Below are 576716 nucleotides of genomic sequence, written 5' to 3'. Positions count from 1 at the left end.
GGAGGCTATTTACCGCTGTTTGCCTGGCTCGTCTGTACCTCAGGAGAAGCTGAATTCCAGCCCGAAGACCCTTATGTCTTTGTGCTCTCTCCCAGAGCTATCAATGGAGGAGTTTAACAGAATTGTGGCGAAAGTCAAATCAGGCTCGCCAATGGACCCTCGTCGACCTGCCCAATTTAGAGAATCTGCGTCACTGTGTCTCCCTCCTCTACGTGACCTCGTCAATCTATCTCTGACGTCAGGTTCTGTTCCTGGCAGCTGGAAACAGGCCCAGGTGATGCCTATTTTAAAAAAACCTGCCCTGGATCCATTAAAGCTGGAGAACTACCGTCCCATATCTCTTCTTCCGTGGGTGGCAAAGTTGACCGAGGCCCATGTCAACGCTATCCTTTCCACTCATCTCCACTCTGCTAATATTTTAGATCCTTCACAGAACGGCTTTCGATCTGGCCATAGTACTGAGACTGCGCTGCTTTCAATGGTCGATCATCTACGTACTCTGGTCGACTCCGGTCAAACGGCGGCTTTGGTGCTTTTGGATCTCAGCGCCGCGTTCGACACCGTCTCCCACGCCATTTTATTAAATCGTCTGGTTGAGGCTGGTGTCGACAACATGGCTCTTGAATGGTTTCGATCGTTTCATTCTGGTCGTACTTTTAGGGTTGTCACTCCTCCTTTCCAATCTAAACCCTAGCCTATTGCACAAGGCGTTCCACAGGGGTCGGCTCTCAGCCCCACACTTTTCAATCTCTATGTGCAGCCGCTGTCTGCTGTCGCCAAGCGTTGGAACCTGACTATGGTGTCCTACGCTGACGACACGCAGCTGGCGGTTGCAATAAGTGGGGCATCCGACCTTGAGGCTGCTAAGTTTCGTGAGGGAATTAGCTCAGTGGCCCGGTGGATGACTGATAACTGCCTACAATTGAATGCCAAAAAAACTGAGGTTCTCATTGTTGGCAGGCAGAGTCATCTTTGGGGCGATCATTGGTGGCCGTCTGAGCTTGGCCCAACTCCTCTTCCTGTCACCGAGGTAAAAAATCTAGGGGTTTGGCTGGATTCAAAACTCAGTTTTGTCTCCCACACGAAGAAAACCGCTGCCATGTATTTTGGGACTCTTCGTAGACTTAGACCATTCTCAAATTGTTTGATGCTCCAACCAGACAGCTTATTGTACAAGCCACAATCTTGTCTAGGTTGGATTATGCGAGTTCTCTTTTGCTGGGAGCCAACGTGGCCGAACTTTCCAGACTCCAACGTGTTCAAAACGCTGCTGCCAGGGCACTGGTTGGTTTGCCGAGATTTTGTTAGGCCAAAAAATGTATCCATAAACTTCATTGGCTCCCCGTTGTTCAGAGGATTCAGTTCAAATCTTTGTCTTTCCTTTAAAATCTTGAAGCATTCTTCTCCCCAGATATTGGATCATTTTATTTTACCGTATGTACCTCCACGGTCTCTAAGATCTTCAGGGCTTCACCTGGTCACAGTTTCGCGTTTTAAGAGGGCCAGAGCCAGTGGCCGCTCTTTTAGAGTACTTGCTGCTAGGCTATGGAACTCTCTTCCTGTTCATATCTGTGCCATTGATGAACTGATAGTCTTCAGGAAGGCCATCAAAACCTTCTTCTTTCCTTTGGACTTGTAAGAGCTGTTATGGCCGTGTTCCCTGATACTGCTTGTTGTCCGGTTTCTTTTGTCCATTATAGCGCCGGGACGCCCCTTTGCTGGGGCAGCTGTGCGCTCTACAAATCTGGATAACATAACATAACATAACACTTGGCATCATTGTAAGTCAGGGGACACGAGCAAGGGACGTTTCTGGGCTATTCATGTTAACTCAAACCATTTGATTCCAGAAGCTAAAAATGTTTAGGGATCTGCTTTTTTTGTGTCTGGCCTGCATTGAGTAAGCAGAGGTTTCAAAATTAGGCTGGCACTAAAGGCCACATTGCAGACGCTCTAAATAGCTGATCACAAAAGTGGCAGAAAACATCTAATCTAAGGAACAGCTCATAACTACTCTTAAGTTTAGCTAAACGTTATTTCTTTTGAAATGGAAGACTCCAAAATAAACCCTTGTTTCCATTTGACCTACATTCCCAACCATATTCTCACCTGCACGAACAGAAGGTCATTACCATCTCGACTGGAAGCATGTTTGAATGATGTTTAGACACTGGATTGGTAACTAAAGGAAGCTGGCTCTTCCTATACAAACAAGTATGCAATATGCATTTCATGTTTATAATAAGGATTACCAAGATTTCTTCAAAAATAAAAAGAAAAGGCACCTTATATATGATAAAATACGGCATAACAATGATTTTTATTACCTATATCCTTTAATGTGTTCCCCATGTCCAGAGAATCTGGAAACAGGGAAAACTGGAACCTGTAATTCTGCTTTTTAAATTAAAATTAGACGCTCCGATGGTACAATATTTGTTTTTGGATTCTTCTAAAATAATGCTTGCACTGCAAGTTTGCTTGAGCGCCACTCAAAAGCTCGGAAGAAAAACAGACGTACTAAGAAAAATGTGCAAAGTATATGGGTCTCAATGGTTTTCCTGAACATTGCTTATTTTATGTGCGGGTGTAACTGATTGCAGCGATTAGTAATACTTCATGGAACAGGAGGACTTGAAGGGCGCAAACAAGAGTAATATAGGTCGACCTAGATTTTCAAAAGCATATGTGAAGTTATATTTTTTTGAAAATATTTTTGAGTATCACATATGATTCACAATTACATAGTACTAGTAGTAAGCTTGTTGAAAGCCTTACCAAAAGGCCTTTGGAAGACATCATGTTCATTTATTGTACCCCAACAATCGAAGAGTACCAGCAGCTCACAAAGAATACAACATGTCTTATAGTAGAAATGAGCAAACTGCTAACCCAGGCAGCTAGGAACGATTCCAATAAATGCAATCTATTGCAATACCCATTTCTCCCCCCACCCACAATAACCCTCCCCCACCCTATCCCAACAAAACCACTAACGTAAGTGCCGCTTTATGGCAAACTCACCCCGCCGATGTATCAGCGTCCGGTGTGCGCCATGCCGAAGAACCCCAACAAGGGGCCTGTATGGGGGGGGGGGGAAGGAGGGGGGAGGGGGGGGGGAACAAGGAGTAGATTAAGAGGAAGAAAAGACAAGAGGGTACGAGGGAGGGGGAGAATATGAAACCCAGCCAGGGAGAGGGGAGTATTAGGAAGGCACCCAGGCAGGATACGGGCCAACATGAGTTCATTAGCTCCTACCCGTCTGCCCCACTCTCTCGCTCGCCAGATTGCGATACTGCGGGATCCAATTCCTCCATGGCCTTGAATTGTTCTACTAGATGTGCCCAGTCCAGCGAAAGCGGTCGTTTCCTCTGACCCCTATATTCTTCTTGGTATAAGGCCTCCCGTTCCGCCACCGCCCACCTCCTCACGCCAGGCGACTACTCGCGGCGCTTGGGTAGACTTCCAGCGTTTTGTTATCATACGTTTTGCCAATATCGGAGCCAACCCTACAAATATGTGTATCAACTTTGCTTTTTATTGAGAGGGGGAATAGCCCTAATAGACAGGCCTCGATGGTGTCCCATGGGGTACGCCCCGTCAACTCCGCCAGCTCTCGAACAACCGCCGACCGAAACCCCCGCAGCCGTGGACAGCGCCATATCATATGAATGAAATCAGCGTCAGGTGTCTGACATCGCGGACACGCCGCAGATGCCGTGGGGTACATCTTACGTATTGTCGCTGATGCAATGTATGGAGGATAAACAACTGTATCGCTTTTAAGCGGCAATTCCGTGAGACTCTTCGGGGATGCTCTATCATTTGTGTCCATTCCCTATCATCCAAATTCCGCCCCAGGGTCAATTCCCATTGCTGCCTGAGATGTAGCAATGAAACATACAGATGCCATCTCAAGCCACGATAATGCCATCGCACCAGGTATCAGCCGTGCCCCATAATGTGTAAGGACCTCAACAGTTGGAAAGTTGGGGGTTCTACCCGATCCGTGTACCAGTGCGTGCGGATGAAATGCACTATGGTCACATGCGTGAGGAATAACGTGTCCGGCACCGAATTAGCACGTGTGAACTCGTCGTGCTGCATCAGCTGGCCCTCGAGAAAGAAATCCACAATTGTCTCTACCCCCTCCTGAGTCCATCCCGGCAGTTGATGCAGTGCTAATACACCACTCCTAGTCGGCAAACCACACAAGGGAACATTCGGGGCGTACGGCGATGGTAATTTAGCCATCCGTTTTGCCTGTGTCCAGTACTTCAACGCAACTTGCAACAAGTAAGGAGGATCACGCAACTTCTGTGTACCTGGACATAATTGTGATTGAAGAAGCCCTCGTTTTAACAATTCCGGGGTGTACCCAATTTCGAAAAAGTTCTTACCCGCCAACCAATATGCCAGCCACTGTAATTGTCCCGCTACGCAGTAGGACTTAAAATCCGGCGCCCCCATGCCTCCTACAGTGGTGGGCAGTTGTAATTTAGCCAGCGCCAATCGATGCCTGCCCGTCCCCCATACCAAGGACAATAATAACGTATTTAGCAATTTAAAAATCCAGGCTGGCAGGACCACTGGTAGATTCACAAAGTAATAAAGGAAGCGGGGCAACATGACCATTTTCGACACTGCCACTCGGCCCGCCACGTCAATGGCAATGAAGTCCAAAAGGCTATCTGGAAGCGCAACGAGTTAATGGCACGAACTACGTTACCATCGATGGTATCAGCATCTGATCTATAAATTTGAATCCCCAGGTATTTAAAGGTAATAGGCTCAGTTTCTAAAATGCAAGTCACCAAATTGGAGTGTAGAGGTTGCCACAGTATTATAAAAGGCGAAGGCTACCGATTTTTTAGCGTTAAGGCCCAGACCCGATATGTCCCCAAATTTAGAAAAGGTAGCAGCTATTAAGTGTTTATCCACCCCCAAGTCACGAAAATATAATAGCATGTCATCCGCGTATAAAGATACGGAATGAACCTCCCCACAGAGCGGAATGCCATATGGGACCATAGTCTGTCGCAGATGCTGCGCCAACAGCTCAAGAGCCAACACAAATAACATGGGGGATAAGGGGCAGCCCTGACGTGTGCCCTGGGATATTGAATACGAGGAAGAGATGACCTGTCCCGTCTTAGCACGTGCCGTGGGTTCAGTATATAACCATTTAATCCATGTACAATAGGATTGGGGCAGGCCAAATTTAGATAACACCGCCCACATATACGACCAACTAAGGGTATCAAAAGCTTGGCGCACGTCCAATGACAAGCAGCCAGCTAGCGGGGAAGAGACCGACACCGCGTGCATCAAAGCATGCAGTCGGCGGATATTCAAAGAGGTACTGCGGTGGGGTATGAATCCACATTGGTCCGTTTGGATTAAACGGGACAGGTGTGTAAGGAGCCGCGATGCCAGGACCTTACTGAGTATCTTATATTCTGTGTTCAGAATAGAGAGGGGTCTGTAGGACAGAAGATCAGTCGGTTCCTTGTCCGGTTTCAACAATGACGTAACGATCGCCTCCTTGGTTGTAGGAGGCACGCCCCATTCTCCAGGGAGGTAGTATAGAGTTGCAACAACCTCGGAGCCAATTTATCTGCAAAGGTGGAGTAAAACTCCACTGGAAGGCCATCCGAATCTGGCGTCTTATTACGGGCCAGTGCTTTTACCGCCATTTGGATTTCCGCTGCTGTAAGCGGAGCAGCCAGCTCTTCGGCCACTATATCTGAGACCGTAGGAAGCTGAACCTCCGACAGAAAGGCAAGGGTGGGACCCAAAACATCTACACCCGGGGTCGCATATAAACGAACCTAGTATTCTTGAAATGCCGCATTAATCTCCCCCTGGGATGTAACCAAAACATTATGAACCGTGTTCACTTCCAGTACCGGAGTAGGGCGCACTGTCGGTTGGATCAATCGTGCCAGTAAGGTGCCCGCCCTATCTGCCTTAGAGTGCGTGCGCTGTGTATAATCAGCTAAGTCCAACAGGCATAGGTGCTCCAACAACTCCGCATATTTAACCCTGTAATGGTTCCGCACTGTCCTCGCCACCCTGGGCCGCTACCTCCAGAGCCTGCAGCTTCCCCTCCAGGTCAGTGATGTCCCTGATCGTTTCCCTCCGAGACCCCGCCAGAGTCCCCATGGCAACCCCGCGTATCGTCACCTTGTAGGCCTCCCATTCAATAGCCCTGGACGAGGCCGAACCTTCATTTTCAACAAAAAATGTGTCCACAGCTGTAGACCAAGCCGCCCGATAGACTTGAACTTTGAGCTGTAGAGGCTGCATCCTCCATACTGGAATAGGAGCCGGGGAAGGGCCCCAGGCCAGTCGCATTTCAAGCGGATTGTGATCGGATATTGTCTTGCCCAGAAAATGCGTTATAGCGGAGGCGAGCTCAGGAGAACAAAGAAAATGATCCAACCGTGTGTGTAATTTATGGGGGTAAGAATAAAAAGAATATTCCCTCATATTCGCATGTAGTGCCCTCCAGATGTCTAATAAACCCCAACCCCGCACCCAGCGGGTCAAGGCTGCCGCCTGCGCTCTCGCTGCCGTGTTAAGTAAAGGAGAATGGGAACGATCCAAGCCAATATCAAATACTGCATTTAAATCACCACCCAGGAGCCACGGAACATGGGACCAGCCAGCAAGCGCCCAGGACACCCGCGCATAGAATACTTCTTGGGTCTATATTGGGTGCATAGAGGGACCCCAGCACAACCTGTCTTCCATCTAACGCACCCAGCAGAAGGACAAACCGGCCTTGTTCATCCACTTTACATTCAGTTAGAGAGAAGGGAACCCCCGCCCTAATCCAGATGGCAGCCCCCCGGGAAAAGGCTGAGTATGCTGTTGCGTAAAATTGACCACGCCATCGCCGGTGTAGCTTCGCGGTTTCAGTGGGGAGTAAACGCGTCTCTTGAAAACAAATGATGTGGGCTTTACAGCGATGCAATTGGGCAGCTATTCTATGACGCTTAGCCATGGAACCCATGCCTCGCACATTCCACGAACCAGAGTATAAGAATTAACAGCAGGTATCATCAGATAAAATAAAGGACCCCCCAGGATCCCGGCCCCACCCACCCAATTCCACCCACACACCCCGGATCTTCAGACCATGCGGCATTACTACAACACATTTAACAAAATCCCAATACTGGGTCCAACTCCCAAACATCGTTCAACCAAACCATGCAAACAACATAAGTGCACTACACAGACAACCAATGCTACCGCCTTTGGGGGGAGGTCGCTAACACCTTTACCAGTTGCGTAATAGCAGTAAGGCACACATATGAGAGCCCAGTACGGGGTCCGGGCCAGGGACGTACTCATCTGTTCCCTCTTGTCATAACGGTGGTCACGGTCTATGATGCGTTGCCCTACAGGCAGGGCACATGTATCGCACAATGACTCTTGTGTCCAGACTGGGAGACAACAATAGACTAAACATAGTATACAAGGTCTAAGACATGTAATTAAGAATCTGCTGAGGCTAGAGGATCATTGCTGAGCCACGAGGCAGCAGAAGGAAACAATGCAATGCTGCCATCAGAGTCAGTGTCTGTATGCAAACCCTCAGACTGGCTAGTGCTGATGACAGGACGAGAAGTACGCAAAGAGGAGGCAGCACGGAGGGACCCCGCCTGCCTTCCAGTATCTGTTGGTGATCCAAGGCGTCAGAGATCGAACTTTGTGTGAGAAGATCCTTCTTACGCCTGCGAGGTGGGCCTCGTGATTTGGGCAATGAGGAGTCCATGCACCTCATGGGGTGTACATCGGGAAATGTCTTGTCTAGCCACTCCCACGTGCTGTCAGGGGTATCGAAAAACAAGAATCACTGTTCTTATAGGATTTTCAGCTTGGCAGGAAACAATAACGCGAAGGACGGGCCCGCCGCTCGAGCCCTTACCTTCACTTCCATGAAGGAAAATCTTTTACGTTGAACTGCCAGAGTGTAATCTGGAAAGGTTGAAACCTTGGTATTCTCGATCTGCAGAGGGCCACGCTCCCGTGCCGCCCGAAGTAGATGGTCCCTATCCCTATAGTTTAAAATCCTGGCCAGGATAGGACGTGGGTTATCTCCAGGTATTGGGCGACGAGCTGGGGGAGGAAACCCACAGCCGAGATTAACTCCGCGCTTACTCACAGCGCCGTCCACGATCTTCCCACTGTAGTGAAGGGGGGGTGAGGGTGCAGCAACACAGCAGTCCCCCTCTCGCCCTCGATCTGCCACGGCCAGAAAGCGGCCCCGAGATCCGGCAAGGGACCCCTTCAGTTCCGCTGTGCTGTCCAATCACACGGGGCCCCTTCAGAGGAACTCCTCCCCGCGTCAGTCGCTGCAGCTCCTGGTCGTACCTGTAGCACCCCTCGCAGCAGGTCGCAGCCAGGGCCCTCCGCTCTCCAGCACCCCCGGGCAGAGCGCCACTCACGAGGAATCCGCGTTGATGGCCATATCCAGGCCCAAAGCTGGGGTCTCGCGTGGGTGCCGCCTGGCCAAAGCAGCCCCCGCAGCTCCGCCTGGCCTCAGGAAAGTCTGCCGCTTCCCAGCTCCCAGTAGGCCCCGGGAGGGCCAGAAGACGTCACAGGCAGAGGGGCCGTCCTCCGGGGAACCGAACCGCCGGAAAACTCCGACCAGGCTGCTCCGCCGACTCAGCACGCCAGCCGCTCCCAGTTCACCGCTGGACAAGGTGGGGATCGCCGGATAAAGTAATGGATAGATTGCCCCGGCCCGGAGCTCGTCGCTTATGCGACCGCCATCTTGGGCTGCAGACCACGCCCCATCATATGTGAAGTTATAGTTAACAAAGTATGACATGATGTCCTACTGATGGGTCTGAGTTACAACCCTATCTACCCTATAATATAGTATTGTTAAAACAACAAAGGCAATGTGTAAAGTATTTAAGCAGAGCAAGCACAGTAGAAAGTCACACTTAAAGATAAAGGTATGAGTAAAATAAGACCAAAACAGTAAAAATGCAATAAGGGAAATGGGAGATATGAATTTTATGAGTTTTTAAAGGGTTAAGTGAAAACAATGCTAAAGACCACAAGACACCAATGATAGTCCATGGAAACAGATAGATAGAGTCCTGGTCGGATACAAGTGGATTGGTCCTGGTGTAAGTCAGGAAGCCAAAACGTTTTTAAGACCCAATGCAGATAGGCACTCACCCAGGTGTGGCAGGGTAATGAGCAGTCCTCTCATCTGGAAAGTGTGAGTGGAGACCAAGCTGATGTCGGGTGTCTAACCCACTGATTCGCACCAGATCCTCAAACCAGGTGTCCTCCGAATCATCCAGTGGGTGGCGATATTAATCAGGATCGCCACACCCCTCCCATTCGTCCCCTGTTCTGGGCCTGTCAAAGACAAAAGGCCCTGGCTCCAACCCGGAAGTCATGGTTCTAGAACACGCCGGTCCTGCTCCCTGTCGGAGTCGAGGATGATTGGGATGGCGTCCTTGTTGGGCACCTGGGGCGTCTGTATGGAAGAGGGCGCTGAATGTCTTGGTTTTGTGTGAGACAGACTGTGAGGCTGCTGGGCCTCACACCTCCTGCATCCTGCTAGTAATGCATGTCCGCTGCGATATGTGGGCTTTGCGGTGAGACTTGAAGTTCCAGTGGGTGCAGCATCTGGGCAATCTCTCCAATGTGGTCCAGATTTCGGAGGGCAAAAGACCTACAGTGGTGGCTGACGAACCGTGATTGTGTCAGTGGCAGACCCCTCTCCCTTCCCCAGCCAGAATTGACTGTAGTGACAGATGTGTCACTTCTGGAATGGGGCAGCCATCTGGGCAAGTGGAGATGAGAGGACTCTGGTGTCGATAGAGTACGGACTCCACATAAACTTGTTAGAGCTTTAGAGGATTCACTTGGCATTTAAGGCCTTTCTACCCTCAATCAAGGGAAGGTTTGTACAGGTGTTTTCAAACCCATCGCCATGTCGTGCTGCAACAAGCAGGGAGGATTGGGTTCATGTATTCTTTGTCACAGTCAAGTTTCTAAGTCTTCTCTCGCTCAAAGATTCTTTTTTATTGAACTCCTGCTCCTGTATGTCTTCCTTCCAGTACCCCTCCTGCTTAGAGTTCACAAGGTGATAAGGAACGACCAAGCTCAAGTTATTCTTGTGGCTCTGGATTGTGCATAGAGAGTCTGGTATCCTGAGCTGTTAGGCATGAGCATTGGTTATCCGGTCAAGCTGCCTCTTCGGGAGCATCTTCTGTCTCAGCAACAGGGAAGGATTCTGTACCTTAACCTCCACGCCCACTGCCTTCATGCATGGACATTGAGCAATGATAGTTGACCACCTTTGACCTTCCTCCTGAAGTCTGTAATGTTATTCTGGTAGCCAGTGTCCCTCCACCAAAATGATATAGGTCTGCCACTGGGACAAATTTGAAGCATGATGTGTATCGAAAAGCATTAATCCCCAATTTGATCCTCTTTCTCAGGTGTTATTTGTTTTCTTTGACCCAGCAGGGCTCTGCTCTAAGCAAAGTTAAGGGCTATCTTTCAGCCATTTATGCATTTGTGCGGTTCCAGAACCAACCTTCTTTGTCACCCTTTGTGTCAAGATTTCGCAAAAATGTCCTCCAAGTCCATTCGTCATGCCCAAATGGGATTTGAACTTGGTCCCCACTTTTGTGATGTGCGCACCCTTTGAGCCGTTGCACAACTGCCCTCTTTGGTTATTCACCATCAAGACCTCTTTACCGGTGGCCATTACATCGCCAGGAGGGTCAACGAGTTACAGGCTCGCACGGTGCACCCTCAATATAGTACTTTCTAACTGGTTCTCCAGACATGTTCCTCCTTCCTTCGGAAAGTAGTCACTGCTTTTCGCATAAGCCAGACCATCACCCTACCTACCTTTTTACCCTGACTCATCCTTATAAGGAAGAGGAGAGATTCCACCATCTGGATCCAAAAAGAGCGTTGTCGTTCTACCTTGACCTCATAAAAGATTTCTGGATGGACAACTAACTCCTCGTAGTGTACATTGAAGCCAGCAAAGGGAAGGTTGTGCAGATAGTGCTCTGCATAAAGATCTTCTGTGCATTGGCCAATCGCTCACTCATTCTACCAGAGCCACAGCTGCGAACACTGCGTTAGCTTGTGGAGTTTCAGTCCTGGATATCAGTCAAGCTGCAACGTGGGCTTCAATGCACAGATTCACTAAGCACTACTGCCTGGACAGTTAGGTCTGTCGGGATGGACATTTTGCCTGTTCGGTCCTGCCGGACTTTCTGGTCTAAGTTGGGATGGCAGACCCACCTCCTTTGAGGCATTGGTAGGGTATCTACTCTAAAGTAAGGAAACTGCTGCTAGAAGCCTTTATTAGATGAAGAAGTTACTTACCTTCTGTAATGCCTTATCTGATAGACTTTGTCTAGCCACAGATTCCTTACCAACCCTTCCATCCTCCACGCTCCGATTAAAGGATGACATTTCCCCTTACTATGGACGCTAGAAACTCCCACCAATGGTCACTCTTCATCGCCAGCTCCACGCTCGTAGTGTGGAAAGTTGCAAAAATGAACTGACATCAGTGCCCCAAGGTGGGGCTTACACAGGTACAGCGTATGTCTGTCACTCCTGGTGCGGACGGCGCAGAGCCGGAAGATGCCACCTATCGGTGCGCAAAGGTACTGCTCTAAAATGTCCGTATCTGGATGACGCCTGGGTATAATTCTAAGGTAAGAAATCTGCTGCTAGATACTCTGTCAGATAAGGAGGTACCGAAGGTAAGTAACTTGTTCATCTGTACTTCAACTCCAAATCTTAGATTTTGTATCCATGTTTCTGAACAGAAGTCTCTAGGAAATGCCCTGTTTTTAGGTACCGCCTGAGCCAGCGCATGCGCTGCTCTGCGAGACATTTAGTAAGCGGGGTTTTCAAAGTGCTACCCCATGCTTTTGGTGGCCTCAAGCTTGTGTGCAGGCTAGCGTGCATGTGCGCACCCGCCAGCTTTCACCGTCCGAGGCGCCATCTGGACCGTGATCAGTTTCACTTTCGAGTTCCACTTTCGCGCGTGCGCACACATCTCCCGTTCCTGGCCCCACGTCTGCATTCCCGTTTTTTTTATCTCAAGGAGTGAAGCGGCATCGTAACAGTAGTCAATTTCAACCAACCCACTCTACCTCGGAACATGCTTCGCTGCCCCGCAGTTTACTCTTTCTCGAAATTCACAGCCCTACTGCATCAACTACAAAATAATTATCAGAAAGTGCATTCATGTTCTGTACAAGCAGATATCCTAACCATCTACCTTGAAGATGGAGACAGGAAGATCTGGAACCATATTAATTCTAACCACAGGAATTCACTAAAAAGTAACTCTTGGACATGGATTACAAGCTCTTTAAATGCCAACAGGCAGGGAAGAGGATCTAAAATACATTTTTAGCAAAATTATAGACATAGTTTCCTGGAATATGGCAAGGTTCGAATTTTCTAAATTATCTAATCTTAGATACTTCTCCAGCAATTGCCTGCCTTCAAGAGACTTGGGCCTCTAATAAGTTTGATAAAAAAATACTACTTTGTCTTTGAAATAACATTAGAAAGGTTGAGATGCGGTCATGCAAAGAGAGGTTTAGCTCTTCTGATATCAGAGAAATTAAGTGGGACTTTGAAATAATCCCCTTACCAAGCAAAAATTTCCAGTGCATTAAGTTAAAAATCCCTAAGGAAAGTTCGACCTCTGCAGATACGTGATTTCTGTTTAATGTTTATGCTCCTCCTGGCTTGCAATTTAGCGCATTATTGGTAAATATCTTTGAGCTAGTAGAATCATTCACACACTCTGGAATCAATCCGTCATTCCTTCTTTTTTGGGACTTTAATGCGAAAATTCCCAACACCATGATAACAGCATCCAGAAGGAAAGACTTTGATGAACTCTGTTCCCTACCAAATCCTATTTTTCCAGGGTCGATAGAAGGCAATATGCAAGGGAAACTGACTTTAGAGTCAGTTAACGGAATAATCTTGAACTGCAGAACAGAAGGCAATATTTCAGCATCGTAGAAGAATGGGAGTCCCCGCTCTGTCAATATTAGATTACGTATTAGTAGTCACAACTTATTTCAGAAATCACAGTACTCATTTTACACAAAGCCGTGATCCTGCAATAATGAAATAAAAAATCTAACTAAAGCTTCTATCTCCCTCCTCTTGGTCCTTATCACAAATGAATGGAGATTCTTTAATAGCCCACAAACTGGGCAGACTCATATAGAACACTCGCAGCTTGAATAAACTGAATACTATGAGCATCGCTCCGCAGCTGTTCCAATCTAATATGAAAATCAATGCAGTCCTAAATTTTGAACAGATCCTTACGGCAGATGTTAAAGCAATCCAGAAACTGGTTGCTCCGATAATTAATAAATCAAAACCGTCAAGAAATATGAATAACCCTATAGATGGTATGTCAAGACACATAACTTACCAGCCGGGTCTGGTGGCTCAGTGGACTAATGCATCCACTGCAGGGGCCTGTGTTCAACCTCATGGTCACAGGTTCAAATCCCGGCGGGTCCACTCAGCCTTTCTTCCATCTGAGTTCGATAAAATGAGTACCCTTAAGTTGGATAACAATAAACATCTGTTGTTCAGCGCCAAGAAACCAATGGGTGAACGTGCGCTTTACAAATACACGTTCTGTTATTTTTATGTTATAAATAGATTAATTTGACTGCAATTCTTCGGTTTCCCAGCCCCTAGGAAAAAAGAAATCTCCATCTTACAGAAAAAAGTTAAAAACTGACCTGAAAAAGAGAAATTATGGCTAAAAACTGGGCTGACTTGAAGATGTCAGTTTCTCAAAACAATAACCAGCAGTTCTGGCGCCTAATAACGAAAGCAACCGGAGCCCAAAAATCCCAAACAGCATCTCCGGTCTCCCAAAATGAATGGGAACGGTATCTACTGGAGTGCTACAAAACAAATCTGGTCAACCTTTGTCAAAGTGACCTTTCTAATAGCAAGCGTATTCACGAAACAGATTGTCTGATAAGTGCCCCGACTGATGAACAAATTAAATCGTATATCAGGAGGGCGAAAGCCTCTGTTGCGATGGGATCTGATAAGATTCCTGTTACAATCCTTAAAAATAATCCTGAAGGATGGTGCAAGTTCTTGGCACCACTGTTCAGTCACAGCTATGAAACTGGTCGAATTCCAAAATCATGGACTAGGAGCATTTTTATTCCACTCTTAAAGAAGGGCTCATGCCTTTCTCCCAGTTACTACAGACAAATTGCTCTACTGGACTCAACTGGGAAAATCTTCGCTGCAAGTATCCTGGACCACCTGAAAGACTGTGCCTTTTCCAAGGGTGTGATTCCGATAGTCCAGGCAGGCATTCATCCTAAACACTCAGTTATTGATAACATCGGACTTTTACAAACATTAATTGACCAATACATTACAATGAAATCCCAGATAGTCTATAGTTAATTTGTAGATTTCTCAACAGCTTTTAATACGTTCGTCTAACCCACCCTATGGAGGAAATTGGAGAAAATGGGGATCCCTGACCGCTTATTAAGGCTAATCGAGGCATTGCAAACAGCAACGTGGTGTAGAGTCCAGATGGGGAGTGAAAATGGTCTAACTCGCAAGATAGAATATTAAAAATGAGACTTAATACATGTTTGTGTGTTCTCTGTATTCAACTTTAATTGTTGGCCTTGATAAAGGTCTAAATCAATTAATACAAACATACTTACTATAAAATGTTATTCACAAACTGCACTTCTAAAGTACTGCTGTGTTTTTTGCAGTAGTACTTCAGAAGTATCACAAAATGCTGCTTGTGAATAGCCCTCAGACCCTTCAATTTGGTGGAGACACTTTTGGTATAAATAGGGAATAGCTAAAAAATATTAAACTTACTCAAAAGTGTAAATAATTTTATGTTTGTGAATCAGGCCCATAAAGTGATAAGTTTAACAAAATAAATTAGTAAATGTGCGCCCATAGAAGTACTCCTTGAATGGGTACAAATGTACTATTTTTGGGAATTCACAAACATTGGTAGTATATGACTTTGAAAGCTGTGACAATCTCAGGTTTCCAGGCATACTACTGCCAATCAAACACCTAAAAGCTGATGGGATGAATGCTTGCAAGTGGTCTAACCAGTAGCAATCCCTTGGGGTAGCATTCAAACTCCCTGCTTGTTGCCCAATGTGCCACTGTAGACGGAGGCACACCTTATGCAAATCAGTACTGACCCTCTTCCTCTTGGTTCTCTCACCCCTCCACCTCCATTCTTTCTTAGTTAGGAAATGTAAGATTTATACCCACTGAAGATCACTGACTAAGTAACGCCCATGCTCTTACATTGTGATCTGGGTGCAGTCTCTGTAGTAGTGCAATCCAGTAGTAGAAATCCAGTTGCCTCTGTTGTACAGAGTATAGCTCAGTAGAATAATAGAAAAACAACCTAAGTAATAACCTGTTGTATCAGGGTTGTCTCACTACATCTATTATTTGCTTATTGGGCCAACCTCTTTGGTCTTGGTAGATAAGCCAGGGCAAGATTCAACCTGCTCCTACCAGCTAAGAGATTACATATGCATTTTAATTATGACAACTCACTTTATTTTGTGTAATGTGTTGCAGTGGTGTAACATAGCCCCTCCCGCGGTGTAGGGGGAGCCCAGTTCCAGGGGGCCCCATCAGCACATACCCTGGCCTGAGACCTCTTGGCTGAGTCCGAGGGGGGGGCCCCCCCTCAGGTTTTGTTACGCCACTGGTGTGTTGCTCCTCATATTGCTCATGTTTCTCCTTATCACTTTAAGTTTTTAAGAATGATCTGATCTGAGGGGGCCAATTTGGGTTTCTATGCTGGCTCACCTTCCTGTGAGTTTTGCTCTAATGCTGTGTGTTGCTGCTATTCATGAGCTGCTTAACACTGCCTTAAAAGCCACCAATTTGTTGTGACTTCTGATGCGGTTCTCTTGTTGGCATTAAACTCTGTCAACTTCTTCCCCCAAAGGAAGGGTCCTCCAGTGCTCTGTGTTGCAATCTTGACATTCAGATCATGGATTGGGTATGTCCCCGAAAAAAAAAAAAAAAGTGGACACTCCGTGGTTTATGGTCAGCATGTCCTAACCCAGTATTCTGTGCTAGCTAACTAGGGAAGCAGGTCCTAACTGCTATATATTTTATCAAGTTTAACATGGATGTCGTAAATGGAGGAGAAGAAGGAATACTCTTTAAGATTGGTATGTTCCTTTGCCCAGACATCCGTTGGTGACCAGTATTTTCGCAAAGTTGACAAAGCCTTGGCTATCCTTATTGATGTTGCCATGGCCAGTGGAGATTGAGATGTATCCCTGTAAAAGTCCTTCACCCCATTACAGCCTCCACCCAGAAGCATGTGGGACCAAGTACACTGGGTTATTACTACTGATCGGGTGTCATAAAATTCTTCCTGACTAGTGTTTGAGGCGTATACATTAGTTAAATGTACCTCTTCTTCATCATCAAGATGATCCAACAGAAAGACACATCTGTCCTCTGTGTCCGCCATCTGTCATGGAGTTTAGATGGGAAAGGCTGAGTATTCTGTGCAAAATAACTTGTGTAAGGAGGTGACTTTCATAGCAGGGGGTACCACTTTGGCATTTTTGTGAGCCCCTGTCTTATTGTAAGCCACAGCGTGGAAAAGCTGAATGTCCGGTGTGCAAACCAGCATATGCATAGAACAGGCAAGCTTCAAAAGTGTCTTTACCTTGTTCTTGGGATGATTATTTTTCACATTAGATTAAATAATACACTTTTTGAAGTGCCATACTTATTTTTCATAGATTCAGTTCTACCGTTATTTTTTCCTTTCACCAATTAGCTCCCACCTTTAATTCTGAGTTTGTCATACGTATCAATATTCTAATGTTGTTTTTAGATTAGAGCCTGATTCTATTGTTAGTAGTCAGCTGAGTTGTCCGGTTCGTCAGAATGTGGCAGGGGGCCTAAAAGGAAGCCATAGTATTGGAAGCAGTCAGGTCAAATCCATTACTAGCCCACCTTGAAGTCAGAGTACTCTAACTGAACTTGTTTCAGGGTAAACTGAGAGACTTGCATCCACAAGTCCACAACAACAGCTATGCTATTCAAATACCCATTTACCGAGCAGGGCAGGTTGGGTATTTAATCTGCAGTCAGACAGGATAAATCAAAAGGATAGTCCTAAAGGCAAACCAAACTGCTTGGTGTCTTTATTCCTGCTAGAATGGGAACTGGTTGAAAATTTCACATTGAGTGATTTAGAACAAACTGTGAGAATTTTCACACACACAAACCACTTTGCTGGACAACTAGGAAATTGATTGAGGCAGGCGAGCTCAAAGCACTTGGTCAAATGCTCATTCCGTATCTGAATAAGAAAGTACAGCAGCGTTCCTTGTTGGAAAGTCTACAGCGCTGCCTGAATTGTCGTTAGATTTTTAAGGAATTCACTGTAGACTTTGAACTTGTGAAAGAGTCCAAACTTGCAGCACTGGGTCTGAATTCCTATGCAGAAGTGCCAGCACTTTCTGATGGGGGGCATGGCTTGCTGCCGATTAAGATGGCCGCATCCTAGAGGCGCTCCGGGGGCAGAGTAGATTCCCCTAAAAAACCGGCACATAATCCGTACAATCATCCTACCTTGAAGACGACCATAGAAGACCGGAATCAGCGGTGCACCGATCGATCTGCCCTCCAGGCGTGTGAAGCTGGAGGGATCGGGTGAGGCGGTGTGGCCTGCACACGAGGCTGAGGCCGGGGACTGGCCTTAGACTCGAACCCAGCGGGCGACGCTCAACTGCCGGCTTTGTGAGCACGTCCATCAGAGCCGGCGGCCTGTACTGGGGGCTGTGCGGCACGGTCGGGTACCGACACAAGATCGTGCCGGTTCCCCTCCCCCCTCTTCTCCCCCCCCCCCCCTGGCTTCGGCATCGAGAGGCGGACGGAGGAGAGACACCTGTGGCGCTGGCTCCTGCTCGACCTACAGCTTGACCTGCCCTGAGGTGCTTGGGGAGGAGGACGGTCATGCTGCCTGCTTCTGCTGGGACCTGCGGTGAGTCGGAGCCCATCGGGGGATGAGTCGGGCCCCGGCTCCAGGCGAGGACTGCTGACGGGGGGAACGAGGTGCGGGACGGAGGCGGGAGCACCCACTTGGTGAAGAGTAGGGCCTGGAGAACCCAGCAGAGACCCGGCCCTCCACTACTCCTGAGCCCCATCTGTAAATGCTCATCTCCAGGGGACACAGCCCAAGCTAACAAGGACCTCGTGGTGGAGGCCATTATTGAAGCCATAAACTCTGGAAGCGACCCTTGGGGCGTGCAGGGCGACCCGGGGCAGCATTAAGCCGCAACTACTAAGAGGGACACCGACCCCGGGGAGAGCCGGCTGAATTAACGCCCGGAGCCCATTGCAGACCTGGCCTACTGAACAGGTTTCTCCGGGGCATGGTCACTGATGCCTGCACTCGGACTGTCTATACGCCCGGAGTAGCTGACAGAGGTCACTCGGCCAGGTGGAGTGCCCCCCCCCCGGGACCGCGTGTTTCTTGGCGGTGCGACCAATACTAGTGCTCTGCCCCGACACCTTTCAGGTTATTGCGCGGCGGGAAAACCGACAGGCCGCGCGTGGAGGGACAATCCCGCGGCTGGCGGCGGCGATTACCGGCTTGTGCAAAGTTCCCCAGACAAGAAGGGGGCGGGGCAGGGTCCCACCCACAACCGCCCAGGGCAAACTGGACAAGTATGCATACGCAAAAGACTTCCCGGCTCTGCCGGACCGCAAAGAAATGCCGGACAAAGCCCCGGAAGGAGAGGGAGCAAATAAAGTGACACTGGATGACATTATGGCCGCTCTCACTAATGTGCAGTCAACGGTGGGCACCATTTCTACGGATGTATCCTTCCTACGGGCTGACTTCCAGAAAATGAACGCAAGGGTCACGGAGGTGGAACAAGTAACGAAAACCCTTGCCGGGGACACAGCCACATTGCTTAAAAAAGTTAGCCACCTGGAGCCTGAAAACAAAATAATGGCGGCGAAGCTGGGTGACCAGGAGGGGCGCTCTCGCCGCAATAACGTCCGACTCACAGGCATTCCCGAGAGTGAAGGGGGCCCGGCCATGGACCTTTATGTTTAGGAACTTATAAAGACAAGACTCCAACCAAGGGGGCTCTCCACCTTTTTCTCAGTAGAAAGGGCGTACAGGGTGCCAGGCGGTAAGCCTAAGTCTAGAGCACCTCCCAGACCCGTCCTGACCCGAATTTTTAATTTCCATGACCGGGATGCAATACTGCCAACAGCAAGAGTGGCCCCGCCGATTCGCATCCAAAACTCTGTGGTATCCTTTTTCCTGGACTACACTGCTGCGGTTACACAGCTGCGGTTACCAAAAGTCGCAGGAGCTTCTTCGAGATTAAAAAGGAACTTCGGCGCAGAGAATTTACTTACTCCATACTATTTCCGGCGAAGTTACGAGTAGTGGCGGACGGCAAAACTTGGTTTTTTGACACTCCTGAAGATGCCCACGAGGGGTGGCGACGAGTGGACGGATCCAGACGGTCAGAGAGATGCCAACAACAGCGAGGGGTGGAGGGGGACCCCAAGGATCACAGTCGAGAGCAGGAAGACGACAGCGCACAAAGGTCGGAGGCTGAAGAATGAAAAAAGGGGACGGGGCACAAATGGACATCGCCGACCTTCAAGGACTTATTCAAGGGCTGCCAATAAAGAAGTAATGAACACGCCGCCGGATGATATCCAGTTAGTGTGACCGTCTTCATCAGATGGAAGGGCAGGCCAGGGTCCGCGGCTGTAGGACTAGCCGTGCGGCTAAGGCGGGATTCGAATGAATAATGATCTTCAAAGAGGGGTTAGACTACAGCGTTCCCTGGACTTCTCACCCCCGAAACGCAAGTACTGTTACAGGTATTGGGTATGAAGCGCTCTGCAATGTTGGGGTGGCGGGTAGTTTTAAATCCGTCTAGCAGGGAGGCAGGGAGGGGGATGGAGGGAGTTGATACGTTGTTATGGTTATGTTTTTTCTTGTTAGCGCGCAACACACAGGCACTCGTATATGACACCTTTCCAGACCTGGGTTGGCAGTGGCCCTGTTCATGTGACTCCGTTATACCAACTACACACTCTAACAGTAGTGACAGCACCAAATAAAGAAGTGCCAGCACTTTAACCTTTTTAGGTGTTGTAAAAACAAAAGTTGCCAGGAGGGTGAACATAGTGAGTTGCAGAAAATGAAGTTTGGTAATACTGCATTATGAAGGACTGTAATGCTGTTGAAATAAAATGCAATGATGTATGAATTTATTTTCTGTGTCTGTGCATTCGGAAGGTGCTGAACAATTACTTTATAGTTATTGGTCGCTTTTTTCTGACAGGTGTATGGGATACGCACAAGGTCGCGTGCAGTGGAAATCTTCACCACCTGTGCACACATGGTTTGCAACATGGAGGAGCTTGAAAAGGTAGGAAAGCTTGATTTCTTTGCATGTGTCCTGTCCAGAGCAAATAGCAATACGAGTTTAAATAGGTTTTTTATTTCATTTCCCGCATTGTGTTTCCATTCATGACCCACATGTGGATAATTGGTACAGCTTCCTGTAATGACCATCTAAGATCAGAAATGTTCCTTATACACGCAAGACCTCTACAATCTACACTGCTCTGCTGTTTCTGTACCTTTTCCACACACATAACTACTTATCTGCTTCTAACCATGCAATGAAATGGTTCTAGCTGGAAGACTTTCATTGGCACTTTGACTTTGATGTTAGTAATTGGTATATGCAGGTCATTAGCTGGCTGCAGCATTAGTTGTTAAGAAGTGAGTTTTAGTTTTCATTCAGTTTCTGAACTACGTGTGGTTTAATTTGGTTTCCAAACTACATGTCCTCAGATCTGATCTGCATGCTCAAATGAAACTTTGGTGCACATTTGTCAGGGGTTTTGTAGCTTGCCCTCTCGATGCAGTGTAAATAGACTTGCAGAGCTTCACCTCTTGCACTGCCTGGATTCCCTCCTAGGTTCCATTGCTTTTAGACTGCTTTTTAATAATTCTCCAGTACTTAATTTCATCATGCTCCATGTTTGTTCCTTTCGTATTGCTTGTCATTCAAAACCTTTTCAATAAGTATTTGTTTTGAATCAACATTGTAAGCTCGTTCTGCCCCCTCCCCCAAAACCTCACACCCCGCTCTTTCATGTTGGATACGTTTCTGCCTTTTGTGCGGGCATAGCCTTTTGTCATGTAATATAAGTAGTTGAAGCGTTTAAATGATTTCCTAATGAAGGAAGGAAAAAAGTATCATTGTTCGATAGGAACTTCTGAAACATAATTGGCTGTAATCAACCAGTTTTTAAGGATACTCCTTAGTGCTGACTATAGTTCATTACTTCTAATAGGCTCTCATTGCTGAGCGTTTCACATCTCTTTTTAGTTGCTGAACTTTAGTAGTGTCAAAAATTGCTGCACCATAACTTAGTTTCTTTTCCCTTGAAGGTTGTTCTGAATGTTTTATTCATGTCTGTGGTAAGGTGGTATCTCCCCCATATTATTCCTCAGCAGTCTTTTTCAGCCTCCTGTTATAGTTCACAATACATTTGCGTGACTCCATTCTAGTCTTTTGCTTCCACTTACTTCGATTTAAGTGTCTTTGTCCATGAGTGTCTTTGGTTCCGCATAATCCCATGTTGACTTAAGCGTATGAACAGTTCACCAAAATGACATTTCATTTGTGTTTTAGCCTTGTGTGTCTTGATCAATGCAATTTCTTTTGTATCTCCTCATGTTGAGGGTATCTGATTGTTGTAAATAAAACAAGCTGAATCCTTCTTCAGAGGCATAGAGCAGTTTATTAGGCAATAACCCATTGACACCTAAAGGTCTGGCACCACAGCTGAAACTGTTAATCAGATTTCTAAAGTGCACAGCTACTCCACAGTGTGTGCCGTTACTGAGAAAACATTTCCGGCAGTACCTCAAAAAAAAAACAACAACTTACGTACGAGTGTACATTTGTGGTGGTGCCTGCACACTTCTACATCACCCTGGGGCTGCAGTAACGGCATGACGAATATACACTTGTGATGACGATTGCACTCAGATACAACATTGTGATGAAGATGATGATGAACAGAGTTGGCAAAAAGCATTTGGCGAAGTCCGTAGGTCTGCAGTGGCCAAGCCAAAAGGCGAACCTGATTGATTTATTAATTTTGAACAGCCTTTGGTTGCATAAAAGACTTCTTCAGCAAAACTGTGAATCTTTAATGTGCCACCATTGGTTATTGGTAGAGGAGAATATAATACATCATAACAGACACAAGTGCTTGATATTGTGCAGAATAGATGCAAAATCTAATTCCACTTTTCATCACCTAACATACTATCAAGGGTTTGGAGACAAATTGCACTGGACTAGCAAGTACAGAAAGTACACTCTTGCATAAAATAATATGTTAGAGTTCGCTCTAAAACATCAACAAAACTAAGGTGTCTTTTCCAGCTTCAAAGGGGAATGTTGTCAAATTCTGGAAACAAATGTGTTGAGAAAGTCGGAATCTACAACATGGAGCCTACATGTGTTCTGTATATGTACAAGGCACCTACTTTATATCTTTGTATGAAAACACCACAGAGAGTTTCTTTGACTGAGAATAGGGAAGAACAACTGCTATCAGCTCAAGCGTTGTTAGCAAATGTTGCATTGCCACAAAGGCTTATTAATTTATTCTTACCTAGGCAACTGGTTGCTTAATACTGACTCCAGTCACAAGGTGCTTTAGAATCTGCAGACAACCACCTCACTACTTCAAGTCTTGGGTCTGTACATTTCTGGTTCTCACTGGTATCCCACACCGAAAATCAAGGGATGATAAGTTATTTTCCCTGGATTGGGAGTTACCACGTGGACCCGGGAATACCAGGTCCAAGTCCTGCATGTAGAAATAACTGACCAAAAACTGCACACATTTGCTACCTGTTTCATTCAGGTGGTAAATAGGTGCAGGAGATGTTCTGGCATGTAGTAAGGTATGAGGTGTTGGGGAGAGCAAAGCTGATGATCGGGGACTGTTTGCTGTTCCTCATGTTGTCTCCAAAGAACATGCAAGGGTGTGGGAGAATCTTCGCACAAAGACTTGGGTCAGCAAACCCCATTGTTTCTGGACCTGTTGATTCCAGAGCAGGATGTACTGGGAAAGATAAACAGTCCAGCATCAAGATTGCTCTGTGTCCCTGCCCTTGGCCACTCGTAATGAAAGCCATAGGCTTTTTTTGGTTAATGCTAAAAATAAAGAATCTGGTTCCTTCATAAGACAGTGTCCTCCATAGAGAGCAAGTGTTAATGTCATGTAACAACTACCAAACATTTGGCTGATTGACCTTTTGCATTTTTTTAATCCTTTAATGCAAGATTTCATAAGCAGCCACTTAAAGATTGTCTGGAAGACCTATAATCTTAGAAAACGGGGAACTGATGCGAACAAATCTTGAACTACTCCTCCTCCTCCTCCTAGTCAGTCCCAATTTCTGTCATGTAAGAACAACCAGCTTCATGGCATCCCAATTTATAAATCTCCAGCTCAGATCATTGAAAGGGATGTTTTGGTGGAAGAATGGGGAACCCATCCGAGTGGCCTATCGAGGGTAAGCAGTTCCCTTCAGGGCAAAAGGATCACACAAATAGGCTTGCCATTTCTTTCTTTCCAGAATTATTTTGTATTTTCACCTAAATCTCAGTCTGGCTTCTCGCCTTCTTCCCGGTTGCCATATCTCGGGCTGAGTGCTTTCTCCATACCCTTGATGCAAAAAGCGCTTTAAGATACTTAGAAAATAGAATTGCGTAAATCTCAACTGCTATTAGCCAATTAATACGGTCATTTGCACTGACTTGGCTTCACTAAGCAGACTGTAGGCGGAAATATTTTGTAGCAAAATTTAACCTGAATCAAAAAGCAAACCGATCATTTTCGGTGAAGCAGCCATAGCTGCTCTAATGTGAAATGGTTCAGTCCTAGACTTTTGTGAAGTGGCTTCTTGGGCCTCAGCTCATACATATATAGAGTACATTCAGACTCTAAGCCTGGTGTGTCAAGCCTCCCTAGGTAGTCTAATTGCAGAGACTGTGTGAAATAATCACCCAGGAAGAGGTGTGGCACCGCGGCCAGGGCGACTATCTCCGGAATCAGGGGATCACGGTTCGATTCCCGGCAGCAGATTAGCCCAGCACCATGTGACTCTGGGCAATAGCTTGCTTTATCTTCCCGACGGCCCCCAGCGCCTAGAGACCCTTACGGGTGATTGTTCGCGCTTTACAAATGTGGTTTATTAATCATTCCTATTTAACCTCCCTATTCTAAGGCAGGGATTTGCCCTACTGTTCTCTTTTTTATGTTTCTCAGAGAGAATAGATTTCTCCCACATGACACAGAAAAATGGTTGGCATTGGGTGTTTTCAGATCCTCAATCCATCCTTCAAAACCAAAGTGCGGTTTCTGGGGTTCAGGCATAGTGTATTTCAGTAGACTGCAAAATGAACTAAGGGGGCTACCACTGTGCTGCATGCAAACAATTTATTTTTAAAAGGACCATGAGTCAGTACAGCTGATCATTGAGGACCTAGAAAGCAAGATTGCTGTGTGTTTTAAACACCTTTTTAATATTCAGTGTGTTTTAGGGATAAAGGGGCAGATGTATCTAGCATTTTTGCGTTTGCAAATGGGCAGATTCGCAGAATCTGCCCGTTTGCAAACTCAAAAATTGCTTTTCCGATGCAGCAAACTTAATTTTGCGATTCAGTAACCTGTACCGAATCACAAAATGGGTTTGCGATTCGGTATTAGGAAGGGCCGTGTTTAGGGCGTCATTTCCTAATACCGAATTGCATCTGTATGTATGAATGTTTTGTGACTGCAATTGGCGGTAGCAAAACATTCACATTTTACCATCTACTGCAAGTAGGGGGTAACCTATTCTCAAATGGAAAGGGGTCCCCAAGGGACCCCTTCACCTTTGTGAATGTTTGTAAAACCATTTTTAAGAGCAGGCAGTGGTCCCACGGACACTGACTGCTCTTAAATAATGTAAAGAAAACTTTTCTATTTGTTTTATATAGCATCTCGTTTTCCTTTAAAGAAAACTGGCTGCTTTACGAAAAAAAAAAGATTGCTTTATTTAAAAACAATCACGGACCTGGTGGGCTGCTGATTTCAGCAGGCCACCATCCCCGTGTTTTTTGCGATTCCTAGGAGGTTGCAAAGTGCGATCTACCTCATTAATATTCATGAGTTAGGTCATGTGCGACCCCCTAGGAATCACAAAAGGTGTACTATATACCTTCATACTTTGCATTTTGCGATTTCATAATTGCGAATCATTGTGATTTGCATTTAGGGAATCGCACAATGCTATCTAAGTACATCTGGCCCATAGTTTATACATTTGTATTAGAAGATCAATAAAAAGAGAACTTAAAAATGGGCTTTACACAGGTATTATGAGTTTGCTTTATTTATAGAAATGGGTGTTTCTATTTTATAAATGTCCCTCGATTCTACATGTGGGTGTTTTTTGTTGTTTTCCAGGGTCCAATGATAGAAAAGTAAAAAATAAAAATTGTAAGGAAATGCCTCATTGCGTGTCCACTCCTACAGTTTTGGATTGATGGTGCTGGTTTTTCGACTTGTGAGTGCACTGAGGCCTGCTTAGCAGACCTTAATGCCAGTGTTCTGACCCTCTACAAATTGCATTTCGAATTGGATACTCACAATTGGCAAGGACTGACTTATTTATACCTCCCTAGTATATGTTACCCAGCGCATTTAAGGCATTGTCCCCACCCAGGGTTGCATTACTATCTGTGCCATCCCATGTGACAAAGTACAAAATGGCTTCCAGCCTGTCACTGCAGACTGGAAGGGCAGTGTTTTACAATGCTAGCTCGACTTTGCCATTTGCACAATGGCAAGAGACACACACACACACAAGCCCTCCCCCCTCGATTTTGACTCTGCCTGTGGCTCCTGGCTTGATCCCCAGCCTACAGCAATGACTCCAAGGATCAGTTGGCTGATCCCTCTCGAACCAGCACAAGCGACACAAGCTGAAGTGGCCCAAACTGACAAGTTGGTAGCCACTGCCGAATTTTTGCAGCTACCAGTTCCCGGGCCCCCAAAGAGGACAGACCTGAGATAGCCAAAGGTTGCACCTGAGCCTTCCTGGCCCAGGATTTTTATCCAAGTTCAGATTCCTAACAACCAAGGGACACTAGCCCCCACCCAAGGATGTGGCTTCAACCGTGGTACAGACTGACCGGTAGCCTAGCATTGGCTGGCTTGCTACTGCAACGTAGAGGACTTAGATAGACCCCGACCTATGTGGTGAAGATCACTCCCCTTCACCTGTGGACCGAGGAACCACCACAAAGACACCCCAATCGACCACACCACAACCAGATCATCTTTTCGCCTGCATCCCTAAGCATCAGGACCACTCCATTGTATTCTATGAAGGTTGTTCTCTAACGTTTGGATCTTGCCCTAAAACCTCTTTGGTAGCCAGGTAACTGTCCAAAGTCTCATCTCTGGCCCCCTAGATCTCTGTCATGTCAGATTTGGTCACCTAACCCAGGCCGGAGTAGCCTGTTACAAACTTTTCAAAAGTTTAAAACGTTTAAAAAATGCTTATTTGCAGTTGTATTTCAAAGTTATTATATTGTTTGAAATCTTCTGGAACTCTCTGGTGGATTTTTCTAATCAAGGTCTCTAAAAAATTAATTAAAATATCTATTTTTATAAATTGGTGTCCCCATTTTTTCGTGTGTTGTGACTTTATTATTTCGTTGTTTGGTGCTGTTAAATGCATTATACATTGTTCCTTTGCTGAGCCTTAGTGCTTGCAGCCACAGCTACCCAGGGTTGAGGTTAAGTAAACAAGCCTAACTGGACCCAAGAGAGTACTGCATGATAAGACCCCACAGCCCTATCGTATAGTACACCCAAATCTTCACAAAAATGTTCAGTATGTATTAGTTCTTTAGAGACTATATGTATATTTGCCTGTGCTTTTTCGCAATTTTCTTCTGAGTTTTGTTGGGCGAGTAGTTGTTTGAGAGCTTTATAATGGATCAGACATATGTTGAGGGCTACCTAAAACACTGGCAAGCACAATCCTGCCCCAGTGTAGCTGTCCGAACCCGTGTCTGTGGTCTACTGGAGGCACCATGGTTTAGCCAAAGCTAGCTGGAAGGAAAAGGGGATTGCTCTCTGTTATTGTTATTGGACATTTGCAAGTTAAAAGCTTCACAATCCCATACAACTCTGTTCTGCGGAATGGCTTGTAACTTCAATAATTTCTTTTTCAACTTCGAATATGTTGGGACCATGGATGCATAATCTCATTTCATTGAAATTTTAACTTTAGAACCCTCCAAACATCTAAAGGGGGGAAGGGGGTAAGTAGGGAGCGGTAACTGCCCCCTTGGCTCACCCATCAAACAAACTGCAGCAGTGTCCCTTAGTCACGCTTCATTCCAGGATCCATGTGGATCTATTCCAGCACGTAGTGGGTTATTGCTGGTGCCAAGACGATGCAGCAGGGGCCTGGGGTGTGGTGGGTGTACCCCGACGGCATGGGGGTGCAGATCGACACATCAATCCAGAGATCAGTGCTCTCTACAACGTGCTGGGGAAAATGAAGCGACAAAATGCAGAGTACAAAAGGTGAGAAGAGTCCCGCAGAAGGTACAAGAGCTCCAAGATTTGCGGAGTGTACTATCAATGCAATACTAATTTACTCTGTTATACTGAAGTGTAGCTACGACTGCCCACAAATAGTAAGATGTCACAAAAGTAGCAGACGTGCTTTATGCAAGTCCCAAAACAATATCATAAAACTGCTTGTTTCAGTACTTTGGCTATTCTGTGTGTACTCTGGAAGCTTTGACTACTGCTACGTGTGTTCTATAGTATGTTCCCAATGTGTAAATAAAGCTTGCAATGCTGCTACCTTTCTGTGTGAGAGTAGCTTTCGCTCCCACTACCAGTCAAAGTGGGAAAGCAACTTGTCCTGCTATTTTACCTGTGTTGTATTTATCCTGTGTGTGAAGGAAGTGCGCACTGCTTCTTATTTCTAAGCTTACACTGCTACTACTTGTGCGTTTTGTCCCTTTTGTGAAGGAAGCTTGCATTGCATGTCCATGAGGAAAGCTTGTACTGCTTTTACTTGTACTGTAGCTACTTGTACTTTGCTGCCATACTTGTTAAAAATTAAAATGCACTGCTACTACCTGCCAAATTGCAAAGCATTTTGTAATGCTGATATCTTTGCCACAGGCACGTTTCTGCCCTCCTGCTGCTGAGCTGAACTCGAGCAGGGGAAGGCAGAACAATAGGCTTCCTGCCACAGGGAGGTGTGATCACATCCCAGACAGGACTTAGTGTATTGGGCTGGGGTGGGGGCGCTTGTCAGCACCACCAGACTGCTTTGAAGGACACATTTGGTGCCCTCCTTGCATACTCCAGTTTGAGAAAGTTCAGGGAGCCGTCGGCTCCCGCCCTGCATGAAAACTGGACAAAAGACATGGGAGTATCTTCCCGTCTGTCCAGCCCCTCCTCTGGAGGGATCCTCGAATTGTCCCAACCCTCTCCCTAGGGTACTTAAGGGATTACCTGTGGGTGGCTCTTCAGATTTATCGTGGGACAAGATTCAAACCCGAAACCACTTCAACCGTCCGGGCACCTTGGACTTAGTTGGACTTCGCCTGGAACTGAGACTACATCAAGGAAGTCTCCTACTGCTCCTGGTCTCGTCATCTTGCCAGTCTTCTGCTTAGTCTGTGCCTGTGCTTCATCCAGGTTCATCTCCAGGCCAGTGGGCATCAGATACCCAAAGGAATCTCCCTTGAAGTGAAAGAGTCACTCCCCTGCATCTGCAAGTACTGCAACCAAGCTGACCAGTCTGCTGCTCCTCACGTCCTATGGACTCCGAAAGGCTCAGCAACACAGGTGGTGGTTATGCAACTCCCTCGAAGCCTGCACTGTCTTCTCAGCATGTTTGAGGCTATTATCTCTCTTTAGAACCGCTGTAACAGAACCCCTGTGCTACGTGTCGACTTACCGTTGCCAAGACTTGTTGACTCTGTCCTTAAGAGATCTTCGGGCTACAAGAAGCTCCAGCCTCCAGCATCTCTTCTTGCCAAGATCTTTGTCCTCACCGCATCCTCTGCACCACGGGCCTGCATCTTTGGTGAGCTGCTTGAGGTGCTCTTGCGACTCTTGTGCCTTCAGCCTGTGGGTCCTCTTCAAGGTTTTCTTTGGCTTCAGTGTGCTCCCCGGCTTGCTCGGGGCATGCTCTGACTCTTGCATTTGTTGAGTCTGTTGGAGTTGAGTCTGTTGGAACTTGCTGGTCAAAACGCTGCACCTGCTTAGTTTACCACATCTGTTGCTGCTGAAAAGGGATATTGGTTCTCCCGCTGGAAAACGACCCCCTGGTTCTTGACTTCTGACGTGGGACAGCTCGTGTAAAGCGCCTGGCCTTCCACAGCGTTGCCTGGTCCTCACAGCTGCAGCGACAAGGTCATCGTCATCACTCCTACATCTTCCGTCATCGGTGGTCATTGGTCTTCTGTACCTCCTGGTCACTTCCGAGTGGCATAGACTCTGTCCCCTCTGCTTTCAGGTACTCCTCTTCAAGAGTCTCCCATGGGCTGCAGCGTGTATTATGCCACCTATGAGACAACTCAAACTGTGACTACAGGCCTGCCATTGCAGCCTGTGTAAGTTGGTGCTAGCACCACTTACAACAGATATAAGTTTCCTTATATCGGAGGTCCATTCACTTAAATGCTACAAGTCACCCCTATGGCAGGCTCTTCAGTCCTGAGGGCAGGGTGCTTGGTTACAAGTGGGTGAGTGCCCCTGCATGAGCAGGGCCCCTCTACATACCCCAGAGTCGATTTTCCAGGTTTTGTAAGTGCGGTCAGCTATTTAATACATATAGTGGATATCAAGTCAAATCCGGGATGTCTAACTTTATATTGGCTCCACTGAAACCAGTCATATCTGATATACATCTAGCCTCCGTTTCCCTAACTTAGAATAATCCCCAGGTGTCCGACTGGATCCGGCAAACTTTCTGCAGGAGCACCTCTGCGCGCCAGAGGGTGGCGCCGCACGGCTCCGCCCTGACGTATACGGACGTGACGTCAGCAGAGCCATATAAGCCTCTCCCGGCGCGGTGACGTCCGTTTTCTTTTCCACGTCCCAACACGGATCTTGGAAAACCAGCGGTTCCTTGGCCTGTTTTTCAGGCATTCTCAACATCTTCGGTGTCACGGAACAGTGTGCGATACCTTCGGGCTTTAAGGCGTGTGAGACCTGTATGCGGCAAATGTCTGTCACGGATCCGCACGCGATATGTATGTGGTGCCTGGGAGCTCACCACGACTCCGAAGAGTGCGACGCCTGTCGGCAGATGAAGCCAAAGTCCCTAAGGGAGCGTTGTATGAAGCTGCTGGCTGCCCGGATGTCCGGCCCTGCGCCTTCATGCTGCCGTTCTCCCTCTCTGGATCGGGCCCGCTCACGGGGTCGTTCTCGCGGACGTCGTTCGGAGACAGGTAAGCAGAATCATAAGTCACGGAGGTCTTCCTCCTGTAAACGTGATGTTGGGGCTATTCAAAGGCTCTCCAGTCTTTCTTTGGGTCACCCCCTCTCCCTGATTCACCTTCAGAGGAGGAAGGCACTCATATCGGCTCTTCACCGGCGGATTCGTCCTCGGCACCGGCTGCGTGCAATACGATGTCGGGACACGGCCCGGAGGGGTATCCCAGTCGTCTCTTCAGCCCACCCGTGCAGTCACCGCATAGTGTGGCTTCCTGCGCTGACGTCGGCTGCGGCACCGAGTTCGATGCCCTGTTGACCTCCTTCCTCCCCGCAGGTGGAGGTCAAGTCACTGTCAAGCTGCGCCCAGATTGAGTACCCTCTGGAGGTTCTAGACGTCGAGGCGACGCTGGTGCCGGCACCTACGGCTCCTTTGTTACAGAAGAATGAGATCCCTCTGGGCTCACCGTGCCCAGGGTCGTTTCGGTGCCCCTTGGTGCAGGTGCCTAGCATTACATGGCCTTCGGATCAACCTCAGGCTGCTCTACCTTTACTGTCTAGTGGACGAGTTAGCCTCCAACCGTAACTGACCAATGATTTGTTGTCGCGCCCCAGAATGGCGACAGAGGCTAGTGCAGCTTACGCAAGGGCTGTTTGCAGGGCTGCCGATATTTTTCGCTTGCAGCCCTCTGTGGTTTCCCTGCCCTCTGATCCACATGGAGCCTGTGGACATGGAGCCACTGCTGCCCCTTGGTGGGTCTTTGTTTGTTATTCTGCTCGGTACCTGGGCACGATCCTCCTCTGTTGATCGGACCCTTGCTCGCCGGCATCGCCCGGCCCCAGACGATCCTGTCTGCTTGTTCCTTCACGCTAGAGCTCAGAGTCTGGTTGTCCAAGCGGCTTTCACCTTCCGCTCTGCTGATGCTACCTCCCACAAGGGAGTCTCGGTGGCTGGAGACATGTGGGCATCACATTTTTGCCTCAGCCAGTGCGGGCATCCGTGCCTTGAACACGTCTTGCGTGTTCGCGCGTGCTACCTTTGGCCTTTGGCCTTTGGGATTTGGTTGAGCTCCTTCTTCCTTCTCTCCCAGAAGGGCCCCGTCCAATGTTCAGGATGCTCTTCGGGATCTGCCATTCAATGGCGTGGACCTTTTTGACTGTCACGCTGATTCAGCAGTCTCCCTCCTCATGTCTGGTCTCCCGTGATTTTCTAGCCCTTGCGGCCTGGCTTTCTCGTCCTTGTGGCCTATCTTTTTCACGCGTTGTGTGACTTTGTGTTGCTTTTTCTTCATAGGCAGCATTGCCTTGTTTGTTTTTGACCCTGGGTTTATGATGTAATACCCAGATGGTCTAGGCGGCTACTCCGCCATGTTTGCCTTTGTTCAGTACAGCTGGTTCTTCCTTTATTTCAGTCCTCTGTGAGCTTGGCTCCAGAGGAAGCCCCCTTGCCGGGGTTAAGACTTACCTTTGTGAGGTACTTGCTGGCTACTGTGTAGCTGCCTTTCTACAAGAAAGGCTTGGTATGCTCCTGTGGAGGAGCGACTGCGTACTGGAGTGTCTTGTGTTTCTGGTAATGCCGGCACTTTATGGCCATGGGTCGGCATCCTGCCAATGCTGCCCCACGTATCTTAGCTGGTGCAGGTTCATCAGTGCTTTTTCCACTGTTGTGCATACTCAACCGGTATGCGCTGACTGTCATACCGTAGTGTCCTCCCTCTGGGTCTTGCTTCCTGTCGACACATCTGATCCTGAGGATACATCGGACCCGAGGCTCAGTTCATCTTCTTTTACAAAGCCATGAACTCTCACTTCTGCACCGACATTTCTGGCTCTTTGCTTTCTTTCTCTCAACCCGGTATACATACGGAGGTTTTCGTGCTGTTCTTTGACGGCTTGTGGTACCTTTGCCTCCCATTGTTTTCCACTCTTTTCAGAGCTTCGTGGTCTGGTGTTGACTGCGCTGGCATTGCGGTCCCCACTGTGTTTCGTCACATTGTTGACAGCTAAGTCCACTCGGGAACTTGGTGGGGTTCAGTCGCAGACCCGCCTCCTCTATGGGTATGGCTTTGGTATCTATTCTAAGTTAAGGAATCTGCTGCTAGATGTCTCTATCAGATGGAAGAGTTACTTACCTTTGGTAACGATGTATCTGGTAGAGACACAGTCTAGCCACAGATTCCTTAACGCCCGCCCATCCTCCCTGTTCTACGAGGACCTTTTCAGGTTTGGTTTCCCCGCATTCGCCTCCCTCCGGGTGGCTTTGTCTTTCTCCTGGGTGACCTCTTTCACTTCACTCCTAGACGGGATGCTTCATTCTGTTTTGCTTGCTCTGCTCCACCCATTCTCGTGATTGGGCGGCATGCTCATGTGTCATGTCCTTTACATCCCTACGCTCTGGGTCGTCCAGTGTGGGGTCTACTCGTGTTCACCCCCCCCTTTCTCAATCGCCTTGGGGTCTCTTACCTCCCCTGCAGTCCATTGGTTCGAAGTCTATTTTCTCTGCCTCAGTCTATGGGTCTCTTACTGGAGATACAACGTCCCTTTCTGGTGCCCACATGTGGTGGATTGTCATTGCTCATGTGTTCCGGACTTGTTGCCCTTCACAGTTGTATATTGTGGTTGCAGACTTTGTCATCTGCCATGATGTTTTTTCACATCATCTTCTGCCTCCGGGGCGAGTTTAGCGTTTGCTTTTGTGGGGTTGCTTCTCAGAGCGGTGCTCTGCTCTTTCCCTTCACTATTTTTCAGTATACAGTGCCTGGCACTGTCCTTTATGTTGCTCTTTTTCACCATTCAATTTCTTTTTCTTTTTCATCTTTTTCGCACACTGTTCTCATACTCTCAGTTTTTGGAGGTGGCTCCGCGGTGTGGCGCGGAAAAGTTTCTCAGACGAAAACTGACATCCTCGCGCCAGGAGGGGCTCATATGGCTCCGCTGACGTCGCGTCTGTGGACGACGTCCGGACGGAGCCATGCGGCGCCACCCCCGTCACGCAGAGGTGCGGCTGCGGAAAGTTTTCCAGATCCAGTCTGACACCTGCGGATATTCTAAGTTAAGGAATCTGCGGCTGGACTGTGTCTCTACCAGATACATTGTTACCGAAGGTAAGTAACTCGTCCGTTTGGTATCAAACATGTTGGAATCCTACCCCAACACCAATTCCTGTTTTGGATGTACGACCCCATGTACTGGGGGGCTCCCCTAGGGTGCCGCCCTGTATTCCCAGTACTAGCCTTTCAGGGTCTAACAGCAAGCTAGTGCTGCTGCTGACCACAGGCACGTTTCTGCCCTCCTGCTGCTGAGCTGAACTCGAGCAGGGGAAGGCAGAACAATAGGCTTCCTGCCACAGGGAGGTGTGATCACATCCCAGACAGGACTTAGTGTATTGGGCTGGGGTGGGGGCGCTTGTCAGCACCACCAGACTGCTTTGAAGGACACATTTGGTGCCCTCCTTGCATACTCCAGTTTGAGAAAGTTCAGGGAGCCGTCGGCTCCCGCCCTGCATGAAAACTGGACAAAAGACATGGGAGTATCTTCCCGTCTGTCCAGCCCCTCCTCTGGAGGGATCCTCGAATTGTCCCAACCCTCTCCCTAGGGTACTTAAGGGATTACCTGTGGGTGGCTCTTCAGATTTATCGTGGGACAAGATTCAAACCCGAAACCACTTCAACCGTCCGGGCACCTTGGACTTAGTTGGACTTCGCCTGGAACTGAGACTACATCAAGGAAGTCTCCTACTGCTCCTGGTCTCGTCATCTTGCCAGTCTTCTGCTTAGTCTGTGCCTGTGCTTCATCCAGGTTCATCTCCAGGCCAGTGGGCATCAGATACCCAAAGGAATCTCCCTTGAAGTGAAAGAGTCACTCCCCTGCATCTGCAAGTACTGCAACCAAGCTGACCAGTCTGCTGCTCCTCACGTCCTATGGACTCCGAAAGGCTCAGCAACACAGGTGGTGGTTATGCAACTCCCTCGAAGCCTGCACTGTCTTCTCAGCATGTTTGAGGCTATTATCTCTCTTTAGAACCGCTGTAACAGAACCCAGGTGCTACGTGTCGACTTGCCGTTGCCAAGACTTGTTGACTCTGTCCTTAAGAGATCTTCGGGCTACAAGAAGCTCCAGCCTCCAGCATCTCTTCTTGCCAAGATCTTTGTCCTCACCGCATCCTCTGCACCACGGGCCTGCATCTTTGGTGAGCTGCTTGAGGTGCTCTTGCGACTCTTGTGCCTTCAGCCTGTGGGTCCTCTTCAAGGTTTTCTTTGGCTTCAGTGGGCTCCCCGGCTTGCTCGGGGCATGCTCTGACTCTTGCATTTGTTGAGTCTGTTGGAACTTGCTGGTCACAACGCTGCACCTGCTTAGTTTACCACATCTGTTGCTGCTGAAAAGGGATATTGGTTCTCCTGCTGGAAAACGACCCCCTGGTTCTTGACTTCTGATGTGGGACAGCTCGTGTAAAGCGCCTGGCCTTCCACAGCGTTGCCTGGTCCTCACAGCTGCAGCGACAAGGTCATCGTCATCACTCCTACATCTTCCGTCATCGGTGGTCATTGGTCTTCTGTGCCTCCTGGTCACTTCCGAGTGGCATAGACTCTGTCCCCTCTGCTTTCAGGTACTCCTCTTCAAGAGTCTATCCTTTGATTCCACAGGACTCCTTCGCCAGCGGCATCTTTTCTGAAGTTGTCCATGTGGTCTACAGCGGTTTCGGAAGGTCCTGGGGTATCCACGGGTGGGGTGACACTCTGACCTTCCATCTTCCACAGGGTTTCTTCAGGGTGCACTGGGAAGGGTTCTTCTTAAAAACTGTACAGATCGCTTCCACTGTTTTTACTCTATTTATTTATAGTTACCTTCTAATGAGTAAGTGTACTTGAATGCTCCAGACTTACAGGTGGAGAAATATCTAGTACACTAAAGGGGACTTTTTTCGGAGAAGTAGCATAGGGATACTGTTTGTCCTGACGAATGCCGGTTAAAGAATTGGAACCCGACAAACATGTTGACCTCTATGCAGAACGGAGGGGTGGTGAGTACATAATCCACTCACACCACCACCATCCGAGGATATTTCATATATCCTTTTTTTTATACATGACTAGGGAATCTAGGGATAAAACTATTATGATGATATTTCATAGTCTGTTTTAAATCACTGTCTGCACCTTTGTAGGATCCTCTTATTTTCTTCTCTTTGTTTGTATGGTCTACCCCTCCCTATTGCTCCGCCTCTAGCGTTGGCTTGCGCAGAGGCGTTTAGTAGCAGCCCTATGATGAAGCATGCCACAACTTGTTGTGGGTGAGGGCAGTTTTAATAGTGTTTGTGCTCCCTTTGCAACCACATATTATACTTGTAAAAATGTTGCGACTGACATTCGCCTTACCTCCTTTTGTGTAAATATTTGTGCTACATACCTGTCTTACATTTAAATTATTGGGTGTATTGTGTTGATATATCCAGGTAGGAGATATACTAACGTGTTAGTGAGTGTGTATAATAAATATACTTATTTTTATAACTACACTGAGTGATTCTTAATCGTTTAACCTACACTGAATAGTTCTGGTAAAACAAGCTGTTTAACACTACATCTGGACTAAGCATGAAGGCTGCTCTCCACAGCTACCACTTGGAGAGTTGTCTATTGGCTGTCTAAGACCACTAAAATCACCAATAGGGTTGTCTGGATTAAGGCAAGGTGCTTCACTTAAATAAGTGTGCACCACCACCAGTCTCCTTTTTTTGTCTCAAATTTGAGGATATGGAAAGATCTGGTATGCCAAAGTGAATCAGATGTATATTAAGGATAGTTTCCTACATAAGGGTTTTTGTATTAATTGTTTTTATTCTAAATGCATGTATATTTAATACATTTTTGAAGCAAGATTACATTAAATGTGAATAATAGCAAAGACGGTTTTTGCATTCTACGAATGTAGCATAAAATTGAGACATAAATAGACTCCCTACAAACATTATTACTCATAATTTTAATTTAACTGAAGCAGAAATACAAAGGTCTTATGGTGGTGATACTTTTTAGGTCTCGCCTTGCTATCGCGTAAGCGATTGCAAAGCGAGACTATTGTAAGCGGGTTTGAAAAGTGCTCCGAAAAAGCGGATTGCATGGCTAGCACGCGCACAATCACGTGCACAATCACGCGCATCGTGCCGCCATGCAATCTGCTTTTTGGGAGCACTTCAAAGGGTCCGCTCCCCCGCCTGGAATGCGCTCTCCCGCCCCCAAGCGCGCGCGCGTCACGCTCCGCTGGGCTTGTCTTGTTAATTGTTGTTTTCCTCCCGTCGCAGACCTCCATCGGCACTTCCTCCCTGTCTGAACTCGACCCCTTAGTGTGTACGGCAAAGCGAGCAAAGTTGCTAGTTTCTCTGGGAGACCCCTCATTGATTGTTTGAATTTCTCCCACCCCGTTTAGGATCCTGTCCACATTCATGATGCAACCATGTAAGGGATGGTCTTGTATTCTATCTATCGTGTACATGTCTATTTATAAAATGTTAACACTCTCGGAGTTGCTCTGACTTATTTTCAACAGAGCTCTCTCTCTAATTCCCTCACCCTCCCTCCGTCAGTGACGCTCTGGGTTGCTGTTGGTTTCAGCTCTCTCATTTAGAAGTGCATTTTGGGTAATTACTGTAAAATCCGTGTTATTGTTTCGCACCCGTCTCACATCGGTAATGGATGTCAACTTAAGAGACGGCAGCATCTGTTCCAGGCCGGATCCACCAACCATGCTCATTCCCTCCTGTCACTAAATTTGCAGAATGCGCTCACCATTTTCTCAGCCCACCCTCGTGAACCACGCGTACCTACCGTTTGTCACCACTTCCACGGACCGCACAGACTCGTAGCTGTCACTGAATACTTAAACCTGCTCCACAGAACATGCTCACCCAAACATCTAGTAATTTCCACAAATTGTTTTAACACACTGCGTCACAGACTCTTTCACACACCGCTCCAAGCACTGCACCTACACTAACCGCTTTTATCCACATGAAGGTGTTACAAGGGTAACACTGTGTATCGCCAAGTGGGCTGTGCGCTTCCAGCATCTTCTGAAGCTCTGCGCATTTTTTGGGGAAGTAGCTGGACACCACAGCCCACACCATTTTGTAGAGAAAGGAGTAGAAGTGGGTCTGACCTACACAGCATTCTAGTGCAATACCAGTGATATGGTATTTAGCATGAAGCAACCCCGCCATGATAGAAGCTGCTCAGAACCTGATGGCCGCTTTGGCAGTGCACACTACTAAACAGCCCTTTAAGAGGTATGAGCTGCATGCCTGCCATGGGAGCGAGGTCAGAATGGGCTACAAACTAACTAGGCCAGGGCTAATGACGGGGTTCTGAACTGTCCTAGCTGATCGGTCTCATGGTAGTTACTCAAGAAGCCACTTGCCTACAGCGTGACAGGAAACGTGACAGCTACGGTTTCTAAAATCCTCACTTGTTCGCTATTTAGTAAATGAATGTTAGCAGTGACGATGCATCGTCTTTAATCAATATTGTCTTAGAAGGTAACATTGTGTTTTGTGGAATGCAGCAGCCAAACTATATTAGACTTGGGAGTCTAAAAATAAAATGACCAGTATGTGGTATTTTTTCCTCTGGATATGTAATCCTTACAAAATGTTGAATAGAATTTTGTGAAGCTACGTTTAGCATAAGTAATTGTGTATGAAACAAGATAGTCAGTAACCAATGACTAACAACTCCAACAAGCATTTGCAATGCAATAGGTCTCGCATTTACAAAAGTTTAAGCTATTGGCATTGTAAATGACAATGCCTTTTATTTATGTTTTAAAAACTAAAACAAAAATAAGTCATTGTAATTTACAATGTCAATAGCTCAAACTCGCGTATATGCGAGACCTATTGCATTGCAAATGCTTGTTCTTTTGTGGAGCAAGACAGTAGGGCATGTCCAGGCATATGACTGAGAAAATCTCTATTTGTGCCTGGACCTAGTGATCCCAACCCAAACTGTCCTAAAACAGCTGCCCATGTTGCTGGTTAAGGTTCTCCTAGTCAAAAAAGCTGAATAAATGATTGCATTGTATTACCATATCACTCATATTTGTGTGCAACTACCCATTTGGAAATTTACTGCTTAGCACATCAGATATTTTTTTCTTTTCTGTTAATGTTTGTATGTTGCAGGTGGTTAAAAAGTTTATTCTGTTTTACCTGCACTGTTAGTTGTAAGATATTAGTTTTATATGGAATGTGCCTTTAATAGTCCGTTTCTGTCGCTCCTAATCAGGGTGCAGCCAAGGCTCTCATCTTCCCTGTGGTGCAGCAGTTCACTGAAGCCTTTGTCCAGTGCCTCCGGATGCCTGACGGGCCCACTGCAGATAGTGGACTTAAAATGGAGGTTCTAAAGGTAACAGAGCATAGTCTTGGAAGGTTCAAGCATCTTTTCCATGATGCATTTTTGTTTTTGTATGTTCTGTCGGGTGCCTCATGATGATCCTGCAACTTTCAGAACATTAACTCCAATTACATGTAGAAAAAACATCATAGCGCACAACATTGACTGCAAGCAAAACCTTGAAAAAATGTGCTCAAACAACCCTTCCCAGATTGAACACATGCTTTGTTTTTTGTTGTACCCTTTAATAACTAACAACTATACATAATATGCACCACAACAGTAACATAACACTACTCAAGAAATACTGCTTATCTGGCTTCTGTGCAGCAAAGACGAGAAGTGCTGTTTTTTGAGGATGGTTATACTACTGACTGACTTTATTGATTAGCCATGATACTTATGTCCTTTTCTCTAAGAACCCATGGATGATGTAGTTCTTTATTGTGTTACCATGGTGATGGGCTTCAGTTTAAATAAGCGAAAAAAGAAAATACATAATCCTGACATAGGCTCAAGTAAGCAATTCAGTTAAAAAGAACAAAGCATATTATATCTAAGCTAACTCCATTAAAAAAAAGACGAAACATGTTAACTGCCCCAAATAAATAAATGTAAAATAAATAACGAATTGTAACTGGTCAAAAAAGTTGAACAATTTTAACATAATCAATGGTAGCAACGTGTGACATGTTATCATTCGGAAACAGCATGAAAAATGATTGATAATTAGGGATCTTTTTTGAGGGCTTTGTTCATTTTTTGATTTGCATGCTCATGCAGCAGAATAGTGCTTGGAATTTGGCTTTGATGACCAAAGCTACTTTGGTAATTTTTACGAAGTCACAATTTTAACTGTTGAGGTAGCCACAAGTTTTGGTCCTAAGAGAGCTGCAGAAAGTGAGTCACACTAATTGCCCCGGGAGTCTTTCCATATGACTACGGGGTTCTCTGCAGGCATTAGAAATCCCATGAATGGAAACATCAGAGGCCACATGTGTTTGCAATGTTTTTATTGCATCTCTAGTTAACATTGCTTTTCCAAGAATCCACTTAAAGCTCTATCCCTCTTCCTTGTTACACTCCTTATGTTAATGAGGGTGAGTTATGTGTAGGCGGCTGCACTAGCACCTTCAATTTAGCAGCCCTTGGGACTGAAACTCAATATCTGACCTCTCATCCAGACATCCAGTTTCTCTATTTCCTTTAAGGCAGAGTCAGCACTGGATGCTGCTCTTAATCCTGCTGATTTTCTTTGCCTTACATTTTGCAATTGTTTTTGATGCTAAGAGATTCTGTTTCTACAGTCCTAGTCTGGTTATATATTTAAATTGCTATAGTGTCTGCTGGGTGCTCTGCTGATGATGCATAATACTATACCTCTGAGCCATAGATATGTCTTCTGATATGTCTTCTATTTATAACTATCCCTACAGAACCTGTTTTGTTCTGTACCCTCTGATCAAAGTAATTGATCTCTCTGGCTTTAGATTAAAAACGCATTAGAGCTTTGCTGAATTGTTGCTGTTAGAGTGGTGATTGTACATCAGGCTAATCTTCTCATGACACCTTGAGTAGGTTTTATCCTTTTTTTAAAATGTTTTGCCTTGAGGGGGGAATGCCGTCAATGTTTTGATTTCCCTTGGTGCATGGGGTCAGTAGTGGTAGGTTTGGCTCATTTTTACCAGAGATAGTTGTTTTTCTTATGAGCTTTGTATTTTTTTCCTGTTAAATTGCTCCTTAAAAATTCAAAAGGTAGATCAGTTGCTTGAGCGAATGCAACTGGAGACCTGCTTGTTCACACTGGTGTCCTAGATGGGATGACTCCCATGCTTATGTTGTGGATTGTATTCGCCTCATTGAATTTAGAAAAACCTCAGAGCACCGCTGCTCACAATGCTTTTCATGCTGTGAGAAACTGTTTTTATAAGTGCTCATACATTTTGCATACAGCCTTTTCATATAACTTTAGTGTCTTATGTTTTATGATGACTAAGTCTGAATCCCTCAGTAAAGTATTAATGCGATAGTACAAGTATAAATGGGACATGTGGTTCATGACTGAATGTCTTGTGTGGTCGTTTTGCTCAAACTTTCAGGCACTACTATTGAGACTGGTGTTTTTTAAAAAAACAATCTGACCACAATAATGCTTTGTTATATCAAAGCTTTCGCCCTTGAAACGTCATCTTCCTTTTTCTCAATTTACGAGAATCAGGCGTATCACCTCAGATTTAGAGCTAGGCTTGCAGACCATTCAAGACTTTAAAAAGAAGTTTTTGAGTCGAGGTTATCCTCAACAGGTAGTAGATCAGAGTATTTTGCTACGATGGGATTTGCTTCAATCAGAACCTGACTTTAAAGGAATCTTTTCCAATCCTCCTTTATTCGCATACAAGAGGTCACGTAATTTGAAAGAAATTTTAAGCAAACCCGTAGTCAGTGTTCAAGTCCCCCACAAAGGGATGTCTAAATGTATGAACTGTTCGCACTGTAACAATGTAATCACAGGTAGATGCTTGTCACACCCTCGTTCAGGTAAAAAGATTTTTCTAAATTTTAATGCCAACTGCAACAGTCATCATGTTATCTACGTGATAAAATGTCTGTGTGATTTACATTATGTGGGTAAGACAGAGAGGGTCCTCCATACCCGCATTACAGAACATAAAAGCAGAATTAGGACCAAGACTGTCAGTTCCCCATTAGCGCAACATTGGGTAGCTGAAAACCACACGATTGCTCAGTTAAGATTTTGTGTTCTTGAATCGGTTGAGATTCGTCCTGACAGACGTGTCCAGAGTTTTATCCCAATGTGAGTCTCACTGGATTTGGTTTATGGAAACGATTTTCCTTAAAGGATTGAATGACAAATTTGAACTGTCTTGTTTTTTATGATATTGCTCTTCTGTGCTTGTTGATTTCTGCTTTTTTCATGAAATTAATGTCGAATTCATTGTTGCAATTCTATTCATTATTTCGTTCTTTGGAATATTAGATGGGTGTTTTATGTATTGGATTAGGTCCACTATTAGTGATTTCTTTGATACTTTTGTTTTTACTCACTGTGTATTTTAGCATCTATTTGGCTATTTATTTGAGCTTTTGTTACTTTCGTGTTAATTTGGTTTTATATGTAACTTGATTCCATATGTTATTGATTTGTGATGTATAACCATTTATTATGTTTCACTTACCATATCACAGTATATAATTGTACCCGTTATTATTGCGCATATTTATTATGTTGAATCGTTCATTTTTGTTCAGGCAAGCTTCTGCTTTTCTTTTCTGCTAAATTGGGATCCTCGCCCTAATTTTCATTCTCACATTTTTTATTTTAATTTTCACATTTCACCTCCACCTTAATTTTAATTTTTATGTTGATCTCACCCAGTTGGTTTCATACTTCAATCAATCAAAACGAGCTTTATTCGATTTTAAACATTAAAATCATAAAAGCAGGCATATAAAAAAACATTTCATTTTATATCTAAAATTCGTTAAAACACAGAGTAAATACAAGTTTCTAAAAATTCTTAAATTCATTTAAACAATTGATAGTTTCTATTACGTCCAGAGAGCTAAGTTTATATCACTATGCATAGTGTATCTCATCTCACAACCGAGTCCCAGTCCCATTTCTATTGCCATCTAAAACCGTTCGTATTTAGACGTAGATTACAAGCGGGCTTACTTGATGTAGCCGGCATCCTCCTTGTGGTTGCGGTTGTTCGCGTCTCCACTGTTTTTGGTGAGTCACCATTTGTATTATATGCCTGCACTTTATTGTGCTTCAAGATTATTCGTGTATCCCCATTCATACGAATTCCGTATATTACAGGTGTTTGTCATGCCTTTATGAATGTGCTTTAAACAACAAATTCGATTTCGTCATAGGTAAGCATCGTAGCATGGATACACTTCACTCTTTCTCTCATCAATTCACTGTTAAGCCCACTCGTTCTCAGTTTTCGTTTTTTCTGCAGCCAATTCAGGTTTCTCGTCGGTTTTGCTTTTCGCTTCGAGTTCATTAACTCGAGCGTTAGAGGTATGCTGTGTACACTTCTGATCTTGATTCACTTAAACTCACTTTTAAGATTCACGGTCACTTTTGTCCCATGCTTTTCACGTATTTCACGATTTTCACATTTAGTCCCCGCATTTTGTTAAGTCTTTTTCTTTCTGTTTTCATTCGGTTTCCAGTTATAGCACTAGTAGGCAAGATGCTGGTTTTGTTTCTTGCCACTGCATGTGGTGGATACTCTTAGCTTGCTTTTTTGTTTCTCTTTTTCTGCCTTCTATTGAGCTCTGTTTTTAAAGATCATTACAGTGTTTCTTGCCACCTTAACCTTTCACTAAAATAAGATTATTGATATATTGCAGATTCCCCTGACGAAGGGCTCATTTCATAGCCCGAAATGCATTGGGATATGTGAAGCATTTTGTTTGTCATGCTGACTATAAGCTGATTTGTTTGCCTTTTTAGAACTACATTTCCATCTGAGACTATCAAGCATAAAGCAGATCACAATCAACTTCATGTTTTGAAGATTTCATTTGAAAACTCTGACTCATTGACAATTGTTTTGTTTACCGCTTTTCACAACGATAATATTGTGCATAATAAATGGTTTTGACAACTTTGTGTACACTAGACAGTGGCTTGTTAGTAGTGCACTGGGCATTCCTGGATACTTATCTAGGTTTATTCCATTTCATTTTGAATCAGGTGGCCCGCAGAGCCCCTCACCTGGTGCACACATGATTTTCTTTCAAAGTTTGTGGATTAGTTTCATATGTTTAAACTAGAATCATTGAGTGCATTCAAGCTGCAATTCACTTATTGTATGTGTGGTCCTTTGGTATCTGTTTACCTACCTCTGCACTGGGACTCTGTTGCTGAGCAGGCCATTTCAAAGCTTTGGTTCTTTATGTTGTTATACAGGTGTCCGTCCCCTTTGGAATCCATTGTATCCAGAAGGAGATACGTTTGTTGTACGGAAATTGCTTTGGTATATGTGAGGTAATTACTTTGAAAGACATTTTAGTTCTAGGAAATTGGAAGGTCTCAGGTCCCATAGTTTTAAACTTCCATATGGGGTCCTTCAGGGCTCATCCCTGAGCCCAACTCTCTTTAATATATATGTGGTTCCCCTGGCTAGACTGGTCAAATATCATGGCTTTGCCATGGTGTCAAATGCAGACGACACCCAGATCATAGTTTCCATCTCAAACAACACTGGGGACACTGCTCACAACTTTCATGCTCGCATGTGACAGATGAGCAGCTGGATGTCTGAGGACTGCCCCAAGTTGAACTCTAATAAGACCAAGGTTCTCCTTTTTGGCAGTGATCCATCCATCTGTCCTCGTATTGGTGGCTCTTGGAGCTGCCCCCCCCCCCCCCCCCGCCACTAAGGCAAAGAATCTGCGAGTCATTTCTGATCCTCCTCACACTTGCTGGTGGAGCTTGGGTGGTAAAAGCTTCTTAAACATCTCAACCCCATTTTGGAATCGTCTGCCTTACAAACTTTTTTTATTTTTTATTCTTTTTATTGAGAATAGGTACAAATGTCATCAGGTTTACAAATCGGTGGGACCAATGGTCACTTCACATTACAATGTAGCATCTATACATCGGTACATGCTGCTTTATACAATGTGGCACAGGTTTCATGCAGTTGGAATCAACATACAGTTCATGATTAGTCACTGTTATCCATTGATAGACATTCCACTTTCCCAACACCCTTTCCCACTTCTTGGGGCATCCTCTTAGTAGGTATACTGCTCTCTCTGCCACCATCGCCATGTCCATGTCTTTACTCCAATCTCCAAGCTCCCCATTGTTTTGCAATATATCTTTTAGCTATGGTTATACCTAGTGTCGCTCATATTTGCGCTGCATTAAGATCTGTGGCTTCCCAGATGTGCAGTAAACACCTCCTGGGTTCCGTAGGAACTGAGGCGCCACTGACATTCGATATAGTGGACATCACTGTTTCCCAGTAAAGTACAATTTCGAGACAGTCCCACAATGTGTGGTCGAATGTACCTGATGCCCCACACTGTCGTAAGCAGAGCAGATAATCTGACCTTCCCATTTTATATAACGTCACCCTGGTGTAGTAGATTCGGTGTAGCACTTTGAGTTGAACTAAGCGTAATTTCGACGAGATTGCCACCTCTCTCGGGGATGCTAGTGCCTTCTGCCAGTCTGCTTCATCCATGTCACCCACTTCTCCCTGCCATCTCTCCCTTAGGGATTGTGTGGGGTCAGGGTGATTATTGACAATCTTTCGATATGTGAGGGATGTGGCTTGTTCATGCATGTGCTCAGTCGGCAGTCTGTCCTCCAAGGGGGTAGCCTCCGGGAGGACCGTGTCCGGTGGAATAGCTGCCTCTAATGTGTGTCGAATCTGGTCGTAGCGGAACAGTTTAGTAGGTGCCATTTCGTGTTGGTCTTGTGTGAATTGAATTACCTTCCCTTTGGCCCAAAGATCGCCTACGCGCTATATTCCTATGTCATCCCACCGTGCAAATGTTTTACTATTTCGCAGTGTACCCAGCATGGCTCTTTCCCACAGGGGTGTGGCTTGTGTGGCTTGTGTGATCTTTTTGTTCCAACCGAGCTTTCTGTGTACCGTGTGCCAGAGATGAACTGTATGTTTAGTTGACCCTATCAAGGCCCTCCGTCGGTTGGTGTTATCTAATGCTCGGTTGATTCCCTCAAGCCCTAGCGTGAATCTGTCTAGATGGTAGGCCGGATCGGTGTGCGGTGCGTGTATCCACTGGTTTATTACGGTCAGCTGGGCCGCCCAGTAGTACATTTGTATGTTGGGTAATGTTATGCTCCCGTCATACCACGAACTAAATAATTTGGACATTGCTATTCGGGCCGGTTTCCCATTCCACAAAAGCTTAGACACCTTCGATTTGATGTCCCGGAAATAATCTGCAGGAACCAAGTAGGGGGTGTTCTGTAGGGCATACAGGAAGCGGGGCAGTGCCATTATTTTGAAGAGTGCTGCCCGTCCTAACCGTGCCAGCGGCAGGACCTGCCAATGTTTGGTGTCTCTGCGCAGTCTTTTTAGGGGTTCTAGAAGATTTAACGTAATGAAATCCTCAGTCGGGTGTGATAGGGATCCCCAAATATTTAAAGCTGCTCTTTGCTATTTCCACTGCACAGCCTGTGGGGAATCGGGCCGTGCAATCCATACAGTATGGATTTACTCCAATTAATGGTATAACCTGATCGCTCTCCATAGGCCTTGCTGATATTTATGATACCATGTAGGGAATGGTAGGGGGACGCCAGATATAGGAGGATATCATCAGCATATATGGATATGTGATCCTCTCAACTCTCCGTCTGCAAACAATCTGGTCTTGTCGGATCCACGCCGCGAGCGGCTCTAAAATCAGTGCGAGGAGGAGCAGCGGCGACAGCGGGCACCCATGTCTTGTACCTCGCCCTAACGGGAATTCCTTGGAGATGTGTCCATTCGCCACTACGTGCGCAAGAGGGTTCGTATAGAGTAGCTTTATCCACGAGCACAGGTCCGAAACCAAACTGCAAATAGGAATGGCCAGTCTACTGTATCGAATGCCATACGGGCATCGAGGGACAATATCACAGCTTCTTCCTGTATCGTGTGTTTACGGCCTAGTACACTCTGGAGTCGCCTCAAATTCAGGGCTGTTCTCTTGCCAGGCATAAGTCCCGACTGGTCAGGGTGAAATAAAGTCGCGAGGTGCGGTGTGAGTCTATTTGCTAAAACTTTGGCCAAAATCTTGTCTTCTACGTTGATCAGGGAGATGAGCCTGTAGGAAGCACAGTCCTGGGCTGGTTTCCTGGGTTTGTGTATTGCCACAATCGTTGCAGTTCTCTGATCTTTAGGCAGCGCACCCCTGTCCAAGCTAGTGTTGTACATATCCAATAAGTAGGGTGTGAGATTAGTGGTGCCCTTCTTAAATAGTTCAATTGGAAAGCCATCTGGCCCCCGGGCCTTTCCTGACTGCACACTCCCTATTCCTAAAGTTAATTCCTCAATAGTGAGCTCTGACTCCAATATTTTGGAGTCATTTTCCGCCAGTGTAGGGAGACAGATGTCTTTAAGGAACAGATCTGCCTCTTCCTGGTCCATCTAAACTGCTGGGGAGTAAACCTCAGAGTAGTGGCACACTAGTGTATCCACTATAACCTGGGGGTCCGTCACCACCACTCCCGCCGCGGTTTGGAGTTCCGCTATCCAGCGGCTCGCGCGTTCTCATCTGTCTAGCCACGCCAGTAGCCGGCCGGCTTTATCCCCTACCTCCTATATGGTATGGCGCGTGGCTGTCAGTCGGGTTTTAGCGCCTTCCCACAAATACTCCTTGTATTCCTTTTTTTAAGCTGGAGCAGGTGTGAATGTCGGAGCAGTCGTGAGTGTTTGCAACTCGTGTTCGAGAGTGGAGACTATGTGTGCCTTCTCCTTCTTGTGGTCCGCAAAGGAAATAGCTTGCCCCTGTAGGACCGCTTTGTATGCCTCCCAGAGAGTAAGGGGCGATGGGACCGACGACACATTTTTGTCAAAATAGTGTTTCGTGGCTGTGAGCAAGCCTTTACAAATTTTAGGATTTTTTTTAGATAGCGCGGGTAAATCGGGAAAACACAGCAGTGTGTGGAAGTGTTCCTCGTGAATTGGGCTGAGATGGGGGAGTGATCTGAAATCCCTTGCGGTAAGTGTGTTATATCCACAAAACGTCATACTTTATCAGCTTAGGACAAGACATGATCTATTCTAGAAAGGCTATTATGGGTGCCGGAATGATATGGAAATTGGCGTGCGTGTGGGATGTGAGACTGCCAGATGTCCACCAGGCCTATTGTCTCAAGGAAGTCAGTGAGATTGGAATGGTAACGGTGTTGTGGGCGTGGGGGCGAGTGGTCAAGATCATCATTAAGGGTCGCGTTAAAGTCTCCTCCCAGTATTAACTCTCCCTCAGGGAGACGAAGCAGAAAGGCGTCAAGTGCCGGGAGCGCCACTGAGTGGAGTGCGGGAGGGATATAGACTGTAACCCTGTATACCCATCTGTCGTGGGCCTTACAGGTGGTGCCTACAAGGTGGGTTTCCTGCAGAAGTACTGCCGCGGGCTCTCTACATTTAAGGAATTGGAGCACTAAGCCTCTTTTTACCATATCTCCGATGCAATTCACGGTCCAGGATATGAATGGCAGGCTCTGGACTCGTGTGGTCTGGGGAATAATCGGGTTAGGGTGCGCGGTTACATGTGACATTAGAACTGTTGCATTCAAAGCATTGTACCTGACATACAAAGCGCAACATCCCCCGAAGATTGAATTGCTGTACCATGAACTTTAACGTTAAACAAAGAAGAAAAAACAAACGAAAACTCAAAGCGAAAAACAGTTGCCCCACCCCCCTCCCTGCATGACAGTTTAAAAACTACCCGCCTCCCCAACCTTGCAGAGTGTATGGTTCCCATTGTTCAATACCTTTGTGGGGGAGGAATCCACCCCAGTAATCCCTTCAACCCCCGTTTCTTATCTGTTATGGTGAGTCTTCCAGCCGTGCACTGATCACCAGCGATGGACTCAAGTCTTGCAAGGTTCCAACATACCATCCGAAGGCAGCACAGCAAACAAAGTTAAGGGCTACGGACAGTTGAGGGACTAGACACAGCATTTGGTCCGGCGTTCCCATAGTGTCAGGGACACACACGCTGAGCAAGTGGGTATTGCCGTCACATAAATTGCCTCCCAAGAAACTATGCAGTTCAGGAACACTGACTGGGGCTCAGTCTTTAAGAGAGGTTCTGTGGAGTTTGTTGGTCACTTAACTTTAGTGGAGCCGTCACGTGTGGTTTCATCCTCTTGTTGCTGAGATTGAGGCGTACTTGCTCCCTGTCGATCGTGATCTCTACCGGATTGTCCGCGATTGGTGACCTGACGCCACCCATCCAGCCAGTCTTGGGCATCCTCCGGGGACGTGAAGAACCACACCTTGCCATCAGCCACCACTCTCAACCTCAAGGGTAAGATCATGGAGTATTTGAGGTCACGAGAACGGAGTTCCTTCTTGATCGCCAAGAAAGTACGCCTCTGTTTAGCTACGGCAGCTGTGTAGTCAGGAAAGAATGAGATCGTACTGTACCGGAGGATCTACTCTGGCGGTCTGTAGAATGAGGTCACTATCTCTGAATTTGAAGATACGGGCCAGGATAGGTCTGGGCGGCACACCTGGTCTGGGCTGACCCCCCTGGGACTTGGTGGGCCCTCTCGACCGAAAAGTACTGCGAAAGGCCCTGGGGCTTCAAATGGTTTTTTATTGGGTCTTCCACAAGAAGGTCCACTGCCGGACCCCCGCTTCCCTCCGGCACGCCCAAAATGCGCACATTGTTCCGCCGGGAGCGGCCCTCAAAGTCGTCCAGTTTCGCCGCCATGGTTTTGTTTTTGGTTTCCAGGTGCAGCACCTATCTTTTGAGAGCAGCGGTGTCCACAGCGAGACTAGCTGTGATTGTCTCTACATCCGACACTCTGGTGCTCAGTTTGCGGAAGTCTGCTCTTATTAGCGTGAGTTCTGTAGCGACGGTGTCGATCATTGACTCGAGGGAGGAGGGCACCTTATGGAGTGTTGACATAATATCCTGTAAAGTGACTTCTTTGTTCGGTTTTCCAGTGTGTTCCTCAGTGGCAGTTGCTGCACGTTCCAGCTGTTCCTGGCTCGTCTTAGCACATGCATATTTGTCCAGTTTGGTCTGGTGCACAACACGCTTGCCCCTGCCTCCCATGGTTCCACACAATGATGGAGCGGTTAGCTTTGCGACAAGGTAGGTGGTAGTACTCACCGCCGCCTGCCAGTGTTTATGGGGAGCACACATGCCTGTCGGGTTTCCTACCCCCTAAATAGCACTTTGTTGTTCACCTGCCACTGGACCGCGACGGGGAGGGAAGAGTCGCGCCGACAATTATTAGTTGGAATATGGAGGAATCCAGGAGGCAGTATCAAGCTGTGTTCAGTCCGCCCAGGGAAGGCAATGTGCACAAGGCTTCAGTGAATGTGGTGGGCCACCGTGAACCCGGGAGATACAATTGCGGTATGGGTGTTGTGGGTATTCCTGGTTGCGCACGTCGAGACCTCTACAACAACTGCAGGTGGCAGGATATGAGGGCCACCCGGAGCACTGAGATTGACCTTTAGGAGTCTGGCGAACCGGGCACTCTCATTCTTGAGGCGAGTAGGTTGTGCGCCCAACGACAGCCCCCGTCCTCCCCCGCCGCGCCAGGAGCAGTCTCCGCCAAGGATGGTGCATTCAACAGTCCTGGAGCCACTCGCGGCTCCGCAATATGAAGGCTCCCGCCGGGTCCGCAATAACGCACGTAACGCCGTGTAAGATGATGGGCGGTCGTTCTCCCTAGAGGTGTCGGTGCTACCAACGCATGCGCACAGAGGATGTTTCAATCACTGGGGCTGGTCGGTGCTAGCCGCGCACAGTCTTCAGTGAGGCCCGGGCAGATCTCCTCTCACCTTCCGCCCCTCCTCACGGGGGGTCTGGATACAGCGATCTGACTCCGCTGTACACCGAGCTACCAGAGACGCTGGCAGTGCGGATGTTCCACACCCGGGCTCAGCAATGCGGCCCCGGCTCCAGGCCACTGCAGGCGCTCCCCACACGGAGAGATGTAGGACGGGCCGCGGACCGCCCAGGCCAGCAGATAAACAGAAGTCCTGGCTTCCACTCGGCGCATAGACCACAAGTACTGCAGACGGTCCATCTTTGTTGAAGGGACAGCTGCGAGTACAGAAACGGGTCAAAACGGTGCTCGCTGTTTTCCGATCCCGCTGGCTTGTTTGTCGCTCACTGCTACAAATGAGTGAACAGATTAGTGGGAAAGTCTGCGGAGGTCCGGAGCTTCACTAGGCGGCGGGCATTTCGATCGGCTGCCGGCCACGGTCCTCCCCCGCCTTACAAACTTAAACTCGTCGGACTTGATGCGTTTTAAGAAGGGCTTGATGATCTGCTTACTTATTGCATAATTTCTGAATTTTCAGGCTCTAGCCTTTAATTTAATCTCCGGGATGGCCTGATGTTTGTTGACAAGCGCCGAAACGCCCCAGGGTATTAGCCGTGCGATACAAATAAATAAATAAAGCACCAGTCCCTGCAGTTAAACAGGGAAAACGTCTTAGCTAGTGAAGTTCCTTTCAAGGTTTCTTTGTGTCCGGGAGCAACAGCTTTGCCTTCTATATTATGAAGTTACCTCTGTGGATATTGGATACCTTGCAGGGATGAGGAAGAGTGGCGACTCCATCATATCACTTTTGCTGTACGGTTGAGCCTTTCTTCATAACCATTTCCATGTTTACATTTACGTTACAGGAGTTGGTGAATTTGTTCCATTTTCTGTTAGGTGCATGAAGCTCCTTTCTGCATTTCCAAGCACTATGTGCAAATATTACTATAACAAATGGTAGTAGTTCCAGGTTATAAGAACTCGCCTCTTAACACTCTGCCCTTTCATGCTTACCAGTGTTTCCTCTTCTTCGGGCATGTGTGGATACATGACCTTGTATATCTGTGGTAAGAGCGTTTATTTTAAGCCGGCTCTTGGATGTTGCTTGCACTCCTCTGGCTCCTGAGCCTCTTGTGCACTGGCAGTGCTTAGAAATTGGTGCTGCTGTGGTTATGCCTTCCTTTTTTATGATCTCAGTGCTTGGAGTGTTGCTGACTCGCTTTAATTTTTTCATGGCTGATGTGACAGTTACATGTCCATCATGTTCTGATGGTTCTTGTTGTGGTTGATGTTTATTGACCATCCTTCCCTTCTTTTTGGTTGTCGTTTTGTGAAAGAGTAGGGCTGTATTCTAAGTTCCCCATGGAGAGTTCAGGTTCTTCAGAAAATGTGGCAATTGTAAAGCTGATTTCACCAGAGGCCTGGAGTTTGTACCCTCAAAATGACAGGTTTCTTTGGGCAACTCAGTTCCCAAAAATTTCCACCTACTAAATTGCATCATCCTTTGTGAGGCAGCATAACACACATTGTATCAATTCATAACACAGTGGATCAATTATCCTTACTAATATTCCTGTAGGTTTAGACTGTGGTACCACATAGTACTGGATGAGTAGTATCACTACATTTATGATGGACCCTTGGGTCACCCGACCCCTAATGCAGCCAGCCTCCTGTCCTTGTCCTGTGACCCCATTACACTTGCCCTAACAAGTAAATTGGGTAGAAATTATTGATGGGGAAGAGGTGGTATTTGCCCCTGATGTTTTGTTTAAAACAGGACCCGAACTACTCCTTCACAGGTTCTTCATTGTGTGTAGGATCAGTGCATTTGGGGTTTTGGCCTCTATGCAAAATAGTGGAAGGGAAGGAGATGAGGAGGATTGGGTTTAAACTTGAGCTTGCCAGCCAGCAAGTCTGGGGTTAATAAAGTGTAATGTACTGTGAGAGTGTTGGTCATTTTTAAAATAAAGCAGTGAAAATAAATGTGGAATGACAGGGGTGGCTTTCAGAGTCTTCAAAAGCCTCCACATAGATTTTCCTGCAACAGCGGTTTTGCAGTGAGTACATTGTTCCTATGGCTACCTGACAGGTGGGGTTCATCCCTGAACATGCAAAGAGCATGAGCGTGGTAGAAGTAGAGAAAAACGGGTGCACAAATAACAGGCGATTTGAATGACAACATCTGGGCCTGGAAACCACATCCATCCAAAGAACCTGGGTGTAAACAAATGCAAAGAATGACTTTATGTAGAGAAGGAGGGGCTAAAGACTAGCAAGGATGATAAACCACAGTGGGTGAAATGCAGCAGAAGTGCAGAGTGGAGAAGAGGAGGTTGATCTATGTAAGTATCAGATCAGAAACCTTGCACATTTTGTAAACCCTAACTGGATTAGGTCTGCAAAGCACACCTTTTGAATAGGCCATGTGAGGAAACCTCTTTAAATAGGTTGGTGTTGGTCATAGCAGCTTCGATCTTCTATGGTTTTTGCTTGGAGCCTTCCACACAGTGAGGGAGTGAGCCTAATAATGTGAAGTTCTTGTCATAGTATTTCTTGTACTCCTAGCGATATGCCTTTCTCACTACTCACCTTCTCACACATGTATAATTTCATCTTGGCGGAGAATAAAGAAATTGCAGTAGTGAGTTCTGACTGTTAGAAAAGTCAGTTTTATTCTCCGTTTTTGTAGTGCTGGGCATATGCTCTTGTTCTGTCTCCTTCTGAATTGGTAATTTCTTTTTTTTTTTTTTTTTTTTAAAGAAGGGAGGCTGAGGTGAGACTTGTACTGTGTGTGGCCAAGTGAACAAGCTCCTCAAACGTCTTCCTGAGAGAGAATTCAGTGATGGTGTGTTGTTATCTGAAGGAGCATTTGGTTGTGATAGTGTTATCCACGCTTTACTTGTCCTTCTGTCTTGCAGGCTGTGACTGCTCTGGTGAAGAACTTCCCGAAGCATATGGTGTCTTCCATGCAGCAGATATTGCCGATTGTATGGAATACCCTGACAGAAAGTGCTGCCTTATACCCTTTAAAAAAAAACAAAAAAAACTTCTCATCTTTCTCCCATTTGATTCCTGATCTTTTTCTTTTCTCCCTTGAGTCCTGTTCTCTGTATGTTTAGTGCTTTGTCAAGCCCTGTCCTGGTCAGTTGAGACCTCTGCCAGAGGTATCACTGTACCACATTGTCTATTCTGATTCTGTCGGTGAGTTACATCTGTGTAGGCACCAGTGTTTCGAGTTCACCTTTAAGAAACAGGGTGGGTGGAGAGATCATAGGGACCTATTTAGTAAGAGGGTGACTTTGACGAACTAAATGATGAAAGCTTAACATATTGCTCAATTAGTCGCCATTTATTGATGACTGTGGTCTCTGAGTCTTCTTGGACGAGTTGGAGAAGATGACTAGTATGTAGTAATTAAATGGAGTTCTTGGTACTTAATTAATATTTAGAGGGATGTAATTTGAATGTAATGTGATTAAAGCAGACTGCTCTGACACAAGTGTCTCAAAGACCACCAGGAGTGCTTGAAATGTTGATACTAACATTTCTTTATGCTGTTCTAAGTACCTCGTAGAAAGGTCGTCTCATTTAGGGCGATCCAAAGGCAGTGGCTAACCTAGGCTCATCATTGTAGGACGACGCAGCTGACCCCGTAAGATTCTGAAAAGATTCTGAAAGATTAATTTCATTATGGACACTTTTTGGCAGTTGTGACAGGCCGAATATGGTATTTCATTAGAGAATACCTGCTTTAGAAACCTATCTACATTCTTACATGAAGTAATTTTAGATTTCGTTTTAAACAAAGCATTAAATACCTACCTTTCATCTGAGATCCATTCATGCCAACAGCAAAAGTTTCTCCGCTGCTTAGGTATAAAGTAGCTCGATTATACAATCTCAGCAAAACATAGGAGATTAAAAAATGTATCCTGCAATACTTATATTGATTCTCTATGATCATAAATGGTGCTAACCAAACAATCCATAGGTTAATGAATTATTTTCGCTATTTTATTGATCAGCAGGTGACTGGGGTCCTTTTAGGAAGGTCTAAGTCTGAATAAATCAGAGAGAAGTCTGCAACCATCCTTAGAAATGTCCTGGTTGCCAAAGTTTGTAGACCGCCTATAGCCTCTCTCTCGCCAGTCCAGCATTTTACCCTGATCTCTGCCTGGGCCCATCCACTCTATTACCCACCCCTTATATACACACTGGCCCCATATATGTTCTCACATTTCCATCCCCTCTCATCCCCATTTTGCTAGAAGTTTGAGCTTTCTATGAGTCCCCTTCTATTATAAAATGACCCCTTCTGTTCAGCTTTAGATTCGTTCTTCATTTTGATTCATGTGAATTTGCTTCTCGTATAAGATGGTGCTTCTTGGGATTTTCTTATTTGGCCAATCTATACTTCCGGGTAATTCCCTTCTGGCATGTGATTGGGCTTCTCTAAATCTCTCTAATGGTGTAAAAGAATGCCTCTTGGCTGGTCTCGCCTAAAAGCCGGTGCTCCTTGGGAGGTATACTATTAAAGAAGGCCCTGCCCTTTAAGAATAAACCTTGTGTTCTATAAAGTACACAGTTTATGTTAAGTTCTCATTTACCAAACAGAGCCTTGGTTCGTAAGAGCTAATATAAAACCATGAGACTAAAACCATCATTAAAACTGAGATTTCTAGTATAATTCATATGTGCAGAATCTACACAAAGTAGCACTACCAGGTTTATGCTGCAGACACATTGTTTCAGCCCAACTACTGACCTCGCACAATTTCCACAATTGTACTGGATAATAATTAAATTAAGACTGTTTTCTTTAACGGCTCGCACTTATGTGAGAACGGAAGTAAACTACACGGAAGAGGTGGAAGATCCTGTTGATTCTGATGGTGAGTCTTACTTATATTTATCTTTGCAATGTCTTTGCTTATGCCCAGCCCTGCACTTGAAGGTCCTAGTATACTGTATAAGTTAGTGCTCGTTTTTATGATATGTTTGTGTTCTTGCTTCTTTTCCCTCTTGGTGGTGTTTCTCTCCACAGCTTGGTAGTGTTTTAGAAAATGTTTGTTTACATTTAAAACTGAGTGTATAGACTTATAAATAGACTGTTTCATGTATATTTTAATATTACTCTGGGTTCTCCTAAAGTGCGTTCTCATCCTAAGGTGCTCTCTCCGGGTGTAGTGTGGTCGAGCAGCCTTCGGCTTATCAGAGAGCAGTGTTAAACATCTGCAGTACACAACACAGTCAATAAATGGTACACACGACTTAAGGAGATCCATGCCAAATTATAAAAATAAAATAAATCTTTATATACATTTAGGCAACCGAATCAATACGATCAGGTAAGTATGTTTCGAGATAGATATATTTGCAGGTTTCAAAAGTTGACACGTTGTGCAATTTTCAGAGGCGGCAATGTTATCCCATTGAGGAAAAACAAATACTGCATACAAGTTCTTCATAGTGACTTAAGAGACCAATCTCCTGGACTTAAAGTGAAATGGAGCAAGGTCCAAAGCATCACCAGCAGGCCACCTCCACTGGCACTAAGGTACAGAGGTGCAATACCAGTCAGGTGCCCCGTTGAAGTCAATAGGTATCAATCCGGTCACAAAGAGGCTGCAGGTTTAGGTTTAGATTGGGGGGGGGGGGGGCAGTCCTGCTGAACTAATGGGGGCTCAGGTCTCACAATGCTCAGGGATGTGGGGACACCTTTGGTTCTCTGCTCTTTGGGCCTTATGCAGAGGTGTTATGAGACAATGGGGTTTCTGTCACTGGCGACAGTTGCAGTAGAGGAGGGATCCTGCTTTAAGAGGCTGCAGGTGGCATTGGGAAATCCGCAGCTGGTAAACTGAAGGTGTGCTTGGCATCTGGGAACCCCACTGGTACCATTGGCCCACTTCAGCTCGGGCTAAGGGGCACGGGTGCAGTGGTGCTTTCCAGTGATGGGTGTCTGGCGTTCTGGAATCCTTGCAGCTCTACTGGGGTGCCTGCAGGATGCAGGGGAGCAGCTCCGCTACTCCACGGCAGTTCCTAGGTCTTAGTTGAAGGCTGGAAGTCTTCCCAGGCTTTTGGAGGCACTGGCAGCTGCAGGATGAGTCTTCTTTGGTGCAATTGTCGAGGACAGCAGGCTGGCCGGCAGGGTTGGCACCAAGTCAGTTGCTGGTCTTCTGGTTTTGCTTTTGCAATTCTTCATCGTCCGTCTTCTTTCAGGTCAACAGGATCTAATTTCCTGGTGCCAGAGGCTCCCCTAAATACTAAATTTAGTGGCATTAGGGGAGTGTAGGGTTGTAGCCAATGGGCTACTTTCCCCTGGGGTCTCTACGCCCCCTATATGACCACTTCTTGTGGGAAGTGGGCATAACACTGTCCCAGTGCTCCTAATTATGCCATCACAAAGATGGCAGACTCTGAAATTTCGTGTCCTAATCAGGCGGCCCACCTAAGGGATGGAACTAGCCTGAGGGTGAACACACCTCTCTGACTACTAATTTTCCTGCCTGTCCAGGTGCCAAATAGGCCTTGGTCAGAGGGGGTGGCATCATTCTGAGGGAAACCAGATTCACATACCAAAGGAGGCTGGGTCTTTTAAGCCCCCTGCCTCGGAACGCACATTTACAGGTCATCCTGCTGGAAGGGGGTGTTAAACACCCTCTGCCAGAGCATGTTTTGTTCCTGACATCCTGAAAGTGCTGGCCCTCACCCCCGGGGGTCAGAAACTCGTGTGTGGTGGCAGACTGGTCACCACCAGTCAGCCAGCACACTAGTAGTTTGTAGGTTTTCAGGGGTTGCTGCTTTACTGCCCTTTGGGTGCCTGTATTAATAAACCCATCACTGGAATCCGTGTGGGTTCATTAATACAAGATGTTTGATACTAAACATCTTTGGTTTCAGTGAAGCCATTATGTAGCTGGGGGAACTCTTTTTCTCCAGTTTCCAGCACATGTGCTTAAAATGGCTTACCTGGTCGCTTGTACTGGCAATAATTGAAATGGCCAGCACAGGGGCATATCTGCTCATGCATATATGTCCTCACATGAAGTATAGTGCACCCTGCCTTATTGCTGTTAGGCCTTCTGAAGGGGTGACTTGCATATACTGTATGCAGTGTCTGTAGACATGGCACACAAGACTTTTGTCTTCAACAAGACACGCAGTCTGCAATGGCAGTCTGCATGAGTTAGGTAAGTGGTCCCTTAGGCTGGCACAATACATGCCCATGACCCCTAGGTACCTGGGGTACCATTTACTAGGGACTTATAGGGGTGACAAAGGTATTGCCAATTGGGGAACAAATGTACAGTTTTGTGAAAGTTCTGGCACTGGGGACCTGGATAGCAGGAACCCAGTGCATATCCTATCAAAATTGCTTCAAATACTAGGCAAGAAGTGGGGGTGACCATGTCAAAAAGGGGCACTTTACTACACCCATTTACTAATTCTTGCATTCATAGGCATATTCCTTTGACCCATCTAGCTCCCTGGTAATGAATGCCTCATCTGAATAAATTGTGAAACAACTAATCTAGGTTAAGGAGCCTAGACGTATTCGAAACCTTACTGACCATGCTCTAGGGCTGCATATTCTTTATTTGTATTTCGCTGTGCATAAAGTAATGGGGATGTTAGAGTTAAGTTACAAGTGTCACTACTGTGCTTCATCTTTACCTGTTAGTACCTAAAAGCGTCTCAATTTACAGCATGGGCTTGTGAGGATTTCTGGTCTTCTCTATGATTACCATACTATGATGTACTGAAGGAGAGATGGTGGAGAAATGCTAGATCGTGTTTGCATTAGCTGGGTATGAGATGTGTACAGAAATCGAATAAAGAAATAATCCTAAAGGAACGCAATGCTTCAAGTTGCATAACCCCATCTGTTTAATAAGCCCTGCACAGGCGTTCCAACAACAGCCTAGTCTTTAAAGGGGAGTGCAAGGTTCCTTCACAGGTAGTTATCTGCAAGGTATCTAGACTAGTGTCTGTCCAGAAGGACTATGGAAATGCATTTTTTAACCCTTTCTGAAATGGAGTCTGTCAGCGCTGACGGCAATGTTGAATGCTAAACTGAGTATAGTCACTTATGCTTGCTGCTCATCTCACATCAGTCCACCACAGTTAAAATAGGAGCATTTGCTGCCTTTGGACACATGTCTGGTCTTTACATTTCTGACCTTGTTCATAAGGTTGCCCGTGGAACAGGACAAGTTATCCCTTGCTGAGAAGAGGTTGTTCTCTGGTGGTCACCATGTTAAGACTCTCGGACATATTGAGGTCCAGCAGCTGCATATGGAAAATCGAGCTGAGCATTTAAAAAAAATATATATATATTTGATTGTTGGTGAGCTATGCATTTATGAAAGAATTGCACTGACTACGTTTGGAAATTAAGACGGTAATAGCAGTACAAAATACAGTATCTCACACATGTAGAATGTGGAAAGCAGCATTAAAAGTTCCTCCTGCTCAGAATAAGTGGAACTAGGTAAACTGGGCTAATCTGACCGGGATGCAAAGCGCACACTCAGGCAGTTTGTATTATGGGTAAGAGCATTGCACACACCCTTGCAAACAGCACACGTACAGCATTGAAAGCGGCACTACCTCCACTGCCAGCCCAAATTTTACTAGATGTTCTGTATGGCGAGCAATTGTACATGTTTGTCTTATAGACCGAATAGGTACAATATAGTTAGCAGAATTACAAATACAACGGGCACATCATGGGCAGCAGTGATACAAACTTCCCTCAGATGCACAGCCGACTTGCTTCCAACCCACATACTGCAACCTTCCTCTGACAGCTGCCCTAAAACCTTTATTCCCCACTGAACCTCAAACACTTTGCCGCTGATAGCCTCTCCACCTTGCATACAAAAGGCTCTTCGCAACCCACACCACTTCCAAGGGGAAGATTCCTTGTGAAGAAAGTGGCAAAATCCAACCTGCAGTAGAAATGGAGAATAAAGATAGCTTTAGGAAGTGTGTAAAAAACATGGAGATGGATGTTTTTTCCCTGCTGCCCTAGTGAGTGTGGGAAAGTGGGGCAGATATGAATTTGCATGCAGGATATGCACAGTGCTGGATCCTCCTGCTGGAGAAAGCAAGCAAGACCTACATTTCTGTCTGTGGATCTGCTACATGAGTGAACACGCAGTTCTGTTTTTACCTACCCTAGGCATAATTATGCTCATCTTCCATCTGCCCATAATGCCCAAATGGTGTCTTAGCATTAAAGCATGGACCACTGAATATCTGAAGAAAAATAAATGTTGGGTAGGGCCGCTGTTAGAAATGAGGTTTCTGGTTCTGAGTATACCCCCTGTACAAGCAGGAACCACCACTCTAGTCAGGTTGAGCTAGATGCATCCTAAAAAATAATGTGTGCTCACACTCTGGTAGCTTGGCACAGAGCAGTCGGGCTTATTTAAAGAGGCAATGTGTAAAGTATTTGTGCTGTTGCGAGTTCCCTTTAGGGCTCACTCAGTTCTCCCTTATTTTAGCCGGTTGCAGGCCGCTTTGCACACGTTGCACTCAGCACGTTTGTTTTTGTGCCACTATTATTTTAGTTTAGCAAAGCATTGCACATGTTTGTTTATGGTTCTTCTCTCTAGGACTCTGTCTGAACATCTCATACAAGGTCAACCAACACTGTGCCTCTCTTCTATGCTCGGATAGCAACATAGCTTGGTATTTAGACACACCATACATTCACATCTGCTGTTTTCAAAAAGACACCTTTTATCATATACACCGAGAAGTGCCATTTGAAAACCTAACGGGTATTTCTTGCAGAGGAGAGGTCCTGAGACTAAAGCGCCAGCCACACGCATTCTGTGATTCAGATTACCTAACAATAATACAGGTATGGGGTTTGGTTGTAATCCTAGAGAACCATGATATATCACTGTGCCCCATAGTGAGGATAGGCAGATATATCTTTAAACATGGTAGGGCTTCTCATTGCATGTAGTTAACTTGTGATGCTACTCGCTTTGCTGGCATGCATGTTTTCTACTTGCAGCGTTTTATAATAGAGCACAATAGTTTCAATAAACATTATAAACTGTTCTTGTGTCTTTGTTTTGTTTATTATGGACATGCATGAGTGAGAAAACAAAATGTGTCGGTCTGTTTCCACGGTTCCCTGAGGGGTCCTGTTCACTGTGGAAAGGTTTGGAGGGCAGGGAAGGCACTATGAGCTAGTTTGGATTGGGTTTCATAGGTTATAATTTGTTATTGTGACCCAGTCTCTACATACTGATATTTGTGATCCCAGGCATAGTTCTGATTTTACAGAATCCCTGTAACATGGTGCCTAACACTTGGTACTGTACTTATTGCACAGGTCTCCTGAGTAGTCCTTGTGTGTGTGTCTATAATAGCCCCTACACCTACCACTGGAGAAGTCTGTGGTTTTGGGGATTGATCCTCCACGCTGTTCAAGAAGCACCAAATTCTGTAGTTTTGCAAGATCAAAAGTGTGAAAGGATAACCCATTTTTGTGTTGAACTTTGCTTCCATTTCTTTTAATAATGGCTGCACCCGCTGTTGTCATTCCTGTTCATTACAGACCCGCTGTCCTTGCACATGTAATGCATCATGGACTTACTAATGGAGGTGGTGGTTTTTAACTTTGTGGTCGAATCAAATGATGCTTCTCATTTTGAAGTGTTTTATTCATGGGTTGATTTTCCAGCTGTGGTTGCTAATTCAAACACATTTCATACATGCACTACTCCTGCACCACCAGGTCATTACATAGCTTATGTGCACATGGAAATACCACTGTCTTACTGGCAACACAATACTTTGTTCCTTGGCGCCCTCCTTCGTGCACCAACACCTGTACTCCTGGGTCCCCTTAGTAATGATGGTGAGACTTGGCCAGCAGTAGCTGGATATACTCCGTCCATTAATGTAGCTAATCTCAATCTTGTCCGAACATGTGCATTATTTCTTGCATTGGTTACACTATATAGACGCTTGAATTGGTATGTTTCATGCACTTTGTTGGATGTGCCACCACGGCCTGGCCTGCTAGGACAAGCACAGTTGTCTGCAGTGCCTATAATAAGTACTGTAATTGTTCATTCAGTTATGAGAAAAATTAGGAAATGGCAATTAAGATTGCCCAAAAAGACCAACTTGAAGCTCTGTTTCCCCTTACAGGGATCACAAGACAAACACAGAATATTAATTATGTGCTTATCACATGGAATGGTTCCTGGATTAGGTGACGGCAAATCACGGGGTTCAGTCTTTGCCACTGTATATTCCATCAGTCATGGCACTCGGTTCATGTTAGTCTTGCTGCATGTGTTGAAACAAATGCAGAATGAGCACGGGAAGCTCCTGCCCTAGATTTGGGGATGAAACTAACGGGAAACTTTCCTGTTGTGTCTGCAATAATCTTGTCAACATTAATGGTGAAGCGGCATCTCTGGCTGTATGCCAGAGGCTTGTAGCGGTCGCACAAGCAGACTGTGAACATGAGCAACCTATAATTATTGGTGAGGAGTACACATCCATAGGACGCAATACTTTTGGAATCAGACCTATTAAAATACCTCTTGGCAAGGCAAAGAAGCTAAGCAAAACCATGAGTTTGTTAACCCCTTCGCTGCTGCGGACATTCCGCTGCAGCGCTGGGGGGGGCAGGGGGGCAGCGCGGTGGGCCTGTGCTCATGACGGAGCCGCTCCGTCATGAGCCACAGTTGAGCTGTGCTCATGACGGAACGGTTCCGTCATGACTCCGCCCATTTGCGTTGTCGCCCCGCACAGGCGGGGAAACAGCGCCGCGCAGGCGGAGCGGCCGCCGACAGGATTGTCATGACGGAACCGTTCCGTCATGAGCACAGCGCAACCGTGGCTCATGACGGAACGGTTCCGTCATGAGCAGGGAAGGGGTTAAAAAAACATAAGATAAATCTAAACAAATACAGAAAGGGACACCTCACCGTGGTTCTCCACCCCAGGAGCCCTCTAAGAGATGCAACTATTTTTGTGATTGCACTAAAATCAAGGCTCCAGACAGGTATCAGAGTTCGGAAACATGTTCTCCTCGTTCCTTGCAGCACACATCTGAAAAACAATACGAGGGAGGATGGTGCTCCGAGTGCAGAGAAGAAGAGTATGTGACGCCGAAAAGACTCGTCTGACGTAATGATAAGGAGCAAAAATCTCCTCCTTTTAAACCCCAATTTCCGAAAAACACAATTGTGGTAATCACCACAAAATAAGCCACAGACATTGAGAACCCTCCTCCTGAACAGGAGTTGGGCAGTGACTCTCCTTGACAGCGCAGCAGAAGTCACCATAGTGCACCCGAATCTCCAGGAGTTTCTGGCAGCGAAAGCAACTGATAGCTTCTTTACAGTTGAAACCCCAGATAGGTGCGAAGCTCCTCCAGATAGGTTACATTACTTGGATATACAAATTGACGGTGACCTACAATGCTCCATTAAAGTAATCTTCCGGGAGAATTTAACTTTCTTATGACATCCCCACTCTTTTGTCCAAAGATCCCCACAGGGTGAGGATGTCATGCTTCCTTCATTTTCTGCTCTTGTCTCTGATGAGGTCAAACAAGCTTATGCTGCAGAATGGGCTCTTGCACAATCCCTTGCTTTATACCGTGATCATGTTGGCTGGGATAAAGAGACTCATCATATCATACCCATAAGGTCCAGCCACCACAATATCCCAATGAAACTAGATGCTAAGGCACCTGTTAAAGAAATACTCTCGCAGTTGGAGTACCAGGGTGTCATTGAACCCTGTATCTCTCAGATGAATAATCCTCTGCTGTTGGGAAACCAGTTCATTCATATCGAATAGTCTTAAGCGACAGGCATTTAACCAGCCATTCGCCCACATTCGCAATACAAAATACACACAGTACGGTAATAATTAACCATACAGTTTTTAAAAAATACAAAACGACCTTGGATATTTCCAGCGCTTTTTTTTATTCACAATATAGCCCCTGAAAGCAGAGATTGGACACCCTTCTATACGCTTGGCTTTCAAAGCAGATATGCAAGTCTCCCTAGGGCTTAAAAGATTGGCCCGGGATTATTTGCTGCCAGCATTGTCAAGTCTACTTGATATTGACCCGGATGCATTGTCTTATGTAGATGATCTCTACCTCACAGACGATGAATTAGACCCACTCTTGGCCAGAGTGGATTGCATAATTTTAGGATTCACTGCATATGGCTAGAAGTTAAACTATCAGAAATTGCATATCTCATTTCGAAGTGTCCTTTTCTTAGGAAATGAACTTGCACATGAGTATAAGAGTATTGCCCCTCAGGTTTTGGAGAAGTGTGCGCAATTGCAATCTCCAAATGCATTAAAGAAACTGCAATACTTATTAGGATTCCTTAACTTTGGCAGAATATACATTCCTGATTTTGTCCAATGCATTAATTCACTATATGAATTGATTCGGCCTGATTTTTCCTTAACACGTTGGACATCAGAACACAGATACACTCAGATCTTCACATTCTGACTTGCTTGTCTCATGTCACTTACATACACAAGTTAATACTGCGAACATAGTTATCTGTGCTTTACCGGGTGCAGTTGGATTCACCTATATCACTTTTAATGAAGATGAGCCTTTTCCGATAGCATATAAATCGCATAATTTATATTCCAGTGCAGAAATATGCTGCAGTGCAGATGGCTATTCTTAAGGAGCAGCCACTTGCACAAGTGAAATGCATTATTGACATTACTTATGTGCTGGCCCTAGAGGCTGTGACAAAGGCTAGCGTTCTCAACGCTAAATTCCTCTATCCTAGATTAATGCATTGGGCAACATCCTTAACAGCTGTTGATGTGCCTTGACCCTTCTTTACAGACACCAGAATTCTTGCAGTATGAGTATGTTTAGCCCATGCCCAATTTGGTCTTACCTCTTGAACAGTATAAACAGATGGTTTATACTGATGGTTCAGCTCAACCTGCTATAGGCACTAATCTGCAGTATTCCGCTGTGTGCCACCATTGCTGGTGTGATCCTGGGTGGAAATTTCAAACCACAAATAACTCTCACCCAGTTCTTAGGGTACAGCACTGCACAGTTTGATGAACTAAAAGCTATGCTCCCTGAACTTGTCCATACGGATCCTGAATTCCAGACACTTACTCTGAGTGATTCGTATTACTATGTACAGTTCTTTAATGGCGTCAGAATGGATAACAAAATTCTAACGGCAGCACAATCTAGCAAAAATTTCTTTGGGTTAAAGTGGCAGACTTCGAAGATAGGTTGCCATAGGATAATGTTATACATACATAGAGTCCTCACCGTATGGTTGCACACATTGTAGGAACTTCTTTGGCTGATGAAGAGGCCAAATCTGCAGTTGCGACTGCCAGTGTTGATGCAATTACTCGTTCTAAAACAAGAATAGATTTGGATATTTTAGCTGCGGTTAGTGCTAATAAAAACTGCACCCCCTTGCCTAAGGGATTTCCATCTAAATATATCTACCACTTGAGTGAACAAAACATTCCTTTTGTAACTATTCCAGGAGTTGATTCCCAACCAAGACAGCAGACTAGCTTTAGTGATAGGTGCGCAGAAAGTTAATGCTTCTACACATGCAGTTGTGACTGCCATAATTTCGCTGCTACAGCAACGTTATTGATGTCATGGCTTTTATCAACAGCCCAAAAATGTCTTTTTTTGTGACAAATCAAAGCTTCCTCCGTGGCTCGTCCACCGCAGACACACCTATTAATTTCTAACAAACTTTTTGGCTGCATTCATTCGGACCACTGTGGTCCTTTCATTTCAGATACGGTGTTTAAATTTATCCTAGTTGCAGTTGATTATTGATCCTTGGTTCCTCTGGGTTTGGCCACAGCATTCAACTGACACTTGCTCTGTTATTAAAGACATTCAAGTCTTTATCGGGACACATGCGTGCAGTACATTCCACTTGGACCAAGGCCCGGCTTTCGCTTCTAAAGCTTACCAGGACACTATGGCATCCCTGGGTGTACAGGTGCAGTATTCTTCTCCATATAGGCCTGAGGGCAATTCTGTTGTGGAGAGGATGAAGCAGTCCTTCACAGCTAGAGTATTAGGCACAGGGCGTAGTTGGATCCACCACTCCTATCGGTTTAGCAGGCTCTCAACAATCTCCCAAAAAGATCTCTTGGTGGCCGGACCGCTTACGAGGTCCTCTTTGGCATCAAAATATTGTTTCCAGGCCTTGACGGTCCAGACATTCTGGCCGCTGCACGCCCTTTGATGTAAATAAACGTTGTACTGTCTTATAGGACTTACAAACGATCTGTGACAGCCAATCCAATGAGCAGTAGAAGACTCCTTCCTCTGCAAGAATCAAGGAGAAACCATAACCTTCCAGCTGTATTCCGCAAGTTGGGGGATCTTTTGCGAGGGAACGTGGCAGTAAAGGAGGAGTTTGGCCTGTTACTAAGCACCGGTGTTTGTACTTGGCATTCAAGGTACAGGAACTGTAATCTTTACACTGCTTCCTTGTTCTAAAGACAATAGCTTTGTCTCCATTGATAACATCAAGTTACATCATGTGGCTGATTCTCAACAGTAGGCCACGAGGAGTCCTTGGTAGTTCAATAACTCCTCTCGCTACCATACAGGAAATTCCTCTACAGCTAGTGAGCACCACCGAGGCGGGTTCTCTCCTGCTGACGGAAGCAGAGAATTCACATCTATCAATACCTGCAACCGCTAAAACTGCCAGCAACTCGACTGAAGTGAGTACGGAACTTTCTACTGTACCTACCTCATTTCATTTCATCTGCAGCTGATGTCGTTAATACATATCATTCTTGGATTTTACAGATTCTTTAAATGTACCGGTGGCACCAGTTTTTCGGCAAACTGCTTCTGGGTATTTTGTGGGTTGAGATGATTTTTCATCAAATTCTTTTGATGATTCTTCCATTTTAGACACTCCTGCTGCACGGATCTGTTTTATTTTCATGGCTGAAACTCCCTTATCTGGCCCCAACTTGGGTATTTGGATAACTCTTTCCTTGGTTTTTCTATTCCTGCGGATTGGATTTTGTGTTTTTGTCTTGCTGATAAATGGCCACGATCTTCCAGAACGCTCTGCTGCAGAACTGGGCGACAGTGTGTTGGCCCCCCACCCTTCTTCTCAAGACTTGTCCCTCGTGAACATTTATCTGTTCCAGCAAATGGTGGAGTTGTTTGGCATAAAGCTCTTTTTGACCTATTTGGTCCTACAGAGATCCTGCAGATTCCATATGTGTTTAGGTTTTCTATGGGGAATGTGATGGTACCTGGGTTATAGTGTGATGATTGGGATGTTGAAACAGTAAACGCCATGCTCTCATTGTTGGAATATGATATGGTTTTCTAATCAGAGGATGTGTGCATTAGTTCTGCAAACTATTGTGAGATTTTCTGTTACCATCATTTTGAACATCATTATTTACGTAGAGTTATGGTTCGACACACAGTTTTTAATTATATGCAATGGGAACATTGACCAACTGTCAAACAAGGGAGTTCGAAAACATAAGAAGAAAAATGTACATATTTTTCAGGTTATGACAAGTCCGATCCAACGTCCTTTTAGCTTAGACTTGTCCCTATACCACCGAAAAAATATATGCTTACGCAAACCAAATTAATCTATACGTATTCATTTGTTACAAAATTAGTTGGGCAAGGCTGTGGTTATTGGAAGAACACCATTGACTTGAAATCCTTTTCGGGTACAAAATCCTGGCAGGTCCAGGGTATGGATACTTTATTTCGAGCCTGCTTAATTCCAACTCAAATAATTTTTCTGAATGACACCGTTCAGCAGACTACATGTCTAGGATTGGCTAAAATTAAAGAAATGAATGCACTAACCATTCCTTACTTTGCACAGTTTGAAAATTGGCAACATTTAACAAGTTTCACTGCTGACCAACTCGTTAGTATGTTACAGAATTGTATATTTAACACCACACTTTCAGATCCTCACGAGTGGTTATTGTGGCCAGTGGACACAAATGGATGTCATGCCTGGTTATTTTAACTCCACACCGGCGTTTAAAGCTAGTCGACCTGATTCTCGTTATTCCCAATTGCAAAACTCAGGAATGTTTACTACCTATTCAGTGGAAAAATTATCAAAGGGTTAGAACACTCTACGCTGCAGTGAAATATCTTTCTCTCCTATCGGAGGACATGCACCTATCTGATTTTCCATCAGTCCTAAATATCTGCATACAAAAAGATGTATTTATGCCACATATAATTACATTTGTTAATTGTCTCAAATGAAAGCTACTGCACGTTTAAGACAAATTGATCAAGATCATTTTGGTAAGTGCTTGCTGTTAATACTATTAATAAGTCTTCTCGTATTTGCAATTTGAATAACATTGTGTCATCTGTTATTGATATCATGCAGAGTGACCTCTATTCCTTGTACCATCTGCAAAGTCAGGTTAGATCCATCATGCAGTTTATTTGGACCCTTCAAACCCTTAAAAATGTTTGCATTACCTTAATTCTAGCCAGCTATTCATGCCTTTCAATCTGACACATAAGCGACTTATGGCAAAAAAAGCGACATCATATACAATGTTACATCTTGAAGATAGAAAAAACTCCCTTTCACTGTAACAAACAGCTTCCGCTGTATGGTTAATACATGGCTTAATATCTCTGCCAATTTCAACATTTCAATTTGCAGCTGGCGTGAAACGTTTCCCTGTCGGCAGATATGAGCCCCGCAGAGACAGCTTGATTCATGAATATGTTCCCTCCCATTTTCTTATTGCTGTGAAAGTGCAAATAAGGAGTTCTTCCTTTGTGGAAATGTGGATTTTCCTGATCAGTTATGTCCCCTATCTTGGACCCCAACGGTTCTATATGCATGTTACAAGTACATGTATGTTCCCTCCAGTTCCAGTTTCTAAGACGCAAACATATGTGTGTCTACCGTTAACATGTTCTCTGTCAGATCCGCCATCAATGGGCTGGATATTCGATTCCTAAGTATGAAAGGCCACCGACTTTATATGGCTAAGTTACTTCATTTTTACAGTTCAGGCGAGTAGGCCCGATTCTGTCCTCAAGCCTTTCCCTGCTCTCTGTCTCTGACAGCTTCAGCTTGAGCTCGCATCTGTATCCATGAACTTTGTCCTACTCCCTGTGCAGCGAACGGTGCCTGCCTTGGCCAGTTTTCGCCTGTCTGCCAAGAAGTTGTATTTCACCTTCGAATTATCTATTTTGCTCTTCAGCCGATGCATTCCTGTCCAGTGATTTAGGTAAACATTTCCTTTAGCTCACAAGCAAAGGACTCAGCCTTTCCGTCCTCCTGCAAGTGATTCATAGCCCTGTTGCCATGGAAAGTTTTCTGCCCCTCGCATCTCATATAGACACTTAGACGCTTGTACACGCACACAGTCAGTATAGAATAGATTCTGTCCGAGAGTCCTTCCTTGTGGATAACATAGTTCTTTAAACATAGGATGTTAGATATGATTTGGGATTAGGATGACTTGACCCCAGACTTCTCGTCTCCACATGTAGAGCTAAATGTCAAGTCCCCTTCACCCCCTAGTTGCACGTCAATTACACGTCATGCTGCCGCGCGCGCATCTATGCCAAGTATTATCTTATAGATCCACCTATGTCTGATAATTCTAACCAATCATGTTTCTTTTATTCCTTATTACGCCTAGTTTCGATTATGTCACTGTCACGTCATTTTTCTTATCAAATGTTACGCCTTCTACATTCGTTTCATTGTAATGTACTTATTATAAAAATACATGTCTGTTAATAAATTATTGTACTTCACTTCCTGAACCTTCGTGGTGACGGAACCTGAGGGCCGCGACTCGAGTCGGCCATTTTGAATGGAATAAAGCCCATTAGAAAACCTCTTATACCACGGATTCTGCCTCTCGTTATTTTGAGCTATTTTACTTTAATTTAAGATTCCGCATGAAATTCAGTCCGGTAATATTTATTTTATTTACCACACCTTACTGGAAAGTAATATGACTCCTCTGTTAGACATTTACTTATTTGTCAACACGTTACCATTCATGGTGCATGTAATGCTTCTGTAGCAAATCTGGTCTGTTTACTAGAAGGAATCTTCTATAATTCCACTTATTAAAGTTCTTTGAAAAGGAAGTTCTTCAATATTAAATTATCACAAATTCTGTGGAATAAAAGCTGGGATCCCATATATTTTCTAATTATAGTTTCCTGCATTGTCACCTGCTGCAATAGCGTGCTGTTCCCACCTCCGCAAGGAGGTTACAATAGTTTGTTGTGGTCTTTCATTCCAATTTTGAAGGCAGATTTTAACAAGTTAAGCATGCTCAGAGCACTACTGTTTCATAAAGAAGTAGCCCTAACAGCTTGATTAAACCTCCGAATTACAAGTTGCAAAGACATCCTGTGAAATACAGTCCTTGTTAAACACCAACCTCCCAATACATTTCAGCAAATTAGTTCATTGCATTTTTTTTTTTTTTTTTATAAATCTGTTTATTGAACTTAAGCAACATAGTCATGCTTTACAGTTACGTGTGTCGTACGTCATATTAGTAAACATATTTTAAAGGCAGATATACAGTATTTTCGCTATGGCGGGCAATCTTACCATTCACGCAGTGGTATTTATATCATACAATGTTCCTCTGGCGTTGGGACATTTGGGGGCTCGCACATTCCCCCCCGATACACATTCCATTTAGACCATATTGCAATCCATTTTTTGGGGCACCCCTGAGCCACATAGACCGTTTTCTCTCTCAACATACACCAGTCCATGTCCTCTTTCCATTTCTTCAGTTTCGGCGGCACGGTGGCACCCCATGCCTGCGCTATGTAACGCTTAGCAATCATCTGCCCCAGAGTGGCCCATATTCTCCCCTTCACATCGCGATCTGTGGGCTCCCAGATGTTCAACAAGCATCTCTTGGCCTCGGGCATAAGAGGGACTCCCCATATCGTGCTCATACATTGCAATTTTTTTCCCCAGTAGCCTTGAATTAACGGGCATTCCCAAAGAATGTGCATGAACCCGCCTTCCATCCCACACCGTCTCCTACACTGCCCGTCTGCGCTTTTGCCCATAATCTTTAATTGCTTCTCTGAGAGGTAAGCCCTGTGTAGGATCTTGAGTTGGACTAGCTTGAGTTTAGCGGATATGGCCACTTCCTTTGGCGATGAGAGCGCCTCCTGCCATTCCTCATCGTCCATTTCAAGGCCATCCCTTACCCATTTCTCCCGAAGTGCAGTGAGGGGATCAGGTGTATTATGAATAAGTTCATTGCATTTTTAATGCATCTAATACTGCCGACCTTGCTCACTTTTTAATGTTCTTGGTTCTGGCATAGTCAGTTCCTTCCGGAAAATCTTTGGAGTAATACTGGCTTTTATTCATTCCCTTTGTTCTAGGTTGTTCTGGGTCATCCTATTGGTGTTATTACTCATTTGCGGCATTTTGATTCTATATTTTGCTCCTCCGCAATATATGTTCTGTCTCGAAGCCCTCTGGAACTACTACCATTCCAGTTACGTTGTGAACATTTGGTAAAGTTTTTGGGAATCTTACTGCTCCAAGAACTGGATCTTGATTGGTCATTGACATTCCACCCTGTCTAGTGTACCTGCATCCAACCCGTGTTTCATTGATTGTTGCCCCTTCGAATGGGCCCTGGATATTTGCCTGGCTCTTCAAATGCTGGTTCCTTTGGACATGAACCTGTTGAGGAGTCCTCTAATGACCCATTTTGATGTTGTCTCATAGGCTTGCGGCTGCTGCACAATGCCGGGTATGAGCCCCTCCTTTCGCAGGAGGGGAGTGCTTCATCACATGACTCATTTAACTTAAGCTCTAATAGCACGGATGCAGGTTGCCCGGTTACTTCCTTAGCATCGACTGATACCGAGGATCATGTCTGTTCTCTGGATGATTTGACCTGGGCTATGGTGGATTCATTGTATTGTATTAGGTTCTGATATAGCGCAGACTGCCACCATACGGGTATCCTGGCGCTTAGACTTGAGTATGACCACCATATGAGCAGACCAGATTAACAGTGGAGAAAACTTGGCTTGTCTAATGCTCTGGGGTAGCTCGTTCCATAAGTGTGCTGCAGCCACACTAAAAGCTCTACCCCCCCCCCATCCTAGAACGCTTAAATCTGGTAGTCGTCATCAGGTTTGCACTGGAGGAACGGAGCTGCCTCTTGGGGTTGTACCAGGTAAATTTCTCCAGCAGTGGGACTGGGCCCAGATCATGTGCTGCTCTGTATACAATAAAGAGCGATTTAAAACAAACCCTTTCCTTAATAGGCAGCCAATGGAGATCTCTCAAGGCCAATGTTGTAGAAGACCTGCTTTGCCTATTTAGCACCAGCTTTGCTGCCATGGACTGGACTCTCTTCAACCCCTGAAGAATGTATTGTGGAGCTCCCAAATACAGGGAGTTGCAGTCGTCCAGCCTACTCAGCACTATGTTCCTTACTACAAGGGAGCGCGAATCCTTTGGGAGTAGCGGGAGAATCTGCCGTAGCATGCGCATCAAAGAGAAGCACACACTAACGGTTTTGTTGGCATGTGACTCCATTTGGAGATTATCTACCAGAACCCCCAAATAGCTCACCGTGTTGACTGGAACCAGGGGTTACTCCTCTGGAGTGAGCTTGAACTCCAGTGGTAGATGCTGGGACATTCTGGCAGTGGAACAGTATACCACCTCTCTTTCCCCCCCATTTAATTTATTTTTCCTGAGCCATCCAGCAGTCTGACGCATACACTCCTGGAACGTATCCATGGATACCGCTTGTTTCCCTTCCAGGGAGAACACCAGTTGAGTGTCGTCAGCGTAGTTGACCAAATCAATTCCGAAGGATTTGATAATGGGGAACAGGGGCCGTATTAGATATTAAAAAGAATAGGGCTGATCGCAGAGCCCTGCGGTACCCCATGGTGTACTGGAGACTTACTGGAAGTGAACGATGTCATGGTCACCACCTGTTGTCTTCCTGATAGATAGGACTGTAACCACTGTAAAGCCCGTCCTTTCACCCCTATCTTCTCCAGTCTTTCCACCAGTACTGTATGGCTCACCGTGTCGAATGCGGCCTACATATCTAATAACTCTAGGACGGTAGCATTCCCATTGTCGACTCGACATTACGGTTGCCAGAGCAGTCTCGGTGCCGTGACCTGGGCGGAACCCAAATTGGTCCCTATCCAGCAGATGATTATCCTCAAGGTAGCATGATAAGGTTTTACTGACTGCTTTTTCCAAGATTTTAATCGGATATGGCAGGAGGGAGATGGGTCTAAAATTTGCTGGAATCGTAGGGTCCAGTGAGGATTTCTTAAGCAGAGGTGTCACAACTGCCTGCTTCCACACCTCCGGAACCACTCCTTCTTCCAAGGATTGGCCGCAGATCTGTCGCAGCCAGGTCAAAGTTGCTTGACCGAATGCTTTCCAGATTCTATGTGGGAGGGGGTCAAGAGGGGAGCCAGAGGATACACTATAAGCCAGGTTATTAAGAGTCCTCCGTAAGGGCTTGAAAGTTTTCCAGGGAGGTGTTCACCCGGGGTTCTTCATCCAACTTCCGGGGAGTATTATCCTGATCACTAATGTTGTTGGGATGAAGATCTCCAACAATTTTGGCAATTTTTTCTTCAAAGTGAGAGGCAATCTCGTCGCAGAGTTTCTGCGATGCAGCCACCTTATTGCTTATATAGGTTGGGCTAGAGAGAGCCCTGAAGATATTAAAAAGAGCTTTAGTGCTGTTAGGTGCTTGTAGAATAGAATTAGCATAGAAGTCTGCTTTCGACTTTGAGATAGACTCCTTATATTTAACCTGTGCTAATTTCAATTCTTTCTTGTCCAAGTAGTTCTTTCTCCATTTCCTCTCAGCTTTCTTACATGACACTCGCAGTAGTTTCAATTCCTCATTATACCAGGGGGCTGAGGCTTTATTCCTATTTTTGAGTCTTTTTACTGGGACTAGCAAGTCCAGAGTGCCAGCTATATGGTTACAATATATTTGATAGTTTTCCTCTACGGAGATGGAAGGGGCAAAGAGATTTAAGTTTAGAAAGGTCGGATGGGTTCTGTTTTTTCCCAATTTGGCCCACTCTCTTCCCTTTCGGTATGTCATCGAGCGGTTATTATCCTCTGATCTGGGTATCTTGACGTTAAAATGGATTAGATAGTGATCAGTCCAGCTTTGTGGCAGTATGTCTGTCACTTCAGTCTCGGTCTGATTGTCGAACAGGAGATCTAAAACGTGCCCCACTTAGTTGGTTGCTTGTTGTTTTACCAATTGTTGTAAGTTGAGATTCGCACATATGTGCATTAAGTCTCTAAAGTGGCTGCCTAAATTTCCGTTATCCCATAAGTTAAAATCCCCCAATAGAATCATTCTGGAATGGGTTACGGTCAAATTAGTAATGGTATCCAGAAGTACTTGATATTGGGTATCTTGTCCTGGGGGTCTATAGCAGACCATTCATGTGAGTAGCCTGCCTTTGGCCTCCTGCAGCGAGAAACCCAGGAGTTAGATCCCTGGAACATCATCCACCTTTAGCGGAGCAAAATACCACTTTTCTTTGAAAATCACTCCAACCCCTCCTCCTCTTCCAGTAGCCCTCTGTTTATGAAAGATTTTATAACCTTCTAGGCAAGCGAAACCCATGTCTACAGAGGAGTCGGTACTAGTCCATGTCTCTGTTAGATGACGCTGATGACTAGTTGAAAGGCCTTGATTCCCGCTAAGCAGCGGGTGAACTGAAATAATTTTATGTGCGGGTAAGTGGACTTAAAGCAGTTTTTATTTCCAAAAATAAAGTATTAAAAACAGTTAATTTTCAAAATACAATTCCCCAGTTTCACAATACGGCAGTACGCTTGCAGCATTTATAGCAGAGCTTTCCCTCGAACAAGTGGTCAGCGTGGTATCTGGTCAATCAAAGTCTGGTCTGGTCTTCGGAGATGGAGTACATCCTGGATTCACTATGTCTTGAGCTCATGGGAAACATCATAGATATCTCCAACACACCTTAATCTGGCTACATTCCCAAATTGACATGTTATGCTTTTTATTATTACGGTTGTAAATCTTTTTCTAATAACCTCTCTATTAGCAAAGCATTGAATTTTCTTAGCTTGTTCTATATGATGTTTATCTAGTTGCTCCGTTTGTTACTTGCCTGACCAAAGAGGGGGTGTCTTGAGTTCCCTTTAGGGCCCACTTAGTTTCTCTTATTTTAGCCTAACTGCGAGTTGTAGGCTACTTTTCACATGTTGCACTTAGCACGTTTATTTTTGTGTCATGATATTACTTATGCAAAACACTGCACATGTTATTGTTATTGGTTCTCTCTAGGACTCTGTCTGAACATCTCGTACAAGGTCAAACACTGTGCCCTCCCTTCTGTGCTTGGCTAGCAACTTAGCTTGGCATACATTCCCAGAGGGGGATTCTTGCAGAGGAAAGGTCCGGGGACAAACGCGCCAGCCTTGCATATTCTGATTAGCAGATTACCTAACAATAATTCAGGTATGGGGTTCGGTTCTTATCCCAGAGATCTGTGATACATCACTGTGCCCACGTAGTGAGGGTAGGCTGAGGCAGATACTTCTTTAAATATGGTTGTTTTATAATAGAGAATGATAGTTTAAAATGGTTTTAAACATTGTAAACTGTTCTTGTGTGTTTGCTTTGTTTATTATGGACATGCATGAGTGAGAAAGCAAAAGGTGGCAATCTGTTTCCATAGTTCCCTGAGAGTACTCTAGGATTGTAATCTGGGGTGCCAATTTATCTGTCACTTCAGGAAGGTTAGAAAGGCTGGGAAGGCACTGTGAGCTAGTTTGGATTGGGGTTCATAGGTACTGATGTGGTATGTTGGCTCAATCCCTATATACTGACATTCTGTGATCCCAGGCTTACTTACACAGAATTCCTGCAACAGTGCAACATGTGCAGACACAGTAACATAATGAAAACACTGCAAAATAATAGAAAAATAGATCATATTTTTATGAGGCAAAAAAGACCAAAACAACAAAAATCCAATAAGTAGAACCGCAGTTATGAATTTTTAAAGATTAAATGAAATTATATTGCATAGAGTCATTAAACGCCAACAGGGGACATCTGGTCGCTCTATACCAGGGTAAATCCAAAGTTCAAGCCGACCGCAGTGTAAGGCAGGCTGGCTACAGGACTCACGCATGCCCGGCTGAAAAAGTAGCCTTGATGGAGCAAGCGTCGAACTCCGGTGCGTCTTCGTCGAAAAACTCTTTTACGATGCAGGTGCTGCATTGTCTAGTCGCGCTATTTGGCCTCTATCCGTGCAGTCAATGCCGTCGTCTATCAGCTCCTGCATCGGCGTCGAGGGCCAATGCGTTGGTTCAGATTGGCACATAGTAGTCACTGTGTTGATTTTGATGGTTCTGGGCAGCACAAGTCACCTTTCAAGGTCCCAGGACTGGTTTGACACCACTTGGCAGGGCAGGATTTACAAATAGCAGAGTCCAGGTGCTGTTGGATGATTGAAGGAAGTCTTTGATGGCCCTGGGGGACAAGCCAGCAATCCCTTGGAGTCACTCTGGGTTCAAGTGAGGTGGGTCCAGTCCTTCTCAGCAGGACAGAGATCATCAGGCAGCAGGGCAGCACAACAAAGCAGAAAAACAGTTCTTCCAGGACAGCCATCAAGCAGAGTGGCAATCTTTGGAGCACAGCTGTCTTTACTCCTGACAGAGTTCTTCACCGGTCCAGTACTGTGGCTCAGGTTCTGGTGAGGACATTGAGGGCAGCCTCAAAGAGGAGGACATCCTGCTAGCCAGGTTGACCAAAAGATTAGACCTAGAGACCAGACTCCTGGCTCTAGAAAAAGAACATTCTTGGTAGGTGAAGGCAAACAGGTCCTCCGGGGATTTTGAGGTTGGTGGCTGCAGGACACACCAGGATTTCGCAGGAGCAGGTTCGAGGGGAGACAGGCCGGCATGACTGGGGCCACATCAGTGGGCGCTGTCCCCTTGTTAGCTCTGCAAGGCTCTTCGGTCCTTCTTCTTATCTTTCTTGTTGTTTCTGGATCTGAGGAAGCTAGGTTCAGGGTGCCCCCTAAATACTAGATTAGGGGTGTTACAGGTAGGTAGAGGGCAGGGACCAATGGGTCTCTTACCAGGGGTGGGTACACCCCCTATTGTGCCACCCTCCAGTGGGAGGGGGGCAGGAGCCTGTCCCTGGTTGGATCCCCCCATCCTTAAGATGGCAGGGGCTTGGAGTTGTGCTTCACCTCGCCTCCCCCACCTGAGGGCTGGAGTTGGCAGAGGTGGACACACCTCTCTCCCTCACTTGTTTTTCCCGCTGGTTCTCCCGCCCAAAGTGGGGGGCAGGACCAGTGGGGACCAGTTGCTGAAAGCAGCAAGTGGTCTGGGGAAGCTCACAAAGGCGGCATGCCTTTGATGCTTCCCCTTCGTGAACCCTGCCCATCCTGGGGGAGGAAGCTTGGCACCTCGTCCCAGGATGCGAATTGTTTCAGGCCCCAGAGAGCAGCAGGCTCTCAACCCAGGGGTCCAGAAACATAACTGGTGGTGGAAGCTGAAAGCAGCCACTCCGCTCGGACACTAGAGGTGGGTTAGTTTTCGGAGGGCATCTCTGAGATGCCCTCTGTGTGCATTTTTCATTAAATCCCACACTGGAATCAGTTTAATGTGCTGAGAAGTTTGATACCACACTTCAGTTTTCAGTGTAGCCATTATGGTGCTGTGGAGTTCGTAATGACAATCGCCCAGCACCATATTCTCTTAATGGCAGCACTGCACTTACAATGTCTAAGAATGGACTTGGACACTGTAGGGATATAGGGCTCATGCACCTGCACCCTCACCACTGGTATAGTGCACCCAATTAGAGGGGTGACTCATCTATGCCAGGGCAGTGGGTTGTAGGCATGGCACACAGAGGTGAGCCATGTCGACTCTTCACTTTGTTTTGCACCAAAACATGCAGCCTGCAAAGGCAGTGTGGGAGTGTAGTGGTACTGGACCTCTAAGGGTGGCAAAATAAGTGCAGCAGCCCTTAGAGGCCTTCTCTGGTCACAGTGCCCTGGGTACCTGTGGTACAACTTACCAGGGACTGACCTGTGGCCAGAGATGCCAATTTGGTTAGTTTTGGGGAAAGAACACAGGCCCTGGGAACCTAATTGGTTGGGGCCCATTTCAAAGTCATCAAACATGATGCAGCTACTCCTTTTTAATCAGAAATTACAGCTTAAAAGTTTATTAAGGAATTCACTGTGCTATCCTATGAGAGGAGTAGGCCTAACAGTAGTGAAAAACTATTTTTGATGTTTGTCACTATGAGGACAATGGAAACTTAAAAGTGCATGTCCTACATTTTTTCACAGCACTGCCGTATGGGCTACCCAGGGCCTACCCTTTGGGGTGACCTATGCGTAATAAAAGTGGAGTTTAAGGCTTGGTAAGTAATTTCAAATGCCAAGTCGAAGTGGCAGTAAACTACACACATAGGCCTTGCAATGGCAGGCCTGAGACCGGTTTGAAAGGCTATTTGTGTGGGTGGCATAGTGCTGACATCCCACTAGTAGCGTTTAGGTTACAGGCTCTGGATATATGGAATACCACTTTACAAGGGGCTTACAAGTAAACTAATTATGCCAATTGTATATACACCAATGTTACAATGATTTAGGGGAGAAGCACATTCACTTTAGCACTGGTAAGCAGTGGCAAAGTGCTCAGTCCTAAAGCCAACAAAAAGGTCAAAAAAAGAGGAGGAGCAAGGGAAAACATCTTTTAAATTGTATGTGTCTTGTCATATCTATCGATCTCTATATATATATATATATATATATATATATATATATCACTGAAAAAACCATAGGTTTCAGGGGTGTTATAGTTAGCTGGACTTTTCACTTGTACAAAACCATTGAAATTCCCCCGTTATAGTTAGTTCAGCTAACTATAACTCGCGCGCCCGCAATGCACTGCTGATGACGTCACATATTACATCACTCATGACATGGTCAGTGACATCACTCATGACATCACTGATGACATCTCAAATGACATCACTGATGACATCACTGATGACATCATCCAGTGAATGTGTATTTTTCTGAAAATTAAATATGTTTTATATATGTATATCTCAAGGTCGATGGAAGAATAAATGGGTATATAAGTGTCTAAATGGATGATTTGTTTTTGAAAAATTGATTGTGTAACTGACTGATTAAGTGTATCATAGTGAATACATGGCTTAGTGAGTAATGTTTAAATATGTAAATATCTGTATCAGTCTCTCACTTTGTGTATAAGTGGCTGCATGGGTTGGTGAGTAGCTACATGGGTGTCTATATAGGTTATTAGTTGGTTTTTTGAGTATCAGTCTGAGTGCATGGTTCGGTGGGGGGTATTACGTAGTGCATAGGTGCATGAATGAGTGACTCACTGTTTGTATGTGTTGAACACAGCATGTGTGCAGGACTGTATGGGTGGATGAGTGTGTGTATGGGTGTGTTAGTGAGTGAATGACTGTCTCAATAGTGTCTTTATGAGTAACTACATATGTTTTAAACTAGTATATGTGACTATTGGTGTATATATGTGAGTATATGTGAGAGTGAGAGATTGAAAGAGTTCCTGTATGAATAAGTATGTGTTTCTATAAGTGATTGTTTAAAAGACTAAGTATGTGTAAGTTTCTGTAGAAGTAAGTGTGGTGGTGTGTGTATAACTGTATATGCAAGTAAATGTATTTTTGATTCTTTATTAGCATGAGTGACTGTGTGTGTGAGTAACTCTATGGATGATTGGCATTGTGTAACAGGATGTATAGGTGTATGAGTACATATGATGAGTGAGTACATGTATGAGTGACTGTATAGGACTGTTGGTGAATGAGTAGATGTGTATGTGGATCTTAGATTTACTGAAGAGGTTGTTGTAACTGGTATTGGTATGTCCATTGTTTTGAAAATTTTAGTCTCTATTTTTGAATGTGTGTATCAAAGGTTATATTAGGGTGAGAGGAGGTCTGCCACTCTATCACAAGGATGATGTCATCAGTGATGTCATTTGAGATGTCATCAGTGATGTAATATGTGACGTCATCAGCAGTGCATTGCGGGCGCGCGAGTTATAGTTAGCTGAACTAACTATAACTGGGGAATTTCAATGGTTTTGTACAAGTGAAAAGTCCAGCTAACTATAACACCCCTGAAACCTATGGTTTTTTCAGTGAATTTCTGAGGTTTTTTAAATGCTAATTCCTAACTATAACGTGCCTGAAACCTATGGTTTTTTCTGTGAATTTCAAAGGTTTTTTAAATGCTAATTTCTAACTATGCCTACAGAGATAGGACATGTGAAGAAAGAAGTAAAAATGCACAGAAAGAAACAAAAGAAGTGCAGAAAGAAGCAACAGAAGTCCTCAAATACGAAGATAAGTGCAGGAAGAAGGATAACGTGCAGACAGAACAAAAAGAAGAGCAGAAAGAAGCCTTGTTGCAAAATCATCCTGTACCCTCAACTTTTTCAGACGGATACTGGTGGTAACTGAGTCTGACTAACCAGTCCTAGAGCCAGTGCTATGTTAAAAGACACTTAGAATACAGTGAAAACACCTACATACACTAGGGAACATTATGCGTTGGGGTCCCCCTGTGATTAGCATGACCTCCTCTGTAAGCCCCTAGTATATAATAGGGCATGGGGATTAAAACTACCTCTTAAAACAGGCCACAGGGCGTTTTTGCACACGTTAGCTCAGGCCCCGTCCCCTCCCTTCACCACTGTGTAAACACGCCCTGTGTCCGTTTTTAGTTGGGAGATTAAGTTCATTTGAATCCTGAGGGTCCCTTCGGTCCAACTAGCCCACTAAGTACCTCCAGTAAGTGCCACAGAGCTGCGTTGCAGAGAGGTGTAAAAAGTGGCACGGCCTGGACCACCTCTCTGCAATGCAGCTCAGTGGCGCTTACTGGAAGCACTTGGTGGGCTAGTTAGCCCCCAGGGGACCTCAGTATTGAAGGGAAATTATATCCCCAATTTAAAACGTGCCATAGTGCGTGTTTGCACACGTCACCTCAGGCCCCGTCCCCTCCCTTCACCACTGTGTAAACGCGCCCTGTGGCTGTTCTAAGTTGAGAGATTAAGTCCCCTTGAATCCTAAGGGTCCCTAGGGTCAAGCTAGACCACTAGGTACCTCCAGTAAGCGCCACAGAGCTGCGTTGCAGAGAGGTGTAAAAAGGGGCTTGGCCTCAGAACACCTGTCTGCAGCGCAGCTCCCTGGCGCATACTGGAGATGCCTGTTGGGGGCGCGTTTGCAGAGTGCTGCGCGGAGGGGGCATGGCCTCTGACACGATGCCAGTCTTTTATTTATTTTAATTTTTTAAGAAGGGGGGCTGTGTGGTTCCCCTTCTTATTCTAATTTATTGGCCCTGATGACCCCATCCCCCAGGGCCTGTCTCCTAATTATATTTTTTTGACCCCAATCCCCAGGGCCGGCCACTGTTTTTTATTATTTTAAAAAAATATATCTTTATAGACACACCTAGGACATGCTGGACAAACCGTACGTACCTATCACCATGACGATTTGCGTGATATTCATTAAAAGGCGACTATGCATGCAATGAATCCACGTGGAATGTATTTACACCACTAGTGAAGCTCTGACATGTCTGATGCCCTACCGTGCCTAATCCCGGTAGACACCCTTGTCGTTTATTTATACAAACATGGGTAGCTATTGACGGGCACATTTAATACACATGCACACCAAGCCATTCAAAGGGGATTCGACAAAAATTCGACCAAAACAATGCAAGAAACCCCCCTCACGGTTAATAAAACACACATCCACTGCCGGATGTGTAATACTTTTTATTTTACTCTCTGGAAAGGGGACGAACATCACTTGAGTCACAGCGCGCTCCTGACAGAGCCCAATGCTGTGTTACACCCACCATTGCCTGCCGAGTGCCACACACCTCTGTGTTGTATTCCACTAGCTAGTGCATATGCTATGACACTCTCTAGCCCATGTGCACTGTAACACCACCCCGTGAATATGTCATGCCACACTTGTCTTCGCACGGGTTATATTGCCCCATCTAACGTGCCTTTCTCGATGCCTATGTTATAACGCACAGTGCTACGCCATACATATTACAATCTGGGATCCATATCTTTGTCACAGTGCATATGCAACGTTACACTCCCCAGCACATATTTTATATTACAACTTTAGATACTAGTTAGGTTACACAACACTGCCCTGTGCATATTACACTCCAAGGCGCATATCGCATAGCACGCGCTAGTGCCTGTGCTATCTCGCGCTCTCCAATGAATCTGTCATTGCGCACAATGTATTGCATATTATATTTCACGCCCGGTTCATCTTATATCACACTTTTTGGTGCATAGTTTATACCATACACTATATCTAGTTTTCATTTTCAATTGTGCTCTCAGGACTATGTTCTATATAACACTGTGTTCACCTACCCTTTTCACGGGCATTACATTTTGCGATAGGGGGTGGAGGGTCAGGGGGTGTTTCTGCCAAGTGAGCCTGGAGTCACAGTCACAAACGTTCTCTTCTTCCTGAATAAAAGTGAGATTATGCTGCATACTTGTTCATATTTTAAGTAGTTCGCACAGACACAATGTTTTAAAAACAATAAAGTTCTTAATACCCGCCTTCTCTGAACAGTTAGCTTGCTGCCCCATCCCCCTCCTCCCTATCCTCTGTTGTGTGAATCCATGGACTAGCCTCCTCCCTCCTGCCGTGCATGGTCTGATGTGCTGCCACTGCCCTCAATTTAGTATGATGTACCAGTCCACTCCTCCTGCCCTCCATTGCCCAATTCTATGCCCCATCATTGACCTCCTGCTTAAACTCTGTGCTTAGCTTGCTGCTCCTATTCTCCTTCCCCCTGCCCTCCGATGTCTTTGTGCATGCCCCTGCTCCATCCTTTTTGCCCACCATGTCCCATGGACCTGCCACTCCTATCTACTCTGAGTGTTCTGTTGAGCTGCCACTCCCCTCCCACCTGCCTAGCATTGTCAGATGACTGTAACCTGTCCCTGTCCCTGCCACCTCCACCCTGCCTGTCCACATGCCATGCCCCTATACTCTTCCTCCTGTCCTACATGGTCCATTGTACTGCCACACCCTTCTGCCCTCCCTGGTCTGTTGTGCTGCAACTGCTCCTCCTGCCTGCCCCGTGTGGTCTGTTGTGAGGCCCCTTCCCCTGAACATTCTTGTCTGTGCACAGGTCCTGACCCTCCCTTCTATCCTCCATCGTCCTTTGTGCATGCCCCTGCACCCTCCTTCTTGCCCATCATAGCCATTGTGCTGCCACTAACCCCCCCCACTTGCCATGCATGGTCTTCTGTGCTGCCATGGCCCCTCCCACCTTCCCTGTGTGGTCAGTTAGCTGCCCCTGACCCCCTCCCACCTTCCCTCCATGGTCTGTGTGTATGCCATCACAGTCTCACTGTTGCTCCTCATGGTGTGTCTTGCTTCTAGTGCCCATCCTGCCTGACCTCCATGGCTATCTTGCTGCTCCTGCCCTGCTCCCTTGCCCCCAGCCCTCTGTTTACATGTGCAGACCCCTACTCCCTCCCTCCTGGCTTGTCTGTTCCATTGTAATGCCCCTGATCCGTCCCTCCTGCCCTTTATGGTCTGTTATGCTGCAGCTTTCTCTCCTGTCTGTCCATTATGGTCAGCTAGCTACCATTGCCTCTTGCCCCTCTGTTCTCTGTTGTCCATGTGCATGGTCCTGTCCCCTCCCTCTTGCTTTCTATGGATTGTTGTGCTGCACTCCCGTCCTGCATGCCCTGTGTGGTGTATTGTGCTGCTGCAAACCCTGATGCCTGCCCTGCAGGGTCAGTTTGGTGCACCTCTCCATGACCCTCCTGTCCTCTGTTATCGAAGTCCATGTCCCTATCCCATTTCCTTCCATGATCCAATGTACCATACTTGCGAACATTTTGAACTTGGTAAGAGGGAGATTTTGAAAAAAAACTGGGGTATTGATTTTCCCCTTTGAGTTACATTGAAAAAGAGGATATTGTAGACAGGAGACAGATCAAATAAAGCCCATTTGAGCTTAAAAACATTGGACGTTTCCTGGCTGAATCGGGTCTGTTGGCATGTATGGTTGTACTACCATTGCCTCTTCCTTCTGCCCACAATGGTCTATTACATTGCCACAGCCTCTCTTGCAAGACCTGTATTGTTGGTTTGTTGCCCCTGCCCCCCTTTCCACTGCCCTCCATAGTCTGTTGTGCTTCCACGGCCCTTCCTGCCTGCTCAGTGTGGTTAAATTGTTGCCTTTGCACCCTCCTACCTGCCTTCAATTTTCAGAGTCCGTGCCCCTGGCCTCTCCCTCTCAACAGTATCCTAATGAACAACTAGATTGCTAACATTCTATATTTATTACAAAAGTGTGGAACGCCTGACATCTTGATGTAATCAAAAATGTAATACCTAGAGCATTTCCTTTAGAAATTACATATATGAAAGGGTCTTATTGGCATCAAAATTATGGTTAGTGCTCTAAAAGACTAAAATAAGGACATATTTTCTGAGTTTTCAAATAGCGACAAAGCACTTTTAAATTATTTGTTATCTTTATGTTTTTTTATCCAGTTGACCACTTGATTAAATGTTGCACTTAGGGGAGAGGATGTGGTGTTACTTCCAGAACTGCAGACTTTGCAACTGGGGAACCAGGTTGAAGTTTCTGCTTCAGCTCGACATTCTGTGATTCTGGTCAAATCACTTAGTCTCCCCATGTCTACAACCAAAATGAATTTGTTCTTGTGTGATGTAACCAATGCTCATGTAAAGCACTCCAATACCTGAAAAGTCTGCACTATATAACACTGCAAAAACACCAAATAATAAGTGTTTTGCACACTTCTGTCATTGGGCTATATTTGGGCTACATCTGGGTGATTTTGGGCTACATTTGGGCTCTTTTGTCTCCGGTGGCCATTTTGGGAGATTTATTTGTTATGAAGTTTCCTAATTTCCTCATGTACTGCAGTCTCCTCAGTAGGAAATGCTTTCAGTTTTTTTCTTTGATTCCATCATGAAGGTATTCAGATATGTCACACATTTGCCATAAATTCTGAATGTTAGCACTCTAGTTGCTCATTAGATCACTGTAGTAAAACTACTGTTCACCATGGAAGTCTGCTCCTGGTATTAAAAGTGCATGTTTCAGTCTGCATGTCAGAATTTTTTAATGAAATAGAAGAGGATTTGAGAAGTCACTCAAAATGTGCCCTCATTTTCTTTCTTCAGCATTAATCATAATTTCTATGGCAAAATGAACCCCCTCATTGTGTTCCTTTTTAAATTAAATGTTTTAAGTGTTAACAGTTTATTACAATCAAGATGGCTTCAGGTGTGCCATTCTTTTGTCATAATGAAGACAGTAAGCACTCTAGTTGTTTTTAAGAACATTCTGGGACATTCTGTCATTGGGCTATACTTGGGCTACATCTGGGTGATATTTGGGCTACATTTGGGCTCTTTTGTCTCTGGTGGCCATCTTGGGAGACTTATTTGTTATGAAGTTTCCTAATTTCCTCATTTACTGCAGTCTCCTCAGTAGGAAATACTTTCAGTTTTTTACTTTGATTCCATCAAGAAGGCATTCAGATGTGTCACACATTTGCCATAAATTCAGAATGTTAGCACTCTTTTTGCTCATTAGATCACTGTAGTAAAGCTACTGCTCACCAGGGAAAACTGCTGCTGGTATTGAAAGTGCATGTTTCAGTCTGCATGTCAGAATTTTTTAATGAAATAGAAGAGGATTTGAGAAGTCACTCAAAATGTGCCCTAATTTTTCTTTCTGCAGCACTAATCATACTTTTTATGGAAAAATGAACCCCCTCATTTTGTTCCTTTTTAAATTAAATGTTTTAAGAGTTACCACTTTAATCCAAGCAAGATGGCTTCAGGTGTGCCATACGTTTATCATAAGTAGGACTGTTAGCGCTCTAGTAGTTCTTTGGAACACTCTGGGAAGCTGCAGTAGAACACAAAGGAATCAACTGGCAGTCTCTGCCCTTGTTGGATGTACATGTTTTACTGAGAATGTCAGACTTCATTCTCACATGACTGAGAAAGATAATGTGAATTTACAGAAAATAACTCTCAATTTAGCTTATAGATCACCTTCCAAACCTCTGTGGTAAAAGCATGAGAAAATATTTTTCTCTCAATCATGATATCCCAGCAGAAGGCTTTTTCACATGGTGAAATCACCTTAGAACATACCACAATTCCTAAAATGAGTATGGTACCATCAACAAATGATTTATAATGTAACTAAAGTCTTAAAACCTTCTATTAACTGCAATGCTTTTTAATGAGGTGCTATCATGTATATTGGTCCCAAGATGGCTGCCAACACTTCTTGGATGAAGTGCTGACAGCCAATCAGATCTCAGGATGAGATGTGTGGTTAGGCTCCACCCACATATATATATGCTTTTAAATGCTATTTTCTCAGGAAATACTGAACAGATTTACATCAGACCTGCAAAAGGCACTTCCTTGACCTTATGGCTACCTCTCTGCCAAATTTCAAGTAATTCTGTTCAGCCGTTCGGGCTGTAGCTGTGTCTAAAGGTCCTATGGAAAAATGCATGGGGAAAACGCGTTTTGGGACCCCCCTTTTTTCTCGGCCCCTGCTTGACGAATCACCCCGAGACTTTCAGGGTAGGAGCTGGACGGAGCGCCCCATTAGTTTTGAAAATTTCGCGAGGATTCATCAACCGGCGCCAAAGTTATTCAAAATAGAATTTTGAGATTTCCTATGGAAACTAGGTTGTAACTATAACTATCTACTGGCGACCGCCAGTAGATAATATATATATATATATATATATATATATATATATATATATAGGACGTAGTATAATTGTATACCAATATTATAAACGACATCGGGCTAAAAGCCTGCGAATATTTCCTGCAAGATAGGAACATTCAATACGGAGATCATAACAGGATGTTGCTTCAAATGATCACTATGTGTCTTGAACAAAATGTGTTTTTATTTGGAGAAGAAATATACCGTCAAGTCAAAGGAACAGCGATGGGCTTTTCATTTAGTCCAAGTTTTGCCTGCCTCACCATGGGATGGTGGGAAAACATTATTGCTTGGTCTGCAGACAATGAACGATATGTAAACAAGACCATACTATGGTTACGTTTTATAGATGATTTGCTACTAATTTGGGATGGCACAAATGAAGAATTTCAAGAATACTTTGAAATACTGAACAATACAGAGACAGGCCTCAAATTTACATATAACATCTGTAAAAGCAGAGTTGTATTTTTGGACACTGAAATCTATATTGACAATGAAACAGTTCAAACTACACTTCATCGAAAAAGTACAGCAACTAATGCTGTTCTTCATGCCGAAAGCTTTCACCAAACAAGCCGGATTAACAACATCCCATATGGAGAATTTCTCAGGATCAGGAGAATCTGTTCACAGGAGGAGGAATGGAAAGTGAACTGTCAGAAAGCAGGAGAAAGATTCAAAAAGAGAAAATATAACCCCAAAATTGTAGCATCAGCATTCGAAAGAACAACAAAAATACCTAGAATCGAACTTTTGAAAGAAAAAAACCCCACAAATGTCAGAAAAGGATAAAAAAAGATCTGGAGATCCGCCTAATAACAACGCACTCCACTGAAAACAAACAAATAACAAGGATAATGAGGAAAAACTGGCATATTTTACATCTTGATACAACAGTGGCAAGCATAATAGGAGACCATCCGAATATTACATATAGAAGGACAAAAAATCTTAAAGACCAGCTGACTCACAGCCACTTCTTACCAATGAAGAAGCAAGACTCATGGCTTAAACCACAAGGGTTCTTCAAATGTACAAACTGTAAAGTGTGCACCATAGCTAAAAACATGAAAGAAATCACAACAGCCGACAACAAAAAGTGGAAAATACAACAACTTATCAACTGTAAGAGTCAATATCTGATATACATTATTGAATGCCCCTGCCCACTAAAATATGTTGGAAGCACTAAATGTGAATTAAAAAAATGCATTTTAGATCATGTGCGTGCAACAGTCAACAACGATAGAAGCAATGCAGTAGCAAAGCACATGGAACAAAAACATGGGGGAGACTGGAAGAAGCTACCTTTTTATGCAGTGGAAGCAGTAGATAAACATATAAGAGGTGGCAACAGAGAAAAGATTCTTCGACAGAAGGAATCACGACACATCCTTAATTTTCGAACTCTGACCCCGAATGGACTGAACCAGGACGAAGAGATGTATTCGCACCTGTAAAATCAGTGACTTGCTAGAACTTTTTGTGCCTCTAATGTAAATTTGTACATATTTGTCGTATGATTTTAACATAAGTAGATATATAGGTTGTTAGCATATAAAAAAAATAAAAAAATAATGATAGCAGGTTATAAGTAGCACGTTTGCACAAACATGAAAACAGAAAATTTGGAAGTACTTCTAACGTAATTTGCAAAGCTATGAAAGAAAAGTTATTAATAAGGCATTATGAAAAATTAAATAATAGAATTAAGTTGAAGTTATATACCCACTGGAGGGTAGGAAAGCTTATAAACTTCAAGGGTCAGTTGGAAAAGGAAAGTAATCCAGTAAAATAGAACTAGACCTCAATATGAAGTTAAGGAGATTAACAACAGGAAAAGCGGCCCATACTAATAAAATAAATGGCTTTAGTAAATGAAATTGACAGACATAATATGTTAGGAGGAAGAAAAATGATTTGTTGATAACACGCACTAGGGTGATTATATATATTATATATATCAAGCAAAATACAATTACTATAAATGATGGAACTACACTAACCAGAATGCAATGCAAACAAGAAGCAGGAAGTGATGTAACGAAATATGAGGAAATGGGTTTAAATGGGAAAAAAACCATTTCACAAGTGTAATGATTTACCCTCGTGAACAAGATCTTTGTTAAGATTGAAACGCGTAGAGGAAACTTTACTGGAACGCCTGATTAAAATTGCAACTTTGCTAAAGAGAAAAATGGATTTGGCTGGGTTCATTTCTGTGTGCGAGCGAACTGTTCTCTAACTGGAGCCGCATTTGTGGAATTACAAGCGACTTGGCTCCGTCGCATCGCATACGCACCATCTAGAGCGCCCAAGTGTCAAGAAATTGGGCCGTAGGAGAAAGGGGATATATATATATATATATATATATATATATATATATATATATTACCTACTGGCGGTCGCCAGTAGGTAGTTATAGTTAGGACCCTGTTTCCATAGGAAATCCGCAACATTCTATTTTGAATAACTTTGGCGCCGGTCGACGAATCCTCGCGAATTTCTCAAAATAGGTGGGGCGCTACGCTCCGCTCCTACCCTGAAAGTCTCGGGGGGATTCGTCAAGCGGGGGCTGAGATAAAAGGGGGGTCCCAAAACGCGTTTTTCCCATGCATTTTTCCATAGGACCTTTAGACAGGGCTACAGCCCGAACGGCTGAACAGAATTACTAGAAATTTGGCAGAGAGGTAGTCCTCAGGTCAAGGAAGTGCCTTTTGTAGGTTTGGTGTAAATCTGTTCAGTAGATTCTGAGAAAATAGCCTTTAAATCAATATATATATCTGAGCCAGCTTACGGTACGCTTACCGTAAGCTTACCGTACGCGTACGGTGGCGTGCGCGAGCGCGATTCTGATTGGCTGTTACATCTAAGTAAACATTCGAATTGGTCGAAACCAGGAAGCGGCGGCCGCCATTTTCTCTCTCGCACTCTGAGGGGGGGGCTGTAAACAAAGGCAAAAAACATATAAAGGGGCTGTTTAGACAGCGCCCATGCACATAGCCATGTTAGTTGAGTCCTCAAAGATCCCCCAAGGCCAAAAACGGTAAATTTTTATTTTTTGAAAATTTCGCCGATTACGCTTACCGTACGCGTACGGTGCGCTTACGCTAAAAATTTTAATAAAAAAAAAAAAAAAACACTCTCTGTGCATGGCATATTATTGTCATCACTTACAAATTAAATTTAACAGATTACCTATCACAAGGAAGCACATAATATGTCCTCCATGTGCGCACGGTGCGTAACGTGGGCACGCGGTGCGCGTAGCGCACTGCGTGCCCACCTTGCGTGTACGGCACTAACTGCGTAAAGTGGGCGCGCGGTGCGCGAAGCGCACCGCGTGCTCACTGTGCGCGCACGGAACGAACTGCGTTAAGTGGGCGTGCACGCCACGAATGGCGTAAAGTAACTTAGCATTTAAAAAACCATACAAATTCACTGAAAAAACCATAGGTTTCACACACGTTATAGTTAGGAATTAGCATTTAAAAAACCTTGCAAATTCACTGAAAAAACCATAGGTTTCAGACATGTTATAGTTAGCGGAAATTTTACTGATAAAAAACCAATGAAATTCCCCCGTTATAGTTAGTGCAGGCAACTATAACTCACGCGACCGCAATCTTCTGCTGATGACATATGTGTCTTTATGAAAAAAAAATATTTGTAATATATGTATAGCTAAAAATTTATGGAAGAAGACATGGGCAAATAAGTGTCTAAATACAGTATTAGCATCAGCAGAGGATTGCGGTCGCGTGAGTTATAGTTGCCTGCACTAACTATAACGGGGGAATTTCATTGGTTTTTTATCAGTAAAATTTCCGCTAACTATAACATGTCTGAAACCTATGGTTTTTTCAGTGAATTTGCAAGGTTTTTTAAATGCTAATTATATATATATACACACATACATACATACATACATACTGGCAGTCGCCAGTAGATAGTTATAGTTAGGACCGTGTTTCCATAGGAAATCTGACAATTCTATTTTGAATAACTTTGGTGCCGGTTGACGAATCCTCGCGAAATTTTCAAAACTAATGGGGCGCTCCGCTCAGCTCCTACCCTGAAAGTCTCGGGGTGATTCGTCAAGCAGGGGCTGAGAAAAAAGGGGGGTCCCAAAACGCGTTTTCCCCATGCATTTTTCCATAGGACCTTTAGACACAGCTACAGCCCGAACGGCTGAACAGAATTACTTGAAATTTGGCAGAGAGTTAGCCCTCAGGTCAGATATGTACCTTTTGAAGGTCTTGTGTAAATCTGTTCAGTATTTCCTGAGAAAATAGCATTTAAATCAATATAAATATCTATAGGCGCGCTCCGAGCGCGTACCGTAAGCTTACCGTACGCGCACGCCGCGGTGCGCGAGCGCGATTCTGATTGGTTGTTAGTTCTTAGTAAACATTCGAATCGGTCGAAACCAGGAAGTGTCGGCCGCCATTTTGTCTCTCCCAGTCTGAGGAGGTGAAAAAGAAAGGTGGAGAACGTGAAAAGGGGGCAGGGTGGACAGTTCCTGACCCCCTAGCCTTTGTCAGGGGGTCCCAGAAGGACCCGCAAGGGCAAAAATTAAGTTTAATTTTTTTTCAAAAAATCACGGAATGCGTGTAGCGTACGCGCACGGCGTAAACGGAAAAATTCCGCGAACTTCGCGTACCGATTCCGCGACTACGCGTACCGTGCGCGCACGGCAATTTAAAAAAAAAAAAAATACATAACTTAGCATTTAAAAAACCGTACAAATTCACTGAAAAAACCATAGGTTTCACACACGTTATAGTTAGGAATTAGCATTTAAAAAACCCTGCAAATTCACTTAAAAAACCATAGGTTTCACACATGTTATAGTTAGTAGGACATTTCACTCGTGAAAAACCAATGAAATTCCCCCGTTATAGTTAGTGCAGGCAACTATAACTCACGCGACCGCAATCCTCTGCTGATGACGTCAGATATTACATCACTGATGACATGTGTTTTTCTGAAAAAAAAATATTTGTAATATATGTATAGCTAAAAATTATTGGAAGAAGACATGGGTAAATAAGTGTCTAAATACAGTGATGTATTTATATATATATATATATATATATATTATAAAGGTACAGGGCCTCTAAGGGTGGCACAATAGGTGCTGCAACCTATAGAGGCCTTCCCTGGCCAGAGTACCTGTGGTACCATTGACCAGGGGGCTGACCTGTGGTCAGAGAGTGCCAATTGGGTTTTGTTTTCAATGCAGTTTTAGGGAAAGAACATAGGCCCTGGGTACCTGATTGGCCGGAGCCCAGGGCACACTCAAAGTGCATCAGCAGTTCAGCAAAAAGTGGGGCAACCATGCACAAAAGAGGGCACTTTCCAAACGAAAGAACATGAGAATAACCTTTCCCTAGAGAGTCTTGTGAGAAAGTGGCTCTGTATATACTGTTCCCAAATAGGTACAGGGTGTACAGAGTCCACAGTCCCCAGAGGTTTGGCATAGGCTAAAGTTACATATAACCTTACTCTCTAAAGTGGTAGCTTGGTCGAGCAGTAAGGCAGTATCAGAGGACAGTGTAAAGCATTTGTTGCACACACTCAGCCAGCAAATGGTTTCACACACTCAAGAACTGAACTCTAGGCCAATGGTTTATATATAAAAAATATATGCTTGTTTTATTTTAGAACCAACAATAGGTATTAAAATATACTTTCTCAGAATGAGATGCTTTATATAAATACTTTTGCAATATGCAATTGTCTTTTGTAGAAAGTTACAAGTGGTTGCAATAGGCAACACAATTCTAAACACAATAATGCATTGAGTTCAATGGAAGTTTCAAGTTATTTGCCACAGATTACTTTTAGGATTACTTTTGGAATTCCAGGACTGGATACTAGATTCAGTCCCGGGACAGTACTTGGAAAAAAGTGATAAAAGTCGACTTAATTACTGTGATGATTTTTAGGCAATATTTTGCTATTTTAAAAGTTGACACTTGGAAAATATTTCATAGAAAACAGTCAATGATTCCCTATGGCAGAAAATTCAAGTTGCAGGTATAGTATGTTCTTGTTACTTTTGTAATCCAGAACTGGGTGCCTAGACTCAGTACTGGGACCTTTATCCAAAACAGGTAAGTAATTAAGTTTTCAGAAATTATACGCATTTTAAAGAATATTTAAAGTTTGCAGAAATTGACAAAAGAAATTTCACAGAAAAACAGTCAATGATTTCCTATGGGAGAAAATTGGGTTACTGGTAAGTACAGTTGTAAGTATTTTTCCGAGTCAGTGCTGGGCACCAGGATCCAGCACTGGGAGCTCACCTAATAGCAGGTGAGTATTTTCGTTTTCGTTACTCTGCTGATTTTTGGTGAATATTTTAAATTTTGAAAAGTCCACACTTAGAAGAAATTTCAGGAAAAGCCAGTCTATGTTACCCTATGGAGAAAATTGAGTTATTTATTTATTTCGAAATTTTTATTGCGCAAACAAATACCCAGAGGTGTCTCGGCGCAGATGACAGAATGAGAGACTGAGCCGCAGGATTACTGGTTAAACAGCCATGTCTTTAAGAGCCTACGAAAGCTTCTCAGATTGGGGGCAGTTTTTATGGCAAGTGGCAAAAGGTTCCAGAGTTTGGGTGTGGCAACCAAGAAACGTCTGTCTCCCCAGGTTGCCGTTCTTGTGCGAGGTACTGGGAGCAGGCAGATGTTGGCGGATCTCAACTGTCTCTTAGGACTATACAACTGGAACGCTTCAGTCAGAAACATTGGACCAGTGCCCTGCACTGCCTTATAGGCGATGCAGAGGGCCTTGAATTTAATACGGCACTCTACTCTTAACCAGTGTAGGTGACGAATAGCTGGGGTGATTGGCTGGCGGCGGGGGATGTCAAGAAGAATTCTTGCGGCCGCATTCTGAATGGACTGCAGCTTAGATAGAACGCGTTTCTGGACATTAAGGAAGAGGGCATTCCCGTAATCGATTTTGGAGAACACAAGGGTGGAGACCAGGGTCTTCCCAGCTGAAGTGGGAAGATAAGGCAGTATTTTCCTAATTTTCTTTAAAATAAAGAATGCAGATGACACAACCTTGTTGACATGAAGGTCAAATGAAAGCTTGCTGTCGAAGATCACTCCCAGGTTTCTGGCCTTTTCAACTGGGACAGGTGGAGAGCCCAGCTGATTAGGCCACCAGGTAGAGGACCAATCCGGGGAGAGTTTACCAAAGGTCATGACCTCGGTTTTGTCCGAGTTAAGACTCAGACAATTGGAGGACATCCAGGTACTGACAGCAAGCATGGCCCTTTGAAAATTAGCTGCCACCACTAGGCCGTCCTTGTGGATTGCCAGAACCAGTTGGGTGTCATCTGCGTATGATGTAAGTCGCAGCCCATGGGCCTTTATTACCCTCGCTAAGTCTGCTACATAGATATTAAATAGCGTTGGACTTAGCGAGGAGCCCTGTGGGACTCCACAAGGGAGTGCAGAGACAGGAGAATAAAAATTACCCAACTTCACTGTCTGGGTGCGGTTGGCGAGAAAAGATGAGATGAGATCTCTAGCCATACCGTTTATCCCCAGAGCTGTGACACGATCGACCAAAATAGCATGGTCGACCGTGTCAAAGGCTGCGGACAAATCCAGCAGGATCAGGACAGCCGCACCTCCCTGGTCCATAATGGCTCTGATCTCATCTGAGGCTTTTATTAGAGCGGTCTCAGTTCCATGACCTTTCCTAAAGCCAAACTGCGTTTCATCGAGAAGTTGGTAGGTATCGATGAAGTCTGAGAGTTGTCTATTCATCAGAGATTCGCATATTTTGGCAGGAAAAGGAAGACATGCTATAGGTCTATAACTGGCCAGAGCTGTAGGGTCCAGGGATGGTTTCTTCAGAAGAGGTTTGATCACGGCCTTCTTCCAAAGATCTGGATAGTGACCAGTTTGGAATGTAGTGTTACAGATTTCCATGAGTGGATATGAGATCACCTCGCTGAGGTTAGCCATTACTGGAGGAGGGCAGGGGTCTAAAGGGGAACCAGACTTGGTAGTGGAGATAAGTCTGCTAATTTGATCTTGCGTAGTGGGAACAAAAAAGGAGAGGGAGTCATGAACAGTGGCAGGTTCTTCACCACTGCGGACTCTGGATCTTGTCCCCACGTTCCCTGCAAAGGATGAGTATATGTCTGCCACCTTAGTAGTGAAATAGCTGGACAGAGCATTACACAGAGACTGAGAGGGCTCGACCCCAGGTCCCGTAGAGGGGGTGGACAGAGTGGTGACCACTGAAAACAGTTCTCTAGCAGAATTGCTAGCATTTTCAATTTGAGCCGAAAAGAATGCACTTTTTCGGGCAATGATAGCTTTTTTATATATTGCAAGGGCGTCTTTATAGGACTGCTTGGCTATGGGGCAATAAAATTTCCTCCAGCGCCTCTCTAGGTTCCTACAGTGCTGTCGGTGGAACCTGAGCTCTTCGGTATACCAGACTGCCGATGGGGAAATTCTGTTAGGTCGCGTAGACTTCTCCGGAGCCACCTGATCAGCAGCGTTCCGGATCCAGTCTTGGAAATCGGAGGCTGAGAGAACAGGATTGGCTATCCCCAAAGCAGAGGATAGTGTCAGGATATCTGCCATCTGATGGATATCCGCATTTTTCCAAGCGCGGGTCCCTAACCTAGTTCGTGGCCTAAAATGGGAAGGGTTAGCGTGCCGGGTGTGGATTCCAAAAATGATGGCCCTGTGGTCTGACCAGGTAAGAGGAAGAATATCCAGCACAGATATGTCTGGGTTGTTAGTGAACAGACCGTCTAGTGTATGCCCTGCCTGGTGTGTAGTTCCCTTCACCAGTTGTTGAAGTCCTAAGGTAAGGAGATCAGCAGTAAGTTGAGTGGTTTCATGGTTATCCAGTTCTTCCAAAGGGAAGTTAAAATCTCCTAATAACATATACTCCGACGAACGTATGATGAGATCATTAAAATCAGTTATCTGTTTAAAGGTATGTACTCGACTGGCAGAGCTAAGTTTCTGGGCATAGACTCCGGGGTCTCCCAGGGTCAGGTAGGTACAGTTTGTTCACCCTCAGCGGCACAAGGGCGGCCGGATGCAGAGAGAGTTAGGCCCAATGTTATCCTATGAGAGGTAGGGGGGCCTTGGTTGGTGGCTGCTGACTAGCAGGCCAGACTAGCAGGCCACGCGGCTGTGGGAGCTGGGCTCCTGGTCACTTACTCAGGGCAAGTGGGGAAGTAGATAGGTGTAGAGGTTACACTGCCAGGGCCACTCGGGCGGCTGGGTGCAGGGTGCTTTTGAGCCTTCGGGCGCTCGATTGATTTCAATGGGAAATCTCCGGTTTAGAAAAAGACTGCAAGCTCGGGGACGAAGATTCTTCAGGTGTGTCGAGGGAGGTTTTGGGTGCCGAACTCGGGGTCACAGTCGCCATGGGGTCGTCCTCGTGGTCTTTGTTCACTCCGGCACAGGCCAGGCTTGGCAGGTGCAGTGTGTGCTGGGTTCGCGGTTCCGGGCTGCTGCCAGGGATTAGAAGTAGATTTTGAGTAGAGCCTCTACTCATGGGAGTCCCAGTGGGCTTAGAATCAAAAGGTAGCCACGTCCTCCGGGGTTTGTGAGGTTGCTGGCCACAAGAGATGCCGGGTTGGAGCAGGAGCAGGTTCGAGGGCCAGTAGGGCTGGGGCCAAAGCAGTTAATGTCTTCCTCTTCTTGGCAGCTGCAGGGCAGGTCTTCTTTCTTCTAGCTCTTCTTTGGATTTTGGAATCTGGGGAAGGAAGGTTCAGGGTGCCCCTAAATACTAGATTTAGGTGCTTTACAGGTAGGTGAAGGGCAGGCACCAATGGGTCCCTGTCCTGGGGTGGGTACACCCCCTATCCTGCCTCTCTCCTTTGGGAGGGGGGCAGTAGCCTAATCCTGATTGGGCAGGGCTTCCCATCTTCAAGATGGCGAGAGCCCAGAGATGTGCTTCACCTCGCCTCCCCCACCTGAGGGTGGGGTTGGCAGGCTGGCACATCCCCTGTCCTTATTTGGGGTTTCCGGCCAAACTTCCCGCCAGAGTGGGGGGTTGCAGTGGCCTGGGGAAGCTCACAGAGGTGGCATGCCTTTGAAGCTTCCCCCTGCCCATCCTGGGGGAGGAGATTTAGCACCTCGCCCAGGATGTGCATTGTTGCAGGCCCAGGAGAGCAGGGGCTCTCCTACCCAGGGGTCCAGCAACATGTCTGCTGTGTGGCAGCCTAGGCAGCCTCAGAACAGACGTGGATTGAAGGTTAGGTTTAAGGGGGCAACTCTAAGATGCCCTCTGGGGTGCTTGGTACATTAAATCCCACACTGGCATCAGTGCGGGTTTAATGTGCTGAGAAGTTTGATACCAAACTTCTCAGTCTTCAGTGTTGCCATTATGGTGCTGTGGAGTTTGTGTTTAACGAGCTCTCAGCACCATGTGCTCTTAAATGGCAGCACTGCACTTACAGTGCCCAGGAATGGACCTGGGTACTTTAGGGGCACAGGGCTCCTGCGCCCACACCACCGGCATAGGGCACCCAGCTAGAGGGGTGGCTGATGTATGCCATGGCAGTGTAGGTGGTGGGCATGACACACAGGGATGTGTGCCATGTCGACTCTTTGTTTTGTCTTGCACCCAGACACCCAGCCTGCAAGGGGGGGGGGGGGGTGTAAGTGTGTAAGTGTGTGTGTGTGTAAGTGTGTGTGTGTAAGGGTACAGGGCCTCTAAGGGTGGCACAATGAGTGCTGCAGCCCTTGGAGGCCTTCCCTGGGTACCTAGGGTACCATTTACCAGGGGCTGACATGTGGCCATGGTTTGCCAAGTTGTGTTTTAGGGTAGGAACATAGGCCCTGGGCACCTGATTGACAGGAGTCCAGGGCACACTTAGTCAAAGTACATTCAGCAAAAAGTGGGGCCATACCATGCAAGAAAGATGGCACTTTCTCACAGCCCTTCATTCTTGCCTGAGTAAAGCTTAGTCCAGCAGAGCGGGCAAGACATCTCCTTCCCTATCAGGCTTGTAGGCGCCAGAGTTATCCCACAATCGGCTTTAACAGAGTATCTCAATAAGAGTAAAATGTCTTTATCATATGTGATGGGCTTACCGTTTTTGGGACAGTCCGCAATGGTTCCTGGCCCTTGGCCATGTCTGGATGCAGGCGGGCTTGTCTTAGACGCGCCTTTGGCGCGCCAGAGACGCATCCGCTGCACGTTCGAGCTGCGTGCGCCATAAGTAGATTTTTGCTTAATTACTAGAGCGCTGACCTATCCCTCGCTCCCCATGAGGGTGGTGCCTCTCAACTGTGCTCACAGGTCCTGCCCCGCCCAGCTCCCGTTTCACTGTTCGGCGTGAGTCAAGATTCCCCACAGTGAGTAAGCATTCAATTCAACCTTCAATTTTAAAAATATTTGATTCTAAAAGCGGAATATTACAGTGCAAATAGTCTTAAAAGCGTTCCGAGTGATTTTAAAAAGTGATAAGTTCAATCTTCTAAAATACTCTGGCTTTAAAAAAGACTGTGCAAATAAGCAAACAAGCAAGTCAGTACTCCCTGGTACCGTGTGTCTGACCTGTGTCAGTTTCTCTTAGCGCGTTCGCACTGCGTGCGCCATAAGTAGATTTTTGCTTAATTACTAGAGCGCTGGCCTATCTTTTAATGAAAGATGCACACAGAGGGCATCTTAGAGATGCCCCCTGAAAAACGACCTAACACTAGTGTCCAGGCTGAGTGGCTGCCCCCCAGCTGCCACCACCAGACATGTTTCTGGACCCCCTGGGTCGAGTGCCTGCTGCTCTCGGGGGAGGGGGGCAGGTCTGGGACGAGGTGCCAAGCCTCCTCCCCCAGGATCAGCAGGGTCCACGGAGGGGAAGCTTCAAAGTCTTGCTGCATTTGTAAGCTTCCCCAGGCCTTTTGCTGCTTCCAGCAGCTGGTCCCCACCGGTTCTGACCCCCCACTTTGGACTGGTGAACCGGTGGGAAAGCCAAGTGAGGAAGAGAGGTGTGCCCACCTTTGCCAACCCCACCCCTCAGGTGGGGGAGGTGAGGTGAAGCCCAACTCTCAGTCCCCGCCAACTTGCAGATGGAGAGACCCAGCCAACCAGAGTGAGGCATATGCCCCCTCCCACTGGAGGGTGGCATAATAGGGGGTGTACTCACCCCAAGGCAGGGACCCATTGGTTCCAACCTTTACTTGCCTAGAACACCCCTAAATCTAGTATTTAGGGGCGCCCCTGAACCTTGTTTCCTCAGACAAGAAATGACCAAGAAGAAAAGAAGAACCGAACAGCTGTGCTGAAGCTAAGAGGACGACGCCAGCAGGCTTGGCCTCAGCCCTACCGGGCTGTCCCCGCCTCCAACCTGCAGAAGTGAAACTCCCAACTCGGGACGCTGAGCATTATGCCTTAAACTTTATTATACAAGACATTTGGGATATCTACGAGCAAGACCGTGTGTTTCGTTGTGAGCTACAGTTTTTTCAGTAGTATTGAGCCTCAGATCATTATACGCAGGACGCGTTTAGGTATTCGTTTTGAGCAAACCGAATTATCGGCAGCTTCTCTCTCACCCCTGAAGAAGTGATTGTTTATCCCGAAATGCATTGGGAACATCTTTTGAGAGAAGATGGATTTTGTCCATATATTGTTCATTGAAAGCATGAAGTGTTAACGTTGTATACGCAGTTATTTCAGTAAATCTATGTACAATAAATCATGATTATGCATTAGCGGAGAGGTATCCGCTGAGAATAAAAACATTATAATGGTATTTGACTTGTGAATGTATTTGCAAAGAGCACATATAAGTTTACAACATTGGCTAAAATTGTATAATTTTGTTGGAATGTCCAATTTAAGCAGTGCGGGCAGGGTCAAGTGCATAGTCATTAGTTCATATGAGGCAGGCAACCTCATTCCTGACCTGCACGCTACACTTATAGCAGTACTGACAAGCACTTGATTACTACAAAACATTGATTAAAAATTAAGGCGTGCGCAACAATCAATATTATGGTGTTAAAGTCCTTGCCATTTGGGTTACAGTTAGACTTTAACTTGTTTTTAGGGGATTAAGCACTGATGTCTGGTTAGCAAGCCTCAGTGTGATGTCAGAGTTGAAAACCAGCATCTGACAGTCAAAAAGGGGGCAAAAAGTGGGAGGACAACTGCAACAAAATTCCAGTTTCCTACATGTTTTATCTTAAGATATGTTACGAGGAATTGCCTTAGTAGCGGCTTAGCCAAGGAATCCTGCATTCAACTCCAGACTCCCCCCTCATTAAATTGTATAATTGTATGTTGGTTTCCTTGCCGGAGAAAACAGGTATTCATTTAGCAGTTTCAGAAAGATTACAAGTCACACAATGCTATGAACCAGCGAGCCCTTTTTTAGTGGTCTCCCCTTCTCTCTCCTTCTTCCCCAGAACATTTTGTGGAAAAATGTTCCAAACATTTCTTTATCAACATTGCACATATTTAGAACATTAATATAGAGCTAACACATTTAATCAATACACCCTCTGGTTGAGCCTACACCTGGCTGTCCTTCTGTGAGCACTTAAGGCATGTCACCCATGCACAATAACAGAGTGTTTTTACTTACTCATTTTCGGCTTTGTTTTCAATTTGTATCCATTTTTCATGATGGCGGAGTAATTAAATTCCCTCTACCGTTTGCAGACCCACGAGTTGAAGATAGAGTATTAGATAGTTCGAGGCATGTGGGCTGCTGAACTCATATCTGTGCATAGATCGCCGCCTAGTGTTGGGTCCGGATGATTGCACATTGTTGCCCTGGAAGAGTCTTCGAAGTATCACGAGATAGGTGGCTCCTCCCCTGGACTACAGTGCGCATGGGCATCCTCTCCATCCTCAGATTGTTTTTTTCCGCCATTGGGTTCGGATGTGCTTATCTTAGCTCAAGTTAGGAAAACTTTATTTAAGGCCAAAAGCCTTTAGGTATCGTCGGTATTGTTTGCGTTCGGTATCGACAAATTATTATACTTGTTCTCGGACTTATTCACCCTTCTCGGACCGAGTTTCGGTCCGAACATCGATCGACGTTCGAGGATGGAATCGAGGACCCCCTTCAAGAGATGTCCTCTATGTCATGCGAAATATCCACACATCGATGTCCATCCGGTGTGTAACAAATGTTTATCACCGGATCATGATGAGTCCAGGTGTATGGCCTGCGTCCGGTTCCGGTCAAAGAAGACACTTCAGAATCGACGGGCGGCTAGATTGGAGGCCAAACAATCTGTGCCTAACCCGGTTAACATATTCAGCACCGAGGATGAAGAAATCGAGAGCGTCGAAGAGATAGACTCGAGCCATACTTCGGAGCATGAATCCCAATATGACGACGATGATGAGGTGATCTTCGAGGACGAAGACGTCGTCGACGAGGTAGGAGACGACGATGAGGCCCTTGGGGCCGAGGAAGATAGCTTGGGCGAGGAGCTAGGCCAATCCGTCGATGCGGAGGCCGAGGGAGACAGTCTTGATAAGGCTCAGGTCGAGGGATCGCCTGCGGGCCTTACCGAAGATCAGTCGGATCGTTCTACAGCCCCGCCTGAAGGCCCGGCTTCGAACATTTCAAAAGAGCCAGAAATATCAAAAAAGACTGGAGTCGATTCAGTGAAATCGAAACCAAACCCAGCACTGGTCAAATCGAAACCGAAAGTGCAACTGGTTCAGGTCGGATCGAAGCCCTCCAATCCGTCGACACAGAAGAAGGACATCGGAGCCGACCAAAGAAAGAAGGACTTCGGTACCGAGAAACCAAAAAAGGACTTCGGCACCGAGACACAGAAGAAGGCCCTCGGTCCCGAGAAGACGCAACTGCCTATAGCACCGAAGGTTGGAGCACCAACCACCAAGGTCAAGGTGGTCGATCCGACTACGTCAACACCGAAGAGTGCTGCGACTGCCAAAATATTGGATCAACAGGGCGTCGATCCCAAACTTCGAATAGAAAACCCAAAGGCTGGGAAGAAACCGGAGACCGCGTCGAGGCCTGTCTCCAAAGAGCCTATCGGTTCCAAAGCACCGTCTGCATTCATGCTGCAACAGGTGTCGGAGTCCCTAAAGCGCATCAGGGAACGGGCAACCCTCGAACCAAAAACGGGTCCCGATCCGCACAAGGTCGCCAAGGCTCACTTGGCGCCGGCACCGATCAAGTTTGGATTGCCGCCACCAGGGGCACCAAAGATGTTCGAACTTGGGAAGAGTGTCGAACAACCACGAACAGTGTCCACGGAAAGAACCGATGTCGAAGACTCGCAGGACCAGTTTATCGACGCCGAGACTGGTAGGCTGTTGTTCCGCAAGCGGAGAATTGTTCCAGAAAAGGCTTTGGACTCATACAAGATTCCACTAAAAAGGAAACTGGCGTCGGGTTCGACGCCAGTGCTTGTAGAAACATTCCAAACCTATCATCAGGAACCATCATCCTTTTCTCCTACACACTTGGAGGCGGATGCAGGAGAGGGCTATATTGAGGATTATACCACTTATCCTGTGGATAATGACCCTGATGACCAACAGCAAGACCAAGATCAAGCATGGGGAGACCCTAATGACCCAGGTGACCCACAAGATGCTCCTGACACTCATCTTTATAGTATCAAACCATCTCCCACTGAAGATACTGCTGCTTTTAACGATCTCATTGAAAGGGCAGCTGCCAATCACGGAGTGGAACTTCATTCTGACTCTGTGGAGGAGGATTTCTTGGTGGACACGTTCTCCACAACGTCAAGACTCTACCAATGTTAAAAGGGGTTATTAAACATGCTAAGGACATCTTTAAGGAAACGACCAGGGCACGGGTATTGAACCCGAGAATAGAGAAGAAATACAAACCAGCCCCCGGAAACCCAATGTACATTAAGGGTCAATTGCCGTTGGACTCCATGGTAGTTTCTAATGCTCGCAAGAGAGCTAACTCGCAGACTACAGGTGCTCCTCCTCCAGACAAGGAGTCCAACGTGCTAGAAACATCAGGCAAAAGGATAGCAGCACAAGCAGCAAACATCTGGCGCATTGCCAACACTCAGGCACTCCTGGCCCGATACGACAGGTCACACTACGATACCCTAGAAACACTGCTAGAACACCTACCAGATGAATACAAAGATGGAGCGGAGCTCCTCATCAGAGAGGGGCAACTCATTACAAATGCGTCCATCAAATGCGCACTAGATGCAGCTGACACTGCAGCAAGGGCAATCAACACTAGTGTGATGTCGAGGAGGCACGCATGGCTGAGAATATCAGGTTTCAAACCTGAGATTCAAAATATTATCTTGAATCAACCAGTCAACCTAGACTTTTTACTTGGCCCCGAGGTCGACGCTACACTGGAAAAGATTAAAAAGGACACTGAAACTGCGAAATCTATGGGGGCTCTACAGTCGCAGCAGTTTCGGAGTGGCTCCTTTCGTCGCCCCGGGAATAGAGGAGCAGCTAGAGGTCAGGGGTCCCAGCAGCAGTACAGTAAAGGAGGTACCCAGAGTACCTATAATAAAAACAATAGGGGTGGATATCGTGGATCCAGCACCAAAGGCAGAGGACGAGGACACAACAACACCAGGTCCTCCGCCAATTAAAACAGTGACGCCCACATAACACCGGTCGGGGGGAGACTCCAACAGTTCCTGCCAGTCTGGAGATCCATCACCACAGACAGGTGGGTCAGAGAAATTGTCCAGTACGGTTATTGTCTGGAATTAACATCCAATCCACCCAACATACCACCAAGACACCGTCCTATGTCCGTAGAGCACTTGACAATATTGCAGCAAGAAGTACTAAGTATTCTGCAAAAAGAAGCCATAGAGCTCGTGCCTATGGAACAGCGAGGGTCAGGGGTGTACTCTCTGTACTTCTTAATCCCAAAAAAGGACGGGTCTCTCCGACCTATACTGGACCTCAGACCTCTCAACCAATACATTCTGTCAGAGCATTTTCATATGCTCACCCTCCAGCAGGTTCTGCCGTTACTCAGTCAGGGAGACTTCCTAGTAACACTAGATTTGAAGGATGCGTATTTCCACATACCCATACACCCATCACACAAAAAATATCTCAGGTTCACTCTTCAGGATCAGCATTATCAGTTCAAAGTACTCCCTTTCGGAGTAACAACGGCGCCCAGAGTCTTTACCAAGTGCCTAGCGACAGTGGCTGCACTCTTAAGGAGACATCACATTCACGTCTTCCCTTACCTGGACGACTGGCTTGTTCAGGCAAAGTCAGCCCAGCAGTGTGCCAGCCACATATCCCACACCATTCACCTTCTTCACAGTCTGGGATTCTCACTGAATTATCCAAAGTCACATTTCCAACCCGCCCACGTACAGCAGTACCTGGGCGCGACCATAGACACTCTGGCTGCCAAAGCTCAGCCAAATTTAGCGAGAATCAACAGCATGCAACTGCTGATAAAAAAGTTCAGACCACAACACTCCCTTCCAGCGCGAGTGTTCATGCAGTTGATAGGCATGATGGCCTCCTGCATCTTCATAGTCCCGCACGCGAGACTACATATGCGCCCGCTTCAGGAGTGCTTGGCACGTCAATGGAATCAGACTCAAGGACAGTTGAAAGACCTAGTGTTGGTGAGCAGTCGGGCATACAACTCTCTGCATTGGTGGAATCCACAAAACCTTTGCAAGGGCCGACCGTTCCAAGAGCCTGTTCCACAAATAATACTGACGGCGGACGCGTCTCTCCAGGGATGGGGAGCTCATGTACTCAATTACACAGTGCAGGGACTATGGACGACACAGCAACAGAAGATGCACATCAACCTTCTGGAACTGATGGCTATCTTCCTGGCGATGAAGGCATTCAAAGTACACTTGTGCAACAAAGTCGTGTTGATCCGGACGGACAACATGACTGCCATGTACTACATACAGAAGCAGGGAGGAACACACTCTCCACAGTTGTCTCATCTGGCTCAGAGCATGTGGAGGTGGGCCATTCAGAGGAACATGTTCCTCATGGCAGAACACCTCCCGGGCAAGGACAACCAAATGGCGGATCTGCTCAGCAGACACAGCCACCAAATGCACGAGTGGGAGCTACGTCCATCAGTACTCCAACCGTACTTCCAGCAGTGGGGTCATCCAGAGATAGACCTATTCGCCACAAGGGAAAACGCAAAATGCCAAAGCTTTGCCGCCAGGTTTCCGCATCCACAATCGCAGGGCAATCCGATATGGATGAACTGGTCAGGCAGATTTGCGTACGCTTTTCCCCCAGCGCCATTAATACCGCTAGTGGCACGCAAACTAAGGCAACACTCAATGACACTCATCCTGGTTGCTCCAATGTGGGCACGCCAGCCATGGCACACCACGTTACTAGAACTTTCCGTGGTACCGCCTCAAAGACTGCGGCTAACACCCAAACTTTTAACACAGAACCATGGCGAAATTCAGCACCCAGATCCGCAACAGCTGAACCTGGCGATCTGGCTCCTGAAGTCTTAGAGTTTTGATACCTGAACCTGCCTCCAGAATGTATGAATATCATCAAGGAGGCCAGGAGACCCACGACCAGAGCTTGCTATGCGGCTAAATGGAAAAGATTTGTCATTTACTGTAAAAACAATGACATTAATCCGCTGGATGCATCCATTCAGAACATCATCTGTTACCTGTTACACTTATACCGATGCAATCTGGCATACAACTCCATCCGTATACATCTAACCGCAATAGCGGCCTAGCTTCAGAACAGGCAGCACCTCTCTTTATTCAAAGTGCCTGCCATCAAAGCCTTCTTAGAGGGACTCAAAAGAGTGATTCCTCCAACTCACCCACAGGCACCGGTGTGGAACCTGAATGTGGTCCTCACCAGATTGATGGGTTCACCTTTTGAACCTCTACTTTCATGTGAGATTCAATTCCTCACCTGGAAAGTAGCTTTCTTAGTGGCAATCACTTCGTTGAGAAGAGTTAGTGAACTCCAGACACTAACCATTCAAGAGCCATTCATACAGGTTCACGCAAACAGAGTTGTACTACGTACCAACCCCACATTCATGCCTAAAGTGATATCGCAGTTCCACATGCATCAGACTATTGAACTGCCTGTTTTCTTTCCAAATCCAGAAAATGTCGCAGAGAGAATGCTCCATACACTAGATGTAAAGAGGGCCCTCATGTACTATATAGACAGAACAAAGGATTTTAGGAAAACTAAACAACTGTTCGTTGCCTTTTCTCCACAACACAAGGGCAACGCCATTTCCAAAGCAGGGATAGCCAGATGGATCGTTAAATGTATTCAAATTTGCTATGAAAAAGCTAAACGCACATTAACGATTCCTCCCAGAGCCCACTCAACACGAAAGTTAGGGGCGTCCATGGCTTTCCTAGGGAATATTCCTTTAGAGGAAATATGTAGAGCAGCCACATGGTCCACTATACATACATTTACAAAACACTACTGTGTAGATGTACATTCCAAACAGCAGGCAGCTGTAGGACAGGCTGTTCTCAAGACCCTTTTTCAGACTGCTGCAGCTGGCACGGGCAGCCGCCACTAATGGAGGGACTGCTATATAATCTATGCACAGATATGAATTCAGCAGCCCACATGCCTCGAACTGAATATGCTACTTACCAGTATGCATCTGTTCTTGGCATGTAGGGCTGCTGACATTCATATCGCCCACCCTCCTCCCCGGCGCCTGTAGCGGCTGCAGCACTCAGAATTACTGTATAGCATGGTCATCACTTACTGTATCTACTCCATCACTGCCACAATGGCGAAAAACAATCTGAGGATGGAGAGGATGCCCATGCGCACTGTAGTCCAGGGGAGGAGCCACCTATCTCGTGATACTTCGAAGACTCTTCCAGGACAACAATGTGCAATCATCCGGACCCAACACTAGGCGGAGATCTATGCACAGATATGAATGTCAGCAGCCCTACATGCCAAGAACAGATGCATACTGGTAAGTAGCATATTCATTCTAGATCCGTGGGCAATAGAGTCACCAAATGAACAGGTCTGCTGATCAGTGCTTAAAATTATGCTGTATTTTTGTTTGTATTTGACGAGGAAATAAGGCCACTTTTTTGGCCTTCATTGGATATGTTTTGCCTCAAGACATATGCAATGTGGCAAGTTGGTCATCGCTGCACACATTCCCTAAACATCACTGCATTAATGTTTGGGCACGAGGCCTCAGTTGGGGGTGATCATATTGAAAACAAGAGCTACTGTTGGCTCCTCACAATAACTGCCTCAAGGTGAGCAACACTGCTTTGAATGTACTTCATGTAAATCCAAAATACTTTTACAGCTGGAGTACCTTCTATATTTGCACAACACCCTCCCAAGTGAAGAGAAGTGATAGCTTGTTTTTTAAATATGTATTCTTAACCCTGAAACCTCACACATTGTACGAGTAAGACAAAAATACTGGCTAAAAACGTCACCTACACTGGTCGGTTAAAATGTAGCATGAGTCGTATTGACTGCCTAATTTCTAGGCATGGGTAGTAAATTCCGTTCAGCTCGCGAAATTTGCGTAATTTGGGTAATTTTGCGTTCCGCGGAGAAAGCGGAATTGCCCAAAATTCTGCGTTCCGCGGCTTCGCGGAATTTTTTGCTTGTTCGCGTTCTCAAAATGTATGTTGGCGAGATATTACCCCCCGAGCATGCAAACCGCGTTCGCGAACCGGAAAAAAGCATTGCGAACAAGCAATTCCGCGTGTTCGCGGAGATTTTTTATTGTTTGGCGGAGCTTTGCGTAGCACGACTACGCAAATTCCCGTCACCCTTACTAATTTCACACCCATGGTGAGGTGTTGCACAGCATATGAATCTAGTTTTGTCATGCTTCAGAAACTAAACATTATCTGCTATAACACATCAAGGAAGAGTACAAATATCAAACAGTGGAACCCATATGCAAGACAAGGGTTGGATCTAGATCGGCATTTTATAAGAAACTGTACTTAGTTTCTTTCATTGACTCGTGTGAACGTTGTAACTGAGTATATTTGTTTGCTTATTGGAGCTTGTGGCCTTCTATTTGTATTTATTGTAATTTCTGAAAACTGTAGTGAGGAATATATTTGACTATGGGATTTATATCTTCAGGTTAATACAAATGTAATCCATGTGGGCTGTGCAGTACTCAACATAATTAAATGTAAAAAAAAGTCTAATTGCAGTTTTTTTGCGCATATGATATATTTTCAGATTGGAGCAAGATAGATTTTGTATGCAAACGAAAGTGGTTTTTGTAATAAAGGTTCACAAACAGTATGATGTTTTTAAGCGGTATGCATCTTATTTGTTTCAGGTATCAGTATACTGTTGATGACCTCTACCCAATGATGAATTCATTAAAGCTGCGAGCAGAGTCTTACAATCAATGGGCTTCAGTGGTGAAAGAAGCTTTGGAAGTGAAATGCGCCAATAAAAAAAGTGAGTTACTAAACTACACTTTTTATCGTATGCATCTTTATATTAGTACAATAAACAATGAGAAACTGCAGAACTGAGCAAGAAAACATACTCTGTTTCAGGTGCACAAATATACGCTTGGTAGCAAACTAGCAGTAGTTAGTAATACCTAAGTCAATAATACTAGTGTCCTATAAATCACTCCTTCCTGGGCAAGTCTAGGAATTTGGGGTGGGCGTGGCTTGGGGTGGAGGAGAGAAGCAATTCAACAGGGCAAATGCAAGCCTAAGGCAGCCCACATGGCCTTCCTCTGCACAGGGAAATTAAATAATACTGTTGGTAAAGCTCTGTAATATAAATAATAGTTTTTCAGCATTGTATCTTTCATAGATTCACATACTTTACTCATTGTTAAACTGGGAGTCCCAGATCGATGACTGGAGGGAATGAATTATGTGAAATCTATGAAAGATACTATAGGTGGAGAATTAACACTAATATTAAATAGCTATTTTCTTTTCCAGCATTGTCTTTCAAGATTCACATGCTTGAAAATTACTAGTCAGGCAGGGTATCCTTGTTGGACATTATTAGCAGTACCTAATAAAGCACTTTATTAACATTGAAATCAGCAGTAGATCACAAATAGCCTATCTGCTTTCTTTTACGATGCAAAGACTTAACAATCAGGTGTATAGGCTGTGAGCTCTACTCCTTCACAGTCAGACTACTAGATTTTCTACCACACCTTAGTGTGAGAAATCCTCAGGGCTCTGCCCCATTTTGTCTCAGATTCAGCGATTTCAAATTGGAATATTCCTTACATAATTTGAGCCTCCCTTTAAGGTGCTGAAAGAACTTGGGTTATTAGTTGCGACAGAGTCCTTCACAAGTAATCGTATTGCAGTTATCTTATTACTGGAAAAGAAGTACTCCATTGTAGCACTTGACTTTTTCAGGGTAGTGAAGCAGAGCAGTCCAAGATCTACTCAATGGAGTTAGTGTGCTTTAGCAGTCCCACTTCGCTGGCATGCAACAGCACTCAATACATTATTGTCCAGTCAGTGCCTTTTTTAAAAAGGAAAAGTGCTAATAAATGCTATACATTAAATTAAAAAACTGCACATTAGACAAATGGAATTAACTTTGGTGGCATCCTACTAACTCATTACACACCTAGTGGGCCCCTGAACCTCATCATCACAATACTCCCCACATATACCACATGTAACATCACAGTATAAAAGGGGTGATATTTTAAATAAGACCAGCCTACTGGCTTTGTCAGGGGGTTTCCACATTATTAAAATCATTTCTCACAAAAGACAAGAGCGACCCATATGTCCTTGCGAACTGGGTATTGCCCATAAGCAGAGACCATGTTCACAAGGAACTCATTTTTCATAGAAAACAATTAGTTATTGCAGCAATTAATGTATCCTGCTTGACTCAAATAGAACAGACAGGTAAAGAAGGAAACCTTAGCTCAATAAGGTATACCAATTATTTCACAAGGTAATACGTTAAAACGTTAAAGCTCACAGAAATTTCTTTTTTAATAGTCCTCACGTCAGCCGAAGTGAGTGTTATTTATTTTGCAAAACAATATTTAACATACAAAAAGGCATACATTTTTTTACTGTCTGTGTATTTACATCATATACATTTTTCACATTTGAAAGTGATATGTGAACTCCAGTGATGTGACCATAACAAGACTAGTGAAATATCAATGGTGATATTGGAGCACTTGTGGTGGTGGTTATTAGTAGATAAAAGAGGAGCCAATGCAATCAATTCTTCAGGGACAACTATGATTTGTTGGGGGCTCTCCCTTTTGAATAGTCGACGAAGTTTCGACCCCCTCGCGGTACGGGGTCTCTTCAGGACAGAGATTCTGGGGGCTAAAGATAGGACAAGGTTTTAGTGTTGATGAAGGGGACGTGGGAACTGTGGGCCAATGCTTGAACGTAAAACAGGTTTACCGAGCAGCACAATCAATGTGCCTGAAAGGCAGAAATCCTTCTTAATATATTCCAGGGTGCTTCTCAAAGCTGGTAATGACACTTAGTTCCTATCAATGACAAGGTGGAAGGAAATTTAACCACCGGCATAAATGCTTAAAGAGGTGCTTATATGAATAGGTGTAATAGTGCGCTACGGAATGGCTTACCCTTGAAATGAAAGCAGAGGCATTGCTTCACTGTAGCTCACAGTAACAGGGTTAGCTGTAGGTCCTACAGATAGGAAACTGAATTAGCCCAGTATCTAATTGCTGGTTATAAATGAGTGAATTTAAATCAACTATGTACTCACCAAAATTTAGTGTGAATAGTGACCCAAATGAGGGCAGCACTTCATAACCCACTTGAGGCCCGCTGTCCTTTATTAAACGGAACCATCAGGAAAGGTCAATTGTGAGGAGAAAATTCCTGTAATTAGAAGTAAAGGGTTTTTTAGAGCATTAAAGAAAGTATCATTGGATCGATGGAGAACTCACCTTACTAATTAGTTATTGGCATAGTAGCTGTTGTCCCGCATCAATAATGTGAGGCAAGGAACGCAGTGCCGGATAGAACCGATGTCTGTCAGGGAAATGAAAGTAGTTATGAGGGTCACGGTTTAGAGGGGCAATATGCTGAAAATGCATAATCCATCAAAGTAACAGGGTGTGATGATTTACCTAATATGCAAGACGAAGGGTTGCTGGCAATGGTTGTAGCCAGACGAGGTCGGACGGCAGTCAATTATATCTGACGCCGATGCGCGTGCACGAAAAGCCAATGCCGAGCGGCGCACGCGCTGTGTGCTCACTGGCAAGTGTAGTCTGGACATCTGTAATGGCGGCGGCCATTTCAGAGTAAATAATACGGGTTAAGAAGCGGTGAGAATGAACGCATAAAGAGTAATTAATGCTTCCTTCTGATCAATAAGAATCATCTCAGGGGCTAACCCTATGCAATAACACAGGGAGGAGTGTCAGGACTAATCACATAAAGAATTATATTAAAATCCGTGTACCAAAAATGAGGGGTAAGGTTACAGTAGAGAATAATGGCACATAACATTGTCCTTTAGTAATCTAGTGTTTTTTACATTCAGAATAAATTTTACTCAACCATTGAGCAGACGAGGGTTCTTGTACATCTGAAACTCCATGTATCAGAACACTTGAGATCTGATTGGAATCCAAATACATAGGACAGCATACTTTTTAGTTAACATATTCTAGAGATATTAACTTCAATGCATTGTTATAGGTGTAAGAAATAATACATATGTATTGCATATTCAGAATTAATAATGCTCAAACACTAAGCAAAGTGATTTCTCTCACCCCAGGGAGCTCACATTGGAGGTAGACCTTTTGGTGGATTCCAGAGGGCCTGAAGAGGCATTGGGGAGTGATCCCAAGAAGAGTGGTTCAGGTATCTTCAAACCCAGTGTGTTGGAAGTGGCTCAGAGTAGCCCAGCTAGGTCCTGTAATAGTGAGAGGGGTGTAGGGCCTCACGTCGTGTCTTTAAGGGGAAGGAGTGAGAATGGGTTATGTCCCAGTAGTGCCCAACCTCCGTCTCAGAGCCTGGATGGTTCTTTAAGGGAACACCAGGTGGGGAGCCTAGTCTGTCCTGAGGGGCTGCCCGTTGTGCGGGATCCCCTAGTGTCTGGTGAACTGGGAGGGTCTGTAAGCAGGCCTCCATCAGTTCTGGTGTCTGGCAGTGCCACTCCAGTTGTGAGGGTGCAGAAGTCCAGAGTGAGGGGTGAGAGGGGAAAAGAGTCCCCAGTGGAAGAACCAGTGGGTCAGGGGCCAGCCAGAAGGGCTGCGTCACCAGTGAATGACCATGGTGACATCACTTCTGTCCTGGGGGATCTTCGTGCACTGTCAGATGGACAGGGGTAGGGAGATCTGCGCCAGGCAGACTGTCATACGACACATGAGTTATGTGTCACCCTCAGGGGGGCATGCGTGCTCCCCGGGAAGTCCTGGTGCGCCAGGCGAGTGTTCAACCGCATAGTGTCATCGGTTTTGAGGGTAGTGTTTGGTAGTGGGAGTTGAGGTTCTGGGGGTAGACTCGGGGTCCCCCAGGGTCAACAAAGCACTCTTGTTTCACCCTTAGTGGCACTAGGGCGACCGGGTGCAGAGTGCTGAGGCCCAATGTTATCCGGTTGGTGGCTGCTGGCAAGCAGGCCACTGGGTTGTGGGAGCAAAGCTCCTGGATTTAGCTCAGGGCAAATGGGTAAACAAATTAGCACCAAAGGTGCACCCTCAGCGACACTAGGGCGGCCAGGTGCTGTTTCTATGTCGTACGCCCTGTTGTTTTCAATTAAGAACCTCCGGTTTGTAAAGAGACAGCAGGCTTTTGGACGAAGGTCTTCTGGGTGCGACCACCACTTCGAGAGTTAAGTTGGGAAGTTAGGGGTTGTGAGAAAGTGCCATCTTTCTTGCATGGTATGCCCCTACTTTTTGCTGAATTGCTGAATGTACTTTGACTGAGTGTGCCCTGGACTCCTGCCAATCAGGTGCCCAGGGCCTATGTTCCTTCCTTAAAAACCTAAAACCCAAATTGGCAAGCCCTGGCCACATGTCAGCCCCTGGGAAATGGTACCCAGGGCCTTGTGACCAGGGAAGGCCTCTAAGGGCTGCAGCACTCATTGTGCCACCCTTAGAGGCCCTGTAACCTAACGCACACATACTGCCCTTGCAGGCTGAGTGTCTGGGTACAGGACAAAACAAAGAGTCGACATGGCACACATCCCTGTGTGCCATGCCCACCACCTACACTGCCCTGGCATACATCAGCCACCCCTCTAGCTGGGTGCCCTATGCCAGTGGTGTGGGCACAGGAGCAGGAGCCCTGTGCCCCTACAGTACCCAGGTCCGTTCCTGGGCACTGTAAGTGCAGTGCTGCCATTTAAGAGTACATGGTGCTGAGAGCTCGTCAAACACAAACTCCACAGCACCATAATGGCAACACTGAAGGCTGAGAAGTTTGGTATCAAACTTCTCAGCACATTAAACCCGCACTGATGCTAGTGTGGGATTTAATGTACCAAGCACCCCAGAGGGCATCTTAGAGAAGCCCCCTAAAAACTAACCTACAATCCACGTCTGGTCTGAGAGGCTACCTAGGCTGCCACACAGCAGACATGTTGCTGGACCCCTGGGTAGGAGAACCCTGCTCTCCAGGGCCTGCAACAATGCACATCCTGGGCGAGGTGCTAGATCTCCTCCCCCAGGATGGGCAGGGGGAAGCTTCAAAGGTATGCTGCCTCTGTGAGCTTCCCCAGGCCACTGCAACCCCCCACTCTGGCAGGAAGCTTGGCCGGAAACCCCAAATATTGACAGGGGATGTGCCAGCCTGCCAACTCCACCCCTCAGGTGGGGGAGGCGAGGTGAAGCACATCTCCGGGCTCTCGCCATCTTGAAGATGGGGAGCCCTGCCCAATCAGGACTAGGCTACTGCCCCCCCCTCCCACAGGAGAGAGGCAGGATAGGGGGTGTACCCACCCCAGGACAGGGACCCATTGGTCCCTGCTCTTCACCTACCTGTAACGCCCCTAAATCCAGTATTTAGGGGCACCCTGAACCTTCCTTCCCCAGATTCCAGATTCCAAAATACAAAGAAGAGCAAGAAGAAAGAAGACCTGCCCTGCAGCTGCTAAGAAGAGGAAGACACCAACTGCAATGGCCCCAGCCCTACCGGCCTGTCGACCCTCGAACCTGCTCCTGCTCCATCCCCGCATCTCTTGTGGCCAGCAACCTCACAAACCCCGGAGGACCTGGCTACCTTTTGGCTCTAAGCCCCTGGGACTCCCATGAGTAGAGGCTCTACTCAAAATCTGCTTCTAATCCCTGGCATCAGCCCGGAACCGCGAACCCTTCACACTCTGCACCCGCCAAGCCTGACCTGTGCCGGAGTGAACAAAGATCACGAGGACGACCCCACGGCGACTGTGACCCCGAGTCCGGCACCCAAGGACTTCCCTCGACGCTCCTGACGACGCCTGCAGCCTCAGAACCAGGTGCTCCCCCAACCGCGATCAGCAGAGGATAAGATTTCCCGACAGCAAAAGGCACCCCGGCGCCCCGCGGCCCCCTGTGCCCAACTCTGGGGTACCTACCTATCCTCCAACTATCCAACTTACCTCTCAAAGTGGTGGTGGCACCTGAAGAATCTTCGGTCCTGAGCTTGCAGTCTTTTTCTAAACCGGAGCTTTCCCATTGAAATCACTTGAGCGCCCGAAGGCTCAAAAGCACCCTGCAACCAGCCGCCCGAGTGGCCCTGGCAGTGTAACCTCTACACCTATCTACTTCCCCATTTGCCCTGAGCAAGTGAACAGGAGCCCAGCTCCCACAGCTCTGTGGCCTGCTAGTCAGTAGCCACCAACCAAGGCCCCCCTGCCTCCCATAGGATAACATTGGGCCTAACTCTCTCTGCACCCGGCTGCCACTGTGCCGCTGAGGGTGTAACAACTGTACCTACCTGACCCTGGGGGACCCCTGAGTCTATGCCCAGAACCTTAACTCTGCCAGTCGAGTACTTACCTTAAAGCCGATAACTCAATTTTCTCCTTAGGGTAACATTGACTGGTTTTTCCTGAAATTTCTTCTAAGTGTGGACTTTCCAAAACTTAAAATATTCTCCAAAAACCAGCCGAGTAACGAAAACGAAAATACTCACCTGCTATTAGGTGAGCTCCCAGTGCTGGATCTTGGTACCCAGCACTGACTCTGAAAAATATTCACAACCGTACTTACCAGTAACCCAATTTTCTTCCATAGGAAACCATTGACTGTTTTTCTGTGAAATTTCTTCTGTCGATTTCTGCAAACTTTAAATATTCTTTAAAAATCGTATAAATTGTGAAAACGTAATTACTTACCTGTTTTAGATAAAGGTCCCAGTACTGAGTCTAGGCACCCAGTACTGGATTACAAAAGTAACAAGAACATACTATACCTGCAACTTGAATTTTCTTCCATAGGGAATCATTGACTGTTTTTCTATGAAATTAAGTGTCAACTTTTAAAATAGCAAAATATTGTCTAAAAATCATAACAGTAAGTCGACTTTTATCACTTGTTTCTAAGTACTGTCCCAGGACTGAATCTAGGATCCAGTCCTGGAATCACAAAAGTAATCCTAAAAGTAATCTATTGCAAATAACTTGAAACTTCCATTGAACTCAATGCATTATTGTGTTTAAAATTGTGTTGCCTATTGCAACCACTTGTAATTTTCTACAAAAGCCAAGTGCATATTGAAAAAGTATGTTCGAGGCATATGAGCTGCAGATTACACACTTTTGCATAGATCGGCATCTGGTGTTGGGCCCGGATGTTTGCAGTTTGTTTTTCCCCTTGGAAACTCTTTGGAAGTTACGAGGTCGTGACTCCTCCTTTGGATCGTATTGCGCATGGGCTTCGGCTCCATCCTCAGACTGTTTTTTCCCGCCATCGGGCTCGGATGTAATCTTCGCGCGCCGGTTCCGAACATTTCCAGTTCAACGATCGAAGCGGAATCCTCACCTCACATCGCGGTATTGTTTCGATCGCGATCTCCTCAATCAACGCACCTTCTCATCGACAAATCTTCGGTTCCAGTCGTCGACGGCGGCCTTCGGGCCTACGCAAGCTCCGGTCCCGGCTAAAGAACTCCATTCAAGAAGTGCCCTCGATGTGGGTCCAAATTCCCCCACACCGATCTTCATGAGGTATGCAACCTCTGCCTCTCCCCTGAACACGAGGCTCGAGACTGTCCGGCCTGTAAGTCTTTCAGACCGAAAAAGACTATTCGGGACCGAAGAGCCAGACGAAACATGGCATACTCCTCAACCTCCGTTCCAGTCGATATCTTCGGAGACGACATCGAAGATCCGGGACAGCAGCGCACCGAAGAGGACCTCGTCAGTGCTTCCGAGGCCGACGACTCAGATGTGGAGGACATCACTCCGGCGCAGAGGGTCGTGAGTAATATACCCCCCCCCCCCACACCCGCGCCAACACCCAAAAATGCTTCGGTCACGCCTTCGCCTCCGGGCCTAGGCAAGACCAGAGACACTGCTTCACACACCCCACCTTCGGGCCCGGTGAAGAAGCCAAATAAGCCTTCCGGCGGCTCGGGCTTGAGCCAGCCTGTCAGCGGTGCCGAGAAACATACTTCGGCACCGAAAAAGAAACCGGCCTCTACCTCGACACCGAGCTCCGCACTGAAGCCCTCGAGGTCGAAACCCAGCACTTCCGTACCGACGCCAACTTCGGTACCGACCAAACCCCATAAGGCCCTCGGCACCGACACTTCCAAGCCGAAGCCCACCTCGGCGCCGACCAAGAAATCGGAGGTTCCCAAGCCCATTGCTAAGCAAACTGGCACGGACAAGCCTAAAAAGTCATCGGCCCCGAAAACTTCAGCGCCGACGGACCAAACACTGTCACAGGAACTATTTACACCGGATCTCTTACAAAAAACTCTCACCAGGGATCCAAAAACTGGACATTTGGCACTCTCTTCCAAAAAGAGACATTTGGACAAACCGGCTCCGCCTCCACCTCCAAAGAGGAAGGACTCTGCTACCTCCCCTTTCAGAATACCTTCCCCACCTCCTCCACCCTCTCCACCTCTGCCTTCTCCACCCCCACCTCATCGCTCTCCGACCCCGTCTCCAGACGATGATGATCAGGGGGACCCATATCACGATACAGGGGATGTGCCCCAAGACCCCACCCCTACAGGATCCCCAGACCCATGGGACGACTACAATAACCCAGATATTCCCGACGTCCCACAAGATGACCTTTACCCTTCCAGGCCATCTCCACCGGAAGACTCCTTAGGTTTCCACCACCTACTTCAAAGGGCGGCACACTATCACGGGGTAGAGTTGCACACTGACCCAGTGGAGGAGGATTTCCTCCTTGACACACTTGATACCACACATAGGTCTACCTCCATACTACCTATGCTCAAGGGGGTGGTAAAACATGCGCCAGAGGTTTTTAAGGACCCAGTCAGGGCCAGGGTCATTAACCCACGCATAGAGAAAAAATACAAAGCTGCCCGCACAGATCCTGCCTATATCAAAGGGCTGCGCCACTAGATTCCCTAGTGGTTTCCACTGCACGAAAAAGATCAAATTCCCAGGCGTCAGGCGAAGCACCACCACCTGACAAAGAGTCAAAGCTACTGGACGCATCAGGAAAGCGCACTGCGTCACAGGCAGCCAATGTATGGCGTATCGCCAACACCCAAGCGCTATTGGCCAGATACGATAGGGCATATTATGATGAATTAGAAACCATAATGCACCACCTCCCTGAAAGATATAAAACTAGGGCCAATGAATTAATTCAAGAGGGCAAGATAATAACTAACACCTCTATACGCTGTGCCTTAGACGCAGCAGACACAGCCTCCAGGGCCATTAATACTAGCGTCCTCCGTCGCCATGCTTGGCTAAGAATATCAGGTTTTAAACCAGAGGTACAAACCTCCATCCTGAATCATCCCTTTGACCAAGAACACCTATTCGGCCCAAAGGTAGATGAGGCCCTCGAAAAAATGAATGGGAGCCCTGCAGTCACACCCTCCTAGGCGCTCTTTTCGCCTCTCTTCCTTTCGGAGTACATCTAGAGGCTACACCTCAGATAACGCGTCCACTTCCTACAAATCCACCACTCAGTCCACCTTCACAAGGGGTTATCAAAGAGGCGGCTATAGGGGCAATAATAATGAAGGCAGAGGCAAAACAAATACCGCCCGCTCTGCCACACCGCCTACCCAATGACTTCCCCCCGCTCCCTCCAGACCATCCCACTCCGGTCGGGGACAGACTTCAAAATTTCCTTCATGTCTGGGAGACCATCACCTCAGACAAGTGGGTGACCCAAATTATTCGGTCAGGATACTGCCTGGAATTAACATCTACCCCCCCCAAACATTCCACCCAGGCAACGCCCAATGTCACAAGAACATTCCACATTACTAAAACAGGAGGTAATCTCCCTCCTACAAAAACATGCAATAGAACAAGTTCCCGTCAATCAGCAAAATTTAGGGGTCTACTCCCTATATTTTCTGATACCAAAAAGGGACAAGACCTATTCTAGATCTCCAGCCCCTAAACACATACATACATTCAGACCATTTTCACATGGTAACGCTTCAGCAGGTGCTTCCGCTCCTCTCCCAGAACGACTTCCTCACCACACTGGACTTGAAAGACGCATACTTCCACATTCCAGTCCACCATGCTCACAGAAAGTACCTCAGATTTGTAGTGGGCGGGCAACACTACCAGTTCAAGGTGCTCCCATTCGGAGTCACAACAGCACCACGGGTATTCACCAAGTGCCTAGCGGTAGTGGCGGCACACCTCAGAAGACAGCACATTCACGTCTTCCCATACTTGGACGACTGGCTGATAAAAGCCACGTCCTACAACCAATGTATACACCACACCGCCACTACAATCCAACTCCTTTACCAACTAGGCTTCACGGTGAACCACCAAAAGTCCCAGTTAACACCATCCCACATAAAACAATACCTCGGTGCCACCTTAGACACCTCAAAAGCAATTGCCTACCCCAATCCGGCCAGGATTGCAAGCATCCAGGCTTTGCGACAAAGATTCATACTTCAACACTACCTTCCAGCAAGAGTGTTTATGCAACTGTTAGGGATGATGGCCTCTTGCATTTTCATAGTGCCCCACGCAAGACTCCAGATGCGTCCACTCCAAGAGTGCTTAGCGCGCCAATGGAACCAGGCCCAGGGGCAACTGACAGATCTGGTGTTGGTAGACGGTCGCACCCATCGCTCTCTGCAGTGGTGGAACACCACAAACCTTTCCAAAGGTCGACCGTTCCTGGACCCGGTTCCACAAATAATACTAACAACAGACGCATCGCTCTCCGGCTGGGGAGCTCATCTATTACACCTCACAGTGCAGGGCACATGGACGCTGCAACAAAAGTTACTCCATATCAACCATCTGGAGTTACTAGCAATGTTTCTAGCCCTAAAATCTTTTCAGACACAGATTTCAGGCAAAGCAGTCCTCATTCGCACAGACAACATGACGGCCATGTATTACATTAAAAAACAAGGCGGCACACACTCTCCACAGCTCTCTCAACTAGCACAGAGCATATGGAGATGGGCAATTCCACACAAAATCTTTCTCCTAGCCCAACATGTCCCAGGAGTCCAAAACACCATGGCAGATCTGCTCAGCAGACAGACGCAACAGTTCCACGAGTGGGAACTTCACCCGCAGGTTCTTCACCCGTTCTTTCAAACGTGGGGGCATCCACAAATAGACCTATTCGCCACCCACAAAAACAAAAAATGCCCAAGCTTCGCCACCAGATACCCACACCCATTGTCCAAAGGAAATGCGATATGGATGAACTGGTCAGGCAAATGTGCGTACGCTTTTCCACCTCTCCCACTAATTCCATTAGTGGTGCGAAAGCTACAACAGCATTCCCTCACGCTGATCCTAGTAGCTCCAACATGGGCCAGACAACCGTGGTACACCACGCTGCTGGAACTCTCGGTATACCACACCAAAAGCTACACCTCTCACCATGCCTCCTAACCCAGAATCATGGAGAGATCAGGCACCCGGACCCAGCTCAGCTCAGCTCAGCTCAACCTTGCGATCTGGCTTCTGAAATCCTAGGGTCAAGCCTGATTTGTATATGACTGGGTCCAAACTGGAATGGCATGGTGAGCAAAACAACGATGGATTTAGGCCCAGATCTCTGTACTGGGGTGAATGTATGACATTGTTCTGCATTCTGTCCATCAACAGTTCTTTTTGCAGCTAGCAGTTGATGGCAGCCCCTGGTTTACACCCCCACTTTTGGCGGGAAAACCGGCAGGAAAAATTCTAAAGAATAGGTGTGCCCACCTCTGCCAACCCAACCCTTAAGATTGGGGAAGCGAGGTGAAGCACAACTATCAGTCCCCGCCATCTTGAAGATTGAGGACCCCTCCATTCAGGGCTAGGTCTATGTCCCCCTCCCATAGGAGGGTGGCATAATAGAGGATTTAGTCACCCCAAGTAAGGTGCCCATTGGCCCTTCAGGCCCCTGTAAGTATAGAAAATGGTACCTGGTTACCTAGGGCATTTGGACTGAAGAGGGACCCCTCACCTAGGCCATGCAGACTGCCACTGCAACATGCATGGACTGGTGCAAACAAAAAGAACACAGTTGACATGGCACTGCTATACCAACTTGCACTGCCTAAGGTATAGGTAAGTCACCCCTCTAGCAGGCCTTCCAGCCCAAAGGCAGGGTGCACTGTAGCACAGGCATGAGCAGATATGATCCCTACACTATTTAAGGTCATTCTTAGATATTGTAAGTGCCAGGGAAGCCATAGAGAGTACATGGGCTGGAAACTCGACAACTCTAGTTCCCCAGCACCACGATTGCTTCTCTGAACACAGGAGTATTTGGTACCAGCTTGAAGGGCCAGTTAGGAAATCGTTTGTAGGAAAGAAACACTGGCTTAAGGGGACCTGGTTGGCAGGGACCCCGTGCACTACAATCAAAACCACATCAAATTCCAGGCAAAAAGTGGGGGCTAACCATGTCTGATGAGGCACTGTATTGCAGTTAGCACAGCTAGGGGGTCAGCATGTAATAGTGTACTCGCAAATTGGGCGACCATATCTTTCCACAGTAAAAACAGTGGGTTTGTGTGTTGTACTGTCAGGACATGCAGAGTAAATGTCCTGCCTGTGTCATATGTTGCACCCTCTCTTTAGGACTTGGCAGGCCGGCCAGAGGGGTGACTTACACAGATGTACAGGGGAAGTTGTGGCTTTGCCTTTTCTTTCAGTGGCAAAGTTGGGCTAACAGGTACACAATTGCTCTACCAGTCTGCAGTGTGGGACCTGTTTTACTTGGGGATCTGTTTTAGTTGGGAGGTGGCCAAGGTGGCCCAACCATTGTTGCAAGCCCTTAGGTACCCACCCTTGTAACCTACATGTCCTGGGTACCTAGGTAACATTTACTAGGGACTTACAGGTAAGTTAGCCATTTCCAATTTGATACAGTCTATTCGAAATACAGTTTAGGGTCCGGGCACTGGCATTGAGTTCAGTCGAAAAACTAGCAGCATCAGTTAACTCAGAGGAGACCCTTAAAAAAGAGGCATTTTTCACATGTGAATCCAAAAAATATTCTTGCTGCAAAACAAAAAGGCATCTTAACAGTAGGGGTAGTTTTTTATTTTTAAGAATTTTATGGATTCACATACCATTTACATGCCTCCCCAGAAGGAGGTGAATTTGCAAAGAAGAGGCATAAAAAAAAGAACACAACAAAAGGGAAACCAAAAACTCAAAGTAGTCGCTAGAAAAAAATCTGAGGATGGCAACCTTTGAAGGGTTTCCGGGGCATACGTCTGATGTCATAGAAGGATGGAAATGACACCAAAGGGTGGACGATGCCTATGCAAAAAAAGAGAGAGAGAGAAATAAGACTAAAATAAAATTTCAGACCTGACCACTAGATGAAATAATGCACAGCATGTGAATCTAGAGAATTCTTTAAACTTCAAAAGTACTCCGACATGGGAAGTATCCTTTTCATTTATTTATTTATTTATTTGGCCAAAGGGTCCTTCCTTGTAAACACTGACTGACATGGAACTGCAAATCTTCCTCTGAGAGTAAGAAGTAAAGTGATTATTAGCTGCCTTAACTCAGTGTACTAAACACACATTTAGAAATGACATAATTGTTTTTTTTCTCCAACTAGATCTTTCTGCGTTCAAGGACTTAATAGAAGAATCGGAAATAAAGCATTTTCCTGACAACGACCTTTTACGCCGCCTGCGTTTAGTTACCCAGGATGCAGACAAATGTGCATCAGTGGCGCAACTGCTTCTAAAAGGCAAAAGGCAGACCAGGTAACATTCTTTTTCAGTTTGTTTCCCAGCCTAATGGTGAAATTGTTGAATTGTCTGACTGTTACGCAGCAGCTAATTTCATAGTTTAAAAAAAATGTGATTGTTTTTGCTTCTTCCCTTGATGGTTTAATAATCGTTTGACAATAGGTAATGACCCCACCCCTGTGGGGTGTATCCCCGGGCACTGGACTGGAGTAACGAATTTTTTCGTGGTTATCAATGAATAATTTGCTCAATTATGTACTTGAAAGTTTTTTAATTTTTCACTTGATTTTTCATTAATCCGTTGGAAAACTTCATTTCCCAAAATGCAACATGTTACTTTCACAAAGTTGTCTCAATCCGTGTTCCAATGCATTTCGGCAAACTGCCTTCATCAGGGAACATCTAAAACAAAAGATTTAAACTGTCTGTAATGATACCGGATGGATATATACAATACACAGTACTAGTCACATACATTGTAACAAATGTGAAACAAATGGCGTGTTAATGTATCAAGCGTGGTTTTAGGCTCGAAAAGAGGCTGTAAGGGGACCGTGTGGGTGAACATCGTGCCACATGGCGGTTAATTCACATAAGAAAACTAAAAAAGCTTAAAGAAGATGTGTGGAGGTTGTAACTGAAATCACTATATAGAAGTGACTAAATAGGTATAATACGGGCGTTGAAGAGTAAATATACAAGCTGGAGGGGACTACGGAGGCAAATATCAAGATCTTACCGGAGCTGAAACCGTCGGTTCACTCAGGTGCCTTCCATGAGTGTGCTGCTAGTGCGTGACTCGCTGTGTGGTGTGGTATTTAAACGTAATTGACGTGCTACTAAAGGTGAAAAGCGGACTGTTGGAGTGTGCGTGTGGGAGAGAAAAAAAGTTCCTAAAAAAGAATTAAAAAAGAATTAAATTAAACTCTCAGGGCATGCTGTTTGTGTGGTATGTGATGAACAAACGTTGTTCGACAGTCTATATTGTGAATACAGTTAATCAATTCTGAGACATTGTCAATCAATGAGAAAACTGCAGCCTTCCGATACGGTACCCAAGGCTGAATATCGCAGTGAGTGTGATCGGTGTAGGTTAAATGTTTATAAATAACAAGAAAATTCCACCCTGTCGTTCATTCCGTGCGGCTGTAGAGAGTTCAAATTATAAATCCAATGATTTTCTCTTTTGAAAATGCAAGCTTTTAACTGACTGTTGTGGGGTTGAGCTTCAATAAAGTGATGAGCTACCATTGATTTGGTTTGTTTGGTTCTTATGTTACTTTTGTGTTCGTTCAATCGAACTTTTAATTTACGTTCTGTTTGTCCGACATAAACTTTTCCGCATGGGCATTTTAACATGTAGATGATATTAGAAGTGTCACATGTAGCTGTCACCTGTAGTTTGATTTTATGTCCTTTCATGGGGTGCATGATGTACGTCCCCTTCATGATGTTGTGCAGCAACTGTCACAACATCATGAAGGGGACTACAGGTGACAGCTACATGTGACACTTCTAATATCATCTACATGTTAAAATGCCCATGCGGAAAAGTTTATGTCGGACAAACAGAACGTAAATTAAAAGTTCGATTGAACGAACACAAAAGTAACATAAGAACCAAACAAACCAAATCAATGGTAGCTCATCACTTTATTGAAGCTCAACACCACAACAGTCAGTTAAAAGCTTGCATTTTAGAAGTAGTGCAAAAATGAGAAGGAATTGATAACCGCACAGCATTGCTGCAAAGAGAAAATCATTGGATTTATAATTTGAACTCTCTACAGCCGCACGGAATGAATGACAGGGTGGAATTTTCTTGTTATTTATAAACATTTAACCTACACCGATCACACTCACTGCGATATTCAGCCTTGGGTACCGTATCGGAAGGCTGCAGTTTTCTCATTGATTGACAATGTCTCAGAATTGATTAACTGTATTCACAATATAGACTGTCGAACAACGTTTGTTCATCACATACCACACAAACAGCATGCCCTGAGAGTTTAATTTAATTCTTTTTTAATTCTTTTTTAGGAACTTTTTTTCTCTCCCACACGCACACTCCAACAGTCCGCTTTTCACCTTTAGTAGCACGTCAATTACGTTTAAATACCACACCACACAGCGAGTCACGCACTAGCAGCACACTCATGGAAGGCACCTGAGTGAACCGACGGTTTCAGCTCCGGTAAGATCTTGATATTTGCCTCCGTAGTCCCCTCCAGCTTGTATATTTACTCTTCAACGCCCGTATTATACCTATTTAGTCACTTCTATATAGTGATTTCAGTTACAACCTCCACACATCTTCTTTAAGCTTTTTTAGTTTTCTTATGTGAATTAACGCCATGTGGCACGATGTTCACCCACACGGTCCCCTTACAGCCTCTTTTCGAGCCTAAAACCACGCTTGATACATTAACATGCCATTTGTTTCACATTTGTTACAATGTATGTGACTAGTACTGTGTATTGTATATATCCATCCGGTATCATTACAGACAGTTTAAATCTTTTGTTTTAGATGTTCCCTGATGAAGGCAGTTTGCCGAAATGCATTGGAACACGGATTGAGACAACTTTGTGAAAGTAACATGTTGCATTTTGGGAAATGAAGTTTTCCAACGGATTAATGAAAAATCAAGTGAAAAATTAAAAAACTTTCAAGTACATAATTGAGCAAATTATTCATTGATAACCACGAAAAAATTCGTTACTCCAGTCCAGTGCCCGGGGATACACCCCACAGGGGTGGGGTCGTTACCTATTGTTTGAGTTTTACACACTCTCCGGCAGGGAGTGATACCCTGGAGCACGGCACAATTGTTTGAAAATTCTTCCAAGCACAGCAGTGCACAATTGACCATAACTAGTTTCGTTTAATAATCGTTTGACCAGTGCAGACTTTTACCAGCTCCCAGTTTGTGATTGGCCTGCCGATGTTCTTGCTAAGTTTTTCCTTGTTCTTTTTAGGTATCGATCAGGTGTTGGTAAACTCAAAGCCTTTTAACTCTGAATGAGCTGCGGAGTTTCGTGAAACAGCTTTATGCCCTCCCATGTGTCATCAGTCAGACACCATTGCTTAAGGTACTGTCATTTTAATTTGGAAATTGGGGTTGACTATTGACTCATTGTTTTTACTTTTAAGAGGTTCTTTTCCTCAATGCTCTTAACTTTCAAGACCACAAGGCCTCACAATCTATCATGCAAATTAAAGTCCTCCAGTAGTGGTTATAAAATACAAAACCTGGTTACCATGACAACAAATTAATTTAAAACACCGTTAACATAAGCCTTGCCTGTTGTCCTTGGCTTTTTTTATGTGCACATAGGTGTTACCAGAATCGCCCCATATTGTTGTTGCAGTTTTATAGAGTAAACCCAAAATCACTTCAAGCTGAACTGTTCCGAATACCACATGTGCGGTTGACACCAATGGAAGGTAAACGCCACCTTGTTTGCTAAAAGACTTGTGCAGCTTGGAACATTTTGTAGATCCGTATAATGAGACCTTATAGTGCCATGTATAGTTCGGAAAAACATCTACACAAATCATTTTCTGTCCACCCTATGAGGAGTCTTCACAACTCACTGTGATGCCAATGCTAAGCCCTCAATGCTCCCAGTGTGATTCATTTGAAAATTATATGTTCGAGGCATATGAGCTGCAGATTACACACTTGTGCATAGATCGCCATCTGGTGTTGGGCCCGGATGTTTGCAGTTTGTTTTTCCTCTTGGAAAGTCTTTGGAAGTCACAAGGTCGGTGACTCCTCCTTTGGGTCGTATTGCGCATGGGCTTCGGCTCCATCCTCAGATTGTTTTTTTCCGCCATCTGGCTCGGATGCGATCTTCGCGCTCCGGCTCAGAACAGCTTCCAGTTCGACGGTCGACGCGCAATCCTCACCTTAAACCGCGGTATTGTTTTGATCGCAATCTCCCCCACTCGACGCGCCTTCTCATCGGCACGGACCTTCAGTTCCAGTCGTCGACGGTGGCCTTCGGGCCTCTCCAAACTTCGGTCCTGGCAAATGGAAAGAACTCCATTTACAAAGTGCCCTCGATGTGGGTCCAAATTCCCCCACACCGATCTCCACGAGGCGTGCAATCTCTGCCTCTCCCCTGAACACGAGGCTCGAGACTGTCCGGCGTGTAAGTCCTTCCGGTCCAAAAAGACTATTCGGGACCAAAGAGCCAGAAGAAATATGGCGGACTCCTCGACGACGATTCCGGATGACATCTTCGGAGAAGGCATCGACGCTCCAGAGCAGTACACCGAAGAGGGCCTCGTCAGCGCTTCCGAGGCCGACGACTCAGATGTGGAGGACATCACCCCGGCGCAGAGGGTCGTGAGTACTGATTTCCCCCCCCAAGGATCCAAAAACTGGACATTTGACTCTTTCTTCCAAGAAGAGACATTTGGAGAAGCCTGCTCCACCTCCGCCTCCAAAGAGGAAGGACTCTGCTACCTCCCCATTCAGAATACCTTCCCCACCTCCTCCACCTTCTCCACCTCCATCCCCTCCGCCTTCTCCACCCCAACCTCATCGTTCTCCCACCCCTTCTCCACAAGATGATGATCACGGGGACCCATATGATGATAGGGGATGTCCCACAGGACCTACCCACAGGGGACCCCACTCCTTCAGGATCCCCGGACCCATGGGACGACTACAATATGCCTGATATCCCCAACGTCCCACAAGATGACAATTACCCCTCCAGGCCATCTCCACCAGAAGACTCATTGGGGTTCCACCACCTACTGCAAAGGGCAGCACACTATCACTGGGTAGATTTACATACCGACCCCGTGGAGGAAGACTTCCTCCTTGACACGTTCGACACCACACATAGGTCTACCTCCATATTACCTCTGCTTAAAGGAGTGGTAGAGGTTTTTAAGGACCCAGTTAGAGCCAGGGTCATTAACCCGCGCATCGAGAAAAAAATACAAAGCTTCCCCCACAGATCCCTCCTACATCAGAGGGCCAGCGCCACTAGACTCTCTAGTGGTATCCACTGCACGTAAAAGGGCAAATTCCCAGGCATCAGGTGAAGCACCACCACCTGACAAAGAGTCGAAGCTACTGGATGCATCAGGGAAATGCACTGCGTCACAAGCAGCCAATATGTGGCGTATCGCCAATACTCAAGCGCTATTGGCCAGATATGACAGGGCACATTTTGACGAGTTAGAGAGCATAATGCACCACCTCCCTGAGAAATATAAAGCTAGGGCCAACAAACTAATTCAAGAGGGTAAAACCATTACAAACACCTCTATACGCTGTGCCTTAGATGCAGCAGACACAGCTTCCAGGGCCATCAATACAAGCGTCCTCCTGCGTCGCCATGCTTGGCTGAGAATATCAGGGTTTAAACCGGAGGTACAAGCCTCCATCCTCAACCATCCCTTTGACCAGGAACATCTATTTGGCCCAAAGGTAGATGAGGCCCTAGAAAAAATGAAGAAGGATACAGATACGGCGAAGTCCATGGGAGCCCTACAGTCACACCCTCCTAGACGCTCCTTTTCGCCGCTCTTTCTTTCGCAGTACATCTAGAGGCTACTCTTCAGATACCGCGTCCACTTCGTACAAATCCCCCACTCAGTCCACCTTCACGAGGGGTTATCAAAGAGGCGGCTATAGGGGTAACAATAATAAAGGCAGAGGCAAAACAAACAACGCCCGCTCTGCCACAACGCCTACCCAATGACTTCCCCCCCCCCCCCATTCCCCCAGACCACTTCACTCCGGTCGGGGGCAGACTCCAACATTTCCTTCCCGTCTGGGCTACCATCACCTCAGACAAATGGGTGACACAAATAATTCAATCAGGCTACTGCCTAGAACTCATATCTACCCCCCCCAAACATTCCACCCAGACAGCACCCAATGTCACAAGAACATTTGATACTCCTAAAGCAGGAGGTAGTCTCCCTCCTACAAAAACAAGCATTAGAACCTGTTCCTACCAACCAACAAAACATGGGAGTCTACTCCCTATATTTTCTCATACCAAAAAGGGACGAGACTCTACGGCCCATCCTAGATCTCCGGCCCCTAAACACATACATACACTCCGACCATTTCCATATGGTAACGCTTCAGCAGGTACTTCCGCTCCTCTCCCAAAACGACTTCTTGACCACCCTAGATCTAAAAGACACGTATTTTCACATTCCAGTGCACAAAGCTCACCGCAAGTACCTCAGATTTGTAGTGGACGGACAACACTTCCAATTCAAGGTGCTCCCGTTCTGGGTCACAATAGCGCCAAGGGTATTCACCAAGTGCCTAGCAGTGGTAGCAGCACATTTACGAAGATAACACATCCACGTCTTCCCATACTTGGACGACTGGCTGAAAAAAGCCGGGTCAGTGTGTTCAACACACATCTATCACCATTCAATTACTCCACCAGCTGGGCTTCACAGTAAACCACCAGAAGTCCCATCTCCAACCATCCCACATAAAACAATACCTCGGTGCCACCATAGACACCTCAAGAGCACTAGCTTACCCCAATCCGGCCAGGATTGCAAGCAGTCAAGCTCTACGTGCAAAATTCGCACTACAACACTCCCTTCCAGCTTGAGTGTTTATGCAACTAATAGGGATGATGGCCTCTTGCATTTTCATAGTGCCTCACGCAAGACTCCAGATGCGTCCTCTCCAAGAGTGCTTAGCACGCCAATGGAACCAGGCCCAGGGTCAATTAACAGATCTGGTGTTGGTAGACGGTCGCACCCATCGCTCTCTGCAGTGGTGGAACACCACAAACATTTCCAAAGGTCGACCGTTCCTGGACCCGGTTCCTCAAATAGTACTGACAACGGACGCATCGCTCTCCGGCTGGGGAGCTCATCTACTACATCTCACCACACAGGGCAAGTGGACGCCTCAACAAAAGTTACTCCATTTCAACCATCTGGAGTTACTAGCAATCTTCTTAGCCCTAAAATCTTTTCAAACTCAAATTTCAGGCAAGGCAGTCCTGATCCGGACAGACAACATGACAGCCATGTATTATATCCAAAAACAAGGCGGCACACACTCTCCACAACTCTCTCACCTAGCACAGAGCATATGGAGATGGGCGATACCCCAGAAAATCTTTCTCCTAGCTCAGCATGTCCCAGGAGTCCAAAACACAGTGGCAGATCTGCTCAGCAGACAGACACAACAGATCCACGAGTGGGAGCTTCACCCGCAAGTTCTTCACCCATACTTTCAAAGGTGGGGGCATCCACAGATAGACCTCTTCGCCACCCACGAAAACGCCAAATGCCCAACCTTCGCCGCCAGATACCCACACCCATTGTCCAAAGGGAATGCGATATGGATGAACTGGTCAGGCAACTTTGCGTACGCTTTTCCGCCTCTTCCACTCATTCCACTAGTGGTGCGCAAACTACAACAACACTCCCTCACACTAATCCTAGTAGCTCCAACGTGGGCCAAGCAACTGTGGTATACCACACTGCTGGAACTATCTGTAGTGCCGCACCAAAAACTACACCTCTCTCCACACCTCTTAACCCAGAACCATGGAGAGATCAGGCACACGGACCCAGCGCAGCTTAACTTTGCGATCTGGCTCCTGAAATCTTAGAATTCGGGTACCTAAATCTTCCCCCTGACTGTATGAACGTCATCAGAGAAGCTAGAAGACCTGCCACTAGAGTGTGCTACGCCGCCAAGTGGAAACGTTTTGTTGTTTATTGCCACAACAACACCATCATTCCACTGGACGTGTCCATTCAACACATAATAGGCTACTAACTCCACCTACAAAGGTGCAATCTAGCCTATACGTCCATTCGACTACACCTCGCAGCTATTGCAGCTTACTTACAAAACAGGCAACATCTTTCACTCTTCACATTACCTGCCATTAAAGCCTTCATGGAAGGCCTTAAAAGAATAATTCCCCCCAGAGTGCCACCCTCACCTGTGTGAAACTTTCTTGTAGCCATCACTTCCCTTAGACGGGGCAGTGAGATACAAGCACTTACCATTCAAGAACCTTTTCTCCAAATGCACCATAACAAAGTTATTCTCCGTACCAAGCCAATATTCCTCCCTAAAGTCATTTCTCCCTTTCACCTAAACCAAACAGTAGAACTACCAGTATTTTTCTCGCAACCACAGACCGTTGCAGAAAGGGCTCTTCACACACTGGATGTGAAACGAGCCTTACTCTACTACATTCAGAGAACACAACCTTTCCGTAAGACCAAACAACTGTTTGTTTCTTTCTCTCCACCACACAAAGGTAACCCCATCTCAAAATCGGGGATAGCTAGGTGGATTGTAAAATGCATTCAAATCTGCTACCATAAAGCAAAGCGAACGCTATCCATTCCCCCGAAAGCCCATTCTACACGAAAAATAGGGGCTTCCATGGCATTCTTAGGGAACATCCCATTAGATGATATCTGCAAAGCAGCTACATGGTCAACACCGCACACTTTCACCAAACACTATTGTGTAGATGTGCAAACTAAGCAACAAGCTAGTGTGGGCTAGGCTGTACTCAAAACATTATTTCAAACCACTGCAACAGATACGGGTGGTTGCCTCTAACGGTGGGTACTGCTATATAATGTATGCACAAGTGTGTAATCTGCAGCTCATATGCCTCGAACGGAATATGCTACTTACCAGTATGCATCTGTTCTTGGCATGTAGAGCTGCAGATCTACACACGCCCACCCGCCTCCCTGGCTACCTGTATCTGTCCCAGTTTATCTTATTTAGATAGCACACACATGGGTATCTTCACTGTTACTACTACGCTCCATCTTTCCCTGCTGGCGAAAAACAATCTGAGCATGGAGCCGAAGCCCATGCGCAATACGATCCAAAAGAGGAGTCATCGACCTCGTGACTTCCAAAGTCTTTCCAAGAGGAAAAACAAACTGCAAACATCCGGGCCCAACACCAGATGGCGATATATGCACAAGTGTGTAGATCTGCAGCTCTGCATGCCAAGAACAGATGCATACTGGTAAGTAGCTGTTAGAAATGGGGGTCTCTAGTTGGCAATGGCTGGCCACTGTCCAAGTAGGGACCCTTCTTCCTAAGTCAGAGTAAGCAGCCTATACCCTTTGACAACCCCTGCTCAACCCTGTGGTAACGTAGCACGAGCAGCTAGGCTTATCTCAGAGGCAGTGTGTGAAGCATTTATGACCATACACAGTAATATAATGAGGAACACTACAAATGGACACCACTCAAGTAGTTATGAAAAATAGGGATTTTTATATAGACTTAATCACAAGACCAATAACAGTAAAAATCCACAATACTATAAAAATATAATTACTTTAGAAATGCTGCAAGGAAAAATAGTTCAGGATGCACAAAATGATGTTTAGTTCAAGGCAGGGGTCTCTGCGACCCTTTTACTCACAAAGTATCTGGTTCCTGGAGCAAAGCAACAAAAATGTCGCTAAGGAGTTGTAGCGAGAAATTTCCTCACGCTAACCAGCGATGCGTTGAATCCTTACCGCGAGGGAGGATGATGCGCTGGGTTGCGGGCATGACAAAGCGACAAACTTCCTCACGCTAAGCCGGTGATGCAATGAAATCCTTGCCGCGAAGGGAGGATGATGCACCGAGCCTGTTGCGTGTGCGATCTTGCTGCGTTGACAAAGATGGCGCTCCGCGAGGGAGCGACGATCCGGATTCGATGCGGGGAAAATGGCGAGCGCTCGGCGTCCGCGCTGCGATGATCCTGTTGCGATGATTTCAGATAGCGGGCGTTTTCAGGCCCGCAGACAGGTGCTGCGACGATCTTCGGATAGCGGGCGTTTTCAGGCCCGCAGACAGGTGCTGCGACGATCTTTGGGGTTAGCGAGCGCTCGGCGACAGCGGCGATTTTTCTCACGCTCACCAGCTGCAGCGGCTCGCTAACGGACGTTAGCGATGATTTTCAGCGCTCTCTTCTCAACAGTAGAAATAGAGGTCCTGGAACACACAGGAGCCTCACCTGCAGATAGTAATCCTCGCTGGGAGGAAACAGGAGGCTGATGGTGGAGTCTGATGTGCCTGAGACTCCAGCAGGAGGCTAGCTCTCTCCTAGCCCTTGGGTAGTTGCTGTAGCAAAAGAAATAAAAGTCCAATCAAAGTTCCTTTCCTCTTCTTGAAGTCCAGTAGTAACAGCTGCAGGCCAGTCCCAGGAACAGCACACAAGCACAAGGACAGTCCTTCTCCTGCAGATTCTTGTAGCCACACGGACAGAGGTGGTTCTTGTTATCCAGGAGCAATACAAATTGTAGGGGTTTGTGCACAAATATTTATACCCCAAAAGTCTTTGTTCTTAGGGGTCCCAAGCCTCTGAACCCAGCCAGAACCAGTTTTGCCCAGCCCTGGAGCACTTTGTTGATCAGGCTGCATCCTTCCTTTCAGAAAGAGGGGGTCTGCCTCAGACGCACAGTGGGAGGTGGAGCCAGCTTTCACCTTGCCAGTTACAGCCCTATTCAAGTGCAGGAGCTACCCCTCCCCTCACACCTAGGCAGGTCGCTCTATTCAACCCAGGTCTGACTCAGCCTGCCCTGTCCCTCCAAAACCAGACAGCCAATACACATAATAGCAGAGCAACTGGAAGGCTTAGGCAAGAAAGTACCTATACTCTAAAAGTGGTAGTTTCAAACACAGAATATAAAAATAACCTTCACTAAAAGATGTATTTTAATATTCTGAGCTCAGGCATACTAGATTCGTTTTTCTACCATGTTCTGTGGGTCAGTTAGGACTATAGGATGTAATAGCCCAGACCTCCCATTCTGGCCTATTGAGAACAGGTAGCCTTACAGTAGTGAAAAACGAAATTGGGTGTAATTCACTACTAGGACTTGCTACATACAACAGGGCATGTCCTACCTTACACATACAATGCGCCCTATCATAAGGGGGGCTTACATGATGCCAAGGGAAGGTTTAGGGGCTGGGAAGCGGGTGCACTTCACAGCCAAGATGGCAGTTCTGGACTGCACGCAGACACTGCAGTGGCAGGTCTGAGACACACTTTACAAGCTGCTTCTGTGGGTGGCACAAACCAGTGCTGCAGGCCCACCAGCAGCATTCGGTTTACCAGCCCTGGGCACACACCGGCCACGCTACTAGGGACTAACAGGTAAACTGAATAAGCCAATCATGGATGTACCAATTCATATGTCATCTTTACAAAGGGAGCATTCGCGCTGTGGCACTGAATGGCAGCGGCACAGCGCCCAGAGCATCTATAACCAGCAAAAACAGAGGAGACACAGCGAAAAAAGGAAGGGAGACTCACGCCAATGGTGCCAGGTCTAACAGTAGCATATTCCTTTCTGCATTCTGGTTGAAAGGAAATTAACACAGAATCTAATGAGCACCAAACCTATGGCAGAAACTTCAGCAGCTTAACACAGGCCTTATCCATTTGCAAGTTCTAGTCTCATTTAATGACTCTGAATGGACAGGTTGTTTTCTTTCTGACTGATTGTCCTTTCTATTAATGAACTGAACACCTTTTAGTTTAAGCCTCCAGTATCAGTCAATAACCAATGCATACTTACACAGAGTATATCATTTGTGTCTCCTGCATGGTTGCAAGGATACTGTATTCAAGAACTATACTGTTTTTCTGCTGATAACGTGGAGAACCAGTATAAATCATTGCAATTCGGAGAGGCACACATTTGAGCATGGAGTTTCAGTGTTCGAGGCATGTGGGCTGCTGAATTCATATCTGTGCATAGATCGCCGCCTAGTGTTGGGTCCGGATGATTGCACATTGTTGTCCTGCAAGAGTCTTCGAAGTATCACGAGATAGGTGGCTCCTCCCCTGGACTACAGTGCGCATGGGCATCCTCTCCATCCTCAGATTGTTTTTTTCCGCCATTGGGTTCGGATGTGCTTATCTTAGCTCAAGTTAGGAAAACTTTATTTAAGGCCAAAAGCCTTTAGATATCATCGGTATTGTTTGCGTTTGGTATCGATAGATTATTATACTTGTTCTCGGACTCATTCACCCTTCTCGGACCGAGTTTCTGTCCGACCATCGATCAACGTTCGAAGATGGAATCGAGGACTCCCTTCAAGAGATGTCCTCTATGTCACGCAAAATATCCACACGTCGATGTCCATCCGGTGTGTAACAAATGTTTATCACCGGATCATGATGAGTCCAGGTGTATGGCCTGCGCCCGGTTCCGGTCGAAGAAGACCCTTCGGAATAGACGGGCGGCTAGATTGGAGGCCAAACAATCGGCGCCTAACCCGGTTAACATATTCAGCACCGAGGATGAAGAAGTCGAGAGCGTCGAAGAGATAGAATCGAGCCATGCTTCGGAGCATGACTCCCAATATGACGACGATGATGAGGAGATCTTCGAGGACGAAGACGTCGTCGACGAGGTAGGAGACGACGATGAGGCCCTTGGGGCCGAGGAGGATAGCTCAGGCGAGGAGCTAGGCCAATCCGTCGATACGGAGGCCGAGGGAGATAGTCTTAATAAGGCTCAGGTCGAGGGATCGCCTGCGGGCCTTACCCAAGATCGGTCAGATCGTTCTACAGCCCCGCCTGAAGGCCCGGCTTCGAACATTTCAAAAGAGCCGGAAATATCGAAAAGGACTGGAGTCGATTCCGTGAAATCGAAACCAAAACCAGCACCGGTCAAATCGAAACCGAAAGTGCAACTGGTTCAGGTTGGATCAAAGGCATCGAAACCTTCCAATCCGTCGACACAGAAGGACGTCGGAACCGACCAAAGAAAGAAGGCCCTCGGTCCCGAGAAGACGCAGCGGCCTATGGCACCGAAGGTTGGGGCACCAACAACCAAGGTCAAGGTGGTCGATCCGACTACATCAACACCGAAGAGTGCTGAGACTGCCAAAATACCGGATCAACAAGGCGTCGATCCCAAACTTCGGATCGAAGACCCGAAGACTGGAGAGAAACCGGAGACCGCGTCGAGGCCTCATCTCCCAAGAACCTGTCGGTTCAAAAGCACCGTCAGCATTCACGTTGCAACAGGTGTCGGAGTCCCTGAAGCGCATCAGGGAACGGGCCACTCTCGAACCGAAAACTGGTCCCGAACCGCACAAGGTCGCGAAGGCTCACTCGGCGCCGGCACCGATCAAGTTTGGATTGCCACCGCCGGGGACACCGAAGATGTTCGAACTTAGGAAGAGTATCGAACAACCACGTACAGTGCCCACGGAAAGAACCAATGTCGACGACTCACAAGACCAGTTTATCGACGCCGACACTGGTAGGCTGTGATCCGCAAGCGGAGAATTGTTCCAGAAAAGGCTTTGGACTCATACAAAATTCCACTAAAAAGGAAAATGGCGTCAGGTTCGACACCAGTGCTTGTAGAACCTTACCACACATATGATCAGGTACCACCATCCTTTTCTCCCACACACTCGGAGGCGGATGCTGGAGAGGGCTATACTGAGGATGATACCACTTATCCTGTGGATAATGACCCTGATGAACAACAGCAAGACCAGGATCAAGCATGGGGAGACCCTAATGACCCAGGAGACCCACAAAATGCTCCTGACACTCATCTTTGTAATATAAAACCATCTCCCACTGAAGATACTGCTGCTTTTAACACCCTCATTGAAAGAGAGGCTGCCAATCACGGAGTGGAACTTCATTCTGACTCTGTGGAGGAGGATTTCTTGGTGGACACGTTCTCCACATCAGAAAGAACGGTCAAGACTCTACCAATGTTAAAAGGGGTTATTAAACATGCTAAGGACATCTTTAAGGAAACAACCAGAGCACGGGTATTGAACCCGAGAATAGAGAAAAAATACAAACCAGCCCCAGGAGACCCCATGTACATTAAGGGTCAATTGCCTTTGGACTCCATGGTAGTCTCTAATGCTCGCAAGAGAGCTAACTCGCAGACTACCGGTGATGCTCCTCCTCCGGACAAGGAGTCCAAAGTGCTAGAAACATCAGTGTAGGAGAGTAGGGTCTGCTTTCTATGTTCACCCCCACTTTTTGCTTTTGCTTTACTGGTTTTCGACTTAGATGTGGCTGTGGGCCTGCTAATCAGACCCACAGCCCTGCTGTTCTCTCTCTAAATTGATACTATGTACTTTAGGTGCATAACCCATTTGGAAAGGATCACCTTATTGGCCCCTGTACAGTGTACCTTAGGTACCCAGGGCATAGGTGTACCCTAGGCCTACCAGGGGCTGCAGCATGTATTATGCCACCCCTGGCCTGGCCTTCCATTATGACACAACTGGCTGATCACTCAGCTGGGGCAAGGTTGTGTAATCACTCCTTGCTTAGGTGTAGCATTCCTATACCTAACTTACATATAGACACGTGTACCTATCAGCCACTCCTATGGCAGGCCTTAGCAATCCTGGAGGCAGAGTGCTTGGTAACATGTGAGATGGTGCTCTAGCATGAGCTGAGCCTGTCTGCAGCTTTCGGAACCATGTCCTTATAGCTGTTCTATGATATAGCCTACCATATACTCTTAAAGTGCCTTATAATCTTAAACGGTTATGGTAACTATGGTTTGGCTTTATCAAAACATGTCGTGTAAGGTGTCTAACACTTTGGAATAATACCCCCATCCCATTTCTGGGGATGAGGATATTATCCCCCCCTTCTAGAGGGAGAAGACATGTTGTAACCTACTTACCCGGTTAAAGTTAACCAGAGCCCCAGCATCACAAAATGGATGCTGCTGCCACAGACACGAGTCTGACCTCCTGCTGCTGGGAGTGATCCCGGCAAGGGAGGCTTTGACAATAGGTTTCCTGCCTTGGGAGGTGCGAGCACCACCCCAGACAGGCCTTAGTGTATTGGGGCAGGGAGGGATGAAAAGAATGAGACATGCCTGGGGCACACAAGGTGTCCCGTGCATAGTCCAGTTCAAACCGGTGCTGGGGCACTCCAGCCCCAGTCCTGGCGCGAAACTGGACAAAGGGAAGGGGGTGTAACCACCCCCCTCCCAGGTCACACCCATAAGGCGTGACCTAGCAGGCAACCCAGCCCCCCAGATTAGTATAAGAGTGGTAGCTGGGCCCCAGGAGATTAGATTATCCTGAACCTGCAACTTGAACAGAAACTCTGGACCTTCGACATTCGACGAAAGAAGAAGACTGAAGAATCTCCCTTGTGACCAAGGAGTGGCTACCCTGTGCAAACAGGCACCATCAAGAGACTACCCTTTGCTTTGCTGAAGTTCTATGAGGGACCGACTGCAGAGCCCGACCAGAGCCTGGACTTCCAGACTTCTCCGACCCTGATCCACATCCACAGCCGAGCTGAGATCCGTGGAGGCGACGAGAGACGTGGGACCGGCTACCTGGGAAAAGTGGCGAGTATCTTCCAGCGCAGCTTCTGAGGCACCCTCGAAGTTGTGCACCGGGGATTGAGAAGCCCCAACCCCAAGCACCATCTGCACCGAAGATCAGCCCCCCACACTCCACGAGTCCTGCGTGGGGCCCTTCTGCATTTTCCTGCTTGCCGTGTCTGTCCGGTTGCTTGCCCGTTGGCTAGCGGCCTTTGTGACGACACACCTTGAAATCTTCACTGCTGGTTTGGCTCCTCCAGACTGGCTCCCGCTTCTTTGCAAAAGAGAAGCACCCCAGACCTTCCTGGTCTGCACCAGAAGCAAGTCCTCCGTTCTTCGTGGGTTCAGCTTGCCAAGGCTTGGTGAGTCCTAGTTCGACTTCGACGCCGCCGACAGCAAGAGCCTTCGTGGGACAGGTCGCCTCCTGGTTCTGGTCGTCCTCGACGTCTCCTGGTACCCGTGGCTGCAGCGACAAGCTTCACCCTTCACCTGCAATCTTCACGACATCGCCTGGTTCCTTCCTGGTTCCACGTGGTCACTGGCTAGTGACCTTGACTCTGTCCCTTCTGCTTGCAGGTATCCTCTCTTCTTGATCTCAGCCTTGGGATCCACCGGACACTCTTCACTGACTGCCTGTCAGCAACTTTCCTTCAGGCATCCATAGAAGTCCACGACGAAACCCGACGCAAGTTCACACCTATGCACCCGCAGCCCGTGGGCTAGGTAACTTGGGTACTTCGGTGCTCACAAGGGTAGTGACTATCCTAGGGTCTAGTTTCCGAGTCTCGACTCTCTAGCTGCTTCAGAAGTGTCCTTAAACTGTTAATTTCTAACTGCTACTAATTCTATCGACTTTTACGCATTACGCGTGAGTGTTTCCACTCTGCACCTGAATCCCGTGGGCCTCCCACTTCCTAACTGTTGCTAGTGTAGTGTAGCCCCAGCGATTCCCTAGGCCTATCCTATTTCCGTGACAGTGGTCCTTATACCACTTCTTTAGTATATGGTTTGCGTGGCCCCGAGGGCCTAACTGTATTACTTACCTGTGTGACTTAATGTATGCTTGAATAAGACTGTGTTGTACTTACCTCTAATCTCATAAAGAGTGCTGAGGGTTTGTCTAGAATAAATACACTTTATTTTATATATATATCTGTTGTGGTGTCCTTTCATTTGGTATTCAAGGGATTATATATGGTATCACAGCTGGCTTCACATGCCATTCAGAGTTTAGCCTAAGACTGCTCTTGCCCATGCTACCACTAGGATAGCTGGTCTATAAGGTTGACTTTACAACCAATCACCATAAGGGTTGTTTGGACTGATATAAGGTGTACACTAGAACTAGTGACATCATACATCAGGCCAACTTCTCACAATCAGGAAAAAGGATAGCAGCACAAGCAGCAAACATCTGGCGCATTGCCAACACTCAGGCACTCCTGGCCCGATACGACAGGTCACACTATTACACCCTAGAAACACTGCTAGAACACCTACCAGATGACTACAAAGATGGAGCGGAGCTCCTCATCAGAGAGGGACAACTCATTACAAATGCGTCCATCAAATGCGCACTAGATGCAGCTGACACTGCAGCAAGGGCAATCAACACTACTGTGATGTTGAGGAGGCACGCATGGCTGAGAATATCAGGTTTCAAACCAGAGATTCAAAATAATATCTTGAATCAACCAGTCAACCCAGACTTTTTATTTGGCCCCGAGGTTGACGCTACACTGGAAAAGATTAAAAAGGACACTGAAACTGCGAAATCTATGGGGGCTCTACAGTCGCAGCAGTTTCGGAGTGGTACCTTTCGTCGCCCCGGGAATAGAGGAGCAGCTAGAGGTCAGGGGTCCCAGCAGCAGTACAGTAAAGGAGGTACCCAGAGTACCTATAATAAGAACAATAGGGGTGGATATCGTGGATCCAGCACCAAAGGCAGAGGACGAGGACACAACAACACCAGGTCCTCCGCCAATAACAAACAGTGACGTCTTGTCACTTCCCCCCCGACCACATAACACCGGTCGGGGGGAGACTCCAACAGTTCCTGCCAGTCTGGAGATCCATCACCACAAACAGGTGGGTCAGAGAAATTGTCCAGTACGGTTATTGTCTGGAATTAACATCCAATCCACCCAACATACCACCAAGACACCGTCCTATGTCCGCAGAGCACTTAACATTATTGCAGCAGGAAGTACTAAGTATGCTGCAGAAAGGAGCCATAGAGCTCGTGCCTGTAGAACAACAAGGGTCAGGGGTGTACTCTCTGTACTTCTTGATCCCAAAAAAGGACGGGTCTCTCAGACCTATACTGGACCTCAGACCTCTCAACCAATACATTCTGTCAGAGCATTTTCATATGCTCACCCTCCAGCAGGTTCTGCCGTTACTCAGTCAGGGAGACTTCCTAGCAACACTGGATTTGAAGGATGCGTATTTCCACATACCCATACACCCAGCACACAGAAAATATCTCAGGTTCACTCTTCAGGATCAGCATTATCAGTTCAAAGTCCTCCCTTTCGGAGTAACAACGGCGCCCAGAGTCTTTACCAAGTGCCTAGCGACAGTGGCTGCACACTTAAGGAGACAGCACATTCACGTCTTCCCTTACCTGGACGACTGGCTTGTTCAGGCAAAGTCAGCCCAGCAGTGTGCCAGCCACATATCCCACACCATTCACCTTCTTCACAGTCTGGGATTCTCACTAAATTATCCCAAGTCACATCTTCAACCCGCCCACGTACGGCAGTACCTGGGCGCGACCATAGACAAATTTAATGAGGATCAACAGCATGCAACTGCTGATAAAAAAGTTCAGACCTCAACACTCCCTTCCAGCGCGAGTGTTCATGCAGTTGATAGGCATGATGGCCTCCTGCATCTTCATAGTTTCGCACGAGAGTCTACATATGCGCCCGCTTCAGGAGTGCTTGGCACGTCAATGGAATCAGACTCAAGGACAGTTGAAAGACCTAGTGTTGGTGAGCGGTCGAGCATACAACTCTCTGCATTGGTGGAATTCACAAAACCTTTGCAAGGGCCGACCGTTCCAAGAGCCTGTTCCACAAATAATCCTGACGGCGGACGCGTCTCTCCAGGGATGGGGAGCTCATGTACTCAATTACACAGTGCAGGGACTATGGACGACACAGCAACAGAATATGCACATCAACCTTCTGGAACTGATGGCAATCTTCCTGGCAATGAAGGCATTCAAAGTACACTTGTGCAACAAAGTCGTGTTGATCCGGACGGACAACATGACTGCCATGTACTACATACAGAAGCAGGGAGGAACACACTCTCCACAGTTGTCTCATCTGGCTCAGAGCATGTGGAAGTGGGCCATTCAAAGGAACATGTTCCTCATGGCAGAACACCTCCCGGTCAAGGACAACCAAATGGCGGATCTGCTCAGCAGACACAGCCACCAAATGCACGAGTGGGAGCTACATCCATCAGTACTCCAACCGTACTTCCAGCAGTGTGGTCATCCAGAGATAGACCTATTCGCCACAAGGGAAAATGCAAAATGCCAAAGCTTTGCCGCCAGGTTCCCGCATCCACAGTCGCAGGGCAATGCGATATGGATGAACTGGTCAGGCAGATTTGCGTACGCTTTTCCCCCAGCGCCATTAATACCGCTAGTGGCACGCAAACTAAGGCAACACTCAATGACACTCATCCTGGTTGCTCCAATGTGGGCACGCCAGCCATGGTACACCACGTTACCAGAACTTTCCGTGGTGCCGCCTCAAAGACTGCGGCTAACACCCAAACTTTTAACACAGAACCATGGCGAAATTCAGCACCCAGATCCGCAACAGCTGAACCTGGCGATCTGGCTCCTGAAGTCTTAGAGTTTGGCTACCTGAACCTGCCTCCAGAATGTATGAATATCATCAAGGAGGCCAGGAGACCCATGACCAGAGCTTGCTATGCGGCTAAATGGAAAAGATTTGTCATTTACTGTAAAAACAATGACATTAATCCGCTGGATGCATCCGTTCAGAACATCATCTGTTACCTGTTACACTTATACCGATGCAATCTGGCATACAGCTCCATCCGTATACATCTAACCGCACTAGCGGCCTATCTTCAGAACAGGCGGCACCTCTCTTTATTCAGAGTGCCTGCCATCAAAGCCTTCTTAGAGGGACTCAAAAGAGTGATTCCTCCAACACACCCACCGGCACCAGTGTGGAACCTGAATGTGGTCCTCACCAGATTGATGGGTCCACCTTTTGAACCTCTACATTCATGTGAGATTCAATTCCTCACCTGGAAAGTAGCTTTCTTAGTGGCAATCACTTCGTTGAGAAGAGTTGGTGAACTCCAGGCACTAACCATTCAAGGCCATTCATACAGGTTCACGCAAACAGAGTTGTACTACGTACCAACCCCAAATTCATGCCTAAAGTGATATCGCAGTTCCACATGAATCAGACTATTGAACTGCCTGTTTTCTTTCCAAATCCAGAAAATGTCGCAGAGAGAATGCTCCATACACTAGATGTAAAGAGGGCCCTCATGTACTATATAGACAGAACAAAGGATTTTAGGAAAACAACTGTTCGTTGCCTTTTCTCCACAACACAAGGGCAACGCCATTTCCAAAGCAGGGATAGCCAGATGGATCGTTAAATGTATTCAAATTTGCTATGAAAAAGCTAAACGCACATTAACGATTCCTCCAAGAGCCCACTCAACACGCAAGTTAGGGGCGTCCATTGCTTTCCTTGGGAACATTCCTTTAGAGGAAATATGTAGAGCAGCCACATGGTCCACTATACATACATTTACTAAACACTACTGTGTAGATGTACATTCAAAACAGCAGGCAGCTGTAGGACAGGCTGTTCTCAAGACCCTTTTTCAGACTGCTGCAGCTGACACGGGCAGCCGCCGCTAATGGCGGGACTGCTATATAATCTATGCACAGATATGAATTCAGCAGCCCACATGCCTCGAACCGAATATGCTACTTACCAGTATGCATCTGTTCTTGGCATGTAGGGCTGCTGACATTCATATCGCCCACCCTCCTCCCCGGCGCCTGTAGCGGCTGCAGCACTCAGAATTACTGTATAGCATGGTCATCACTTACTGTATCTACTCCATCACTGCCACAATGGCGAAAAACAATCTGAGGATGGAGAGGATGCCCATGCGCACTGTAGTCCAGGGGAGGAGCCACCTATCTCGTGATACTTCGAAGACTCTTCCAGGACAACAATGTGCAATCATCCGGACCCAACACTAGGCGGCGATCTATGCACAGATATGAATGTCAGCAGCCCTACATGCCAAGAACAGATGCATACTGGTAAGTAGCATATTCGATTGTGTTCAGAGCACCGTCGGTGATGACTCCGAAAGTGGCATGGGGAACTATAGTGTAGTTCCTATTTCCTGTATAGGCTCTGTGCATTGGAATAATATACACTATAGTTTTTGGATAGGGCTAAGGTCAGTATGCTCCTATCGAGTACATTACACTTATTACTTGTGTGTGCCAGCTAACTCAGAGGTCACCAGAAACTTCTCGAATGAAGAAGAAGGGATTAGTTTCTGACAACCGCATAAACATGACAACTTTGTTTCCCTTAGAATCGGAACGCCTCTCAGAATCGTGGAAACAATAGATAAGTTTCACTCAGTCAATCATGCATGCTTAGTTTCTCCAGAGATACACAGAAATAGACGGGCGTTTCAAGAAAAGGATTTATTGAATAGTCTTGTTTCTCGTGTAAGAGATATGAGCTGTTACAATCATTAGACAGTAAGCAAGATATAATACGCACAGCGTAAGCAGTAAGAAGAAATAATACTGCAATAGCATTGTCTTTTAGCTATTACATATATTCATATATACATACATAAATAACACAGGCTAAAACGTGAATACTCGTCTGATGCTTCTAAATAGTTCTACCCCAGTGTACCTAACCTAAGTGTAGTACGAGGTGAGAAGTAGGTGCTGCTTTCTTATAGTATGGTATATTCTAAGTTTAGTATGCCAAGAGTCCCTCTAGGTTCTAGTTGGCTCCATACCTTTAGAATGAGAGAGGTGGGTATCTCCTTCCGGGTCTCAAACTCTAAAACCCCGCGAAGGGAGTCAGAACACTGGAAGCTGGATTCTCTGCGAGCAGGGATGACAGCGTCTGGTCAGTGCGCCAGGCCGGGATATGGTCTCTTCCGAACTTGCCGTGGCGACCCATGCAGTCAAGTCGTGCTGAGTCGTGGCGTCGTTTGCCATGGTAAGGGAAGGTATATTTATACCTGGAAGGTGTTTAGGAATGCTAGCATTGACGTAAAGTTGGGCAGAGGAGGACGTCCTGGATGAACCCCTAAGGAATAGTAGTTCATGCATAATAGATGAGTTCTTCGAGAAATCAATAATTCTAGCTGGGGAAAGTCCCGTCGGCTTAAGGGTCTGGTTACTAAGAAGTCGTTGGGACGTGGGATGGACGGATGTAGGTGACCATGCCTGTATTTGCATAGCATGGCTAATGCCTAAATAAGGACTGGGATTCCTATGCCTAAATAAGGGCAATACGAATTGTGCCTATATAAGGACATGATTCAGGGAAACCTATATACGGGTATCTAAATCAAAACACAACGCCCACTCCATTGACGAATGATCGATATTACTAAAGGCTAAACTTGCTAAACACATAAAATTGAGTATCACATGTTTCACTAAAAACATTTGTAAAAGCATACTAAAAGAAGTCTTTGTTAAAAGGTTTGCTATACATGAAATGGAAAGGCACTGTACATATTGAAGCAATGTTTCATATATTTACAGTGAATGCTCAAGTGAATGAGCACAAAAAATATATACATATACGGAATGAAATGGTCCAGTTACACAGAAAGGAAAAAGTTCAGAGCCATTTCATGCCATGATTACATAAATGTGAAAAAAGGTGACAGCTCGTCCCTGGAAGTGTCTCAAAGAAGTGGGTTCTCTAAGAATAGTTCTACTGTAAGCAGAGCTTTTAGCCATAAAAAAAATCAATATCCACAAAATTGCGATTTTTCTTTTTAAAAAAAAATGATTTATTTATTTATTTATTTATTCTTCGTCATTTTTGTTTGGATAAATGAAGGCCGAATTCATAGATTACAAGGTACACTGTGAGCCAAATCAAAAGTTATTTGAAGGTGCTGGGGAAAACATGAACTCCTGTAGACAAAAATGTTTCTACCGTTGTCGGTGACAGGACGATTATTTAGTTTAGAAGACTAACTGCACATAGATGTGATGCATCATCAGTAGCAGTGTTCGATGCCGATGTTACCTGTGTGCCTGTTGATCCATCTCGTACCTCAGCAGTAGCATGTTCATTCTGTGAGATCTTTCTTTCATGGTATGCCCCCACTTTTTGCTGAATTGCTGAATGTACTTTGACTGAGTGTACCCTGGACTCCTGCCAATCAGGTGCCCAGGGCCTATGTACCTTCCCTAAAAACAAACCAGACCCAAATTGGCAAACCCTGGCCACATGTCAGCCCCTGGTAAATGGTACCCTAGGTACTCCGGGCCTTGTGACCAGGGAAGGCCTCTAAGAGCTGCAGCACTCCTTGTGCCACCTCTAGAGGCCCTGTACCCTTACACACACACACTGCCTTTGCAGGCTGAGTGTTTGGGTCCAAGACAAAAACAAAGTCGACTTGGCACACATCCCTGTGTGCCATGCCCATCACCTACACTTCCATGGCATACATCAGTCACCCCTCTAGCTGGGTGCCTTATGCCAATGGTGTGGGCACAGGAGCAGGAGCCCTGTGCCCCTACAGTGCCCAGGTCCATTCCTGGGCACTGTAAGTGCAGTGCTGCCATTTAAGAGTACATGGTGCAGAGAGCTCGTCAAACACGAGCTCCACAGCACCATAGTGGCAACACTACAGACTGAGAAGTTTGGTATCAAACTTCTCAGCACATTAAACCCACACTGATGCCAGTGTGGGATTTAATGTACCAAGCACCCCAGAGGGCATCTTAGAGGTGCCCCCTTTAACCTAACCTCCAATCCACATCTGCTCTGAGGCTGCCTAGGCTGCCACCCAGTAGACATGTTGCTGGACCCCTGGGTAGGAGAGCCCCTGCTCTCCTGGGCCTCCAACAATGCACATCCTGGGCGAGGTGCTAAATCTCCTCCCCCAGGATGGGCAGGGGGAAGCTTCAAAGGCATGCCGCCTCTGTGAGCTTCCCCAGGCCCCTGCAACCCCCCACTCTGGCGGGAAGCTTTGGCCGGAAACCCCAAATAAGGACAGGGGATGTGCCAGCCTGCCAACCCCACCCCTCAGGTGGGGGGGCGAGGTGAAGCACATCTCCGGGCTCTCGCCATCTTGAAGATGGGGAGCCCTACCCTATCAGGACTAGGCTACCGCCCCCCCCCCCCACAGGAGAGAGTCAGGATAGGGGGTGTACCCACCCTAGGACAGGGTCCCATTGGTCCCTGCCCTTCACCTACCTATAACGCCCCGAAATCTAGTATTTAGGGGCACCCTGAACCTTCCTTCCCCAGACTCCAGATTCAAAACTACGAAGAGCAAGAAGAAAGAAGACCTGCCCTGCCCTCCAGCTTCTGAAAAGAGGAAGACAACAACTGCTTTGGCCCCAGCCCTACCGGCCTGTCGACCCTCGAACCTGCTCCTGCTACAACCCGGCATCTCTTGTTGCTAGCAACCTCACCAACCCCCGGAGGACCTGGCTACCTTTTGGCTCTAAGCCCCTGGGACTCCCATGAGTAGAGGCTCTACTCGAAACCTATCTCTAACCCCTGGCAGCAGCCCGGAACCGCGAACCCAGCACACTCTGCACCAGCCGAGCCTGGCCAGTGCCGGAGTGAACAAAGACCCTGAGGACGACCCCACGGCGACTGTGACCCGAGTCCGGCACCCAAGGACCTCCCTCGACACTCCTGAAGAAGCCTGCAGCCTCAGAACAAGGTGCCCCCACAACCGCGATCAATGGAGGGTAAGATTTCCCGACACCAAAAGGCACCCCTGCACGCAGCGCCCCACGGCCCCCTGTGCCCAATCCCGGGGTACCTACCTATCCTCCAACTACCCAACTTACCTCTCGAAGTGGTGGTGGCGGCACCTGAAGAGTCCTCGTTCCCGAGCTTGCAGTCTTTTTCTAAACCAGAGATTTCCCATTGAAATCCATTGAGCGCCCGAAGGCTCAAAAGCCCTCTGCACCCAGCCGCCCGAGTGGCCCTGGCAGTGAAAACTCTACACCTACCTACTTCCCCACTTGCCCTGAGTAAGTGACCAGGAGCCCAGCTCCCACAGCCGCGTGGCTTGCCGGTCAGCAGCCACCAAGCAAGGCCCCCCTATCCCTCATAGGATAACGTTGGGCCTAACTCTCTGTGCACCCGGCCACCCTAGAGCCGCTGAGGGTGAACCAACTGTACCTACCTGACCCTGGGAGACCCCTAAGTCTGTGCCCAGAACCTCAACTCTGCCAGTCGAGTACTTGCCCTTAAACTGCAAACTCTATTTTACTCATAGGGTAACATTGACTGGCTTTTTCCTGAAATTTCTTGTAAGTGTGGACTTTTCAAATCTTCAAATATTCACCAAAAATCAGCCGAGTGACAAACACGAATTTACTCACCTGCTCTTAGGTGAGCTCCCAGTGCTGGATCTTGGTGCCCAGCACTGACTCTGAAAAATATCTACAACTGTACTTACCCTGAACTCAATTTTCTTCCGTAGGAAACCATTGACTGTTTTTCTGTGAAATTTCTTCTAAGTGTCGATTTCTGCAATCTTTAAATATTCTTCAAAAGTCGTATAATATCTGAAAACGTAATTACTTACCTGTTTTGAATAAAGGTCCCAGTACTGAGTCTAGGCACCCAGTACTGGATTATAAAAGTAACGAGAACATACTGTACCTGTAACCTGCATTTTCTTCCATAGGGAATCATTGACTGTTTTCTCTGAAATATTTTCTAAGTGTCAACTTTTAAAATAGCTAAATATTAGTTAAAAATCATTACAGTAATTAAGTCGACTTTCATCACTTGATTCTGAAAACTGACCCAGGACTGAATCTAGGATCCAGTCCGGGAATTCCAAAAGTAATCTAAAAAGTAATCTGTTGCAAATAACTTGAATTTATCATTGAGCTCAATGTATTGTTGTGTTTAATAATAGAGTTGCCTACTGCAACCACTTGTAACTGTTTACTAAAGTCTATTGCATATTGCAAAAGTATTTATATGAAGCATCTCTTGTTGAGAAAGTATATTTTAATTCCAAGTGTTGGTTCTAAAATAAAACAAGCATATATTTTTTTTATATATAAACCATTGGCCTAGAGTTAAGTTATTGAGTGTGTGACACCATTTGCTGACTGAGTGTGTACAAAAAATGCTTTACACTGTCCTCTGATACTGCCTTACTGCTCGACCAAGCTACCACTTTAGAGAGTAAGGTTATATCTAACTTTAACCTCTGTCAAACCCTGGGGGACTGTGGACTCTGTACACCCTGTACCTATTAAGGAACAGTATATACAGAGCCACTTTCTCACAGCCGTCATCGGGATCGGTAGCCTCTGGGGACAACACAGAGCATGGGCCGCTATCGGGTTCGACTAATGGGAGTGTTAGACAGATGTCCAGCACACATTCTTTACTGCAAAGCAGGCAGCGTAGAACAGGTAAAATGCAATCTTGCCAGATTGGTCTGAATGACAGAAACCATGTGGTATTTAGTTCTCATAGACGAGGTAAACCCAATAGTTGCACTATGCGCTCACAACACCTCCTTTCCAGGAGAGCATTCTCCAAGGTGCTGGAAGTGAACAGTTGTCTCACTATTATAGTTGGCAGTACCGTGAGTCACATGCTGTTCACCCACCATGCCAGTTTCCACAGTTCTCCTCTAAGTAATATTAATTCCCCAGTATTGGGTTATCTTTCATAGATTCACATGCTTGAATCATTCCCCCTCGTCGAAGTGGGAGTCCCACGGTACATAAAAAGCAATAAGTAATCACTCTAACATTAAAGTTAATAGAGAAAAACCATATACTTTAATATCTCGTCCTAGTCATTAGATATGGTCCACACTCCAGCCAATCAGGCGACAGCACCCTCTAGAACCCTCTCCACAGAGGCTCCAGGCTCTCAGATTTTCTACTGCACGTTGTGTGAAGGGAGTCTCCCTGAGCTCTGCTCAGTATTTCTACTTTATCTTTTGATTTCTTCAGATATTATTTCTGAACATGTCTTCTTCTTCTAAAAGATCTCTCTTACGGCATTGTGAATCTTGTGGGAAACGAAGACTTCACTCAGATTATCCCCACAACAAATGTATCTACTGTCTTCACCCAGACCACCAGGTGAGAGATTGCACAATCTGTAGAATATTTTCTCAAAAGACCTTGAGAGACAGGGAAGGACGTCTTCTTCTGTGGCTACAGAAGCTCAAGACAAAGGACAATCCTTTATGTGATGAGGAGAGTGATTCCTCTTTAAAGACAACAGCTTCTAAAAAGAGAGCTAGTGAGGCGGAACTGATCTCTCTTAAGGCTGCTAAGGTGTTGAAAAAACATAATCACACCTCAAAACAGGAAGATCAGCCTTCATCTACAAACAAGCATCTGTCTCTCTTAAGGGTCAATCTGTGCCTTCTACGCCTTCAAAAGCCTCTTCAAAATCAAAGCGGGCGTCAAGGTCTCTTCCGGAGACACTTTTACCTCACAAAAAAGACGATCCGTCGACTAAGAAGTCTACTTTTCCTTCGGCGAGAATTTCCGTCGCCACAACTACGAAGACAACATCGACTTTCTCTTCTCAGACAAAAATGATTGTCGTTTGCATCTTCTCCGTCGACATTCGTATCCGTGAATGTGAGGCCGTCTGTTATGTCAATGTCGTCTTTATCGTCCTCGTCGACGAAAAAGAAGCGGACCATGTCAGGACCTGTGTCAACGGAATCATCGTTTCAGCTGAGGCTGTCGTCGGCTCTCAAGGGTAAATATTCTTCGTCAACGGTAGCATCGTTGACGGAGCTGAAGACCTCCGATACAGATCCTCGTTGACGCAGTTCGTCGACATCCAGAACGTCGACGGAAGAACCATTGATAAAGCCTTCATCTTTGACATCTGTAGTAGGCTTGACATCCTCGTCGATGCTTGTTCCATCGTCGGTTTTAGCTGCTTATAGAGATGATCTAGAACTGCCGAAAAGAAACACTTCTCAGGAGCTTCTATTGTCTGTTCATACCTCTCCAAGGAAGGTATCTCCTTGTCCTCCAGAAGAAATCTTTGACTATGGAGCAGATGAAGAGGAGTCAGTTGATGAGGATAAGTTTCGGGCTGCTCGCAGTCCTACCGAACTCCTTATAAAGTGCTAGGATGATGAAGAATACGTTTTTTTTTTATTCAGAGATTACTAATCAGGAAAGGCAAGCTGATCAGACAGTACAAATGCCAATTTCTCTTGTCTCAAACTTACAACATATGGTAGAGGATTACTACCGCAGATTTCCTCCCTCGGATCCGGCATCTTCCATTTCTCAGACACCTATTCTGCAGCCTTCCTTGCTAATCAGATCGCCAGTTTCGCCAGTCTCCACAGTAACTCAACGTCAGAACCAAGAGATTCATATTACTGATGAAGAAAGAGAAGAGGGAAAGTTGGACGAAATATCCCTTCCTAACGAATGGGATGATTACCAGATCCAGACACCATCACCTTCCACTCCACCTACTATAGATTCACCACCTGAAGATATATAGGAGGTTTCCATACCCTTATGCAGAGAGCGGCAAAGAGATTTCAGCTTCCTATGGTCACAAAGCAAGCTGATTGTTTCTTAAGGTCCGTGCTATCCCTATTGTAGACTTCATATGGCAGGAGGGCTTAAAGGTCATGAAGACGCCAGCCTCAATTATTGCAGTCTTGCCTAAATTAGAAAAGAAATACAAGGCTCCGGATAACTCTCCTGCCTGCCTTATTGGGCAACCTGAACCGGACTCTGTGATATCACAGGCGGCACAACGCCGTGCCAGAAATCCTGCATCTCCATTATCTGCTCCTCCTGATAGAGATGGAAGACGTCTCGATTCTATGGGCAAGACATTTTCCATCATGGCGGCAACAACTGTTAGAGCGGCCAATTCACTCGCTATCTTAGGAAGATACAACAGGCAAATGTGGTCGGACATTTCGCCCTTTATAGAGTTGTTGCCGGAGGAATCCAAGGCTGAAACATTAAAACATTTACAAGAAGGAGAAAGAATCTCTGCTGAGATCATTGACAGCGCAGTGGATGTTTCTTCCACAGGATTCCGCCAACTGGCTGGGGCTGCAGTCCTGAGGCATCAGGGCTGGTTGAAGGCTACTTCTTTTAGACAAGAAGTTCAAACAAAAGTGATCGACATGCCTTATGATGGCGAATCCCTATTTCGCCAACATATAGATGAAGCTCTTCAGACCATAAAGAAAGATACGGATACTGCAAAGGCTCTCGGCACTCTGCAATTTAGGAAACAGCTCTTTCGTGGAGCTAGAGGTTGTGGCTTGTCATCTTTTCGAGGAGGATACAATCAATATAAACAATATCAACCGTACCAAGGTCCACCAAGGTACACATCTTCACAGCAGCAACAGTCATTTAAGCAACCTCCGGCCTCTTCCTACAAGCATTACAGAGGAAAGACTGCCTACAGAGGCAGAGAGAACTCCAAAAAACAGTGACAACCGCCCACTGCCAACCACTTTTCCCATCAATCCTGTCAAAGTTGGAGGAAGAATCTCCCATTTCTTCTCTGAATGGTCTGCAATAACAATGGACAGATGGGTTTTGGACATAGTTTCCAGGGGGCACACTTTGGAATTCTTGAAGATTCCTCTAAATTATCCTCCCAGAGTTCCTCCTCTTTCTCATTTAAAGGAACTGTTGTCTTAAATAAAAATAATGTTAAAGAAGGGAGCGATCGAAGTGGTACCAAATTTACAGAAAGGAACCGGGTTCTATTCAAGGTTTTCCCTCATAAAAAAGAAATCGGGAGAGTGGCGTCCCATTCTAGACCTTCGTTCCCTCAACAAATTTCTAAAAAAGCAATCCTTCCGGATGTTGTCTCTTCAGGAAGTGCTTAAATTGATAAATCAGGAGGATTTCATGGCAACCCTAAAACTTCAGGATGCCTATTTTTATATCCCTATCCTTCCCAGACTCCAGAAAATTCCTGCACTTCAGAGTGGCTGGCAGAGATTTCCAATTCAAGGACCTACCTTTCGGACTTCGTTCAGTGCCCCAAGTGTTCACCAAGGTTTTAGCACCAGTGACAGCTCATCTTTGTCAAGCTGGAGTCCAAATCTTCCCTTATCTGGACGATTGCCTCATAAAGGCAAAATCCTTTTCAGTAGCAAGCAGTCAAACTCGAAGATGTCTTTCTCTCTTCGAGTCCTTAGGTCTCTCGATAAATCTACCAAAGTCTAATTTAAACCCTTTGTTAGACCTGTCAGCCCTTTGGGTGGTCCCTCCTCATCATTATTTATTTTGTCCCACTTTTGCCTCAAACCCTGTTAGTATTTTTCCTTTTTGGGAACCACCAGACTTTTTAGTATTGATGCAGATTCAGGGAGCCATTTTATCTACCCCTGGAACTTCTGTCTGAGGGCCTGAAACACAAAATGGTGGCCACCCATTGTCACCTGTGACATCACTGGAACCTACCAGCACCTTCCAGAACATTCCAGAACCCTGTGACAGTGTGAGGCAGGTTTAGAATGTTGGGAAGGCATCTCCAGGTTGGCAGTTGGAGTTGGCAGTTGGCACCTGACTGGTGAAGAGAGAGGAGCACAGAACTGAAGGAGGAAGGAGTGAGGCAGCAGGGGTGGAAACTTGTGCCTGGAGTGGGGTCCATAAACCCACCCATGATACTAGTCCCTACTGACTGAGCCCAGCCTGGAGCCCTGTGTGGGAGAAAGCAAGAAAAACCATCTTAAGGACCTGGACAGCAGGAACAGGCCTTAAAAGTAAAGAACAGCAAGTTCCTGACCTGGTTACTGGTAACTTCTTGAAGTCCGACGTCGAGAAGCCTGGAGACCTGGAGCCCGAGGCGGAGAAGCGGCGCTGACTGGAAAGCAGACGTCGTACCCGGAGCCGCCAGAGGTCGAGAGAGGGTGCCGACGGAGGTCGTGGAGAGTACCAGAGGTCGAGGAGGAAGTCACCCGAGGTCGAGTGTGCGGCGTCGACGGGGGAGTGAAGTCCGCCCTCAGGAGTCGCCGGAGACCGAGGTGAAGCGTGCCGGAGGTCGGGAGTGGAGGTCGCACTCCGGAGTCGCCGGAACCCGAGGAAAGGAGCACCGGAGGTCGGGAGTGGAGATCGCACTCCGGAGCCGCCCGAAGTCGACATCGAGCCAAGATTGCCCGACGTCATCAAACCGGAGGTGGACATCGAGCCGAGGCCGCCGACATCGAACCGTAGCCGCCCGAAGTCGACATCGAGCCGAGACTGCCCTACGTCATCGAACCGGAGGTCGACATCGAGCCGAGGCCGCCGACATCGAACCGGAACCGCCTACCGGCGTCGTCAAGAACTGTCATTGCGCCGAGGCCGCCGACATCGAACCGGAGCCGCCTCACGGCGTCGACACGACTCCAGCGGCATCGGAGCTTCATAAAAAGGGCAGTAAGTGGAATAGAGGGCGCCTAAGGCCCTGTGGAGCCCTTAGAGACCATCCTAGGGGCTAGAGAGGTGCTGGAACCAGCTTGATTGTGCCAGGGGTGAGCTGAGACTAATACAGAGGGGTTGTGTAGTGTGGGAGAGCCAGATCTCTAGATTCCCCCTTGATCTACCTCAGTTTAGGCCTCAGCCTTGTCCACGCCAGGGAGTATACCCCTCAGGCCATCCAAATCTCTACAAGCTGGGATTGGGTCAAATCATCCCATAGTACCTCAGGAATGTGAACTGATTTTCAAGTGTCACTGTTGGCTTTTATTATTTATTGAGAGCACTGTATTTATTGTATTCATCCTATTTATTGCCTCACAGTATTTATTGTTTCACAGTATTTATTGTCGCACAATATTTATTGTCTCGCAGTATTTATTGCCTCATAATATTTAATTGCCTTTTATGTAATGCACTTATATTTATGCCTTGATTATTTATGATCTACCTTATTCATTGAATCGTTGAAGTATTATTTATTTGACTTACCCTCCCACAGGAAAAGCCTTGTGTACTGTGATTGTATTATTATTTATTTAATCAGCAACTAAGAGAAAAGAAGATAAAGAGATATATTTTCAGTATAATTTTTAAGGTGTAGTGTCGTTTTTGGAACGGATGCACGCATGGTTATTGTGTGGGTATGACGTATGCTTAACACGGTGCCTTCCTTCCCGCTCGAGCCAAGCTACCACAGTGTGTCTGGGAGAACACACCACCACCCTTCCGGTGTGGGAGTGTGTTTTTCTAACACCCTTCAAATGTAAAGATATTTTTAGGGGCAACCTTGGACACTCATCAGGCAAAGGCCCTTGTCTCACAAGAAAGACAACAAAGGATTTACAAGTTAGCAGCTCGACTACTCACAAAAAATTCAATTCTGTCGCAAGTTCAAATCGCTTCTGGGAATGTTGTCCTCTTGCATTCCCATAATTCCCAACTGTCGTCTGTGAATGAGACCTTTGCAAGAGGAGCTGGACAAACAATGGCTGCAGATCTAGGGGTCCTTCAACGATGTTATAAGAATAACACCTCAAATTAAAAAAAAGCTCTACCATGGTGGACTCCCATCCTAAACATAGCAGCAGGCCTATCATTTATAGTGGACTCACCAAGTTTCATAATAAAAACCGATGCATCCCTTGAAGGCTGGGTGTGAGAAAGTAGCTCTGTATATACTGTTACTTAATAGGTACAGGGTGTACAGAGTCCACAGACCCCAAGGGTTTAACAGAGGTTAAAGTTAGATATAGCCTTACTCTCCAAAGTGGTAGCTTGGTCGAGCAGTAAGGCAGTATCAGAGGACAGTGTAAAGCATTTGTTGTACACACTCAGTCAGCAAATGGTTCCACACACTCAATAACTGAACTCTAGGCCAGTGGTTTATATATAAAAAATATATGCTTGTTTTATTTTAGAACCAACACTTGGAATTAAAATATACTTTCTCGACAGGAGATGTTTCATAAAAATACTTTTGTATATGCAATAGTCTTTTTAGTAAACTGTTACAAGTAGTTGCAGTAGGCAACTCTATTTCTAAACACAACAATACATTGAGCTCAATGATAAATTCAAGTTATTTGCAACAGATTACTTTTTAGATTACTTTTGTAATTCCAGGACTGGATCCTAGATTCAGTCCTGGGTCAGTTTTCAGAATCAGTTGATGAAAGTCGACTTTAGTACTGTAATGATTTTTAACTAATATTTAGCTATTTTAAAAGTTGACACTTAAAAAATATTTCAGAGCAAACAATCAATGATTCCCTATGGAAGAAAATTCAGGTTATAGGTACAGTATGTTCTCGTTACTTTTGTAATCCAGTTCTGGGTGCCTAGACTCAGTACTGGGACCTTTATCCAAAACAGGTACGTAATTACGTTTTCAGATATTATGCGATTTTTGAAGAATATTTAAAGATTGCAGAAATCAACACTTAGAAGAAATTTCACAGAAAAACAGTCAATGGTTTCCTACTGAAGAAAAATGAGTTAAAGGTAAGTATAGTTGTGGGTACTTTTCAGAGTCAGTGCTGGGCACCAAGATCCAGCACTGGGAGCTCACCTAAGAGCAGGTGAGTAAATTCGTTTTTGTCACTCGGCTGATTTTTGGTGAATATTTGAAGATTTGAAAAGTCCACACTTAGAAGAAATATCAGGAAAAAGCCAGTCAATGTTACCCTATGAGGAAAATAGAGTTTGCGGTTTAAAGGTAAGTACTCGACTGGCAGAGTTGAGGTTCTGGGCACAGACTCGGGGGTCTCCCAGGGTCAGGTAGGTACAGTTGGTTCTGTAGTAGGGGTTCTCTGTGTATAGTCATAATCTAGTGAATAGTCCCGCCCATGTGCGCGGACCCCGGAGCAATAAAAATAATCTCTTAAATTGTCAAGTCATGCAGACCTGCATCCACACTTAAGAGAGAATTTCAAAGACAGATAATGCAGCCTATATCCACAGGCTACACTGTCCAGTACTTCAACTAGAAAGAATTCCACCAGCAACCACTAACAGCACTGCCTGTCCAGCTTTTTCCATAGAGAAAGAAACCTGCCTCTTCCAGCAAAAGCCTCTGGAATGATAGAGAGGAAGGAATGGACAGACAGGCCCCATAGGCTGCCATTATGTGACTCAGAACAGGATACTGTGCCTTTAAGAAAACTTTCCTGAACTTTTCCAGTATCCCAGAATGCACAGCAGGTCCCTTTTACTTTCAGTTCTTTTTTCCGGCTCCTGCTAGCAGGACCCTGGAGCATTGAGCTCTCCCTTTTCAAGGGTTTATTGGTGTTTTTTGTCAACTTTTCAAGTGTTTAGTGTTCTGGTGCTGTCAACATGCCTGGCTTGTTCGACAAGTGCCCAGAGTGCGACAGAAAGAAGGCTAAGTCAGATCCACACAAGGTGTGTATAGGCTGCCTTCCCCAGTCCCATGTGCCTGCAGAGTGTGATATCTGCCACTCGTTCTCAGCCAGGACCCTGAGGGAAAGAATGAAGATCAGGCTCCAGGTCCTGGAGGACAGAAGGCTGAAGGCACAAGGTGGGTCAGGAGGGGCTGATTCTGCCCATGCTGAGGCCTCTGGGGGGGCTCCCCAGGGGCAGGAAGACCGGCAAACGCCCCCACTCTCCACCGGCGTCGATGACGTCGACTAAGGCGTCGAGAGGGATGACCACGGTGTGTTCACCGTCCCCCCAGGGATCTGGGGAGAAGCGACGTCGACGTCGAAGGAACTGATCGGACCGCCGTCGACGACTTCGGCATCGACGCCGTCAACGTCTCCGTCGAGGCATCGACGTCGAGATCAGGCCCGGCGTCGGCGCTCCCCGTCGAGGGGAGGTCGCCGTTCGCCGTCAGCGAAGAGGAGGCGTTCGCCGTCGAGGCGTCACTCGACGTCGAGGAGACGATCGACGTCATGGAGGCGATCGACGTCATGGAGGCGATCGACGTCATGGAGGCAAACGCCCCCACTCTCCACCGGCGTCGATGACCTCGACTAAGGCGTCGAGAGGGATGACCACGGTGTGTTCACCGTCCCCCCAGGGCTCTGGGGAGAAGCGACGTCGACGTTCGACGTCGAGGGAACTGATCGGACCGCCGTCGACGACTTCGGCATCGACGCCGTCAACGTCTCCGTCGAGGCATCGACGTCGAGATCAGGCCCGGCGTCGGCGCTCACCGTCGAGGGGAGGTCGCCGTTCGCCGTCGGCGAAGAGGAGGCGTTCGCCGTCGAGGCGTCACTCGACGTCGAGGAGACGATCGACGTCATGGAGGCGATCGACGTCGAGGAGGCGATCGACGTTGTAGGAGAGTAGGGTCTGCAATCCTATGATCACCCAGATTTTTTGCTTTTGCTTCATTGGTTTACGACTTTCCCCGGCTGTGGGCCTGCCAATCAGACCCACAGCCTAGCTGTTCTCTCTCGAAATTAACACACATGTACATTAGGTGCATCCACTAATTGGAAGTGGGCCGCCTTGTCAGTCCCTGTCTCAGCATACCACAGGTATCCAGGGCATCGGTGTACCCAGGGCCTACCAGGGGCTTAAGCATGTATTATGCCACCCCTGGAATGGCCGCCCAAATCTGACACAACTGGCTGCACGACAGCTGGGGCCACGTGGTGTAATCACCCGTTGCTGTAGGTGTAGTATTCCTACACCTAAACCCTAAAATGGACACATGGATTCCTATCAGTCACTCCTATAGCAGGCCTTATCAATCCTGAAGGCAGAGTGCAGGGAATCATGTGGGACGGTGCTCTGGCGCGAGCTGAGCCCGTCGACGGCTTGCGGAACCAAGTCCTAACAGCCGTTCCATGGTGACGCGGGCCAACTACTTTTAATGCATTATAATCCTTGCGGTTATTTGCTAACTTTGGCATCACATCACCTACACATGTCGAGTAAGGTGTCATACGAGTGGGAATACGAACCCCTCGCCAGTCCTGGCGACGGGGTTAGCATTCCCCCCTTTTAGAGGGACACGACATGGAAGTAACCTTGAACCCCGGTTAAAGTTGACTCAAGCCTCAGCATCACAAAATGGATGCTGCCACCAGACACAAGTCTGACCTCCTGCTGCTGGGGGACCTTCCAGCAAGGGGAGCTTGGACAAAGGGTTTCCTGTCGAGGGCGGTGTTAGCACCATCCCAGACAGGGTTTGTGTATCCCAGGTAGGCAGGGCTGAAAGGAAGGTGATTGCAAGTGGCACCCCGGTGCTCACTGTGCATAGCCCGGCTCAAACCAGTTTCGGGGGCACACCAGCCCCTGAGCTGGTGCGAAGCCGGACAAAGGATAGGGGTGTAACCACCCCCCTCCTGGCTCCACCCATAGGTAGAACCTAGTCACGGGCCAGCCCCTTTTCTTAGAATAAAGGTAGGAGCGAGTCCCCTTCCCAAATTGGATAATCAGATAATCGGATAACTCCGAATCACGAACCACTTTCCACGAAAGGAACTCTTGACTATTTCTGAAGACTCTCCCTTGTGGCTAAGGAGTAGCCACCCTGCACCAGCAGGCACCACCTAAGCGCTTGCGGTTTGCTGTACGTCTCCTACGGATCAAGAGTGCCCAGCTCGACGAGACCCGAGTTCCCTGCCATCTCTGACCTTTTACCTACCTCATCAGCCCAGCTGAGAGTCGTAGGTGTGACGAGACCTGCGGGACCGGCTATCTTCAGAACCTGCACGACGCTTATCTAGCACGCCCACCGAGGGACCCTCGAGTGAGTGCACCTAGGGTTTGAGAAGCCCTAAACCCCGAGCAGCTCCAGCATCGAAATCTGTCTCCCCAGCATCCACGAGATCTGCGTGGGGGCCCTTCCGCTTCTTGCTGTTCCCAGCGTTGTCCGGCCACTTGCCGACCGGCTTGTGGCCCTCTTCACGACGCTCCAAGATTATTCGCATCACCGGTCTGGTTGCTCCAGACTGGCTCTTGCTCCCCTTCAACAGAGGAGTACCACGGACCCTCCTGGTCCACTCCCGACGCCATCTTGACTCCCCCGCTTGGGTTGCCACTGCCAAGATCCGCTGCCCCTTCCTGGGCCCAGCATCATCGACAGCAGACACCTTCGTGGGACAGCTCGCCCTCCATCCTGGTCGCCGCCGCGCCTCCTGGTCCGAGGAACAGCCGAGTCCGACGTCACCCACTCACCTGGTCGAGGTGACTTCAGCCGGTACCCCCCTGGTACCCACACGATCGCTGGCTAGCGGTTGAGAACTGAGTCCCCTCTGCTTTCAGGTTTCCTTCATCACCGATCCAGGCTTGGGTCGCTCTGAACATCGTCACTGGTCGCCTGCCAGCAACTTCTTCTTTCAGGCTCCTGAGACTACACGAGGACTCCCGACATCTTGCCGAACTTCACGCAGCCGCAGCCTCCGGGCTAGGTAACTCGAGCATCTCGGTGCTCCATCGCAGGTTCGCTCTACAAGTGTCCAGTTCCTTTTTCGTTTAGTCCCACTGATCGGAACACTCCGGAATCAGTACCTCCAGACTCTAACCATTCGCATTTCACTGTTAGAGTAGATGGTTTCTCGTGCCCCTCGGGCATTTGTGTAAATTGTGCAACTGAAGTATTTTCCTAAGAGTTTTGTAGTGTGCTTAGCTCCCTGACTCATAAAGAGCCAGGGTAGTCTTGTTATAAATAAATATCCTTTTATTTTCATAACAACTTGTGTGGTGTCCTTTCACTTGGTGTTCAAGGGGTATATGTGATGGTAAACAGCTGGCTTAACACGCCCTCTAGAGTTTAGCCTAAGACTGCTCGTATCCACGCTACTACGGTAGCTGGTCTATAAGGTTGACTTACAACCAATCATCAATAAGGGTCGTTTGGAATGATACACAGTGATCACTAGAATAGTGAGCACTACATATCAGGCCAACTTCTCACAGACGTCATGGAGGCGATCGACGTCGAGGAGGCGATCGACGTCGAGGAGGCGATCGACGTCGAGGAGGCGATCGACGTCGAGGAGGCGATCGACGTCGAGGAGGCGATCGACGTCGCGGAGGCGATCGACGTCGAGGAGACGATCGCCGTCACGGAGACGGTCGACGTCGAAGAAGGGTTCATCGACGTCGAGGAGGCGCAGGGGGCGCCCAGACACCAGGAGTCCCTCGACGGAGTCCCCGGGCTCGGGGTACTCAGTGGTATATGCGCCGCCTCCTCCTCCGCCGCTGACACCACCACCGCCAACTCCTCCTCCTCCTCCGATTCCGCCTCGCAGGCCTTCGGGCCCACCACCGGTTCCGACGCGATCGGTCTCATTGCCCAGGTATCCGCCGCCGCCGCAGGGAATGCCTCAGCTGCGGCGCCAGGGTAAGCCACGGTCGCCGGGCCCGGCGAGGCCGGCGAACAGACCGAAGCCAGGAAGATCGCGCTCCGGACGGAGAGGGAGATCGCGGAGCCGTGGGCGTTCGTCCTCAACATCGAGACGGCGCCACAGGAGGCGCAGATCCAGATCGCGCACTCGATCATCGGCCAAGGACTTCTCACCGACGCTGTCGGACTCACCCGGGACGAGGGTGTCGCCGGTTGACGATCTGGTCTCCTTCCAGGAGGTACTGCTGAGAGGTGCAGCCAAGTTGGGAATCACGGTGACGGTACCGACACCTACGACGTCCGTGATATTAGAGACGCTGCACAAGAAGCACCTGTCTCGCCCCCTGCTGCCTCTCGTGCCAGGACTGGTGGAGCCAGCTATGGAGTTGTTCCTCACTCCGGCAGTGACGAAATCCGCCCCCTCCCGGCTTATGAAGAAGTATCAGGCTCCGGACTCGCACCCGACCTTTTTGAGGACAGACCCTAAGCCGGATTCAGTCATTGTGACGGCGGCGAGGAAGCAGCATGCTACCACCCCCTCATCGACAGTTCCGCCCGACAAGGAAAGCCGCTGGCTGGATTCGGCGGGCAGGAAGGTCTGTGGTACGGCTGCCACCACCATGAAGGCGGCAAGTGCCGGGGCCCTGTTGGGACGTTACGACCGGGCCCTGTGGGAGTCTCTCCAGCAGTATGTGGAGCTGCTGCCTTGTGACAAGAGGGAAGACTTCTTGGAGACTCTGCGCGAGGGGATGCTAGTCTCCAACCAGGTGATCAGTGCGGCAGCGGATGTGTCCCTGCTGGTGGCGCATGGGTACTGTCATGGAGTCCACCAATGGCGGCACGCGTGGCTTCGCCTTACCTCGCTCAAGCCGGAGGCTCAGCAGAGAGTGGCCAATCTGCCTTTCTCGGGGGAAACCCTGTTCGGCCAGCATGCGGACGACGAGATGGCCCGCATGAAGACTGAGGCGGAGACCCTGACGGCTGTCGGTCTCTGAGAAGCCAGAAAAGAAGAAACGCCCCTTCCAGAGACGGTTCGGGTTTGCGGGCAGAGGGCGTGGGCAGGCCTCGGGACAGCAGCAGCACCAGCAGCAGCAGTTCTGTAAACCCTTCCAGAAACGCCAGAAGGGTAGAGGGGGCCAGCAGTCCGCTCCTGCTACCAAGGGCCCGGCCGGGTCGCGGCCCTGAGCATTTACTTCCCCTGCAACCGTTACCCACTCCAGTGGGGGGAAGCATTCAATTTTTTCCGGCAGAGTGGAGAAAAATTACTCAGGACAAGTGGGTGCTGAATATTGTTTGCAATGGATACAGTCTTCGATTCATCAGGCCGCCTCCAGCGATTCCGCCGGTAAGCTCGCGGTATCAACTGCGAGAGCTCCAGGCGGAGGCAGACATCCTGTTAAGGAAAAAGGCGGTGGAAGACGTACCTCTGTCTCAAAGGGGAAGAGGTCTGTACTCTTGTTTCTTCCTGGTTCGCAAGAAGGACAAGAACGAGTTCAGGCCCATTCTGGATTTGCGGCAAGCAAACAAATGGATTCGCAGAGAGAAGTTTTGCATGCTGTTGTTGCATCAGATTTACCCTCCGCTGCAACAGGGAGACTGGCTCTGTGCCATAGACCTACAAGATGCGTACTTCCTGTGTTTCCGTGCAATGGGCACATGGAAGTTCCTGCGGTTCCAAGTCGGCGCCAATCATTATCAATACACAGTACTGCCATTGGGGCTAAAGTCTGCCCCAAGGACCTTCTCGAAGTGCATGGCAGTGGTAGCGGCGCACCTACGAAGGAACAAGGTGTTTGTCTACCCGTACCTGGACGACTGGTTGATCAAGGCCTCATCTTTTTCGGAAGCGCCGGCGCACTTCCGGAGGACGTGCGTTCTCTTGAACAAGCTTTGGTTACACGTCAACATGTCCAAATCTGCCCCGACTCCAGTCCAGTGCATACAGTACTTGGGGGCCTCCATCAATACACGGTCAGCAAGCGTGTCTCCTTCGGAGGAGAGACGGTTATCGCTCCTTCGGAAGGCTCAGGACATCATGGCCGCTCCATCGGCGACAGTGAGGAAGGTGTCTTCGCTGCTGGGGTCGATGGCCTCCTGTATCTTCCTCACGCCGCACGCACTGCTGCACATGCGACCACTGCAGGAGTGCTTGGAGGATCAATGGGATCAGAGAACAGGTTCTTGGGACGACAAGATCCTGCTGTCTCTACATGCTCTTCAGTCTCTGAAATGGTGGTGTTCGGCGGAGAATCTCCTCAGGGATGTTCCTTTCCACAAGGACATTCCCGAGACGACTATCGTGACGGATGCGTCTCTCCAAGGTTGGGGAGCGCACTCCGGAGACTTACAGATACAAGGAAAGTGGACCCCGTTGGAGTCGACGTACCACATCAATTTCCTGGAACTCAGAGCCGTGTACCTGGCGTTGAAGGCCTTTCATCCGTCCTTCCAGACCACCTCGTTGCTGATACAGACGGACAATACAACCACGATGTATTACCTGAACAAGCAAGGGGGGGTCGCGATCGCGCACTCTGTCGTAGGAGGTGCAGGCGATCTGGCGCTGGCTTCTGGCCCGCGGATTGATGATCACTGCCACGCATCTGCCAGGTGTGCAGAATGTTCAGGCGGACGCGCTGAGCAGGCACCTTCAGGAGAACCACGAATGGGTCATAAACTACGAGGTACTAGGAGAAGTCTTCGCAAGGTGGGGGACTCCAGACGTAGATCTGTTCGCCACCGCCGAAAACAGCAAATGCCGAGACTTCGCATCCAGGTACTACCAGAAGGGGACGCTGGGGAATGCGCTATGGATCGCCTGGTCGAACAGCTTTCTGTACGCTTTTCCACCCATTCCCCTGATTCCGGCAGTGCTCATCAAACTGTCCAAGTCCAGGGCGCGGATGATCCTGATTGCCCCGGAATGGCCCAGGCAGTGGTGGTTCACGGATCTGCTTCACCGGTCTCTCCATCCTCATATGCGGCTGCCGTGCAGGCCGGACCTTCTCACGAAGTTCGGGGGGCGGATGGTGCACCCCAACCTCTCGTCTTTGAGTTTGGCGGCATGGCTCCTGAGATAGCGCAATATGGCCATTTGAAGTGCAATATGGCCATTTGAATCTACCAGAAGATTGTATGGGCATACTGAAGGAGGCTAAACGTCCTTCCACTAGGACTTCCTATGCTTACAAGTGGAAGAGATTCTGCATTTGGTGCAAATCCAAGAACTTTGACCCGACAAAATGTAAGGAAGATGTCATCCTTCCATATCTTTTACATTTGGCACAGTCTGGCCTTAATTTCCACTCCATTAAGGTTCATCTCGCTGCTTTGACTGCTTACAGGAAATGCCCTTCACAGACTTCCTTCTTTCAGATCCCTGTGGTCAAGGTTTTTTTGGAAGGCTTGAAGAAGGTGTTCCCTCCGGTCAGACTTCCCTCGCCTTCTTGGGAATTGAATGTGGTGCTGTCCAAATTGATTAAGGAGCCTTTTGAACCTATTCACAAGGCTTCGTTGCAGCACCTGTCCTGGAAGGCGGTGTTCCTAGTGGCCATTACATCGGCCCTCAAGGTGAGTGAACTTCAGGCGTTATGTTGCCGAGAACCTTATACTGTATTTCATGCTGCTAAGGTTGTTATGCGTACTCACCCTAAATTTCTTCCTAAGGTTACATCTGATTTTCATGTCAACCAGACCATAACTTTACCTACGTTTTTTCAGAATCCTTCTTCTCCAGCAAAAAGGTCTCTACATTCCCTGGACGTGAGGAGGGTGTTGAAGTTTTATCTTGATAAGACCAAAGATAGTCGTAGGTCAGACCAATTGTTTATCAATTATGGATCAGTCAGGACCGGTCTTGCTACCTCCAAAGAGTCCATCTCTCGGTGGATTGTGTCCTGTATACAGTTGTGTTACCAAAAGGCTAATAAGACCTTAGGGGGTAAACCTAAGGCTCATTCCACCAGGGGCAAAGCTGCCATGACTGCTTTGCTGCGTAATGTTCCGATTGCAGAAATCTGCAAGACGGCCACTTGAAAGTCGGTCCATACCTTTGCTGCGCATTACTGTCTGGACGCGGATGCCAGGGCAGATGCTCAGGTTGGGCAGGCTTCGCTGCGAAATTTGTTCGCACAGTAGTGGTATTATTTTGTAATCTTCTCCACCGCCGTTTTTGTGTGGGGATGGGCTTGCCATTCTATTCACTAGATTATGACTATACACAGAGATCCCCTACTACAGAAGGAGTAGTTTCTTTTCTGTAACTCCAGTTCTGTAGTAGGGGTATCTCTGTTATAGTCATAAGCGCCCGCCCTTCTCCCCGGTGGAGAGATGCATGTTAATATAAGGAATGCTACAGGTCTGGCGTGCTACGCCTTCAAAAAGAACTGAAAGTAAAAGGGACCTGCTGTGCATTCTGGGATACTGGAAAAGTTCTCGAAAGTTTTCTTAAAGGCACAGTATCCTGTTCTGAGCCACATAATGACAGCCTATGGGGCTTGTCTGTCCATTCCTTCCTCTCTATCATTCCAGAGGCTTTTGCTGGAAGAGGCAGGTTTCTTTCTGTGAGAAGTTGGCCTGATGTATGATGTCACTAGTTCTAGTGTACACCTTATATCAGTCCAAATACCCTTATGGTGATTGGTTGTAAAGTCAACCTTATAGACCAGCTATCCTAGTGGTAGCATGGACAAGAGCAGTCTTAGGCTAAACTCTGAATGGCATGTGAAGCCAACTGTGATACCATATATAATCCCTTGAATACCAAATGAAAGGACACCACAACAGATATATATATAAAATAAAGTGTATTTATTCTAGTCAAACCCTCAGCACTCTTTATGAGATTAGAGGTAAGTACAACACAGTCTTATTTATGCATACATTAAGTCACACAGGTAAGTAATACAGTTAGGCCCTAGGGGCCACGCAAACCATATACTAAGTAAGTGGTATAAGGACCACTGTCACGGAAATAGGATAGGCCTAGGGAATCGCTGGGGCTACACTATACTACCAAAGGTTAGGAAGTGGGAGGCCCACGGGATTCAGGTGCAGAGTGGAAACACTCACGCGTAATGCGTAAAAGTCACTAGCAATAGTACAGTTTAGAAATAGATAGATTTAGGACACTTCCGGAGTAGCTAGGAAGTCGAGACTGGAAAACTAGACACTAGGATAGTCACTATCCTGATGAGCACCGGAGTACCCAAGTTACCTAGCCCACAGGCTGCGGGTGCATAGGGGTGAAGTTGCGTCGGGTTTCGTCGTCGACTCCTATGGATGCCTGAAGAAAGATGCTGACAGGCAGTCAGTGAAGAGTGTCCGGTGGATCCCAAGGCTGGGATCAAGAAGAGAGGAGACCTGCAAGCAGAAGGGACAGAGTTAAGGTCACTAGCCAGTGACCACGTGGAACCAGGAAGGAACCAGGCGATGTCGTGAAGATTGCAGGTGAAGGTGAAGCTTGTCGCTGCAGCCACGAGGACCAGGGAACGTCGAGGACGACCAGGACCAGGAGGCAAGCTGTCCCACGAAGGCTCTTGCTGTCGGCGTCGTCGAAGTTGGACTAGGACTCACCAAGCCTTGGCAAGCGGAACCCACGCAGAACGGAGGACTTGCTTCTGGTGCAGACCAGGAAGGTCTGAGGTGCTTCTTCTTTGCAGAGAAGCGGGAGCCAGTCTGGAGGAGCCAAACCAGCGCAGAAGATTTCAGGATGCGTCATCACAAAGGCCACTAGCCAGCGGGCAAGCAACCGGACAGACGCGGCAAGCAGGAAAATGCAGAAGGGCCCCACGCAGGACTCGTGGAGTGTGGGGGGCTGGTCTTCGGTGCAGATGGTGCTTGGGGGTGGGGCTTCTCAATCCCCGGGGCACAACTTCGAGGGTGCCTCAGAAGCTGCGCTTGAAGATACTAGCCACTTTTCCCAGGTAGCCGGTCCCACGTCTCTCGTCGCCTCCACGGATCTCAGCTCTGCTGTGGATGTGGATCAGGGTCGGAGAAGTCTGGAAGTCAAGGCTCTGGTCGGGCTCTGCAGTCGGTCCTTCGTAGAACTTTAGCAAAGCAAAGGGTAGTCTCTTGATGGTGCCTGTTTGCACAGGGTAGCCACTCCTTGGCCACAAGGGAGATTCTTCAGTCTTCTTCTATCGTCGAATGTCGAAGGTCCAGAGTTTCTGTTCAAGTTTGCAGGTTCAGGATAATCTAAAGTCTTGAGGCCCAACTCCCACTCTTATACTAATCTGGGGGGCTGGGTTACCTGCTAGGTCACGCCTTATGGGTGGGACCTGGGAGGGGGGTGGTTACACCCCCTTCCCTTTGTCCAGTTTCGCGCCAGGACTGGGGCTGGAGTGCCCCAGCACCGGTTTGAACTGGACTATGCATGGGACACCTTGTGTGCCCCAGGCATGTCTCATTCCTTTCAGCCCTCCCTGCCCCAATACACTAAGGCCTGTCTGGGGAGGTGCTAGCACCTCCCCAAGCAGGAAACCTATTGTCCAAGCCTCCCTTGCCGGGATCACTCCCAGCAGCAGGACGTCAGACTTGTGTCTGTGGCAGCAGCATCCATTTTGTGATGCTGAGGCTTTGGTTAGAGTTGAACAGCAAAGTAGGATTTTAACATGTCTCTCCCTCTAGAAGGGGGGAATAATATCCTCATCACCAGAAATGGCATGGGGGTATTATTCCAAAGTGTTAGACACCTTACACGACATGTTTTGATACAGCCAAACCATAGTTACCATAACCGTTTAAGATTATAAGGCACTTTAAGAGTATATGGTAGGCTATATCATAGAACAGCCTCATAGGATAACATTGGGCCTAACTCTCTCTGCACCCGGCCGCCCTAGAGTCGCTGAGGGTGAAGGAGTAGTTTCTTTTCTGTAACTCCAGTTCTGTAGTAGGGGTATCTCTGTTATAGTCATAATCTAGTGAATAGTCCCGCCCATGTGCGCGGACCCCGGAGCAATAAAAATAATCTCTTAAGTTGTCAAGTCATGCAGACCTGCATCCACACTTAAGAGAGAATTTCAAAGACAGATAATGCAGCCTATATCCACAGGCTACACTGTCCAGTACTTCAACTAGAAAGAATTCCACCAGCAACCACTAACAGCACTGCCTGTCCAGCTTTTTCCATAGAGAAAGTGTAGGAAGGTGGATATCTGACTATGGTTACCCCCAACTTTTTGCCTAGTGTCTAGCTGGTTTTTCGACTTAGTTGGCCTGAGATCCTGCCATTCAGGGTCTCAGGCTGTCTGCTCTCTCTTTAAAATGGACTCCATGTACCCTAGGTACATAACCAATTGGTAAGGATCACCTTATTGGACCCTGTACAGTGTACCCTAGGTACCCAGGGCATAGGTGTACCCTAGGCCTCCCAGGGGCTGCAGCATGTATTATGCCACCCCTGGTCTGGCCTTCCAATCAGACACAACTGGCTGATCACTCAGCTGGGGCAAGGTCGTGTAATCACCCCTTGCTTAGATATAGTATACCTATATCTACCTTTAAAATAGACACATGTGTACCTATCAGCCACTCCTATGGCAGGCCTTAACAATCCTGGAGGCAGAGTGCTTGGTAACATGTGAGATGGTGCTCTAGCATGAGCTGAGCCTGTCTGCAGCTTTCGGAACCATGTCCTTATAGCTGTTCTATGATATAGCCTACCATATACTCTTAAAGTGCCTTATAATCTTAAACGGTTATGGTAACTATGGTTTGGCTTTATCAAAACATGTCGTGTAAGGTGTCTAACACTTTGGAATAATACCCCCATACCATTTCTGGGGATGAGGATATTATCCCTCCCTTCTAGAGGGAGAAGACATGTTGTAACCTACTTACCCGGTTAAAGTTTTTTTTTTTTTTTTTTTTTTTTTTCAAAAACCTTTATTGTTCCATCGAAGAGTACACCGCTATTCAGCCAACAACCCGGAGGCAGGCAGCTAGTATACGAGGCGGAACTCCGCCCAAGCATTTGAGATCGTACTTTCAAACGGCAATTCAGCATTTTACAATGGAACAAACAAAACAGAACTAATAAAGAGCCCGAGTCGAAGGAAAGCAAACAGTAAATGATCGAAATGACATAGTCATCTTCACGCTGCGCCCACAGCCCGCCCAGACAGTGCAAGCGACAGACAACCCCTCTCAGCGAACGAACCCCATATCCCAGATCACTTATGCCAGGCGGATCACCACTTACAGCACCCCACAGTCGAACTCCAACCTCTCCACGTCATTTAAGCCACGATCAGCCCGCTTGGTCATCTTCCAACGCTGTCGTACTAGCCAACCAGTCTACCAGTGGCTGCCAGATATCTACAGGCCGCGAGCGCTGCGGCAGCTGGTCCCAGTATGAGGTCAGCTGCTCCCTACAGTACACCGCCGATCTTATCCAGGCCTTCACGTTTGGCGGCATTGTCTTCTTCCAGTGTAGCGCTACCTGACGCTTAGCAAGTAATAATAAAATGGCCACAAGCCTACGTGAGGTCTTGGGCACATTTCTAACGAATCCCAATAGGGCCACAAGTGGGTCCGGCCCCAGTACCATCCCCACGATCTGCCCCACGGCATCGAAGACTGCAATCCAGAAGTCGCGTATGGGGCCACACACCCAGACAAGGTGATAGAACGCGGCATCCTGCGCACCGCATCTCCAACAGCACGCATCAGACCGCAGACCCATCCTACACAATTGAATGGGCGTCCGGTAGGTCCGGTGCAAATAGTTGAAGTGTACCAACCGCAGCCTATAGTTAGGGGATAGGTTTTCAAGTTGGGAGCAACAGTACTCCCACTGCTTCTCGGTAATAGATATGCTCGCTTCAAGTTCCCACGCGGATCTGGAGTCAGTGTGCGCAACCGGAGCCGTGCTTTGAGTAGCTCTATAGATCCGTGTGATCAGTTTGCGCGCGGAGGAGTTCGAGAGTACGTCCTCCAAGGCCGCGATCGTCGGCGGAGCCTCTGGAAACATAGGGTACCTGCCCTTGCAGGCGGACCGCAGTTGATAGTAGAGAAGAAGCTCCGAGGCCGTCGGTTCCGGCGCTGCCGCCATGTCCCGCACTGTGAGGAAGGTATCGTCCGGGTACAAGTCTCCCGCCACCTTCAGTCCGCAGGCCTGCGCCCGCCGCGCCACCGCCGCGTCCGTCAATGGCCCCAATAGTGGATTGTCCGCGAGGGGCATACTCGGCGCATATAAGTCATCTACGCCTGCACGTTTGGCAATGCTTGACCAGGCCCAGCGCACCATCTCAACAGTGTCAATGTCGTCCCTGGAGCGTCTGTATCTCTGGTATACCGCTGCACGAAGGGGGCAGGGGGCCGCAACATCCATCTCGATGGCCACGTGCGGCTGGTAAGGGATCGGGTGCTGCCAGTAGTGCAGATATTGGGCCTGAGCACTGTACGCATATAGCTCCATGTCCGGGGCCGCGAGTCCCCCCTGACGGAAGGGAAGTGTGAGGAGGTTCCAGGCCACTCTGGGCTGCTTACCCGCCCAGACCAGTTCGATCAAGGCGGAGCGGAGCCGGCGAAAGAACGACTTAGTGAGTGGCACGGGGATGTTTACGAATAAGTAAAGAAACTTAGGAACTACCACCATTTTAGCAATTGCTATGCGGCCCATCAGAGATAGTGGCAGCGCTTTCCAGCGCTTCACTTTGCACTCCAGCCATTCCACGGCCACCCCAAAATTGGCCAGCCATATGTCCTGTATCGATCGGCTAAACCGTATGCCCAGGTATTTAATCTCATCAGTGACCCAGTCAATCGGGAATTCCGTGTGGCATTGACTCGTACCGTCCGTCAGCGGGAACATCGCCGACTTTGACCAGTTGACAGCGATACCCGTGAGGCCGCTGTACCTTGTCACCTCACGCATCAGTGGGTCGAAGTTTTCCGATGGATTCATCATATATATGGTTATGTCGTCGGCGTACATAGAGACCAGCAGGCCACGCGACGTGAAGCCGATACTGCGATGAGTGTGGTGTTGGCGCAAACGAGCCGCCAGCGGCTCCGTCGCAATAGCGAACAGCAGTGGCGACAAGGGGCAGCCCTGCCGAGTGCCTCTTGTTATGGGGATCGGGGAAGACGTCTGACCATTAACCCGTACCCTAGCCGTCGGGTGATTATAGATTATTCCAATACGCCTGGCAAAGGAGGGGCTGAAGCCCATGCGAGTGAATAACGCCCGTAAGAATTTCCACTCTAGTGAGTCGAACGCCTTAGTGGCGTCAAGCAATGCGGCCGCGGCTTGTACCTTGGGGTCCAAATAATGCAGGAGCCCAAACAGCACTCTAAGATTGTGGGAAGTGGACCGCCCCATCACAAAGCCCGACTGATCGGACAATGCTATCTGAGGCAGCATAAGTTTCAGGCGGTCAGCGAGTAGTTTCGCGTAGATTTTGGCGTCAAGATTAATTAGCGAGAGTGGGCGATATGAGTCCGGGGTAGCAGGATTCTTGCCAGGTTTAAGCAGCGTAATGATGAGGGCCTCTCGCATCGAGGCAGGGAGGATGCCAACCTCCATCGCTTCCTCAAAAACATTATGCAAGCGAGGGACCAGTAGGTCTGCGTATTCCTTGTAGAAGGCTGCCGTCAGCCCGTCTGGGCCTGGTGCCTTGCTGAGCGGCATAGCGGCTATAACCGCTCGAATGTCCTCCTGCGTGAAGGGGAGGTCCATATATTGTCGGGCACTATTACTGAACCACGCAAGAGCTATGGTGTCCAGGTAATCACTAATAATAGTGTCGTCAGGGGACACCTTAGAGGTGTACAAGTCCTTATAGTAGTCTGTCATCACCGCCAGTATGGCCGGAGGATCTCGAATTACTGCACCCCCCGACTCCTGTATCTCAAGAATATGCTCCGACCCGCGTGGCGGGCGCAGCAGATTTGCTAGTGTTCGGCCAGCTCTATCACCCTCTCCGTAACGCCTGGCCTGAGAATCTTTGGACAAGAACCTGACCTCCCTCTCAGCCTCCTCTTGATACTCGGTCAGTTTCGTCCTGAAGTCTGCACTCGCACCACCAGACGGGGTTGCCATCATCGCAGCCTCAAGCCGAGCCAGTTCAGATTCCAACCTGCCGAGAGTAGCTCTAATGGAGCGTAAAACCCCAGTTTTTAGCGCCATGCAGTGGCCTCTTGTCACAGCTTTACAGGCCTCCCAGAGCACGCCAGGTGAATCTACTGAGCCCTCGTTTAGTGCGAAGTATTCCTTCAGTTTTTCCCGCAAAGAGTGCTGGAAGACCTGGTCGCGCAGAGCCCGGGACGGGAATCTCCAACTAAACGGCTGAATGTACTGCGGCGGGGTGGATATCGTTAAGCAGACCGGGGCATGGTCAGAAAGTGACCGCGGCAAGTGAGTCACCTCTAACACCGATGAGTGCAGATCTCTGGACAGCAGCCAGAAATCCAATCTGGACCAGGCCGCACGATGAGCTGTGATACACGTACCGGCGCGGGTCTCAGGGTGTAGTGTCCTCCAGGAGTCCACCAGCCCTGCCTCTTGCATAATATGGCCAAGCGCCTCCGACGCCCTAGGGTGATGTTCCCGAGTGGTGCCCTGCCTATCTGCAGTATCTGACAGTACCACATTATAGTCTCCTCCCCACAGTATCGCAGCAGGTCCACAGTTCCGCACCTTATGCCACAATCCCTCGTAGAAATCTGGATTATCGTCATTCGGGCCATAAACATTCACCAGAATCACTCTCGCGCCGCACAGCGAACCTACCAACAGAACAAACCTGCCCCCCACGTCCCTGATTTCCTCATGCGTCCTCCAGTGAAGCCCTTTTCTGATAAGTATCGCCACCCCTCTAGAGTAGTTAGAGTAGTGAGCGTGAACTACCTCACCCCATCGGTTGTGTCTGAGCAGCTGCGCAGCATTGTCCGTCAGGTGCGTCTCCTGCAGAAGGCAAATGTCCGCACCCTTCCTAATCAGAAAGGCCTGTATCAGTCTCACTTTCCGCCTATCATTCATGCCCCGTACATTCCAGGTAATACACTTTATGCTATTCACCGCACCGTACGTGTCAACAGAGTTCGGGCAAGCCTCAAGCATACACCTACCCCCCAGTCACCCGGCCAAGACACACCAACTCTCGAAGCACGCATTTCCAATCCAGCGGGTCCCAATATATGAGGGCGGCAATGCCATCGCAATCCGTACGCCCGCCAACAGGGCAGGGAACCTCCACCAGGCACCAGGCAGGGAAATAGAACTCGAGCAGGCCACGGACCCGTTCCTCGTTGCATCGATTCCTGCAGCCCGTCCCTGTCAGACAACACACATCCCACCCGGCCAGCTGGGCAGCCTGCCCGGTAAATGCCAGTACACCTCTTGCTAGGTGACTGTCGACATGACAGCGCGCTGCGCACAACGCGCGATTCAATAGCAGTTTTCGCCTCCTCCGACCCGGTTCTGAAACTGAAATAAAACACAACAAAAACCCCCAGCCCCAGCCAAACCCCTAACCCACCCGCTCCAACCCCCCAATCAGGTTGTGCAATGAACTCCCTGGACCCCCTCCCAACTACAACAACTGTAACTACAGTCTCTAAATGTGAACAGTGAATGGGAATCATCCCTTGAGGTACGCAGGTTGGCCACCTACAGGCCCTGTACTTGTGACAGGGCGATCGAGCGCGAGACTAGTGTACCAGCTCAAGGACCATCCCCCCCCAATCCCGCAGCCCTGCTCAGCTCCCTCAAAACATCTGAAATTGGAACTCCAGGGAATTAAACATTCTCAATATGGCCCAGCACAGCGTAGACAGGCGACACCCAGCGATTTAACAAGAAGCAAACAGGAGTAGTCATTCAACGTCACTTAGCCTGTCCCGCTGGTCCGGGTCAACTGCCGGTGTCTGAGCCTTTTGGTCCTTTAACAGTTGTTTGGCATATTTCATAGCCGCCTTAGCGTCAACAAAAAAGGATGGCTTACCGGGACCTTGGACCCGGAGTTTAGCAGGGTAGATGAGGGAGTATTTGGTGCCCGCCTGTTGAAAAAGTTTCTTCGCCGGCAAAAATTCCCTTCGAGCGGCCTGCACCTGCATCGTATAGTCCGGGTATAGTGCAATGTGGTTTCCCCTGTATTGCAAGTCCGATATGTCCCTTGCCATTTGTAAGATCACGTCCCGGTCCCTATAATTCAAAATTCGTGCAATAATAGGCCGGGGCGATGCACCGGGTTTAGGCCTGGGCCCCAGTGATCTGTGAGCCCTCTCGACCAGGAACATCGGAGACAATCCCGACCCAAACAGATCCTTACACATTTGTTCAACAAAGAGCTCCATGCTGGTTATGTCCGTCGTTTCCGCCACACCCGTGATGCGGACGTTGTTGCGCCGCGAGCGCGCCTCCAAATCCTCATTTTTCTGCTGAATGAGTGTTAGAATCTTCTCCATGCCCCGAAGTTGGCCGGCAAGGCCGGTCTGATTTTCCTCCGTGTCGGCCACACGTGTTTCGAGCGATTCCACTCTCCCCTCTTGTTTATCCATGCGGGACGTGATACCGTCCATGCGGGCAGCCAGCGCATCCATTTTGCCATCGATGCCATGTAAGCTTGTTTTCAGTTCCTGAAACATGGCCTTAATGTCCGCCTCCTGAGCACCACTCTGGTCCGCTCGAGAAGATTCGGCCTCACGGAGGTCTGGGTCTGGGTCCGGCGGCTTCTGCTTGGACTTGTCAAAAGTGATTTTCGGCTGCCGCGTGTCCGGTTTGCCCATGGCCACTCACCAGCCGCCGCCCGGCGCCGCGAGTATGCCCTGGCGGTCGCGACCAGTCGCCGCCAGTCGCCGACCCTCAGCGTCTCTCCGAGGGCAGCAGGTCGGTTAGTCCCAGTAGGTAGGCTGAATGGCTGGGCCTCCAATAGCGGGGCGCGCACCCTAGGCAGAGCAGGCGGGGAGAGTCACAGCGCAGGCCGCCGGAGCAGGACAACCCTAGTACAGCCGTGCACTTTCCACATCACAGGTCAACGCTCCAACCTCACCATAGTATTGTCGGGGCATGTACGGCAGCCGGCCTCGTCTCTCCGATCGTCTCCCTGGAACCTTCGACCATGGGACTTCTGCTTCAGGCAAAATGGCCGCCACTGCGATCAGCCGCCCGGGCCCGTCGCCGTGCACCGACGTGCAATCCAGGGGCGGACGCTCGGTGGTCTTCCACTACAGCCGCCGCTTCCTCAGCTTCACTCCGACAGCCGTAGGGGGTGAGACCTTCGCCGGGATGCGCTTTTCTTTGGGCGAGCGAACAGCCTCTGCCTCACCCCTCGGATAGGTTTCGGGCACTCCACACGCAAGGCCCCCGGCTCCAGCGAATGGTGTAGGCCGGCACGACTCCGTGCCGCCCGCGGGCCGCTCTCCGTCCACAAGCCGCCGACGGGGTCAGAAAAGCCAGAGCACAGGGCGGACACCCAGGACTACCGTCTCGGGCGGGGAGGACCGAGCTCGCACCCCAGTTCAGCTAATAATTGAAGGATTTCTGTGCTCGATCGGCGGAGCTGCGGTTTCAGGCAGCCATTCCGCTCGGCAGCCAAGCCACGCCCACCCGGTTAAAGTTAACCAGAGCCCCAGCATCACAAAATGGATGCTGCTGCCACAGACACGAGTCTGACCTCCTGCTGCTGGGAGTGATCCCGGCAAGGGAGGCTTGGACAATAGGTTTCCTGCCTTGGGAGGTGCGAGCACCACCCCAGACAGGCCTTCGTGTATTGGGGCAGGGAGGGATGAAAAGAATGAGACATGCCTGGGGCACACAAGGTGTCCCGTGCATAGTCCAGTTCAAACCAGTGCTGGGGCACTCCAGCCCCAGTCCTGGCGCGAAACTGGACAAAGGGAAGGGGGTGTAACCACCCCCCTCCCAGGTCCCACCCATAAGGCGTGACCTAGCAGGCAACCCAGCCCCCCAGATTAGTATAAGAGTGGTAGCTGGGCCCCAGGAGATTAGATTATCCTGAACCTGCAACTTGAACAGGAACTCTGGACCTTCGACATTCGACGAAAGAAGAAGACTGAAGAATCTCCCTTGTGGCCAAGGAGTGGCTACCCTGTGCAAACAGGCACCATCAAGAGACTACCCTTTGCTTTGCTAAAGTTCTACAAGGGACCGACTGCAGAGCCCGACCAGAGCCTTGACTTCCAGACTTCTCCAACCCTGATCCACATCCACAGCCGTGCTGAGATCCGTGGAGGCGACGAGAGACGTGGGACCGGCTACCTGGGAAAAGTGGCTAGTATCTTCAAGCGCAGCTTCTGAGGCACCCTCGAAGTTGTGCACCGGGGATTGAGAAGCCCCACCCCCAAGCACCATCTGCACCGAAGACCAGACCCCACACTCCACGAGTCCTGCGTGGGGCCCTTCTGCATTTTTCTGCTTGCCGCGTCTGTCCGGTTGCTTGCCCGCTGGCTAGTGGCCTTTGTGACGACGCATCCTGTAATCTTCACCGCTGGTTTGGCTCCTCCAGACTGGCTCCTGCTTCTTTGAAAAAGAGAAGCACCCCAGACCTTCCTGGTCTGCACCAGAAGCAAGTCCTCCGTTCTGCGTGGGTTCCGCTTGCCAAGGCTTGGTGAGTCCTAGTCCAACTTCGACGCCGCCGACAGCAAGAGCCTTCGTGGGACAGCTCGCCTCCTGGTCCTGGTCGTCCTCGACGTTCCCTGGTCCTCGTGGCTGCAACGACAAGCTTCACCTTCACCTGCAATCTTCACGACATCGCCTGGTTCCTTCCTGGTTCCACGTGGTCACTGGCTAGTGACCTTGACTCTGTCCCTTCTGCTTGCAGGTCTCCTCTCTCCTTGATCCCAGCCTTGGGATCCACCGGACACTCTTCACTGACTGCCTGTCAGCAACTTTCCTTCAGGCATCCATAGAAGTCCACGACGAAACCCGACGCAAGTTCACACCTATGCACCCGCAGCCTGTGGGCTAGGTAACTTGGGTACTTCGGTGCTCACAAGGGTAGTGACTATCCTAGGGTCTAGTTTCCGAGTCTCGACTCTCTAGCTGCTTTAGAAGTGTCCTTAAACTGTTAATTTCTAACAACTACTATTTCTATCGACTTTTACGCATTACGCGTGAGTGTTTCCACTCTGCACCTGAATCCCGTGGGCCTCCCACTTCCTAACTGTTGCTAGTGTAGTGTAGCCCCAGCGATTCCCTAGGCCTATCCTATTTCCGTGACAGTGGTCCTTATACCACTTACTTAGTATATGGTTTGCGTGGCCCCTAGGGCCTAACTGTATTACTTACCTGTGTGACTTAATGCTTGCTTAAATAAGACTGTGTTGTACTTACCTCTAATCTCATAAAGAGTGCTGAGGGTTTGACTAGAATAAATACACTTTATTTTATATATATATCTGTTGTGGTGTCCTTTCATTTGGTATTCAAGGGATTATATATGGTATCACAGCTGGCTTCACATGCCATTCAGAGTTTAGCCTAAGACTGCTCTTGTCCATGCTACCACTAGGATAGCTGGTCTATAAGGTTGACTTTACAACCAATCACCATAAGGGTTGTTTGGACTGATATAAGGTGTACACTAGAACTAGTGACATCATACATCAGGCCAACTTCTCACACTGTGGAGCTCGTGTTTGACGAGCTCTCAGCACCATGTACTCTTAAATGGCAGCACTGCACTTACAGGGCTCAGGAATGGACCTGGGCACTGTAGGGGCACAGGGCTCCTGCTCCTGTGCCCACACCATTGGCATAAGCGCTACGAGGCCTCCGGGTAGCTACGCGCTATATAAATATAACTTCATTCATTCATTCATTCATAAGGCACCCAGCTAGAGGGGTGACTGATGTATGCCATGGCAGTGTATGTGATGGGCATGGCACACAGGGATGTGTGCCATGTCGACTTTGTTTTTGTCTTGCACCCAAACACTCAGCCTGCAAAGGCAGTGTATGTGTGTAAGGGTACAGGGCCTCTAAGAGTGGCACAAGGAGTGCTGCAGCTCTTAGAGGCCTTCCTTGGTCACAAAGCCCTGGGTACTTAGGGTACCATTTACCAGGGGCTGACATGTGGCCAGGGTTTGCCAATTTGGGTTTGGTTTGTTTTAGGGAAGGAACATAGGCCCTGGGCACCTGATTGGCAGGAGTCCAGGGCACACTCAGTCAAAGTACATTCAGCAATTCAGCAAAAAGTGGGGGCATACCATGCAAGAAAGATGGCACTTTCTCACAATTACACTTTAGTTTCTTGTGACATAGAATAGCGACACCATTTTTTTTATTGGTAGATGGAGAGAATAAAACCGTACCCACCCAGCCTCTCTTCAACTTAAGCGACTCAGCCTCCGTAAGGTGAGTTTCTTGCAAAAGGACTAAATCTGGGTTATAAGAAGCTAGGTGGGAAAGGACTCTGTCGTTTAATAGGGCTAATAAAACCTTACGTTCCAGGAAATAACTTTGAATTTAAAAACAAGAATGTAAAAGAAACAAAAATTACAATGACAAAAGGAAAGAGAAGAATGCCAATAAGTAAAAGAGGGAAAAAGATGAGCAAAAAGACAAAGTTTAGAGAAAGAATTAGAGAAGAAAAGAGTAAAAAGAGCATACTTAGAGAAGGAAAGAACAAGTAGGGATAACAAAAAAAGAAAGAAAATGCAACCAAAAAGTAACAGAAAAAGAAAAGGGAAAAAGGGGAAGGAAAAGGAAAAAAGAGAAAGTGCAAGGAAAGACAGTACATATCCAAAAAGGATGACTGAGGGCAACATACCTGAGGGGGAGAAAAACGACGTAAACAACGGGGCAATGGCGACACTCAACAAGATGAGCCTCCCATGAATGGGAGTCCACACCGCACCAGGACGAAAGAACGCAGAAGGGGAGCCAAAAGAATTGGAGAACAATAAACCAACCAATCTATATGGGTAAACAAAGGTAACAATTAACATCCGGAAAATATAATGGAGAGAAATAACCAGCTAGCATGCAACAAGAAAGAAGATAGATCTTAAGAACAATAATATCTAAATAGCAAACAAAAAAGGAAATAGACATGAAGAAAGAGCTTCACTAAAAACTGCCTAAAAAACATCAGTGATACAAAACCGCAGTACAACAAGAAACCATACGTGAGAGTATAGGAACACAAAACCTGTAAGGAAAAAAGAAGATTAAATGTTCAACCATTAGAGGAGACAGAAGTATCCATGCCCGTGGAAGTTTGAATATGGATAAAGTTTTTAAGTTCCGCAGGATTTTGGAAAGTCCATGTTTGGTTCTGATAAGTGACTTTGAAAATACATGGGTGAAACAAGCACCAAGAGTTCGCAGAGGAGCACGAAGGTTCAGGAATTCTTTTCTTCTAGTCGCAGTAGCATTCGAGACATCCTGTGAGAGATGGACTTTCTGACCCAACCAGGAAAGTTGACGTTTAGATCTAGCTGCAGAAAGAACTGACAGAAGGTCAGTACATTTCAGGAACAGAATGATGACACCTCGTGGTTTGGGTGAAGTAGATGTGCGAGGACCAAGCCTGTGGGCTCTTTGAATACTGAGAGAAGTGGTAGATGGCATATCTAAGAGTTTCGGAAGAAAGGAAGTGAAAAAGAGACAGGGTCGTCTCCTTCCAGGGATTCCGGCAGACCATAAACGCGTAGGTTATTCCTTCTGTTTCTATTTTCTAAATCCTCAGTATGTTGCTGTAGGGCAAGAACCGATTGTTCCAAGGAGGAGTTTAGTTTTGAATGGATTGGAATCTCTGATGCCTGCTGCTCCACCGACAATACTCTGCTATCCATAGTAGACCACTTCTCCTCAAGAAATTGCATCTTGCTGTTGGTTTCCTCTACAAACGGCCGCAAAGCGCATATCTCCTCCAGAAGAAGTTCCATAGAGATGGGAGACGGAACCTTATCAGGGGAAGGAGGGTCCTGTTTCAGGCGTTTAGAGGACGCGGCAGGTGAGGATGATTTATTTACAGAGGGCTGCGTCGAAGAAGAACGAGTAGGCGCAACTTCAGCCATTTGGCCTATGTGAGAAGATGTCTCCAAAGGAACGGACTTAGAAGGAACGAAAACAAATTTTGGATTACGCAGCTTTCCCATATATAGCTAACATTCAGGGCGCACAGGGCCTAAAAATTCCAGTGAAATTAGTTGATGGAGATGTGCACTGATGGAAGAATGGCAGACGAGGGAATAAACCACTTACAGGGAATACCAGAGCTCCTATGAAGGGTATGTGAGCCAGGAAAGCATATGTCCAGCAGGCAGTGTTCATATAGTTTTTTCAATAAAATGTAAAAAAATAAAAAAATAAGGTCAACTGAGGTACAAAGAATAAAAGGCAGCAGACCTTTCTAAATGCTTAGACTCACATACAAAATGGCAGGCATCGTCAGGAGACAGTTGCAGTAGTGAGGCAGCATAGCAACAAATGAAAAGTAGTCAATCCTCATGTAGAAATGTATATTAAACTGTTCATAGAGGTAAAAAAAAAAAGACAAAATAGCAAATTGTTGGAAATGTCAGTCATTGAACAGTAAAGAATCGGCAGCGTCGGTGGTCTCTGACAGAGCGATATGAAACAACAGAAACGCGCAATTCAAATCTACTTAGCCTCTTGCGCTTTGGCGCAGATAATTGTTCCAGCAAGACTTGCCTAATGTCCCTAGGGATTCTCCATCCTGTTGCCCCCCACAGACGCGCAAGTACCTCCCTCCAGTAAGAGAGCAATTACAGGCAGGACCAGAACATGTCAAGGAAATCCGCTGCACTTGCATTACATCTTGGGCTTTCATCTTTGCGGGATGGGTATATTATATGTAAAGTGCGTGGGGTGAGGTATATCTGATGAACTAAGTTATATTGGAGGAGCTTGAACCGTGCGTTGGTGCTAACCTTCTGTACCCCTTCGTGAACTGTCCTCCATTCACCCTCGGTCAGGGGTGCATCTACTAGCGCATCACATTTTGGCTGGATCATCAGCATTTCGCCTGGTAGATCATCTCTTAATGCTCTATAGAGATGGGATACAACCCCCTGCCCTGCGCCATGCAACATTACTTTCAGTGTATTGGTGGTAGGGGGTTCCTCATGGGAACATAGATCAGATCTCTCGAACTACACTTGAGATCTTTTCATATTGTAGAAATTGGCCCGATTGAAGGCGACCCTTACTTCCTCGTAATACATTTTCTGTCTATGTAGAGATTCCCCAATGTCTGACGTCTTCCCCCCCCCCCCCCCTTCCATCGGCGCACCAAGATAGTCCGCAATACTGGCGAAAGGAAGCAAGGGCGCAGCGCCAACAGAGGCATGTCTGGCGCATATGGGGCATGTTGCACCACCCGGCATACCACGTTTCCCCACTTTGTGACTAGGTGCCACAAAATGTATGGGGTCTCCCGGGGGGCATCGCACCCAAGCATCAAGAGCTCAGTCAGTGGACGGTCTCCATACCTTCCCGTCAAGAGATGTCTCTCCTAAATACCTTCACTGTCCAGCCAGTGGACCACATGTTGCAGCTGGGAGGCCAAGTAATAAAATTACAAATTGGGGACTTCTAGCCCTCCGCCAGCCCATGTTCTTTGTAGTGTTGTCAGACGCGCCCTTCTGCGCTTTTTTCTCCATAGGGGGTCTGCCGTTAGACCATCTAATGTCTGGAATCATATAAAGGGAGTGTTGCATTGCGTAGAGTCAACGAGGTAGGATAATCGTTTTTGCAATTGCAAAGCGTCCCATTAGTGACAATGGCAGATCTCTCCAGAAACGTATGGACCACTGCAGTCCCTCAACCACCCTTACAATATTAAGATCCAAGTAGGTAGAGGCTGTATTTGCCAGACGAATCCCCAGATATTGCGTCCCTTCGCCCACCCATGGCAACTCCACCCGTGGCAGTTCAGACGTTCGTACTTCGGCCAGCTTGCCAGTGGGAATCAACTTGGACTTCCCGGGGTTGATATGAAGACCCGAGATTTCACCAAAGTTCCTCAACTCCATAAGAAGAAGAGGCACCGAGCACGCCGGACGCGAGAGGTAGACCAGTGTGTCATACGCGTATAGGGAAACCGGTTAGTCGCCCCCAGCTTAATCCCCAGGGACCCAACTCAACCTGCAGGGTAGAGGCTCCATAGCCACCGCGAATAGCAGAGGAGAGGGTGGGCACCCCTGGCGGGTGCCCCAACAGAATAAGCGGTTTAGACACCAATCTTCCAATCCTGATTCTGGCTGCAGGGGCTGTGTAGAGCAGTTGCACCCATTTGAGGAACCTCTCTTGACATATAAGGCCAGTCTGCTGAATCGAAGGCCTGTTTGATATCCAGCATTGCTATAGCATAGTCATCCTTTATTAAACCTGGAGCATGCCAGACGTATGCCAAGTGTCGCAGGTTATGGGTTGTACTCCGTCTTGGTATGAACTCTGCTTGGTCTGGGTGGCTAAGATGGGGCATCCTCGGGAGGAGACGTTCCGCCAGAATCCCGCGGAGTATTTTCACATCAATATTTAATAGCGACATGGGCCTATAGGAATTGGGTAAGAGTGGGTCCCTATCGTTTTTGAGTATCATGGCAACCAGCACCTCTCACATGGAGGGTGTTAGAGATTGTCTCCAGCGAATCATTACAGACTTCTAACAATCTATCTGCCAGTAAGGGGGTGAACTGTCGATAAAACTCCGCTGGGAGCCCATCAGAGCCAGGACGCTTGGCCTGTTTAAGCCAGCATATAACAATAATAATTTCCCTCCTTTGTGATCGGGGCGTTCGGTGCCTCAGCCTCATCGGGCTCCAGTTGGGGAATTTTGATAGTGTTTAGAAAGGCAAGGATTGACTCCTTATGGGGGAGGGGGGAGGGGAGGCCGATGTGCATGCACAGCCCCTAAATGATTTGCCTGTGCCTCCGAAATTGCCCTTTGTGTATAGACCATTTTCCCGGTGCGATTGTGGAGCTGTAGTATAGGGGTGATAGGGGTTTCCTGTTTAACTAGTCATGCCAGCAAGACTCCAGTTCTATCTCCCTCCCTTTGTAATCTTTGTCAATAGGCTGTGTCTATGTGCTTTTGTAATCTGCGGAGGTCCGTCAGCAGGGCCTTCTTGGCCGCACACCATTCCGTCAATCTATGAGGAGCTTGGGGATCTCTGTTTCTAGTCTACCCAGATTTGCCTCCTATGTGGCTACAACCCTTCCAATTGTCGGCGAACCCCGTAGGATGTTTTAATACATACTACCCTAATGACCACCTTCATGGCCTCCCATTCAAGCACATGGCTTAAGTGCGACCCCCAGTTTTCCTCAAAGTAATGACGTAGCTCCTTCAAAAGCGTGGCCACAAATGGAGGGTCCGTCAAGGCCTCAGTACTTAGCCGCCAAAGGGGTATCTCGGATCGATCCCTGCGCACTCCAAGTTCTAGAACTTCCTTTTTTTTTTTCATGGCCGGTGGCCGTCGACATACCTTTGGTCACCATCTACAGATTCTTTTTTTCCGCTGTTGGGTCTGGATCGATACGGAAGGAGCTCCAAGGATTTGGTGAAAAAAATAGACAAAAATTGAGAAAAACAACAAGAAAACAACTTTATCAATGTACCGGACTTCGAGTCAGGGAACCAGGACACAGCGAAGAGGAAAAAGACCAAAACTTCGACTTCCTACGGAGAATGCGCATACAGGGGGCTCCCTGTGCGCGGTGATGGACAAGACACCATTCAAGTTCTGCAACAATTGTCACCACAAGTACGCACAGAAGGATCAGCATCCGGTCAGTAACCTTTGGCTGCCACTAGACCACCGAAGCGAAGATTGCAACGCATGCTCGGCGTTCACCCCGAAAACTTTAATGGTGAGAGAGAGGCAAAGAGGAGCAAATTATAACATGCAGGGTCAAGGACCACCTCCGTCGCTTCGAGACTTGGGCCTGTCCAGCGAAGAGGAGGACAACATTGCCGAAGGTCCTGAAGGCAAAGAAGACACGCACGTCCCAGTCGTCGAGGTCGAAAAGAAAACTCCGAAGGAGGTAAAAGAAGCATCGACCCCCCCCAAACCGCCAGCCGACCCACATAAGAGTGACTGTAAGTCCTTGAAAGGAGCCTTGGCGTCGAAACATTCGACAACCCAAGTGCGTCCAAAGACAGTCCGTCGGTTCCTTTGACAAGGAGTAACAGAAGGTGAAAACTCTAGAAAACACAGTCGTCGAAGAGCACTCATGAAAAGGACTCTTCGAAGTCTAAAAAAGAAAGGGGTAAACAAGCTTCGACGTCTACAAGCTCCAAGAGAAAGGCAGAAAATCTCGATACCGAAACACAAGCGCCGGATTTGAAAAAGAAGCGGCTCGAAGCCGAAATGGCGAGTATCTTGCAACGCAAGAAAGATTACGACGAGAAAATGAAACAGTTCAAAATTCCGCTGAAAATTTCAACCAAAACTGAAAAGGATGTCGAAGAACTAGAGCTGCCGACAATGCCAGAACCGGTCGAGGAATAGGAGGAAGAAGATTACTACTTCGAAGCCAAAGGAGAGGAGGAGGACCAAACCTACCACGGTTCGGCAACCTCGGAGCCGCAAGACATGCAGTGGCAAGATCTCGACGCCAAATCACCAGAAGAAGGGGTAGACTCATACCCCTCGAGGCCCTCCCAACCAGATGACATTGGAATGTATAATCAGGTGATAAAGAAGGTTGCAGACACTTATAGAGTGAAGTTAGAGGAGGAAAAACCGCAATCCTGTTTTCTCCTAGAGACATTATTGCAGACACAAACAAGGAGTCAATTCCGTCCCATGCTACCAAGCCTGCTGGACCAGGGTAAGGAAGCCTTTGAAGAACCTGCTACATGCAAGGCTGTAACACCAAGGGGTGAGAAAAAATACAAACATTCCTCCAAGGATCCTAGGTATATCAGGGGTTCGGTGCCAGCTCATTCCATGATAACTTTCACGGCTAGGAAGAGAGCTAATGTACCCACTAATATGGGGCCACCACCAGACAAAGAAAGTAAGGGAATGAATCTCATTGGAAGAAAGGTGGAACGAAGTGCGGCAATTCAGTGGCTCATCGCAAATTCAAATGCATTAATCAATAGGCATGCATAACAACACTGGGAGGAAGTAGGTGAACGACTAAAACATCTGCCAGAACAATACCAAAGAAGGGCAAGCCACTTAGTGGAAGAAGGGAAGAACATGGCGAACACATGTTTAAAATCAGCCCTAGATGCAGCAGAAACATCTAGCAAACAGATGAGGATTGGATTCACTGAAAGAAGGTACGCCTCGCCAAGAATTTCAGGTTTCGAACCAGACGAACAAAATAACATATTAAACACCCCGTTCAATGGTGAACAACTATTCGGAACAGCTGTGGACGAGAAATTAAATCAATTAAAAAAGGAGAATGAGACTGCAAGGTCCATGTGGGCACTACAATTCAGAGGCATGCGTAGGGGGAACACGATCACGGAGACCAGCAGGCAGAGGTAACCACCAGCTGGTAACCTCACACCAAGCTTTTCAGCAAGGTTACCAAGGAGGAAGCCAGGGCCAGCAACAGGGCCAACAACAACAGAGTTGGCAATACCAACACGGAAGACAATTCTTTCGAGGGCGCCCTCGAGGAAGAGACCAAGCGCAAAGAGGGGGACAGCAGCCCACCTGCAAGTGACTTCACTGCAAGGCTTATGCACACTCAAACAAAATCGCAGAGAGTGCAACAACAGACAAGCATAACAAAAGAACATGTCCCAAAGAAAAAACAATTCCTCCAACATATAACACCAGTGGAAGGCAGGATAAGAAACTTCTTCCAGGAGTGGAAGAAGATTACATCCGAAAAATGGATAATAAACATAATAAAATACGAATACTGCATAGAACTTGCCAAACAACTTCCGAGCAAAAGACCAAACAACAAGGTTCATTCAACAAAAGAACGATCTCATTTGCTCGAAGAAGCACAAGAGCTTCTGAACAAAAATTCCATAGAGAAAGGTACCTTACAAGGAAAGGAACAAGGGCGAGTATTCCACGTATTTCCTCATACCAAAGGTGGATGGAACACTACGACCGATACTAGACTTAAGGTTCCTAAAAAAATTCATAAAAGCACAAAGATTCAAAATGACAACCTTACAAGAAGTAATACCTCAGATACAGGAAGGGGACTACATGGCAACTATAGACTTGAAGGACGCTTACTTGCACATCCCCATGAACAGCAGACACAAAGGCCTTCTGAGATTTGTGATCAACAAAACACACTACCAATTCACAGTGCTAGCTTTCGGACTAAAATCAGCACCAAGAGTCTTCACAAAATGCCTAGCAGCAGTAGCGGCCCACCTAAGAAGGCAAGGGATTCATGTATATCCATACCTAGATGACTGGCTAGTAAGAGCAATCTCATACAGTCTTTGCAAAAAACACATATAGAAAGTCATAGACACATTGGTCCAACTCGGTTTCTCAATACACTGGGAAAAATCATCAATAGAACCAGAACAAGTGAAGATATTCTTTGGGGCAGAAATCAATACAATACTAGGAAAGGTATTTCCAAGAACAACGAACATTAGCGATACTGAAGGAGACACATCTATACCACAAGGGGCAAGCTCTGACAGTGAGGACAGTGGGCAAACTACTAGGGATGATGGCGACAGGCATTCATCTAGTCCCAAACATTGGGCTACCCATGAGACCATTCCAGGAATGGATTCAACAGCAATGGTCAGAGGCAACAGGGAGTTAGGAGGATCTAGTGGTTGTCGCGCAAACACTTCATCAAGAGATGGCGTGGTGGAACAGAAAGAACATAGCACAGGGGAGACTTATCACACAACCATCTCCAACAGTGACCATTACAACAGATGTCACAGTTATGCATATTATCATTCATATTACATGTCTGTGCAATGACAATGTCATAGCAGTACATTATACTTTACAATATCCAAAATATTACAGATTCACTTGAGACACAGAAAAGGAGGGTCTACTTAAGAGAGCCGTTACCCAGTATACTGGGGTATAGAAGAGGATCTTGTGCTTTGCAATTTCATACCCATTTCCGGACCATAATCAAACCTCAGTATGCATGGATTCTAGAAATTGTACTAGTGGTTCCCAGAAATTCCTTGGATGAGAAGTTTGTGGTAGCTCCTCTGCATATGTTTCCAAACTGTGTTTTACAGTATGTCAGATCTGCAATCCAGTGTTTGCATTTTGGCGTAGCCTTACTACCCCATTTCATTGCTAAACGCCTCTTTGCTAGTTGAAGTGCTTTTGGGAGTAATTTACGTCTACAAGCTAATTTGATCCTGTACATGCCTAGTAGACATGTTTGGGGTGTATTAGGTATCAGTTCTGCCAACATGGTAGTGAGTGTAGTGGTTACCACTGCCAAGTAGGAATGAAGTCGCGGGCACGACCAGGCCACATGCAAGAAATCCGCTGTTGAAGCTCCGCATCTGCGGCATTTGTCATCTTCCCTTAGACCATATTTATGGAGTTGTGCAGGTGTGTAATACACTTGATGGAGAAACTTAAAGTGTATTATTTTCAGATTGCAGTTGGAAGTCAGCATTTGCAGTTGTGTGCAGCTGTAGTCCCATTGCTCAGTAGTGATACTTACACCTAATGTGTCTTCCCACCTTATTTTGGTTCTATCCTGAGCATTGAATTGTTCCCGTTGGGCCGTATTATACAGTTTCGTAACTAGGCCCTTCTGCATCGGGGACATCAGCAGGATCTGTAGCGTATTGTGTGTCAGCGGTTCATCTGGGAATGTAGGATATAAAGCTGTTAAGTGCTGCGCGCAGTCTCATGTATGCAAAGGTTTTCAGTGGGGTATGATGTGTGCACAATGATATCATTTTGTGATACAAATGTCCCTTGTGGAAAAGCATCCCCCATTTTACAAAATCCCATCTCATTTAGTAAGCGTAGCATTTTAGTTAGCATATGCCATGCTTTGGAGCTGCAACTCGCCGGGTATATCCCTGTGGGCGGAATGTGTCATCGTGTCGATGAGAAGTGTAATAAGCGGGGTAGGAAACATGCTTTCATGTTCCACCGCTATATGTGGTATATGTCCATGTGAGTAGCCAATAGTGGACATAGTGCGCCTGTGCGCAGTAGTAGTTGAGTTGAAGGTCCGGAGCCCCAAAACCTCCCCGCATGTATGGCTTAGTGAGTTCTTTCCAGCCTACACGTGCATGCTTTCCCGCCCATGTTAGTCTGAGCAAGGCTGTACGGAGTTTGGCAAATAGCACCTGCGGAATCCATATAGGTATATTCATAAATAAAAAAAGAAACCTCGGTAACGCCACCATTTTTAGGTCTCGTGACCTAAGCAGCGCATGCGCTGCTCTCGTCTTACGAGGCTTCTTGGAATCAATACGATTCCAAGAAGCCTCGTCCCAGCTCTGCCTTCAATTCTCATTTGTGCGTGTCTTTTGGCGTCACAAATTATGCGAAAGGCAGTGCAATGATTGCACCTAAGGCATGCCAATCGCTGCTTGTTGCCCCCCTGTCTCCTTTTAGTCATGCCCAGCGGGATTGGATCTTTTACCCACGGCATGACACAGTAGGTTTATTATTTGCTTGCCGCACTTTATTACTTTAATTCGGAGCGCGGTGCCCGCTTCAGGGACACCGCGCTCCGTTTATTTATTTATTTTTAAATTGCTTTGTTTCGGAGCGTGGTGCCCGCTTGAGGGACACTTTGCTCCATTTATTTACTTTAAACAAAAGAAATGCCAAGACTTCACAGCGGCCCGCCAGAATAATGTTTACGGCTCCGTGCTCGGGCTCAAGTTGTTAAGGGACATGGGCAGCAGAGAACTGGGCGGCAGGGACCATGGCCTCCTTACGACAGACACGCATGCGGTATCCCACATGGAATTCTTTCTTTTTCTTTACTGTGCTATGGTTGCATCTTTCTCACTTATGAGACCTTGAGTGAATTACTTTTGATGAGGAAAAGTATAGGATTTAGCAAGCGGCTGAGGAGTTTACCGGTTATTTCGGGATCTATCTCCCACAATCTGCTCGGATTAGTAATGTCGGGGTAGCCGAGATTTACGCCAGTCCTTTTCTCTACTGCTTTGCACACCCCTTTCCGTATTACTTTTTCTGCTCTCCACCTGCCCCATACCTTCTGTCTCTCCTCTGCTCATTTCTTCTCCCTCTCTGAATGTCTTTGCCTCTCCCTGCTTATCCACTTCCCTCCTGCTCTCTCGCCCGCTATCTCTTTTTCTAATCCCGTCTCTCCCTCCTCATGCTGTTCTCCGCCCTCCCTTCTTCTGCTGGTGCAGGGGGGTAGGAGTGGAGTTGTGGGGGGGGGGGTCGTGGATTCTTTGTTAAAAGGGGTGAAACATACTCAGAGTGGACTTGTCAGTCTTCAGGGAATCTTTCTTTTCAACCGTGGAACAGGCTTCAGAATAGATAAGATTTTCAACATTACACAGTGAAAAGGAAAGCAGATTTCCAGAGAAAAAAATCTATTTCCAGATGGGTACAATCGTATGAGACTCAGCTGGACAGCATCACAAACCGATCCGCCTCGGGCTGCTCCAGGGCTTCCAGGTTTTTAAAATATAAACTTCTTAATACTGTCAATCAGCCTGCTCTTAGAGATCAGAATTTTGTTAGCTCAGGAAAGTGAAAAATATAAAAATGGAAACTAATCTGTGCACGTACGCCTGTTGTGGCCGGCACTGTAGTAAAGGACCGACCGCATACTAATGAACCATCATGGCCTGCCTCCGAGAGGAGCAGCCTGGCCCGAACCTCTGTCTTCATAGGGGGAACAAGAACCCTGGGCGTGTTTTGACTTTCTTGGACCTCACCAGTGAAGAGAGCTTGAGTTCTCATAGCACAGCGAGCTACGGTGCCCACTTCCTGGCACATGGCCTAGGCTGGCTCTCTTAGAGGGAGAGAATGCTTGAATTATATTGAATCACTGATAGCTTTCATCTGTGTGCCCATCCATATCAATATTCAACCATTTGAAAACGTATCCATCATCTATCCATCCATCCATCCATCAATCCACTCATCCAGCCCTCCATCCACCCTTTCACTCACTTATCCATCCCGCCATTCATCCTTTCACCTTATCCATCTGTACACTCATTCATCTACTCTTCTACTCATCATCCATTCACTCATCCATCCAGCCATCTACCCTTTCACCCATCCAGCCATCCAGCCATCCTTCCACTTACTCCTTCATCTACCCGGTCACTCATCCTTCAACCCATTCACCCTTTCAGTCATCCATCCATCTTCCCTTTCTCTCTCCATCCCCCTTTTATTTAGCCATCCATCCTTCCATCCACCCATCCATCTACTCATCCATTGAGCATATCACTCATCGTTCCTTTGACTCATCCATCTATCCTTTCTCACTCATCCATCCACCCTTTCACTCCTTCACTCATCTATCCACCCTTCTGTCCATCCACCCGTGAGGAGGAAGACCAGGGCACCTAGCACCAGAACCTGTCTCACACACGAAAGATCTGCGGCAGATGACCGTTCAAAGAATGATCCTATTCTGCTGTATTTTAGGTGCTTCGGTGACTATCGTACTGGGTACATTGTATGCGTGTTCTCGGCTTTTGTTCATCCATTTCCACCTCACGACGTTTGCTTTGTTTTCGGTTAGTCTTACAATTGCATTCTCTTCGGCCTTGCGGTTTAAATTGCTGACCATAAGAGTTTTAATCTTAACTTCTCCTCTGATAAAATGTTGAGATCCTGGGCAAATCCCTTCACCTCCAAATGCCAGTGGGCATTATTTCATGCAGCCACTGAAATATAAGGCACTTAGAAGCTGCAAGATCATTTCAGAGGAGATGTAAATTGGGCAAATCTGCAAATGCATCTTTCTGCTCCCCCGACCCCGGTGCAAGTTAGTGAGAAGCATAAAAGATACAAGGGCGGCACAATATGACCAAGGGCAAGCAGTGCGGCTGATTCCCAATGATCCGGGAGTTCTTGGCAAGTCCCAAAGCCACCACAAACATTGTAAATCGGAGGGAGCTCGGGGCTACTGTTCCGGGTAAAGGGTCACACGTAAAATGGCCCAGTCTCCCCTCATGTGTTCTTACTGATGGGGACCTGCGTTGCTGGATGTCTCAAGATGAGAGTATGTACACTTGAACAACTCACCCGTTTCCGGGTTAACTGCCTCTACGCACAAGCTATGTGGTACAATGAAGACCTTTAGATTTGTTAGCTCCTACCAGTGCTCTTGTTCAGGTGATGAATCTAAAGAAGACACCCCAATACTTAGGGCTTAAATCACATATGCCTCTTTCGGAATATAAAAACAAGCATTGAAAATGCAATAGGTCTCGCCTTGGATTAAGTTAAAGCCATTTGCTTTGCTAATGCTTTTGTATAGCAAAACAAAGGGCTTTAACTTAATGAAAGGCGAGACCTATTGCATTTTTATTTTTTTTTAAACTCTTTTTATTAACATTTTCGTTTGTAACCAATACTGTAATACCATATCGTGTATTATCAAGTACATCACAGTTTGCTCGTGTCAGCCGCTGCCGCGCTTCAAAGGTTCCATTCTGTCTCCTCAGGACCCCAACACCCTCTTCCCCCACCGTGTCAAACATCTCGTGTCATGCCACCCCAGACACCCCCAGTTAGTCTGAGTCATCCGTTAGGGATTCATCCTGCGGGGGTTCACAGATGTTCCCTCTATAGTCATTCCACTTCCCCCATATCTTAGTCCATTTTTTGGGGCATCTTCTGTGCACATAGACCGATTTCTCCGTCACCATTAGGTCGTCCATACCATTGCACCATTTTTGGAGGGTCGGAGCCTGCCTGGCTCCCCACTGTTGCGCAATGTCTCTTTTCGCCAACGCCATCCCCAACGCTACCCATGTTTGCACTGTCTGCGTGATATCCGCTTCGTCCCAAATATTCAAAATGCACCCCCTGGGTTCAGGGACTAATGTTGCCCCCGTGACCTGCGCAACTGTACGCATGACTGCTTTCCAATATTTCTGGATGTGTACACACTGCCATATTATGTGCCAGAACGTGCCTGGCTCTCCGCACTGTCTGACGCAAAGTGGTGTGTCGGCTCTATGCAGTTTATGTAGTAGTGTCCTGGTATAATAGGTACGGTGTAGTATCTTAAGTTGTATTAATTTAAATCTGGATGAGATCGCCACTTCTCGTGGCGATGCCAGCGCGTCCTGCCAATCCGTCTCATCCAGCTCCCCCACGTCGGCCTCCCATTTAGTTTTGAGGGCTTGTGTCGGGTCTGGTTGGTTGTTTACTAGTTTTTTATATGTGAGTGAGATAGCCTTCTTCGTCATATGATCAGTAAGGAGCCTATCTTCAAGGGGTGTGGACTCTGGGAGCCTAGTGCCTTGTGGTATAAGCGCCGTAAGGGCATGCCTTATCTGTAAGTAGCGAAACGCCTCAGTGTCTGCCATCCCATAGCTACGCTGCAACTGCTCAAACGGGACGGGGCTCCCCTTTTTCCACACATCCCCTACCTTTGAGATACCGATCAAATCCCACTGTTTGAACCCCTTCGTGTTCCGTAGCCTGCCCAGTTTATTGGTGTCCCAGAGTGGCGTCGCCTGCGTGATGACTCCTTCCCATCTCATCTCCTTCTGTACTGCGTGCCAGATCTTAATTGTATGTGCTGTGGGGCCTATAAGATGCTTGTGTTGAGTCCTATTGTACAGTATTCCCATAAGGTTATCCTCCCCCAGTAGGTGTCTGTCCATACGGTAGGCCGGGTCTCCCTGATCAGCATGGAGCCATTGGTTGATTACCATCAGGTGGGAGGCCCAGTAGTACAGCTTAATGTACGGGAGTGCTATCCCTCCATCATACCAACCTTTCACTAGTTTGTGCATCGCTATACGTGTCGCCTTGCCATCCCACAGCAGCTTACTGAGTTCACTATTCACTTCCCGAAAATATGCTGGGGCGACCGGGAATGGTGTATTTTGTAGGGCGTACAGAAACCTCGGGAGCGCCATCATTTTAAAGAGGGCTGCCCTGCCCAATAGGGTGAGCGTCAGGGACCGCCAGCACTGCACATCCCTGCGTAGACGCTCCAGTGGTTTTTTAAGGTTTTCAGCTATGAAGCGGGGTTCCTGCGCCGTGATGTAGATGCCCAAATACATGAATCCCTCAGTCACTATTTTAGCAGCACAGTTACGTGGGAGTCGGGGCCTATCGCCTGAGAGTATATAAATATGTGATTTTCCCCAGTTTATGGTATACCCTGAGACCCGGCCGAACGCTACACAAATATCCATGAGGCAATTGAGTGATCGGGCCGGTGAGGCCAAATAAAGGAGTATGTCGTCCGCGTAGAGTGATATTCTGTCTTCCCACCCCAGCGCCCATTTAAGCCCACGGATTACCTGGTCTTGTCGTATCCACGCCGCCAAGGGTTCTAACACTAGTGCGAATAGAAGATGGGATAAAGGACAGCCCTGCCGGGTCCCCTTAGCCAGAGGGAAGGTGCCAGAGATCCTCCCATTAGCCACAACCTGCGCCATGGGTTTTGTATAGAGCAGCTCCACCCATTTTATGAATTTGGGACCGAAACCTAAGTGGTGAAGTACCGCGAATAAAAACGGCCATTCCACCATGTCGAACGCCATTTGCGCGTCCAAGGAGAGAATTATGGCGTCCTCTTGGATGAGGGGTTTGCGCGCCATGACACTATTCACTCGCCTCAGGTTCAGCGCCGTGTTCCGCTGCGGCAGAAACCCCGATTGGTCCGGGTGAACCACCGACCCCAGACAAGGCTGGAGCCGCCTCGCTAGCACTTTTGCTAGTATCTTCGCCTCTGCGTTGATCAGACCTATTGCATTTTTAATGCTTGTTTGTATAGCTATTCTATCAGCGAGTGATAGTGTGAGGTGAATCCATCTGTTAATCAGGTCCTCTAGTTTAGTTATCGCTTTCCCATAATTCTCTCTCAGAACCAAGTCTGGGTCTCGGTGTATCCAGACCCCCAAGTATTTCACTGGTTCCGTGTACCATTGTAACGGATAATCAGTCGTTGGTTGGGTTGTCCCCGGGCTAAGCGGGATCACCATTGATTTGTCCCAATTGATAATAAGGCCGGAGAAATATTTAAATCCGATATATTCTCGGATGAGTTTGTTGAGATTTACATCTGGGTTTCTGGTGTAGAGGACCATATCATCTGCATAAAAAGAGATTGTTATGGTCTGTAGCTGAAACTGTAAAGCTGTATCGACATGCTTTTGACGAATCTTACACGCAAGGGGTTCTAGCGCGAGGGTAAATAAGAGCGGGAACAACCGGCACCCCTGTCGCATGCCCCGGCATATGTTAAAAGGAGCAGAGGTGTTACCGTTTATACGTATTTTGGCGCGAGGTTGTGTATATAGTAGAGCTACCCATTTCAAAAATGGTTCTGAGAATCCCATTCGTCTCATGACTTGAAACATGTAAGGCCATTCCACAGAATCAAATGCCTTAGCGGCGTCTAATAGAGTCGCAGAGGCCGGTAGGTCCGGGTGTAAGTGATGGAACATTGCAAATATAGTCCGTATATTTTGTGTAGTGGAGCGTGGCGGAATGAATCCAGCCTGATCCGGGAGTATCAGGTTGTTCATCAACGGTTGGAGTCGGAGGGCAATGATTTTTGCCAGTATTTTGGCATCTGTGTTGATTAACAATAGAGGGCGGTAGGAGTCGTATCGGGTCGGATCTTTGTCAGGTTTGAGAAGCGTGATCAAGTGTGCCTCATGTAGCGAGGGGGTAGTATGCCCTCTTCATAAGCTTCCTCGTACATAGCTGCTAGGTGAGGATATAACACATCTTTATATTCTTAATAGAACTCTCCCGGTAAGCCATCTCTACCTGGTGCTTTATTTGGTAGCAAATTTATAGCTTCCCTCATCTTATCTTCCGTTATGTGGTGACTAAAATATTCCTGATGCTCGTCAGATAGCCACGCCAGGGCAATATCATCCAAGTATTTATTTATCTCAGTTGGGGATACCGCCGGCCCGGCAGTGTATAAATGAGTATAGTGGTCCTCGAAACAATGTATGATAGAGGGGGTGTCATATTGAAATGTATTATGGCTATCTACAATTTGAGTTATGTACGATGCAGTGTGTGTGGGCCGCAATCTACTGGAAAGTGTTCTACCTGGCCTACCACCTTCTCCATATGCTCTGGCTGCGTTTTACGGGAAAGGTATTTAATTTCGTCATCTGCAAACTCGTGATATTTATCCATTTGACTACGAATTTCAGCTAATAGTTTAGGATTCGGTGTGGACATGTATGCGTTCTCCAGTTTCGTAATGTCTGCTTCAATTTTGGACAACTGTGTTTGAATGTCCTTGAGTATACCGGCATGTTTACCTATACAGAAGCCCCTAATGGTTACCTTAAAAGCCTCCCAAAATACTTAAGCACTACTCACTGAATCAACGTTGTGTGTAAAGTATTTCGTAATAGCCTGCCGTAGCTCTACTCTATATACTTGATCTTGTAGTGCGCTAGGATTTAGGCGCCATGTAAATTGACGTGGATTGTGGGTGGGGATGGCCAATTCTAAGCTAACCAGAGCGTGATCAGAAAGAGTTTTGGGCAAGTGCGTGATGGCGGTCGTACAGGCGTTTATATCAGCCGTGGCTAACCAGAAATCAATTTGTGACCAGGTGTTGTGTGGTAGATGGGGTGGCGCAACCTCCATAAATCGTACACAGTGTGGTCGTCCATACCTTCCTTATGTACCTTGGTGGAGTGTTTTCCATATCGATCATTACAAGTGGACTTGTCCATAACGGGGTCTATGCAAGTATTAAAATCTCCACCCCATAATATCGCAGAGGGTGGGAATGAGTGTAATTTGGCCCATATGCCAGTGAAAAAAGAGGGATCTTCTACGTTTGGTCCATATACATTTACTATGGTCTTGACAGTTCCTCCAAAATTATCTTGCACAATCACATATCTCCCTTGATCATCGTGTATTGAGTGGAGCAGATTAAAGGGGACATTTTTCTTAATGAGTAACGGACTCCTCTAGCATAAGTGGAGTAGGATGACGCAAACCTGTAAGCGGCACATCTAGCCCCCACCCGACCTTCTGTTACGTTAGCAAGATGTCTCTTGCAGACTAGCAATATCTACGTTGTGACGATCTAAATAAGCAAAGATCTTATGTATTTTCTGTGGATTGTGTAGGCCCCTAACATTCCATATTATAAATGTGATCTTCCTCGTGGTTAATGGCCCGCTATCCACTGCTGCCTGCGATAATTATAGAAATAGGATAACTGCGTCTAGACCTGCATAACATAAAGACAATTCTCTCCGTGCTGACCAATTTTTCAGTTTTTTCTCCCTCCCCTCACCCACTTTGCCATCCCAATTACGGCAAAGACAAGGCCCCTAATCTGATAAGCATATCCCTTCCCCTCAAACATTGCTTACTAAACAAGAAAACAAGGTTGTGGTGTACACAACGGTGGTGGGAGTGGCCAGCCTAATACCCCGAAGAATAATATCCACGGGGGGTCATGTTACGCTCAGCAAGTGGTATAGTGAACACACTCAATGACAACAACTTGGAAAAAACAGGCTAATACAGTCCATAGGAAATAATGGTATACATATCCCAGGTAGTTACATGTTAAGTAGTATCAGCGTTATACAATATTTAAGCCAGCTAGTGCACCGATAATTAAATACAACTGTCACTTGTCTGAGTCCATGGTGCACCAGTACGGAGCGCCATCTGTGGCCTCCACTTCAGAAGAGTCCCAGGTAAACTTAATTCTTGCAGACAGCATTACTCAACATCTGAAATAGTCCCCAGTTCATCTTGTGCGCCTCTAGGGGACGGTTTCGTTTTCAAGTATTTAAGTACTTCAGTGGGTGTGTTGTAGACTCTATTACTTTCATCTGTGATCCTCAGACGTGCCGGGTATACCATTGCATAAGGAATGTTCATGTCTCGCAGTTTCTTCTTTACGTCCAGGAATTTTTTCCGGGCTTCTTGGACCTGGCCAGTGAAATCCGGGTAGATAGAGACAGCCATTTCGTCATGAGTGAGAGTACCCAGTTCCCGACCCTTACGGAGCGCCGCAACGCGGTCCGTGTAGTTTGACTATAATGTGGCGCGGTCTTGCCCCCGGCGGCGGAGGCGGTGCCAGCAATCTGTGTGCTCTCTCCACAATGAAGACTTCCGAGAAGGTTTCTCTGCCCATTAGTGTGGTCAGCAGAGTTTCAATATATCGTTCCATGTTTCCTGTGTTGGCTGTCTCCGCAATACCCATGACGCGCAGATTGTTGCGGCGTGACCTCGCCTCCAAATCTTCGGTCTTTGCCAGTACCGCTGCTAGGGTTTTATCCATTGTTGTTTCGTTTCCAGTTGGTGTTTAGCGTCCTCCACGTCTGATATGCGGCGCTCCACCATATAAATTTTTTCGATATGCCTATCCAACCGTTCAGACATTCTATCAACACGTTATGTTAAGGAGTCTATTTACCATCAATATTTGACAGTGTCGATTGGATCGTCAGGAACATAGCTTGAAAATCCACTGCTGTGCCCGCGGTTCCTGGCAGTGTCTGTGTCTGGCCCCCGAGGCATCATCTGCTGAACTCTGTCGTTTTTTTGGACTGTTCAATGTGCAGTTTGGGTTGATTTTTGTCCGGTTTACCCATGTTCAGTGCTCGCCTTATAACTCTCAGTGCGCAAGGAAGTAAATGGTGGGCTGTGTCTTCCTAGCCTGTAGGACTATAGTTCAGTCGTGCGATTCAGCCACACTCAAGGTTTCACACTAATCGACTTAGGCATAGCAAAGCGCCAGGTCTCAAGACTCCCAGTACATCTTGGGCCAGGAGACCAGTGTGTACAATTTAGGCTGTGAGAACGTAAGACTGCAGTTTCACGCCGTTATGAGTTGTGCCGTCACACACGTGGTGCATATGCACCAGGTGCAGTCTGCGCTCTGGCCTTGGTCGGTAGATACAGTAGGTCACTCACCGTGCGTGTCTAGCACAGTTTAATAAATAACTGTCCCGGTTGTTGAAATCCTGTCCACTAATTCGTAGGATTGGTAGCAGTATTCCTTAGATCAAACCAACACGTGGAGGCCTGCATGCACCAGTATCCCAGACAGTCGGGTGAATGGGGCAGCGGGGGGGCGGGGGTAGTAGTAAACTTGTGCCCAGTGTATATATATACGCCCAGCTGTATGTCTCTTAGGGCCTGGCAGATTGTAGTAATGAGCACCGGTGCTGCAATATCAGCAAGGACTGCAACTGCGTCACACAGTTTCCCTTGACTGCCCGCACCATGAAGAGCGGAGTTACTTTGCAGTGTGGGGGGTATCCAGCCGTTACAGCCTCGTGGCAACATGCGGGGGTCCACAGTGCGGCGCTGGATCAGAGCGCGCCCGTCGTCGCCGTTGTTCCCAGCCTCTGCATCGCCCCTGCCCCATCCCCACCTTCAGCGGTGGTCAGCGGTGTCTGCACGGGTGCCGGAGGTCCGAGGGCGAAGAACTGGAGGGTGAAGAACTAGAGGGCAGTCCCCCCGGTCTCACTGCAGTAGCTTGTCCTTGTCAGGGAGGGCCCGCCTCGCAGTAGTCGCGCGTCTCACTCACCGGACCTCAGATTCTTCGGCAGTGTGGCGGGTGTTCGGCACTGTCTGCAGCGGCGATTTTTGGTATGGCCAGTCCCTCCACTCTCCGGAGGCAGGATATGGTAGTTTTATGGCGATAGTTGCATTGTGCGTGCAGGATACATGCAGGATAGAAACACGACCGGAGGAGCTCGCTCACATAGCGGCCATTTCCAGACGTGGCTAGCTCTGCCCCCAACACTATCAACCTTAGCCCAAGAACTATGGAGATGGGCAATCCCAAGTAAAATAGACTTACTAGCAATACATCTTCCAGGTAAGGACAATATAGAAGCAGACAGGCTGAGCAGGCAAGCATCAGCATCCCACAAATGGGAAATGAATCAATCAGAAATCCTAAAGATATTCAAGAAATGGGGAACTCCACAAATCGACCTTTTTGCAACACCCCAAAATTCAAAATGCCAAAACATCGCATCCAGGCAACCGTGCAGACAATCCCTAGGGAATACGCTATGGAAAGACTGGTCAGGGACATTTGCTTAAGCTTTTCCCCCGATACCACTGCTACACAGGGTACTCAACATGTGCAGGATCAGCCACATGACATTAATGCTCATAGCACCTCAGTGGCCCAGACAAACCTGGTTCTCACAGATAATGGAGATGACTCAAGGGGCAATGCACAAATTACCCAACAGAAAGGACCTCTTAACAATGCAAAACGGAAAGGTTCTACACCCAGAACCAGAGAGCCTAAGCCTGGCAGCATAGCTCCTGAGGGCATAGAATTTACTCACCTCAACCTCCCAAAGAGCACAATGGCTGTACTCAGAGAAGCAAGAAGACCTACGACTGTGAGAAAGTGCCCTCTTTCTTGCATGGTATGCCCCCACTTTTTGCTGAATTGCTGAATGTACTTTGACTGAGTGTGCCCTGGACTCCTGCCAATCAGGTGCCCAGGGCCTATGTTCCCTAAACAAACCAAACCCAAATTGGCAAACCCTGGCCACATGTCAGCTCCTGGTAAATGGTACCCTAGGTACCCAGGGCCTTGTGACCAGGGAAGGCCTCTAAGGGCTGCAGCACTCCTTGTGCCACCCTTAGAGGCCCTGTACCCTTACACACACACACTGCCTTTGCAGGCTGAGTGTTTGGGTGCAAGACAAAAACAAAGTCGGCATGACACATATCCCTGTGTGCCATGCCCATCACCTACACTGCCATGGCATACATCAGTCACCCCTCTAGCTGGGTGCCTTATGCCAATGGTGTGGGCACAGGAGCAAGAGCCCTGTGCCCCTACAGTGCCCAGGTCCATTCCTGAGCACTGTAAGTGCAGTGCTGCCATTTAAGAGCACATGGTGCTGAGAGCTCGTCAAACACGAGCTCCACAGCACCATAATGGCAACACTAAAGACTGAGAAGTTTGGTATCAAACTTCTCAGCACATTAAACCCACACTGATGCCAGTGTGGGATTTAATATACACAGCACCCCAGAGGGCATCTTAGAGGTGCCCCCTTAAACCTAACCTACAATCCACGTCTGCTCTGAGGCTGCCTAGGCTGCCACCCAGCAGACATGTTGCTTGACCCCTGGGTAGGAGAGCCCCTGCTCTCCTGGGCCTGCAACAATGCACATCCTGGACGAGCTGCTAAATCTCCTCCCCCAGGATGGGCAGGGGGAAGCTTCAAAGGCATGCCGCCTCTGTGAGCTTCCCCAGGCCCCTGCAACCCCCCACTCTGGTGGGAAGCTTTGGTCGGAAACCCCAAATAAGGACAGGGGATGTGCCAGCCTGCCAACCCCACCCCTCAGGTGGGGGAGGCGAGGTGAAGCACATCTCCGGGCTCTCGCCATCTTGAAGATGAGGAGCCCTACCCTATTGGGACTAGGCTACTGCCCCCCTCCCACAGGAGAGGGGCAGGATAGGGGGTGTACCCACCCCAGGACAGGGACCCATTGGTCCCTGCCCTTCACCTACCTGTAACGCCCCTAAATCTAGTATTTAGGGGCACCCTGAACCTTCCTTCCCCAGATTCCAGATTCAAAACTACAAAGAGCAAGAAGAAAGAAGACCTGCCCTGCAGCTGCTAAAAAGAGGAAGACACCAACTGCTTTGGCCCCAGCCCTACCGGCCTGTCGACCCTCAAACCTGCTCCTGCTCCAACCCGGCATCTCTTGTAGCCAGCAACCTCACCAACCCTGGATGACCTGGCTACCTTTTGGCTCTAAGCCCCTGGGACTCCCATGAGTAGAGGCTCTACTCAAAACCTACCTCTAATCCCTGGCAGCAGCCCGGAACCGCGAACCCAGCGCACACTGCACCAGCCAAGTCTGGCCAGTGCCGGAGTGAACAAAGACCCCGAGGACGACCCCACGGCGACTGTGACCCCGAGTCCGGCACCCAAGGACCTCCCTCGACACTCATGAAGAAGCCTGCAGCCTCAGAACCAGGTGCCCCCCCTACCGCGATCAACAGAGGGTATGATTTCCCGACACCAAAAGGCACCCCTGCACGCGGCGCCGCGCGGCCCCCTGTGCCCAATCCCGGGGTACCTACCTATCCTCCAACTACCCAACTTACCTCTCGAAGTGGTGTTGGCACCTGAAGAGTCCTCGTCCCCGAGCTTGCAGTCTTTTTCTAAACCGGAGATTTCCCATTGAAATCAATTGAGCGCCCAAAGGCTCAAAAGCACTCTGCACCCAGCCGCCCAAGTGGCCCTGGCAGTGAAAACTCTACACCTACCTACTTCCCCACTTGCCCTAAGTAAGTGACCAGGAGCCCAGCTCCCACAGCCGCTGCGTGGCTTGCCAGTCAGCAGCCACCAACCAAGGCCCCCCTATCCCTCATAGGATAACAATGGGCCTAACTCTCTCTGCACCCGGCCGCCCTAGAGCCGCTGAGGGTGAACCAACTGTACCTACCTGACCCTGGGGGACCCCTGAGTCTATGCCCAGAACCTCAACTCTGCCAGTCGAGTACTTACCCTTAAACCGCTAACTCTATTTTCCTCATAGGGTAACATTGACTGGCTTTTTCCTGAAATTTCTTGTGTGGACTTTTCAAATCTTAAAATATTCACCAAAAATCAGCCGAGTAACGAAAACGAAATTACTCACCTGCTCTTAGGTGAGCTCCCAGTGCTGGATCTTGGTGCCCAGCACTGACTCTGAAAAATACTTACAACTGCACTTACCCGTAACCCAATTTTCTTCCGTAGGAAACCATTGACTGTTTTTCTGTGAAATTTCTTCCAAGTGTCGATTTCTGCAATCTTTAAATATTCTTCAAAAATCGTATAATATTTGAAAACGTAATTACTTACCTGTTTTGGATAAAGGTCCCAGTACTGAGTCTAGGCACCCAGTTCTGGATTACAAAAGTAACGAGAACATACTGTACCTGCAACTTGAATTTTCGTCCATAGGGAATCATTGACTGTTTTCTTTTAAATATTTTCTAAGTGTCAACTTTTAAAATAGCTAAATATTGTTTAAAAATCATTACAGTAATTAAGTCGACTTTCATCACTTGATTCTGAGTACTGACCCAGGACTGAATCTAGGATCCAGTCCTGGAATTCCAAAAGTAATCTAAAAAGTAATCTGTTGCAAATAACTTTAATTTACCATTGAGCTCAATGCATTGTTGTGTTTAAAAATAGAGTTGCCTACTGCAACCACTTGTAACTGTTTACAAAAGTCAATTGCATTTTGCAAAAGTATTTATATAAAACATATCATTCTGAGAAAGTGTATTTTAAATCCAAGTGTTCGTTCTAAAATAAAACAAGCATATATTTTTTATATATAAACCATTGGACTAGAGTTCAGTTATTGAGTGTGTGAGACCATTTGCTGACTGAGTGTGTAAAACAAATGCTTTACACTGTCCTCTGATACTGCCTTACTGCTCGACCAAGCTACCACTTTAGAGAGTAAGGTTATATCTAACTTTAACCTCTGTCAAACCCTGGGGGACTGTGGACTCTGTACACCCTGTACCTATTAAGGAACAGTATATACAGAGCCACTTTCTTACAACGACAAGTAAGTGTTACACAGAAAAATGGAAAAGATTCTCTAATTGGTGCCTTATAGAAAAACTGTCAAGAATTACCATAAGAGCATCAACAGTACTAAAATACTTAACATATTTACTACAAAATAAATTGAGCTACACATCTATAAGGGTACACTTAGCAGCAATGGTAACGTTCACAAGGGGAGAAACAGGGGAAAGTTTCTTCATATCCCAAGTGGTAAAAAGATTCCTAGAAGGAGTAAAGAGAATAGCACCTCCAAGAAAGGTGCCACCACCGACATGGAATCTCAATGTAGTACTAGCTCAAATGATGAAGGCACCATTGGAACCACTCCACAAAGCAACACTACAAATGCTCACGCTAAAAACTGCGTTTTTATTTGCTATTACATCACTACTTAGAATAAGTGAATTGCAAGCTCTAAAACTGCAAGAGCCCTACTTCCAAATACATAATGACAGATTCATCATGAGAACTGATCCACAATTTATGCCAAAGGTGGTATCGAAGTTCCACGTAAACCAAACTATACAAATACCACGGTTTTTTCCAAAAACCAAAGACACAAGCAGAAAGGGCATTACACACCCTGGACGCCAGAAGGGCAGTCATGTACTACATAGAAAGAACCAAAGAATATAGGAAAACAAAACCATTCTTTATATCATTTATCAACCGTTTTCTTAGACGACCAGTCACAAAGAATACCATTGCAAGATGGATTGCACAAGCCATACAGTTCTGCCACAAACGGGCAGGTCAGACATTACAAGGAGCACCGCACGCTCACTCAACAAGGAAGAAAGGAGCAACAGTAGCTTTTCTAGCAAGTACGCTTATTCAAGCGGACTGCCAAGCAGCAACATGGTCTTCAGTGCACACGTTCACAAAGCACTATTGCATGGATATTCAAATGAATGAAGAAGCACAAGTAGGACAAAAGGTCTTGCAGCATAGTTTCACAAACCAACGCTCATCTTCCACCCAACCACCACAAGACTAGCAAACCGCTACAAAGTCTATGCACAGCATAGTGAATCCAGAAAAGATTCACACTGCAAAACGTATAGTTTCTTACCTGTCGGTGTAGTATTGCAGCTTGAAGAATTTTCTGGATTCACTAGTGAACCCACCCTCCTCCGCCAGAAAGATGAGACAAGAGGAAGAAATAAATGAAACCAGAAAAAAAAAAAAGAATCCAAAGATGGCGACCAAAGGTGGGAGCTTCCGGAGAAAGCACTTCATCTTCACAGAAGGATTCCAAATGGTGGTATGTCGACGCTCACCGGCCATGGGAAAGAAAAAAAAAGAAATACTACAATTCCAGATCCAACCACTAGATGGCGAAATAATGCACAGCATAGTGAATCCAGTAAATTCTTCAAGCTGCAAAACTACACCGACAGGTAAACTATGCGATATCCCTCTTACGCTCCACCCAAGGTCGTTGATATAAACCAGTAATCCAGTCTGCTAAAGGTTCTAGTGGCAGGAGTGTGGCAGGAAAACTGTCGAGTGGTTGGGTGGCGTTCTCGCCATATATCGATCAAGTGAATTCCCTCTAGAATGTCTCATAGTGTGCCAGTCATACGAGGCTTAGTGTGGGGTCGTGGGGGCTCACGGTCGACTGAACCATCAAGGATGCAATTAACGTCTTCGGCTAACAATATTGATGCCCCCAGATACGGTGATGCCGCATCCGTTAGGGCGGGGGGAAAAAGAGGAGCAGCTGTCGTCGGGGGCATTTACGTTAATAATGCACAATTCCCTACCATCAGACTTCCCATACAGGATAACATATCTCCCTTCTGGGTCAGTAACATGATGCAGATGCTGAAAGGGAACCCCTGGAGCCACCCAAATGAGAGCCCCTCTAGCAAATCCAGAATATGAGGTAGCATATAATTGCCCTCTCCAGCATTTTCATAAAAATGATATAGTATCCCCCCAGATATTTGTCTCTTAACAGACATGCCACAGCTATTTTTTACCTTTTCAGGTAGGCAAATACTATAGAACGTTTTTCTAAGCCAACTATGCCTCAGACATTCCATGTAATCAACTTAGTCATGGTGGCTGCCATGAAGCATACAGGTCATGCATGCTACCGCCACACGGCCATTCTGCCTCAAGCCATTCATGCAACCTTAAACATGTAACCATCTGTGAAAAGCTGGGTTTCTGTTGCAGTTACCCCCCACTCTTGCCAGAACTACCGATGAACTTTGACTTGATGTGCCCTGGGTCCCTTCCAATCAGGTTCCCAGGGCTCTTTCCCAAACCTGTACCAAACCCAATTGGCACCCTATCCACAGGTCAGCCCCTGGTAAATCTTACCCCAAGTACCCAGGGCACTGTGACCAGGGAAGGCCTCAAATGGCTGCAGCACTTATTGTGCCACCCTTATGGGCCCTTTACCTTTACACTCACACTCTGCCTTTGCAGGCTGCGTGTTTTGGTGCAGAACAAAGTGAAGAGTCAACATGGCACACATCCCTGTGTGCCATGCCTACAACCCACTGCCCTGGCATAGATCAGCCACCCCTCTAGCTGGGTGCACTATACCAGTAGTGAGGGTACAGGTGCATGAGCCCTGTACCTCCACAGGGTCTAAGTCCATTCTTAGACATTGTAAGTGCAGTGCTGCCATTAAGAGTATATGGTGCTGGGAGGTTGTTGTGAGAAAGTGGCTCTGTATATACTGTTCCCAAATAGGTACAGTGTGTACAGAGTCCACAGTCCCCAGAGGTTTGGCAGAGGTTAAAGTTAGATATAACCTTACTCTCTAAAGTGGTAGCTTGGTCGAGCAGTAAGGCAGTATCAGAGGACAGTGTAAAGCATGTGTTGTACACACTCAGTCAGCAAATGGTCTCACACACTCAAGAACTGAACTCTAGGCCAATGGTTTATATAAAAAATATATGGTTGTTTTATTTTAGAACCAACAATAGGTATCAAAATATACTTTCTCAGAATGAGATGCTTTAGTTAAATACTTTGCAATAGGCAATTGACTTTTGCAGATAATAGTTAGATTTGTTGCAATAGGCAACACAATTTCAAACACAATAATACATTGAGCTCAATGTGAATTTTAAGTTATTTCCAAGTGATTACTTTCAGGATTACTTTTCTAACTCCAGGACTGTATCCTAGATTCAGTCCTGGGACAGTTCTTGGAAACAAGTGAGTAAATTCGTTTTAGTTACTGTTGTTATTTTTAAGCAATATTTTGCTATTTTAAAAGTTGACACTTAGAATCTTTTGCTAATCAAATTACCAACGTTATCCTATGGAAGGAAATTCACTTAGCAGGTAAGTGGGGTTATGGTTACTTTTTCTAGGTCAGTGTTGGATCCTAGATCCAGCACTAGTGTAACACCTGTAAGCAGTTGAGAAACTACGTTTAAGTTATACAGGCGATTTTTATGGAATATTTATAAGTTTGCAAAATCGACACTTAAAAGAAATTTCATAGAAAAACAGTCAATGGTTACCTATGGAAGAAAATTCAAGTTACGGGTAAAGTATGTTCTCGTTACTTTTGTAATCCAGGGCTGGGCTCCTAGGCTCAGTACTGGGACCTCTATATAAAACAGGTAAGTAATTACGTTTTCACATTTGGTACGATTTTTAAAGAATATTTGTAGTTTGCAAAAATCGACACTTAGAAGAAATTTCACAGAAAAACAGTCAATGGTTTCCTATGGGAGAAAATTGAGTTAGTGGTAAGTACGGTCGTGAGTACTTTTCAGGGTCAGTGCTGGGCACCAGGATCCAGAAGAAATTTCACAGAAAAACAGTCAATGATTTCCTATGGAAGAAAATTGGGTTAATTGTAAGTACGGTTGTGAATATTTTTCAGGGTCAGTACTGGGCACCAAGATCCAGCACTGGGATCTCTCCTAATAGCAGGTGAGTATTTTCATTTTCGTTACTCGGTTGATTTTAGGTGAATATTTTAAGTTTTAGAAACTCCACACTTAGAAGAAATTTCAGAAGAAACCAGTCAATGTTACCCTATGAAGGAAAATTGGGTTATCGTCTTTTGGGTAAGTACTCGACTGGCAGAGTTAAGGTTCTGGGCACAGACTCAGTAGTCTCCCAGGGTCAGGTAGGTACAGTTGTTACACCCTCAGTGGCACAGGGGCTGCCGGGTGCAGAGTGAGTTAGGCCCAATGTTATCCTATGGGAGGCAGGGGGGGCCTTGGTTGGTGGTTGCTGACTTGTAGGCCACGCGGCTGTGGGAGCTGGGCTCCTGGTCTCTTGCTCAGGGCAAATGGGGAAGTAGATAGGTGTAGAGGTTACACTGCCAGGGCCACTCGGGCGGCAGGGTGCAGGGTGCTTTTGAGCCTTCGGGCGCTCAATGGATTTCAATGGGAAAGCTCCTGGTTGAACAAAGGCTGCAAGCTTCGGGACGAAGTTTCTTCAGTTGCCACCACCACTTCGAGAGGTAAGTTGGGAAGCTGTAGGTTAGGTAGGCACCCAGGGCTGGGCACAAGGGGACGCAGGGCGCCGGGTGCAGGGGTGCCTTTTGGTGTCGGGAAATCTTACCCTCTGTTGATCGCGGTTGGCAGAGTCCCTGGTTCTGAGGCTGCAGGCGTCGTCAGGAACGTCGAGGTGAATCCTTGTGTGCCGGATTCGGGGTCACAGTCACCGGGGGGACATCCTCGGGGGCTTTGTTCACTCCGGCACAGGCCAAGCTTGGCGGGTGCAGAGTGTGCAGGGTTCGCGGTTCCCGGGCTGATGCCAGGGGTTAGGAGCTGGTTTTGAGCAGAGCCTCTGCTCATGGCAGTGATAGGTGCTTGGAGCCAAAAGGTAGCCAGGTCCTCCGGGATTTGTGAGGTTGCTGGCCACAAGAGGTGCCGGGAGGTGGCAGGAGCAGGTTCAAGGGTCGACAGGCCGGTAGTGCTGGGGCCAAAGCAGTTGGTGTCTTCCTCTTCTTAGCAGCTGCACGGCATGTCTTCTTTCTTCTTGCTCTTCTTAGTTTTTCGTAATCTGGAATCTGAGGAAGGAAGGTTCAGGGTGCCCCTAAATACTAGATTTAGGGGCGTTACATGTAGGTAAAGGGCAGGGACCAATGGGTCCCTGCCCTGGGGTGGGTACACCCCCTATCCTGCCACTCTCCTGTGGGAGGGGGGCAGTAGCCTAGTCCTGATTGGGCAGGGCCTCCCATCTTCGAGATGGCGAGTGCCCGGAGATGTGCTTCACCTTGCCTCCCCCACCCGAGGGGTGAGGTTGGCAGGCTGGCACATCCCCTGTCCTTATTTGGGCTTTCCGGCCAGTCTTCCCGCCAGAGTGGGGGTGAAAACCGGTGGGGGCCAGTTTGCTGGGTACAGCAAGTGGCCTGGGGAAGCTCACAGAGGCGGCATGCCTTTGAAGCTTCCCCCTGTCCATCCTGGGGGATTAGACCTAGCACCTCGCCCAGGATGTGCATTGTTGCAGGCCAAGGAGAGCGGGGGCTCTCCTACCCAGGGGTCCAGCAACCTATCTGCTGTGTGGCAGCCTAGGCAGCCTCCCAGACCAGACGTGGATTGTAGGTTAGGTTTCAGGGGCATCTCTAAGATGCCCTCTGTGGTGTTTTGTGCGTTAAATCCCACACTGGCATCAGTGCGGGTTTAATGTGCTGAGAGGTTTGATACCAAACTTCTCAGTCTTCAGTGTTGCCATTATGGTGCTGGGGAGTTCGTGTTTGACGAGCTCTCAGCACCATGTACTCTTAAATGGCAGCACTGCACTTACAGTGCCCAGGAATGGACATGGGTACTGTAGAGGCACAGGGCTCATGCTCCTGTGCCCACACCACTGGGATAGGGCACCCAGCTAGAGCGGTGGCGGATGTATGCCAGAGCAGTGTAGGTGGTGGCATGGCACACAGGAATGTGTGCCATGTCGAATTTTTGTCTCGTCTTGTACCCAGACACTCAGCCTGCAAGGGCAGTGTGTGTGTGGGTGTGTGTGTGTGTGTGTGTGTGTGTGTTAGGGTACAGGGTCTCTAAGGGTGGCACAATGAGTGCTGCAGCCCTTAGAGGCCTTCCCTGGTCACAAGATCCTGGGTACCTAGGGTACCCTTTACCAGGGGCTGACATGTGGCGAGGGTTTGCCAATTTGGGTTTGAGGTTTTTAGGGAAGGAACATAGGCCCTGGGCACCTGATTGGCAGGAGTCCACGGCACACTCAGTCAAAGTACATTCAGCAATTCAGCAAAACGTGGGGGCATACCATGCAAGAAAGATGGCACTTTCTCACAGTCCCTTCCCTGGGTTGGGTACACCCCCTATCCTGCCACTCTCCTGTGGGAGGGGTGCAGTAGCCTAGTCCTGATTGGGCAGGGCTCCCCATCGTCAAGATGGTGAGAGCCCGGAGATATGCTTCACCTCGCCTCCCCCACCTGAGGCGTGGGGTTGACAGAGGCTGACACACCCCCTTTCCTCCCTTGGGGTTTCCTGACAGTCTTCCCGCCACGGTGGGGGTCGGAACCGGTGGGGGCCAGTTGCGGAGTACAGCAAGTGGCCTGGAGAAGTTCACAAAGGCGGTATGCCTTTGAAGCTTCCCCTGCCCATCCTGGGGGAGGAGACCTCGCCCATGAGGTGCATTGTTGTAGGCCCAGGAGAGCGGATGGCTCTCTACCCTGGGGTCCAGCAACATGTCTGCTGAGTGGCAGCCTAGGCAGCCTCTCAGAAAGGACGTGGATTGTAGGTTAGGTTCAGGGGCAACTCTGCCCCCTGAACCTAACTGTTGTGCATCTTACATTAAATCCCACACTGGCATCAGTGGGGGTTTAATGTGCTGAGAAGTTTGATACCAAACTTCTCAGTCTTCAGTGTAGACATCATGGTGCTGTGGAGTTCGTGTTGACGACCTCCCAGCACCATATACTCTTAAATGGTAGCACTGCACTTACAGTGCCCAGGAATGGACCTGGGTACTGTAGTGGTACAGGGCGTGTGCACCTGTTCCCACACCACTGGCATAGGGCACCCAGCTAGAGGGGTGACTGAGGTATGCCAGGGCAGTGTGTGTTGTGAGCATGGCACATAGGGATGTGTGCCATGTCGACTCTGTTTTGTTCTGCACCAAGACACTCAGCCTGCAAAGGCAGTGTGTGTGTGTGTGTCAGGGTACAGGGCCTCTAAGGGTGGCACAATAAGTGCTGCAGCCCTTAGGGGCCTTCTCTAGTCACAAGGCTCTGGGTAGCATTTACCAGGGGCTGACATGTGGCCAGAGACCCTATTGGGTTTAGGCTTCATGCAGTTTTAGGGAAGGAACACAGGCCCTGGGTACCTGATTAGCAGGAGCCCAGGGCACACTCAGTCAAAGTACATCAGCAATTCAGCAAACAGTGGGGGCATACCATGCAAGAAAGATGGCACTTTCTCACACAATGAAGAAGTAGAGGGAGGATATGAGGATAACTACCAACCTCCCCCAGTTCATAGGGAGAGAAGGGCCCCAGTGGCCCTGACTCCAAAAATAAACCCCTCAGCACCTAGAGCCCACAGAGGTGGATCAGGTGCTGCTGAGGACTTTGAGGACAGCCTCAATGAGGACAACCTTTTAGCAAGGTTGACCAAAAGAGTGGATCTAGAGACCAGACTCCTGGCTCTAGAGAAAGAGAGAGCCGAGATGGGCTTAGCTCCCATCAATGATGGCAGCAATTTACTAAATAAGGATGAAGAGCAATCTTATGATCGTAAAATCCCCAAAGAGATTGTCCCTAAATATGAAGAGAGTGATGATATTCACAGCTTTTGAGAGGACCTGTGAAATGAGAAAAGTGAAGAAGTCACACGGGGGGGCACTCCTTTGAGAACTGTTTTCTAGTAACAGCAGTGACAGTCTCCTGACCCTTACAGGGGCAGTTGCTGGGTCTTATGACCTCATGAAGCGAACGCTGATTAAGGGCTTTGGACTCACAACTGAGGAATACAGAACTAGATTCAGAGGGACCCACAAACCCCACAACCAATCCTGGATTGACTTTGTTGACTACTCAGTTAAAAGACTAGGTGGTTAGTTAACTGGACATAATGACAGTGTTATTGCTAACCATGCCATGGCTATGGTGACATTAGACTGGAGGCTGGTTACTGGCCCGAAACAGGTAGTGGTCTCTCCAAAGCTTCTAGCTGCATGTCTGCTTGGTAATGACCTGGAAACCTCAGCATGGGCTGAGGTAGAACTTAAAACCCATGCAGCAGTGCTGGACATCACTGAGATTGTGTGTCAAGACTAGAGAGCACAGAGCCGAAAGCAGGGTGAAAAAAGTGTTGGACCCTGAAAGTATCGCCCAACCTTCCAAGAGGAAAGGTAAGAAGACCTGTCCTCTATGATCAGTCACAATTGATCCTTTTCTGCAGGTCCAGAATGGCTCTACATAAATGGACGTCATAGCTCATAAATATTGTGCATACAGCACATCACTTGCCTGGAGAGGGAAATTCTTGCAGACACACTAATCAAACAGACATGCCTCGCGAGCGTTAGTTAAAGCAAACATTACTTACAGGTGTCTTCAGTCCATCAGGTGCCCATTATTCCACCATCCAGTGGCTGTGTTTGGAGTTGTTCGCTATTCTCATTTTCTTTTCTTTTGAGTGTCAACCAGTGGTGTGCAGAGCCAGCCCCCTAACATGTCGAAGGTAAGCCCAAAATTTCCCCCAATGCATAAATGCCAACTTCAGATTTGTTTTTCCACTTTTGCTTTCAGGAGCAAGGTTCAGAGCTCAACATTTTTTATTTCAAAATGCTGGTTTATGTTCCAGGATCGCACTCTGGCATGCCTATTCACAGGTCAATAAAAATGTTCTATTTTGAAACTTAAAATTGCAAGTGACATTTATACTATGGCTTATTTTGCTGTTGCATATAAACATTGCTGCAGACATAATCTGCTGCACCCTACAGATCTGCAGCATATCACTCTGTTGTTGATTGAATGTGATTCTCCTGGGATATGAAAATCGTCTATATTTTATAGACTTGAAGTAATCACATCTCCCATAATGCAAGTTTGTATGATATCCAGTGCCATTGGCCTTGTGGTGCTGGTGACTCCCAGGGTTCTCAAAAAAAGTTAATTGTTCAAGGTCCTAGTATCAAGGAAAACTGTAAAGCCTTTGACTGATTAATTTCTACACTGAAACTTAATTTTTGCAGAAAAGAAACCTTTTGTTTTAAAAGATAAAAAAATATAAGATTCATAATCAGTCCATTATTTCCTTTGTAGTATTTTTTTTCTTGATCCTATGAATGTACACCGTATCTGCACTTACTAAATTCATTTCTTGATTTTAGGAACATCTGACCAGAGTTGAAGATTTCCTACAACAGAGCCAAAGACTCCTCTCTGAGGAGAAGCCCAATGTCTCTGAGCTACAAGAACTACTGGATGTCAGCTTTGAGTTTGATATAGAACTTCCGCAGATCGGGGAGTTGCGCGAGAGGCTCAAGCAGGTTCGATGGTTACAAAATGTAAATCAGGCATGCAGCAATTCGAACACCCTGACCTTGGATGATATGAGACGACTCCTAGACTTAGGAGTTTGTTTGGCTCCTCATGTTACAGTGGAGAAAGCAATGGCGAGGTTGCAAGAACTGCTGATAGTATCTGAACACTGGGATGATAAGGCCCGAAGCCTCATCAAGGCCAGGTAAACAATTCTGACTGCTGTCAGTGTCAATATATATAGTACCCAATGCTCTCAAATGTTGAATGTGACTGTGCTAATAGTGGGAGAAATATTGTATCACCCCATATGCTGATCTTGTCTGCATCGCCATGGTCTCTCGTGCTCAAAATGAATTTCTGATAAGCCTAAGCACTGGGTATGGGCCTCTAATCTGCATTAGCCCCTGCAAGTTTTCTTAAATGCACCTCTCCACAGAAAACAGTTTGTACCCTCTTTTTGTACACTGGAACAACATGTTCATGTGGTGGGGGCTTGGTTTTGAGCTGGTTATGTGCGTAGTTTGATCATCTTTAACAACTGAAAAGATGTTGTTATGTTTCAAGATGTAATTGGAATTTTGCAAAAGCCAGGAAATGTCTTTTAAATTGCAGACAAAATGACCTCTGAGTTTCTCTAACTAAAACATCGGCATTGTAGGATTCATTCTCACTGATAAACATTAAAGTAGAATAGTCCTGCTTATGTGTGGGGACACCTGAAAACAAACTTACACACACACACTCCCTGCATGTATCGCTGTGGATGCACATGCTTACTGTACCTTTGCCATCTATTGTGTGGCTCGTACGTTTGCAAGTTACTTTCTCTCAAGTCACAAGGTGTGGTGTGACTCCTCCTCTTCGAGTAACATGAGCACTGACTCGATGTTGGGTAGTTTTTCTGGCTTCGGGTGGCAGTAGGAGTAGCTCCCCACTGGCTAGTAGCCAACTCAGTTGCAATTCTCGCCCTCTATCGTAGGACACAATGGGAGGAGAAAGGAGGCATCCTCAAAAACCTCCTGAAGCAAGTTTGAAAAAGAAGGTGAAGAGCCAGTGTAGGAAAGTGGCCCTTTTGGCACGATTACCCCCCGCTTTTCCCTGACTGATGCATATTTGACTGAATGTGCACTGGGTTCCTGCTAAGCAGGTTCCCAGTGCTGTGTTCTTTCCCAAAACTGTACCATTGTTTCCACGATTGTTGCACCTCTGGCCCACATAAGTCCCTTGTAAAAGGTACCTGTGGTACCAAGGGCATTGTGACCAATGAGGGTCTCTAAGGGCTGCCGCATGTATTGTGCCATCCTAAGAGACCCCTCACAAAACACAAGCATACTGCCACTGCAGCCTGCGTGTTTTGGTGCAGATAAAGTTAAGAGTCGACCCGGCACACATCTGTGTGCCAGGCCTACCTTCACTGCAAGAGGCATACGTAAGTCACCCCTACAGCATGCCTTACAGCCCTAAGGGAGGGTGCACTATAATTCATGTGAGGGCAACGGCATGAGCAGATACTCCCCCCTACAGTGTCTTAAGTCCATTCTTAGACCTAATTGCACAGTGAAGCCATCCTGAGTACATGGGCTAGGAGCTTGTCACTACGAATGCCACAGCTCCATGATGACTTCACCGAATTCCAAGATGTTTGGTACCAAACATTACAGATTAATGAGCCCACACTGATGCCAGTGTTGGATTCATTGATAAATGCACTCAGAGGTGCTTTCTTAAAGACTGCCAAACCACTAGTGTGTGTCTGACTGGTCTGCACCAGCCTTCCATCTTGTAGGAAGCTGACTCTCACTATACTATACCAGTAGGAGGTATAGTGTGCACAGAGTTCAGGGAGTCCCAAAAGGTGTGTGTGGTAATCCTAATCAGAAGTCCGTTAGCTGAGGTGTATATTCTATAGATGGTTTATTTAAGCTTAGTTACAAGGTATGTTCCAGGTAAGTCGGTAGATAACAGCCCCACCAGGAGCAGCCTCCTTGCTGCTCAGCCTGCACACTCCAACTGGCACTCAGCACATCACCAGGCACCCATGCATTTTATGACCTCAGCAAGCATTCAGCACTCATCCTGGCTGAGCAGTAGGGAAGGTGTAGCTAAGGAAAAGGAATGCAATCGTTAACTCACAACATATCCCCTTTCCTTAGGGAAACCATAGACAGAATTAATGTAAATAAATGGAAAACATGCATATGACCCAAAAGGAAGAAAATGGAAGATAGAACTACATTGTCAAATCAATAAATACATTAAATTCACAAATAATTGATGAAACATTCTTAATGTATACATGTATGGAACATTCTTAATGTATAACTGTAGGAAAGTGGCTCTGTATATACTGTTCCCAAATAGGTACAGTGTGTACAGAGTCCACAGCTCCCAGAGGTTTGGCAGAGGCTAAAGTTCGATATAACCTTACTCTCTAAAGTGGTAGCTTGGTCGAGCAGTAAGGCAGTATCAGAGGACAGTGTAAAGCATTTGTTGTACACACTCAGTCAGTAAATGGTCTTACACACTCAAGAACTGAACTCTAGGCCAATGGTTTGTATATAAAAATATACGGTTTTATTTTAGAACCAACAATAGGTATCAAAATATACTTTCTCAGAATGAGATGCTTTAGTTAAATACTTTGCAAGAGGCAATTGACTTTTGAATGCAATAGTTAGTTTGTTGCAAAAGGCAACACAATTTCAAACACAATAATACTTTGAGCTCAATGTGAATTTTAAGTTATTTGCAATAGATTACTTTCAGGATTACTTTTCTAACTCCAGGACTGGATCCTAGATTCAGTCCCGGGACAGGTCTTGGAAACAAGTGAGTAAATTCGTTTTAGTTACTGTTGTGATTTTTAGGCAATATTTTACTATTTTAAAAGTTGAAACTTAGAAGAAATTACATAGAAAAACAGTCAGTGATTCCCTATGGGAGAAAATTCAAGTTACAGGTAAAGTATGTTAGTGGTAAGTACGGTTGTGAGTACTTTTCAGGGTCAGTGCTCGACACCAAGATCCAGCACTGGGATCTCTCCTAATAGCAGGTGAGTATTTCTGTTTTCGTTACTCGGGTGATTTTAGGGGAATATTTAAAGTTTTAGAAACTCCTCACAGAAGAAATTTCAGAAGAAACCAGTCAATGTTACCCTATGGAAGAAATTTGGGTTATCGGCTTTTGGGTAAGTACTCGACTGGCAGAGTTGAGGTTCTGGGCACAGACTCAGGGGTCTCCCAGGATCAGGTTGGTACAGTTATTACACCCTCAGCGGCACTGGGGCGGCCGGGTGCAGAGTGAGATAGGCCCAATGTTATCCTATTGGAGGCAGGGGAGCCTTGGTTGGTGGCTGTGGGAGCTGGGCTCCTGGTCACTTGCTCAGGGCAAATGGGGAAGTAGGTAGGTGTAGAAGTTACACGGCCAGGGCCACTCGGGCGGCTGGGTGCAGGGTGCTTTTGAGCCTTCGGGCGCTCAATGGATTTCAATGGGAAAGCTCCAGGATGAACAAAGGCTGCAAGCTCGGGGACGAAGATTCTTCAGGTGCCACCACCACTTCGAGAGGTAAGTTGAGTAGTTGGTGGATAGGTAAGTACCCAGGAGTCGGGCACAAGGGGCCGCAGGGTGCAGGGGTGCCTTTTGGTGTCGGGAAATCTTACCCTCTGTTGATCGCGGTTGGGGGGGTCCCTGGTTCTGAGACTGCAGTCGTCATCAGGAGCATCGAGGTGAGTGCTTGGGTGCCAGATTCAGGGTCACAGTCGCTGGGGGGACGCGGTTCCGAGCTGATGCCAGGGGTTAGAAACTGCTCATGGGAGTCCCAGTTGCTCACAGTTACAAGTTAGCCAGGTCCTCCGGGGTTTGTGAGGTTGCTGGTCACAAGAGGTGCCGGGATTTAGCAGGTTCGAGGGTCGACAGGCCGGTAGGGCTGGGGCCAAAGCAGTTGGTGTTCTCCTCTTCTTAGCAGCTGCACGGCAGGTCTTCTTTCTTCTTGCTCTTTTTCGGAATCTGGAATCTGGAGAAGGAAGGTTCAGGTTGCCTCTAAATACTAGATTTAGGGGCATTACAGGTAGGTAAAGGTCAGGGACCAGTGGGTCCCTGCCCTGGGGTGGGTACACCCCCTATCCTGCCACTCTCCTGTGGGAGGGGTGCAGTAGCCTAGTCCAGATTGGGCAGGGCCTCCAATCTTCAAGATGGCGAGCGCCCGGAGATCTGCTTCACCTCGCCTCCCCCACCTGAAGGGTGGGGTTGGCAGGTTGGCACATCCCCTGTCCTTACTTGGGGTTTCTGGACAGTCTTCCCGCCAGAGTGGGGGTCAGAACCGATGGGGGCCAGTTTTCTGGGTACAGCAAGTGGCCTGGAGAAGCTCACAGAGGCAGCATGCCTTTGAAGCTTCCCCCTGCCCATCCTGGGGGAGGAGACCTAGCACCTTGCCCAGGATGTGCATTGTTGCAGGCCCAGGAGAGCGGGGGGCTCTCCACCAAGGGGTCCAGCAACATGTCTGCTGTGTGGCAGCCTAGGCAGCATCCCAGACCGGATTGTAGGTTAGGTCTCAGAGGGCATCTCTATGTAGTGCTTTGTACATTAAATGCCACACTGGCATCAGTGCAGGTTTAATGTGCTGAGAAGTTTGATACCAAACTTCTCAGTCTTCAGTGTTAGCATTATGGTGCTGTAGAGCTCTCAGCACCATATACTCTTAAATGGCAGCACTGCACTTACAGTGCCCAGGAATGGACCTGGGTACTGTAGGGGCACAGGACTCATGCTCCTGTGCCCACACCACTGGCATAGGGCACCCAGCTAGAGTGGTGGCTGATGTATGCCAGGGCAGTGTAGGTTGTGGGCATGGCACACACAGTGATGTGTGCCATGTCGACTCTTTGTTTTGCCTTGTACCCAGACACTCAGCCTGCGAGGGCAGTGTGGTTGTGTTAGGGTACAGGGCCTCTAAGGGTGGCACAATAAGTGCTGCAGCCCTTAGGGACCTTCCCTGGTCACAAGGCCCTGGGTACCTAGGGTACCATTTACCAGGGTGTGATAAGTGGCCAGGGTTTGCCAAATTGGGTTTTAGGTTTCAGCATAGTTTTTAGGGAAGGAACATAGGCCCTGGGCACCTGATTGGCAGGAGCCCAGGACACACTCAGTCAAAGTACATACAGCAATTCAGCAAAAAGCGGGGGCATACCATGCAAGAAAGATGGCACTTTCTCACAACTACTGATGCACTTTGACTTGATATGCACTGGGTCCCTGCCAATCAGGTTCCAAGGGCCTGTGTTCTTTCCCCAAACCTAACTCAACTGTCATCTCTGGCAGCCCCTGGTAAATGGTAGCACAGGTACCCAGAGCACTGTGACCAGGGAAGGCCTCTAAGGGATGCAGCACTTTATGTGCCACCCTTAGAGGCCCAGTACCTTTCCACATACACACTGCTTTTGCAGGCTGCGTGTTTTAGTGCAGAACAAAGCGCAGAGTCGACATGGCACACAGCCATGTGTGCCATGCCTACAACCCACTGCCCTGGCATAGATAAGTCCCCCCTCTAGCTTGGTACCCTGTACCAGTGGTGAGGGTAGAGGTGCATGAGCCCTGTACCCCTACAGTGTCTAGGTCCATTCTTAGACATTGTAAGTGCAGTGTTGCCATTAAGAGTATATGGTGCTGGAAGCTTGTCATTACGAACTCCGCAGCACCACAATGGCTACACTGAAAACTGAGAAGTTTGGTATCAAACTTCTCAGCACATTAAACCCACACTGATGCCAGTGTGGGATTTAATGAAAAATGCACACAGAGGACATCTTAGAGATGCCCCCTGAAAAACAACCTGTCTCTGGTGGGTTCCCTGACTAGTACACACCAGACTGCCACCACGAGACATGTTTCTTGACCCCTAGGGTGGGAGTCTACGCTCCCTGAGTCCAGAAACAAAGCCTGTCCTGGACGGAGGTGTTCACACCTTCCCCAGTCCAGGAAGAGCCATCTGTGGCAGGGGAGCTTCAAAGGCCTGGCAGCCTTTGTAATGCGACCCCCAGCCTCTCCTGCTAGCAGGAGCAGGCCCCCTTCCTGTCTCCCCCTCCTTTTCAGCGGGAAGACAGGTGGTAAAAACTAGCCAGCCCAGAAGGTGTGCCCACCTCTGCCAACTCCACCCAACAGGTGGGGGAGGCGAGGTGAAGCACAACTCTCAGTCCCCGCCATCTTGCAGATGGGGGGACCCAGCCAACCAGGGAAATGCTTATGCCCCCCTCCCACTGGAGGTTGGCACAATTGGGGGTGTACCCACCCCAGGGAAGGGACCCATTGGTCCCTGCCCTTTACCTACCTGTAACACCCCTAAATCTAGTGTTTAGGGGCACCCCTGAAACTTGCTTCCTCAGACAAGAACCTGCAAAAAGAAAAAGAGCAGGACCGAACAGCCGTTGCGAAGCTAACAAGAGGAGGCCGCCCACTGACTTGGCCCCAGCCCTACCGGCCTGTCCACACCTCGAACCTGCTCCAGCGAAATACCGGTGTGTCCTGCAGCCAGCAATCTCTAGAAACCCGGAGGACCTGCCTGCCTTCAATTCCAAAGATTCTGTCTCCCGTGAACACCAGATTTGTTCAAACACCAGTCTCCAGCTCCGCAAGCATCCGCGAGTGTGCACCACTCTGCACCCTACACCCACGGCCCGAGTTAGAGTGGCCCAACACCAAGAGGAGGTCTCCCTGGCGATCCTGACGCCTGCAGCCTCAAACCGGAAGGTCCCCCCAACCGCGACCAGCAGCTGGTAAGAAGATCCGACCCTAAAAGGCACCCCTGCACCCGATGCCCCACGGCCTTGGGTGGCCCAACCGACGGTACCTAACCAACCCCCAAGATCCCAACTTACCTCCAAGTGGTGGTCGCACCCAGAAGAACTCGTCCCCGAGCCTGCAGTGCTTTTGCAAACTGGAGACCCTCCATTGAAAGCTAGAGGGCACCCGACGCCAAAACAGCACTCTGCACCCGGCTGCCCCTGTGCCCCTGAGGGTGCATCTTTTGTGCTGGCCTAAACCCCCATTTACCCTGAGCTTAAGTCAAGGAGCTTTACTCCCACAACCTAGTGGCCTGCTCGTCAGCAGCCACCAATCAGAGTCCCTCTATCCCCCATTGGATAACAGTGGGCCTCAGCAGTCTGCACCCGGCCACTCTAGTGCCGCTGAGGGTGTAACAAGAGTGCATCCTTGACCCTGGGGGATCCCTGAGGTTAAACCCAGAGCACCAACCACCACAACAAAGTACTGACCTTTAAACCGATAACACTATTTTCCTCCATAGGATAACATTGACTGTTTTTCTATGAAAGTTTCTAAGTGTGGAGTTGGAAAACCTAAAGAAACTCTTTTAAATTGTACTAACTAACCAAATGGATTTTACTTACCTGTTTACAGGAAATGTCCCAGTGTAGTATCCAGGTATACTACACTGTGTAAGAATATGCCTCTGATAAAGCCTTACTGCTCGACCACACTACCACAAATAGAGTGAGGTGCTATCTACTTCTGCCTGCCTTTTGGGTTCCACTGGACGCTGTGCACACTATACCCAACTTTGGTTTAGTATATAGAGAGCCAGCTTCCTACAAAAGGGTGCTTAAGGTAAAATTGTCAAACCTTCTAACTCAAGCTAAATGGTTTGCGGATCTCATATCTGATCAAGACATCTAGCCGCAGATTCCTTCTCTTCTAATTCTCCCCAGGCGTAATTTTTACAGTAGTACCGCTGTGCGTCAGTAGCGGGTGTCTAGCGACTCCTTTCCCTGGATGTGACGTCGACGGACTCGATATAAGCCCTTCCCTGACGTCAGTTTTTTTCTTTTCCGTGCTTAAAACGCGGATCCGATCAGTGGTTCCTCAGGTCTTTTTTTGGCCTACCTAGACTGTTTCTTCAAACTAAACAGTGTGCCTTTAAACAACTTTTCATGTCCTCGGGGTTCAGGCCTTGTAGCACAGATATCTGCCACGGATCCTCACTTTGTATATGGTTCCTGGGGGAGTACTCTGACTCAGAGGAGTGCGACTCTTGTCGTCAACTTCAACCAAAGGCACTAAGGGAACATCGAGGGAAGCTCCTAGCGGTGTGAATGTCAGTCTTCCAAGATTTCCCCTCGACCTCTGTCCCCCTCGTGCTCCACAAACTGCCTGCGAGTCCGATCCAGAAGCCGTTCCTGTGGGCGTCCTTATCCATCGGCGTCCCAAGGTAAATCTCGACGCAGGCGTTTGAAGTTGCAGAGGTTCCTGACTTCGCCACATAAAGCCTTTTGGGTCTTCACTTTCCCTTGGAGCGTCCTTGGACCCTAAGGTGATGCACAAGGCTGTGCCTTTGTACACACCGGCGCGTTCGTCGTCTGCTTCAGTTCAGATTCCAAATCGGCTTAGACGCCTGTGCAAAACCCTTCGGGGTTACCACCTTCGGGGCCTGGCTCAGACGACGGTGTCCGGTTCTGATCTACTGATGACAGCGCCCTTACTGCTCCACCACTACCCCTCTCTGACTCAGACGCATTTGCTCTTCGGCGCCAGACTGTGTCTGATGCGGCGCCGGTGGAGCCACCTGTGTCACTCTTTTCCTCGGCTCTCTGTAGTCCTCCCTCCTGTTTTTCCTTCTGAGGAACACAGTTATGGAGAGGGTTTAGAGTTTCACCATCCCATCTCTGACACGGTTCAACCTCTTATGGAGTCTAGCTGGTGGTTTGGGTTGGGTTGGGTGAAGCTAACGGCTTGGAGTCTTCTCCTCTCTGGGGGATATGCTCAGACGAGTTATGTCATTTTGGATGTGGCGCTTCCTACTGTGGAATTGACGACAGATCCATTACTTGGCGTCCTGCATCAAGGCCAATCAGGAGTAGAGCTGATGCTCCCTCATAGTGAGGCTCTTTTTGATATTCTGTTGAGGGCTTGAGCTGAAACAGGGACCCTTGTGGATCGCTTTATTTCCCACAGACACTGTCCGGCCCCTGGTGACCCGACATGTCTCCTCGGACATCCACCTCCTCATAGTTTTGGGGTACAGCCTGCTTTGGCTGCCCAAAATGTTGATATTTGTTTACCCCCTGCTGTCCCGCTGGAAAGTGGCCAGAAGTCTAGACACTTGTGGCAGGCATATTTTCTCCTTCACCAGTTCTGCACTGCGGTCCCTCAATACTACTTGTGTCCACGGACTCTTCTCCCATATATTGTGGGACTCATTGGAACGCCTGCTGCCCTTCCTTCTAGAAGAGACCCAGAACAATCTTCTTCAGTTAGTACGGGATGGGTAACAAGCAGCTAAACTGATCATTTGCTGTGGTATGGATACCACTGATTCTGGAGGTTGAGCTATGAACTCTTCAGGAGATCTACGTCGGAATACCTTGTTGCACACACCTGGGTTTTCGGAGGCGGTTCAAGCCACCTTAATTTATTTACCTGTTGATGTGCATGTGTATTTGGTGCACATGCCGACTCTGCTATGCAGTTATTTTGAGATAATCCGGATGGAGCAGATTCTTAACTCTGCTGTCTGTTATCCTAGTACTCTTGTGGTGCGTTTTTTTGGGGAAAGATCCCTTTTTCTTTCACATATGAGCAATCACAGGACGGAGCTCATTGACTTTGCTTTTCAAACCTCTCCGCCCTCCTTTTCCAGGGTGACACCCAGTGAGGTGTTCCTCCTTGCTGCAGGCACTTTTATTCTTCTTATACTGTCGGTGACAGTTGAAGTGTCCAGTTATCTCAGGTGGATGTTATTTTGTGACCTTTTGTGCGCCTGTTCTTAAAGGTTCTTTCTGAAGGTAGTTTTTCTACCTGAGTACTTGTTCTACAGAGGGTATTTTGCTTGCGTTGTGCAGATGCGCTCGTTCCCTGTTCTACGGGGGCCATCCTCGGTATGCCTTATAGGCATTTTGGGATCTACTTCTGATGCTTAGTATCCCTTATAGGGACTTCAGTTTATCTGTCTCTGAACAAGAAGTGCATGTGAGTTCCAGTGTACACTAGGGGTATCTCCTATATCCATGGGGCATTTCTTCCATTTAGTGGCATCCTTCTTCCCATATAAGAGGTAATGGAACGAGTGACAAGATCCTTGGCCTGGATAGATTTTTAGTTCTGGCCTAAGACCTTTATTAGTGCATTGGCACTTCTTGTTCTGTGTTTACTAGGCATTGGCAAGGTTTTCTGCCAATGTTCTTTCAAGTTCTGTGTTAGGCTATAACTCTATTGCATTGGTTCATATTCCGCCACTGCCCCCAGGGTTACCTTGGTCCTGTGCCATCGACCTTGCTGCCTTTTTTCTGCTTCATCCCTGGAGTGGATGTTACTCGTAGCATTCTGGTGTGCCTTGTACCCTTTTTAGGTCGAGCCTAGCGTTGCAGCGCATGCGCTGCTTGCTCTGCGAGGCATGCTGTAGTAGGGTATGTTTTAAAAGTGGAGTGGAAGCCCCGCCCATATTTTTCATTTGCTGGTGGCATTGTCTTTGGCAAACGCTGGCTTCCCTTTTGTTATTATCCTTGTTAGTCCCTCCCGAGTACCACCCTGTCTCCTGTTGTTACCTCCAATGAGGACTGGCTCTTTTACTAGTGCCCTAACTCTGGAGCTTTCATTAGCAATCCAGAGAACTACTTACTTTATTATTGTACACGGCACTTACAGGACAGCAATGGCTGCTGCTTCGTAAGACACTTTGCACTCGTATTTCCCTGAGAAGGAACTTCAGCGCTACTGATGGCTGCTTGCATTTCTCCGAGATGCTGTTTATTTATTTTTAATAAAGAGAACTGAGCAGGAGATAATAATTACTGCCTACATCAAGGCTCGAACCCTGTTCTCCTGCTCCAAAGTCAGCAGCCTTGGATGGTAAACCACCTCCTCAGTTAAAGGAATTATTTTGGTTTTTTTAGGCGGTTTATCATGGTGTTCGAGGCATATGAGCTGTAGATAGTATATTTGCTCATAGATCGCCATCTGGTATTGGGCTCGGATGTTTGAAGTTTGTGTTTGTCTTGGAAGAAGAAGTCTTTGTAGTCACGAGGTACGTGACTCCTCCTTAGGACAATAGTGCGCATGGGCATCGACTCCATCTCCAGATTGTTTTTTTCTGCCAAAGGATTGGGATGTAACTTGCTGCGCTCTGGGTCGGTTTCGAACCCCCATTTGACGCGCAATCCCTCTCCACTCGACAGTATTGTCTCGATCACGTTTCCCTTTCGACGCGCATCTTTAAAAACAAACACCTTGATCTTGAACACGGGCCGTTGGGCCTATCCGCGCCAACCACGCCTGCTGTCAATGGAAAGGACTCCTTTAAAAAAATGCCCCGGGTGTGGTGCTAAGTTCCCACACACGGACTTGCATGAGGTTTGTAATCTCTGCCTCTCCCCGGAGCACGAAGACAGAAACTGCGAGGCCTGTGCATGGTTCAGGTCGAAGAAAACCATCCGTGATCGTGGGGCTCGATGTCACGAAATGTCTTGTGGAAGAAGCTCGATTCCAGACATCTTCGGAGCAGATCCCAATGTCCAGCTGGAGCAACAAGGTAATGAAAAAGACGTCTCCAAGGCCGACGTCGAAGAGCAGACCATCACCCCGGCTTAGCGGTCCATAAGTACCGAAACCCCTCTCCCAAAACCCAAACCTAAGGGTCCAGTAACACCCTCGCCCTCTGGTAGACACCGGCAAAATGGCTCAGAAGTCCCGCCCTCGGGCCCGGCTATGAAACCTAAAGATAAGCCTTCCGGCTCGGGATCGAGCCAGCCCCCTTCCAGTGCCGAAAAGTCACCTTCGGCACCGAAGCACAAGACCAAAGATGTGCCACGCCCGTCTTCGTCGGCACCGAAGACAGCCTCGATGCCGAAGTCCTCGGCATCGAAACAGACCAAGGACAAACAGTCGGAACTGAAAAAATCTTCAGAGCCGAAAACAACTTCGGACCCAAAAAAGTTGTCGCCACTGAAAACTCTCGGAGCCACAAACTCCTATAACAAAACATAAGGAGTCCAAGACCCACAGAACACCTCAGACACTCGGTCCAAAGAACATTCGGACCCAAAATCTTCAGCACCGAAAAAATACATTTTACCCACAGTCTGTACCAGAGTTTTCAGATCCAAAACAAAAACTCTTTTTATTGATCCACAGACTGGCAAAGTAGTTGCCAAGCCTCCAAAAAAGAGGCAACTGGACACTTCAGAAGAACCTGAAATACCCTTAAAACGCAAGGAGATCAGTACTAACACTTCTCCAGCTGATCCAAATCTCTTAATTTCTCCACCACACTCCCCACAACCTACTGTTCGAGGCATATGAGCTGCAGATTATACACTGTGCATAGATAGCCATCTGGTGTTGGGCCCGGATGTTTGCAGTTTGTTTTTCCTCTTGGAAAGTCTTTGGAAGTCACGAGGTTGGTGACTCCTCCTTTGGTTCGTATTGCGCATGGGCTTCGGCTCCATCCTCAGATTGTTTTTTTCCGCCATCGGGCTCGGATGTAATACTTCGCGCTCCGGTTCCGAACTTTTACAGTTCAACGATCGACGCAAAAATCCTCGCTCATCGAGATTCTTCAGATAATAAATCCTCTTAATCACCTTCTCTTCGGCACTTCTTCGATTCCGGTCGTCGACGGCGGCCTTCGGGCCTATTCCGGCTCCGGCATCGGCTGATGGAAAGAACTCCCTTCAAGAAGTGCCCTCAATGTGGGTCCAAGTTTCCCCACACCAATCTTCATGAGGTGTGCAACCTCTGCCTCTCCCCTGAACACGAGGCCCGAGATTGTCCCGCCTGCAAGTCTTTTCGCTCTAAAAAGACTCTTCGAGATCGACGGGCTAGACGCAACATGGCGCACTCCTCGACCTCCGCTCCAGTCGACATCTTCGGGGACGACGTCGAAGCTCCGGGACAGCAGAACATCGGAGAAGAGGACGACGACCTCGTCAGTGCTTCCGAGGCCGACGACTCAGATGTGGAGAACATCACCCCGGCGCAGAGGGGCGTGAGTACAATACCCCCTCCCACGCCGATGCCCAAAAAGGCTTCGGTCACACCTTCGCCTTCGGGCCTAGGCAAGACCAAGGATATGCTTCTCACACCCCACCTTCGGGCCCGGTAAAGAAGCCTATTAAGCCTTCCGGCAGCTCGGGCTCGAGCCAGCCGACCAGCGGTACCGAAAAACACCCTTCGGCACCAAAGAAAAGATCGGCCTCCACCTCCACACCGAACCCAGCACCAAAGCCTTCGGTGTCGAAACCTGCCCTTCTGCTGCCGACCAAACATCACAAGGCCCTCGGCACTGACACTCCTGTGCCGAAGCCCTCTTGAGCACCGACCAAAAAATCGGAGGTCCCAAAGAAGCACGGCTTAGACAAACCTAAAATGCCGTCGGCCCCGAAAACTTCGGCGCCGACCAAACAACCAGTGTCGCAAGAACTTTTTACACCGGACTCTCTGCAAAAGACACTCACCAAGGATCCAAAAACTGGACATTTGACATTGTCTTCAAAAAAGAGACACTTGGACAAACCAGCTCCACCTCCAAAGAGGAAAGACACTGCTACCTCCCTGTTCAGAATGCCTTCCCCACCTCCTCCACCCTCCCCACCTCCACCCTCTCCACCCATGCCTCATCGTTCCCCAACCTTGTCTCCTGTCCCAGATGATTTAGGAGACCCTTATTATGATCCAGCAGATGTGCCACAAGACCCCACCCCTACTGGATCTCCAGACCCATGGGACGACTATAACAATCCGGACATCCCAGATGTCCCACAGGATGACCTTTACCCATCTAGGCCATCCCCACCTGAAGATTCGTTAGGCTTTCACCACCTACTACAAAGGGCGGCACACTACCACGGGGTGGAGTTACATACTGACCCAGTGGAGGAAGATTTTCTCCTAGACACCTTCGATAATGCACATAGGTCTACTGCCATTCTACCTATGTTAAAGGGAGTAATCAAACATGCACCGGAGGTTTTTAAAGACCCAGTCAGGGCCAGGGTCCTAAACCCCCGTATAGAGAAAAAATACAAAGCCGCCCCCACAGACCCTTCATACATCAAAGGCCCTGCACCATTGGATTCCCTAGTGGTATCTACAGCTAGGAAGCGCTCAAATTCTCAGGCGTCAGGCGAAGCACCACCACCTGACACAAGCGCTATTGGCCAGATACGACAGGGCGCATTATGATGAGTTAGAGACCATCATGCACCATCTCCCTGAAAAATACAGGAATAGGGCTAATGAATTGATCCAAGAGGGAAAAACAATAACTAATACCTCTATACGCTGTGCCCTAGATGCAGCAGATACAGCCTCCAGGGCCATAAACACCAGTGTCCTTCTCCGTCGCCATGCCTGGCTCAGAGTTTCAGGTTTTAAACCTGAGGTACAAGCCTCTATATTGAACCACCCATTCGACCAACATCAGCTATTTGGCCCAAAAGTTGATGAAGCCCTCGAAAAGATGAAAAAAGATACTGACACGGAGAAATCCATGGGAGCCCTACAGTCACACACTCCTAGGTGCTCTTTTCGCCGCTCTTCCTTTCTGGGCACGGGCAGGGGCTACTCCTCGGATAGTGCATCCACGTCATACAAATCCCCTCCTCAATCTACCTTCACAAAAGGTTATCAAAGAGGCGGATACAGAGGCAATAATAATAAGGGCAGAGGCAAGACAAATACCGCCCGCTCTGCCACACCGCCTACCCAATGACTTTCCCACGCTCCCTCCAGACCATTCCACTCCGGTCAGGGGCAGAATACAACATTTCCTTCACGTCTGGGAGACAATCACCTCAGACAGATGGGTGACCCAAATTATTCATTCAGGGTATTGCCTAGAATTAACATCTACCCCCCCAAACATTCCACCCAGGCAACGCCCTATGTCTCAAGAACATGCTACGTTATTAAAACAGGAGGTAATCTCCCTCCTGCAAAAACAAGCCATAGAGCAGGTCCCCATCAATCAACAAAATTTAGGGGTCTACTCCCTGTACTTTCTGATTCCAAAGAGAGACGAGACTCTACGACCTATCCTAGATCTCAGACCTCTAAATACATACATACATTCAGACCATTTTCACATGGTAACCCTTCAACAGGTTCTTCCACTCCTCTCCCAGAACGACTTTCTCACCACTCTGGACTTGAAAGACGCGTACTTTCACATCCCAGTACACCATGCTCACAGAAAGTACCTCAGATTTGTAGTGGACGGGCAACACTACCAGTTCAAGGTGCTCCCGTTCGGGGTAACAACAGCACCAAGGGTATTCACCAAGTGCCTAGCAGTATTGGCGGCACACATCAGAAGACAGCACATTCACGTCTTCCCATATTTGGACGACTAGCTAATAAAAGCCACGTCCTACGAACAATGTGTGCAACACACCGCCGCTACAATCCAACTACTTCACCAGCTAGGCTTCACAGTGAACCACCAAAAGTCCCACCTGGTACCATCCCACACAAAACAATACCTCGGTGCTACCATAGACACCTCAAAAGCCATAGCCTATCCCAATCCTGCCAGGATTGCAAACATACAGGCTCTGCGTCAGAAATTCATTTTTCAACACTCTCTCCCAGCAAGAGTGTTTATGCAACTGATAGGGATGATGGCCTCTTGCATTCTCATAGTGCCCCATGCAAGACTCCAGATGTGTCCATTCCAAGAGTGTTTAGCACGCCAGTGGAACCAGGCCCCGGGGCAACTGATAGATCTGGTGTTGGTAGACGGTCGCACCCATCGCTCTCTGCAGTGGTGGAACACCACAAACCTTTCCAGAGGTCGACCGTTCCTGGACCCGGTTCCACAAATAATCCTAACAGACGCATCGCTCTCCGGCTGGGGGGCTCATCTGTTACATCTCACAGAACAGGGCACATGGATGCCGCAACAGAAGTTACTCCACATCAACCATTTGGAGTTACTGGCAATCTTCCTAGCCCTAAAATCCTTCCAGACGCAGATTTCAGGCAAGGCAGTCCTCATTCGCACAGACAACATGACTGCCATGTATTACATTTAAAAACAGGGGGGCACACACTCTCCACAGCTCTCTCAATTAGCACAGAGCATATGGAGATGGGCAATTCCACAGAAAATCTTTCTCCTGGCCCAACATGTCCCAGGAGTCCAAAACACCGTGGCAGATCTGCTCAGCAGACAGACGCAACAGATTCATGAATGGGAACTTCACCCACAGGTTCTTCATCCATTCTTTCAGAAGTGGGGGCATCCACACATAGACCTATTCGCCACCCACGAAAACAAAAAATGCCCAAGCTTCGCCGCCAGATATTCACACCCATTGTCCAAAGGCAATGCGATATGGATGAACTGGTCAAACAAATTTGCATATGCTTTTCCACCTCTCCCACTAATTCCATTAGTGGTGCGAAAGCTACAACAGCATTCCCTAACACTGATACTAGTAGCTCCAACATGGGCCAGACAACCGTGGTACACCACACTGCTGGATCTCTCGGTAGTACCACACCAAAAGCTACACCTCTCACCATGCCTCCTAACCCAGAGCCATGGAGAGATCAGGCACCCAGACCCAGCTCAGCTCAACCTTGCGATCTGGCTCCTGAGGTCCTAGAATTCGGATACCTTAACCTTCCCCCTGATTGCATGAATATTATCAGGGAAGCTAGACGCCCTACTACTAGGGCATGCTATGCTGCAAAGTGAAAAAGATTTGTTGTTTACTGCCACAACAACACAATCAACCCTCTAAATGTGTCCATACAGCACATCATATGTTACTTGCTCCATCTACAAAAGTGTAACCTAACATATACATCCATTCGGTTACACCTCGCAGCAATTGCTGCTTACTTACCGAACAGGCAGCACCTATCACTTTTCAGGGTGCCTGCCATCAAGGCCTTTATGGAAGGCCTCAAAAGAGTAATTCCACCCAGAGTACCACCCTCACCTGTCTGGAACTTAAATATAGTTCTCACAAGGCTAATGGGACCCCCTTTCGAACCATTACATAAATGTGAGCTGCAAATTCTCACATGGAAAACAGCATTCCTAGTGGCCATCAGTTCCCTTAGAAGGGTTAGTGAAATACAAGCACTCACCATACAGGAACCTTTTCTTCAAATGCATCAGAACAAGGTGGTACTCCGCACCAACCCAAAATTTCTACCCAAAGTCATTTCTCCCTTCCATCTAAACCAGTCGGTAGAATTACCAGTCTTTTTCTCACAACCTCAAACCGTTGCGGAAAGGGCTTTACACACACTGGATGTTAAAAGGGCCTTACTTTACTACATCCAAAGAACACAACCTTTCAGAAAAACCAAACAGCTATTTGTCTCTTTCTCTCCACCACATAAAGGCAACCCTATTTCTAAATCAGGGATAGCTAGGTGGATTGTTAAATGCATACAGATTTGCTACCACAAAGCAAAACGAATGCTATCTGTTCCCCCTAAAGCCCACTCTACAAGGAAGATAGGGGCTTCTATGGCTTTTCTAGGAAACATACCACTAGATGACATCTGCAAAGCAGCGACATGGTCAACACCGCACACTTTCACAAAACATTACTGTGTAGATGTGCAAACCAAGCAACAAGCTAGTGTGGGCCAGGCTGTACTAAAAACACTGTTCCAAGCCACTGCAATGGATGCCGGTGGTCGCCGCTAGGGTTGGGTACTGCTATATAGTCTATGCACAGTGTATAATCTGCAGCTCATATGTCTCGAACGGAATATGCTACTTACCAGTATGCATCTGTTCTTGGCATGTAGAGCTGCAGATCTATACACGCCCACCCGCATCCCCGGCTACCTGTATCCGTTCCAGTTTATCTTATTTAGCTACAACACACATGGGTTTCTTTACTGTTATTACTACGCTCCATCTTTCCCTGCTGCCGAAAAACAATCTGAGGATAGAGCCGAAGCCCATGCGCAATACGAACCAAAGGAGGAGTCCCCAACCTCGTGACTTCCAAAGACTTTCCAAGAGGAAAAACAAACTGCAAACATCCGGGCCCAACACCAGATGGCGATCTATGCACAGTGTATAGATCTGCAGCTCTACATGCCAAGAACAGATGCATACTGGTAAGTAGCATATTCCTTTTCATTGATGATGATGATCATACTGATGTGGTGGGAATATAGATCCAGATGGGGATGATGATGACGCACATACCATCCCACACAACGTAGACACTTGGGATGACTACAACACAGATCGCGACCCACATAATGACCCGGACCTTTATCCATCTAGGTCATCACCGCCAGATTACAATATTGGGTTTGCGCAACTAATCAATAGGGTGCCCTTAATATCACGGGGTACAATTACATTCTGATCCCTTAGACGAAGATTTCTTGCTTGAAACCTTTGCACCCTCGCAGAAATCCACGCACATCCTGCCAATGTTAAAAGGCATGCTTAAACATGCCCCAGATGTTTTTAGGGACCCTGTCAGAACCAGGATTCTCAATACAAGGGTAGACAAAAAGTATAAGGCAGCTCCCAATGACCCAGTTCACATTAAAGGTCAGGTCCCTTCGGATTCTCTTGTGGTGTCTAATGCACGAGGCAAACTCACAGAGTACAGGCGACACCCCTCCTCCTGATAAGGAGTCCAAGTTAATAGATGCATCGGGTAAACTTATTGTGTCACAGGCCGCAAATCATTGGCGCATTGCCAATGCCCAAGCTTTATTGGCCAGGTACGACAGGGCTCATTATGACGAACTTGAACAGATCATGCAACACCTTCCTGACCAGTACAAACAGAAAGCCAATGACCTTATACAAGAGGGAAAATTGATCACAAACACCTCAATTAAATGTGCGCTTGACACGGTTGATACCGCATCTTGTGCCATTAACACCAGCATTGCGTTGCGCAGGCACGCTTGGCTCTGAATCTCCGGATTCAAGCAGGAGGTTCAATCTGCAATTCTTAATCAGCCCTTTGATCAAGAGCATCTTTTCGGACCCTCAGTCAACACATCTTTAGAAAAGATGAAAAAAGATACGGACACTGCTAAGTCCATGGGGGCCTTACAATTGCCTTCCCCTAGAGATTCTTTTTGCTGCTCCTTCTAAAGGGCTGGCTCCAAAACCATTGTCTCAGAACATCCCTGTTCTTCCTACAAAAGCCCCACTCAAACGTCCTCCAAAGGATACTTTCGCGGAGGCTACAGAGGCAACAATGGTAAGGGGCGAGGTTGCGGCAATAATAACCTCAACTCCCCTACCACCAAACAGTGACTGCTCTGCACTTCCCCCGGATCATTCCAATCCTGTCAGGGGACTTCTCTCAACGTTCCTACCTGTCTGGAATTCAATCACAACAGACAAGTGGGTAAGACAAATTATCCAGTATGGTTATTGCCTTGAAGTCACCTCTACTCCCCCAAAATTTGCCTCCCAGACAATGTCCAATGTCCTCAGAACATCTAACACTTCTCAAACATTAGGTTCTCTCTCTATTACAAAAACATGCAATAGAACCAGTCCCCTTGCCTCATCAAGGCACAGGGGTTTACTTCCTCTATTTCCTAATACCAAAAAAGGACTGCTTTCTCAGGCCCATATTGGACCTCAGACCGCTAAATATCTACATTCAATCGGATCACTTCCACACGGTTACTCTTCTACAGGTGCTCCCACTACTTCAACAAGGCGTCTTTCTCTCCACTCTAAATTTAAAGGATGCCTACTTTAACATTCCCATTCACCCCACTCACAGTAAATATCATGGTTTCGTGGTAGACGGTCAACACTACCAATTCAAAGTCCTCCCATTTGGGGTGACTACAGCATCCAGAGTCTTCACCCAGTGCCTCGCAGTAGCTGCCTCCCACTTACGAAGACAGCACATTCATGTCTTTCTTTATCTGGACGACTGGCTCATAAAAGCCAACTCACACAGCAGCTGTGTGCAACACACACACAATACAATCCAACTGCTTCACGACTTCGGATTCACGGTAAACCTCACCAAATCCCACCTCCAACTGCCCAGCATACAACAATAACTAGGGGCTACCATAGACACTTCAAAAGCTCTAGCATGCCCCAACCTAATCAGGGTAAACACCATACAAGCTCTAATAACAAACTTTCAGCCTCAACACGCCTCTTGCATTCTCATCGTCCCTTATGCAAGACTTCAAATGTGTCCCTTACAGGAGTGTTTGGCACGTCAGTGGAACCAGGCTCAAGGTCAACTAACAGATCTGGTGTTGGTAGACGACCGCACACATCGCTCTCTGCGGTGGTGGAACACACACAACCTTTCCAAAGGGTAGCCGTTCCTCGACCCGATTCCACAGATAGTGTTAACAGCAGACGCATTGCTCACCTGCTGGGGAGCTCATCTTCAAACCCATACCATTCAGGGCACGTGGACCCCTCAACAAAAACAATTCCACATAAATTACCTGGAATTGTTGGCAATCATCCTAGCGTTAAAATCTTTTCAGCTCCACCTCTAGGCAAGGCTGCTCCGGTCCGTACAGGCAACAAGACAGCAATGTATTACATACAAAAACAGGGGGGGACACACACTCTGCAGCTTTCACACCTAGCTCAAAGCATATGGAAATGGGCCATTCCTCAAAATATATATCTCCTTGCAGAATACCTTCCAGGAGTACACAATCGGGTTGCAGATATGCTCAGTCGTCAGAGACAGCAGATCCACGAATCGGAACTTCATCCTCAAGTTCTGCTTCCACTCTTTCAAATGTGGGGCCACCCAGAAATAGACCTGTTCGCCACACACCATAACGAAAAATGCCAAATCTTCGCATCCAGGTATCCACACCCGTTGTCTAAAGGCAATGCGCAACTTATGAACTGGTTAGGCAATTTTGCTTATGATTTTCTGCCTCTCCCGCTCATTCCACTAGTGGTTCGGAAGCTCAAACAGCATTCCCTCACAATGATCCTTGTTGCTCCAACATGGGCCCGACAGCCATGGTTCACAACCCTCTTGGAATTATCAGTAGTTCCTCATCAAAAGCTAACGCCTCTCACCCAAACGTCTCACTCAGAACCATAGAGAGATAAGACATCCAGATCCCAGTCAACTCAACCTTGCGATCTGGCACCTGAAAGTTTTGCTAACTCAATCTCCTGCCAGACTGCATGAACATCATTAAAGAGGCTAGACGTCCTACCACTAGAGCTTGTTATGCAGCAAAGTGGAAAAGATTTGTAATTTACTGTACAAATAACTACATCAACCCACTAGATGCTTCTATTCAAAACATCATCTACTACCTTTTGCATCTACAACAATGTAACCTAGCGTATACATCCATTAGACTGCACCTCGCTGCAATAGCAGCCTATCTTCAAAACTTCAGTGAACTCCAGGCATTAACCATACAAGAACCATTTCTGCAAATTCATCATAACATAGTGGTTCTTAGGACTAACCCAAAATTTCTACCTAGATTCGTGTCTGCTTTCCACCTTAACCAGTCTGTAGAACTCCCAGTGTTTTTGCCTCTACCAGACTCAGTAGCAGAAGGAGCTCTTCACATGCTAGATGCGTGGAAAGAGTGATACATTACTACATTGAAAGAACAAAATCCTTGAGAAAGATTAAATAACTTTGTGTGGCTTTCTCCCCACCTCATAAAGGCAATCCTATCTCAAAAACAGGGATTGCAAGGTGGATTGTTAAATGCATCCAAATATACTATGCTAAAGCTGAACGCACATTAACCATTCCCCCAGAGCTCACTCCACATGTAGACTAGGGGTGTCTATGGCATTCTTAGAGAACATTCCCCCAGATGACCTCTGCAAAGCAGCAACTTGGTCTACACCCCACACCTTCACAAAAACTATTGTGTAGATGTTCAGGCAAAATAACAAGCTAGTGTGGACCAGGCTGTATTAAGAACACTTTTTCAAACCACTGCAACAGATACAGGTAGCCACCGCTAAGAGGTAACTGCTGTATAGTCGATGCATAAGTATTCGATCTACAGCTCATATGCCTCGAACGGAAAATGCTACGTACCAGTATGCATCTGTTCTTGGCATGTAGAGCTGTAGATTCGTATATGCCCACCCGCCTCCCCGGATACCTCTATCTGTTCCAGTATTATCTTACTTAGATACATTACAGATGGACATCCTTTTCTATTTCTTACTAACTCCATCATAACCCTCCATGGCAAAACAATCTGGAGATGGAGTCGATGCCCATGCGCACTATCGTCCTAAGGAGGAGTCACCTACCTTGTGACTACAAAGACTTCTTCCAAGACAAAAACATCCGAGCCCAACACCAGATGGCGATCTATGCATAAGTATACGGCAGATACTCGCTTTGGGCACTGGGGCTTCACCCCGCCAATGTGTGTGCTCTATGTGCCATACATATTAATAATTAAATAATCACAATGCACATTGTGTAATATGATTATTTAATTATGACTGAGGATGGCACCTAAAGCATGAAAAAACGTTGAAGATCCAACTTCGTATTACAAGCGCCTGTCCTTTGTTAGCTTCATACTCTGACTCGCGTTATGCGAGGGTCAGGCAGCCAGGCAGGCACTTTCACTAGCACATGGTGCGCGTGTGCCAGTCATTGTCGAGACCAAAGTGCTTCATTCATTTCAGCCCTGGACTTGCTTTGTCTGGGCACTTTGTGCTTCACCCCAAATGACGCACAGGAGTGTTCGTGTTTGAAGCAGCCCCGGGCAGCATGATTTTCAGCTCTCTAACTGCCTGGAGCTGCATGCTAATTTCCCTCCCTTTCCGATGTTGTCACAGGGTTGGTGAGTGTTCCGTAAGAATCACAGACCAGACTTCACCCCACCATATGACGTTTTGGGAAAGGGTGGGTACATAGAAGCAGCATGCTGTAATGTAAATGGAGGTGATCAGGTTTAGTTAATCTGCTCTTGTTAGATCCCCCCCCCAGCAGGCGCCAGAATCAGCCCCCTCCGGCAGACCCAGCTAACCTCTTCTCCGCAGGATTCTTGCAGTCCCTGCTCCTCGTTCTGTGACAGGAGGCTGTAAATGCCGTGTCCTCCCACACACAAATCCCGCTGTGCTTGAGTGGGATTCCGGTCTTCCCCTATCATTGCTGTGTGTCTGTAAATGCAGATCGCAGAGACTGTGCCACCAACAGATGCCTCCTGGCATCGCACTTCTCCAGCAGGCCCTTTCCAACTGCCGAGAAAGACGAGGGTCAGTCCAAAGATACCAGCTTTAAAACTGGTGACACTGGTTCGAATTTTGGCATCTGCTGAACATTCTGTGATTCTGGGCAGATCAGTTAATTAAATAAAAAAAATAATATTTAAATCTGATCTTGTGCAACATAACAGGCGCTCAGGTAAAGCACGCCAACATCCGTAGGCCAAGTGTGTACGATATAACTGCAAAAACGGAAATAAACAGGAGAATATTCAGGTTTTAAAAAAGAAGTAGGCCTGGGCGAAAATTTCGTTCCGTTCGCGGAAATTAAAATAATTTGACATTTGCGCGTTCCGTGGAAAGCGCGAAAATGTCAAAATTTCCGCATTCCGCAGCTTAGCGATAATTTGGTTCTTGCTCGCGCTGTAAAATAATACATTCTCGCGCGATCGCCTTACCTGAATCCCTGCGTTCGCCGACAAGTTTTCTTGATCCGGTCGCGTTCTCCATGAGCTGTTGTATTGTTTTTAGCCATTTGCGCTGTCTCGCGACAGTTCACGCCCGCAGTGACATCATGCGTCGCGCGATCACGTCTTTCTTCTCGCGATCATGCACCGCGAGACAACTGAATACAAGATGGCCGCGCCCGCGAGCAACCACATGGGTAAGTTGGCGAGCCGCAACCATGCAGAAAATCTCGCGAACATGCGGGAAGAAAACTTCTGCATCTTCGCGATATTTCCGCGTGTTTGCGATAATTTTTAACATTTTCGCGATAATTTGCGAAAGTGGATTTCGCAAATTCCGCCCACCCCTAAAAAGAAGTCGTATGTGAAAGCTACTTTAGCATATCGCTTGCAAAGATATTCATCAGCTGCAGAGCGGTCACAAAAGCTTAGTTCTAAACTTTAATGTTACAAATGAATGCAATAGCTACTGTGTTTAAGGAGGTCCGTGTCGAGCCCATTGTCAGGGTTGCAAGGTAGCAAGAGAGACAGGAGGGGGGCAGAAGACATACAGGAAGAGTTGTCTCAAGACATGGCTATATGTTTAAAAGAGTGAGGATCCGTGCCATACAGCGGGCACCCAGATGTGCAGTTTGCACTGTTTAGTAGGAATTGAAGACCAGCAAAAGACAGCCCTCAGTACTATTGCTTGACTGGCCCAGGCCCTGTCTCTCCTGAAAGGTAAGCTCCTGCTCCTAACTGAAAACAAGCATTTGCAATGCAATAGGTCTCGCAATTACGTGAGTTTAATCTGTTGGCATTGTAAATGACAATGCCTTTTATTTATGTTTTAAAACGTAAATGCGAGACCTATTGCATGGCAAATGCTTGTTACCTATAGGTGTCATTTACCAATTTAGGTCACAGCCATGGCATTTGCTTACTACGTTGATGGTTCTTCAGATGTCACCATCTCACCCCTTTTGTCGGTTTTGTAGCTAATTTTCATCTTCAGTTTTCCTTCTGGAACATAGGTCCCTTAGACATTATGGTTCCAACTCTTGAGGACTGATTTCCAAGGAGGCTGGGGTCTCCCTTAGTGTCCTTTTTCTGGAGGTTTTCTTCCTCATTATTGGAGGTGATAAGTATTCTACACCTCAAAAGTCTGTTAATGCCACTTCCACCTCATTTGGTGAATTTTTTTTGCTTGAAGGAGTCGTTTCTTGTTTTCTTCCTCTCTTCCTTTGGAAGAAGTTGGTCTTTTTCTCTTTTTTTAGTTGCAGTATATTAGAGGTCTTGCTTTGTATATATCTTGTCTCCTGTTAAGATCTTTCTTACTGGCCTCGATCCTTGCAAAGCTTGTGTGCACTGCCATTCAATATTTTGGTTTTTTTTCCCACTTCATACTCCATCTTTTATCAGAGCTTCAGTCAGGACTTGCTGCCTGATTTCTCGGTCTATTGGATGGAAATTAGGGGTTTGTCGAGGCCTTCAGTTTGTTAACCTTAATTTCGACTGTACCATTTGATGGATCCCAGTTGTGGCCTTCATTCCCTTCATGTGAGAAAGTGGCTCTGAATATACTGTTCCCAAATAGGTACAGTGTGCACAGAGTCCACAATCCCCAGAGGTTCGGCAGAGGCTAAAGTTAGATATAACCTTACTCTCTAAAGTGGTAGCTTGGTCGAGCAGAAAGGCAGTATCAGAGGACAGTGTAAAGCATTTGTTGTACACACTCAGTGAGCAAATGGTCTCACACACTCAATAACTGAACTCTAGGCCAATGTTTTATATAGAAAAGATATGCTTGTTTTATTTTAGAACCAACAATAGGTATTAAAATATACTTTCTCAGAATGAGATGCTTTAGGTAAATACTTTTGCAATATGCAATTGACTTATGTAAATACTGGTTACAGGTTGTTGCAATAGGCAACACAATTTCAAACACAATAATGCATTGAGCTCAATGGAAGTTTTAAGTTATTTGCAATAGATTACTTTCAGGATTACTTTTGTAACTCCAGGACTAGATCCTAGATTCAGTTCTGGGACAGTTCTTAGAAACAAGGGATAAAAGTCGACTTAGTTACTGTTGTGATTTATAGGCAATATTTTTCTATTTTAAAAGTTGACACTTAGAAGAAATTTCATAGAAAAACAATCAATGATTCCCTATGGGAGAAACTTCAAGTTGCAGGTAAGTGTGTTCTCGTTACTTTTGTAATCCAGTACTGGGTTCCTAGAGTCAGTACTGGGACCTCTATCTAAAACAGGTAAGTAATAAGGTTTTCTCAGTTGGTACGATTTTTAAAGAATATTTGAAGTTTGCAAAAATCGACAGAAGAAATTTCACAGAAAAACAGTCCATGATTTCCTATGCAAGAAAATTGGGTTACTGGTAAGTACGGTTGTGAATGTTTTTCAGGGTCAGTGCTGGGCACCAAGATCCAGCACTGGGACCTCTCCTAATAGCAGGTGAGTATTTTCGTTTAAGTTACTCGGTTGATTTTTTGGTGAATATTTTAAGTGTTAGAAACTCCACGCTTAAAAGAAATTTCAGAAGAAACCAGTCAATGTTACCCTATGGAGGAAAATTGGGTTATCGGCTTTTGGGTAAGTACTCGACTTAAGGTTCTGGGCACAGACTCAGGGGCCTCCCAGGGTCAGGTAGGTATAGTTGTTACACCCTCAGCGGCACAGGGGCAGCCGGGTGCAGAGTGAGTTAGGCCCAATGATATCCTATGGGAGGCAGGGGGACCTTGGTTGGTGGCTGCTGACTAGCAGGTCACGTGGCTGTGGGACCTGGGCTCCTGGTCACTTGCTCAGGGCAAATGGGGAAATAGATAGGTGTAGAGGTTACACTGCCAGGCCCACTCGGGCGGCTGGGTGCAGGGTGCTTTTGAGCCTTCGGGCGCTCAATGGGTTTCAATGGGAAAGCTCCTGGTTGAACAAAGGCTGCAAGCTCGGGGACGGAGATTCTTCAGGTGCCACCACCACTTCAAGAGGTAAGTTGGGTAGTTGGAGGAAAGGTAGGTGTGAGAAAGTGGCTCTGTAAATACTGTTCCCTAATTGGTACAGGGTGTACAGAGTCCACAGTCCCCAAGGGTTTGGCAGAGGCTAAAGTTACATATAACCTTACTCTCTAAAGTGGTAGCTTGGTCGAGCAGTAAGGCAGTATCAGAGGACAGTGTAAAGCATTTGTTGTACACACTCAGTCAGCAAATTGTCTCACACACTCAATAACTGAACTCTAGGCCAATGGTTTATATATAAAAAATATATGCTTGTTTTATTTTAGAACCAACAATTGGCATTAAAATATACTTTCTCAGAATGAGATGCTTTATATAAATACTTTTGCAATATGCAATTGACTTTTGTAAACAGTTACAAGTGGTTGCAATAGGCAACACTATTTTAAACACAACAATGCTTTGAGCTCAATGGAAATTTCAAGTTATTTGCAACAGATTACTTTTTGGATTACTTTTGAAATTCCAGGACTGGGGTCCTAGATTCAGTCCTGGGTCCGTACTTAGAATCATGTGATTAAAGTCGACTTAATTACTGTGATGATTTTTAAACAATATTTAGCTATTTTAAAAGATGACACTTAAAAAATATTTCATAGAAAACAGTCAATGATTCCCTATGGAAGAAAATTCAAGTTGCAGGTACAGTATGTTCTCGTTACTTTTGTAATCCAGTACTGGGTACCTAGACTCAGTACTGGGACCTTTATCCAACACAGGTAAGTAATTACGTTTTCAGATATTATACGATTTTTAAAGAATATTTAAAGATTGCAGAAATTGACTCTTAGAAGAAATTTCACAGAAAAACAGTCAATGATTTCCTACGGGAGAAAATTGGGTTACTGGTAAGTACAGTTGTAAGTATTTTTCAGAGTCAGTGCTGGGTACCAAGATCCAGCACTGGGAGCTCACCTAAGAGCAGGTGAGAATTTTCGTTTTCGTTACCCGGCTGATTTTTGGTGAATATTTTAAGTTTTGGAAAGTCCACACTTAGAAGAAATTTCAGGAAAAAGCCAGTCAATGTTACCCTATGAAGAAAATAGAGTTACCGATTTAAAGGTAAGTACTCGACTGGCAGAGTTGAGGTTTTGGGCATAGACTCAGGGGTCCCCCAGGGTCAGGTAGGTACAGTTGGTTCACCCTCAGCGACTCTAGGGCGGCCGGGTGCAGAGAGAGTTAGGCCCAATGTTATCCTATGAGGGATAGGGGGGCCTTGGTTGGTGGCTGCTGACTAGCAAGCCATGCGGCTGTGGGAGCTGGGCTCCTGGTCACTTACTCGGGGCAAGTGGGGAAGTAGGTAGGTGTAGAGGTTGCACTGCCAGGGCCACTCGGGCGGCTGGGTGCAGGGTGCTTTTGAGCCTTCGGGCGCTCAATTGATTTCAATGGGAAATCTCCGGTTTAGAAAAAGACTGCAAGCTCGGGGACGAGGATTCTTCAGGTGCCACCATCAGTTCGAGAGGTAAGTTGGGTAGTTGGAGGATAGGTAGGTACCCCGGGATTGGGCACAGGGGGCCACGGGGCGCCGCGTGCAGGGGTCTCTTTTAGTGTCAGGAAATCTTACCCTCTGTTGATCGTGGTAGGGGGGGCACCTTGTTCTGATGATGCAGGCTTTTTCAGGAGTGTCAAGGGAGGTCCTTGGGTGCCGGACTCGGGGTCACAGTCGCCGTGGGGTCGTCCTCGTGGTCTTTGTTCACTCTGGCACTGGCCAGGCTTGGCTGGTGCAGCGTGTGCTGGGTTCGCTGTTCCGGGCTGCTGCCAGGGCTTAGAAGTAGGTTTTGAGTAGAGCCTCTACTCATGGGAGTCCCAGGGGCTTAGAGCCACAAGGTAGCCAGGTCCTCCGGGGTTTGTGAGGTTGCTGGCCACAAGAGATGCCGGGTTGGAGCAGGAGCAGGTTCGAGGGTCGACAGGCCGGTAGGGCTGGGGCCAAAGCAGTTGGTGTCTTCCTCTTCTTAGCAGCTGCAGGGCAGGTCTTCTTTCTTCTTGCTCTTCTTTGTATTTCGGAATCTGGAATCTGGGGAAGGAAGGTTCAGGGTGCCCCTAAATACTAGATTTAGGGGTGTTACAGGTAGGTGAAGGGCAGGGACCAATGGGTCCCTGTCCTGGGGTGGGTACACCCCCTATCCTGCCTCTCTCCTGTGGGAGGGGGGCAGTAGCCTAGTCCTGATAGGGTAGGGCTTCTCATCTTCAAGATGGCGAGAGCCCGGAGATGTGCTTCACCTCGCCTCCCCCACCTGAGGGGTGGGGTTGGCAGGCTGGCACATCCCCTGTCCTTATTTGGAGTTTCCGGCCAAGCTTCCTGCCAGAGTGGGGGTTTGCAGTGGCCTGGGGAAGCTCACAGAGGCGGCATGCCTTTTGAAGCTTCCCCCTGCCCATCCTGGGAGAGGAGATTTATCACCTCGCCCAAGATGTGCATTGTTGCAGGCCCAGGAGAGCAAGGGCTCTCCCACCCAGGCGTCCAGCAACCTGTCTGCTGTGTGGCAGCCTAGGCAGCCTCAGAGCAGACGTGGATTGTAGGTTAGGTTTCAGGGGGCACCTCTAAGATGCCCTCTGGGGTGCTGGGTACATGAAATCCCACACTGGCATCAGTGTGGGTTTAATGTGCTGAGAAGTTTGATACCAAACTTCCCAGTCTTCAGTGTTGCCATTATGGTGCTGTGGAGTTTGTGTTTGACGAGCTCTCAGCACCATGCACTCTTAAATGGCAGCACTGCACTTACAGTGCCCAGGAATGGACCTGGGTACTGTAGGGGCACAGGGCTCCTGCTCCTGTGCCCACACCATTGGCATAGGGCACCCAGCTAGAGGGGTGGCTGATATATGCCATGGCAGTGTAGGTGATGGGCATGGCACACAGGGATGTGTGCCATGTCGACTCTTTGTTTTGTTCTGCACCCAGACACTCAGCCTGCAAAGGCAGTGGGTGTGTGTCAGGGTACAGGGCCTCTAAGGGTGGCTCAATAAGTGCTGCTGCCCTTAGGGACCTTCTCTGGTCACAAGGCCCTGGGCACCTAGGGCAACATTTACCAGGGGCTGACAGGTGACCAGAGATGCCAATTGGGTTTTGGCTGTTAGGCAGTTTTTAGGGAAGGAACACAGGCCCTGGGCACCTGATTGGCAGGAGCCCAGGGCACAACAAGGAAAAGTGCATAAGTTATCAGGCAAAAAAGGGGGGGTACTGCAACAGAAACCCACTTTCTTACACTTCATAGCAGAGTTTTTACACCTGGTGTTTTCTTTTGATTCCCTGTTAACCGCCTGATGGTAGCCTCTTGAATTTGTTGCGTTGGTTCATGGGCAGTTGCCATTATTTTTCTGGGGTGTGTGATGCTCTCCACTCTCTCTCTTCTCTTATACAGTATTTTGTTGCTGGTTTTACAGCTTAGTGCTAATATCTGTATGTCTATCATTTTCCCTCCATTGTGATCACAACTTTGGTCTCTTACCAATGTATGTTTGTATTTATATCTATCTTTCGATGAAAGCCTCTATTCTATGAGTGTTCAGTGTAGGAACGAGGATCAGTGTCCCCTGTTGCTGACGGAGGCTGTGGTTTGCTTCAACGATGGGGAGGATAATACTTTTGGTGTATTTTGATAGACGTGTGTATGCGTATATATATCTATATTTGTAGATATATATATATATATGGGTGGAATATCAACCATGAGTAAAACGCACTAAGCGAGAATAAGCAACTATACATCTTAACAATGGTGTATCCACAGAGCGGATTGGAGGAATGAAAGCGTGTATTGTCAATAAAGTTTGATTCTTTACTCAAATGCAAAATGCCCAAACAAAAATAATATCACCATATCCACGAGTGATAAATACATCACTCTACAGAGGAATAAATGAACTTAAGTGCCGGAAAACGGTATAAAGAACTAAGAACTACATCTCTCATAATTCCTCCTAATTGGTTTCAATGGGAATAACTATAAATAAAGACACAAAAACGGATTCACATACCGTGAGCAATACCTATTGTTGGTTGAAACGCGTTGGTGGTGGTTAGTGGTTATTATTTGCACGACAGAATACATTTCAATTAATTGACGATTTCCTTGGAGTGCGGTTGTTTCCTTCTTCAAAGGAACTTTGGTGAAAAATTAATTGGGAGGACTGGCCCGTCCTCGAGACCAGCACCCACTATGGAATAGAGCACTCTCCTTGGGGCTGTTTGGTGAATATATATGTTCGAGGCATATGAGCTGCAGATTACACACTGTGCATAGATCGCCATCTGGTGTTGGGCCCGGATGTTTGCAGTTGTTTTTCCTCTTGGAAAGTCTTTGGAAGTCATGAGGTATGTGACTCCTCTTTCGGATCGTATTGCGCATGGGCTTTGGCTCCATCCTCAGATTGTTTTTTTCCGCCATCGGGCTCGGATGTGTTCTTCGTGCTCCGGTTCCGAACAGTTTCCAGTTCTCCTGATTGGCGCGCAATCCTCCCCTTTTCACGGTTTTGTTTTCGATCGCGATCTCGACGCAACTCTCATCGTCCCAAGTCTTCGATTCCGGTTGTCGACGAAGGCCTTCGGGCCTACCTAAGCTCCGGTCCTGGCTGATGGAAAGGACTCCATTCAAGAAGTGTCCTCGATGTGGGTCCAAATTTCCCCACACCGATCTCCATGAGGTGTGCAACCTCTGCCTCTCCTCTGAACACGAGGCTCGAGACTGTCCGGCGTGCAAATACTTCCGGTCCAAGAAGACCATTCGAGAGCGAAGGGCGAGGAGAACCATGGCACACTCGTCGACAGGGATCCCCGACGCCATCTTCGGAGAAGGCGTCGTTGTCCCTGAAGAGCAGCACACCGAAGAGGGCCTCGTCAGCGCCTTCGAAGCCGACGAATCAGATGTCTCCGGCACAGAGGGGCATGAGTACTAACATCGACCCCCCACCCTCGACGGCACCAAAAAAGGCTTCGGTCACGCCTTCGCCCTCGGGCCTAGGCACGACCAAAGACACTGCTTCCCATACCTCGCTTTCGGGCCCGGTTAAGAAGCCCACCAAGCCTTCTGGCGGCTCGGGCTCGAGCCAGCCTGCCGTCGGTGCCGAGAAAAACTCCTTCGCACCGGCGCTGAAAAAGTAAATGGCCTCCTCCTCCGTCCTCCACGCTGAGCTCCACCTCGAAGCACTCGGCGCCGAAAACTGGCACTAGCTCCTCGGTACCGGCACCATCCCCGGAGCCGAGCAAAAAGCCAAAGGCCCTCGAAACACACACCTCGAAGCCGAAAGTCATCCCAGAGCCGAGAAAACATCCGGACATTTCTAAGCCGCACAGTTCAAAACAAACAAACCGATGCCGGCTACAAGGCTAAAAAACATACGGCTCCGACACCTTCGGCGCCGAAGGTTCGGCCACTCACAGACGGAACTATTTCAGCCCGATCCACTACAAAAGACACTGGTCAAGGACCCTAAAACTGGACATTTGATGCTCAGCATCAAAAAGAGACCGCTGGACAAGCCTGCCCCAGCTCCACCTGCAAAGAGAAGAGACTTTGCTACCTCCCCTTTGAGAATAACTTCAGCCCCTCCTCCACCTCCTCCTCCGTCTCCTCCTCCACCTCCTCCCTCTCCTCCACCTCCCCCACCTCATCATTCCCCCACACCCTCTCCTCATGAGGATGATGATGATGTCTACGATGACACAGGGGACGGGCCCCATGACCAGCCCACAGGGGACCCCACTCCTATAGGCTCCCCAGACCCATGGGACGTCTACAACATTCCTAACGTCCCGCAGGACGACCTTTACCCTTCAAGACCATCCTCCCCTGAAGACACAATGGGGTTTAACCAATTACTCCATAGGGCGGCACACTACCACGGAGTTGATCTCCATACAGATCCCGTGGAGGAGGACTTCCTCCTCGATACCTTTTGATACTACACGCAAGACCACTTCCGCCCTGCCCATGCTAAAAGGGGTTATCAAGCACGTGCCTGAAGTCTTTAAAGACCCAGTCAGGGCCAGAGTCATCAACCCTCGCATCGAGAAGAAGTATAAGGCAGCCCCTACAGACCCCACTTACATCAGAGGGCCCGCACCACTAGACACCCTGGTAGTCTCCACTGCAAGGAAGCGTGCAAACTCCCAGGCCTCAGGCGAAGCACCACCACCCGATAAGGAGTCCAAACTCCTAGACGCCTCTGGCAAGCGCACTGCATCTCAGGTGGCCAACATATGGCGCATCGCAAATGCACAAGCGCTTTTGGCAAGATATGACAGGGCACAATATGACGAACTAGAAGCCATAATGCAACACCTCCCTGACAAGTACAAGAATAGAGCCAACAAATTAATCCAGGAGGGTAAAACCATTACCAACACCTCCATTCGCTGCACCCTAGATGTAGCTGACACCGCCTCTAGGGCAATTAACACCAGCGTCCTCCTCCATAGGCATGCCTGGCTACGTATTTCAGGTTTCAAACCTGAGGTGCAGGCTTCCATCCTGAACCACCCCTTTGACCAGGAACATCTGTTTGGGCCACACGTTGACGTTGCCCTGGAAAAAATGAAAAAGGACACCGATACGGTAAAGTCTATGGGAGCCTTACAGTCACACACTCCCAGGCGCTCCTTTCGCCGCTCTTCCTTTCGAAGCACCTCCAAAGGCTACTCCTCAGACAGCGCCTCCACTTCCTATAAAACCCCTACCCAATCCACCTTCACTAGGGGTTACCAGAGAGGCGGCTACAGGGGAAACCACAATAAAGGCAGAGGCAAACCTAACACCTCCCGCTCTGCCTCCACCCCTGCCCAATGACTTCCCTCCACTCCCCCCAGACCATTCCACTCCAGTCGGGGGCAGACTCCACAATTTCCTCCCTGTCTGGACTACTATCACAAATGGGTAACACAGATAATTTGGTCAGGCTACTGCCTCAAACTAACATCTACCCCCCCCCCCAATCTTTCCACCCAAACAACGTCCGATGTCACAGGAACGTTTGTCACTTCTACAGCAGGAGGTAATCTCCCTCCTACAAAAGAGTGCGATAGAACTAGTTCCTGCCCACCAACAAAATATGGGAGTTTACTCCCTATATTTTCTCATACCAAAAAGAGACGACACTCTACGGCCCATCCTAGACCTCAGACCCCTAAATCACTATATACACTCAGACCATTTCCACATGGTCACACTCGAGCAAGTACTTCCCCTGCTCTCCCAAAACGACTTCCTTGCCACCCTAGACCTCAAGGACGCCTATTTCCACATTCCCGTTCACACAGCTCACAGAAAGATTCTCTGGTTTGTAGTGGACGGTCAACATTATCAATTCAAGGTGCTCCCATTCGGAGTCAGCACCGCGAGTGTTTACCAAGTGCCTAGCGGTAGTGGCAGCACACCTGTGAAGACAACACATCCACGTCTTCCCATATCTAGACGACTGGCTAATAAAAGCCAGCTCATACAACCAGTGTGTACAACACACTCAAGCCACTATCCAGCTACTTCACGAACTGGGCTTCACAGTAAACCACACAAAGTCCCATCTGCAACCGTCCCACGTAAAACAATACCTCGGTGCCACTATAGACACCTCAAAAGCGCTAGCCTACCCCAGTCCGGCCAGGATAGCGAGCATTCAGGCTCTACGCGCCAAATTTCAGCCGGAACACTCTCTTCCAGCTCGAGTGTTCATGCAACTAATAGGAATGATGGCCTCTTGCATATTCATAGTACCCCACGCAAGACTCCAAATGCGTCCTCTCCAAGCGTGCTTAGCACGCCAATGGAACCAGGCCCCGGGTCAATTAACAGATCTGGTGTTGGTAGACGGTCGTGCCCATCGCTCTCTGCAGTGGTGGACCACCAAAAACCTTTCCAAAGGGCGACCGTTCCTGGACCTGGTTCCTCAGATAGTACTGACAGCGGACGCATCGCTCTCCGGCTGGGTAGCTCACCTACTACATCACACCATGCAGGGCAGGTGGACACCTCAACAAAAGTTACTCCACATCAACCATCTGGAGTTACTAGCCATATTCTTAGCCCTAAAATCCTTTCAAACACATATATCAGGCAAGGCAGACCTAGTCCGCACAGACAACATGACAGCCATGTACTATATACAAAAACAAGGGGGCACACACTCTCCGCAGCTCTCTCAGCTAGCACAGAGCATATGGAGAAGGGCCATACCCCAAAAAAATCTTTCTCCTAGCCCAACATGTCCCAGGAGTCCAGAACACTATGGCCGATCTGCTGAGCAGACAAACACAACAGATCCACGAGTGGGAACTCCATCCGCAAGTTCTTCACCCGTACTTTCAACTGTGGGGGCAGCCACAGATAGACCTCTTCGCCACCCACGAAAACGCCAAATGCCCAAGCTTCACCGCCAGGTATCCACACCCATTGTCCAAAGGCAATGCGATATGGATGAACTGGTCAGGCAAATTTGCGTACGCTTTTCCGCCTCTCCCTCTCATTCCATTAGTGGTGCGCAAACTACAGCAACACTCCCTAGCTCTCATCCTAGTTGCTCCCACTTGTGCCAGACAACCATGGTACACCACATTGCTGGAACTATCAGTAGTACCGCACCAAAAGTTACACCTCTCTCCACGCCTCTTAACCCAGAACCATGGAGAGATCAGACACCCGGTCCCAGCTCGGCTCAACCTTGCGATCTGGCTCCTGAAATCCTAGAATTCGGTTATCTAAATCTTCCCCCATACTGTATGAACGTCTTTAGAGTAGCTAGACAACCTACCACTAGGGCTTGCTACGCAGCCAAGTGGAAACGTTTTGTGGTCTATTGTCAAAATAATAACTTCAATCCCCTAGATGTATCCATTCAACACATCATAGGCTATTTACTATACCTACAAAGATGCAATCTGGCCTACACGTCTATTAGACTGCACCTTGCAGCCATAGCAGCTTATCTACAAAACAGGCAACATCTATCACTCAGTCAGTCAAATATCTTTATTCGGTTTAAGTACAAACCATAAAAGCATACTACAAAACACAATATATAAAAACAGTTGTAGGTACGTGACTCAATTAACACAATCATGGCTCATAAAAACTTATAAAAGCATTCAATAAAACCACGTAAAAACAATTTCATTTTTAACACAATTAAAAAAGGATGTTCATGATATAATGTTAAGTTCATTTCCTCAACATTCTTATGGCTGCTGATAAAAAATTGGCAACGTTAAAAGTTTCCCAAACGTCAGTTCACATTTGCAAGTAGAGAAGGACAGGTCTCACTTGCACAAAACCTTTGTTTTTTAAAATAGGGAGAATAAAACGTTTCCTAATGACAATAAGGTGTTCACAGAAAAAGAGGAAATGTGTGATGTCTTGTTGCGAAAAATTATCACAAGTACAAGGGCCAAGATCCTCTACCCTCTTCCATCCTTTCTGTTCTCCAATAAGAAGATGCAGTTGATTAAATCTAAATCTAGTCAGTAAGAAGCGATGATTGTTATTTGTGACATAGCCTAAATATGGTTCCATGGATAGTGTTGTTTTACATAGCTGGTGGGCCCTTACTGTCACCTTTACCAGCTCTCTCTCTTCCCTATCCATGGTGGCTATGTGCAAGAACATTTCCTTACACCATTTTATATTTCCCTTCACTAGAGCTTCTGGAGAATGATATAATTCTGGACGACCCAGCTTTGCTGCCAACCTCTGAATATATTTAAGCCAGGGTATACACAACCCATAGTCAAGTGACATACAGTCTTTCATAATAATATGATTAAGCATTAAGTCAGGGTTTAACCAAGTAGCTATCCATTTCAATAGTGGTGCCACGGCAATAGCATTTTCAACAAAGCCGATTCCAAGCTCTTGATGTGTATTGTAGTTGGCTGTTGTTTTAGGGACAGATAGGAGGTTCTTTAGGAACCTATCTTCAACAATCTGTATGTTCTTTACATTTTTTATTCCCCATAGCTCGGCCCCATACATGGCTAGTGAAATGCACTTGGCTCTGTATATTTGAATGAGGGCCTTCATTGGGCTGGCTCCTAACTTTCTGGCAAAACCCAGTACGGCCAGGGTTGCTCTTATCAGTACAATTTTTTTCGCTGTGATTTGAGTTACCCAGGATCCTTGGTCGTCAAAGTACACCCAAGTATGGAAACGACGACACCCTGATAAATATATGGCCCTCACAATAAAAGGTTTTAGCCTTTGGGGATTTCTGTCCAATAGCCATTACATGTGATTTTGAGAAATTTACGCTTAAATCTAATGACTTCATGAAGCCAGAAAAGGAATCTAACAATAATTGAAGTCCCACAGCCGTTCTTGCTAAGAGGGCGGCATCATCCGCATATAAAAGTGCGGGAATCAAGCATTTCCCTGCACAGGGAATATCTTTACAGGAGGCAATTAAGGCAGTATCTAGGTTATTGATATATAATGTAAAGAGCAGGGGCGCCAAAATGCACCCCTGTCTAACTCCATTTGATATGGGTATACCTTCCGTACAATTACCCTGTTGATCATACCTTACCGTTGCAGATAAATCCCTATGCAGGTCGGCTAAGAAATAGACCATGTTTTTGTCTACTCCACAGATTAGGAGCAAGGACCACAGCTTTGACCTGTTTGCTCGATCAAAGGCCGAGGACTGGTCCATAAAAGCTACTAATAGTGTTCCATTCTTTGCCACCGTATATTTACCTATTAGTAGTTGCAAGTTCAGGCATTGGTCCGTGGTGCCCATCCCTTTTCTGAAGCCATACTGGGCCATAGAGAGTGTTCCAGATTCCTCGAGCCAGCCAATCAGTTGGCCAAGGACCACCCTACCCAAAACTTTCACAGAAGAGTCAATTAGGGATACCGGGCGATAACCGCTCGGATCACCTCTGTTACCCTTCTTATAAATGGGTATAATAACAGATCGTGCCCATGACGGGGGTAGACCCAATTGACAGGCGTTAACAAAGACATTATATAAAATCTTTGACCAGGTTTTTACATCTGATTTAAAAAGGTCTGCCGGGACTCCATCGGGTCCCGGAGCCTTATTACTTGTCATCTGCATAATGGCATGTGTTACTTCTAGTTCAGTGAAGGTCAAAGAATATTTCTCCATGTTTAAGACTGGGCCATCCAACTTCCCATTTCCATCATAAACCTGTTTGAAATGAGTGTGCCATTTTTCTTCCTGTATACCACAATCAAGCTCGCTGTTATTTTTATCCTGGAAAAAAGGCATATTTATCACAGTCCAAAACTTAGCACTATTTTTAATTACATCTATTGATAAAAGCTCGTTCCAGGCTTCCTGCCTAATTTCATTTTTTCGCTTTCTTTGTGCTTTTTTATAATTGTTCCTAAGGGCGGCAATTTCCGCTTTGTCGGGCAAATCAGCTTTCAAAGCTACCTTCAACTTCCGTTGGGCTATTGAACAGTTATGGTCAAACCATTTTTCCCCGTCCCTGGGTTGCCCCTTAACTACTTTTTTAAGGTCACTATCGACCTGGGTACAGATTCTGCCATAGGCTACTAGGACCTCATCCCCTATGACACCATCTTTCAGACAAGTGGTCATGTGGTCCCCAACCTTTCCCAGCAAATTTTTCTTGAAGTCCATTGGCACCACGCGGCACCATTTCAGGCGTCGCGCTTGATCGGTGGGCCTTATGTCATGGATTCCAGCAGTCAGGTTGGGTTTCACTTTTTTCCTTAGATCATCTGTCAGTCACCTTTACTTGGTTATGATCTCCATAGGGGGACCAACTAACATTATACTGACTAACCCTACTTGCTAGGTTTGCGCTCACAAAAATATAATCAATAGTTGACCTAGAGTCTCTTCCTTTAAAGGTTGGGATATCTCCTGTAAATTTGGTGGGGTAGATCAGATCATTACCTACCACCAAATCTTCTAAATACAATCCCGACGGGGTGTGTTCAAAGTGAATATTATCTTGGTTTGCTAGACCTAAACTGTCCCAAACAAAACAGTTACCTTTACAACAATGAACATTAAAATCTCCAAGCATAATAACCGAATAATGATTCGTACTATTAACATTATACGATTCCAAAAAGTCGTAAAGACTGACCAAATGTTCATTAAAAAAACTCTTATCAAAGGAGTTATAAAAGTTGACAATGAGCCAATTCCCAGTTAGTTTTGTTAAAATTTCCACTGCAAGGCAGTAAGGCGTGCCTGTCTCCACTTTTGAATAAACCCCCTCAAGTTTTAATGAGATGAGGGTTAAAAGACCACCCTTTGCCCTCCCCATGGGGGAAGCAACTGCTGCCTACCAAAAAGCAGCATACCCATCCCAAAACAAGGTGTTCTCCGTGTCCCAGGTTTCTTGTAACCCAATAATTTCACAGTCTGTCAAACAGTCCCTCCATTGTGCATCATTTGCTTTACTATTCAGCCCAGCAATGTTCCAGCTAAGGACCCTCGTACCTATACGTGGGGCCCTAACTGCCATCGTACCATCAGTAGGACCACCTTGGGCATCCCCCTCTGTGTTCATAACATTTGGGGTACCACCCCCACAAGGGCTCCCTGAGTCTCCAATTAACCCACATTCCTCCTCCACAATCAATGTGGAAACTTCTACAGCAGGTGTGGGCTGGTCCCGGCCATATTCAAGTCAATAATTTAAATCTAGATCACTTGGGGGTTGATAACGATTGAACGTGGCAACCCCGCGGCCGGTAACCCCTACAGTGCCAATTCCTCTGCCCTCACATAAGTCATTAATGGGCTGCTGAGTTAGATGTCTATAAAAATATCCCAGTGGACGAAGTGTAATGCCCTGATCAGTATGTGGCAGCGAGAAAGCTCTTAGCAAAGCATTATTAACGAGAAGTGGGTTACTAAAATTTATAATTACACAATCCCCCCTAATGTTCTTGTGTGATTGTCCTATCCATGAGACTCTCCTGGTGGTTAGTATCTGTCGTGATAGACCAACCGGGAACCCACACTCTCTATTCAACCACGATACAGTTTTATTCTTTAGGGATTCGTGGGGTTCTGGCTTATTAGACAGACTACCCTCTACTAAGGGTGGAACATTTGTCAACACTGCGACAAATGGGGCACATTCAGAAGGTAAATCGGGTTGTGCACTGACCGTGCGACTGGTCTTTACTACTGCCGGCCCTCTCTTACTCCCTATACATGTGACTGGTGGTGGAATTTTACTCGCAGTTGCCAGGGATACAGCAACTGCTGATTCTACCAAACAGGGTCCTTCCTTAATGGGCTTTGGTGTCTCGTTGTTAACCCTAGGGCCCTTATCGGCATTGCTATTGCTTACAATTATATCATTCCGGGGTCCCAGGAGGTTTCCTAATCTCACAATTTCTGCAGACAACGTGTCAATTTTGGCCACAAGGGGTTTAACTATCTTAGTGATTTTGGCCTCTAAAATTCCAATCAGGCAGTCTATTTGCTCTGAATCTATTTTAATAGTGGCATTATTAGCCGGGGCCTCATATAGGCTTTCCCCACTAATAGGTGGCGGGTCTGGTTTTTTATTTGTGTTGCGGCCACCCCCCCTGTTTATTTTGTGTCAGCTTGCGAGATCTCAACACTCTCTGTGTTACCAGGGCCGGGGAACGGTCTGGTGGAGCATCATTGATGACATTTAGGTCGACCATATTTTCCTGATCCTGCACTAATTCAGGGGGCGGCAGAGCTAAATCTGCCGTATTTATCACATCGTATTGATCAGTACTACAGCTATCACCCTGAATAGGAGAAGACCATGCAGTGGGCAAGCTAGACAATGAAATGGAACTGGTCCCCTGGCCCAATGATTTACGTCTTTCACTGTTAATTTTAGTTACAACTTACACCAGGTAATTATCTGGAGTTGCAGCTACAGGAAGTGTTTTACCTGTTGTGGATTTCAACATTTTCAATGGTAACACAGAGGCCCAAAAAAGACTAAATATAGTGTTTAGACAGAAAAATAATCACACAGCAGTGGTAAGGGGTAATTCAGCTCCTTATCCTGTGATAGAGCCACACAAGCTCTATTAATTTAAACAATCTCACAGTGTCCAAAGTATCAGGGGACGGCAGCGAAGACCTGGGGCCAAAAAGCGTGGCCCAGCCCAGCCTCCTTGGGCCTCAGAGGGCCCACCCTTTGCCCGGGCTTAGCCCGGCTCCGCCCGCGCGCGTCCCGCAACGCGGAGGGAGCCTCGGTCTTTTAAGCACCTCCGGGCGCGAACACGGCAGGAAATTGGGCGCAAAGCAACCTGGGAGCTGTAGTTTCCCCCTGTCACGGCCGCGATGGAGTGAAGCGGCGTCAGGGGAGACCCATAGCGTCAGGGCCCCAGGAGCGGTGGAGTGACCAAATCAGCGTGTAGCAGGTCCGCAGGTAGGAAACAAGCTCCAAACACAAACCCCCCATCTATCACTCTTTAGAGTACCTGCCATAAAAGCCTTCATGGAAGGCCTCAAAAGAATAATTCCCCCCAGAGTGCCACCCTCCCCTGTGTGGAACCTAAACATTGTTCTCACAAGACTAATGGGGCCTCCCTTTGAACCTCTACACAAATGTGAACTTCAATTCCTAACATGGAAAACGGCTTTTCTTGTAGCCAACACTTCCCTCAGAAGGTCAGTGAAATACAAACACTCACTATTCAAGAACCTTTTCTGCAAATGCACCATAGCAAGGTTGTTCTCCATACTAATCCGAAATTCCTCCCTGAAGTCATTCCTCCTTTTTACCTAAACCAATCTGTGGAACTACCCGTATTCTTCTCGCAGCCACAGACCGTTGCAGAAAGAACTCTCCACACATTAGATGTTAAACAAGCCTTACTCTACTACATCGAGAGAACACAACCCTTCCGTAAGACCAAACAACTATTCGTGTCTTTCTCACCACCACACAAAGGCAACCCTATCTTCAAATCTGGGATAGCTAGGTGGATTGTCAAATGCATACAGATTTGCTACAACAAAGCAAAACAAACGCTATCTGTTCCCCCTAAAGCCCACTCTACACATAAGATAGGGGCTTCCATGGCATTCTTAGGGAACATCCCCTTACATGATATCTGCAAAGCAGCTACATGGTCAACACCGCACACTTTCACTAAACACTATTGTGTAGATGTGCAAACTAAGCAACAAGCTAGTGTGGGCAGGCTGTACTCAAAACATTGTTTCAAACCACTGCAACAGATACTGGTGGTCGCCGCTAGGAGCGAATACTGCTGTATAATCTATGCACAGTGTGTAATCTGCAGCTCATATGCCTCGGAACGGCCAATGCTACTTACCAGTATGCATCTGTTCTTGGCATGTAGAGCCTCCCCGGCTACCTTTATCTGTTCCAGTTTATCTTATTTAGATACAGTACACATGGACATCTTCCCTGCTTATTACTACACTCCATTTCCCTGCTGGCGAAAAACAATCTGAGGATGGAGCCGAAACCCATGCGCAATACGATCCGAAGGAGGAGTCACATACCTCGTGATTTCCGAAGACTTTCCAAGAGGTAAAACAACTGCAAACATCCGGGCCCAACACCAGATGGCGATCTATGCACAGTGCGTAGATCTGCAGCTCTACATGCCAAGAACAGATGCGTACTGGTAAGTAGCATTTGATATATATATATATATATATTACCTACTGGCGGTCGCCAGTAGGTAGTTATAGTTAGGACCCTGTTTCCATAGGAAAACTGCAACATTCTATTTTGAATAACTTTGGCGCCGGTCGACGAATCCTCGTGAAATTTTCAAAATAGGTGGGGCGCTACGCTCCGCTCCTACCCTGAAAGTCTCGGGGTGATTCGTCAAGCGGGGGCTGAGATAAAAGGGAGGTCCCAAAACGCGTTTTTCCCATGCATTTTTCCATAGGACCTTTAGACACAGCTACAGCCCGAACGGCTGAACAGAGTTCCTTGAAATTTGGCAGAGAGGTAGTCTACAGGTCAAGGAAGTGCCTTTTGTAGGTTTGGTGTAAATCTGTTCAGTAGATTCTGAGAAAATAGCCTGTAAATCAATATATATATCTGAGCCAGCTTACGGTGCGCTTACGGTGCGCTTACCGTACGCGTACGGTGACGTGCGCGAGCGCGATTCTGATTGGCTGTTCGATCTAAGTAAACATTCGAATCGGTCGAAACCAGGAAGCGGCGGCCTCCATTTTCTCTCTCGCACTCTGAGGGGGGCAGCAAAAACAAAGACAAAAAACATCTAAAGGGGCAGTATATTCAGTTCTTAACCAGCCAGCATCGATATAGGTGTCCCCAAACAACCCCCAAGCCCAAAAAAACAATTTTATTTATTTTCGAAAAATCGCCGATTACGCTTACCGTAGGCGTACGGTTAAAATTATTAAAAAAAAAAAAATTATCCACACTATCCCCACCCCGTGTGCAAATGGCATATAACTAATTGGAAAGTACAAATGAATACCTTTCACAACGAAGCGCATAATATGTCCCCCATGTGCGCACGGAACGAACTGCGTTAACTGGGCGCGCACGCCACGAATGGCGTAAAGTAACTTAGCATTTAAAAAAACGTACAAATTCACTGAAAAAACCATAGGTTTCACACACGTTATAGTTAGGAATTAGCATTTAAAAAACCTTGCAAATTCACTGAAAAAACCATAGGTTTCACACAAGTTATAGTTAGCTGTACATTTCACTCGTAAAAAACCAATGAAATTCCCCCGTTATAGTTAGTGCAGGCAACTATAACTCACGCGACCGCAATCCTCTGCTGATGACATATGTGTCTTTATGAAAAAAAAATATTTGTAATATATGTATAGCTAAAATTTAATGGAAGAAGACATGGGCAAATAAGTGTCTAAATACAGTATTAGCATCAGCAGAAGATTGCGGTCGCGTGAGTTATAGTTGCCTGCACTAACTATAACGGGGGAATTTCATTGGTTTTTTACGAGTGAAATGTACAGCTAACTATAACTTGTGTGAAACCTATGGTTTTTTCAGTGAAAATATATATATATATATATATATTATCTACTGGCGGTCGCCAGTAGATAGTTATAGTTAGGATCGTGTTTCCATAGGAAATCCGCAACATTCTATTTGGAATAACTTTGGTGCCGATTGACGAATCCTCGCAAAATTTTCAAAATAGGTGGGGCGCTCCGCTCCGCTCCTTCCCTGAAAGTCTCGGGGGGATTCGTCAAGCAGGGGCTGAGAAAAAGGGGGGGTCCCAAAACGTGTTTTCCCCATGCATTTTTCCATAGGACCTTTAGTCCAAGCTACAGCCCGAACGGCTGAACAGAATTACTTGAAATTTGGCAGAGACCTCAGGTCAGGTATGTGCCTTTTGCAGGTCTGGTGTAAATCTGTTCAGTATTTCCTGAGAAAATAGCATTTAAAAGCATATATATATCTATAGGCGCGCACCGTGCGCGTACGGTAAAACTTACCGTACGCGCACGCTGCCGTGCGCGAGTGCGATTCTGATTGGTTGTTAGATCTTAGTAAACATTCGAATCGGTCGAAACCAGGAAGTGTCGGCCACCATTTTGTCTCTCGCAGTCTGAGGGGGTGAAAAACAAAGGTGGAGAATGTGAAAAGGGGGCAGGGTGGACAGTTCCTGACCCCCTAGCCTTTGTCAGGGGGTCCCAGAAGGATTCCCAAAGGCCAAAATTTCCTTTAATTTTTTTGCGAAAAATCGCGGAGTACGCGTAGCGTGCGCGTACGGTAGAAATGGAAAAATTCCGCGAACTGCGTAATGTGGGCGCGCGGTGCGTGAAGCGCACCGCGCGCCCACAGCGCGTGCACGGTGCGCGAAGCGCACCGAGCGTGTACGGTATGCGCACGGTTAAAAACCTTAAAAAATACATAACTTAGCATTTAAAAAACCGTACAAATTCACTGAAAAAACCGTAGGCTTCACACACGTTATAGTTAGGAATTAGCATTTAAAAAACCTTGCAAATTCACTTAAAAAACCATAGGTTTCACACATGTTATAGTTAGCTGGACATTTCACTCGTGAAAAACCATTGAAATTCCCCCGTTATAGTTAGTGCAGGCAACTATAACTCACGCGACCGCAATCCTCTGCTGATGACGTCAGATATTACATCACTGATGACATATGTGTCTTTCTGAAAAAAAAATATTTGTAATATATGTATAGCTAAAAATTAATGGAAGAAGACATGGGTAAATAAGTGTCTAAATACAGTGATGTAATATCTGACGTCGTCAGCAGAGGATTGCGGTCGCGTGAGTTATAGTTGCCTGCACTAACTATAACGGGGGAATTTGAATGGTTTTTCACGAGTGAAATGTCCAGCTAACTATAACATGGTGAAACCTATGGTTTTTTAAGTGAATATATATATATATATATTTACGCACCACCCTAGAAATGGAAAGGGATCGTGACTGGAATCATGCCAGTTAAAGAAACGACATTGCAGGTATCCTAAATGAAGGAAAAGCAAGACTTTCACTTTGTGTGTCCCGTTTTAAAAAAACTGCCAACACAAATCCACTCGTGAAGAAAAAAAGAAAGATACAAACTACAAGTTCCACAGTGCCTAGTGGGAGGAGTTACATCGAAGGCTGAGGCACACCAGAAGCCCATCAAACAATCAGAGTAGGAGGCAATAACTGTGGACATTAAAGGCAGTCTTTCATGCGCCTTTGAAAAAGGAGGAAGGATTCTCGGAAACGCGTCGGCAAAGCATGGGGAAATTCGCGAAATGAAATGCTTGCTTGCCTTGGAAATAAATGTTGTTGTTCAACTTACCTACATGGAGTGCGAGCTCATCTGCAGGGCAAACTTTGAGTGATATATATATTTATATATATATATATATATATATATTTATTTATTTTACCTACTGGCGGTTGCCAGTTGGTAGTTATAGTTAGGACCTATTTTCCATAGGAAATCCACAGCATTCTATTCTCAATAACTTTGGCGCCGATTGATGAATCTTCGCGAAATTTTCAAAACTTTTGGCCAGCTCCGATCCACTCCTATCCTGAAAGTCTCGGGATGATTCATGTAGCGGGGGCTGAAAAAAAAGGGGGGGGGCGGTCCCAAAACATTTTTTTGCCCATGCAATTTCCCATAGGACCTTTAGCCGCAGCTACAGCCCAAACTGCTGAACGGAATTACACAAAATTTGGCAAAGAGGTAGTCCTCAGTTCAGACTTGTGCCTTTTGCTTAAATGGTGTCAATCAGTTCAGTAGTTCCTGAGAAAATTACAGTTAAAAGTACATTTATATCTATGGCCTCGCTGGATCCGCGCACCCTGGGCGCACTTTCCCGATCACGCGCTGAATGCTAATTGGCTGTCAAGTGGTTGTCAACATTCGAAAACAGGAGCTGTTGGCAGCCATTTTGTGCCTCGGTAGAAGTGAGGCTGAAGAAGTCTGTGGAATAAGTGTGCAAAACGTATAAAGGGGGCAGGGTAGAAATACCCTGACCCTCTAGACCTGCTTAGGGGGTCCCAGAAGGACTCCCAGGGCCCCCCAATTTTTTTATTTAATTATTTTTTTTAAACCGAAAGTGCGCGCAGGGTGCGCGGATCCTGCCATTAAAAAAAAAAAAGGGAGATGTTTTATATTTAGCCCCCGGGGGAGGCGCCAAATCCCTGGGCAAAATTATTAAATTTAAAGCCCCTCCCAGTATAATTTGTGGGGTGGGGGGGGCTCAATGGCCCCCGAAGCCCCGGGCACCACTACCCCCGGGTCTTTATGTGTTGAGGGAGGGGGACTGCGTAGCCCCCCTCCTGGAGCCCTCGAGGGCCCTGGGGACCGCCACCCCCAGGGCAGGCTCCTGCGTGTCCTGGGGTGCCCACCCCAGGACACTGTTGTTTGCTATGAGAGGGCGGGAGTCTCCCGCCCTCCCATAGCAAATTTGGTTTGGATTTTGAAAGAGGGAGCAGGGAAACCCATATTGCTTTTCCACACGGGGAGCTGCATGTCAGCAGCTCCCCATGTGGAAAAGCAATGCCGGCTCCCGAAGGACGCGGGGAGCCGGCTGGGACCGTGGGGGCGTTGGGGCTCCCCCACGGTCCCCAACGTTTTTTATAAGCGCCGGGGGATGGGGTCCCCGGGGATAATAAAAATTAGTGATAGGGGCTATTGTTTTTTTTTTACGGTAAAATTAGGAGTCGCGCGGCCCCCTGATGTGCACGAGTTGGATGCACGACTACTAACCTGTAGGGTGCGCGACTCCAGCGGGTTTGGTGCACGATTTCTACGCGTTGGATGCAATATTCTAACGAGTTGGGTGCGCGACTCTAAAAAAAACGGAAAAAAAACAATTAAAAAAAATATAATATAAGTATATTTAAAAAAATATAAAATAATAAAAATATAATTTATTTTAAAAAATATATATTTTAAAAAAATGTGTAGTGTAATTTAAAAAAATATATATAAAAATATATTAAAAAAATGTAGTTAAAGAATATAAAAAAATTAGAACAAGAAATACATTTTAAAAATATCGTTTAAAAAACCTTTGAAGTTCACTGAAAAAACCATAAGTTTCAGACATGTTATAGTTTGGAATTAGCATTTTAAAAACCTTAGAAATTCACTGAAAGAACCATCGGTTTCAGGGGTGTTATAGTTAGCTGGACATTTCACTCGTACAAAACCATAGAAATTCCCCCGTTATAGTTAGTTCAGCTAACTATAACTCGCGCCCCCGCAATGCACTGCTGATGACGTCACATATTGCATCACTCATGACATGGTCAGTGACATCACTCATGACATCATCCCTGTGATAATTTGATGCATCTTCTCACACCCTAATATAAGCTTTGATACACCCACTCTAAATTACAGACTGCCATTCTCAAAACCATAGACACTCCAACACCAATAACTACATACCCACTTACTGATTCTTAGGTCTACACACCCATCCACTCACTCACCCGTACAGTCACTCATACTTATGGTCACTTAGTACAGGACCATCATATGCACTCATACACCTATATAGACACTCACACACCGCCACTCATCCATAGAGGTACTCACACACCTACTCAGTCATGCAAATAATTAATCACACTGTCATTTACTCACCTATACAGTTATACACACACCAGCTCAATTACTCATACAAATACTAGCACATTCTTACGCTCTTATACAATCAATGATCCAAGCACACACTCATCCATACAGCCACTCTCACAATCACACACTTACTTATAGCCATTTATGTACTCCAACACACATATATACTGCCTTTCACATATGTAGCTACTCACACATGTACCAGTGAAATATACATTAACTCACTAACACAACCATACATAACTCACCCACCCATATAGTCCATCACAGATGCACTCTTGAAACCATGCACCCAGTGAATCACCCACTCACACCTCTATGCACATTCACACACCCCACCCACACTCAGGCACCCATACAGATACTCAGACAACCAATCTATAACCCATATAGACACTCATGTAGCTATTTGCAAACCCATGCAGCCGCTTACACACCAACAGACAGACTGATACAGACATTCACACAGTTTAGTCACTAACCCATGCATTCAGTAAGATACGTTTAATCACTCACTTATAGAGTCAGTCACGCACCAACAAAATTATCCATTCACACACTTATACTCCCACTCATTCTTTAATATGCCTTTCCCTATATATAATAAACATATTTAAACTTTACAGAAACACACAGACACTGGATGATGCCATCAGTGATGTCATTTGAGATGTCATCAGTCATGTCACTGACCATGTCATGAGTGATGTAATATGTGAAGTTATCGGCAGTGCATTGCGGGGGCGTGACTTATAGTTAGCTGTACTAACTATAAAGGGGGAATTTCTATGGTTTTGTACGAGTGAAATGTCCAGCTAACTATAACACCCCTGAAACCTATGTTTTTTTCAGTGAATTTCTAAGGTTTTTTAAATGCTAATTCCTAACTATAACATGTCTGAAACCTATGTTTTTTTCAGTGAATATATATATATATATATGTGTGTGTTCAAGTATATATGGGTATATAGTGCAAGGATGGTTGTGCTGAACTTCTTCCATAGAGCGTAAATATCTGCTTTTGTAACTACTCCTTTCTTGGTGCTCTAATTCGACCTTCACTTGGTAGTTGCTTATGCACTTATTTTTCCTTTCCCCTCTGGGCTTCTACATTGCATAGTCCCGAGAGTTACCTTCCCTCTAGGAGGATTTTTTTCTGACTGAGAGTGGTCTTTACCAAACGTTGTTGTTCATACAATGCATTTTTTTCAGCAATGATGAAACACTGAAAAGAGAATCTCTGAGCACACATATGTATATACATATGTGATGTGATCCGAGATTCTCTTTTCGGTGTTTCACAGGGTAGGATTAGTCCACACACTAGTTTCCACCACAAGGGGAGCTCTAATCCAGTGGTATGTGCTGTTGTCCTTGGTCCTTGAGCCTTGTCCAGTCTTGGGTTGAATACCTTCGTCGGGGCTACATAGTATAATTGTTTCTATAAAGGGTTTTCTCTAACACTCTCTTATCGCCCCCACTACTGTGAGCAGTGTTTTCCACATGCTTCTCACAGTTTTACAGACTTTAGCTCCCAACGGGCTTCCTACAGTCCTTCTGGTGGAGCATTTTCCTTGCTTCACCTATAATTCTTAAGACAGCCTGGTCACTTTATCTCATTATGGACCGGCTAGTCCTATTCAGGGATCTTTAGTGAGTTTAGTTCCCAGAACCTCCTCCAGGGATGGTGTTGCTTGGATATCTAATTCTAAGATAAAGAATCTGTGGCTAGATGTCTCTTATCAGATGAATAAGTTACTTACCTTCTGTAACGCCTTATTTGGTAGAGACAGGATCTAGCCGCAGATTCCTTAACGACCCACCCATCCTCCCCGCTCTGCAAACTGCTGGTCATGTTACCTACAAGATCCCTTTCTTCGCATTCTGATGCCTTGCTTTAGGACATTTGACACAAAGAGGTCTCTTTATTGGCACACTGTTAACATATATATATATAGGAAAACAATGAGAGAGCAAGGGAAATGCGGGGTGTGTCCGGATCCCCAATGTAATGATAGACTAAACAATATGGACCAACCCACTAGGTCGGTATGGTACAATCACTATTCTTGTAAGTACATGGACCCATTAGGTGTGTTTTAAAGACCCCTCACACACCAACCTGGTTGGTGTCATGCTAGTGAGTGGCAAAGGTGGAAGGCGCCACGTGAAAAAGTGAAGTACCTACACACGCGCTAAGGTGAGCTGTGGTCTCCCGTCGTCTTGGCTGGACCAGCCAAGACGACGGGAGACCACATCAGGTTTAAAGACGGGCTACTCACCGAGACCAAATTGGCACACCGGATGAGTCCTTTCCCGACCCTCGATCAACTGCCCTAACCTTAATATAGTGTTTTTTACAAGTGTCTGTAAGTTCGCCAACACTTAGACCACACACCTTACTTCACTTCTTTTTCACGTGGCGCCTTCCACCTTTGCCACTCACTAGCCTCACTAACCGTTCCTGAAGAAAGTCCCTCCCACACACCTTTTTGCGGGCTGAAACATAGTCAACTAAGGATAATAATCTCCTAGTAGTTGCACCACACATTTTTAACTATATCCTGAGCCACCATTAATAAACTTTGCAGGCAAGGATCCTCAGAGATATTTTTAATAAAAACTCACGACACATCACACATTTACACCACACTAGCTCTGCTGTAATCAGGCATCGTAGCACAACCGGGGGGCATTCTGCCACCCGGTTGGGATCCCAATGAAGAAGCATGACACCATCCAGGTTGGTGTGTGAGGGGTCTTTTAAACACACCTAATGGGTCCATGTACTTACCACAATAGTGATTGTACCATACCGACAAAGTGGGTTCGTCCACATTGTTTAGTCTATCATTGGACTGTTAACATAAGTAATTTCTATAGGTGGCTCTGCGTTGTTGGCTCGAAAAGTAGTTACAGAAGAAACTGACGTCAGCGCATCAGGAGAGGGCTTAAGTGGACTCCATTTACGTCACATCCGGAGGATGATGTCGTTACAGAGTCGACACCCTCTACTGACATGCAGAGGTACTGCTGCAAAAATATCCGGATCTAGTCGGGCACCTGGGGAGAATTCTAAGATAAGGAATCTGTGACTAGATCCCATCTCTACCAGATGAGGCGTTACCGAAGGTAAGTAACTTATTCATTAAGCCACGATGACTAGAAAATCAATCCTTGCTTATTTTTTCCCACAGGCCACACATTTCAATTAGCGTTCTTGCGGCAGCATTGGCGGAAGTCGAGAATGTTCCTGCATATCTTCCAAATGGCTTGGCTTTGAAAGATGCTTTACAGAAAGCCAAAGAATGGATGCAGGAAGTGGATACCATGCAGGTGGGATAAAGTTGTTTGTCTACAGTTCCTATTGTTTCTCGTAACATTTTTCCTTTCATTGTTTCACATGCAAGACAACAGTTTGTCGCCACTGAAAAAACAGTGTTTCTCACAGAAATTCTAAATGCCAAAAGAATTACCACTGGAACTTCATTGATTCAACCCTAATAAAGTCATTGGTGCTGTGCTAAACATTTGGTCCTTAAATTAAGTGGTGACCTGTGGTCCTTTAACCAGTGTCCAGTCAGAACACTTTTTAAAGAACAGAGTGGCAATTTATTTCAATGCAGGTCTGAACCCATTCAGAGGTACCTAAGCTCCACAAGATGGCCACTTCAGCCACCCTGCATAATGAGCTGAGCCTTTCTCCTTCAAGAAAGAAGGAAGATTTTACTTAACCCTGTAAGCATCGGTTTGTAGCGTGTTGTGCTGTAGATTCCCAGGCTCAGAACACTTCTGCACCTCCATCGTACCCAAACTCTGCCGCACCATCAACTGCTCCATCGAGTCCACCACCTTCCCTGAAGCCTGGAAATATGCAGAGGTCAACCCACTGCTGAAGAAACCCTCTGCTGACCTTGACGAATCTCAATAACTACAGACCCATCTCTCTGCTCCCCTTCCCAGCCAGAGTCATTGAGAAAGTCATCAACGCCTAACTTTGAGTTCATTGAAATGAACCACAACCTGGACCTCTCCCAATCGGGCTTCAGAAGCAATCACAGCATCGAGACCACTCTCCTCGCCGCTACAGACATCTGCACCCTCCTCAACTGAGGCAAGGCTGCTGCCCTCATCCTCCTGGATCTCTCCGCCGCCTTCGACACATCTCCCACCGCACCCTCTGCGCAAGACTCCACAATGCCGGCATCCGCAGCAAAACCCTAGAATGAATCCGCTTTTCCTCACCAGCCAAACAGTCAGACTCCCATCGTTAAGCTCATAACCCACAGAGATCAGCTGCGGAGTGCCTTAGTAATCCTCCCTGAGCCCCACCCTCTTCAACATCTACATGCCCCCGCTTGCAGCCATTGTCAGAAGCCACGGACTCAGCATTGTCTCCTATGCAGAGGACACCCAGCTGATTCTCTCCCTCCCAAACGAACCTACAGCTGCCAAAAGCAACTTACACAACGGAATAAAGGCAGTCACCGCTTGGATGATGGACAGCTTTCTCAAGCTCAACTCAGACAAGACTAGAGTCCTCAACTTGGGCTCCACCCCCTTCACCTGGGACAACTCCTGGTGGCCCACAGCACTCTGAACCCCCCTCACACCCACCCACATACGAAACCTCTGCATCACCCTGGACTCCTCGCTCCATGCAGTCTCATCCACCTGCTTCCACACTCTCCACCTGCTTCGTAAGATCTTCAAATGGATCCCCACTGAGTCCAGGAAAACGGTCACCCATGCGCTCGTCAAAAGCAGACTCTACTACCGCAACGCACTCTACGCCGGCATCACCCAGAAACACCTAAAGAAACTGCAGAACATCTAGAACGCCTGTGCCAGACTCATCATGAACATCCCACGCCACAGTCACATCACTGGCCACCTAAGACCTTCACTGGCTTCATATTAACAAAAGAATTACTTTCAAGCTCCTCACGCACGCCTACAAAGCCCTCCACAACGCAGGGCCTGCATACCTCAACCACCACCTCTCCTTTTACACTCCCACCAGACATCTTCGCTCTACCCAACTAGCCCTGGCCACCATCCCACAGATCCCCAAGACCACAGCTGGAGGAAGTTCCTTCTACCTTGCTGCGAAGATCAAGAACTCCGTGCCTCTGCACCTCAGGCAATCGTCATCGCAATTCAAGAAGGCCCACAAGACCTGGCTGTTCGACTGAACAGCAGGACCCCCATCCTCACTGCCCCCCTCACCCTCCCCAACCACCCCACCCCCCCAACCACCCAACCACCCAGCACCTTGAGACCCTAGCAGGTAAATAGTCGCGCTTTACAAGAAACTTGATTGATTGCCATCTAGAGTTGGCCTCCGATGTTTACGTGTTATTTTTCTTTGAAGAAAATCTTACTTGGCAATGAGCATTGTTAATTTAGTAATTTATTGGTCACTTCACTCTGAGGGTTGAATGGACGTTTAACCAAGGCATCCTACAATGGAAGTCTTGAATGTGCTTGGTGAGGGGTCCCTTAGGTTAGCACAATTTGAGCTGAAGTCCTTAGGGGCCCTCTTTAGTACCTCAGGCCCTAGGTACCAGAATACCATTTACTAGGGACTTACAGAGGGTGCTATAGATTTTGCCAATTGGGGGTACAATTGTATTGTTTTGGGAAAGGGCTCTGGCACTGGGTACCTGGTTCGCAGAACCCAGTGCACTTTGTCGATCACATCATGTACCAGGCAAAAAGTGGGTGTGACCATGCCATTCCTACATTCAGGCACACAGTGAGGGTGCTGTCGTGCTTTCACTCATGGTTTGCACCATGACACGCAGGCTGCATGCAGTTTGTATGTACGTTCCTTAGGGTGGCATAATACATGCTGCTGCCATGAGAGACCTTCTTTAGTACCCATGTCCTGAGGTACCAGGGGTACTACTTACACAGGACATATAGAAGTGCTGAAGTGTGTGCCAATTGTATTACAATTAGGCCATTTTACCTTGTGTTTAGGAAAAGAGCACTGGTCCAATATTCTACCCTGCAAAAACACTCTCTCCCCAGAACATCAGACACTTTTCAGGGAGGGGGATCAGGTGCTCCTCCTCAAAGGGGCCATAGAACCTCATCAACAGGGCACGGGAGTATACTCTCTACTTCCGGATCCCCAAAAAGGATGGCTCCCTCAGGCCCCTAAACTAATAAATCTTGTCAGAACACTTTCTCATTGTCACAATTCAGGATGTCATCCTGCTTCTGCAGCAAGGTAACTTCATGGCCCTCTTGACCTGAAGAACGCCTATTTTCACATACCAATGCAACTAGCCCATCGCGCATATCTCAGGTTTGTGATCAGCAGAAGGCATTACTAGTTCAAGGTGCTAACTTTCGGGGTGACCACTGCACCTCGGGTGTTTACCAAATGCATTGCGGTGGTGGCTGCTCACCTGTGCAGGCAGGGGTTGAACGACTTTGTCCTACCTGGACAACTGGCTGATCAAAAGGGCCACCTGCCAACAATGCTGCGAGAGCACACAGGTCACGATAAACTTCCTAGACTAGCTGGGGTTTACCATCAACGCCATGAAATCTCACCTCCAAACCCTCCAGATCCAACACTACCTAGGAGCAATACTCCGCTCAGAAGTTGGCTAGACTTAGCCAAACCAAACCCAGGTACAGTCCTTCCAGGCACTGATTCCTCAATTCCAACCAGATGAGTCAGGACAGTCATGTGCCTTCTAGGCATGATGACCTCCTGCATTGCCATAGTTGCGCACGTCAGATTGCTTATGATTCCATTACAGGAATGCCTAGCGGAGCAATGCTCTTAAGCGAAGGGTCATTGGGATGATCTAGTGTTGATCGGCCACCACACTTATCATTCTTTGCAGTGGTGAATCACCAACAACCTGTTGCAGGGGTGCCCTTTTCTCGACGCAGTTCGGCAGGTGACCATCACAACGGACAGGGTGTGGTGCGCACTTGCAGTACATGACTGTCCAGGCCAATGGGAACCCACCCAGACACCAGGGTCTCCACATCAGTTTCCTGGAGTGGTTTACCGTTCATCTGGCATAGAAGGCTTTCCTACCTAATCTGAACAGTAAAGTTGTTCTCGCCTTGATAGACATGATGGCCATTAACTACCTTAATAAACGGCACTCTGTCACCCCAGCTCTGTTAGCCGAGAGCATTTAGTGGTGGACTCTCCGCTGCAAGATTCACCTCCTGGTGGAGTATCTCCCAGGAATAGATAATTACTTCGCTGCCCTCAGCAGAATGCTGAAACAAGTCCACGAGTGGGAGCTCCACTCTAGAGTTCTCCTCCCTTAATTCCAACTTTGCCTCCAGGTTCCCACAGTCCATGAGCAAAGCACTATGGATGAATTGGCCAGGGATATTTGCCTATGCTTTTCTGCCTCTTCCCCTACTTCCGTTTGTGGTTCAGAGGCTACTGTCGACATCCCTTGGCCTCATCCCGGTGGCCCCCACTTGGGCCCTCCAGCCCTTGTTCACCACCCTACTGGAACTTAATATTCTCTCGTAAGAGGCTCGACAAAGGCAAGACCTTCTCACGCAGAACCATGTGGAAATCGGGCACCAAGGTTGCTCAGTCTTGTGATCTGGCTCCTGAGGTCTTGGAGTTTGGATGCCTTAACCTTCCACCTGAATGCATGAGCTTCCTTAAAGAAGCACACAGGCCTACCACGCACGCCAGTTACGCTCTCAAATTGAATCAGTTTGTCCATAGCCACTCTAAGCAAATCCATCCTTTGACCCCTTAGGGGCCAGTACATCGTCTGCTACCTACTCCACTTGCAGGTGTGTGGTCTGGCCTTCACTTCCATTCGCTTTCACCTGGCTGCAGTAGCTGCCTATCTTCAGAATAGACAACACATCTCCCTCCTCCATATACCAGTCACCAGGGCTTTCATGGAGGGCCTCACGAGTATTCCCTCCTTGGGTCTCCCCGGGCCCTACGTGGAAACTCAACATTGTCCTCACAAGTCTGAGTACCCCCCTTTGAGCAGCTCCACCCCTGCCCCGTTCAATTCCTTTCTTAGAAGGTGCCATTTCTCGTTGCCATTACTTCACGAAAGCGTGTGAGTTCCAGCCATTAACCCTAAAGAAACCTGTCTTTGAGTGACACAGGAACAGGGTTGTCCTCTGCACCAATCCTAATGTCCTCCCAAAGATTGTCCCCCTGTTTCACCTAAATCAGTCCAGTGAACTTCTTTTGTTCTTCCCACAACCTGACTCTGTTGCAGAACGGGCTCTCCACACCTTAGATCAGAGGTCTTCAAACTTTTGTAGGTTGAGCCCCCCCAGCTGTATTGTTTTAGATGTTGGGGGCCCCCCCACCACCTGACAAATTTCTGGAATCTGGTACACTAAATAATCAACCGCCACCCGCATATCCCAGGCATATTCGGCAAATAATCTTCAACACAATAAGTGTGTTTAGTAAACTGCAGGTTTGTGAGTGGGTGTGGTTAAATGGCAGAGGCTTATTACTCAGCTCAAAACACAGTTTTCCAAGATAAAATGTGCACAAATTATTTTTACTAGGATGCTTTGTTTTACACATGACATATAAGGATAATAACACCACCAACATTAATGTGATGAGTGTGCCTGTTTTTCGCCACATACAGAAATTCTAAAAGTGTTTGCATCTAATATTCATAGATAGTGATGTGTGTTTTCACTGTTGTAACACCGCAGCAGCCCACTAATTTGACAGCGCATAATATCTGTGACATCCTCCAATTTCTCATGTGTGAGGACCCGTTCTGATCTAAAATAAACTTTTTAATGGTTGTTGCATCAAACAAAGACATTTCTCTGCAAATAGTAATAGACTCTCTAACATCAATCACATTAAAAAGAAATGAAAAAAAACTGTATTTACAAGAATCTGTTTAGGAATTATTCCAGGCCATCAGGGCAAAAACAGAGCTGTCACTATCAAGGGGCCCCCTGAAAGGCTGGATTGCAGTGCATGTAAATGTGTACTTTTGTAATTTAGGACGAAAACCTTGATGGGGCGCAAGATGCCCATACTTTGTAAGGGGTGGTGCAACTAGACCTGAAATTTGGTGGCGGGGCTAACACACCCAGCCATGGCTGGCCCTAGCACTGGTCGCACACAGTGCAACAGTTTTTTTTGGTGCCCCCTCCCCCATTTCCTCCTTCTCCATGAATTCCCTCACTATCACTCACCAACAATGCACCTCATCTCTCTATAGCTACCTTTCTGACAAACATTGCATTTTTTTATAACGCCTCATAGTTTGCTCACACTCAGTTCTTCTTTGTAGCAGGCACATTAACCATCTGCGCTGTATGAGTTGCAGGAGTGCCCATGTGAGTGCACGGTAAGGGATGCGACAGTGTGAGAGTACTTGCAAACGCAACGCCTCCCAGAAGCCAGCACCCGGTGCGGTGGCACGGGTCGCACCACCCTAAAGCCAGGCCCTGGCTGCAGCAGCCCGGGCTGAGACACAATGGGGTGGGGGGCTAAAGCCCTTTTATCCCTATGGGCGTTGCGCGCCTGATGGTATCCTACTGCTCCAAGAGACAGCACAGGTCGAAGGGTGGGGGTCACTGAGACAGAAACGCAGACAACATCACACATGTAGAACATCACCTTCTAATGTGCAATGAATTGTGGGAATGGCATGTAAACCAATATTTAGGGCACATTTTACAACAAGAGTCCATGGGTGTTGCTGCCCCTCTGTCCTATACTGAAGGAAGATGTGCAGTAACTGAAAGCAAGACATAAACCAACTGTGTCACTTTTACGCTCCTCCCCTTTTCTCCCAGTATTTCTCAGGTGCAGGCCTTCGATGCTGGTAATTACACCTGCATTGCCTCCTGCCAGGCGTCTGTAGCCGAGAGGACATTCATCCTTCTAGTCCAGAGTAGGTGCCCGTTGCACTTTATTGGATGACATACTTAAGTATGAAAGTCGTACGGGTAGAATAAATAGAAAAGGTTATAGAAACCTCAGCCAGAAGCAGTGGAAAGGAAAGGGATCTCTGTGATTGTCTAATTATTCCTGTAGAGAAGGCAGTTGATTTAACGTTATGATAAATTTTGAAACCCCTGGGTTTCGGGTGGCGCAGGTGTAGCACAGTAGATGCCTCCGCAGATGTTATCTCCCTATTTACGTATTGTATTTCAGTGATGGTATCTTGTCACATTTTGGCACTTCAAAGCAAATCAAGATAATGCTACAATACCAAAAAATGCAAACTGAGATGGAACTAGGGAAATATAGACATTCATAGCAGGCAAACCGTGCATGACGTGTCGAAGGTGGAAGCAGAGGACATGCATTACAGTATAATCAGTGGAACTCCAGGGTGTGGTTTATGTAAAGTTCCCTGCTGGAATTTAAGTGGTTAAAATCTAAGGTCCCAGCTCTCTTAGCGCAGAATTCGACATTCTAAATTGGGCACAAAAGCTGTTTTCTGCAGATTCTGAAGTTACTGCATCCCTGGAATGAGGCTATATGCAGGGGCATTGATACCACAGGAGATGTTTGTGTAATTTTAAGAGAAATGTTCTCTCCGTTCTGGGAAGAGCTAAGAGCTAACCGTCCCAGGACAGGGTTAATTCCTAGAGCTCAAATGTTGGTTGCTTTCGGTTTCATAACAGAGGAGACTCTTTGAATTCTACTGCAGCTGAAGCACTTCAGCTCTAGGAATTAACACCTTCTTGGGAGGATTAGCTTTTCAAAATAGACAAAAGCATGGGCACCTCGTGCCCCACCGATTTCCCCTCCCTCCCCCCTACAGCCCTCTGTTACCGCCGAAGGCCCGGGCTGATTATCTGCTGCTCTGGAGGGACCGTGGAAAACAAAGGTGAGTTTAGGGTGGAGTGCGCGCCCCCCCTGAGAGGGTGTCGCGCTCCCCTAGGGGGGCGCGCCCCACAGATTGAAGAACTCTGCCTTAGATGTAAAGTGAGCCCTTGTGTACTATGTCGATAGAACAAAATCTTTCAGGAAGATGCATCAACTCTTTGTTGCATTCTCTAAGTCACATAAATGAAAGGCCCTGTCCAAATCAGGCATAGCGAGAGGGATAGTCAAATAGATCCAAACATGCCACGTGAAAGCCAAAAGGGTTTTCCTAATCCTCCTAGAGCCCACTCTACAAGGAAAAATGGGGCCTCTATGGCCTTACTAGGCAATATTCCTATAGCTGGCTTCTGTAAAGCAGCTACATGGTCCACACTACACACCTTCCCGAAACACTACTGTGTGGATGTGATTGCCCCCCCCACAAGCTAACATTGGTCATTCAGTACTCCATGTACTGTTTCAGTCCTCTGCAACTCCCACTGGCTAGCCACTGCTTTCTAGGAGGGACTGCTTTACAGTCTATGCACAGCATGTGTATCTACAGCCACACATGCCTTGAACGGAAAATGTCACCATGTAGGTATCTGTTCATGGCATGTAGTGTAGAGTAATGCAAAACCGGGTAAGAAAAGGGTCTAAGGGACATTTTAAAGACCTGCGCGGATTAATCCCCACTCTATAAAGGACAAAACACTAAATCCTTGGGTCTCATTAAGAGCACAGACAGTGCACTAACCACAACCTTTCACTTCACACACTGCATAACGCATTTTCACTCACATTGTTTTCATGCTCCATTGATCTTAGGAGATCTAGCCACTGGATCACACTAAAACATCTGCGAGCTCCTCCTAAAACGTGCAAGGAGTTGTAGCTCCTTGGTTGCACCAGGCTTTCAGCCATGAGGAGATCCCAGATGATGAAGCATGCCACTTCGGTGGGTGATGAGATTCCGTACTCTTAAATAGGACTTCCTTAGCTTGTCCCTTTTTTTCTCCCATTTTTTTCCCTTCTGTTGTGCTTAGTGCACTGTCTGTGCTCTTAATGAGACACGCAGATTTTGTGTTTTGTCATGTAGTGTAGAGTCACATGCGTCTTCCCAGGATGCCGTTGCAGTAATCACACTTTCATATTTCTGTCTTTTTTTGAACGGGCATCTCTTGCCATACATCGCTTCACTCCACTTCATCCTCACCCGCCGTGTGGGAAAACAATCTAACAATATAGTTGATGCCCATGCGCATTACAAGCGAAAGAAGGAGTGCCAATACCTTGTGACATGAAAGTCTTTTTCGAAGAAACACAATTTGAACACATCCAGGCCCAACACTAAATGGCAGGAGTATGCACAGCATGTGAATCTACAGCACTACATGCCTTGAACAGATGCTTACATGGTAAATAACATTTTCCTTTTTTTCAGGGTTCCTGTTTACCAATGTCCTGCACTGAATTAAATTCTTTTTGCCAGTTAGGAGACCCTCTCCTCCTAGGGACCTCAGTCTAGTCCTTTCAAAACTCATGGGCCCCCCATTTAAAACCTAGACCTTAACCTTATTTGAAACAATTTCTATCCTACCAGGAATCCTCAACAGCACGGGTACTCATAGTACGGCCCGCGGGCCGCCAGCGGCCCGGCAAGCCTTCCTTGGCGGCCCACGGACCTTGCAGGCAACATACCTGTTTTTTTATATCGCCGGTTGCAGCAGCGCGGAGCTATGGGGGCCGGGCGATTCTTTTAAAAAACATTCACTTGTTAATAAGGCTTTGTTGTATTTCACCTCTTCTTAGCGCCCCTACATCTCCACTCTGATTGAGTGGAGATGCAGGGGCGCTTTTGAGTGTAGATGCAGGGGCGCTAAGAAGAGGTGAAATTCAACAAAGCCTCATTAACAAGTGAATGGTCTTTAAAAGACCTTTTCAGTACTTTGGTGCGGCGGCTATGTGTGTTCCAGGGAAGCTGTCTCAGCGCGGGGTGAGGTGACAGGGACAGCAGGGTGAGGTGAAGGGGGGGGGGGCAGCAGCTAGTGAGAGCAGCGGGTGAGTTTACAGCAGAAGGAAGACAGTGTGACAGAGACAGCAGGGTGAGGTGAAGGGGGGGGCAGCAGCTAGAGAGAGCAGCGGGTGAGTTTACAGCAGAAGGAAGACAGTGTGACAGAGGGAGGGAGAGGGAGAGGGGGAAGACAGAGAGCGGGAGACAGAGAGGGAGAGACAGAGAGAGGGAGACAGACAAGGAGACAGAGGGAGGGAGACAGAGGGAGAGGGAGGGAGGGAGACAGAGGGAGGGAGACGGGGAGAGAGTGGGAGGGAGACAGAGAGAGAGAGAGAGAGGGAGGGAGACAGAGGGAGAGAGATTGGAGGGAGAGAGAGAGGGAGAGGGAGGGAGACAGAGGGAGGGAGACAGAGGGAGGGAGAGAGATAGAAGGGAGAGAGAGAGGGAGAGGGACGGAGACAGAGGGACGGAGACAGAGGGACGGAGACAGAGGGACGGAGACAGAGGGAGGGAGACAGAGGGAGGGAGACAGAGGGAGGGAGACAGAGGGAGGGAGACAGAGGGAGGGAGACAAACACTGAGTGAGACAGAGGGAGAGAGAGTTAGAGGGAGAGAGAGAGAGGGAGGGAGACGGGGAGAGAGGGAGAGGGAGAGAGACTGATAGAGGGAGACAAACAGTGAATGAGAGGGAGGGAGGGAGACAGAGAGAGGGAGGGAGACAGAGAGAGGGAGGGAGACAGAGAGAGGGAGGGAGACAGAGAGAGGGAGGGAGACAGAGAGAGGGAGGGAGACAAGAGGGAGGGAGACAAGAGGGAGGGAGACACAGAGGGAGGGAGACACAAAGGGAGGGAGACAGAGGGAGGGAGACAGAGGGAGGGAGGGAGACAGAGGGAGGGAGACCGAGGGAGGGAGACAGAGGGAGGGAGACAGAGGGAGGGAGACAGAGGGAGGGAGGGAGGGAGGGAGACAGAGGGAGGGAGAGGGAGGGAGGCAGAGGGAGGGAGGGAGACTGAGGGAGGGAGACCGAGGGAGACAGGAGGGAGGGAGACAGGAGGGAGGGAGACAGGAGGGAGGGAGACAGGAGGGAGGGAGACAGGAGGGAGGGAGACAGCAAGAGAGGGAGACAAACAGTGGGGAAGGAGGGAGACACAGAGGGAGGGAGACACAGAGGGAGGGAGACACAGAGGGAGGGAGACACAGAGGGAGGGAGACACAAAGGGAGGGAGGGAGACAGAGGGAGGGAGACAGAGGGAGGGAGACAGAGGGAGGGAGACAGAGGGAGGGAGACAGAGGGAGGGAGACAGAGGGAGGGAGACAGACAGAGGGAGGGAGACAGACAGAGGGAGGGAGACAGACAGAGGGAGGGAGACAGACAGAGGGAGGGAGACAGACAGAGGGAGGGAGACAGACAGAGGGAGGGAGGCAGAGGGAGGGAGGCAGAGGGAGGGAGGCAGAGGGAGGGAGACAGAGGGAGGGAGACAGAGGGAGGGAGACAGAGGGAGGGAGACAGAGGGAGGGAGACAGGAGGGAGGGAGACAGGAGGGAGGGAGACAGGAGGGAGGGAGACAGGAGGGAGGGAGACAGGAGGGAGGGAGACAGCGAGAGAGGGAGGGAGACAGAGGGAGGGAGACAGAGGGAGGGAGGCAGAGGGAGGGAGGCAGAGGGAGGGAGACACAGAGGGAGGGAGACACAGAGGGAGGGAGACACAGAGGGAGGGAGACACAGAGGGAGGGAGACACAAAGGGAGGGAGACAGAGGGAGGGAGGGAAATAGAGGGAGGGAGGGAGACAGAGGGAGGGAGAGGGAGGGAGGGAGACAGAGGGAGGGAGAGGGAGGGAGGGAGACAGAGGGAGGGAGGGAGGGAGGGAGACACAGAGGGAGGGAGAGGGAGGGAGGGAGGGAGGGAGAGGGAGACAGGAGGGAGACAGGAGGGAGAGGGAGACAGGAGGGAGAGGGAGAGGGAGGGAAGGAAACAGAGGGAAGGAAACAGAGGGAGGGAGGCAGAGGGAGACAGAGGGAGGGAGACAGAGGGAGGGAGACAGAGGGAGGGAGACAGAGGGAGGGAGAGGGAGGGAGACAGAGGGAGGGAGAGGGAGGGAGACAGAGGGAGGGAGGGAGACAGGAGGGAGAGGGAGACAGGAGGGAGACAGGAGGGAGAGGGAGACAGATGGAGAGGGGACAGAGGGGGATGGGACAGAGGGAGAGGAAGACAGAGGGAGAGGGATACAGAGGGAGAGGGAGACAGGGAGAGGGAGACAGAGGGAGGGAGACAGAGGGAGGGAGACAGAGGGAGGGAGACAGAGGGAGGGAGACAGAGGGAGGGAGACGCAGTGAGGGAGGTAGACGCAGTGAGGGAGGTAGACGCAGTGAGGGAGGTAGACGCAGTGAGGGAGGTAGACGCAGTGAGGGAGGTAGACACAGAGGGAGGGAGACACAGAGGGAGACACAGAGGGAGACACAGAGGGAGAGACAGAGGGAGAGACAGAGGGAGAGACAGAGGGAGAGACAGAGGGGGAGAGACAGAGGGGGAGACAGAGGGGGGGAGACAGACGGGGGGAGACAGAGGGGGGAGACAGAGGGGAAGAGACAGAGGGGGAGAGACAGAGGGGGAGAGACAGAGGGGGAGAGACAGAGGGGGAGAGACAGAGGGGGAGAGACAGAGAGAGAGACAGAGAGGGAGACAGAGAGACAGAGAGGGAGACAGAGAGACAGAGGGAGAGAGGGAGAGAGGGAGAGAGAGGAAGACAGAGAGTGATAGAGAGAGTGATAGAGAGAGAGAGTGATAGAGAGAGAGAGTGATAGAGAGTGATAGAGAGAGAGAGAGTGATAGAGAGAGAGAGAGTGATAGAGGGAGACAGAGTGAGAGAGATAGATAGAGATGTGTGAATGTCGGGTCTGGTGGCTCAGTGGACGAAGGCGTCCGCTGCAGGGGCCTGTGTTCAACCTCATGATGGTCACACATTGGTCAGAACATCACCACACCATCGCACAACTCAGATTCACCATACTAGAAATGATGCCCCGCAATACTCAGATCAACACAGAAAAGCTACTCTCACAGAGAGAAGTTTGGTGGATCAAGTATTTACAGACCCTAATACCCTTCGGTCTCAATGACAGATTAGAGATGCAATGCCTTTTATAAAGTCGCACTTTTGACACCCAGGTTTTGCCCACATTGTTCTTTTGCAAGGGTCACACTGGTTCACCTTGTCTTATTATCTCTCTAGTTTCATTTCCCAAGAGCGTCATGTTCTGTCGTTGTCTCTAGATTGTACGTCTGTTTCAGACCAAGCAATTCAACATGTGTTTTACTTTTGCACGTTCCTTTACCTGCAGGTATTTTTATTCACGTTTGTTCTTTCCACTTGGTTTTCTTGGGCATTCCACCACGTTTTTTCCAACTTATTCACAAACCTTCTGAACAGTCCTCTCTTTGCTCCATCCAGCAACACCGTTTTATTAACAACATCATAATTTCTGTCTAATTTCTTCAATTGTTTGCACTCGGACTCGCTTTTCTTTTTTTCAACTCAGTTTCACTCTCGTCTGAGACTACCCACTTTTCAGCAGTGTTTCTTTCCCACTACACGCCTCCCATTCGTTTTTTTCACCCAAAACACAACCCCATGTCGGCAGGTACAACACTCGTCAGGTCTCCGGATTCTTTATTTACATTGCAGCGTTCTCCTAGTTCTACATGACCGTCGCATTCATGTCATTCATATTAATACACCTACATTCCTTCAACTCTCTTTTTTTCCCCCTCGTCAACTTTATTGCACACGAACACAAGCAGCAGTCACATTTTCACCAGAGTTTCCATGCCCAGTCCACTTTCGATCTTTACCACGTCCACCAGGACGTACTCACGCAGCCCGTCCCACTTAAACACTTGGCCAGTCAGTTTCCCGACTACCGTTCCTTCGGAGGTTTACACAATTCGCAGCCCGTCGGCAGATTTGTTTTCCGTCTCATCACAGCATTCCAGGACTTGATATCTTTTTGCAGTGTCCAACACGGTTCAAGGGTAAGCTCCCGTTCCTCTCATCCTTTTTTACTTAAATTCCGAGCTTTCGCCATTCACGGTTACTTGGAACATCCCGTTTTCATCTTTTGTTCCACAGCCAGCCTGAGCAGTTCCACACACAGGAGTTCAGCCATTGACCCGCCCACACAACAGCAATACAGCACTTCACAACACCGCACCAAAGTAAGTCGTTTGCGGTCTTGGCCACGTCACATCCACTTACTTTACCATGAGCTGGTTTTGAGACCGTATTCTTTGTTTATCCCAGCGTCCTGCAGCCTTCGGCGCTTTTGGTTAGCCCCGCATTGAATATCATCGTCACTTCGCAAATCAGTAAGAACCAGAGTTTCTTCCTCAGTCTCATTCCACGGGTGTCTTCTATTCAATATGCTTTCAATAACGGTTATTTCTGGGTACTCTTGTACACACTATTCAGTTTCACTTACTATCAAGATTGACTCGCTTTTTTCTTCACTTCTGCAACATTCTGTTCTCCCATTGAATCGCTACTGTCTGATCCAGGCCAGCTTAGAACTCTTTGTGCCTTGATACGCTGCATCATGTATATGTTGTATTACAGAACTTTCATGCATTCGTATAGCAATGGTTTTCAATGTTGTTTTTTTCTTTTGTCCATTTTTCCAGCTGCCCCTGAAGAAGGGATGTGAATCATCCCGAAATGCATTGGGCTCGTTCTTTGATTTTCTCCAGAATTGACGATATAATTCACTGCTCCAGAGCAGTTTGCTATTGATTGTATTACTTTGTTTCAATTGCTTCACTGTTTGTAGATCGAACAGTCACTGTGTTTTTCATTTTTCCAATACAATGAGTTTGCAACAAACAAAGTGTTGATCGTTGATTAGATTGCTGTTTATTTAATTGCAGTTCAAATATTTTACGGTAATTTTGCCTAGTTGTTCAAGATTATTGCAACTGTTCCCTTCTACCGCAGTGCACTCAGTACACTGGTGATTGTTCACCAGCAATATTGCAGTTAGAATAGCGAGGTGGGCTTCCTCGTTTCTGAGTAGCACGCCACAATTTCTTCATATGAATGAAATATGATCCGTTTGTTTACTTTATGTGTGCGCTAACTTCGAATCTATTGTTAACTACACCCAGTCAGCCCGCTTTAGTTAGCAGCACCTCTTTCATAAAATCCTTCTCACTATGTCATTTGAAAGCATCTCAAACTTAACTGACAATCGAGCTGACACTTTAACATATTCAACATCACAAGTCAATGAAATCTATTCACTCATTCAAGATGCACCGTCTTTCAACGCACAAAGTGGGTCAGTATCACAACAAATACGCCAACTTGAATTTGTTACTCGCAGGGCACTAAGCCAGAGACTTCATGCTTCAACACTCATCCAATACCATAAAGTTCAACGGATTCCACGGGGACTACGCCTACCCATTAAACCACTACTCTACAAGTTTCAATTCAATAAAACTTTCATGGATAAGTGGCAAGCAGTATTAAACAAATGTTCACTGGACCTCATCTTATTGCTCATTGAAGAATTGGCCAGAACAATTCGTGAATTAGATGAAGAAATAGATTCTCTCAAATCAGAATTGTCCACCCGGTGTGAAGCTGACTATTGGAAACTTACTCTTGATGACATCAACAACAAGCTTGAGTCTTACGGGAAAGAACTACAAGAGCGCAAATTACGGAAATTTCGCAGAGACACTATAGATTATAAACTCAACGAAGTTTATACATGGGCAGAAGTGTACGCCCGGAGAAGACCATTTCAGAGACCCAACACTTCATCTCAAGAATCTGTCGTCTCAGACCGTGAACTTGATGCTTCCCGTACACCTGTATCACTTGCTGAAGATTCACCAACAACGAGTGCTTCACTCACTGATAAAGACACGAATGTTCAACCAACTACTTCTTCTTCCTCTTCTTTTTTGTCCAAGGGCCCACCATCCAGCCGACCACCAGATCCAAAAAAAACAGGAGGAGTAAAAGAAAAGGAAAAGGATTTGGAAGCTCGGAACCTCAGGAGCAAAGGCAAACCCTTGCCATAAACATTTCATCAATCGCTTTATCTTCGTGTCAAGAACAAGTTTTAAACAAAGGCTTGTCCTTTGTTCCCGTTTACCACACTAACCCCTTAGAGGTAGAAATTTCCTTGTTCAAATTCATGAGGAATCTCAGACTGAAGCACTTTTTTTCAAATATAGTACCTTCGCAAGATTCTTTTGAGGGACAAATTGAGGAAAGCAATCCAGATCTACATCAATTTAAACCAAAGTCTACCTTCATGCCACCCATGTCTCACAAAACTCTGGACACGTTTGAAGCACTTGTTCGCAATGATTTGTCCAAACTCAATTTGAAACAGCAATTTCCCACCGATTTGAAAAAACATGAATTGGCCATCATTAAAAATCTAGCCAAAGACACTAGATTGACAATGAAGCCAGCGGACAAAGGTGGCGCCTTGGTGATTATGGATCGAGCATTTTATGAACACAAAGTTGCTCTTCATTTACAAGACACTAACACCTACATCAAACTTGAAGAGGACCCAACATCATTATTTCAATCACTTTTGACACAGATCCTCGATCACGCTGAAGAAATGTCTTGGATAACAAACAAAATTCGCACTTTTCTCACAGTTCCATACCCCAGACGACCCAAATTATACATGTTGCCCAAGATACATAAAAATTTACAAAATCCACCGTTCAGACCCATTGTGTCTGGATGCGATTCGATTTTCATGCCAGCAGGTCAACTAGTGGATCACTTTCTACAGAAGTTTGTACAGTCATGGAAAAGCTACATCAAAGACACCACTCACTTTTTATCTCTCCTCAATCAAGTCAACAATTTTTCAGAATCATGGCTTCTCTGTTCAATAGATGTCACAGCTTTATACACATCAATACCACTGTTAGAAGGTCTAGAAGCCAGTGAATGGGCGCTACTTCAGCTTGAAGAAACTGCCATTGACAAAGTTTTTATCATGGAGCTACTTACCTTCTGTCTCCAACACAGTTATCTCGAGTGGAACAGCGACTTCTATTTGCAGATAAGTGGCACATCTATGGGTTTTTCTGGCGCTCCTGCTTACGCCAACACGTTCATGGCCAAATTTGAAGATGACCACATTTTTTCTGACAGCATTTGGACTGACAACTTGGCATTTTTCGCCAGGTTCATTGATGACATCTTTTTAATTTGGAAGAATTCTGAAGATCTGTTGATTGAACAAATCAGCCAACTAAATCAAAAGAATCCACGCATTCAGTTCACATACAATATCAGTACAGAACAACTACCTTTTTTGGATGTACTAATCAAGAAACAATCCAATTCTCTGGTTACGACAATTTATTCCAAACCCACAGACAGAAACAATCTTCTTCTTCACTCCAGTTTTCACCCTCCGTCATTGATTCGCAATCTTCCGTACTCACAGTTGATCAGAACAAAAAGAATCATTTCTGACAGCCAACTTTTGGGACCATCACTTCAAAAACAAGTTGAGAAATTCCAAGAACGTGGTTATCCAGCATCAGTTCTGGAAGCAGCCATTTCCAGAACTTCCACTAAAACGCGAGCGGAACTTCTCGCACCCACAGAGAAAAATCCCCATGACCGACATGTATTTGTTTCTACATTTTCCACGAGCTCCAGGCGCATTCGCCAGATCATTAGAAAAAGATGGGAAGTGTTAAAACAGGAACCGGATTTCAACGATCTCTATTCTACTGAACCCATTTTTGCTTTCACCCGCAGTAAAAACATCAAAGATATTTTATCAACATCACCCACAACTGATCACGAAGAGTTCAAGGGTATGCAAAAATGCTACAACTGTGTCAATTGTCATAACGTAATCACTGGCTGCGTCCTCCATCATCCGCGTTCAGGCAAAGCCATCAAACTCAGATACACTGGCACCTGCGACAGCACCAACGTCATCTACACCATTAAATGTCCCTGCGGTTCAATGTATGTTGCCAAAACTTCTCGAAAAATCAAAACTAGAATTTCAGAACACAAAAGTTCTATCCGCACCAACAACCTCAAATCCCCTCTGTTTTCACATTGGCCAGAACATCACCACACCATCGCACAACTCAGATTCACCATACTAGAAATGATGCCCCGCAATACTCAGATCAACACAGAAAAGCTACTCTCACAGAGAGAAGTTTGGTGGATCAAGTATTTACAGACCCTAATACCCTTCGGTCTCAATGACAGATTAGAGATGCAATGCTTTTTATAAAGTCGCACTTTTGACACCCAGGTTTTGCCCACATTGTTCTTTTGCAAGGGTCACACTGGTTCACCTTGTCTTATTATCTCTCTAGTTTCATTTCCCAAGAGCGTCATGTTCTGTCGTTGTCTCTAGATTGTACGTCTGTTTCAGACCAAGCAATTCAACATGTGTTTTACTTTTTCACGTTCCTTTACCTGCAGGTATTTTTATTCACGTTTGTTCTTTCCACTTGGTTTTCTTGGGCATTCCACCACGTTTTTTCCAACTTATTCACAAACCTTCTGAACAGTCCTCTCTTTGCTCCATCCAGCAACACCGTTTTATTAACAACATCATCATTTCTGTCTAATTTCTTCAATTGTTTGCACTCGGACTCGCTTTTCTTTTTTTCAACTCAGTTTCACTCTCGTCTGAGACTACCCACTTTTCAGCAGTGTTTCTTTCCCACTACACGCCTCCCATTCGTTTTTTTCACCCAAAACACAACCCCATGTCGGCAGGTACAACACTCGTCAGGTCTCCGGATTCTTTATTTACATTGCAGCGTTCTCCTAGTTCTACATGACCGTCGCATTCATGTCATTCATATTAATACACCTACATTCCTTCAACTCTCTTTTTTTCCCCCTCGTCAACTTTATTGCACACGAACACAAGCAGCAGTCACATTTTCACCAGAGTTTCCATGTCCAGTCCACTTTCGATCTTTACCACGTCCACCAGGACGTACTCACGCAGCCCGTCCCACTTAAACACTTGGCCAGTCAGTTTCCCGACTACCGTTCCTTCGGAGGTTTACACAATTCGCAGCCCGTCGGCAGATTTGTTTTCCGTCTCATCACAGCATTCCAGGACTTGATATCTTTTTGCAGTGTCCAACACGGTTCAAGGGTAAGCTCCCGTTCCTCTCATCCTTTTTTACTTAAATTCCGAGCTTTCGCCATTCACGGTTACTTGGAACATCCCGTTTTCATTTTTTGTTCCACAGCCAGCCTGAGCAGTTCCACACACAGGAGTTCAGCCATTGACCCGCCCACACAACAGCAATACAGCACTTCACAACACCGCACCAAAGTAAGTCGTTTGCGGTCTTGGCTACGTCACATCCACTTACTTTACCATGAGCTGGTTTTGAGACCGTATTCTTTGTTTATCCCAGCGTGCTGCAGCCTTCGGCGCTTTTGGTTAGCCCCGCATTGAATATCATCGTCACTTCGCAAATCAGTAAGAACCAGAGTTTCTTCCTCAGTCTCATTCCACGGGTGTCTTCTATTCAATATGCTTTCAATAACGGTTATTTTTGGGTACTCTTGTACACACTATTCAGTTTCACTTACTATCAAGATTGACTCGCTTTTTTCTTCACTTCTGCAACATTCTGTTCTCCCATTGAATCGCTACTGTCTGATCCAGGCCAGCTTAGAACTCTTTGTGCCTTGATACGCTGCATCATGTATATGTTGTATTACAGAACTTTCATGCATTCGTATAGCAATGGTTTTCAATGTTGTTTTTTTCTTTTGTCCATTTTTCCAGCTGCCCCTGAAGAAGGGATGTGAATCATCCCGAAATGCATTGGGCTCGTTCTTTGATTTTCTCCAGAATTGACGATATAATTCACTGCTCCAGAGCAGTTTGCTATTGATTGTATTACTTTGTTTCAATTGCTTCACTGTTTGTAGATCGAACAGTCACTGTGTTTTTCATTTTTCCAATACAATGAGTTTGCAACAAACAAAGTGTTGATCGTTGATTAGATTGCTGTTTATTTAATTGCAGTTCAAATATTTTACGGTAATTTTGCCTAGTTGTTCAAGATTATTGCAACTGTTCCCTTCTACCGCAGTGCACTCAGTACACTGGTGATTGTTCACCAGCAATATCACAGTTTTTTTTTGCCATAGCCCCGCCCCCTCCCCCACTGCCCCCGCCCCCACCGGTGCGGCCATCGGCCACAAACCACACTGTAAATTTGGCCCCCGAGAGAAAGTTTGTGAGTACCCATGCTCGACAGTGTTCCAAAAGAATAGGACAATTGAGATCTCATCCAGGATTTCTACCTAAAGTGGCATGATTTTCATATTAATCAGTCAGTTTCACTTCCATCATTCTTTTGGAATCCTTCGTTTCCAGAAGCACGATCTTTACATACACTAGGCATGAGGAGAGTACTGAAACCTTACCTACAAAAATATATTCATTGACACAAATATTTGTATTTGCAACTTGTACTGCTTTAGATCACATTCTGTGTATGCTCCTAGGTTCAAAGTATCACAGCTTGTTTTTCTTTGAAGAAGTGCTTTCAGTTTCAAGGTGAGTGATACCTCCATGAAACCCACATAGGAGCCAGATTCCACCTCAGATTGCTTTTTAGGTCTCGCCTGAGACAGCGCTTTAGCGCTGCTCTGGCGAGACTTATAGTAAGCGAGTTTTTGGAAGTGGAAACGAGTGCATTTCAGGCCGCCAACTACAGTGCATGTGCTCCGGGCGCGCGCACCATTTGGCAGCCTGAAAGCACTCGTTTTCTTTCACTTTCGCGGCCGCACGGCCGCTTTGATGTTTGATCGCGATCGCTATCACTTTCACATTCGCGGCCGCTCGGCCGCCTCCCTTCCTCCCTCCATGAATGCCAGAAACTCACAAATGTTATATAGCGCAAACTCAAACCTATTTTATTAAGGCATCACGTGCACTCTGGTGCTAAATTTACACCGGTGACTAACGGAACGCGCTGATGTTTAAATGCATTTGTAATGCTGCAGCAGCACATTTGCTTTGCCATTTACAGCTGAAACAAACATTGTCATTGCCAATAGGTCTCGTTGGTTTTGTGTTTATTAAGCTGTACTGTCTGCATGTGCGCTACGAATGAAGCATGTGTTGGCAAGGGTGGCCCCAGATGCTCCTCACACCTCCTTCCCGGGTGCTGAGTCAAGACTCCTATCTCCTTTCATGGCTCGAGGACAAAAGGGAGGGACAGCGTGTGCAGCAGCAGCAGGGAAAGCTTCCCTCCCCCAGAGATTCCCGAGGGAAGCCTCAAGGCCTCCCAGACCCCACCCCTCAGGACAAAGAACTCTCACTTGTCAAAAGGGCCTGTATGGGGTGCGGTGACATCAAACAGACAATACCAAGCGTGCGCGTTCATTCGCAGCACACGATCTCACCTCGCTCCAAGCCTTCACTAATGCGTTCCTATTTATGTAGCGCTTTCCACAGCTGAGGCGAGGCATAAGGCGCTTGCTTTAAAATAAAGTGCCATATTCACTAGAGATGGCAGCTGCCTCTCACGCCAGAGCATGTACCTTCTGTAAGTGCCTCTGACTGGAAAAAAAGTGCTCCACAGGAATACATGGTAGGGCACGGAACCCACCCTTTCCCTGAATACAAAATTGGGCTACAAAGCATATAATGCCGTTGGAGTCTCCATTACACGAAATAAACACTTTTGTAGAAAGTCTACCCCGGAGTAAACAACGCCAAGTTCTGAAGGAAGACAACTTCTCATGGAAAAAATGTTTGAGAGTTTATTTTTTTGCAGTTTTCTTATATAGCGTGAACTCGACCCGAAGGTATCAGGGCGCTTTACATGAGCATCAGTTGTAGGACACATTCGTTTTTTTAGGTACGGGGAGATTAATTGATTTACCCAGAATCACAGGATGTTTGCGCCGACACCAATCTCAAACCCAGTTCGCCAACTTCAAAGTCGCCCGCTCTAGCCATTAAGTCACATCCTCACGATTGGCAGGTCCAAAATCGCTCTTGTTTACGAAGTAACTACATAAAAAGACCCTCATTCCTGTATTGAACATGGGGTCTGCATTAACAATATTTTACTATTTATGAGCCAGGAATCTACTTCACGATTAAATGTCTTCTCAATTAAATGTCTTTGCAGATGAATATACTTTACACCTATTTAATGCATATGGAGCATCCTCTCACAAATGTTATATAGCGCAAACTCAAACCTATTTTATTAAGGCATCACGTGCACTCTGGTGCTAAATTTACACCGGTGACTAACGGAACACGCTGATGTTTAAATGCATTTGTAATGCTGCAGCAGCACATTTGCTTTGCCATTTACAGCTAAAACAAACATTGTCATTGCCAATAGGTCTCGTTGGTTTTGTGTTTATTAAGCTGTACTGTCTGCATGTGCGCTACGAATGAAGCATGTGTTGGCAAGGGTGGCCCCAGATGCTCCTCACGCCTCCTTCCCGGTGCTGAGTCAAGACTCCTATCTCCTTTCAAGGCTCGAGGACAAAAGGGAGGGACAGCGTGTGCAGCAGCAGCAGGGAAAGCTTCCCTCCCCCAGAGATTCCCGAGGGAAGCCTCAAGGCCTCCCAGACCCCACCCCTCAGGAGAAAGAACTCTCACTTGTCAAAAGGGCCTGTATGAGGTGCGGTGACATCAAACGGACAATACCAAGCGTGCGCGTTCATTCGCAGCACACGATCTCACCTCGCTCCAAGCCTTCACTAATGCGTTCCTATTTATGTAGCGCTTTCCACAGCTGAGGCGAGGCATAAGGCGCTTGCTTTAAAATAAAGTGCCATATTCACTAGAGATGGCAGCTGCCTCTCACGCCAGAGCATGTACCTTCTGTAAGTGCCTCTGACTGGAAAAAAAGTGCTCCACAGGAATACATGGTAGGGCACGGAACCCACCCTTTCCCTGAATACAAAATTGGGCTACGAAGCATATAATGCCGTTGGAGTCTCCATTACGCGAAATAAACACTTTTGTAGAAAGTCTACCCCGGAGTAAACAACGCCAAGTTCTGAAGGAAGACAACTTCTCACGGAAAAAATTTTGAGAGTTTATTTTTTTGCAGTTTTCTTATATAGCGTGAACTCGACCCGAAGGTATCAGGGCGCTTTACATGAGCATCAGTTGTAAGACACATTCGTTTTTTTTGGTACGGGGAGATTAATTGATTTACCCAGAATCACAGGATGTTTGCGCCGACACCAATCTCAAACCCTGTTCGCCAACTTCAAAGTCGCCCGCTCTAGCCATTAAGTCACATCCTCACGATTGGCAGGTCCAAAATGTTTAACAAAAGACTTTAGCACTGACAGGTTTCACCTACCTCAACCGCTTACCCCTTCAACACAACTTCTCACACCCCTAGAGGTTACAACAGAAACCTAGAACTACAACAAGCATTTGCAATGCAATAGGTCTCGCATTTATACGAGTTTGAGCTATTGGCATTGTAAATGACAGTGCCTTTTATTTATGTTTTAAAAAACCAAACTTAAATAAAAAGCATGGTCATTTACAATGCCAATAGCTCAAACTCGTATAAATGCGAGACCTATTGCATTGCAAATGCTTGTTGTTTTCTGTCATTTGGTTTGGGCATGTTCTCCAAAGAGTAGATTTTTCATAGATTCACATGTGTAAATATTCCCGATTCGGCTGGTAATCCTTGGTAGGCAATTTTATGAAGCAGTCCCTTATAAAGCACTTAAATAACGTAGGAAACATACATATACTACATGCAGCCTATCCTCCTTTAATCACCCGAAATCTGACCAGTTAGGTGGATAGGCGGAGAGCTCTGTCAGCTATGCCCCTCACAGAGGCACGAGCTGGCAGATTTTCTGCAGATGTTGGTTGGAAGTAATCATCATCGGCCCTTCTCCAGTTTTTTTTTTATTTTTTATAAATTAAAACAGTCTTAAGTTTTCAGTACTAAATTCATCAGAGAAGAGGTTGTGCTTGTTTTACTTTTTGCCAAGTGTACTGCATGTTGAAAAGAAATGCCTACATGGAACATGAGCCTTCAAAGTGCAGCACCATGACCACAATTTCAGAAAATAGTACCTTTGTTTCACATGCTTGAAGAAAATGCTTAAGTATATAGATGTAAGGCTAACTTTGGTGTATATGGAGGCAGGATAAAAACGTAGCTAGCTAGCCCTACACCCGAGAAGTTGAAAATAAAGTTGCCATTTAAATTTAGTAAAAAAGAATCCTGTCAGACTCCTGGGGTGACTAAGAGATCCACTGAGCCTATCGCTAAGGTCATCAAGTGTATCACTGGTGCATGCATCTGAAACAGCTGTGCTGAGTAATTGTGCTTTTAAAACCAGCAGCTTCAACCCCTTACATCATAATTTTCCTCTCAAGACATCGAATTGTATTCGTAGCATGTGTTGGCCGTAGATACATATGCATAACGTTATCCTGCCATCTAGTGTTGGGCTTGGGCGATTACAAGTTGTTTTTCTTCTAAAATGTCTTTTTGAGTCACGAGGTATAGACTCCTCCTCCAGTGTGTGTTGTGCATGTTTCTTGGTCTCCTTTGTTAGATGGCTTTTTAGGCTTTCGGTATTGTTTCCGAGCCGATAAATCACAGATCCGAAACACAGAAACTGGTAATACCTCTATATTCATAGTTCCCGCCTGGGGGCGGCGTTACTCCACTACTTCAACTTCATTATACAGAAATATGTCCACGAAGAATGGAAAATACGTCCTTCAGTTTTTGACCTAACTGCCACGCTAAATATTCCAGATAGGATTTACATAAAGTATGTAATCTAGGTTTATCTCCAGAAAACAAAAAAAATCCTGTAAGGCGTGCTTAGTGTTCAGATCTAAAAAGACGCGTCAAATGAAGAGAGGGTCGTTAGGCTCATACAGCCATGCAGTGACGCACAGAAGATGCTCTATATATCTTCCGGGATCTGTCGCCAGACCCCAGTCAAGAACAACGAGAAACGGAAGCACAGTCAGCGCCAACAAATGTACAGATAATACTGGCTACCAGTAGAGGCAGTTCATACTCCGAGCCCGACTCCATACAAGGGTACGTAGTATGAATCGGGCTCTGTATATACCATATCAAAAAGAGATATAGTGTGCAGAGTCCAGTAAGTCCCCAAACACACAGCAGAGGATAAAGTGGATACTACCTTACTCTCAATTTAGTGGTAGCTGGGCTGAGCAGTCAGGCTTATCAGAGGGTAGTGTGAATGCATTTTTTGTGTACACTCATACAAGGCAGCAACACACACTCAATGACTAACTCCAGGCCAATGTTTATAAAAATATTACTTTAGTTACTTTAATGTTAGGAACCAAGTGGAACTTAGTTACAGGCAAGTAGACTTTTTCAGTTATGCAGTACTTTCAATATACATTTGGCAAATGTTTGTATAAGCAATTGAAATACTTTACAGGTGCATGAAATACTTTTCAATATCAATAAGATACTCTACAGTTCTCAGTATAAACACTTAGTGCAATATAGAGAGAAATCAATGCAATCCTATGGGAGGAAAGACAGGTAAGTCAATTTCAGGTAAGGACTCGATTTACAAATTCAGTCTTTGGCGGTTTTGACCAAACCTTGGCAACGGTCGTACCAAGGTAGGTACTGCACCACCAGTGGCACTGGAGCAGCTGGGTGCAGAGGTCACTGCGCTCAATGTTAGCCTATAGAAGCTGGGGGTACCGCGAAGCAGGTAAGTACACGCGGTTCAGGGACACAGGCCCTGGAGGTTGAGGTCAGCACTGTAGGGGCCACCAACAAGCACCAAAACTGCACCACCAGTGACAAAGGGGCGTCCCGGGTGCAAATGGGGCGTCGGCTGTCCTATAGAAACCAATGGAGATCCTCGGTTGGAGATGAAGGCTGCAGGCTCGGTCCAGAAGACTGCCTGAAGGAATCCAACGACTGGAGAATTGAGTTGGATAGTTGGGGGATGCCGGGACACCGTCGGTTGGGCACTCCAAAGCCTGAGAGCTGCGGGTGGAGTGGTGTCTTTAGAAGTTGGGTTTCTCTCACCAGATCTGGTTTCAGTCGGGGGGACCCTGCAAGATGAGGCTTCAGGCATTGTGGGAAAATTCAGAAGAGGTCCTCAAACGCTGGATTACAGATCAGGATGTCACTGGATCGTTGGACCACCTGGACTTGGGCCGAGGGTGACTGGTGCAGAGTGGTGAGGACTCGTAGTTCTAGGAGGCACAGGAGTTCTTGTTGAAGGTTGCTTTTGCTGGCCAAATCCGGTGTCCACAGGAGAAAGTCTTTATTGAAGGCAGCTCAGGTCTCTGCAGTTGCTGGCCACCGGACACCAATTTCTTTGAGCAGGGTCGCTGGTGGAGGAGACAGGCCTGTAGGGCTGGGGGCCAAGTCAGTTGTTGTCTTCTCCACTGCTGCACGACTCTTCGGTCCTTCTTCTTTGTAGGTCGTCTAATCTGAGGAACAAGGTTCAGGGAAGCCCTTTAATGCTAAATTTAAGGATGTTACTGAGGGACCAGAGAGGGTCCTTAAAGACTGCAGCATGTATAAGGGTGCTAAGGGGCCCGACGCCAAACACATACACACTGCCATTGCAGGCTATGTGTTGTGGTGTGACTAAACTAAGAGTCGACATGGTACACCAACCTGGGTGCCATGCCTTCACACCTCTGCCTGTGGCATATGTGTGTCACCCCTCTGGCAGGCCTTACAGCTCTAAGGCAGAGTGCACTATTGTAAGAAACTGGCTCTATATATACTGCACCAAAGTGAGGTACAGTGTATATAAGAGTCCCCAAAGGTAGGTAGAGGTTAAAGTTAGATAGAACCTTGCTCTCTAAAGTGGTAGCTTGGTCGAGCAGTAAAGCCGTATCAGAGGACAGTGTTAAGCATTTGATGTACACACTCAGTCAGCAAATTAATTCACACACTCAAGGACTGAACTCTAGGCCAATTGTTTTTGTATAAAAATATACTGTTTATATTTAGAACCAAGCAAGCCTGGTACAGGTAAACATTAAATACTCTTCAGTAATAAGGTACTGGATATAGAACAGTTGAAAAATGCAATAAGAAATGTACTTTGTTTGATTTACAGGGGAGCAGTAGTATGAAGCACTTAGCAAATGCAGTACATTGAAATGAATAGGCTTTTTCAACAAATTGCAGGTAAGTTACTTTTTCTAACTCCGTGCTGGATGCCTTGATTCATATGTGATTGTAGAGTAGGGCTCTGCTCAGTTCATGTTATGATTCCCCTATTAGAGATATGGAGATTAATGATGATTGTCTTGATATACCATCTGAAAATCAATCGATCATGGTATATATCTGTCAATTGGTCTACTTTGTAGAAATAATTGTATTTTGTTTGTTTCTATTGCTTTATGTCTTTGTGATTTGTTTTTATCTTTGTTGATTGTACAAGTGATTAATTAGATTAAATAAATATTGAATATAGACGCAAGAATCATGTTAAATGGAGAGATTAATTCCTCTTTCAAGTATGTGTGGACATCAGTTTCTACTTTACATCCAGCATCACTAATGCACCAAATGCTCTATCTCTTCTAAGCATATAGTGTTGTAAATTCATGGCCTTATGCTTGATACAACTCTAATTCCCACCTTGTCGTAATGAGATATCCTCAAGTAGATGGGTTCCGCTAAATAACTATGTGAGGTACATGGATTATTAATCCCCTAACACTACCTTTTAATTTTGAAACCCCGGGAATAGAACCCCAAGATGGCCACCTTCTAGCCTCCGAATCGGGTCCAAGTACGCCAATATAGATATTATGTTAGATTATGCATTTATTGTAATTTTAACCATTTTTGATTAATCAATCGTGGTATGGTTCAAGATGTTGCCACATTGTTGTACCCAGATATCCCAATGACGGAGGTTGTGACATTCTTAGGATGGTTGCCATCTCACCTCGAGCTAGTCCGAAGTTCGTCAGTGTAGCCCTTGATACTACAATATTTGTCCATACGACAGTTTTATGATACAGAGGGAGTCCTTCACGATATATTAAAACCAATGTTATTTGAGATGATTAATGATGCGATTTGTTAATATTAAATACAGATCACGGGAGGTTGTGACATTCCAAGATGGCCGCCATCCCTCCTCGAGCCAGTCCCCAGCTCGTTAATGTAGCCCTTGACACTATAGTATACGTCCATTGGACAGTATTATATATGATATAGAGGGATTTCTTGGTTAATACATCACAACCGGTTTTAACCAAGACGATTTATTACACGTTGTACTAGTATTAAATACAGATCACTACTGGTTAAGATGGCCGCCGTTTTCCTTCAGTATCACTTGAATTACGCATGCGCGGGTATGGCGTCGTTTTCTATATCAATTAGTCTCACAATACACTCGGCACCGCACCGGATGAATGGAGACGCTTAAATCGCCGCCCAGAGATATCGTTTACTAAGTAAGTCACCGCTTGCCTTATATTCCTTAGTTTTGCGACCCCCATAGCTATTAGACAGCCTTTACAAATTCGCTGTTATTTTTCAGTTAACACTCTGTGGTAAATATTTCATTACCGGTACTATTTTTTATGCGGTAAAGTCTAGTAAGAATAACTCAGTAAAAATAAGAGGCAGAATCCGTGGTATTAGAGGTTCTGAAAGGCTTTATTCCTCTACAAAGGAATTACGGTTCGAACCATAGGCTCCAAATTCCATCACCACGAAGGTTCAGGAAGGGAAGGCAATACATTATTGACAAGTAATGATATTTATATGAAAAGTATTACATTAAGACAGATGCAAGAGGCGTAACAGCTGATAATACAGATAATGATACACATACGTAATGAAAAAAGGCGTACATATAGGCGTAACTAGAAACGTCATTAAACATGATGTCACAAGTGGGTGGATCCATAAGAGAATCCTGCAATGTCAGCAGAAATATTTGGCAGAGATGCGCGCGCAGCCGCATGACGTGTGATTGACGTGCAACTAGAGGGTGAAGGGGACTTGACATTTAGCTCTACATGTGGAGACAGAAGTCTGAGGGGTCATGTCAACCTAATCCCAAATCATATCTAATATCTTATGTTTAAAGAACTGTATTATCCAAAAGGAAAGGTCTCTAGGACGGAATCTATTCTATACTGACTGTTAGTGCGTGTACAAGCGTCTAAGTGTCTACATGAGATGCGAGGGGGCAGGAATCTTCCATGGTAACAGGGGCTATAAATTATTTGCATGAGGACAGTGAGGCCGGGCCCTTTGCTCGGTAGCTGGAAGAATGTTTACCTAAACTACTAGACAGGAATGCATCGGATGAGGAGCGGAGCAGATAATCTTGAAGGTGAAATACAGTTTTTGGCAGGCAACAGGCTGGATCAGGCACCGTTAGCCGCGCAGGGAGTAGGACAAAGTTCATGGATACAGATGCGGGCTCGGACTGGAGCTTTCAGAGGCAGAAGGCAGAAAAAGGCTGGATGGCAGAATTCAGGGCCTACTCGCCTGAATCTGTAAAAATGTGGAAAGTGAACCACATAAAGTCGGTGGCCTTTCATACTTAGGAATGGAATATCTGACCCATTCATGGCGGATCTGAAAGAGGACATGTTGACGGTGGACGCACATGTATTTGCGTCTTCATAACTGGAACTGGAGGGAACATACATGTACTTGTAGCATGCACATGGAGCCGTTGGGGTCTACGATAGGGGACATAACTGATCATAAAATTCATATTTCCTCATTCCCTCCTTGTCCCCTACGGACCCTCAGGAGATATCGATCTTCATCAATCCATCGATCTGTTCATATAGCATCATTTGTTCTTCTTTCTTCTTCCGGGATCTTGAACGAAAACTTGGATGCGGGATACACGATGTGGCACACAGACCACAAATCGCTGGCCCACATTGTAGACATAAGCAGCAACTGAATAGTATGAGAAAGCCAATACCTAGGAAGGATAGGATCCTCCATCCCCAGGCTGACAACACGCTCCAGAACCAACCGGACCAAGTCCAGGTGCCTGGACTCTGGTGTATCTGGCTTATAATCTTATGAAGGCGAGTTATGGCTTTATATACTGACGGCGAGTTTTCTGGTATGAAAACACAGCAACTTGATCCGATGACCCTACAAGCTCCGCCCCTATCGGCCAGGATGACGTCCAGGACAAGACGATTTTGAAGCACAACAATCCGCATCGCAGACTGCTCCTCTGTTAAGTTGCCTAGGGCGGAAGTAGTCTCATTCACTACTGCTTCAAGGGTTCTAGTTAATCTACGTATCAGCTTACTATTAGTGACCGTACCTATATAGGGAAAGAAACCTTTATTGAAATCTGTGTATTGCTCCCATGCCGTTTCAGTGTAATCGACAATCGGGAGATCTCTCTGCTGTCTATTGTGTACTAAATGGGTATTTCTGTGATAGTCAGGAGGGGCTAGGAAAACAGGTGGCAGGAGGAATGCTATGTAACAGGTACCATCCCAATCTAGAGGTAAACGTATATATGCAGTCTGGCCACATATGAAGTAGGAGTGACGGGAGGCTCTAAATGTAGACTTGCCTTGATCACTGAAATTTATTACAGTGGTGCATTTACTATGGCCCATGTGTATGGAACCATTCTTTCTTACACATAATTCCCCTTTAACTGGGAATACTGACATAGCGGGCAAGATTGGTGTAGCTTCGGATTCAACATTCAGAATCATGAGGTTAAGTGTAAAGTTACCTAATCCATATACTTCATTTTCTAGATCAGTTCCTGTTCTTTTGGGAAGTCCCTCCTTGTTAGGGTAGCAGACTTTAAGCAAAACTAGGTTCAGGTTTCCCCATACCCAGTTGTCTTGATAGACTGCGGAATTTGAATCTAGGGAATTAATTAAACTAAACCATGCTCCACAGGAACCATTGTGTGTGAACGGATACGGAAAGAGAGGCAAAACTCCCTTATAGTTCTGATAGGGAGGGAGTCGGCCACATATCCAACAATTGGTAGCATTGCTGGTCTGATGGGAATGATGTAACATACTAATAAATGTGTTGTTGCGCAACGCAAATCTATAAGACAACTCATGCGGAGGTAATTCGCTAAAAGAATGTTCAGCAGTAGCATTGTAAGCACGCTTAGAAATAGGGTAATACATATGTAGCAATACACTAGAAATGATGATCAGAAGACTTAGAAAAAACAAAATTAAGAATGTCACTATGCAATGACTACGAAGCGATTTACAGTACGCATGTTTTTTAAGTTGTATCTGTCTATTTCTCTCTCTATTTCGGTCTAGAGGATACATGTCAGAGACAAATTCAACCGATTCACCTTGGAGAGGACTTAAACAATCAAATTGTCTGACTTGCTAGACCTTAGTTTCAGTTTATAGAGTTCGTTCCTTGTCTGTTCAACCAAGGGGAGCTTTGAGTCTGTCTGTGAGGGAATGTAGGGCTGAGTGTTCACATCGGACGGTAGTCCATAAAATTTCTTGATATGACTCGAGTGGAACCACACTTTACATCCCTCAACCTTCACGGCTGTCCTTGTTGTCAGCAAGACGAGTTTGGGCGACTTCCACCTGGGCTCCAGCTGGGTCTTCCGGTCGAAATTCCTCACAAGAACCAGATCCCCTGGAACCACGTCATGGGGCTTTACCTCAGTGTTATCGGGAAAAGCTGCAGTTACCTGTGAACGACAAGATTGTAGTGCAGACATCAAGGAAGCCAGGTAATCTGTCAGCATATTACAGTCAACATCAGTGATTTTACGAGGTATAGGCGTCCCCCACATATTTGGTGGTCTACCGAAGATCACCTCATACGGGGATAGCCCTGTTCGAGAATGTGCTACCATTCTCATGTAAAAGAGCGCAACTGGTAAGGCTACTATCCAATCGACACCTTTTTCTCTACATATTTTGGACAATCTAATTTTCAGAGTTTGATTATGACGTTCCACGAGACCTGCTGCCTCGGGATGTCGGACACAGTGGAATTTCCATTGGTAACCTAACAGAAGTGAAACGTGTTTCATTAGTTCGGATGAGAATGGTTGGCCGTTATCTGAGTATACAACACGTGGCAAACCATACCGTGGGAAGAATTCTCGAACTAGCTGTTTGGCAGTAGTCGGGGCAGTGTAATCTGAAACCGGGTAGGCTTCTGTCCAACGGGAAAGAGCACAGACAACTACGAGAACATATTTGAATCCTCGACATCGTTCCATCTGGATATAATCCATCTGGAGGACTTCAAAAGCATGATCGGGAGGTTGAAATCCACCCTGCTCTACGGGGATGCTTTTACCTGGATTAAACTGACAACATATCATACAGGTACGTACTTTCTGTTTGGCTGCTGCTCGCAAGTGTTTGTTGAACCAAATGTGTTGAATGCTGTCTAGCATAGCTTTTTCTCCTAGGTGCGCTGGACTATGTATTGTGTTAATGATGACTTGAACCATGGAGTCGGGAAGAAACCATATAGATTTTTCCTTCGTCATCCATCCTTGATCCGTTTGGATCCCTCCTAATTCAGTCCATTTCTTTATTTCTTCTGGTGTAGCATGTGTCTGTATGTCAATTACATCAAGGGCGGGATCCTTAACTGTCATGCAATGTGTTGGTGTCGGAACTATTGTCTTTGTCGTGTCAGTTGTATGAGTCTGGTTCTGAGCAGTTTGTTTAGCTGTTCTGTCAGGTAGGTCGTTACCCTGAGAAATGATATCGGTAACTTTGGTATGGGCTTTGCATTTCATAATCGATATTGCAGTAGGTAGATGAATCGCGTCTAATAGAGCTTGAATGAGGGGTCCGTGTTGGATGTGGGCACCGTGAGAAGTTAAATAACCTCTCTCTCGCCACAGTACGCCGAAGTCATGGACGACTCCGAATGCATAACGTGAATCTGTGTATATGTTGACTTTCTTATTTTTGGCTTGAATACAGGCTTGTGTCAGAGCGATGAGCTCTGCTGCTTGAGCTGACAAAGTGTTAATACAATTTGTTTCAATGACTTCAGTGTCTGTTGTGACTGCGTAAGCGGCCACTAACTCTCCTGTACTTGTTCTCATACATGAACCATCTACATACAATGTCAGGTCCGGATCTGATAAAGGGATATCTGTCAAGTCTTGTCTGGGTTTCGTCGTGATAGTAATGACTTCAATACAATCATGTGCTAATGGATCTGTTCCGTTTACTGGCAAAAGTGTGGCAGGATTTAATGTATTACAACGTCTGATTTCTATGTGTGGCTGAAACAATGTCAATTCATAACCTGTGAGTCTTGCTATAGTCAAGTGTTGTGTTTGTGTGCGGTTCAAGAGAACCTCTACTGCGTGTGGTACTTGTACTGTCAATTGATGTCCTAACACTATGGCATCGCTTTGTCTGATTGCTAAAGCTGTTGCTGCCACCGATTTCAGGCACGCAGGAAGAGCCTGAGCTACTGGATCTAATGTACTAGAGAAATAAGCACATGGTTTGTGTGATCCTGCTTGTTCCTGAGTGAGTACTGACAAGGCAGTACCTTCGCGTTCTGTAACAAAGAGTGTAAACTGTTTACTGTAGCATGGTGTTGCTAAAACAGGTGCTTGGCATAAAGCTTTCTTTAAGCTTTCAAATGCATGTGTATGTTCTTGAGTCCAAGGGAGGACAGTCGATGTGGCTGCCTCCTGTGTTGTCAACTGGATGAGTGGTTTTGCTAGAAATGCATATTGAGGGATCCACTGCCTACAGTATGAAGTGAGACCTATAAAAGCCCGCACCTCCTTTTGTGTCTTGGGGGGTGACATGTTAGCAATTAACTGGATGCGGTCGGGTGTAAGCTGTCTTCCCTCCTTGGACAGCAAGTGCCCAAGGTAAACAACTTGCTGGACACAGAATTGCAGCTTAGAAGGGGACACCTTGTGCCCCTTGTCGGCCAGAAATTTCAAAACCGTCAGTGACGCTTTTTCACATTCAGGTTCGCTTCGGGCGGTGATCAGCAGATCATCGACATATTGAAGCAAGGCAGTGTTAACTGGCATGTGTATACTGTCAAGTTCTCGTTTCAGTGCTTGGCTATAGATGCTGGGGCTTTCTGTGAATCCTTGAGGAGCGCGTGTGAATTTAAAACTTCGTCCATTTAAACTGAATCCGAACAAATATTGACTTTCCGGATCTATTGGGACGCTAAAGAAAGCATTCTTGAGATCAATTACAGTAAAGAACGTTGCTTCTGAATCAATAGCTGTTAGTAATGAAGAGATATCTGGGACCACAGGGTATTGTGGTACAATACATTTATTTAATTCGCGCAGATCAATAACTAATCGATATACTGGTGGTGCCTTTGGATCCGTTTTTTTAAGAATCGGAATTATCGGAGAATTGCATATATTGGAGTCGGTTTCTACAACCACTCCTTGTGCAATGAGCTCGTCAATGGTTTGCAGTAAAGCCACAACAGCATCGGGTGGTAACTTGTATTGTCGCATTCGTGGTAGTACCACTCCTGTTTTTAGTGTGACTCGATATGGTGTAATGTTCATGCAACCAACATCAGTGGGGCCTTGTGCCCATAAATGTGTAGGTAAATTCTGCAGCCGGTGATCCATGTCTCTGGACACGTAGTGACCTTTGAAGTCACGTAAAAATAATCGTACTCCTTCCGGAGAACAACATATTATAGCTCCTAGAGCTTTCAATGTTTTTATACCTAACAAGTTTTCTGGACATGATTTAGTAAGCAATAAATCTGTAGTTCGTGTCAATGGACCAACCGTAAGTGGAAGGGGTTGCGTTACTTCATTAATGATAGGCTTTCCTGAGAATCCAAGGGAAATATTCTGTGAGCCTGAGAGGGGTGCCCCTGGAACTTCACTGCGTCGTATAGTTGTTCTGCTTGCCCCTGTATCAAGTAAAAACTTTCTGTCTTCCCCTAATAGTTCACTATGTACATAAGGTCCCTCTTGATCTACAGGAACCTCGATAAGGGGTAAGCCAACTTCCCTCTCTAGGCTATTTCATGTGTAGCGCTGATAATCGGGATAGTCATTTTGTGCATACTGGTACATCTGTTGCGTTGTTGCTTGTGTTGCAGCAATAGGCTGCACTTGTGGTGGTGCTACGGTCTGTTGTGGAGCTGTCTGTTGCGGAGCTGGCCTAGATCGTGCATGCTGAGGGATTTGTTGTTGATTCTGATCCTGTCTAGGTGGACGTGGTCTTTCCTGGGTTCTACCCGTGGCGATATTATGTTTCAGAACTGGACAATCGTGTATATAATGACCTTGTTGTTTACAATAGTTGCATGTCCCTTTCGCCGGACCTGCGGAATCACCCTTTTTATGACCATCAGCTGGAACTGACTGAGCAACAAGCATTTTCATTTTCGTGTCTTTCATACGTCTTTGTTCATGTTCTTGTTCTTCTCTAATTCTATTGTGGTGATATTGTAACATCTGTAACATCTCTGACGGGGTGTTACCTTGCCAGGTACTCTCAAATTTCAATACTCTATTCTTAACTTGTGATAGGGAATTTTCAACTAATTTTGTCACAAACAGATGTGGATATGACTCGCTACTTGCTTTTATGCCACTATTAATACCAAAACATTTTTCAAATCGGGAATAGAAATCACTAGTGTCTTCATCTTGCTTTTGTTTACAGGCTGAGATTGCACCCCAGTCCTCCTTTTTCGTAGTTAATAAACGTGGCAGTACCTGCACTAGTAATCCTGGTAGTGCTGTAGTCTTTTCCCCAAGCCCTGATCCTGCAGCTCGAGCCTTTTCTTCGTTTTCTAATGCTGTCCAATCTATCTTTTGGTCTCCCACCTCCCATTCCTTTTCTTTGAGTTTCTCGTAAACACCGGCAGGCATTAACACTTTTAATATTTTCATAATGTCGGGGTAGGTATACTCTCCCATGAGTAACATGTCTTTTATCTCACGGTGGAAACCTGCTGGATCCTTGTCATGGCTGGGTACTACTTTCTTCATTTCTAATAATTCAATTTTAGTTATAGGCGTGTACACAAACACGCGTGTAAAGTTATTATCTTCACCTCTGATTGGGTGTACTTCGCGTAAGGGATTCTGTCTATCTATGTGATACATTTTTCTTCCCATAGTGGGAACTGGAACATGTTCTGGGCATACGAAAACTATATACTGGTTTCGAAATTCTAGAATTTCTTTAATTAGATCAGTGCCTGAACCTCTCCATTTATTCGTGAGTAATTCTGTCAATATGTCTGGTAGGGGTCCAGGATCGGAGTGTTGGCTTTTATATAATATAAGGAGGTGTTGAATCATGTATATACTAGCTAAACGCTGTTCGTATGGGGTAAGGTTCAGAAACGTGTGTGCTAGTGCATCATCACTGTATTTACTGGGACTGTCAGCCCATTGTACTGCTGACCTGGCTAATTCTTGTTCATCCATGGAATCGAGCATATGGTACCCCCTTCGGTCTCGAAGTAATTTATCAGCGGCTTGGAATAGGTGTTCAGGAGACCTTGTATTTAACATAGGGGCTTGGAAATGTCTATTACATTCTGGACGTATCGGACGTATCGGATCATTAAAGCATCTCGTTTTATTAAGAGATCTTCCTTTACCTACATAAGCCATCGTTTCTAATTGTCCTGTAGGCATTTCGTCCTCCTCTCCTTCTGATTCATGTTGATCTGACTCTAATCTTTCTGTATGTATTCGTTCTACTTCTTTGCGAATCTTGCGGCACATAACTACTATACATGTCTGTTTATCATGTTTCCCTTCTGATATATTCTGGCCCCATCTGGTAAGTACTTGCATTTCCTCCTGATCTACCCCAGGCCTATCTCTGTTTCTGATCACACAGTTTATGAAGAAGCGTAACAGTTGTCTCTGTACATCCACTTTCTGGTATTCCATAGCTTCGTCAATACTTTCAGGGCCTCGCCCTGATTGGACGAAGTGATATATATTGTCTAAATGCGCCACCATTCCTGGTAGCGTCGCTAAATATCTTGAAGCTCGTCGTATACGTAGTGATGACAACAGCATACCGTCCCGTCTACCGGGCACAGGATCATATCTACAATCCACTAGATGCTCTTTAAACAAGTCAGAAGTTGCTAGTTGTGGTGTACGTTCGTATGCTAAATCTCTAAGGGATAATTTATTTCCTCGGGGTGGCGTGGCAAAAATTTCTGTCGTACCTCCTGTCGCACCGTCTGAGGTGCTAGGCACAAAAGGATTTGTTGGATGTAAGATAGAAACTGTAGATGTAGGAAAAGCGGTAGAAACAGATGGACCTGTGGGAATGTGCGTAGGAGTTTGTTGTTGCGGGGATACAGACGGATGATCTTGGCGTTGAGCACCATCGGTGGGCGGTGCGTGTGGCGGAACATTAGCATATTCAGGAGCTACATCATCTAAATAGGAAGAAAGGAAAATATCTTTTGCTGTTTTGGGATGTGCTTTTATCGGGAGCAATGGGGGTGTCAAGTTTTTCGGTATTTCCGGGGTGGCCTGAGGTAACCCTTCGGCCAAAAGAGGATACATACCATTCATAAGAGTGTTTCGTTGTCTGTCTACTTGTTCTGTTTTTACTCGGGTACCTTCCTCAATTAATAAATTTTCTCGGGTTTTATTCGAATTCTCCCTACCTTTCTCTTCCTGTCTGAGCGCTTTTTCTGTACGTCTATATGATTCTTTACGCCATAATTCAATGGCATCTTTCTGTGACTGTCTGGCTTTCTTTTTCCATAATTCTTCTTCTACTCTCATGATGCAATCTGCATCCCAGGTCCCCGCTGCGGGCCATCTCTGACTTTCTGGTAAATCTTTGGTGTAGTCCACCCATAAATCAAGAAATAACACGGCATCTAGGCCATGCTTATGATACATAAAGTATCCTGGAGTGTCCCTAGGTGGAATGGGAACAGCTTCTTCGAGTACCCCTTTTCTGGTTTTGATCTGTCTTAATTTTGAAAAGAGCGGCATTTTTAGACCTTGTTACTTGAACACACTTAATACAATAAACACAATAATGAACAATCATTCACACCACAATATGTAGAACGTATTAAAACATTTAACATTTAACAGTTTAACGAACGATGATAACTAATAGAAAACTAGTTACTGACATAATACTAACACTAGATAGTACTGAATTATATGCAAGACATACTAGATATACTGCTAAACAGTACAGATACACTGCTGAAACAGTGCAGACCGGATTTGTGTACCCAAACCCGTCTTGACCGGCACAACCTATGTGCACGTCTAAATGCCTCCCCGGCAACGGTACTCACCGGGTAGCGCGGAACGGAAGGCCTCGGAACTGAACTGAAACTGGACCGGACTGGACTCGACTCGACTGGACTCGGAACTTCAGAACCTGGTGGGCCTCTGTATACCTCGGATCTTGCTCTCTCAGCTAGGCTCTGGTCGGGATACTTCGCACTTCTCACCGCCTCGTCTGGGTGTTGATCGCAGCCTCAGTCGCCCCCGCTTGGCCGGAGGGAGTTACAGGAAATCCTGCGGGTACGCGTTGTTGTCCGTCCAGCTGTGGCAGGAGACCGGGCCTGCATTGCACCTCCGGGGCGTGAGATGAGAAAGTGTCCCTGTTCGGGCGCCAATTTATGTGGTAAATATTTCATTACCGGTACTATTTTTTATGCGGTAAAGTCTAGTAAGAATAACTCAGTAAAAATAAGAGGCAGAATCCGTGGTATTAGAGGTTCTGAAAGGCTTTATTCCTCTACAAAGGAATTACGGTTCGAACCATAGGCTCCAAATTCCATCACCACGAAGGTTCAGGAAGGGAAGGCAATACATTATTGACAAGTAATGATATTTATATGAAAAGTATTACATTAAGACAGATGCAAGAGGCGTAACAGCTGATAATACAGATAATGATACACATACGTAATGAAAAAAGGCGTACATATAGGCGTAACTAGAAACGTCATTAAACATGATGTCACAAGTGGGTGGATCCATAAGAGAATCCTGCAATGTCAGCAGAAATATTTGGCAGAGATGCGCGCGCAGCCGCATGACGTGTGATTGACGTGCAACTAGAGGGTGAAGGGGACTTGACATTTAGCTCTACATGTGGAGACAGAAGTCTGAGGGGTCATGTCAACCTAATCCCAAATCATATCTAATATCTTATGTTTAAAGAACTGTATTATCCAAAAGGAAAGGTCTCTAGGACGGAATCTATTCTATACTGACTGTTAGTGCGTGTACAAGCGTCTAAGTGTCTACATGAGATGCGAGGGGGCAGGAATCTTCCATGGTAACAGGGGCTATAAATTATTTGCATGAGGACAGTGAGGCCTGGCCCTTTGCTCGGTAGCTGGAAGAATGTTTACCTAAACTACTAGACAGGAATGCATCGGATGAGGAGCGGAGCAGATAATCTTGAAGGTGAAATACAGTTTTTGGCAGGCAACAGGCTGGATCAGGCACCGTTAGCCGCGCAGGGAGTAGGACAAAGTTCATGGATACAGATGCGGGCTCGGACTGGAGCTTTCAGAGGCAGAAGGCAGAAAAAGGCTTGATGGCAGAATTCAGGGCCTACTCGCCTGAATCTGTAAAAATGTGGAAAGTGAACCACATAAAGTCGGTGGCCTTTCATACTTAGGAATGGAATATCTGACCCATTCATGGCGGATCTGAAAGAGGACATGTTGACGGTGGACGCACATGTATTTGCGTCTTCATAACTGGAACTGGAGGGAACATACATGTACTTGTAGCATGCACATGGAGCCGTTGGGGTCTACGATAGGGGACATAACTGATCATAAAATTCATATTTCCTCAACTCTGCTGCTAACAATTCATGGACAAGAACAAGACTGTTCTACTGTAAATGTGAGTGTCTCTCTATTACTCTTATTCACTTGAATCTCTTTATTGATACCATCAGGGTGAAGATGTTTATGACATTAAGGGGGTAGACATGAGATTATGCAAGAGGGCTTAAATGAGAGAGTTCTGTTTTAATATTGCTTCCAACTAATTATTAGGATAGGTGGGGTATATAGACCCTTCATATACTTAGGCTGAAATTAATTATCTCTTGATGCTAAATAAGTTGGCTTTTGAGTGAAGGTCTAAGGATACTAATATGGTATTATGTATTTCAATTAGGCTGGATCAAATTGACTAAGTTCCTCCATACCCTGTTCTGATCAGTGGTTGAATATAGAAAATTGGAAATATCAGACTATCCTTGTCATTAGGTAAGTGAAACGGTAACTTTAGTGACATTCCTTACGGACGGCCTTGCAACGTTATTGGCACTTACACAATTCTAATTTTAGTTCCCAGATAACTGTCCTGAAGAGACCCCTTATCCAATGTGGGTTGAAATGTCGTCGACACAAACTAAGAGAGAGCGAGAAAGATTCATGCTATTGTTGAATGCCTCTCATTGTTTTTAAGACCTTCCTTGAATTCTTTTTCACTTATCTTTCACTTTGAAGGCTATAATCACTTCACTGGGTTCACTTTTGCACTTTCCATTATTGTGCCTATAATGTCAAAAACCTGACCTTGAATGTTTTTGTGAAGAAATTGCTATTCGCAAAATAAATTAATTTTACTTCGGCTGAAGTAAATAAGTGTCCAGGTTACTGTCTCAAATCTATTTTAAACAATTTTCTTTTCGTTCTTGTGATTGATTCAGTTATGAGTATATAATTGTACTCCTTATTGAAAAATGTATTATTTCAAATAAGTTCCTTGTGGACATTGTTATTGCTTACTGCAAAATACCCAGTTCACAGGGACATATGGGTTGCTCTTGTGTTTGGTTATATAGATTCAGCACTGGGACATTTCCTGAAAATAGTTGAGAAAATGCGTTTTGGTTATTGTTTCGATTTTTAAGGAATATTTCAAGTTTCAACTTCACACTCGTTCTATGGAAGGAAAACAGGTTATCGGTTTGCAGGCAAGTAACCGACTGTGGGAGTTAAGGTTCTGGGGTTAGACTCAGGGGTCCCCCAGGGTCAGTGATGCACTGAGATTGCACCTCAGCGGCACTAGGGCGGCTGGGTGCAGAGTGTTGAGGCCCAATGTTATCCTATGGAGGATAGGGGGCTTCCGGTTGGTGGCTGCTGGCTAGCAGGCCACACGGCTGTAGGAAGGTGGATATCTGACTATGGTTACCCCCAACTTTTTGCCTAGTGTCTAGCTGGTTTTTCGACTTAGTTGGCCTAAAATCCTGCCATTCAGGGTCTCAGGCTGTCTGCTCTCTCTTTAAAATGGACTCCATGTACCCTAGGTACATAACCAATTGGTAAGGATCACCTTATTGGACCCTGTACAGTGTACCCTAGGTACCCAGGGCATAGGTGTACCCTAGGCCTCCCAGGGGCTGCAGCATGTATTATGCCACCCCTGGTCTGGCCTTCCAATCAGACACAACTGGCTGATCACTCAGCTGGGGCAAGGTCGTGTAATCACCCCTTGCTTAGATTTAGTATGCCTATATCTACCCTTATATATAGACACATGTGTACCTATCAGTCACTCCTATGGCAGGCCTTAACAATCCTGGAGGCAGAGTGCTTGGTAACATGTGAGATGGTACTCTAGCATGAGCTGAGCCTGTCTGCAGCTTTCGGAACCATGTCCTTATAGCTGTTCTATGATATAGCCTACCATATACTCTTAAAGTGCCTTATAATCTTAAACGGTTATGGTAACTATGGTTTGGCTGTATCAAAACATGTCGTGTAAGGTGTCTAACACTTTGGAATAATACCCCCATACCATTTCTGGTGATGAGGATATTATTCCTCCCTTCTAGAGGGAGAGACATGTTAAAATCCTACTTTGCTGTTTAACTCTAACCAAAGCCTCAGCATCACAAAATGGATGCTGCTGCCACGACACAAGTCTGACCTCCTGCTGCTGGGAGTGATCCCAGCCAGGGAGGCCTGGACAATAGGTTTCCTGCTTGGGGAGGTGCTAGCACCTCCCCAGACAGCCTTTAGTGTATTGGGGCAGGGTGGGCTGAAAGGAATGAGACATGCCTGGGGCACACAAGGTGTTCCTTGCATAGTCCAGTTCAAACCGGCGCTGGGGCACTCCAGCCCCAGCTCTGGCGCGAAACTGGACAAAGGGAAGTGGGTGTAACCACCCCCTCCCAGGTCCCACCCATAAGGCGTGACCTAGCAGGTATCCCAGCCCCCCAGATTAGTATAAGAGTGGGAGTTGGGCCTCAAGACTTTAGATTATCCTGAACCTGCAACTTGAACAGAAACTCTGGACCTTCGACATTCGAAAGAAGAAGACTGAAGAATCTCCCTTGTGGCCAAGGAGTGGCTACCCTGTGCAAACAGGCACCATCAAGAGACTACCCTTTGCTTTGCTAAAGTTCTACGAGGGACCGACTGCAGAGCCCGACCAGAGCCTTGACTTCCAGACTTCTCCGACCCTGATCCACATCCACAGCAGAGCTGAGATCCGTGGAGGCGACGAGAGACGTGGGACCGGCTACCTGGGAAAAGTGGCTAGTATCTCCAAGCGCAGCTTCTGAGGCACCCTCAAAGTTGTGCACCGGAGATTGAGAAGCCCCACCCCCAAGCACCATCTGCACCGAAGACCAGCCCCCCACACTCCACGAGTCCTGCGTGGGGCCCTTCTGCATTTTCCTGCTTGCCGCGTCTGTCCGGTTGCTTGCCCGCTGGCTAGTGGCCTTTGTGACGACGCATCCTAAAATCTTCACCGCTGGTTTGGCTCCTCCAGACTGGCTCCTGCTTCTTTGAAAAAGAGAAGCACCCCAGACCTTCCTGGTCTGCACCAGAAGCAAGTCCTCCGTTCTTCGTGGGTTCCGCTTGCCAAGGCTTGGTGAGTCCTAGTCCAACTTCGAGGCCGCCGACAGCAAGAGCCTTCGTGGGACAGCTCGCCTCCTGGTCCTGGTCGTCCTCGACTTTCCCTGGTCCTCGTGGCTGCAGCGACAAGCTTCACCTTCACCTGCAATCTTCACGACATCACCTGGTTCCTTCCTGGTTCCACGTGGTCACTGGCTAGTGACCTTGACTCTGTCCCTTCTGCTTGCAGGTCTCCTCTCTTCTTGATCCCAGCCTTGGGATCCACCGGACACTCTTCACTGACTGCCTGTCAGTAACTTTCCTTCAGGCATCCATAGAGGTCCACGACGAAACCCGACGCAAGTTCACACCTATGCACCCGCAGCCTGTGGGCTAGGTAACTTGGGTACTTCGGTGCTCACAAGGGTAGTGACTATCCTAGGGTCTAGTTTCCGAGTCTCGACTCTCTAGCTGCTTTAGAAGTGTCCTTAAACTGTTAATTGCTAACAACTACTATTTCTATCGACTTTTACGCATTACGCGTGAGTGTTTCCACTCTGCACCTGAATCCCGTGGGCCTCCCACTTCCTAACCTTTGGTAGTATAGTGTAGCCCCAGCGATTCCCTAGGCCTAGGCCTATCCTATTTCTGTGACAGTGGTCCTTATACCACTTACTTAGTATATGGTTTGCGTGGCCCCTAGGGCCTAACTGTATTACTTATCTGTGTGACTTAATGTATGCTTAAATAAGACTGTGTTGTACTTACCTCTAATCTCATAAAGAGTGCTGAGGGTTTGACTAGAATAAATACACTTTATTTTATATATATATCTGTTGTGGTGTCCTTTCATTTGGTATTCAAGGGATTATATATGGTATCACAGCTGGCTTCACATGCCATTCAGAGTTTAGCCTAAGACTGCTCTTGTCCATGCTACCACTAGGATAGCTGGTCTATAAGGTTGACTTTACAACCAATCACCATAAGGGTATTTGGACTGATATAAGGTGTACACTAGAACTAGTGACATCATACATCAGGCCAACTTCTCACAACGGCTGTGTGAGCAAAGCTCCTAGGGTTTAGCTCAGGGCAAGTTGGGGACCAAAGTAGCAACAAGGGTGCACCCTCAGCGGCACTAGGGCGGCCGGGTGCTGTTTTGAGGTCATGTTCCCTGTTGTTTCCAATGGAGAACCTCCGGGGCAAAGAAACACTGCAGGCTCTGGACGAGTATCTTCTGGGTGCGACCACCACTTCGAGGGGTAAGTTGGGATGTCGTGGGTTGGTTAGGCACCGTTGGTTTGGGCACACAAGGCCGTGGGGCGTCGGGTGCAGGGGTACCTTGGGACGTCAGATTTTCTTACCTGCTCTGGTCGCGGTAGGATGGGGTCCTCTGGATTGAGGCTGCAGGCGTCGTCTGGAGGCTTGAGGCAGGTCTGGGGTTGCCGGATCTCTGGTCAGGATCACCTGGGGGACCTCCTTGTGGTGTTGGTTCACTCGAGCTCTGGCTGGGGTCGGCGGGTGCAGAGTGCGCTGGATTTGCGGTCTCTGGCTGGAACCAGAAGCCGCAGTTTAAACACGTCCAGTGTTCTCGGGAGATAGTCCTTGAAGTGAAGGCAGGCAGGTCTTCCGGGGTTTGTGAGGTTGCTGGCTGCAGGACATGCCGGGATTTCGCAGAAGCAGGTTCGAGGGGAGACAGGCCTGTAGGGCTGGGGCCAAGTCAGTGGGCGTCGTCCTCTTGTTAGCTCTGCACCGCTCTTCGGTCCTTCTTCTTATCTTCTTTTCTTGTGGTTTCTAATCTGAGGAAGCAAGGTCCAGGGTGCCCCCTAAATATTAAATGTAGGGGCGTTACAGGTAGATAAAGGGCAGGGATCAATGGGTTCCTTCCGTGGGGTGGGAACACCCCCTATTCTGCCACTCTCCTGTGGGAGGGGGGCCTGAGCCTGTCCCTGGTTGGCTCGGTCCTCCCATCCTCAAGATGGCAGGGGCTCGAGGTTGTGTTTCACCTCGCCTCCCCCACCTGAGGGATGGAGTTGGCAGAGTTGGGCACACCACCTTTCCTCACTTGGGAAAACCAGTGGGGACCAGTTGCTGAAAGCAACAATTGGTCTGGAGAAGCTCACAAAGGCGGCATGCCTTTTGAAGCTTCTCCTTCGTGAACCCTGCCCATCCTGGGGGAGGAGGCTTGGCACCTCGTCCCAGGAGGTGCATCGTTTCAGGACCCCGAGAGCGGCAATCTCTCGACCCAGTGGTCCAGAAACATGTCTGGTGGTGGCAGCCTAAGCAGCCACTCAGTCAGGTAACTAGGAGTTGGTCGAGTTTCAGGGGGCATCTCTAAGATGCCCTTTGTGGTACATTTTACATTAAATCTCACACTGGCATCAGTGTGGGTTTAATGTGCTGAGAAGTGTGATACCAAACTTCCCAGTCTTCAGTGTAGCCATTATGGTGCTGTGGAGTTCGTAATGACAAACTCCCAGCCCCATATACTCTTAATGGCAGCACTGCACTTACAGTGCCCAGGAATGGACTTGGGCACTGTAGGGGTACAGGGCTCATGCTCCTGTACCCTCACCACTGGCATAGGGCACCCAGCTAGAGGGGTGACTGATGTATGCCAGGGCAGTGGTTTGTGGGCATGGCGCACAGGGATGTGTGCCATGTCGACTCTTCACTTTGTTCTGCACCAAGGCACTCAGTCTGCAAAGGCAGTGTATGAGTGTCAGGGTACAGGGTCTCTGAGGTTGGCACAATAAGTGCTGCAGCCCTTCGAGGACTTCTCTGGTCACAGTGCCCTGGGTACCTGTGGTACCATTTACCAGGGGCTGACATGTGGCCAGAGATGCCAATTGGGTTTTGGCTTCAATGCAGTTTTAGGGAAAGAACATAGGCCCTGGGTACCTGATTAGCAGAAGCCCAGGGCACACTCAAAGAACATCGGCAATTCAGCAAAAAGTGGGGGCATATCATGCAAGAAGGAGGGCACTTTCTCACAACTATACCACAGGTGAGGGCATAGCTGCATGAGCAGTATGCCCTTACAGCATCTGAGTCCATTCTTGCATGAGTCTGAGTCAAGAGCAGTGAAGCCATTTTGAGTACATGGGCTAGGAGTTTGTCATTACGAACGCCACAGCTCCAAGATGGCTTTATTGAAGATTAAGAAGTTTTGTATCAAACGTCTCAGCATTATGAACCCAGACTGATGCCAGTGTTGGATTTATTATAAAATACACTCACAGGGCATCTTGGAGATACCCCTGAAAAACGACTGACTTCTAGTGTATTGGCTGACTGGTCCCTGCCAGCCAGCCGCCACCAGACTGGTTTCTGACCTCATGGGGTGAGAGCCTCTGTGCTCTCGGAGGCCAGAAACAAAGCCTACTCTTGGTGGAGGTGCTTCTCACTTCCCCCTAGCAGGCATAGCAACATATGGCGGTGAGCCTCAAAGGCTCTCACCTTGTGTTATGTTGATTTGGGCTGCTCCAACTAGTGGGGATGCCCAAATCCCACACTCCTGCCCCCCCCCCCCCCCTCAGGCCGCCCCACTTTTGGTAGCAGAACAGGTGAGAAAATTAGTAAACAGAGTACTAGTGTCCACCATGGCTTGCCATATCCCAAGAGTTACCTGGAGCTGAGGTGAACACCTCTCTTAAAAATTCTCCATCTTGAATTGGAGAATTAGGCCAAATAGAAACAGGGATGTGCCCCTCTCCCTAAAGGGAGGGGGCACTTGAAGGGTGTAGTCACCCTAAGGTGTAGTCACCCTAAGGGACAGTAGCCATTGGCTACTGACCTCCAACCCCAGTAAAGCCCTTAAATTCAATATTTACTCCAGTATTGGAGCTTTCATAGATTCACATGCCTGAATCATTCCCCGTTGTCGAGACGGGAGTCTCCGGTATATAAAAAAGCAATGCTTAGTTGTGAGAAAGTGCCATCTTTCTTGCATGGTATGCCCCCACTTTTTGCTGAATTGCTGAATGTACTTTGACTGAGTGTGCCCTGGACTCCTGCCAATCAGGTGCCCTGGGCCTATGTTCCTTCCCTAAAACACAAAACACAAATTGGCAAACCCTGGCCACATGTCAGCCCCTGGTAAATGGTACCCAGAACCTTGTGACCAGGGAAGGCCTCTAAGGGCTGCAGCACTCATTGTGCCACCCTTGGAGGCCCTGTACCCTTACTTACGCACACACGTGCACACACGCGCACACACACACACACACACACACACACACACACCCTCCCCCCTTTGCAGGCTGGGTGTCTGAGTACAAGACAAAACAAAGAGTCGACATGGCACACATCCCTGTGTGCCATGCCCACCACCTACAATGCCATGGCATACATCAGCCACCCCTCTAGCTGGGTGCCCTATGCCAGTGGTGTGGGCGCAGGAGCCCTGTGCCCCTACAGTACCCAGGTCCATTCCTGGGCACTGTTAGTGCAGTGCTGCCATTTAAGAGCACATGGTGATGAAAGCTCGTCCAACACGAACTCCACAGCACCATAATGGCAACACTGAAGACTGAGAAGTTTGGTATCAAACTTCTCAGCACATTAAACCCGCACTGATGCCAGTGTGGGATTTAATGTACCAAGCACCCCAGAGGGCATCTTAGAGATGCCCCCTAAAACCTAACCTTCAATCCACGTCTGTTCTGAGGCTGCCTAGGCTGCCACACAGCAGACATGTTGCTGGACCACTGGGTAGGAGAGCCCCTGCACTCCTGGGCCTGCAATAATGCACATCCCGGGCGGGGTGCTAAATCTCCTCCCCCAGGATGGGAAGGGGGAAGCTTCAAAGGCATGCCGCCTCTGTGAGCTTCCCCAGGTCACTGCAACCCCCCACTCTGGCAGGAAGCTTGGTCGGAAACCCCAAATAAGGACAGGGGATGTGCCAGCCTGCCAACCCCACCCCTCTGAGCTCTCGCCATCTTGAAGATGGGAAGCCCTTTGTTGTGCTCTTACATGAAGACACTGGTAGCCATGTTGTAGGTTTCTAAATCTTCTTTATTAGTTCCAGTTCCAGGTAACATCAGACTTGGTTCTGCCATATACCAGCTCCTACACCAGCTCCTACTTGGCCTATTACAGCCCCCATTACAGCCCCACCAGGAGCAGCCTGCCTAGCTGCTCAGCCCATCTCCAACTGTCATCACTCATCCACACAGGCACCCAGGCATTCCATTCATCACAGTCACACCAACATTCCGTTACCATCTCTCACTCTGGTTGAGCAGCTAGGAAGACCTAGGCTAATTACAATTAATGTAAAACTCAGGGTATAACACCCTTCCCAATCAGGATTAGGCTACTGCCCCCCTCCCACAGGAGAGAGGCAGGATAGGGGGTGTTCCCACCCCAGGACAGGGACCCATTGGTCCCTGCCCTTCACCTACCTGTAACGCCCCTAAATCTAGTATTTAGGGGCACCCTGAACCCTCCTTCCCCAGATTCCGAAATCCGAAGAAGAGTTAGAAGAAAGAAGGCCTGCCCTGCAGCTGCTAAGAGGAGGAAGACATCAACTGCTTTGGCCCTAGTCCTACCGGCCTGTCAACCCTTGAACCTGCTCCTGCTCCAACCCGGCATCTCTTGTGGCCAGCAACCTCACAAACCCCGGAGGACCTGGCTACCTTTTGACTCTAAGCCCACTGGGACTCCCATGAGTAGAGGCTCTACTCAAAATCTACTTCTAATCCCTGGCAGCAGCCCAGAACCGCGAACCCAGCCCACTCTGCACCCGCCAAGCCTGGCCTGTGCCGGAGTGAACAAAGACCACGAGGACGACCCCACGGTGACTGTGACCCTGAGTCCGGCACCCAAGGACCCCCCTCGACACTCCTGAAGAAGCCTGCAGCCTCAGAACCAGGTGCCCCCCACCAACCGCGATCAACAGAGGGTAAGATTTCCCGACACCAAAAGGCACCCCGCCGCCCCGCGGCCCCCTGTGCCCAATCCCGGGGTACCTACCTATCCTCCAGCTACCCAACTTACCTCTCAAAGTGGTGGTGGCACCTGAAGAATCTTCGTCCCCGAGCTTGCAGTCTTTTTCTAAACCGGAGATTTCCCATTGAAATCAATTGAGCGCCCGTAGGCTCAAAAGCACCCTGTACCCAGCTGCCCGAGTGGCCCTGGCAGTGTAACCTCGACACCTATCTACTTCCCCACTTGCCCTGAGTAAGTGACCAGGAGCCCAGCTCCCACAGCCGCGTGGCCTGCTAGTCAGCAGCCACCAACCAAGGCCCCCCTACCTCTCATAGGATAACATTGGGCCTAACTCTATCTGCACCCGGCTGCCCTTGTGCTGCTGAGGGTGAACCAACTGTACCTACCTGACCCTGGGAGACCCCTGAGTCTATGCCCAGAACCTTAACTCTGCCAGTCGAGTACTTACCTTTAAACCGATAAATCAATTTTCTCCATAGGGTAACATTGACTGGCTTTTCCTGAAATTTCTTCTAAGTGTGGACTTTTCAAAACTTAAAATATTCACGAAAATACTCACCTGCTCTTAGGTGAGCTCCCAGTGCTGGATCTTGGTGCCCAGCACTGACTCTGAAAAATACTTACAACTGTACTTACCAGTAACCGAATTTTCTCCCATAGGAAATCATTGACTGTTTTTCTGTGAAATTTCTTCTAAGTGTCAATTTCTGCAAACTTTAAATATTCTTTAAATCGTATAATATCTGAAAACGTAATTACTTAACTGTTTTGAATAAAGGTCCCAGTACTGAGTCTAGGCACCCAGTACTGGATTACAAAAGTAACAAGAACATACTATACCTGCAACTTGAATTTTCTGCCATAGGGAATCATTGACTATTTTCTATGAAATATTTTCTAAGTGTCAACTCTTAAAATAGCAAAATATTGTCTAAAAATCATCACAGTAATTAAGTCGACTTTTATCACTTGATTCCAAGTATTGACCCAGGGCTGAATCTAGGATCCAGTCCTGGAATTACAAGAGTAATCCTAAAAGTAATCTGTGGCAAATAACTTGAAACTTCCATTGAACTCAACGCATTCTTGTGTTTAGAATTGTGTTGCCTATTGCAACCACTTGTAACTTTCTACAAAAGTCAATTGCATATTGCAAAAGTATTTATATAAAGCATCTCATTCTGAGAAAGTATATTTTAATACCTATTGTTGGTTCTAAAATAAAACAAGCATATATTTTTTTATATATAAACTATTAGCCTAGAGTTCAGTTATTGAATGTGTCAGACCATTTGCTGGCTAAGTGTGTGCAACAAATGCTTTACACTGTCATCTGATACTTCCTTACTGCTCGACCAAGCTACCACTTTAGAGAGTAAGGTTATATCTAACTTTAGCCTCTACCAAACTTCTGGGGACTGTGGACTCTGTACACCCTGTACCTATTTGGGAACAGTATATACAGAGCCACTTTCTCACACACGTTAGTTAGATTCCTTACCTTAGAATATCCCCAGGCGTCAGGCTGGATCCGGAAAGATTTTTCGTCGGCAATACCCTTGTGCGTCGCTAGGCATCGTCTGCGGCTCCGCGTCCGTCGTCATGATCACCGGGATGACGTCGCCGGAGTACTTCGATGCTGCCCTCGCGCGCTGACGTCAGTTCTTCTTTTCTCTGCGCCAGTAAGCGCAGATCCGGGAAAAGCATAACCTTTAGTCACTTTTTGACTAAACGTTTTGAACTCCTTTGGTTCATTTTTCGAATCGACCTAGACTCCTGGTGCCGGTAGGGATGCCCGGTTTAAAGCCGTGTGACGCCTGTCATAGACTGATCTCGGTTACGGATCACCACCCTCTGTGTCTCTACTGCCTTGGTGCTGACCATTATGTTGAGTCGTGCCCCGACTGCCAGGCCTTGACCTCGAAGGCTAGGCGGGAGCGGTCCCGCAAGCTCCTCGAGGTCGAGGGGCGGTCGCAGACCGCAGCCATCACCGCTCGTCGGGGTCGAAGTCCTCGCTTTCCGGTAAGTCGAGGCACTGTGAGAAGTCGTCGAAGAAGCGACATTGCTCTTCTGACTCCCCTTGCCGGTTGCGCGACTTGGCTGAGGGTTCGGGTGGCACCACCCACGCGGCTCCGTCGGATCCACAGGAGTCGCATCCGGCCCCATACCCTCCGGTCCCTGGACCTAATGCGACTCCGGGCGAGATTCAGAACTTCCTCGTGGCCATGAGGAGTCTCGCTCCGCCGTCGAGGCCTGCCGGCACTTTCGGGCCCTGCAGGTCCGACTGGGAGTCCTAGTGAGCCGGCGGCTCCGGCCCCGGCGCAGTCGTCGACTTCGGTCCCGTCACCGCAGGCCCCCGTGGGATCCAGGCCTGGATCCCGGTCGACGCCGGTTGACCTTACGACCCCGGCGCCGACCCCTATGGTGCCACCCCTGGCGCCATCTTCAGACGACGTCGTCCCCAGTTTTAGCCCCGGTCCGGGCCCGATATCGGAGCAGCGCCGCCCGGCACCGTCTTCGGCGCCGATGGATGAGTAATTCATCTACCGCCCGGCTCAGTCCTTTCAACCTGTCTACCAGGAGTCTGATGACGGGGACGACTGGAAGGGGTCTGAGGACCCTCTGTCACAGCAGTGCCAGTTTGATCAGGACTGGGCAGAAGAGCTGGGGGATGCCAGTGGTCTTGACACCTCCCCTGACACTGGCTTCATCCCTCCTCTCTCCATGGCTACGGAGGAGGGTGCAACCTATTCTGTGGTGCTGCGCAGGGCTGCCGAAGCCCTTCATCTGGAGCTCCCTGCAGTGGCCGTGAGGACTAACCTCACTGAAGTGCTTCAACCGCCAGTAAGCTCTTCAGAGCCTCTACTGCAGTTCAATGAAGCACTGACTGACATTCTGATGGGCACCTGGTCCAACCCCTCCACAGTCACTCCTGTGGACCGGAACGCGGCCCGGTGCCACCGCCCTGCACCGGGCGACCCCAGCTTTCTGTCCGTGCACCCCACCCCTGAGAGCCTGGTTATCCAGGCCTCTACGTCCCAGACCGCCTTCCCATCCTCTCCTCCGGATCGGGAATCCAAAAGGTTGGAACAGTTTGGGAAGAAGCTTTTCCTCCCTCATTTTGGGGTTGCGATCTATCAACACCGCGTGCCTTTTGGACCGTTACACCCACTCCCAGTGGGATACGGTGGCGGATGTGCTGCCCCAGTGTCCGGAGGAGGCCCGGACACAGCTCGCCCAGGCTCTTGCTGAGGGGCGGGATGCAGCACGGTACTCAATTCGATGTGGGCTTGACACCACGGACTCGCTAGGTAAGGCGATTGTGACGGCGGTGGCGGTTCGTCGCCACGCCGGGCTGAGATCCACGAATTTCTCTGGGGAGGTCCAGAGCACACTCATGGACATGCCCTTTGATGGCCGTCGCCTCTTTGGCGACAAAGCGGATAGTGTGCTGGAGCGCTTTAAGGACTCCATGGCTACGGCCAAGTCCTTGGGCCTCTCGGCCCCGCGCCCACAAACTTCCGCTTTTTGACCCTTTCGTGGCCAAGAAAGGGCCGCTCCCACACGTCCGTCTAGCCACAGGCTGCTGAACCAGTCTCAACGCGGTCGCGGACGTGGGTTCCGCCGAGGCGGAACAGGGGGACAGCGAGCCGGTCAGCTCACATCTGCCCCCGCAGCATCTGCCTCAAAGCCTTCCTAGTCCGACTTTTCAGGCCCATTCCACGCCAGTGGGAGGCAGAGTTCGCCATCACCTGCTCCACTGGCATACCATCACGTCGGACAGGTGGGTGCTGCAAATCGTCCGAAGGGGCTACTCCCTCCCCTCCGAGGCGACCCCTGCAGCCATGCCACCGCAGTATCACAGCGTGTCGTGGGATCACTTGTTACTTCTACAAGAGGAAGTTACAGCCCTCTTGGCCAAGGGGGCCATCCAGCGCGTTCCTGGGACAGATGTAGGACGGGGTTGCTACTCCCACTACTTTCTGGTTCCCAAGAAGGGCAAAAGGGGGCGTGCGCCCTATCTTGGACCTCAGGAGCGTCAACGCCTTCCTCCGGAAGGAGAAGTTCAAGATGCTCACCTTAGCTCAGGTTCTGGCTGCCCTAGACCCTGGAGACTGGATGGTAGCGTTGGACTTGTAGGACGCTTATTTCCACATCCCCGTCCTGCCGGCCCACCGGCGTTACCTGCGCTTCACGGTTGGCCACGAGTACTTTCAATTTACCGTGCTCCCCTTCGGCCTCACCAGTGCCCCTCGGGTGTTCACGAAAGTGATGGCGGTGGTCGCAGCTCATCTGCTTAGATTAGGGGTTCCAGTCTTCCCCTATCTCGACGACTGGTTGTTGAAGGCCGGCTCGCCCCAGGTAGTCATCTCCCACCTCCAGACTACTGCCGACCTCCTACATTTGTTGGGGTTCTCCATCAACGTGCCGAAGTCGCATCGGAGTCCCTCCCAGACGCTTCTTTTCATTGGAGCGGTTCTGGACTCTGTTTCGGGTCTATCCTCCAGAACAGCGGGTTCGGGATATTAAGGCTCTGATTCCGATCTTTCAGCCTTAATCCTGAGTTTCGGTCAGGATGGTCCTGTGGCTGCTGGGTCTAATGGCCTCCTGCATCCTGCTGGTACATCACGCCGGGTGGCGGATGCGGGCTCTGCAGTGGGACCCGACGTTCCAGTGGGCCCAACATCGGGGCAACCTGTCCGACCACGTCCGGATTTCGGAGGGCACTGCAAGACAGTTGCAGTGGTGGCACACGGACCGCCCCCAACCAGAGCATGTAGTGGTGACGGATGCGTCCCTCCTGGGATGGAGGGGCCACATGGGAGAGGCGGAGATCAGAGGCCTCTGTTCTCTGGCGGAGTCTCGGCTTCATATCAATCTATTGGAGCTACGGGCGATCCAGCTTGCACTGAAGGCATTCCTTCCCTCTGTACGGGGAAGTGTAGTGCAGGTGTTCACAGACAACACCACCGCCATGTGGTATTGCAACAAACAGGGCGGGGTGGGGTCGTAGACTTTTTGTCAGGAGGCTCTGCGCCTCTGGACATGGCTGGAACATCAGGGCATCACCCTGGTGGTTCAACACCTGGCAGGTTCTCTGAACGTCTGGGCGGACGAACTCAGCTGCCGGTGCATGATGGATCACGAATGGCGTATGAACTCGGACGTGGCGCAAGGCCTCTTTCGGCAGTGTGGAGAGCCTTGGTTAGATCTATTCGCCACCGAAGAGAACGCGCAATGTCATCAGTTCTGCGCGTTTGGAATTTCCAAGTCGGCACTCGCTCGGAGACGCTTTTCGTCGCGAGTGGAGTTGCGGTCTATTGTTACGCCTTTCAGTCAAGATCAGGCGCGACCGGGCCCAAGTCATCCTTGTGGCTCCGGATTGGGCATGAAGGTACTGGTATCCCGAGCTACTCAGTATGTCAATCGATCCCCTAATTCGACTGCCTCTTCAGGAGGACCTTCTGTCGCAGCAGCAGGGGACGGTCCTCCACCCAAACCCGTCCAGCCTCCACCTCCAAGCGTGGACATTGAGCGGCGACAGTTGATGCCATTTGACTTGCCTCCTGAAGTCTGTGATGTCATTCTGGCAGCCAGGCGTCCCTCCACTAAAACGGTATACGCCTGCAGGTGGAACAAATTTGTGGCATGGTGCACAGCAAAGGCAGTGGATCCCCTTTCCGCCCCTCTTTCTGAAGTTCTCCTTTTTCTTCTTTCCCTGGCCCAGCAGGGTTCTGCTCTGGGCACCCTCAAGGGATATCTTTCATCTCATTCTGCCGTCTTACGGCTTCCCGGTCAGCCTTCTCTTTTCACGTCCCCTGTTGTTGCTAGATTCTTTAAGGGCATTACTCACATGTTTCCTCCTGTCCCTTTCGTAATGCCTCAGTGGGACTTGAACCTGGTGTTAACCTATCTGATATGCGCTCCTTTTGAGCCACTTTATAATTGTCCTCTTCGTCTTCTGACTCTTAAGACTGCTTTCCTGGTTGCCATCACCTCTGCCAGACGAGTGAGTGAGTTCCAGGCTCTTTCTTCTAAACCTCCTTTCCTCTCTGTATATCCGGACAAGGTTGTTCTCAGGACTCGTCCTTCCTTTCTCCTTAAGGTGGTAGCTGGCTTTCACATCGGCCAGTCTGTTACATTGCCCACCTTATTTCCGTCTCCGCATCCTTCGAGAAAGAGGAAGAGAGGCTCCACCGCCTGGACCCAAAACGTTGGCTTTCCTTCTATCTGGACCGCACAAAACCGTTCCGGATGGAAGACCAACTCTTTGTTGGCTACGTGGGCGCCAAGAAGGGGCGGGCAGTGCACAAGCGGACCATCTCTCGGTGGGTCGTTTTGTGCATTAAGGCCTGTTATTCCTTGGCTAAGAAGGAACCTCCTGTAGGGCTGAGGGCCCATTCCACTTGGGCCACTGCGGCTACTACTGCCCTGGGATGGGGAGTCCCTCTGCAGGACATCTGTCAGGCAGCAAAGTGGGCCTCGCTGCACACGTTTGCCAAGCATTATTGCCTGGACAGTCAAGTCCGGAGAGACGGCTTCTTTGGCCGTTCCGTTCTCCAGGACTTCCTGGTGTGATCTTGGTTCGCAGACCCACCACCGGGGTTGATATTGCTGGGGTATCTATTCTAAGGTAAGGAATCTAACTAACATGTTTCTTTCAGATGAACAAGTTACTTACCTTCGGTAATGATATATCTGTAAGAAACATTAGTTAGTTAGATTGCTTACCGCCCCACCCATGCTTCCCGTTCTGCGAACTGATATCTAGAGTTAAGGTAATCCCTTTCAGGGCCCTAGTTTCATGGCACCAGTGTCGGTTTCTTGCATGGCTCTGCGTTCCTGGCGCTGAAACTATGTACAGAACTGACGTCCGCGCCCAAGGGTGGCGTCTAAGTATTCCGACGTCATCCCGGCAATCACGACGCCGATGACGGACGCGGAGACGCAGACGACGCCTAGCGACGCGCAAGGGTATTGCTGACGAAAAATCTTTACGGATCCAGCCTGACGCCTGGGGATCTTCTAAGGTAAGGAATCTAACTAACTAATGTTTCTTACAGATATATCGTTACCGAAGGTAAGTAACTTGTTCATCCTTCCCACAGACGGTATCTTCGGTTTGCAGTAGCCGGAGACCATTACCAGTTCAAAGTACTACCATTTGGCCTCAAATCAGCCCGAGAATTTTTACAAAGTGTCTGGCGCCAGTGGCAGCTTTTCTCAGAAAGCTAAGACACCAGGTGTTTCCATACCTGGACGACTGGTTGATAAAAGCGGCATCAGAAACTTCAGCCCAGGTGTCAACTACGGCATGCTTACAATTATTTGCCGAACTGGGACTGATTTTGAATATAGAGAAATTATCCCTTCAAGGAAGATCACGTTCCTGGGAGCGATTCTGGACACCTCTGTAAACTAGGCATTTCCCTCCACAGAGAGGCAACTGGGTCTCATGACGCTTGCCAAGAATTTGACAAGAAAAAAATGTCTTTCAGTTCTCACGTACAAGTCGCTACTAGGGACAATGTCCTCTTGCATACTTCTGATTCCTTTATGCCGACTAAAGATGCATCCATTACAGGAGGAACTGGATCGGCAATGGCACCAGGCAGAGGGATCCTTCAACGACAAGGTGAAGATCATGCCGGCTATGGGGCAAGCACTAGCATGGTGGACCCACAAAAGGAACATTTCGGTGGGCCTTTACTTCCTGACCGAACCAGCTCCATTGGTAATTACCACCGATGCATCACTGGAAGGATGGGGGGCGTTCCTTCAGGAGCTACAAGTCAGCGGTCGGTGGGGATTGCAGGAACAGCAGCTCCACATCAATAGGCTTGGCATTGCTGGCTTTCCTACCAAGAATTCAGGGAGCATCTGTTCTGATAAGAACAGACACTATCTCAACAAGCAGGTAGGTACAAGATCACTCTCCCTGTCACAGGAAGCACAAAAGATATGGAAGTGGGCTGTTCAACACGAGGTGTCTCTAAAAGCGGAACATCTTCCAGGAGGTCAGAATGTCAAAGCGGACACTCTCATCAGACTGAAGTCCACATGCCATGAGTGGGAAATCAACCAGGAAATTTTACAAAGCATCTTCTTCAAATGGGGAGTTCCGACAGTGGATCGGTTTGCGACAGCTCAGAACAAAAAATGCCGGTTCTTCACAAGTTGGCATCACCAAAGGGGATCATGGGGGGAATGCGTTTTTGATGGCATGGTCAGGCGTCTATGCCTACGCCTTTCCTCCGATTCCCCTCCTGCCACGCGTTCTCACAAAGATAAAGAAAGAACCGTGCAAAGTGATACTGATAGCTCCGTGGTGACCCAGGCAACACTGGTTCACAGAGTTACTCCTGCTGTTGGAGGATCATCCGATTCATCTGCAACCAATACCATCACTCTTGACAATGTCCCGGGGACAAGTGCTTCATCCAGACCCGAAATCGCTACGCTTAGCGGCCTGGCTCCTGAACACTGCGAATTTCTACACCTAGATATTTCATCAGAATGCAGAGATATACTAGCAAATGCCAGAGCGGAAAGTACAAACAAGACATATAGGATGAAATGGAAGAGATTCTGTTTGTGGTGCCAAGAACGTAATATTCATCCTCTAAGCTCAGCGGCACATGAAATTATTCCATATATTTTAACGTTGGCAAAATCTGATTTAGCCCATGCTTCTATTAAAGTGCATCGTGCTGCGATTTCTCGATATAGAAGAACTTCCTCAGGTCCATCACTGTGGTCTGAAAGGATTATCTAACAGTTCATGAAAGGCTTATCTGAAAGAGACACGTTAGTGATAGATTCCTTACCTTAGAATATCCCCAGGTGTCAGACTGGATCCGGAAAGTTTTTTGTAGCAGTACCCCTGCGCGTCAGTAGGTGGCGTTGTGCGGCTCCGTCGCTGGCGTCGTAAACGCCGAGATGACGTCACGGAGACTACTTAGGCGCCACCCATGTGCGCTGATGTCAGTTCATTCTTTTTCCGCGCCAGCAAGTGCAGATCCAGATAGAGCACGTACCTTAGTCACTTTTTGACTACTCTTTTGAGACTTTTTGTCTCTTTTTTCTCCTGGTGCACATAGGGATGCCTGGCTTTGTCTTGTGGGGCCTGCAGTCGCAACATGTCGGTGGCAGACCCCCATGATGTTTGCCTCCACTGCCTGGCGACCGAACATGACTCCCGGTCCTGCCAGGACTGCCGAGCCATGGCCCTGAAGAACTTAAGGGAGCTGTGCCGGAAACTGCTGGAGGCCGGGCACTCGTCCCAATGCCGCTCCAGGTCCAGGGACCGTTCCCGGGACCGCTCGCGGGGCCGCAGTCGTCGCTCCTCAGGCTCCAAGTCTTTGCCCTCGGATTCCGGTAAGCGACGACATAAAAAGAAGTCAAAGAAGCGTGTTCGCTCTCCGACGTTCCCCCGTCGGTCCTCGGATGCGGACGAGGGGTACAGGGGTTCTGCCACTGCGGCTCCCTTGGAGCCTGGGAGTCCCGTGGCCTACCGGCCTTACCCGGGTCAGTCGGCGACTCCCGAACAGGTGCAAGATTTTCTTGCCACCATGGACCGCCTTTTTAGTCCTCGGGCTCCCACCGGCGCGCCTTCAGGCCCCGTGGTCCCGTGTCTAGATCCTGTCGGCTCTGCCGGTGGATCCAACTTTGGTGCCACAGGATCCTACGCCGTTGGCTCCGGCCCCGCCCTCAGCTCCGCCACCGCAGTGGGTGCCGTTCGTTCCACCCTTGCCCTGGTTCTAGGACCATTACGTTCCTGCCTGGGATCCGCATTGGGAGATTGCTCCGGCCCGACCCCGGCCGGTGCCGTTCACGGCGCCGTTTGTCCCTTTCCTCTGCCACCGCGGCTGGTTCCTCCTGCAAAGGAGATGGGGGATGACTGGGAGGGGTTCGAGGACCCTCAGGCCCGTCAATGTGACTCCGAGTAGGACTGGGTGGACGATCTGGAGGACGCCGGCGACCTCGATGTCTCTTTTAACCCGGGGTTTGCCTCTCCCCTGCCTACGATGGAGGAGGGCGTTTCCTACACGATGGTGCTCCGTCGGGCTGCTGAGGTCCTCAACCTTGATTTTCCTACGGTGGCTTTCAAAACTAACCTCCTTACTGAGGTGCTCCAGACGGCGTCGACTTCGTTGGAGCCACTGCTTCCCTTCAACGACACCCTCACAGACGTCCGGTTGGGCACTTGGTCGTAGCCGGCCACAGGGGACCCTGTGGATAAGAATGTCGGCAGGCGTCACCACCCGGCGCCTGGTGACCCCGCGTTTTGGACCACTCATCCTACGCCTGAGAGTCTGGTCATCCAGGCCTCGACGTCGCAGAGTGCCTTTCCCACGGCTCCACCGGATAAGAACTCTTCAGAAGTTGGAACAGTTTGGTAAGCAGTTGTTCTCCTCGGTCAGCTTGGGGCTGCGGTCGGTGAACACCGCCTGCTTATTGGGCTGCTATTCCCACGCGGTGTGGGATACGGTTGCTCAGGTGTTGCCTCAGTGTCCTGAGGAGGTCCATGCTGTGCTTTCCCAGGCGGTTGCTGAGGGTAAGGATGCAGCAAAGTTTGCCATTCGGTGTGGGGGGCAGTCCACCTCCGCCCCCGCTGCTTCTGCCTCCAAACCTTCCTATTCCGAGCATTGGGGACAACCCCACGCCAGTGGGTGGCAGGATTTGCCATCACCTCCCCCACTGGCGCGCCATCACATGGGACAAGTAGGTGTTGCAGATCATACGCAAGGATTACTCCCTTCCATTTCAGTCCACCCCTCCAGCCATGCCACCTCGGTCCCACCGCATGTCGGCGGAACACTTAGCGACTCTCCAGCAGGAAGTTGCGGCCCTCTTGGCCAAGGGGGCCATCGAGTGCATTCCTGGGCCAGAAGTAGGGAGTGGTTGTTATTCCCACTACTTTCTGGTCCCCAAGAAGGACAAAGCGGGTCTGCGTCCTATCTTGGACCTCCGGGACGTCAATCACTTCCTCCGGAAGGAGAAGTTCAAGATGCTGACTCTGGCTCAGGTCTTAGCTGCCCTCGACCCTGGAGACTGGATGGTAGCATTGGACTTGCAGGACACATATTTTCACATCCCCGTCCTGCTGGCCCACCGGCGTTACCTGCGGTTCACGGTAGGCCAGGAGCATTTCCAGTTTGCCGTGCTCCCCTTCGGCCTTACCAGCACCCCTCGGGTGTTCACGAAAGTGATGGCGGTGGTTGCAGCTTATCTGTGCAGGTCGGGGGTGTCAGTCTTCCCCTACCTCGACGACTGGTTGTTGAAGGTGGGCTCGCCCCAGGCAGTCATCACCCCCCCTTCTGACTACGTCCGACCTCCTGCATTTGCTGGGGTTCTCCATCAACGTGCCGAAGTCGCAACTGAGTCCCCCTCAGAAGCTCCCCTTCATTGGAGCGGTTCTGGATTCGACGCTGTTTCGGGTTTATCCTCACGAGCAGCGAGTCCAGGATATTCAGGCTATGATTCCGACCTGTCCCGGGTTTCAGTCAGGGTGACCCTCCGGCTCCTGGGCCTGATGGCCTCCTGCATCCTGCTAGTGCCACATGCCAGATGGCATATGCGGGCTCTGCAGTCGGACCTGAAGTTCCAGTGGGAGCAGCATCAGGGCAACCTGTCCGATCATGTCCAGATATCGGAGGGCACTGCACGACAATTGCAGTGGTGGCTCACGCATCGCGATTGTGTCAATGGCAGATCCCTCTCCCTTCCCCAACCGGAGCACACAGTGGTGACGGATGCGTCCCTCCTGGGATGGGGAGGCCACTTGGGAGAGGCAGAGATCAGAGGACTCTGGTCTCCGGCAGAGTCCTGGCTCCATATCAACCTGTCGGAGCAGCGGGCGATCCGACTGGCATTGAAGGCATTCCTTCCCTCTGTCTGGGGAGTGTGGTGCAGGTGTTCATGGACAACACCACCGCCATGTGCAACAAACAGGGCGTGGTGGGGTCATGGACCCTATGTCAGGAGGCTCTGCGCCTCTGGACATGGCTGGAACATCAAGGCATTACCTTGGTGGTTCAACACCTGGCAGGTTCTCTGAACGCCAGGGTGGACTAACTCAGCCGCCGGTGCTGGATCGATCACGAATGGCGTCTGCACTCGGACGTGGCGCAAGGTCTCTTTCAGCAGTGGGGAGAGCCTTGGTTAGATCTATTCGCCACCGAAGAGAATGCGCAATGACATCAGTTCTGCGCGTTGGAATTTCAAAGGCGGCACTTGCTCTGCGACGCTTTTCGTCGCGAGTGGAGTTGCGGTCAGTTGTACTCCTTTCCGCCTATACCACGTCTGCCAGAGTGCTGAAGATCTGGCGCGACCGGGCCCAAGTCATCCTTGTGGCTACGGATTGGGCACGAAGATATTGGTATCCCGAGCTACTCAGCATGGCGATCAATCCCCCGATCCGTCTGTCTCTTCGGGAGGATCTTGTGTCGCAGCAGCAGGGAATGGTCCTCCACCCGAACCTGTCCAGCCTCCACCTCCATGCATGGAGATTGAGCGGCGACAGTTGACAGCTTTCGATCTTCCTCCCGAAGTCCGTGATGTCATCTTGGCAGCCAGGTGTCCCTCCACTAAAACGGTGTACGCCTGTCGGTGGAGCAAATTTGTGGCATGGTGCACAGCGAATGCTGTGGGTCCCCTTTCTGCCCCTCTTTCGGAAGTTCTTGTTTTCCTGGTTTCCTTGACCCGGCAGGGCTCTGCTCTGGGCACTCTCAAAGGTTATCTTTCTGCCATCTCTGCCTTTCTCCAGCATCCTGATCAGCCTTCTCTTTTTAAGTCTCCGGTTGTTAACCATTTCCTTAAGGCATTACGCACACGTTTCCTCCCGTGCAGTTCATGATGCCTCAATGGGACTTGAATCTCGTTTTGACCTATCTGATGTGCGCTCCTTTAGAGCCCCTTCATACCTGTCCTTTGCGTCTTCTCACTCTCAAGACGGATTTCCTGGTAGCTATCACCTCTGCCAGAAGAGTGAGTGAGCTCCGGGCTCTTTCTTCCAAACCTCCTTTCCTTTTTGTTCATCCGGAAAAGGTGGTTTTAAGCACTGTCCCTCTTTCTTGCCAAAGGTTGTCACGCCCTTCCACATCGGGCAGACCATCACTTTGCCCACATTATTTCCGCCTCCGCATCCTTCAAGGGAGGAGGAGAGGCTCCATCGTCTGGACTTAAAACGTGCGCTTGCGTTCTATCTGCAGCGTACACAGCAGTTCCGGGTGGATGACCAGATCTTTGTTGGCTATGTGGGCGCCAAAAAAGGTTGGGCCGTGCACAAACGAACCATCTCGCGGTGTCGTTTTGTGCATCAAAGCATGCTACTCCTTGGCTAAGAAGGAGCCTCCTGTGGGGCTGCGTGCCCATTCTACCAGGGCAACTGCAGCCACTACTGCCTTGGGACGCGGCGTTCCCTTGCAGGACATTTGTCAGGCAGCTACGTGGGCCTCGCTGCACACGTTTACCAAGCATTACTACCTTGACAGTCAAGTCCGGAGAGACGGCTTCTTTGGCCATTCTGTTCTCCGTGACTTTCTGGTGTAATTTGTTCGCAGACCCACCACCGGGGTTGGTATTGCTGGGGTATCTATTCTAAGGTAAGGAATCTATCACTAACGTGTCCCTTTCAGATGCACAAGTTATTACTTGTGTAACGATATATCTGTAAGAGACATTAGTTAGTGATAGATTCCTTACCGCCCCACCTATCCTCCCCATTCTGCGAACTGGTTACTAGAGTTAAGGTCATCCCTTTTAGGGCCCTAGTTTTCTGCACCAATGGTCAGTATCTTGCATGGCTCTGCGTTCCTGGCGTGGAAAGTCGCGTACAGAACTGACGTCAGCGCGCATGGGTGGCGTCTAAGTACTCTCCGTGGCGTCATCTCGGCGCTTATGACGCCAGTGACTGACGCGGAGCCACACGACGCCACCTACTGACGCGCAGGGGTACTGCTAAGCGAAACTTTCCGGATCCAGTCTGACGCCTGGGGATATTCTAAGGTAAGGAATCCATCACTAACTAATGTCTCTTACAGATATATCGTTACACAAGTAGTAACTTGTGCATCAACAAGCAAGAGTGGGTCAATCTATACTAAAAACATTATATCAAACAAGTGATTCAACCATTAGCTAGCCACTGCTTTACACCCAAAGCTAAAAATATATATGTCTACGGCCAATACATGCCACAAATGGAATATGTTATTTACCCAACAAGCATTTATTCGTAGCGTGTAATACCTTAGATTCATATGTACCCACCCATCTTCCCGGAAGCTTCTGGTTGAATTACTTTGAAATATTTAGGATACATTTAACACACTAAACATTTTATATGCATGTTCTTTATATTCTATCACTTTATTACTCCTACCTTTCTAACGCTCACCCAATGAGCTAAAAAGAATCTAACAAAGGAGCCAAGGAACATGCGCAGTACACACTGGAGGAGGGGTCACTATACCTAGTTACTCGAAGACTAATTTGAAGAAAAACAACTTGTAATCGACCGGGCCCAGCACTAGATGGGAGGATGATGCTAAGCATGTCAATCTACGACACTACACCCTATCAATAGATGCCTAATGGGTAAGTAACATTTTCCTTCTTCCACATGCTATGGGATTTAGAGCGCATGGCGTCCCGGAGGCATCCCAGTGCAAAGAGAGGAAGCACAGTGATTCTAGGATCGAACGTAGGTAATCATAAAAAGATCACCCTGGAAAGAGGCAGGTTTTAATGGCTTTGCGAAAACACAGCTCATTGTCCAGACACATAATGTCCAAGAGGAGAAATTTCCAGAGCTTAGCGGTATTATATTGAAAGGAGCGCCCTCCCATTGTAGCTCTTTTAACTCCAGGAACGGTGACCAAATGTTGGTTCGATGAGCGAAGGGCCCTATTCGGGACATAGTGACAATCTGTTGAAGGATGGGTGGGCCTATTCCAGGAAGAATTCTATGGGCAATGCACAAGGACTTGAATTCAATTCTTTGAGGCGTTGAAAGCTGGTGCAAAGCCATCTACCCCATTGAAACCTGGGACTACCCAGTAACACAGGAGCAGCCACATTTTGTACTGTAAAAGTGCCCTTTTTTGCATGGTTGCCCAAACGTTTTGCCACACTGCTGATGTACTTTGCCTGAGTGTGCCCAGGGTTCCTCCCAAATGGGTACCCTGGGCCTATGTTCTTTCCCTAAAACTGCATTAAGACAAAACCCAGTTGGCACTCTCCGGCCACATGTCAGTCCCTTGTAAATGGTACCATAGGTACCAAGGGCACTGTGGCCAGGGAAGGCCTCTAAGGGCTGCAGCACTTATTGTGCCACCCTTAGAGTACCTTTATGCACACACACACACACACACACACACACACACACACACACACTACCATTGCAGGCTGCCTGTTTTGGTGCAGCACAAACTGGCATAGGTCAGCCTCCCCTCTAGCTGGGTGCACTACACCAGTGGTGAGGGTACAGATGCAGAAGCCCTGTACCCATACAGTACCTAAGCCAATTCTTAGTGTAAGTGCAGTAATGTCATTGAGTATATGGTGCTGGGAGTTTGTCATTACGATCTCCACAGCACCATAATGGCTTTCCTAAAAAATGGGAAGTTTGGCATGAAACTTCTTAGCATATTAAACCAACACTGATGCCAGTGTGGTATTTAATGAAAAATGCGCTCAGAGGGCATCTTAGTGATGCCCCCTGAAAAACGATCCTAAGTCTATTGTCCTGGCTGAGTGGCTACTCGCCAGCTTTCACTACCAGACATTTTTCTGGACCCCTAGGTCGAGAGCCTGCCGCTCTCTGGGACCTAAAACAATGCACATACTGGGACGAGGTGCCAAGCCTCCTCCCCCAGGATGGGGAGGGTCCACGAAGGGGGAGCTTCAAAGGCTTGCCGCCTTTGTGAGCTACCCCAGCCATTTGCTGCTTCCAGCAACTGGCCCCCACTGGTTCTGACCCCCACTTTGGGCGGGAGAATCGGTGGGAAAACCGAGGGAGGCAGGGAGGTGTGCCCACCTTTGCCAACCCCACCCCTCAGGTGGGAGAGGCAAGGTGAAGCACAACTCTCAGTCCCCGCCATCTTGCAGATGGGGGGGACCCAATCCAACCAACCAGAGAGAGGCATATGTCCACTTCCCACTGGAGGGTGGCATAATAGGGGGTGTACCCACCGCAAGTGAAGGACCCATTGGTCCCAACCTTTACTTACCTGTAACGCCCCATATCTAGTATTTAGGGGCAACTCTGACCCTTGCCTCCTCGGGCAAGAACCGACCAGAAGAAGAGATTATGAAGGACCGCGGAAGCCGTGCTGAACTAAGAGGAAGTGGACGCCTAATGACTTGGCCTCAGCCCCACCGGCCTGTCTGCCTCTCAAACCTGCTCCAGCGACATCCCAGTGTGTCCTGCAGCCATCAGCCCTGGCCAAATCCGCGAGCCTGCACCATTCTGCACCGACGCCCACAGCCTGAGTTTGAGTAGCCCAACATCATGAGGAGGTCTCCCCGGTGATCCTGACCTGATATCGGGTGATCTCTGACCTGCCTCGAATTTCCAATCAACGCCTGTAGCCTCTTTCCGAAGGACGCAAATACAGCACACTGCACCCAGCCGCCCCTGCGCTGTTGTGGGTACACTTTGGGTGCGAACTCAGATCCCCATTTGCCCTGAGCCTAACACCAGGAGCTTTGCTCCCACAACCTTGAAGTCTGCTCGTGAGCAGCCACCAACCAGAGGCCCCCTATCCTCCATTGGATAACTTTGGGCCTCTGTACTCTGCTGCCCTAGTGCCGCTGATGGTGCTAGGACAGTGCATCCTAGACCCTGGGTGAACCCTGGTTCCAACCCCAGAAAACCAAACTCCCAAACCCAAGTACTTAATTTGCAACCGATAACCTCATTTCCTCCCATAGAATTATTTTCACAAGAAAGCAGTCCATGCAGCCCCAAGTGTGAAGTTGGTTTTGTCTGGGAACTTGAAAAACTGCAAATATCTAAAAACTGCTTTACTTACCTTTTCTCTAGGAAATGTCCCAGTGTGATATCTAGGCATATCACACTGAGTAGAAAAAGTAATCCGTAAAGTAATGTGAAAAGTAATCAAAACTAATTTAACAGTATGTTCGAGGCATATGAGCTGCAGATTGTACACTTAGCATAGATCGCCATCTGGTGTTGGGCCCGGATGTTTGCAGTTTGTTTTTGTTCTTTGGACAGTCTTTGGAAGTCACGAGTTTGGTGACTCCTCCTTCGGTCCGTACTGCGCATGGGCTTCAGCTCCATCCTCAGATTGTTTTTTTCCGCCATCGGGCTCGGATGTGATACTTCGTGCTCCGGCTTCGAACTTCTACGGTTCCAGCCTCGACGGAAAATCCTCGTTCTTCGAGTTTCTTCATCTAAATCTTCATCTCTCGAAGTGGCACTTTTCTCCATCCCGTACATCGGCACCGGCCTTCGGGCCCTCCTCGACTCTGGTCCCGGCCGATGGAAAGGACTCCGTTCAAAAAGAGCCCAAAATGTGGGTCTAAATTTCCCCACACCGACCTCCATCAGGTGTGTAACCTTTGCCTCTCTCCAGAACACGAGGCTAGAGACTGCCCCGCCTGTAAGTCTTTTCGATCAAAAAAGACCATCCGGGATCGAAGAGCTCGACGCACCATGGCGCACTCATCGACCGCAGCTCCACCGGACATCTTCGGAGACGACGACGAAGCTTCGGGGCAACTACACGCCGAGCAGGAGGACGACGTCGTCAGCGCTTCCGAGGCCGACGACTCCGACGTGGAGGACATCACACCGGCGCAGCGGGTCATGAGTACTGTACCCCCTCCCACCCCCGCGCCCAAAACCAAAGAGACTCAGGTTACACCCTCGCCTGCAGGCCTGGGTAAAACCAAGCACACAGCTTCTATCACCCCACCTTCGGGCCCGGTGTCGAAGCCTCAGAAGTCTCACGGCAGCTCGGGCTCGAGCCAGCCGACGCCTGGTGCCGATAAACCCCATCCGGCTCCGAAGAAAGTGACACCCAGCTCGACTCCGAAGCCACCGGTGCCGAAGCCTGGACTCTCGGTGCCGACAAAACACAAACACAAATCTGTCGGCACCGACACTCCGGCGCCGAAAACTCCTTCGACGCCGAAAAAAACGGAGGTTCCAAAAAAGCATGGCGCACAGAAACCATCGAAACCCTCGGCCCCGAAAACATCGGCGCCAGCGGACGATTCGGTGCCACTGGACCTCTTTACACCAGACCCTTTGCAAAAGACTCTATCTAAAGATCCAAAGACTGGGCTACTGACTTTAATTGTCAAGAAAAGACGTCTTGACACACCGGCTCCTCCTCCACCACCCAAGCGGAAGGACTCTGCTACTTCTCCTCTCAGAGTACCCTCCCCACTACCTCCTCCTCTGCCTCCTCCACCTCCTCCACCCCCTCCCCCCCCAGGTCTCCGCCACCCTTACCTCATCGCTCCCCGACCCCGTCCCCAGATCCGGATTACGGGGATCCAGATTATGACCCGGCGGACGCCCCAATGGACCCCACTCCACCGGGGACCCCTGACCCATGGGAAGACTACCACAACCCTGACATACCAGATATGCCTCAGGACGACCTATACCCATCCAGGCCGTCTCCCCCTGAGGACTCCTTAGGGTTTCATCACTTAGTGCAGAGAGCAGCACACTACCATGGGGTGGAAATGCATAGTGAACCAGTGGAAGACGACTTCCTACTGGACACATTTGACATTCAGGACAAGTCCACGTCTATCTTGCCCATGCTTAAAGGTGTCACCAAGCATGCTGCAGAGGTGTTCAAAGACCCTGTCAGGGCCAGGGTATTGAACCCTCGAATAGAAAAGAAGTACAAGGCGGCACCCACAGACCCTGCATACATTAAGGGCCCTGCTCCCTTAGATTCCCTAGTTGTGTCCACAGCTAGAAAGCGGGCTAACTCCCAGTCCTCAGGAGAAGCCCCACCGCCAGATAAGGAATCCAAACTTCTAGACGCATCTGGCAAGCGCACCGCCTCCCAAGCTGCAAACATGTGGCGCATTGCAAATACACAAGCGCTACTTGCGCGCTTTGACAGAGCACACTACGACGAGCTTGAGGCTCTTATACAGCATCTCCCCGAAAAACACAAGCGCAAGGCTCATGACCTGATACAGGAGGGTAAACTAATTACAAACACCTCCATTAAGTGTGCCCTCGATGCAGCCGACACCGCTTCTAGAGCCATAAATACCAGCGTCCTGCTTCGTCGCCATGCCTGGCTCAGGATCTCAGGGTTCAAGCCTGAAGTCCAGGCGTCCATACTAAACCACCCCTTTGACCAACAAACTCTCTTTGGGCCAAAGGTGGACGAAGCATTAGAAAAGATGAAAAAGGACACAGACACAGCAAAGTCTATGGGGGCACTCCAATCACAGGCCCCTAAACGCTCCTTTCGACGCTCATCCTTTCGTAGCACAGGCAGAGGCTACTCCACCGATAACGCCTCTACCTCCTACAAGTCCCCTCCTCAAAATACCTTTTCAAAGGGCTACCAAAGGGGTGGTTACAGAGGCAACAACAATAAGGGCAGGGGCAAAACTAACACCACCCGTTCTGCCACCCCGCCCGCACAATGACTTCCCTACACTCCCCCCAGACCATCCCACTCCGGTCGGGGGCAGACTACAAAACTTTATCCACGCATGGGAATCCATAACATCGGACAAATGGGTGAACCAAATTATTCGGTCAGGGTACTGTCTCGAGCTAACATCTACCCCACCCAATATCCCACCAAGGCACCGTCCAATGTCTCAAGAACATTCCACACTGCTCAAACAGGAGGTGCTCTCCCTCCTCCAAAAACACGCTATAGAGCAGGTCCCCGTCAATCAGCAAAATCTAGGGGTCTACTCCCTGTATTTCCTTATACCAAAGAAAGACGGGACCCTGAGGCCCATTCTGGACCTCCGGCCTCTAAATGGGTACATACATTCAGACCATTTCCACATGGTCACCCTACAACAAGTCCTCCCGCTCCTCTGTCAGGGAGACTTTCTCACTACCTTGGATCTGAAGGACGCATACTTTCACATTCCAATACACCCTTCTCACAGGAAGTACCTCAGGTTCGTGGTGGACGGTCAGCATTACCAATTCACGGTTCTCCCCTTCGGGGTCACCACCGCACTACGGGTGTTTACCAAATGCCTAGCAGTTGTAGCAGCACACCTCAGGCGTCAACATATTCACGTCTTCCCTTACCTAGACGACTGGCTCATAAAAGCCACGTCCTACAACCAATGTGTGCAACACACCAACAGCACCATTCAACTACTCCACTGGCTAGGTTTTACGGTGAACTACCAAAAGTCCCACCTCCTACCATCTCACACAAAGCAATATCTCGGGGCAACTATAGACACCTCCAAAGGTATTGCCTATCCAAACTCAGCCAGGATCGCAAGCATACAAGCCTTGCGCAAAACATTCCTTCCTCAACACTCTCTTCCAGCAAGAGTGTTTATGAAGCTCATAGGAATGATGGCGTCTTGCATTTTCATAGTGCCCCATGCAAGACTCCACATGCGTCCACTACAAGAGTGCCTAGCACGACAGTGGAACCAGGCCCAGGGTCAGCTGACGGATCTGGTGTTGGTGGACGGCCGCACCCATCACTCTCTGCAGTGGTGAAACACCACAAACCTTTCCAAAGGGCGGCCGTTCCTGGACCCGGTTCCTCAGGTGATTCTAACAGCGGACGCATCGCTCTCCGGCTGGGGAGCGCACCTCTTACACCTCACAATGCAAGGTCTATGGACGCCACAGCAAAAATCGCTCCACATCAACCATCTGGAGCTCTTGGCGATCTTTCTAGCCCTAACATCTTTTCAAAAAACAGATTTCGGGCAAAGCAGTCCTCATTCGCACAGACAACATGACTGCAATGTATTATATCCAAAAACAGGGGGGGACACACTCTCCCCAGCTCTCCCGCTTAGCCCAGAGGATATGGAGATGGGCAATTCCCCAAAACATCTTTCTCCTGGCACAGCACGTTCCAGGCGTACAAAACACCATGGCAGATTTGCTCAGCAGACAAACGCAACAACTACACGAATGGGAACTGCATCCACAAGTTCTTCACCCATTCTTCCAACAGTGGGGGCATCCTCAGATAGACCTCTTCGCCACCCACGAAAACAAAAAATGCCCAAACTTCGCCGCCAGATACCCACACCCATTGTCCAAGGGCAATGCGATATAGATGAACTGGTCAGGCAGATTTGCATACGCCTTTCCACCTCTCCCACTAATTCCATTAGTGGTAAGGAAGCTACAGCAACACTCCCTCACACTCATTCTAGTAGCTCCAACATGGGCCAGGCAGCCGTGGTACACCACACTACTACAGCTATCGGTGGTACCACATCAAAAACTGCACCTGTCCCCATGCCTCCTAACCCAGAACCATGGAGAAATCAGGCACCCGGACCCAGCTCAGCTCAACCTTGCGATCTGGCTCCTGAAATCTTAGAATTTGGATACCTTAACCTTCCCCCTGATTGCTTGAACATCATCATGGAAGCCAGACGTCCTACCACTAGAGCATGCTATGCCGCAAAGTGGAAAAGATTTGTAATTTACTGCCGTAACAATACAATCAACCCTTTAGATGCATCCATACAGCACATCATATGCTATCTGCTCCATCTTCACAGGTGTAACCTGGCATATTCATCCATACGCCTACACCTAGCAGCGATTGCTGCTTATCTACAAAACAGACAGCATTTATCACTGTTCAGAGTGCCCGCTATTAAAGCCTTTATGGAAGGCCTTAAACGAGTAATTCCTCCCAGGGCACCACCTTCCCCTGTATGGAATCTAAATGTAGTTCTTACACGGCTAATGGGTCCACCCTTCGAACCAATGCATAAATGCGAGCTACAGTTCCTCACCTGGAAAACAGCTTTTCTCGTAGCTATCACTTCCCTTAGAAGGGTTGGCGAAATACAAGCGTTCACTATACAGGAACCCTACTTACAAATACATCACAGCAAGGTCATACTTCGTACAAATCCGAAGTTTCTGCCCAAGGTCATTTCCCCCTTCCATCTCAATCAATCGGTGGAATTACCTGTCTTTTTCTCGCAACCTCAATCTGTTGCAGAAAGGGCCTTACACACACTTGATGTTAAGAGGGCTTTGCTGTACTACATACAAAGAACGCAACCTTTCAGGAAGACTAAACAATTGTTTGTTTCCTTCTCTCCACCACATAAAGGCAACCCCATCTCTAAATCAGGGATAGCTAGGTGGATTGTAAAGTGCATACAAATTTGCTATCAAAAGGCAAAAAGAACATTATCTGTTCCACCTAAAGCCCACTCTACTAGAAAGTTAGGGGCTTCGATGGCTTTTCTAGGGAACATACCCTTAGATGACATCTGCAAAGCAGCCACATGGTCAACACCACACACCTTCACAAAACATTACTGTGTAGATGTGCATTCCAAGCAGCAAGCTAGTGTGGGCCAGGCTGTACTAAAGACACTTTTTCAAACCACTGCAACGGATACCGGTGGTCGCCGCTAAGGTTGGGTACTGCTATATAATCTATGCTAAGTGTACAATCTGCAGCTCATATGCCTCGAACGGAATATGCTACTTACCAGTATGCATCTGTTCTTGGCATGTAGAGCTGCAGAGTTGTACACGCCCACCCGCCTCCCCGGCTACCTGTGTCCGTTCCAGTCCATCTTATTTAGATACAACACACATGGGTTTCTCACTGTTATTACTACGCTCCATCATTTCCCTGTTGGCGAAAAACAATCTGAGGATGGAGCCGAAGCCCATGCGCAGTACGGACCGAAGGAGGAGTCACCAAACTCGTGACTTCCAAAGACTGTCCAAAGAACAAAAACAAACTGCAAACATCCAGGCCCAACACCAGATGGCGATCTATGCTAAGTGTACAACTCTGCAGCTCTACATGCCAAGAACAGATGCATACTGGTAAGTAGCATATTCCTTTCCACTCTATCCAAAGTATTTACTAACCTGTAACAAAGTCATTTTTCATTCAGCTTGTTTGTGTTGTTCAACCTGCCTTGAAAAGTACCATTAACACTTACCTGTGCCAGGCTAGCTTGGTTCTAGAAAATAAACATACCTAAATAATATTTTTGTACAATCAAATTGGTCTGAGTTCTGTCTTTAAATGTTTGACATCATTTCTTGCCTGAGTCTGTACAACAAATGGTTAACACTGCCCTCTGATAAAGGCTTACTGATCACCCATACTACCACAAATAGAGAGTAAGGTGCTATCTACTTTTACCTCTGCCTATCTTTCGGGTTCCACTGGACTCTGTGCACACTATACCTAATTTTGGTATAGTATATACAGACCCAGCTGCGTACATGTACCGCTTGCAGTTTCTGGATGGAAGCCATGGGAGATCCCAGATAAAAAGAATTCCCATAGTCCAGGCTGGAAGGGATTAACGCCTGGACTACTACCTGCCTTGCAGTCTGAGGGACCAGCGTCAAAATGTTGTGTACCATCCGCATCAGACCAAAGCAGCTGGCTGATGTTTTAATGGCCTGTGCGGGCTGCCATCATCAATGAATCATCAAACCACATGCCAAAACCTTTTATAGTTGGCTTATTAGCCAGGGAGACCCAAGCGAGCTGGCCACTTCAGATCGTATTGGACGGGGGATTTATTGCTAAGTATCATTAATTCAGTTTTGGCTACATTGAGCTTAAGACTGGATTGATTCATCCAGCTGGCTATTTGTTCCCAGCATGCCGGTTCTGGTGGCTCAAGTGGACTAATGCATCCACTGCAGGGTCCTGTGTTCGACCTCATAGTCACAAGTTAAAATCTCGGCGGGTCCACTCAGCATTTCATCCATCTTAGCTCGATAAAATGAATACCTTTAAGTTGGGTAACAATAATCATCTGTTATTCAGCGCCAAGATGTCTACGAGTGAACGTGCGCTTTACAAAATGCATACGTTATGTTCCCAAATTAACTGGGGGCGAGTCGTAACCAGGTGTAAGTGAAAGCACCAGTTGGGTGTTCATCCGCGTAGGAGACTATGGACATCCCAATAGGAGCTGCAGTATCCGCCAGTGGCTGAAGATAGATGTTGGGCTGAGGTTGGACCCCTGCGGGACCCCACAAGTGACAGGCAAGATATTCAAGGTGCAGCCCTGGTCAAAGACTTGTAATGTTATCTTATTTAGAAAATAACCAACCCAGTCCAAGACTTTCCCTGTAACACTAGCTTTACCAACCCTGTGCAATAGTATAGAATGGTCAACCGTGTCAAAGGACTCACTAAGGCCCAAAAGGACGATGGAGACCATGCCCCAGATTCTAATCTCGTTTTAGCCTCTTCCACCACCAGTAAAAGGGCAGTCTCAGTACTATGTCTTGGGCAGAAGCCAGTCTGTGTTTGATACAAGCAAGAGTTGGCCTCCAGAAAGTCAGAGAGACACCTGTTGATATGTTTTTCAGCCACCTTACGTAAAAGCGGAAGTTTTCCAGGCAGGCAGGGTTAAGGTTAGGTTTTTTCAGGGAGGCTTTAACCATCGCACATTTCCAAGACTTGGGAACAGACCCAGTTTCCAGCGACAGGTTGGTTCAGTTTGAGCAAAATAGGGAGGATAGTTTCCTGTTCTTGAGCAATGATCCTGGGGGAAGCCTGATCAAGGGGAGAGCCTGATTCTAACTTACTGAAAAGAGCCGTCTGCTCTTCCAGTGTAATGGGAGGGAATTGGGACAGGATGGAGGAACAACTATTTCCTCTATTAATGTTAGGAATCGAGATAGTGCTTCTACAGTCCTTTTCAAAAGATTGGAAAATAACCAACATTTTTTAATTAAAGAGGGAAGCAAAGACAATGCATCTTTCAGTTGATCGTTCAGAAAGAGGTGTGCTGGAAGAAGGGTCTAGCAACATTTTAGTAATTTTAAATATTTCTCATGGGGTATTGCTAGCCTTATTAATCCTTATTTCAAAATAAAACACCTGGGCAGTGAGGATTTCAGAGTGATGAACTAACTTTCTCCATATATATACCTTGTTTTGGTTCTGCAAAATCTTTCCTCCATTCCTGTCTGCCCCAATTTTTTTTTTCAAGTTTTGAGGTGGGGGGAATACCACGGTGCAGACTTATTGTTAGATTTTTCATTTCTTATCTGCTTGGTGATATTTTGGGCGGTACAAAAGGGGGTGGTGATGGACTGAGCATCAGAACCAATCAAACACTCACACTCAGTCAACAGATCTGGGTTTGATCCGTCACCGTTCTTTAGCCCACTCTGCCACCCCAGTTCAGACATGGCCACATGCAAATCAGTCTGACCCTGTGCCTCATGGGAACAGTCCAGCCCGAACTGCCAAGCCATGCCTTCCCTGGACCAGAAACAAGCTTCCTAGGACCGGTTTCTGGCATTTCAGCCGTCTTCAGCCAGGCTTGCTTGAATCCAGTGGCAAAGTGAGCAAGGGACTCACGTCTGAGCATACCCTGCCAAGTTATGACGAACAAAGCGGTACAAAAGGGGGTGGTGATGGACGGAGCATCAGAACCAATCAAACACTCACACCCAGTCAACAGATCTGGGTTTGATGCATCCCCGTTCTTTAGCCCACTCTGCCACCCCAGTTCAGACATGGCCACATGCAAATCAGTCTGACCCTGTGCCTCATGGGAACAGTCCAGCCCGAACTGCCAAGCCATGCCTTCCCTGGACCGGAAACAAGCTTGGCTTGGCAGTTCGGGCTGGACTGTTCCCATGAGGCACAGGGTCATACTGATTTGCATATGGCCATGTCTGAACTGGAGTGGTGGAGTGAGCTAAAGAATGATGAAAAATTAAACCCAGATCAGTTGACTGGGGGTGAGTGTTTGATTTGCTCTAACGCTCCATCCATCATCCCCTTTGGTATCGCTTTGTTCGCCCTAAATTGACTTCCCCCAGACAGCTGGAATATTTCCGCCATCTTGGATGGGGGGGAAGTCGGCGGTACAGCTGCCTGGCCGGACCCTCCCAGTCGCCTATAAATGAACCCACAGCCGCGACCGCGCAGCGGGCGCGCCGAAGGCGCGCCAGAGGCAAGCCCGTCTCCGCCCGTCCGCGCCGGGATGGCGCTGGGCGCTGGCATTATGGACGGCGGGAGGTCTGACCCTATCATGTATTCACGAGAAAAACTCTTGGCCTTGGCGCGCCCTTCTTGCCCATCCTCCCCATGGTCCCCCCTTGAGTTTCCCTCTCACTGTAAGTCCTGCCCGTTTGAATTATCCCCAGCACAACTGACTTCCTGCCCTTCTGGGTTTAAGTTATTTAAAATTCTCAGTCTCAACTGCCGCTCGCTGATAAAACATCACGCTGAGATCCTGGACCTTCTAACTGATGAATCTCCTGACGCTCTCTTTCTCACGGAAACCTGGCTTCACCAGGACGCCACCGCAATACCATGGCTGGCTCTCCCGCCTGGCTACACACTCAAATCTGTTAACAGAGAATTGGGAAGAGGTGGTGGGGTGGCAATGATAGCTAAGGAATCATATACAACCAATTTAGTGAGTGAACCCATAGTAGGTTGCGAGTGCGCATCATTCAAAATTGGGCTAACTGATAATATCTCTTTAGCCGGTCTTTTGATTTATAGGCCCCCCGGGTCAACGACCAGTTTCAAAAAGGATCTTCTTGATAAAGTGGGGCATCTGGCTAGCAAGTCTGGAAGCCTTTCAATTAAAGCAGTGTGTGCTTGAAGCTACCCACATAGCCGGCCATGTTTTGGATCCAGTCATTTCTAACCCCCCCCAAATCATTATGCGTTCCCCAGTTCCTCAGGTCTGGACAGACCATTTTTTGGTCACCTTCTCCCTACAATTTCCGATCAAAATTGACCCTAGTCACCCCATGAAGATCCTAAAGCGTGCCTGGCATAAGCTTAATCCCGAGATTCTTTCTGCTTGGCTTTCTAGCCACCAACCACAACTACCCGCCTGCGCGGACGAAGCAAACCAGTGTTATCAGGACTGGCTGATGGCTGGTCTGGACACCCATATCCCTGCAAAATGGGGTAAGATTGGGCGTGGGCCATCTAACCCATGGTTCAACGAGGCCCTTTCCTTGACCAAAAAGGGCTGTAAGAAGTTGGAGCGCGCTTGGAGGCGCTCCTACGATGCGACTGCTAAACTTGAATATCAAGCAGCCCTTAAGTCTTACCATAAAGAGATTCGCAGAGCGCGGGCTGACTTTGTGGCAAATAAAATTATGGCGAGCTCCAACCCTACAAAAACAATCTTTTCCTTACTGGGCAATATGAAGAAATCCGGTGGTAATGAGGGTCATCCAATCACCTCGAATAACCAGTGTAGTGCGTTAGCTACATATTTTATTAATAAAGTGGAACTAATCTACCAGGGACTCCCACAAACTTTTTCCCTGTCTGAAGAGCTGGCCCCCTCAGGGGGTGAGTCTTTGAATGCTCAGAGCTTAGGGGAATTCCCTCCCATTACGGCTCTGGAGTTTGCGTCTCTCAGTTCCAAAATCAAGTCCGGCTCCCCGGCGGACCCAGTGACTCCCACCTGTTTCCGTCTTCTGTATCCCTCCATCTCCGAACTATGCCTTGAAGTGGTCAATCGGTCACTACTCACGGCATCAGTCCCCCGAGCTCGGAAGCATGCCAAAGTCATCCCCCTTTTGAAAAAACCCTCCTTAGCTGCATCCGACCCGAGTAATTACCGTCCCATCTCGCAACTGCCTTTTTTGGCCAAAGTGACGGAGGCACACGTGAACTCTATCCTGGCAGGCTTTGTCGAGCAACATGCTTTATTTGACCCTACCCAACATGGCTTTCGCCCTCGCCATAGTACTGAATCTGCGCTCCTGGTGGTATCTGAAACCATTAAAAGTCATCTCGATGCAGGCGACTCCGCGGCTTTGATCCTATAGGATTTGAGTGCCACATTTGACACTGTATCGCACAAAATACTTCTGAGACGCCTGCAGGACATTGGGGTAAGGGACTCGGCCTTGGCCTGGATTACTTCCTTCCTGTCAGAGAGATCCTTTCAGGTCCTGGCTCCCCCCTTTTCCACACAAAAGTGCGCATTGCACCAGGGAGTACCTCAGGGCTCTATACTAAGCCCACTCCTATTTAACCTGTATGTCAGCCCATTGGCAACACTGGCCAAGAGTAGGGGGCTTTCACTGGTCTCATACGCCGACGATACCCAATTAATGATCAGCTTCTCTAAAAAAAGTTCCGCCAACCTAAACAATTTCACGGCTGATCTATTGGCTATCTCCGACTGGATGGCAGCAAACTGCCTTCAGCTGAACTCCGGGAAATCCGAAATTCTGCTTTTCGGTAAGGATAGGGAGTTATGGACTGACCTTCTCTGGCCAGAACGTCTGAAGCCTGCCCCAGTCCCTAAGGACTCTGTAAAGAACCTTGGCTTTTGGTTTGACCGCGGTCTAACCTTCGAGAAACAAACTAAGACTGTTGCGGGGGTCTGTTTCGGTCTCCTGCGGAGCCTCAGACCACTGCTTGGGTTCTTTACTCCATCGGTGCGGCAGTCCATCATCCAATCATCTGTTCTTGCCAGATTGGACTATGGGAACTGCCTTTACTTGGGAGCAACAAGGGCTAGTATAAACCGCCTCCACAGGATCCAGAATGCTGCAGCCAGGGTTCTGGTGTCTCTACCCAAGCATTGTTCAGTTGCCCAGGTGCTTCCGAAACTTCACTGGTTGCCAGTGTGTAAACGCATTCAATTTAAAGCACTATGTATTTCACACAAAATTCTTGCAAAGCAGGCCCCGTCAGGCCTCCTGGAACTATTGGAGCCTTACGTTCCTACGCGTTCCTTGCGCTCCGCCGACCATGCTCTGGTCTGCGTCCCTCAGGTGCGGAGGGCCAGGGCAGGGGGGCGCTCTTTCCGACACCTAGCAGCTAAATTGTGGAATTCTGTCCCGATTTCAGTTAGAACTATTCCTAGCCATTTGACCTTTCGCAAGGCCCTGAAGACGTGGCTCTTCCCCCTTCCATCATCTAACCCTCAGTGATCTGCTCCGGTGCTCGCTCCCTGGTTCTCGCTGCTGCGCTGGGACGCCTCGTTGCTGAGGCAGCCAAGCGCATTATAAAATTAATTAATAATAATAATAATGCCCAGACGTGGGTCCCTTGCTCACTTTGCCACTGGATTCAAGATAGCCTGGCTGACGAGGGTTATGAACCCGAAACCGGTCCCAGGATGCTTGTTTCCGGTCCAGGAAAGGCATGGCTTGGCAGTTCGGGTTGGACTGTTCCCATGAGGCACAGGGTCATACTGATTTGCATATGGCCATGTCTGAACTGGAGTGGTGGAGTGAGCTAAAGAATGATGATAGATTAAACCCAGATCAGTTGACTGGGGGTGAGTGTTTGATTTGCTCTAACGCTCAGTTCATCATCCCCTTTGGTATCGCTTTGTTCGCCCTAAGTTGGCAGGGTATGCCCAGACGTGGGTCCCTTGCTCACTTTGCCACCGGATTCAAGATAGCCTGGCTGATGAGGGTTATGAACCCGAAACCGGTCCCAGGATGCTTGTTTCCGGTCCAGGGAAGGCATGGCTTGGCAATTCGGGTTGGACTGTTCCCATGAGGCACAGGGTCATACTGATTTGCATATGGCCATGTCTGAACTGGAGTGGTGGAGTGAGCTAAAGAATGATGATAGTTTAAACCCAGATCAGTTGACTGGGGGTGAGTGTTTGATTTGCTCTAATGCTCCGTCCATCATCCCCTTTGGTATCGTGGTGATATTTTGGGTCAGCCAGTTTGTGATCTTATCATGATTATCCAGTGGACCAAGGCCCACCCAGGGTAAGGATTGATTCAGTGAACACTTCCAGCTTTCCCAGTTTAACTCGGACCATTGTCTATCAAACATGGCTGTACTCTTAATGGGAGCAACCAGCCGGGAATTGTTGGTAAATACCAGATCCAACAAATGACCCCCTATGTGGGTGGAGCACTGAACTCTTTGCTGTAATTGTAGGGCAGCTAGATCGTGCATAAAGCAGGTAGTTTGGGGGTCTTTAGAATCATTCAAGTGTGGATTTAAATCTCCCATGACCGTTAAGGGAGTATATTTTATGACCAAACTCGCTAGAACATCGGGGTTGATTGAATAAATGACTGGCCTGGCCTGGGAGGCGATATACTAAGCTTCCGACATTGTGGTAGTATGGAAAAAAGATACAGAAAACGCAACACTTTCACAATAGGAGAGTGAGGGGATCAATTCTACAGTTGAATGAATTTTTGTCTGGGGGTCAGCCTGAACTACATCCGGTCCGGATTCCTCATGAAGCCATGTTTCCGTGAGGAAAACTACATCCAGTTTGTAATCTTCTAGGAGAGAACGGATGTCCAGCTTATGACCTGGAAGGACCATACAGTTGAGGAGAAGCACATTTTGTCGAGATTTAGGTGTGTGGAGTTCCCTACTTGTAGGATCAAAAGGAAACCTATAGGAGCAATACTTTAGAGTGCTGTCTGAACTAGACACATTTATTGAGTGGCTACAGTTATCATGTGTTGTCCCTCTAGCTTTAAGTAGGAAGGCCCTGGAATATATTTGCTGGTGAGAGGTTAGAGTTGCAGGTTCCCTGGCCCCGGTCGGGCGTGGATGGGTTTGCCTTAGACGCGCCTTCAGCACGCCAGCAGTGCCTCCATTGCATGCTCAAAGAAAACATAAAAATCACTGCCTCATAGGTGCAACTGATCAGCGAACCCTCACAGTGCTGCTGCTTCTCTGATGCGCGCCTGCTGCCCTGCCGTTTTTATGCCAGGCCGGGACTCCAACCACTAGAGCACCAACCAGAAAGTGTCCGCTCTATGGTTGGTTTGAAAAGTAAAATGCACAGTGCTTCAATTCCCCTCAGTGCTACCATTACTCTGTTCTTTCCCTCGCCGCCCCCAATTGCGAATTCCCACATCCTAGATGGTTACGAATAGCTATCTTGTGCTCGTTCGTATCTTCACTGTTAGCTGCATCATCATGGTTGGCACAATTCGGTCCATCCACTATGCCTACAAAGACATCTAGATATGCTGTCATCTTTACATTCAAGAGTTGCAGCCCTTACCATCATTGGTTGCAAACAAGCTAAAGCAACAGTCTGCATCGTAGATTTGAGTTGTCAGAGAAGACCCTGTTGACTACAGAACTGTCTGCTGCTGCATCGTTGACAGATGTCATGTCACCTACAACATGGTCTGCTGGATACTGTCATTTGAAATGCATGTTGCCTGCTGCATCATAAGTTAAGATGTTCTCTTCACAGCAGACATAGATGAATTTTGAGTCTCATTTATTCATTGTCTCTTGTAGAGAAGAATTAACAGTCAACCACAAACAAGAATATTTTTATATTATAAGTGCTCTGGGATAGTTGGCAGGACTATCCAGTGCTTATGAGTTCAATCGAGATGCCCTTGAAGAAGAACTAGGATTACAGGTAAGAAACCTTTCCTTCTCCAACATGGGTAAGAAACCTTTCCTTCTCCAACATAGATTTTTCATAGATTCACATGCTTGAACCTTCTCACATCATCCAAGTGGGTGCCTCCAATACATACTGAGCAGTATGAAATAACAATTTCTCATAGAAACAGCCCCAAAATAGTGTGTTTTGAGCTTTTCAGACTCATTTTAAAAGACACAAACTTCGTCTAATGAGATTTAAGGTCCATGAACCTAACTTAATTGTACAAAGGGTGCCCAAAGCCTTGAGGTTGAGGACCGAGGTGTGCCCATAGGTCTGACCCAGCCCCCCCCCCCCACACACACACACACACGCACATTGTCGAGCCCTCCATCAGATCTAGCCGGCAGCCTGCCCCGCCAACGAACGAGTTCCTTTAAAGGTAACCGTTCCAGCAGGCCAAACCTGGTGCCTGTAGCTGACCCGCACTCCATCGCTGTCGACCATAGCTTTTCACTTTGGCCTGTTCTAGCACGACCAATAACCTTTGGTTCCCGCTTTGCACTTTTTGGTGCTAGACAACTCCTAAAAATTATATTTCTCTTTCCCCAATCCGAGATTTGCTTTTGGTGTCTATTTGCTCATTAAATTGCTAATTATATTCCTATTTTTATAAAATGGAGTAGACTATTTATTGTGTTGTGTTTTCGACTTAACTGTTTTTGTACTAATGAATGCTGTACCCTTGTTCCTTTGAGTTTAGCCTGACTGCTCTGTGCCATGGTTGCCCAGGACTGAGGAAGGCTTAAATTTTAAGAAACCTAACTGGACTTGATACAGAATAGTGACATTATTACTTGGTGATAATCCACATTCTCACAGAGGCACGGGTGAATAGGCCTCAGCCTGATTAGAATACATGCCGTCACTTTTCAGTCCCACACAGCCTGGTAGGGCGGTCAGTAACCACTCTTGCCAAACACCTGCCTCAGACTTGATGTTAACTCTGGCACTGCTACCCCAAAAGTTGGAAAGTCTAGTGCCTAAAAAGCAGAAGTGGGAATTTGTGTGTCTTACACCTGGTTAGCTTGCCATAAGCAGACAGTCTTTTCTCCGAGAAGGTACATGTACAGTATCAACAGGTGAGCCAAATTCAGCATTAAATGAAAGATATGTGAAAGCTGGGTATGATCTAGCACAAACTGATATGCGAGAGCCAGCCTTATGGTTTAAACGAAATGCCATTGCAGGGATTTGCAAGCATGATTGCCTGGTATTTGTTATTTGGAATTCAGTAAATGTGTTAAATGTTTTTTAGACCTGCTGTACTCGTACTCTTACAAAGTGTCTGAAGTTGTGAAGGAACCTAGGAAACGATATGGTGTAGGGTGTAACAGATTGAAGTAAATTTTTCAGATTATAATGGAACAACATATTGGAATACGTTTTCTAGTTTATAATGGAAGTCCTTAAAATGTAGATTTTCATTTTTGTACAAATATATTTAGATTTCCATTTTGTCACTTTAAATTTATGACCTAAATGAAGATTATTTAAATTGACAACTTAAATGAAGATCCGTAGTAGTGCTGAAATATTCTTGACCATTGACTTGTGCCCGCATGTAGTGAACCTAGTTTTGATTCTTTGAGTCTGGATTAGTGACTGATACTTTTGTGTCTAGGCTAGCGGGTGTGTGCCAGTGCTTGACAACCTGGTGGAACTAGTGTCAAGAGGTCATAGTATCCCAGTGCATTTGGATTCATTACCACGACTGGAGTCCCTGGTGTCAGAGGTCCAAGCTTGGACAGAGAGTGCATCCAGTACATTCCTGACTCCGGACTTAAACTTCTCTTTACTGGAGGTGAGTCATTTAAATCTTTCTATGTATTAGTTGTTTGAAAGTACTCCATTTTGACATGGACACCCCCACTTTCGCCTGGTACATGTGATTTTGACTAGAAGTGCACTGTGTTCCTGTTAACCAGGTCACCAGTGCCAAATCTCTTTCCCAAAACAGGACAATGGTTCTCCCGATTGGCAATGCCTTTAGCACCCTCTAGAAGTCCCTATTAAATAGTACCCCTGGTGCCTAAGACCTTGGGTACAAACGAGTGTCCCCCAAGTGCTGTAGCACAGTGTCACTCTCAGGGACCCGTCACCAAACTCATACAGGGCTGCTATCGTAGGCTGCATGTTTTGATGCAGACAAAAATGAAAACATGACCTGACACACATTCCCGTGTGCCAGGTCCCCTGACACTGAATGTATCACTTCAAATCAAATTTTATTGCTATAGACCTCGTCAGATATCCACAATATAAAAAAATATAATTTATACAGGAAGTGTCGTTCATAGATTAAACCGCTCTAAAATAGTGGTGAACAAGTTTTTAAAAATTTAAATACTTTATAACATAAAAATTCATCTGGGGGGCTCTTAATAATTCAATCTGATCCATAATTCTAGAGATATTCTATTTAATACAAATAGGTTTTATAAAACAGCTATGTGCTTCAACCAGGAGTTTGTTAGGGCAAACAAACCGTACATGTACCAAATCTTGAATACCTCCTCCTCCTCATAGATCAGAGGCCAGCTTTATCCAGTGTGCCACCCCAGTTTTCAGTTAATTCTTTTAGTGGTAGTGTCCTCAATCGCAACATCAAAATACGACGGCTAACCTTATGATCTAATGAAAATCTCAGATATTTTGAACTCACTTTATATTGTACTCTAGCTAAAAATGGCTTATAGTGGGATAGCTGTAAACAGTAAGCCTCATCAGTATCAAAGCTCAATCTTGGGGTGGATTATTTTAGGAAAAGCATCAAGAGTATTGGGGACCAAGATTGCAGGAGTTTAATAGAACATTGGCAGTATTCCAAAGCATTCTCTAGGTTTTCTTTAAAAGTATTTTCCCTGGACCAGCCTTAAAAGTATCCTGACGTAAGAGCGCGCTCAATGAGTGTGAGAAAGTGGCTCTGTTCCCAAATAGGTTCAGTGTGTACAGAGTCCACAGTCCCCAGAGGTTTGGCAGAGGCTAAAGTTAGATAAAACCTTACTCTCTAAAGTGGTAGTTTGGTCGAGTAGTAAGGCAGTATCAGAGGACCATGTTAAGCATTTGATGTACACACTCAGTCAGCAAATGAATTCACACACTCAAGAACTGAACTCTAGGCCAATTGTTTTGTATAAAAAAATATACTGTTGTTTTATTTCTAGAACCAAGCAAGCCTGGCACAGGTAAGCATGTAAATACTTTTCAGCTACAAGATGCTGTTGTTGAATACTTTCAAAAGATAGTAGGACTTTGTACCAATTCGAGTTTACAGGGGTTGCAATGCAATGCACAAACTTAGTAGACTCAGTACATAGGAATCAATAGGCTTTTTGAGTAAAAATGCAGTTAATTACTTTTCGGATTACTTTTTCTAACACAGTGCTGGATCCTAGATTCAGCACTCGGGCATTTCCTGAAAACGGTTGAGTAAATATGTTTTAGTTAGAGGTACGATTTTTAAAGAATATTATTGTATTTCAAAAGTTGACACTTCGAAACTTTTTTGCATAGAATCACCAATGTTATCCTATGGGAGGAAATTAACTTTGCAGGTAAGTTACTTTAACATTACTTTTCTTTCTCAGTGCTGGATACCTAGATTCAGCACTGGGACATTTCCTGAAAACAGTTGAGAAAATGCGTTTTGGTTAATCGGGTGTTTTTTTTTTTTTTTTTTAGGAATATTCTCAGTTTTCAAAAGTCGACACTTGGAAACTTTTTGGGAGAAAAAGTGCCAATGTTATTCTATGAGGAAAAAGAGGTTACCGGTTTCCAGGTAGGTAATCGGTCTTTTGAGTTAGGGTTCTGGGGTAAAACTCAGGGGTCCCCCAGGGTCAGTGATGCACTGCTGTTGCACCCCCGGTGGCACTAGGGTGGCCGGGTGCAGAGTGTTGAGGCCCAATGTTATCCTATGGAGGATAGGGGGGCTCCGGTTGGTGGCTGCTGGCAAGCAGGCCACGGGGTTGTGGGAGCAAAGCTCCTAGGGTTAAGCTCAGGGCAAGTTGGGGACTAAAGTAGCACCAAAGCTGCACCCTCAGCGACACTACGGCGGCCGGGTGCAGGGTGCTGTTTTGAGGTCGGGTGCCCTGTTGATTTCAATCGCGATTCTCTGGGACAAAGAAACACTTCAGGCTCGGGGACGAGGATCTTCCAGGAGCGACCACCACTTCGAGGGGTAAGTTGGGATGTTGAGGGTTGGTTAGGCACTGTTGGTTTGGGCACACAAGGCCGTGGGGCGTCGGGTGCAGGGGTGTCTTGCGACGTCCTGGTAGGGGGGGGTCCTCTGGATTGAGGCTGCAGGCGTCAGGAGGCTTGAGGCAGGTCAGGGATCGCTGGATCTCGGGTCAGGATCTCCAGGGGGACCTCCTCGTGGTGTATTTTCACTCGATCTCGGGCCGGGTTCGGCAGGTGCAGAGGGGGCTGGATTCGCGGTTTCTGGCTGGCACTAGGAGCTGCAGTTTAAACACGTCCGGTGTTCACGGGAGAAACAGTCTGGAAAGTGAAGGCAGGCAGGTCCTCCGGGGTTTGTGAGGTTGCTGTCTGCTGGACACGCTGGGATTTCGCAGGTTCGAGGGGAGACAGCCTTGTAGGGCTGGGGCCAAGTCAGTGGGCGTCGTCCTCTTGTTAGCTCTGCACGGGTCTTCGTCCTTCTTATCTTCTTTTCTTGTTGTTGCTGGTTCTGAGGAAGGAAGGTTCAGGGTGCCCCTAAATACTAAATTTAGGTGTGTTACAAGTAGGTAAAGGACAGGGACAAATGGGTTCCTTCCCTGGGGTGGGTACACCCCCTATTCTGCCACTCTTCTCTCTCCAGTGGAAGGGGGGCAGGAGCCTGTCCCTGGTTGGCTGGGTCCCCCCTCATCTTCAAGATGGCGGGGACTCTAGGTTATGCTTCACCTCGCCTCCCCCACCTTAGGGGTGGAGTTGGCAGAGGTGGGCACACCTCTCTGTGAGAAGTTGGCCTGATGTATGATGTCACTAGTTCTAGTGTACACCTTATATCAGTCCAAACAACCCTTATGGTGATTGGTTGTAAAGTCAACCTTATAGACCAGCTATCCTAGTGGTAGCATGGACAAGAGCAGTCTTAGGCTAAACTCTGAATGGCATGTGAAGCCAGCTGTGATACCATATATAATCCCTTGAATACCAAATGAAAGGACACCACAACAGATATATATATAAAATAAAGTGTATTTATTCTAGTCAAACCCTCAGCACTCTTTATGAAATTAGAGGTAAGTACAACACAGTCTTATTCAAGCATACATTAAGTCACACAGGTAAGTAATACAGTTAGGCCCTAGGGGCCACGCAAACTATATACTAAGTAAGTGGTATAAGGACCACTGTCACGGAAATAGGATAGGCCTAGGCCTAGGGAATCGCTGGGGCTACACTACACTAGCAACAGTTAGGAAGTGGGAGGCCCACGGGATTCAGGTGCAGAGTGGAAACACTCACGCGTAATGCGTAAAAGTCGATAGAAATAGTAGTTGTTAGCAATTAACAGTTTTAGGACACTTCTGGTATAGCTAGAAAGTCGAGACTCGGAAACTAGACCCTAGGATAGTCAATACCCTTGTGAGCACCGAAGTACCCAAGTTACCTAGCCCACGGGCTGCGGGTGCATAGGTGTGAACTTGCGTCGGGTTTCGTCGTGGACTGCTATGGATGCCTGAAGGAAAGTTGCTGACAGGCAGTCAGTGAAGAGTGTCCGGTGGATCCCAAGGCTGGGATCAAGAAGAGGAGACCTGCAAGCAGAAGGGACAGAGTCAAGGTCACTAGCCTGTGACCACGTGGAACCAGGAAGGAACCAGGCGATGTCGTGAAGATTGCAGGTGAAGGTGAAGCTTGTCGCTGCAGCCACGAGGACCAGGGAACGTCGAGGACGACCAGGACCAGGAGGCGAGCTGTCCCACGAAGGCTCTTGCTGTCGGCAGCGTCGAAGTTGGACTAGGACTTACCAAGCCTTGGCAAGCGGAACCCACGAAGAACGAAGGACTTGCTTCTGGTGCAGACCAGGAAGGTCTGGGGTGCTTCTCTTTTGCAAGGAAGCGGGAGCCTGTCTGGAGGAGCCAAACCAGCGGTGAAGATTTCTGGATGCGTCGTCACAAAGGCCACTAGCCAACGGGCAAGCAACCGGACAGACGCGGCAAGCAGGAAAATGCAGAAGGGCCCCACGCAGGACTCGTGGAGTGTGGGGGGCTGATCTTCGGTGCAGATGGTGCTTGGGGTTGGGGCTTCTCAATCCCCGGTGCACAACTCCGAGGGTGCCTCAGAAGCTGCGCTTGAAGATACTAGCCACTTTTCCCAGGTAGCCGGTCCCACGTCTCTCCTCCCCTCCACGGATCTCAGCTCGGCTGTGGATGTGGATCAGGGTCGGAGAAGTCTGGAAGTCAAGGCTCTGGTCGGGCTCTGCAGTCGGTCCCTCGTAGAACTTCAGCAAAGCAAAGGGTAGTCTCTTGATGGTGCCTGTTTGCACAGGGTAGCCACTCCTTGGCCACAAGGGAGATTCTTCAGTCTTCTTCTTTCGTCGAATGTCGAAGGTCCAGAGTTTCTGTTCAAGTTGCAGGTTCAGGATAATCTAATCTCCTGGGGCCCAGCTACCACTCTTATACTAATCTGGGGGGCTGGGTTACCTGCTAGGTCACGCCTTATGGGTGGGACCTGGGAGGGGGGTGGTTACACCCCCTTCCCTTTGTCCAGTTTCGCGCCAGGACTGGGGCTGGAGTGCCCCAGCACCGGTTTGAACTGGACTATGCACGGGACACCTTGTGTGCCCCAGGCATGTCTCATTCTTTTCATCCCTCCCTGCCCTAATACACTAAGGCCTGTCTGGGGTGGTGCTCGCACCTCCCAAGGCAGGAAACCTATTCTCCAAGCCTCCCTTGCCGGGATCACTCCCAGCAGCAGGAGGTCAGACTTGTGTCTGTGGCAGCAGCATCCATTTTGTGATGCTGGGGCTCTGGTTAACTTTAACCGGGTAAGTAGGTTACAACATGTCTTCTCCCTCTAGAAGGGAGGGATGATATCCTCATCCCCAGAAATGGGATGGGGATATTATTCCAAAGTGTTAGACACCTTACACGACATGTTTTGATAAAGCCAAACCATAGTTACCATAACCGTTTAAGATTATAAGGCACTTTAAAAGTATATGGTAGGCTATATCATAGAACAGCTATAAGGACATGGTTCCGAAAGCTGCAGACAGGCTCAGCTCATGCTAGAGCACCATCTCACATGTTACCAAGCACTCTGCCTCCAGGATTGTTAAGGCCTGCCATAGGAGTGGCGGATAGGTACACATGTGTCTATATGTAAGTTAGGTATAGGAATACTACACCTAAGCAAGGAGTGATTACACAACCTTGCCCCAGCTGAGTGACCAGCCAGTTGTGTCATAATGGAAGGCCAGGCCAGGGGTGGCACAATACATGCTGCAGCCCCTGGTAGGCCTGGGATACACCTATGCCCTGGGTACCTAAGGTACACTGTACAGGGGCCAATAAGGTGATCCTATCCAAATGGGTTATGCACCTAAAGTACATAGTATCAATTTAGAGAGAGAACAGCAGGGCTGTGGGTCTGGTTAGCAGGCCCACAGCCACATCTAAGTCGAAAACCAGTAAAGCAAAAGCAAAAAGTGGGGGTGAACATTGAAAGCAGACCCTACTCTCCTACACTCTCTTCCTCACTTGTTTTTCCCGCAGCTTCTCCCGCCCAAAGTGGGGGGGTAGAACCAGTGGGGACCAGTTGCTGAAAGCAGCTAATGGTCTGGAGAGGCTCACAAAGGCGGCATGCCTTTGAAGCTTCTCCTTCGTGAACCCTGCCCATCCTGGGGGAGGAGGCTTGGCACCTCGTCCCAGGATGTGCATTGTTTCAGGCCTCCGAGAGCAGCAAGCTATCGACCCAGGGGTCCAGAAACATGTCTAGGGTGGCAGCCTAAGCAGCCACTCAGTCAGGTCACTGGAAGTTGCTCGAGTTTCAGGGGGCATCTCCAAGATGCCCTCTGTCGTGCATTTTACATTAAATCCCACACTGGCATCAGTGGGGGTTTAATGTGCTGAGAAGTTTGATGCCAATCTTCCCAGTCTTCAGTGTAGCCATTATGGTGCTGTGGAGTTCGTAATGACAAACTCCCAGCACCATATACTCTTAATGGCAGCACTGCACTCATGCTCCTGTACCCTCACCACTGGCATAGGGCACCCAGCTAGAGTGGTGACTGATGTATGCCAGGGCAGTGGTTTGTGGGCATGGCACACAGGGATGTGTGCCATGTCGTCTCTGTTTTGTTCTGCACCCAGACACACAGTCTGCAAAGGCAGTGTGTGAGTGTCATGTTACAGGGCCTCTGAGGGTGGCACAATAAGTGCTGCAGCCCTTAGAGGCCTTCTCTGGTCACAGGACCCTGGGTACCTGTGGTACCATTTACCAGGGGCTGACATGTGGCCAGAGATGCCAATTGGGGTTAGGCTTCAATGCAGTTTTAGGGAAGGAACACAGGCCCTGGGCACACTCAGTCAAAGCACATCAGCAATTCAACAAAAAGTGGGGGCATACCATGCAAGAAAGAGGGCCCTCCCTTGCTGCCGTCGCCACTGTGGGCGGCGGCTCCGTTCGTTCCGCCACCGCCTTTGCCAGGTTTTCCGGACAATTTTGCCCCTAGTTGGGACCTTAATTGTGACACGGATATGACCACTGGGAAGGGTGTGAGGACCCTCTCGCACAGCAGCGCGGGTCGGACCAGGAATGGATGGAAGAGCTAGAGGATGTCGGTTGCCTTGACCTCTCCTCTGACCCTGTTTTTTTTTCTCCTCCTGCTGTGGCTATGGAGGGGGTCTCTACATACACTGTGGTGCTCTGTAGAGCAGCTGAGGCCCTTGACCTGCCTACAGTGACCCTCAAGACTAATCTCCTCACTGAAGTACTTCAGCCGACGGCAAGCTCTTTGGAGCCCTGCTGGCGTTCATTGAGGCCCTAACTGACGTCTTGATGGGCACCTGGTCTAGACCAGCCACGGGGGTTCCCGTGGATAAGAATGTGGCCAGGCGCCATCGCCCAGCCCCGGGTGAACCTGCTTTTCTGTGTGCCCACCCAACCCCAGAGATCCTGGTCATTCAGGCCTCCACTTCCCAAAGCGCATTCCCAACCGCTCCCCCGGATAAGGAATCCAAGAAGCTGGAACAGTTCGGCAAGAAACTGTTTTCATCTGCCAGCTTAGAGCTGCGGTCGGTGAACACTGCATGCCTCTTGGGCCGCTATTCCTCCTCTGTGTGGGACATGGTTGCGCAGGTTTTGGCTCAGTGTCCGGAGGAGGTGTCGGACAGTGCTTTCCCAAGCTGTTGCCAAGGGGAAAGATGCGGCAAAGTTCGCCGTCAGGTTTGGACTGGACACCGCGGACTCACTGGGTAGGGCGATTTCCACAACAGTGGCCCTCCGTCGTCACGCCTGGTTGCAGTCCACTGGTTTTTCAGGGGATGTTCAAAGTTCTCTTATGGACATGCCCTTTGATGGTACTCGCCTGTTTGGCGATAAGGCAGATAGTGCGCTGGAGCGTTTTAAGGTCTCCCGGGCTACGGCCAAGGCCTCTTCACCACACGCCCGGCCACGTCTGCTTTTCGTTCCTTTCATGGCCTCAGAAGGGGCGCCCAACACGTTTGTTCAGCCAGAATCCTGCGCAGAACCAACCTCAGCGCGGACGTGGTGCCCGCCGCGGCAGGGACAGGGGGCCAGCGTGCGGGTCAGTCCACCTCAGCTCCCATAGCATCCGCCTCAAAGCCTTCCTAGTCCGAGCTTTGTGGCACACCCCACGCTGGTGGACGGCAGGTGCCACCATCACCTTCCTCACTGGCGTTCCGTTACCTCACGTTACCCCTTCGAGACTGCCATTCCAGCCATGCCACTTCAGTTCCACCGCATGTCGGGGGACCATTTTGCGCTTCTCTAGCCGGAAGTCATGGCGCTCTTGGCTAAGGGGCCCATCGAGCGCGTTCCTGGGCCAGAAGTAGGACGTGGTTGTTGTTCCCACTAATTTCTGGTCTTCAAGAAGGAAAAAAGGGGCCTGCGTCCCATCTTGGACCTCAAGAACGTCAACTGCTTCCTCCGGAAGGAGAAGTTCAAGATGTTGACTCTGGCTCAGGTCTTGGCTGCCCTCAAACCTGGAGACTGGATGGTAGCGTTGGACTTGCAGGACGTATATTTTCATATCACTGTCCTGCCGGCCCACCGGCGTTACCTGCAGTTCACGGTATGCCTAGTGCACTTTCAGTTTGCCGTGCTCCCCTTCGGCCTTACCAGTGCCCCTCGGGTGTTCACGAAAGTGATGGTGGTGGTCGCAGCTCATCTGTGCAGATCAGGAGTTCCAGTCTTTCCCTATCTCGGCGACTGGTTGTTGAAGGCGAGCTCGCCCCAGGCAGTCGTCTCCCACCTCCAGACTATGGCTGACCTCCTGCATTTGCTGGGGTTCTCCATCAACGTGGCGAAGTGGCACCTGAGTCCCTCTCAGAAGCTCCCCTTCATCGGAGCGGTTCTGGATTCGACGCAGTTTCGGGTTTATCCTCCCGAGCAGCGAGTCCGGGTTATTCAGGTTATGATTCCGATCTTTCAGCCTCTATCCCGGGTTACAGTCAGGATGACTCTCCGGCTCCTGGGCCTAATGGCCTCCTGCATCCTGCTAGAGCAACATGCCAGATGGCATATGCGGGATCGGCAGTGGGACCTGAAGTTCCAGTGGACACAGCATCGGGGCAACCTGTGCAATCATGTCCAGATCTCGGAGGGCGCTGCACGACATTTGCAGTGGTGGCTCACGAATCATGATTGGGTCAATGGCAGATCCCTCTCCCTTCTCCAACCGGAGCACACAATGGTGACAGATGCGTCCCTCCTGGGATGGAGGGGCCACATGGGAGAGGCGAAGATCAGAGGCTTCTGTTCTCTGGCAGAGTCCCGGCTTCATATCAACCTATTGGAGCTGCGGGCGATCCAGCTTGCACTGAAGGCATTCCTTCCCTCTGTACGGGGAAGTGTAGTGCAGGTGTTCACGGACAACACAACCGCCATGCGGTACTGCAACAAACAGGGCGGGGTGGGGTCGTGGACCCTAAGTCAGGAGGCTCTCCGCCTCTGCACATGGCTGGAACATCAAGGCATTACCTTGGTGGTTCAACACCTGGCAGGTTCTCTGAACGCCAGGGCGGACGAACTCAGCCACCGGTGCATGATGGATCACGAATGACGTCTGAACTCGGACGTGGCACAAGGTCTCTTTCTGCAGTGGGGAGAGCCTTGGTTAGATCTAGTCGCCACCGAAGAAAATTCGCAATGTCATCAGTTCTGCGCATTGGAATTTCCAAGGCGGCACTCGCTAGGCAACGCTTTTCTTCACGAGTGGAGCTGCGGTCTGTTGTACGCCTTTCCGCCTATACCACTTCTGCCCAGAGTGCTGAAGAAGATTTGGCGCGACCGGGCCCAAGTCATCCTTGTGGCTCCGGATTGGGCACGAAGATAGTGGTATGCCGAGCTACTCAGCATGGCTTTCGATCCCCCGATCCGACTGCCTCTTCGGGAGGATCTTCTGTCGCAGCAGCAGGGGACGGTTCTCCACCCGAACCTGTCCAGCCTCCACGCGTGGAGATTGAGCGGCGACATTTGACAGCTTTCGACCTTCCTGTCTGTGATATTATTCTGGCAGCCAGGAGTCCCTCCACTAAGACAGCATACGCCTGCAGGTGGAACAAATTTGTGGCATGGTGCACAGCAAAGGCTGGCGATCCCCTTTCTGCCCCTCTTTCCGAGGTCCTTCTGTTCCTTCTCTCTTTGGCCCAGCAGGGCTCTGCTCTGGGCACTATCAAGGGTTATCTCTCAGCCATTTCTGCCTTTCTAAGGCTTCCAGATCAGCCTTCTCTTTTTAATTCTCCGGTTGTTAATCGCTCCCCCCCCGTGCCTTTCATAATGCCTCAATGGGGCTTAAATATTGTCTTGACCTATCTGATGTGCGCTCCCTTTGAGCCACTTCATAACTGTCCCTTACGTCTTCTCACTCTAAAGACGGCTTTCCTGGTAGCTATCACCTCTGCCAGAAGAGTGATTTAGCTCCAGGCTCTTTCTTCTAAACCCTCATTTCTCTCTGTTCATCCGGACAAAGTGGTTTTAAGGACTCGTCATTCTTTCTTGCCAAAGGTTGTCACGCCCTTCCACATCGGGCAGACCATCACTTTACCCACCTTTTTTCCGCCGCCGCATCCTTCAAAAGAGGAAGAGAGACTCCACCATCTGGACCCAAAACGTGTGCTCTCGTTCTATCTGAAGTGCACACAACAGTTCCGGGTGGATGACCAACTTTTTGTTAGCTACGTGGGTGCCAAAAAGGGTCGGGTCGTGCACAAACGGACCATCTCTCGGTGGGTCGTTCTGTGCATCAAAGCATGTTACTTGTTGGCTAAGATGGAGCCTCCTGTGGGGCTGCGTGCCCATTCTACCCGGGCAGCGGCAGCCACTACTGCTTTGGGACGCGGTGTTCCCTTGCAGGACATCTGTCAGGCTGCTACGTGGGCCTCGCTGCACACGTTTACCAAGCATTATTGCTTTGACAGGCAAGTCCGGAGAGACGGCTCTTTTGGCCATTCTGTTCTCCGTGACTTTCTGGTGTGATCTTGTTCGCAGACCCACCACCGGGGTTGGTATTGCTGGGGTATCTATTCTAAGGTAAGGAATCTATCATTAACGTGTCTTTCAGATGCACAATTTACTTACTTGTGTAACGATATATCTGTAAGAGACATTAGTTAGAGATAGATTCTTTACCGCCCCACCCATCCTCCCCGTTCTGTGAACTGATTTCTAGGGTTAAGGTCATCCCTGTCAGGGCTCTAGTTTCATGGCACCAGTGGTCAGTTTCATGCATGACTCTGCGTTCCTGGTGCAGAAAGTCGTGCACAGAACTGACGTCAGCGCGCATGGTTGGCGCCTAAGTAGTCTCCGTGACGTCATCTCGGCGCCTACGACGCCAGCGACAGGTGCGGAGCCGCATGATGCCAACTTTCGACGCGCAGGGGTACTGCTGATGAAAACTTTCCGGATCCAGTCTGACGCCTGGGGATATTCTACGGTAAGGAATTTATCACTAACTAATGTCTCTTACAGATATATTGTTACACAAGTAAGTAACTTGTGCATTACACCAAAAGTCGATTTTTCCTGCAGTAACTGAGTCCCCAAAGCTCGGGAGATCTGCCAGCTCTTCACCCAGGAACCAAGACCTTCAGAGAAGTAGCGTACCTTCTTTCCTGCAACCTGCAGGCACCCAAAGACTCATGTGGGACTTTGTGACAGCAGAAACCAGACTGGTGAAGACACCACTGCACCCCTTGCTCCAAACCCAAATTGAAGTGGGCCAACGGTGTCATTGTGGTCCCCCAGCCCTGCAGAGACAGAGTACACTGTGTTTTCGCCCCAGTGAATTCACCAAGGCCTGCAGCCTCTCCGTGCAGGCCCTCCCCTACTGTGACTGCTCCCTGCAAGGAAAACCCGCAGCCTAAAGACACCTCTGTACCTGTCGCTCCTGGGCCTTGGAGTAGAGGACTGTGAGAAAGTGCCCTCTTTCTGCATGGTATGCCCCCACTTTTTGCTGAATTGCTGATTTTCTTTGACTGAGTGTGCCCTGGGCTCCTCCTAATCAGCTGCCCAGGGCCTATCTTCCTTCCCTAAAATTGCATTGAAGCCCAAACCCAATTCGCATCCCTGGCCACAGGTAGGCCCCTGGTAAATGATACCACAGGTACCCAGGGCACTGTGGCCAGGGAAGGCCCCTAAGGGCTGCAGCACTTATTGTGCGACCCTTAAAGGCCCTGCACCTTTTGTGAGAAAGCGCCATCTTTATTGCATGGTATGCCCCCACTAATTGCTGAATGTACTTTTACTGAGTGTGCCCTGGACTCCTGCCAATCAGGTGCCCAGGGCCTATGTTCCTTCCCTAAAACACAAAACACAAATTGGCAAACCCTGGCCACATGTCAGCACCTGGTAAATGATACCCTAGGTACCTAGGGCCTTGTGACCAGGGAAGGCCTCTAAGGGCTGCAGCACTCATTGTGCCACCCTTAGAGGCCCTGTACCCTTACACACACTCACTGCCCTTGCAGGCTGGGTGTCTGGGTACAAGACAAAACAAAGAGTCGACATGGCACACATCCCTGTGTGCCATGCCCACCACCTACACTGCCATGGCATACATCAGCCACCCATCTAGCTGGGTGCCCTATGCCAGTGGTGTGGGCACAGGAGCATGAGTCCTGTGCCCCTACAGTACCCAGGTCCATTCCTGGGCCCTGTAAGTGCAGTGCTGCCATTTAAGAGCACATGGTGCTGAGAGCTCGTCAAACACGAACTCCACAGCACCATAATGGCATCACTGAAGACTGAGAAGTTTGGTATCAAACTTCTCAGCACATTAAATCCGCAGTGATGCCAGTGTGGGATTTAATGTACCAAGCACCCAATAGGGCATCTTAGAGATGCCCCCTAAAACCTAACCTTCAATCCTCGTCTGTTCTGAGTCTGCCTAGGCTGCCACACAGCAGACATGTTGCTGGACCCCTGGGTAGGAGAGCCCCTGCTCTCCTGGGCCTGCAACAATGCACATCCTAGGCGAGGTGCTAAATCTCCTCCCCCAGGATGGGCAGGGAGAAGCTTCAAAGGCATGCTGCCTCCGTGAGCTTCCCCAGGCCACTGCAACCCCCCACTCTGGCGGGAAGCTTGGCCGGAAACCCCAAATAAGGACAGGGGATGTGCCTGCCTGCCAACCCCACCCCTCAGGTGGGGGAGGCGAGGTGAAGCACATCTCCGGGCTCTCGCCATCTTGAAGATGGGAAGCCCTGCCCAATCAGGATTATGCTACTGCCCCCCTCCCACAGGAGAGAGGCAGGATAGGGGGTGTACCCATCCTAGGACAGGGACCCATTGGTCCCTGCCCTTCACCTACCTGTAACACCCTCAAATCTAGTATTTAGGGGCACCCTGAACCTTCCTATTCCAGATTCCGAAATCCGAAGTAGAGCTAGAAGAAAGGAGACCTCCCTCCAGCTGCTAAGAAGAGGAAGACATCAACTGCTTTGGCCCCAGCCCTACCGGCCTGTCGACCCTCGAACCTGCTCCTGCTCCAACCCGGCATCTCTTCTGGCCAGCAACCTCACAAACCCCGCAGGACCTGGCTACCTCTTGACTCTAAGCCCACTGGGACTCCCATGAGTAGTGGCTCTACTCAAAATCTACTTCTAATCCTTGGCAGCAGCCCGGAACCGCGAACCCAGCCCACTCTGCACCCACCAAGCCTGGCTTGTGCCGGAGTGAACAAAGACCACGAGGATGACCCCACGGCACCCAAGGACCTCCCTCGACACTCCTGAAGAAGCCTGCAGCCTCAGAGCCAGGTGCCCCCCGAGCCGCGATCAACAGAGGGTAAGATTTCCCGACACCAAAAGGCACCCCTGCACCTGGCGCCCCGCGGCCCCCTGTGCCCAATCCCGAGGTACCTACCTATTCTCCAACTACCCAACTTACCTCTCGAAGTGGTGGTGGCACATGAAGAATCTTCGTCCCCGAGCTTGCAGTCTTTTTCTAAACCGGAGATTTCCCATTGAAATCAATTGAGTGCCCGAAGGCTCAAAAGCACCCTGCACCCAGCCGCCCGAGTGGCCCTGGCAGTGTAACCTCTACACCTATCTACTTCCCCACTTGCCCTGAGTAAGTGACCAGGAGCCCATCTCCCACAGTCGCGTGGCCTGCTAGTCAGCAGCCACCAACCAAGGCCCCCCTACCTCTCATAGGATAACATTGGGCCTAACTCTCTCTGCACCCGGCCACCCTTGTGCCGCTGAGGGTGAACCAACTGTTCCTACCTGACTCTGGGAGACCCCTGAGTCTATGCCCAGAACCTTAACTCTGTCAATCGAGTACTTACCTTTAAACCGATAACTCAATTTTCTCCATAGTGTAACATCGACTGGCTTTACCTGAAATTTCTTCTAAGTGTGGACTTTTCAAAACTTAAAATATTCACCAAAAATCAGCCGAGTAACGAAAACGAAAATACTCACCTGCTCTTAGGTGAGCTCCCAGTGCTGGATCTTGGTGCCCAGCACTGACTTTGAAAAATACTTACAACTGTACCTGCCAGTAACCCAATTTTCTCCCGTAGGAAATCATTGACAGTTTTTCTTTGAAATTTCTTCTAAGTGTCAATTTCTGCAAAGTTTAAATATTCTTTAAAAATCGTATAATATCTGAAAACGTAATTACTTACCTGTTTTGGATAAAGGTCCCAGTACTGAGTCTAGGCACCCAGTACTGGATTACAAAAGTAACGAGCACATACTATACCTGCAACTTGAATTTTCTGCCATAGGGAATCATTGACTGTTTTCTATGAAATATTTTCTAAGTGTCAACTTTTAAAATGGCAAAATATTGTCTAAAAATCATCACAGTAATTAAGTCGACTGTTATCACTTGATTCCAAGTATTGACCCAGGGCTGAATCTAGGATCCAGTCCTGGAGTTCCAAAAGTAATCCTAAAAGTAATCTGTGGCAAATAACTTGAAACTTCCATTGAACTCAATGCATTATTGTGTTTAGAATTGTGTTGCCTATTGCAACCACTTGTAACTTTATACAAAAGTCAATTGCATGTTGCAAAAGTATTTATATAAAGCATCTCATTCTGAGAAAGTATATTTTAATACCTATTGTTGGTTGTAAAATAACACAAGCATATATTTTTTATATATAAACCATTGGCCTAGAGTTCAGTTATTGAGTGTGTGAGACCATTTGCTGGCTGAGTGTGTGCAACAAATGCTTTACACTGTCCTCTGATACTGCCTTACTGCTCGACCAAGCTACCACTTTAGAGAGTAAGGTTATATCCAACTTTAGCCTCTGCCAAACCTCTGGGGACTGTGGACTCTCTACACCCTGTACCTATTTGGGAACAGTATATACAGAGCCACTTTCTCACACCTTTTCACTCACACACTGCCTTTGCAGGCTGCGTGTCTTGGTGCAGAACAAAAGTGAAGAGTCGACATGGCACACATCCCTGTGTGCCATGCCCACAACCCACTGCCCAGATCAGCCACCCCTCCAGCTGGGTGCACTATGCCAGTGGTGAGGGTACAGGTGCATGAGCCCTGTACCACTACAGTACCTAGGTCCATTCTTAGGCATTGTAAGTGCAGTGCTGCCATTAAGAGTATATGGTGCTGGAAGTTTGTCATCACGATCTCCACAGCACCATAATGGCTACACTGAAAACTGGGAAGCTTGCTATCAAACTTCTCAGCACATTAAACCCACACTGATGCCAGTGTGGGATTTAATGTAAAATGCACCACAGAGGGTATCTTAGAGATGCCCCCTGAAACTCGACCAACTTCTAGTGTCCCGACTAAGGGACTGCTTAGGCTGCCAGCCATCAACAGACATGTTTCTGAACGCCTGGGTCAAGAGCCTGCTGCTCTCGGGCCTGAAACAATGCACATCCTGGGACGAAGTGCCAAGCCTCCTCCCCCTGGATGTGCAGGGTTCACGAAGGGGAAGCTTCAAAGGCATGCCACCTTTGTGAGCTTCCCCAGGCCTCTTGCTGCTTTTAGCAACTGATCCCCACTGGTTCTGCCCCCCACTTTGGGCGGGAGAACCGGCGGGAAAAACAAGTGAGGGAGAGAGTTTTGCCCACCTCCGCAAACTCCACCCCTCAGGTGGGGGAGGCGAGGTGAAGCACAACTCCGAGTCCCCGCCATCTTGAGAATGGGGTGGACCAAACCAACCAGGGACAGGCTCATGCCCCCCTCCCACTAGAGCGTGGTACAATGGGGGTGGGGTGTACCCACCCCTGGGAAGGGAGCCATTGGTCCCTGCCCTCTACCTACCTGTAACGCCCCTAAATCTAGTATTTCCTCAGATCCGGAAACGACAAGAAAGAAGATAAGAAGGACCAAAGAACCGTGCAGAGCTAACAAGAGGACAACGCCCACTGACTTGTTCCCAGCCCTACAGGCCTGTCTCCCCTCGAACCTGCTCCTGCGAAATCCCGGTGTGTCCTGCAGCCAGCAACCTCAAAAACCCCAGAGGACCTGCCTGCCTTCACTTCCAAAGACTGCTTCTCCCGTGAACCCTGGATTTGTTCAACTGCAACCTCTGGCTCCGGCCGGACACTGCGAATCCAGCCCACTCTGCACCCGTCGAACCCGGTCCGAGCTCGAGTGGAAAAACACGACGACGAGGTCTCCTTGCTGATTGTGACCCAAGAACCGGAGATCCCAGACCAGCCTCAAGACTCCAGCTGACGCCTGCAGCCTCAATCCAGAGGATCCCCCCTACCGCGACCAAGAGCGGGTAAGACTTTCCGAAGCCAAAGGGCACCCCTGCACCCGACGCCCAACGGCCTTGTGTGCCCCAACCAACGGTGCCTAGCCAACCCAAGACATCCCAACTTACCCCTCGAAGTGGTGGTCGCACACAGAAGATCTTCATCCCCGAGCCTGCATTGTTCCTTTTGACCGGAGTGTCTCCATAGCAAACAGGGTGCCCGGCGCCAAAACAGCGCACTGCGCCCGGCCGCCCCAGTGCCGATGAGGGTGCACCTTTTGTGCTGACCTGCAACCTCAATTGCCCTGAGCTAAACCCTAGGAGCTTTGCTCCCACAGCCGTGTGGACTGCTTGCCAGCAGCCACCAACCGGAGACCCCCTATCCTCCTTAGGATAACATTCGGCCTCAACACCCTGCACCCAGCCGCCCTAGTGCCGCTGAGGGTGTTACAAGAGTGTATCACTGACCCTGGGGGACCCCTGAGTCTAACCCCAGAACCTTAACTCACACAGTCGATAACTTACCTTTGAACCAATAACCTGTTTTCCTCGATAGGATAACATTGACAATTTTTCTCACAAAAAGTTTTTAAGTGTAGCGTTTTGAAATCTAAAAATATTCTTTAAAATTTGGACGAATAACCAAAACGCATTTACTTACCTGTTTGCAGGAAATGTCCCAGTGCTGAATCTAGGTATCCAGCACTGAGTTCGTAAAGTAAAAAGTAACTTACCTGTAATTTACTGAAAAAGACTATTCATTTCAATGTACTGTATTTGCTAAGTATTGCAACCTACTGCATCCCCTATAAATCAAACAAAGTACAATTCCTATTGCATTTTCAAACTGTTCTACATTCAGCAACTTATTACTGTAAAGTATTTAATGCTTACCTGTGCCAAGCTTGCTTGGTTCTAAAAAATAAAACAAAAGTATATTTTTTATACAAAACAAATTCGCCTAGACTGGAGTGTGTGAATTCATTTGCTGATTGAGGGTGTACATCAAATGCTTAACACTGTCCTCTGATACTGTCTTACTACTCGACCACTGTACCACAAATAGAGAGTAAGGTTCTATCTAACTTTAACCTCTGCCTACCTCTGGGGTCACCTGGACTCTCTACACACTATACCTCATTTTGGTGTAATATATATATATATATATATATATATATATATATATATATATATATATATATATATATATATATATATATATATATATATATATATATATATATATATATATATATATATATATATATATATATATATATATATATATATATATATATATATATTCTACATTCTACATTCTACTGGCGGCCGCCAGTAGATAGTTATAGTTAGGACCGTGTTTCCATAGGAAATCCGCAACATTCTATTTGGAATAACTTTGGCGCCGGTCAACGAATCTTCGCAAAATTTTCAAAATAGGTGGGGCGCTCCGCTCCACTCCTACCCTGAAAGTCTCGGGATGATTCGTCAAGCGGGGGCCGAGAAAAAAGGGGGGTCCCAAAACACGTTTTCCCCATGCATTTTTCCATAGGGACCTTTAGTCCAAGGTACAGCCCGAATGGCTGAACAGAATTACTTGACATTTGGCAGAGAGGTAGTCCTCAGGTCAGGGAAGTGCCTTTTGCAGGTCTGGTGTCAATCTGTTCAGTAGTTCCTGAGAAAATCAAAAGTAAAATCATATATATATGTGGGCGGAGCCTAACCACACATCTCATCCTGAGATCTGATTGGCTGTCAGCACTTCATCCAAGAAGTGTTGGCAGCCATCTTGGGACCAATATACATGATGGTGCTGCAGATCAGAACTTATAAATTCTCCCTACTTCCACGGATAGAGTAATTTTACAGTCATACGCACATACACTCATCATACGCTGGGGCCCATCACACCAATATTCATTCTATTACTCTATTCACACTGAATATATGAGAGAACTCCTAAATCAATCTGCATCTAAACTGAGGTCAATGCAACCTAATTGATTTGTCTCGAGTCATGATTTAAACAATAAGAACACATTTGAGATCTCAATAAATGACAAAGAAATAACCACCCGACACTGTAATTCAAACAAGAAAGTACTTTATCTAAATTAGTTCAAATGAAATCATCTAATAGCGAATCATTATTCTCATAGTTACCTATTCTAGCTAAAAGTCAGGACAGGTCTCTCAGAGTGTCTCCCGAGTCGCCGTCCTCTCGATCAGCATCGATCCTCTCGAGCATAAGTTCGGGAAGAAGTGGCCTTAGACCCTCTCTAGTCTAACAATATTTATACTAAAACGTACACATTAAAAGTTACAAACAAGCTCTAAACGTCCGTTGAGCAGAGCGAGCAGGAAAGGATGTTGGCTCGCAACATTTAGAAAAAAACCTCCGCTCTCGAATATCTCAAAAATAAAAACACGGAAGAAGGAAGCACAAACTAAATCTGCAACATTCATGGATGCTCTTCTCCGGAATTATAGTGAAGCCACTGCAAGTTTATCAAAATGTTCATTGTGGCAACTGTTCTCTTCCAAGGATAGCTGGCGATGAGCCCAGAGCTGCTGTCCTCACGGAAACTTTTAACACAGACAGAAGCCGAGGTCAGGTTTTCAACCATATTCAGCGAGGCCTCTCAGCGTATTTCATCTGCTCAAATGCAGGCTGTAAATGTCGGCCATCTTTCAATAGGCCAAAATGGACAATCTTAATTAAAAGAAACACAAAACAACGTTACTACATCGTAATAATTATACAGTGTTAATTCCCACTAATACCCTTATGTGTATGTAATTATCTAGCCATCTGCGACATAAAGAAGCATTAAAGCATATTATTTCAAAGCGCAAACACATAACAAATAGCACTTTAGCCACACGTAATTAATTAATCTGCTCACCAACTTAGTTCACGTATTAATTTGAGCCATACAATTGCATTCCCACGTGTAATTCTTTCATTAGTAATGTTGATTAGTCAGGAAACTCGACAAAATTAATATCTAGTAATTATTCTTTAGTAATTTTAATTATGAGATACAAAAATATAAGCTGATGTTCGGGTTTAAACAGAAAACCCTGCTCCAGCAATCCTCCCTTTGGTGATATATTATCACCACAAAAATCCAACCCAAAAAATGTAGTTCCCATTTCTTAGGAGAAATTCAAATGTCTTTTTGTGTTACATTATACACCGGTTTCTCTTTCATCATCTCTTTTAGTCTCCAAATACATGCTCTCTCTAAATTCTTCTAATTCTATTTCTTGTGGGTCTCTTTTTGACCTCTTTTGTCTCTTTTCAGTATTTTCTTTTATTATGTTCTTTTTATTCCTCCTGTATCTACAACATAAACACCCTAATCTAAGAATCAATAAAGCAACAATCACACACGTCAATGGAAATAATATTTTACCAAAAATGGTACTACCTATTTTAGCAATAAAATTCTTAACAGCAATCATCTTATTTGCCATTTGAGTCCAGATACTTTCAGCTTCCAGTGGTACTAATTCTTCATGCAAATCAGTAATATTTTTGATATAGACCTTTAGATCTTTGCTTTCGTCCGGAATGTAAGTGCAACAATGTTGAACTTTCAGCATTCCACAGACTCCACCCTCCTTGGCCAAAAGAATATCAAGGGCAAGACGATTTTGCATAGACATGGCGCGTAAGGCAACCATCTCCGTATTCACCAACAGAAACCCTCCAGCAGTGCTTGTCGATAGGCGATCCACCACTGTTGACAGCTTCCGAATTCCATATGCATTTAATGAAATTCCCACTGCTGGAATCAAAGCTCCAAAAATATCTCCTACAATTTCTGACCAAGTTTCTCTCTTAAAGCGTGTTAGTAGGTTAATCTGTTCTGCATCTTCTATTTTATCTATATGGAAAATCTTTGGAAAGACCAGACCAACATAACATGTGCCATACCAATGGTCAGGCAACCTGTAATAAGCCCTATTCCCACAAATATAATACACTCCCGGGAAAACTGGATCTTCTCCTCCCTTGAATCCCCATCCCGTTGCAATAAAATATGTATCATAGCACTCACTAGTCCCAACAAAATGATAATCATATTGAGATTTCCTTCTAGTAATGCATAATTTGCCCTTCTGTGGTGCATCTAAAGCCAAAGTTGGACTGGCCCCATTCTTCAACTCCTTTCCCATCTCAAGGTCCCACACTGTCTCACTCAATTTATATCCTCCTGCCTTTTCATGCATGCTCACTCTCCTTTTCTCTACCATGTCTAGGAAAGCTTTTTCTTCTTCTTTCAAACTACAGGTCAAATTGTTTCTAAAAATGTAATCTAATGTTAATTCTTCTGTTTCAATAAAAATCTCACCAAAAATGTTAGCTTCTTTAGCAGGATTCAATTTTTTATCCATAGGCAATTGCCCAAAAATGTTATCCTTATTAGACATCTCATAATCTATTTTCCCCAACAGATAAAAAACACTACTCAACACACTACATGAAATTCCATACATAGCTGGAAGATGATAAGTAACTCCCTCTGAAACTAATGCAGGCAATTGCATACAGACGTAGCAATCCCTTACCTCCATTGTCTTTACGTATTCATACAACAATTTAGAAAAAACATTGCTAGAAAAATCATTAATTGACCTATCCTTATGTATGTATATGTTACTAATTCTAGTTGGCCCTACTTTCTGTGAACTCTTCCCTATGTTAGTCATATTCTCAGTATATATTCCAAAGGTATCTATTGTAACTCTAAACGTAACTAATAAAGCAAGCACACTCCATAGTATCATTAATAATCCTGTACAGCAGCAGCACATTCTACACCATCTTTTCAGGAAAGCACATCTACTTTGATTATTCTCTGTGTTAGCCATTTTACTACTTTGGCTGTGTCTTTTGACTTAGCCTCTACTACTCCACTACTGAATCTCTAGAACACTAGATTATTTCAATCCGTTAATTTTAGATTTCTTCTTTTCCACTCTTCTCCAAGTGACTCCTTTAGTTCACTCAATTTGGATTTTCATCACTTTTCACTTCTTCTTCAGCCACATCAAATTGTATCAAATCTTCAATATCCTGAGCATCTGACTCTTCTCCAATGTCAGTCAAGATAACTTTCAGGACCCCAACAGTTCTCTCCTCCTCAACCACTTCCCGTAAGGTCCCCTCTGGATTTCCTTGACTTTCTGCCTCTTCTTCTCCTTCAGACAGTGCCACATACGTCCATTCCGGTGACCTATACTTCTGGTTGGGCTTTCTGATTCTCTTGATCTCCTCTGGTTCCTTTAATTTCTTTTGTTCTTCCTCTTTTGCTTGATTCTGACTCGACACCTCATTCACCTGTTCAGCTTTTGATGAATTCGCTCGTGTCAGTCGATACCTCAGCCTCTTTATCTTGTTAGGCCAAAGATCTCCCTTTACACTCCTTTTCTGTTTCACTTCTCTATTATTTCTTTCCCCAATCCAAGTTCTCTTTCTCAGAACTCGACCCTCTGGTTTCTCATTCTCACTCTCATCCGATTCTGTCTCATTTGCCTCTGGTTCATCAACGATTTTCTTTTGCTCCGCAGTCTTCTTTTCCACCGATTGAGATTTCCCTACTACTGTCCCTCCTCGGGTCTCCGGCACGCAATCTTCTTGCTGTCTACTTGTCCCTTCACCTAGCTTATCAGGAATGTTCCCTACACCTCCTCGGGGGTCTTCCGCAATCTGTCCCTCTCTATCTTCTTCTGACCCTACTTCTTCAGGAGTAATCTCAGGTGGATTCTCAATCTCTTCATCTGACTCAGGTGTAGTCTCTGCGGAATTGCTCTTTTCTCTTCTTTCCTTTTCACCGCTCGTTGAAACTTCAGGCACCTTTCCAGAATCTGAACTCTCCTCCGAGGTTCTCAATGTTCCTCTTGAAGTCTCTCTTGGTAAGAAAAAAGAATCACCTGACTCTTTTTCTCCTTCCCCCACTTTCAGGATTCTTTTTTCTTCTCACTGTCTCAGTGTCTGCATCATCACTGGAATCTGACTCTTCAAAGTACTCTTTCCCAGTCCCATCCTTTGGATTTGGAACTCTCAGAGTATGACTCGCATGTACCCAGTTCTTCACTCCAGCACACTTCACAGCAGTCGTTGTAGTCAGAATGACTTGTCTTGGCCTTCCCCACCTTGGAACCAAGCAATTTCTCCTTCTGTGCACTTTAATTCTCACACAGTCCCCTGGACTTAGATCATGGGCTTGCTTCTTTTCAAGTGTAGTGGCGTCTTCTCCAACCTGGTGAAACACAGAATGAACTGCGTCAGCCAGGCCTTTACAGTAATCCAAAATCATGTCATCGGTTATAGTCATTAGCTTATTGACAGGCACGAATGCATGTCTCATAGCACGTCCCATCAATATTTCATGTGGACTCAACCCTGTAGTTCTGTCTGGAGTAGATCTAATAGTCATTAGCCCTAGAGGCAAGACATCAGGCCATTTCATTCCAGTGGCTAAACACATCTTACCAATTCTGTTTTTGATTGTGCCATTCATCTGTTCAACAACACCAGAAGCCTCTGGCCTGTATGCACAATGTAGCTTCTGCTGTATGCTCAATGCTTCACAAATTAATCCCATGAGCTCATTGTAGAAGTGTCCCCCTCTGTCTGACTCAATTGTCACTGGGAACCCGTACCTAGGAATCAATTCTCTCAACAGTAACTTGGCCACTGTTATTCCATCATTTCTCCTAGTCGGATAGGCTTCCACCCACCTTGAGAACAAACAGACTACCACTAGAACATACCTCAATCTATTGACCTGTGGCATTTCAATGAAATCTATTTGCATCCTGGTAAAAGGACCTCCTTCTCTGCCTATTGTTCCCAGGCTCACCACTGTTTTCTTTCCAGTATTGAACTGCTGACAAATCAAACATCTTTGACAGATGCTTTCTGCAATCAGCCTGAACTTTGCATTGTACCAGGTCTGTTTAAAAGACCTAATCATGGCATCCCTCCCCAGGTGACCCTGACCATGATACATTCTTGCCATTGTTGACAACATGGAATTTGGCATGACTGGTCTTCCATCTCTATAGATCCAAACATGATCTTTTTTTCTTGGAGCACAACCTGCTTTGATCCAATCTCTCATTTCCTCATCTCCTGCTTCATCCTGCAACTGTTTCACCTCATCCCACGTTTCCAGGACATTAGTAAACATCACAGAACAAAAAGACATTTCCTTTTCTCTTCCCTTGTTAATCGAATGATTGTTCTTTGCACAATACTGTGCTATGTCATTTGCGAACCGATTACCAAGGGTAACAAAATCATCTCCCTGTCCATGAGCAGCACATTTCACTACTGCTAATTCTTTAGGCAGCTGTATCGCCTCAAGCAATTTCCCAATCACTTCAGCATTCTTTATAGGAGTTCCACTCGACGTCAAGAAACCTCTCTGTAGCCAAAGTTGACCAAAATCATGAACCACTCCAAATCCATACTGACTATCGGTCATCACATTCACTCTCAAATTTTTCCCAATTTTGCAAGCCTTTGTCAATGCCACCAATTCAGCCACTTGAACAGATCTAACTCCTTTCAAAGATGAAGCTTCCATAACTTCTGAAACTTTACACACTGCATATGCTTCACTCAGCACACCTTCTTCTGTTCTCAAACATGATCCATCCACAAACAACACATGATCACTCTCAGGTAGTGGCAGATCTCTTATGTCTGGTCTCGGTTTTGTACAGTAGTCAAGCACATCCAAGCAATCATGATCAACATCATCTCTCACACTCACATTTTCAGCATCTGGCAAAAGTGTTGCTGGATTCACATTCACACATCTCTCAAGAGTCACATTCGATGCTCCCAGAATGATTTTTTCATATTTAGTCAGCCGACTATGTGACATATATTGAGTTCTGCTTCTTGTCAAAAGAATTGCCACATCATGAGGTACGAATACCCTTACAGGATATCCCATTATTATACCCTCACTCTGTTCCAAGCTTCTGCATGTAGCAGCTACTGCTTTCAGACAACCTGGCAATCCCACTGCTACTGGGTCAAGTGTTGATGAGAAGTATGCAATTGGCCTTCTCAGACGTCCATGTTTCTGAATTAACACTGAAAGTGCACATCCATTTCTCTCACTACAGTACAATTCAAACTCCTTCTCATAGTCTGGCATCCCCAGAGCAGGAGCTTCACACAATCTACTCTTCAATTCCTCAAATGCTGCCATTTGTTCTGCATTCAGTTCCAATGGGTCTTTTACCTCACTTTTGGTCAATTTAATCAGTGGCTTTGCTATCAGGGAAAAATTACTTATCCACTGACGACAATAACCCACCATTCCCAGAAACATTATCACTTCTCTCTGGGTCATTGGGGCTCTCATTCCTCTGATAATCTTGATCCTGTCATTGGTCACCTTTCTCAGACCTTTTTCAATATTATGTCCAAGATAATGTACTTCTTTCTTGCAAAATTGCAATTTGGCTGGAGATACCTTTAACCCTCCATCTGCCAGATGATTCAGTAAAGCTATGGTATCTACTTCACAAGCTTCACGTGTCTTTGATGCCACAAGTAGGTCATCGATATACTGTACTAGTACAGAGCTTTCAGGCATGATCAGACTCTCCAAAGACTTTTTCAACAACTGATTGAATATTGAAGGACTCTCTGTATACCCCTGTGGGATACGGCACCATGCCAAAATACGCTGTCCAAACCGAAATGCAAAAATCGGCTGGCTGTCATGATGCAATGGAATTGAAAAGAAAGCATGACACAAATCAATTACTGTGTACCATTCAGCATCATGAGGAATCTGATACAAAATCACTGACGGATTTGGCACAATGGGACATCATGATACCACAATTTTGTTAACTTTTCTCAAATCTTGTACAATCCTAAACTTCCCATTAGGTTTCTTCAGCCCCATTATTGGTGAATTACACGGGCTACTCAGTAACTCTCTCAAAACACCTTGCTGTATCATCTTGTCAATTATAGGTGTTATTCCTTCAATTATCTCTGGTGTCAATCTGTATTGTGGGATATTAGGATAAGTGATTCCCTCTTTCACTGTAATCTTTACTGGATCTACATTATTCATCAATGCCACATCCTCTCCAGTAAAATCCCAGACCGCTGCTTTTACTGTGTTTCTCAACTCTTGAGGCAAATCATCTGGATTAAACACAGCATATGTTCCAACAATTTTACTTTCTCTATTATCTAGAGTCATCCTGTACAAGACATCCTCATCTGGTGTCTCAAAAGCTATTCCATCCGGAGTACAAAAAATTGTGCAATTCATTTTACACAATAAATCCCTACCTAATAAGTTCACCGGACTAGGTCACAGACCACAAATCTGTGCATATCTGAAAATTTCCCTATCCTTACTCTTACTGGTTCAGTAAGACGAGTCTTAATCTGTGTATTAGCCACACCAACCACTTGGATTGCTTCGTCCGAGAGAGGAAGATTTCTTATATCTGCTGACCTGACAGTTGATCTCGTCGCTCCTGTGTCTACTAAAAAAGTAACACTTTCCCCATTTATTTTCCCATCTACAAATGGTCCTGCCTGGTCTATTTCTAGAGTTGCTCCAAGTATGCACTCTTCCTCCTCTCTTCGGCACCGTCAGTAGTCCCCTTCAGACTCACTCCCCTCATTCTTTAACCAGTACTGCTGTACCGGGTTTAAACGTCTCGGTTTGTTTACCTGCTCATCATTGTAGAATCCTGAGTCCTGGTTATATTTCTGGGACCCTCTATTCTGCGGCAAGGGCGGTTTTGGCTCTTGATTCTGCTGCTTGACAACCTTCTGCTGTTGCTGCTGATGATTACACCCCTCGTTCTGCACCTGTTGATTCAATGATTTATTCTCATTACTCACTAATGGTGGATTCGTACACTCGGATCTCCAATGCCCCAATTGTCCACAGTTGTGACATGGGAACTTCTTTTTGGCCTCCTCTAAATTCCCCTTTCCTTTTCCTGTGCCATATCTTGGCCTATTTCCTGGATTATTTGCATGTTCAACCAGCTGTGCTTCTTGTCTTTCTGCAACCTTCACCTGTGCCCACATTGCTTTCTCTTTCAGCTTTCTTTGCTTTGCCTCAATTTCATCACTGAAGTACTTCGCATGTCTCAAGATCTCATCAATCTTTTTACTCTGCCAATCGACTGTGTGCTCACGAATCATTTCACTGATTTCAGGTCTCAAGCCATATACAAATCTGTATACAAAATGACTTAAATCCTTATCACCCAGGTGTTCATCTCCGCTGAACTGTTTAAAAGCCAGTATCAGCCTTTCATAGAAAGCATGAACTGATTATTTTGCTTCCTGATGTGTGCGATCTATCTTAACCCAGTCTGTCTCCTTAGGGGGTACCTTATTCTTCAGAAACACAATAACCTGCTCGTACTTCTTCATAACCTCTGGGTCTGGAGCTCCTGTTTTCTGATCTCTTGGGTATTCCTTAGCAGGCCAATCCACAACTATTTTACACTTTGCCCACAAGTCTGCTGGAACAATTATATCAAACAGACTATTCAGGTCAATCTACAGCACCTTTGACAATTTCACAAACCTATCTACCTGCCTATACCACTCGACGGGCTTTTCTCTCAGTCGAGGGAAATCATTCGTAAATGACAAAATATCCTGTCTAGTCCATGGGACATGTACATATCCTCCTCCAGGAATCTCTCTCATAGGATAAGCATCCACTGTTTTTTCTTTTTCTCTCATGGGAAATGCTGAGTAAGTCCTGTCCACTGAATCTTCTCTTTTCTTGTACCACCTATCCTTCCACCTTTCCACATCACCCCATTTTCGCAATAAGGAAATCATTTCCTTAATCTGCCCTGTTCTGCCAACATCATTTAGATTCTCGATGTCCTTATCAGAAAAATCCACTCTGTAAGGCTTCTGCAAAGCTTTCACCTTATCCATATCCACTCCCATTTCACTCGCTATTCCTCTTAACCTATCATGCGTACTCTTAGCCCTCCAGGTGATACTCTTGCACATGAATAACAATTCACCATCATGATGATTTTTCAACATTTCTGTAGGTATTGTTCCTGCTATGAGTTCCTCCAATTCTATGCGCAACCTGGCTACATCAATTGCCTGAGAATCTCTATCCTTCTTTTGGAGAACTTTTAACCAATCATTCAAATCCTCAGCTGTTATTTCTGTAGACTTTTTCACTGTACCAGCTTTCTCTGCCATCCTCTGTGGTTCCAAAATTGATCCTCCTAAACAACCAGTATTCAATCCTGAATTAGGCTGTACATTTGACCCTCCACTACATGTATCATGTCTCAGCTGACTCAAATGATTCTCTTCCATCCTCATTCCTGACTCTCCCGAAGAACCAACCAAACTATTTCCTACATAGGGAACCGTCAAACCATTTTCACCCATTCTTTGCTTATCAAAAATAGGCATAACCGGACCCATGGTTACAGGCACTGTAACAGCTTCTAGATTCTTTGTTAATTCTCTAATTTTCTCAGTCAACTCAGATGTGGTTCTGGCTAATTCTCTTGTTTTTTCATCCCCCATTGCATTCTCTCTTCCTCGCTCTCTCTCTCTCTCTCTCCCTTTCCGTGAAAGAGCTACCACTTTTCAGATCAGGTGTCGCAACCTCTGTTTTAACGATTCGCAAAGTGTCTCTTATGGGAGTAGCAACTGGTGTTCTCTCTTCTGGTTCTGGTCTATATGGAGGTGGTCTCTTATAGATCATGTCATCCAAGACTTCATCCTCAAAATCATTAGCCCCATACCTTCTCAATTCTGCATCAGGTACCTTTTCTGTACCTTTCCTCCCTTCCGTCTCTTCAACAGTTCTCATAGGATACAGTCCCTCTGACATACTAGCATCTCGCCATCTCCTCATTCGATCATGATGAGTTTCACGATCATATTTCCTCCCAAAAATGTACCTATAATTACCTCCACTCCTCTGCTTTTCTCGCTCATGCACCTCATCTTCCCATTCTACCAATGCCTCGAACTGTGTCGGCCTTGGTCTAGGCTCTAGACACATCATCTTTTCCCTTAAATTTCTCAACACGGCCAGATTAAATGAACCATGTTCCGGGAATGCTAGAACACCATCTTCTTTAGTGTACTTAGCCCAATTGTCTAACCAGATACAGGTATGATACCCATATTTCGCAACCATGAAGGATGCAGGTGTTCTTGTCGGAGGTAGCAATTCACCTTCTCTAGTTATTATATCTTTATCCTTGTCGAACCACTTTTTAATTTTACCGAACAAGGATTTTTTCTTCTTTTCCTCCGTTTGGTAATACATTTTTCCCGTTTACCACAACTCTCTAGTCCCTTCCGCAACCGTACGATCTTTTGTCCTATAACAGCGTGACTCACACCAACGCACCAATGCAGGAGCGTCTACGTCACCCTGTACTCCTTCCAATCCCTGCGCGGCTCACACCAACGCACCAATCACAGCGCGAGCACCATTCTAACCCACTGTCCAATCACAGCGCGGTCTTTCTGACGTCAGTAGTCGCTGCAGTCGCTTCTACTCTTGTCTCTTGTCACTCGTCCACCCCTCCTTTACAAAGGCTTCTTGGTAGACTCTGTTTCAGATTCTACAAATCTATTAGTTACGACATATAAACATCTCCATTGTCTGCTTCGCTAACCACAGAATAGTAAAAGACCTTTCTCACAAGAATCCCGTTTCTCTCCAGAACAGCGCTTACCTCTGCTCCACTACGGAATTATTACTTTCGTTGACACAGTAGCACATCCCTCTACTCTGCCCTTCTAACATGCACCCATTAACTGCTTCCTCCCATAATGCTCCAAGGAGTCTCACAATCAACTAAATGCTCATACATTCACGCACTTTCACACCAGAAAATGTAGTACATTTACACAGAATCCTGCCTTTCCCGAGAACAGCAAACAGTCTGTCCCACTACAGAATTATAGCACACATTAACCAAGCAGCGCTTACCTCTGCCCAGTCCTTCAAACAAGCTCAGAGAATACCTATTACTCCTCCAGCGATAAGCTTTAACGGCAAACCTTACGGATCCCTGGGACTTAAGACCAGAGTTTCATAGATAACCTTCGCTACCATACACACTCCTCTTATACAAGAAATATATCTCTAATAGTAACACACGGCGATGTCCCTGATTCCGAACCCAGACAATGCGACGCGCAACTTCAATTGTCACACGCTTTTCCCTGCATACGTACAGGGCCAACAATCCCGTCTTTCCCGAGAGCAGCACTCACTTCCCTCTGCCCTACTACGGAACCGTCACCAGCTCCCTACTTTCCAGAAGCCGTACACACTACATATAACTCAATACGACGACTTCAACATTTAGTATTAGTACATGTATCAACATCAATCAATAAACCAATAAATCCGAAAGCCTATGTACAAGCAATCTATCAGATCAAGACAATAATCAAAACCATCATACTGCTACCAGGAAACTGCTGCAGATCAGAACTTATAAATTCTCCCTACTTCCACGGATAGAGTAATTTTACAGTCATACGCACATACACTCATCATACGCTGGGGCCCATCACACCAATATTCATTCTATTACTCTATTCACACTGAATATATGAGAGAACTCCTAAATCAATCTGCATCTAAACTGAGGTCAATGCAACCTAATTGATTTGTCTAGAGTCATGATTTAAACAATAAGAACACATTTGAGATCTCAATAAATGACAAAGAAATAACCACCCGACACTGTAATTCAAACAAGAAAGTACTTTATCTAAATTAGTTCAAATGAAATCATCTAATAGCGAATCATTATTCTCATAGTTACCTATTCTAGCTAAAAGTCAGGACAGGTCTCTCAGAGTGTCTCCCGAGTCGCCGTCCTCTCGATCAGCATCGATCCTCTCGAGCATAAGTTCTGGAAGAAGTGGCCTTAGACCCTCTCTAGTCTAACAATATTTATACTAAAAATTACACATTAAAAGTTACAAACAAGCTCTAAACGTCCGTTGAGCCAAGCGAGCAGGAAAGGATGTTGGCTCGCAACATTTAGAAAAAAACCTCCGCTCTCGAATATCTCAAAAATAAAAACACGGAAGAAGGAAGCACAAACTAAATCTGCAACATTCATGGATGCTCTCCTCCGGAATTATAGTGAAGCCACTGCAAGTTTATAAAAATGTTCATTGTGGCAACTGTTCTCTTCCAAGGATAGCTGGCGATGAGCCCAGAGCTGCTGTCCTCACGGAAACTTTTAACACAGACAGAAGCCGAGGTCAGGTTTTCAACCATATTCAGCGAGGCCTCTCATCGTATTTCATCTACTCAAATGCAGGCTGTAAATGTCGGCCATCTTTCAATAGGCCAAAATGGACAATCTTAATTAAAAGAAACACAAAACAACGTTACTACATCGTAATAATTATACAGTGTTAATTCCCACTGATACCCTTATGTGTATGTAATTATCTAGCCATCTGCGACATAAAGAAGCATTAAAGCATATTATTTCAAAGCGCAAACGCATAACAAATAGCACTTTAGCCACACGTAATTAATTAATCTGCTCACCAACTTAGTTCACGTATTAATTTAAGCCATACAATTGCATTCCCACGTGTAATTCTTTCATTAGTAATGTTGATTAGTCAGGAAACTCGACAAAATTAATATCTAGTAATTATTCTTTAGTAATTTTAATTATGACATACAAAAATATAAGCTGAAGTTCGGGTTTAAACAGAAAACCCTGCTCCAGCAATGGCACCTCATTAAAAAGCATTGCAGTTAATAGAAGGTTTTAAGACTTTAGTTACATTATAAATCATTTGTTGATGGTACCATACTCATTTTAGGAATTGTGGTATGTTCTAAGGTGATTTCACCATGTGAAAAAGCCTTCTGCTGGGATATCATGATTGAGAGAAAAATATTTTCTCATGCTTTTCCCACAGAGGTTTGGAAGGTGATCTATAAGCTAAACTGAGAGAACATTTTCTGTAAATTCACATTATCTTTCTCAGTCATGTGAGAATGAAGTCTGACATTCTCAGTAAAACATGTACATCCAACAAGGGCAGAGACTGCCAGTTGATTCCTTTGTGTTCTACAGCAGCTTCCCAGAGTGTTCCAAAGAACAACTAGAGCGCTAACAGTCCTACTTATGATAAACGTATGGCACACCTGAAGCCATCTTGCTTGGATTAAAGTGGTAACTCTTAAAACATTTAATTTAAAAAGGAACAAAATGAGGGGGTTCATTTTTCCATAAAAAGTATGATTAGTGCTGCAGAAAGATAAATTAGGGCACATTTTGAGTGACTTCTCAAATCCTCTTCTATTTCATTAAAAAATTCTGACATGCAGACTGAAACATGCACTTTCAATACCAGCAGCAGTTTTCCCTGATGAGCAGTAGCTTTACTACAGTGATCTAATGAGCAAAAAGAGTGCTAACATTCTGAATTTATGGCAAATGTGTGACACATCTGAATGCCTTCTTGATGGAGTCAAAGTAAAAAACTGAAAGTATTTCCTACTGAGGAGACTGCAGTAAATGAGGAAATTGGGAAACTTCATAACAAATAAGTCTCCCAAGATGGCCACCAGAGACAAAAGAGCCCAAATGTAGCTCAAATATCACCCAGATGTAGCCCAAGTATAGCACAATGACAGAATGTCCCAGAGTGTTCTTAAAAACAACTAGAGCGCTTACTGTCTTCATTATCACAAAAGTATGGCACACCTGAAGCCATCTTGATTGGAATAAACTGGTAACACTTAAAACACTTAATTTAAAAAGGAACACAATGAGGGGGTTCATTTTGCCATAGAAACTATGATTAATGCTGAAGAAAGAAAATGAGGGCACATTTTGAGTGACTTCTCAAATCCTCTTCTATTTCATTAAAAAATTCTGACATAGAGACTGAAACATGCACTTTTAATACCAGGAACAGACTTCCATGGTGAACAGTAGTTTTACTACAGTGATCTAATGAGCAACTAGAGTGCTAGAGTGGCAAATGTGTGACATATCTGAATACCTTCATGATGGAATCAAAGTAAAAAACTGAAAGCATTTCCTACTGAGGAGACTGCAGTACATGAGGAAATTAGGAAACTTCATAACAAATAAATCTCCCAAAATGAACACCGGAGACAAAAGAGCCCAAATGTAGCCCAAAATCACCCAGATGTAGCCCAAATATAGCCCAATGACAGGAGTGCTTTACATGAGCATTGGTTACATCACACAAAAACAAATTCATTTTGGTTGTAGACATGGGGAGACTAAGTGATTTGACCAGAATCACAGAATGTCGAGCTGAAGCAGAAACTCCAACCTGGTCCCCAGTTGCAAAGTCTGCAGTTCTGGAAGTAACACCACATCCTCTCCCCTAAGTGCAACATTTAATCAAGTGGTCAACTGGATAAAAAACATAAAGATAACAAATAATTTAAAAGTGCTTTGTCGCTATTTGAAAACTCAGAAAATATGTCCTTATTTTAGTCTTTTAGAGCACTAACCATAATTTTGATGCCAATAAGACCCTCTCATATATGTAATTTCTAAAGGAAATGCTCTAGGTATTACAGTTTTGATTACATCAAGATGACGTCAGGCGTTCCACACTTTTGTAATAAATATAGAATGTTAGCAATCTAGTTGTTTATTAGGATACTGTTGAGAGGCAGAGGCCAGGGGCACGGACTCTGAAAATTGAAGGCAGGTAGGAGGGTGCAAAGGCAACAATTTAACCACACTGAGCAGGCAGGAAGGGCCGTGGCAGCACAACAGACTATGGAGGGCAGTGGAAAGGGGGGCAGGGGCAACAAACCAACAATACAGGACTTGCAAGAGAGGCTGTGGCAATGTAATAGACCATTGTGGGCAGAAGGAAGAGGCAATGGTAGTACAACCATACATGCCAACAGACCCGATTCAGCCAGGAAACGTCCAATGTTTTTAAGCTCAGATGGGCTTTATTTGATCTGTCTCCTGTCTACAATCTCCTCTTTTTCAATGTAACTCAAAGGGGAAAATCAATATCCCAGTTTTTTTCCAAAATCTCCCTCTTACCAAGTTCAAAATGTTCGCAAGTATGGTACATTGGATCATGGAAGGAAATGGAGTTGGATAACAGAGGACAGGAGGGACATGGAGAGGTGCACCAAACTGACCCTGCAGGGCAGGCATCAGGGTTTGCAGCAGCACAATACACCACATAGGGCATGCGGGACGGGAGTGCAGCACAACAATCCATAGAAAGCAAGAGGGAGGGGACAGGACCATGCACATGGACAACAGAGAACAGAGGGGCAAGAGGCAATGGTAGCTAGCTGACCATAATGGACAGACAGGAGAGAAAGCTGCAGCATAACAGACCATAAAGGGCAGGAGGGACGGATCAGGGGCATTACAATGGAACAGACAAGCCAGGAGGGAGGGAGTAGGGGTCTGCACATGTAAACAGAGGGCTGGGGGCAAGGGGGCAGGGCAGGAGCAGCAAGATAGCCATGGAGGTCAGGCAGGATGGGCACTAGAAGCAAGACACACCATGAAGAGCAACAGTGAGACTGTGGTGGCATACACACAGACCATGGAGGGAAGGTGGGGGGGGGGGGTCAGGCGCAGCTAACTGACCACACAGGGAAGGTGGGAGGGGCCATGGCAGCACAGAAGACCATGCATGGCAAGTGGGAGGGTTAGTGGCAGCACAATGGCTATGATGGGCAAGAAGGAGGGTGCAGAGGCATGCACAAAGGACGATGGAGGATAGTAGGGAGGGGCAGGACCTGTGCACAGACAAGATAGTTCAGGGGAAGGGGCCTCACAACAGACCGCACGGGGCAGGCAGGAGGAGCAGTTGCAGCACAACAGACCAGGGAGGGCAGAAGGGTGTGGCAGTACAATGGACCATGTGGACAGGAGGAAGAGGATAGGGGCATGGCATGTGGACAGGCAGGGTGGAGGTGGCAGGGACAGGTTACAGTCATCTGACAATGCTAGGCAGGTGGGAGGGGAGTGGCAGCTCAATAGAACACTCAGAGTAGATAGGAGTGGCAGGTCCATGGAACATGGTGGGCAAAAAGGATGGAGCAGGGGCATGCACAAAGACATCGGAGGGCAGGGGGAAGGAGAATAGGGGCAGCAAGCTAAGCACAGAGTTTAAGCAGGAGGTCAATGATGGGACATAGAATTGGGCAATGGAGGGCAGGAGGAGTGGAGTGGTACATCATACTAAATTGAGGGCAGTGGCAGCACATCAGACCATGCATGGCAGGAGGGAGGAGGCTAGTCCATGGATTCACACAACAGAGGATAGGGAGGAGGGGGATGGGGCAGCAAGCTAACTGTTCAGAGAAGGCGGGTATTAGGAACTTTATTGTTTTTAAAACGTGTGTCTGTGCAAACTACTTAAAATATGAACAAGTATGCAGCATAATCTCACTTTTATTCAGGAAGAAGAGGACATTTGTGACTGTGACTCCGGGCTCACTTGGCAGAAACACCCCCTGACCCTCCACCCCCTATCGCAAAATGTAATGCCCGTGAAAAGGGTAGGTGAACACAGTGTTATATAGAACATAGTCCTGAGAGCATGATTGAAAATGAAAACTAGATATAGTGTATGGTATAAACTATGCACCAAAAAGTGTGATATAAGATGAACCGGGCGTGAAATATAATATGCAATACATTGTGCGCAATGACAGATTCATTGGAGAGAGCGAGATAGCACAGGCACTAGCGCGTGCTATGCGATATGCGCCTTGGAGTGTAATATGCACAGGGCAGTGTTGTGTAACCTAACTAGTCTCTAAAGTTGTAATATAAAATATGTGCTGGGGAGTGTAACGTTGCATATGCACTGTGACAAAGATATGGATCCCAGATTGTAATATGTATGGCATAGCACTGTGCGTTATAACATAGGCATCGAGGAAGGCACGTTAGATGGGGCAATATAACCCGTACGAAGACAAGTGTGGCATGACATATTCACGGGGTGGTGTTACAGTGCACATGGGCTAGAGAGTGTCATAGCATATGCACTAGCTAGTGGAATACAACACAGAGGTGTGTGGCACTCAGCAGGCAATGGTGGGTGTAACACAGCATTGGGCTCTGCCAGGAGCGCGCTGTGACTCTCAAGTGATGTTCGTCCCCTTTCCAGAGTGTAAAATAAAAAGTATTACACATCCGGCAGTGGATGTGTGTTTTATTAATCGTGAGGGGGGTTTCTTGCATAGTTTTGGTCGAATTTTTGTCGAATCCCCTTTGAATGGCTTGGTGTGCATGTGTATTAAATGTGCCCGTCAATAGCTACCCATGTTTGTATAAATAAACGACAAGGGTGTCTACCGGGATTAGGCACGGTAGGGCATCAGACATGTCCGAGCTTCACTAGTGGTGTAAATACATTCCACGTGGATTCATTGTATGCATAGTCGCCTTTTAATGAATATAACGCAAATCGTCATGGTGATAGGTACGTACGGTTTGTCCAGCATGTCCTAGGTGTGTCTATAAATATATATTTTTTCAAAATAATAAAAAACAGTGGCCGGCCCTGGGGATTGGGGTCAAAAAAATATAATTAGGAGACAGGCCCTGGGGGATGGGGTCATCAGGGCCAATAAATTAGAATAAGAAGGGAAACCACACGGCCCCCCTTCTTAAAAAATTTAAATAAATAAAAGACTGGCATCGTGCCAGAGGCGACGCCCCCTCCTTGCAGCACTCTGCAAACGCGCCCCCTGGCGAGTTGTAAGTTGGGGAATTAATTCCTCTTTAATACTGAGGGTCCCTGAGGGCCAACTAGCCCAACAGGCATCTCCAGTATGCGCCAGGGAGCTGCGCTGCAGACAGGTGTTCTGAGGCCAAGCCCCTTTTTACACCTCTCTGCAACGCAGCTCTGTGGCGCTTACTGGAGGTACCTAGTGGTCTAGTTTGACCCTAGGGACCCTTAGGATTCAAGGGGACTTAATCTCTCAACTTAGAACAGCCACAGGGCGCGTTTACACAGTGGTGAAGGGAGGGGACGGGGCCTGAGGTGACGTGTGCAAACACGCACTATGGCACGTTTTAAATTGGGGATATAATTTCCCTTCAATACTGAGGGCCCCTGGGGGCTAACTAGCCCACCAAGTGCTTCCAGTAAGGGCCACTGAGCTGCATTGCAGAGAGGTGGTCCAGGCCGTGCCACTTTGTACACCTCTCTGCAACGCAGCTCTGTGGCACTTACTGGAGGTACCTAGTGGGCTAGTTGGACCCTAGGGACCCTCAGGATTCAAATGAACTTAATCTCCCAACTAAAAACGGACACAGGGCGTGTTTACACAGTGGTGAAGGGAGGGAACGGGGCCTGAGTTAACGTGTGCAAAAACGCCCTGTGGCCTGTTTTAAGAGGAAGTTTTAATTCCCCTGCCCTATTATATACTAGGGGCTTACAGAGGAGGTCATGCTAATCACAGGGGGACCCCAACGCATAATGTTCCCTAGTGTATGTAGGTGTTTTCACTGTATTCTAAGTGTCTTTTAACATAGCACTGGCTCTAGGACTGGTTAGTCAGATTCAGTTACCACCAGTATCCGTCTGAAAAAGTTGAGGGTACAGGATGATTTTACAACAAGGCTTCTTTCTGCTCTTCTTATTGTTCTTTCTGCACGTTATCCTTCTTCCTGCACTTTTCTTCGTCTTTGAGGACTTCTGTTGCTTCTTTCTGCACTTCTTTTTTTTCTTTCTGTGCATTTTTTCTTCTTCCTTCACATGTCCTATCTCTGTAGGCATAGTTAGAAATTAGCATTTAAAAAAACCTTTGAAATTCACAGAAAAAACCATAGGTTTCAGGCACGTTATAGTTAGGAATTAGCATTTAAAAAATCTCAGAAATTCACTGAAAAAACCATAGGTTTCAGGGGTGTTATAGTTAGCTGGACTTTTCACTTGTGCAAAACCATTGAAATTCCCCCGTTCTAGTTAGTTCAGCTAACTATAACTCGCGCGCCTGCAATGCACTGCTGATGACGTCACATATTACATCACTCATGACATGGTCAGTGACATCACTCATGACATCTCAAATGACATCTCAAATGACATCACTGATGACATCACTGATGACATCATCCTTGTGATAGAGTGGCAGACCTCCTCTCACCCTAATATAACCTTTGATACACACATTAAAAAATAGACTACAATTTTCAAAACAATGGACACACCAATACCAGTTACAACAACCTCTTCAGTAATTCTAAGATCCACATACACATCCACTCATTCACCAACAGTCCTATACAGTCACTCATACATGTACTCACTCATCATATGTACTCATACACCTATACATCCTGTTACACAATGCCACTCATCCATAGAGTTACTCACACACATAGTCACTCATGCTAATAAAGAATCAAACATACATTTACTTGCATATACAGTTATACACACACCACCAGACTTACTTCTACGGACACTTACACATACTTAGTCTTTTAAACAATCACTTATAGAAACACATACTTATTCATACAGGAACTCTTTCAATCTCTCACTCACACATATACTCACTTATATACACCAATAGTCACATATACTAGTTTAAAACATATGTAGTTACTCATAAAGACACTATTGAGACAGTCATTCACTCACTAACACACCCATACACACACTCATCCACCCATACAGTCCTGCACACATGCTTTCTTCAATACATACAAACAGTGAGTCACTCATTCATGCAAGTATACACTATGTAATACCCCCCACCGAACCATGCAGACACTCAGACTGATACTCAAAAAACCAACTAATAACCTATATAGACACCCATGTAGCTACTCACCAACCCATGCAGCCACTTATACACAAAGTGAGAGACTGATACAGATATTTACATATTTAAACATTACTCACTAAGCCATGTATTCACTATGATACACTTAATCAGTCAGTTACACAATCAATTTTTCAAAAACAAATCATCCATTTAGACACTTATATACCCATTTATTCTTCCATCGACCTTGAGATATACATATATAAAGATATTTAATTTTCAGAAAAACACACATTCACTGGATGATGTCATCAGTGATGTCATTTGAGATGTCATCAGTGATGTCATGATTGATGTCACTGACCATGACATGAGTGATGTAATATGTGACGTCATCAGCAGTGCATTGCGGGCGCGCGAGTTATAGTTAGCTGAACTAACTATAACGGGGTAATTTCAATGGTTTTGTACAAGTGAAAAGTCCAGCTAACTAGAACACCCCTGAAACCTATGGTTTTTTCAGTGAATTTCTGAGGTTTTATAAATGCTAATTCCTAACTAAAACGTGCCTGAAACCTATGGTTTTTTCTGTGAATATATATATATATATATTCACTTAAAAAACCATAGGTTTCACACGTTATAGTTAGCTGGACATTTCACTCGTAAAAAACCTATGAAATTCCCCCGTTATAGTTACTGTAGGCAACTATAACTCACGCGACCGCAATCCTCTGCTGATGACGTCAGATATTACATCACTGTATTTAGACACTTATTTACCCATGTCTTCTTCCATTAATCTTTAGCTATACATATATTACAAATATTTATTTTTCATAAAGACACATATGTCATCAGTGATGTAATATCTGACGTCATCAGCAGAGGATTGCGGTCGCGTGAGTTATAGTTGCCTACAGTAACTATAACGGGGGAATTTCATAGGTTTTTTACGAGTGAAATGTCCAGCTAACTATAACATGTGTGAAACCTATGGTTTTTTAAGTGAATTTGCAAGGTTTTTTAAATGCTAATTCCTAACTATAACGTATGTGAAACCCATGGTTTTTTCAGTGAATATATATATATATATATATATATATATATATATATATATATATATATATATATATTACCTACTGGCGGTCGCCAGTAGGTAGTTATAGTTAGGACCACGTTTCCATAGGAAATCCGCAACGTTCTATTTTGAATAACTTTTGCGCCGGTCGACGAATCCTCGCGAATTTTTCAAAATAGGTGGGGCGCTACGCTCCGCTCCTACCCTGAAAGTCTCGGGGGGATTCATCAAGCGGGGGCTGAGATAAAAGGGGGGTCCCAAAACGCGTTTTTCCCATGCATTTTTCCATAGGACCTTTAGACACAGCTACAGCCCGAACGGCTGAACAGAATTACTTGAAATTTGGCAGAGAGGTAGTCCTCAGGTCAAGGAAGTGCCTTTTGTAGGTTTGGTGTAAATCTGTTCAGTAGATTCTGAGAAAATAGCCTTTAAATCAATATATATATCTGAGCCAGCTTACGGTGCGCTTACGGTGCGCTTATCGTACGCGTACGGTGGCGTGCGCGAGCGCGATTCTGATTGGCTCTTAGATCTTAGTAAACATTCGAATCGGCCGAAACCAGGAAGCGGCGGCCGCCATTTTCTCTCTCGCACTGAGAGTGTGGATTAAAATACAAAGCACAAAAACATGTAAAGGGGCTGTTTGGACAGCTCCAAAGCACCTAGCCATGTTGAGGGAGTCCCCAAAGATCCCCCAAGGCCAAAAACGGAATTTTTTTTTTTTCGCTAATTTCGCCAATTACGCTTACCGTACGCGTACGGTAAAAAAATATTTAAAAAAAAAAATTATCCACACTCTCCCCACCCCGTGTGCAAATGGTGCCCGAAGGGCACCATTTGTGCATGGCTTATAACAGGTGTGAAAAATTAAAATATTACCTTTCAAAACTAAGTGCATCATATATCCTACATGTGCGCACGGTGCGCGAAGCGCATCGTGCGTACATGGCCCATCTAGCGTAACGTGGGCACGCGGTGCGCGTAGCGCACCGCGTGCCCACCGTGCGTGCACAGCACTAACTGCGTAAAGTGGGCGCGAAGCGCACCGCGAAGCGCACCGCGTGCTCACTGTGTGCGCACGGTGCGCGAAGCGCACCGCGCGCGCGCGCACGGAACGAACTGCGTTAAGTGGGCGCGTACGCCACGAATGGCGTAAAGTAACTTAGCATTTAAAAAACCGTACAAATTCACTGAAAAAACCATAGGTTTCACACACGTTATAGTTAGGAATTAGCATTTAAAAAACCTTGCAAATTCACTGAAAAAACCATAGGTTTCACACATGTTATAGTTAGCGGAAATTTTACTGATAAAAAACCAATGAAATTCCCCCGTTATAGTTAGTGCAGGCAACTATAACTCACGCGACCGCAATCTTCTGCTGATGACATATGTGTCTTTATGAAAAAAAAATATTTGTAATATATGTATAGCTAAAAATTTATGGAAGAAGACATGGGCAAATAAGTGTCTAAATACAGTATTAGCATCAGCAGAGGATTGCGGTCGCGTGAGTTATAGTTGCCTGCACTAACTATAACGGGGGAATTTCATTGGTTTTTTATCAGTAAAATTTCCGCTAACTATAACATGTGTGAAACCTATGGTTTTTTCAGTGAATATATACATATACACATACACATACATATACACACACATACACACACACACATACATACTTATAAGCCCATAGAACAACAATATTCGGTCCAACCTGCCCTTTGCAGGAAGACACCCATATGGCGATCAACAATGCATGTACTAAAAAGTCCAGGTTTACAAATCATATTTAGACCTAAACATAGTGTGTACGTTCACTTCAGATAGGACTGTGAAGGTACTGAAAGATATAGATATATATCTGCTGTAGTCAATAGTCGTATTTAATTCACTAGGCACCTAACAATCTTCCATCACTGGGTCCGCATCAAGATTGTAGTGCACGGAACTACTTAGGAATCACTCACTGGGAAAGAAAAACTCTTCACAGCATCACAGAAGGGCAGTCGCACAGGATCAAGTGGCCTGCTGTACAAGCGTGGCTAACTTTTTGGTAGCCATGCCATGGCAAGCAGCAAGAGATGACTACAAGGCCAGGCATCAGTGAGTTTCAAGCACCCTTAAAAAGTCATGAGACCAGCATCCACACAGGGCCGCGCTCCAGGCAGCCATAGACGGCCAAGTGCACAGCAAACCCAAAAGACCAAGATTCCTGCAGAAACAAACTACCACACGGCCAGGAGTCACAGTGGGCCAACAATGCACTATTAGGACGGTAAGCACTCAGATTGTGCTACAGGCCACTTGTTGACCATATCCTCCTACAACTTAAAACTGCACGGCAGGGCAATGGGAAATCCAGGTAGGACCCGAACTCTGTGCGCTCTGGATTCTCGTAAGAACTTTGACAACATGTGACGTATGCACCAATCACATAATTTAGCTCATGCAGCCCATAATGATATACCGTTATAAGCACAGTAACACAGAGACCATCCTGTGAAGTGAATACGCTCGCGGGTGCCCTCACCTCCTCTTGCTTCTCTTGCCCGGCCGGGTCTGCATCCCGGGGGCTCTCCCTTGCGGTCAGGCGGCTCTCCAGTGCCGTTACCAGACTCCGAAGGTCCCCGCAGACCCTGCCCCGGCTCTGGTCCTCTTCCCGGACGGTCCTCTGCCCCTCAGAGTCCGACGAGCCTGCGCTGCAGTCCGACACAGACTGGTGCTTCACACCGCCCTCGGAGAGAGTCTCGGAGCCCGAGGAGGAGGCTGACAGGCTAGGCGAGGACGAGGAGCTGCTTCCGCCGCTCTTCGCTGCCAGGGGGGAAAGTGTCCGCTCCATGGTGCCCACGGGTGTCAGGCGTGCCGCGGACAGTACGGGCGGCGGGACATGGCACTACCCTGGCCAGGTCAGCTCCCGCCCACTAGCTGAGGTGTCGCACGCCAGTCCCTCCTTCACGTCTCGGACTTCTCAGCGGGCCGTGCTGGCAGCGCTGGGCTTCTCCGCGCTAGACATGCCCCTGCGCGGCTCCTGTTGCCTGTCTCCCCGCAGTTCTGGCAGCTCTGATGATGAACCACAGCGACGCCTCCAGCCGCCGCTTCCCTGCCAGAGGCCTTTGTTTTTCACCCCCTCAAAATGCGAGAGCCAAAATGGCGGCCGCCGCTTCCTGATTTCCACCGATTCTAATGTTTTTCAACCAATCAGAAGTGCGCTCGCGCACGGCCGTGTGCGCGCACGCTGCGCGCGTACAGATATATATATTGATATAAATGCTATTTTCTCTGGAAATACTGAACAGATTTACACCAAACCTGCAAAAGGCACTTCATGGACCTTATGGCTACCTCTCTGCCAAATTTCACATAATTCTGTTCAGCCGTTCGGGCTGTAGCTGCGACTAAAGTCCCTATGGAAAAATCCATGGGGAAAACATGTTTTGGGACCCCCCCTTTTTCTCTGCCCCCGCTTGACGAATCACCCCGAGACTTTCAGGGTAGGAGCTGAACGGAGCGCCCCATTAGTTTTGAAAATTTCGCGAGGATTCGCAAATCGGCGCCAAAGTTATTCAAAATAGAATTTTGAGATTTCCTATGGAAACTCGGTCCTAACTATAACTATCTACTGGCGACCGCCAGTAGATAATATATATATATATGAGATTGACAAAGGCCTTCTGAAGGCTGAAACGCGTCTCTCCTGATGCTTGGGATTGAGGGCGACTGCAATGAAATAAAGTGATGCCGAATCCTGAACCACTTGTGTCCGTGCTTCCTTCCATGGTGTCGCCGTGGGAGGTGGATTGTTTTGTTGGTTCATATATATATATATATATATATATATATATATATATATAGAGGCAGTTTCCTACAAGGACCAAAGGTGTCCCTACGTCCCCGAGCATTGTGAGGCCTGAGCCCCCCCCTTGTTGGTCCAGCCCAACTGCCCTCCAAGTCCAAGCCTGCAGCTTCTTTTCGTTAAGACCGATTCCCATAGAGTAACATTGGGCACCAACACTGTTTTGCACCTCTGCACCCGGGTGCTGCTGTGGTGTTCTGCTGGTGCTGCCTTGGACCTTACCCACCACTTACCTTAACTCCTGGAGATTGGTCCCGTACGTTGCTGTACTACACCTGAATGCCGCATTGACTTTTCCTCCCATAGGATAACATTGCAGCTTTTAAAAATTGCACTGTTGACTATTTAAACTGAAAAGAATTCCGATTTAAAAACGTACTTACCTGAAGGAATTGCTTTTGGTGCCTAAATAGATATATAGATATAGATACATGTTATATTCGAGGCATATGAGCTGCAGATTACCCACTATGCATAGATCGCCATCTGGTGTTGGGCCCGGATGTTTGCACTTGTTTTTGTCCTGGAAAGTCTTTGGAAGTCACGAGATAGGTGACTCCTCCTTAGGATCATAGTGCGCATGGGCATCGGCTCCATACTCAGATGTTTTTTTTCCGCCATCGGGCTCGGATGTGTTTCTCACGCTCCAGTTCGGAACCGTTACCGATTCCTGTTTCAACGCGCAATCCTTCACACTTTCGACGGTATTGTCTAGATCGTGAACCCTAATCGGCGCGCATCTCTACAAATCTTCGATTCCAGTCATCGAAGAAGACCTTCGGGCTGACCTGAGCCTTGGCATCTGGCTCATGGAAAGGACGCCTTTCAAAAAGTGTCCTCAATGGGGGTCGAAGTTTCCCCACACCGATCTGCATGAGGTGTGTAACCACTGCCTCTCTCCGGAGCACGAGGCCAGAGACTGTCTAGCTTGAGCCTCTTTCCGCTCGAAGAAGACCATCCGGGATCGAAGAGCTCGAAGGACCATGGCTCGCTCATCGAGTTCGATCCCCAACGACATCTTCCAAGAGGGCGTCGATGTGCCAGAGGAGCGGGTCGAACAAGGCCTCATCGGCGCCTCCGAAGCCGATGACTCCGATGTCAAAGAAGTGACTCCGGTTCAACGGGTCGTAAGTAGAGACGTCGACCCCGACCCACTCTCTACAACAACAAAGGCTTCGATCACACCTTCACTTTCGGGCTCAGGTGCACACCGACACACTGCTTCCCATGCCCCTCCCTCGGGCCCGGCAAAGAAGCCTACCAAGCCTTCCAGTGACTCTGGCTCGAGTCTGCCTGCCACCGGTGCCGAAGAAGAAGTTGCACCCATCCTCCGTGCCGACCGGTAGTTCCCCCCCCCCCCCCCCCCCCCCCGAAGCCCTCGGCACCGAAGACACCAAGCAGTGACTCCCCGGCACCGAAAAAACACTCGGAGCCGATGAAGAAGCCACTCCCCAAATGTTCGGACTTGCACTCTTCGGAGCCGAAAAAACCATCGACACCGAAAAAGCACACAGAGACTGGTAAACCACACCGCTCCAAGCCCAAAACCAATCCGGAGCCGGCGCCGAAAAAGCCCTCGATACCGACACAGTCGACACCGAACACCCAATCTTCTTCAGAAGAGCTTTTTCGCCCAGACCCTCAACAAAAAACTCTAACTAAAGACCCTAAAACTGGTCAATTGACTCTGAGTTCCAGGAAAAGACCACTGGACATGCCTGCACCAGCTCCGCCACCTAAAAAGAGGGACATAGCCACATCACCTCTTAGAGTCCCTTCTCCACCTCCACCTCCTCTACCTCCTCCTCCACCTCCCCCACCACCTCGTTCTCCTACGCCATCCCCTACACCAGTAGACGATGACGACACATATGATGACACAGGGGACGGTGCGGACGACCTGCCACTAGGGGATCCCAGTCCACCAGCTTCCCCTGGGATGACTATAATACGCCTGATGTCCCGCAAGATGACATCTACCCCTCTAGGCCTTACCCACCAGAAGACACCATGGGTTTTAATCAGCTGATACACCGGGTGTGAGAAAGTGGCTCTGTATATACTGTTCCCAAATAGGTACAGGGTGTACAGAGTCCACAGTCCCCAGAGGTTTGGCAGAGGCTAAATTTGGATATAACCTTACTCTCTAAAGTAGTAGCTTGGTCGAGCAGTAAGGCAGTATCAGAGGACAGTGTTAAGCATTTGTTGCACACACTCAGTCAGCAAATGGTCTCACACGCTCAATAACTGAACTCTAGGCCAATGGTTTATATATAAAAAATATATGCTTGTTTTATTTTAGAACCAACAATAGGTATTAAAAAATACTTTCTCAGAATGAGATGCTTTATATAAATACTTTTGCAATATGCAATTGGCTTTCGTAGAAAGTTACAAGTGGTTGCAATAGGCAACACAATTTCAAACACAATAATGCATTGAGTTTAATGGAAGTTTCAAGTTATTTGCAATAGATTACTTTTAGGATTACTTTTGGGATTCCAGGACTGGGTCCTAGATTCAGTCCTGGGTCAGTACTTAGAAACAAGTAATAAAAGTCGACTTAGTAACTGTTATGATTTTTAGACAATATTTTGCTATTTTAAAAGTTGACACTTAGAAAACAGTCAATGATTCCCTACGGAAGAAAATTCAAGTTGCAGGTATAGTATGTTCTCGTTACTTTTCTAATCCAGTACTGGGTGCCTAGCCTCAGTACTGGGACCTTTATCCAAAACAGGTAAGTAATTACGTTTTCACAATTTATACGATTTTTAAAGAATATTTAAAGTTTGCAGAAATCGACACTTAGAAGAAATTTCACAGAAAAACTGTCAATGGTTTCTAATGGAAGAAAATTGAGTTACTGGTAAGTACGGTTGTAAATATTTTTCAGAGTCAGTACTGGGTACCAAGGTCCAGCACTGGGAGCTCACCTAATAGCAGGTGAGTATTTTCGTTTTCGTAACTCGGCTGATTTTTGGTGAATATTTTAAGTTTTGAAAAGTCCACACTTAAAAGAAATTTCAGGAAAAACCAGTCAATGTTACCCTATGGAGAAAATTGAATTATCGGCTTTCAGGTAAGTACTCGACTGGCAAAGTTAAGGTTCTGGGCACAGACTCGGGGGTCTCCCAGGGTCAGGTAGGTATAGTTGTTACACCCTCAGCGGCACAGGGGCAGCCGGGTGCAGAGTGAGTTAGGCCCAATGTTATCCTATGGGAGGCAGGGGGGCCTTGGTTGGTGGCTGCTGACTAGCAGGCCACGCGGCTGTGGGAGCTGGGCTCCTGGTCACTTGCTCAGGGCAAATGGGGAAGTAGATAGGTGCAAAGGTTACACTGCCAGGGCCACTCGGGCGACTGGGTGCAGGGTGCTTTTGAACCTTCGGGCGCTCAATTGATTTCAATGGGAAAGCTCCGGTTTAGAAAAAGACTGCAAGCTCGGGGAGGAAGATTCTTCAGGTGCCACCACCACTTCGAGAGCTAAGTTGGGTAGTTGGAGGATTGGTATGTAACCAGGAGTTGGGCACAGGGGGCCGCGGGGTGCCGGGGTGCCTTTTCGTGTCGGGAAATCTTACCCTCTGTTGATCGCGGTTGGAGCGGTACCTGGTTCTGAGGCTGCAGGCGTCAGAAGCATCGAGGGAAGTCCTTGGGTGCCGGACGCGGGGTCACAGTCGCCGTGGGGTCGTCCTCGTGGTCTTTGTTCACTCCGGCACAGGCCAGGCTTGGAGGGTGCAGAGTGTGTAGGGTTCGCGGTTCCGGGCTGATGCCAGGGATTAGAAGCTGATTTTGAGTAGAGCCTCTACTCATGGGAGTCCCAGGTGCTTAGAGCCAAAAGGTAGCCAGGTCCTCCGGGGTTTGTGAGGTTGCTGGCCACAAGAGATGCCGGGTTGGAGCAGGAGCAGGTTCGAGGGTCGACAGGCCGGTAGGGCTGGGGCCAAAGCAGTTGGTGTCTTACTCTTCTTAGCAGCTGCAGGGCAGGTCTTTTTCTTCTTGCTCTTCTTTGTATTTTGTAATCTGGGGAAGGAAGGTTCAGGGTGCCCCTAAATACTAGATTTAGGGGCGTTACAGGTCGGTGAAGGGCAGGGACCAATGGGTCCCTGTCCTGTGGTGGGTACACCCCCTATCCTGCCTCTCTCCTGTGGGAAGGGGGCAGTAGCCTAGTCCTCATTAGGCAGGGCTTCCCATCTTCAAGATGGCGAGAGCCCGGTGATGTGCTTCACCTCGCCTCCCCCACCTGAGGGGTGGGGTTGGCAGGCTGGCATATCCCCTGTCCTTATTTGGGGTTTCCGGCCAGGCTTCCTGCCAGAGTGGGGGCTGCCAGTGGCCTGGGGAAGCTCACAGAGGCGGCATGCCTTTGAAGCTTCCCCCTGCCCATCCTGGGGGAGGAGATCTAGCACCTCGCCCAGGATGTGCATTGTTGCAGGCCCAGGAGAGCAGGGGCTCTCCTACCCAGGGGTCCAGCAACATGTCTGCTGTGTGGCAGCCTAGGCAGCCTCTCCGACCAGACGTGGATTGTAGGTTAGGTTTCAGGGGGCATCTCTAAGATGCCCTCTGGGGTGCTTGGTACATTAAATCCCACACTGGCATCAGTGCGGGTTTAATGTGCTGAGAAGTTTGATACCAAACTTCTCAGTTTTCAGTGCTGCCATTATGGTGCTGTGGAATTCGTGTTTGACGAGCTCTCAGCACCATGTACTCTTAAATGACAGCACTGCACTTACAGTGCCCAGGAATGGACCTGGGTACTGTAGGGGCACAGGGCTCATGCTCCTGTGCCCACACCACTGGCATAGGGCACCCAGCTAGAGGGGTGGCTGATGTATGCCAGGGCAGTGTAGGTGGTGGGCATGGCACACAGGGATGTGTGACATGTCGACTCTTTGTTTTGTCTTGTACCCAGAAACTCAGCCTGCAAGGGCAGTGTGTGTGTGTTAGGGTACAGGGCCTCTAAGGGTGGAACAATGAGTGCCGCAGCACTTAGAGGCCTTCCCTGGTCACAAGACCCTGGGTACCTAGGGTACCATTTACCAGGGGCTGACATGTGGCCAGGGTTGGCCAATTTGGGTTTTAGGTTTTTAGGAAAGGAACATAGGCCCTGGGCACCTGATTGGCAGGAGTCCAGGGCACACTCAGTCAAAGTACATTTAGCTATTCAGCAAAAAGTGGGGGCATATCATGCAAGAAAGATGGCACTTTCTCACACCGGACTGCCCAGTACCACGGGGTCGACCCAAATACAGAGCCGGTCGAAGAGGATTTTTTAATGGACACTTTTGACACTACCCAAAGGTCCACATCCACTTTACCCATGCTCAAAGGGGTTATTAAACACGCTACAGAGGTATTTAAGGTCCCTGTTAGGGCTAGAGTCATCAATCCTAGAATTGAGAGAAAATACAAAGCTGCCCATACAGACCCAGCTTACATTAAGGGCCCTGTTCCATTAGACTCCATGGTGGTCTCAAATGCTAGAAAGAGGGCTAACTCGCAAACATCAGGTGATGCAGCTCCGCCCGACAAAGAGTCTAAACTCCTGGATGCCTCTGGCAAAAGAACAGCATCACAGGCAACTAACATTTGGCGGATAGCAAACACTCTAGCCCTGTTAGCCAGATACAATAGGGCGCACTATGATGAGTTGGAGTCCCTACTACAACACCTCCTGGACAAATACAAAAATAAGGCTAACAACCTCATACAGGAGGGTAAAATTATCACCAACACCTCCATCCGGTGCGCTCTCGATGTGGCAGATACAGTATCCAGAGCAGTAAACACAAATGTCCTTCTCCGCAGGCACGCGTGGCTACGCATTTCCGGTTTTAAACCTGAGGTGTAAAGCTCTATCTTCAACCAACCTTTCGACCAACAACACCTTTTTGGCCCTAATGTTGATGCATCCCTTGAAAAGATGAAATAGGACACAGACACAGCCAAATCAATGGGAGCCTTGCAATCGCAAGCTCCCAGACGTTCTTTTCGTAGCTCATCCTACAAGGGCAACTCCAGGGGCTATTCGTCTGATAGCCAATCCACCTCTTACAAGGCTCCCACCCAATCCACCTTCACCAGAGGTTATCAGAGAGGAGGATACAGAGGCAACAATAACAAGAGCAGAGGCAAGACTAACAACACCTGCTCTGCCTCCACCCCTGCCCAATGACTTCCCTCCGCTTCCCCCGGACCATTCCACTCCGGTCGGGTGAAGACTACAACAGTCCCTTCCTGTCTGGACCAACATCACACAGACAGGTGGGTGTGAAAAATAGTGCAGTCAGGTTACTGTCTTGAACTTACCTCTACCCCCCCCAAACATTCCACCCAAACAGCGTCCAATATCAACAGAACATTTGTCACTCCTGAAACATAAGGTAATTTCCTTACTACAAAAAAGTGCAATAGAACTGGTTCCCCTGCATCAACAAAACACGGGAGTTTACTCCCTGTATTTTCTCATACCTAAGAAAGACTGCTCTCTGAGACCTATTCTAGACCTCAGGCCAATAAACCTATGCATACAATCAGACCATTTCCACATGGTCACACTTCAGCAGGTCCTCCTCTACTTTCACAGGGCGAATTCCTGGATACCTTAGATCTCAAGGACGCCTATTTCCATATTCCCATTCACGCAGCTCACAGAAAATATCGGAGGTTTGTAGTGGACGGGCAGCACTATCAATTCAAAGTACTCCCTTTTGGAGTCACAACAGCACCACGGGTATTCACAAAGTGCCTAGCGGTAGTCGCAGCCCATCTAAGAAGACAACACATTCACGTCTTCCCATACTTCGACGACCGGCTCATAAAAGCCAGCTCGTACAACCAGTGTGTTCATCACACCCACGCTACTATCCAATTACTCCACGACAAGGGGTTCACAATAATCCACACCAAGTCTCATCTGCAACCCTCTCACACGCAACAGTACCTCGGCGCCACAATAGACGCCTCAAAAGTGCTAGCCTATCCCAGTCCAGCCAGGATAGCAAGCATTCTCGCTCTCCTCACCAAATTTCAGCCGCATCACTCTCTTCCAGCTCGACTGTTCATGCAGTTCATAGGGATGATGGCCTCTTGCATATTCATAGTGCCTCACGCAAGACTCCAGATGCGTCCCATACAAGAGTGCTTAGCACGCCAATGGAACCAGGCTCAAGGACAGCTAACAGATCTGGTGTTGGTAGATGGTCGCACTCATCGCTCTCTGCAGTGGTGGAACACCAAAAACCTTTCCAAAGGGCGACCGTTCCTAGAGCCAGTTCCTCAAATTGTCATGACAGCGGACGCATCGCTCTCCGGCTGGGGAGCTCATTTATTACATCACACCATGCAGGGCAGGTGGACACCTCAACAAAAGTTATTCCACATCAACCACCTGGAGTTACTAGCCATATTCCTCGCCTTAAAAGCATTCCAATATCAGGCAAGACTTTCCTAGTCCGCATGGACAACATGACAGCCATCTACTACATACAGAAACAAGGCGGGATACACACTCTGCAGCTCTCTCAGCAAGCACAGAACATATGGAGATGGGCTATACCTCAGAACATTTTTCTCCTAGCCCAACATGTCCCAGGAGTCCAAAACACCATAGCCGATGTGTTAAGTCGTCAAACGCAACAGATCCACCGGTGGGAACTTCATCCACAAGTTCTTCAACCCTTCTTTCAAATGTGGGGGCAACCACAGATAGACCTCTTCGCCACCCACGAAAACGCCAAATGCCCAAGCTTTGCCGCCAGATACCCACACCCATTGGCCAAAGGCAATGCGATATGGATGAACTGGTCAAGCAGATTTGCGTACGCCTTTCCGCCTCTCCCACTCATACCACTGGTGGTGCGCAAACTATGGCAACACTCACTGACTCTCATTCTAGTTGCTCCAACTTGGGCCAGACAACCGTGGTACACCACATTACTGGAACTGTCCGTAGTTCTGCACCAAAGATTCCACCTCTCACCACGCCTCTTAACCCAGAACCTTGGAGAGATCAGACACCCGGACCCAGCTCAGCTCAACCTTGCGATCTGGCTCCTGAAATCTTACAATTCCGTTACCTTAACCTTCCTCCTGACTGTATGAACGTCATTAAGGAAGCTAAACATTCTACCACTAGAGCCTGTTATGCAGCCAAGTGGAAACGATTTGTGATATATTGTCATAACAATAACATCAATCCCCTAGATGTGTCTATCCAACACATCATAGGCTACCTACTACACCTTCAAAGGTGCAACTTAGCCTATACGTCTATTAGGCTACACCCTGCTGCCATAGCAGCATATCTACAAAATAGACAACATTTACCACTATTCAGGGTACCTGCCATCAAAGCCTATATGGAAGGACTCAAAAGGTTAATTCCTCCCAGAGTTCCACCCTCACCTGTGTGGAATTTAAACATCGTTGTCACAAGACTAATGGGACCTCCCTTTGAACCTCTACATAAATGTGAGCTACAATTCTTAACATGGAAGGTTGCTTTCCTAGTGGCCATTACTTCTCTAAGAAGAGTTAGTGAGCTACAGGCACTAACTATTCAGGAACCTTTCTTACAAATCCATCACAATAAGATTGTTCTCCGAACTAATCCTAAATTCCTCCCTAAAGTCATTTCTCCCTTCCACCTCAATCAATCTGTGGAGTTGCCCGTATTCTTCTCGCAACCACACACAGCTTTTTGTTTCTTTCTCACCACCACACAAAGGCAATCTCATATCAAAGTCCAGGATAGCCAGATGGATTGTTAAATCCATACAAATTTGCTACCACAAAGCAAAACATACTTTAACTGTTCCTCCTAGAGCCCACTCTACAAGAAAAATAGGAGCTTCTATGGCATTTTTAGGGAACATTCCCTTAAATGACATCTGCAGAGCAGCTATATGGTCTACACCGCACACGTTCACAAAACACTATTGTGTAGATGTGCAATCAAAACATCAAGCTAGTGTGGGCCAAGCTGTACTCAAAACACTATTTCAGACTACTGCAACAGATACTGGTGGCCGCAGATAAGAAGGGGGACTGCTATACAATCAATGCATAGTGTTTAATCTGCAGCTCATATGCCTTGAACGGGAAATGCTACTTAGCAGTATGCATCTGTTCTTGGCATGTAGAGCTGCAGATCTACACACGCCCACCCGCCTCCCCGACTTCCTCTATCTGTTCCAGTATTATCTTATTTAGATACAGCATACAAGTGGCATCTTCCTGTTTCTTACAAAGCTCCATCATTTCCCTGCTGGCGAAAAACAATCTGAGGATGGAGCCGATGCCCATGCGCACTATGATCCTAAGGAGGAGTCACCTATCTTCTGACTTCCAAAGACTTTCCAGGAAAAAACAAGTGCAAACATCCGGGCCCAACACCAGATGGTGATCTATGCATAGTGTGTAGATCTGCAGCTCTACATGCCAAGAACAGATGCATACTGGTAAGTAGCATTTCCCTTTTATTAGTTGGTGTGGATCTCCTTATTGAGTCGTGTCTCATTTACTGACCAGTGTGTGTTTTTTCAGATGTCTTGCACTCCTCTGATGAGCCTAAGGCTGCTCGACCGCAATAACCCCTAGAAGAGGACCTTGGGATTACCATAGCAAGCCCTTGTCCACTTACAAGGGCTCCCCTGGACTCTTTACACAATATCTCATTTTGATATATCATCTAAAGAGCCAGCTTCCTAAGTGAAAATATCGGTCAGTAATGTAGTTATTTTATCTGCACGTTTGACCATGTTTCTAATGGGAAAATCTTATACATTCACCCTAACCACACCTCTTAGGCCTACAAACTGTACAAAAAGGTTCAGGCTTTCACAGATTTGATTGCCAGCTATGCAGCCATTGATAATGGACTTAAACTGGGGATCAAGCCTGACCATAGTGACACCCCCTTCTCCTAAAACTCCTCCCCTCCGTCTCTGCTAACCCTTTTAATGGGTTGAGGTTTACTGTATCCTCTCTATATACTCCAAAACTGAATGCCTTGTGAGGAAGGGTCGCCACACAAAGTTGACCCCAGTGAATCTTGAAGACAACCAAAGTCAACTAGAGTGCAGTCCTATGGGCTAACATTAGCCCAGGTCTGATTTTATAAAGAATAGTGTAGGCCTGAACACAAAATATGCTTGGGGTTGTATATCTAGCCCAGAAGGTCTAAAAAAGCTTCCACGTGATGTATCTTAATTCTAACGGATTTATATACCTAGATGTAATTAAATGTCTGTCTTCCTAAAAGCAGTGGCACTTGACTGCCCATTGTTAATGAGTCATTTACTGTCATTCATCTTCAGTACTTGATTATCCAATCCCAGCCTCCTCCAGAGCTTGCTGCTCTCGGGGGCCTGAAACAATACACATCCTGGGACGAGGTGCCAAGCCTCCTCACTCAGGATGGGCAGGGTCCACGAATGGGAAGCTTCAAAGGCTTGCCGCCTTTGTGAGCTTCCCCAGGCCACTTGCTGCTTTCAGCAACTGGTCCCCACTGGTTCTGACCCCGCTTTGCTTGGGAGAACCGGCGGGAAAAACAAGTGAGTTAGAGAGGTGTGCTCACCTCTGCCAACTCCACCCCTAAGGTGGGGTAGGTGAGGTAAATCACAACTTTCAGTCCCTGCCATCTTGCAGATGGGGAAACCAGCCAACCAGAGTGAGGCATATTCCCCCCTTCAACTGGAGGGTGGCATAATAAGGGGTGTACCCACCCCAAGGAAGAGACTCATTGGTCCCAACCTTTACTTGTAACACCCCTAAATCTAGTATTTTGGGGGCACCCCAAACCTTGCTTCCTCAGACAAGAAACCAGAAGAAGGACCGAACAGCCGTGCCGAAGCTAACAAGAAGAGGACGCCCACTGACTTGTCCCCAGCCCTTCTGGTCTGTCCCCACCTCGAACCTACAGAAGTGAAACCCCGGTGTGTCCAGCAGCCTCAAGAACCCCGAGGACCTTCCCAGCCTTCAAAAGAAATGACTGTCTCCTGTGAACAACTGATTTGTTCACCAACAGACTCCAGCTCCGGCAGGAACTGCGAGTCTGCACCACCCTGCACCCGACTCCCACGGCCCAGGTTCGAGTGGCCCAACACCAAGAGAAGGTCTCCCATGCGATCCTAACCCAAGATCCGGTGACCCCTGACCTGCCTCAAGCCAACACCTGCAGCCTCAATCCAGAAGGCCTCCCCAACCGCGACAAGGAGCTGGTAAGAAGATCCGACCCTAAAAGACACTCCTGCACCCAACGCCCTTGGGTGGCCCAACCAATGGTGTCTAGCCAACACCCAGCATCCCAACTTACCTCTCCAAGTGGTGGTTGCACCCAGAAGACCTTTGTCCCCAAGTCAGCAGTTCTTTTGCAAACCGTAGACTCCCCATTGAAAGCTCTGCACCCGGCCGCCCCAGTACAGCTGAGGGTTCATCTTTTGTGCTAGCCTAAACCCACATTTGCCCTGAGCTTAAGTTCAGGAGCTTGACCCTGGGGGACCCACGAGTCTACCCCCAGAATACCAACTCCCACAACCGAATACTTACCTTTGAACCAATAACCCTATTTTCCTCCATAGGATAACATTCACTGTTTTTCTGTGAAAAGTTTCTAAGTGTGAAGTTGGAAAATCTAAGAAACCGTTTAAACCTGTAACTGAATAACAAACACTTTTACTTACCTGTTTACAGGAAATGTCCCAGTGCATTATCCAGGTATACTGCACTGTCTAAGAAAAGTAATCTGTGAAGTAATCTACTTGACATTCTACTAAAAAGCCAATACAAAGTATCTGTACAATCTATCAAAGCATTGCATTACTAGTAGTTCTACTGTAATCAAATCAAAAGTATATATACCTGAAGGAACTGAATATCAACAAACAGTGCGGACATTATGTATATGTTAATAACATCAGAGGACCGATAAGTTGTTGGAAATGTCTGGTACAGATACCTTTTGACGACCCTTCCTAAACAAGGGAGCTTGTAAAAGAAGCCTGTCATCAGGCGCTCATTAGGGGTGGCTTAATTAATGCGCGTCCCTTAGTCAGACATGCTTTAGATAATAAAGAACTGATCATGGATAATGAATTAGGCTTGTTATGCATTACGGAAACTTGGTTAAAGGAGGACTGTAATCCGGATATTGCGGTCGCCTTGCCCTCCAACTTCACTATGTGTAGGAAAGACAGAGAGGATGGCAGGGGAGGGGGAGTAGCCATTATACACAGAGAGACCTTGCTATGGAAGACCTTTATCCTACAAGGGCTAAAAGGAGAAGAAAACATGAGCTTCTGCTGTACTATAAATAATTCCTTTTCTGGAGCTTTGTTATATCGCTCTCCAGGTAACAGTAATTTCTTCCTGGATTCACTAGGGGATGCTCTCAGTGAAGCATTACTTAGATATTCAAATTTTTCATTGCTTGGAGATGTTAACTTGCATTTGGAATGTAATAACAGCCCAGGAGTTTAATCTTTCCTGGAAATGGTCACCCTATTTGGCATGAAACAAGTTGTTCAGGGACCAACACATAGAGCAAGACATACGTTGGATGCCATTTGCACCAACCTCCCGTCACTTCAGATAGAAAATCCAATCCCACATGTGTGGTCTGATCACTGCTTTATTCCTTTTGCCTTTTTAATCCCTTAGAAGGACTGTGCAGTCATGAACAATAACACGGGAGCACCGAGGCGGAAATGGCATTCATTAGCCGCTAATCCTTCCTTATTAGCAACAGCCCAAGATACGGTTCCAACACTTACGGGGGAACCGGGAGAGGATTTGCATAGGTTCCATAATTGGATAACATCTATAGGTAAGGAACTAGATCCCCTTAAGTGCTCTGCTCGTATACTAAAAGAAAAATCCACAATGATCCTTGGCTTTCAAAAGAGCTGGCGGAACTTCATCTGCTTTGCAAACAACTTGAACGCAAATTGAGAAGGGGATATGAAGTAACCAATTTGCAAACCTTCAAAATGTTTAGGAAACAATATCACTTGGCTATTAAAATGGCTAAAAAAGAATATTTCCATAATTGAATAACTATGGCAAAGCACAACCAAAAAGAAATATTCAAAATTGTAAAGTCTTTTACAGATCCCAAAGCTTTGCATTCTGAGATCCCCCCGTCCCTTATGCTATGTAATGAAATCGCACTTTACTTTGAAAACAAGATTAAGGAATTTTGAGACCCATAGCCCCCCGGATTTAACCGAGGGAAAGGTGCTAGACCATAGAACGGACAACTCTGTCCTACAAGCCTTCCAAACTGCCTCACTAGCTCAGACTAAAGAGGCGATATTAGCCTGTAAATCAGGCTCTCCATTGGACGCATGCCCCCCGACTTTTTTACATCATATTATCGATGTTGTGAATCCTGTGATCAACAACATCGTGAATTCCTCCCTAGCTACCGGCATAGTACCGGATGAATGGAAATTTGCCGTTGTGAAGCCACTTAAAAAAAACAGAATGTAGACTCATCTAATTTATTATAGGCCTATATCCCTGTTACCAATTTTAGGTAAGATCACAGAGAGAATAGTTTATAAAGAACTCTCTAGTTTTTCGGAGTCCACTCTGATCTTTCATCCCCGTCAATCTGGATTCCGCTCAAAACATTCGACAGAATCAGCGTTACTCGAGATATCGGACACCCTGAAATTCATAACGGACAGTGGCAGGAAGGCAGTCTTGATTCTTTTAGATCTGTCTGCCGCATTTGATACCATTTCGCATAATATCCTGCTAGCCAGACTGAGATCTTGTGGCATTTCTGACTTCGCATTGGCATGGATTACATCTTTTCTGTCAAATAGAAAGCAGGTTGTTTTTTTGGGATCCTTTCTAACGTCGGAACATACCGTTACTACAGGTGTCTTAGTCCTCTTTTATTTAACATATATATAGCCCCACTCATTAAGTTGATCTCGACTTTTGGGATCGAAATTACATCTTATGCTGATGATACCCAGCTGATTCTGTCACTGGAAGAGAAATCCACGAGAGCTGAAGAAAATTTCAAAGCTTGTTTTACGGCAGTCATCAAATGGATGAAAAATAACCATCTCTGCTGTAATACTGATAAGACAGAAATCCTTCCGATCGGAAAAAACAACTGTTTCCAACCAAAGGATTGGTGGCCAGATGATACTGCAGCCCCCCATCAACGGTGGAGGTTGCAAAAAATCTGGGAGTATGGTTTGACTCTTCCCTTTCTTTTAAACCGCATGTCCTAAAGGTAACAGGGACCTGTTTTGGTCTCATCAAAACTTAGAAAAAATTATTTAATTTTATCCCGCTTGTCGTGAGGAAAACAGTAGCAGTGGCTCTTATATTATCACGGCTGGACTACTGTAATAGCCTCCTGGCAGGGATTAATAAAGCTACCCTGAGGAGACTACAAGTGGTACAGCACGCAGCAGCCAGATTGGTCCTAGGGCTTCCTCGTAGTGCATCTGCCTCTGCCGTCCTGAAGACCCCTCACTGGCTCCCGATTCATAAAAGAATTTTGCTTAAATTACTATTGACAACGTTCAGAGCATTTTGCCGCTTGGGTCCTGTATACCTCTCTACAAGAGTCAAACCATATATCACAACGAGGACACTTAGATCTAGCTCTGCAAATCTACCAAAGGCCTGGACTTGCATGCCAAAGGAACTTAGAGCGACAGAACAGGAAGAGCAGTTTAGAAAGGCTCTAAAGACTTGGAATTTTGGAAAAGCAGACGCCAGCTGTCTGGCCCTGATTTAGCTTTCAAACTGATACAGCTGACTTTAGTTATCTACAGCACCAGGAGACTCCGTTAGGATTGACAGTTGCGCTATATAAGCTATACTTTTCATTTCATTTAATATATACAACTGCAATACAAACTGTTGGCAAACTGATTATTACTGCAAAGTACTTATCACTTACCTGTGCCAGGCTTGCTTGGTTCTAGGAAATAAAATAACTAGAATAATATTATTATACAAACAACATTGGTCTGTGTGACAATCATTTGCTAATTGAGTGTGTCCAACAAATGCTTAACACTATCCTCCGATACAGCCTTACTGCCCGACCACACTACCACAAAGAGAGTAAGGTGCTATCTACTTTTACCTCTGCATACCTTTAGGGTTCAACTGGACTCTGTGCACACTATCACTTTGGTATAGTATATTCAGAGCCAGCTTCCTACAATTGTGTTTCACACAAGCACATGTATCCTTTTTGGTTGAAGAATTGGCATGCCTGGTTCTTTTGCTATATAGTATTTGTGTATATCAACCAATACTGCAGTTATCCAGTAGTAGGGTATCTTTCATAGTTTCACATGCCTGAATCATTCCCGTCGTCGGGATGGGAGTCCCTGGTACATAAATAAAGTAATGTCCCATTAGACATATATAGTAATAGGCCAATGGCCTCACATTAGTAACAACTCCATGTCCTTTTGTAAAAAGGACCAAACTCTAGAGAAGAGCCAATCGGCTATCACCACCCTCTGGAACCCACCTGGAAGGAGCTCTAGTCCCTCAGATTTTCTACCACATGTCGTGCTAAGGGAGTCTCCCCTGAGCTCTGCTCAGTTTTCCTTCATTTCTGGATTTCCACTGATATTTTCTTCAGGATTCCTTCTTGTGTGTGGAGTTCTCACTCTCTTCATGGCTGATACTCCTAAGAAAGGCCTTTGTAAGCCCTGCGCTTCCTGTGGTAAAAAGAGTCTTCATTTTGATGACCAACACAAAAACTGCCTCTATTGTCTTTACCCGGACCACTCCTCAAAGGACTGTAAGGTATGTCATACCTTTTCTTCAAAGACCCTTAAAGATCGGGAGGGACGCCTTCTAATTTGGCTGCAGAGGTTTAAGGATAAAGACCAAGTCCTGTCTTCTGAGGAGAGTGAAGGCTGCTCTACATCTTCAAAATCCTCTCAGAAAAGGCCCAGAGTTGCTTCTCCAGGACCTTCATCACAGCCCCCTTACCGGACATCCAAAGCTCACTCAGGCTGCTCAGAGAAAATCTAGAAACCCTGCTGCCCCACTGTCTGCTCCTCCTGACAAAGAAGGCAGACGACTTGATAATATTGGAAAACGTTTTTCTTCGATGTCTGCATTGACAGTACGTGCGTCAAATTCTTTAGCGTTATTAGGGCGCTATAACAGGCAGATGTGGGCGGACATTGCTCCATACTTGGGAGCCTTGCCGGATGACTCGAGGGAAGAAGCAAAGAAGATCTTGCTGGAGGGCGAACGTTCGGCTTCCGAGATCGATTGTGCGATGGATATCGCCTCTACTGGTTTTCGTCAACTAGCTGGCGCTGCTGTACTACGACGCCAAGGTTGGCTGAGGGCAACTTCATTCCGGCCGGAAGTCCAGACAAAGATTCTGGACATGCCCTACGATGGTCAGCTTCTCTTTGGCCCGCATATTGATGAGGCTCTTCAGGGTATAAAAAAGGATACTGACACAGCTAGGGCTTTGGGTAACCTTCAATTTAAAAAAAAAAAAACGTTTTCATGGCTCAAGGGGTAGAGGTCAATCTTCCACCAGAGGAAGTTACCAACAATATTGGCCTTCCTATTCCTCCTCCAACCAACAATATCGGCCACAGTACCAACAACAGCAATCATCTTACCCTAAAACCTCCTTTCGAGGAAAAGGAGGACGACAGAAGGACGCTGCTCGGCGGCAATGACTTTCCTCTACCGTCGATCCCCATCTCCTCTCCACCCTTCAAAGTTGGAGGAAGGGTTACCCACTTCCTAAACAATTGGAAACAAATAACAACGGATCGCTAGGTTCTTCAAATGATACAGTTTGGACATTCACTAGAGTTTATTCACACTCCTCCCCAGACCCCTCCTCACTCTATGCTTCACAAAAATCTCCACCCGTTGCTCCTGGAACTTTCACTCATGCTCCAGAAGGGAGCTATAGAAAGTGTTCCTCTTCGTCAGCGGGGGAAAGGGTTTTACTCGCCTTTTTTCCTGGTGCGCAAAAAGGAGGAGAAATAGAGACCAATCCTGGACTTGAGAAGTCTCAACACATTTTTAAGAAACAGTGGTTTCACATGGTTACCATCCAAGAAGTGCTGCACCTTCTCAAAGCAAATGACTACATGGTGTCTTTGGATCTTCAGGATGCCTATTTCCATATCCATATCCACAGAAACCACAAAAAATTCCTGAGGTTCGCCGTGGCAGGCAGACATTACCAGTTCCGTGTCCTGCCCTTTGGACTCAAGTCGACTCCACGCATTTTTACGAAATGCCTCTCTCCAGTGGTAGCATATCTCAGACAGCAACACCATCAGGTCTTTCCCTATCTCGACGACTGGCTCGTCAAGGTTCCTTCTCTGGACGGCACGACCAGGTCTTCCGACGCCTGTCTGCAGCTTTTCAGTCGCCTAGGACTCCCTCTGAATCAGGATAAGTCCGTTCTCCAGCCTTCTCAGCAGATAACATTTCTGGGTGCTACTCTCGACACAACCCAGAATTAAGGCTTTCCCATCACAAGAGCGACAGAACAAACTTCTTCATTTGGCAAGTCATATAAAATCCAAGAAGTCTCTCTCGGTACGCATCTTCAAATCCCTTCTCGGAATGATGTCATCCTGTATTCTGCTTGTTCCTTTCTGTCCCCTCCACATGCGCCCTCTCCAGGAAGCACTGTCGGCTCAATGGATTCAATCCGAAGGATCCTTCGACGATGTCATTCAAGTGACCCCTCAGATGGTCACTGCTCTGCAGTGGTGGACTCATCCACGGAATCTTTCGCAAGGTCTGCCTTTCTTGCTCCAGGCTTCTCCACAGGTCATCACAACAGATGCGTCCCTGGAGGGTTGGGGACCTTTCCTCCAGAAACTTGGAATCAGCTGGGAAGTGGTCTCCTGCTGAACGAAAGCTTCACATAAACCTCCTCGAGCTACAAGCTGTCTATCTGGCTCTCCTGGCGTTCCTTCCCAGGATCAAAGGTTCTCTAGTGCCTGTCCGGACGGACAATACTACGACGATGCACTGCCTGACCAAGCAGGGAGGGACTAGTTCCCTGACACTATCTCACGAATCTCAAAAGATCTGGAACTGGTTACTCCATCACAACATTTCCCTTCGAGCGGAATATGTTCCAGATACAGACAACGTACTGGCTGATTCTCTAAGCAGGCAAAAAACAACATGCCACGAATGGGAGTTGAACCAGCAGACTCTCGACCGCATATTCTCCCAATGGGGTACTCCTCTCCTGGACCTATTTGCTACCAAACAGAACACCAAATGCCAAAATTACGCAAGCTGGCATCCCCAACGAGGATCTCTAGGGAATGCATTTTCGATTGCGTGATTCAACGTCTTTGCATACGCTTTTCCACCGATTACCCTGATTCCCAGGGTCCTCAGGAAAATGAAGACAGAACCCTGCACGCTAATCCTAATAGCTCCGGCGTGGCCGCGTCAGCATTGGTTCACGGAGCTCCATCTTCTCTCTCTGGAGCCGCCGATCTCTTTGAAACCGTTTCCCACTCTCCTCACAATGAACCGGGAGCAAGTCCTACATCCGGATCCAGCATCTCTCAAGTTATCGGCTTGGCTCCTGAGTTGCAAGAGTATCTTTCTTGGAAGACAGCACTCCTTCTAGCCCTTACCTCTGCCAGGCGTGTAAGTGAGCTCCATGCATTCTCAGTTCAAGACCCTTTTCTTCAGTTCAAACATGACAGGGTCATACTGCGGACTAATCCTAAATTCGTGCCCAAAGTCCTGTCAGACTTTCACCTCAATGAACCTATAGTCTTATGGACCTTTTTTCCGAATCCTCAAACGGCGGCAGAAAGAACTCTACACTCTCTAGACCTTAAACGCTGCCTTAAATTCTATCTTCACAGGACAAAATCATTCCGCAAATCCAACCAACTCTTTGTGGCTTACAGTCGACCTAGGAAAGGTCTTCCACTGACTAAACAAAGTATCTCTCGTAGGATCTCTGGAGCTATTACTTTTTGTCATCAGCAAGCAGGCCACCCCTTGCGTTACACGGTTCGAGCCCATTCCACTAGAGCGATGTCTACTTCCATGGTACTCTTTGCGGGTGTCCCTATCACAGACATTTGCAGAGCGGCAAAATGGAAGACGCCGCATACATTTACCAAGCATTACTGCTTGGATACGGAACTCATGAAGGAGGCTGTGGTGGTACAGGCTGTGTTGCGACATCTATTTCGCCAGAGGTGAGCCCTTTTTTCATCCCACCATCCTTTCTTTTATACGCACATTTCTATATTGTGTTCCATAATGGTTTCTTTGATTGACCTTTGGTACTTTCTATGTTTTACATTGATATGTTATTATCTGATGAATTTTTATATGCTGTACCATCCGAAATGTGCTTATCATTGCTTACTACTCTGATTCAGGCATGTGAATATATGAAAGATACCCTAATACTGGATAAGGAATGCGTTACTTACCTGTAACTGCAGTTATCCAGTATTGGTATCTTTCATAGATTCACATGCAACCCACCCGCCTCCCCTGGAAGGGCTCACCTAGTTCTCTCAGTGATACACCTTCTTAGCACTGTGCTTCCGAAAATCTGAGGGACTAGAGCTCTTTCCAGGTGGGTTCCAGAGGGTGGTGATAGCTGATTGGCTCTTCTCTAGAGTTTGGTCCTTTTTACAAAAGGACATGGAGTTGTTACTAATGTGAGACCCTTGGCCTATTACTATATATGTCTAATGGAACATTACTTTATTTATGTACTGGGGACTCCCATCCCGACGACGGGGAATGATTCAGGCATGTGAATCTATGAAAGATACCAATAATGGATAACTGCAGTTACAGGTAAGTAACGCACTCTTTCTCCATCACCTAGGTGAAAACTAATCTACAGCTCTCCTTGAGATGTGCAGTTAACTTTGGAACTACATATTAACCAGCCTAGGCAAAGGATTCTGAGGGCAGTTGAGACCTGCCCGGTTATCATAGAGACCATCTTCCATGTACAGGTCCCCAGGAGACGTTTATGATTAGTGGTTCCAGAGTATGCTGGATTTGATGCTCACTTGTCTTTACAGTTTTTGTCGTTTAACTCATTATAAGCAGATGGAGCTTCGTAATCATTTGGATAACGATCCGATACGAGTTCAAAAGATGTGTGGCTTATTATTCATTGCTTGTGTTTTTCTCAAGGGGTTTGCTCACAGTTTCTTTTAACACAGTAATAATTAACTCCATTCATCTGAGCTACCTGGTTTCTTCTAGGAAACCAATAAATAAACTTTCAAATGACATTACACACTTCTAAAAATGTACCTCAGCGGCCTGACGAAGCACCATCGTGTACGAGGCGCCCTCCATGGTAGGCGGAGGAGAGGCAAACCCCGGGTCAGAGGAGAGATCGAGGCCGCCGGTCTCCTCTAACTAGTCCGCCCAGTCCTGCATGGAGTCCTACTGACGAGCAAGCAGGTCCTCGGACCCCTCCCAGTCATCCTCCGCCGCAGGAGGAGAGACACACTGTGGCGGCAGGGACTGGGGAAGGAACAAACGGCGCTGGGAACGGCGCCGGACAGGCCGAACCGGTGCCGTGTCCCAGTGTGGATCCCAAGTAGGGACAAAAGTGTCCGAGAACCTGGGCAGGGGCGGGACAAATGGTACCTGTGAGAAAGTGGCTCTGTATATACTGTTCCTTAATAGGTACAGGGTGTACAGAGTCCACAGACCCCAAGGGGTTAACAGAGGTTAAAGTTAGATATAACCTTACTCTCCAAATTGGTAGCCTGGTTGAGCAGTAAGGCAGTATCAGAGGACAGTGTAAAGCATTTGTTGTACACACTCAGTCAGCAAATGGTCTCACACACTCAATAACTGAACTCTAGGCCAATGGTTTATATATAAAAAATATATGCTTGTTTTATTTTAGAACCAACAATTGGAATTAAAATATACTTTCTCAGAATGATATGCTTTATATAAATACTTTTGCAAGATGTAATTGACTTTTGTAAACAGTTACAAGCGGTTGCAATAGGCAACACTATTTTAAACACAATAATACACTGAGTTCAATGGAAGTTTCATGTTATTTGCCACAGATTACTTTTAGGATTACTTTTGGAATTCCAGGACTGGATCCTAGGTTCAGTCCTGGGTCAGTACTCAGAATCAAGTGATGAAAGTCGACTTAATTACTGTAATGATTTTTAAACAATATTTAGCGATTTTAAAAGTTGACACTTGGAAAATATTTCAAAGAAAACCGTCAATGATTCCCTATGGAAGAAAACTCAGGTTACAGGTACAATATGTTCTCGTTACTTTTGTATTCCAGTACTGGGTGCCTAGACTCAGTACTGGGACCTTTATCCAAAACAGGTAAGTAATTACGTTTTCAGATATTATACGATTTTTCAGAAATATTTAAAGATTGCAGAAATCGACACTTAGAAATTTCACAGAAAAACAGTCAATGGTTTCCTATGGAAGAAAATTGAGTTAAGGGTAAGTACAGTTGTAAGTCAGTGCTGGGCACCAAGATCCAGCTCTGGGAGCTCACCTAAGAGCAGGTGAGTGTTTTCGTTGCTCGGCTGATTTTTGGTGAATTTTTTAAGATTTGAAAAGTCCACACTTAGAAGAAATTTCAGGAAAAGCCAGTCAATGTTACCCTATGAGTTAAATAGAGTTTGCGGTTTAAGGGTAAGTACTCGACTGGAAGAGTTGAGGTTCTGGGCATAGACTCAGGGGTCCCCCAGGGTCAGGTTGGTACAGTTGGTTCACCCTCAGTGGCTCTAGGGCAGCCGGGTGCAGAGAGAGTTAGGCCCAATGTTATCCTATGAGGGATAGGGGGGCCTTGGTTGGTGGCTGCTGACGGGCAAGCCACACGGCTGTGGGAGCTGGGCTCCTGGTCACTTACTCAGGGCAAGTGGGGAAGTAGGTAGGTGTAGAGTTTTCACTGCCAGGGCCACTCTGGGTGCAGAGTGCTTTTGAGCCTTCGGGCGCTCAATTGATTTCAATGGGAAATCTCCGGTTTAGAAAAAGACTGCAAGCTCGGGGACGAGGACTCTTCAGGTGCCACCACCACTTCGAGAGGTAAGTTGGGTAGTTGGAGGATAGGTAGGTACCCCGGGATTAAGCACACGGGCCGTGGGGCGCCGCGTGCAGGGGTGCCTTTTGGTGTCGGGAAATCTTACCCTCTGTTGATCGCGGTTGGGGGGGCACCTTGTTCTGAGGCTGCAGGCTACTTCAGGAGTGTCGAGGGAGGTCCTTGGGTGCCGGACTCGGGGTCACAGTCGCCGTGGGGTCGTCCTCAGGGTCTTTGTTCACTCCGGCACTGGCCAGGCTTGGCTGGTGCAGAGTGTGCTGGGTTCGCGGTGCCGGGCTGCTGCCAGGGATTAGAAGGAGATTTTGAGTAGAGCCTCTACTCATGGGAGTCCCAGGGGCTTAGAGCCAAGAGGTAGCCAGGTCCTCCGGGGTTTGTGAGGTTGCTGGCCACAAGAGATGCCGGGTTGGAGCAGGAGCAGGTTCGAGGGTCGACAGTCCGGTAGGGCTGGGGCCAAAGCGGTTGGTGTCTTCCTCTTTTTAGCAGCTGCAGGGCAGGTCTTCTTTCTTCTTGCTCTTCTTTGTAGTTTGGAATCTGGAATCTGGGGAAGGAAGGTTCAGGGTGCCCCTAAATACTAGATTTAGGGGCGTTACAGGTAGGTGAAGGGCAGGGGCCAATGGGTCCCTGTCCTGGGGTGGGTACACCCCCTATCCTGCCTCTCTCCTGTGGGAGGGGGGCAGGAGCCTAGTCCTGATTGGGCAGGGCTTCCCATCTTCAAGATGGCGAGAGTCTGGAGATGTGCTTCACCTTGCCTCCCCCACCTGAGGGGTGGGGTTGGCAGACAGGCACATCCACTGTCCTTATTTGGGGTTTCCGGCCAAGCTTCCCGCCAGAGTGGGGGGTTGCAGTGGCCTGGGGAAGCTCACAGAGGCGGCATGCCTTTGAAGCTTCCCCCTGCCTATCCTGGGGGAGGAGATTTAGCACCTTGCCCAGGATGTTCATTGTTGCAGACCTAGGAGAGCAGGGGCTCTCCTACCCAGGGGTCCAGAAACATGTCTGCTGTGTGGCAGCCTAGGCAGCCTCAGAACAGACGTGGATTGTAGGTTTAGGTTTCAGGGGGCCTCTCTAAGATGCCCTCTGTGGTGTTTTGTACATTAAATCACACACTGGCATCAGTGTGGATTTAATGTGCTGAGCAGTTTGATACCAAACTTCTCAGTCTTCAGTGCTGCCAATATGGTGCTGTGGAGTTTGTGTTTGACAAGCTCCCAGCACCATATACTCTTAGCTGGCAGCACTGCCCTTACAGGACCCAGGAATGGACCTGGGTACTCTAGGGGCACAGGGCTCCTGCCTCTGTGCCCACACCACTGGCATAGGGCACCCAGCTAGAGGGGTGGCTGATGTATGCCAGGGCAGTGTAGGCTGTGGGCATGGCACACAGGTATGTGTGCCATGTCGACTCTCTGTTTTATCTTGTATCCAGACACTCAGCCTGCAAGAGCAGTGTGTGTGTGTTAGGGTACAGGGCCTCTAAGGGTGGGACAATGAGTGCTGCAGCCCTTAGAGGCCTTCCCTGGTCACAATGCCCTGGGTACCTAGGGTACCATTTACCAGGGGCTGACATGTGGCCAGGGTTTGCCAATTTGGGTTTTGGCTGTTAGACAGTTTTTTAGGGAAGGAACACAGGCCCTGGGCACCTGATAGGCAGGAGCCCATGGCACAACAAGGAAAAGTGCATCAGCTATTAGGCAAAAAAGGGGGGTGGTTACTGCAACAGAAACCCACTTTCTTACAGTGTTGCAGATCATCTGCAAGGGTTACTCCCTTCCCTTTCAGTCCACCCCTCCAGCCATGCCACCTCAGTCCCACCGCATGTCAGGGGAACACTTGGCGACTCTCCAGCCTTGGCGACGTTGTTGTTCCCACTACTTTCTGGTCCCCAAGAAGGACAAAGGGGGCCTGCGCCCCATCTTGGACCTCAGGAACGTCAATCGCTTCCTCCGGAAGGAGAAGTTCAAGATGTTGCCTCTGGCTCAGGTCTTGGCTGCCCTCGACCCTGGAGACTGGATGATAGCATTGGACTTGCAGGATGCATATTTTCACATACCCGTCCTGCCAGCCCACCGGCGTGACCTGCGGTTCACGGTAGTCCACGAGCATTTTCAATTTGCTGTGCTCCCCTTCGGCCTTACCAGCACCCCTCGGGTGTTCACCAAAGTGATGGCGGTGGTCGCAGCTAATCTGCGCAGGTCAGGGGTGTCAGTCTTCCCCTACCTCGACGACTGGTTGTTGAAGGCCGGTTCGCCCCAGACAGTTGTCTCCCACCTCCAGACTACGGCCGACCTCCTGCATTTGCTGGGGTTCTCCATCAACGTGCCAAAGTCACACCTGAGTCCCTCTCAGAAGCTCCCCTTCATCGGAGCAGTTCTGGATTCGACGCAGTTTCGGGTTTATCCTCCCGAACAACGAGTCCGGGATATTCAGGCTCTGATTCCGATCTTTCAGCCTCTATCCCGAGTTTCAGTCAGGATGACCCTCCGGCTCCTGGGCCTGATGGCCTCCTGCATCCTACTGGTGCAACATGCCAGATGGCATATGCGGGCTCTGTGAGAAAGTGGCTCTGTATATACTGTTCCCAAATAGGTACATTGTGTACAGAGTCCACAGTCTCCAGAGGTTTGGCAGAGGTTAAAGTTAGATATAAACTTACTCTCTAAAGTGGTAGCTTGGTCGAGCAGTAAGGCAGTATCAGAGGACAGTGTAAAGCATTTGTTGTACACACTCAGCCAGCAAATGGTCTCACACACTCAATAACTGAACTCTAGGCCAATGGTTTATATGAAAAAGAAATGGTTGTTTTTATTTTAGAACCAACAATAGGTATCAAAATATACTTTCTCAGAATGAGATGCTTTAGTTAAATACTTTGCAATAGGCAATTGAATTTTGCAGATTATAGTTAGTTTGGTTGCAATAGGCAACACAATTTCAAACACAATAATACATTGAGCTCAATGTGAATTTTAAGTTATTTGCAATTGATTACTTTCAGGATTACTTTTCTAACTCCAGGACTGGATCCTAGATTCAGTTGGGACAGTTCTTGGAAACAAGTGAGTAAATTCGTTTTAGTTACTGTTGTAATTTTTAAGCAATATTTTGCTTTTTTAAAAGTTGACACTTAAAAACCTTTGCTAATCAAATTACCAATGTTATCCTATGGAAGGATATTCACTTAGCAGGTAAGTGGGGTTATGGTTACTTTTTCTAGGTCAATTTTGGATCCTAGATCCAGCACTAGTGTATCACCTGTAAGCAGTTGAGAAACTGTGTTTAAGTTACACAGGCAATTTTTAAGGAATATTTATAAGTTTGCAAAATCGACACTTCGAAGAAATTTCATAGAAAAACAGTCAATGGTTCCCTATGGAAGACAATTCAAGTTACGGGTAAAGTATGTTCTCGTTACTTTTGTAATCCAGGGCTGGGCTCCTAGGCTCAGTACTGGGACCTCTATCTAAAACAGGTAAGTAATTACGTTTTCACAGTTGGTATTTTTAAAGAATATTTGTAGTTTGCAAAAATCGACACTTAGAAGAAATTTCACAGAAAAACAGTCAATGATTTCCTATGGAAGAAAATTGGGTTAGTGGTAAGTACGATTGTGAGTACTTTTCATGGTCAGTGCTGGGCACCAAGATCCAGCACTGGGATCTCTCCTAATAGCAGGTGAGTATTTCCGTTTTTGTTACTCATTTGATTTTAGGTGAAGTTTTTAAGTTTTATAAACTCCACACAGAAGAAATTTCAGAAGAAACTAGTCAATGTTACCCTATTGAAGAAAAGTGAGTTATCGGCTTATGGGTAAGTACTCGACTGGCAGAGTTAAGGTTCTGGGCACAGACTCGGGGGTCTCCCAGGGTCAGGTTGGTACAGTTGTTACACCCTCAGCGGCACTGGGGCGGCTGGGTGCAGAGTGAGTTAGGCCCAATGGTATCCTATGGGAGGCAGGGGGGTCCTTGGTTGGTGGCTGCTGACGAGCATTCCACGCTGCTGTGGGAGCTGGGCTCCTGGTCACTTGCTCAGGGCAAATGGGGAAGTAGGTAGGAGTAGAAGTTGCACTGCCAGGGCCACTCGGGCGGCTGGGTGCAGGGTGCTTTTGAGCCTTTGGGCGCTCAATGGATTTCAATGAGAAAGCTCAAGGACGAACAAAGGCTGCAAGCTCGGGGACAAAGATTCTTCGGGTGCCACCACCGCTTCGAGAGGTAAGTTGGGTAGTTGGAGGATAGGTAGGTACCCAGGAATCGGGCACAGGGGGCCGCAGGGCGGTGGGTGCAGGGGTGCCATTTGATGTCAGGAAATCTTACCCTCTGTTGATGGTGGTTGGGTGGAGTCCCTGGTTCTGAGGCTGCAGGCGTCGTCAGGAGCGTCACAGTCGCCGGGGGGATGTCCTCGGGGTCTTTGTCCTCTCCGGCACAGGCCAGGCTTGGTGGGTGCAGAGTGTGCAGGTTTTGCGGTTCCGGGCTGATGCCAGGGGTTAGAAAATTGATTTGAGCAGAGCCACTGCTAATGGGAGTCCCAGATGCTCAGAGTCACAAGGTAGCCAGGTTCCTCCGGGGTTTGTGAGGTTGCTGGCCACAGGAGGTGCTGGGATTTAGCAGGAGCAGGTTCGAGGGTTGACAGGCCAGTAGGGCTGGGGCCAAAGTTGGTGTCTTCCTCTTCTTAGCATCTGCACGGCAGGTCTTCTTTCTTCTTGTTCTTCTTTGCTTTTTCGGAATCTGTAATCTAAGGAAGGAAGGTTCAGGGTGCCCCTAAATACTAGATTTAGGGGCGTTACAGGTAGGTAAAGGGCAGGGACCAATGGGTCCCTGCCCTGGGGTGGGTACACCCCCTATCCTGTGGGAGGGGGGCAGTAGCCTAGTCCTGATTGGGCAGGGCTTCCCATCTTCAAGATGGAGAGAGCCCGGAGATGTGCTTCACATCGCCTCCCCCACCTGAGGGGTTGGGTTGGCAGAGGCTGGCACATCCCCTGTGCTTACTTGGGGTTTCCGGCCAGTCTTCCCGCCAGAGTGGGGGTCAGAACCGGTGGGGGCCAGTTACTGAGTAAAGCAAGTGGCCTGGAGAAGCTTATAAAGGCATGCCTTTGAAGCTTCCCCCTTGCCCATCCTGGGGGAGGAGACCTAGCACCTCGCCCAGGATGTGCATTGTTGCAGGGCCAGGAGAGCGGGAGCTCTCCACCCAGGGGTCCAGCAACATGTCTGCTGTGTGGCAGCCTAGGCAGCCTCTCAGACAAGATGTGGCTTGCAGGTTAGGTTTCAGGGGGCATCTCTAAGATGCCCTCTGTAGTGCTTTGTGCATTAAATCCCACACTGGCATCAGTGTGGGTTTAATGTGCTGAGAAGTTTGATACCAAACTTCTCAGTCTCCAGTGTTGCCATCATGGTGCTGTGGAGTTCGTGTTTGACGAGCTCTCAGCACTGTATACTCTTAAATGGCAGCACTGCACTTACAGTGCCAAGGAATGGACCTGGGTACTGTAGTGGCACAGGGCCATGCTCCTGTGCCCACACCACTGGCATAGGGCACCCAGCTAGAGGGTTGGCTGATGTATGCCAGGGCAGTGTAGGTTGTGGGCATAGCGCACAGGGATGTGTGCCATGTCGAATCGCTGTTTTGTCTTGTACCCAGACACTCAGCCTGCAAGGGCAGTGTGTGTGTGTTAGGGTACAGGGCCTCTAAGGGTGGCACAATAAGTGCTGCAGCCCTTAGAGGCCTTCCCTGGTCACAAGGCCCTGGGTACCTACGGTACCATTTACCAGGGGCTGACATGTGGCCAGTGTTTACCGTTTTAGGGAAGGAACATAGGCCCTGGGCACCTGATTGGCAGGAGTCCAGGGCACACTCTGTCAAAGTACATTCAGCAATTCAGCAAAAAGGTTGGGGCACACCATGCAAGAAAGATGGCACTTTCTCACAACAGGCAGATACTGTATCCACCAGAAAAAGCGTTACCGAAGGTAAGTAGCTTGTTCGTTTGGTCCTATAACAGTTTTAAACTACAGCAGTCACAGAGGCTACCGTCCACTAAATCCTGCCTAATGACGCGAAGAAACGCCTGCATAGTAGAGTCTGAGATAAAACTGGATCCACACACACTTGCAAAATAGATATTTGAGTCTTTAAGCAATTGAATTTCATGAGAAGACACCAAAGTGGGTGGCTACTGTTTATGCTTCACGGTGCAAAGTTCCAATTTTGTTGCATTGCCCTAGTGAGTTGACACTAGAATGCTTATGTGTGCTGCGTGCATGCTCCTCAGTTTGTGCTAGAGGGATCTTTATTGTGCTGTCTAATTGCAGAGACTTAGACTTGTGGTGCCCTCATAGGAAGCAGACAAGTAGACACTTTATGCTTTTTGCATTTGATTTACATTTTCTATAGCGGATTTACATGTTGCATGTGCAAGTTTACTATTTAATGCATCGTTTTTTCTAATTCTCAGATGGCCACCTTTGGAGAAGCTCGTCTCAGGGAGATGGAAGCCTTACATGCTCTAAGAACACTAAATGAACAGAAGTTGCTGTCCAGTGAGGAGGACTTGGATTGGCGAGTGTGCATTTGTCAAGAAGCTCCAGCTTCTCCTATGATACAATGTGAACTCTGCAGGGGCTCATTCCACACGCATTGTGTTACCTTGCCCAGTATGCAGCAGGGACAGAGAGTATGGCTGTGTCCTCAGTGTCATAGATCGCAGAAGCCACCTTTAGAAAAGATTCTGCCTTTGCTCGCTTCCCTGCAGCGCATCCGTGTGCGACTCCCTGAGGGGGATGCTCTGCGCTTCATGATCGAGCGCACTGTGAACTGGCAGCACAGAGCACAACACATGCTGACTTCAGGGAACATTGCACTGTCACTGGACAGATGTGGCACAGGACAGTTGTACAACAGATGGCAAGCTACAGCAGGGCAGCTCCCAGAGACGAACAAGGTAAGAACAGTCCTTGTTTGCATTTTAATCAGTGTCACCTGTCCAGTTTCTTTAGTTGCTATAGGTCCTATGGTAAGTAGCAGTAATCGGATCTAAGTGTGCACTAAAGCCCACTTGCATGTTCTATTGCATTTGTATATAACTTACTACACCAGGCAAGTCGTTAAAGGGCTTTTGGCAGATGGCATTCTACTTCGAAACCCAAAGTTCTCCTCCATGGGATCTTCATCATTAGTTAAATGAACAGAATAGTATGGCCCCCACATGGTAAAAAAGTTATACAAATGTATCATTAGCTTTTATTTTAAAATTTAAAACTGCATGTAAAAGGCTATATTGGACAATTACTTTAAAAAAAGAAAACTATTTTAAATGCAGAAAAATAGTCACTAGAAATAACAGCCACTAGAAAGTGGTTTAAAAAAAAAAAGAAATGTGCTACAAGATAGCAATAGGCTAACGCCTGAAAGGCTTGGAAAACTACTACTGCATTGATAAGGAAAAGCATACCACCAGTTTCCTATCATGCCCTTTAGATGGCAGATAAGCCAGTTCATTTTAATACATTTTTTGCCTTCTTTTCAGCTGCTGCTGACTGGATTCTTGAGCACTGAGCTTGAACTATTTAGGTGTTTTTCCCTCTTTTAAAACCGCTTAGCTCGGTGGGGGAGAATTGAGACTGTCAAGATGATGGTTACCCCTTTAGTTAACTATCTCATAAGTATGTTTCCACTTATGTTAACTGACTCCTTTCATCATAAATTAGATACTCTTTTAACATCCTTCCTTTGGCGCGGTAAAAAAGCCAGAATTAGCATTCGAAAATTGAGGCATGATAAGACGCTGGGAGGCGTTAACCTGGCTGACTTTCGTCTCTACCAATACGCCTTTCTGGCGAAACAAGGCCTACTTTGGGTTTCTCCTCCTAATAACTATATACCAGTGTGGTTGGAAGTGGAAGAGGCCCTCCTCAACAATATGCGCCACCTGTCGATTATCACGGCCAACCGTCTTGTCGCCACCCACTCTAGGTCCATCTTTAAGAACACTAAATTAGCTCTCTTGAAAATAGATAGGTCCATGGAAGTCAGTATGTAGGGCTCCAACATGGAATCGCTTTGGCTAAACTCCAAAATCCTTTATAGTGGTAAACCATTATTCCTTGACTCCTGGTGCAAAAAAGGTGTTTTTTTTCTCCATCAATTGGAAAATACTGCATACCCATTGACGTTCAAAGAACTTCAAGCTAGATACCAATTAGCTGATATTGAATTTTATAATTTCCTGAAAGTGAGGGCTGCCATTGCGAAATCCAGATTGTCCCCTAGTTCCCCATCGCTACCCACATTTGCAACAAAACTTAATAGGCTTGGCCATCAAGTCTCCCAGATTTACCAACTTTTGCGTCCAAAATCCTCAAAGCTTAATACTAAGGTAGTCGATTACTGGAACTTGCTTTCGGCTAATCAGCTAACCGAAGATTCGTGGTCTTCATTATGGAGGTCAGTTTCACCCAATAAGATTTCCCCAGTTCTATCTCAAACGAAATTCTGGCTATTACACAAGGCTTTTTGGACACCGTCTAGGCTGTTTTCCATGGGGATCCGGGAGGATGACTTGTGTTGGAATTGTACTCAAGGCAGAGGAGATTTGGCTCACCTTGTCTTACACTGTTCTGCAGTGAAACCCTTCTGGGATAGGGTCTACTTATTTTTGAATAAACTGTTTAACTGTGTACTTCCCAGGACCCTACCCGACCGTGTTAACTGCTTTTTTACAGGAGGATTTGCAGTCGGAGGGGGACCGAGCTCTCCTTGATCTATTGTTGATTTCTGCAGTTAAAATGGTGCTCACCAATTGGAAGGATACTAGCAAGGCCTCTTACAATTGCTGGATGAACTGGGTCATACACCTCAGGGGGGCAGATAACATTGTCTTGCAACATTCACCTTGGAAATCCTCCACGAGGAGTATATGGTCTACCCTGGACGAATATTTTGCTTCTCATAAACCGCCATGATCTCTTTATTTTGAACGATAATTCCTATGTGGGCTTTACATTTACGAAAATTGTCCTGGCCAGATATTTGCTGTACTATGCTATATTAAGTATGGTGCTCGAGGCGCTAGACAATCTCTTCTCTCTTTCTTTTCCCCTTCTGGTTTTCCTTTCCTCTTTTTTCCTTTACTCACTCTATCTTTCCTTCCTTTCTTGAGCTGGTGATTAAGTGGTTACTTCACTGTTAAGATGTACGTCTATTGCTGGCATTTGCTTATTGATCAGTTGACATATCATCTCATGTACATTGTGGCCCTCGACCATGTTACCAGCTCCTGTTCTGATTTTACATAAAATTTCAGTAAAGGTAATTTGAAATAAAAAAAAACAAAAAAAAACGCTTAGCTCGACGTCTTTAGAGACATGCAGCACATTTTGTTTGAGGCATGTGTGGCTGTAGATACACATGCTGTGTGTAAGTCTGCACTCTAGTTTTGGGCTCGGATGATTCCAAGTTATTCTTCGGAGAATGATTTTGAGTCACGAGGATGTTCGACTCCGCCTCTCGGTGAGACTACGCGTGTACATCGACTCCCTTGTTAAATTGTTTTTTCACCCAACGGGTTCGGATGTATTCTCTCGTGCTCCGGTTCGAGATAATCTTGGGTTCCCTTTGGTTCATCGTTAGTTTATCTAAACGACAATATTTTCTCGATCATGTAGATTTTCTTCCATCTTGAGCTCTCAAACAATCCCTTGTGTCGAATTTAGCTTTGCCTTAGCGGCCTCTGGGCAACATCGAATTGGGTCTCTTTCCGAACATTCTGTTCTGCCCAAAAATTAGATGTTGATGGAACATACTGTGTTCTATTTTTGTCTGAATTGCCACTCAAAATACCCCCCATATCTACCAACACTCAGTCTGTAATTTATTCCTCTCACCTGACCATCAAGAAGACAACTTTGAGGTCAGCTACTCTTTGGACAACCCGCCAGAGGTCCCTTGAGTTGGGTGAAAGAAGCTTGAGAGAGACCCCTCATCCCAAGCAAGACAAAGTGGACTATGTACCTGGCCTTTGGTCCAGAATGACATGAGTACATGAACAAGGCAGACAAAAACTTGGAGACCAACCCGGAGCTTGTGAATCACTTGTGTGACCAAAAGTACTCAATGGTAGAATACCAGCAAGGGCAGTTGATGTGGTTCTTAGAGCCTGTAGCACCCAGAGCATCTAAAAACAAGTGATCTGAGAGAGACATCGCGCCACTGTAGGAAGCTGGCTCTGTATATACTATACCAAAGTGAGGTATAGTGTGCACAGAGTCCTGTGGAACCCCAAAGGTAGGCAGAGGTAAAGTTAGATAGCACCTCACTCTCTATTTGTGGGAGTGTGGTCGAGCAGTAAGGCAGTATCAGAGGACAGTGTTAAGCATTTGTTGTACACACCTAGTCTGCAAATGAATTTCACACATTCAGACTGAACTTCAGACCAATTGTTTTTGTATAAAAATATTCTTTTAGTTATTTTATTTTCTAGAACCAAACAAGCCTGGCACAGGTAAGCAATACATACTTTACAGTAGTAATGCAATTGAAATACAGTTTGAATGATAATTGTATATGCACTTTGGTTTGATTTACAGTATGGATGCAGAGAAATGCAATACTTTGTAAATGCAATACATAGACTTGAATAGGCTTTTTAGTAAAATAGCAGGTAAGTAACTTCCGAGATTACTAGGCTTACACAGAGTAGTATGCCTAGATACTACTCTGGGAGATTTCCTGAAAACAGGTAAGAAAAATAGTTTTTGTTAAACAGTACAATTTTTAGAGAATTCCTTTAGTTTGTCAAACTCCACACTTAAAAACGTTCACAAAAAACAGTCAATGTTATCCTATGAAGGAAAATAGTGTTATCGGTTTTGAGGTAAGTATTTGGTAGTGGGAGTCGAGGTTCTGGGGTAGACTCAGGGGTCCCCCGGGGTCAAGGATGCACTCTCATTACACCCTCAGTGGCACTAAGGTGGCCGAGTGCAGAGTCCCAATGTTATCCAATGGAAGATAAGGGGCCTCCGGTTGGTGGCTGCTGGCAAGCAGGCCTCTTAGTTGTGGCAAATGGGAAAACAAAGTAGCAGCAAAGGTGCACCCTCAGCGGCACTAGGGCGGCCGGGTGCAGGGCGCTGTTTTGACGTCTGGCACCCTGTTTTCAATGGGGAACCTCCGGTTTGCAAAGACACTGCAGGCTTGGGGACGAAGGTCTTCTGGGTGTGACCCACACTTCGAGAGGTAAGTTGGAAAGTTAGGGGTTGGTTAGGCACTGTTGGTTTGGGCACACAAGACCGTGGGGCATCGGGTTCAGGGGTACGTTTTGAGGTTGGATCTTCTTACCAGCTTCTGTTGCAGTTGGGATTTAGGCTGCAGGCGTACGCTGGAGGCTTGAGGCAGGTCAGTGGTCGCCGAATCTCGGGTCAGGATCGCCGGGGGACCTCCTCGTGGTGTTTGCCCACTTGAGCTCGGCCCGTGGACGGCGGGTGCAGAGTGGTGCGGATTCGCGGTTTCCAGCCAAGGCCAGATGTTGCAGATGAACAAATCCAGTGTTCACTGGCAATAAAGTCTTTGAGGTAGAAGGCAGGCAGGTCCTCTGGGGTTTTCGAGGTTGCTGGCTGCAAGTCACACCGGGATTTCGCAGGAGCATGTTTGAGGTGGAGCCAGGCCAGTAGGGCTGGGGCCAAATCAGTGGGTGTCTTCCTCTTGTGCGCTGCTGCACGGCTGTTCGGTCCTTCTTCTAGTTTCGTCTTGTATGAGGAAGCAAGGTTCTCGGGTGCCCCTAAATACTAGATTATGGGGCATTACAGGTAGGTAAAAGGTAGGACCATTGGGTCCCTTCCCTGGAGTGGGTACACCCCCTAGTATGCCACCCACCAGTGGGAGGGGGGCATGAGCCTGTCCCTGGTTGGCGGAGTCCTCTCATCTTCAAGATGGCTTGGACTGAGAGTTCTGCTTTACCTCGCTTCCCCCTCCTGAGGGGTGGAGTTGGCAGAGGTGGGCACACCTCTCTTCCTTACTTGTTTTTCCCGCCGGTTCTCCCGTCCAAAGTGGGGGTCAGAACCAGTGGGGAGCGGTTGCTGAGAGCAGTAAGTGGCCTCAGAAAGCTCACAAAGGCGGCAAGCCTTTGAAGCTTCCTGCTACGTGAACCCTGCCCATCCTAGGGGAGGAGGCTTGGCACCTCGTCCCAGGATGTGCATTGTTTCAGGCCCCAGAGAGCAGCAGGCTCTCAACCCAGGGGTCCAGAAACATGTCTGGTGGTGGCAGGTGAAAGCAGCCACGCAGCCTGGGCACTAGTGGTAGGTTAGTTTTCAGGGGGCATCTCTAAGATGCCCTTTGTGTGCATTTTTCATTAAATCCCTCTCTGGCATCAGTGTGGGTTTAATGTACTGAGAAGTTTGATACCAAACGTCTCAGTTTTCAGTGTAGCCATTACTGCTGTGGAGTTCGTAATGACAAACTCCCAGCACCATATACTCTTGATGGCAACACTGCACTTACAATGTCTAAGAATGGACTTAGACACTGTAGGGGTACAGGGCTCATGCACCTGTACCCTCACCATTGGTATAGTGCATCCAGCTAGAGGGATGACTGACCTATGCCAGGGCAGTGGGTTGTAGGCATGGTACACAGATGTGTGTGGCATGTCAACTCTAGACTTTGTTCTGCACCAAAACAATCAGCCTGCAAAGGTAGTGTGTGAGTGTAATGGTACAGGTCCTCTCAGGGTGGCACAATGAGTGCTGCAGCCCTTAGAGGCCTTCTCTGGTCTCAGTGCCCTGGGTACCTGTGGTACCATTTACCAGGGGCTGACCTGTGGCCAGAGATGCCAATTGGGTTTAGGCTTCAATGCAGTTTTAGGGAAAAAACATTGGCCCTGGGTACCTGATTAGCAGGAGCCCAGGGCACACTCATTCAAAGCACATCAGCAATTCCGCAAAAAGTGGGGGCAACCATGCAGAAAGAGGGCACTTTCTCACAGTTTGTAGTTCGGAAGCTCAGACAATCATCCCTCATACTCATAGCTCCTACATAGGCACGTCAACCTTGGTTCTCCACCCTGCTAGAGATCTCAGTAGTTCCACACCAAAAGCTGCATCTTAACTCCAGTCTCCTCACTCAGAGCCATGGAGAAATCATGCATCCAAATCCCAAGGAACCCAACCTAGCGATTTGTCTACTGAAATCATAGAGTTTGGTTATTTACAATTACCACCAGACTGTATGAATATCCAAAGGATGCTAGGGGACCTACTACTAGGGCATGTTATGTAGCAAAGTGGAAACAATTTGTTATATACTTTAACAATAACAATATTAATCCCCTTGATGCTTAAGTGCAAAACCTCATCTGTTATCTCTTACACTTACAGCAATCTGGATTAGCCTAAACATCCATTCGATTGCATTTAGCAGCAGTAGCTGCATACTTACAAAACAGACAACACTTATCTCTATTCAGAGTACCAGTGATTAAAGCCTTTATGAAATGACTAGAAAGAGTACTAGCACCAAGAGCTCCACCTGCACCAGTATGGAATTTAAGCATGGTCCTTACGAGACTAATGGGTCCACTTTTGAACCAATGCACAAGTGTTAACTACAATTTCTCTTATGGAAAGATGCCTTTCTTATTGCAATCACTTCCTTAAGGAGAGTTGGCTAACTCCAGGCACTAACTATACAAGAGCCTTTCTTTCAACTTCACAAAGACCAATCCCAAATTTCTTCCTAAAGTAGTTTCTACTTTTCACATCAATCAGTTGAATTACCCTTGTTCTTTCCTCAACCCTATTCTGTAGCAGAATGAGCGATACACACATTAGATGTTAGAAGAGCTCTACTATATTATGTGGAAAGAACAAAAGATTTTCGTGAGACAAAACAGCTCTTAGTTGCTTTTTCGCCACCACACAAAGCCAATCCCATTTCTAAATCAGGCATTCCAAGATGGATCATGAAATGTATCCAAATATGTTATCTGAAAGCGAAAAGAACCTTGACACTACCCCCCTAGAGCGCATTCCACCTGCAAAATAGGGGCTACTATGGCTTTCTTAGGAAATATTCCCCTAGCTGACATCTGTAAGGTGTGAGAAAGTGGCTCTGTATATACTGTTCCTTAATAGGTACAGGGTGTACAGAGTCCACAGTCCCCAGAGGTTTGGCAGAGGCTAAAGTTAGATATAACCTTACTCTCTAAAGTTGTAGCTTGGTTGAGCAGTAAGGCAGTATCAGAGGACAGTGTAAAGCATTTGTTGCGCACACTCAGCCAGCAAATGGTCTCACACACTCAATACCTGAACTCTAGGCCAATGGTTTATATATAAAAAATATATGCTTGTTTTATTTTAGTACCAACAATAGGCATTAAAATATACTTTCTCAGAATGAGATGTTTTATCTAAATACTTTTGCAATATGCAATTGACTTTTGTAGTAAGTTACAAGTGGTTGCAATAGGCAACACAATTCTAAACACAATAATGCATTGAGTTCAATGGAAGTTTCATGTTATTTGCCACAGATTACTTTTGGAATTCCAGGACTGGATCCTAGATTCAGCCCTGGGTCAATACTTGGAATCAAGTGAGAAAAGTCGACTTAATTACTGTGATGATTTTTAGACAATATTTTGCTATTTTAAAAGTTGACACTTAGAAAATATTTCCTAGAAAACAGTCAATGATTCCCTTTTGTAGAAAATTCAAGTTGTAGGTATAGTCTGTTATCGTTACTTTTGTAATCCAGTACTGGGTGCCTAGACTCAGTACTGAGACCTTTATCCAAAACAGGTAAGTAATTACGTTTTCAGATATTATACGATTTTTAAGGAATATTTAAAGTTTGCAGAAATTGACACTTAGAAGAAATTTCACAGAAAAAGTCAATGATTTCCTATGGGAGAAAATTGGGTTACTGGTAAGTACAGTTGTAAGTATTTTTCAGAGTCAGTGCTGGGCACCAAGATCCAGCACAGGGAGCTCACCTAAGAGCAGGTGAGTGTTTTCGTTACTCGGCTGATTTTTAGGTCTCGGCTCGAAGGCTGCGCTTGCGCAGTCTCGCTCCGAGATTTAATGACTTGGAGAAGAGGGGCTTGAACCCGCCCCTCTTCTCCATTGACTGGCCTCTTGAATGCTGGCCAGCCATTGGAGAAGAGGTTCGTCTCTCTCAACAGGCCCCGTCCTTTTCGGATTCGGGGGCGTGTTTTTTGCTACTTTTCTAATTATCTCCTCCAGCCAATGGCAAGAGGAGAACAAGCCCCCGAATCCGAAAGCGCCGCTGCCTTTCTCCGAGGCATTTCTGCTTCGCCTCGGAGAAAGGCAGTGGTGTGCTTGTTTTTAAAGGGCTGCTGAAGTCCAAATGTTTACAAGAAAAGTCTTGTAGAGAACGGCAGACCGTTGCGACCTCCAGGTAGTAATCTTCATAGCCACCATAATTACGTTTGCGAGAAAAACGTTGTAGCATTACACGCACCGAGACATGGCCATTCCAAATTTATATAGGAGCCACGCAGAGCACTATTTTTTTTTTAACTACAACCCAAGCAAAACTGATGAGCAAATCTACGCCAATCTCCTAAACTGCGGGTATTTCCCCTGCAACCCGCACCTTTGTATGGCACAACCCCCAATGCAATGAATGACCTCACAGCGCCGCGTGACGCTCTATTAAATAAATAGGCGCATATAGAAGTCGACAGCAGCAGCTGCCTTTGTACAAATAAGCTGCATTCAGCTGGGAGGGCAAGCGACCCGACCCCACCAATGCCGCGCTGAAACATTGAACTAACCATCGCGTAGGGAACAGCAAGTCGCCACCGGAGTGCGGCCCCCAATTAGAACGGGCACAGGTAGCAATTGCGCCACCAAGCGGGCAAGAAATGACCCTCAAAATACACGTTTTCGAAAGTTGTTAGTGGGAGGCTCTTAGGTGATTGGAGCACATCATGGCAGCAGTGCAAGAACCACCATGGTTGCAGTAATTGTTAAATGATGATGACTGTCACCCCACCGCAAATTGCAGAGGGAGTGACGCTGCCGAGGCCAGGACCGGACTGAGAAGGCGGCCGCCGCACCAGCGCGGTACACCCATTGCAGTGGCTCGGGGACTCGCCAAGTGTATACAGTGTGTTAATTTGGTATTGCGAAGATCTATTGGGCTCCCGAATGCGAGTGTGAATGACAGTAGTTCTGAAGCGCCTTTGCTTTTTTAAATGATTCTTATGCTGCATGTGTCCTAGGGAAATACCTACTGCGTGCAGACTGGCCTGTACGTAAACCCGCAGATAGAGAGAGACAGAACTGTGCTTGTGAAAGACCAGTAGAGGCCTTTTATTCACGTCCCCTGCTTTGGGACTCCTCCCTCCGCCCACACTGACACTGGCTGCCCCGGTCTCTGTCGGGCAGACTCTTGCTCTGGAAGCACTTGATGTGCGGAGTGCTCTGCCACATGCCTCCGGTGGCTGGCTGCCCGTCAGGAGAACTGCCTGTGAATGGCTCGGTGGCAGCTGATGGATGAGCGGTGAACCTGGCTCGGCCTGGTCACATTCCATCTCTTATACTGCTGCCCACACTAACCCCCTCTTCTGCCACTGCTCCTACCCCAGCCCTCAGTACATTGTCCAAGCCATTGACAAAGGTGCCCAGGCAACCCACTCCTTTATCCTGACCCGACCCGCCCTTGCTCGATATTTTCAGCCCCTCAGTATGTCAGAATGTAATTACAATCTAGTGGACAATAATTTCGTCTTAAGTTGCATAATGTGCTAGACAGATAACAACATGCCTACAATGGATCTTACAAAAACTATAAATATATAAGTGCGTTTCTAGGCCAGTTTGTGAGCTACAGTTCATCTTGCCTCTTGGATTCTTGAAGTGTACTTTCATCCTCTTCTCTTTTGGTGCTAGCTTTCCAGTTTCATGTTTCTTCCCAGTTGTGGAGAAGTAATTGCCACAAACATACTTGTAAATGTAGTGGTGCAGGAGAAAGCACGTGGCGGCCTCGGTTTCTGGTGCTTTGAAGCAGTTGTAAGATCGTATTAGTGTTTTTTTGTTCCTCAAATTGGTGTTGATTTTTGATTATGAGAACGTGTCACTCATAGTTCTTGAATGTCACTCATAATTACAGTGAAATTATGAAAATGTCACACATTAGCAATTTGAAACCTTGGCAGCTATGGACAGGGGTAGGGTAAACTCCAAGGTATGGCGTCGCGGTGCGGGTCCCAGAGGACAGACACGCCATGTGGAGAATGTTCGAGATTTGCTTCCTGGGTGCCCGCTGGTCCCACCCGCGTTTCCATGGCTATGAAAAGCAGATATACAACCTCCTCATACTCGCTTCCGATAAGCGAGGGTGGGGGACTGCGTAACTTCTCAACTCTAGCATTTTGATATTCTTTTAACCTCTGATGAGATACAAGAGCTAATTTCATTTTGATGCATGTTGCCGTTGGAACCGAATATTTTCCATTTTCTTAGGTCGCTTTTTCAATACATCAACATGGCAACCAAGACGCCTTGAGTCCCATTCATGGTGCTTTTTATAGCAAGAGGGCCGATTGATGGATAGGAGCTATGTATGAGTTTTTAAAGACCAGGGCCTTTAACATAAAAGCATGTAAACCCAGAGAAGCTACACTGGTACATTCGTAGGAGACAAGGTTCGAAGTGCAAATCATGACTGTCTATTTAAAATGTAATAAGTCACTACAGAAGGTAAAATATAACATTTAGCCAATCAATTAATAATACTCAAAAGGCAAATACATGTAAATCGGCATTTACAGTGGAAACGGAGTCCTTATCTCGTAAATTGTCAGAACCGAACATGGTTTCGTCCAAAGCAATAGGAGTCAAAGATCATACAGTCTTATGGACTGGACAAATTAGCAGGCGAGAAAGAATAGGAAAATATTGAGGGTGCAAAACAATAAAAGGCTATACATGAAGTCTGTCTCTATAGTAAGAACTTGGCTCCTTTCCCAAATCTTGAGTTTTTCTACACTTTGACAGAAAAATCCTAGCGTCACTGTGGTTCGGCAAAAAAGTTGCTTATTTCTATCCAATAGTAAAACAGAAAACAGATCACATGGAAAAATGCCTTTTTCTACATCTATTGAATAATCTGGTATTATGCCCTACAACAAAAGCACATTCCAAATATAAACAACACCTTGGCTCGGCCGATGGAAAGGCCTTTAATTGTATACAATTGAAATCCTATATCCTTTCCTCAGGAACAACATGAATACAAAATAATGCATTTAAAAATGTTATCTCGTGCAATTAATCAAATAATTAAGGCCACATTAGAGATTTCCCGGTGCACAGCAGAGTAAAAGAAGACAAGGCAGTCACTGCAAGGTGGCACTTGCCACGTGCAATTGAAAACAAGAGTAGGCTTACCCATCGCCGGCTCTAGCGCTGGTGGCACCCGATGCGACAATCAGTTTTGGCGCCCCCACACCCAATGACCGCCTCCTCTGATTCTCTCACTTCCACAGGGCACAAGTGCCCCTCATCTCTTCAATCATAAGTTATTGTTAAACACAGCGCCCCCCTGAGGTCAGCACCCTCTCCACAGGCTAGCGCCCAGTGCGGCCGCACCAGTCGCACTGCCCTAAAGCCGGTCCTGGGCCTACACATGTCAACCATAAAACTTTGTTATATTAAACACAGTACAACCATTACATTCAAGTGTCTCTATTGTTAATTAAAAGAATAAAATTATTAAATATAAAACCTGCTTGCCCATCATCTTGGCACGTTTACCTACCTAAGTTTGAGACATATGAACGGTCAGTGTGAGTAGCGTCTAGTATAGCCATATGCAGTCTAAGATGTTCCTGGCTGAGAGTATGAGGTAGCTTTGGTTACATGGACCCCAACGTGTTGAAGGGCTTGAGGATTATGTACGATGTGGAGTAGCGATGAACTGCTGGACAGAGTGGGAGGGATCTCGGCTCCTTGACCTTAATGAGGTCTCGGGAGTCACAGACAGACTGTGTGAGGGCCTGGGCCACATGGAGAGATCATGTAGGGTATGTTTGGGCACTTGGATAGACAGTGTGATGAGACTGGGCCTTGGAACTGTGCAAGGTAGCTTAGAACCCATGGGCAGGCAGTGTATGGCCAATGAACAGACCGCATGAGTGGCACTGTTTAACAGGCTTGTGGAGAACGTAAGGAGCCAACACCGCAACTGGTAACTGGTACAGGAGTTTTAAAAGTAGTACAAAACTGGAAACCTTGTAAAGTACTGATTAGTCAAGCTTGCATGCAAGCTTTACACAAATCCATACAATTTCTTGTCATGACGTCTAAAGCATAGAACAGCAGGGAGAGTGAGGTGAAGTAGGAAGGAGGAGGAGGAGGAAGCTGCATATCTAAATATGCACTCAAGAATATCCATTCGCTCATGCAACATATAGACGTATATTACAGATTATAAATGATGCAGTCACGGAATCGCCTATAACCACTGGCCCTCGACACTGGCAATTGTTTTTTAATGATTTATTCAAGAAAAGAAAGCAAAGCCTAAATATTCTAATACCGATCTGTGACCACTGTTTAGTGCAGTTTGAGGAAATCTGCCTTTTCAATCTAACTGATGCAAAACAAGCACTTAACACATAAAATACATAATGGGTGCCGTGTATAAGATGGTCCTATATTACCATCTCAGAGTTCTCGTGACACTTATAAACTACACAGCCTTAGGCTCCGTGGATTATGATATCACCAGAGCCTGTCCTACTGAAACATTTGTGTAAGTGAGGGATGCTATCCACTTACCCCAGTGCCGAGTAACACACTTAATGTCAGATATTCGTGCAGCATGGCCAAACTAGGTGATCCGTGAAAAAAAGTAGTCACTAGATTCAGGAAATGCCCACCATGTGGCAGATCAGTAGGACATGTATAACATCACACGCTGGTTTTTTACACCTCCAACAAGAATCACTTGGGCACAGGCCACTATGCAGCTTATATGGCGTAAAATACCCCTGAAGTACACATTTATAATAACGGAACCTAAGTCTAGTCCATCTCAGGACCCGGATGTACAACTTCAAGTGAGTTGATCATTTTTCCTCGGTTAGTTCGCAAGACAGCTGGGTTTGCCAGAAGAAACATGAGTCATGCTCCATGGGCTTCCAGAGCAGAACATAAACAAGCATTTGCAATGCAATAGGTCTCGCCTTTGCATAAGTTTGAGCTATTGGCATTGTAAATGACAATGCCTTTCATTTATGTGTTTTGAAAACCTGCAAGCGTGCGTAAACACACACTTTGCACTTATAGTCTTTGCTTACGAGAAGCAAGGCCGGCAATAAAAGAGGCGCAGTTAATGCCAGCCTTGCTTCTCGTAAGCAACGACTATAAGTACAAAGTGCGTGTTTACGCACCGCTTGCAGGTTTTCAAAACACATAAATAAAAGGCATTGTCATTTACAATGCCAATAGCTCAAACTTATGCAAAGGCGAGACCTATTGCATTGCAAATGCTTGTTGGTGAATATTTTAAGTTTTGAAAAGTCCACGCTTAGAAGAAATTTCAGGAAAAGCCAGTCAATGTTACCCTATGGAGAAAATTGAGTTATCGGTTTAAAGGTAAGTACTCGACTGGCAGAGTTAAGGTTCTGGGCATAGACTCGGGGGTCTCCCAGGGTCAGGTAGGTACAGTTGGTTCACCCTCAGCGGCACAAGGGCGGCCGGGTGCAGAGAGAGTTAGGCCCAATGTTATCCTATGAGAGGTAGGGGGGCCTTGGTTGGTGGCTGCTGACTAGCAGGCACACGGCTGTGGGAGCTGGGCTCCTGGTCACTTACTCAGAGCAAGTGGGGAAGTAGATGGGTGAAGAGGTTACACTGCCAGGGCCACTCGGGCGGCTGGGTGCAGGGTGCTTTTGAGCCTTCGGGCGCCCAATTGATTTCAATGGGAAATCTCCGGTTTAGAAAAAGACTGCAAGCTGGTGCTGTGGAGTTCGTGTTTGACGAACTCTCAGCACCATGTACTCTTAAATGGCAGCACTGCACTTACAGTGCCCAGGAATGGACCTGGGTACTGTAGGGGCACAGGGCTCCTGCGCCCACACCACTGGCATAGGGCACCCAGCTAGAGGGGTGGCTGATGTATGCCAGGGCAGTGTAGGTTGTGGGCATGGCACACAGGAATGTGTGCCATGGCGACTGTTTGTTTTGTCTTGCACCCAGACACTCAGCCTGCAAGAGCAGTGTGTGTGTGTGTTAGGGTACAGGGCCTCTAAGGGTGGCACAATGAGTGCTGCAGCCCTTAGAGGCCTTCCCTGGTCACAAGGCCCTGGGTACCTAGGGTACCATTTGCCAGGGGCTGACATGTGGCCAGGGTTTGCCAATTTGGGTTTTAGATTTTTAGTGAAGGAACATAGGCCCTGGGCACCTGATTGGCAGGAGTCCAGGGCACACTCAGTCAAAGTAAATTCAGCAAAAAGTGGGGGCATACCATGCAAGAAAGATGGCACTTTTTCTCACATATAGACCCCACACAAGAAGAGGAAGCTGGACACACCAGACACTGCTGCAGTGCCTGTAAAGAAAAAAGACTGTGCCACTTCACCTATAAGATTATTTTCTCCTGTTCTTCCTCCTAAACCTGTCTCGCCTCTACAACTTCCACCACATTCACCACCACAGGATAATGATAATGATGATTTAAGGGGTGGGGAAGGCAACAATGACCCTTTCCCTGACCCTGATGATGACACAGACACACCACAGGACGATTGGGATGATCATGATGACCCAATAGATCCCACAGACCTCCCTGAACCACAGCCATATCCAACAAAACCATCTCCCCCAGATGACAACATTGGTTTTGGTCAGCTGGTTAATAGAGCTTCTGTCTACCATGGTGTTCACATGCATTCAGACCCTGCAGACGAGGATTTCCTTCTAGACACCTTCGAACATTCACAGAAGACTGTCCAAATACTACCAGTTCCAAAAGGGGTCATTAAACATGCCCCTGACATATTCAAAGACCCAGTGAGAGCTAGAATTCTCAATCCCAGGATTGACAAAAAATATAAACCTGCCCCCGATGATCCCATCTACATCAAAGGGAAGCTACCCTTAGACTCACTAGTGGTAACTAACGCTAGGAAACGCGCCAACTCTCAAACCTCCGGTGACGCACCACCTCCGGATAAGGAATCTAAGTTGTTAAATGCCTCTGGCAAGAGAGTTGCTTCCCAAGCAGCCAATCACTGGCTCATAGCCAACACCCAAGCATTACTTGCTAGGTATGATAAGGCTCACTGTGACAGACTAGAAACCCTATTACAACACTTACCTGATCAGTACAAAACCCAGGCAAATGACTTAATTCAAGAGGGCAAATTAATAACCAACGCCTCAATCAAGTGCCCCCTTGATGCAGCTGACACAGCCTCTAGGTCCATTAACACTAGTGTGCTACTCAGACGATATGCCTGGCTACGTATTTCAATCAGCCGTTCAATCAGGAACAACTTTTTGGACCGGCTGTAGACACCACTCTAGAGAAGATGAAAAAAGACACGGAGACTGCTAAATCCAAGGGGGCATTACAGTCTCCACCCACACTTGGTTCCTTTTGTCGCTCCTTTTATAGAGGAGCATCCAAAAACATTGGAACAGAGACCACCTCCTCTTCCTACGAAAAAACCACGCAAACATCCCCCAACAGAGGATATTTTAGAGGCGGATACTGGGGAAATAACAAAGGGAGAGGCCGAGGTAACAACAACACACGTGCCTCCCCCACTAATAAACAGTGACTTCCCTCCACTCCATTCCACTCCGGTCGGGAGAAGACTTTCACAGTTCCTACCTGTCTGGGACTCCATCACAAAAGACAAGTGGGTAAGACAAATTATCCAGTATGGTTACTGCCTGGAACTTACAGCAACCCCACACACCATACCACCCAAACAACGTCCAATGTCCACGGAACACCTTACACTCTTAAAACAACAGGTTCTTTCACTGCTTCAAAAGCACACAATAGAGCCAGTTCCCTTACAGCACCAAGAAACAGGGGTTTACTCACTATATTTCCTAATCCCCAAACAGGATGGGACTCTTAAGACCAATACTCGACCTCAGACCCCTCAATCTTTATATACAGTCAGATCATTTCCATATGATCACTCTTCAACAAGTGCTCCCACTACTGAAACAAGGCGATTTCCTTGCCACACTAGATCTCAAGGACGCCTACTTCCACATTCCCATACATCCTGCCCACAGGAAGTATCTAAGGTTTGTGGTGGACGGACAACACTACCAGTTTACAGTCCTTCCATTCGGGGTAACGACCGCACCCAGAGTATTCACGGAATGTCTGGCAGTAGTAGCAGCACATCTCAGAAGACAACAAATTTGTGTCTTCCCATATCTAGACGACTGGCTAATAAAAGCCAAGTCATTCAACAAATGTGTTCTACACACTCACCAAACCATCCAAATCTTACACAACTTGGGATTCACAATAAACTATCCCAAATCTCATCTCCAACCCTCTTACATACATCAGTATCTAGGAGCCACCATAAACACTTCCACAGCCCTAGCATATCCCAGCCCAGCCAGGATAACCAATATACAAGCTCTTATCACGAAATTTCAAGTCCAACCCTCCCTTCCAGCAAGACTGTTCATGCAACTCATAGGCATGATGGCGTTATGAATCTTCATTGTGCCTTATGCAAGACTTCAAATGCGTCCCTTGCAAGAATCTCTAGCACGTCAGTGGAACCAGGCTCACGGACAACTTACAGATCTGGTGTTGGTAGACAGCCGCACACATCGCTCTCTGAAATGGTGGAACATAACAAACCTGTCCAAAGGGCGGCCGTTCCTAGAGCCTCTTCCACACATAGTGCTGACAATGGATGCATCGCTCACAGGATGGGGAGCCCATCTCCTCGGCAACACCACTCAGGGCAAATGGACCACTCAACAGAAAGTGCTCCATATCAATTACCTGGAACTGCTAGCAGTGTTCCTAGCACTAAAATCATTCCAACTACATCTCCAGAACAAAACTGTCCTCATACGGACAGACAACATGACAGCCATGTAATACATACAAAAACAAGGAAGCACACATTCTCTCCAGCTGTCCAAGCTCGCACAGAACATTTGGAGATGGGCCATTCCCCAGAACATATACCTACTTGCAGAACACCTTCCAGGGGTTCACAATCAAATTGCCGATCTGTTAAGTCGACAAACTCAACAGATCCACAAATGGTAACTACATCCCCAAGTCCTTCTGCCCTTTTTCCAACAATGGGGCCAACCAGACATAGATCTGTTCGCCACACACGAAAACGCAAAATGCCCAACCTTCGACGCCAGGTTTCCCCACCCGGAGTCAAAGGGCAATGCAATATTGATGAACTGGTCAGGCAGATTTGCGTAAGCTTTTCCGCCTCTCCCACTCATTCAATTAGTGGTACGCAAGCTCATGCAACAGTCTCTCAAACTGATCCTAGTAGCTCCCACATGGGCACGCCAGCCCTGGTTCCTAACACTACTGGAACTCTCGCTAGTTCCACACCAAAAACTGCATCTCTCCCCGTCCTTATTAACCCAGAACCATAGAGAAATCAGACAACCAGATCCAAGTCAACTGAATCTGGCGATCTGGCTCCTGAAGTCCTAGAGTTCGGTTACCTCAACCTGCCCCCAGACTGCATGAATATTATGAAAGAGGCCAGAAGACCTACCACTAGAGCCTGCTATGCTGCAAAATGGAAAAGATTTGCCATTTATTGCTCTAACAATCATAAACCCACTGGATGCATCCATCCAGGACATCATTTGCTGCTTACTGCACTTGCAAAGATATCATTTGACATACTCATCCATACGTCTCCACCTAGCAGTATTAGCAGCCTACTTACAAAATAGACAACACTTGTCACTCTTTAGAGTACCTGCGATCAAAGCCTTCATGGAAGGACTAAAAAGGATTATTCCTCCCACATTACTACCCTCTCCAGTGTGGAATCTAAACATTGTTCTTACTAGGCTCATGGAACCCCCATTTGAACCTCTCCATAAATGCGAACTACAGTTCCTCACATGGAAAGTGGCTTTCCTTATCGCTATCACATCCCTCAGAAGGGTAAGTGAAATCCAGGCTTTAACCATACAAGAACCATTCTTACAATTACACCATAACAAAGTGGTACTTACAACAAATCCGAAATTCCTTCCAAAAGTCATATCTCCGTTCCATCTTAACCAATCAATAGAGTTACCAGTGTTCTTCCCAAATCCAGACTCGGTAGCTGAAAGAGCTCTTCATACCCTAGACGTATAAAGAGCCCTTCTTTACTACATTGACAGAACCAAATCATTCCGCAAAACAAAAAAATTGTTTGTTGCTTTCTCTCCACCACATAAAAGCAACCCCATTTCCAAATCTGGGATAGCTAGGTGTATAGTTAAATGTATCCAAATATGCTATCACAAGGCTAAACGCACACTAACGGTTCCCCCTAGAGCGCATTCCACACGCAATATAGGGGCTTCCATGGCCTTCTTAGGAAACATTCCCTTAGAAGATATTTGTAAGTGTGAGAAAGTGACATCTTTCTTGCATGGTATGCCCCCACTTTTAGCTGACTTGCTGAATGTACTTTGACTGAGTGTGCCCTGGACTCCTGCCAATCAGGTGCCCTGGTCGTATGTTCCTTCCCTAAAACAAAACAAACCCAAATTGGCAAACCCTGGCCACATGTCAGCCCCTAGTAAATGGTACCCTAAGTACCCAGGGCTTTGAGACCTCTAAGAGCTGCAGCACACCTTGTGCCACCCTTAGAGGCCCTGTACCCTTACACACACACACTGCCTTTGCAGGCTGAGTGTTTGGGTGCAAGACCAAAACAAAGTCGACATGGCACACATCCCTGTGTGCCATGCCGATCACCTACACTGCCATGGCATACATCTGTCACCCCTCTAGCTGGGTGCCTTATGCCAATGGTGTGGGCACAGGAGCAGGAGCCCTGTGCCCCTACAGTGCCCAGGTCAATTCCTGAGCCCTGTAAGTGCAGTGCTGCCATTTAAGAGTACATGGTGCTGAGAGTTCGTCAAACACGAGCTCCACAGCACCATAGTGGCAACACTAAAGACTGGGAAGTTTAGTATCAAACTTCTCAGCACATTAAACCCACACTGATGCCAGTGTGGGATTTAATGTACCCAGCACCCCAGAGGGCATCTTAGAGGTGCCCGCTGAAACCTAACCTACGAATCCACGTCTGCTCTGAGGCTGCCTAGGCTGCCACCCAGCAGACATGTTGCTGGACCCCTGGGTGGGAGAGCCCCTGCTCTCCTGGTCCTGCAACAATGCACATCCTGGGCGAGGTGCTAAATCTCCTCCCCCAGGATGGGCAGGGGGAAGCTTCAAAGGCATGCCGCCTCTGTGAGCTTCCCCAGGCCCCTGCAACCCCCCACTCTGGCGGGAAGCTTTGGCCGAAAACCCCAAATAAGGACAGGGGATGTGCCAGCCTGCCAACCCCACTCCTCAGGTGGGGGAGGCGAGGTGAATCACATCTCCGGGCTCCCGCCATCTTGAAGATGGGGAGCCCTACCCTATCAGGACTAGGCTACTGCCCCCCTCCCACAGGAGAGAGGCAGGATAGGGGGTGTACCCACCCCAGGACGGGAACCCATTGGTCCCTGCCCTTCACCTACCTGTAACGCCCCTAAATCTAGAATTTAGGGGCACCCTGAACCTTCCTTCCCCAGATTCCAGATTCCGAAATTACAAGAAGAGCAAGAAGAAAAGAAGACCTGCCCTGCAGCTGCGAAGGAGAGGGAGACACCAACTGCTTTGGACCCAGCCCTACCGGCCTGTCGACCTCAAACCTGCTCCTGCTCCAAACCCGGCATCTCATGGCCAGCAACCTCAGAAACCCCGGAGGACCTGGCTACCTTTGAACTCTGATCCCCTGGGACTCCCATGAGTAGAGGCTCTACTCAAAAACTACCTTTCACCCCTGGCAGCAGCCCGGAACCGCGATCCCAGCCCACTCAGCACCAGCCAAGCCTGGCCTGTGCCGGAGTGAACTAAACCCACGAGGACGACCCCACGGCGACTGTGACCCCGAGTCCGGCACCCAAGGAACCCCCTCGACAATCCTGAAGAAGCCTGCAGCCTCAGAACAGTGTGCCACCCCAACCGCGATCAACAGAGGGTAAGATTTTCCGACACCAAAAGGCACCCCTGCACCCGGCGCCCCACGGCCCTCTGTGTCCAATCCCGGGGTACCTACCTATCATCCAACTACCCAACTTACCTCTCGAAGTGGTGGTGGCACTTGAAGAGTCCTCGTCCCCGAGCTTGCAGTCTTTTTCCAAACCGGAGATTTCCCATTGAAATCAATTGAGCGCCCGAAGGCTCAAAAGCACTCTGCACCCAGAGTGGCCCTGGCAGTGAAAACTCTACACCTACCTACTTCCCCACTTGTCCTGAGTAAGTGACCAGGAGCCCAGCTCCCACAGCCGCGTGGCTTGCCAGACAGCAGCCACCAAACCAGGCCCCCCCATCCCTCATAGGATAACATTGGGCCTAACTCTCTCTGCACCCGGCCGCCCTAGAGCCGCTGAGGGTGAACCAACTGTACCTACCTGACCCTGGGAGACCCCTGAGTCTGTGCCCAGAACCTCAACTCTGCCAGTCGAGTACTTACCCTTAAACCGCAAACTCTATTTTCCTCATAGGGTAACATTGACTGGCTTTTTTCTGAAATTTCTTCTAAGTGTGGACTTTTCAAATCTTCAAATATTCACCAAAAATCAGCCGAGTGACAAAAACGAATTTACTCACCTGCTCTTAGGTGAGCTCCCAGTGCTGGATCTTGGTGCCCAGCACGGACTCTGAAAAATGCCCACAACTGTACTTACCCTTAACTCAATTTTCTTCCATAGGAAACCATTGACTGTTTTTCTGTGAAATTTCTTCTAAGTGTCGATTTCTGCAATCTTTAAATATTCTTCAAAAATCGTATAATATCTGAAAACGTAATTACTTACCTGTTTTGGATAAAGGTCCCAGTACTGAGTCTAGGCACCCAGTACTGGATTACAAAAGTAACGAGAACATACTGTACCTATAACCTGAATTTTCTTCCATAGGGAATCATTGATTGTTTTCTCTGAAATATTTTCTGTGTCAACTTTTAAAATAGCTAAATATTGTTAAAAATCATTACAGTACTTAAGTCGCCTTTCATCACTTGATTCTGAGAACTGACCCAGGACTGAATCTAGGATCCAGTCCTGGAATTACAAAAGTAATCTAAAAAGTAATCTGTTGCAAATAACTTGAATTTATCATTGAGCTCAATGTATTGTTGTGTTTAGAAATAGAGTTGCCTACTGCAACTACTTGTAACTGTTTACTAAAGTCTATTGCATATACAAAAGTATTTATATGAAACATCTCCTGTCGTGAAAGTATATTTTAATTCCAAGTGTTGGTTCCGGTGTTTTTTCAAACCCAGACTCTGTAGCAGAGAGAGCTCTTAACACACTAGACTGCAAAAGAGCACTAATTTATTACATTGACAGGACTAAACCCATTCGAAAAACAAAACAACTGTTTGTAGCCTTCTCCCCACCTCATAAAGGTAACCCCATCTCCAAAGCTGGGATCACGAGGTGGATAGTAAAATGCATTCAAATATGCTACCAAAAGGCTAAACGCACTTTAAGAATTTCCCCTAGAGCGTATTCAACACGCAAACTAGGGGCTTCCATGGCATTCTTAGGGAACATTCCCTTAGATGATATATGTAAAGCAGCAACATGGTCTACACCACACACCTTCACAAAACACTATTGTGTTGACGTGCAGGCTAAGCAACAGGCTTCTGTAGGCCAAGCCGGTTTTAAAACACTTTTTCAAACTACTGCAACGGATACAGGTGACCACCGGTAAGGGAGACACTGCTGTACAGTCTATGCACAGTGTACGATTTGCAGCTCGTATGTCTCGAACGGAAAATGCTACTTACCAGTACGCATCTGTTCTTGGCATATAGAGCTGCAGATCCGTACACTCCCACCCACCTCCCCGTAACCTGTATCTGTTCCAGTATTATCTTAATTAGATACATTCACATGGACATCTCTTCTATTTCTTACTGACTCCATCATTTCTCATCATGGCGAAAAACAATCTGAGGATGGAGTCGATGCCCATGAGCACTATCGTCCAAGGGAGGAGTCACCTATCACATGACTACAAAAGACTTCTCCCAAGACAACAAGGTGCAAGCATCCGAGCCCAACACCAGATGGTGATCTGTGCACAGTGTACGGATCTGCAGCGCTACATGCCAAGAACAGATGCATACTGGTAAGTAGCATTTTCCTTTACATTTCTGTACAGTGTACACTATACTCCAGAGCCCCAACATAAATTAGGGCTGCGAGCAGAGCAGATGCAAAATGTACCGATGTGGAATAATGGGTGCTGAGTTTTTTAGTTTAGCATGGCACGGCCAGTGGTTGAAAAGAACAAGAAAAAAATCTGGTCGGAAACACTACAGGAACTTTCCAACATAACTAACTGTAGCATTCAATTTTCTCCTTTGGTGACTCTGCTAGGGCTATGTGAAAGACCCACTCCCCACAGGAAACTGTGCACTCTTTGCTACTAGTGAAATGAAGAATTGCGATTCAATCACGGCTAAAGCACATTTGGGCCCTTTGAAGGATTTGACAGCAAGGATAAGACTTTATGGACACTCCAGACAATACTTCTGGATCTTTGCTAAATACTCCCAGATACAGTCTAGATGCACAAGTATACTTCAACAGCTGAGGAAACCAATTGTAGGGGGATCAGTCTGCCTAGGTCTAAATGGAGAACAGGATCATTTAGGTGATTTCAGAACGTCCAAGAGCATACATGTGACTACTATTAAAAATAAAAACCTGGAAGAGCTGGTGGTGCACACAGGCATATTATCGCACCCTAAAGTTGGGTGGATGTTATGTTAATATTTTTACTATGTTAAAACTAAAAACTCAAAAAAATCGTTACCTGGCAGTAGCAATTTTCCCTATATATTAAGAAATCCTTTTTTTATTCTTAACTAGTTTACCCATTCTCTGCGTCTTTTTTCTAAATTAACTTAGGGGTCCCTAACATTAGAGCGTGGAATTGTAAGAAAACAATACTTGCATTTCCAATTTATTTTTAAAGATGGGTATGGAAATGCGTTCTATGATCTTCCAGTACTTCCAAAGTAGGTGACACTAACATAATGATCAACAGATACAGGTAAGCAGTTTTTCCATTCTGACCTGTTGCTTACCTAAGATCATACATTTCTTGCCAACCCAGGATTGTGAATGATGCATCAATTTGACATGTGAACATTGTGTGCTTAAATGAATGTTTTTAAGCATCTGTGCATGAGCGTCACTTTGTAATAACCCATGATTTGCCATGTTTTTTTTAATTAGGTATCTCAGACGGTGGGTGCAATGTCTTTCTCTTTGCCTCATGAGTGGGATAACAGAACTGCATACATTCAATCTCCTTTTTCACCAGGACGTAACTGCATTCCTCTCCATGGTTTGTATTTAACTTCAATTCTATGAAATGTATTCCTTATGTACATAATTGGTGAGAGTGGTTGCCTTATGGCAGTGGTTTATGCTTTTGTGTGACTGGTTTTCTGGTCTGTTCAGCATACACGTGTATGGTATCTTGCTGAGAAACTCTGCATGGGCACCAGGATAGCTTCCTAATTTATGCCCTGTTCAAATCAAAAGCCTCTTCTACTCTCATTATTCTTTGAGTGCATAAGTTTACCACTGGCAAACAAGGGCCACCTCATTGTACTCCAAATTGTTATTGAAGATTCTCCCTTTAACGTTTTAATTTCCTCTAGATAGAGCGGATGAGCAGTCAAAACTTGGTGCTTCATGTGTAAGGGGGGAAAGGTGTCAAAGCTTTTCTTGAGAGCCTGTCGGCGCTGCAGAAGCACGGGTCGCTGAACACTAAGTCTGCTTCATCTTGATTCGACTTAATGCCTGTTTCAACCACATCCCTACTCTCTCTCTTGCAGGTTCATTTCCCATCCCTGCTTTCTCCCTTATCACTGTTTTATATCTTTCTCTAACTCGTACCTTAGCCCGTTGTCTCTTGCTATTGATCAAAGACGGAGGATAAAAAATAGGTCTTGGTCACCAGAAATCAGCGCAGGTACCGCACCTACAACTCTTTGTGGGGGAGGGGATAGAAAGCACTATATATTTAAACAAGCATTCGCAAAGCCAATAGGTCTTTTATTGGCTGCCAGCATTTTGGTGTTGTGCTTTTGTCATTTGTCTAACTTTAGTGTTTGCGGAGCTGCGTGGTACACTCCAATATCCAAATAAAAAATGGTAAAAATATGTTTTGGTCTTAGAAAGGACACGTTCTCACTGTAGTCCCTGGAACTAAAGGGCACTTTTTTGAGGGTGAACATGTTCCCTGTGAAAGAGCAAGATATGGTCACTCATATTGTAGTTAGCGCCAGTGGCTGAAGTAGACTGATCCATGCTGTAGTGGGCGGAACTAAAATGTGTCTACCACAACAGACCAATGGATGAAGAGAGCTGGTGGAATGCCCTTGTAAGTACACCATACATATAATTTGATTAAAATCAAAAGGACTTTGCTAACACCAGACCTAGAATAGATGGCTTTTACACATGGGTTAGTAAATATAGCAGATAACAATGTGATGCGCATGGAAAAGTAGCTGGTGCGAGTAAGGAGCCCAAACGTTTTAATACGTTTGAGCGCCCTTTGCTTTGTTATGGTGGTACAGTCAGGGTTAGGTACGCTTGATAAGAGCTATGAGACTTCATTTTAGTACTAAAGTCCATGGAGCCAGAGGCACCAGGCAAAAACAATACAGTTGAATTACCTTTCTATGAATTGTCTGGTCCTCTGTGTCAGTGGTTTCCTTTCCTGATAGACCGCTGGGATCTAGCAGACATTTCAATTCCAAATAGTAAGCATCCCCTTCATCACAACTGTACCAACCAAATAACAGGCATGCCACCCCATCTGTCATTGTTGAATATTTTGTTGACATGCCAATGTCTTCACATCCAGCCTAGCATTCGCCTCTTTTAAAGCCTCTCCACATTCCAGTCATAAGCGGTTAGCAATCCAAATCCAACCCCCTGTGATTTCCTCTTCACCTCCAAAATGTTTACATTTTGTACCATGGAATATGGGCAGAACAAACATCTCTGTTTTTGATCTTCCTCAAGATTAACCAATCATTAAACTTTGCAGTGTAAACTTTTAATTCTGTTAACTGCCTCCTTAACTCTTTAGACTCCTCTGTCTTTCCGACTTTTACAACTCAGTTCTAGACTTGGTTCAAAATAAAATGGCCACATTGTCAACAGCACTGTTTGACTGATATACCCGAGGTGAGCCAAATACTTTATATGTGATCCACTTGCACATCTTTTCTTTACGTCTTGTATTTATGGTGACATCAGGTTATGGTGGAACTTTTCTGTTCAAGGCATATGAGCTGCAGATCACACACTTAGGATAGTAGATCGCCATCTGGTGTTGGGCTCGGATGCTTGCAGGTTGTTGTTGTCTTCGGAAGAAGTCTTTGGTCACGAGATAGGTGACTCCACCCTTGGACTATAGTGCGCATGGGCATCAACTCCATCGTTAGATTGTTTTTTCCGCCATTGGGTTCGGATGCAACTCTTCCGCTCCGGTTGGAAATCTAAATTCCAAGCTTTTCGAAGCGAAAAACTTCCACAAAAACATCGAAGCACCTTCGTTCTCGACATCGATTTCATCGGCTCGATTCGGGACGTCGACGCGGGCCGCTGGGCCTATCCACACCGTGAGGCCTACGGCTCATGGAAAGGACACCTTTCAAAAAATGCCCCCAGTGTGGAGCAAAATTTCTGCACAGTGACCACCACAAAGTCTGCAACCTCTGCCTATCGCCTGAACACGACGAGTCCAGCGGTCCAGCCTGCGCATCCTTTCGATCCCAGAAGACCATCCGAGATCGAAGGGCTTGACGACACATCATGGCACAGAGAACAGCTCCGGAACCAGAGGACATCTTTGATGAAGGCCCCGATGTCCCGGAAGAAGATTCCAAAGATTTGCAAATAATTTCTGAAGCAGACGACTCAGACGACCCCATCACTCCTGGGCAACGTGTGAGTACTACTGCCCCTGCCCCAACCCCACCAAAATCAAAGGCATTGGTCAAGACTTTGCCTGCTGGCCTCAGTTGAGACCGAAAAACACCCTTCAGAAGCCCCGCCTCCGGGCTCGACTCCAAAGAAACATAAGCCTTCCGGTAGCTCGGGAACGAGCACACCGCATGTCATTGTCCAACCGGCACCGAAGACAAAAGACCACTCGGCACCGAAATCGGCTCCCAACGCCTTTGGCCCCGAAAACACCAAGGCCAATAGATAAACCGGCACCGAAGGTTCACAAGCCCACAGATACACCTTCGGCTCCGAGACCGACATCGGCACCAAAACCCTCGTCTGTACCGAAACCAATGGCTAAGGACTCTCATACGCCTCCTAAAGCCAAACAATCCACCGATCAACCAAAACCTCGATCGGAACCAAAAAAATCGGTACCGAAGACTGTTTCTGAAGAACAAGAACTTTTTCATCCAGATCCCATCGACCCAAGGCAGAAAAAGATTTACATCAACCCCAAGACTGGACATGTCACCGCGGTGCCCTGTAAAAAACGGAAACTGGACACGCCACCTGCCCCGGTTCCTGTAAACAGGAAGGACTCTGCAACATCCCCTATGCCTCCTTCCTCTCCTATACTGCCTCCTATCCCACCCCCTCTGCCTACACCACCCTTACCTATACCCTCTCCATCACATACACCACCTCCACAGGATGATGATGATGACCTAGGGGGTGGGAGTGACCCTAATGATCCGTTCACGGATCCAGACACCTCACCACTGGATGATTAGGCATTCCCTCTACCAGACATGCCTGACCCTCAGCCATATCCCTCAAAACCCTCGCCTCCTGACGATCACCTGGGGTTTGGCCAATTATTAAATAGAGCGGCACTTTACCACGGCGTCACAATGCACTCAGACGCACCAGAGGAAGACTTCCTATTAGACACTTTCGAACAATCTCAAAAGTCTGTACAAATTCTACCCATGATTAAAGGAGTCATAAAACACAGCCCGAAGTGTTTAAAGACCCCGTTTATGCCAGGGTTCTCAACCCAAGGATAGAAAAGAAATAAAGGCCTGCCCCTGAAGACCCTAATTACATCAAAGGGCAACTCCCTTTGGATTCTTTGGTCGTTTCCAATGCTAGGAAACGCGCCAACTCCCAAACCACAAGAGATACACCACCCCCAGACAAAGAATCCAAACTGTTAGAAGCCTCTAGCAAAAGAGTAGCAGCACAAGCCGCTAATCATTGGCATGTTGCCAACACCCAAGCCCTACTAGCACGCTATGACAGGGCCCACTACGATCAATTAGAGACTCTCTTACAACATCTGCCAGACCAATATATGACCCAGGCAAATGACCTTATCCAGGAGGGAAAACTTATTTCAAATGCAGCAATTAAATGTGCGCTTGACGCCGGAGACATCGCCTCTAGACCAATTAACACAAGTGTGCTCCTTCGACATGCGTGGCTGCGCATTTCAGGCTTTAAGCCAGAGGTACAAACTACAATACTCAGTCAGCCATTCTTTTTTTTTCTTTTCTTTTTTCTTTTTTTTTTCATTTTTCACCACCCCCTCCCCTCCCCTCCCGGAAACTAAACAGAAGACCAACAAACAGCCATTCAATCAGGAACAGCTCTTTGGGCCAGCAAACACTGCCCTTGAAAAAATGAAGAAGGACACAGACGGCTAAGTCCATGGGAGCATTACAGTCTCCCCAACCACGTGGCTCCTTTCCGCGCTCCTTCTATAGAGGAGCCTCCAAAAGTATGGGAGCGGACACCTCCTCTACATACAAACCCGCTACACAAACATCCCCCAGTAGAGGATATTTTAGAGGCGGATGCAGAGGAAACAACAACAAGGGGCGAGGTCGCGGTAATAACAACACTCGCCTTCCCTGCCACAAGACAGTGACTTTCCTCCACTCCCCCCAGACCATTCCACTCCGGTCGGGGGAAGACTAAAACAGTTCCTACCTGTCTGGAACTCCATCACAACAAACAAGTGGGTAAGACAAATTATCCAGTATGGTTACTGCCTGGAACTCACAACTACCCCCCACACATACCGCCCAAGCAGTGTTCCATGTCATCAGACCATCTTACGCTCCTCAAACAAGAGGCTCTCTCATTGCTTCAAAAACACGCAATAGAACCAGTTCCCTTAGAACATCAGGGTACACTCACTCTACTCCCTAATCCCCAAGAAGGACGGGACTCTAAGACCAATACTCGACCTCAGACCCCTAAATCTGTATATCAACTTAGATCATTTCCATATGATCACTCTTCAACGAGTGCTCCCACTACTGCAACAAGGCGATTTCCTTGCCACACTAGATCTCAAGGACGCCTACTTCCACATTCCCATACATCCTGCCCACAGGAAGTATCTAAGGTTTGTGGTGGACGGACAACACTACCACTTTACAGTCCTTCCATTCGGGGTAACAACCGCACCCAGAGTATTCACGAAATGTCTGGCAGTAGTAGCAGCACATCTCAGAAGACAACAAATTCATGTCTTCCCGTATCTAGACGACTGGCTAATAAAAGCCAAGTCATTCAACAAATGTGTTCTACACACTCACCAAACCATCCAAATCTTACAGAACTTGGGATTCACAATAAACTATCCCAAATCTCATCTCCAACCCTCCCACATACATCAGTATCTAGGAGCCACCATAAACACTTCCACAGCCCTAGCTTATCCCAGCCCAGCCAGGATAACCAATATACAAGCTCTTATCACGAAATTTTAAGTCCAACACTCCCTTCCAGCAAGAGTGTTCCTGCAACTCATAGGCATGATGGCGTCATGCATCTTCATTGTGCCTTATGCAAGACTTCAAATGCGTCCCTTGCAAGAATGTCTAGCACGTCAGTGGAACCTGGCTCACGGACAACTTACAGATCTGGTGTTGGTAGACAGCCGCACACATCGCTCTCTGAAATGGTGGAACATAACAAACCTGTCCAAAGGGCGGCCATTCCTAGAGCCTCTTCCACACATAGTGCTGACAACGGACACATCGCTCACAGGATGGGGAGGCCATCTCCTCGGCCACACCACTCAGGGCAGATGGACCACTCAACAAAGTGCTCCATATCAATTACCTGGAACTGCTAGCAGTGTTCCTAGCACTAAAATCATTCCAACTACATCTCCAGAACAAAACTGTCCTTATACGGACAGACAACATGACAGCCATGTATTACATACAAAAACAAGGAGGCACACATTCTCTCCAGCTGTCCCAGCTCGCACAGAACATTTGGAGATGGGCCATTCCCCAGAACATATACCTACTTGCAGAACACCTTCCAGGGGTTCACAATCAAATTGCCGATCTGTTAAGTCGACAAACTCAACAGATCCACAAATGGGAACTACATCCCCAAGTCCTCCTGCCCTTTTTCCAACAATGGGGCCAACCAGACATAGATCTGTTCGCCACACACGAAAACGCAAAATGCCCAACCTTCGCCACCAGGTTTCCCCACCCGGAGTCAAAGGGCAATGCGATATGGATGAACTGGTCAGGCAGATTTGCGTACGCTTTTCCGCCTCTCCCACTCATTCCATTAGTGGTACGCAAGCTCAGGCAACCGTCTCTCAAACTGATCCTAGTAGCTCCTACATGGGCACACCAGCCCTGGTTCCCAACACTACTGGAACTCTCGCTAGTTCCACACCAAAAAGTGCATCTCTTCCCGTCCTTATTAACCCAGAACCATGGAGAAATCAGACACCCAGATCCAAGTCAACTCAATCTGGCGATCTGGCTCCTGAAGTCCTAGAGTTCGGTTACCTCAACCTGCCCCCAGACTGCATGAATATTATAAAAGAGGCCAGAAGACCTACCACTAGAGCCTGCTATGCTGCAAAATGGAAAAGATTTGCCATTTATTGCTCTAACAATCATATAAACCCACTGGATGCATCCATCCAGGACATTATTTGCTACTTACTGCACTTGCAAAGATGTAATTTGGCATACTCATCCATACGTCTCCACCTAACAGCATTAGCAGCCTACTTACAAAATAGACAACACTTGTCACTCTTTAGAGTACCTGCGATCAAAGCCTTCATGGAAGGACTAAAAAGGATTATTCCTCCCACATTACCACCCTCTCCAGTGTGGAATCTAAACATTGTTCTTACTAGGCTCATGGGATCCCCATAAATGCGAACTACAGTTCCTCACATGGAAAGTGGCTTTCCTTATCGCTATCACCTCCCTCAGAAGGGTAAGTGAAGTCCAGGCTTTAACCATACAAGAACCATTCTTACAATTACACCATAACAAAGTGGTTCTTAGAACAAATCCGAAATTCCTTCCAAAAGTCATATCTCCGTTCCATCTTAACCAATCAGTAGAGTTACCAGTGTTCTTCCCAAATCCAGACTCTGTAGCTGAAAGAGCTCTTCATACCCTAGACGTTAAAAGAGCCCTTCTTTACTACATTGACCAAATCATTCCGCAAAACAAAACAGTTGTTTGTTGCTTTCTCTCCACCACATAAAAGCAACCCCATTTCCAAATCTGGGATAGCTAGGTGGATAGTTAAATGTATCCAAATATGCTACCACAAGGCTAAACGCACACTAACGGTTCCCCCTAGAGCGCATTCCAACGCAAAAAATAGGGGCTTCCATGGCATTCTTAGGAAACATTCCCTTAGAAGATATTTGTAAGGCAGCCACATGGTCTACAACACACACCTTCACTAAACACTATTGTGTTGACGTGCAAGCAAAGCAGCAAGCTTCTTTGGGTCAGGCTGTCCTTAAAACTTTATTTCAAACTGCTGTACCCGATACAGGTGACCTCCGCTAGGGGAGATACTGCTATATAGTCTATCCTAAGTATGTGATCTGCAGCTCCTATGCCTCAAGCGGAATATGCTACTTACCAGTATGCATCTGTTCTTGGCATGTAGAGCTGCAGAGCCACACACGCCCACCCACCTCCCCGGGACCTGTATCTGTTCCAGCATTGTCTTACTTAGACATCACACATGGACATCTCTCTCTTTTCTACAAACTCCATCATTTCCCATCATGGCGAAAAACAATCTAACGATGGAGTTGATGCCCATGCGCACTGTCGTCCAAGGAAGGAGTCACCTATCTCGTGACCAAAGACTTCTTCCGAAGACAACAACAACCTGCAAGCATCCGAGCCCAACACCAGATGGCGATCTACTATCCTAAGTGTGTGGCTCTGCAGCTCTACATGCCACGAACAGATGCATACTGGTAAGTAGCATATTCCTTTAGCGCCATTCCCGCCAACTATTTTAGACCAGCTCAAGCGCACCAAACATGATTACAGTTCATCTTGCGCTTGTTTGATTAGTAGATAGCCCTATCTTTGTGCCAACTTTATTTCTTTTAATGTGAACATGCACCTTTGAGGAGGGATAGCTTCTTCCTCTAAAGCCTCTTTTGGATTGGTTTACGATAGATTAATCATCATGACTAAGTTTTGGATAAACATAATTTTTTAGCGTGAACTTAGTGTAGGTAAACATGCTGTGCATTATTTCGCCATCTAGTGGTTGGGAAGCATGCTCTGTTTTCAAAATTTCACTTGGGTATCGATAAGGGCTGAATCGCCCTGATTATCTATGATGTCAACTGTAAGCGCACAAGACAGTGTTAAAACAGCCAGAGATTTGGATGGCATCAAGGAAACTAGTGTCCTTAAGATCGGCCGAATAATGTATTTTGGGTGAGTATTACTTTTGAGACTCCTAGATGCCATTTTACACTATGACCGCATTAAGACCTGTCTGAACTGCAGCAGAAAGACAAGTCTGCGAACATATGTTCTGTCTTCCAAGCAACCAGAAGTCCGAAAAATGCAATGCGTGTTCACAAACTAATATGTGAGCAGTGCTCCCAGGGAATCATTCGCACGAAAATTTTAAAGGTTAAGCTGCAATATATATGGCGATATACAAATATATGTGTCTTTACATAAATGCATCATTATGTAATCCATTCTAATTACAAGCAATAATTGCAGTAGATCTAATTTGCACCAAGTATCCGAAGAGAAGCAAACTACATGAAGTGTGTGTGAATATGTTTTTTGCTCTTGACTGTGAACATTTCAACTCTTATTGACACAAAATCCTTTGGTCTCTTCATGACGGGGCATGTCAAACTATTACAGGTCTGGTCTGCAAGGCAGATCCGGGTGGAAAATTCTGAAGTAACACATGCTCGGTTGAATATTCCATACATTGGATGCCAATACACTGCACATACAAAAGGCAGGATACGTTGCGCTGTCCATTAAAGTACGCAATTATAATTGTTGCACTCTGCTCAAACATGGTGGGGCAATCCATTCCCAACGGAGCATGAAGTTGCTAGCTACCGCGCTGCACCTTCACTACTGTTGATGAATTATTGTAGATAAGTATGTTGTATACACCTGTGTGTAATTCACAAAGTTTTCTGTTTTCGGTGTTTAGTCCTCTTATGATACTTTTGATAATTTATGTAAATTAGATATACTGCATTGGTAAGTTGTAGGCATAATTGATTGCATACAGATGTAAGTATGCAAGGAGATATATAAATGTGAACAATACAATGCGTTCTCTTCACAGTGGCTGCAGACTGTAAAGTAGTTACGTCAAGGGTAGCATAGAAAAGCACAGAACTCTCTTCTCTTGAGCAAATGAGACAGCAGGAGTAATGTCATTTCTTAAAATAAGAAGTCCCTTTAGTAAAGGGATTTCTGTTGCCAGGAGAGTTAAAGTAAGGCTGAACTGTGACAGATAAATTACAGAAAGTACTTTTCAAGCACAAGTACAGCGGCTACATTCAGCACCCAATAACACATACTTTTCAGGGGAAAGTTAAGCAAGAGGTCAAGTCAACAGGCTGAACCAAAAGCGACAATTGACTTTTCCCTCCCCAATCCTATCCCCTGTTGAGAGCAGATAACACCTGTAGTGACAGAATAGAATATTACTCATCAAAATGATAGTCCTAAATGCCAGAAAATTGGGTGTTAAATGTGAATAAACACAGTTTTCTATTTACTAAAAACCCAACCCACAATAAAAACCTGTCTCAGTACTGCAAAACAGGTCAGTTTAAAACAATATAACGTGGAAGTAAAGAAACTTTTTCTTTTATCGAGTATTGAGGTATCTTTCATAGATTCACATGCCTGAACCATTCCCCGTCGTCGAGATGGGAGTCCCACTGTAACATAATCAAGCAGTATTTAAATAATGCCTAAGGCTATAATGGCCCTGAGCCATGTTTTATATAGCCTATCTATGTCCTGGACTAAATGTTAAAGGCAGCCACTCAGCTGCTAGCACCCTCTAGAACATATCCAGCAGAGGCAGTTTCCATCAGATTTTCACCACATGTCGTGTGTGAGGGGAATCTCCCGGAGTTCTACTCAGTTTTCTTCTACAAACTTCAGGATTTTATTCCTGGAATATTTCTTAATTATGTCTGATAAAAAAGCCTCTTCCATGCCTGCAAGACCTGTGGCAAGAAGAGGGTTCATGTTGATGATCCTCACAAGGACTGCATTTATTGCCTCCATCCAGCACATGAGGTAAGGCAGTGCAAAATCTGTCGGACTTTCTCTTCTAAAACTCTAAGAGATGAAGGGGGGAGGCTGCTTTTGTGGCTGCAGTCCACTAAGCACCAGAAATCATCTGAAGAGGACAGTGATGGATCATCCAGTCCTCACGAGAGCCAGATCTTGTGCAGAAGACTCTGGAGAGGGCAGGAAACACCTCAAACCCTTCCCAGAGAGCAAGTGCTCAAAAAAGTAGAAACATCCAAAAGTCTCCTCAGAGCCTTCATCTTCAGTCTTTTATACTCCTGTGAGGAAAGAAAAGAAACATCATAGAGACTCCTCCCCAGATTCTAGGAAGCTCATGGCCGACAAATGGTCGTTGACGACGACGTCACCCTAAAATCGTCGTCGTCCATGTCGCCATCGATGGCAACCCCATGATCATCGACAACAAGTAACACAGTGACATCGACGGCAGGGACAACGGCAGCGGCCATCTCCGGGCCCATACTGTCGATGAGAACCTCATTGACGACATCATCGTCGAGGTCCACTCCATCGACGTTAATGCTGTCGACAAAGACACCGTCGACGACCTCGCTGACGAGCCCACCGACATCGCCGATGACAACACAGTCTACGACTGCACCATCGACGGCAACATTGGCTGCAACAGCACCTTCGGCAACTGGCATCCCATCTTCGTTGGTCATGATAACATCGACGCCACCGTTGAGGATGATAAAGGTGTCGGGCGTTTTTCCATCCAGAAGTGCGGACGTTTAGCAAGAGCTCCCCTGTGCCTCTTTCACACCTTTTAGACCTACAGGAGTCTGATGAAGAGGATGATGATGAGGATGCATTATACGGAGTTGCGCATAGTCCATCTGAGTTACATGTAAAGTGCCAGGAAGAGGACGAGGATTATGACGACTAGCAGCAATACTATCAGTCATATTTGGCGCCACCACATCATTACCAACATTATGGCTATCATCCCGAATCACGCCCTAGAGAGATGGCACATCTTCCACCGTCTTTGATTCAAGACCTTCAAGCTATGTTGGCGGACTATAAACAAAAGTTTCCATCACAAAATATTCAAAAAGAGCCACCACCAGTTCAACCCCAGTTCCTTGAAACACCGGTTTTGCCAGTGACACCAACAGTATTGCGCCCACCTATACAGGAGCCCAATCCGGAAACCCTTTCTCTTTGGATGAGGAGAAAAGAGGGTGAGATTCCAGAGCTTACACCTGCAGATCCGTGGGAAGATTACAGTTCGAGGCATGTGTGCTGTAGATACACATGCTTTGCATACTCCTGCCATTTAGTGTTGGGTCCGGATGTTTGCAAGTTGTCTTTCTTCGAAGAAGTCTTTCCAGTCATGAGATATGGCGACTCCTCCTTTCGGTGCGCATGGGCATAGAAGCCATTGTTTTTTTTCCGCCATCTGGTTTGGACGTGTATTGCTGCGCTCCAGTTCGAAACCGTTCTTCGGGTTTCCCTCGGTGCACAATCCACTCTCCCCTCGACGGTCTTGTTCTCTAGCGTGTTTCCCTGTTCTCCGGTTATTGAATCGATTGGGAAACTCTCTATCTTCCGTCAGGAAACATCGGAGCGGCCCTCTGGCCTAGCGCTTCAGTCCGCCCTTCTGCCGATGGAACCAACTACATTCCAATTCTGTCCTCGGTGCCGCGACAAGAACCCTCGCACTGACCTACATCAAGTTTGTAACTTGTGCCTATCACCAGAGAACAAGGAAGAAGCCTGCGATGCCTGTAAGTCATTCCGGTCGAAGAAAACACTACGTGATCGTCTGGCTCGACGACGTGAAAAGCAACACCAAAAGACTAAGCAGCGGCGAAGATTCCGAGCATGAAGACATTGAAGCGTCTGCGGCAGAAGAGGCCATCTCCATCCCATAATCGGATTCTGAACTCTAGATCGACTTGGAGTACGAAGGCGTGCCTCCGGGACAGGGTGCCATGAGTACCGACGACCCCTTTGCCCCAAAACCTCTTCCAAGAAACAAAAGGATAGGGCAGCGCCTCTGCCTTCTGGCCAAAGTCGGCACAAGACCATGTTTCTGACGCCCCACCTTCTGGCTTGGCACCGAAACAAATAGTCAAGCCTTCCGGCTCAAGACCGAACCGGACAAAATCATCTTCGGATCCTTAACCCTCCGGTTTGAAGGACAGATCTGGTTCAGAATCGAAACCCTCTTCTCCGAAATAAAAACATGCTTCGGAGCCAAAACCTTCTGCTCCCAAAAGCAAATCTATTTTGGCATTGAAATCCAAGGGCAGCCTCTCCGAGCCTCTGGAGCCAATTTAAGACATTCTCAAGGCTAAATTGGACCCTTAACAGAAAAATTATTATATTCATCATGATACAGGACATATTTCTGCCAAAACACCAGCCGAACGTAAACTTGGCGACCAGCCCTGCTTATCCTGCCCCACAATCCCGTCCACCATTTTCTCTACATTTACCAATTCAAGATCCCTTGCACATAACACCACAGGGATCTCCACATACACATCCTGAAGGGGATGATGTTGATGAAGACACTCTTTTGCTTGTAGACCCATGGAATGATTACACCATTGACCCTCCATTGGATATTGAACCAGACCTTTACCCTGCAAAGCCACACCACCAAACGATAATATGACTTATCAGGAACTTCTTGCTAGAGCAGAAAAGTACCATGGGGTGGCCTTACATAAAGAGTCCTTAGAGGAAGACTTTTTATTTGAAACTCTTGGGTCCACACACAGGACAAGTCAAACACTCCCTATGCTAAAGAGCATGATGAGGCATTCAGATGTCATTTTCAAAGACCCTGTGCGAGCACGCATTTTAACTCCCAGAGTCGATAACAAATATAAACCTTGTCCATCTCATCCTGTGTTCATCAAAGGACAATTACCTCTTGTGAGAAAGTGGCTCTGTATATACTGTTCCCAAATAGGTACAGGGTGTACAGAGTCCACAGTCCCCAGAGGTTTGGCAGAGGCTAAAGTTCGATATAACCTTACTCTCTAAAGTGGTAGCTTGGTCGAGCAGTAAGGCAGTATCAGAGGACAGTGTAAAGCATTTGTTGCACACACTCAGTCAGCAAATGGTCTCACACACTCAATAACTGAACTCTAGGCCAATGGTTTATATAAAAAAAAATATATGCTTGTTTTATTTTAGAACCAACAATAGGTATTAAAATACACTTTCTCAGAATGAGCTGCTTTATATAAATACTTTTGCAATAGGCAAATGACTTTTGTAGAAAGGTACAAGTAGTTGCAATAGGCAACACAATTTTAAACACAATCATGCATTGAGTTCAATGGAAGTTTCAAGTTATTTGCAACAGATTACTTTTAGGATTACTTTTGGGATTCCAGGACTGGATCTTAGATTCAGTCCTGGGTCAGTACTTAGAATCAAGTGATAAAAGTCGACTTAGTTACTGTTATGATTTTTAGACAATATTTTGCTATTTTAAAAGTTGATATTTCATAGAAAACAGTCAATGATTCCCTATGGAAGAAAATTCAAGTTGCAGGTATATGTTATGGGGAATTTATTAAGCGCGCAGCTACTCCTAGGAGTGTCCCGGCGCTGATTTGACCCCAACACAGAAAGCAGAATTAGCATATATTACCACTCTAGTATTCAAAAAGCCAGAGAGGGAGGCTATGCCATAGTTTTTCTGCGCCCACCTGAAAGGAGCGACCACCCTTACGAGAAAGGAAAAATTTGGGCACATTTACTAGTTGTTGTGAGGCCAAACGTAATGTTCTGAGGAGTTATAGAGCTGAATCTTATTTCTAAGATAAGGTGCTCCAATTCTATTAATGGCTTTAAACGTTAAGACCAGGGATTTAAAACATATCCTTTGTCTTACTGGCAGCCAATGTAAGGTGCTCAGGTGAGAAGACATATGGTCTCTCGGCCCAGCTGTCAGAACTGCCCTGGCCGCGGCATTTTGAACTATCTGCAAACGATTCAATAGGTAGTTTTGAAGACCTAGATACAATACGTTTACATAGTCCAGTCTGGACATAATCAAAGCCTGGACCACAGTTTTCTTGTGTGCAATGGGGAGAAGAGGGAGGAAATTTCTCATAGTTTTTAGCAGTCCAAAGCATGTGCCAGCCATAGATTGGACCTGAGTTTTCATAGTCAGATCGGAATCAATTTTTATTCCTAAATTCTTTACTGTGCATGCTGGCTTCGCAGTGTCGTACTTTGATATTCGGGACCGCGTAGGGAACAGGGCCCTACCCCTGTCTATCTTGGTATTAGCGAACCGCAAATGGTAAATGCGGCATGTACGAGTGCTTTATATATCGTTCTAGCTATGAATGCACTGTGTACACGTTATTCTGCTCAACTACGCGGGTTCCATTTTGGAAGCAGTGGCCATCTTGTCATTGCCCTCACATAGGCTATGATGGAGTTAATACGGGCCTCACAGTACATGGGCTTTCCCTCTGACTTCCCTGTGACCTGGGCAGCTGGCTCTGCTGCCCCGGGACAAACCGGTCTCACGAGCTCCCCTTCCTCCGTCCACCTGTGATTCGTATCAGGGCTTGACCCGTCATAAAACCCTTTCATTCTACACAATCCCCCGGCTAATCTCTTCCACACCTGCTTGTTCTTGCTTTATGACTTGTTTCCCAAAACAGGAGATGCTCATGTTTATTGGGGGGTCTATTTACTTCAAACATGGGATCTGAACCTTCCTGTGTAAATCATTGTGGGCTGGCCGAACTGGAATGTGGGATGGTCATCATGACTCTGCTTTTTCGTTTGTAATGCATGCCTTTATATGACCATATCGTAAACCAAGGAATGTGTGCCTGGAGCATGATATTATGTACTTAAGGAGAAGTCCGTTCCTATGATTTTCAGCAGTCTCCTGAGAACATACACGCTGTTGTACTTCTAGGATACCTGTCATTGGTCTGCAGCCAATAAACGATTCTTTGACTTCACCCAGAAGACTCTGTGTTTCTGTAGGTCCGGAACAGGGTGAAACCCAGAAGTCATAGGGTGTGTGCCCCTGCACCGCTGGGACTAAAATACCCAGTACTTCAGTTTGGCGCCCAACGTGGGGCCGATTTCAGCGGTACCAGTCCAAGCCAGAGGTTCGTGAGGAGCTTCGTGTGGAAATTCTGGAGGAAGGCCGCCACTTCATCGACCCCTGCATGTCGACGTGGTCCGAAAGTCTTTTCTGCGAGGTTCTCCGCGTCCCGACGGCTACGCAGGACTGCTGCCCTGATTAATCGACCTGTTTTGGACCCTTGACGAGTTTGAGAGAGCGAAACAATCGAGAGAGTCTTCTGGTGACGTCATCGATCAGCAATATTCAGTTAAGTATAAGTGGAGCGTCTCCCATTTGTTTTGGTATCCCTCGGGATCGTTTGATTTGATTTGGTAATTGGTGATTTGGTGTTTGCAAACCCCAAAGCCAGAGGACTCGTGTATTCACGAGAATATCGTAATCGATAATCCTCTGACGTTTGGATCTAGACTAGTGAGCGAAGATGCCTGGTTCTGGACTATTTGGTAGATTATTCTGTTTGGGTTGTGGAAAAGATTTCCAGCTAGAGGAATCATGTCCGGTTCCTCCGGTTGGAACTCCAACTTATGAGCTCTATGTGAAACATGGTGTAGGCCCCATTGCATATAACGAAGTGTGGATCCACTACACCAGGAAAGACGGTGTTTTAAAATGGCCCCAAAATGGTAGTTTCGATACCGATATTTTAGATAATCTGGAAATTAAATTGTTTAAGAAGAAAGCCCGGCCGGCGATGTTTGACTCTTTCCGCTTATGGCGAAAGGAAGCCAAACAGAAGGAAATTAAGTTAGCGAAAAAGAATAAAAGAGAGAGAGGTATGTCAGTAATGCAAGCAGCTGTACAATTTAAAGACAATGAAGAGGAGCAAATGAATGAGCAATTACACAGGCAGCGTAAGTTAGGGATTGATAAATGTTACCCAGCTTTGCCACATTCTAAGCAGAATGAGTCAGAAGAAAAGGAGAAAGATCCCCTGATGTCACATTTGTTGAGTTCGCCACCCCCGTATGCTCAAACTGCCACAGCGCCTCCCCAGCTTGTAAATATGCCGCCTCCAGTGCATATACTGCAAGCCTTGCCGCAACCGCCAGTTGCTTTGCAACCAGTTCCTATTCCTGTAGCGCAGTCTTCTCAAGCGCCGCCAGTTGTGCTTCCAACTGCCCCCGCACTTCCTGCGACTTTGCCTAATCCAGTAACTGCCTCCCCTAACACTCTTCCTTCCACCCCTCCAGTACCTGTCTCTACATCCTCTTTTCTTCCCTCTGTTTTTCCCCCTGTTCTCGCCTCAGCTTCTCCTTCGGCGCGACAGCGCTTAGCTAATGTGGTTACTACATTAATGTCGCCTCTCTTTGGGTCATCTGGTGCAACCCCTGGTGTACAGCGTAAGCAGTTGCGCAGCCAATTGCCTAACCCCGATGAGAAAAAGGTAATAGACCACATGGCGCGTAGATGGATCGTTTTCCCTTCACTGTACGATGTGGAATCAGTTGTCAACACTTTCCATCAATGGGATGCCCCTAAACAGAGATATGTGTTTGAGAAAATGTGCGAAATTCTCTGTGAAGAATTGGAGGATAGTGGTAGAAATCCGAACCCGCAGGAGTTGTGTAGAGTGAGGTTCGATTTTGGAACTGGTATAATTGTGGACCGCGAAGTAGATAAAGCAGTTGCGGTTGTATTGTCCTTTAGGAATGACGATTGCCAACAGTCATTGTTTGAACAAGAGGTCCTTGTGGGGAAAAAGGCAAAAGCGCGACAATACCCTATGAGAGAAGTTCCCCCGGTATGGAAGGAAGCAGTTGCAGCTGTCGGCAATAACCCCGCTGTGCCAGCGCATTTCCAACGTGTTTGGGTGCATGTTCCATGGAAGCGCTCTGAGGTGTTAGCACTTAAGCAGACATTGCCTGATCCCCGTAAAAACCCAGCAGGTTATTATAAAGAGTTGTCACAGACGGCAGGGTCATGCATTATGAATCTGGCCGACATAGACATGTTGTTTGGTAATGTTGTTCCACAGCCTCTATGGGGATCAATTCGTAATGTAGATCACAATGCAGAACTAGGGGATACATGGGCTAACATTGTTGCTGCTGATGCTAGACAAACGGGTGGTGCGAAACCAGAACCTTTAGTAGCTGAATTGCCTGGTAGAATCATCACGTATATGAAGACACTAATGCCTGCGATGCGTGTAAATTGGGACAAGTTATCTGCATGTAAGCAGAAGAAAGATGAGACAGTGTCAGACTTCTTTACTAGGTTTGAGGAAACGTTTATTGACCACAGTGGACAAGATATGAGTACTGAGGGTGGCCAACGGTTGTTTGTGGATAAGTTTGTGCAGAATTTACTCCCTGACCTGTGTAAAAAGTTGAAAGATTCAGAGAGTTCTTGGGCCGTTTCTTCCTCAGCGCAAATACTGGCTACTGCACAGTATTATGAAAATAGAGATAAAGACGAGAAAGATAGGACGGAGAAGAAAACGAAGGAACTAAAGACAAAGGTCCTTTTACAACAGGCCTATCCGCCACGTGGAGGTGGTAATAATTATAGACAACCCCAAGGTGTCTATCACCAACCCCAACAATTTCAGAACAATCAGCAAATGAATGGGTATTATCAACCACGTGTCCCTGTAGGTCCCAACCAATGTTCATACTGCAAAGAGGAAGGTCATTATAAATATAGTTGCCCTAAATTAATGCAACGGAACGGTAATACGTATGGCGCCAGAGGTAGAGGTGGTCAGCAAGCTCCTAGAGGCAGAGGGCGTGGAAGTGTTCCCCAAAACGCGCCACCTCTTCCGCCCCAAAACGCCATTAATAGTTTTGATCAGCAAGCTAATGCGACTGGTAATACGGCACAGTATTACAATAATGATTATTATGTGGAGGACGGTGATGCAGAAAATAATGGTTACTAGGACAGCCATAGACAGAGAGAGGGAGTTGTTTCAGTGCCAGTGGATCAGAGTGGACCGTATGTTGAGGTGACTACAGCAAATATAACGGAGCCTTTTCTGCTAGACACTGGTGCTGCAAAGAGTTCAATCATGCATTCAAAACTCCCTGGCGCACCTTTGTCTGGCGATATAAATGTTTCAGTAGGTTTTTCTGGCGCCCCAGTTAGGAACCCAATTTCCAGTCCCATGTCACTTTCTGTTGGACCTTGCGAGCTGAAAGCGCCCCTGATCCTGACAACTGGTTGTGGTGAGAATTTGCTGGGATTAGATTTGTTGAAAAGATTGCACGCTACACTGTATTGTTCTCCTTCAGGAGTACAACTTACATTAGGCAAGAAAGTGGTTTCTCCAATGTATTTGTCTAAAAACACGATGCCACCTGAATTGTCATCCCTTCCGGATGTCCTTTGGGCTACTGGTCCCAATGATGTGGGCCTCTTGGAAATACCACCATATGTGGTGACTCTAAAGGCTAATGTCAGACTGCCACGTATTCCCCAGTACAAGATCTCTAATGAAGGGCAGAAAGCATTGCTAGACATTGTCAGCGACTTGATTAATAAGGGTGTGATTGAGGAGACAAGAGGCAACGTTTGCAATAGTCCGATTTTACCTGTCTTAAAACGAACGGACCCTTCACAGCCACCTGTTTACAGATTTGTGATTGATCTTAGAGAGGTTAATAAGATTGTTGTGCCTCAGTTTCCGGTTGTCCCCGATATAACTGCCTTGTTAACGATGATTCCAGCCTCTGCTGCATGGTTTTCAGTGATCGATTTAAAGAATGCTTTCTTTAGTATCCCAATTGCAGAAGAGAGCAGAGACATTTTTGGTTTTAGTCTGGGAGGCCGAAGCTTCCGCTTCAAACGCGCTCCCCAGGGCTACTGCGAGAGTCCATCCATATACAGTCAAGCTTTGAAAGCGCAGCTTGATGCACTTGTTTTGCCTAGTGGCGCTATCCTGATCCAGTACGTGGACGATTTACTAATCGCCGCGGATACTGAGAAGATATGTAAAGAAGCCACATTGTCACTGTTGCGCCATTTATCCGCTTACCATCACAAAGTGTCTCTCTCTAAGCTGCAATATTGTCGACAAGAAGTGACCTACTTAGGTCATCTCTTATCGAAGGAGGGAAGGAGACTGACCCCAGAAAGAATTCAAGCTATTGCACAGTTGAGTGTGCCAAAGACACAGAGAGAAGTGCGTGCTTTCTTGGGCATTACTTCATACTGTAGGCATTGGATCCCTAGTTTTTCTTTGTTGGCAAAACCTTTAGTAGCTTTAACATGCAAAGACACACCGAATCCTATCCCATGGTCTGAAGAGTGCCAGAAAAGTTTTGTGGAATTACGCAATGCGTTGTGTTCAGCTCCTGTGTTGGGCACTCCTGACTATAGCAAGCCTTTTACATTGTATGTTCACGAGAAAGATGGATGTGCGTTGTCAGTGTTAACACAGCCTTTTGGCGACAGACCGCGCCCATGCGCATATTTTTCATCCACCTTGGACCCTGTAGCGAGGGCATTGCCAAGCTGTCTGAGAGCGACAGCTGCTGCAGCGATGTCTATCCGACAATCTGCTGGTCTGGTAATGGACAACACATTGATTGTCATGGTTCCACACGCTGTAGACACATTATTAAATAGAACCAAGACACAACACTTGACTAGTGCGCGATTATCAGGGTATGAACTCACACTGTTAGCGAATCACATACACATAAAAAGATGCAATACGCTGAATCCAGCTACATTGTTGCCGATTCCAGCAGACTCAGATGAGATTGAGCAACATGATTGTCTGTTCAGGACAGAAGAAGAGACGAAAGGGAGAGTAGATCTCAAAGATACTCCCCTGACTGAGTGTGATGGCACTTTATGGGTAGATGGTTCATGCTTCAAGCTCCCTAATGGTGATACGACTGCTGCATATGCTATCACGACTCTACACACGGTTGTGGAAACTGCACGAGTGCCACATAATTCGGCCCAAGCAGCAGAATTGATCGCCCTCACGAGAGCATGTGTGTTGTCTGAAGGAATGAGAGTGAATATATACACAGATAGCCAGTACGCCTTTGGCGTGGCTCATAATTTTGGGCGTTTGTGGAAAGAGCGTGGGTTCCTGACGTCGCATGGAGCTAAAATTCAGAATGGCAAGTTGGTGAATGATCTCCTTGAGTCACTGACCCTACCTTTGCAAGTTGCGATCATGAAATGTAGTGCGCATAGGAAAGTCACAGATGATGTTGGACGTGGGAATGCGTTTGCTGATGAGACCGCGAGAGAAACAGCACAGAATGTGAAGACTAGAATGTATGTTGCAGGCCCCGCAAGATGGGTTAATGATGTGGGAATGTGTGAGAACACAATAGAAAGTGTGAAGTCGCTTCAGGCTGAAGCTACAGAAGAAGAGTTAAGCAAGTGGAGAGAGAGTATGGGTAAGTTGGATGAGAATGGTTGTTGGACTGATCTGACAGAACATAGGCGATGGTTGTTGCCTGATGCATATGTGCTTCCAGTAGTTACTATGGCACATGGAATGGCACATATCAGTACAAAAGGTATATGCAAGTTGTTGGCTCCAGTATGGCAGAATGCTGGGATTCCCAAGTGTGCAGAGAATGTGGTCAAGAATTGCATAGTATGCTTAAAGTACAACCCTGGTAGGGGAACCCCAACTCCGGCTGGTCACTTTGCACCCCCATCATGTCCATTTGAAGTTTTGCAGCTGGACTTTATTCACATGGAAAGATGCAACAACCTGAAATATGTATTGGTGGTTGTTTGTGCTTTCTCAAAATGGATAGAGGCTTATCCTCTGAAAGATAACACTGCCCTATCCACAGCCAAAGCCCTTGTGAAGGAGTTTTTCCCCAGGTTTGGAATGCCGAGAATGGTATGGTGTGATAATGGAAGTGAGTTCGTGGGTAAAGTGATGAAGAATGTATGTGAAGGTTTAGGCATAAAGCAGAAGTTCCACGCTGCAAATCACCCCCAATCAGCTGGACTAGTAGAACGCTACAATGGAGCCTTAAAGCTCAAGCTGGCCAAAATTCAGGCGAGCACTGGTCTTAAATGGCCTGACGCTCTGCCTTTAGCACTCTTGTCCACCAGAATGACGATACACTCACGAGTGGGACTTAGTCCTTATGAAGTAGTCTTTGGCCGCCCAGCCAACGTATGGGGTGTACCAAGGCCTACGAAGTTCAGCGAAATAGAGCATCCAGTACTGCTCGATTACCTGTATGATTTGACTGTTAAACTGCGTGTTTTGCACCAACAGGTACATGATACTCTTCCCCAAGCCTCTGAACCTCCTGGACACCCCATCAACCCTGGCTCGTGGGTCCTGGTACGGAATTTCCAGCGTAAAGGCAACGACGAACCTCGCTGGATCGGCCCTCATCTTGTTCTTCTTTCGACAAGATCAGCAGTGCGAGTGAAAGGGAAGAAGCACTGGATTCATGGTACTCACTGCAAGGTAGTTCCCTTGCCTCTGCCATATGACCAGTGGGTCAACGAGGGTATCGCCGACTCAGAGACAGACATTGTACCTCGCTTTGTACCATTCAGTGACGCACGCTTAAAAGACACAGTTTCAGACCAAGAGAGTGACAATATTCTGCAGGAAGCTGTGCCGCCATCAAGTCGACTGGACACCACTGAGCCTGAACTTTTGTTTCAAGACCAAATGGCACCTGGCCGTCTCCGTTATAATTTGAGACCTAGGCCCATGGACAAATAAAGATTTTCCTCACTATTTCCCTTTTGACATTTTTTGCTCTCCCATCTGAAGGACTTTCTTGATTTTTTGTTTTTCGAACCACCATCCGGGTTCTGCCGCAGGGTCGCGGTGCCAAGACTTTGGGGTACAGGCCGAAGACGCTAGGTCAACGGTTCTGGTTGGTCTAGGGCGTTTCCCTGGACTGACAGGCGTACTCCTTAGCAGAAGAAACTCATCCACCGCGAGCGGCCCGAGTAGAGGATGGAGTTTTGTAAGATGGAGAGACCGATTGAGGAAATGAACTCTAACGCAAGAATGTGTAGAATTGTGAAAAGTAAATGTTTTGTCTTTTTGTGCCTTTTTACACTGTGTAGTATCATAATGTTTATTGTAGGATTTGTGTTCTTCTCCGCTCAAAAGCCCATTGCACCCACTCAACAGCCTATATCTTCTTCTACTGCTTCCTCTCACTCTTTTCACCCTTTGCCTGAGCACGAACAGACCAGACGATCAGAGTTCGTAAATAACTCGTTTATCCAACTCTTGCACCAGCACCAACTGGTAATGAATACGACCAGTTGCTGGGTCTGTGGGTTAATGCCACATACCATTAACAAGGGTATTCCCTACCTGGTGCTACCGTACAGTTACAATGGATCGTCATGGGCATTCCAAACCATGTTTCTCTATGCTCTAGATACATACTCCCCTCGCCCACCGCGTTCCATCAGACCCATCACCAATAATAAGGCTTTGATGAAAGGAGTTGCCGATATGAGTAGAGATATTGATGCATACTCATCCATTCCTAAAGAAGAGCTGAGACCTTATGTAGGATGGAACGCGACGGGGTATAGTATTAGTCTGGGTGAAAGACAGCGAAAAATCTCATCTCCAATCTGGGTCGTACCCCACATGGGTCGGTTCTGCTTACAGGGTAATGGTCAGAACCCTAGGGCTCAACTGGGAAGAAGTGACTGTACTGAAACGTACACTTTCCCGTCACAGTTCTCCCCTGCGTTTTTGGCTGCTAAGGGCACATATTTTATCTGTCATGACCGAGCATATACATGGCTGCCCCCTGATTTCTCGGGCACATGTTATATTGCGAACTTGCTACCGCCGACATTTACTGCTGCCCCTGACTATCACAAGACCAGAGTTGTGAGAGGTGTGATTAGTAAGGAGGACACTGCCGGTCAGGAAGCAGGAGACTTCTTCTTGGGTTTCCTGCCGTTTTGGGGACCTATGGTCAATAGTAGGAACCTGAGACAGCTGACTCGTGTGGTTGAATCCACCGTCAATGTAACGGCTGGTGCCCTTAGTAATTTGACAGCTGAGCTCCAAGCGGATCGCCTTATGACTTTGCAGAACCGCATGGTTCTAGACGTTATTCTTGCAGACCGCGGTGGGGTTTGCAAGGTCATCCAATCCAGTTGCTGCATTTTCATACCAGATAATGCTCCAACAGTGTATCAAGCCATCTCCAAACTCCATAAAATATCTGAAGCCATACACGTGGATAAGGGAGATTGGTCACTGATGGGATGGTTCTGGGAATTGATATCTGCCTGGGGTTGGAAAGTTCTGATGGTCATTGGAATGATCTTAGCCATTCTTTTCCTGTTCTGTCTGTGCATACAGTGTGCTCCTGCGATATGTGGCCTCTGTGCTACCTTATGTGTAAGGAAACCTGTATCGAGAGACGAGCTAAGTAATAGGATGATGCTACAGCAACATCTCCATGACTTCGTGGACATTGACCTAGACTCGGATTAAGATGAGTATAGTGATTGCCTATGTAAGGGCAAAAGGAGGGTCTGTCGTACTTTGATATTCGGGACCGCGTAGGGAACAGGGCCCTACCCCTGTCTATCTTGGTATTAGCGAACCGCAAATGGTAAATGCGGCATGTACGAGTGCTTTATATATCGTTCTAGCTATGAATGCACTGTGTACACGTTATTCTGCTCAACTACGCGGGTTCCATTTTGGAAGCAGTGGCCATCTTGTCATTGCCCTCACATAGGCTATGATGGAGTTAATACGGGCCTCACAGTACATGGGCTTTCCCTCTGACTTCCCTGTGACCTGGGCAGCTGGCTCTGCTGCCCCGGGACAAACCGGTCTCACGAGCTCCCCTTCCTCCGTCCACCTGTGATTCGTATCAGGGCTTGACCCGTCATAAAACCCTTTCATTCTACACAATCCCCCGGCTAATCTCTTCCACACCTGCTTGTTCTTGCTTTATGACTTGTTTCCCAAAACAGGAGATGCTCATGTTTATTGGGGGGTCTATTTACTTCAAACATGGGATCTGAACCTTCCTGTGTAAATCATTGTGGGCTGGCCGAACTGGAATGTGGGATGGTCATCATGACTCTGCTTTTTCGTTTGTAATGCATGCCTTTATATGACCATATCGTAAACCAAGGAATGTGTGCCTGGAGCATGATATTTTGTACTTAAGGAGAAGTCCGTTCCTATGATTTTCAGCAGTCTCCTGAGAACATACACGCTGTTGTACTTCTAGGATACCTGTCATTGGTCTGCAGCCAATAAACGATTCTTTGACTTCACCCAGAAGACTCTGTGTTTCTGTAGGTCCGGAACAGGGTGAAACCCAGAAGTCATAGGGTGTGTGCCCCTGCACCGCTGGGACTAAAATACCCAGTACTTCAGCAGGGGGGGGCGCAATTTATTGGCCACCATTGGCGCCATTCATTATCTGGGGTGTGTCCAAAGATGATGATTTCAGATTTATCTGAATTACAAAGTAACTGGTTTTGGCTAAATCAGTTAAACAACTCAGTCAGGCAGTTGTTAATTTTATTTCCATCGAACGTCTCCTTCTTTCCACACGTAAATGCAATTGTGTGTCGTCAGCATACGATATAATTTTTGCCCCATATTTTTCAGCCAGTGGGCCTAAGGGGGCCATATATATATTAAAAATGGTGGGGCTCAACACCGAACCCTGTGGAACCCCTACATTTAGGGCTTGAATAGGACTAGAGAAAGGCGGGGCCCAAATTGTCTGCTGACGATCACTTAAGAGGATGGTGAACCATCTGAGAACCGTGCCCCCGATATTACTCTCCTTCAACCTAAGAAGGAGCCTATCATGGGGCACGGTATCGAAGGCTGCTGATAAATCCAGTAATATCAGTACTGCTTTGCCTCCGATATCAAGTACATTTTTGATGGTTTCAACAACTTCTAACAGGGCAGTTTCAGTACTGAAATTCGTCCTGAAGCCTGATTGACTCGGGTGAAGCATCTGATTTTCTTCGATAAAATCAGTCAGGGTTGCGTTGACATACTTCTCTACCACTTTAGAAAAAAACGGTAGTAGAGATATCGGCCTGTAGTTGCTGACTACTAGCGGATCTGCAGTAGGCTTTTTTAAAAGAGGGAGAATTTTTACATGTTTCCAAATTTCAGGCAGCCTTCCCTCGTACAACGACAAATGTAATATTTTATTCACAGCAGGATTTATGACTTCGGCAATTGTTGCCAGTATTTTTGCTGGAATAGGGTCAGTGGGTGATCCCGACTTTAAGGCTGACATGATCTTTAAGGAGGTTTCCTTAGTCATAGGAACAAACTCCAACAGAGTATTCCCACTAGAAACATTTATAGGAGAAGAGTTAGGCAAGCTACTAATCACATTCTGTCCGGAACTCTCAAACGAGTCTTGGATTTTTGGGATTTTATTATAAAAGAATTGGGCCATTTCCTTAGCCCACATGGCCGTGGGAGAAAAAGGGCTTTTTGAGGCAAGGGGAACCGTGAAATCTTTTACAATCTTAAACAATTCCTTCGCACAGTTCTCGGCTTGTTCAATTTTTCTGGCCAGGAATTGTTTTTTTCCATCATGGATCTTAGCATAGTGGACCTTCAACGCACCTTTATATATTAGTTTTTCCTCTGGATCGAAGTTCCTTCTCCATCGCCGTTCTAGGATCTTACATGCACTTTTACTCTTTCTCAGAGACTCAGTAAACCATGGTGCCGAGTTCCGGCCTTGCTTGGCTACTCATAGTTTGATAGGGGCCAATTCCATGCTGTACTCCGGATCCAATTTTCCAGCGCATAAACATCGTGCTCCAGATTGTTTTTGACCACCAGGGGAAATTTATTAAGCATATAAGCAGTTGATTCAGGGGTTATTTGATTAAAAGACCTGAAAGTCTCTGAACGGGGATTACAATATCTCAAAGGTTTGGTTAAAATCTTAGGTATTGTAAAATTGACCAAAAAATGGTCACACCAGATAATATGCTCATGGACCTCTACTTCCAACTTCCTAGTGGAAAAGATCTGGTATAAAGTATGGCCTTTTTCATGCGTATAGTATGTTCTCGTTACTTTTGTAATCCAGTACTGGGTGCCTAGACTTAGTACTGGGACCTTTATCCAAAACAGGTAAGTAATTAAGTTTTCACAATTTATACGAGTTTTAAAGAATATTTAAAGTTTGCAGAAATTGACAGAAGAAATTTCACAGAAAAACAGTCAATTGTTTCCTATGGAAGAAAATTGCGTTACTGGTAAGCACGGTTGTGAATATTTTTCAGAGTCAGTGCTGGATACCAAGATCCAGCACTGGGAGCTCTCCTAATAGCAGGTGAGTGTTTTCGTTACTCGGCTGATTTTTGGTGAATATTTTAAGTTTTTAAAAGTCCACACTTAGAAGAAATTTCAGGAAAAACCAGTCAATGTTCCCCTATGGAGAAAATTGAGTTATCGGCTTTAAGGTAAGTACTCGACTGGCAGAGTTAAGGGTCTGGGCATAGACTTAGGGGTCAGGTAGGTACAGTTGTTACACCCTCAGCAGCACAGGGGCAGCCGGGTGCAGAGAGAGTTAGGCCCAATGTTATCCTATGGGAGGAAGGGGGCCTTGGTTGGTGGCTGCTGACTAGCAGGCCACACGGCTGTGGGAGCTGGGCTCCTGGTCACTTGCTCAGGGCAATTGGGGAAGTAGATAGGTGTAGCGGTTACACTGCCAGGGCCACTCGGGCGGCTGGGTGCAGGGTGCTTTTGAGCCTTCAGGCGCTCAATTGATTTCAATGGGAAAGCTCCGGTTTAGAAAAGGACTGCAAGCTCGGGGACGAAGATTCTTCAGGTGCCACCACCACTTTGAGAGGTAAGTTGGGTAGTTGGAGGATAGGTAGGTACCCCGGAGTTGGGCACAGGGGACTGCGGGGCGCCGGGTGCAGGGGTGCCTTTTGGTGTCGGGGAATCTTACCCTCTGTTGATCGCGGTTGGGGGGGAACCTGGTTCTGAGGCTGCAGGCTTCTTCAGGAGTGTCGAGGGAGGTCCTTGGGTTCCGGACTCGGGGTCACAGTCGCCGTGGGGTCGTCCTCGTGGTCTTTGTCCACTCCGGCACAGGCCAGGCTTGGCGGGTGCAGAGTGTGAAGGGTTCGCAGTTCCGGGCTGATGCCAGGGATTAGAAGGAGATTTTGAGTAGAGCCTCTACTCATGGGAGTCCCAGGTGCTTAGAGCCAAAAGGTAGCCAGGTCCTCTGGGGTTTGTGAGGTTGCTGGCCACAAGAGGTGCCGGGTTGTAGCAGGAGCAGGTTCGAGGGTCGACAGGCCGGTAGGGCTGGGGCCAAAGCAGTTGGTGTCTTCCTCTTCTTAGCAGCTGCAGGGCAGGTCTTCTTTCTTTTTGCTCTTCTTTGTATTTCGGAATCTGGAATCTGGGGAAGGAAGGTTCAGGGTGCCCCTAAATACTAGATTTAGGGGTGTTACAGGTAGGTAAAGGGCAGGGACCATTGGCTCCCTGTCCTGGGGTGAGTACACCTCCTATTCTGCCACCCTCCTGTGGGAGGGGGGCAGTAGCCTAGTCCTGATTGGGCAGGGCCTCCCATCTTCAAGATGACGAGCGCCCGGAGATGTGTTTCACCTCGCCTCCCCCACCTGAGGGGTGGGGTTGGCAGGCTGGCACATCCCCTGTCCTTATTTGGGGTTTCCGGCCAAGCTTCCCGCCAGAGTGGGGGTTGCAAGTGGCCTGGGGAAGCTCACAGAGGCGACATGCCTTTGAAGCTTCCCCCTGCCCATCCTGGGGGAGGAGATCTAGCACCTCGCCCAGGATGTGCATTGTTGCAGGCCCAGAAGAGCAGGGGCTCTCCTACCCAGGGGTCCAGCAACATGTCTGCTGTGTGGCAGCCTAGGCAGCCTCTCAGACCAGACGTGGATTGTAGGTTAGGTTTCAGGGGGCATCTCTAAGATGCCCTCTGTGGTGCTTGGTACATTAAATCCCACACTGGTATCAGTGTGGGTTTAATGTGCTGACCAGTTTGATTCCAAACTTCTCAGTCTTCAGTGTTGCCATTATGGTGCTGTGGAGTTCGTATTTGACAAGCTCCCAGCACCATGTACTCTTATATGGCAGCACTGCACTTACAGTGCCCAGGAATGGACCTGGGTACTGTAGGGGCACAGGGCTCATGCTCCTGTGCCCACACCACTGACATAGGGCACCCAGCTAGAGGGGTGGCTGATGCATGCCAGGGCAGTGTAGGTTGTGGGCATGGCAAACAGGGATGTGTGCCATGTCGACTCTCTGTTTTGTCCTTTATCCATACACTCAGCCTGCAAGGGCAGTGTGTGTGTGTGTGTGTGTTAGGGTACAGGGCCTCTAAGGGTGGCACAATGTGTGCTGCAGCCCTTATAGGCCTTCCCTGGTCACAAGGCCCTGGGTACCTAGGGTACCATTTACCAGGGGCTGACATGTGGCCAGGGTTTGCCAATTTGGGTTGGAGGTTTTGGTTTAGGGAAGGAACATAGGCCCTGGGCACCTGATTGGCAGGAGCCCAGGGCACACTCAGTCAAAGTACATTCAGCAATTCAGCAAAAAGTGTGGGCATACCATGCAAGAAAGATGGCACTTTCTCATACCTCTTGATTCCGTAGTGGTGTCCAACGCTTGCAAAAGGGCTAACTCACAAACATCTGGTGATGCACCTCCCTCAGACAAGGAATCTAAACTTATAGATGCTGCGTGGAAATGAGTGGCTGCTCAAGCCACTAACCACTGGCACAACAGGGCCTACTAGCTAGGTACGACAGGGCACAGTAGGACGAAATGGAGCAACTGCTCCAATATCTCCCAGATGAACACAAAATCAAGGCACAAGAGTTAGTTCACGAGGGTAAACTAATTTCTAACTCGCCTATCAGATGTGCTCCAGATGCCGCTGACACTGCGGCTAGGGAGATAAATACCAGCATTATCCTCAGAAGACTTGCATGGCTTAGGATTTCAGGGTTTAAACCTGAGGTTCAGCAATCCATTTTAAACACTCCTTTTGACAGACAGCACCTGTATGGTGATGAGGTCGATCAGGCTATATAAAAAATTAAAAAGGACACAGATGTAGCAAAGTTTAGGGGAGCACTCCAGTCTCCATCAAAATGACGTTCCTTTTGCTGCTCCTTTTACAGAGGAGGGTCGAAAACCACATCTTCAGACCCGAATGTTTCCTCGTATAAAGGCAACACTCAATCCTCTCCCTCTAGCAGTTTTTACAGAGGAGGATATAGAGGAAACTATTCCAAAGGTAGGGTAGAGGTGCCACAGCTTGTACCTCCCCTTCTCCCAACAAACAGTGACTTGCCAACATTCCCCCCAATTATTTAACACCTGTGGGGGGGGGGGCCTGGCCCTGGGCACTGTAGGGGTACAGGGCTCATGCACCTGTACCCTCACCACTGGCATAGGGCACCCAGATAGAGGGGTGACTGATGTATGCGAGGGCAGTGGTTTGTGGGCATGGCACAGAGGGATGTGTGCCATGTTGACTTTGTTTTGTTCTGCACCCAGACACTCAGCCTGCAAAGGCTGTGTGTGTGTGTGTGTGTCAGGGTACAGGGCCTATAAGGGTGGCACAATAAGTGCTGCAGTCCTTAGGGGCCTTCTCTGGTCACAGTGCCCTGGGTACCTATGGTACCATTTACCAAGGGCTGACATGTTGCCAATTGGGTTTTGTTTTGGGGAAAGAACACAAGCCCTGGGGTCCTGATTGGGAGGGCCCCAGAGCACATCAAATCAAATAGCATCTGTAGTCTGGCAAAAAAAAGGGGGGGGGGGGGGGGGTTACTGCAACAGAAGCCCACTTTTCTCACACCCTCCCACTGGAGAGTGGCAGAATAGGGGGTATACCCCCCCCCCGGGAAGGGACCCATTGGTCCCTGCCCTTTTCCGACCTGTAATGCCCTTAAATTTAGTATTTAGGGGGCACCCTGAACCTTGCTTCCTCAGATCCAGAAACGACAAGAAAAGAAGATAAGAAGAAAGTCCGAAGAGCCGTGCAGAGCTAACAAGAGGAGGACGCCCACTGACTTGGCCCCAGCTCTACAGGCCTGTCTCCCCTCGAATCTGCTCCTGCGAAATCCCGGTGTGTCCTGCAGCCAGCAACCTCAAAAACCCCTAAGATTACCCTCTGTCGTGCAGTTTACATTAAATCCCACACTGGCGTCAGTGTGGGTTTAATGTGCTGAGAAGTTTGATACCAAACTGTCCTCTAATACTGCCTTACTGCTCGACCACTCTACCTCAAAAAGAGTAAGGTTCTGTCTAACTTTAACCTCTGCCTACCTCTGGGTACACTTGGACTCTATACACACTATACCTCATTTTGGTGTAGTATATATAGAGCCAGTTTCTTACAGTTTGATACCAAACTTCTCAGTTTTCAGTGTAGCCATTATGGTGCTGTGGAGTTTCTAATGAGAAACTCCCAGCACCATATACTCTTAAATGCAGCACTGCACTTACAATGTCTAAGAATGGACTTAGACACTTTAGGGGTACAGGGCTTATGCACCTGTACCCTCACCACTGGTATACGGCATTCAGTTAGAGGGTTGACTGATCTATGTCAGGGCAGTGGTTTGTAGGCAAGGCCCACAGGGTTGTGTGCAATGTCGACTCTTCACTTGTACTGCACCAAGACACGCAGCCTGCAAAGGGGGGATGGTGTGGTGTGTGTGTGTGTGTGTGTGTGTGTGTGTGTGTGTGGTGTGTGTGGGTGTGGGTGTGGCTGTGTGTAGGTACAGGGCCCCTGAGGGTGGCACAATAAGTGCTGCAGCCATTAGAGGTCTTCCCTGGGTACCTGTTGTACCATTTACCAGGGGCTGACCTGTGGCCAGAGATGCCAATTGGGTTTGGTTTTTAATGCAGGTTTAGGCAAAAGAACATAGGCCCTGGGCACACTCAGTCAAAGCACATCAGCAGTTCCGCAAAAAGTGGGGGCAACCATGCAGAAACAGAGCACTTTCTCATAGCACCTTAGAGATCCCCCCAAAAAACCTACTACTCCTCTAGTGTGCTGGGTGACGGTCATCGTTCCGTTCATCCTGCCACAATAGACAAGTTTCTGACCCCCTGTAGGTGAGTCCCTGTGCACTCAGAGGCCAGAAACAATGCCTTCTCTGGAGGAAGATGTTCACTCCTTCTCTAGCAATTTGGCTATTGAGTTAGCATATCTGAAAGAAACACGTTAGTTAGATTCCTCACCTTAGAATATCCCCAGGCGTCAGGCTGGATTCGGAAAGATTTTTCGTCAGCAATACCCCTTGCGCTTCGCTAGACGTCGTTTGCGGCTCCGCGTCCGTCGTCGGCGTTGTGCGCCGGAATGACGTCGTCGGAGTACTTAGACGCCGCCCTCGCGCGCTGACGGCAGTTCTTCTTTTTTCCGCGCCAGACAGTGCCGATCCGGGAAGAGCTTACCTCTTTAGTCACTTTTTGATTAAACTTTTTGGACTCTTTGGTCTACTCGATTCGAACTGGTGCCGGTAGGATGCCCGGGTTTAAAGCCTGTGACTCCTGTCATCGACAGATGTCGGTGACGGACCACCACCGCCGGTGCCTTTACTGCCTGGGGGCCGACCACGATGCGGAGTCGTGCATCGACTGCCAGGCCTTGACCTTGAAGGCTAGGCGGGAGCGGTCCCGTAAGCTTCTCGAGCTCCGACACTCGTCTCCGCTGTTCCCGGTCCAGTAGGAGGTTGAAGGACCGGTAGCGGAGCCGCAGCCACCACCACCGCTCGTCGGGGTCGAAGCATGCTAAGAAGTCCAAGAGGCGACATCGCTTTTCGGACTCGCCTCGCCGGTTGCGCGACTGGGTCAAGGGTCCGGGTGGTACCACCCCCGTGGCTCAGTCGGAGCCGCAGGAGCCGCGTCCGTCCCCATACCCACCGGTCCCTGGGACTAACGTCAGGGACCTAGAATTTTTGGGCACCAGTGAATGTAAATGTAAATGTTGTGGACTTGTAAAGCGCACAGCTGCCCCAGCAACGGGGCGTCCCGGCGCTGTAGACCGCTGGGGAACCCGTCCTGGCTATCCCTGTGAGATGGTCCCTTTCTGGGTATCTCCAAGGTGAAACCAGGCATCCCCGGCGTCTGTGGGGGGCCGTTGTAGAGATGAGGCAAGCTTAATGCCCAGAGTTGCCGAGTGTGTTCCTGGTTAGAGTAGGGACCGAGGCGAGAATTATCGAGTCCGTTTTTGACCCTGGTCCACGACCCTGCCGCGTCGGGAGTTGAACCCTGGTCCCTGGCCGATTCTCTGCTTACGGGTCTGCCGCCTCTAACTAGTGAGCCACACCTGTCGGTCTCTTGCATGGCTCTGTGTTCCTGGCGCGGAAGGCTATGTACAAGAACTGACGTCAGCGCGCGAGGGCGGCGTCTAAGTACTCCGACGTCATTCCGGCGCCGACGACGGACGCGGAGCCGTAGACGACGCCTAGCGACGCGCAAGGGGTATTGCTGACGAAAAATCTTCCGGATCCAGTCTGACGCTTGGGGATATTCTAAGGTGAGGAATCTAACTAACTAATGTTTCTTACAGATACATCGTTACCGAAGGTAAGTAACTTGTTCATTACTGTATTTAAGGCTCACATCTCAAAGCCCTCATTGGACAGTACTGTCTATTTCTAAAAAAAAAAAAAAAATCTGTAACTCTGATTAGTACTAACCTGATTCCGATTATCTTGGTGTATAAAAATATATAAATGTCTGTGTTGTTTTTCTGAATTGGTCTCGGATTTCTTTTTGAGTTTCTCTCTCATTTATTGCACTACCCTCTGATAAGCCTAAGAGGCTCCACCACACTACCACAAATGGAACACTTGAGATTATTAATTTAAGCCCTGTAAACCAATAAGGGTCATCTGTACTTTTTTACATGGTGTGCCCTTACATTAGGACTACCACATAAAAAGCCAGCTTCCTACACCAGGTGCAGACTGGATCTGTAAACTTTTGATCTGAACCTCTGCGCACCGGTAGGTGGCACGATGCAACTTAGCACTGACACTGTTCTGGAAATGACGTGCAGGGCCTGTATTGGCGCTACAACATGGTGCTGTCAGTTCTTGTTTTTCTGTGCAAAGCACTCCGACACAAGATGAGGATCCAAAGCTATCTCCCGCCTCTGAGACCGTTTTTTCAACCAAAAATGTTCAGTTTGCTAGGAAAATGTCACCTCCCAAGAATACACGATTCAAACACTGTAAACGACTCGGGCAAACAAAATGTCTGTGATAGATCCTCATCAGGTTTGCCTGGGGTTGACCCACGACTCTAAAGCTTGCAGCTACTGTGCGTTGATAAACTGAAAACCTCAAGGTGAAACTTTGTCACCAAGCTCTGAAAGGCGTCGTATTCCTTTGGTTTGTCAACTTCGCGGTCCAAATCTTCGGGCAAGTTGAAGAAAAATCACAAAAGAAACCCACAAAAATTAAAGCATGTCTCTGCCACTCCCCCCCCCCCCCCCCCCCCCCAGGTTTTTACTCTTGAGAAGATGCTGGTACATCACAGTGCCTCTCTATCCTGCTCCCAAAGTCGATCGACCTAAGAGCCTGTGGGGCCAGAGTTATGCCCTCTTGAAGTTCTGCATATTTAAACATGCCCAAAACCAGGAGCGGGCGCATAGTGCTCACCTACCATTTCCTTTGATACCCCAGGGGTGGGCGAACGCCCGGGGGTGGCTCAAGCGTTATTTATTAATGCTTCTGAGGGGGCATGCCTTGGACTCTCTCCCTAGAGCTCTGCAAGGCTCCATCACCTAGGCCAACAAATGCTAGGAAGGAGCCCAGGACCCCATTCCCAGACCCCAATGAGGAAGGCAGATTGGGTATTGTTGTTGTGCACCCCACAATATGTGGCCGTATCTTGGAGCAGCGGGGTAGCCACATGGAGCCAGCAAGGGAAATCCAAATGCCAGCTCCCGTATTGGCAGACAACAGAGCTGGCTTTGTAGGGAGCTGGCTTCCCACACGACCCCAACAAAAATGGATAATGGGATTGTCCAGGGAAGGACCAGGCACCCCACAACAAAGGTAAAAGAAAAATAAGACATGACTGATGCTGCTCATTAAGTATGCACGTGCCACAGAGAGCACACTGTGAGAAAGTGCCATCGTTTCTGCATGGTATGCCCCCACTTTTTGTTGAATTGCTGAATGTACTTTAACTGAGTGTGCCCTGGACTCCTGCCAATCAGATGCCCAGGGCCTATGTTCCTTCCCTAAAACCTAAACTCCCAAATTGGCAAACCCTGGCCACATGTCAGCCCCTGGTAAATGGTACCCTAGGTACCCAGGGCCTTGTGACCAGGTAAGGCCTCTAAGGGCTGCAGCACTTATTGTGCCACCCTTAGAGGCCCTGTACCCTAACACAACCACACTGCCCTTGCAGGCTGAGTGTCTGGGTACAAGGCAAAACCAAGAGTCGACATGGCACACATCCCTGTGTGCCATGGCCACAACCTACACTGCCATGGCATAATCAGACACCCCTCTAGCTGGGTGCTCTATTCCAGTGGTGTGGGCACAGGAGCATGAGCCCTGTGCCCCTACAGTACCCAGGTCCATTCCTGGGCACTGTTAAGTGCAGTGCTGCCATTTAAGAGTATATGGTACTGAGAGCTTGTCAAACACGAACTCCACAGCACCATAATGGCAACACTGAAGACTGAGAAGTTTGGTATCAAACTTCTCAGCACATTAAACCCGCACTGATGCCAGTGTGGGATTTAATGTACAAAGCACTACAGAGGGCATCTTAGAGATGCCCCCTGAAACCTAACCTACAATCCACGTCTGGTCTGAGAGGCTGCCTAGGCTGCCACACAGCAGACATGTTTCTGGACCCCTGGGTAGGAGAGCCCCTGCTCTCCTGGGCCTGCAACAATGCACATCCTGGCGAGATGCTAGGTCTCCTCCCCCAGGATGGGCAGGGGGAAGCTTCAAAGGCATGCCGCCTTTGTGAGCTTCTCCAGGCCACTTGCTGTACCCAGCAAACTGGCCTCCACCGGTTCTGACCCCCACTCTGGCGGGAAGACTGGCCGAAAACCCCAAGTAAGGGGATGTGCCAGCCTGCCAACCCCACCCCTCAGGTGGGGGAGGCGAGGTGAAGCACATCTCCAGGCGCTCGCCATCTTGAAGATGGGAAGCCCTGCCCAATCAGGACTAGGCTACTGCCCCCTCCCACAGGAGAGTGGCAGGATAGGGGGTGTACCCACCCCAGGGCAGGGACCCATTGGTCCCTGCCCTTTACCTACCTGTAACGCCCCTAAATCTAGTATTTAGGGGCAACCTGAACCTTCCTTCTTTCGATTCCAGATTCCGAAAAAGCAAAGAAGAACAAGAAGAAAGAAGACCTGTTGTGCAGCTGCTAAGAAGAGGAAGACACCAACTGCTTTGGCCCTAGCCCTACCGGCCTGTCGACCCTCGAACCTGCTAAATCCCAGCACCTCTTGTGGCCAGCAACCTCACAAACCCCGGAGAACCTGGCTACCTTGTGACTCCGAGCATCTGGGACTCCCATGAGCAGTGGCTCTGCTCAAAGCAAGTTTCTAACCCCTGACACCCCCCTGAACCGCGAACCCTGCACACTCTGCACCTGCCAAGCCTGGCCTGTCCCGGAGTGAACAAAGACCCCGAGGAGGTTCCCCCAGCGACTGTGACCCCAAATTTGGTACCCAAGGACTCACCTCGACGCTCCTGACGACGCCTGTTGCCTCAAAACCAGGAACCCCCCCAACCGCGATCAACAAAGGGTAAGATTTCCCAACACCAAAAGGCACCCCGGCGCCCTGCTGCCCCCTGTGCCCGACTCCTGGGTATCCTCCAACTACCCAACTTAACTTGACTGGCAGAGTTAAGGTTCTGGGCATAGACTTAGGGGTCTCCCAGGGTCAGGTAAGTACAGTTGTTACACCCTCAGCGGCACAGGGGCAGCCGGGTGCAGAGTGAGTTAGGCCCAATGTTATCCTATGGGAGGCAGGGGGCCCTTGGTTGGTGGCTGCTGACTAGCAGGCCGCGCAGCTGTGGGAGCTGGGCTCCTGGTCACTTACACAGGGCAAGTGGGGAAGTAGAATAGAACAGATGCTGCACTTCCAGGAGCAATTAGGTGGCTGGGTGCAGGGTGCTTTTGTGCCCTCGGCCTTCAATGTATTTCAACGGGAAAGCTGTGTGACGAACAAAGGCTGCGAGCTCAGGGACGGAGATTCTTCAGGTGCGACCACCACTTCGAGAGGTAAGTTGGGGAGCTGTAGGTTAGGTAGGCACACAGGAGTTGGACACAGGGGGCCGCAGGGCGCTGGGTGCAGGGGTGTCTTTTGGCGTCGGGAAATCTTACCCTGTGTTGATCGCGGTAGGGGGGGTTCCTGGAGTTGAGGCTGCAGGCGTCGTCAGGAGCGTCGAGGTGGGTCCTTGGGTGCTGGATTCTTGGTCACAGTCACCGGGGGGACGTCCTCGTGGTCTTTGTTCACTCAGGCACAGGCCGGGCTCGGCGGGTGCAGAGTGTGCTGGATTCGCGGTTCCTGGCTGGCACCAGGGGTTGTTGCTTGTTTGTGCAGAACCAATGCTCGTGGGAGTCCCAGTCTTTAGATGAGCAAGGCAGTCAGGTCCTCCGGGGTTTTCGAGGTTGCTGACCCCTGGAGATGCCGGGATTTAGCAGGAGCAGGTTCGAGGGTCGACAGGCCTGTAGGGCTGGGGCCAAATCAGTTGGTATCGTCCTCTTGTTAGCAGCTGCACGGCAGGTCTTCTTTCTTATTGTTGTTGTTCTTGTTTCTGAATCGGGATCTGAGGAAGGAAAGTTCAGGGTGCCCATAAATACTAAATTTAGGGGCGTTGCAGGTAGGGAAAGGTCAGGGACCAATGGGTCCCTTCCCTGGGGTGGGTACACCCCCTATCCTGCCACTCTCCAGTGGTAGAGGGGCAGGAGCCTAGTCTTGATTGGGTAGGGCTCCCCATCCTCAAGATGGCGAGAGCCCGGAGTTGTGCTTCACCTCGCCTCCCCCACCTGAGGGGTGGGGTTGGCAGAGGCAGGCACACCCCCTTTCCTCCCTTGGATTTTCCCGCTAGTCTTCCCGCCAGAGTGGGGGTCAGAACTGATGGGGACCACTTGCTGAGTACAGCAAGTGGTCTGGGGAGGCTCACAAAGGCGACATGCCTTTGAAGCTTTCCCTGCCCATCCTGGGGGAGGAGGCTTGGCACCTCGCCCAGGATGTGCATTGTTGCAGGCCCACGAGAGCAGAGGGCTCTCTACCCAGGGGGGCAGCAACCTGTCTGCTGGGTGGCAGACTAGGCAACCTCTGTCAGGACACGGGTTGTGGGTTAGGTTTAGGGGGCAACTATAAGTTGCCCTCTGTCGTGCATTTTACATTAAATCCCACACTGACATCATTGTGGGTTTAATGTGATCAGAAGTTTGATACCAAACTTCTCAGTCTTCAGTGTAGCCATTATGGTGCTGGGGAGTTTGTAATGACGACCTCCCAGCACCATATACTCTTAATGGTAGCTCTGCACTTACAGTGCCCTAGAATGGACCTGGGTTCTGTAGGGGTACAGGGCTCATGCACCTGTACCCACACCACTGGCATAGTGCACCCAGCAAGAGGGGTGACTGAGGTATGCCAGGGCAGTGTGTTTGTGAGCATGGCACACAGGGATGTGTGCCATGTCGACTCTCTGTTTTGTTCAGCATCAAGACATTCAGCCTGCAAAGGCAGTGTGTGTGTGTCAGGGTACAGGGCCTCTAAGGATGGCACAATAAGTGCTGCAGCCCTTAGGGGCCTTCTCTGGTCACAGGGCCCTGGTTACGTAGGGTACCATTTACCAGAGGCTGACATGTGGCCAGAGATGCCAATTGGGTTTAGGCTTCAATGCAGTTTTAGTGAAGGAACACAGGGCACACTCAGTCAAAGTACATCAGCAATTCAGCAAAAAGTTGGGGCATACCATGCAAGAAAGATGGCACTTTCTCACACAACCCCCTCCTCCCAACGAAAGATGATGAGACTAACCTTGCCCTATGGAGTCTTCATTGTCTAAGTGGAAGAACCTGGAAAGTCCATCTGCATTGGCATGGGCAGTCCCAGGTCTGTGTTCCACTTCAAAGTCCATTCCCTGTAGGAAGATGGACCACCTTAGTAGTTTTGGATTTTCCCCTTTCATTTGCATTAGCCATCTGAGAGGTCTGTGGTCAGTTTGAACCAGGAAGTGAGTACCAAACAAGTAGGGCCTCAACTTCTTCAGGGACCAAACCACAGCAAAGGCCTCCCTCTCAATGGCACTCCAACGCTGCTTGTTGGGGAGAAGCCTTCTGCTTATAAAAGCAACAGGTTGGTCTTGGCCTTCATCATTGGTCTGGGATAGGACCGCACCTATCCCTAGCTCAGAGGCATCAGTCTGCACTATGAACTGCTTGGCATAATCTGGTGCTTTTAGAATTGGTGCTGAGCACATTGCTTCTATCAGGGTGTCAAAACCCTTTTGGCAACTGTCCAGTTGATTTTCTTGGGCATTTTGTTTGGAGGTGAGTTCTGTGAGGGGAGTCACAATGGACCTATATCCCTTCACAAACCTCCTGTAGCACCCAGTCAAGCCAAGGAATGCCCTGATTTGGGTCTGGGTTGTTGGAGCTGCCCAGTCCAGGATGGCCTAGATCGTGGGCTGTAAGGGCTGTACCTGGCCTCCACCAACAAGGTGGCACAAGTACACCACAGTGTCCTGCCCTATCTGGCATTTGGATGCCTTGATAGTTAGGTCTGCAGTTTGCAGGGCTTTTAAAGCCTTCCCAAGGTGGATCAGGTGATCCTGCCAGGTGGAACTAAAGACAGCAATAGCATCAAGATAAGCTGCTGTAAAGGACTCCAACCCAGCCAGGACTTGATTCACCAACCTCTGGAAGGTGGCAGGGGCATTCTTTAAACCAAAGGGCATCACAGTGAACTGATAGTGCCCATCAGGTGTGGAGAATGCTGTTTTCTCTTTTGCTCCTGGGGCCATGCCAATCTGCCAGTACCCTGCAGTAAAGTCAAAGGTACTGAGAAATTTGGCTGCCCCCAATTTGTCTATCAATTCATCTGCTCTTGGGATAGAGTGAGCATCTGTCTTGGTGACAGAGTTGAGCCCTCTATAGTCCACACAAAACCTAATTTCTCTCTTTGCACCCTGTGGATGAGCCTTGGGGACCAGAACCACTGGGCTAGCCCAGGGCTCTCAGAGGGTTCAATAACCCCTATCTCCAGCATCTTGCTGACTTCAGCTTTGATGCTTTCCTTGACATGGTCTGACTGTCAATAGATTTTGTTTTTGACAGGTGCACGGTCACCAGTGTCCACATCATGGGTACACCAGTTGGTCAGACCAGGGGTCAGGGAAAAGAGGCTAGCATACTGTTGCAAGACTTGCTTGCTGTCAGTCTGCTGTTGGGCAGAGAGGGTGTCTGAAAACACCACACCATCTACTGACCCATCTTTTGGGCTGTAGGAGAGGAGATCAGGGAGAGGTTCACAATCTGCTTCCTGTTCCTCATCAGTCACCATGAGCATGGTGATGTCAGCCCTGTAGAGCTTAAGGCGGTTCACATGGATAACCCTTTTGGGTGTCCTGCTTGTGCCCAGGCCAACTAAGTAAGTGTGAGAAGTTGGCCTGGTATATGCTGTCCACTAGTTATAGTGGGCACCCTGTACCAGTCCAAACAACCCCTTATTGGTTCTAGGTTAAAGACAACCTTTATTGAAAGCTATCCTAGTGGTAGCTATGGAGAGCAGCCTTCAGGCTAAGTCTTGAAGGATTGTAAAGCAGCTTGTTTTACCAGTCTATAATCTCTTGAGTTCCTAAATGAAAGATATCCACACCAGGTGTATATATATAAAATATATGTATTTATTACTAAACACACCCTCCTAGTCTCTTTATGAGACTAGAGGTCAAAACACATAAGTTACTCTTCAATAATCACAGTAAAATAGCACAAATAAACGTCAGGCGCTAGGGGCGAGCCAAACCATATGCTAAAATAGTGGTATAAGAACCATGACTTAACTAGACACAAGGCCTAGAGCCTGTAGAATCGCTAGGATCCTAAGGAACTACCCATGGTAGTGACACAGGGGACCCACAGGGGCCGTGCGCAGTGTGTGAACACAGCCACGAGCTCCCGTTAGCTTCTATGGGGAAAGTCACAGTTAGATTTTTAAAGCTTAGGGACACTTAGAATTGAGTCAGGACCAAACCCTTTTGGACTTGGGAAGTTCTAGGGCTAGCACCCACGGGAGCACCGGAGTACTCCTATTATCTCACCCAGGGAAGCCGGGTGCATAGGTGTCTTTTGGTGTCGGGTCGCGTTGTTGATTTCAGTGGGAGCTGGCGAAGAAGTCCTGCTGCCGGGAAGATGCGAAGTGTCCGAAGAGATCCAAGCCTGGATCGAAGATGAGAAGAACCTGAAAGCAGAGGGGACAGAGTCTGGGTCACTAGCCAGTGACCAGGAAGGCGATGGGCAGATGCCCACCGATGTCGGGTGATTTCAAGTGAAGAAGGTGAAGCTGGACTCTTCAGCCACGAGGACCAGGAGGCGTCGAGGACGACCAGGAGCTGGATTCGAGCTGTCCCACGAAGGATGTCGAGTGCTGCAGCGTCGGTGCCCGGATTGGACCCAACACGCCTTGGTAACAGCAACCCACGCAGAAACGAGAAAGGTGCTTCGGTGCAGACCAGCAAGGTCTGTGGGACTCACCACTTGGTTGGGAGTCAGGGCACATCTGGAGCAACCAGGGAAGCCCAAGGAAATACAAAGTTACCCCCTCAGGGATCCACCAGTCAACGGACCAGGGATCACGAAGGGACCTCGAGAAGAAACACAAAATGGCAGCCCACAGGTCACTCGGAATGACCAGGTTGACAATCTTTGGTGGATTCAGTGCTCGAGGTGGGGGCTACAAGTGAGCCCAAGTACGACTTCAAGAGACGCCGAGAAGTCAATGCACTTGCAGAAATGCAAGGTGACCAGGAGTTCCAGTTCCACGCTACTCACAAGGGCTGCGGGTCTCAGCTTTGCTGGGGACTCTGGTCGGCCTGTGAGATGTCTGGAAATCCTCTTCCTGGGCTGCAAATACTTCAGAGTCCGGCGGGAGCTTCGGAAATGCAGACCGGCAAATTGCTTCGTTCGTGCCTGCCAAGCAGGGAGTCACTCCTTGACCCCAAGGGCGATTTCTTCAGTCCTCTAGTCTTGAGTAGAGCGTCAAAGTTCCAGGATTCAGCTTCAGAGTTTCGTCCAGGGATATCTAAAGTTCTGGTTACAGAGGTTCCTTACTTATACCTAAGGAAGGGGCTGGACTAGCTCTGGGGACCCACCTATGGGAGGGTTTGGAAAGAGGAGTGGCTACACCCATTTCCTTTTTCCACTTTCGTGCCAGAGCAGGGGCTGGAAGCCCCTGGACCGGTTTGAGCTGGACTGTGCACAGGGACACCAAATGTGCCCCCAGTGCAAGACTTCAAAGCACTCAGAGAGTGCTCCCACCCAGCCCCAATACACATAAGCCTGTCTGGGAGGTGGTTACACCTACCTGTGACAGGAAACCTATTGTCCAGGCCTCCCCTGCGGAGTTTCGGTCAGCAGCAGGAGGACAGACCCATGTCTGTGGCTGCAGCATCCATTTTGTGATGCCTGGGCTCTGTTAAGTTTCTACCGGGTAACCCAGTGCTGTCATGTCTCTGCCTCTAGAAGGGTGGAATTCTACCCGGCCGCCAGAATTGGCGGGGGGGGGGAGGATTCCAAAGCGTTTGACACCAAACACGACATGTTTCTGTTCAGCCATCCCAAAGTTAGCATTTACCGCAAGGTTATAATGCACATAAGAGTATGTGGTCAGGCTGCTTTACAAACTGCATCAGAGAAGGGTCTCCGAACCCTGCAGAGGGGCTCTGCTCATGCAGGGGCACCCCCTCACATAAGAACCAAGCACTCTGCCTTCAGGATTGATAATGCCTGCCATAGGAGTGACTTATAGGTTTATATATGTGTGTGTATATATATAGTGATATAGGTAACCTATATCACCGTAAGGGATGCATGCACCATCTTACCCAGGCTACAGTAGCAGACCTGTGGTGTCATTTTGGGTGGCTTTCCAGGGGTGACATAATACATGCTTCAGCCCCTGGTAGGCCTCTGGGGTACCTGTGCCCTGGGTACGTAGTGTACCATATACTAGGGACTCACAAGGGTACCTCAGGATCCAATCTGTGGTGTACCTAAAGTACATGCAATCAATTTAGAGAGGAAGCAGCTAGGCTGGGGCCCTGAATAGTAGGGTCCCACCCAGACTAAAGTCGAAAAACAGTGAAACGCCAGCAAAAAGTGGGGGTATACATGTGAAGCAGATCCTACTCTCTTACAGTAAGTGACCTCACTCTTTTTCTCTAGGATAGGGTAAGGGCCACTCCATCTATCTTCGAGTGCCCTTGGTGCCACTGGCTCCAAAAGCCACATGTGTTGCCCAGGTTGCAATTCAACCAGTGCAGCTTTTTGGTCATACCAGTGCTTCTGAAGCTCCTGGCTGGCCTCGACATTCTTGGATGCCTCTTCCATGTACTCAGCCATTCTAGACCTAAGGCCAAGCACATAGTCCACAATGTATTGCTTCGGTTCTTGGAGAGGCCTCTCCCAACCCTCTTTCACAAGACAAAGTGGTCCCCTCACAGGATGACCAAACAGAAGTTCAAAGGGGGAAAACCCTACTCCCTTCTGTGGCACTTCTCTGTAAGCGAAAAGCAGGCATGGCAACAGGATATCCCATCTCCTCTTGAGTTTTTCAGGGAGTCCTATGATCATGCCTTTCAATGTCTTGTTGAACCTTTCAACAAGTCCATTGGTTTGTGGATGGTATGGTGTAGTAAACTTGTACTACACTCCAAACTCTTTTCACATGTGTTTTAGGTAAGCAGACATGAAGTTGGAACCTCTGTCTGAAACCACCTCCTTAGGAAACCCTACCCTGGTGAAGACACCCAGGAGGGCCTTGGCTACTGCAGGAGCTGTAGTAGTCCTAAGTGGAATTGCTTCAGGGTCCCTAGTAGCATGATCCACTACTACTAGAATTAACTTGCTCCCTGAGGCTGTGGGATGTTCAAGTGGACCCACAATGTCCACACCTTCCCTTTCAAAGGGAACCCCCCCCCCCACACCACCACTGGCAGTGGTATCAGGGGGGCCTTTGGGTGGCCACCTGTCTTGCCACTGGCCTGACAGGTAACACAGGAGCTTACAAACTCCTTCACCTTTTGGTGCATCTGGGACCAGTAAAAGTGACTAACCTTTCCCAAGTTTTGGTTTGCCCCAGATGTCCAGCTAGGGGGATGTCATGAGCCAAAGTTAGGAGGAACTCCCTGTACTTCTGTGGCACTACCACCCTCCTGGTGGCTCCAGGAGTGGGGTTTCCTACCTCACTGTACAGTAAACCCTCTTCCCAATAGGCTCTGTGGGTACCACTGACCTCTCCTTTTGCTTCTGAAACAACTTGCTGCCTCAGGCTTTCAAGAGTGGGACAGTCTTGCTGACCCTGGCACAGCTCTTCCCTAGAGGGTCCCCCTGGACCCAAGAGTTCAACCTGGTAAGGGTCAAGCTCCATAGGCTCCGTTCCCTCTGAGGTGTCCAAGTCCTCTTCCTGTGGAGAGGGGTCACGAGTAGTTTGCTGTACAGAAGCTGGTCCCCCAGTCTTCTTACCTTTTCTCTTGGTGGGGTGGGCTGTAATCCTACTTTTTCACCCTTCCTCTTGCTCTTGTTTGCACACAGGGATACCCAGCATGGCTGCATGGGTTTTCAACTCCACCTCAGCCCAGGCAGAGGTTTCTAGGTCATTGCCAAGCAGACATGCAGCTGGTAGCTTTTGAGGGACCACTACCTGTTTCAGGCCAGTAAACCTCCCCCCCCCCCCCCCCACCGACACCCCCCACCCTAATGTCACCATAGCTATTGGATGATTAGTGGTAACACTGTCAGCATTGGTGACTGGGTAAGTTTTCCCAATCAAGTATTGCTCCGGGGAAACCAGTGTGTCTCTCACCATAGTGACACGGGCACCTGTATCCCTCAGAGCTTCTACCCTAGTTCCATTAACTCAGGGGTATTGTAAGTACTTCTTTAAGTTGGGTGGCCACACAGCTACAGTGGCAAACTCAACTTCCCCTTCTGAAACTAGAACTGCTTCAGTGTGCATCCTGATTTGCTCTGGGCACACTGTTGATCCCATCTGTAGACTTGCCACCCCAGGTGTAGCTGTACTGGTTGCCTTAGGGGCCTTGTTGTGGGGGCAAGAGTTATCTACAGTTAAGTGTCCCAACTTCTTACCGTTGTTACACCAGGCCTTTGTGGGATCAAAGTTCTTCCCCCTATAAGGTTGAGGCACATAGGGAGTAGTTTGGGACCCACCCCCCTGTACAGGTTTTTGGGGCCCTTTGGAAGACTCAGACTTTTTATCTTGAGGATTCTCACCACCTTTTACCTGGGGAGGTTTTGTAACCACCTTCTTCTGGTCACCCCCAGTGGTTGTCCTTGTCACCCTAGTCTTGACCCAGTGGTCTGCCTTCTTTCCCAATTCTTGGGGAGAAATTAGACCTAGGTCTACCAAATGCTGATACAACTTTTAATTTGTGCAATTACTTAGTATATGTTCCTTCATAAACAAATTGTAAAGTCCAGTAAAATCATGCACATTGTGTCCAGTTAACCAACCATCCAGTGTCTTTACTGAGTAGTCTACAAAATCAATCCAGGATGGGTCTGGGTTTTGTGAGCCCCCCCTGAATCTAATTCTATATTCCTCAGTGGTGAGCCCAAATCCCTCAATCAGAGTCTTCTTCATGAGGTCATAGGACCCTGCATCTGACCCAGAGAGGGTCAGAAGCCTGTCTCTGCAGTTACCAGAGGACAGTTCCCACAGGAGTGCCCCCAGAGAGGTTTCTTTACTTTTCTCATGTCACAAGCCTTCTCAAAGGCTGTGAACCATTTGGTGATGTCATCACCTTCCTCAAATTTAGGGGTAATCCCTTTGGGGATTTTTGGATCATAAGACTGCTCTTTATCCTTATTATTTGTATTGCTGCCACCATTGATGGGTGCTAAACCTATCTCCTTCCTTTCTTTCTCTAGAGCCAGGAGTCTGGACTCTAGTTCTAATTGCTTGGCCAGCTTTGCTAAAAAGCTGTCCTCTTCACTGGGGAGTTCCCCAGTGTTTCCTCTGGGACCTGGTCCAACTATGTGGTCTGTAGGCCCCCAGAGGTTGATTCTTGGAGTTAAGGGTATGGGGTCCCTTTCCTCTCTAGGGATAATTGAAGGGGGGGGGTCACTATCCCCCTCATCCTCCTCCCTTTCCTCATCTGACTGGTCATCACCATGTTCAGAGGGGTGGTCCTTTGCATACTTAGCCAGGAGCTCCTGGAGCTCTTGTTTGGTTGGATGCAGGCCCATTGTTATACCTTTTAGTTTGCATAAGGACCTCAATTCCTTGAAAGACAAGTGTAATTAAGGTGTGAGGTTGAGCTCCTCAACCAGGTCCTGCATGATATTACCTTCACTAATAGCTGGATTCTTTTGAGACATTCTAACCAGACCAGACAGTTGTAACCCTCTACGCTTGACTACAGTGACCTTTATTTCTCTAAAATTCTAAGGGGACTTTAAGCAAGGCCCTGACAAGACTTTTAGTATTTTGGAAAGGCCAATTTAGAAAAATCTGAATTCTAAAGGCAATTTAAGAGTTCTGTTGTGTGATCAGATGGTAACCAAGTAGTCCAACAAATGCAAGTTTGTATCCCACCACTGATCCACCAATTTAAGAAAGTGACTCTGTATATACTGCACCAAAGTAAGGTTCAGTGTGTACAGAGTCCACAGTCCCCAGAGGTTTGGCAGAGGTTAAAGTTAAATATAACCTTACTTTCTAAAGTGGTAGCTTGGTCGAGCATTAAGGCAGTATCAGAGGACAGTGTAAAGCATTTGTTGTACACACTCAGTCAGCAAATGGTCTCACACACTCAAGAACTGAACTCTAGGCCAATTGTTTTGTATATAAAAAATATATTGTTTTATTTTAGAACCACAAGTAGGTATAAAAACACTAATCTAGTTGAATACTTTCAAGTAGCAATAGACTTTTGAATGCAGTAGTTACAGTCGTTGCAATAGGCAACACAAGTTAAACACAATTATAACATTGAGCTCAATGGGAATTACTTTGCATAGGTTTTTCTTACTCAGGGTTGGATACTGGATTCAGCCCTGGTGCATCTCCTGTAAACAGTTGAAAGAAAACGTTTTTGTTACACAGGCGATTTTTAAGGAATATTTGTATGTTTCAAAAATCAACACTTTCTGGCAAAAACCAGGCAATGTTATCCTATGGAAGAAAGTTTGGTTATCGCAAAATCACAGTTGTAATTGCTTTGTAGGGTCAGTGCTGGGCACAAAGATCCAGCACTGGGATCGCTCCTGGTAACAGGTGAGTAATTTCGTTTTCGTTGATCGGGTGATTTTTAGTGTATATTTCACTAACACTTCAAGAGCCTTACCTGCAAATACACAATGATAGGATTGTAATGAGAGCAGATCAACACTTCATGCCAAAGGTGGTGTCACGGTTCCACATCAACCAGACAATTCAAATACCAAGTTTTTTCCAAAAACCTACCACAAGCACAGAAAGGGCGTTACACACACTGGATGCCAGGAGGGCAGTAATGCATTATATTGAATGGACAAAGGAGTGCAGAAAGACAAAGCAGTTCTTTGTATCCTTTGCCAGCAGATTTTTGGGGCGACCAGTTACCAAAAATACCATTGCACTAACCATACAACTCTGCCACAAACAAGCAGGACAACAGTTACAAGGAGCAGCTCATAATCACTCAACAAGGAAGAAAGGATCAACAATTGCGTTTCTAGCAAACACACCTATTCAAGACATTTGCCAAGCCGCAACATGGTCTGCAGTGCACACGTTCACTGAGCACTATTGTGTAGATATTCAAATGAACAAGGAAGAGCAAGTAGGACAGAAGGTCTTGCAACACATATTCAATAATCAGAGCTCATCTTCCACCCAGCTACCACAATAACGACAAACCGCTACAAAGTCTATGCACAGGATTGTGAATCCAGAAAGATTCACGCTGCAAAACATATAGTTTCTTACCTGTCGGTGTAGTTTTGCAGCTTGAAGACTTTCTGGATTCACTAGCGATCCCACCCTCCTCCACCAGAAAGATGAGACAGGAGGAAGAGGATTAAAACAGGAATAAGACTTTAAGAGTTAAAAGAAGAGAAAGAGTAACACACGACAAGAAAAAAGAATCCGACGATAACGACCAACGGTGGGAGCTTCCGGAGGAAGCGCGTCAACGTCACGAAGGACAGCAAATGGTGGTATATCGACGCTCACCTGGGCCACGGGGAAAATAAAAAAAAGAGAAAAAAGACTACAATTCCGGACCCAAACACAGGATGGCTGAACAATGCACAGCATAGTGAATCCAGAAAGTCTTCAAGCTGCAAAACTACACCGACGGGTAAGAAAATATACATTTGTTATTATGAACTCCACAGCACCATAATGGCTTTACTGAAAACTGGGGAGTTTGGTATCAAACTTCTCAGCACATTAAACCCACATTGATGCCAGTGTGGGATTTAATGAAAAATGCACTCAGAGAACATCTTAGCGATGCCCCCTGAAAAACGACCAGCCTCTGGTGGGTTCCCTGACAAGCCTGCAACCACGAGACATGTTACTGGACCCATGGGGGTGGGAGCATTTGCTTCCTGGGCCCAGAAACAAAGCCTTTCCTGGGTGGAGCTGGTCACACCTTCCCCAGGCCAGGAAGAGCCATCTACGGCAGGGGAGCTTCAAAGACCTTGCCGCCTTTATAATGCATCCCCCTCCCTCTTCTGCTATCAAGAGCGGGCCCCCTTCCTGTCTCTTCTTTTTGGCGGGAAGATAGGCAAGAAACATTAGCCAGCCCGGAAGGTGTACCCACCTCTGCCAACCCCACCACTCTGGTGGGAGAGGCGAGGTGAAGCCCACTCTTCAGTGCCCACCATCTTGCAGATGGCAGGCACTCTCCAATCAGGATTGGGGATTATGCCCACTCCCCACGTGGGGTGAGCACACCAAGGGTGTAGTCGCCCTAAGGTTAGTAGCCCATTGGCTACTGACCTCAAGACCCATAAAACGCCCCCTAAATACAGTATTTAGGGGGGCAGCCCTGAACTAAAAAGAGAGATTCTCGCAACCTATGAAGGACGAAAGAAGATGCCCAGCAGAGGAGACTGCAGAGAAGAACTGACTTGCCCCAGTCCTACCGGCCCCTTTGCAGTTTTCAGATATCCTGCGCCAAAGTCACCTTACCCTTCAAACAGCGACCTCCAGAACCCTTGGAAGGACTGACTGCCTTCAAAAAAGATAGGATATCCTGTGAACAGCAGCTGTGTTCAAAAGAAACTCCCAAGACAGACTCTGAGCCTGCTGAGGATAAAGAAACCCGATGCCTGGAACCACCACTGCACCCAATGCCTACGGCCTGAATCCAGGTGGCCCACCAGTCCCAGCGAGGTCCCCCAGCGCTGCAGAGTCTGAGTCTACCGTGGGTTGGCCCCTCCAGGACTCAATGATGTTGCCTGAAGCCTCTGCACGGAGGCCCCCCTCCCACCACGAGTGGCCTGGTAAAACTCCAACCTCAAAAGACACCCCTGCATCAAGCCGCCCTGCGCCCTGCGCCCTGGAGAAGAGAACCTGAGGTGCACCTATGTTCCTAAGCCCTCCAACTTACTTGCCCAGCTGTTGGTTCCTCCCAGAAGTCTTCCTGGACCGAGCATGCAGCCAAAATCCAAAACCGGCAACTCCTATTGAAAACAACAGGGCACCCGACGCCAAAACAGCACCCTGCACCCAGCCGTCCCTGCACGGCTGTGGGTGTATTTTGGGTGCTATCTCGGATCCCCCTTTGCCCTGAGCCTTTCACGAGGAGCTTTGCTCCCATAACCTGGAGGCCCCCTCTTCCCCATTGGATAACATTGGGCCTCAGTACTCTGCACCCGACCACACTAGTGCCGCTGAGGGTGCTTTGAGAGTGCATCCTTGACCCTGGGGGAACCCTGGTTCTATCCCCAGAATACCAGCTCCCACATCCAAGTACTTACCTGTTAACCAATAACCATATTTTCCCCATAGGAATACATTTACTTTTTTTCCTTAAATTGTTCTGTGTGGATTTGGTTTTGTAAGAGAACTTGAAAAACTGGAAATAATTGAAAACTACTTTACGTACCTTTTCTCTTGGAAATGTCCCAGTGTGATATCTAGGCGTATCACACTGAGTAGAAAATGTTATCTGCAAAGTAATCAAAAGTAATCTAGCAGTAATTTCAACTATATTAAAAGTATTTACACATCTGTAACAGTTATTTTCATTCAGCTTGCGTTTATTGTTCAACTTGCCTTGAAAAGTACCATTTACACTTACCCGTGCCATGATTGCTTGGTTCTAGAAAATAAATGCAACCAAATAATATTTTTATACAAATCAAATTGGTCTGAGTTCAGTCTTTGAGTGTGTGACATCATTTGCAGATTGAGTATGTACAACAAATGCTTAACACTACCCTCTGATAAAGCCTTACTGCTCGCCCACACTACCACAAATGGAGAATAAGGTGCTATCTACTTTTACCTCTGCATACCTTTGGAGTTCCACTGCACTCTGTGCACTCTATACCTCATTTTGGTATGGTATATACAGATCCAGCTTCCTATACTTCTTCGATCCTTCTGTATTTAAGGTGGGCAAGAGCATTCTCAAATATTCTTAAGTCACTGTCCATCTGGGTACAGTCTCCAGATTTAGGAGGATGGATACATCCACGTCTACTCTGTTTTCCCAAAGGGTAATTAAACAGTTTATTAAAGGGCTCTTCAGACCTTTTCCACGTCTCCGGCATCCTCCAGTTCCATGAGAGCTTAACACTGTCTTCGGCCAGCTTATCTTACCTCCTTTTGATCCTATACATAGAGCAAACTTAAAATTTGTCTCCTGGAAGATAGTACTACTCCTGGCTCTGACATCCACTAGACGAGTGAGAGTTATTTAGGCATTTACCATCGGGGAACCTTTTTGCAGATTCATTATGGATGAGTCCTAAATTCATTCCTTAGGTGCCTACTGACCTCCATTTAAATGAGCCTGCCATTCTTGCATCTTTCATTCCCAATCCACCTTCAACAGCAGAAAGATCATTACATTCTCTAGACTTGCATATATGTCTCAAATTCTATATAGACAAAACAAAGGACATGCACATATAAGACCAGATATTTGTATAATTTGGTCAACCATGCAAAGGCAAAGCCGTGTCCAAACAGGGGCTAACTTGTTTGCCCTCAGTGTAGTGCTTTCAGTCACGCCAGAGCCAAGCGTCGTCTCCAGGGGAAAGTGTGTGTGCGTTCCACCAGGGGCATGGTTTCAACTGCAGAACTCCATGCTGCGGTGTCTTTAAAAGACATCTACCATACAGCCACCTGGAGGAGCAGGCATACATTGATGAAGCATTACTGCCTAGACATGAGCGCAGAAGCTGATGCAACAGTAGGACAGGCAGTGCTGAGAAATCGTTTCCATTAATGGTAATCTTGCTTCCTGCATGTATTTTATAATTTGTACTGCTTGCTATTCTGATTAAAGAATGTGAATATATCAAAGAGCCAATGTTGGAGAAGAAATTAGTTACTTACCTGTAACTCCAGTTCCTCAACATTGATATATTTTATATATTCACATGCAACCCTCCCTCCTTCCCAGTCAGTGGGTCATCATATTTATTATTACACGTGTGTTTGAAATCTGAGCTATTATGGCCTCTAGGGGGAGTAGGAGAGCTTAAGCTTACATCTCATTGGCCGAAGTTTGGGTTCTTTCAAATGAGGTGGATGTGTTACTAAACATACCATGTTTCAGGCCAGTGGGCATTTTACTTTGTATGCTGTTTATTTTATACTGTATACTGCTACTTTAATGCACCGGGGATTCCCAGCCTGACAACGGGGAAGAATTCAAGCATGTGTTTGTATAAAAGATTCCAATGTTGTGGAACTGGAGTTAGAGGTAAGTAACTATTTTCATACCTCTTCTGATGTGCAGAAGATTGCTGAAATACTGAATGTTTTATCTAGGTGGTTTTGTTGTAACCTATGTTGAAGGCATGAACCATGTTAATTGATAGAACTCTTTAGCATCTGGTGTTTTCATTATTTTAATATATCAGGAGAATTATAACCATATAGTAATGCACAAACTGTCTCATACGATCTGTCATTACCAGAGTCTTAAATTATATCATTGTAGGTCTAAGTGCAGAACTAGAAGAAGTGCTTATGGAAGCCCAGTCACTGCAGGTCTCTCTACCAGAAATACAGGAGCTCTACCATATGTTATTCATGCAACAGCAGCAATTCGCTGAGCAAACAAAGCACAATTCTTCCTTGTGGATCCCCAGTGAGAAGAACACAGTTGCAGAGTGCATAGAGAACATGCTCCACAAAAAGAAGAGGTACCAACTAGTGTTTTTCTTTATTTCATTGAGTGCTTGGGAAATATGTATTTACCCTTTACTGTTGACCTTTTATGTTGGAGACACAATGGCAAAGCACTGAACAATGTATTTCCTGAACCACCCACCCAACCAAACATTGTCTGATTATCTCCGAGTGCATGTCAGAAAAATGTGTGACTTGTCTCAGACAGTTTTAAAGACATGATATATGTGTGTTTTTTAGGCATGTGTGCTGTAGATACACATGCTTTGCATACTCCTGCCATCTAGTGTTGTGTCCGGATGTTTGCAAGTTGTTGTCTTCGAAGAAGTATTTTCCAGACACAAGGTAAGGTAACTCCTCCTTTCAGTGATAGTGCACATGGGCATCGACTCCACTGTTAGATTGATTTCTTTCCGCCATCGGGTTCGGACGTGGTTTGCAGCGCTCTGGTTAGACACCGTCCTTCGGGATCCTCTCGGTGCGCAACACACTGTATTGTCTGTATTGTTTTGTATGCGTTTCACCATTCTCAGTGTGTCTCAAAAACTAGAAAAACACTCTTGTTCGAGGCATATGAGCTGCAGATCACACACTGTGCATAGATCACCATCTGGTGTTGGGCCCGGATGTTTGCACTTTGTTGTTGTATTGGACTAAGTCTTTGGAAGTCACAAGATAGATGACTCCTCCTTTGGACAATAGTGCGCTTGGGCATCGACTCCATCTTCAGATTGTCTTTTTCTGCCATCAGGCTCGGATGTGTTCGTCACGCTCCAGTTCGGTGTCGTTACCGTTCTACCTTTCGACGCGCAATCCTTCACCCATTCTTCGGTATTGTTTCAATCGCATTTCCCTATTGAAGCGCATCTCTACAAACTTGAAATCTTCTATTCCGGTTGTCGACACAGGCCTTCGGGCCTAGCCACGCCATTAGGCCTTTGGCTCATGGAAAGAACTCCTTTCAAAAAGTGTCCTCATGTGGATCCAAGTTTCCACACACTGATCTTCACGAGGTGTGTAACCTCTGCCTTTAACTTGAGCACGAGGCCAAAGACTGTCCGGCTTGTGCCTCTTTCCGCTCCAAGAAAACATGGCTCGATCATCAACATAGATACCGGTCAATATCTTCCAAGAAGCAATCAATGTACCAGAGCAGGAGCAGATCGAAGAGGGCAAAATTAGCGCCTCCGAAGCCGACGACTCCGACGTCAAAGACATCACTCCAGGGCAGCGGGTCGTAAGTACTGACTTCGACCCCTCCCACCCACCCACTCATAAAAAGGCTTCAGTAACACCTTCACCTTCGGGCCTAGGTGCACACCGTAAAGCCTATTTATTTCAATGTACTGTATTTCCTAAGTGTTGCAACTTACTGCATCCCCTGTAAATCAAACAAAGTACAATTTCTATTGCCTTTTCAAACTGTTCTAAGTAAGAAACTGGCTCTCTATATACTACACCAAAATGAGGTATAGTGTGTATAGAGTCCAAGTGACCCCAGAGGTAGGCAGAGGTTAAAGTTAGGTAGAACCTTATTATCTAATTGTGATAGAGTGGTCGAGCAGTAAGGCAGTATCAGAGGACAGTGTTAAGCATTTGATGTAAACAGTCAGCAAATGATTTCACACACTCAATAACTGAACTCTAGGCCAATTGTGTTGTTTTATTTTTAGAACCAAGCAAGCCTGGCACAGGTAAGCATTAAATACTTTTCAGTAATAAGTTACTGGATATAGGACAGTTTGAAAATGCAATAGCAATTGTACTTTGTTTGATTTACAGGGGATGCAGTAGGTTGCAACACTTGGCAAATACAGTACATTGAAATGAATAGGCTTTTTCAGTAAATTACAGGTAAGTTACTTTTTACGTTACTGCTCTAACTCAGTGCTGGATACCTAGATTCAGCACTGGGACATTTCCTGGAAACAGGTAAGTAATTACGTTTTGGTTATTCGCATGATTTTTAAAGAATATTTTTAGATTTCAAAACTCCACACTTAAAACTTTTTGGAGACAAATAGTTAATGTTATCCTATGGAGTAAAAACAAGTTAACGGTTCACAGGTAAGTAATTGTCTGTGGGCGTTAAGGTTCTGGGGTTAGACTCAGGGGTCCCCCAGGGTCAGTGATGCACTGTTGTTGCACCCTCAGCGGCACTAGGGCGGCCGGGTGCAGAGTGTTGCGGCCCAATGTTATCCATTGGGGGATAGGGGACCTCCGGTTGGTGGCTGCTGATAAGCAAGCCACTGGGTTGTGGGAGCAAAGCTCCTAGGGTCAAGGTCAGGGCAAATGGGGAAACAAAGTAACACAAAAGGTGCACCCTCAGCGTCACTGGGGCGGTCGGGTGCAGAGTGCTATTTCGACGTTGTGCGCCCTGTTGTTTTCTATGGAGAACCTCCGGTTTGCAAAAGCACTACAGGCAGGGGAACAAAGGACTTCTGGGTGCGACCACCACTTGGAGAGGTAAGTTGGGAAGTTAAGGGTTGGTTAGGCACCGTCGGTTTGGTCACACAAGGCTGCGGGGCATCGGGTGCAGGGGTGCCTTTTGGGGTCGGATCTTCTTACCAGCTCCTGGTCGCGGTTAGGGGGGCCTTCTTGATTTAGGCTGCAGGCGTCAGCTGGAGGCAGGTCAGGGGTCGCGGGATCTCGTGTCAGGATTGCCGGGGTGACCTCCTCATGGTGTTTTCCACTTGAGCTCGGGCGGGGTTCGGCGGGTGCAGAGTGAGCTGGATTCGCGGTCTCTTGCTGGTGCCAGAAGCTGCAGTTTGAACAAATCCTGTGTTCACGGGAGATGCAGTCTTTAGAAGTGAAGGCAGGCAGGTCCTCCGGGTTTCTTGAGGTTGCTGGCTGCAGCACACATCGGGATTTCGCAGGAGCAGGTTCGAGGGGAAGACAGGCCAGTAGGGCTGGGGCCAATTCAGTGGGCGTCGTCCTCCTTGTGAGCTCTGCACGGCTCTTCAGTCCTTCTTCTTATCTTCTTTCTTGTCTGGATCTCAGGAAGCAAGGTTCAGGGTGCCCCCTAAATACTTAATTTACGTGCGTTACAGGTAGGTAAAGGGCAGGGACCAATGGCTCCCTTTCGTGGGGTGGGTACACCCCCTATTGTACCACCCTCCAGTGGGAGGGGGCATGGGCTTGTCCCTGGTTGTTTGGGTCCACCCCATCCTTCAGATGGCAGGGATTCGGAGTTGTGCTTCACCTCACCTCCCCCACCTGAGGGTGGAGTTGGCAGAGGTGGGCACACCTCTCTTCCTCACTTGTTTTTCCCGCCGGTTCTCCCGCCCAAAGTGGGGGTCAGAACCAGTGGGCACCAGTTGCTGAGAGCAAGTGGCCTGGGGAAGCTCACAGAGGTGGCAGTCCTTTGAAGCTTCCCCTTCGTGAACCCTGCCCATCCTGGGGAAGGAGGCTTGGCACCTCGTCCCAGGATGTGCATTGTTTCAGGCCCCAGAGAACAGCAGGCTCCCGACCCAGGGGTCCAGAAACATGTCTGTTGGTGGCAGCCTAAGCAGCCACTCAGTCAGGTCACTAGAAGTTGGTCGAGTTTCAGGGGGCATCTCTAAGATGCCCTCTGTTGCAATTTACATTAAATCCCACACTGGCGTCAGTGTGGGTTTAATGTGCTGAGTGAGAGAAAGTGGCTCTGTATATACTGTTCCTTAATAAGTACAGGGTGTACAGAGTCCACAGACCCCAAGGGTTTAACAGAGGTTAAAGTTAGATATAACCTTACTCTCCAAAGTGGTAGCCTGGTCGAGCAGTAAGGCAGTATCAGAGGACAGTGTAAAGCATTTGTTGTACACACTCAGTCAGCAAATAGTTCCACACACTCAATAACTGAACTCTAGGCCAATGGTTTGTATATAAAAAATATATGCTTGTTTTATTTTAGAACCAACGCTTGGAATTAAAATATACTTTCTCCACAGGAGATGTTTCATAAGAATACTTTTGTATAGGCAATAAACTTTTTAGTAAACAGTTACAAGTAGTTGCAGTAGGCAACTATATTTCTAAACACAATACATTGAGCTCAATGATAAATTCAAGTTATATGCAACAGATTACTTTTTAGATTACTTTTGTAATTCCAGGCCTGGATCCTAGATCCAGTCCTGGGTCAGTTCTCAGAATCAGCTGTTAAAAGTCGACTTTGGTACTGTAATGATTTTTAACTAATATTTAGCTATTTCAAAAGTTAGCACTTAGAAAATATTTCAGAGCAAACAATCAATGATTCCCTATGGAAGAAAATGTAGGTTACAGGTACAGTAGGTTATCGTTACTTTTGTAATCCAGTACTGGGTGCCTAGACTCAGCACTGGGACCTTTATCTAAAACAGGTAAGTAATTACGTTTTCAGATGTTATACGATTTTTGAAGAATATTTAGAAATTGCAGAAATCCACACTTAGAAGAAATTTCACAGAAAAACAGTCAATGGTTTCCTATGGAAGAAAAAGGAGTTACGTATAGTTGTGGGTACTTTTCAGAGTCAGTGCTGGGCACCAAGATCCAGCACTGGGAGCTCACCTAAGAGCAGGTGAGTAAATTTGTTTTTGTACTCGGCTGATTTTTGGTGAATATTTTGAGTTTTGAAAAGTCCACACTTGGAAGAATTTCCAAGAAAAAGCCAGTCAATGTTACCCTATGAGAAAAATGAAGTTAGTGGTTTAAGGGTAAGTACTCGACTGGCAGAGTTGAAGTTCTGGGCATAGACTCAGGGGTCCCCCAGTGTCAGGTAGGTACAATCAGTTCACCCACAGCGGTTTCAGGACGGCCGGGTGCAGAGAGAGTTAGGCCCAATGTTATCCTACGAGGGATAGGGGGGCCTGGGTTGGTGGCTGCTGTCGGGCAAGCCACGCGGCTGTGGGAGCTGGGCTCCTGGTCACTTACTCAGGGCAAGTGGGGAAGTAGGTTAGAGTAGAGTTTTCACTGCCAGGGCCACTCGGGCGGCTGGGTGCAGGGTGCTTTTGAGCCGTCGGGCGCTCAATTGATTTCTATGGGAAATCTCCGGTTTGGACAAAGACTGCAGGCTCGGGGACGAGGACTCTTCAGGTGCCACCACCACATCGAGAGGTAAGTTGGGTAGTTGGAGGATAGGTAGGTACCCCGGGATTGGACACAGAGGGCCGTGGGGCGCCGGGTGCAGGGGTGCCTTTTGGTGTCGGGAAATCTTACCCTCTGTTGATCGCGGTTGGGGTGGCACTCTGTTCTGAGGCTGCAGGCTTCGTCAGGATTGTCGAGGGCAGTCCTTGGGTGCCGGACTCGGGGTCACAGTCGCCGTGGGGTCGTCCTTGTGGGTTTAGTTCACTCCGGCACCGGCCAGGCGTGGCGGGTGCATAGTGGGCTGGGATCACGGTTCCGGGCTGCTGCCAGGGGTGAAAGGTAGGTTCTGAGTAGAGCCTCTACTCATGGGAGTCCCAGGGGATCAGAGTTCAAAGGTAGCCAGGTCCTCCGGGGTTTCTGAGGTTGCTGGCCACAAGAGATGCCGGGTTTGGAGCAGGAGCAGGAGCAGGTTCGAGGTCGACAGGCCGGTAGGGCTGGGGCCAAAGTAGTTGGTGTCTCCCTCTTCTTCGCAGCTGCAGGGCAGGTCTTCTTTTCTTCTCGCTCTTCTTGTAGTTTCAGAATCTGGAATCTGGGGAAGGAAGGTTCAGGGTGCCCCTAAATACTAGATTTAGGGGCGTTACAGGTAGGTGAAGGCCAGGGACCAATGGGTCCTTGTCCTGGGGTGGGTACACCCCCTATCCTGCCCCTCTCCTGTGGGAGGGGGGCAGTAGCCTAATCCTGCTAGGGTAGGGCCTCCCATCTTGAAGATGGCGAGAGCCCGGAGATGTGCTTCACCTCGCCTCCCCCACCTGAGGGGTGGGGTGGACAGGCTGGCACATCCCCTGTCCTTGTATGGGGTTTCCGGCCAAGCTTCCCGCCAGAGTGGGGGGTTGCAGTGGCCTGGGGAAACTCCTAGAGGTGGCAGGCCTTTGAAGCTTCCCTTTGCTCATCCTGGGGGAGGAGATCTATCACCTCACCCAGGATGTGCATTGTTGCAGGCCCGGGAGAGCAGGGGCTCCCCCACCCAGGGGTCCAGCAACGTGTCTGCTGTGTGGCAGCCTGGGCAGCCTCAGAGCAGACGTGGATTGTAGGTTAGTTGTAAGGGGGCATCTCTAAGATGCCCTCTGGGGCGCTTGGTACATTAAATCGCACACTGGCATCAGTGTGGGTTTAATGTGCTGAGAAGTTTGATACCAAACTTCCCAGTCTTTAGTGTTGCCATTATGGTGCTGTGGAGCTCGTGTTTGACGAGCTCTCAGCACCATGTACTCTTAAATGGCAGCACTGCACTTACGGTGCCCGGGAATGGACCTGGGTACTGTAGGGGCACAGGGCTCCTGCTCCTGTGCCCACACCATGGGCATAAGGCACCCAGCCAGAGGGGTGACTGACATATGCTTTGGCAGTGTGGGTGTTGGGCATGGCACACAGAGATGTGTGCCATGTCGACTCTTCATTTTGTCCTGCACCCAGACACTCAGCCTGCAAAGGCAGTGTGTGTGTGTGTGTGTAAGGGTACAGGGCCCATAACGGTGGCACAATGAGTGCTGCAGCCCTTAGGGGTCTTCCCTGGTCACAAGGCCCTGGGTACCTAGGGTACCATTTACTAGGGGCTGACATGTGGCCAGGGTTTGCCAATTTGGAGTTTGTGTGTTTTAAGGAAGGAACATAGACCCTCGGCACCTGATTGGCAGGAGTCCAGGGTACACTCATTCAAAGTACATTCAGCAATTTAGCAAAAAGTGGGGGCATACCATGCAAGAAAGAGGGCACTTTCTCACACTGAGAAGTTGGATACCAAACTTCTCAGTCTTCAGTGTACCCATTATGGTGTTGTGGAGCTCGTAATGACAAACTCCCAGCACCATATACTCTTACTGGCAGCACTGCACTTACAATGCCCAGGAATGGACTTGGGCACTGTAGTGGTACAGGGCTAATGCACCTGTACCCTCACCACTGGCATAGGGCACCCAGCTAGAGGGGTGACTGATGTATGCAAGGGCAGTGGTTTGTGGCATGGCACACTGGGATGTGTGCCATGTCGACTCTTCACTTTGTTCTGCACCATGACACGCAGCGTGCAAAGGCAGTGTCTGAGTGCACTGGTACAGGACCTCTAAGGGTGGCACAATAAGTGCTGCAGCCCTTAGAGGCTTTCTCTGGTCACAGTGCCCTGGGAACCTGTGGTACCATTTACCAGGGGCTGACCTGTGGCCAGAGATGCCAATTTGGTTTAGGCTTCAATGCAGTTTTTGGGAAAGAACATAGGCCCTGGGTACCTGATTAGCGGGAGCGCAGGGCACACTCAGTCAAAGTACATCAGCAATTCAGCAAAAAGTGGGGGCAACCATGCAGAAAGAGGGCACTTTCTCACACCTACCATTTGCTGTTCAGGGCAACTAGTAGTCGTGGGTGGAGCGGACTCACTCTGCAGCACTCCACCGATGTCACTTTCTAAATTCTGCTCCTCGTCGCTCACCCGCCTCGAACTCAAGCACTCGCGTCAGTGCCACAATTGCCCGCCTCAGGTCAGTCTTCATAATAAAGATGGGACCTGGGGGTTTGGGAGAAATAAAAGTGTAAGTGCTGGGGTGGGGATATGCTGTTTACCACAGTGCATCCTTTGCGCAATCAAATGGTACATTTCTTTGTCCACTGCAGCGTGGTTTTACGTTTCTCGAAGAAAAAACAATCGAAGCCACTAATGCTTTTGCAGGCACAACTCTAAAGAGAAGTGTAGATTTGGAGACCTCTTGTAAGACCCTTTATGCAAGCACGAGCCATAAAACTTTACATCTCGTCTGCCCCAGAGCTGGATTTACATTTCCTCATCTTATCCCAAATCTGAGCTTTCGCTTAGTTACCCAACTGGCTCCCCGCACTCCAAGACATCCTTTGAACGGTGCAAAACAATTTCTGCCAGCAGACTGATACAAAAAGCGGTTCATTTTCAAAATTGCAGATAAGATTTCAACCTCCTAAAGGCTTCCTTTGCTATCATAGTCCTCTTTTTGTTTCTTGCTTAGGCATTCCTCGAACTGGGTTCCCCAATCATCATGTGATTCCTCCAAGGATCTGGTGAATACCGATTAATTGAAAGAGGTTTTCACTTGTTAGGTGCAGGGAGCTTGTTATTCTCACGCCATTGTTTTTTCCAGCCTCGTGACGTCAGAAAGCTGGAGGGCCACTTGCAGAGGCGCTGTTAGCAGAAAGAGAGGATGTGACGCTACCGCCAAAGCTTTAGAAGTTGAGACTTAGGTTACAATCTCGAGTTGGTGTAGCTTGCAAGGACAGCACTATAGGAGCCGTAGCCCCTTTCTTTTTGTTGTTGATCTCGTTGATGCCCGAGAAAAACAAGGCCCAGGGCTGGAGCCACTCGGAGCTCTGTTGGTAACGGTAACATTCAACTTTTGTGCGCAGATGATTGACAGCTCCAGCACCATCCCGCTGTTCACAATCATTTACCTCTATCCCATGGGTCTTCACAAAGCCGCTAGGTATTACTCCACTCCCCTCACAAGGAATTACACTGTTCACAAATTCATGTGATCCCACCATAAGTACATCCCACCGTAGTTATTCGCTTCCTCTTTTTATAGGCCTCCGCAAACATAGATTTGGTTAACATTACAGGCACCTCTCATTCCATAGGTATCCATATTATCTCCATACGTGTAGTAAGCTGGGTGCCTGTTGCAGTAACCCCCCCACTTTTTGGCGGATTTCTGATGCACTTTGACTTGATGTGCCCTGGGTCCCTGACAATCCGGTTCCCAGGGCCTGTGTTCTTTCCCAAGCTGTACCTTTATACCCCCAATTGGCACCGCTCTGGCCACATTAAAGTCCCTTGTAAAGGTACCATGGGTACCAAGGGCACTGTCCAGGGAAGGCCTCTAAGGGCTACAGCACATATTCTGCCACTCTTAGAGGTCCTGTACCTTCACACACACACTTCCATTTCAGGCTGCGTGTTTTGGTGAATAGGAAAGTAAAGAGTCTACATGGCACACATACCTGTGTAAATACACAAAACAGTATCCACGAGTCTAAACAGACTGTTAGAACCACAAAAGACCTAAAGACAGTGACCATAAACCTATGTACTTCTAGCAGGCTACAGAAGGAAAAATCCTATAAAAGGACGGATTCCCATCACTCACCAATGGTGACATGCTTCATCATCTGGGTCTCCTCCTAGTGTCACTCTAGTGGCACTAAGGGCTGCAACCCTTTCAAAAGGAAAGGGGAGCTCACGGATGTTTTTTTGGGGGCTATGTAAATTATAGCGATAAAACATGCTATATTTAGACCTACAGAAGTGAATGATCGATTTGTGTGGGACTGTTAGGTGCAGTGCGAAGATGCTGTGAAATAGGGAATTAAAATTGACTGCTGAGAGAAAAAAACTTTTATTAATATCTCTCAGAGGTCAAACCTAAAAACAGTGCGAAATGACAGTTTTCAACAAATAACTTTCTAAATGTGAAGGGTCAACATGTTTCAGCATAAGCGGACACATTTTATCCTATGCCTTCTTCAGGACCACAGAAATGTTGCTACTGCACAAAGTGATAAATAATTAAATAAATGAATGAAAGGTTGGAACCAATACAACCATATCAACTGTAATCAGGGCTGTTTAACAATTCCTCTGTAAATAGTGGACTGTTGATAGTTTCTGCAAAAGAGTAAAGTACAACGATCTACAATGTAAAGGTTGGTACAATATCAAAAAGGACTCAAGGATTCAAAAACAAAGTGCTGTATATGCTGACACATTAGATCATTGTCTCTAATTGTGTAATTTCTTCAATGCATGAAATGCAAGCTTACACGTTTTACACGAGGATAAGACCTCACCTGGCTGTGGCTCGGGAAAAAGGAGGCACCGCTCTGCGAAAAAAGAACGTGGGGAAAGAACAAAACATGTTCATGATACCCTGCTTTTCACTATTACTCTACTGTATAGCAGGAGCAACGTGCACACAGGCTGACATAGGAACACAGGTCTGATTAAAAACCATACTTCAAATTGCTCATAAAATACTGTCCTTACTTATCCCATGGTATGTAGTAGGGATCACAGTATTTTAATATGAAAATGTAAATCATGGGAGAGAGCCGTCTATCATAGCTACTGTAGCTGACCGCCCTTGCCCATACTCCCATTCTCATACTTAACTTTACATGTCTCTCCACGTATGTATTCCAAGTTGAAGAAAATTACTCCAGTTCAACCTTAGTAATAGCAGACTTGCTGGTTGTTTTTATCTCATTAGGGACATTCTAATAATACCTGATAGTGGCTCAACCCTGATCGCTGTGCTTGATCAAAGCAAACCACCCTTTCTTAGTGCACTCAGCATCTCAATGTTTTATACAATAGTTTGGCTGTAGAGCCAAATCTTATCATATACCACTTCGTGGCTCAGAACTTATGAGTGCATGCCGCCTCCACTCCGAGCTACCGATAAAAAGCAGTGATCTGCACAACCTTTGTGTATTCAAAATCAGCCATTAACCCTCTGCAAACATCAGGAACGACTGCTAGGGGCTCAACGCGTATAGCGTGTCCTACTGCCCATAAAACAACGTTGCAATACCAAACGGCTCAATAAACTGCTCGTAAACCCTCCCGCATTTTCAAGATAATACCAAAGATCGTGTGGAGGCTTTTGTTATTGAACAATGCCCACAAATCCAAAACACACACTTAAGAAACACACGCTTGAATAACAGACAAACGCGCTTACGTGTGCGCTCTTACCTGTCTATTGGTACCTCTGGCGGTTCGATGAGCCGTCTGGGGAGGTAACGATCGACAGGAAACACCATCTTTAAAAAGATTGTATGGATACCTACGTCACACGCAATGCATCTGGAACGCCCAATCGCGTGGCTATCAAAACCAAGGATCATGGGAATTGTAGTTTATAAATGTGATATTTGCTGTGGTTCCACTTTTAAACCATAAAAATGGAAAGAAGTCTTATTTTTCTGTGAAGACTGACTTTTTTTTCTCTTCAAAATGAATCGCAATAATAATGCCATTAAGAATGCCCCGGAGTGTTTTCAACTACTGCTCAATCAATGAGTGGCATGTCTCGGCCCAAGTTTGCCCATTCCAGGTATTATAATTCACCAGACAGCATATGTGGCACGAGCAGCAATCAAAGCCGCCTCATATCTCATAAGAATGTTGTTATAGCGATCGCTCCTACATGACTGGACAACCCATAAAGACAGGTGATTACCACTAAATAGAACTCCTCATTCACTCGAGGTGTGCTCGATTTTTATCAAAGTCTGCTGTTTTTTCACCGCAGTGGATTTTCTTATATCGCAACTCACTGCGTAAGCTTCTTGTCACAAATGCTAGTTAAGTCCCCCATGTGTGGTGTATGACTACTAACCAGGCAAAAGTTACGCTTGCATTTGTGTTCGTCTTATATCTTATTAATTGCCCATAGTCGTGTCCCATCTGCCCTGCTGATCTTCTGATGTGGTAGAGGGGTCATTTGTATGAAAATTGTCTCAGATGTCTTTTATATGTCAGTATACATCCCTTCAAAGTGCCACTACTAAGATCATGTATCCTCATGTGTTAATATCCCATTTATAAACTACAATTCCCATGATCTTTGGTTTTGATCGCCACGTGATCAGGTGTTCCTAATGCATTGCGTGTAGGTATCCAAACAATCTTTTTAAAGATGGCGTTTAGTGTCGATCGTTACCTCCCCAGACGGCTCATCAAACCGCCAGAGGTACCGACGGACAGGTAAGAGTGCACATGTAAGCATGTTTTTCTGTGATTCAAGCGCGTGTTTTGGATTTGTGGGCATTGTTCAATAACAAAAGCCTCCGCACGATCTTTGGTATTATCTTAAAAATGGTGGAGGTTTTATAAGCAGTTTTTTGAGCCGTTTGGCTATTGCAGCGTTGTTTTATGAGCAGTAGGACACGCTATACGCGCTGAGCCCATAGCAGTCGTTCCTGATGTTTGACGAGAGTTAATGGTTGATTTTGAATACACAAAGGTTGTGCAGATCACTGCTTTTTATTGGTAGCTCGGAGTGGAGGCGACATGCACGCTTAAGTTCTGAGCCACGAGGTGGTGTATGATAAGATTTGGCTCTACAGCCGAACTATTGTATAAAACATTGAGATGCTTAGTGCACTAAGAAAGGGTGGTTTGCTTTGATCAAGCACAGCGATCAGGGTTGAGCCACTATCGGGTATTAATATTAGAATGTCCCTTATAAGATATAAACAGCCAGCAAGTCTACTATTACTAAGGTTGAACTGGAGTAATATTCTTCAACTTGGAATACATACGTGGAGAGACATGTAAAAGAAAGTATGAGAATGGGAGTATGGGCAAGGGCTGTCAGCTACGGTAGCTATGATGGACGGCTCTCGCCCATGAGTTACATTTTCATATAATAATACTGTGATCCCTACTACATACCATGGGATAAGTATGGACAGTATTTTATGAGCAATTTGAAGTATGGTTTTTAATCAGACCTGTGTTCCTATGTCAGCCTGTGTGCACGTTGCTCCTGCTATATAATAGAGTAATAGAGATATAGTGAAAAGCAGGGTATCATGAACATGTTTTGTTCTTTCCCCACGTTTTTTTTTTCGCAGAATGGTGCCTCCTTTTTCCTGAGCCGCGGCCAGGTGAGGTGAAGTCTTATCCTCGTGTAAAACGGGTAAGCTTGCATTTCATGCATTGAAGAAATGACACAATTAGAGACAATGATCTAATGTGTCAGCATATACAGCACTTTGTTTTTGAATCCTTGAGTCCTTTTTGATATTGTACCAACCTTTACATTGTAGATCGTTGTACTTTACTCTTTTCCAGAAACTATCATCAGTCCGCTATTTACAGAAGAATTGGTAAACAGCCCTGATTACAGGTGATATGGTTGTATTGGTTCCAATCTTTTTCATTCATTTATTTAATTCATTTATCACTTTGTGCAGTAGCAACATTTCTGTGGTCCTGAAGAAGGCATAGGATAAAATGTGTCCGCTTATGCTGAAACATGTTGACCCTTCACATTTAGACAGTTATTTGTTGAAAACTGTCGTTTTGCACTGTTTTTAGGTTTGACCTCTGAGAGAGATTAATACTTTTTTTTTTCTCAGCGGTCAATTTTAATTCCCTATTTCACAGCATCTTCGCACTGCACCTAAGATTCCCACACAAATCGATCATTCACTTCTGTAGGTCTAAATATAGCTTGTTTTATCGCTATAATTTATATAGCCCCACAATAAACATCTGTGAGCTCCCCTTTCCTTTTGAAAGGGTTGCAGCCCTTAGTGCCACTAGAGTGACACTAGGAGGAGACCCAGATGATGAAGCATGTCACCATTGGTGAGTGATGGGAGTCCGACCTTTTATGGGATTTTTCCTTCTGTAGCCTGCTGGAAGTATATAGGTTTATGGTCACTGTCTTTAGGTCTTTTGTGGTTCTAACAGTCTGTTTAGACCCCTGGATACTGTTTTGTGTATTTAGCTTGTAACTGGAGAGCATATCCACGCCAGGTCTTTAAATATTCCCTTAGACCCTGCATACGCCGTAGTGTTTACTCATACCTGTGTGCCATGTCTACAACCCACTATGGTATGGTATAGGTAAGACACCCCTCTACCTGGGCGCACTATACCACTGGTGAGGGTACAGGTGCATGAGCCCTGTGCCCCTACAATTTCGAAGTCCATTGTTAGACATTGTAAGTGCAGTAAAGCCATAAAGAGTATATGGTCTGGGAGTTTGTCATTACCAACTCCACAGCAATATAATGGCTTTACCGAATTATGGGAAGTTTGGTAGCAAGCTTCTCAGCATAATAAACCCACACTGATGCCAGTGTGGGATTTAATGAAAAATGCACTCAGAGGGTATCTTAGAGATGCTCCCTGAAAAACGACCAGTCTCTGGTGGGTTCCCTGACTGGTACATCCCAGCCTGCCACCACAGGACATGTTTCTGAACCCCTGAGGCGGGAGCCAGCTCTCCCTGAGCCCAGAAACAAAACCTTCTCAGTGCAGAGGTGGTCACACCTTCCCCAGGCCAGGAAGAGCCATCTCTGGCAGGGGAGCTTCAAAGGGCATGCTGCCTTTGGAACGTGACACCCAGCCTCTCCTGCTATCAGGAGCAGGCCCCCTTCCAGTCTCCCCTCCTTTTCGGCTGGAAGACAGGCGGGAAAAATTAGCACCGCCGAGGTGGTGTGCCCACCTCTGCCAACCCTACCCCTCAGGTGGGGGAGGCGAGGTGAATTCCACTCTTCAGTGCCCGCCATCTTGCAGATGGCAGGCACTCTCCAATCAGGATTAGGGATTGTGCCCACTCCCCCAGGTAGGGTGAGCACACCAAGGGTGTATTTACCCTAAGGTCAGTAGCCCATTGGCTACTGACTTGGAGACCCCTAAAAAGTCCCCTAAATACAGTATTTAGGGGACAGCTCTGAACCATGAAGACAGATTCCCTCAACCTATGAAGAAGAATGAAAGAAGACGCCCAGCAGAGGAGACTTGTAGGAAGCTGGCTCTGGTTATACTATACCAAAAAGAGGTATAGTGTGCACAGAGTCCAGTGGAACCCCAAAGGTAGGCAGAGGTAAACGTGTATCGCACCTTACTCTCTATTTGTGGTAGTGTGGGCGAGCAGTAAGGCTTTATCAGAGGGTAGTGTTAAGCATTTGCTGTACACACTAAGGCAGCAAATGATGTCACACACTCAAAGACTGAACTCTGACCAATTTGTTTGTATAAAAAATATCATTTAGTTATTATATTTCTTAGAACCAAGCCAAGCCTGGTCCAGGTAAGTGAAATAAATTCTTTGCAAAAATCTTATGCAATGTTTTACAATTGAATGCAGGTTCAAATGTAGTTGATTAAATTACAGGTAAGTCAATGTTACGAAATTACTTTTCAGATTACGTTTGCTAATCCGTGTGATATGCCTAGATATCACACTGAGACATCTCCTAGACAAAAGGTAAGTAATTCACTTTTAGTACATAGGCAATTTTTCAATGTTCCATACAAACCAACTCCACAGTTAAAACAATTTTCAAGGAAAAACAGTCGATGTATTTCTATAGAGAAAAATGAAGTTAACGGTTTGCAGGTAAGTTCTGGTTTGTGGGAGTTGGTATTCTAGGGTTCCCCCAGGGTCAAGGATGCACTCTTGAAACACCCTCAGCGGCACTAGGGCGGCCGGGTGCAGAGTGCTGAGGCCCAATGTTATCCAACGGGGGATAGGAGGCCTCCAGTTGGTGGCTGCTCACGAGCAGACCACAAGGTTGTGGGAGCAAAGCTCCTGGTGCTAGGCTCAGGGCAAAGGGGGATCCAAGTTAGCACCCAGAGTACACCCGCAGCGGTGCAGGGGCGGGTGGGTGCAGGTGCTGTTTTGGTTTCGGGTACCCTGTTGTTTTCAATGGAGATTCTCCGGTTGCAACAAAGACTGGAGACTCTGGGACGAAGATCTTCTGGCGTTGACCACTGGTGGAAAGGTAAGTTGGGATGCTGGGACACCGTCGGTTGGGCCACCCAAGGCCGTGGGCTGTCAGGTCCAGGAATGTCTTTAGGCGTCAGGTTTTTCTTACCAGCTCCGGTCGGGGGTTCCTCCAGAAAGGGGCTGCAGGCTTTGCTTGGAGAGTTAAGGCAGGTCAGAGATCACCAGATCTCGGGTCAGTATCGCCGGGGAAACCTTCTTGTGGTGTTGGGCCACTTGAACTCGGACCGTGGGTGTCCTGTGCAGAGTGTTACAGACTCTTGGTTTTGGCTGGGGCCCGAGTCTGTGGTTGAGCGCATCCGATACTCACGGGAGGCAAAGTTTTGGCTTGGAAGGCAGGGCAGGTCCTTCGGGTTCTTGAGGCTGCAGACTGGGATTTTGCTGGAGCAGGTTTGAGGTGGGGACAGGCCGGTAGGGCTGGGGCCAAGTCAGTGGGCGTCCTCCTCCTCTCAGTTTCAGCACGGCTTCTCCGGTCCTTCTGCTCTTCTTCTTGTCTGAGGAGGCAAGATTCAGGGTTGCTCCTAAATACTAGATTTAGGGGCGTTACAGGTAAGTAAATGTTGGGACCAATGGGTCCCTTCCTTGGGGTTCTTACTCCCCCTTTTATGCCACCCCACAGTGCCAGGGGGGCATATGCCTCCCTCTTTTCGACTGGGTCCCCCCATCTGCAAGATGGCAGGGACTGAGAATTGTGCTTCACCTCGCCTCCCCCGCCTGAGAGGTGGGGTTGGCAAAGCTGATCACACCTCCCTCCCTCGGTTTTCCCGCCGATTCTACCGTCCAAAGTAGGGGTCAGAACCGGTGGGAGCCAGTTGCTGGAAGCAGCAAAGGGCTGGGGTAGCTCACAAAGGCGGTAGGCATTTGAAGCTTCCCCTTCGTTGATCCAGCCCATCCTAGGAGAAGAGGCTTGGCACCTCATCCCAGGATGTGCTTTGGTTCAGGACCCAGAGAGCGGCAGAGTTTCAACCCAGGTGTCGAGAAACGTGTCTGGTGGTGGAAGTTGGCTTTCAGCCACTCAGCCAGGCAACTTGTTAGGTTGTTTTTCAGGGGAATTTCTAAGATGCACTCTGATTGCATTTTTTATTAAATCCCACACTGGCATCAGTTTGGGTTTAATGTGCTGAGAAGTTTGATATCAAACTTCCCAGTTTTCAGTAAAGCCATTATGGAGCTGTGGAGTTCTGAATGACAAAACTCCCAGACCATATACTCTTTATGGCATAACTGCACTTATAATGTCTAAGAATGGACTTAGATACTGTAGTGGTACAGGGCTCATGCACCTGTACCCTCACCACTGGTATATTGCAGCTAGCTAGAGGGGTGGCTTACCTATGCCAGGGCAGTGGTTTGTAGGCATGGCACACAGGGATGTGTGCCATGTTGACTCTTCACTTTGTTCTGCACCAAAAGACGCAGCCTTCAACTTCAGCGTGTGTGTGTATAGCTACAGGGCCTCTAAGGGTGGCACAATAAGTGCTGCAGCCCTTAGGGGCCTTCCCTGGTCACACTGCCCTTGGTACCTATGGTACCTTTTACTTACATGTAGCCAGTGAGTTGACAATTGGGTTTTGCAACAGTGCAGTTTAGGGAAAGAACATAGGCCCTGGGTACCTGGTTGGAAGGAACCCAGGGCACACTCAGTCTAAGTACATCAACATTAGGCAAAAAGTGGGGGCAACCATTCAAAAAGGGCACTTTCCTACAATAAGCATAGAACCTGAGTGAAGTCTAGCATCTGGACAAGGAGTGTATTAGCACTGGAGTCTGCTTTGACTAGAATTATGTTTTGGCTCAATGTTGACATTAAAAAGAACACCTTAGCTGTCTTAAGCAGCGAGCAGGAAGCTGCTGTTTTGGACTGCTAAAGCACATTACGATGAGTATGGCAATGAAGTCTTCCCATATGAAGTCTTTTGGTGTAGGAGGTTGGAAACCAGTAGCAGGAGTACCCTCTCTTGCACACTTTTTCTGCACTTTGTGCTTGACCTCCTCCCTTTTACTTGGAAGCCGTGTTCATTTGGGCATGTCCTTGCATCATGTGCGCTCCTTGTGAAGAAGGTAAAAGATTATGTAAGGGTCATTCGCTGCCTTCTTTCTCCCGTCGGATGTGGTTCTACACATTGAAGGTAGGTGTTTTTCCTGGAAAGAGTTACAGAAGATCTCTAGAATGTAGGAAAAAATATATATTTTCCCATACACCGAAGATGTTGAGTAAAAGCCTAAAAATAGAAAGTTGAGAGAAGTCCCTCACAAAGCGTTGTTTTATGGTCTTAAGTGTTCAGAAATAACAAGCACATAAGCCATAAAAGAACAGACTCTGAGTGAACTGCCAGTACAAGGCATGCTGCGATTAGGAAGATGCTGGATTCTTAAAGGAGCACTATACTATTTTTAATCACCTTGACATTTCTGCCTATTATGCCGTGTTTGCCATTAATTTCTTCAGGTTTTAAAGCTTCGGCATTAGTGCTATCCTGTGTAGTGTTTATTTATGTGAAGCTCCTGTCTTCTGAAAAACTCAGTATTTTATAATGTCATATGTACACTTAGGATTGTATTTGTATACAATTACACTGGTCCGATATTCCCGCATGCAGGTGACAATCATTCTAACATGACTTCATTAAAGGTATCTAAGATGCAAACTTTGAATGTAAGTAACTGTCGCTTCTTCCTATTTTGTCACCTGGAGATGGCGCCAGGAGCACTGTCTTCAATGGCAGAAACACCATCACAGTCCAGGTTTCGTAAGGCAGCCTTATTCCAAAGACACCCCCTCCCCCTCACACACATGAACTGCATTTTATGTCTCCATAAAACTGGGCATGATCCCAATAACTGTATTTGCAGCACATTTGGTTGTTTAATCCTCCGTCACAAGGAGGGTTCCCTTATGCCTTGAAGCCTGTTTACCCTGGCCAGGGATCAGTGAGGGGTGTTACAATTCTTTCTTTTGCAAGGACAAGGAAACACAAACTTGAAATTAAAAGGGGTGGGAACACACTGCCTCATATCCCAGCATTCAGTTTTCCCCAATGCATCATGGTAAATGCGATGCATGATAACACTTACTTCAGTAGTAGTCTTTAATTTTTCACCCCTGTTGGTGCAGCCTATGTTGTGTATCTTTAGACACGTGTTCCTTGATTCATTCCTTCATCCGAAAACAACAGGTCATGATGCATTAGGGCAAATTGAGTGCTGGGATGTGAGGCAGTGTGTTCTCACCTTCCTCCTGTTACAAATTAGAATTTGTGTGTACTAAGAAATGGCTGGTAGGCTTCCCATAGGAGACTCTGATCATCCCCACCAAATAACTGTGCCTGCTACTCAGATGCAGACACTTGATTGATTCTGAGGGTACTTCGTTTTAGAGAATCAAAAGCTTTGAGACAGTCTGTTAATTTGGAGTGGTTTCCCTTCTCCTCAGATCCAGTTTCTATGTTGACTAAGGCCTCATCTATAGTGGATTTGCACATGTTTACTGCAACCTCAATAATTAAAAGAAACCAACCATTTCAGTCAGCAATGGCTAAGAGCGTCCAGTGGATGGTTAAATCTGTCCTGTTGATGTAGTCTATCCTGTTGACCACTTTTTGTCAGTGATCACTTAGACTACCCCTTCACGACAGCTCTTAACGTAGCTGTACCTCAAAGCCTTATGTCAGCAACTGTTCTATTGTTGTCAATTGTTTCATCAATTAAAATCACTCCGAAGTCCCCACCACAAATCTTAGATGCCTCTTCATCAATATAGTGTAGGTGAATTAATTGGCCTGCCTAGTAAGATGGTGATGGCAACGTTCCTGTATATTTCAACAGCACACAATCTGACTAGTTCCTAAGCATGACCTCATGACTTGACCTGATGGTCAATATAAATTCCAAAACCCTTTCCCTTATGGCAGTCCACGCTCCATAATAAGCCACTAAGCCACCCACATAGGGTGCAAGTAACCATGGAATTATTGGACTTCATTTAGCAGCTAATGCTTGATTTTTGTAGCAGTCTATCTATTTCACCGCAATCGACTTTACTGCTTCTGATGTCTCCTTAAGCTATTCCTTCTCAGCCAATTCAGCCTAGATCAGTACTTCTTGTGGCCCAGTCTACATTGCCCTTTGTAATTGCACTCACTGAAAACCAGCTAAAGCAGCTAGTACCAATACCTGATGCACAAGAAATTAGGTAGGACACAGCCTCTAATGACTAATTAGAGCCGACATCAGGAGGATGATCCTGGAGGGAAATACGATGTGCATCAGTACCCTGAGTAGATGACGTCCTAGCTGAAGATCCCGGTCTAGAACCTGCACCTTTTGACACTCTGCCAGATGACCTAAATCACTCTCATAGCTTGGTTAACAAAGCTTCTCTTCCAGGGGATCCTCATCAATAGTCATAAGCACATGAATATTCCCGCCCATGCGCAGGACCCCGGAAACCTATATAAACATATATGTGGAAACCATATATGTAGCTCTATACATATATCCATATATATATATATCTATATATATAAACACGCAATGCAGCCCTCCATATACCACAACACTGAGCAATGTTGGAAGAATTTCCCTTGCTTATAATCATAATCCTGCAAAGAGGAATGAAAAAAAAACATTGCCAGCACATAGGCTGCATTGCAGAAACATCAGTGTAGAAAGCTGAAAAACTAACCAACAGAAACACACAGAATAAACTGGCACTGTGCCTTTAAGGCAGCCATGACCCCTAGCTTCCCATCATGCCTCAGGGGTGACAGTTAGGTCAGTTGTTCTTTCCGGCTCCTTAGGACCCTGGTAACTTCAGCTCTCACTTTTTTCTGATTTCTGTCAGAAATAACTTCTAATTTTTTGTCAAAATTGTAGGAAGGTGGATATCTGACTATGGTTACCCCCAACTTTTTGCCTAGTGTCTAGCTGGTTTTTCGGCTTAGTTGGCCTAAGATACTGCCATTCAGGGTCTCAGGCTGTCTGCTCCCTCTTTAAAATGGACTCCATGTACCCTAGGTACATAACCAATTGGTAAGGATCACCTTATTGGACCCTGTACAGTGTACCCTAGGTACCCAGGGCATAGGTGTACCCTAGGCCTCCCAGGGGCTGCAGCATGTATTATGCCACCCCTGGTCTGGCCTTCCAATCAGACAAAACTGGCTGATCACTCAGCTGGGGCAAGGTCGTGTAATCACCCCTTGCTTAGATATAGTATGCCTATATCTACCCTTATATATAGACACATGTGTACCTATCAGTCACTCCTATGGCAGGCCTTAACAATCCTAGAGGCAGAGTGCTTGGTAACATGTGAGATGGTGCTCTAGCATGAGCTGAGCCTGTCTGCAGCTTTCGGAACCATGTCCTTATAGCTGTTCTATGATATAGCCTACCATATACTCTTAAAGTGCCTTATAATCTTAAACGGTTATGGTAACTATGGTTTGGCTGTATCAAAACATGTCGTGTAAGGTGTCTAACACTTTGGAATAATACCCCATACCATTTCTGGTGATGGGGATATTATTCCTCCCTTCTAGAGGGAGAGACATGTTAAAATCCTACTTTGCTGTTTAACTCTAACCAAAGCCTCAGCATCACAAAATGGATGCTGCTGCCACGACACAAGTCTGACCTCCTGCTGCTGGGAGTGATCCCAGCCAGGGAGGCCTGGACAATAGGTTTCCTGCTTGGGGAGGTGCTAGCACCTCCCCAGACAGCCTTTAGTGTATTGGGGCAGGGTGGGCTGAAAGGAATGAGACATGCCTGGGGCACACAAGGTGTTCCTTGCATAGTCCAGTTCAAACCGGCGCTGGGGCACTCCAGCCCCAGCTCTGGGGCGAAACTGGACAAAGGGAAGTGGGTGTAACCACCCCCTCCCAGGTCCCACCCATAAGGCGTGACCTAGCAGGTATCCCAGCCCCCCAGATTAGTATAAGAGTGGGAGTTGGGCCTCAAGACTTTAGATTATCCTGAACCTGCAACTTGAACAGAAACTCTGGACCTTCGACATTCGACGAAAGAAGAAGACTGAAGAATCTCCCTTGTGACCAAGGAGTGGCTACCCTGTGCAAACAGGCACCATCAAGAGACTACCCTTTGCTTTGCTAAAGTTCTACGAGGGACCGACTGCAGAGCCCGACCAGAGCCTTGACTTCCAGACTTCTCCGACCCTGATCCACATCCACAGCAGAGCTGAGATCCGTGGAGGCGACGAGAGACGTGGGACCGGCTACCTGGGAAAAGTGGCTAGTATCTTCAAGCGCAGCTTCTGAGGCACCCTCGAAGTTGTGCACCGGGGATTGAGAAGCCCCACCCCCAAGCACCATCTGCACCGAAGACCAGCCCCCCACACTCCACGAGTCCTGCGTGGGGCCCTTCTGCATTTTCCTGCTTGCCGCGTCTGTCCGGTTGCTTGCCCGCTGGCTAGTGGCCTTTGTGACGACGCATCCTGTAATCTTCACCGCTGGTTTGGCTCCTCCAGACTGGCTCCTGCTTCTTTGAAAAAGAGAAGCACCCCAGACCTTCCTGGTCTGCACCAGAAGCAAGTCCTCCGTTCTTTGTGGGTTCCGCTTGCCAAGGCTTGGTGAGTCCTAGTCCAACTTCGACGCCGCCGACAGCAAGAGCCTTCGTGGGACAGCTCGCCTCCTGGTCCTGGTCGTCCTCGACGTTCCCTGGTCCTCGTGGCTGCAGCGACAAGCTTCACCTTCACCTGCAATCTTCACGACATCACCTGGTTCCTTCCTGGTTCCACGTGGTCACTGGCTAGTGACCTTGACTCTGTCCCTTCTGCTTGCAGGTCTCCTCTCTTCTTGATCCCAGCCTTGGGATCCACCGGACACTCTTCACTGACTGCCTGTCAGCAACTTTCCTTCAGGCATCCATAGAAGTCCACGACGAAACCCGACGCAAGTTCACACCTATGCACCCGCAGCCTGTGGGCTAGGTAACTTGGGTACTTCGGTGCTCACAAGGGTAGTGACTATCCTAGGGTCTAGTTTCCGAGTCTCGACTCTCTAGCTGCTTTAGAAGTGTCCTTAAACTGTTAATTGCTAACAACTACTATTTCTATCGACTTTTACGCATTACGCGTGAGTGTTTCCACTCTGCACCTGAATCCCGTGGGCCTCCCACTTCCTAACCTTTGGTAGTATAGTGTAGCCCCAGCGAATTTCTAGGCCTAGGCCTATCCTATTTCTGTGACAGTGGTCCTTATACCACTTACTTAGTATATGGTTTGCGTGGCCCCTAGGGCCTAACTGTATTACTTATCTGTGTGACTTAATGTATGCTTAAATAAGACTGTGTTGTACTTACCTCTAATCTCATAAAGAGTGCTGAGGGTTTGATTAGAATAAATACACTTTATTTTATATATATATCTGTTGTGGTGTCCTTTCATTTGGTATTCAAGGGATTGTATATGGTATCACAGCTGGCTTCACATGCCATTCAGAATTTAGCCTAAGACTGCTCTTGTCCATGCTACCACTAGGATAGCTGGTCTATAAGGTTGACTTTACAACCAATCACCATAAGGGTATTTGGACTGATATAAGGTGTACACTAGAACTAGTGACATCATACATCAGGCCAACTTCTCACAAAAATCGTTTTACTTCAACGTCTTTTTGTTGTTGAAGTATTTCTTTTCTATTTTTAAGAGAGTTAAGCATTATTTTCCAATCAAAAATGCCCTCTCTTTTTTACTCTTGCCCTTCCTGTGGCAAGAAGAAGGCTAAGACAGACTCCCACCCTGTCTGTATTCTCTGCCTTCCTTCTGTTCATGCTCCCAAGACCTGTCAGCATTGCCAGTTGCTGTCCAAAAGACCTCTGAAGGACAGGGAGAGGATTCGCCTCTATGGGCTGGCTGAGAAGGGCAAAGCACCTTCAAGAGGCAGGTCTCCGATGAAGAAGAGGAAAGAGAGAGCCACCACTCCATCTAGAAGTAAGGTTCCAGTCTGCTCTCCATCGGCGTCAGGCTCGGCGCCACAAATACCTTCATCGGCAACGAAAACGTCGACGAGAAGACCATCGACGGCGGGCTCGCCATCGAGAGAACACCGATCGTCGTCGAAGACCAAAGGTATGTCGGATCCTCCGCCGCCGCCTGGCGACGATCGGCGTCGAGGAGTCGCTCTCCGTTGGTGCGGGCTCGCCCAACGTCGAGAAATAGATCGTCGCCGTCAAGTCTGCGTTCGACGTCGAGACATGCTCCGCCATCGCAAGGTCACCGGCGATTGGCGTCGAAGTGGGCGTCTCCATTAACCAGGCGGCGGTCAACATCGAGACGCGCCTCGTCACCAGAGACAAGGCACTCAATGCCTCCGTTGTCGTCCAAGCAACGCTCAACGTCGAGAGCTTGATCTTCGCCGACGACGAAGAAAGATTAGTCATCGAGACCCAGAGTGAAATACACCAGGTGTCGTTCGACGTCGAGACGGCGGTCTCCATCGACGACGAGAAGTGCCCCGATCTCAACTCCACTGACTTCCAGTAGATGTTCAGCATCGAGAGAGAGATCTGACAGGCATCAAGAAACGATGTCGAGAAGGATTTCTCCGTCGATCCGTACTTGGGGTATCCTGCACGCTCAACGTCGAGGGTGAAGTCTGTTTGCTCCAGGTGTTCGACGTCACATCATGCAACGTCGAAGCACACGGAGAGATCGATGTCGAGGAGAAGATCACGCTCTAGGGATTCACCAGTGATGGTGATGCAGAGCCGATTGACGTCGAATCACTCTCCATCGACGTCACATCGTTCATCAAGACTCTGATCACGCTCCACGAAGAGAGTCCCCTCATTCTTTTAGGAGCTCACCCCAGACGATTGCGATGTCACGCAGCTCTTCTGCTCACTCGCCTGAGCCTCCAAGATCACCTCCAAGAGGCTCTCCAAGGAGACAGTGATCTCCTTCAATCCACCTTTCACCCAGATGGCTCCAACCTCTCCATCATTGGCAGAAAGAACCCTCTGATCATGCCCAGCGGCCTACGGACTATTCCAGTCCACTGCACAGATCCCTGTTACAACGTCTCGTGCAGGAAGTGGACAGATCCCCCACTACTCGGACCAGAGAACACAGATCTCCTGAGCGCAGGTCGACTCAGGGTCATCACAAGAGACTGCGAACACCATCTTGGTCCTCGTCTTCGACACACTCCTCCAAAAGTGACTACTCGCCTACCCTTACTGATAGTCCACCTTCTAGGGTGTCACCCATCGATGATGTGAATACCTTTCACGATGTTCTCACCAGAGGAGCGCAAAAGCTGGGCATAGCCATGTCAGCTCCTCACACCACCACCTCCATCATTTTCGAGACTCCATCAGAGATCTGCGACGAGGCCATTGCTTCCTTTGGTTTCTGGTATCATTGAGCCGGTAATGGACATCTTCCTCACTCCATCATCGGCTAAAGCAGCTCCGGCTCGGATCCTGAAAAAATATAAACCTGCTACATCAGATCCTCTTTTTCTGAAATCTGATCCACCACCGGATTCTGTCATTATCGCAGCAACAAAGAAGACACCCGCAGTGACTTCTTCCTCCTCAGCTCCTCCAGATAAAGAAAGTAGAGCGCAGGATTCTTGGGGTAGGAAGGCCTGCGGCTCTGCAGCGTCTTCTCTTCAGGTGTCTAACGCTGCGGCTCTGCTTGGCCGTTATGACAGGTCCTTATGGGATTCGCTGGAGCGTTTTAAAGACAAACTTCCAAAGGCGGATCAACAGGACTTCTCCGAGATTCTCCAGGAAGGGGCGCTGGTGGCCAACCAGGTAATCAGCACTGCAGCGGATGGGGTGTCTTTGGCGGCTTACTCGTATGCACATGGCATATGTGCACGGAGATCTTCCTGGTTACACCTGACAGCGTTTAAACCGGTAGAGCAGGAACGCATTTTGAATCTTCCGTTTTCTGGAAAATCCCTATTTGGATCACACACCGATGAGGAAATGGCCAGAATGAAAGCCAAGTTAGACACGTTAAAGGCTGTGGGCCTGGAGAAGAAAAAGAAGTTTAAACGACGCTACAGGCCCTACAATCGTAAAAATTACTGATAGAGGGTTCAAACCCCTCAATGCTCGCAAAACAAGCAGAACAAGTCCGAGTTTCAAGGCCGTCGTTCCTCGAGAGGAAGAGGAGGACACCAACAACAGTCCTCTTCCGCAGCAAAAGCTCAAGGGGAGCAATGATTTTCTGCTTCCTCTAGCACCGTTGCACACTCCAGTGGGAGGAAGTATCTTAAACTACATACAAGAGTGGCGCAACATCACCAAAGACCAGTGGGTGCTGAATATACTGAACAATGGGTACGCACTACATTTTTGCGTGTCCCCAAGAGACATTCCTCCGGTTAAGTCACGTCATCTACACCTAGATCTGCTGCGTCAGGAAGTGTCGACCCTTTCTCAAGAAACTAGCCATAGAAGAGGTCCCTCCTGCACAGAGAGGAAAGGGAGTTTACTCCAGATACTTCCTTGTTCCGAAAAAAGGCCAACGGAACAAATTCAGACCTATTCTAGATCTACGTTCTCTGAACAAGTTCATCAGAAAAGAAAAGTTTTGAATGTTGGCGCTCCATCAAACATTTCCACATCTGAGGAAAGGAGATTGGATGTGTTCAGTGGATCTCCAAGATGCGTACTTTCACATTCCAATTACACAGTGGCATCGCAAGGTCCTGCGGTTCATTGTGGGCAAGAAGCCTTACCAATTCAAGGTATTACCCTTCGGCCTAAAATATGCCTGAGGGTATTCACAAAATGCATGGCAGTAGTAGCGGCAGCATTACATTGCCACGGCCTGCTCGTGTATCCATACCTGGATGACTGGCTGTTGAAGGGATCATCCCCCCACATGGTGCAGGAGCACCTCCACATTTGCCTGGATCTCCTTCAACGCTTAGGTCTTCATGTGAACGTGGAAAAATCAGTTCTTCAATTTACTCAATCACTTCACTATCTGGGCGCCACCCTGGTCTCCAACCTCGGAAAAGTGTTTCCTTCGGAGGAGAGATTGTTATCAATGAGAAACAAATGCAACATCATCCTTCAAGTACATCAACCATCAGTAAGGCAAGTAGCTACTCTGCTGGGGTCGATGGCCTCTTGCATTTTTCTCATACCCAACTCCATATTGAGAATGAGACTGTTGCAGCAGGATCTGTAGGACAAATGGAAGCAATCCTCGGGTCATTTGAACGACCGAATTCTTCTCTCTCAAACAGCAAAGAAGTCCATTCTCTGGTGGCTGCAGCCAAAGAATCTTCTGGTGGGAGTCCCATTCCATCAACCTCTGTCAAAACAATCTCTGATCACGGATGCATCTGTTCAGGGATGGGGAGCGCATCTGGGTCAACTACAAACTCAGGGCAGATGGACCAGCAAAGACCAGACCTAACATATCAACATGCTAGAACTACGGGCGGTTCATTTACCCCTCAAGGCATTCCAGCCGTTGATTCAGTCCGAATCGATCCAGATACAAACGGACAATACAACCACCATATATTACTTGAACAAACCAGGTGGAACACGCTCTCGCCCTCTGTCTCTAGAATCCCAGGCGATTTGGCACTGGCTGTTGGTCAGGAACCTCTCGATCACGGCAGTGCAACTGCCAGGAGAACAGAACGTGTGAGCAGAGGCCCTCAGTCGACACTTCGAAGAACAAGAAGACTGGGTGCTCAACAACGAAGTGGTGGCAGACATTTTTCATCAATGGGGTCATCCATCCATCGACCTCTTTGCAGACAATCGAAATAGAAAATGCCACGCCTTCGCGTCCAGATTTTACCGACCAGGAACGAGGGGGAATGCTCTTTTGATAGACTGGTCCAGGACGTTTGCATACGCTTTTCCGCCCCTCCCTCTCATTCCGAAGGTGGTAACCAAGCTAATCCGATCCAGGATGACGATAATCCTCATAGCACAGGATTGGCCTCGCCAATGGTGGTATCCAGACCTGTTGCAACTCTCGTTCTGTCCGCATCGGAGACTCCCGTGCAGGCAGGACCTTCTGACCAAAATGGGAGGGAAGATTCTGCACCCCAGCCTTCCCTCGCTGTGCTTGGCAGCATGGCTTCTGAAATCCTGCAGTACGGACATTTGAACCTCCCTCAGGACTGCATGGACATTTTGAGGGAGTCAAAGAAGACCATCCACAAGAGCCTCTTACTCTTTTAAATGGAAAAGGTTTTACTTGTGGTGTATTCGTAATGGTTGGAGTCTAATTAGCGTGCAAGAAGAGGTCATCTTGCCGTATCTGATCTACTTGGCCAAATCTGGTTTGAAATGCACGTCCATAAAAGTGCATTTGGCTGCCATCACGGCATATAGAAAATCAACTAACCAGCCTTCTTTCTTTCAACTTCAGATGGTCAAGGACTTCCTACAGGGGTTGAAGGTTTATCCTCCTGTCCGACCTCCTTCTCCGCCTTGGGAGTTGAATCTAGTTTTGTCAAAATTGATGGGTCCTCCCTTCAAACCCATTCATAAGGCCACATTACAACACATTACATGGAAGGTAACTTGTCTGGTGGCTATTACATCAGCACGTAGAGTGAGTGAAATCCAAGCACTCTCTTCTAAGGAACCGTATACGGTTTTCCATCATAATAGGGTGGTTATGAGAACTCACCCTTCCTTCCCACCCAAAGCAGTGTCTGACTTCCAAATAAATTAGACAATTTCTCTCCCCTCTTTCTTTTCAAATCATGCTACACCTGTAGAAACGTCTCTTCATTCATTAGACCTCAAGAGGGTTCTCAAGTTCTATTTGGAGGGAACAAAATCCATTAGAAAGGCTGATCAATTGTTTGTAAATTATGGCTCTGTTAGGACAGGCTTTCCAGCCTCCAAAAGATCCATTTCAAGATGGATAGTGACTTGTATTAAGTTGGCCTACCAAATAGCGAGCAAGCCTCTGTTAGCCTCCCCTAAAGCTCACTCTACTAGGGGCAAGGCTGCTACAGTAGCATTCTTACACAATGTACCGATGGCCGAGATTTGCAAGGCTGCAACTTGGAAATCTGTCCATATGTTTACCAGGCATTACTTTCTGGATTCTGACTCCAGAGCGGATACCCAAGTAGACCAGGCCTCCTTGAGGAATCTGTTCCAATGCTAGCTTGATTAGAGTCTTTATAATGGTCTATTCTTACTATGTATCTTTATTGTACTCTGGTTACTTGCCCGCAGGTTGAGGGGATGGGCTTGCTATTCTATTCATGTGCTTATGACTATTTATGAGGATCCCCTGGAAGAGAAGGATAAGTTACTTACCTGTAATCCTAGTTCTCTTCCAGGGGTATCCTCATCAAAGTCATAAGCAACCTACCCGCCTCCCCGCGCAAGTGATGAAGATACAGTTAATCTCTTTGTGCCATGGCCTTCGGGTCTCCACAAAGAACAACTGACTTTACTGTCACCCCGAGGCATGATTGGAAACTAGGGGTCCGATTGTATGGCCCTGACCTCGAGAGCTTCTCGAGCTTCGCCACTCGGCTCCGCGTCGCTCTCGATCCCGGTTCAGGAGGAGGTCCAAGGATCGGTCGCGGAGCCGCACTCGTTATCGTCACTCGTCTGGCTCCAAGTCTTCTGGTAAGTCGAGGCACTCCAAGAAGCGACACCGCTCTTCGGACTCCCCTCGCCGGTCACGCGACTCGGCCGAGGGTCCGGGTGGTTCCATACCCGACGGTCCCTGGGACTGACGCGACGCCGGCGGAGGCCAGTGCCTTCCTCTCGGCCATGAGGAGCCTGGCCCCGCCGTCGACGCCCGCTGGCGCGCCTTCGGGCCCCGTGGACTCGACTGGGCGACCTCGCATGCCGGCGGCTCCGGCCCCGGCGCCGTTGGAGGCTCCGGCCCCGTCGCCGCAGGTCCCCAGGGGCCCGAGCCTGGGCCCCCGTCGACGCCGGTCGACCTCGTTACGCCTCCTCCGCCGACACCGATACCACCCCCGGCTCCGGTCGACGTCGATCCCCGGTTCACATATTGTCTATCGACTGGCTCCGATCATTCCTCCTGTTTACCAGGAATCGGATGACAGGGGCGACTGGGAGGGGTCTGATGACCCTATGGCCCTTCAGAGCCAACTTGCACAGGACTGGGCAGATGAACTGGGGGAGGCCAGTGGGTTGGATACCTCACCGGACACTGGATTCATCTCTCCTCCGACTGTGGCTTCGGAGGAGGGTGCAGCTTTTTCTGTGGTGCTGCGCAAGGCGGCCGAAGCCCTTGGGCTTGAGCTGCCTGCCGTGGCTGTGAGGACTAACATCCTCACTGAGGTGCTTCAGTCTGCCGCATGCTCCACTGAGCCTCTGCTGCCATTCAATGAGGCCCTCACTAACGTTCTGCAGGGCACCTGGTCCAAGCCCTCCACAGTCCCTCCTGTGGATAGGAACGTTGCCAGGCGCCACCGCCCTGCTCCGGGCGACCCCAGTTTTCTGTCCCAACACCCCACCCCCGAGAGTCTGGTTATCCAGGCCTCTACCTCCCAATCCTCCTTCCCGTCTGCTCCTCCGGACCGGGATTCCAAGAGACTGGAACAGTTTGGTAAGAAGCTGTTCTCTTCGCTCAGTTTGGGCCTGCGGTCTTTGAACACCGCCTGTCTCTTGGACCGTTATTCCCACTCTCTGTGGGATGCGGTGGAGGACGTGCTGCCACTGTGCCCGGAGAAGGCCCGGGCGCGGCTTTCCTCGGCCCTGGCCGATGGGAGAGATGCAGCACTCCATGCAATCCGGTGTGGACTCGACACTACGGACTCGCTGGGTAGGGCGATTTCTACCACGGTGGCGCTTCGACGTCACGCCTGGCTGCGGTCCACGTCTTTTTCAGGGGATGTCCAGAGCACCCTCATGGACATGCCTTTTGATGGCGCTCGCCTTTTTGGTGACAAAGCGGACAGTGCGCTGGCTCGCTTCAAGGACTCCCGGGCTACGGCCATGTCCTTGGGCCTCTCAGCCCCGCGGCCACAAACTTCCGCTTTTCGCTCCTTTCGTGGCCAATGAAGGGGCTCCTCCTCACGTCCGCCTAGCCACCAGCCGCAGAACCAGCCTGCACGCGGTCGCGGACATGGTTTCCGCCGAGGCGGTACCGGAGGACGACGCGGTCAGTCCACATCCACCCCGGCAGCATCCGCCTCAAAGCCTTCCTAGTCCGAGCTTTCAGGCCCATTCCACGCCAGTGGGCGGCAGAGTTCGCCATCACCTGCTCCACTGGCATTCCATCACGTCGGACAGATGGGTGCTGCAAATCGTCCGAAGGGGCTACTCCCTCCCCTTCGAGACGACCCCTCCAGCCATGCCACCGCAGCACCACCGTATCTCGGGGGATCATTTGAATCTTCTCCACGAGGAAGTTTCGGCCCTCTTGGCCAAGGGGGCCGTCGAGCGCGTTCCGAGCCCAGAAGTAGGTCGTGGTTGTTATTCCCACTACTTTCTGGTTCCCAAGAAGAGCAAAGGGGGCCTACGCCCTATCTTGGACCTCCGGAACGTCAATGCCTTCCTCCGGAAGGAACGGTTCAAAATGTTGACTGTGGCTCAGGTTCTAGCTGCCCTAGACCCTGGAGACTAGATGGTAGCGTTGGACTTGCAGGACGCATATTTCCACATCCCCGTCCTGCCGGCCCACCGGCGTTACCTGCGGTTCACGGTGGGTCAGGAGCACTTTCAGTTCACCGTGCTCCCCTTCGGCCTTACCAGTGCCCCTCGGGTGTTCCCGAAAGTGATGGCAGTGGTCGCAGCTCATCTGCGCAGATCAGGGGTTCCAGTCTTCCCCCTATCTTGACGACTGGTTGTTGAAGGCGGGCTTGCCCCAGGCAGTCGTCTCCCACCTCCAGACTACGGCGGATCTCCTGCACTTGCTGGGGTTTTCCATCAACGTGCCGATGTCACACCTGAGCCCCTCTCAGAAGCTCCTCTTCATCGGAGCGGTTCTAGATTCGGCGCAGTTCCGGGTCCATCCCCCGGAGCAGCGGGTCCGGGATATACAGGCCCTGATTCCCATCTTTCGGCCTCTATCCTGGGTTTCGGTCAGGCTAGTGTTGCGGCTTCTGGGGCTGATGGCCTCCTGCATCCTACTAGTGCATCACGCCTGGCGGTGCATGCGGGCTCTGCAGTGGGACCTGAAGTTTCAGTGGGCCCAGCATCACGGCAACCTGTCCGACCATGTCTTGATCTCGGAGGGCGCTGCACAGCAGTTGCAGTGGTGGCTCACGGACTGCGATTGGGTCACAGGCAAGAGCCTCTCCCTACCCCTACCGGAGCATGTCGTAGTGACGGATGCGTCCCTCCTGGGATGTGGTGGCCATATGGGAGAGGCGGAGATCAGAGGCCTCTGGTCTCCGGCGGAGTCTCGTCTCCACATCAACTTGTTGGAGCTGAGAGCGATCCGTCTTGCACTGAAAGCCTTCCTTCCCTCTGTCCGGGGAAGTGTCGTGCAGGTGTTCACGGACAACACCACCGCCATGTGGTATTGCAACAAACAGGGCGGGGTGGGGTCGTGGACCCTTTGTCAGGAGGCTCTGCGCCTCTGGACATGGCTGGAACACCAGGGCATCACCCTGGTGGTTCAACATCTGGCGGGCTCTCTGCACGCCAGAGTGGACCAACTCAGCCGCCGGTGCATGATGGATCACGAATGGCGTCTGAACACCGAGGTGGCGCAAGGTCTCTTTCAGCAGTGGGGAGAGCCTTGGTTAGATCTATTCGCCACCGACGAGAACGTGCAATGTCAGCAGTTCTGCGCGTTGGAATTTCCAAGGCGGCACTCGCTCGGCGACGCTTTTCGTCGCGAGTGGACTTGCGGTCTGTTGTACGCCTTTCCGCTATTACCACTTCTGCCCAGAGTGTTGAAGAAGATCAAGCGCGACCGGGCCCAAGTCATCTTGGTGGCTCCGGATTGGGCACGAAGGTACTGGTATCCCGAGCTACTCAGTATGTTGACCGATCCTCCGATACGTCTGCCCCTTCGGGAGGATCTTCTGTCGCAGCAGCAGGGGACGGTCCTCCACCCGAACCTGTCCAGCCTCCACCTCCATGCGTGGAGATTGAGCGGCGGCAGTTGATGCCATTTGACTTGCCTCCTGAAGTCTGTGATATCATTCTGGCAGCCAGGCGTCTCTCCACAAAGACGGTATACGCCTGCCGGTGGAACAAATTTGTGGCATGGTGCACAGCAAAGGCTGCGGATCCCCTTTCCGCCCCTCTGTCTGAGGTTCTCCTCTTTCTTCTTTCTTTGGCCCAGCAGGGCTCTGCCCTGGGCACCTTGAAAGGTTATCTTGCTGCTCTCTCTGCCTTCTTACGGCTTCCAGATCAGCCCTCTCTTTTCAAGTCCCCTGTAGTGTCACGCTTTCTTAAAGGCATTACTCACACGTTCCCTCCTGTCCCTTTCGTAATGCCTCAGTGGGACTTGAATCTTGTCTTGACATTCCTGATGTGCGCTCCCTTTGAGCCTCTTCACAATTGTCCTCTTCGTCTTTTAACTCTTAAGACTGCTTTCCTGGTAGCCATCACCTCGGCTAGACGGGTGAGTGAGCTCCAGGCTCTATCGTCCAAGCCTTCTTTTCTATCTGTTCATCCGGACACGGTTGTCCTTCGGCCTCGCCCTTCCTTTCTACCGAAAGTGGTGACCCCCTTTCATCTTGGGCAATCTGTCACCTTGCCCACCTTCTTTCCGCCTCCGTATCCTTCCAAAGAGGAAGAGCGGCTCCACCGTCTGGACCCAAAACGTGCGCTCTCCTTTTATTTGGACCGCACTAAACAGTTCCGAGTGGACGACCAGCTTTTCGTTGGCTACGTGGGTGCAAAGAAGGGAAAAGCTGTACACAAACGGACTATCTCCCGGTGGGTCGTTTTGTGTATAAAAATCTGTTATTCCTTGGCAAATAAAGAACCGCCTGTTGGGCTGCGCGCCCATTCAACTCGGGCCACAGTGGCTACTACTGCTTTGGGACGGGGAGTCCCTTTGCAGGACATCTGTCAGGCGGCAACCTGGGCTTCGCTGCACACGTTTGCCAGGCATTATTGCCTAGACAGCCAAGTCCGGAGGGATGGCTTCTTTGGCCGTTCTGTCCTCCAGGACTTTCTGGTGTGATCTTGGTTCGCAGACCCACCACCAGGGTTGGTATTGCTTGGGTATCTATTCTAAGGTGAGGAATCTAACTAACGTGTTTCTTTCAGATGAACAAGTTACTTACCTTCGGTAACGATGTATCTGTAAGAAACATTAGTTAGTTAGATTCCTCACGGACCCACCCATCCTCTCCGTTCTGCAAACTGACATCTAGGGTTCAGGCTATCCCTTTCAGGGCCCTAGAATTTTTTGGCACCAGTGTCGGTCTCTTGCATGGCTCTGCGTTCCTGGCGCGGAAGGCTATGTACAAGAACTGACGTCAGCGCGCGAGGGCGGCGTCTAAGTACTCCGACGACATCATTCCGGCGCACGACGCCGACGGCGGACGCGGAGCCACAGACGACGCCTAGCGACGCGCAACGGGTATTGCTGACGAAAAATCTTCCGGATCCAGTCTGACGCCTGGGGATATTCTAAGGTGAGGAATCTAACTAATGTTTCTTACAGATACATCGTTACCGAAGGTAAGTAACTTGTTCTTCAGCACCTGCATGCTTTCCGAATCAAATTAAGATGGATTTGGTAATGTCTGTTATGGCTCAAGTACCTTCCTGCAATTTAGCAACACTGTAGTTCCAGCAGACAGTAAAGGCAGATGCCTTTAGGGAAGAGAAACTATGTTTTCGCAGCAATATCTGTTAGGATAGCTAACAAGAGTGCTCAATTGCCATGAAACAATAGGCCGTTGTGGCTGAACATTATTCCCCCTTTGGAAATACTGCCAGATGATTGTCAGGAGCAGGCCAAATATATTCTCAAAGTGGAAGAGTATACATTTTGATATCTCATACTGATATTTACCACATAGTCACAGGGCCTGCTCAACATAAGTATGGCTGGCTCCGAAGTGCATTCTTCTTTCTGGAGTCCAGTTGAGCGCTAGAAATGCCTTTTGAGGTCTAACATGTATTTGGAAAGCATGTGGATGATGCAGGCAATCAAAACATACAGATGCTGACATCATCTGATCGTTGGAGAGGTGATACTTAATGATAGATGCAAATTTGCTGATTGAAATCATTTGTTGGTATGCAGGACCAAAGAGAGCTGTTGATCAGAAACCCAAGAGGTTTTAGAGTCCTCAAGAATCATGGTAAGAAACGGTGCTCTTTTAGTATAGCAATTAAGATTGGGTTGATTATTTTGTTTTTCTGCAAACTTGGTTTCAAACAGCTGTAATCTGGTTAAGTAGGTTCTCTATGCCTCTCTGAGTGATATCTGGTATGGAAGAAAGGTTTAAGTTGCAAATTATCTGCATATTTGTGTTAAATGCCCACATTTTCTAGAAACCAGCCTAGTAGTTACATGTACAGTTAGAAAAGCACTGGAGATAGTATGGAGCCTTGTGGGACGTTCTGTTGGGTTATTATAGTTGCCTAATTTAACTAAATGGCAACATCTAGTAAGTAACAATCTGAACTAATTCTGTCGCAGGAGTATGGCTTGACTAAGAAATGCATGAATCCTTGCATGGTGTTGACGAGTAGACATTTGGAACTAGTTATAGGGAAGCTTGGTGGAATCCACTAATCCAGAAGCCATCTTAGTGTCCGGGGCTAACCTATTCCTAGAGTTTATTAGAAGAAAGTAATACATCTTTAGTAACAGTGTTAACTCTGCTTAGTACTGTGTTCCCACTTAAAGTTCTTTTATTGCTTGCCCGCCTCCTCTTATATCATCATGGATCGTTTAAAGCGTTCTTGACTGGAAAAGTCTGGGAACTGAAGGGTGGCACCATTTATTTTCCTGTGTGATATGTGAATGTCTATGCACATTGTGTCTAGTTTTAAGCATACCAAATTCAAACCTGTTTCGTTTGCAAGTGTCTGGCTGGCTGGAAATGGCCTTTTAGAGAACGACTACAGGAAATTTAAAAGGGAATTGATGCATTAATTGACCTTAAACTTAGTAGATTGACCTTCTTTCCTAGATTGCTTAAACTCCGAGCTTCCTCCCTCCTCACCTGTCCATGAGTTCTATTTTTATAGTGTTGTAATGTCATCTGGACAAAGAAAGGGCTTTCTCACCAAATTTCGTGGAATGTGATTTAATGTTATGTATATTTGTAAAACATACTATCACCCTGGAAGGTGTACTAGCACTGAGTAGGTATGTGTGCCTAGCCCCGCATCTGGTTGGTTTATTGAAGAGCCAGGTCTTCAGCTTCTTGCGGAATTCAAGGAGAGAGTAGGAGGCTCTGATGGGGAGAGGAAGGTCTTCAGGTAGGTGGGGTCTGAGTTGTGGAGGGCCTTGAATGTGACTTTGTGTCCATATAAAGCAAATAAATCTTGGCAACAAGTGACGAGCAACATCAGTAGCCGTGGTTCCATAATTCATCTGAAATGGAGATGACCTGTTTTGAGTTTATAGGAATACTAAATAAATAGACCACCAGGGCTATAAAGAGTATAAAATGTATCAGGAGAGGCAGGAGGACTTAAGAATGCTAAGGAAGTCAGACGCGATGGCTTCATATGGAGGCAGTGGCGGCTGGTGACATTTGAAAGTGATGAGGCGTAAAATTATTGTCGTACTGCACCGTGAGCGAGCGCGGCGAGCGAGCCGGAACAACCTACAGGGGGTTTGGGGGGATTCTCCCTCCGAGAAAATTTTGAAAAAAAAAAGTCGACAAATCGTGCATTTTCAAGCAAATTTGAGAAAGCAGGAAGGTTAATAAAGCAATTGTGAAAGTGCAGTTATTACATTAATAAAGAGATGTCATATAACCTAGGTAGTTGCTTATTCAGTATAACCACAGAGCTTCATAACACACTTCAAGATACAATGCATTGCTGCTGACGATTTTAGCTTTCCCAGACCAAGTAACTAGTTATGCGACGGTTGTATTTATGTACCAGATGTTGTGAACACTGAAACCAATGTAATTACCAGACTCTTCCACTGACATGCACCCCTTCAACTTAATCCTCAATCCCCTCTAAGTATTCACAATACTTGAAGGGTTAATCCACATGCAGTAGAAATCTAGGCACAACTTGTATCGTCTATTGCTGACTAAAGCACTACAACTAGTCACCAAGCAAAGCACTATAGCGAGTGTCACGGAGTGAAGCACAACAGCATTATGGTAGTGTCATTGAGTGAAGTGCTGGAGTGTCTGTCACTGAGAAAAGTGCAAGAATACATATCGGAGGAGTATATACTGAATTTTCTTTAGTGTGTCCCTGATTGCCAAAGTGTCTGTCTCGGTTTGGAGGGCTGTAGTATTTGTTTCTGGCCGGGCACCCCCCTCAATGAGATGGGATGGAAAAGCCTAATATGTGACAAGTCTGAAGGTGAGAAGAGCCCACTCTGTAACACAGGGGTGCATTTATCATCTTGTAATACAGGCCTGTTAGCAGGGGAAAGCACATATAAAACAATTGGAAGTAATAGGCCCCCTTGCCGGACTCAAGTCGTAATCTTGCCCCAGAGGTACAATTAAAGTGAGATGAAATGTGGGCCGTTAATATCTGTGAGTTGAGCAACTAGGCTGCATTTCTAGACACCCACGATTTTGGGAATGTTCTATATTCACCAGGCACCCAGCTTCTATCCAAATATCTCCTTCCTGCACCGAGGCGCGTTTATGTGACCCTGAAGCTTTAAAACAAATTACTATTATTTATTCTTTTATTAGTATGATTAGTATTTTTGCATGTTGATGATTCTTTAGAGCAGTCTATTGATAGAATGTAGTGGCCTTTCAGAGGCGTACTTTCCGTTAGTAAGCTGAAATGCAAAAGCACTTGCTTGAACCACTTTGCTTTCAATAATGAGATAACATAATTGTGTTTGCTGCACATTAGCTCCACCTCGCTTTGGCTAACTGATGAAGCTGCGTCAGTAATTGATTTTCTGATGCTGCACGCGCAGGCACACCGTGAGCGGAGTTCACGAAAGGCAATACTGGATTTCACCGCATGCACGCACCGTCATTAAAAAGGCGCATGTTTTAATTATGTTTATTTAGGGCTGCGAGTGAAGCCAGTCCTGCCGGTGCTGACCCTTTGATTTATGGCTGGTGGCATTCCCAGTACTGGCAGAATTTTCATGTGGAAAGAGTGTTATTTAGGACTTGACTGAATAAGAAACCCTTTGGTTATTAAGAGTGTGAGTTGCTTTGTGTCATAACTTGCAGAATAGAGAAAAAAGGAGAGGGACCCCTTAAAGCTCTCAAGGGAAATGAGGTACTTATAACCAAAATAAAAGGAATTCCCTTGACCCAACAATTCCAATTTCCATATATAATAGCTAACAATACAATAAAATATTGAATACTATATCCAATACATATATTACAAAAACATTTTATTGAAAGAAATGTGTCTGTATTATTCCAAAACAATTAAAATCACATATAATATCACAATAATCCACAATAAGAAAGTAATCTTTTAAAAAAAAAATTAAAGACATACACTACATGTTAATCAGGAGGGAATTGATTAACAACAAATTACAATTATGACCAGCATAATAGAGACAAACACATATGTAAGACACAGCTTTTGTTCTTTACAGATGCACATCACATTGGACTCAAAAACACAGCTCGTAATACATTGATTCAAACAGTATTTGACCCGTCTGTGTTAGTCCTTGGATTGTGCCTTCAACAGCGTCGACGCGTTTCGATGGTTTCAAATTAATCATACCATCTTTGTCAAGACACAATAATTCTGTCTCTCTCTTATGACAATCCTATTTCCTTTTTCCTCAATTTATAATAAAAATCCATGCGTGCTCATGGCTCTGATTTATCACTTTAAAGCAGAATCTCTGTAACAATTCGTGGGTTCGAGGTCCTTGTTTTTATAAGGTACTCTGCCCCTCATGGATCTTTTTCCGTTTTTGAAGGTACTTCCCGTATTAGATTTCTGGGAGTTGTTTATAAATGTCACTGCACCGCGAGGCTTTTATTCCTCTTCTTTAGCGTACAGCTATAGTTCAACGGTGTTTCCTCAAATACGAATGTCGGGTTCAATGTTGTATAATTCCTTTTATTTTGGTCATAACTTGCAGACACAGGGCAGGACAAAGCACCGCTTTCGAATACGTGAGTATCAATAATAAACAATGCTGAGTTATCATTTGGTGGCTTTTGGAAACGCACTGTTGTTTCCCTTGTGTTTGTGCGCACGCGTGTTTGGGGAGGGGGTGATAACGGTTCTGTTTGACAGATGTTGACCTGCTTCTACAAATGCGACCACCAACATACCAACGAAACAGAAGGTGTGTACAACTTGAATACATGTAATGCTAAACAAGCCACAGAACTGGGCCTGTTACTCGCGATATACTGTCACATTTCCGGGGTGTCCCTGACGAGTATGTATGAGGCAAATTACATGTTATAATAGCTGCCAGTTGAGGTTATGCACGTGTGTCACAGACCAGAACAGCAATAAATGGCTACGGTTTGAACGGTTGCTGTTAGCATTTGGCTGCAAACTACATGTCGCAGGTTCGAACCCCGAGAAAGGTCACGCATTTTATCAGTGCAGATAAAATGAGTATCACCAAGCTGGACATCTTTCACCAGGTCCAATAGACTGGAGCGATAACTGATAGTCCTAGTATGTTAGTGTCCACTGCTACCTCGGGCAGCAGTTCCCAGGAAGGACCTTAGGTGCCAAATTAATTTTCAATACGGTTATCTAGTATTTGTTGATTTCTTTTCTCCTTTCCTCCACTGCATATTACAGGACAGATTTTACAACATAAATATCGCTTCCTTTACTATTTTGGGGAAAGTTGCACTTCCCCCAAATATCCAAGGACTGCACTAGGAATATTGTATTAGTTTTCTCTGCATCGCAGCCACTTTGCTGTACTGACGGCGCTAAGGCCGCGCAGGGGCTCTGTATTTACACGTCCTCTCCGCTTCCGGGGTGAGACTGGAAAGGACAGAAGCAACCGGGACAACGGCTTCAGGTGGCGAAAGAAAGAGCTGGCATCTGTACGTTGGATTTGCAACTAAGACAGCCAAAGGGGATAACCTGTAATGTTCATAATTCGCATTACACAACAATCTTAATTTGAAAAAACATGCTTTTACACTATTTTATTTAAAGACGCAAACGGAAGGTTTTTGTCGCGACGGCCCACTTGGCCATAGCTCAAATAAAATATTTTAAAGTAAAAATAAAGCCAGCTTTGTAGTTTGATGAGCTATCGAACTCTTTAGCATGTTTTTTTTTATTAAAAACGTTTGTAGGAAATTGGCGTTCAAGAGTTTGGTCAAACTTCAGCGACTCACACCAGCGTCCTACTTTTGACAATGGGTACTGCAGCGGCGGCCGGCATGCTCGCGGGAGAGGGGGGCCGTGGCTGGGGAATAAAAAAATAAAAATAAAACGTACCTGAGTGCCGGGTACCGTGCCGCCTCCGCTCCTGGCCGGTTACGCTGTAATGGTGCAGCGGCAGCCAGGTCTGCATGTTCCTGCTGCAGAATCGGGAAGCAGGCAGCAGGCAGCTTCCCTCCCTTACCCAAGCCAATCACAACACTGCAATGGCAGCGTTGTGATTGGTTTGGCGCAGCGGAGAGCGCCTCAGCCAGGCCATTTTCTCTATGTAGGCTGCATGCAGCAGCCTACATAGAGAAAAAGGGAGAGTGTGCATAACTGCTTTGTTCGGCCCTGGGGCCGAGCAAACAGTACCACTCTCCCCCCGCCCCCCTGCCCTCGAGCAGGACCGCCCACCCACCAGCCCCCAACCAGGCGCAGTGGGGCGACGCCCCCACACCCCAATGGGGGAGCCGCCACTGTATGGAGTTACTTTTTTAGGTCGAGCCTAGCTCAGCGCGCATGCGCTGCTCTAGGAGAGGGCCTCTTGGAATCACTCCAGAATTTCTGAAAGCTTGTGCATGTTGTTGTCACATTCTATTGGCCTTTGCGTATGGCTTTCAAAAATGAAAGCATGCAATTGGCCAAAGGCGGGTGCATGTCCGACCTTTTCTGAAAAAGTTTACTCCCACGGCATCCACCTTGTGAGCAGCGGCGCGCAATGTGCCATTGCTGCAGATCGGCGCATATAAATTCTTTAACCAGTACTGCTGTACCGGGTTAGTACGTCTCGGTTTGTTTACCTGCTCATCATTGTAGAATCCCGAATCCTGGTTATACTTTTGGGACCCTCTATTCTGCGGCAAGGGCGGTTTTGGCTCTTGACTCTGCTGTCTGTCAACCTTCTGCTGTTGCTGCTGATGATTACACCCCTCGTTCTGCACCTGTTGATTCAATGATTTATTTTCATTACTCACTAATGGTGGATTGGTACACTCGGATCTCCAATGCCCCAATTGTCCACAGTTGTGACAAGGGAACTTTTTCTTGGCTTCTTCTAGATTCCCCTTTCCCTTTCCTGTGCCATATCTGGGCCTATTTCCTGGATTGTTTGCTTGTTCCACCAGCTGTGCTTCTTGTCTTTCTGCAACTTTCACTTGTGCCCACATTGCCTTTTCTTTCAGCTTTCTCTGCTTTGCCTCAATCTTCTGATTCGAACCATCCTCTGCTACCAGGAAACTGCTGCAGATCGGCGCATATAAATTCTCCCTACTTCCACGGACAGAGTAAATCCACAGTCACACGCACATACTCTCATCATACGCTAGGGCCCATCACACTAACATTCATTCTATTACTCTATCCACACTGAATATATAGGAGAAATCCTAAACCATCTGCATCTAAAACGAGGTCAATGTAACCTAAGGAAATTGTCCTGAGTCATGATTTTAAAACATAGGAAATACATTTGAACTCAATAAATGACAAAGAAATAACCACCCGACACTGTAATTCAAACAAAATGATTGTTTATCTAAATTAGTTCAAAGGAAAGTCAATCATTAGCAAAATCATTATTATTATTCTCATAGTTACCTATTCTAGCTAAATGGGTCAGGACAGGTCTCTTAGTAAAGTCTCCCGAGTCGCCATCCTCTCAATAGGTATCGATCCTCTCGAGCATAGGTTCAAGAAGAAATGGCCTCAATCAACAAACCCTCTCTAGTCTAGTAATATTTATAGTGAAACTTACAATTTTAAAAGTAACAAACAATCTCTAAACGTCCGTTAAGCCATTGAGCAGAGCGAGCAGGAAAGGATGTTGTTTTGCAACATTTAGAAAAAACCTCCGCTCACAAAAATCACAAAAATAAAAACACGGAAGAAGGAAACTCAAACTGAAAAAAGAAATATCCATGAATGCTCTTCCTCGGAACCATAGCGAAGCCACCGCAAGTTTATCAGAGTTCGTTGTGGCTTTATTCTTTTCCAAGGGCAATTGGCAGCGAGCCTGGAGCTACTGTCCTCACGGAAACTTTTAATACAGACAGAGGCTGTGGTCAGGTGACTTCCAACCATGTTCAGCGAGGCCTCTTGTCAAATTTCAATCACTCGAGTGCAGGCTGTAAATAGCGGCCATCTTGGATTAGGCCAAAACGGACCATCTTAATTAAAAGAAATACAAAACAACGTTAATACATTGTAATGATAATACAGTGTTAATACCCACTAATACCCTTATGTGTATGCAATTATCTAGCCTTCTGCGACACAAAGAAGCATTAAAGCACGTTATTTAAAAGCGTAAACACGAAACAAATAGCACTTTTACAACACTTATTTAATTAATTTGCACACCAACTTAGTTCACATATTAATAAAGCAACATATATGCATTCCCGCATGTAATTTCTCCCATTAGTAATATTGATTAGTTAGAGACTTTAACAAAATTAATAATTATTAATTATCAGTAATTTTAATCACGACATATAACATAAACTGGAGTTTAAATCTCAATAAATTTTCAATAGAAAACCCTGCTCCAGCACCATCTGTTGTGGATCATGTTTCTATTTAGTGCTGTCGCTTTCACTTTCATGGCCGTGCTTGCTGCATTTGTCACCCGCTACTTATCTGTATAGCCTGTCTTTCTGTGTGTCTGCCAGCGGCATGAAAATATGTCGCACTGCATATGCTGACAGTGAATTTATTGTATGTACTTTTGAACGGGTCGTCATGTATACCCTTATTCGTGTTGGCTTGTTTCTTATTCCCTCCCGTGCCCTCACCACTGCCCTGCCTCCACCGCCTTCTTCCCACGTGTCTCCCACCCTTCTAGCCTAGTGCTTTGCTCTGCCCCGGGACAGCATGGCATATGCCCCTGGAGCCTGTGGCGCTGCAGCCTGAGAGTAGGGATACCGGAGGCTGCCGGAAGACACAAACCCTGTTCCGGTACCCGAGCCCCCCAAGGACTTAGTCGTCTGGTCCCTCTTCAACGCCATCTTTATCAACTGCTTCTGCTGTTTAGGCTCCATGGCCCTCGTCTTCTCGATCAAGGTAAAAGCATTAAATGGCCCCTCCGAACAAAATACAACCGCAGCACATCCCTGAGTACATATAAAGTTACTTGTAGAGTCCAGGTCAACTGGAGCACCATGTTCCATCCCGGGATTTAATTTAACAAAACACTGCACTCTGGAAGTTGTAGTCCTGATTCATCATAGAGGACAAAAATTAAATGAAGAATTGATTGAACAACAACTGATCTGGGTGTTTGTGATAGTTGAGTTGCAAGTGCTGCAGATGAGAGCATATAAATTCTCCCTACTTCCACGGACAGAGTAAATCTACAGTCGCACGCACATACACTCTTCATACGCTAGGGCCCATTACACTAACATTCATTCTATTACTCTATCCACACCGTATATATAGGAGAGATTCTAAACCAATCTGCATCTAAAGCGAGGTCAATGCGACCTTAAAGAAATTGTCATGATTTTAAACATAGGAAATACGTTCCAAACTCAATAATTGACAAAGAAATAACCACCCGACACTGGAATTCAAACAAAGGTCATCTTTTATCTAAATTAGTTCAAATGAAAGTCAATCAATAGCAAAATCATTATTCTCATAGTTACCTATTCTAGCTAAGTGTCATTTTGGTCAGGACAGGTCTCTCAGTAAAGTCTCCCGAGTCGCCGTCCTCTCGATCAGCGTCGATCCTCTCGAGCATAGGTTCAGGAAGAAGTGGCCTCAATCGCAACAGACCCTCTCTAGTCTAGTAATATTTATAAGAAAAATAACAATCTGAAAGTAACAAACAATCTCTAAACGTCCGTTGAGCCATTGAGCAGAGCGAGCAGGAAAGGATGTTGAATGGCAACATTAAGAAAAACCTCCGCTCAGAAAAATCACAAAAATAAAAACACGGAAGAAGAAAACTCAAACTAGGGAAACGATACATTCAATACATCCATGAATGCTCTTCCTCGGAACCATAGTGAAGCCACCGCAATTTAATCAGAGTTCATTGTGGCTTTATCCTTTTCCAAGGGCAATTGGCAGCAAGCCTGGAGCTGCTGTCCTCACGGAAACTTTTAATTCAGACAGAGGCTGCGGTCAGGTGACTTCCAACCATGTTCAGCAAGGCCTCTTGTCAAAATTCAATCACTCGAGTGCAGGCTGTAAATAGCGGCCATCTTGGATTAGGCCAAAACGGGCCATCTTAATTAAAAGAAACACAAAACAACGTTACCACATCGTAATAATTATGCAGTGTTAATCCCCACTAATACCCTTATGTGTATGTAATTACCTAGCCGTCTGCAACACAAAGAAGCATTAGAGCATGTTATTTAAAAGCGCAAACGCGAAACAAATGACACTTCTGCGACACTTATTTTATTAATTTGCTCACCAATTTAGTTCACGTATTAATAAAGCAACGTATATGCATTCCCGCGTGTAATTTCTCTCATTAGTAATGTTGATTAATCAAGACTTCTTAACAAAGTTAATAATTAATGATTATAAATCAGTAATTTTAATCATGACATATAACATAAACTGGAGTTTAAATCTTAATAAATTTTCAATAGAAAACTCTGCTCCAGCAATCCCCCTTTTGGTGATATATTATCACCACAAAAACCAACCCAAAAAAAAAATGTAGTCCCATTTCTTAGGAGAAATTGAAATGTCTTTTTGACAATGATACACTACACACCAGACTCTCTTTCATCATCCCTCTTTGACTCCAATTAAACACTCTCCCTCAATTCTTCTAATTCTATCTCTTGTGGATCTCTTTTTGACCTCTTTTGTTTCTTTGCAGTATTTCCTCTAATTATTCTCTTTTTCCCTCCCCTGTTTTTACAACACAAACACACCAATCTTAGTATCAATAAAGCAACAATCACACATGTCAAAGTAAATAATATCTTACCAATAATAGTGCTACCTATCTTAGCAATAAAACTCTTAACAGCAACTATCTTATTAGCTATTTTAGTCCAGATACTTTCAGCTTCCAGTGGTACTAATTCTTCATGCAAATCAGTAATATTTTTAATATAGACCTTTAGATCTTTGCTTTCGTCAGGAATGTAAGTGCAACAATGTTGAACTTTCAGCATTCCACAGACTCCACCCTCCTTGGCTAATAAAATATCAAGGGCAAGTCGATTTTGCATAGACATGGCACGTACGGCAATCATTTCCGTATTTACCAAAAGAAACCCTCCAGCGGTACTTGTCGATAAACGATCCACCACTGTTGACAGTTTCCGAATTCCATACGCATTTAAAGAAATTCCCACTGCTGGAATTAAAGCTCCAAAAATATCACCTACAATTTCTGACCAAGTTTCTCTCTTAAAACGTGTTAGTAGATTAATGTGTTCTACATCTTCTATTTTATCTATATGAAAAATCTTTGGAAAGACCAGGCCAACATAACACGTGCCATACCAATGGTCAGGCAACCTGTAATAAGCCTTATTACCACAAATATAATACACTCCCGGGAAAACTGGATCTTCTCCACCTTTGAATCCCCATCCGGTTGCAATAAAGTATGTATCATGGCACACACTAGTCCCAACAAAATAGCTATCATATTGGGATTTCTTTCTGGTAATGCATAGTTTACCCTTCTGTGGTGCATCTAAAGCCAAAGTTGGACTGGCCCCATTCCTCAACTCCTTTCCCATCTCAATATCCCATATTGTCTCACTCACTTCATATTTCCCTGCCTTTTCATGCATGCTCACTCTCCTTTTCTCTACCAAGTCTAGGAAAGCCTTTTCCTCTTCTTTCAAACTGCAAGTTAAATTGTTTTTAAAAATGTAATCTAATGTTAATTCTTCTGCCTCAATAAAAATCTCACCAAAAATGTTAGCTTCTTTAGCTGGATTCAGCTTTCTATTCATAGGCAATTGCCCAAAAATGTTATCCTTGTTAGACATCTCATAATCTATTTTCCCTAACAAATAAAAAACACTACTTAACACACTACATGAAATTCCATACGTAGCTGGTAAATGATAAGTAACACCCTCTGAAACGGATGCAGGTAATTGCATACAAACGTAGCAATCCCTAACTTCCATTGTCTTTACGTATTCGTACAACTTTGAAAAAACATTGCTAGAAAAATCATTAATTGACCTATCTTTATGTATGTAAGTGTTATTGATTCTAGTCGTAACTACTTTTTGTGAACTCTTCTCTGTTAGTCACATTCTCAGCATGTATTCCAAAAGTATCTATTGTAACTCTAAATGTAATTATTAAAGCTAGTACACCCCATAATAGCATTAATAATCCTGTACAGCAGCAGCACATTCTATACCATCTTTTCAGGAAGGCACATCTACTTTTATTATTCTCTGTGTTAACCATGTTATTACTTCGGCAGTGTCTTTTGACTTAGCCTCTTCTACTCCACTACTGAAATTTAAAACTCTAGATTATTTCAAACAGCTAATTTCAGACTTTCTTCTTTCCACTTTTCTCCAAGTGACTCCTTCAGTTCACTCAATTTGGATTTTCATCACTTTTCACTTCTTCTTCTGCAACATCAAATTGTATCAGATCTTCAACAACATCCTGAGCATCCGACTCTTCTCCAATGTCAGTCAAGATAACTTTCAGGATTCCAACAGTTTTCTCCTCAACCACTTCTCGTACGGTCCCCTCTGGATTTCCTTGACTCTCTGCCTCTTCACCTTCAGACAGTGCCACATACGTCCATTCCGGTGACCTATACTTCTGGTTAGGTTTTCTGATTCTCTTGATCTCCTTTGGTTCTTTTGAGACCTTTTGTTTTTCACCTTTTGCTTGATTCTGACTCGACACCTCGTTCACCTGTTCAGCTTTTGATGAATTTGCTCGTGTCAGTCTGTACCTCAGTCTCTTTATCCTGTTAGGCCAAAGATCTCCTCTTACACTTCTCTTCGGTCTCACTTCTTTATTATTTCTCTCTCCGATCCAAGTTCTCTTTCTCAGAACTCGACCCTCTGATTTCTCATTCTCACTTTCATCTGATTCTGTTTCATTTGTCTCTTGTTCTTCAACAATTCTCTTTTGCTCCACAGACTTCTTCCCCACCAATTGAGATTTCCCTAATTCTGTCCCTCCTCGGGTCTCCGACACGCAATCTTCTTGCTGTCTACTTGTCCCTTCACCTAGCTTACCAGGAATGTTCCCTACACCTCCTCGGGGGTCTTCCGCAATCTGTCCCTCTCTATCTTCTACTGACCCTGCTTCTTCAGGTGTAATCTCAAGTGGTTTTTCAACCTCCTCATCTGATTCAGGTATAGTCTCTGTGGAATTGCTCTCTTCTCCTCTTCCCTCTCCACTGCTTGTTGGAACTTCAGGCACTCTTACAGAATCCGATCTCTCCTCTGAGACTCTCAATGTTTCTCTTGAAGCCTCTCCCGGAAAGAAAAAAGAATCTCCTGACTCTCTTTCTCCTTCTCCCCTTTCAGGATTCTTTTTTCTTCTCACTGGTTCAGTCTCCGCATCATCACTAGAATCTGATTCTTCAAAATATTCCTTCCCAGTCCCATCCTTTGGATTTGGAACTCTCGAGATATGACTAGCATGAACCCAGTTTTTCACACCAGCACACTTCACTGCAGTTGTCATAGTCAGAATGACTTGTCTTGGCCTTCCCCACCTTGGAACCAAGCAATTTCTTCTTCTGTGCACCTTTATCCTCACCCAGTCCCCTGGACTCAGATCATGGGCTTGCTTCTTTTCAAGTGTTGTGGCGTCTTCTCCAACCTGGTGAAACACAGCACAGAATGAACTGCGTCAGCCAGGTCTTTACAGTAATCCAAAATCATGTCATCAGTTATTGTCATCAACTTGTTGACAGGCACGAATGCATGTCTCATCGCAAGTCCCATCAATATTTCATGTGGACTCAACCCTGTGGTTCTATCTGGAGTAGACCTAATAGTCATTAGCACTAGAGGCAAGACATCAGGCCATTTCATTCCAGTGGCTAAACACATCTTACCAATTCTGTTTTTGATTGTGCCGTTCATCTGTTCAACCACACCAGAAGCCTCTGGTCTGTATGCACAATGTAGCTTCTGCTGTATGCTCAATGCTTCACAAATTAAACCCATGAGCTCATTGTAGAAGTGTACACCTCTGTCTGACTCAATTGTCACTGGGAACCCGTACCTAGGAATCAACTCTATTAACAGTAATTTTGCCACTGTTATTCCATCATTTCTCCTAGTCGGATAAGCCTCCACCCATCTTGAGAACAAACAGACTACCACTAGAACATACCTCAATTTATTCACTTGGGGCATTTCAATGAAATCTATTTGTATTCTGGTAAAAGGACCTCCTTCTCTGCCTATTGTTCCTAGGCTTACCACTGTCTTCTTTCCAGTATTGAACTGCTGACAAATCAAACATCTTTGACAGATGCTTTCTGCAATTAGCCTGAACTTTGCATTGTACCAGGTTTGTTTGAAGGACCTAATCATTGCGTCCCTCCCCAGATGTCCCTGGCCATGATACATTTTTTTTTTTTTTTTTGGAAAAACTTTTATTACAGTTTCAGAGACATACAAGTATGGGCCTACAACCAACAGGCCGGCCGCTAATGCACACTATAAGCATAGACACATCTTAACAACCACATCGGTGAAGCAATAAGAGAGCTACTGGAGTGCTAATCAACTCAGCCGGCCGCAGCCTCAGTCCATAGACAAGCAAAGAAAGGTTTCATATTTTTAAAGAAAACGAAAAACATCACACACACAAGGCAGAGGAGGTCAATAGTAGTAACATGTGCTCCCCGTATCGAGGGGGTAAACAAACCCAGGGAGAAAGAGGGGGGAAGAAACCAAATTCACATGCCGCAGGAGCATAGAGGAATGCGCGGGCTAGAGAGACAGAGCAGCATCCATCTCTCGCGTCTGGGGCGGGGCGCAAATCCCTCCACGATAGGAGTTCCAAGGACCCCACACCTTGATCCACTTCCCAGGCTTGCCTCTCGCCACATACACCGTTTTCTCTCTGAACATACACCAGTCCATGTGTTCCTTCCACGCTGAGACCGTTGGTGACCTCTGGGAGCCCCACAGTTGTGCAATGTCACGCTTCGCTACCATATAGCCCAGAGTCACCCACTGCGTCTGCATCACATTGTAATCAGTCGGCTCCCAGACATTCAGCAAACATCTCCTTGCCTCCGGCAACAAGGCAACATGCGTGACTTCTTCTAACACCGCATGCACTCTACACCAAAACCGAGTCACCTCCGGACACTCCCACAGGATATGGAGGAAAGTCCCCAGTAGTCCACAGCCACGCTTACACAGACCATCCACCGAATACCCCATACGCATCAAACCAGGCCCCGTGACGTACACTCTATGAAGTATCTTAAGCTGGACGAAACGCAAGCGGGCCAGGATAGCCACCTCTTTCGGGGAGGCCACCGCTGACACCCAATCCTCGTCGTCAAGTTCCAAACCGTCGGCAATCCATGTCTCCCGCAATGAGGTCAGCAAACCCATTCGATCATTGATAAGCTTCTTATAAATCAGCGAAATGGTGCTATCCGGCACATAGCCGTCCAATACTCTATCTTCCAACGGGGAGGACTCCGGAATAGCCGCAACGTCCGGGAATACGGAACACAAGGCGTGATGGACCTGAGCGTACCAAAAGTATTCCCTATCGTTCAACTGATATTCGGTTTTCAGCATGTCGAACGTCTTAAATTTCCCTTTCGTCCAGAGATCCCCTACCTTGCTGATACCAATCATATCCCATTTCTCAAAGCCTTTCGTAGTCCACAGATAACCCAAACGCCGGGAAGCGTACTATGGCGTTGCCCGAGTCAAGCGATCCCTCCACCCCATCGCCGCATTGGCTGCATGCCACACCTGCACCGCGACCCGCGTCGGGCCTGTCAATCGTGCATCAAGGGACCCCGAGTATAGTGCTCGATTATAATCCCCGCTTGGCAATAACAATTTGTCCATCTCAAAAGCCGGGTTCAAAGCAGGCCCATACATCTCGTGATTGACAGCAGCCAACTGGGAGGCCCAATAATATCGTTTAATATCAGGGAGAGCGACCCCCCCCATCGTACCACGGTAGGGTTAGTTTGGCAAGAGCGATCCGCGGCCGCCCATCCCAAAACAATCGACGCTGAAGACACTCCACCTCCCGAAAATAGCGGGCCGGCACTACGTCCATAGTGTTCTGTAGGGCGTACAAAAAGCGTGGCAGCGACATCATTTTGAACAACGCCGCCCGGCCGAGCGGCGAGAGCGGCAGCTGCCGCCAACCCGCCACATCCGCCCTTAGGCGCTGAAGGGGGGGGGGGGGAGATTCCGCTCATACCGGGCCACCGGGTCTAGGGTTATAAAGATTCCCAAATACTTAAACCCCGACTGCGCAACCTGGATAGGGCACCCCCGCGGAAGGGGGGCGGCCTCCCCGGAGAGAACGTACACACAAGACTTAGCCCAGTTAATGACCAATCCGGAGTTGCGACCAAAGGAGCTCAACACATCCACCAATACAATGAGCGATTTGCGCGGAGATGCAAGATACAAGAGGATATCGTCCGCATATAGGGAGACCCGATCCTCGTACTCCGGCGTCCATCTAAGGCCACGCATCGAAGGGTGCCACCGCAGCCACTCCGCAAGGGGCTCCAAACAAAGCGCAAAGAGAAGAGGCGACAACGGACATCCCTGTCGCGTGCCCCTACCCAAAACAAAAGGAGCCGACACCCGTCCGTTGACCACCACCTGTGCCAGTGGGTTATCATAAAGCAATGTCACCCAACCGATGAACCCCGGGCCGAACCCAAACTTCGCCAATGCTGCCCAAATATACGGCCATTCCAAGGTGTCAAACGGCATGGTAGCGTCCAGGGACGCCAAAATAGCCGGCTCACGCATGAATGGCGCTCTAGCGAGGACGCCATGCAGTCGCCGCAGGTTCAAAGCGGTATTGCGATGGGGTATAAAACCGGATTGATCCTGATGAATCAGGTCGCCCACGACCCGGATCAGGCGATTGGCCAGTACCTTGGCAAGGATTTTGGGCTCCGCGTTCAACAAAGAGATAGGCCTGTAAGAAGTACACCGATCCCGCGGCTTCCCTTCCTTATGGATAACAACAATAGTAGCAAGACGTTGGTCAGGGGGGAGGGAGCCCGCCGCCTGTGCCTCAAGGAACATGTCCCGGAGATACGGCGCAATCTTATCTGGGCGCAACTTATATAATTCGATGGGAAGGCCATTAGGACCCATGGCCTTGCCAGAAGCAATAGAGCGAATGGCCAAAGCAATCTCATCCGGCGACGGGGCCGCGTCCATCAATAATTTATCCTCATCAGATAGAGACGGCAAAGCAATGTCTTTAAGCAGCAGGCGAGAGTCTTCCTCCGATCGCTCAGAGACCGGAGAGTAAACCCCGTGAAAATACTCCGCAAAGCAATCAACAATATCACCGGGGTCCGTCACACACACACCATCCACCCTCTCAACAACCGGCACCACTCGACTCGCTTTCTCCTTCTTATCCAACCAGGAAATCAACTTCCCCGCCTTATCACCCATATCATACAAACGCCCCTGTTGCTCCCTGCTCATACTCTTAGCAGATTCAGTAACCAGCGCCTTGTAGTCGGCCTGTTTAAGCCCCAGCACATGCAGTCTGTCATCCGTAACACCTTGCTCCAATTCGCTCTCTAACTCGGTGATCTCATTTTCTAGTCGAACCACCTCTTTCGCCTCGCATTTTTTGGTATGGGAGATGAGAGACAGGGCCTGGCCCCGGAGCACCGTCTTAAAGGCCTCCCAAAGGGAGACGGCAGAAGACACCGACCCCACGTTGTCGTTAAAATAGTGTTCCAGGGACCTAACCAGGTCCGCACGGATCGTGGGGTTTCGTAGGTACCAGGGGTTGATCGGCGCCACCCTCCCCACCGCCCCCAAGGCGATATCTAAGTGTAGCAAAAGAGGGGAGTGATCAGATATACCGCGGGCCAAGTGTCGCACCTCCCCAATCATCCCAGCTTGGGCCGCAGGCACTAGCATATAGTCAAGCCTCGAAAGACTACCGTGGGCCCCGGAGTGGAAGGTATATTGTGCTTGTCCAGGGTGTTTCAACCGCCAACAATCTATCAGTCCCAGGGTATCCAGAAAGCCCCCCAGCCAGTTCTGGGCCCGAGGGAGGTCCCTAGGGGGGTGTCGATCTTCAACTCCGGAAACCACTGCGTTAAAATCCCCCCCCCAAGACCAAACCCCCCCCCGGAAGCCCAAGTAGCAGGCGCCCCAAATCAGCAAAGGTGGCAGTCTGCAGGGCCGGCGGCACGTAGACAGTAACCAGCGAAATCAACTTACCTCCCATCTCCCCACCAGCGCAGTGTAGCGCCCTCTGTCGTCGTGGAGCACCTCATCCACCTCCAGCTGGAGAGAGGTCCTAACTAAAATGCCCACTCCCCTCGAGCCAGAGGTGAAACCAGAATGGGCCAGAAGGCGATATCCCCGCCTGTTCATGGCATGGAAAGAGTTCCCTATTAGGTGCGTCTCCTGCAGAAACACAATGTCCGGCGAAATACGTTTCAAGAACTGCAGGACCACCCCCCGCTTTATCCTGTCCCCCAGCCCATTCACATTCCATGAAAGAAGTCTCAACCCCTTACCCTCCATCCCCCCCAGCACAAAATATCCCCCTCCCGGAGAGCACAATCATAATAACACAACAGAAAACATTACCCCGCCTTGTGATGCAAACAAACAAACCCCAACCCCACCCCATCAACCCCAACAAAACTCCCCCCTCCCTGCACCCCTGCGTGAGCCCAAACAGCCCCCCCAACGTGCAGTGTGCCTGTCGCCCCAATATGAAACTCACTACAAAGGAGACAAGAAAAACCCCAGAAGGAGGAAAGGGCCCCAGCAAGCCCCCCGCAACCTCCAAATACCAAAGGGCAAAGTGTTACAAACTGGAGTCCAGTGCAGCCACAGGTGCAAAACGTTACCAGTCCGGTCCATAGCCAGGATCCCAGTTCTATTCCTACTCCACAGAGCGCACTCCGCTCTCCGCCATCCGGCCTTCCCGACCTCGACCCCTAGGTAGGGCATCCAGCCAATCTCCAACCGCCTCCGGCCGGTCGAAGAAATGCGAGCGACCCTCTAACTCAACCCGCAGCCTAGCTGGGAATAGCATCGCATATTTCAGCTCCATGTCCCTCAAGCGCTGTTTGATGGCCAAAAATCCCAGCCGTTGCTTTTGAACCGCTTGCGTGAAGTCTCGGTAAAAGCTAACATTTGAGTTCTCAAACTTTAAAGGCCCAGCCACCCTCGATGCTTGAAGGATAGCATCTCTATCCCGAAAATTAAAAAGTCGGGCAATGATAGGCCGCGGGGGAGCACCCACCTTGGGCGCACCACCCGGAATCCTGTGGGCCCGTTCCACAGTGAAGAACTTGCTCAGTCCCTTGGGTGCTAGATGAGTCACCACTAGATCCTCCACAAAAAGATCCGCAGCAGACTCCTCCGATCGTTCGGGCACCCCAATAATACGGACATTATTCCGCCTGGCCCTGCTTTCGGAATCCTCAAGGCGATGATCAGTCAGGTCACTGGCGAGCCGCAGCCTCCGTACCTCCGTCTGCAAAGCGGCCACATCCACAGTTAGGCTCGACGCCGCTTGGGTCAATGAGTCGACCCGGTCATTTGTTTTGGACAGGTCCGCTCTGACCAAATTCACATCAATCAACACCGAGTCCAATTTATTAGCCAGGGTATCAAATTGCTGGTTCACAGTCGCCTTCATCTCCTCAATGGCCCCCATGACATCCAGCAGAGTCAATTCGGACGATGCGCCCGAGGCCTCCTTGGGCCGCTCAGGCGATTTATGTGATCCACTAGGGGATCCCTTTGACTGCGCATAGCGGTCCATGTTGTTGGCCTGGGTATAAGCTCCCCTCCGGGTAGACTTGGGTTTCAGCTTGTCGCCGTCCACTCTCGCCGCCATCATCAGCGACCACCAAGGTCAGCACCCTCCAGCACCCGGAGGAAGGCCAGGCGACCAATGCAGGAGGTCCGGGCCACCAACTGAAATAGGCCCGTTTACAGTTCGAGAATCAGGCCATGCACTCCGTCCTCGGCGCTGCTTACCCGAAGTCCCGACGTCAGTTTCCGCAAATCAACTCGAAACCGAAAGTGAAAGTACGGGGTACGGGGCAGGCCCAGACTGGCATGCCGCTGTTGTTCACTTCGCACCCGGGCACCTCACCAACTCGAGTTCGGGACCAAGGCCGGAGAAGGCCGCAAACTTCGGATCGCCACCAGTCCGGTTCCCGGAGTCCGATTTCGATTTGGAAAACGAGGGGCACCTTAGCGCAAGATCATACACAAAAGCCCATCTAGAAAACCAGGATTATGTCAGGATAGACGTGGGAGGTTGCGGAGGCCCTCGGGAGCCACAAGCCTACGCGGCCATCTTGGTTGCGCGCCAGGCTCCTCCTCCCCATGATACATTCTTGCCATTGTTGATAGCATGGAATTTGGCATGACTGGTCTTCCCTCTCTATAGATCCAAACATGATCTGTCTCTCTTGGGGCACAACCTGCCTTGATTCAATCTCTCATTTCCTCATCTCCTGCTTCATCCTGCAACTGTTTCACCTCATCCCACGTTTCTAGGACATTAGTAAACATCACAGAATAAAAAGACATCTCCCTTTCTCGTCCCCGATTAATTGAATTATTGTTCTTTGCACAATACTGTGCTATGTCATTGGCAAAACGATTACCAAGAGTAACAAAGTCATCTCCTTGTCCATGAGCAGCACACTTCACAACTGCTAATTCTTTAGGCAGCTGTATCGCCTCAAGCAACTTTCCAATCACTTCAGCATTCTTTATTGGAGTCCCACTCGACGTCAAGAAACCTCTCTGAAGCCAAAGTTGGCCAAAATCATGAACCACTCCAAATCCATACTGACTATCAGTCATCACAGTCACTCTCAGATTCTTCCCAATTTTGCAAGCTTTCGTCAATGCCACCAATTCAGCCACTTGAGCAGATCTCACTCCTTTCAACGACGAAGCTTCCATAACTTCTGAAACCTTGCACACCGCATATGCTGCACTTAGCACACCATCATCAGTTCTCAGACATGATCCATCCACAAACAACACATGATCACTCTCAGGTAATGGCAAATCTCTTATGTCTGGTCTTGGTTTTGTACAGTAGTCAAGCACATCCAAACAATCATGATCAACATCATCTCCCACATTCACATTGTCAGCATCTGGCAACAGAGTTGCTAGATTCACATTTACACATCTCTCAAGAGTCACATTTGATGCTCCCAGAATGATTTTCTCATATTTAGTCAGTCGACTGTGTGACATGTACTGAGTCCTGCTTCTTGTCAAAAGAATTGCCACATCATGAGGTACGAATACCCTTACAGGATATCCCATTATTATACCCTCACTCTGTTCCAAGCTTCTGCATGTAGCAGCTACTGCTTTCAGGCAACCTGGCAAACCCACAGCTACAGGGTCAAGTGTTGATGAGAAGTACGCAATTGGCCTTCTCAGTAGTCCATGTTTCTGAATTAACACTGAAAGTGCACATCCATTTCTCTCACTGCAACTCAAACTCTTTCTCATAGTCTGGCATTCCCAATGCAGGAGCTTCACACATTCTGCTCTTCAATTCTTCAAATGCTGCCATTTGTTCTGCATCCATTTCCAATGGGTCTCTCACCTCACTTTTGGTCAATTTAATCAATGGCTTTGCTATCAGGGAGAAATTACTTATCCACTGACGACAATAACCCACCATTCCCAGAAACATCCTCACTTCTCTCTGGGTCATTGGGGCTCTCATTCCTCTGATGATTTTGATCCTGTCATCAGTCACCTTTCTCAGACCCTTTTCAATATTGTGTCCAAGATAATGCACCTCTTTCTTGCAAAATTGCAATTTGGCTGGAGATACCTTTAACCCTCCATCTGCCAGATGATTCAGTAAAGCTATGGTATCTATTTCACAAGCTTCACGTGTCTTCGATGCCACAAGTAGGTCATCGATGTACTGCACTAATACTGAGCTTTCAGGCATGATCAAACTCTCCAATGATTTTTTCAATAACTGGTTAAATATCGATGGACTCTCTGTATACCCCTGTGGGATACGACACCATGCTAAAATACGCTGTCCAAACCGAAATGCAAAAATCGGCTGGCTGTCATGATGCAATGGAATTGAAAAGAAAGCATGACACAAATCAATCACCGTGTACCACTCAGCATCATGAGGAATCTGATACAAAATCACTGACGGATTTGGCACAATGGGAAAACATGCCACCACAATCTTGTTAACTTTTCTCAAATCTTGTACAATCCTGAACTTTCCATTAGGTTTCTTCAGCCCCATTATCGGTGAATTACACGGGCTACTCAGTAACTCTCTCAAAACACCCTGTTGAATCATCTTGTCAATTATAGGGGTTATTCCCTCAATTATTTCTGGTGTCAATCTGTACTGTGGGATATTAGGATAAACAATCCCTTCTTTCACTGAAATCTTCACTGGATCTACATTATTCATCAATCCCACATCTTCTCCAGTGAAATCCCAAACCGCTGTTTTTACTGTGTGTCTCAACTCCTGAGGCAAATCATCTGGATTAAACACAGCATATGTACCAACAATCTCACTCTCTCTATTATCTAGAGTCATCCTGTACAAAACATCCTCATCTGGTGTCTCAAAAGCTATTCCATCCGGAGTACAGAAAATTGTGCAATTCATCTTACACAATAAGTCCCTACCTAACAAGTTCACTGGACTAGTGTCACAGACTACAAATCTGTGCATGTCTGAAAATTTCCCTATTCTTACCCTTACTGGTTCGGTAAGACGAGTCTTAATCTGTGTATTGGCTACACCAACCACTTGGATTGCTTCGTCCGAGAGAGGAAGATTTCTAATATCTGCTGACCTGACAGTTGATCTCGTCGCTCCTGTGTCTACCAAAAAAGTAACACTCTCCCTATTTATTTTCCCATCTACAAATGGTCCTGCCTGGTCTATTTCTAGAGTTGCACCAAGTATGCACTCTTCCTCCTCTCTTCGGCACAGTCAATAGTCCCCTTCAGACTCACTCCCCTCATTCTTTAGCCAGTACTGCTGTACCGGGTTTGAACGTCTCGGTTTGTTTACCTGCTCATCATTGTAGAATCCTGAGTCCTGGTTATACTTTTGGGACCCTCTATTCTGCGGCAAGGGCGGTTTTGGCTCTTGGCTCTGCTGTCTGACAACCTTCTGCTGTTGTTGCTGATGATTACACCCCTCGTTCTGCACCTGTTGATTCAATGATTTATTTTCATTACTCACTAATGGTGGATTGGTACACTCGGATCTCCAATGCCCCAATTGTCCACAGTTGTGACAAGGAAACTTTTTCTTTGCTTCTTCTAGATTCCCCTTCCCTTTTCCTGCATATCTGGGTCTATTTCCTGGATTATTTGCTTGTTCCACCAACTGTGCTTCTTGTCTTTCAGCCACTTTCACCTGTGCCCACATTGCTTTCTCTTTCAACTTTCTCTGTTTTGCCTCAATCTCATCACTGAAGTATTTTGCATGTCTCAATATTTCATCAATCTTTATACTCTGCCAATCAACTGTGTGCTCACGTATCCTTTCACTAATTTCAGGTCTCAAGCCATATACAAATCTGTACACAAAATGACTCAAATCCTTGTCTCCCAGGTGTTCATCTCCACTAAACTGTTTAAAAGCCAGTATCAGCCTTTCATAAAAAGCATGAACTGATTCTTTCGCTTCCTGATGTGTTCGATCTATCTTAACCCAGTCTGTCTCTTTCGGGGGTACCTTATTTTTCAGGAACACAATTACCTGGTCATATTTTTTCATCACCTCTGGATCTGGTGCTCCTGTTTTCGGATCTCTTGGATACTCCTTAGCAGGCCAATCTACAACTATTTTACACTCTGCCCACAAGTCTGCTGGAACAATTATATCAAACAGACTATTCAGGCCAATCCACAGCACTTTCGACAATTTCACAAACCTGTCTACCTGCCTATACCACTCGACGGGCTTTTCTCTCAGTCGAGGGAAATCATTTGTAAATGACAAAATATCCTGTCTAGTCCATGGGACATGTACATATCCTCCTCCAGGAATCTCTCTCATAGGATAAGCATCCACTGTTTTCTCTTTCTCTCTCATGGGAAAAGCTGAATAAGTCCTGTCCACTGAATCTTCCCTTTTCTTGTACCACCTATCCTTCCACTTTTCCACATCACCCCATATTCGCAATAAGGCAATCATTTCCTTAATCTGCCCTGTTCTACCAGCACCATTTAAATTCTCAATGTCCTTATCCGAGAAATCCATCCTGTAAGACTTCTGCAAAGCTTTCACCTTATCCATGTCAACTCCTAGTTCACTCGCTATTGCTTTTAACCTGTCATGTGTATTCTTAGCCCTCCAGGTGATACTTTTGCACATGAATAACAACTCTCCATCATGATGATTTTTCAGTATATCTGTAGGAATTGTTCCTGCAATAAGTTCCTCCAATTCTATGCGCAACCTGGCTACATCAATTGCTTGTGAATCTTTATCATTCTTTTAAAGAACTTTCAACCAATCATTCAAATCCGCAGCTGTTATTTCAGTAGACTTTTTCACTGCACCCACTTGTTCTGCCATCCTCTGTGGTTCCAAAATCGATCCTCCCAAACAACCAGTATTCAATCCTGAATTAGGCTGTACATCTGATCCTCCACTACATGTGTCATGTCTCAGCTGTCTCAAATTATTTTCTCCTGTCCTCATTCTTGATTCCTCCAAAGTGCAAGAACCAACCAAACCATTTCCAACATAGGGAACTGTCAAACCATTCTCACCCATTCTTTGTTTATCAAAAATAGGCACAACCGGACCTATGGTTACAGGCACTGTAACAGCTTCTAGATTTTTCGTCAGCTCTCTAATTTTCTCAGTCAGCTCAGATGTTGTTCTGGCTAATTCTCTTGTTTTCTCATCACCGTTTCGATTCTCTCTCTCTCTTTCCGTGAAAGAGCTACCACTTTTCAGATCAGGTGTCATAACCTCAGTTTTAACAATTCGCAAAGTATCTCTTATGGGAGTAGCAACTGGCGTTCTTTCTTATGGTTCTGGTCTATATGGAGGTGGTCTCTTGTAAATCATGTCATCTAAAACCTCATCCTCATAATCATTAGCCCAATACCTTCTTACTTCTGTATCAGGCACCTTTTCTGTACCCTTCCTCTCTTCCTTCTCGTCAACTATCCTCATAGGATATAATCCCTCTGACATACTAGCATCTCGCCATCTCCTCATTCGATCATGATGAGTCTCACGATCATATTTTCTCCCAAACATATACCTATAATTGCCTCCACTACTCTGCTTTTCTCGCTCATGCACCTCATCTTCCCATTCCACCAACGCCTCGAACTGTGTCGGCCTTGGTCTAGGCTCTAGACACATCATCTTTTCCCGTAAATTTCTTAACACGGCCAAATTAAATGAACCATGTTCCGGGAACGCTAAAACACCATCGTCCTTAGTGTACCTAGCCCAGTTATTTAACCATATACAGGTATGATACCCATATTTCGCAACCATGAAGGATGCAGGCGTTCTCGTCGGAGGTAGCAATTCACCTTCTCTAGTTATGTTTTTATCCTTGTCGAACCATCTTTTAATTTTACCGAACAAGGATTTCTTTTTCTTTTCCTCCGGTTGGTAATACATTTTAACGTTTACCAATATTCTCTAGTCCCTTCCGCAACTGTACGATCTTTTGTCCAATAACAGCGCCACTCACACCAACGCACCAATCCTGGAGCGAGCACTATTCCAATGCAGTGCCCAATCAGAGCATGGTCTGTATGACGTCAGTAGTCGCTGGCTGCAGCTTCCACTCCTGTCTCCTGTCACTCGTCTACCCCTCCTTTACAAAGCCTTCTCAGTAGACTTTGTTTCAGATTCTACAAAATGTATTAGTTACAACATATAAACATCTCCATTGTCTGCTTCGCTAACCACAGAATAGTAAAGAAAATTCTTTCTCACAAGAATCCCGCTTCTCTCTAGAACAGCGCTTACCTCTGCTCCACTACGGAATTATTACTTTCGTTGACACAGTAGCACATCCCTCTACTCTGCCCTTCTAACATGCATCCATTAACTGTTTCCTCTAGGAATGCTCCAAAGAGTCTTACAATCAACTAAATGCTCATACATTCACGCACTTTCACACCAGAAAATGTAGTACTTCCACACAGAATCCTGCCTTTCCCGAGAACAGCGAACAGTCTGTCCCTCTACAGAATTATAACACACGTTAACCAAGCAGCGCTTACCTCTGCCCAGTCCTTCAGACAAGCTCAGAAAATACCTATTACTCCTTCAGCGATAAGCTTTAACGGTAAACCTTACGGATCCCTGGGACTTAAGACCAGAGTTTCACAGATAACCTTCGCTACCATACGCACTCCTTTTATACTGAAAATATGTCCCTAATAGTAACACACGACGATGTCACTGATTCCGAAACCAGACAATGTGACGCGTAACTTCAATTGTCACACGTTTTTCCCCGCATACGTACAGGGCCAACAATCCCGTCTTTCCCGAGAGCAGCACTCACTTCCCTCTGCCCTACTACGGAACCGTCACCAGCTCCCCACGTTCCAGAAGCCGTACACACTACATAGAACTCAATACGACGACTTCAACATATAGTATTAGTACATATACCAACATCAATCAATAAATCAATGAATCAAAAAGCCTATGTACAAGCAATCTATCAGATCAAGACAATAATCTAACCATCATACTGCTACCAGGAAACTGCTGCAGATCAGAGCATATAAATTCTCCCTACTTCCACGGACAGAGTAAATCTACGGTCGCACGCACATACACTCTTCATACGCTAGGGCCCATTACACTAACATTCATTCTATTACTCTATCCACACCGTATATATAGGAGAGATTCTAAACCAATCTGCATCTAAAGCGAGGTCAATGCGACCTTAAAGAAATTGTCCTGAGTCATGATTTTAAACATAGGAAATACATTCGAAACTCAATAATTGACAAAGAAATAACCACCCGACACTGGAATTCAAACAAAGGTCATCTTTTATCTAAATTAGTTCAAATGAAAGTCAATCAATAACAAAATCATTATTCTCATAGTTACCTATTCTAGCTAAGTGTCAGTTTGGTCAGGACAGGTCTCTCAGTAAAGTCTCCCGAGTCGCCGTCCTCTCGATCAGCGTCGATCCTCTCGAGCATAGGTTCAGGAAGAAGTGGCCTCAATCGCAACAGACCCTCTCTAGTCTAGTAATATTTATAAGAAAAATAACAATCTGAAAGTAACAAACAATCTCTAAACGTCCGTTGAGCCATTGAGCAGAGCGAGCAGGACAGGATGTTGAATGGCAACATTAAGAAAAACCTCCGCTCAGAAAAATCACAAAAATAAAAACACGGAAGAAGAAAACTCAAACTAGGGAAACGATACATTCAATACATCCATGAATGCTCTTCCTCGGAACCATAGTGAAGCCACCGCAATTTAATCAGAGTTCATTGTGGCTTTATCCTTTTCCAAGGGCAATTGGCAGCAAGCCTGGAGCTGCTGTCCTCACGGAAACTTTTAATTCAGACAGAGGCTGCGGTCAGGTGACTTCCAACCATGTTCAGCAAGGCCTCTTGTCAAAATTCAATCACTCGAGTGCAGGCTGTAAATAGCGGCCATCTTGGATTAGGCCAAAATGGGCCATCTTAATTAAAAGAAACACAAAACAACGTTACCACATTGTAATGATTATACAGTGTTAATCCCCACTAATACCCTTATGTGTATGTAATTACCTAGCCGTCTGCAACACAAAGAAGCATTAGAGCATGTTATTTAAAAGCGCAAACGCGAAACAAATGACACTTCTGCGACACTTATTTTATTAATTTGCTCACCAATTTAGTTCACGTATTAATAAAGCAACGTATATGCATTCCCGCGTGTAATTTCTCTCATTAGTAATGTTGATTAATCAAGACTTCTTAACAAAGTTAATAATTAATGATTATAAATCAGTAATTTTAATCATGACATATAACATAAACTGGAGTTTAAATCTTAATAAATTTTCAATAGAAAACTCTGCTCCAGCACAAGCACCTCGGGTTTGTTGACAGATTGGCTGTGGGGTGTGCTGCAAAGGTCAGTGGTGTGTACTCGTGGTACCCACGCCATGATATGCTCACTCCCAAGGGGTCGTGCGGTTGCCTTCTAGATGGAACGTGTTTTACTCGTTGCAAAGTCGCGCTGTAAAACTCCTCGGTGGAAATGCTGGCAGCGACCGACAGAAGACATATTTTGTTTGTGACAAAGCAGGGTAGCACCCACAGCTGGGTGGCGTTCTTGTGTGTACTCTTTGTATTTTACCACCTGCATGTCCGCTTACAGGGTGCTCACTTGTGAAGTTGTGGAATGTGTGTGCGCTCATTGCACAGACATGTAGCCCCAGTACTGCTGCACAAATGTTTGCAGTGCACCCTGCCATAGTTCGCGGGACGGGTGGAGCAGCAACACAGGTGTGTTTCACTCACTATCGCAATACCGTGCTTCCTGTCCTAGTTCAGGGGATGGGTGGAGCAGCAACACAGGTGTGTTTCACTCATTATTACACCGCAGGTGCTCACACTATTGCAATCATTGTGTTTTCGGTGCTACAATTGTAACACATGCATTAGTACATTCGTGGTGCATGTTAGAATAATGATGGTATAGCTTACGAGCCAAATTCACAAATTATCACAGCTCTAGTCAGTGGTGGAAGCGGGAGAGATCTGAGGGGCACACTTTAGGAAAACAGTCCCCCTGCTTTTTGTCAAAAGTCAACCGTTCCGGACGATTCATTTCTACAGCTGAAGTGCTTCGACTGAAGTATAAGGCAGGGTGTGTCTTATGCTGCGAAACCGAGGGAGGGGCAGACAGCTAAAGTAGCCTTCTTGCCTGGGTATTGCTGACTGAAAAAAATTTAAATGTGCACAACTGGTCAATCTGCATATGTGAAATTGATGGAATAACTTGAAGCTGCCTGGTGACACACATGTATTCTTTTTGAGAGGTATTGTAAGGGACCTAGCTACCTGCTAAGCTGTGATATGTGCTTTTAAAAGAGGGTTAAATAAATAAACCACTGCACTACATACAGCCTGCAAAATACCTATATTGTGGAAGCATTTTTGTAATTGTAATTTTTATCTTAAACATTTTTGCACATTTTGTATCTATACTGTGTGTAATGCAAATGTAAAATAATCGTCTACATGTTTACAGTGCTTTCTGTCACAGACTGGGGCCTTGTAGCACTAAATATACACAAGTCACTATTCTCCACTGCACCAACCGAGATTTGGTGCGGTGCCTTAACTAATAGAGGTTTCATAACGTACAAATAGTGCATTTCCCACTGATTCACTATGAATTTTCATTTAAGCTGTGTGTTATTTGATATGTAGTTACTGGAAAGTGAAAGACACAGATGGGTGGAGGGAAGTTAGGCTGTATGTATTGCTGTATTATAGTCTAAATGCTTATAAGGTCCCAAAGGCGAGATCTATTGCTATGCCAATGCTTGGTTTACTTTAATGCTTGTACTCCTTGGAAAAATGTAGGTAACAGTGGGCAAGCAGACTCAATATTGCATTTGAGTAGAATGCCCATCAGAAGAACTGGATTGTCCTCCTAGAATTATTTTAGAATCTTTATTCAGGGCCTTTACAAACGTTTGCTGCCTAACTAATATGTAAGAATCTTTGTGTATTACACACATTAAATCATCTTGGAGGTTTTGCTTTTCGGCAGTCTTTGTAGATTTCAGGTGTTCCTTTTAAGTAACCTTCGAAGAAACCTAGAAAGGTTATTGAAAATGGAAATCTGGAAAACAAATAGTGTAGAACAATTCTAACATGGATAGCAGATTTAACTTGAACGTTAAGGTTTATTCTTATGTGGCCAATTATTGTATTTTTATTCTATTTGCCTATAGGGTCATGTTTCCTGGGTCTCTGTGAAAATGATAAAAATATTTGATTGTGGACTGTAATCCTCCCATTTGTTAATTTACACGTCATTTACACTATCTTTTACAGAATGAGTGCGGAACTAAAGATGTTCTCACTAGTGTGGAAAGAAAACTAAAACGACAACATGAACGACGGCACTTCTTTGGCAGGAAACACAGAGTGAAGAGGATGCTTGCTCCCAAAAAAATGAAATTAAATCAGTCAAAAGATTTGAACATGAGCAGACAGGATACTCCTCGGGAACAGCTCTATGAGGTGCCAATGCTCAGCGAATCACGGTCCAGTTCAGGGGAATTGTCATGTTCAGATGGTGAAGATTCTGATGACGAGGATGCTGTTTGTCCTGCTCCAGACTGCCAGCAGCCTGAAGGAGAAGAGGTCAGTGACGCATAGACTCTCAAGTTGTTTTCAGCCTCTAAGGCTTGAACAGTCCGGAGAACATTATCGTGCTGGCAAATAGGGAATGGACACCTTTGTATTATGTTAAAGCACATTGATGGTGATAAACCTAGGTAATAAATTGTATCTGCTAAAGCTAGACCAGTGGATTCACACGCCAGATATTCGTTCAACTCCTCTAGTTTTGTATTTGTGCCAGTTTTCAATTTACGATGGGTAGAATTCGAAAAGGGCTTTTATTTTAAAATGCTTAAAATCTGTGTGAAGTAATATAGGGAAATTGTTAAAACATAAGGTTCTCATCATGTGCATGGTCATTCGTGTAAATAAAATAGTCTGAGGTATCTTCTGTACCATTGATAAACAAAATAAATGTTATCACATTAACTTCTAAAGACAAGACCCATCATAAACCATGTGTTTGTAGATATTATGTAGTTATTCAGTATTGAATCTTTCATGATTCATATGCGTGAATCATCCCCGTAATTGAGGTTAGACCCCATGGCAAATAAACAAGAAGTGCAAAGAAAGCATAGTTAAAACAAGTGACATGGTAACCAATTCACATTGTTTTAATAAGGACCACACTTAAGCAAATCAGGAAGCAGCTTCTGAAGCGCTTGCCCTCAAGGGCAACCGTACCTCAGATTTCTTACTTCATGTCCTGTGAAAGGGAGTCTCCCTGAGCTCTGCTCAGTTCTTCACTATTCCAGTTGATATCTTTCAACTTTTGACCTCAAACTGAATTTTATCTTGGATGCTTAGTTCTGATTAGAAAACAAATTGTCCGAGCTCTAAGAAAGGCCTTTTTAGCCCATCTAGAGCTTGTATAAGCCTAAAGACTGCATATATTGTCCCATGTCTTAGGCTACAACATTGAAGGATAGAGAAGCCAGATGTCTTCTATACTTGCAGAAAAAGAAGGCTACGGAAAACCCATCTGGGTATGAAAGAGAGGGAACATCATCTCCTCCAAAGAAAAGGGCAGACATGCGGGGGAAAAACTCCTATAAGGAGCCCTCTAAGAACAAGCTAAAGACTAAGCACCGAGAGAAGACCTTGGAAATTGAAATATCTATGTAGGAAGCTGGCTCTGTATATACTATACCAAAGTGAGGTGTACTGTGAACAAAGTCCAGTGGAACCCCAAAGATAAGCAGAGGTAAAAATAGATAGCACCTTACTCTTTATTTGTTGTAGTGTGGGCGAGCAGTAAGGCTTTATCAGAGGGTAGTGCTAAGCATTTATTGTACACACGCAGGCAAGAAATGATGTCACACACTCAAAGACTGAACTCAGACCAATTTGTTTATATCAAAAATATTATTTAGTTATATTTGTTTTCTAGAACCAAGCAACCCTGGCACAGGTAAGTTTAAATGGTATATTTGAAGCCAGGTTGAACAATACAAGCAAGCTGAATGAAAATTACTTTGTTAAAGGTCTGTAAATACTTTGAATACAGTTGAAATTATGGTTAAATTACTTTGATTACTTTTTGGAGTACTTTTTAGATTACTTTTTTCTACTGTGTGATATGCCTAGCTATCACACTGGGACATTTCCTAGAGAAAAAGTAAGTAAAACAGTTTTTGTATATTTGTAGTTTCTTAGAGTTTCATTCAAAACAACTACACATTTTTTCAAAGAAAAGCAGTCAATGCAATCTAATGGGAGGAAATAGAGTTATCGGATTACAGGTAAGTACTTGGTGTGGAAGTTGGATTTCTGGGGTTAGAACCAGGGTTCCCTCAGGGTCAGTATGCACATTCAGCGGCACTAGGGCGGCTTGATGCAGAGTGCTGAGGCCCAATGTTATCCAATGGGGGAAAGGGGGCCTCCAGTTGGTGGCAGCTCACGAGCAGGCCACAAGGTTGTGGGAGCAAAGCTCCTGGTGTCAAGCTCAGTACAAAGGGGGAACCGAGTTTTGCACACAAAGTGCAGCCGCTGGGGCGGCTGGGTGCAGGTTGCTGTTTTGGCAACGGGTGCCCTATTGATTTCAATGGGGATTCTACGGTTGCAACAAACACTGCAGGCTCGGGGACAAAGATCTTCTGAAGGTGACCATCGTTTGGAGAGGTAAGTTGGAATGCCTGGGGATGCTGGGACACAGTCGGTTGGGCCACCCAAGGCCGTGAGACATCTGGTGCAGGAGTGTCTTAAGGCGTCTGGTTTTTCTTATCAGCTCCGGTCGCAGTCGGGGGGATCCTCCAGAAAGGGGCTGAAGGCGTTGATTGGAGATTCAAGGCAGGTCAGAGATCACCAGATCTCAGGACAGGATCGCCGGGGAGACCTCTTTGTGGTGTTGGGCCACTCGAACTAGGGCCATGGGCGTCGGTGCAGAGTGTTGCAGACTCGCAGATTGGCCAATTGTGAGAAAGTGGCTCTGTATATACTGTTCCTTAATAGGTACAGGGTGTACAGAGTCCACAGACCCCAAGGGTTTAACAGAGGTTAAAGTTAGATATAACCTTACTCTCCAAAGTGGTAGCCTGGTCGAGCAGTAAGGCAGTATCAGAGGACGTGTAAAGCATTTGTTGTACACACTCAGTCAGCAAATAGTTCCACACACTCAATGACTGAACTCTAGGCCAATGGTTTGTATATAAAAAAATATATGCTTGTTTTATTTTAGAACCAACACTTGGAATTAAAATATACTTTCTCGACAGGAGATGTTTCATAAAAATACTTTTGTATGTGCAATTGACTTTTTAGTAAACAGTTACAAATAGTTGCAGTAGGCAACTCTATTTCTAAACACAATACATTGAGCTCAATGATAAATTCAGATTATATGCAACAGATTACTTTGTAGATTACTTTTGTAATTCCAGGCTTGGATCCTAGATCCAGTCCTGGGTCAGTTCTCAGAATCAGCTGTTAAAAGTCGACTTTGGTACTGCAATGATTTTTAACTAATATGTAGCTATTTCAAAAGTGAGCACTTAGAAAATATTTCAGAGCAAACAATCAATGATTCCCTATGGAAGGAAATGTAGGTTACAGGTACAGTAGGTTATCGTTACGTTTGTAATCCAGTACTGGGTGTCTGGACTCAGTACTGGGACATTTATCCAAAACATGTAAGTAATTGCGTTTTCAGATGTTATACGATTTTTGAGGACTATTTAGAAATTACAGAAATCAACACTTAGAAGAAATTTCACAGAAAGGCATTCAATGGTTTCCTATGGAACAAAAATGAGTTAAAGGTAAGTATAGTTGTGGGTACTTTTCAGAGTCAGTGCTGGGCACCAAGATTCAGCACTGGGAGCTCACCTAAGAGCAGGTGAGTAAATTCGTTTTTGGTACTCGGCTGATTTTTGGTGAATATTTTGAGTTTTGAAAAGTTCATACTTGGAAGAATTTCCAAGAAGAAGCCAGTCAATGTTACCCTATGAGGAAAATGAAGTTAGCGGTTTAAGGGTAAGTACTCGACTGGCAGAGTTGAAGTTCTGGGCATAGACTCAGGGGTCCCCCAGTGTCGGGTAGGTACAGTCAGTTCACCCTCAGCGGTTTCAGGACGGCCGGGTGCAGAGAGAGTTAGGCCCAATGTTATCCTACGAGGGATAGGGGGGCCTGGGTTGGTGGCTGCTGTCGGGCAAGCCACGCGGCTGTGGGAGCTGGGCTCCTGGTCACTTACTCAGGGGAAGTGGGTTAGAGTAGAGTTTTCACTGCCAGGGCTACTCGGGCGGCTGGCTGCAGGGTGCTTTTGAGCTGTCGGGCGCTCAATTGATTTCTATGGGAAATCTCCGGTTTGGAAAAAGACTGCAGGCACGGGGACGAGGACTCTTCAGGTGCCACCACCACTTCGAGGGGTAAGTTGGATAGTTGGAGGATAGGTAGGTACCCCGGGATTGGGCACAGAGGACCGTGGGGCTCCGGGTGCAGGGGTGCCTTTTGATGTCGGAAATCTTACCCTCTGTTGATCGCGGTGGGGGGGCACTCTGTTCTGATGCTGCAGGCTTCTTCAGGATAGTCGAGGGGGGTCCTTGGGTGCTGGACTCGGGGTCACAGTCGCCGTGGGGTCGTCCTCGTGGGTTTAGTTCACTCCGGCACCAGCCAGGCTTGGCGGGTGCAGAGTGGGCTGGGATCGCGGTTCCGGGCTGCTGCCAGGGGTGAAAGGTAGGTTCTGAGTAGAGCCTCTACTCATGGGAGTCCCAGGGGATCAGAGTTCAAAGGTAGCCAGGTCCTCCGGGGTTTCTGAGGTTGCTGGCCACAAGAGATGCCGGGTTTGGAGCAGGACCAAGTCCGAGGTCGACAGGCCGGTAGGGCTGGGGCCAAAGCAGTTGGTGTCTCCCTCTCCTTCGCAGCTGCAGGGCAGGTCTTCCTTTCTTCTCGCTCTTCTTGTAGTTTCGGAATCTGGAATCTGGGGAAGGAAGGTTCAGGGTGCCCCTAAATACTAGATTTAGGGGCGTTACAGGTAGGTGAAGGCCAGGGACCAATGGGTCCTTGTCCTGGGGTGGGTACACCCCCTATCCTGCCCCTCTCCTGTGGGAGGGGGGCAGTAGCCTAATCCTGATAGGGTAGGGCCTCCCATCTTCAAGATGGCGAGAGCCCGGAGATGTGCTTCACCTCACCTCCCCCACCTGAGGGGTGGGGTTGGCAGGCTGGCACATCCCCTGTCCATGTATGGGGTTTCCGGCCAAGCTTCCCGCCAGAGTGGGGGGTTGCAGTGGCCTGGGGAAACTCCTCACACGTTTTTCCCCGCATACGTACAGGGCCAACAATCCCGTCTTTCCCGAGAGCAGCACTCACTTCCCTCTGCCCTACTACGGAACCGTCACCAGCTCCCCACGTTCCAGAAGCCGTACACACTACATAGAACTCAATACGACGACTTCAACATATAGTATTAGTACATATACCAACATCAATCAATAAATCAATGAATCAAAAAGCCTATGTACAAGCAATCTATCAGATCAAGACAATAATCTAACCATCATACTGCTACCAGGAAACTGCTGCAGATCAGAGCATATAAATTCTCCCTACTTCCACGGACAGAGTAAATCTACGGTCGCACGCACATACACTCTTCATACGCTAGGGCCCATTACACTAACATTCATTCTATTACTCTATCCACACCGTATATATAGGAGAGATTCTAAACCAATCTGCATCTAAAGCGAGGTCAATGCGACCTTAAAGAAATTGTCCTGAGTCATGATTTTAAACATAGGAAATACATTCGAAACTCAATAATTGACAAAGAAATAACCACCCGACACTGGAATTCAAACAAAGGTCATCTTTTATCTAAATTAGTTCAAATGAAAGTCAATCAATAACAAAATCATTATTCTCATAGTTACCTATTCTAGCTAAGTGTCAGTTTGGTCAGGACAGGTCTCTCAGTAAAGTCTCCCGAGTCGCCGTCCTCTCGATCAGCGTCGATCCTCTCGAGCATAGGTTCAGGAAGAAGTGGCCTCAATCGCAACAGACCCTCTCTAGTCTAGTAATATTTATAAGAAAAATAACAATCTGAAAGTAACAAACAATCTCTAAACGTCCGTTGAGCCATTGAGCAGAGCGAGCAGGACAGGATGTTGAATGGCAACATTAAGAAAAACCTCCGCTCAGAAAAATCACAAAAATAAAAACACGGAAGAAGAAAACTCAAACTAGGGAAACGATACATTCAATACATCCATGAATGCTCTTCCTCGGAACCATAGTGAAGCCACCGCAATTTAATCAGAGTTCATTGTGGCTTTATCCTTTTCCAAGGGCAATTGGCAGCAAGCCTGGAGCTGCTGTCCTCACGGAAACTTTTAATTCAGACAGAGGCTGCGGTCAGGTGACTTCCAACCATGTTCAGCAAGGCCTCTTGTCAAAATTCAATCACTCGAGTGCAGGCTGTAAATAGCGGCCATCTTGGATTAGGCCAAAATGGGCCATCTTAATTAAAAGAAACACAAAACAACGTTACCACATTGTAATGATTATACAGTGTTAATCCCCACTAATACCCTTATGTGTATGTAATTACCTAGCCGTCTGCAACACAAAGAAGCATTAGAGCATGTTATTTAAAAGCGCAAACGCGAAACAAATGACACTTCTGCGACACTTATTTTATTAATTTGCTCACCAATTTAGTTCACGTATTAATAAAGCAACGTATATGCATTCCCGCGTGTAATTTCTCTCATTAGTAATGTTGATTAATCAAGACTTCTTAACAAAGTTAATAATTAATGATTATAAATCAGTAATTTTAATCATGACATATAACATAAACTGGAGTTTAAATCTTAATAAATTTTCAATAGAAAACTCTGCTCCAGCACAAGCACCTCGGGTTTGTTGACAGATTGGCTGTGGGGTGTCCTGCAAAGGTCAGTGGTGTGTACTCGTGGTACCCACGCCATGATATGCTCACTCCCAAGGGGTCGTGCGGTTGCCTTCTAGATGGAACGTGTTTTACTCGTTGCAAAGTCGCGCTGTAAAACTCCTCGGTGGAAATGCTGGCAGCGACCGACAGAAGACATATTTTGTTTGTGACAAAGCAGGGTAGCACCCACAGCTGGGTGGCGTTCTTGTGTGTACTCTTTGTATTTTACCACCTGCATGTCCGCTTACAGGGTGCTCACTTGTGAAGTTGTGGAATGTGTGTGCGCTCATTGCACAGACATGTAGCCCCAGTACTGCTGCACAAATGTTTGCAGTGCACCCTGCCATAGTTCGCGGGACGGGTGGAGCAGCAACACAGGTGTGTTTCACTCACTATCGCAATACCGTGCTTCCTGTCCTAGTTCAGGGGATGGGTGGAGCAGCAACACAGGTGTGTTTCACTCATTATTACACCGCAGGTGCTCACACTATTGCAATCATTGTGTTTTCGGTGCTACAATTGTAACACATGCATTAGTACATTCGTGGTGCATGTTAGAATAATGATGGTATAGCTTACGAGCCAAATTCACAAATTATCACAGCTCTAGTCAGTGGTGGAAGCGGGAGAGATCTGAGGGGCACACTTTAGGAAAACAGTCCCCCTGCTTTTTGTCAAAAGTCAACCGTTCCGGACGATTCATTTCTACAGCTGAAGTGCTTCGACTGAAGTATAAGGCAGGGTGTGTCTTATGCTGCGAAACCGAGGGAGGGGCAGACAGCTAAAGTAGCCTTCTTGCCTGGGTATTGCTGACTGAAAAAAATTTAAATGTGCACAACTGGTCAATCTGCATATGTGAAATTGATGGAATAACTTGAAGCTGCCTGGTGACACACATGTATTCTTTTTGAGAGGTATTGTAAGGGACCTAGCTACCTGCTAAGCTGTGATATGTGCTTTTAAAAGAGGGTTAAATAAATAAACCACTGCACTACATACAGCCTGCAAAATACCTATATTGTGGAAGCATTTTTGTAATTGTAATTTTTATCTTAAACATTTTTGCACATTTTGTATCTATACTGTGTGTAATGCAAATGTAAAATAATCGTCTACATGTTTACAGTGCTTTCTGTCACAGACTGGGGCCTTGTAGCACTAAATATACACAAGTCACTATTCTCCACTGCACCAACCGAGATTTGGTGCGGTGCCTTAACTAATAGAGGTTTCATAACGTACAAATAGTGCATTTCCCACTGATTCACTATGAATTTTCATTTAAGCTGTGTGTTATTTGATATGTAGTTACTGGAAAGTGAAAGACACAGATGGGTGGAGGGAAGTTAGGCTGTATGTATTGCTGTATTATAGTCTAAATGCTTATAAGGTCCCAAAGGCGAGATCTATTGCTATGCCAATGCTTGGTTTACTTTAATGCTTGTACTCCTTGGAAAAATGTAGGTAACAGTGGGCAAGCAGACTCAATATTGCATTTGAGTAGAATGCCCATCAGAAGAACTGGATTGTCCTCCTAGAATTATTTTAGAATCTTTATTCAGGGCCTTTACAAACGTTTGCTGCCTAACTAATATGTAAGAATCTTTGTGTATTACACACATTAAATCATCTTGGAGGTTTTGCTTTTCGGCAGTCTTTGTAGATTTCAGGTGTTCCTTTTAAGTAACCTTCGAAGAAACCTAGAAAGGTTATTGAAAATGGAAATCTGGAAAACAAATAGTGTAGAACAATTCTAACATGGATAGCAGATTTAACTTGAACGTTAAGGTTTATTCTTATGTGGCCAATTATTGTATTTTTATTCTATTTGCCTATAGGGTCATGTTTCCTGGGTCTCTGTGAAAATGGTAAAAATATTTGATTGTGGACTGTAATCCTCCCATTTGTTAATTTACACGTCATTTACACTATCTTTTACAGAATGAGTGCGGAACTAAAGATGTTCTCACTAGTGTGGAAAGAAAACTAAAACGACAACATGAACGACGGCACTTCTTTGGCAGGAAACACAGAGTGAAGAGGATGCTTGCTCCCAAAAAAATGAAATTAAATCAGTCAAAAGATTTGAACATGAGCAGACAGGATACTCCTCGGGAACAGCTCTATGAGGTGCCAATGCTCAGCGAATCACGGTCCAGTTCAGGGGAATTGTCATGTTCAGATGGTGAAGATTCTGATGACGAGGATGCTGTTTGTCCTGCTCCAGACTGCCAGCAGCCTGAAGGAGAAGAGGTCAGTGACGCATAGACTCTCAAGTTGTTTTCAGCCTCTAAGGCTTGAACAGTCCGGAGAACATTATCGTGCTGGCAAATAGGGAATGGACACCTTTGTATTATGTTAAAGCACATTGATGGTGATAAACCTAGGTAATAAATTGTATCTGCTAAAGCTAGACCAGTGGATTCACACGCCAGATATTCGTTCAACTCCTCTAGTTTTGTATTTGTGCCAGTTTTCAATTTACGATGGGTAGAATTCGAAAAGGGCTTTTATTTTAAAATGCTTAAAATCTGTGTGAAGTAATATAGGGAAATTGTTAAAACATAAGGTTCTCATCATGTGCATGGTCATTCGTGTAAATAAAATAGTCTGAGGTATCTTCTGTACCATTGATAAACAAAATAAATGTTATCACATTAACTTCTAAAGACAAGACCCATCATAAACCATGTGTTTGTAGATATTATGTAGTTATTCAGTATTGAATCTTTCATGATTCATATGCGTGAATCATCCCCGTAATTGAGGTTAGACCCCATGGCAAATAAACAAGAAGTGCAAAGAAAGCATAGTTAAAACAAGTGACATGGTAACCAATTCACATTGTTTTAATAAGGACCACACTTAAGCAAATCAGGAAGCAGCTTCTGAAGCGCTTGCCCTCAAGGGCAACCGTACCTCAGATTTCTTACTTCATGTCCTGTGAAAGGGAGTCTCCCTGAGCTCTGCTCAGTTCTTCACTATTCCAGTTGATATCTTTCAACTTTTGACCTCAAACTGAATTTTATCTTGGATGCTTAGTTCTGATTAGAAAACAAATTGTCCGAGCTCTAAGAAAGGCCTTTTTAGCCCATCTAGAGCTTGTATAAGCCTAAAGACTGCATATATTGTCCCATGTCTTAGGCTACAACATTGAAGGATAGAGAAGCCAGATGTCTTCTATACTTGCAGAAAAAGAAGGCTACGGAAAACCCATCTGGGTATGAAAGAGAGGGAACATCATCTCCTCCAAAGAAAAGGGCAGACATGCGGGGGAAAAACTCCTATAAGGAGCCCTCTAAGAACAAGCTAAAGACTAAGCACCGAGAGAAGACCTTGGAAATTGAAATATCTATGTAGGAAGCTGGCTCTGTATATACTATACCAAAGTGAGGTGTACTGTGAACAAAGTCCAGTGGAACCCCAAAGATAAGCAGAGGTAAAAATAGATAGCACCTTACTCTTTATTTGTTGTAGTGTGGGCGAGCAGTAAGGCTTTATCAGAGGGTAGTGCTAAGCATTTATTGTACACACGCAGGCAAGAAATGATGTCACACACTCAAAGACTGAACTCAGACCAATTTGTTTATATCAAAAATATTATTTAGTTATATTTGTTTTCTAGAACCAAGCAACCCTGGCACAGGTAAGTTTAAATGGTATATTTGAAGCCAGGTTGAACAATACAAGCAAGCTGAATGAAAATTACTTTGTTAAAGGTCTGTAAATACTTTGAATACAGTTGAAATTATGGTTAAATTACTTTGATTACTTTTTGGAGTACTTTTTAGATTACTTTTTTCTACTGTGTGATATGCCTAGCTATCACACTGGGACATTTCCTAGAGAAAAAGTAAGTAAAACAGTTTTTGTATATTTGTAGTTTCTTAGAGTTTCATTCAAAACAACTACACATTTTTTCAAAGAAAAGCAGTCAATGCAATCTAATGGGAGGAAATAGAGTTATCGGATTACAGGTAAGTACTTGGTGTGGAAGTTGGATTTCTGGGGTTAGAACCAGGGTTCCCTCAGGGTCAGTATGCACATTCAGCGGCACTAGGGCGGCTTGATGCAGAGTGCTGAGGCCCAATGTTATCCAATGGGGGAAAGGGGGCCTCCAGTTGGTGGCAGCTCACGAGCAGGCCACAAGGTTGTGGGAGCAAAGCTCCTGGTGTCAAGCTCAGTACAAAGGGGGAACCGAGTTTTGCACACAAAGTGCAGCCGCTGGGGCGGCTGGGTGCAGGTTGCTGTTTTGGCAACGGGTGCCCTATTGATTTCAATGGGGATTCTACGGTTGCAACAAACACTGCAGGCTCGGGGACAAAGATCTTCTGAAGGTGACCATCGTTTGGAGAGGTAAGTTGGAATGCCTGGGGATGCTGGGACACAGTCGGTTGGGCCACCCAAGGCCGTGAGACATCTGGTGCAGGAGTGTCTTAAGGCGTCTGGTTTTTCTTATCAGCTCCGGTCGCAGTCGGGGGGATCCTCCAGAAAGGGGCTGAAGGCGTTGATTGGAGATTCAAGGCAGGTCAGAGATCACCAGATCTCAGGACAGGATCGCCGGGGAGACCTCTTTGTGGTGTTGGGCCACTCGAACTAGGGCCATGGGCGTCGGTGCAGAGTGTTGCAGACTCGCAGATTGGCCAATTGTGAGAAAGTGGCTCTGTATATACTGTTCCTTAATAGGTACAGGGTGTACAGAGTCCACAGACCCCAAGGGTTTAACAGAGGTTAAAGTTAGATATAACCTTACTCTCCAAAGTGGTAGCCTGGTCGAGCAGTAAGGCAGTATCAGAGGACGTGTAAAGCATTTGTTGTACACACTCAGTCAGCAAATAGTTCCACACACTCAATGACTGAACTCTAGGCCAATGGTTTGTATATAAAAAAATATATGCTTGTTTTATTTTAGAACCAACACTTGGAATTAAAATATACTTTCTCGACAGGAGATGTTTCATAAAAATACTTTTGTATGTGCAATTGACTTTTTAGTAAACAGTTACAAATAGTTGCAGTAGGCAACTCTATTTCTAAACACAATACATTGAGCTCAATGATAAATTCAGATTATATGCAACAGATTACTTTGTAGATTACTTTTGTAATTCCAGGCTTGGATCCTAGATCCAGTCCTGGGTCAGTTCTCAGAATCAGCTGTTAAAAGTCGACTTTGGTACTGCAATGATTTTTAACTAATATGTAGCTATTTCAAAAGTGAGCACTTAGAAAATATTTCAGAGCAAACAATCAATGATTCCCTATGGAAGGAAATGTAGGTTACAGGTACAGTAGGTTATCGTTACGTTTGTAATCCAGTACTGGGTGTCTGGACTCAGTACTGGGACATTTATCCAAAACATGTAAGTAATTGCGTTTTCAGATGTTATACGATTTTTGAGGACTATTTAGAAATTACAGAAATCAACACTTAGAAGAAATTTCACAGAAAGGCATTCAATGGTTTCCTATGGAACAAAAATGAGTTAAAGGTAAGTATAGTTGTGGGTACTTTTCAGAGTCAGTGCTGGGCACCAAGATTCAGCACTGGGAGCTCACCTAAGAGCAGGTGAGTAAATTCGTTTTTGGTACTCGGCTGATTTTTGGTGAATATTTTGAGTTTTGAAAAGTTCATACTTGGAAGAATTTCCAAGAAGAAGCCAGTCAATGTTACCCTATGAGGAAAATGAAGTTAGCGGTTTAAGGGTAAGTACTCGACTGGCAGAGTTGAAGTTCTGGGCATAGACTCAGGGGTCCCCCAGTGTCGGGTAGGTACAGTCAGTTCACCCTCAGCGGTTTCAGGACGGCCGGGTGCAGAGAGAGTTAGGCCCAATGTTATCCTACGAGGGATAGGGGGGCCTGGGTTGGTGGCTGCTGTCGGGCAAGCCACGCGGCTGTGGGAGCTGGGCTCCTGGTCACTTACTCAGGGGAAGTGGGTTAGAGTAGAGTTTTCACTGCCAGGGCTACTCGGGCGGCTGGCTGCAGGGTGCTTTTGAGCTGTCGGGCGCTCAATTGATTTCTATGGGAAATCTCCGGTTTGGAAAAAGACTGCAGGCACGGGGACGAGGACTCTTCAGGTGCCACCACCACTTCGAGGGGTAAGTTGGATAGTTGGAGGATAGGTAGGTACCCCGGGATTGGGCACAGAGGACCGTGGGGCTCCGGGTGCAGGGGTGCCTTTTGATGTCGGAAATCTTACCCTCTGTTGATCGCGGTGGGGGGGCACTCTGTTCTGATGCTGCAGGCTTCTTTAGGATAGTCGAGGGGGGTCCTTGGGTGCTGGACTCGGGGTCACAGTCGCCGTGGGGTCGTCCTCGTGGGTTTAGTTCACTCCGGCACCAGCCAGGCTTGGCGGGTGCAGAGTGGGCTGGGATCGCGGTTCCGGGCTGCTGCCAGGGGTGAAAGGTAGGTTCTGAGTAGAGCCTCTACTCATGGGAGTCCCAGGGGATCAGAGTTCAAAGGTAGCCAGGTCCTCCGGGGTTTCTGAGGTTGCTGGCCACAAGAGATGCCGGGTTTGGAGCAGGACCAAGTCCGAGGTCGACAGGCCGGTAGGGCTGGGGCCAAAGCAGTTGGTGTCTCCCTCTCCTTCGCAGCTGCAGGGCAGGTCTTCCTTTCTTCTCGCTCTTCTTGTAGTTTCGGAATCTGGAATCTGGGGAAGGAAGGTTCAGGGTGCCCCTAAATACTAGATTTAGGGGCGTTACAGGTAGGTGAAGGCCAGGGACCAATGGGTCCTTGTCCTGGGGTGGGTACACCCCCTATCCTGCCCCTCTCCTGTGGGAGGGGGGCAGTAGCCTAATCCTGATAGGGTAGGGCCTCCCATCTTCAAGATGGCGAGAGCCCGGAGATGTGCTTCACCTCACCTCCCCCACCTGAGGGGTGGGGTTGGCAGGCTGGCACATCCCCTGTCCATGTATGGGGTTTCCGGCCAAGCTTCCCGCCAGAGTGGGGGGTTGCAGTGGCCTGGGGAAACTCCTAGAGGCGGCTGGCCTTTTAAGCTTCCCTTTGCTCATCCTGGGGGAGGAGATCTATCACCTCACCCAGGATGTGCATTGTTGCAGGCCCGGGAGAGCAGGGGCTCTCCCACCCAGGGGTCCAGCAACGTGTCTGCTGTGTGGCAGCCTGGGCAGCCTCAGAGCAGACGTGGATTGTAGGTTAGATGTAGGAGGGCATCTCTAAGATGCCCTCTGGGGTGCTTGGTACATTAAATCTCACACTGGTATCAGTGTGGGTTTAATGTGCTGAGAAGTTTGATACCAAACTTCCCAGTCTTTAGTGTTGCCATTATGGTGCTGTGGAGCTCGTGTTTGACGAGCTCTCAGCACCATGTACTCTTAAATGGCAGAACTGCACTTACAGTGCCCGGGACCTGGGTACTGTAGGGGCACAGGGCTCCTGCTCCTGTGCCCACACCATGGGCATAAGGCACCCAGCCAGAGGGGTGACTGACATATGTCTTGGCAGTGTGGGTGTTGGGCATGGCACACAGGGATGTGTGCCATGTCGACTCTTCATTTTGTCCTGCACCCAGACACTCAGCCTGCAAAGGCAGTGTGTGTGTGTAAGGGTACAGGGCCCCTAAGGGTGGCACAATGAGTGCTGCAGCCCTTAGGGGCCTTCCCTGGTCACAAGGCCCTGGGTACCTAGGGTACCATTTACTAGGGACTGACATGTGGCCAGGGTTTGCCAATTTGGAGTTTGTGTGTTTAAGGAATGAACATAGGCCCTGGGCACCTGATTGGCAGGAGTCCAGGGTACACTCAGTCAAAGTACATTCAGCAATTTAGCATAAAGTGGGGGCATACCATGCAAGAAAGAGGGCACTTTCTCACACCAATGTCTGAGCAAATCCAGTGCTCCAGAGACAAAGTCTTGGTTTGGGAAGGCAGGGCAGGTCCTCCGGGTTCTCGGGGGCTGCTGGCTGCAGGACTCCGGAATTTTGCTGGAGCAGGTTTGAGGTGGAGACAGGCCGGTAGAGCTGGGGCCAAGTCAGTGGGCGTTGTTCTCTTCTTAGTTCAGCGCGGCTTCTTAAGTCCTCCTTCTTCTGGTCAGTTCTTGTCTGAGGAGGCAAGGGTCAGGGTTGCCCCTAAATACTAAGTTTATGGGTGTTACAGGTAGGTACAGGTCTTGTCCAATTGGTCCTTTCCTTGGGGTGGGTACACCCCCTAATATGCTACCCTCCAGTGAGAGGGGGGCATATGCCTCTCTGGTTGGCTGGGTCCCCCTTCCTCACTTGGTTTTCCCGCCGATTATCCTACTTAAAGTGGGCTGAAAGCAGCAAATGGCTGGGGTACCTCACACAGGCGGCATGCCTTTGAAGCTTCCCCTTCGTGGACCCTGCCCATCCTGGGGGGGAGGCTTGGCACCTTGTCCCAAGATGTACATTGTTTCAGACCCCCGAGAGCAGCAGGCTCTTGATCCAGGGGTCCAGAAACATGTTTGGTGGTGGCAGCTGGCAAGCAGCCACTCAGCCAGGACACTAGAGTTAGGTCGTTTTTCACGGGGCATCTCTAAGATGCCCTCTGAGTGTCATTTTTCATTAAATCTCACACTGGCATCAGTGTGGGATAAATGTGCTGAGAAGTTTGATACCAAACTTCCCAGTTTTTAGTAAAGCCATTATGGTACTGTGGAGTTCGTACTCACAAACTCCCAGAACCGTATACTCCCGAAAACGGTCCTAGGATGCTTGTTTCCGGTCCAGGGAGGACCTGGCTTGGCAGTTCGGGCTGGACTGTTCCCATGAGGCACAGGGTCAAGACTGATTTGCATATGGCCAGGTCTAAACTGGGGTGGCATGGTGAGCAAAAAATGATGGATTTAACCCAGATCTCTTGACTGGGGGTGAATGTTTTGATTTGTACTGCATTCCGTCCATCAATTGTGTGTCTTTTGCTGTCAGGAACAGAAGGCACACTCAAAGTACATCAGCAGTTTGGCAAAAAGTGGGGGCAACCATACAAAAAGAGGGCGCTTTCTTACACTGCGGGGTGCCATCACCACCTGAGGCTGGCTTGGTAATATGCAACAGAACAGCCTCTCACATACCCTTTCCCTTCCAGGTGTATCGAGCTGCGGGGATGCCATCACCACCCGAGGCTGTACTGCTCTGTACTCTCTGGGTTCCCAGGAAGGACACCAATCTTTGTCCAATCCTAGACCTCATGATCTTGAATCTTTACCTGTGTAAGGAAACTTTAAGGGTGCTGTCCAAGAACCTCTGGTTGTCGAAGCACAAGACAAGGTCGTGTCCCTTGACTTACAGGATTTGTATTTCCGAATACTGATCATGCAGTTCCACACACTACCTACCAGTTCACGGTCCAGCCATTTGGAATAACATTTGCACCTGGATTCTTCACCAAGGTGATGGTAGTGGATGTCCCATATCTAATAAGGTTGGGGATCTCCGTATTCCAGAACCTAGACGACTGGTTGCTCAAAGCCAACTCACCATAGATGGTATTTGACCACCTGCAGGCAAAAGTATCCCTGTTGTTCAACTTGGGCTATTTCATCACCATGCCAAAGTCTCATGAAAAGCCCTCTTAGCACCTGTAGTTCATAGTGGCAGTACTGGACGCAACATTTTTGAGAGCCTTCCTTTCTCAGATGATCTATGACATTCTGGAAAGGATTCCAGTGGTTCGGGAGGGGGCTTGAGTTTCAGTTCTCATGGTTTTTCTCCTGCTAGGTCTGCTGGCTTTCTTGCATTCTTCTCGCCACATATGTAAACTGGCATATGGGTGCAGTCTAGTGGCAGTTCCGTCAGTAGTTGTTAAGACACTGGAAGATTTGTCAGACTCAGTCGCTACATCTTGGGACACTGCGATGGACTTAAGCTGGGGAGAGTATGTAATCTAACGGCTAGGGCGATCGATCTCAAATCTGGGGAACTGGGTTCGAGTCTTGGCAATGACGCTCAACATCCTGTGATTCTGGGCAAATCACTTAATCTTCCCATGCTTAACAAACATTAATGTGTCCTTGTGTAACACAACTGGTGCTCATGTAAAGTGCTCTGATACCTTCGGGTCAAGTTCACGCTATATACAACCTGAAAAGAAAGGGAAAAAATCTAGTGGTTGGTTGAGGAGCTCCTGTCACAAGGGGGATATAATTTTATTCTCCTTCAGCAGTGACTACAGTAGTGATAGATGCAGCCACCCCCCTAGTGGGGTTTGCATCTGGAGATCAGGGGCCTGTTATCTCCAGAAGAGTAGGTTCATCATAATCATTAATTGTCTCAAGAAGAAGGCTATTTTCCTGGCCCTTAAAGCTTTTCTCCCTTCGAGGCCAGTCTGTCCAGATCATGACCGATAATATGATATGGTATGCTAATAGGCAGGGAGGAGTTGGGTCTCACCTTCTGTCAGTAAGCACCACAGCTCTTGGCTTGGGAGTGCAAACACACTCTGGTTGGTCACCAGCCATCTGCCTCCAGGACAGACAGTCCTCATCTTGACTGAGTAGCCTCTCCATGAGGAGGTTGTCCAGACCATCTTTGCTCTGTGAGGCACCCACCTACTTGAAAGAACTTGCACTGGCTACATTTCTCTTCCAGGGGATCCTCATCAATAGTCATAAGCACTGAATTTTCCATGCGTAGGGACCCCGGAAATAATGAAAAAAAATATATGAAACATATATACACAGCTCTATATATATACATATATCATCTTTTCACACATCAATGCAGCCCCTATAAAAGGCTAATCAATGTAATATAAACTGCATTTGCAACCACATACTATAGAAGATAGACAACAGGAAGGCAAGCATTACTTGAAAACTTTTTAATGAGTAGAATAAAAACCAATCTGCAAAAGAGCAAGCATTGTTAGCCTATAGATGCATTGAAAACCAATAGCATAGAAAATTAAAGCAATTGCAAACACATAAACTGGCACAGTGCCTTTAAGGCAGCCATGACACCCAGCTTCCCATCGTGCCCCAGGGGTGAGAGTTAGGTCAGTTGTTCATTCCGGCTCCTTCAGTCAGGACCCTGGAATTCTCAGCTCTGACTTTTTGGTCAAATAATCCAACCTTTAATTGTGGGTTTTTACTTTAAACTTAACGTCTTAAGTCCTAGAGTGAGGTACTACCATTTTTGTGACATAAATTGGTTATTTTTCTGTCACAATCCCATCTCTTTTTGATCCTTGCCCCTCCTGTGGCAAGAAGAAGGCCAAATCTGACATACATTCTCTGTGTATTCTCTGCCTTCCTGACTCTCATTCCTCAGAGACTTGCCAGCAAAAAGCTGTCTGGGCGTACTCTCAAAGAGAGAGAAAGGATACGTCTCTATGGACTTTCTGAAAGGAAGAAATCTACATCCAGAGGAAGGTTTCCAGTGAGACAGAAGAAAAAGTGGTCCAGATCGACGTTGAGAAGTAAGATCCCGATTTGTTCTCCATCGGCGTTGAATATACCTCCAGCAACGAAGAAAGAGATGTCGTTGTCTAGACTTCCACAGTCGACGGTGCCGGTGCACCACACGACGCAGAGATCGAAGACGGCAGTTTCGACGTAGAGTCATCAGGTAACAGATCAACACCCTCCGTTGGCGTCAACCCGGCTACGCTCAATGTCGAGGAGTAGGTCTCGGTCGGTGTTGGCTCAACTTTCGACGTCGAGACATAAGACTTTGTGTAAGAAACTGGCTCTATATATACTGCACCAAAGTGAGGTACAGTGTGTATAGAGTCAAAGGGTCTCTAGAGGTTTGGCAGAGGTTAAAGTTAGATAGAACCTTGCTCACCAAAGTGGTAGCTTGGTCGAGCAGTAAGGCAGTATCACAGGACAGTGTTAAGCATTTGATGTACACACTCAGTCAGCAAATGAATTCACACACTCAAGAACTGAACTCTAGGCCAATTGTTTTGTATAAAAAATATACTGTTGTTTTATTTCTAGAACCAAGCAAGCCTTGTACAGGTAAGCATATAAATACTTTGCAGTAGTAAATTACTTGATTGAACACAGTTCAAGATTGCAGTATAACTGGTACTGATTTTGGTTCCAGTTTAAGTAAGGAGTTTGCAACACATTACAGGTATAGTACATTCGAATAAATGGGCTTTTTAAGTAAAATGCAGTTAATTACTTTTCAGATTACTTTTAGTAACACAGGGCTGGATCCTAGATTCAGCCTTGAGACACTTCCTGAAAACAGGTGAGTAAATACGTTTTAGTTAGAAGTACGATTTTTAAAGAATATTATTGCATTTCAAAAGTTGACACTTAGAAACTTTTTCACATAGAATCACCAATGTTATCCTACGGGAGGAAATTAACTTAGCAGGTAAGTTATGTTAAAGATACTTTTTCTTACTCAGTGCTGGATACCTAGATTCAGCACTGGGACATTTCCTGAAAACAGTTGAGAAAATGCGTTTTGGTTATTCGGCTGATTTTTAAGGAATATTTGTAATTTTCAAAAGTCGACACTTAGAAACTTTTTGGGAGAAAAAGTGTCCATGTTATTCTATGAGGAAAAAGAGGTTATCGGTTTCCAGGTAGGTAATCGGTCTTTTGAGTTAGGGTTCTGGGGTAAGGCTCGGGGGTCTCCCAGGGTCAGTGATGCACTGTTGTTGCACCCTCAGTGGCACTCGGGCAGCCAGGTGCAGTGTGTTGAGGCCCAATGTTATTCTGTGGAGGATAGGAGGACTCCGGTTGGTGGCTGCTGGCAAGCAGGCCATTGGGTTGTGGAAGCAAAGCTCCTAGGGTTAAGCTCAGGGCAAGTTGGGGACCAAGTTAGCACCAAAGGGGCACCCTCAGCGGCACTAGGGCGGCCGGGTGCAGGGTGCTGTTTTGAGGTCGGGTGCCCTGTTGATTTCAATGGAGATTCTCCGGGACAAAGAAACACTGCAGGCTCGGGGACGAGAATCTTCGAGGAGTGACCACCACTTCGAGGGATAAGTTGGGATGTAGAGGGTTGGTTATGCACCTCTGGGTTGGGCATTCAAGGCTGTGGGGCGTCGGGTGCAGGGGTGCCTTGGGACGTTGGATTTTCTTACCACCTCTGGTCGTGGTAGGGGGGGTCCTCTGGATTGAGGCTGCAGGCATTGTCAGGAGGCTTGAGGCAGGTCAGGGGTCACCGGATATCGGGCCCGGATCGCCGGGGGGACCTCCTCGTGGTATTTTTCCACTCAAGCACGGGCCGGATTCGGCGGGTGCAGAGTGTGCAGGATTCGCGGTTCCTGGCTGGCACCAGAATCTGCAGTTCACACGTACAGTGTTCACAGGAGAAACAGCTTGGAAAGTGAAGGCAGGCAGATCCTCTGGGGTTTTTGAGGTTGCTGTCCGTTGAACACGCCGGGGTTTTGCAGGAGCAGGTTCGAGGGTAGACAGGCCAGTAGGGCTGGGGCCAAGTCAATGGGCATCGTCCTCTTGTTAGCTCTGCACGGCTTCTCATCCTTCTTCTCTTCTTTTTCTTGTGGTTGCTGGATCTGAGTAAGGAAGGTTCAGGGTGCCCCTAAATACTAAATTTAGGTGTGTTACAGGTAGGTAAAGCGAAATCAGCGAAAATCAGCCATCGAGGAAGTTCCTATATCGCGTCGAGGAGTATACTCAAGGTACTTCATAGTGAGGAAGAAAGGTCGGAAGTCAGAATTCAGACCTATCCTGGATCTTCACGCCCTCAACAAATCCATCCGGAAGGAGAAGTTTTGCATGTTGGCTCTTAATCAAATATATCCCCATCTCCAACAAGGGGACTGGATGTGTTTGTTAGATCTGCATATTTCCACATCCCAGTCAGCCCACATCACCGAAAGTTACTGCGTTTTCTGGTGGGATCGACCCATTATCAGTTCAAAGTCCTGCCCTTCGGGTTGAAGTCAGCTCCCAGAGTATTTACAAAATGCATGGCAGTAGTAGCAGCTGTTATATGGCGCAAGGGAATGTTTGTTTACCCTTACCTCGACGACTGGCTTCTGAAGGACCCTTCTCCCCAGAATGTGAGGGTCCACTATCAACGATGTCTAGCTCTTTACCAACAACTGGGCCTTCAGGTCAACTTCCAGAAATCGACTCAGCATCCCACGCAAATAATCCACTATCTGATAGATGATAGACTCCGCAGTACAAAAAGTGTTTCCTTCGGAGGAGAGACTGTCATCCATCACTCTGATATGCAAGCAGATTCTGCGCAGCAATTTCCCTTCAGGCCG

General features: G+C 47.1%; 1 pseudogene across 1 annotated transcript; it reads left to right on the top strand.

Moving 5' to 3' along the window:
* The first annotated feature begins 107850 nt into the window (after positions 1-107850).
* Positions 107851-556171, top strand: LOC146866698 (lysine-specific demethylase 5B-like; annotated as a pseudogene). Its single transcript, XR_014966523.1, has 10 exons — positions 107851-107995; positions 121752-121902; positions 124870-124983; positions 210726-211081; positions 261775-261913; positions 343467-343646; positions 415517-416002; positions 439581-439692; positions 491382-491586; positions 555864-556171. The product of XR_014966523.1 is annotated as a lysine-specific demethylase 5B-like (transcript).
* Positions 556172-576716: the final 20545 nt, after the last annotated feature.

Source organism: Triturus cristatus, chromosome 1_2 (assembly GCF_964204655.1).
Source record: "Triturus cristatus chromosome 1_2, aTriCri1.1, whole genome shotgun sequence".
In the NCBI taxonomy this organism is placed as follows: domain Eukaryota; kingdom Metazoa; phylum Chordata; class Amphibia; order Caudata; family Salamandridae; genus Triturus; species Triturus cristatus.
The sequence above is the reverse complement of the archived record's forward strand: the minus strand, read 5'-3'. Positions and strand labels throughout refer to the sequence as shown.